We start from the raw sequence: 574,898 nt of genomic DNA, 5'->3' as shown, positions 1-574,898 counted from the left end.
GGAATATTTCTAGCTCCTAGATTTCCTTCTGCTTTCCTTTAAGATTGCCTTCAGTAATCCTGTTCCCTCTGAGTTCCTTCAGACTAAAAAATGTAAAGTTTGCTTATTTCTTCATACAAGTATTTCCATTTTCAGAGACCTACAGTCTCTTTCAATGTCTTTGCTGCCTGGTACAAGGCAGTCATCCCCGTCTCCTGCATCTTTCCATTTCACAAATAGATTTGCTTCATTTCACTTAGCTTGTCATAGTTGCGCTGTTTATAATGAAGGAGTTCTGGGTATTTGATTTATGACTTAATTTTCAAATAAATACTAAATGGGAGATGATTCATTACATGACAATCTTACATGTTAAACATGACATGGATGTATAACATACCAAGACAGAGATAATGAAGTCATAATCGGCTTTGAAAATTAGATTAGAAGAATAATGACTTTAAATGAATGAATGTATGACTTCAAATAAACGAATGAAAATGGCTTTACAACGAAACAGGAGAAAAGGTTGGCAAGATCATTTGTGCAAGAAAATGGTTATTATGGGAAAGAGCCCTTCAAGAAAAAATGAAGGTGAGAACAAACATTAACAAATGTGATGGCAAACAACAAGATTTGGGCAGAGGCTACCAAAACGTTGTAAGATGACCCAGCAGTACCAGCACTGAAGAAGACTGGCCTGCGGAATAACGTATAAGACTGAGAATCAGGGAGTCCTCGTTTAAATTCTTTTTCTGGTTCTCTCTTGCAATTTATTTCACCTTAATTTCTGCTTTCATTTAATGACCATTCTATTTCTTCAGCTTGCAAAAGACAGTACATCTTTTGGGCTCTGCACAGATTCAGATTTTAGCTCAATACTTTTTTTTTTTTTTGTTTGGTTAGAAAGGTTATCAGTCTTCTTTTGAAACTTCACACTCCTTGTTCTTTTCAACACCATTTGAACTTGCTGTTTAAGATCTGTATCTTTAACTTTGACTTTTGCTGATATTCTATCTGTTGGCCCCTTTTACGCTCTGCTATATTAAAAAGCCTTATGATATTGTATAACATTTCCCTGAGTAGGTTAATTTGGATAATCATCAAAATGGAAGGAAAAAAAATGCTCTAAAGCCATTTTTATTTCATGTGCTTGGAGAAGGAGCATGGTTTAACAGCTAGTGGAGAGAGACAGACGCCTCTGCATGGCAATTTGTCCTACTGATTTAAGGTTAAACTCTTTGGAACTGATTGACTCTGGAGGGACTTCAACAACTGAATTGGAGTGGATGATCATATTTTAAAATGGTGAGCACGAGATGTGATGAGTCCTGACCGCAGGAGGTAGGAGCTCAGTTGTTCAAAGACATTATGGGATTGAATAATACACAGATTTGAAATGTCTGAAAACAGTATTAATTAAGGATTGAAAAAAGCTGCCGATATAGAATCAAAAATATCTAGCTGTCAAATTTTTGAATCCAGATAAGTCTGTGACAGTTTTATAGTATAGAACAGTAGATTAGGAAACAGATACAGATAATACAATTATGCTATGAGGTAAATAACTATGACACATCTGAATTTATACATATGCAGTATGACTGAATGCCATGACTTCTGAGAGACCTCCACGTTGCCACCCGTTTGGAAGTAATTGGAATCCAAGTGAATTATTTTGACAGATGGCACCAGATCCTGACAGATGGCAGCATAACTGAGCTAAATTCCAAATTTCAAAAACCTAATCACACATATGACAAGCTAATAGTTCAAGATACAAATGCACCCTAGAAGAAGAAAGAAGCAGGGAGGGAGACAGCAATGGATTCTGCAATTTTAGGTAAATTAAAGCAGAAGTTGCTATTCTTTAAAAGGAGAAATTGCTATTGGTTTTCACTGGTGACGGAGCGGGCTTCACTTGGGCTTTTTGTCCAGCTGCCAGTTGTCATTTCTGCCTTACCGTCACTTTGCAGAGGGGCCCTGCAACCCTGTGCCCTGATGCTGTCTGAGCGTTTGACAGATATGCTGCTGATCGTCGCTGTGCATGCCACATGATATTTCACACCCCTACATCTGTCTTTTTCTGAAGGATGTTATGGTGCTGAGTGGGTGTAAACTGAGAACAGAGTTAGCTGGCTCGCTTATATCATTGTTGTAAGCCTCCCCTGGTAAAAATATTCTATGATATTTTGCTCTAGTGATCCCAAGCTTTGCAAGCACTGTAGATGTCTTTGGTATTACCACCTTTCCCCTAATGTCTGACCACATTTTTTTTTTTTAAATTACATACAAAGGAGAATTTATTGTATACTGAGGGGTTTTTGCATTTGACATTTTTTGTAAGATTTTACTTGCCATTTGAAATGCCAGTAACAGGGACATTTAAAGAAAGAGTCCTAGGCATTTAAATCCAATTGAATGCACTTTTAAAAAAATCTTCCAAATAGCTTCATTGTGGAAGTTTCTTGTTTGAATTCTTTCAGTTCCAGGTTTGTAATAAATCCTAATAAAGGCCCCTGGAAAATTAAGCCTTCACTTTCAATCCCCATAAAAAAATGCTCTCATAGTTCTAATTTCCTCAAACCTTGCCATTACTTATTAGCAGATGAATCATAGAATCATAGAATCTTCATGGTTGGGAAGGACCTTTGAGATCATGGAGTCCAACCATACACACACAAAAAAAACCCAAAAAACAAACAAACACAAAACCCCCAACAACCTACAATCTCTGCCCTTCAGAGCATGCCCTGAAGTGCCACATCCAGACGTTTCTTAAACACCTCTAGGGATGGTGACTCAACCCCCTCCCTGGGCAGGCTGTCCCAGTGCCTGACCACTCTTGCAGTAAAGTAATTCTTCCTAATATCTAACCTAAACCTCCCCTGCCGCAGCTTCAGACCATGTCCTCTGGTCCTGTCATTACTAATCTACTAACTGGGAAAATCCCAGATGCCAATAGCTCTGGAAAGGGAATATGAAGAGATGTGATGGATTGTAATATCACCTCTTATCTGCCTGCTGTGTCTGACTCAACATCTGTGAGTACGGGACCAGGTAAAACCTGTCTCCTCCAACCACAGAAATGCTAAAAAGAGAGATCACCCATTGGTAAGGCCAGAGGGAACAGCTGACATGGGCAACTGTTGGTCATTCTGTCACATAGATCTATAAATATTGGGTTATTCTATGGCTGAAGAAGCTCTTCTGGCTGAAAACACAGGTAAAGAATCAAAGGGACAATAAATAGCTGGAGCCAGAGGAAGGCAAGGGGTTGAAGTATGGGTCAAATGGACAGCAGAAGTCAGAAATAGGCACAAGTTAGAACAAAAAGGTAGACATATTGTAAAAGATACAACTATCACGTACCATGGAGCAAAGATGTGTAGTGACCAGGAAGAAATTCAATGAGAAAATTAGAAAACAAATCCCAGCAAATGGTTTTAAAAAGCTTTATAGAAAAGTCTGTAGTGTTGACACAGTGGTATTGAGCAAGTGAAGCCCTGCTGATCCTCACAATACCCAGTCCCTCGCTGTCTTTGCAGCTTGCAGAGATTTCCTGTCCTCAGGAGTATTTGAATTCTTAAGAATTGTTAGCATTGACTGAATAATTGCAAATATAACCTATGTTAGTATTTTTAAGAGTATCACTTTCACAGGATCCAGTTCAATTTACGTTGCATGTATAAGACAAAAAGCACGCTACAACTTAACTAAGATACCATTTCCATGAAAATGAAGGAATAGCAGGTCACATGTTCTTCTCAGATTTGGCTTAGTGCTTCAGCTTTTCTGTGGAATTACTCTCAATGATTTAAGTATCCATATTGAAGGATGGCTGCAAAATTGTGCAGAGAACTGATGACAAGTCTTCAATATCTAATTCAACAATGCTATTTTGATAACTTCTTATTGTTATGCTCAAAAAACTCATTCATGGGCAAAGAAGCAGTATGTCATATATAAAAGTAAAGCAAAGAGTTTACTGTTAGTATAATTGAAATCTTAAGAGTCTTATCTTTATTTCTGCAGAACTACTTGTTACAGAAAAAGAAAGAGTAATAATGCATTTACAAATTACTTAGTTCCTACCCAGTTTCCTTGTGTTGCACTCAGCTTTCTTTTGCTCCTATGGGTCCTATAGTCGGTGATATTGTGCTGGTGGGTGGATGGGTGGGGATGTTACAAACAGCTGTCAGCATCTGGAGTCCTTCACGAGAAGGAATAGGATGGTCATATTGATGGCTTCTTCATTGTCCCTGTAGGGTCCACTTAGGGATATTTTTATATGTTTGGTAACGTGTTCTTTCACCTTTGTTTTTCTTCCTTAGTCTGAAACATCATGATACATCTGAAGTTACTATATATAGAATCATAGAATCATAGGTTCAGGTTGGAATTCAGGTTGGAAAAGACCCTTGGGATCATCGAGTCCAACCATCAACTCCGCTCTACAAAGTTCTCCCTTACACCATGTCCCCCAACACCACAAATAAACGACTCTTAAACACATCCAGGGATGGTGACTCCAGCACCTCCCTGGGCAGCCTGTTCCAGTGTCTGACCACTCTTTCTGGGAAGAATTTCTTCCTAAAGTCCAGCCTAAACCTACCCTGCTGCAGCTTGAACCCATTCCCTCTTGTTCTATCGCTAATTACCTGGGGGAAGAGACGAGCACCAACCTCTCTACAATGTCCTTTCAAGTAGTTGTAGAGAGTGATGAGGTCTCCCTTCAGCCTCCTCTTCCTCAAACTAAACAGTCCCAGCTCCTTCAATCGCTCCTCATAAGATTTATTCTCCAGGCCCTTCACCAGCTTCGTTGCCCTCCTCTGCACTCGCTCCAGCACCTCGAGATCTCTCTCGTATTGAGGTGCCCAGAACTGGACACAATACTCCAGGTGTGGCCTCACCAGTGCTGAGTACAGGGGGACAATCACCTCCCTCCTTCTGCTGGTCACACTATTTCTAATACAAGCCAGGATGCCATTGGCCCTCTTGGCCACCTGGGCACACTGCTGGCTCATGTTCAGCCGTGTGTCAATTAGAACCCCCAGGTCCTTTTCTGCCAGGCAGCTCTCCAGCCAAACTTCCCCAAGCCTGTATCGATGCCTGGGGTTGTTGTGGCCCAAGTGCAGGACCCGGCACTTGGCCTTGTTGAAGCTCATACCGTTAGCGTTGGCCCATCGGTCCAATCTATCCAAGTCTCTCTGTAGAGTCTCCCTATCCTCATGCAGATCAACACTCCCGCTTAGCTTGGTGTCATCTGCAAACTTGCTGATGGTACACTCTATGTCCTTATCAAGGTCATCAATAAAGATGTTAAACAGAAATGGTCCCAACACCGAGCCCTGAGGGACACCACTTGTGACCGGCCGCCAGCTGGATTTAACTCCACTGACCACCACTCTTTGGGACCGCCCATCCAGCCAGTGCTTGATCCAGCAGATCGTATGCTCATCCAGGCCACGAGCCGCCAGTTTTTCCATGAGAATTCTATGGGGGACAGTGTCAAACACTTTTTGACAGTCTAGGTAGACAATGTCCACAGCCTTTCCCTCATCCAATAATGGGGTCATCTTGTCATAGAAGGAGATCAGGTTTGTCAGGCAGGACCTGCCTTTCATAAACCCATGCTGATATGGTCCTTTTTACATATGTTAGATACTATTTCTTTATTCTCTTTATTACCAGTACAGCCTGCTTTGCCCAGGTCCAGGACAGTTTTTATAACTTACCTTTCCTGAGTTCCTTCTAGTGTGGGGTCCAAGCGCCAGCCTGTGCCCCATCTCTTACCATCCCATGCCTGCTCCATCCTATGCTTCCACTCCTCAGGGCCTCCGCTGTTGTGCCAGCTCTGTATTTCTGTACACTAATCCTTGTGTTAGAGTCATAAATATCTCATTCCACACGGAATAACTGCTTGTTACCGCTATCTATACAAAACTGTGGTTATACCACACAAAGATAGCAAAAGTAAAGCAAATCAGACACGGACACATAATCAATTAGAGAAATTGCTGTTACAGACAAAGCAAGCTGTACAAATTGCAGGCAGGTCAAGCAAGGTTCGGACAGAGCAAGTCTGGCAGACTCAGTACAAGACATAGGGGGTGCTGTTGGCAACAGCCACCCAGTATCACAGGGTTACACAGTCCAACTATATTCCAAGGGGATGTTATATCAAAACATAACTCGACGACTCTGAATTTTCAAAGGAAAGCATAATTTCAGTTTCCTTTGGCCAAAATTCAAGTTTGCTTACAGGTGGATACCTTGTCTGTATAAAAGCATGAAAACACCAACCGACTTTATAACAGGGATATGTTTTACGGCACAAACCTCTTCATATGACAAATTGCTTCAGATAGTGCACTGAGTTTCTTTACTGGAAAGATGAAAAGCTCTCCTAAACCTTTATCGCTGGGTTCTTGCAAGAATGATGGCTTGGTGGGCAATTAATCATAAAAAAGTGTCCGTTCTTAAAAAGGAAGGAAACAGGTGTTTTTGTTGAAGAACCGCTTCACGTAGGAATAGACTAATGTAGTCATACTGATCCTCATACTGCTGAGACGTGGATGTTTTTGTTAACCCTATTGAGTATAATTTTTGTGATGGAAGTACCCAGATGTAACTTTGTGTTAGAGATACAATAAGCACTGGAACAGGCTGCCCAGGGAAGTGGTGGAGTCACCATCCCTGGAGGTATTTAAAAGACGTGTAGATGCGGTGCTGAGGGACATGGGTTAGTGGTGGACTTGGCGGTGGTAGGTTAAAGGTTGGACTTGATGATCTTAAAGGTCTTTTCCAACCTAAACTATTCTATGATTCTATGATTCTAACTATGGAGAAAGACTTTGCGGTAGTCTGCCATATACCTCATATTTGAAGTATATAGAGCACACCATTTCTCTTTTCCTTCAAGTATATGGCAGTTCTGATTTTACTCTGCTGTATTTAGCTGTATAGACTTCTGGTTGATGGAGAACACTATTAATCTTGCTCTGGGCATAATGTTCTTTTTTCCCCACACTTGGTCTTACCAAGAGCAGAGCTTGAATACAGGTCTTCATCAAATAAATAATATCTAAAATGCTTTCTTTCCTTCTTTCCTTCTTTTTTTTTTCTTTTTCAGTTTGGTCCCAGTCAAGCCAGCTTTCATCTTTTTGATCGCACTCATTTGAACATTCGAGTGGGTCAGTTTCTCACTCAGTGATGCACTAGGTAATTTGGAGGCAAGTGACAGGCATAGCAATCAGTGAAGCCTATGTTACCTTTATGTATATCACATTAAATGTGCATAACTGGACTTCTTGAAAGTACCATTTATTTTGTCCTTACTTCTTAACGTCCTTTATACTGTTTCATTGTACCCATTTTACATTGAGAATGTGATTTCTCTTTCTCCATGCTGCTTCTATTTCCAGTGATAGTTTTTCTTAATAACATCTCCCATTGTTGCAAAGTCAGGCAGGATGTGAAATACATCATTTGATAATTAATGGATGCTTCTTCTGTCATATATTTAATAATAATAAATATATGAATTCTGAGCAAATGTCACAGAGTTTGTAGTGTTTTCCTAATGGCTTACATCTGCCGTAACTAGCTATTAGCTGACCTTCAGAAAAATGAGGCATATATTCTATAAAATATTTATATTTCAAAATATTAGCCAATTCTAAAGGTTGGCTGATTGCCTGACTCAAGGTAGCCGCAGGGGCTCAGTAAGGGCTGGGCTAATTTTGCTGGAAGAAAGCATCTCCTCCAAGATGCTGTTTTGTAAGCACGTGGATGGGGACAGCATAGGCTGGGAGGCTGTTCGGTCTTCAGGATGGCCATCTGAGAGGTTAGCTGGAGATCATGGATGGATGGATGGATGTTTAATGTTCATTCATGGAAGACGAGATGAATATTATTGTCTTTACACTTCCCAATGCTTTTGATAACCAGGAAGAGCAGTCCCTTCCTTTGAATTATGGACATTCACACTGTAGCTAAGCACTAACACAAATGAGTGAGAATCTTTTCAAATAATTTACCCATTCATGTAATCAAAAAAATGGCCTGATCTAGTGAGGTGCTTAGCACTTACAACTGTCCACTGATTTCAGCAGCTTGCCCCAGGAGACAGGCAGCACCTTGCAGGAATCCACCTGCTGATTCTTTGACTACTTTGTGTCTACATCCCCAAAACAGACAAGTTAACAGCAGTTTTGTTAGGTAGAAGCTTGGGATTTCAGTGCTATTGGGCTGTTCTCCCCAAGTAAATCACATTTTTTACTTCTAGCGTTCTTAACGCAGATCCGTATTGTCCCACTTACTGGTGCACATCGATTCCTCTGCTGAGAGTCTAGAACAGACTATATAATGGTTATGTTTGAAGGACATGGCTTATGGCTGTGATACAGTTACCATCACACTCTCTCTTGCTTTGATGTATCCATAAAAATGTATTGGCATATTTGCGTTGTTCATCTGTAGACCATAAATAATAAATAAATAAACTTGACTGTATCCCTTCTGCACATACGCTTACACAAATACTGTAAAAATTGAGAAGTTAATGGAAAAAATCTAATGTTTGCTTTTGTTCTTTAATCCTTTTTCTACCAAAACTAGATGTCTTTCAGAGCACTTCCTCTCTCCTCCACCTGTCTAGTACACCAACACCTTTTTCAAAAGAAGTTATGCAACATGTTAGAAATCTTTCTTTTCCTGCTTATTAGTGTAATAACATTGGAGTCATCCACCCGTGCAGAAAGGGTAGAAGATGCCTAAAGCTGTAATTCTCAAGTTTCCTGTTTTTCTTTCTGCTGATGCTATTGTTTTACCAGACCCAGGTTTGCAGTTAGGTGAAGTGATTTTCAAATAAAGAAAACTATTTATTCTCAGTCAGCTGCACCTATTCATTCATATCGCTCCAAACACATTAGGTATGCCTTTGAGCTCAAGGAATTCGGGGAATAAATGCTATGTAGTTTCTCACATTCCCTTCACTTGTTCTCGGCACCATCTCCCTGATGGAGACTCCCATGAGTTCTTAATGGAAATTCCTAGAAGTCAACTGAACCAGGATGTCACACTAAATAACAACCATCACCTCCCCTGAGCTGCCATTCTGTCTGTTTGCTTCATCATGACACTATGTGCAACAGAAAATACCAAAGATACTGCTCATCGTGATGAGAAATCTAAGTGCATTTGTACAAAAGGAGGATCTTAGTAGAACTATATATATTTTCACATAAAATAAAGAAAGAAGGAGGGAAAAAGACAACTTGCCTGTTAAAATCTTGAAGGTAGAGAAAGTTTTATTCTATGCTTTAAAAAGGGGCGAAAAATATTTGCTAATGCATAGTAAATATGCAATAATAATTGGAAATGGATTTTTTTTTTCCCCAAGAAACAGGGCTTTCAGAAACAGCATTTCTGTTCTCCACATTGGCTGCTCTAAGTCAATTTCTCAGACATCCAACTTTTATAGATCAGGGATTATTTTGTATTTGGTATAGTTCAGATTATTTTGTGTGATCACTCAGAGCTTCATTGGGGTTTGTGTGCTCACCAGTTTTTCTTGAAATAGTAGGAACGAAATAGTTTTCAAAAAAGCTGATATTGCAAGGAATTTCTGTATGTCAGAGATCTCACATTCTATCTTTATTTATTTTATTTATAGACTTGTCCGTTGAATAAATCAAATTTTTCGATGGCCTCTCAATCACTAATGGATTTAGCCTCCAAATACCCTTGAAGGTTAGGTAAATACTAAATATCTCCAGTTTCAAAAAAGGAAACAGAGATGGGGAGAGATTAGTAACTTAAATTTCCATGGTATTAAGCAGCTGCTTTTTAAAGATGAAGTCAATAGAAACAACAGCTCTCAGCACTTCTGAAAATCAAGTGATAATGGACTTAATTAAGTCACCAAGTAAGCCAGTATCAGAGCTAAAAAAACAGCTGAGGTTTTGTAACTGCCTGTTAGATTTTAAACATAAAACTTTCTTTCTTTTTTCAGTCAGCAATCAGAAATAGGCACTGATTGCAATAATTTTAATACATATGACTATCAGGTTAAATAGAGTATAAAACTATCCGCATTTTTTTTTACAGGACAATCTGTGTTTTCAGTCAATTGGCTGGTTTATACAGTACCAAAAGGCAGAGAGCAGAAAAGCAATAAGACGAGTGCAGCTGTACCTTCACATTCTACCCTAGGGAATTAAGTGATCTTTGAAATGTCCAGGAAAATTACACGAAGGCACATGTCTCAGATGTAAATAGTTAACACTTTATCTCCTAGGAAACATTCATGTTTCAATACCTTAGTAAATATTGGATGGTAGGATCATTCATCTCTTGATGTTATAGCAAGTTATGTTTTTCCATGTCCTGAAAATCAGAATATTTCCAGCACTCTAGGTATTTTTAATGCTAGGACAAACCAAGAGTCGGAATTATTCTGCTGTCTTGGCCCCCCAAACCAAGCTCCTAGTTCATTTTAATGGGAGTTTTGTCTGTGTAAGAATTAGCACTTCATTATTAATTATTTTACTGCAGTAACGCTGAACAGCCCCAGCTGAGTCCCCTCAACCCTTTGTTATTTGGCAGTCCAAAAATATAGACAGATCTCAACTGCAGAGAACTCAAAGTTTAAAGGCAAAGCTTAGCTCACCTATGCTGTGCAACTAAGCTCAGTCTATAGTACAAAAAGGTCTTTTCGTCAAGAGACAGCAATACAGAGACCCTGGGTGTAACCGTGATCTGAAGAAGCTGAGACTGGTTGAGCTCCTTGCTTATGCTTCCCAGTTGTGAACCTAAAGTCAGGACTCATGAGTCTAGGGCTAACTCCTCAAATACGGTAGATGACTTGCAGGCACAGTGTTACTTGGAGATGAATATGTGCTCAGTAACCCCAAAGTCATTATCAACCTGGAGAAGTTGATTGTCCTGTTAAATTGCAATCAAGAACTAATATTAAGCCTTGTGCATTATTCCCTTGTGCATTGTACATGATTATATAAAATGCATTCACCTAATGATGCGGGTTTTATGATATATATATTTCTGAATGTGACAAGGGGATTCATGCTGAGATCTGAGTGTTGGTGTGCCAAATGAAAAAGAACTTAATGATCTGATTACAATATAAGTTAAGAACTGGCACAATGCTTCACAGAATCTATTAATCACCAGGACCTAAGGGAGAAATTTTTAGCCCTTCCTAGTATCCATCAGTAGGACTGTCTATCATGGCCAGCAGGTTGAGGGAAGTGATTCTGCCCCTCTACTCTGTTCTCATGAAACTTCACCTGGAGTACTGTGTCTCGTATTGGAGTCCCCAACATAAGAAGGACGTGGACCTGTTGGAACGGGTCCAGAGGAGGCCACGAAGATGGTCAGAGGGCTGGAGCACCTCTGCTATGAGGACAGGCTGAGAGAGCTGGGGTTGTTCAGCCTGGAGAAGAGCAGGCTCCGGGGCGACCTTAGAGCAGCCTTCCAGTCCCTAAAGGGGGCCTATTGGAGAGATGGGGAGGGACTCTAGGAGGGAGGGTAGTGACAGGATAAGTGGTAATGGTTTTAAATTGAAAAAAGGGAAATTTAGATTAGATATTAGGAAGAAATTCTTTCCTGTGAGGGTGGTGAGACACTGGAACTGATTGCCCAGAGAAGCTGCGGATGCCCCGTCCATGGAAAGACCAGGCTGGATGGGGCTTTGAGCAGCCTGGTCTAGTGGGAGGTGTCCCTGCCCAGGGCAGGGGAGTTAGAACTAGATGATCTTTAAGGTCCCTCCCAACCTAAACCATTCTGTGATTCTATGACTTGCTGCACACCTGTGCCCTTCTGGAGCACGAGATGCCAGATAAGTTGCAGCATCTTGAACAACAAGTTTTGTGTGCAGGTAAAGACCTGAGCTGAGCTGTAGGTCTTCAGTTGCTGTGGTGGAAGCCTAGACACATCTCTCAGCATGCGGACTCCTATCTATGCACATCTAAATGTAGTTTTCAACGGAATCTTACCCCACGGCCTTAATTCAGCTCCTAAATTTCTAGATATGAGCTAGATATCTACACCTGGCCTTGCAACCACAGGTGAAGGCATAGTAAATGGAAAAACAAATGTAATTTGAGGGCTACTTGCCTAACTATTTTTTGACACTTACGTTTTGGTAAAATGGCTCATACTCTGAAATACCAATTTCTCCCCACTGTATATAAAGGGAGTCTAATTTGACAACACAGACAAGGACATCTCCATTTATAAGCAGCCACATTTGATCAGAATACCAGCATAGATGATAGCAAAAGATCACATTGAAAAGGCAATGCATTTTCAAAATGTGAACAGCCACTAACGTAGTAGCAGAAGGATTAAAACTACTTTGACATTTATTCATGAAGGAATCCTTTCTGAGCCGGAGGATCTGAAGGATCTAAATCTGAATGGAACTACAAGACCTGTAACTACGCGAAGTTGTATGAGTCCTCAAATCACATCATCGTCTATGAAGACTGGGACAAGGACAGAGGTGGTGTCCAGTTATCGGATCCCCAGTTGTGCAATTTTAAGAACAAACCGAGACTGGGAAGCATATAAATACAAACATATGTGCTGATATAAACAAGAGGAAACTGTAAACTGGATTTTAATTTTCTTTCCCTGTATCTCTTTCTGAAAGATTTTTATTGTGTGTATTTTATCTGTGCAATACGGCAGTTACTCCTAAAACTTCCAGAGAGCAATGATTTCTGACTGTGATCTCTGTTGATAGAGAAAATCAGGTTTAAGATAGAACTTTAATTGTGGCTGGAACAGTTTTATGATAGGCAGTGTAACATTAAGATACCCACAGAAGGCACCGTGGATGTATGTTTGCTTTAGCTAATGATGCTGTCTCCTTTCACTGCATTCCCTTCTAGAAGTCCTCCATCATCAATGGACAACAACAGCAAACGGATTCCTCATCCATACAGCCGGATAATTATTACACTGGTTTTTTTTTAGTTCTCCAGAATAACTGCAGTTTTATTAGATGCTTTAATTAGGGTAACAATAATAAATATCCCGCACCATCTTTTTAAACTGTAATTGAATAAACTGAGATGTTTTCAGGAATATTTAAATGCCCAGATTGGCAATGTAAAATAGAACAAACCATGAACCCCCCCTCTGAAAATGCACTTACAACCTCTGAAAGGCAGGCTGTTAAAGTGTGAGGCTGCTTTTGGAAGTATGTGGTTTCTCATTAGCTCTTCGCTGTTACCAGGCTTGTATTATTTTACTGTGCTTTCCAGCATTGACAACGAAAGCTAAATACTAATTTTATTCCCACTTTTCTAGTGAATTAGCTTTGGTGTCTCTTACCCCTTTTTTCTGTGTGTCTGTGGAGGATTGGATTTGAGAAACTTCCATAACAATATGGCACTTTTTACTCTTTAAAGGAAAATAGAAATGAAAGGCATTGCTATCTCAGTTTTTTTTCTCACAGGAGTGGACTTAGCATTTGGGAATTCCAGACTCCTGGTTTTGACACATCCTCTGGGAGGCACACGCACAGGCACTTGCCCACACACATTTGTGTATGATCCATAACTGTGACTACATCTTGCTTTCATGGGTGAACGAATACGAAGTACATCTGTTCAGGGAAAACTTAACTGGTGCTTTGGTTTGTGAAAGAGGGGGTAAAAATTGTGCTGTCATCACTAAATATTCTTCTTTGCCTCTGTTTGTTCCTACCAGAACCTACACCCCAAAAAAATAAAGAAACTGCAGTCTGTTTTGAAAGTAGATTGAAACGCTTTTTTTTCCCTACATCTCTTTGCACCAACTTTCATGTAATATTCCAATCTGCCCGACTCACCAGGAGCAGGAATCCTACCGTAATCCAGCGCACACCAAAACAAATGTTATACTTGACAAGGCACCTTCGCAGCCATCACAATTAGTACTCCTACAATACAACCAGCAAAACCCATGGTTCATACGCTTTTACACCAGAATTTGATATGCGTCATGCAGAGCGCAAAATGCCCTCCTGGAAATTGTGTGGGTGACACTTAACAACGACTATACATCAGAAGGAACTCATGCAGAGGACTGGCAAAGGATAGAAACCGGCAGTTATCGATGGAAAAACATTTTCCCCAAAATTACCACTTCACTTCCTAATGCAATGGAAACCTAAAAAACTACTTCTGAAGACAAGCCTAGAAAAGGAATTCATAACCACTGGATTACAAGAATTATGGTCTCAGCAGAGACACCAGTTACGGAGTTCGTTACAGCCTATTTTCTGTCCCCTTTCTGTTTTACAGTCACTAATGATGTTTTTTTCTCACTGTTCTCTCTTTCCCTGCCAATAACCCAGAGCTACTAACAGTCCTCTTTTGTGTAACTGATTAACATAATGAGGCTGGACTAACAGCAATTTCGTTCTGTCTATCTTGGATTTTGTTGCCTATCACACCAGATGAAGGCCATCCACTTTTTCCAGCTGACTCACCTGGGGTTCAAAAAAGATGAACCTTGTCCTAAAAACCTTATTTCTGCAAAATCATGTTCAACATTGTGACAATGTACTCTTCTTGCTCTTTAAATAAGAAGAGTTACTTTCTCTCCAACCTGTAATCAGTGTAGTCAGTGCTGAAGGCAAAAATCTAACCGTATTTCCAGCTGTGCCTACAAAGCGACTTGAGGGAATACAACCTTTGGGAGAGAGTTGGTTCCGTGGAACTGATGAAACTTATCTACAGGTGCAGAACAGAAATCACATCCTGCAAAAGATGGTTGTCCCTGGAGAGAAAAGAACAGGCTATAGTGAAGCGTGGTTATCTGGGTTATTCTGAAGCTATGTTTGACTGCTTTGGTCTGGACATCTCCTACGCTGATGTCTACAGGGGAGTGTTAGAGTCACAGTTAGAGTTTGAATAGAATTAGCAAGGAGCAATGCATATAAAATTGGTGTTAGCTGAGGCTAGCATGGCATGGCAAGTCGTCGCTGTTTCATTACATTAGAGCTCACAGCACCCGAGTTCAAGTCTCTATTCTGCCATGCCTCTGTGACGTGTTTAGGATAGTATTCGTTTAGCACCAAGGATCCCAAGAAGAAAAACTGATCTTCCCATTTTCACTGGCCTTTCAGTCGCCTGATAAAGCAATCTTTCAAAAGCAAGTGATCCCTGGCTGCCACTACAGTGGTACCGAGTGGCTTATGTCCATGTGTTTCAAGACTTGGCTCTGTACAGCAGGTTGGTCATGGCTGTACTGTGTAGGGACTGTCTGGCATCTCTTCAGAGCCCTTAAGCCCTAAGAGCCTTTTATTTATTTGTTTGCTTGTTTGTCTGTTTGAATTGAAAGTACCTAATTCACTGTAGTAAGGTATTTTCATATCCCACCGGCAAAAATGTTGCACGGGCTGAGGTCACACAATGTCAGGGAACGTGGAGATGGAGGGAGCAAAGCCTACTGTGACTCTTGGGACTGAGGACTGCACGGCAATGCAGGAGTCAAATCTGGTGTGATCTCTATCACATAAATTTCTTCGATGAGAAATCACTTGAGCAAAATTTTCTGGACTGCACGTCAGCTGGATCAGCTGAGAACGTTCACTCCAGAAGGGAGCATAGGAGTGAACAAACATACATGCTGTGTGGAGGATCAATGGAGAGGTCCAGACTTCTAAACAGAAAGCAAAAGATGAAGAGTCCTCTTCTTCCACCAGCTTTAGGTTCTTAAAATTAAGCAAAGTGACCTATCTCTCCCCATTGACTATCTAAAGAGCATACATATTAAAGGAAGTTTAATTTATATGAGCTGTGCACAATGATACGTTTAAACATTAGAGTTCAGTATACCAGTAAATTAAATTTTCTTGGGAATGTTTCCTGGTTCTGAGGCCAACTGGCAGTTCATTGAAAAGGTCTGTATCCCTCTTGTTAAACACTCATGCTCTCCAAAACAGGCATCCAAACCAGCTCCTGGGAATAGTTTCCTGTCCTGTGTTCATGTAAAGATCGGGTCTGAGTCTCTCCCTGGGAAAATGCTAGATGGCATGGGAACAAACATAAGTGTTTAATAATATAAATAATTGAATTCCAGTGCCTGGAAAAATCCTTTGCACTGTTACATTTACCAATGCAGTGTAGCGTAGGTACCTAAAATGCAGATGCAGGTACAGCACCTACAGAATTTCACAGAAATCTCACTGTGATGTGTCAGTCAGGGAGAGAGATTTAAAAAGGAACTTGATTTTCTTTCTGAACAGACCCTGTCAGTAACCACAGCCTGACTTGGCATATTCATCTTCCAACGGATCCATGGGAGTCCTGCAGACTTGACAAGATCACTCTGGGGGTATGCTGTGATCTTTCTATTTGGGTTCCATTTCTGCAGAACTCAAGGTGTGGGCAGGTGACAGCAGATGCTTGGGTCTCTGTCTGACCTGGGGTCAGGATGTAGTTGGTCATGAACCTGCGTCCAGGAGTACAGAATTGTTTCCATTCATGCAGTTTATGTTTAACAAGTGATGTAAAGGTTGAGCAGTAAAATTCCTGTGTTCTGGCTAACTTGGAAGCACTGAAAATCAGAGAGTTCAAACATGTCATCATCATGTGGTTGTCCAAAGGATGTACAATTAAGAGGGGTTAGAGATTAAGAGGGGTTAAGATTAAGATTAAGGTTAAGATTAAGAGTGGTTAAGATTAAGAGGGGTTAAGAGTATTTTTCCGTTTTAGTACATGGAGGTCCTGTAGTGGTATAACTACTTTAAAACTGTGTTTTTTTTCTACGAAGAAAAAAGACAGAATCTTCAAAATTCAATGTTGGATTTTATCAATAAGGTCTCAATAATTCAGTCTCATTTTCTGGCTAATGTTGAGATGGGAAAAACAGCATTAAAATTTCAGAATATTCTGACTGCCACCAAGCCAAATCTGACAGCATTAAATTCCAGATGCTTCTGAACTCTCTAATGATACAGCCTTTAAGCCTTTGATCATTGCTTTGATTCAAAGGACATTAGGTGGCTGCTTTTCCATGCAAATACTCTGTACCTATAAGCTTCCAGATTGGAAAGAAATATGAGTGGGAGGAAGAAATTTTCAGGAAAGAAAAAAAAAGTTCCTATGGCTCTTGTTGCTTGGCAACCACTGCCTTTGCCTCTGTGTTAAGAAAAATAGCATCCTTTGGAGTTAACTCTCGAGCCTGGCTTGAAGAAAAAACAGGGGGGAAATGAGAGAAATGCACGATGCGGGCCAGGTTTCACGCCAAATGTGAGATTGCAAGGGGCTAGGAGTAATCGCAGAGCCACTGCTCGTCCGTGCCTTCCAGCCAAAGGAAACAGGGAAGGCAGGTGACAGGGAGTGAGGATTCATGACCCTTCTGTTTGGTCACGGGAAGGGATATTTACAGAATCCTTAAAATGGTGCAAAGTCAGAGAAGATGGCTTGAGGTGAGAGACTAAAAGAGCTCAGCTCGTTTCCTGTGTCAAAAAGAAGATAGAAGAGCGACTGCACTATAGGAGATAAGTAAATGAATGGGGAGAAATGCATAAAAGGACTTTTCTGCCTAGGAGAGAAATGTTAAATGAGAACCAGCTCCAATGCCAGATGAAATTTGGTTCAATATTTATGTTCAAATTAAGGCACGCATTTTTAACAATGGCAGCAATTTAGCACCAAAGCAAACTGTCCAGGGAGTCTTGTATTCTTTATCACTTGAAGTCTTCAGGTTGAGACGGATGCTATTTGGAAAATACACCTCAGCCAAATAGATTAAATACAAGGGAAACAAACTGAAAGGAGCTGTTATGTGATACACAAGGGATCGATGTGGCTTTACTGTACATTTATCTTGAGACTGACAAAAACGGTTGGAGTTTTTCTATCGGTTAAAGTGTGCATGGAGTGACTTTCCTCTATAACACTTGGTGCAGCCTTGTGCAATGACTTCACCTCTGAAATATGAGGAATGACGCACTCTGAGTTTATTGGCTTATGTCACGTAGTAGAATTTTAAACTTACACAGGTAATAAAGGGACCGTTGGCACAGCCCAACAAAATTTCTAGGATAATTTCAATTCCATGAGAAAATGCAAAATAGCTCTGTAACTTTTGTCACGATTCTGTTTTACTTATACCAACTCGTAGTTGTTGTGTGTGATGTTGTTTAGTTTTCAGCCCGATGAAAACATCTGTTGCAACCATTTATACTTGGACACCAAAATGTATGAGGTACAGCACAGACAGAAGAGGAAGAAACCCCATCTAAAATGGCTTCCTCAGCTTCCCCCACCAAAAGGTTTCTCCTGATTTAGGAGTGTAATTGTCCTCAGTTTTCATGGTTGGTGAGAGAGAGAAGTTGTGCTCTTAAACCTGGTGTCCAAGCTGTGCTGCCTCACAGTTCTGTAAGAGCATTTGAAAGCTCTTATAGACAAGCACTTGAGCTTGACTAGGGCACAGAACATGGGAAGAAAAATTTCCTTATCCATAAGAAGCTTGAAGCTACAGAAGTTGTTCACTTTACTGGCTTTTGTGGCCATTGTTTTATTCTAACCATAATGAGCAGCAGCTGCAGCTCGTGTTAAAGCAGGATGGTACCATTTCACATCAAAAGCTTGTGAAGAAACTCATATATGTAAAACTTGATGCTCATGTAACTTCCACAAATTCCATATTGTTGCATTTTAACGTTAGTAGTATGCTAAGCACCATGCAGCCACTTGCTCACCCGCCACCCCCTGCAGTGGGATGGGGGAGAGAATCAGAAGGGTAAAAGTACAAAAACTCACGGGCTGAGATAAAGAATCATGGGTTGAGGGAAAGCAAAAGCTGCACGTGCAACCAAAGCAAAACAAGAAATTAATTCACTGCATCCCATTGGCAGGCAGGTGTTCAGCCATTTCCTGGAAAGCAGGAGCTCATCACGACTAACAGCTACTTGGGAAAACAAATACCATCACTCCAAACATCCTCCCTTCCTCCTTCTTCCCCTACTGAGCACAATGTCATACGGTACGGAATATCTCTGTGGTCAGCTGTCCCAGCCCTATACCATCACAACTTCTTGTGCACCCCCAGCCTACTCGCTGGCAGGGTGATGTGAGGAACAGAAGCTGTTCAGTAATAACTAAAATATCCCTGTGTTACAACACTGTTTTCATCACAAATCCAAACATGTCGCTATACAAGCTATGAGCTTTAATTTTCAAAATGTCATGTAAGTCTATTAACTTCTACTAATGAGGTATATTTGACAAAATTAGATGAAAGGGAAGACTTCATTTAATAAAGTTCTAGCTTTAAAAAAGGAGGAAAAAAGTTGATTCTACTGATACATAATGACCTGAGAGCAGCAGTTTTGGCAGATGTGTTACGGACTTCAAATAGGCAGTCTGCCTAATATCGGCATTGCAATTATTTCCATCCATTCCTTCCATCATAGGGTCAGGCCACCTGGAAATTAGCTCTAAGTCACAAATAATCCTCCTAAACTCAAACATGAAATATTGTTGTCAATTTAGACACCTAAATTAGGCAGTACAAATCTCACTTTATGTCTTATTTAAAGAAAATGGGAAAATGTACTTGGAAAATAAGCCAATTATACACTTAAGAAAATTTACAACAATAAAAACATCCTGTTTATTATAGATTGTTTCATGGTTTCAAGGTTATTACTCCAGTTGGTTTTCATTGTTTTAGGTAAATCACATATCTTTCATTTGGCTAGTTTCAGATCTGAATTAGATTAAGCATGAAATGCAGCTGGCATTCACAGAGAGATACTTACCAAAATGTTTCAAAGGATCAAAACAGGTCACAAACGCTGCATATTTAAATTCCTTGCAAGTTTGCTTTTATCAATAAAGTGTCAGGTCATGAAAGTTTGTTTTGGATCATGAGTGCATTCTGGATGGTTGCAGGCAACCAGGGCATCTGGCCAAAGTCAATCACGTGCAGACGAGAAGGTAACAACAACAACTGGTGGAAATGATGGCAGCCATCTGTTTGCTGATGAACATTTTGCATCTCCAGGTACGACTGAAAAATACATTAGTCCTACTACAGTTAGGACAAATCAATTTGGGGACTGAAGTCATTATGAGGGAGCAACGTAGAGATGACATCCAGACCAAATATGTCCTCAAGCCTACAGCAACGACAATGGAAAAACAGGATTTACGTTCCTATAAGGGGAGTAGAGTATGACTAATCCATGGCCATAGGAGCACCCTAAACACTTTACTATAGAGACGTATTCAGTTTCTTACTTGCCATGTGGCTCAGCAATATTTAATTACACTATATAAAGCAGAACAGCTTTGATATCATGGCAAAAGAGAGCTTTCCCTGGTGATTTGACTAATTGCCTCAGGGGAGAAACCAGGTAGACCTGTAGCTTCTGAGGTGTCTGTCCTAATCACAGATTGTTTTGGAAAAGCTGAACTCTCCTTCTTCGTCTGGCGTGGGTTTGGTTGGTCGGTACTCCCTGAGACAGTCTGTAGTATCTGATGTGGTGGGGAGGGTTCACTGCCTTGTTCATGGCTCCGGTAGGGTTGGATCTTCAGCACCCTCAGACCTTGGCAGTCCTGGCCCAGAGCAGGTCTGTAGGAGACTGTATTCCTAGTCCATGGGTGCTGCAGCATGACCTAGCAGATGAGTGACTGGAGTCTGAGAAAATCAGTTTGGGACTTTGTTACACACAGAGACTCTTAGTGAGGGCACGGGCATTTGACTCCTTAATGGATTTAGCTCTAGGTGAATTTTTCATTATAATAATGCTTGCAGTAATCCTGAACTGCTCTCATTTTTCCTGCTGTATTATTTGAGTAGTGGGGGGGAAAGGAAGTTGATTATAAATGATGATAATGATAGCACCACCAGGCATTTCTGATTCTGAATTATTTTCAGAACATGAGATAAAAGGGTGATAAGCAAATTTAGAAATGAAATATATGAACAACAACACATTTTGAAAGGAGACGTGGTTTAGGAGATGTGGTTTAGAAGATGTGTTAGGGCTATAAAATTATTATCATTAATAGTCCTTCTTTTGGTCTTCAGGAACAGTGAAAGAGAAAAGGAAGTTAAAGGACAAAATATCACTGCAAATTTGTATGAGATACATGCATAATCTTTTATTGTGACCTATGCATGGAAAAAATGTTACCAGATCCATTTCTCTACACGGTCTCAGTTCACAGTTCATCAAGACATGTAAAATCACTGATTCATTCAGCATTCTAGTTCAGAAGGGGCGCCTTCTGCACAGAGGTCCTGCTTAAAGCAGGGCCAGCTAGATGACATTGCTCAGGGCCTTTCCTGTTCAAGCTTTAACCATCTAGAAGACTGGAAATTCAACAACCTCTGTGGGCAAACTGTTCTAATATTTGACCACCTGCATGGTAAAACAAACAAACAAAAGCCCGCCACCCTAATTTCCCATGTTCCCACTTGCATCTGTTGTCTCACAGAGTTTTCCTGTGCATCTCTGGGAATAGTTTTGTTCCATTTCCTCTGTGTTTTCACATCAGGTAATCGAAATTGAAACACGGGAGGTTCAGATTGGATATTATGAAAAATTTCTTCACTGAAAGGGTTGTCAATCACTGGAACAGGCTGCCCAGGGAAGTGGTTGGGTGACTGTCCCAGGAGGTTTTTCAAAGACATGTAGACATGGTGCTGAGTGATGTGGTTTAGTGGTGGACTTGGCAGTGTTAGGCTAACAGTTGGACTTGGTGATCTTAAGGTTTTTTTCCAACTTAAATGATTCTATGATTCTATGAACCGTGTGTCCTGAATTTGAAACATTTTTCAGAGCTGTAGTTGAATGAGAGTTTTTCAAGGCACTTGGTTAACTTGGCTGAGATTGCACCTCTAATGCTTAGTGAAACTACCCCTTGACCTGAGCAGTATTGGTGAAGCTGTTAATGATACGTGACAGAGGCAACGTCTTCCTAACAGAAGAAACAGAACAGAGAAATTCAACCTGTACTCTCTGTCACAATCTCCTTGTCATTGCAAGTAGGGAAGGGCATTCCCCACCTTGATCTTTCTCTACTGCAGATAAAGATCTGGCTACAAGTTGTCTTCCTTGCTTGTCAGAGAAGAAGAGCTATGCTGCCAAAGAGGTTGGACTATTTGAAAACAGACAGGGACCATGGTGACTATAGGACAAGCCAGCCTCATAAGTGGGGGAATGGCTGAGGAAGACATATGATTGTTGAGATGTGGCCTGAGAGAGACTTTCAGACCCAGCACAGCTTTGATAAGTTCACTAATACAAAGCCGATCTGTTGGGAAAAGACTGACATCATCAAACTTTGAGTGAGGAAGACCAAGAGAAACCTGTATCAAGCTTTGGCTCCAAGGGGGACTCAGAGTTACTATTCATGGGGCTCCATGTAGGGGCTCTGGTATTAGCTCAGTAAGCGGTAACATCATTAATGTAAAGAAATGCTGTGTTAATAAGTTGGCATCTTCACAAAATTTGTGGAAGCGGCAGAGTAGTTTGGACTGGCTGGAAAACCAAGGGCTCTTCACCTGCCGCTGTAGAGGGAATGTAAGGATTGCTGAATGGACTGTGGTGCCTCAAGCACATACCCTGCGTATGAAACATAACAAAATCACCAAGTGTTCAGCTGCTGAAGATCACAGCCTCCATACTCATGTTGTCATTTGGCCTTAGTCTGCAAGTAAAATTATTTCAGCTTTATTTGCATTTTAACAAATCCATTCATGGGGCTTAATCGGTTTTTACGAATCTAGAAAGTGGTCTCAGAAGTTCACAAATCCAGAAGATTTGCCCAACTCTAGGATAGCTTTGAATAATTGGGACAAATTAGATTGGCTTTGTTTTGCAGAAGAAGAAACCATGCTGACTGTTCTTGGGATTGCTTTTCAAGTATTTCCTTTTGATCTAAATGTTCTCCAATTGATGCCAATTAATGTCAAAATGACTGCTTTCTATTTTCCCACCATTTCTTAAAGCCTTTCAGGATAATGGTCAGTGGACTGTAATATCTTGCCTGAACATATCTGCCCAGCCTTACACACTTTTTGGGTGTAGGCAGAATTGAAACTTTAAAGATATTTATCTAGTTCCTGAGGCAATGGAAAAGCAAATTAATTCCCAATATTTTTGTAATGGCTGTAAGAAAGTTGTGATAGGATAAAAGCAAAGTTCATTTTTCTTGAGAAATCAAACAATACCTTGAAAGTCCAAGATCAATGAAATCATGCTCTGGCAAAATGCTTTTTCTGTGTCACAACAGCGCACAACAGTACACACACACAAAGAAAAGATCAAAAAAGATGTTTTTAGACAACATCTTGAAGACAAATAGCGTAGAAATACTTGCCTGAATTTAGCGGTAGTATGTACCTTTAACAAAGAAGAAACATTTTCCTCTTCATTTGCCTGTTTTTGCTAATAAACCAAAGTGATAAATCTGGCCAGAGCTGAGCGCAGAACGGGGAATGACTTTCAGTCGCAGGCCACAGAGAATCGTCTTTTGCTGTGCCTCTGTTGTTATTATTTTGATAATTGTTTCATATTCCCAGAAAAGGAGCACCTTTGGGCTGGAACTGGAAATTCTTAGAAGCTGCAGAGGAGGATTTTTTTAACTCAATTTCCTGTTGCAGGAAGTTTCACGTTTATTCCTGTCTGAAGAAAAAATGATTCTATGTCTAACGATGCAAGGAGAGGAAACCAAACCTTATATTTTGCAGAGTCAGAGATGTGCCTTTGGTATAGATAGCTGAAGCCAGATCTAGCATCGTGCTATTAAACAAGCTGATGAAAAACTGAAAAGCAGACTTTCTCACAGAACTTGTAACTCCTTTGTGGAACTCATTATCATACGATATTGCTGAAGATAAAGACCAGCGGAGAGTAAGGTGGTGTAAAAAAACCTCATCTTTTTTCAGGATTACAAAGTTATTTGGGATTAATAGTAATGGACATTAACAAAAAGGGGGAAATTAGCATTAAAGGAAGTTATGAGAATGGCAGGCTTATGCCTGGCAGGGCAAAGTCAGCGTGGGAATAAGCACGTGGATGCTACGAGAGGCACACCTTTAACTTTTCGGAGCTCGGGGTCCCTGGTGTCTGTTCTCCACTCCTGGTTGGCTACAGGATTTATTGCCACAGCTGGCCACAGCCTCTGACAAGCAGAGTATATTGGACTACCAGCACAACTGCTCTGATGATAATTCTTGAATTCCTGTGGTACGTACAGGAAGACGTAAGAGAACCGATGTGCAAAGCTCACGCCAGCTTCCAGTTGGGGCGGGAGGAGTTTACTGGGAGTCTTTATTGCCAACCTGAAAACAATCCTGTCCAGGAAAAAAGCTCCTTCCATCACCTTCCCAACCTCTACAAAATGGCACCTTTAATCAGGTGCAGATTTGGCTCCAAAACAGGAAAGATTGGGAGTAGCACATTCAGCCCCCTGGATAGAAAAAGGACAGAATATTTGGCCTGTTAATTCTGTAGCCAATTTTTGCTGTGACAGCTGTATAAATCTTTTCAGAATGAGAAAGACTTCAGTCAGATGCGAATACTTTGAGAGGAAAATAAATTACAAGTATCCCCTTACTTATTATAAATAACCTGGACCTAGTTTCCTAAAGTGATACCGCAAAAGTCCTCTTCCTGTTCTTATACTGCTTAAATTACAATAACTTTCAGGGTTGTAAGAAGTCGATGGATCGAATGTAGTGATTTCCTGAACCCTCAATTCTAATCGAAATTCTGCAGGCTGACAACATAAAATATGAGTCAAACTAATAATCCAAGGTCATTTTTGTGTTGCATAAAGTAACTTATTTGAAGTGTCTTGCTGATTAGGAATATGTAACGGAGAACACATGCTCTTTCCCTGTGCTTACGGTTGTGTGACTTATTAGCTTGAAGGACAACTTTCTGCCTTTGTCAAACAGACCTTGTCAAAGGAGAGAAAAGACATTTTGAAGTCTGAGCGGGAGCCTGAACAAGACAGAAAAATCCTCATCATGGGGAATTCATAAAAAATGAATCTATTCTTTATTTATGAATAATGTGAAGCATTTGTAACATTAATAAAACATACTGCTTACTGTAAGGCAGATGTTTAATAAGCACAGTGCCTTGAACTCTCGTGAGAAGGGGGGCAACAAGAGGGATGTACAGAAACGTCTGCTCTGTCAGTTCCCATTTTCTGCCCGTTCCCCTTCCAGGGGCTGGCATGCAGTGGCTTGACTCTAATGAGATGCAATGCAGTTGTACATGTGAAACTCCAATGGGTCATTTTTAAATAAAATGTGTGTTAGAACAACAGCAGGACTCTTGTAATGAAGGGTGAGCACTGAAAAATGACGGCCGTCTCTGCCAAAGAGATGCTAAGTCTGGTTTTTTGACAAAATGCTACCCCATGCACAATGCATTTATCCCTGAATCAGTATTAATCCTGGCAGGTTGTTGCAAAATGTAAATTCAGCATGATGAAAAATGTACAGCTATTTTCATGTAGCAACAGCGGAGTTATAACGAAGCTTTCTCAAGTGTAAGTTACTTTTCCATTCCTTGGAGACTCTGAAAACAGTGGACTTCAAATTAAATTTTTTAAGCCTATTCTCATGGCATTTGTCATATTTGTGGACAGACAAATTTCAGAATATCTGCCTTGGAGAGTTATGGTTTTATCCTCATTTAACAACTTCTCTGAGACCAAATTGCTGTGGCTTTTTCAAAACTTCAGTTTGAAATCTGTGATTATTTTAGCATTACAGTTTCCTATCTGTGCTAGTACTTGCCCTGAAGATCGTAATCAAGGCAGTGGGAGATGCTGTGCTAGGAAAAAAGAGAAGAGCGATCTTCACCAGGGTTGTCAATAATAACTGCTTGTAAATCGATGGCGAAGACAAGGCAGGTTGACATTTCCAAATGCGGTAACAGTTTGAGTAGGCTCCAGGCTTGTTTATAATAAAGAGACTTTATGTTTCACTGTGTCTCGATCAGGGCAACCTTGACAGGTCGTTATCTTTTTTTTTTTTTTTTTTTTGAATCTAATGTGGTTTTCAACTCACAAGGGGGATAATTAGCAGGCATTTTTCCTTGTGCATTTCTTCTGTTTTCCTGCCATGTGCTCCCTTGGTTCAAGAAGTTTGCTGGATGTTAAGATAAAGGTATTTGTCTTGTGTCAAGAATGATCTGGCTTGGTAATCTTATTTAAAGAAATGAGCTTCACTCCCCTGTAATAGAGAATACAAGTGTGTTTGATGCTGTCATGCCTTTTCCTGCCTCACACAACCCCTTCCTCTTTGTGCCAGCTTTGACAAAAAGTGCCTGACTTGGTACGTAATAAAAAATGCCCTTATGGGCCGCTGTGGCCATTATTTGTCATTTCCAGCGGGTTTTATATGTTTATTTCCCTGAAACTATTGCTAGTCGCAAACTTTGCACCTCTCTCTTGTTCAGGCAGCGCTTGCGCCAAGTTAGAGTTGAAGGTATTGGGCTCTGGGTTGCAGCAAATGGCATTTTTCATCTCTGGCATTTGGTAGTGTGAGCGAGCCAGTGATTTTCTGTGAGGATTTCCCAGCTCTCTGCAGTCCTGGGATGTTGCTATGCCCAGAGCCGCCTGTGCCTTCCCACCAGCTCTGTCTGCATACTCCAGCTGGAATTCCACTGAGTACGTGTCCAGGTGACATTTCAGACAGAACCATATTTGAGATCCAACTACTCTTTCTAGGAGAGGTGAAGCCCACAAACTCCTTTTACTTTGCTATCCCGGTTTTCCCTTCTTGGCTGGCAGCCAATGGCTTCGTGTGTTTCATTTTTCACTTAAAAAACAACATGCATTTTTTGATGATAATGCTGCTCCTCGGAGTGCTGCAAGAAAAAGATCAAGAAAATATGGAGCCACGTTGCAAAACACATCTTCTGGCAAGATGAAGATTTTGCAGCCCCATTTCTGATTCTATCACTATCTTCCCATGGGAAATACCATAGGAGGCTTGCAGTGCTGAGGGATTTCCACACCAGCTGCTGACCTGGTGGGCAGGACACACGGATGATGTGCCATCTCCACGTCTCATGAGACCCTCATCCAAGCCGGTCCTCTGCCTTTGTGCAGCAGGAAACAGAGACCAGTTATTCAGTCCTCAGGGTAATGTCTGCAAGACAGAAAATGGGCAAAAAGTCAGAAAGTTCTATTTATTTAAATTTGTTCCATTTTCAGGGAGGTAGAAGGTCCCTGTGAATGAATTCCTTGAAGGATGGCTTTCCTCAAACATCGGTCCTTTTTGTGTTTGCACACACACTTGGAAGACATTTGTGCTTAGCTCTTAGCACATGCCGTATTTCTTAAATTCACAGAGTGTTTGCATACCCTTTATAAATAGTCTGAACAGGAAAACCAGACTGAAAGATTTTAGGTAAATTATTCAGATGACGATGATTAAAAATAATTGGAGCTCCATTAATATGGTTCTGTAAAAATAACAAATGGAAAAGTACTGGGATGAAGTATGAAAAGAGAGATTTGAAAGGTTCAAATAAGCTAATTACATTTCATTCATTTTGTATTGCAAAACTTGATCGTGTTTTAATACTCTATTTTGCTAAGCAAAAAACCTGACTGCCATTTTGCCATATCTACCTTTGCCACAATTAAGTCAGAAATTCCTAGATTTAATTATTTGCAGATTTTACATTTAATTATTACATAGCTTAAGTTACAAAATGTTTCTATTGGAATGTTTTACCTTGCATGGTGACAAGAAATACCATAAAATGGGTGAAATCCATCCCTTATGTAGCTGCAAATCAAATAAAATTTTGTTTTTCTGGGACACATCAAGTATTAAAAATAAAAATATTATTTTTTAATGAAATTTATTATCACGTCAAAAAAGGATGATGATATATTGTGTGCATGGGTAGGTGATTTTCTATTCCTATTTTCCAGCAGAAATAAAACAGGCAAAAGCTTTTGTCCCAAACCTTTTGGTGTAAAAGAAGCATGTATCAAAAAAAAGTGTAGTTGAGAAATTGAAGTCCTGAATTAAAGGGCTGTTGGATTGGATGGTACAGAGTTAGGCCTCGTTGCAGGGCATATACTAAACGTTGCTGAAGCTGAGCTAAACCTTGGCCCCACTTACCATGGAATCATGGAGTAGTTTGGGTTGGAAGGGGCCTTCAGAGGTCATCCAGTCCAACCCCCCTGCAACGAGCAGGGACATCTTCAACTAGATCAGGCTGCTCAGCCCCGTCCGACCTGGCCTTCGCATGTGTGTTTCCTACAGAGCAAAGGCAGGTAGGTGGGTGCTCAGTGTATTGGATGTTCTGGAGAGTGGGCAGCCAGGGGAGGGGTTACACTTTTCAGGAAAATGTAACTGAAATGGAGAACAGATCAAAGCTCTGAATCACAGAAGAAGCCCTTCTCCCAACCTGGACACCTCTAGTGCCTGGGAGGTTGTGAGAAAATAGGTTTTCAAACTCAGGTGATGGCTGACAGAGGTCTGGAGCTGCCGTCTGGGAGATACCACATCTCCAGCTGCTTCAGTCATCCTCTGTTCAGGAAAACAAGCACAGGAAGGGTCTGATCTCCATCAAAGGCCTTGGTTTTCTCTTCTCAAGGATATTTCATTCCGACTTGCCGCTTGGCTCAGAAAAGCCCAGGTAACACATACCATGCTACTGCTTTAAGCTGTAAATGATTACTCTTTTGTGCAACTCAGGGATTTATAATTTTTGATAGTCCCTTTGGATGCTCCAGAAACCTGACCCTCATGACGTATCTCTTTTTCCTAGGCACATTATGGCAGAAACGGATTTGACCATTGGCTCACAGGACTCAGAATGATCACTGTCCCTGCAGCCTGCATAAGGATGCCTCTGCTGTTGCTAATGTTGGCCATGGTCTGTGGTGGAAGAACACGGGCACATAATTTGTCACTATTTCTCCTACCTTCTACAGCTTCCTCACTTCCTCACTATTCCCCTGTGAATGATTCTTCTCTCTTCCATTTTCACTGTCAGAGAGGCAATGTTGTTTATTTTCTTAGTGTCATTTAGCTTGGGCTTCAGGAATACTTCTGCAAAGCCAGGCTTGAACATTTACAATAGAGCCAAAGGAGGGTCAATACCTGCTTCTATCTGAAAATTCGTTATAGTGTTTTTCCGAGTATTCCTAAACAGTCCTTAAAATGGGATGCATTTAAAAAAAACTGCTACACAGCTCAGGATATGCCTGTACTGTACAGGAGAGCAGGAACACAGCTCTCTAAGGTAACACCAACCCACACAAGTTACTGACAAAGTAGATGCTACACTTGTGTATCTGTTTGGGTCAGGAAGAGATATTGCTATATTCGTTGTATGCATCTCCAACTGATGTGTTTCTTTCAGGCTTGAGATGGCTCATGCCATGCCACACTGGGTACCCGTTGTACCCATCAAGTCTTCCACCATTGTCAGTTTTGTTCTTACTGCATTTTGGTGTGAAAGGATGAGACTACACACGGGTAATTTGGAAAAAAAACCAAAACCACTGGGTCTGCACTAGTTGGCGATTCTGTGTGTCTCTAAAGTATCCTGAGACACTTAAGTGTTCAGGTATTCAAGAAGTGCTCCAACAGTCAGGAATAATCTTTAGCTGGTGTATTGTTAATAGAATTTTCAGATTAAATATTTACTGCATTGATTTCTTCAGACTGACATAGACACCCATTAAATATACAGCTATAAAACGTATTCACACTCTTCCAGTCATCCATCTGCTTAGTCACATCCATCAGGAATAACCCAGGAGGACGGAACAGACAAATATGTTCCTGCTTGAGTCTTACAGCTCCAGCAAATGGTTCTGCAGTGCTTCCTGCCGTCAGCGGGTGAGGGGTGACCTCTGAAAAGGAAAAGCTCTTACAAAATGTGAGGTGTCCATCTCGTGGGTTGGAAGCACGTGTCCACTTTATGGGACACTTGGACAGCAATTGAGTTGCACAGAGAGGAGGCGTTTTTCCGGTTGAGGAGTAGGTGATTCAGAGCTCTTCAGGTTAGAAGTGATGTCAACCAACCTAGTTGGAGCCAATAAATTGCCACTCTTCTGCACAAGTATCTTGTAATGTGTTGATAAAAAGAGGAGAGAGGGCAAGAGATGTCTGAGGAGCAGGAGAAAATGGTAATAAAACTTTTGATTGACTATCGCTTCCCTGTAGCCTACCACAAAAATGAATCCTGTTACTGGTATAGAGGTGCCAGTTTGACACACTGTGCTTCAAAGGTGACACCGAAGGGCATTTTTTTAGCTTCTTTTTGGTTATGATTGTTTTGCAACTAGTTTTGTGTTCATCAGAGCAGTGCTCTTTCCTCACTTATTTTTTTGGTCTTATTTCCTCTCAAATTTCCCTTCTCATATTCACTTTTCTTATTTGATTCCTCATTTCCTCTCTCCATATCCACAAGACGAAAATAAAGTGTCTTTTCTTTCGGCATCTGCCTAGCTGTTTGGGTCAGCAGCGTTCATGGGCAGCTAGATTTCCTTTTGAAGTTGAACACTAACTTTCAAAGTCAGATTGGGAACCAATTTTAATGCTCTTTTACTGAACTTCTTAATTCAAAGCTAAAATTTAAGCAGGCCAACTCTCTTAGAAGCCAATGCTACAGGCAGAAGGAAGGGCAAATGTGATCTAAGTTGCTTTCCAAGAGACTGAACATCAAAGGACCATCACTACCCATTCCGCGAGCTATGCAGAAGGCTGGATTTCTTGTGCATATTTATTCTTATTTGAAAATCTTGCTCTCAGGACAAAGGTTTTCAAGTGAGATTAAATTTTTCAGTATCCCAAGTAGCAATGCACTGTGGTGACCAGTGAAAGGGCAGTCAGTAAGAGTAAAGGTTTTTGGGGTTTTTTTCAGGTTTTTGTCTCTGCAACTTAGCTAGAAGTTTGCAAACCAAATGGGGGTTCCCTTCACCCCAATTATGTCTTCCTGCTCCTTTTTCCCAGCCTGGGGCTATGAAGGATTTCCAAAAGCATGTCTTAAAGCCTAGTTTCTAACAAAACTAAGCTGCTGCTGCTTGGCTTGTTCCAAATTTCACTTCATATATTTATTTTCAATATGAAATTTATTTTCAATATGTCTTCAGAAAGAGACCTTCTGAGCAGAGCAGAGGACATGGAATGAAATAAAGAGGAGAGAAAGATTGGAAGAGATGGGCCCCTTCCCTTCCCTTCCCTTCCCTTCCCTTCCCTTCCCTTCCCTTCCCTTCCCTTCCCTTCCCTTCCCTTCCCTTCCCTTCCCTTCCCTTCCCTTCCCTTCCCTTCCCTTCCCTTCCCTTCCCTTCCCTTCCCTTCCCTTCCCTTCCCTTCCCTTCCCTTCCCTTCCCTTCCCTTCCCTTCCCTTCCCTTCCCTTCCCTTCCCTTCCCTTCCCTTCCCTTCCCTTCTGCAAATTTGCTCTCAACATTTTTTTTAGTGAATAAACCTGAAAAAAATCAGCCAATTTTATTCATAAATTCACTTTTATGAAATTACTTCAGTTTGTTTTTTTGACAAATGTTGTCTAACAGCACTTATGTATTGACTAGGTATAGATCTGACATGTTCAAATGGTGGTTTGGGGTAATCCAGACCAAGTTCAGATGCTGGCGTGGGTGTGGGTGGTCATTGAGCTTTGATTGCTCATGGAAGAATAAACTGAGCACTGGGATTAAATCTGCATTTGAATCATCTTTTCTGGTGTGCCCCCACCTACTGTTAGGCTGGGCCTAATCCTATCCTAATGGGAGACTAATTTTTTCAGGGAAAATAGTTGGGTTTTTTTTGGTTTCTGATGACTTTATGTCATTTAACTTATCCGTATGTTATCACTAGCTATAGCTCTGATTCCGTGAGCTGCTTATGCATTCATTTAGCTTTAATGGGATGAGGTCGAGGTTAGACTACCAAAACTCAAGCAGCAATAGGGCTTAAGACCTATCAGGTTTTGTGGTCAACCACGTATGGGGTACTCCTAATGAGGTCAGGACAGTATTTGGGTGATTGTTTCTCCTTCACTCAAATGATTAACACAAGTTTACGATAGCTCAGCTGGTCAGCTGGAGGCAGCCATCAATGCAAACGTTGCTAGCTCAAGCCTCTTCATACGTAGAGAAGTAATGCTACTTCTAACACCCCAGTTATTCATACAATCCTTTGGTAATATATGGAATCACTCACTTTTACTTTCTCGGTTAGAACTTCTCCTGTCTTCATTAGAACCTAACTTCTATTGGACACTTAGGTTTATTGATAATGTTATTTTGGTTGGAGGTGTAATTTATTTATTGAAATAAAAGTCCTGCATAAGAATACCAATAAATAGGAATAAGCTACACTAGGATAAACACTTTATTGCACGCTGTGAAGTTGGTGCCACGTGAAATAAAAGTGGCTTTGCACACACAAAGCAATAAAACTCTCCACTTCAAACAAATCCTAGATGAATGATAGTATATTGTTTCTGAAAGCTTTCCACGAAATTAAAATAATATTCTGATTAGCACAGCTGGTGTACCAAAGCCTTGTTTACCGTGATCTCTTGCGATTCATGCAGCAGTCATAGTTCTTTCTCAGTAGCAAGCTGAAGCTTGGAATTTCTGAATCTCTGACGATAGTTTGTGGTACCTGTTCAGGAAAACTTCTTGCTTTACTTTTTTCTTTTTTTAAATTAAGTTGCTGAAAAATCATAAACCTTATGCATCCCCAAGAAACCCATGTCAGGAAAAATGAGAAAAGAGACGCTCCTAGACTAGACATGAGTGCACAGGAGATGAATTTTAGATGCTAATATTTCTTTTGATATTCAGATTATTTGGATGATCTGTTTTCACAGAAGAATGAAATATGTCCTTGTAGTTTGGTCCATAAATAAAAGGCAAACACTTTTATCCAGTATCTGCAGTCTTAAAAGACCAATAATCATCAAAGACAAAAGACATCAAGGATAGTTACCCTTTATAATGGCACTCCAATTAAAGTGGATTTTTATATTTTTCTTTTCTACAGAAAAGACATCAAAAGTTTCAGTCATTAGCTATATGAAGAAAATGCATTCTTTTTCTCCTGATTTAAAAATTTCCCACTGTTTGGCATCCTGCAAAGTAGTCTTATTGAAGTGATAAATTAAATTTTATTGCTTACAGAGCAACGATTGGACTTCTGCTAATCATTTGTAATGAAGCAAATCTTGTTAACAGTGGGTCTACAAGCAAATCAATGCAAGTAATTTTATTTTAAGGAAGTCTTTTTATAAATTAGACAGAGGAAACTGAAAAATGTTGGTTTTTGATGAAATATAAAAGATTGGAAAGGACATGGCATTTTTCAAGAATGGAGCATGAAACTAACACTTTTGACTAGCACCAAATTCCCAGTGGATTTGTGTGTCAGAAAATATAAACCAGTAACTGCTTGTATAAGAACAGAGGGCAATTTTTTCCCTTTGTTAGGGGAACCTGTGTGGAGACAGGAAACTTCCCTGTGTATTGTTATTAGATGATGAGATCCCATTTCACCATCTCAATTAACACCTCGGCCTCAAGCATTCTCAGGATCACTTGCTAGTTATTAATATTTTAGACAAGGTGAACAAAATCCCAACACAAATAATGCCAGTGAAGCAATACTGACCTTGGAGACATTTCAGACCATGGAAAGAAGAAGTGCAAATCTATAAAGTGGCTGCAGTTTTCAAGTTTCACTGCCCACATTGTTGTATATTTTCCCCATCTTTTTTGACAGCATCAATGCTCAAGTAGTATCATAGATGTGTTCTACGGGTCCCAGTCCTCTTACATCACAAACCTCCACCAATCACTACTTTCTTCTTTATTTCAGACCTGAAAATTTCATTAGTCCATTTTTTGGACATTGTGGACAACCATAGTCTCCATAATGTGTCTAATATTGCCCACTGTAGGAGAAGATAATGTTCAAGACCATCTAAGGAACCTGAAGGTGCACAAGTCCATGGGACCTGATGAGATTCATCCACAGGTTCTGAGGGAACGGCCAGATGAAGTTGCCAAGCCACTATCCGTCATATCTGAGAAATTGTGGCAGTCCGGTGACATTCCTGCTGACTGTAAAAGGGGAAACATAACCCCCATTTTTAAAAAGGGAAAAAGGAAAACCTGGGGAACTACAGGCCGGTCACTCTCACCTCTGTGCCCGGAAAGTTCATGGAGCAGGTCCTCCTGGAAACTCCGCTAATGTACATGGAAAATAAGGAAGTGACTGATGACTGCCAACAACTAAGGGCAAATCATGCCTGGAAAATTTGATGGCCTTCTACAATGGAGTTACAGCGTTGGTGGATAAGGGAAGAGCAACTGATGTCATCTACCCGGACTTGTGCAAAGCATTTGACACTTTCCCACAAGATATCCTTGTCTCTAAATTGAAGACACATGGATTTGGCAGATGGACCACTCAGTAGATAAGGAATTGGCTGGATGGCCACTCTCAAAGTGTTGTGGTCAACAGCTCAATGTCCAAGTGGAAACCAGTGACGAGTGGGCTTCCTCATGGGTCGCTACTGAGACTAGTGTTATTTAACATCTTTGCTGGCAACATGGACAGTGGGATTGAGTGCACCCTTAGCAAGTTTGCTGATGATACCAAGCTGTGTGGAGCGGTTGACACACCTCAGGGACACGATACCATCCAGAGGGACCTTGACAGGCTTGAGATGTGGGTCTGTGCAAAGCTCATAAAGTTCAACAAGTCCAAGTGCAAGGTCCTCCACCTGGGTCATGGCAATCCCAAGCACAAATACAGGCTGGGCAGAGAATGGCTTGAGAGCAGCCCTGAGGAGAAGGACTTGGGGGTGCTGGTGGACGAGAATCTCAATACGACACAGCAATATGAACTTGCAGCCCAGAAAACCAATCACATCAAAAGAAGCGTGGCCAGTTCTACTCCACTTTCATGAGAACCCCCCTGCAGTACTGTGTCCAGCTCTGGAGTCCCAGACATAAGAAGGATGCTGCATGATTTTCATCAGACAGAAAACTCCAGGAATTGATGAAATTGTTGTTAAAGCTTACCTTGCTGAATTAGACATCTTGATAGTAGCTGTGTGCCTGGCAAAACAGCTTGTATGGATACAACGACATACTACGTTAATTGTGTTTATCAAAGACAGCATAAAAAGACATCACCAGGAAAAGGAAATTTTTAGAGGAAGCAGTAGTGTGAAAGAGTCCAGGCACCTTTTCTTTTCAGGCTTGAATTTATTTGATATGTTCTGTTTTGGACTCTTCTTTTTTTGTCACCTCTATTGTGAAAAATTTTCCTGAAAGAACCTAGCTCCTCAGACTGGAAACGGGACTCACATATGTTATGGAGCTGCTCCTCATGTCTGGCTTTTAGCTGTTTATTTGTGCAGTTGGTTAATTTATTATATGCCGGAAGGGTTTCAGCTCTTTACTTACCATGAGCCAAAAAAAGCTGTGCTGCTCAAAAAGCCACTGTCGATGTAGTATGTTAACATGTATGGTAATTAAAGCCAGATACCAGATAAAACTTTTTGTTGTATGACTCTGAGGACTTCATCGAAGGATCCCATGGTAAGTGATTTACACTCTGAAAAATAAAACATGGTTGCCACTTCAGCACCAAAATGAAGGAAAAAATTGATGAGGGTCAGTATGCAGGGGGTGAAAACAAGGAGACTGCTTAATTTTATTTTCCTAAAATTTTTCTTGACCTGCTTTGGAACCTGAGACTTTTTTTTTCCCCCCTGCTTCCATATTTTATTTTTTTTTTTATCTCACATATTTTGAAATTGAATTTGGAAGAACTTTGGAAGAATTTTGGAAAATCTTGGAAATTTCTCTGCGGAACTCCTTCCTATTTATTTTGCCCAGTGGCTCACATAAGAGGAGTCTGGACAGTGCTGTAATATAGAAAGTTCTGCTGAATGTCCCCCTCACAGGGAGTCAGTACATTTCAGTCCTTCTCTCTCAGGCTGAACTTCCTCACATGCACTTTTTGAGGCTACATGGATAAAAGACACATCTGAGGACACACAATTCTGCATTGTCATCAGTGAGGAACACAGGACTCGCCTCTTGCCTCAGCCTCCACCTGCGCTCAGAAACCCCAGCATTTCATGATGCATTAATTTCTTCTTACCTCGGTTTTACGTGTCTTATTTAGAAGTCAGTAGAAGACATCGATACATTATTGTTGAACCGACGGGAGCATCCAGCCCAGGATGCTTGGGCCCTTGTTTTATGGTAGCGGCTGGTGTCTGTGGCTCTGTAAGAAGGTATTGGAGCCTTCCTTTCACTGCTGCATCAAACTCTAGCCCAAAGTAAAACAACTGCTTTCACAGGTCTACTTTGCCTTAAATTGCTTTGAAGTTAGTCTAATTTCATGGGCTTTTGCATTTGCCTAGTAATATAAAAATAAATAAAGAAATAAATCCCATTATCAAAATAGAAGGTTTTCTGAAAAAACATCTTTGTGAAGCAAAAATTTGACATGATGACACAGCCCAGGCTATGTTATAGGAAGTGGAATAGGATACATGAAAGGCTGGTTACATCTGTGTATTAATTGCTTAATTATGTCAGGCTGCTAAAAACAACTCCTAGCAGCAGTAATAACAGTCTTGTTGGTACGGTAATAAAATATGCTCTGCTTCCTGCGTCTACACTTTTGTTCAGTGGGATGGCAAAAAGTGGAAGCAGTAATTACAATACGGAGAGAATTCGACTGAATGTGTAGCGTATATTTCTGTGTTGTTCCTGGTGTCACAAACCAACAAAAGTCCAACTTTCTTTCCTCGGTCTTCCCTTCCACCCTTCTCAGTGCTGGTCACTCCAGTGCATGCTGGGGTGTAAAACAGCTCTGCAGGACCAAATTATCACCGCTGGGACCACCGGCACATTCCGTTTAGTGTCCTGCTTGTTCTGGATGCGGCAGCAGGGTTTGCTGGAGACCGGTCCACTGCAGGGAATGATTCTCCTTGGGGCCATCTGCTTCAGCCCTCATCCCCCCAGGCTGCCAGAGCTGACCGAACTTTTCAGTTTAGCTGAAAAATACAGGTCTAAACCATTTGCCTGGACTCATTTGATAGCCAGCTGGAGATCCTTCCAGAAGGTGATTCATCTCATTTTCTCTGAGAGCTGTCCCTGAGAGTGCCTATCCCTTCCCATTCACTACAAGGCTATCTTGGATAATTAGCTGTAACTACTCGCATTCATTTTAGATACATAAGTTTTGGCAAGCTAATGGTGAAAGTTCCTGCTTAGAAGGGAACACGTTGACCACATAGAAAGTATTATCACCATCTCCACTTTATAGATGGAAAAGTAAGGCAAAGAGGCTGCTACTTGCTTACTCGGTGTCCTGTAGTCAATTTATGGCAGTAATAGGTACCCCATGCACTTCAGTACATTAACCGTTAAATAAGCTATTAAGTTGCCCAAGCGTTTAAGTTTATATAATCATCAGCATGACAGGGCTGATTGTGGGTTGTTTTTAACATGTTTATAACTTCAGTGATTGAATTCATAGCTCAGATTTCAGTCCCTAATAAAACCAGCATCTAATATTTGGCAAATGATCTCCAGATTGCTGCTATTTTTCCTCCTGGCGCTTAAATATTTTTGAAAGATTGATAAGTAATTTTGAAAATGGTCAAACTGCATCTGACTTCAGCATTTGGACATAATGATTTGACTGCAACGGATGTCATGTTTATGTCAGAATGATGCATGAGTCACACTGTTCTGCCATGTTAAAGGAACATTTGTTATTTTTAGAATTTGGCTTATAAACCAGCCACATTTCCATTTGCTGCCCAAGGGTGAAAGAGTAGCTGTCATTTTACTGACAGTGCATACTGCACCATATGTCCGTCCCTGAACTCCTGCAAAGTTGGGTGAAAAAGGCAAATGCAAAGTGAAACTTTCCTTCTCTCTCTCCCCCTTGGTCTTTTCAAGCGTGAGATCTTTCGGGAATTGTTTTTGTGGTTAACACGGTCATTTCCTCAAACAGAGACCAAAAAATCAATCTATGAAAGAGGCTGACTTACAAGTTTACAGAGGTTTTAAAAGCAACCAGGCTTTTCAGGGATTCGTACTGTTGACCCACAAGAAAACAGCATTATTGGGAACTGAAATTCTAAGGTTACCTACCTCTGTACCACCACGGCTGACAAAGGTACAGATTTGTTGGAACTTGCGTCTGCTACGTATACTTTTGCCACCATAGTGCCCCTCAGTTTTATCTTCTCTTTCAAAAGGATAAAACGTCTTTTTTGTATGACTCCTCCCTGTGCTTTTGCTATTGTTGTTGCCCCACTGAGAAAGATTTTATAAGAAGAAATAAATTTAAAATATCTAGTCATCTTAAAGAAAAGAGGGTTTTCTTTATTCGGAAAGGAATTAAGATGTGAAGAATATTGTGTTGTGCTTTGAAAAGCACAAAATATTCTTTTGCGTCCTCTTTCTTTACACTGCTTGACTACCTTCAGATACTTTTCCGTTTGCTATAACCCCTGTAGTCATAGTTTAGACAAGCTGGACATCCTGGTGTAAATTAATTCTCAGTGCAACCCTGCTGGTTTCCCCCAAATTGCAGCAGGGATGACATTATCCCTGCTTTCCATTCAGTTTTTTTACTATAATGAAGAAGTCATTGTGACCAAAATAAAACACTAAGAAAATCTCAGCTCCACAGAAAATTCGTCATAGAAAATGAGACTCGAGGAATGAGACTGGAATAACACAAACTCAATTCTAGACACCTGCATTAGAGGTCCAACACTAGCATCGAGAGTAAAGAAGAGGGGGATGAGGCATGAAAGAGCCTATACGAATGGCATAATTATGACTAAGGATTTTTGAAAAGAAGCAGCTATCAATTTAGGAAAGTAAGAAGAGGATGGAAACTGGGAAAAGGGAATAAAGAAGACCTGGCTGCAACAAAGACCGTGTTTCTGTTCCTTGTTTGTCCCAGTGCAGAACCAAACCTAGCTCTATGTTTAATTTTAAAGGCTTCTCTTTAAATGTAGACATTTTTTGAACTTAAATGTATATGTATATGTGTTTGCAGGTAACACAGTCCTTAGCGCTCCTTCTGAAGGAGTCTCTGTCTGGTGTAAGAAAGGCAGAAAAGTGAATTTGGGCACTTAGTAAGCCTTCTGTTTCTGATGCTGAAATTAATTGTCTCAAGCTGGTTATTCTCTTAGCGCAATATCTCTGAGCCCAGATTCCCCAGATATGTCACATCTCTGTAGGCTAATGGAGAGGCTGACGTCAGGCACATCGCTTTTACCTGTTCATGTTAAGGTTTGGGAATTTTATACTGTCCTCAAACTATGACCCAAATTAAGTTAGCCAGATGGCTTCCAATAAAGGTCAGTTTTAATAATAAGTAAATGGTGTTTCTTGTCAGATTTGAAACATTTGAAAAATGTAACTGTCCCTTAATATTAATATTCTTTTCTAAATTGAAATCTGCCACCTTTTCTTCATTAAGTAGAGATAATTCATAGCCCCTGTCTTTGGCCACCTGTTGCTTTAAATCAGCTTCATATTACTCAGAAAAATGTGCTTGGTGATTTATCTGTAATTTTCTTTTACCTGCCATCATTGGCAGGTCTGACTTAGCCTTTTTTACCTACAGTAGACCTCTTTGGGGAAGGAAAATGAAACACAGCAGTGGCTTTTGTTCATCCACTGAAAAGTATTTGATTCTACATAAGTGCAAGCAAGGAGAGTTTGACAGGGTTGAGTTCTAGCCCTGGCAGAGTGTGACTGCGCTGAATGTATGTTTTTATCCATCATAGGTCATAGGGCTTATTATGCCAGGAAAGAGGCTCTGGCAGCATAGAACTGACTCCGCAGAATGCTGAGAGTCCTCCATGTTCACACACATTTTCCAATAAATTGCGTCACTTTAAACAATTAGTCTTATTGACTAATATGGTTTAGGGAGTGCTCACTGTATAAGAGGTAGCAGATCTGAGAGGCGGTAACTCATAGCATGGAATTAGTGGTGAACCAGAAATGCTCCTTGTCCATCCATGGGAGCTGAAATAACTCCCGTTTCCATCCTCTAATGGCCTGTTTCTAACTCCTGGGAGAGAAAAGCCTGAAAATATAAAAATGCACTTCATACCTTATGAAAGAGAAAGTAAACGATTCTCAAATGTGTTAAAGTATTGTGAATGGAAGTATTTTTTAACACTTGGGATTGACAATATTGCAATATAATACTGCTGTAGTGAGATAACATCCTGTGCTTAAAAATTTTATGAATCACATCAAATATAATTATTTTTAAGAAACGTCTGTTTCTATCACTGAGTTAATAACTCACACTGAAAGCTTTATTGGGTTTAATTATGGGAATTCTCTGAGCAAACCAAACAACCTTTTCTTCCTTTAAGACGCCAGAGCGGGCATTGCATCAAGGACTGATGTGCACTTAGACAAAGAGGAAAAAATGTGAATCTGAATCGTAGAATCATAGAATCTTCATGGTTGGAAAGGATCTTTGAGATCATCGAGTCCAACCATACACGCAAAAAAACCCCCCTACATTCTCTGTCACAATCTCTTAGTCCACTCAGGATCTTCATGGTTTTACACTGCAGATAAACTAAAAACATCTACATTTTTCATCTGAACGTCCATCCAACTGGCACAACTGTTATAGCTTGTCCCGGGAATCCTGGGAAGTGAAATTTTATAAGTACTGTTTTGCACTTGTGCATCTGTTAATAGAAACTAGAAAAAAATGTATCTTTTACTTTAATTGTGTGTATGTAATAGTAATGAGTTATTATGAACCATTCTATAAAAGTTTGCAGCATATTAATATTTTTTCCAGATTCCAAATCTGGTTTTCCTCTCATAAGCTGTAAGCAATGCCAGCAGAATTACACCAGCATAAAAAGTGATAGCAAAATTATTTGGAACAAGGGAAAATGACTGTTTGGAAATTGCCCTCTGTTTATGGACAGTTAATAGACCAAAAGGAGCCCAAACCGAGTGCGGTTGCTGTGAATTATTGCACAGCCCAAATCTCAGCAAAGTGTGTTGGGTGCCTTTCGGAGACCCAAGCAGAGAGCTAGTGCCAGTATGCTTCCTTTATTAGAAAAATCCTACACACACAGAAAAATAGAAGGTGATAGTTTAGTCATCAGCCAAAAATAATGAAGCAGGCAAAGGCTGAGACAATGGAATAAAGGAAAACCAAGAATTCCTGTAGAAGAGAGAATAACGGTATAACAGGGCATCCCGCCCTCCCTCCTCCCACCAGGAGCCGTGTTCAGTCCCAGAAGTGACCCATCGATGCTAATGGTCAAATAAGCTTCTTGTTTTAGTTTATAAATCTGCTCTTAGGGACCAAGAATTCCTGGGTCCTGCCTTCATAGCTGCCATGAATTTCTTCATGCATCACGATGCCGTGCAATCAGAAGGCTTCTTTGGGGAACAACCTAACATATCCTGCAGCACAGCAGAAATGCACCAGGAAAAATTTGCTCTAAGCCCCATTTTTTTCCATCATCTGAAGTTGGCATGGGCAGGGGAAGGGGGATGAAGCGGTTCAGAGAGCCCCAGTTCCCAGCTCTCCCCGTTGTGCTAGTAGCCCACTGGCATTACCATACAGACAATCCCAGTTAAGGCAGGTCTTGGTGGCCCTGGTCTGCACTGGCTACCAATGGGGCTCCCTCATGGCTGCAAAGACTTTTCACTTCCTTCCTTATTTCCTGCACCGGCCTCAGCATGAGCACAAAGGCTGTCTTGGGCCAACCCTGTGCAGATTTCCCTATGGGACTTGATCTGAATTCTTTATTGAGTGTCTTTTTCTTAATTTCAGAAGTAATCTAAAAAGAAAACACTTGCTTCACTCCATGCATCGAAAAAAGATGCATGGAAAAATGTTAATATCCAATGTTACAAGAGAGAATGGGGAAAAAAGCAGTGTGGAAACCACTAGAAAAAGACCAATGAGAGAGACAGGTGCAGAATATTGGACAGCTTCTTTTTTTTCTTTTATTCAATTTACAGATGACAGTCTAGAAGGCATGGAATGGCTATAAAGATTTCAAAAGGGGAAAAAAGGGTTTCAGTGATGGGCAGGATTTTACTTGAGGGACTTCTTGATCATCCTTCAAAGATGACTAGGAACTCCTGACCTCAGGCTAAGCACTTCTTGGGATCAGGTGCTGCTGGGCTATGTTGCTTCTCCACCTGTGAAAGCAGTATATAAGTATCTAGGTTTTGTGAAGTCCCATCATTATGAGAGGAGTGTGTCAACATGCAGGAGTGAGAGGTGATATAATGACAAGAGAGATTCATGGGTAAGAATTTTGAAGTGACGCACTTTGCTATAAAAAGGTTATACAAGTGAATATATTTTTATAACTACAGTGCAGTGTTATTAAGGTTTTTTTAAACCTTTTTCTAATCTGTCATTCACATTGAAAATCCAGCTGTGCTCCATATCCTGTTATTTGACACATGGCTTCATCATCAGTTATTATTGACACCTATTTGCAGCTAAGCAAGATTGGTTGTATAACTTGAGGCTCTTACACTAAATATTTATTCATTGTACCTTCAACAGATGAAGAAAGAAATGAAATATTAGTTCCATTTTCTTCTACATAATTGAGCCTTGCATTAATTAATCCTTATAATTTACATGTCATTTTTCATTAGGTTATTGCCATCTTTAAGATGAAAGCCATCAAGATATTCTGCAGTGATATTCTCTGGTTTTAGGTAGACATGAGTTTCTTGATAGGCAAAAATTAGAACTTAGCCTATCAATGTAGTGCTTATTGGACCCCAAAATACAGAAGCCTCATTGTACTGAACAAGAAATTAATAATGCAAAAATGCATTGATCAGTAGCTAACGATTTTATGTTTCTAACCTTTAGATTTTACAAGCTACAAGCAGAAGACGGAAGAAACAGAAGCCTTATGATGTTCTCTGTAGATCCCCTGGAGCCAGACACCTCTGTTACCCTGGTGAGCTGGAGGAAACTGGGTTAGGTGACTTCACGTACCAGGTATTATATAGTAATTTAAATGCAGTAGATAAATTCAATGAGAGCAATTGTAGATTACACTTCAAAATGACTGAGTGACCACAGCATAAACCTCAAGTGTGAAGTTGGTGGAGAAGATGCATGAACAGGAGATACCCATTTTCAAGTCCAGTCACCTCTCTACTTCAGGGTAATCCTAGAAAACCATTTCCCACCTAGATGTAGATACATCCTGTGTGGATTTCTGTTACTTCTGCTATTTCTGCAAAACTACTTGTTGAGAATTTCAATTTATGGCTGAGCATTCAAACATGACTATGTATACTGTAATATATACCAGTTATTTAAAGAATCTTGGGACATCCAAGTTATTCATATTTTACTCTTTCTGGAGAGCATAAGTTAGGAGAACAAACTTTCACCTTTTTTCCAATATATTCTATTTACTGTATTGTCACAAGTCCACGGGGCTTCCTGTACACTTTCTGAGTGAATTAATGTCTTAATTTTGTGCTGAACAAGGCCATTTAAAAGGAGGATTAACTCTAGCAGGTTTCTGTCCCAAATGCTGTACTAATGCAGGGGGATTATGGGAGTTACAGTTTCTGGAGGAAAGTGGAACTACAAAACAGCGGCAGAACATTCTAGGAAGAAAAAAACCCACCCTATTTTCATGAGACAAGGAAGAAACTGTGTTGGTAGAATGGTCCTAGGGTGGTTTCTGAGAGAGCCAGAGCAGAGCAACCCAAGGAAAATCTCATATTTGTTTTTAAAAGGGAGAGCAAAAAGGGACTCATGACATTTTCTCCCTCACGAGAGATGAGCAGATGAAAGTTTTCAGCAGAATGGGAGCCACAGCAATAATCTAGATGAGAGATCCTCGAGCAAACGGGGATCAAGTGAGGAGCAGGACTCTGGGGAATGTCGTAGCTGCCTTTAGTAAAGTTGCACAGAAATTCTGGAATTAACAGGGCCATCTCCTGGGCTCTCATTTACCTAGCAGGTGAAATGCTTCTGGAGGCTCTCATAACCTCCCCTTACTATTTGAATGTTGGAGAAGAGAAGGATAGAGAGGGGAAGACTTAAAGAAGGTGAAGAACTTAATCTCTGGCTGTGATTTCCACCAGCAGTTGAATGGGCATAGACTGCTTTTTCCTGTTAGACGAAAGTGAGATATACAACACTTCCCTCTTCTACACTGCAGTAAATTTACCATCCTTAAGAAAATACCCCATAAATAAGAGCTGTTGACCCCATCCACCCAGAACACCCTGAAGCTCAGATGTCAGGACAGTGATGTATTAAGTGAGAGGCAGAGATTAAAATTCTTTCCCAGTTTAGTCAGCAAAGAGACACAAACATTTCCCAAATCTAACACATGCAGTTTGGCTTTGCCCTTTTGTCCACGTCTGAGGAAGAACACAGATAACCTACTGATCAATGCAAAACTGTTACAGACTTGCCTTGGGTTTCTCCCTTGGCCGTGAATGTTTTGGTTCTTATGAAAGAGCATAAACAGTGGCTCTGATGAAAAGTCCATCCCTCTTGCTGATACGCCTATGAACACAAGTGAATCTCTGCTCAGCATTTTTGTGATTTTATTGGATCTAAAAGGTGAGGATAAGGACGAAAAGCAATTTTCCTTTAGATCTGAAGGTGCCCTTCTATGGCAAAGATTTGACCTCCTCTCTGGCTTCTCAGAGGTGAGCTTTCTCTCAAATTAGTGAGCTTCCTTTAGGAGAAGGAAGGCAAAAGAACTGCAGTCCCTCCCACTCAAGTATGGATCTGAGGTCAATTAAGTGAAATCTCCACAGCTGTAAACATTTGAACATCTGATCCCAGGTTTTCAGCCAACTAGAGGATGGGAGGAAGCAAAATGGAAAACCAGTAGCTAAAGCCTACTCTCGTCTTCTAGGACACATACCTGTCTGGGAGTCCTGGTTTGGATTCTGTCCTCCATAGGTGATTCCTAGAAGTGTGAAAAGATTAAATTAACCATCTTTTTGTGTTCCATCCTCCCTGCCATGAGCAGGGATGTCTTCTACTAGATCAGGTTGCTCAAAGCCCTATCCAACCTGACCTTGAACACGTCCAATGATGGGGCACTGGCAACATTTTGAGCAACCTGGTCCATTGTCTTACCACCCTCATCATGAGGAGGAACTTCTTTCCTGTGAGGGTGGCAGAGCTGCCCAGAGAGGTGGCGGAGTCTCCATCTCTGGAGACATTCCAAACCCGCCTGGAGGCGTTCCTGTGCCACCTGCTCTGGGTGACCCTGCTGTGGCAGGGGGTTGGACTGGGTGATCTCCAGAGGTCCCTTCCAACCTCTGCCATTCTGTGATTCTAGTAACACTCCTGTATATCCTGTATATGATATTGCTCTTCAATATTAAGCAATACCAAAACTCACTTTACAATAAAAAAAGCTGATAACTGTGTCCCTTCTTAGACAAATTCATAGCAATTCATAAAGTAGTCAAGGTAAAACCACTGCAACTTACAAACTTAGGTATTAGTGTATTGTTTGCTAGAAATTAATTATACGTCCCCTGGTCTCCATCTTCTACTAATTATTTCCAAAATTTCCATCTGTGTCAGCTTCCTGTGTTCTTAGTAGGCAGAATAAAGTTCCTCACACAGAAGCAGAGAATTTATTTTTCTGTCAGATAAATAAACTGATTTCAGCAGAAGGTTCACCTGCATACAATTCCTGGAAAGGGGAAATGGAAGATTTTAGAAATTTATTTGCACAGAGATGAAATTTAACCACCTGTACTTGAATGTCTCTCCAGTACTGTCAAACAGCATTTATAATGCCCAGAAAAAGAAAGGGGACAATTGCTGTGGGGGAAATCATTCCTCTATGATCTTTTTCCTTCTCATATGTCTTCAGTTCCAAATAACATGTGAATCTCTTCTGGTTGCAAGTCATAGCTTTGCTTCTTTGAAACATTCTCCCTGTAAGTTCTGGTAAAAATGTCTCTGCTCTGCCGTGTCTCCTAACTGTGTAATTGTATTTTGTCTTTTCATTTAAGAAAAAGGGGAAGGGAAGGGAAGGGAAGGGAAGGGAAGGGAAGTTGTTTTGTCTTGCAGTAATCTTCCATTCGCTTGCAGTTTAAGGTTTTCCATTTCGTAAACACTTTGAAATCTTACTAGATGTCTCTCTCTTAGAATATCCCTTGGCCTTCTGCAAGGAGAGGACAATGTTAGGTCTCCTAGCCTTCAAAACAGAGTGCTGTGTGCCGAACACCTGCTGAGGATGCTTTATGCAAATTATCATTCTTCATCTGTGCCAAGAAAAAAATAATAATGTTTTATTACTATAGAACATCACATTTTAATGCCCAAGTACATTCCTTGGCACCATTTTAGTGTAAAGTAGATACTAATATAGACTCCTCTGAGAACTTGTCCTTTCAGTATATAAAGGGGTCTTATAAGAAAGATGGAGACTTTTTACAAAAGCCTGTAGTGGCAGGACAAGGGGCAATGGTTTTACGCTGTAAGAGGGTAGATTTAGACTGGACATAAGGAAGAATTTTTTTATTATGAGGGTGGCAAGATCTGTTCCAACAGGTTGCCCAAAATGTTGCAGATGCCCCATCATCGGACATGTTCAAGGTCAGGTTGGATGGGGCTTTAAGCAACCTGATCTAGTGGAAGATGTCCCTGTCCATGGCAGGGAGGATGGAACTAGATTATTATTAAGGTCCTTTCTGACCCAAATGATTCTATGACTCTAATTGCCACATCTAAAGAGGAACACACTCCATCAATTTCTACCGAAGGATTCCCTCATTAATAAGTAAAGGTCATTAAAGCCTATATTTTCATGCATAAAGCTTAGGCACTGCATCATCCATTACTCGGTTCATTAGGTTTATAAAGGAAGATAACTTAGTTTGTAGGCCTCGGAGAAAGTATCCTCAACTCCAAAAGTTATGGCTGTTGTGTTGGGAAGTGTGCATTGCTCCCTTCATAAGGCATGAGCGGTAGGGAAAAGCAGTACCTTTTATTTGACTAAGAGAGTTGAAGAATAGGCAACCTTTAAAGACACAAGCTCATCTTCAGACTTGGGCAAGAAGCAGGACGTTTCATATCCAGGACAGGCTGAGAATAATAGTTCTGAACTTTGTTATAATAAGTCATGAGAGTTAGGAAGAAACAGTTGTCTGATACTTTTGGAACAGAACATGGTGCTAGTAAATGGAGGTGTGATGAGGTTGTTGCTTCCTATGAGAAACAAAAAGGGGTCAGAGTGAGCAGTATTATCTTTTAATTTGACAGAAAAGCCATATCTTTATATGCATAGCTTTTAGCAGCCAGACAAATTACATACTTCAGTTCACAAGATTTTTTGGAGGAGATGGGAGACCCATTCTGTAGGTCACCTTCAGGGCTCAGGACTGGGACATTATAGAAAGAAAGAAAAATGTTTTCCTACTGGTAACAGGCTACTTCAGTCCTCAAGTGATGCTTCCATGACTTTGCACAGTAAGTGTTCAGTCAGCTACTGAGATGTTTATGCTAGGGACTGAAATATTCAAGAGCTGTTATTGTACAGGGACTGTGAAGGCTGTATGTATCTGCCCTTTAGAAACTGCTGTGTGATCTTACATAACTCAAGGGGATCAGTAGTTTTCTGTGGGAAGGACTACATTCCTGGTATGGTAGCGCTTCAACTTGGCATCTTGAAGCAGTTCTGCTCTCCTGATGATAGGTGACAAGCGGCAGCACTTCTGTTTTGGATTTTCCTGGAGGTCTCCCATCCCCGGGAAAAAAAAAACCGAAACAGAATCATATGAATGTACATAATGATTTTTGAAAAGTTAAGAGTGTTTCTTGCTTATCTTTTCCTTACCCTCCTTCAAATCTGATATATATTCTTTTCTGCTTTCCTTCAGGTAACAATTTCTGAAGGAGGAATTTTCATTGTGTCAATAGGTTTTTGTTGCCTAGGAACATTTTTCAATTTGCAACTGTGTAGGTATTTAGGTCACCAGTGAATTAATCTTTTTAAAATTATAGCTATGTAGTCAATCACCAATTCTGAACTATCCCATTGAGAACTGGCAGTACAGTACTTAGTTGCTCATGGATTGAAAAGTTAAATTGAATGTTCTTCTTGCAAAGAAATTCTATGAAAGAGGAAAGAAAATGGTGTTGGTTTATAATAGGAAAATGTCTGCGCTTTGCAATAATAAACTGATGTTTTCTAACCTAGACTGAATTTACTAATGTTTCCTAAAAGACAGACCCTGGTCCCATTAGGGTTTCAGCAAAACTCTTCAATTCAGTAAAGTAGGATAAGGTCTTATGTGAGGAACGGGAATTCAGTCTTCTTTCTTTGAAACTTTCTTCTTAAGATCAATAAAAATTTTCCATATTTCACACTCAGATATATGGAAGCAAGGATCATCCTTCTGTAAAAGCTATTAACGCTCATCATTCCTGAAATATATGAAAAGAACAGAAGAAAGTAAACTTGCTTTAATTAACAAGAAAGTTATTTCGTATGTCAATACTGTATTTTGAGTATCTAAAATACAGGTCTTCTAATAAATTCAGGAAGTTTCTTTCTTCTACTGATTGCTACCTCATTTTTAACATGGTACTGGAAAACGTGGTTTGTAATTGAGACCCACCTTGCCACCTGCCAGATAACTGAATCTACCCTTTCCTGGAATACTCTAAAGGAAGAGAAATAACGTTGGCTAAAAGATCATTTGGAACATGCCTAAAGTCACCTATTTTCCCCTACAAAGATGAGGTCTGTCTATTGCCCTCAATATGTCACCACTGGGCCTCAGAGCACTCCAAGGATGCCCAGAATCAAATGCCATATTCCAGGCATGATTGTGATAAAATATATAGGAAGGGGTATTAACTGCCTTGCTCTGTAGTGCATCTCTGTACATGCCGCTCAAATTGGCAAAGGGATTTGAATTATCCACAGATTAGTTCAAAATTATCAAGGAGATAATAAAATTAGTGTAATAGAACACTGTTCATTCCATTTGCATTGAATTATTCTGTTCTCTCATTATTAAAGAAATAATATGATAAAGAACTTAGGAAAAGTTATGGACTGGATCCTCAGCTGGTGTTTGCCTCATTAGTGCCATATTTGATGACATCATCAAGGAACTTTCTCCATTTCACTGGTACCACAGCAACTATGTGCATGGCACTAAGGGGAGAGATCCAAAAGTTGGCATAGGTAAAGGGTTCAAAACAAGTCACAGCTGGCGTTCAGGAACACAAATGGACCACACTACAGAAAGACTTCCCTTGGATGAATTGAAAATGGTAGTACTTGTTAAGCCACATTCAAGACACTGGAGCGTTTTTGAAGCATTTCTCCTGGCATGTTCATGATGGGTTGGTTTATTTATGTGTTATGTTATGTTGTGTTGTTGTTACATTATGTTATGGTGTTATGTTATGATTCATTTATTTTTCATTCCTTTTTTTTTCCTTTTTTTTTTTTTTATGAAGACGAATATCAAGCTGGGTGATATGTCAGACCCTCGATCTCAAAAAGACAAAAAACAGGTGGAAGGCACATGAAAGCCTTCCCAATGGGGGCTAAAGTAACGACTTGGCAGACTGCATAAATAATAAAATCTTCAAGGCCCTTATAAATTTAGTATTTCTATACTTGAAGGCACTCTGGTAAAAGATGCTGTGACTGAAGGAGGAAAGAAGGAGAATGTGATATAATAAGCAAGAGAAAGACTTTTGGAAAAAGTCCTTATAGTGGTAATTGATGAACTGAAGCCCGAATTCTGAGTGAAAAAGAATCCATTTTATTTGAAGTAAGGTTTTATGATGATTTTTCCCTTAAGACCTCTTCCAAGACCTACCAGAACTCTCTCTTCCCTTTTTTTCATTTTTATACCTGAAGTCGTAATACTTTGAGGGATAAAACTCCACTGATCTCCTTTGCTCATGTCAGCGGGACAGAATCAGGGCTGTTAAGCCTCCTGTTGTGTCAGGATTGTAGAGTGGAGACTGAAGGAGGCACTGCCTCTCCCGTGAGATGGGAACGCCCTGCGTCTCCCTTTGTGCCCTTCGGGAGTTGCACAATCCTTTGCAGGACATTCAGAGAGTTTGTCAGGTCCTATTCAAATACAGCAACAGTAATTGGATGCTGACTTCTGAAATTTTATTTTTCATTTCCTTAAGAGACAAATTGTAAAAAGCTGGTATCACACAGGCGTTGTCAATTGCTCTCCAGAGGCACCTTGACAAGTAATCTTTGCAGATCGTGTGTCATTTGTTAAGCTCCTCGGGAAATTTTGGCACGAGAAGGGTTATATACACAGTGATTATTTATTTTTTGCTAAAATAAACACGCAAACTGAAACGAGCTAACCTTCTCAGGTGCAGAGGGGCGGAGAGGATTTCTTTATAAACACAGTTTTCACTTTCATTTGTTTAGCATTGTTCCAAACTGCCCTGAAGACACATAAGAGTCCTGCATGTTCAAAAGCTTTCAGCACTTTTGAGGCAACGAAGACACTGTGGGGGAAGATTTCCATAGCAACCACATTAAAGAAAGGAAAATATGAAAAGTCAATGTTGGAGAAGTATATGAGGATATACATATATTGGAGGTGGGAGGAGTGCGGAGACTATGGGGTGCTATAAAGCAAGCAACTGAGCGTTAATTGCTCATTTAATCAATGAGAACAACATCACCAGCAACCTCCCACTGTCCATTTAATCAGATGTGCATAAAAGATCCAGCTGATCTGACTCTGACTGAGATTCTTAATTCTAGGAAAATTAAGATCTTATTTATTTATTAATTTCTTAAAAGGATAATATTTCTTTACGGTACTATAGGCTTACTGCGTGTTTGACCAGTGACATAAAGTAATATGAGGTGTTTAATTGCCAAAGACCTCAGAGAAAACATGAAGATATTGGTCTCATCTTACCAATTACCAGACGTTCATTCAAATGTTACGTTGAGAGATGTTTACTGTTTATAAATTACCATGACATCACAAATAAACAAATTATTTAAAATACAAGATGATTCCTCTATTTTACTATGCTTTGAATAGAAGGTTACAGAGAATTATAACAATGGGTGTAGAGGTTACAACTGAGTAAGGTCCACAGTCAAAACGGCATGAGGGCAGGCTTCAGTAGGAAGAAGAGTGAAAGCCCAGGCTCGCCCAGCTGCAGTTCCACCGTCTATGAGTCATATGAGTGACATGAGGAGAGGCTGAGGGAGCTGGGCGTGTTCGCTTTGGAGAAGAGGAGGCTGAGGGGAGACCTCATTGCCATCTACAGCTCCCTGAAAGGAGGTTGGAGAGAGGTGGGTGTTGGTCTCTTCTCCCAGGGGAATAATGACAGGACCAGAGGAAATGGTCTGAAGCTGCGGCAGGGGAGGTTTAGATTAGATATTCGGAAGAATTACTTTACTGCAAGAGTGGTCAGGCACTGGGACAGCCTGCCCAGGGAGGGGGTTGAGTCACCATCCCTAGAGGTGTTTAAGAAATGTCTAGATGTGGCACTTCAGGGCATGCTTTAGTGGCAGAGATTGTAGGCTTGGTTTTTTTGTGTGTGTGTATGGTTGGACTCGATGATCTCAAAGGTCCTTTTCAACCATGAAGATTCTATGATTCTATGATTCTAAAATTTGTATTTTTCATTGGTGTGTAAGTTTGAGTGTGAAAAAACTGATGACTGTATTTGTTGGTGAAATGGTGCTGGATATGAGACTGTACCCTGGGTGAAAGGGTGGCTTGAGGCCATCATAGGATGCTTATGACAATCTTTGATTTTGTGACAAAACAGGAGCCCTGCTCAAATTTCCTACTCTGTGCCACAATTTTAGCTTGGTAACCTAAGCAAATGTTCTTCAACCTGTAGACACAGATGTTCTGGAAAGGTCTTTAAACTTGTAACAGCTACAGTCAGCAACAGAGGAATGTCTCTGGGCTGGGGAATAAGAGCATATTCCTGTAATTATGCAGCCACTAATTACAGCCAGGTCTTGCTCCCTAGATCTTACTCTGTCCAACCATCAACCTAACACTGACAAAAAACATCACTTAATTTATCTCTAAGCAGTATGTCTTCCTGTCTTTTAAATACCTCCAGGAATGGTGATTCCACCACTTCCCTGGGCTGCCTGTTCCAATGATTAATAGCCCTTTCAGTGAAGAATTTTTTCCCAACATCCATCCTAAACCTCCCCTGGCACAACTTGAGGCCATTTCTTTTTGTCCTATTGCCTGTTACTGGGGAGAAGAGACCAATCCCCATCTCTCTACACCCTCCTTTCAGGTAGTTGTAGAGAGTCATAAGGTCTCCCCTCAGCCTCCTTTTCTCCAGGCTAAACAATGCCAGCTCCCAGTCCTTGTCTTTTTTTCAGGCAAGCTGGCAAGTAATAACATATAATATTCTTCTGCTTCTCCAACAGTAAGTGGTATCTACCTTTTCACCATCTTAAAACCAAAAGGGCTATGGTTTTCTTCATGAGCAGTACCATGACCCATGAGCCAATAATGTGCCCTTGCAGCCAAGAAGGCCAATGGCATCCTGGGGAGCATCAAGAAGAGTGTGGCCAGCAGGTGCAGGGAGGTCATCCTCCCCCTCTACTCTGCCCTGGGGAGGCCACACCTGGAGTGCTGTGTCCAGTTCTGGGCTCCCCGGTTCAAGAGGGACAGGGAACTGCTGGAGAGGGTACAGCAAAGGGCTACCAAGATGCTGAGGGGACTGGAACACCTCTCTGATGAAGAAAGGCTGAGGGATTTGGGTCTCTTCAGTCTGGAAAAAAGATGACTGAGGGGGGACCTTATCAACGCTTACAAATACTGAAAGGGTGGGTGTCAGGAGGATGGGACCAGGCTCTTCTCAGTGGTGCCCGGGGGCAGGACAAGGGGTAAATGGCACAAACTTGAGCATAGGAAGTTCCACCTAAACATGAGGAGGAACTTCTTTGCTGTGAGGGTGGCAGAGCCCTGGCACAGACTGCCCAGAGAGGTGGCGGAGTCTCCGTCTCTGGAGACATCCCAAACCCGCCTGGAGGCGTTCCTGTGCCACCTGCTCTGGGTGACCCTGCTCTGGCAGGGGGTGGGACTGGGTGATCTCCAGAGGTCCCTTCTGACCCCTACCATTCTGTGATTCTGTGATTCAGTATACATGCTAATGCACTGTGCTGGCTTTCCAAAGCACGCATGAGCATTGTGCAAAGTTGCAGACAGATGCACGTAAACGCACACTCCAAGCAATGTGTCTAGTTGTGCATCTGGTATGTTCTTGCCATGTCTGTACCTGTTGAACCTTAGAAGTGACCTTTCTGAACTATTTTCTGCTGTGACTGGCACACTCATTGTTAGTTGTCATGTATAATTTTACAGGCGGTTAGGCAGGTTGCACATTGATTGCCTCTTTGCCCCATGGAACTTACCCCTAATTTCCAGATAGCTTTATTTTCTACAGTCATACGTTGTACACGAGTAGGATGGAGGATGGCATAAAATCTTCTCTCCAGCAGCCAAATCATATTAAGACAATTCTGCTAGTTCTGTCTCAGAAGACAGAAGCCAGTAGATTTTGATGTCAGCTACAGTATTGTGCTTTTGAAAGGATGACAAATTCAAAGAAATCTGATCTTTGCTTCTACCTTCACTTACCTGGGCTTTTTTTTCATCTTTTGCAAACTTTCTTATTAACTTTCCCACTTCTGGATCCAGATGGTCACAGTCTCTTTCCTTCCAGTACACCTCAATGTGCAAGACATCTTCATCTCTCACTCTTCATCGCTGCACACTCCTATCTACTTGCATTGCCTACAGCTGTCGATTGATTACAGAAAATTCTGAAGTCCAGGGAAAATTACAGGTTCTAACATCTTCTACCCTATTTAAAATTGGGCTACACTTCCAATTGTCCCCGTAAAATTAAGACAAGGATTTCTATCAACAGAAAGAAATATGCTGAACTAACTTACAAAACATAAATTGGAAGGGAAAAGCGGCTAGCAAGATATTATTTCAACAAAGTTACCATGAAGAATCAGTAAAACCTGTCCTAAAAAGTCATTTGAAGAATCAGTAAAACCTGTCCTAAAAAAGTCATTTGAAGAACCAGTGAAAGTGAAGTGTGTGATGAGATGTGCTTTTTTATCGTTTAAACAAAATTACATTGGCTTCCTCAGAATAATTTTCTCAATGTGATACCGTGGTTAAAGACACGAGTAGCTTATTTTAATGTCTACCTTCCTCTGGGGAGTATCTGGTTTTGTATTGAGGTTGATTTGTCATGCTGGCTGTATGTATGCTAATAATGCATTTGAGAAAAACTTAAGGCAGAGTGCTGATAAACAGATTTCAAACCTGATGGCACAGCGGGATTATTTAGACGCCCCGTGACCTCCGTATTTACACTTACAAGCGCAGTCTGGTATTTTCTGCTTGTTCCCAGAACTCAGTCTGCAGAAGCCCGGAAATCATTTGGGGTTTTGGCATGAAGGCACGTGTGATATGCAACCATCCCACCTTGCAAAGCAATAACCTGACTAGCCCTTCCTACACAATCTTGTGGAAATATGAGGCTGGGGTTATAGGTGATCCTTGAACACAATCAGAGAAAGCTGAACCAAGAGCTGTTGCTTGCTTTCCCTACCTTTACCCTCCGGTGCTGTGTTTAGTGGGACAACGAAGATAGGAAGCCTTCACCGCACTAACTGAGGAATAACTCGACCACAGGCTTCAGTCATACTTGCTTAAAACTGGGATAAGTGGGGGGAGAACCAGATTGTTATACCCAGCTCGCACTTACACTGGGTTGACGCGGCTATTCTCGGCTATGGTATATAACTGCTCTCTCAATTATTAGCCGTTACAAAACTGCAGTACTTCACCACGACACCGTAAGATTTGTTTTGCACTGCAGATGGAAGGAGGATCTCCCATAGGATTTCTTACAAAGTTTCTGCTGCTGCGTGAGTTGTACAGTACTGCGGCCCTACAACTCCTGCTTGGCTCAAGCTGCAGTTAGATGCCGTTCTGATACTGTTTCTTCTGCTTTAAAGAGCATTCTGATTTAAACCAAGTAAAGGGAAAATAGCCAAGCAAACTTATCCTAGCTCTTCAGAAAGGATCATTTAATTTAGTGACTATATAGCAGTTTCCCTTCAGAAAAAAAGAGAAAGATTTAGGAATTTTGTCTGAAGAGAACCTAGGAAGCAAAAACCCCAATTAATAATGTAACAGTGTAACTCAGGCTAAACCTACCTTCCACATCTATACATGAAAGTCTCCAGCAAGAAGAGATCCTCTCCAGTTCTTCAGTTCTAAGTGATTCTTACTAGAGAAAACTTCAAAGGAACAAGTCCTCTGTTAAATTTTCAGTACATGTATTGTCAGTCAAAGCTCCCGTTGAATACACTATGGGCTTCATCCAGATTCTTTCCACGAGGAGCTGTGGTAAGCTCCTTGTTCTATGAATATCACCCCTAGATTTTGTAAGAAACATTTCTTTTCATGAAAACTTGAATATTTAAAGGCAAACAATTTATGCTCAAAAATTACTTGTGTGAGTCTCAGAGCTAACACAGATCCAGCAAGGCTGACTCAAAAAAAATCAGCATTGCCTATTTCACAATCTTATTGTGAGATTTTTGTGTTTATAACCCTGTTATTTCTTGAGAAATTTGATTTTCTGTTCTCGTTTGGTTTGTTACAGAATCACATGATGGGTGTGAGGTGGGAGGGCACCTCCTGAGATCATCCAGTCTAAGCCCTGTGCTCGAAGCCGGGGTCCTGTGGAGCAGGTAGCTCAGGGCTATGTCTAGTCAGGTTATGAATATCTCCAAGGATGGAAACTCCATAGCCTCTCTGGACAATCTCTTCCATTGCATGACCATCCTCACGGGAAAAAAAAAGAGGTTTTTAAGCTTAAACAGAATTTCCTGTATTTTCATTTGTGCCCGTTGCCTTTTGTCCTGCCACAGGGCACTACCAAGAAGCTCCACCTTCTCTACTCCCCCCATCAAGTATTTCTACACATTAATAAGATGTCCCTGACCTGTCTCTTCTTCAGGCTGAAAAGTCCCAGCTCTTTCATTCTTTCCCTCTACGAACAGGTGCTCCAAGCCCTGAATCCTTTTCATGGTCCTTTGCCACTCCAGTACACCTGTGTCTCTCGTGTACTGGGAAGCCCAGCACTGGACACGGAGATCCAGATGTGTCTCACCAGTGCTGAACAGAAAGACCATCTCCCCCATGCAGGAATACAAACCTAAACATTTCCAGCTCACAAGCGAACACAAAATCTCTTAGGTCTGCACCTCACGAACTCTTAGCTGACCTCACCATTTTGCAGCCTGGTTTATGATTTGTGCACTGTATTGGCAGAGTATTTCTTACGGAGGGCCGTGAAGCATTCTGCAGTCTCATTCTACGCTTTCTGATCAGTGTTCATCTTTTACTGGCATGCAAAAAAGTTTGCCATTATAACTGAAAGGAAGGGGGCTTCTTTCTTTCCAGGGAAAGATTCAAATTAGATAATGATTGAGACCGCGAGAAGCAGAGCTACACAGCTTTCCTCTGTATTCCTCCCAGCTGAGTTAAAAATTTGTTCATTTTAAATAGGGTTTAAACCAGCAGATAATGTAACAGAAACAACAGCAATAGCAAATAGTCTTGCTCATCTTGGCAACATTTTTTTCCCTTATTGTTTACTTTTGTTTCTCCTTTACTTTTTTCTTTTTTTGTTTCTCCTATTACTTTCTTTCTCCGTTTTACATTTGTTTCTCCTTATTTTACTTCCCACCCACCATTTTAATTCAATGCTCTGCCTGCTGCTCCTTGCGCTGAGCAATTTTGAATGCAATCCTCTGCGCCGGTTTGACAGAGTTGAAATGCCGCAGGGGAACCTATTGTCTGCTCAACATTGCTCTGAAAAAGCTTTTAAAAATGTTTCGAAAGTCTGGGCTTTGTTTGCAGACAAGATGGTGATTGTCCACAGAAGCCGCAGCGACACACAAGGAGCAAGACGCCCAGCTGGACGGAGATTGTCACTTTTTGTGGGTGCATAAAGACTGTGTTGCCATCCAAACACAGGCTGTCCTCACCTCCGAAGCTGCCCCGATGCAGGGGACATCTAAGTCTTCACTAGACATAGACGTCGGTGAGAAGTCAAAGACATTTAGACTGTAATTCCTAATATTCATTCCACCCCTGCAAACAGCATCCTAATTGGAGAATGGGGCATAAATGGCCTGGTGTAACCAAGTGGATTTTAATCCCAGCACTTCTCCTTCAGCTTTTATGCTGTTCATGGGATGGTATTTATTTCATAACTTCGAAGAGAGCGAGGTGCACAGGGAATGTTTCAGCCCTTTGAGTGCTGCTTTGTTGGTAGCACCCTGTCTAGCAGTGCTGGCTTTTGGAAGTAACTCCCAAAACTGTTCACTTATTGGTGTCCTGAGTAGGGTAAGGTGCAGATGCGTGGAGATGGCAAAGGACAGATAGTTTATTTCTCAGACTTTTCTGATTCCTTAGGTCTGTTTGATGAACCGGTTATTGGAAAAGGGAATTTTGGTGCATCACTGAGCATGGGGATCATTGCTGATTTCTACCTTAAGTGGAAACACTTTGACAATACTAAAAGAGTGGAGATGCCTGTGTTTTAATCAATATGGAAAGTCTTGAGATATAAACTGTTGTTAATGTTGCAGTCCACAGTCACAACAGAGCCTGCTGAGCACTGTTATCCCATCCCTTTTCCAACCTATAAGGGAAATTATGTTATAAACAAAAGGTGAGGAAGAGGAAGGATTTATCACAGTTTTCCAGACGAAGAAACGAAGAGAGTATGGGATGTCATCTTCTTTCATCCATAATCCGCAGCTGGGTTCAAGTTTTCAGGTGTTCAGAGACCTCTTGAAAATGCTCTTCTTGGGTGATGGGGTCCTGTGAAAACTCCATCTCTCGTCTATATGTGCTGAACTACCTGCAAAATTTAGGTGCAGACAACTGTAGCTACACAAAAAATCTGAGCATGCTTGGACTGGCATGGCTTCTTTCTTTTTTTGGGTAGCAGATTTTGTTTGTTTTGGGTGGAGAAGAGAAAGGAGGTGGAACTGCAGGGGGAAAACATTGGCCCTACAAAACAGACCAGGCTTGGTGATTGCCCACCATTTTAACACGCTCTTTGTGGATCTTCCACAACCAGAAAAATAACTAAATAAGTAAAAAAAACACACCCTAAATAACTGTCCTGCTTTCCTGCAATCCAGCAGCAGGTGACCCTCCAGAGGATGAGTGCAAGCAGCAGCTGCCCGTGTCCCCCGGGTATGGCAGTGGCACCAGGCATCTGCGCAGGGAACACGGTGGCCAAAGCCCAAGGGATGACTGAGCAGGTCATGGAAAGAAGGCGCAGGCTCCTCATGGGCTAGTTAAACACCACTATTGGCACACAGAGACAAAAGCCCAGCACTGCACATTACCTCTGATCCCTTTCTTTTCACATCTCTTAAACACACAAGAAATTAATCTGCAGGGTTATATATTATAAGGTATTATGGCCCATAAATCTGAAATAATGGTTTTTACACGCATATAACTAGTGTAATGCTTTTACCTTCAGCACATAAAGAATATTCACACTAAAACCCATTTTTTCAAAAAGCAAGTAGTTCAAGTACCAGTTAAACAAACAGTCACAGATATAGAACCATATGAAGCAACCTCTATTCTTAGACCCTGCCATAAGAGCAATATGCAATCATATTTTACTGGGTAAAAAAGTATTTACAGTCTTTTGACATGATGTATGTCCCAACATTTGTATTTTTTTTCAGAACTTTATTTAGTTTGTTTGGTTTTGATTTTTCGTTGTGAAAAAAACTGTAAAACCTGCCTGGACATTCAGACAAAATAAAATAGTAGCTATTTTTATATTGCAGGATCTTTGCCACTTGTGATTAGTTAGAGAATAAATTAGTTTAAATTACAGGATTTTGGGAGAAGAGCCTGCTATGGATTTTATAAAAAACTCCCATTAGCTTTTGTAGAAGTTATACAATCAGGACAAAGGAAAAATACTTGACAGAATTAGCAATATTAAAACCATAAATGGATTTTTTGTTACTGCTGCAAGGGGGGGCGGTAATATAGACTTGTCTCTCTGGAGTGACTTGCCTGAAATAGCAGGTCACCTATTATTTGCCATCCTCACAGCAAACCTCCAAACATCTGAATGACAGAAAAAATTGTGGTTGCTAGGAGATTTGATAACAAATTGTCGGATGTAAAAGGTGGCGAGAATTATTCTTGGTAAATGAATGTGCTTGACAAGGAATAATTAATATCATTATTTATTTTGCCTTTAGTAATGGCTTGAAAGCAGATGAGGAAGAAAATAAGATAAAATACTTATTAATTATCTTAATCAGGAAATAGTCATGATATAAGCAGAAGTTTCCAAGCACCTTTGCTAGAATGGTTGGCTCATCCACAGGTCTTATTTTGCCTTTTGGGGTTTATTGTTGTTGTCAGGGCTCTGAGGACATGCCCTCTCGTTGGGCTTGGCTGTGTGGGCTTGGGCCAGCTGTGGTAGTGGGCTGTTAGCCCTTGCATCGGCGAGCAGTGAGGAAACTCAGTGGAGACCAGTCACACTTCTTCTGGCAGCGCTTTTAAGTGCAGTCTTCCACGTCGGTCTCCATTTGAGGTATTTTGCAGGTAGTTCCTTGATTCTGACTCTGATCGGAGCTGTTGACTTGTCATCCTGGCTTGGTCTCAGACCTGCCTCACCACAGCCAACTTTTTCTCAATTTACTTATTTCTTCTTTCTCTGGATTGGGTGGATTATTGCAGACCCAGCTTCTGAGCCTCTTGTCCCCTTACATTTGGGAGTTCTAGATAGTCTGGCTTTAATCACTGCAGAAGAAGACACACCATTAATTATAAATTTAAAAAGGCGGGACTGTGAGACCTCGTATAAAGCACAGAGGGAGGGTTCTTCTGGGAGTGACAGGAATTTTGATGCAAATTGCCTTTTGTTTCAGAGAAAATCATGGCAGAGTGTTTGTTAGAGAGAAAATCTCATTTATTCAGATCTTGGCACAGGGTAACACTCGCATGGGCAATCAAACCTCTGGAAAATTCAGCACAGTTGGTAGCTGACCAGATGGCAAAGGGAGTCTCTGTTGCACGGGTCCTCACAGTGGCATCTTCAGCTGGACTGGGAGATGCATGTATTTAATATGTTACACTACTGTCCTACATGAAAGTTAACTCCACCCCAGACAGATACACCATTCTGCAGGAACAGTTTATATTGACTGTTTACAGATATCTGTACCCAACTTGATCTCTCATGAAGCAGGAACCACACAAGGGTGTGTTTGGAGGGACAGGTTCTCCACCCAGGAGTACGGCACCTTCCAGCATACAGCATGGGCTGGACTCAGCAGGAGCTGCCGGAGGGAATCTCTAGAACTGTCTGAAGTTCCCAATCAGTCAAGCACTTAGTAGTGACAGTTCAGTCAAGCTGCAAGCTGGTCCTTTATCTCAAACCAGTCCATTGACTCATCCCTTTAGACGATAAGCTCCTGGACCACCCAGGGAATTTATGACTGAAGTGCATGGGTATGAATGCCTGCACAGCCCTGATACCCAACTACATCACAATTATGACTAAAGAAATGACTTTATTTTCCTCCTTATGTCTCATTTACAACTTAAATGCCACAGCTCATGCCGTACTTTGACCTTAAAATGTATTTACTTTTAAGAGAGACATGGGAGTACTGCAGCAGGGGCAGCAGCTGATTCCTGAAAACGGATTCCACACATGAAAATGCAATTTGGGAAACAATTCATAAATATTTTATATTATGTATATATTATGCATTGTTAAAGGTTGGTGGAGCTGCGCTCCACAAAAGCCTGGGATTGGTCCTAAATCCGTTCTGTTTTGCAGTTCTTCGTACCCATCAATATTTCATCCTTGCCTGGGGAAGCAACGCGGCACCCTGAGGTTAATGTCTGGTAGTTTAGACCTGACATTCCTTCCTTCTCCTCTGTGCTCACAGTGTGTGAAACAAGAAAGCGTCTGCAAGTGAGACATGTATGTTTCCCTTTTTATTTCCTTCATGTAAATCCCTGTCTGGCAAGGGTGGAGGCTCAATCCAGCATGTCACAATTACTTATTTGGCTGTCACAACGCTGGCTGATCAGCAGACCATGCGGTTGTGTGTTTGTGTGCCCGTGTACGATGTAAGGCAAAGGGAGATGTAACTCATGTTAGGTGAAGGTGATTTCTTAGGTTCGGTTCAATCATGTAAACATGATCGAATTGGCCCAGCTCCTCAGCATATGGCTGAAAATAGGTGTGGCTGGATATATCCCCACAAATATCCAGAAGATGCCGTCACGGTTGACAGAGCTGGAACAAGCTCTACAGCTACAATGAAGTGAGTGGGATGTGGGAAGGGTTTTGTCTCCTTGTGCCAAAAAAATACTTTAGTACCAGTAAGAGACACATAAACACGTTCATGTTTTTTCCTGAGAAAGATCTTGAGCACTGTGGAACAAAGAAATATTTCCTGTCCAGAAGAAACTTTTAGTTTTCTGAATGCCAAGTGGTTTCTTTTCCAGTGGTTGTTTTAAGAAATACGGGAAATGCTTTACGAAGTGTCTTGGTAAAAGTAGGCCAGAGTTATTTACACAAAATTAATGAACTGCAAATAGTGGTGCACTGCGTGGAAGGAGACAAGATGGTTTTTAATAATACCTTTGAGTCTAATGCTGTGACTGACAAGACTTATTTTTTTTATACAGGAAACTATACAGTTCATTCAAGATAGTCAAGTTTGCTTTTCTCTTAGAAACAGACCTTTTGTTCTGAGAAAATTGTTTCAAGAACTTTTTTTTTTTTTGGAAGAGTTTTCCAAATTATCTAAGATGTTCACTTTCCCTAAAGCCTCTGAGAAATAAATGAAATTATTGAAAACTAAACATGTCAGTATCATTTATGACATTTGGTAAACAGAAGATGTAGAAGACAATTTCCAAACCACTTTCAGCAATATCTGTAAATTCATATTAAAAAAAAAAAAAAAAAGAAGAAGAAAGCTGAGAGTAATGTGTCTCTTAAGCCCCTGAATTCTTAATGAAGGTGATGTTTTACATTTTGACTGGCTCCGCAGACTGTGGACTGGATGAAATACAGATTTACTCTGGCAGGTTTTTTGTAAGCTTCTTAGTATGGAAAATTACTGTATAGATAATTTAACCTTCGTGGTTTTCTCTCCCTTCCACACCACACTAAATATTTAGCAGACACTTTGTAACAACAAAAATAAAAGATTCTTCCTCGTGGATATGCCCTCTGTTTCTTTAATCTATTGCCTTTCCATCAAACTCTCATTAACAACAGGAGTTTATGTTAATAACATATTTTCTGTGTTGCATTATTACTTCCAACCCTGATTTGTTTCAACAAACTGAAGCCTATTTGGACGAGCATAGCTTAGTCTGTAGTTACTAGGAAATTTCTTAAGGAAATAGTAAATAAGAAATCATTTTTTTCAAAAAGTACTTGTCAGAATTTATCGAAATCAATCTTTAGTAAAATTTCCTGTTAAGTGCATGCAAGGCTTATAACCTCCATTGAAATCTTATCTTATTACTGCATAGAGTATAAGTATCAGGGTGTTTTTTTTTTAAATCAGGGTGGGCGAGATTTATTCCATAAGGAGTATATCCTATAAAATACAGAATTTTTACATGTGGAAAATTATGCCGAGAGAAGGAACAGTGCTCTTTATTTAAAACCATTGGGCATCTGTTAAAAAATAAATGGAAAAAGCTGGTCATGAGTCAGTGTGTAGGCTGTTTAATTTCTTTAAAAGGCTTTAGTAAAACCATAAGGCAAATAAAGAACAATTTGAGACGACATTTTAGCGTCTTTCAGCCGTGAAAGCAAAAAAGACAAAGGTCATGTTTTGAGAAAATATGTCTCTAATTCTCATAGAAATGTATATGCACACCATTCGCTCTTGTCAGAAATCTGCTACACTTCGTTGGTGCTGTGGTTTTCATCAGGTGTTAAAGCACTACTTACAGACAAGACAGGACCACTGTCTATGTGCTGGCTTCCCAGACATGCTTTTTACAAGCTGGTTGTATTGAGAAAAAAAATTAGCTTAAATATTCTTATTTGAAACACACGAACATGATGCCAGGGTATAATCCAGATCTCAAGAGTTCACCGTAGGGAATCAGGAAATAATCTGCGTTATTTCACACCGGCAGACAACGGATAACAAAATGCCACCCAAACCAGAACAAGGTTTCCAAATCCAAATTTTGTGCTGGAGAAATGTCTCACTCAAGTCAGGTACCAATCTGAGAGCATTTTTAATGACTTTGGGGTTCTGTCTTGATCTTGCCTATTTCATGTGTTGGAAAAGTCTTGTTGAATTTGCTAGGAATATTTGTCATTAAAGGATGGGTAGGGCTTGTCCCAAGACATCTTGGGAAGGTAAAAATGATGGCTAGGGCATAGAAAATGTATGCATTTAATATGATAAAGAATATCATAATTTTAAAGTCTTCATTTTGTCAATTTCTCACTCAAATTTCAGAAATACTCAAACTGTCTGTGACATAAACTGTGATGTTTTCATTTAGGAACAACTTAGATCTGCAAGAAGAAAATTTAATCTGACCTCAAATTTATTACCCGAGCACCTTAGTGCTGGCAATCTTACCTCCTGTACCTTGTTCTCAGGAGAATATTAACTAACTTGGTAACAGCTGCAAGATGATTTGAAGATGAAAATTACTATACAAGTGCTAGCTGCTTGTATTATTGGCTTAGCGTAGATTGAGAACCTTAATTTTTTGGGAAGGAAACATGAATTGAGAGGAAATTGGTAATGTTTTAGTGCTAAAAGTCCTAAAAAGAGGAATTAATGTAATTCTGAATTGCTGAAACTATCTCTTATTGTGTTTGCCATTATAATCCCACAGGGTATGTCTTTAATGTCCATCTCTGGTTTTCACAGAATCATAGAATAGTTTGGGTTGGAACAGACCTTTATAGGCCTTTATAGCAGGGACATCTTCAACTAGATCAGGTTGCTCTGTCACTCCAATGACTTACTGCTATTATTTGTTTCATTGCGGTGCTGTGTCTTAATGCTGTAACAGGGTCTCACTGTCAGACACTCTGCAGCCGAAGGGTTTTCTGTGACCCAAAGACGTTACGTATGAAGAGTTGAATAGCCATAAAATGGGAGACATCAGAGATATGCAGATGAATTTGAACCAATTCATTATGGTCTACATGCTAGGTGTAACTTACCAATCATCTCATCTGAGTTTGGGGATTTGCTGTGTGGAGGTCTACATGTGACCTACTCACCTTAACTTCTTTTTCAGATCAGTGGGAGAAAGAGATATCTCTTGGCAGGCAACTAAACTGACCTGTTTTAAAAGCTGACTTAAAAATGAAGCAAATCGTGCCCTTTAAATGCTTGTCTCTCCATTGACTCCAAAGGGAGTCCAGCTTTGTGTCCAGCCACTGTCAAAACATCTTGCAAGCATCTATGACAGCACAGATTGGAGGAAGACTGTAAGAAGTATAACGCAGTAGTCCTGGTGATGTTTAGAAGCTGATTCTTGATTTGCACTACTGTAAACTGAATCAGGCTGGGACTGATCACACACGAGAACCATAAAACCAAACAGTTACTACCTAGCATAGGTCCAGGGCTCTGGCTGTATGACATGTGTTAAGTCTGTGTATTAATTACTAGAAGTAGCTTTGATGGAAATGATTCATAAAAGCCAGACAGATGGTGCATTAATTTATTTTATGCTACAAGAACTAATAAGTGCCCCTTAAGACACTGTAAAAATCCAGCTGACATTGTTTAAGGGTTTATTTTCTCTCAGTTTGTTTTAAAGATTTTCCAGGAAAGAGGAACTATCCCAAAGTGTAAGCCTAACCCATTGGTGACTATAGGTTCATAAGATGGATATACTACCAGAAGATGTTTTGATATTCCTACCTACTTTCAGGACATTCCAGTTCTAATTTCTGATTGTGCTGGCCTTTACCCCGCCAGATACGAAGAGAAATTTGCTTCCAAGGCAAATCCAGCTGCTGTGATGTACTTCATAATCATTAGCTTTCTTTTCTGTATATCAGTGTTTCCTGTTTTGTTGGTTCTTGGAACGAAAATTATCAGTGAGACATGACGAATGAGTAATGCCACCAGCGGCCAGAAAGCTGAGAAAGAGCATGGTGATGTTCCTGCTGCTGACAGCCTTTTGGTATTTTCTTGTTTACTAGAAGTGCTTGAGCTGCTGTTTTGAGATCTAAGGTTTTCCTGATGCAAATCTCAGGAGTTTTCAAAAGGAGTTTCGTTGGACTTAAATGTCTTTGATTCTCCTACGTATTACACGGATTTGTCACAGGAGATTTGAACAGCTACATGGGCTGTGGGGTCTGTTGTCTAAGCAGTCACACCAGTACGTACCCTGACTGACAGCAGTAATCAAGAGAAAGAAATATCTGGAGGCAGTAAGAGGTGTTCTTCTATCAGACTTTGATCATAGATGAAGTTAAAGCTTTCAAGCAGTACTGAATGTCACAGCACTTGCAATGATGATGATCCAAGGGAGACTCTGTGCATTACCTCCTCTCCTGAGTCACGAGTAATGTCCTTGTGGTTCGGTGGCAAATGGTTAATGCAGTCTGACTCCCTCTCAGTTGGTTACTCTCCATCTTCTGCCTTTTCTACGTTGTTGGCATCAACTGTAGAATATGCTGAAGCAGATAGGAAGGACTCAACAAGTGGTCATCATTTAAAAATTCTTTGTACCTACCCATAAATCAGTCTTTCATATTTCAAAGGCCAATACATTTATTCAGAGCATGCAAAGACAAAGTTATTCTTTTTCCAACTAACTTCAGAGTGTTCCTGTCATACAGGAGAGGAAGTCTGAAAATCTGTTTTAGAACATTTAACTTTAAGGTCTCCAGAGAAGGGGCGATTCTTCATGTCACTGTTTGACTTTCTGTTCCAGATTTGCTGTCCTGAGAGACTTAACCATCCTCAACAAGACTATTTGGAGTTGCTTACCGAAACTTTTCCATTGTACCCAGTATGACAAGGTCTACATCCTAAGGATCATTTTCCTTGCTGTAAAAGAGAGTAGGCTGTAAAACTAATAGTCTAAAGAAAGTATATTGAATAAAAGGAGCTGAGGTTTTTTTATTAGTACTCTTCCAAAGAAATATAATCAGGCTGGCATGGATGTTATCCTGTTGAACACAACAACCAAGACAAAGCTAACACACGCCAATTTCTAGCGCTGGCCAAGAAAAGATTTCTGCTGAAATCTTGGAAACAAATGTGGCTTGTTGTGTGTATTTCCCAAGTCAATTCCTTGCTCTCAGGAAAAGTAGGACACACAGAGTAGTGTATTATTTGTACAATCAGTGCATTTGTGCTCACATGGACATAGGATGAAATTAGAGCTATGTTTTTGGGTCTTGTACCTTATTCCAATCAACATGCCCCAAATGTTGACTCAACAGGTGCTAATTTACAGAAATGTGTAGACACATATCTCCATCCTCATCTCAGAGTCTGGGTTCCTATCTGCCCGGTAGAGGACTCTCATCCTGCTGGCTATCACATATGAAATTGGTGCCCACACTGGAAGATTGAGAAGTTCACAAGCTTCTTCCTTATTTTTCTAGTCCCTTTACTGATCACCTTCCTGGATATTAATCTTCTATCGAGCCACAAAGTTAAACAGAGAAGCAGCCTAGACTTGAGAAACCGGTGTTTCTGTGTACAATGCCTGGTGCAGAGGATGCCTTCCATGTCCAGGGTGTGCAGCCAAGGGACAATGCAGTGCAACAAGGCTTAGTCTTTCCTTTCCCTCTTCCTCCTGTTCGCCTGGCCTCATAAGGGTTAAAATGAGTTGCGTAACCTGCTTGGGAAACCAGCTTTGTTCCTAATCCCTGGCGTGGGGATCATGCCAGAGGGGTTGTTGGGAAGGCAGGAGACTTGGCAGACGGAGAGGGAAAGGGGCAGAGCTCTGGGATCTGCGGCACCCTTTACAGCTTTCAAGGAGGAGAGGATCGTCTCTCCAGGGAATAGCAACCACAGCACAGAGCTGTGCCGAACATGGATGGTGCCGTTGCTGCATCTCCCTGTGAAGACATATTGCTGAGCATTTGGCACTTCGCTGCAATGCCTAATGCACGTATAGAGCAAGAGTGGAAATACTGTCCCAGTGTGACCGAGATAACGGCAGAGGGCACTCACTGATTCTTAATCTTTCACCTTCCAGCACACCCCGCTCACCCAGACACCGCTGCGTAATTGGAGTAGAGCTGCTCCTGGGGTAGAGGATTTATAAAAGCATAATTCCTCTTTTATTACTGCACATGTTGAGGTACAGTTTTTCAGTGGGGGGCTCAGATTCTATCAAGCAATTTCCACCATCGGTAGAGGGGGAGTCACGTGAATGAGTCCCACAAAATGCTGTTGTTTCTACTCCTAACCGCTGCACGCTTTCCTGTTTATTTTTCCTGTGTTCTGTCAAAGTCTGCTGTAATGCAAATCTGGCCATTCTGTTATTTGTGCTTAGCAGCAGGATCTCCAGGTTAGTTCCCTGCTTGACGCTTTACGTTAATCCACTTTCTGGTTGGAAAAGATGTGAAATTTACTCAAGAATGAAATTGTATTCCACATCGTTACACTGTTCTCATTAAATCTATTATTTCCACATCATCGCCCAAGAAAATACCCGATGCGAGAATCCTCTGAGAGTTCGCTTCCCTAATTCACAGGACAATTACAAAATTGTTTTTGCCACAGTGGGAAATGTTGACTGCTGGGTCACTTAAATTCTTGCAGTGCCAGCTAATAAAAAAGAGCACTATTTCTCCTTGCAGAGCTAGAATGCAGCAATGCAGCCAGAGGATATGAAAGGGCTTTCATTTGACTTTTTTCCTTTGTTTTGTTGTTTAATTTTCTTTCATTCTGGAAGAAAATAAGTTTTCTAGGATAAAAAATGGGGTTTATTTGGGGGGGGGGGGTTCAAGATTGCTGTCTTTCTGTTAAATTAAATAATTTGGTTTTAAATCAAGGATCCCATTTGTGCAAATAGATTGCAGCATAATATAGATTAAGTATAACCCCCAAAAGTGTTTTATTCCGGCATCCTCCTGATAGAGTAGGAAACCTTCTCAGGTAATCTTTTTTAAGAGCATATCAACACATATAAGAGCTTTAACAACAAACGTGGGATTTCCTCTCTCCACATTCTCTTTTGTTCTGTACTGATTACGAAAACATGCGCAGAAACATTTTCCTGCCTGTCACAAAGATTTGAGTATTCCTGACGGTATTAAAAAAGGCTGAGTAGTCCCTCCACGCGGAGCTGAAGAAACTCCAAGCAGCTGTGTGGACAACAGGCTGATTTGTGTTATTCTGAGCAGGGACACACTCAGCAAAACCACTTATAGGTCCAGATGAAGTAAATGGCAGAATCTAGCTTATTGCTTTGGATGAAGAGTCAGGGCAGTTTTGAAGATTTTTGGATATCTCACCTTAAATTCTCAATGTTTAAGGCTGTGCTGGAAAAATATAATCTGTGTAGACAGACTGCTTTACCAGGAAATTAGGTTTTGCCATTCAGATTTCTTGAAAAGACCCATTTCTCTTCCAGAGGAAAACTACAGGATAGCAGCAGGCAAATATGGAAGGCTACAGTCCTTGTGTTAGATGTCCATATGAAAACTACTTGTCTAAGTGTTGCTTGTGGAGGCAAACATTGCATTAAGCTGAATTTCATCTCAGTTTAAAATAGACAGCTTTGCTGAACCCTGTGTCTCTGCCCGACGTCTGTAAAAGCAGCCTTCAGTGAGCGTTCAGATGGAGCCTCTGTACTGTGGATCTCTGGCACTAGGGAAGATCTTTGTCAGATAATTAACAGAACCAGCAGGTAATTTGCTTCTTTACAATTTCCCCTTAAATATATGACTTACCAAAGCAATTTCAAGTCAAAGAGAGAAAAAAATATTGCATTATATAAGCTATAGGAAGAACTACTCCCCAGAAAGAAAAAAAAAAACAAACAAAACCCATAAACAAATGCAAAAAAAAGCTCCACAACAAAAAGACTGTATTTTCAATTTTATTTTTTATTCATGCTAGTAAGGAGGAAAATAGAACAAGAGTTGATGACTTATATACACATACATATACATATATCATATCTATTTATGTAAACATACATGTGCATGTGTCTGTCTATAGTGTCGTCCATTTCTTCATGATACATAACCCATTGAATTTGTCTCTAATTGCGCTACAGATTTTGCATATGCAAGCAAAGTGCACACTGCCTGTATACCTGGTTTTCATCTGTATTTACGAGTCCTAACAGATATTCAGGCAAGATAAAAGTTGCACACCTGTTTGAATAGGAAAATCTCTTCCTACTCACAGCATCCTGGCTTATACCAGCACTGGTGTGGCCAGCAGGACTGGGGCAGTGACCGTGCCCCTGCACTGGGCACTGGTGAGGCCCCACTTCGAGGGCTGTGTCCAGTTTTGGGCCCCTCACCACAAAAAAGACATTGAGGAGCTGGAGCGGGTCCAGAGAAGGGCAACGGAGCTGGTGAGGGGTCTGGAGCACAAGTCTGGTGAGGAGCGGCTGAGGGAGCTGGGGGTGTTCAGCCTGGAGAAGAGGAGGCTGAGGGGAGACCTTCTCGCTCTCTGCAGCTCCCTGAAAGGAGGGGGCAGCCAGGGGGGGTCGGGGTCTTCTCCCAAGGAACAGGCGGTGGGACAAGAGGAAATGGCCTCAAGTTGCACCAGGGGAGGTTTAGGATGGATATTAGGAAAAAATTTCTTCACTGCAAGGGTTATTAAGCATTGTAACAGGCTGCCCAGGGAAGTGGTGGAGTCACCATCCCTGCAGATATTTAAAAGACGTGTAGACGTGGTGCTGAGGGACATGGGTTAGCGGTGGACTTGCCAGCATTAGGTTAATGATTGGCTTCGATGATCTTAGGGGTCTTTTCCAACCTAAACAATTCTAGGATTTTACGATTTGCATTATTAAAGTTTGTGGATATAAAGTCTGTGCTCCATATGCACGCTTAAATGAACGTACTAATCATGTATTTTCATGTTCACATTAACATCAATGCAGTGACTAAGCTTGGGTGTTTGCAAGACTAAATGTTAGTAAAGACTAAAAAGAAGTTGAAGAAAAATTAATAGTCATTAGGCTGCCCAGCATTTTGTTATTAGGAGTTATATACACAGCAAGAGATAAAATGCATACATTTCATCTTTTTCTGAGTGAATGTAAAAACAGTGATATTTCTAAAACATATTTATTAGCATGAAAGGTCTGCCCTACCTTTGCTATAAATATATATATATATACACACACTCACTTTCACTAGTACCAGATGGTAATTTTAGCTTTTTATCCAATTAAATATTCTTACATGACAGTAAAAGTTGAATAAACAGATATTTAAAAAAAAAAAAAAACACAAACCAACAACCACCTTTATAACCACTTCAGTGCTGGGGAGCTAATAAAGGAAAAACAGTGTTTTAAATTATGCAGACAGCTCAGGTGTACTCAGTGATGACCTTCAAGATACAAAATATTGGTATAATAGACACTGCCCAATCCCTTAAACTAATTTATTCCTTGTGAGTTCAAGCTTAATACTAAATATACTCCCAACGGAGCGAAGGACTTTTATGTACAGAAAGCAGCAGGTGAACTACTATCAACACTTTGTTGTGAAAGAGAATTGCTGCAAATTTTTCCACATCCAACATGAAATTATCTGCTTTATTATTCGTATGTGTCATATTTCTTTTGATGCTGCTGGTATCAGAGTCAGCATTCGTTTTTACAATTAGGGGAGCTGCCTGTAGAAACCCTGCAATCATGGTTTTTTTAAGATCGTTTTCTTATTATTTCTGAAAAAAATTGCTGTCTTAGGCCTCATCTTCTTCCTTGTTGTTTCCAAAATAGTTGTTTAAAGCTAAAACAAAGAAATCCAGAATCTTTTAATCAGTAATGATGTATAGTCACCATCTTGGAAGGGCAGTGAATGTTTTGTTTCTCTGGTGGGTTGACCTTGGCCACCAGCTAAGCCTCAGCCCCGCAGTGGGATGGGCAGATAATCAGAAGGGCAGAAGTGAGATCAAGTTCATGGGTCAAGATAAAGACCCAGTGAAAGAAATAAGGAAGGGAAAAAACCCAAACAAAGAAAAAACCCCATCCCAAGCCCAAAACAAGTGATGCAAAGGCAATCACTCAGCACCTCCCAACAGCAGACCCATGATGCACAGCCAGTCTCTGACCAACATCTACTTTGGGGAAAATTGCCTCCTGGTTTTATTGCTGAGCATGGCATTGTATGGCATGGAATATCCTTGGGTCAGTTGACCTGTCTGGGTCCCCTCCCAACTTCTTGCCCAGCCCAGACTATTCATTGGTGGGGGCAGCATGAGAAACAAGAATGTCTTGATGCATCCAGCAATGGCAAAGAACAATGGTGTGTTATCAACACTGTTTTGGTCACAAATATAAAGCACCCTATGGATTGTTATGAAGAAAATTAACTCCATGCCAGCCAGACCCGGGCCAGTTTCTTTAGAAAGGCAAAAGGCACCTCAAGATGTTTAGAGGTATTTTAGGACTTCTAAGACTTGAGAACAGATTATCACAGGAAAAGTGGGACTTTGACAAATATCTATGTGTGGAAATACACAGAAATAGGATATGCATGTCAGTATGGATATTTGTATAATAGTTGCTTGTCTTAGGAAGATGGCAAGTAAGTTTGAAGCCCATGAAAATATGTGTCTAAGAAGTATAGTATGAAGGCTGCAAAAAGTAAAGTCTCAAAATGCCTCTGTTGTGAGCACTGTGGATGGAAACATGATGCAAATCTTTTCAGAAGAACAAGGCATGGCCAACTTTAAAGATCTCCATTGCAGTTCGCAGTCTGGGGACTCACAGAAACCAACAAAGATGTTTCCCCAAAACTCTATAGAAGCAAGGCAGCATCCCACTTCACATCAGCGGGGACTTGCTAGAGGTTGATAGAGGGCACTTTAGCAACCGTCTTCTCTAAAATGCTTACAATTTCTGGCTGCCTAGTGAGATTTTAGCCCTCATGGAGAGTTAGCACTCACAGAGAAATTATTGAAAAACAAATTTTGGTAACAGCAGCCAGTTCATCTTGAACTCCAGAGATTATCCAGAATTGTTCTTCTTATATAAAGTAGACTTGTATTCCTTAGTCAGTATTAGATGTCTTTTCACAAGGCTTGAGTGTCCTTCCACCCTTCTTGGTAGATCACATGCAAATAGATTGAATGCTCTGCAGATAGTACTTGCTGTCCAGTATTAATGGACACAATTGTTGAAGGAACAGAAATACCTGAGCTCTTCAGAACCTCATTGGTGGTTGAAAGTCCTGAAAGTTTCTATATCATATCTCGGTTTTTCCTTTCTTAGATTTTTAAAGCTGGAGAGACTACTTTTTTCTTCTTTAGGGAAAGAAAAATATGATCATGTCAAACCCTCATGTTCTTATTCCATTCTGCTTTAGTCCTTTGTCTGAGGCAAAACTACTACCTTCAGACTGATCAAAACTTAGTCTCTGAACTTAATTAGTTCTGTCTGAGGAAAGGCTGTGCAATAAAGACACAGCTTGATAAGAAACTTTTATATTGTTCATAAAGTTATATGTGAAAAAATAATACGCTCAATTTTGTTGAAAGAGAGAATGTTTCAAGTCTTTCCCCCACTGCATATAACAAACGAATTCTTCAGTAGTTCTGTGCAGATACTGACCAGTTTATGGTGGTTTGGTGGAGTTGAGCAGATCACTCCTTCTGCCAAAATCTGTTACTTTTTCCTTTCAATATCTAAACCAGAGATCTACGAAAGAATGCTTCGTATATGCTGGTAGCTCACTCATCTTCCTCTGAAGAGCGGTGTCCCACCAGAAAAAAAACCACATGGGATTTTTCAGATCTCTAGCAAAATTCCTTAAAAATAACCTATTCAAGGCCTTTTATACACTGTAGGATGAACAATTTACACTCCATCTTAATTTTAATTTTTTAATATTTTCTTCTTCTCAATTTCGGTAACACATCGGGTGCTGCAGAGTACTAAGGAAGCTGCTTTGAGATGCTTTTCATATTCTAAATGAGGAAAGCCCATAAATATTTTAGTACTGGAGATTTTTGCAAGTGCTGTTTTTTAGCACGCCTAGTAAATTCCAGCTCCTGCATATTGCACTCTCCAGGGTGACATGCAATATGTCAAAAACATTTCTGCTAGATTTTGCAGGTCTTAAAATATAGAGGTTTGAAATTGTTGATAGACTGGAGGTCTTAGTAAAGCTAAATGAAAGGAGGGTAGTGAAAACGCGTGTTTGCTTTCAGGTTCCACACATGCATTTTCATCTTCACAGTGATATTTTATCTCACATTTGCCAATGACCAGTTAATCTTTGTAATTTTGACTGGGGAACCCAACAAAGTGTAAGAACTCAGTGTAGGTTAAACAGACTCAAATTTATCTGAATACTTAAGTTAATTGAGAAAAACATTCTATTGATATTGTTGAGAAATTGACCCATTTTATAAGCTAAACCTTTTTAGTTATTTACTACGATCATATGAAGCAACGTAAGCTGTGCTGAAGGGGATCGGCAGTAACGGCCCAGTCACAGCTCTGTAGGGCCAAACTCCTACTTGTATTGTCATGCCAAAGGCACCCTTAGCAGGATATAAATAAAGGGATGAGGTTTATAACGATATGGCCTTTGATTAGAAATTTGCAACACCCGGTTTGGCTAGTTGTAGACAGAAAGGGTTTTACCTGTAAATCAAGACTTATGAAATACGCTACTAGCAAGGCAATGTTTGTAGGAGATAAAGTGCTTCTCATGAAGATAACACATTTGGAAAAAAAAATAGGCAGGTAAGCCAAGCGAGAGATTTATAGAAAAGTTGGTGTGTCCCAACATTTTGTCTCCTTTTTTTTCCTAACTGTAGTAGTCTCATAAAGGTTATTATACCTCCTTATAAACACTGCTGTGTTGGTACCCTTAGGCCTCTGTGCCGTAACACCTCTCTTACTAGCATTCCTAGGAGCTGTATAAATCTTCAGGTAGGGAGGGACTTTCCAGCTTATAACAAGGTTTTTAAATCCAGTGTAACTGTGTTTTGAATCTAGTGGAGAGTAATTAAAATGGGCAGGGAGCTGAGGAAATGTCATAGTTTCTTACCCTTGCTGTAGCCTGTGCTTCCTGGCAGTTTTCTTACTCAAGAGAAGTTTTTTCTTACTTAAAAGCATCCAAAAATCTCTTCTGTTCATGATACCAATGCACGTTAATCTGGAAGAGATCCCTCCACTGTCACCCAATCATCAAAATCACCCATCTGGTCAATGCATACCATGGTCAGGACAGTGCACTAATGCCTCTGAAATGCAAGCATAAATTTTTAACCCTAAATTTGTGGCTTATGATTGTTCTGTACTGCCTTAAAGATCCCTGCAAATGCACGAGAACCATTATTTGGTATTTTGGTCCAGTCTTTAGCTAGAAAATTTCAGTTCATAACTTAAATCCTCTCCCATCTGGGAAATCACTTGCAAAAATCTAATAAAATCATCTTATTAAGGGGAAGTAACAGCATAAATTATTTCTTAGGAGGTAGAGCACAAATATTTCTCCTGCTGTCTTTTTAACTGATCTTGGCACCTATTTGAAATTCAGCATTGGTTTTGGTAGAAAAAAGCGCAGAACTTATCAAACACATTTGGTAAATATTTAAAGTATGGGTTTACAGCTTATCACTTAGATATCACAGTTAAGGAACTCAAAGTATAATCACTAAAACACAGTTTTTTTAAAAGTTCATTTATGCTGTGTGCAGCACCCAATGTATATGAAAGGTTTGCTTGAAACTGTACATTTATAATTCTTCTGAATTCTTAAGAAAACCAAAACCATAGCTAATCAGTTCTGGTTTGGCCCCTTCTGTTGTCGTTCCTTGAGTTTTCTACTCTGGTCCCTCAATTAAGCATCTCAGTAGTAGTATAGATAACTGACATATAGATAAGTGACGTATAGATAACAGATGTATAGATAACTGACTTTTCACTCCATGGTGAACGGTTGTACTCCCACAATAGTTCATAGGAGTTTTCATGTATTTAACCTTGAAAAACAACTTTTTGATATACAGAGTGGGAAATTAATAAAAATGCACAAGTACATCCTTAAAAGAGTATCCTAATTGTGTCATACACACTAAAGGTTATGTAATTCTAAGCAAAGGCATTATCACCTTGTCCAGTACGTCCCTGTCACTGGTCTGACATGGGATCCTCTGAGCTCTTTCATCTCTTTCCCTTATTGGGTCTTTTACCTGAATTGGTTCAGCAACCCATTTTGTATTATCGTGATTTCTTTGGTTGCTCTTCTATGAAGATGCATTTGATGTAACAGTTGAATAGGCCCTATACTTTTAAGTGCTGCCTGTACACAGCAGGCATACGTGATCAGAGACCCAAAGAATCTGTACCATGCAGGTTAGTTTTCAATTAATGACCACTGGAGTGTTAATTTTAGTGTGACGGTTTTGATTTTGTCTTTGTTCCTTTATTCAAGGAAGTAGTCTTCTGTTCTGCTTCTAGTGCTGGTTAATAGAAGAAAAAATATTTTAAACGTTTGAAAGAAAAAAATTTTCGTAGGGAAAGACAATGTTATGAAAATAGAAAATAACTGGTAAGAATTTTTTATTTTAGGTAATGTTTTTAATAGGGGAAATTTATAAATAGGTAATTTTTTACTTTTCTTCAAATATTTGAGACTTTTTTATACAAATATTTAATGCTTTTAATTATTACTTTTATTTTTTATATTTTTGTTTATTTAATTTTTATTATTAAATAAAAATTTAAATTTTAATATATTTATTATTACAAAAATAATTTTTATTTTGTTATAATTAATAATAATATATAAAAATAATTAATGCAAATATTAATACAAATAAATTCAGTTAACACAGCAGAAATTCCCATTGAGTGAAATTTTGCAAAGTTTTCATCGGTAAGAATTCTAGTTTATATGTCCACACTTCCACCTGGAAGGGATGCCATGATGCTGAATTAACTCGCTCACGCTGTTTCCTCAGCGTGTGGATTATTACAGCTACAGCAGCAAGCTGAAGCAAGGACTAATTTTCACTTGCGACCGAAGCAGGAGGCGCTGGGTAGAGCCTCGCTGGGTACGGCTCTCGGTGACAGTATGATTTGGAAATGTCAGGATCCTGTCTCCGGCGAGCACGGGACTATCGACCACCCAGCGGCAGGAGAAGCGGAGCCTGATGAGGTCTGGCTCACACGAGAGAGGCTCGGGATGCCAGTCCTTGCATTCAGCGGTTGCTTCTGCTATTGCCTTGGTGGTGAAACACACAGACCAGCTTAGCGGCACGCGTTCAGATTGCCCTTGGCTGTTCAAAACCGTTCAGTACTTTCTACAACAGCACGGTTTAGGGAGGTAGGCAATTTGAATGTATGTGTTGTGGGCAAAGGAAATTTAACAGTTTATTTGAATTTTTTCCTGGGCGGGGGGGGGGGGAAGTCTAATTTTTCTCTAAGAATTATATCTGGGGCGAAAGAAATTAAATTTGGGCTTGACTTTTACAAAGGTCTTTTATAAAAAAATACAAATCTTATAAATTTAAGCCTCTACTGTCAAAAACTCAGCAAAGCTATCGCTTGAGGAAAGACGGCTCGAGTGCCTGCATTGCTGCAGAGAGGTTCAGAGCGCATCGCAAGGTACCTTCTTCTACAGACGACAATACAACCCAGGAACCAAAGCTCTGCTGCTCTGAGATTCCTTTACGCAGCACTGCCTCGTCAGTCCATTTGTAGGCATCTTAAAAAGCTTTTCCCCAGCCGCTAAAGCTTCAGGGGGCATCAGATACTGCTTGCAATATTTGATGACCTGGGTTAGCACTAAGTGAATTTTCAGAACATTTCTAGACCAAAGAATGACATTTTTGTGGATGGGATCCACGTCTGTAAGAGTCAGTTCATTTCCCACAGGCCAGGGAGCAGCTGTGAGGCTGCAATAACTCTCAGTCACCGTTGAATGGGCCTGAATTTGACCCAGATGTGCAAAGGCTTTTACTTTTCATTTGAAAACTTCTGTGTTTTTTTCACAGTCTCTTAGTATCTATTTTCATTACCAGTTGCTTAATTCCCCTCTTGTTTCTGTTAATTGAAACTGGTCACAACTGGAATGTAAATGTCTGTACCGTGAGAATCCTGGTACGTGCAAAGAACAACAAAAAATATCTCACAGCAGGAAATATTCGGGCAAGAAAACTGAGATTTCTTTGGCTTACCACTTTTACTGAAAAGGCTTAATAATATATAACAGAACAATTTTGTGGTATATTTCTTTTCTGTTCCAACAGTACACATTATTTTGAATGGATACCATGAAAAGTGGTTAAGCAGAGAGAAACTGTTGAGTGTGAAGTTCTAATTGTTGTGTATTAAGCAAAACCAACCAATGTAATGACTAATCCTTTGCAAACATAATGGCTATCTCCCTTCTCAGTACAGGGAAAGTGAACCCATGACGCACAGGTTTAGAACATGCGTTTACAGGGTCCAGGTTTTTTAACGAATAAAAGCTCAGAGTCATATTTTCTTTTTTTTTCTTTTTCTTCTTTTTGTTCATGTTCTAAAAATATAACTTTGTATTGTGCAGGGTTTTCTGCTTTGCCTCAAGAACAAAAAAAAAAAAAAGAGAAATATTTTTAAAGTATATTTTATAAAGGAAATAAGCAATTTCTGTCAGGGATAGTTGGCTTTGCCAAGTTCCCTTCTGGACCCCTGTATTTATAAAGGGATCAGCAGTCTGGTTGAGGGATTCTTCTGTCACCTAGGGAATAACGAGGGAAATAGTTCCCAATGTCCCATTTCCCATCATTTGGAATCTGATACGATATATGATGCTTTAGACATGAAAAATCCTGTCTCTGCGGTCAAAGCCATGTGCACTGAGCACTGAACCTTTGGAAACCTGTTTGCTTGGAGCTTCAGTAATCTGCTCCTGATAATGATTTCCATGTTGCTTTATTGATTTATTTCTGCACTTTTCTGTTTGAAAGGCTGCTTAAAGAGAACTTGTTTCAAAACCATAAGTCATCTTCCCCCTAAGAGTTCTGCGAGAGAACTTTCATGCACCGCAGTGAAAAAATCAGATGATATAGTAATAAAATTATGCGCGTGCCTTTGGCATTTTTCAGAAATGCTGTAAAAATTCTCGTTGCTCTTTGCACTTCTTACGCACTGAGGAAAGACGATCATGCGTTTTAGATCAAAGCTTTAAAAAAGGTTACAAAAGTCTCAGCAGATACCTGATCCCTTATCAGTTTAACCAAGAATGAGTTATAGAGCAAGGCATTTCAATTTCTGCAGCCATTTCAACATGTGCAGATAAGAACTTTGTTATAATAATCATATAAGTCCATAACATATTAACTGTTTGTACAACAAATGTTTGGTATATGTATAGGAGGCCATTTGCGCTGTTACTGTACTAGCGGGCTCACGCTGGTGTTTCATGTAGGGCTGAAGGGAAGCAGTGCTGATAAACTTTCAGCATTGTTCCTGCTCTGTGAATGATTGTTCTGGTGGCAGTTTTATTTCAGAGTATTATGTGAATTGCAGCAATTGTACACAAAAGAATTTGCTTTCAATCCTTTTTTTTTTTTTTTTTCTGGACAAAGGACTGGTACAGGACCAAGTTCAAACTATCTCTTTTGTGGATATGTACGTTATTGAAGCGTTCTAATTTATTATGAACGCTTTCCACCTATGGCAGGAAGTTCATCCAAGCAGTATTTTCATTTTAAAAGTTAAAATAAGTTATTTCCTCTCTTTCAGACAGAGCTCTGTATGCATTCACTGAGGTCAAAGGCAAAGACAGGCCATGTGTTCTTCCTTTCCCCATTGTGTGCACCATAATCTTCCTCCCCTCCAAGCACTCAGATGATGAAAACTGGCTTCTGCTTAACTTTAGATGACGAATTTTTCGTCACTGAGTTCTGTCCCTTGGTCTCCATCATGACAGAACAGATAGAAATACTAGCTGAACAGTTTCATACAAAAGCGAAAATTAATTTGTAATGCATCACTGTTATTTAAAGCCTTACATTGTATTTCAGGTATCTCTGATTATCAAAACGTTTGAACCTACTTTTTTTTCTCTTGGATAAAGCTAAGATGTACTACCAGTAAGGAAATGATTTTACAGATCTGTTTTCTGGTTTAGAATTCTTTTCCCTTTCACACCTGACACAGAATTTTTATAACAAGTGCCTGCAAGTAGAGAAATGTCTCCTTAATTTTTGACTGCAGATTCATTTTGCTGACCTTGTAATGTATACTTTTTCTCTCAAGTTAAAACAGTTAGAAATACTTCTGGTTTTGATCTCCTATACGCTAGCTGGAAGCCACAAACTCATGTTATCTGCCTTTGGACCACTGATTATCAGGATTTGACGCTATACATTACATTCATTCACCATGCACTTGCTCTTACTTCTTAAAGTCAGATTCGTCAAAAAGCCTTTTATGATGTTCTTATCTGTCCTAAAACACGTTATATTGTTGTGAAGTGCATTTCTCTAAAGAAAGATATTTTTTTAATAGGGAGGGAGAAAATGATGCACATGGTTTTATAGTAAAATAGCTAGGCAGTGATCTGCTCTGTTCCAGAACTTTATACTTGTGCTATAAAGTTAAATGCCTTATATGCAGGTTAATACTTTTTTTTATGTTTTCAATATGTTCAGAGCAATCTTTCCCTTCCTTTATATCTTGGAAAGTCCAACCAAGTTGTCTCTTTGATTTGTTTCTGCTGCAGAATGTCATAAAAATACTTCCACCTTCAGCTTGTCCTGTGTCTGTCGTTCCAGAACAGGTGGAGCTGTTTGCTCTTGGATGAGTTCCAAGACACTAGCTTGATTTCTGCACGTAGAGGCTTGTTTCTCATGCTCTTCTTAATTCCCCAAGGGAGATCTTAAAACCATAGGAAAATCTAAACCTATGAGCTTTTTGGTTGGTTTTATCAGGTCAGTTCCTAGCCATTATCAAGCAAAAAAAATGTGTCGCAGCTCTGATTTTGCTTTGCTGATGTGTGTCATGCGCTCAACATTGGCCACATCCCTGCGCGTGGTTGGTGTTTTCATAAGTCTGTGCTTAGGCCAAAGGGTGTAGGAAGGGTTGTTTTGGACATCCTACAGCATTACTCCATTACTGACCCCGTGATTCCCCTTCAGGAGCACCCCTGGGAAGAATTCGTAGCCATCTCTCCTGTTGCTTCAGGCCTGGACCTTCTTCTTCATTCTCTATTGGCTCCTTTGGCTTATGAAATCGAGAGGTAGCTCTACTTGATTTTTGAGTGATTTGGCTAATCAAGGGTTTATATCATCCTTCTGAAACGTCTGTCACTGGAGATAGATTGGAGACACAGTCTGTCGCTAGCTCAGTAAGAGATATCAGTCATTTCTCAAAGTCCTTTTCTTTGCACATTGTAATTACGTTATGTACATTTTTCTTGGCATAGATGATATCTCTGCAGATAAGAAGCAGGTGTCAAAATAAAGATTTCAGTTTATCTGAAAATAGAAGTAGAGCCAAACATGTTTTCTACTCTCATTTGATAGCCAAGTCTGTAGTTTCATAATTAAGCTGAATATCCTGCTATCCTGATGAGTGTATTTTTATGAGAAAAAAAAACCCCACAGTATACTTTTATCACTTTTCTTAGTTTTGTTTGACTTTCACAGAAAGCAGTCCCATAGCTTGTGGGTAGTAGGACAGAGTATTTTCATCTGCATATTCTTTTTCTACCAGGTTCTTAATATTTCTGGAATATGTTCAATGACTGTAATGTCTATGTCCATTTTTCATCTCTGTTGACTGATGTGTCATTAAACCAAATATTAGTTTATCCTCATGAGGTAATAAAGATTCCATCTATTACACTTGCTTGTGTGCCACTTTTCAAGGTTTACAATGGTTTACTAATAATTCTTCAATAACTTTCTGATTTGTTTTGCCAAAATTTAAGCTTTTGCTGTGGTGTATAATGCATTTCAGTGTATAATGCAATCACTGCAGTCAAACATCTGTCTTTAGACAGATTAGAATAGAATCATAGAATGTGTTGGCTTGGAAGGGACCTTTAAAGGTCATCTAGTCCAACCCCCCTGCAGTGAGCAGAGACATCCTTAACTAGATCAGAATTATTAATTCTTATTTTTAATTCTAAAATTAGAATTATGATTCTAATTTTAAATTTTTGCAAAGTCAGCATGCATTGGAATTAAATCCTCAAAGGCTTATTTGTCTTTAAAAAGGCTAATTTTTCATGAAGGGACAAGGTAGTTTCCTTGTACATATTACACAGGTATCAAAGGTTATTATTCTTTTTTAAAAGTCCAGTCCAAAACATTTGGAGAGATGGGAGAAAAGCTCATCAAGACTCCTGTTTCCTATCGCGTTCCTGTAGTGAATTCTGCCCCCATGCCACTCAGGTGCATTGTTGTTTCGTTGGGCGTCTTTTTGCCTTTATTTCCTCACATTCTGTTAGGTATAGCTGTTGCATCTTTCAGACGTTTCAGAGTCTGCAGAAACATAGATATAATTGTTTCAGGCAAACTTTCATCACTTGCACATTTTGCCCTCTGGAAAATATTTGCGCCTGTCTTTAAGCCATCTTCCCCCAGGCTGCTTCATCAACAATACAAATCGTTGTATCAACAAGACGATCTCACCTTAAAAGGTGCCTTTTTAGCTCCACTAACCACCAAGAGAACACAACTCTGCTAGCTCAGTGTGTGGGTTTAGCTCTTTCTATGTTGTAAAAAAATACCTTCAAAGGGAGAAATCTCATCCACGTATCCTCATAATTAATTCCTTTTCTTCTGCCACTAGCCTATATGCTCCAGAACGTCTCCACAGCGTTCAAAACAACCTTTCTAGAGAGGAGCATTAACATTGCCTTCTGAGGCAGTCTAAGGAGACTTTTAATATAGCCTAGTTATGCAATCAATAATTTCTTGGCACATATAGCATAACGGCAGTTCAAATGCAAATGTTAGAGCCAAATATCTATTTTTACTTTCTGGGAGGTAGAAGTTCATTCAAAAACATCTGTGAAAATAATGTCAGTCAAAGCTTCTGGGCTGGTACGATAGAGATCTTTACACTCAAGCAATAAAACTGAATGTCTTGACACGCTGCTGAGTGTTTCTTTCCAATTATGCTCATATCACTGTTTTCCATCTGCTAGAGCATGTGTTGCTGACATCTTTTCTTCTTTTTGCTAAATTCTTTCCTTTTTCCACAATAAGAAGAGCACACACGCTATATATACTTCTCTATGGACCAGTCTTCCTTCATTTTTCAAAAGCAGCAGTACTAGGACAGACAGCTCACATTTATTTTATTCTGGAATTCTGTTTGCTGAAGGTTATCTTCTTCCAAGGCCTGTATTTCTTCCAGTGGAGTACTGAATCATCAGGTGGTTCTCTCCTTTATTTGTAGCCTCTTTTGAAAAACTTGGATAACCATAGTCTGATATCTCTTTGCATTTTCAGATGTCTGCTGTCAGGAGTAGTGCATTTGGACTTCTGTCACCGATTTGACATAAATTTGCAATGTTCTTTTCAAAATTATGTTCTCTTTAAAAGCAGCATTATGTAAATCTTCCTTGACATGTAAAACAGAATTTAAGAGAAAGAATGGTGTTAAACATTTCTCTTTCCAATGAGCATCCCTGTGTGCAGTCAACACAGACTGAGATGTGCCCGGTCGTTTCAGAGATTGTTTAGTTCTAGCAGTGCATGACAAGATATAGAAGTCTTGCGCTGTGATCGTGGGTTCCTTATAACATGTTTTACTGCTATCCAGGCTTGGCCCCCAAAATACAAACTCAACAGCTACTTCGTGTCAAGCTTTTCCAGTATTTCCCTTGAACCTCCATCACCATCACGGTCATGGCTGACCGTGAGTCCTCTTTGCCCTCTTGCTCAGTCTCCCCCAAAGCTATCTCAGGAATTTGTTTTAATGTTGTTGTCCTTCCCAATGCAAATGCAACGCCTTTCCATCTCTAGGAGGGACCAGTGGCTAAACTCACTTCCAAGATATTATAATATTCTTCCAGTCATAGAAGTGACTTTTTTCCCCAAATGCTCGCCCCTGCTAGGTCAGTTATCTCAAGGTCAAGACTGTATTCTCAGAAGACTTCACCAGGAGCTTACGCCACAAAAGGTGGCACTGTGAACCAGACCAGAAGGACATGCTGATCCTTATAACTCTGATGTTTGACACCAGATTGAAGATTCAGCATCACTTTTCCAGCTCTTTCCAGATCATTCCACATATGCTTAATCAGTCTTAAACAGGAAGGCACTCAAACTCTCCGTGTCTGCTTTGATTTATGGTCTCTCTAGATCTCAGAACTCTAAGGGAGGCAGTGTGTCACCCTCTGTATTTTCTGCAGGAAGCCAATCCAGTTTCACTTGCAATTGAAGTGTGTGCTTTCCACCTTGCTGCTTCTCACCAAGGAGCCAGACAAGTCTGTGCCTGGCTTTGCTGACACCTTACAAGAGGCTGGCACTGCCTACGAATGAAGGGATTCTTCTCTCTGCCTGTGTGGTGTGGCAGGCAGCAACTTCATGTTCAGCCACATCCCACTATTCATGTATCAGAGACATTTCCCACGAAAATCCTGATTTAAAATATATATATATATATATTTACACATTCCTACCCTTTATCTCTGGTGGCTCCTGAGGCCTCAAAAGGAGGTAGATGCTCATGAGGGATGACTATAACTACAGATCCTGAGAGTCCCATCTGAAAAAAAGCAATGACATTTCCATGTAGGTATTATTATCCGCGCTCAGGACCCTAAAGCCCCTTTATAGATCATGTAGAACAAATCATACACCCGGGACATGACTTATTAAATCCCATGGTTGGTCAGATGACTCACATCCTAGAAGGGACCGTTGTATTGCCTGCAAAGGAGTTCAAAGGGGACAAGGCTGAATGCTGACATTTACACTATAGATATCACTAGACTTAAAAATTCACTCCAAATATCTTGATTCCATCACAAATGTTCCAAAACAGCTGCCAGATTCTGCTTTCCTGCTGTATGCAGAAATGTCAATGTATACCTTGAAAAGTTCCCAGTTACCGGGAAGACTTTTTTCAGTGTGGACCGCCCTCCCCCCCCCAGATATTCCTTGGAAGAAAAATTATTAAAAGAGTTTCATTAATATTTTACAAGTAATTCCAGGCCTCAAGTTTTAAAGGAGAATGATCTGAAATGTTAAACATTGTTTAGTTTTAATTAGTGATGATGTCTCCAGCTGTTCTTTAAATAGCCAGGAAACGAAGACCAATTGGTTCCCATTTGCAGTCTGAAGCTGGATGAGATCTGCTTTCATGCTTCACAGTTAAATATGAGCCTGCTGCCTCTTTAACACCTTTTCCTCTCATTTCTGAATAAGCACAGTCATTAGCTTTTTGAGTGGTCTCATGCTTTATAGAAAGAAGGGCATGACTTTTTTTCAGGTGTATCTCGTCTTCAGTCTTATTGTTGCACCAAAATATTTTTGATGTTTGTTAATTCTGGGAATGAAATTAATTAAATTTTCTTTTTCGTCTTCCTTTTCTGTGAGATGCTACCTTATAACTAGAACTGAGCTTATCTCATTTTTGTCTGATTCATTTTTTTTCATTCCACAGATATGAAGCACTCTGATGCTACTTTTCTTTATGTACCAGAACTTGTCCTCAATTAAATACTAATCTTTGCAGAAAAGACCAGTTTCTTTTGTTGTACTACAAATAAGTCTTCTACGTTGCTTTCAGTGAGGTATTAAATTAACAAAAAAAATTTTTTTGCTCTTTTGAGAAATCTGGGTAGTCACAGATTTATATGATCTTCCTTCCCCTAGAACCACAATTATCTGCTAGAATTGGATTATCTGGGACAAGAGTCACAGTCTATATGCATGTGGAATAGCTTTTGATAACCCTTTTCTCTTTCTGAAAGAGCAGTAGCATTGTACACAAGTACTGGAAGATGATTCTGTCACTTTTTTTTATTTTAGAAGGCAGAAGTTCATTCTAGCATATTTGTGGAAGCAGCAGCAATGAAGACTGAGCTGATACACCTATGATCTGCAAATAAAGCTGAATAACGCTGAATGCTGATGAGAGAAGAGCTTATCATGTTGCTTCATCTGTTAGCCCTCTGAAATCAAGTTCACCCTAACTTTTGGCCTTAATGTTAGTTAATCTTAGCCAAGGCCTCCACAGCCGTGTGTATGATTTCTGCTGTCCTCACTCCATAGCAGTTGAAATCATTAGTCCTCCATCCCTTCTGTGCTGTCAGAAGGTTGTATGTGATTTTCAAACCTGTCATCTTCAGCTTGTTTTCTGGAACTACTGGTACTAGACATTTCCTAGTCTAGATCAAACACCAGACTACTCCCTCTTACATTCATGTTTTCTGAAGAGAATTTAAGCCTGATGCAATTTTTCCTTCTCTTTTTGGTAAAATTAAGAGTTCTACATTTCTTTATAAACTGCAATCTTTGCCTTCTCCTGAGGCAGAAATGATTTCATCAGTATGTCTGCAACCTGTGTGCCTGTTCCTGGCCTATCAAGTACTCAGGCAGAAGTGGCCTCAGACACGTACCCAAGCCATCTGCCTTCTCCTGGTAAACCTTTTTCTCTTATGACTAGTCGTGGTCTTTATAGTGTTACTCATCTCATGATTAATACTATTTTCTTAAAGACTTGTCTTTCTGAAGGTACTGTTAATATCTGTCTTGCCACACGCACTGTTGGGTAGGTGACTAAACGCATGTGGTTTTGAAAGACACAATTCCATCCAAACTGGTACTCTGGTGGTATTTCCAACCAATATTTGTGACATTATGACAATGAATTAAATCTCTCTGCAATAAAATTGCAGAATAAATTTTTTTTTTAGAAAGCCCATGGGACTCCAATGTCTCTGCATGAGGATACAAAGGCAACTGACTGTCAGTATTGTTATTCCAGAAGTTTGTTGGGCCCATTCATGACAAGTACACAATTTCTTTAGTACCTGACCCCTCAATACTTCTCTCCTGAGTAAAGGAAGCTATGATTTTATTATGATATTTAACTTGCATGAATTTTTATAGGGTTTTTTTTAGGTATACGAATATCTTCTGTAGGCTGCTTGTTAGTCTTCATACTGCTAATTCGGAGGGGCTTGGTAGAACCCAGAGGTTTGGTATGGTCTCTGTTTTGTCTTACCATTTGATATAATTGAGGTAATGCAACGTAGGCTGAAAGAACTTTTCCACCATTATTCGAAACAATGTTTTTCACCTCTGGTGTAAAACCTGGGATCTCTATATTCTGCTAGATCAGACTCCAATCCATCGGTGAACACAAGCATCTGCTCTGCACATCAGAATTCTCTCTGCTAAAATGTTCTTTCTATTGTTTTCATGCCCCACTTGGAAGGAAATTATGTATTGAAATGCCTCCCTCATTTTCAATAGGGATTTACCAAGAAAGCATGTAATGCTGTCTAATCAACAAACCATAGGTCATGTTCTGCACTGTTTGAAGAAACATCAAATAAATAATCAAGCATTTCTTGAATGGTGTGTGGGGTCACAGATTGACAATGTCTGTGCTTGTAATAATTTAGTATTATGTCTGAATGTGGATTTGAAGATATTTTGTCACAGACTCAACATCAGTTGGACTAATTTCTCAAAGTCCTGTCCCTCTTTAGAAAGCAAAATTATTGCTGTCAAAATCTATCTTGCAATTTAAACTATCGTTGAGTGAAATGCAGGCATCGAAGATTATTTCTTTTTTTCAGACAGCAAGTTCAGCCAGGCATTTCTATGGAAAAAGAAACAGTCAATTGTTACTGCTGAATTCCCTGACATGTGGGGTATTGTTGGCAATGTTTGTGTTTTCTTATTTACCCCGCATGTTCCTGTCTCTACCTTCTCCACGAAGCTATGGTGACTAAACTCTCCTTTTTGTTTTGAAGCTACTTTAGAAATACCTCCAGGTTCTATGATGACTCATCCAGCTTTTCTTTTGGCTTTATATCGGTCTTCTGTAGGGAGCAGACAGCACCATTACCCCTTTCACTCTGTTTTCATAAGATTGCCTATTTCTTCATAGTCAGAAGAACTTCAGACCCTGCAATCTTCTTTTTACTCCTAAAATGTCTTTAATTCACATGAAAAAAATGGCAATACTTTTTTGGGGGGGAATATCCCACTCCTTATTAATTCTATTTCTTACCCATCAATGAGAAGGGCCTGTGTACCAAGCACCAGTTTTCCAGATTACCTTAACTAAAAAAAAAAAAAAAATGGTGGGACTCTCATTTATGCTATCAAACAAGATATTCTGTAAAAAACGTCCCTCCTCTCCTCTTATCCACCAAGTTGTCACCTCATTGTAAAAGGCTATCAGGTGCTCTGCTTGATGCAAAGGCACGCATTACACGGTGCTTTCCTTACGATAGTTCCTTTTCATCCTGCGCACTGCTGACACCTATTGTGATTGGAAATCATGAGTCCTGGGCAACTGGCTCTAGGTGGCCCTTCCTGAGTAGAGGAATCGGACCAGGTGACCTCCAGAGGCCCCTTCCAACCTCGGCTATTCTGTGACACTTTAATTCTCTGAAATTCAGAATATTTCAGATCTTTCACAGAATTGCAATGTGATTCCCCTCATTTCTCAAAATATTTTTTTTCCCCCTAGATTGAGTATTATTGTTGGAAACTCTGATGGAGAAGTTCTCTGTTTCAGGTAAAACACAAGGGTCTAAGATGAAACTACTGTTGGCGCATTTTGTCTGCGAATTTCAGCAACTGAAGATCCTATCATATATTTTTCTTGTTTTGTCCATGAATTGCGTACACTTGCAAAACACTTAATAGTGTAGTATAATGATGTCCCTTTTCCCAAAATGCTCGTATCTTGGAAATTTCCATTTTAGATAAAGGGGAAGTAATAGATATCATTTTCAAATTTTTAAGGAAATGGTTTCATGGCAGATGAGAGTCTTGACACTCCTCTTTTTCTGTAATCTTTCAAATGCTTTTGGACAAATAAGTCTTCTACATTGCTTTCTGTGAGGTATTAAATTAACAAAAAAATTTTTTTTGCTCTTTTGAGATATCTGGGTTGTCACAGATTTATATGATCTTCCTTCCCCTAGAACCACAATTATCTGCTAAAATTGGATTATCTGGGACAAGAGTCACAGTCTATATGCATGTGGAATAGCTTTTGATAACTCTTCTCTCTTTCTGAAAGAGCAGTAACATTGTCAGTATCTTTCTTGTGGCATCGCTAAAGATAAAACATAAGTATTGGAAGATGATTCTGTCACTTTTTTTTATTTTAGAAGGCAGAAGTTCATTCTAGCATATTTGTGGAAGCAGCAGCAATGAAGACTGAGCTGATACACCTATGATCTGCAAATAAAGCTGAATAACGCTGAATGCTGATGAATGAAGAGCTTATCATGTTGCTTCATCTGTTAGCCCTCTGAAATCAAGTTCACCCTAACTTTTGGCCTTAATGTTAGTTAATCTTAATCTTTTGGACCTTCTATACTTATTTCAAAATATGTGAGGTTTTTGGGAGGGATCAGTTATCAGTTGAAGACTTACATAATGTAAAGCATTCTTTTGTACTCTTCTGCTTGCGCGGTTTGTTCTTCACAAGGAAATATTACACTAAAGTACCAGATCATTCCCGGGACTTCAGCAGGAAGTCTGTGAATTTCTCTGTTCTTTAGGCCCACCATCTTTCTCTGAGGTGAAGCTATTGGAGCTCTACAGTCTGTTTTCCCCTTTCACCAAATTTTTGACCACCAGTAGCTAATACGGTCCAGTTCTGGAACGGTCATATTTTGGTTTTGGTGGAAGATTCAGATCTAATATTTTTTGCAAAATTTAACACTCTCTTTGATTTATTTTTTTAAGAGTCCTGTTCCTCTTTCAGAAGAGCAGTTAAGTTACTCTCTCTCTATTGGCACAAAGTGCAGATGGCTGATTTGATGTCTCTCCTTTTTGCTGAATGAAAGTTATGCAACAGTGATTTCAGGTTTCCTGGTCATTAACTTCCTTCATTTTCAACAGTAACTTCGTAAAGGAAGGCTTGCATGGTTCTAGGCTAGATAAGAAGCAGTACTTTCTTTCTCATCCACTCGTACTTTCTCAGAGCTTCCACTGATGAGAGAACATCAAACTGGATGTCTCCATCTCCATCCAGGAAACCCTTTCTTCGTCTGTGTCTTCTAACCCCCATATAAACACAAGCATATTTTAGGACAGATTTTGTTTGATATTTTTTTTGTCTGTGGAAGAAGGGAGATAAAAAAGACTATTTCCCTACAGCTTGCCCCATCTTGGGTACTAAAACTTCCTTTTTAGCTTTTTGTCTTCAGCAAAGCAATACAAACTTTCCTCATTACTGGCGCTCAGGAGAAACCACATTGCCCAGAGGAAAGCATGACTGTAATTTTCATACACACAGCTGTTGGTCTCTTAGTGATGGCTGCAAGGCAGTACCAATCTGCTCACGGATCTTCTCGTTTCTTTTCTACTTCATAGATACCAGGCTTTGACACTCCACTCAACCTCCTCCTTTCAGCTTTGTCCTTGCCGCCATAGTGAGACTGATCTTAGCCCTTAAGCCTTGAGCTTTCCCCTGTGATTCTACTAGTACTAGTTGCAGCTAATTTCCACCTAATTTCCAGTTTTTCTATAATGGCAGCAGACGCACAAACTATCCCTCTGCTTCTCCACTATACCCACCTGCCCTTCCCTCCAACACTCATAAGGTTGACTCCACTCAGGCCCTTCAGGCATGGATAGAAAAAGTCTTCTCCAGAGTTATTTACCTCCGAACACAGAATGTGGAACAGACAACGATAAGGTGGATGTCAGTTTTATCAGCTTCTTATGACTGTGTGAGGATGTTTTTTCTCTCCTGAACCAATTCAACTCTGCATATTCCTGGGTTTGAAAGAACTCTCAGGCACAAAATCTTCTCATAAGATATTGTTAGTATCCTAAAACCATTTGATTTAAGATTACAGAATGAGAAAAATGACACATTGCAAAATATTCCCCTCCCATTTACTTCATATATCCAAAAGTGTTTGCACCTGTATGCATACACAAGAAGGGTTTTTTGCAGCTAGTGAAGTCCGGGCCAGGTCCGTCTTATCTCCTTCCTAACCTCAGTATAACGACTGTGGCTTTATAAATGAACTTGGTTCCTGAAGTGTGCCATTTTAATGTAGGTGCATTAAGTGCCATTGTAGTCACTTGGCCTCTGAAGGATCACTCCAGAAGGGTGTGGGTCTCCTATAGGTCCAGTGTCATACCTATCTGCCCTGTACAGATATCTCAGATATCTTAGGTTGTCTAAAATAGCAATAGATGCCTATTTTTAGGCACCTAAACAAATCCAAAGGAGACCAGACCTGGATACTACTGAATAATTAAGGAAATGGCAAACTCAATAAGGTTGGCAAATTCACTAACATCTGCCTCGGAATGATAGGTGTCTTTGCCCTCCAATTAAACCATATTTTACTGTATTAGCAGGCTGTCTCTCTCATGAGCTTATATGTTGCGTGGTATTATAGTTATCACATCACTTATGATCATTCCTAGTTCCTGGTTCTGAACTAACATGAATTTAGTAATTTTAAGAACATTCTTGCTCTTTGAATTCAGAAATCTCTGTTGGCTGCTTCTTCAGGCTCTGTCTTCTGCACAGTTTTTGATTAACCTGTTCCACTAAGAAAAAACATTGTTAGTTAGAACTTCAGGAGAAGAGATACTCACCCACTGCATGTAGTTGGCAGCTTCAGAGCCTATGTCCCATCTCCTCCAGAGACCAGACCTCACCAATTTTGCCCAGCCACAAAGTTTGACAGAGTGGTAGATTTGGATTAATTTTGAGGACTATTTTCCAACAGCAGGGATTACATTTTATACAGCTTATACAGTTACTGAATAATGAATAACAGCATTCAACTGCCCAGTAACTTATGTTTGAAGGACCCTTGACACAGCTTCCTTTTTTAGATATTTGATGAATTCCCTGCATTTTGTTATTTATTATTATCTTCTATCATGTGCCCATTAGATACTTTTAGAATTAATTAATTGCATTATATTTTAAGTATATACTCACAGAATGTCAATCTGGCAATCTGGGATCTTCAAGTACATTGACTCTTTGCTCCCTTCCTTCAACGGAATGAATCATATTCAGATATTCCGTCTCCTTAAAACATACTGTTCCCATGTAGCCCTGTAGTACAGTATTGCCATTGGCTGTAACTTTTTACTGAGTTTGTAAAGTTTCAGGACTCAGGCTTGCTCTGTCTGTACTTTTCCTGACCTGCCTGCAATTTTGTGTGACTTGATTTAGCTGTGACAGAAATTTCTCTACCTGATCAGGTGTCTGATGCTAATTATTTTTACCTTTTCTTTTTATCTTTGTGTGATACAACTATAGCTTCAAACAGACAGCAGTAGCAACAAGTTATTCTAGGTAGAATGAGATCTTTATGACTCTAATGCAGTGATGCGGTGCAGTGAAATTCGGGTCTGGTACAAGGGCAGAGTCCTTGAGAAGAGGAGGTGCAGGACGCGGAGCAGGGGAGTGCAGGCAGCGTATGGGGCACAGCCAGGCACCGTAGACCCCAAACGGTAAAAAACTCAGTAATTATCAGTTAAAAAAACTGCAGATCTGGAGCTGGAAAAACTAGTTTTAGGGGTAATGAAGAGAACAAAGCAATAACATATGTAGAAGGCACCATATATAGTGCACTTGGGTGTAACCTGGCGCTGCAGACCAATGAAGAAAGAAAAGTGTGAATATATATATAAAAGAGGAGTGCTTTCTTTTTGCCCGTAAACAAGATTTTGAATGTAACCATACAAATATGACATGAGGATCTATTAGAAGAATAACTGGGACTCTGATCCACACTGTGATCAGCTGAGGACGTAGCAGGAGGCTTAGAATGGAAGAAAAGTATGTTATTTCAATAGGAATGGGATCACAGGTTTCACTAGCCTAAATTTTGTTAGTTCAGTTCTTAGCATTATTTAACGTAGATTGTTTTTTCTTCAAGTCTTACTATAAAATATCTCCCAGTCGGTATGAATTCCTATGAACACTTTATTCTGATACACTGTATATTATGTGCCACTGTCTGTGTTTGTACTGAATCATTAATTTTCTTGTGTGAGTACAGTAAAGATGCATCTATTATTGTGAAATATTTGAAAATAGGGTATTTATTGCTTGCATTTATAGGGTATTTATTGCTTGCATTTATTTTTGAACATCAAGGCAGAAGCATTTCTGATCGATTCTCTCAAGTTTCTACACATTCAGTACTGGGTTGCCTTTTGCAGTAATTTCTCACCATTATTTGAAGATATGAAATGCTGTAGTTTGTTGTGCTGACAAGATTCAAAGAAGTTTCCTATCATTTTTTCTTCCCAAGGGAAACTGCAATTCGTAGCAATTTTCCACTGCTGAATTTTCATAAAAGCACTTGTCTTGGAAGTTTTCGTATAATAGTCTGTTATAGGAGATAGTTTTATTGCCAAGGAAAGAGAAGCAGTAAAGTCATTCAAAGCTCACAATGGCACACTCGCTCTTTCTTCCTTCAAAAGAGCAGAGTAGGAAGTATTATTTATTCCCTTTTTTAACAATTAAGGAATCCGCCAATACCCAAAGAACAAAATAATCTTTTAATAGGTGTATATGTCTCTAACTCATAAATAGTTTGTAGTAATCCACAGCAGGGATATCTGTCCCTTGCAATTATTTTCTTTCTTGAGATGCATGCACTCCAGGAGTGTCTCATTAGACTTTCTGTGATGAGATATTTTTACTGCTGTACAACATGTAATCATGAACTGAGCCAGAAAAAACAAAACAAAACAAATCTTCAGGTCAATTTTACAAGTAGTTGTATGTATGTGTGTGAGTCTGCAAATTATATATATTTTTGTTTCCATGTGTATATTACCACACTGTGGGATTTTAATTCCAGACAGAATTCTTTCCAGAAACCCTTTTCTCATAAAATATTCTCCCTATTTGTTTCAGATGTAACTTCAGACATTCCTAATGAATGTGACAAACTGCTGGGATCACTCTCTGAATGTTCCAGTTTTTGCTCATCCCCTGACTGGAACAGGCAGACAAGAATGCAGAATTTAATTTACATACAGGGTAAGTATTTAAGTTTTACTCAGTTTTATAGGAGAAAGTACCATCTTTCATCTTCCCGGGGTTGAACAACCATAGCCAACATTTCTCTCTGCACTTTCTCTTTGAGTGCTGCTGTGAGATCCAGGTAGCAAAAAGCTTCCACTTCTTGTGGATGGTGAGAACCATAGGTGCAACTAGCAGCTGTTTCAGATGCTTTTGGCAAAAGTGAGAAAAGCATGGTGAACATTTCTTTGGTCATTTTCCTGCTCTTCACAGTAGAAACTAGACTGAGGAGTCCATTGCCATTCCGGCCTTTATCATCTAGCATTTTGAGGGAAGTCATCAAGCAAAGACATTTTGTTTGGTTTTTTAAATATGACAGTTAAGAGCTTCACTGCAAGGTACACTTGGATATGAGCTAGGCTTTGTCTTAAATTATGCTTAAAAGAGGCAGAATTCCATGTTAAGATTAAGTACAAGATTATGACACCTACCTTTAGGCTACATGAATGTTAGCAAGTAATTTGTCATAGCAGAAGTAGGTCAGCAGAACGAAACAGGTCATACCCATCTACAGGAAGGGCCCAAAAGAGGACCCAGGAAACTTCACTCCCTGGGAAAGTAATGGAACAAGTCTTCTTAGAAAGTATTGCTAACCAAATGAAACAAGTGATTGGGGAAAACAGCACAGATTTACCAAAGACAAGTTATGCCAGACTTACCTGATCACCTTCTACAACAGAGCAACATCTTCTCTTGACACAGGGAGAAGGGTGGATGTTGTTTACCTGGTCTTGAGCAAAGTGTTCGACACTGTTTTCCACAGTCATCTTCTGGACAAGCTGGCAAGATACAGATTGGATGGGTGGTCTGTGAGACAGGTAGAAAATTGGATCACAGACCACATTCAGCGGGTGATGATCAATGGTTTTTACCAAAGCTGCCAGCCTGTCACAAGCGGGGTCCCCCAGGGATTGATACCGGGCCCCACGCTGTTCAACACCTTCATAAATGATCTGGATGTTGACATGAAAGTACCCTCACCAAGTCTGCTGATGACACCAAGCTGGGTGGTGAGGGAACACGTCAGAAGGGAGAGCCATCTTATAGAGGGACCTTGACAGGCTGGAAGAGTAGGCTACCAGGAATAGTATGAAGTTTAACAAAGACAAGTGCAAAGTCCTGCACCTGGGATGGAATAACCAAAAAAAACTGATAGAAGCTAGGATCTGCGTGCCTGGGGAGCAGCTATGCTGAAAGTTTGGTGAACAAACTGGACGTGAGGCAGCAGTGCGTGGCTGCAGCAACAAAGGTAAATTGGATCCTGGGCTGCATCCACTAGAGACATCCCACTCTATTCAGCGCTTGTCAGGCGGCTCCATGAGTACTGGTCTACACGATTCAAGAAAGATGTGGACAGACTGTAGAGGGTCCAAAGGACAGCACAAAGATGATCAAAGGGATGGATAACTGTCCTATGAGGAAAGACTGAAGAAGTTAGGTCCCTTCCCTCTGGACAAGAGGAGGCTCAGGGGGAACCTCATGACCGTTTCCAGAACTTAAAGGGCAGCTAAAATGAGGCTCCCTTCACAAGGAGCCACATCGAGAAGACAAGGGGCAATAAGTACAAGTTGAACTAGGAGAAGTTTCACCTCGACGTAAAGACGAAATTTTTTAGAGTAAGAACAATCACTCACAGGAACAACCTCCTTAGGGATATGGTAGAGTCCCCATCAATGGAGGTTCCAAGATGCGATTGGACAGGGTACTAGATAATCTCAAACAGGCTCCCTTTGCCCTGAAAGGTTGTAGCAGATGATCTTTCAAGGTCCCTACCAGCCTAGGCTATTCTGTGATTATATAATTTGGCGTTGCCACCAATGTATCTATAGCATTTGCCACCTGATGGGTTTAGAAATAGACTAGACTAGACTAGATTAGAATATTTCAGTTGGAAGGGACCTACAATGATCATGTAGTCCATCTGCCTGACCAATTCAGTGCTGACCAAAAGTTAAAGCACGTTATTAAGGGCATTGTCCAAATGCCTCTTAAACACTGATAGGCTTGGGGCATCATTTATTTCGATCAAGACTTTCTCTGGCACTGTGGGTCGGAAGTGCCCACACTGTGTATGATTTGATGTTCTCTGGATGACCATAAGTTGACACAGTCCCTCATGTGTACATTCAAGATGGGACTGCTTTGTGGACTGAACCAATGCATAGTAAGTGGGAGCAGCTTGAGGATCAAAGCCAAAATACTGGTCCAAGGTTGTTAGATACAAACTTAGGTGTCAACGTGTGAAGTCCTTTCCTTGCCTTCCATCATAGTCAGCTGAGACAGAGGTGGATTCAGATGCCTAAATTTAGGTTCATAGCACCGTTTCAGGCATTGAGGTATCTTGTTTGGCTTCAGGTGCTGCTCCAGAAGAGCAGCAGTCTTCTGTAGGTCTTCCATCAGATTTGCCAACTTCATAGTCGGTTTAGCCTTGGCTATTATAGATCATGCCCTTAGGCATCTGCTTTTGTATGAGTTGAGTCACTCCACTGATGGTGTTGACTAACTACATTGACTAAAGCATGAATTCAAACACTCAGCTCATGTAGACACTCACATTTCAATGTCTTGTTTTGATGCTGAATCCCACCCTCAAATTTCAGTTCAGTTACTTAAATTTAGGTATCTAATACTCTTTGAGATACCCTAGACTAGGTGAGATATATTCACAAGGCCAGAATATATGTCACAAGACTTAAAGTAGTCCACACTCATCTGGAGCAACTGCTAGAGGACAGGAAGGATGTCCTGACACAGAATAGCCTATGTTTAGGAAACAGAATTGAGCTTCTGGTGTAAAACCTTTGGTTTATTACTATTTACATGATTCCATATCATTAACATATTTAGAAAAGCAAAGCTGTTTATTCTGTTCGTAACAAGCACTTACAAATTCTTGGATCTTACACAGGACATAAATATCAGGCCATTCTGTAAATCCACTTTACATTGCTCGCATCTATAAAACGTTATTCATTTGCTGCGCAAGCTAAAATTTAGGCAGTAAAAATGTTATACGCGAATTAGACTACTGTCAGCTTGTGAAAAAAGGTAAATAAATCCATAAAGTCCATGAGCATATGTAAGGAGTGAGATAGCATAACCCTTTTAACCGTGCTGGTTTATATCTCCAGAAAACCATCACACCCTCTCCACAGACTGTGTCTTTGGTTTTACACACTGTAAACACAATGTGATATTCCGTCTGCCAGATATTAAAAATGGTGTGGTCACCTGATAGCTGTGCTGCCTGTATGAGGCCATGTCTTGAGTCTGCTGAAGTTAATTGGAACAGCTGTGGAGAGATTTTGAGGATAAACTTTCCGTCATTGTTATTTAACGTCATTCTCTTACACAGCCCCATGTATGTGCACTAAAGAGCGCAAACTCTAGTAACTAAGTTTGAGTACACCATTTTTGAAATGCATGAGACCAGCTGGGAAGAGATAAAACCATCACTGATTGTGGAAAATGTCTTGATATTTTTCATAACAAAGTCACGGTTATTTTGCCACGGTACAAAATGATATTTTTCAGCTGTCAATGATGCTTCAAATAGAGAAGAAAAAGAGTTGAGACAAACATTATCATTGAATCACTGGACTTTTGTAACTCCAGCAACAATAGTTTACTTCATAATTTCTTTAACTAAAAATGAAACATTTGTGAAAGAATGTGTTCCTAGCTGGCTTCCTGGCTCTGCCTTTTCCATTTACAAAATGAAAGGGAGAAATATTCTGAAAACAAATTTTGTTTATAGGAACAAAGCATTCTGTCTGAAAGAATTAAATACCCGCGTCTTGTAATTTTTCCCTGAAGACCTGCATATTACCTCTACCATAACTTCTTGATCAACAACGAGTATTACTTTGCAAATTTGCATCACCATTAGACCTTTTGCCATATGGAGGCGACTCCGTTCTCACCTATGAGGAATCAAATCTCTTGAGAGCTGTATCAAATTCTCATAATCTTTTGCAAAGTCTGATGAGTCATAAACAGATGTCCTCTGTCTTTTGAATTGCCATCTGTTGTAACTGGCTGGAAGATGTTTGGCTATTTCTGTCAAAGTGTATAAACTTTTTTTTCTGAAAAGCCTATTCCTTAGACAGCATGTGTTAAAAAGTAGCCCTGGAAAGACAGCAGCTGTTTTTTCAGAGCCTTTGCTTCTGTTAATTTTTTTTTTGTTCAGTCCCTTCAGAATGGAAACTGGTTGCCGTTCTCATTCATCCTGAAAGTTTTAAGAACTGTCCAGGCAGTATAATTAGAATTTCTTCACAGCCATCTTCTGCTCCATGGTTCACTACTGTTGAAACAGATGGAGTCATAACAGCTCTCTGAGTCATTCCTAAGCGGGTACAATGTCACTGATGAATGTTTGTATGTGTTTGATGTGTTTTTTTCACCCAGGGGTCATGCCTTCCTAGTCGAAGGAGCTCCTACACTAGCCTGTAAAATGAGTTTCATAAGCACCACGGCAGGTAGGCACTTTATGTGAATAATACACCTATTATGTGAATATGTCTAGCCACAGTATTTCAACCTTTAAAATAAGACCGTATAGGAGTCACTAACTTTCTAACTTGCAGAGACAGCAACATAATTTTAGTAGGTACCTGAGATGTTTTTGGAGTCTTGGAGCCTTCTGTGTGTCATGTTGTTCGGTATGAAGCTTCTTACCATGACAGTGTTCTTACTCCAACCATTCTGAGGGCTTTCAGGATTAAATTGCACCCATGCTGCTGTTTTTCCCTCTACATGGCGAATATGATTCCTGTAGTCTCCACTCTTCTTTCTTTCTCTGCTCGAACACCATAAACTACATGCCAGGGTAAGACAAATTGCAGTGCTGCTTTAATTGTGAGTAAGATCACTTGTCATAAAAATTGCCAGTCCCTTCAGAAAATTAGTTAGTGATGAAAGAAATCTCATCTTAACTGCTGCTTAAAACCTTATCCTTAGCTTTCAAATAGCAGATGCTCTGAATACCACAGATCCTCTGTTCTTTTAATCATTCACAGAATTATAGCCCTGTGGTCCAGTGACTTTGCAGAGCTGCCTATTTCATGTGCAGACCCCAGGGAGTTACAGGTTATCACTTCCAAAGAGCATAGCTTCACACCATTCCCTCACATCAAGAGATAACTCATCACTGCTCAGCAAAAAGTTGATTCTCTACAACAGGAAAGTACTTCAGGGAGCTTGAAACTCACTTTTTTTTTTTCTTTTTAAAATTTCCAGCCCAGTGCACACTTCTACAGCACTGTATCTACTTTTCTGCTTTCTGGCTTTAATTTCAACTCTGTGTATAACAGAGAACATTTATGTGGCATACATAAATAGCCAAAACGAAGATTTTTAACATTATATGTTTAAACAATGTTTAAACATAACAATGTTTATTCTGCAGTTTTCAACACATGCCTATGTATTTGTCAGTCTGCTCATCCGTCCGTCCATCCATCCACCTGTGAGGAAGGAAGCAAATACATACAACTTGGAAAGAAAAACTTGTGTCTTTCTCATGTTTACAGAATATTATTGCATTTGAATATGATTCTGACAGATCAGAGTTCATAACAGCTCAAGATATTTCATACTGTATAACAAAAAATAGTCTATGAATGGTGTTTTCTGTTGAATATTCATACCCATACAGTCATACAGTTTTAATGTAGGGAAGGCTTTGTAATATGTTCGAAATAACCACAGTAAATGCAGAAGTAAAGATCTGAACACATGAAGCGGAGAGACAACCTAAAAATGAAAACTGAAGAAAAGAAAGAGAAAGTAGAGAAGAAAAAAGGAGCTGTAAAGGAATAATTCATGAAGAATGGGAAGAAAATCTTTTGTTCTTCCTCCTATTCAGACTCCTATTCTAGCAAGGTGAATTACTTATTCCAGGACGAAAATCGATTTGCTTTCCCATTGACAAAACACAGTCACGGACTTTCAGTTCAAATAACTGCAGATATTTTGTTCAGTGGAAACAGCAGAAAAGAAGAAAGATAAACATCTGCAAGAGATCACAATTATGAATTTAATTTTGTAAGCTCCTTCATGAACCTTCCTTCATATATGAGGGACTAATGCCTAGAAAAGCAAAAGGTCACTAGAAAGGAAACCAAAATACCAACAATAACTTCTTCACAGCAGCTAATCAAAACAGTTGCTTCTGACTCAATAGACTCAAGATGAGGAAGAGAATAAAAAAAAGTGTGATACACATGGCACTGATAGAACTGTGCGTCCTTTGAAAGCGAACCAAGCTAGCACAACCAGAAGAAAAAAATGTTGCTGAAGTAGCGACCAGAAGCAATGAAAAGTAGAAATGCCATTTTGGATCCTACCCAACCTAGGATCCTAGGAACCAACCTAACCAAACCATTGCCCTGGCCTTCCTTATTTGCTGTAAGGCAGAGGAGAAGCTCTTCCTTCCTCGTGTCCAGAGACTTAAGAAAAGGTAAGACAACGTGCTTAGCCTGTGAGCCACAGGAAGATGTTATTTGGCCTAAGGTACTTTTTTGCAAGCCTCAGCAAAGTTAGGATGAGGATCTAAACCCCTGCCAGCTGCTTGGATTTACTGGGGATGCTGCAATAGCCTTCAGCCCTCCAAATCTTATCAAACTGCAATATCATTATTAGCTAATTATATTCTCATCATCAGCCTGTGTCATACATAAGCAGATGTGAGAGCTTTTGTTTTGTTGGAGGAAAACCAGACTGCAGGGGAATAATTAGCAGTCATAAGTTTAGACTTTAGGGCTTCACAGTGAGTATACCTATGTTTCTGCTCATGTACTGTTGTTGCTACTACAGAAAGAGAGAAAACAAAATTTCCACCTTCAGCTCAAACAGCTCAAGGCTTTTCACAGCTCTCCTGGCACTTTCTTTCCTGTCTTGCATCACGGTGTGATGACAGAGTCTCTCTATGAGGCACAAAATGTCACGTTCAGTTGTAACTCTTCAGCCACTCTTCAGGTGGGTTCAGAGTTTATTGATGGCGATGACCATCACATGTTAAGAAAAATATCCTGTTGTTCCTTGCTACAGAGTTTCATCCACATCTACAGAATCATTTAAAACAACAGGAGAAAAAAACCAGGCTTTTTTTGTCAGTTTCAGTGTTATCATGAGTATCCTGAGAGAACGGAGAGGACAGGGGACGAAGAGTCACTTTAACTTTCATTTTTCAGCATCTCCTATTGTGCCTAAGCAGTTTCTAAAGCTTTGAGAAGATTAATGCTTTTTAATAAGTATTCATTTCTTCCTCTCAAATGCCGTGTTGATAAGCTTTTTAGATTAGCAGATAATGTAAAGGACTTCAAAGGCTTACGAAGGCACTCCCAGTTGGCTTCCTGAATACAGCTGGGAGTCAAACTAATTGGCAGTCTGCAGTGAGGCAATTAGCCACAGGATGAAGTAAAATGGAGGCAGAGACCTAACATTATGTATGCATCATTACTCGACTATGTGCTTTGTTTTATGTGAGAAAAATCGCTACCCGAGTATTAAGATAGCTTTAGTACACAAATAACTGAAATTCATCTCAGGGCGGGGAAAGGGCTGGACCCCCCAGTTGCATTCTGTAGGCAAAGTGGCCATCTAAGTAGGGTAAAAAAATTATTTTTTAAAAAGGTATATTTGCACTGCAGACTTTATACTTGGTAAACCAGTACTAAAGAAGGGAACTGAGGGATGTCCTGATCTCTGTCACACAGTAAAATGCAAAATAACTCTACTGACTTCAATTATGTTTTTCTGGTTTTCCTCTGAGGTTAGAATCTAATTCAACTCCATTATGACCACATCATAGTCCCACAGAAAGAGTGATAAACAAACTCTCCTTGGATAGATACTGGCAGTGAGATAACAGGACTGCTTCTTTCCTTTTTTCTTCCTCCAAGATCACAGGGGCTGCAGCAGACATTCAAAGAGTAACATTCTTTTATAAATGTAAAAATGTAGTGGTGCCATTCAGTGTGACAGATTAAAGGATTTGAAAAATGTCATAAGACTGAAAACGTTTTCACGTTGCTATCGGCAGTGTTCATTCATCATAATTGTCCTCTGGTCTTTGGGGGATTGCACTGCAGTCGTTTGTAATGAGAACAAGGAGAGCTCGGAGCTCTCGGAGCTCATTGCTCGGAGACTGGACAGGAGAACGGTTGGACTTGTTACCCGGAATGATGCAGATTCAGCAGAACAAACCATCCCCAGGAAACCAAATCTCAACTTGAGACCATTGCAGAGGCTCAAAGGAAGATATTTTTTGGTCACAGAGATTTTGTAGGAAGTGAGGAAACATCACTGCTGTGCAAGCCATTTCTGTGACCTTCAATTGCTTTGGCTTTTCAGGAATGACGTTACTGTTTATTATTAGCTATTTGTATTTTCCATAGGAAGATCTTTACATTTCACTGATAGGTGAGGTGTTTCTTGTGTATGGTATGTACAGGGACTCGCACCTACAACTTCCCATGGCACAGCTGAGAGCCCAGGGCTATAAAGAAATTTTCCTCAAAAGGAAGGAGACGTCACTGAAGCTTGGCCATTAAGTAAAAAGGCTGCAAATCCAGGAAAGAAACCCTGACAGTAGCTTACAGCTGGGAGTGGGAGGACTGAAGCTCTGCTCAGGGGAGTAAACGCTAGAAGATCAGGAGCAAGAACTCCCCACTGTCTTACTGCTGAGTTACAAGATGTATTTCCCTCTTGCTGCTTCTCTTACAACTCTGCAGTGGCTCACCTCCAAAAGGAGATGTGGTATAAGCCATATTCTGCCCGTTCACTAACTAGAAATACGGGGATGAATCTGTGTTTATAAGCGCTGGGCTACAGTACAGAATAAGTTTGCCGCTGCTGCTCTTCCCTCTCCTCCCCATCCTAACCTGAAATTAAGTTCTCTTTTTGACCTCTACCTTAGACCTCTTAATTTCTCAGTGTACGCTTCAAGTGTATATTCTGTCTCTTTCTCTCTCAAAACCCTTTGGAATCTTAATACTATAAGTTTTCTACAAGTCTTTTTAACCATCTCTCTAAAAACTGGATGTTACAACTAACAATTCATAGAGCTTTGCCAGTTTAGGTTTAGCAGTGGGAAAGAAATAATGCAATAAACACAATGAAATGTGGCTCGATGAGATTATGCACTACTTTCTGGTGGCAAGTGATGTTATGAGCTTGTCGTCACCAGGAATTTAACTAGGTTTGTTAGGTATTATTCCACATCTAGTTTGGAATTGCTCTCAAGTGGCCACTGCATTCTGAAATCAAAGTGGTGTAATCCTAAAATAGATGTTCTTCTCATGAAGTGGCTTTGTACATTTCTAAATTAATTACTTTGTATTTCAAAGCAGAAAGCCTACAGGGGGTTATACCGAGAGAGCCAAGTTGGTTGCTTTCCACCATGTATCATTAATATCCTCATTGCTTTTTTCCACCCACTTTTCCCCCTTGAATTGAATTTCATCTGTTTAACAGGGTTGATAAGGATGATTGGGAAATCTGGTAGGGTATTGGCACAGCCTTGCTGCCAAGAATAGGAAGTCATTCCTTCAAGTTGTGGCTTGTCCCATACGTGGACTAAACTTATCTAGAACAGGACAATTCAGGAGGAACACGGTGTTGATAGATGTAATGTCATCCTCAGAAAAAGAAAATTAGTTTTGAAGTACAGATCTCTCTACATAAAAATGACTCCAGAAACACAAATAGTTCTTTGCAGCAGTTTATGACTTCAGATTGAAGAATGTGTCCTGGTTGCTACTTGAGTTTGGGACATGACCACGCAGACTGAAGGTTATAATACTTTGGCAGAAAATCCTATGATAAAATAACAGAAAGGGCAGACAGGCAAGTTTAAGAAAACTATTCTATTCTATTCTATTCTATTCTATTCTATTCTATTCTATTCTAGAGGAAGACCTCAGCTTTGCCACCTTATTGCCTTTTCAACAGCAACTCAAGGGTTCTCCAAGCTCAGGCAGTTTTAAACTTGTAAAGGAAACAAGCTTTGAAACATATCTACTTTTTCTCAAACACCAGCTCTTAATTACACCAAACACAATTGCTACCTGGAATTTTCAGCCTGATGGGATGGTGAAGAATGACATTGCTGGCAAAACTCATTGTTCAACAGGTGATCCCTAATCCCTGCACACGACCGTGGTTTTTGTAACAGCGAATTGGGCCTTTCTAGGTTTACACTCCTCCTAAACTGTCACTGCAATATGTGTATCACCAGCACATGTTACTGCCTAACTCCACCAGTCAGATCACTTCCCATTATGTATAAATGCATTTATTAAAAAGGCAAATATACTGTTTTCTTTGTGCCTTTGAAAATATTTTATTGCACCCTGAACACAGATATGCCATATGTGGAGTTGCACACATTAAAGGTTCCAGCAGTAGATTAACTTGTGCTGCACTTCCCCATTTAGCTTTTTAAATATTTGTTTGGGTGTTTGTTTCTGCGATGAACAGGATTTAAAATGATATAAAACCAATAATGAAGCAATAAAGTGCTCCCCTGCGCAGAGTTCGTACCGCATTTAATTGGCACAATGGAGCAGTGTACGGCAAGTATTCCTGGATGTGTGAAAGTTTACTGTTATTGTGCTGCAGATGTTTCTAGGTAACCTTTAATAAGAGTGGGGAATATAGATCTAGGAGATTGCTGCTTGTGCTTTATGAGCACATTTTATAGAAATCTACAGAGATGAGAATGACACAAAATAACGGTGACATCATTGCCCGAGAGCAGGGCACCATTAATGTGTCTCAGTGGAAGCCCAATAAACCCCATAGTCATGGTGGAGCTTAGTGTGAATATCAAGTTTGTCTTTCGCAGGCATGAAAATCAGCAGAGGAAAAGTACAGGAAAAGGCTTACAGGCAAGATTGGGAAAAGGAATAGCGAAATTAATTCAGAGACAGGGTAAGACATTATTTTTAACATTATTCTAAAGTATAAATCAATTATATATATTTATGCCTGTACACATATATAATGTCTAGATGTTCTAAATACTTTATAAATTTGATGCCCTTGCTAATAACAACAGCTGCTTAAAACCAGCTCTGGGAACAACTGGGTGAAAATTTTGCAACATAACACTCTATCTTTCTATTTCTGTTGTAGTTTGGTCTGAACTGTTAGTAATACCAACATAACCTGTCTGAAGTCCCGAAAGTCGCTAAACCTGTGTGTCTTAGAAGAGATGTACAACTCTTCGTGTTTTCTGGGCCTTACGTCTTCATGCTTTTTTTTCCTATGGTGTTACATTTCCCTGTGAGCCCTCTTTGCCATATCGTTAACGAACATCTTTACCATCACGGAGTCCAGGATGGCTCACTGGGACAAGGTGCAGTAGTCTGAACTCAGGCTCAAGGAACTTCTTCAGTACAAAGGAGTGTAATCTTGGAGAATATGTACACATATGTTCTCCCAGAAGAAAAAGATGGAAAGCACTGGGGATGTTAACAACTAAAATTCAGCAAGTGGGTAGTAAGTCAGATATCTAAACATAGGTATCTACTACCCTCATATTTATGGTTGGAGTTGTCTTCTTGGAAATCAGGGAGAATTATTCAGTTTTCTTGGTGTGAGCAGGGATATGAGTAGGAGCTTCTTGTGTTCTTTGGGTACTACCAAGTGGGTAGAAGTGGAAGGGGTTAATGCACCAATCTCTCCCTTAATTTCCTTGAATCTTGTTAGAAGTGTCACAAAAAACCCATCACTGCCATACATTATGGATTTCTAAAATATTTTGCCTATTTTATTTCATCTGTAACTTCCCAGTAAATTTAACATGAATTTGAGAAATGTTCTGATTGTCCATAAATTACGGAGTTTTAACACATGTGGCAAATAACTGGTTTATTATGGTGAACTTGCATAAAATTACCATCTCATTACCTACATCCTCCACCTGGGGGAGCTTTCCCGTAGAAATGAAGTCCACAACAAGTTTGGGTTTTGGATGCATTCCCATTTGGGCTGGAGAACCTCAGCAATAAAAGCACATTTAACTTTAACTACTTTAACATATTTCATCTTATGTGATATTGCCTAAACCAAAGGCATTTTTCATTGGATCTCACAGTGACAACCATACTTAATTGTTTTCACTGCATGTTTGAATCAAGATGAGATGTATTTTCTGCATGACTAGAGAGAGCATTGCTTTTAAAATTTTGTCTCCCTGCAACAACATCTACATTTCTGTTCCTGTTTTACTTGTGGAAATTTGAGTTAAATTTGCTACTGGCATCAGTCGTGAAGGTGTGCCAGCATCTCTGCAGAGTAATTCAGATGATTCCTGAAAGTATCCGAAAAAGTCTTAAGGGAGGTAATAAAGAAGATGGAGACAGACTTTTCTGAAAGGTGCACAATGAAAGACAAGGAGCAACGAACACAACTCCTACCAAAGAAAATTTCAAAGTGAGGCTGTAGAATTGTCATCCTTGAAGACTTTTAAAATTTGACTAGACAAGACCCTGAGCTTCCTCCTTTAACTTTGGAATTAGAGCTGCTTTGAGGAGGCAGCTGGACTAAATGGCATCCAGAAGTCATTTCCACCTACATTATTCCAAGTAGGAACCCAAACTCTGACACAATGAAAATGTTTACTTCGGCTAATGTTGGGCCAATTATTTTCTTCTTCTTGTTCCCTTCAGGATTTCATAGGTCTCCAAAGGTATTGGAGTCTGGGAGACCTCTGTGCATGCTTTCAGCATTGTCATACAACTGCCATAGAGCTTATGACAAAACAACCCTGTTCTGCTCACTTTTCAAAGTTGTCATAAAAACAAGTAATTTTAATCATTATGATATTCTCTTCCTTTTCTGCAATACTGCTCAAACCGAAAGACTGTGAAAGTTTTTATACACGTAGGTTGCAATCACAAATTTGAATATGCAAGTCAAAGAGAAAAGGGATTGAACAGGATTCTAGGTACCAGGAATTAAGTTTTAATAGCAACTGCAGACGTCCATTCCCTCAACACATCGGACTGAACCTGTGCCCTCCACTACTTTGGTTCCGCATGAACATGCACTAACCAGGCAGATCAACCCCATGATAAGCATCATGGCTTCGCAGTCCTCCTTTTGTTTAAAAAGCTGAAGCATATTTTATTTCTGTCACTTAAACACTTGCAGTAGCTACCTTTAGAGAGTGAACAATAATGAGTTGTTACGTGCAGCTGACTGGCTCGCATAGCTTCAGCAATCAATGTTGTTTATCTTGCTTTTGTCAGAGATAAATCCATCCTCTCATCAAGATTTTTGCACTGAAGGTCTACAATACTGACACTTATTATTTTTTTCTCCTAAGATTTCCAACACTTAAATCATTTCATGTACATTTATTTCCGTGGGCAAAAATGAGGCATTTTTAAATAGAAATTTGTCTACCTTTTTTTTTGCTTTGTAAATTGGCACGCCCTATATTCAATATACTCAATGAATACATTCCATATATTCTACGTAGAATAGCACTCCAATCTGTCTGGCCAAGGACTGTGACTTAGAAGTAGGATCCCTGGGAGGGACTGACATTAATTAGATGTGACGGCCACCCAACACACACGGCTCGGCGCAAGATCGTCCAAGTGTCAGGAGCTCAGCACATTGCAGCAGGAGCTTCTGTCCTTGACAACAGAGAGGGGTGAAACCTAATCTCACGTGCTTAAAAAGGAGTGTGCAATATTCATTTCTTAAAATCGATGGGAGAAGTACTATCTCGTTAAGAGTGGGATTCTTTAATTGTTTCTTGCATTTTTAATGTGATAAGTAGGACTCTGTCCCGAAGTACAGCAAAACCACGGTGCGGTAATGCGGGAGTGATGAATGTTTGGCTCTGAGAGTCTGTCACACATCCAGCTATGCAGTACAGGCAAATTCAGCCAGATGTTAAAAATGCCTGTGCAGGAACACAGATAGAAATGCCTCAGCAGGAACTGCAAGCACGGAGTATCTTTAAAGATTAACTTAGCCCTGGCCCAGTAGACCTGATTCAATGAAGCGTTTGGGCATATGATGCCTGGGGACGTCTCCAGATTAAGGGTTTGCTCTGGATCTTCATAAAATCACTGAATTTTAAGTGTTGCTTTCAAAGTAAACATGTTTAAGGGCACTGAGAACTGGGGTTGGAGGAATGAGAGGAGTAAATGAATGTCAGAGAGGATAAAGACTGGAATCTTGATTTAGGAGAGCACTCAAATTTAAACACAAGCCCAAAGTGCTTTTCTGCACAGGATGTGTGGGATGAATCCATGCATTGCGGAGTATGGCATAATGCTTAGTAGAGTGTGAAATTAATAAGAGAACATGACTATTTAGCACTTGAAACAAGTGTTTTAATCTTTTAATTCCAGCACTACTAATGGCCTAAAGCTTCATAGGTTGGAGTACTTCTTGTACTCTAGACTCCTTTAGTTTCCTAACCTGAGCAAAGGAAAGCAAAAAGATGCTGAGAGCAGCACACCTTCTTCTATGAACATTGGCCAAAACATCTAAGCTTGTGTTAATAGTCTGATAACAGTAAATATACATGGAGAGACAAGACCAAGTGGAAGAGAGCACACAGAGTGCAAGTCCTTCATCTTCCAGTGTCTCTGTTGAGTCATCTTTATGTAATATTTATAAGAGCAGCAGGGCATTTTATGCTTTTCATATGTGATGTGGTTTTATAATTTAGGAAAACTTAAATTTAAGAAATGTTGAAAAAGCAGTGCTGGATACTGAGGGTGTTGTAGTCTGTCACTATGGAAAGCTGAAGTTCCTCCCAGAAGGAGCTGCCGCGAAGAGATTACAGTGTAGAACTACTGGTTATTTGTTTTTCCATGAAGTGATGTGTGATTAGGCAAAAGGAGACGGACTGTGAAGGAAGACTAGACACTCATCTTCCTCTGAGACGGGCAGTGGAAGATTTAGTTGATTTTGAATGGAAATGATCATGGTTAGGAGCAAGAGTAAGGCTGGGTATGAACAGCCTTTCTTCCATATTGACTACTGTGTTCTCTTGGACAGGTCTAATACAGACATGGTTCTTCTTTGGCAGCAATACTGATGCACATTATCTCCTCTTTCCTCTCCAGTTTTTATCAAATTGCTGTTTTGTTTGAACTTTGAATCAATTACAACGTTCCCATTGAGTTTTCTGGGGATTTTTTGTGGGTCTTTCTGAACTAGTGACACTTTTGTGAGAAAAATATAATCAGCTCCAGGTTACTTTATATCATGAAACAGAAATGCATTTTAACAGAAACATTAGGAGGTGATCGGCTTTTTGGGATAAACCATGTAACTAGGTTCCCCCTTTTTAGTTGGTGGAATGCATTATTGTTCTTTAGATTTTACAGATTTCAGTGTTAAGTACAGACTAGAAATGAGTTTCACTGTGGACCTGCAATGATGCTTTGCTTTAGCAACAAAAAGATGAAATAAAAAGGAGCTGTAGCTATTTTTGTGATTATATAAAATTTGTTTTGCAGCAGCTTGAAGAACAGTCATAGAACAGCCATCTTTTGTGCTAGACTTGATACAAAACTGTAGTCAACACTCACAAAAGAATTTAGACTTTTATGAATCCATTCATGCACGATATTTTGACACTGTGACCTAATATAACAATACGTGAAGTAAAATATGATAGAACAGGAACAGACGATACAAAATGTCCAGCCCAATCCCCTAGTACATGATTCCCTTATTTTAGCTTGCTTACATCTTCGTTTGCTATTTTTTTTTTATAGAATTGCTTTTTATTCTGTGGTATAACTGGCTTATAATCTTGTCCGTATATTCTACAAAGAACATATTATTGATATTATTATTAAAAAATATTATTATGACAATAATAGAGTTGCCTGTCTGGAATTTTGTAAGGCCTTTGACACAGCCCCCCACAACATCCTTCTGTCTAAATTGGAGACATATGGATTTGATGGCTGGACCATTTGGTGGATGAAGAATTGGTTCGATGGTCGCATCCAGAGGGTAGTGGTCAATGGCTCAGTGTCCAGAAGGAGACTGATGACAAGTGGTGTCCCTCAGGGGTCTGTACTGTTCAATGTCTTCATCAATGGCATAGTGGGATCAAGTGCACCCTCAGCAAGTTTGCAGATGACACCAAGCTGAGTGGTGCGGTTGGCACACCTGAGGAACAAGATGCCATCCAGAGGAGCTTGGACAAGCTCAAGAAGTGGGCCCTTGTGAACCTCCTGCGGTTCAACAAGGACAAGTGCAAGGTCCTGCACCTGGGTCAGGCAACCTCCGGTATCAATATAGACTGGGGGATGAAGGGACAGAGAGCAGCCCTGCCAAGAAGGACTCGGGGCTACTGGTGGAAGAAAAGCTGGACGTGAGCCAACAATGGCGCTTGCAGCTCAGAAGGCCAACCACATCCTGGGCTTCATCAAAAGAAACATGTCCAGCAGGTCGAGGGAAGGGATTCTGCCCCTCTGCTCTGCTCTGGTAAGACCCCACCTGGAGGACTGCGTCCAGCTCTGGGGCCCCCAGCACAGGAAAGACATGGACCTGTTGGAGCAGGTCCAGAGGAGGGCCACAAAGATGATCAGAGGGCTGGAGCCCCTCTGCTGCAAGGACAATCTGAGAGAGTTGGGGTTGCTCAGACAGGAGAAGAGAAGGCTCTGGAGAAACCTTATTGCAGCCTCTTGATACTTAAAGGGGGCTTATAAGAAAGATGGGGACAAACTTTTTAGCAGGGCCTGTTGCAACAGGACAAGGAGTTATGGCTTTAAACTAGAAGAGGCTAGATTTAGACTGGATATAAGGAAGAAATTTTTTACAGTGAGGGTGGTGAAACACTGGAACAGGTTGCCCAGAGAGGTGGTGGATGCCCCATCCTTGAAAACATTCATAGTAAGATTGGAAGGGGCTCCGAGCAACCTGATCTTTTTGAAGATGTCCCTGCTCATTGCAGGGGGCTTGGACTAGATGGCCTTTTAAGGTCACTTCGACCCCAAATTATTCTATGATTCTATGATTCTGTGATTCTGTGATTCTATGATTCTAAGACAACAACCCATGAAAAGTTCCTTTGTTCAGGAGCATCCTTTATAGTCATTTTCATAGCATGAGACCGTTTCTCTTTTTCCTTTGTTTATTCTTCTTCCAATGATATACTGGCATGAATGATACCTACACAAAATATGTACAAAGAAGTATTGGAACAGGTTGCCCAGAGAGGTGGTGGAAGCCCCATCCCTGGAAGTTTTTAAGGCCAGGCTGGACGGGGCTCTGAGCAATCTGATCTAGTGGGAGGTGTCCCTGCCCAGGGCAGGGGGGTTGGAACTGGATGATCTTTAAGGTCCCTTCCAACCCCAACCATTCTGTGATTCTATGATTCTAAGTAGCTTTGAAAAGAGAGACCAAAATGGAGAACAAAACCAGATACAAATGGAGCGTAGATGAAGGCGGACCAGTAATATGCTGAGCTAGTCCTTTGCTTGTATCTGTGATGACTTGCTATTTCCACTTTTTTGTTAGAAATATCGCAAGACCTGTAAATTCACAGATGACATTTTTTAGAGAGAGGAAGAGGCAAAATCTAATGGAAGATCCCGCTTTTCTGGGTTAAAGTGAGATAGGATGTAACACATTAGGAATGAGGCCCCTTGCCAAGTCTCTGTTGCCTCTTCTGGTCATAATGACCATATCATTAGGAGTATCTGCTGATCTAGGCATCTATCCTTTTCCTCAGGAAGCTTGTCCCTAACTTTTGTTTTTTTTCCTGAAGGTTTATCGTCCCCCAAAACTCAAATGTAACATGCCCACAGGAAGGCTCTTGGGCCAGTGTCGGAACCCAGATAGATCTCAGCACAGCTGTACTTCTTCCATCCCTCCCCTTGCAGCTCAGAGGCAATGCAGTGCAGGAGAACAGTATATTCGGTTCAATGTGAAAATGAAAATGCTTCAGTGGTTAAAACCTGTCCTGAACGTAAGAGGGTGCTGAGCTCAATGCCATTGTGTGTCCTAGAAAAATATCTCTTGCATGCCAAAATATCCCTTACCAGGAGTACAGGGTGGGAAAATGGACAGAGATTCCTTAACACCTCACCCGAACTACACATGTGCGTGTTATTCTGTCACGTAAAGAGGTTTCTCTTTCAACTCAGTCTTCTGCTCTTCAAGACCTAGTGGGAGCCGGGCAGAGCAAGCTGCGTGTGGGTGGAATGAGCCCCAGCAGCAGACAATGAGGCAGCAGCACTCTTTCCAGTTTAACGAGGGCAGAAACGAAAACCTCATGAAGTAATCAATGTCGTGAACGTAATGAGAATGTCTTTTAAAAATCCCACAATATTTCTTGCTGCTAAGGCACAATAGGCATTAAAAATCAGCACCTTAATGCTAGATCATTTGCAGCGTCAGCATTTCTTTGTGTATGTTTCATATCAAGATGTTTTTCTGCCACCATGCCTTTTATCTTACTGAGAAAACTACTGCATTTTACAACAGTAGGTTAGATTATTCACTTACCTTAGGTGCAGAAGCATTTCCAGAAACACATTTCATAATCTTTCTGATACACTGCACACAACATATATGCATACACGATATTTTATTAGCAGAAAAGACCGTGACTTAACATTTTAATACCATTCTTAGAATTTTGTAGGAAGAAGAATAAAACCAAATAATTTCAAAGAATTATCCACAATCCCTGCAAAAACATTATTTTTTTCCCACTAAGAAGGCTCAAAAAGTATTATTCCCTTTCTTTCAAATGCCTCTGTCAGAATGGCTGTGTTATGAGATCTGAAATATACCAAGCAGGAAGAATCTTAAAGGCACAGTTGAGATAAGGCTCAGCAATAAAGTAGGTGTGTAAGCTTACTGCAGCCACTCTTGTGTGGCCTCATACTTCACGTGCGGTCAATAATTATACCACACGGCCTTTGAGCCACGACCCGTAACTTTCAATTAACACCTTTTAGGGCTACCTCCATTGTGTATAGCTGAATAATAAGAGAGATTTTGCTCTACCACAGCAGGCTGATGGTCCACCTACTGAATAACACTGTTGTGTTGGTGCAAGAGCAAGTCTTGAGTCTCTGAAAGATTGGCAGATTTGTGAGCTTTGAAGCTCTGTTGCAGAGAAATTCTTAAAGTTACCCTAAAGAAATCGGTACTTTTGCTATTTTTTCCTAATTCACTTAACATCTGATTAGTGGAATGTGATGGTAGAAGGCTGTTTTTCACTAGCTATAACTCTGCTTTATCCAAATCTCCCCTTAATGAGACTATTTCTAGGACTTCTGGGCATACAGAAATCTGGGTATTGGAGAAACCACAAAGCAGTGACATGCTAAATCTGAGCTAAGAAGTGATGTTGAAACGCAGGATAAACACAGTGAGGTTCAGTATTGTGCTAACTTGACAATAGTTCTATCAGGTGCATGAAGCATAAGGAACTTTGCACGTCTACTCAGAGTGTAACTCACGAATCTGAGCTGATATTTATTCATGCAGCGCAAGGACAGCATGTGACTTCTGAACTAATTATGAGATTAAGTGGTGCTGAGATTTTGTGTTGTTCCTGTGGGAAAGGGTGTCTCCCAACTGGGATTTCCATACACATTTATCTTGGAAGGCCATGTAAATCACGCAGCTGCAGCGCAGACCTACGTGTCTGAAAGGCAATCTACCCACACAAATAAGCAGTCATTACACTAAACTGTGGCATCACTGCATATAAATTGTCACAAAATTAAAGCAGGAAAATGTTAATGTCCTTTACAGGAGGTACTATTAACAATAAAGTCCAACCAAAAAAAAGTCTGAATTGCCGTACATGTCCACACTGAAGACTTTTCTTTCTTGTTTCTACTGTACAGAATGAGATGAGGCAAAAAGATTTTCCAGGGTAAGGTGAAAACAGCACATTTTATTCATCTTGATAAATGTTCCAGGTCATTTTCAGCACATAGGAAAAAAGAAGAACAATGAAGCTCTTCAAGCTTGCACGACATTGTTATATACTTCAGAATAGGAAAATTTACAGTTCACATAATTTGACAGCTACTGTGTTCATTCCATTTGCCCGTACTAAAATGAATGTTCTTTGGGCATGAAATATGCATATAATTTGGTTTTAACCTGGTGAAAAAAAGGCTAAGTCGCTAGAAATTAGGAGACTGATTTCTAAAGAAAAGAAATGGATTTTGGTGGCTAAAGCTTTATCTCAACTGATTGTTCAAAGGAGCTTAACATGTGGATATAATTTGCTAAAGGATTTCCCAGAGGGCTAATATGGTAAAAGAAGTCAGATGTGTTACATGATTAATACAGCTGCTTTGTCATCATAATTCAAGTGGTCATCAATTAGATCAGTGTAATGGGGTCAACGACAAACTGTCAAAACTGTACAGACCACAAAGGGGACAACCACTGAGACAAAGAGGGGGCGAAATAGAATGCAACAAATGCTAAACTTACATCAATTTGCGGGCTGATACAATGTATTCTTATTATAGATTGACTAGCTAAAACCTCAGAAATGAGTTATGACAAGGTTGATATGCTTATAGTCATTTAGAAGCGGTAGCACACCTACCAAATGACCTGGAAGGGAACATTTGCTGCAGCATGAATATTGGCTAAAATTAGCTAAAATCTCAGGTTCAAAAGGGAAAATTTATCTCCATAATCTATTACTGACTGACAAAAGATAAAATATAGGAAAGTAAGATGAAGGTAAGACATAGCCAAGAAAGAGCCAGCTGACAATTAACGAAAAACCAAGCATCAGTAAAGTGATGCCTCACTTTGTCTTGTAAAAGGGTATCAGAGAAGATGCAGGCAGCGTCTTCACCCATGAGCTTTTCCATTGTATTTTCTCCCCGTGCCCTCTTGAGGAGGGGGAGTGATAGAGTGGCTTGGTGGCCACCTGTCAGACAGCCAAGGTCAACCCACCACAACACGTTATGCAAAGGGACATTTTACATGTTGCTAAGAATTAAAGTGTGAATGCTCAGGATGCCAAATTTCTTAGCTCCAAGTGATTAACTGAGGAACAAATTTCCTAACACGCAATATGATTCTTGCAGAGCACAGGCCAAAAAGTTGCTGACCAATTACCCTGGCTTCCTATTGGATGAAGGCGGGTAGATCCCAAAAAAGTTTTCAGCTGTCTTCATTCCACTAACTGCATGACATAAAAAAGAGTCATCCTGAGCCAGGCCAAGGGTCCAGTGGCCTGTTTCCACAAATCGTCAAAAGCAACGAGGTGAGAGTAAGAAGAGTGCAAGTCCTTGATATTGTCTCAGCTCCTAGATATTCCTAGCTCAAGAAATTCCCAAGTTGTGTTTGGTTCTTCAGTAGATTCCACGTCCACTAATTTGTCTGGTCTCTGAGCACACACAGAGCCTTCCTGGGCTCTCACGCAGTCCTGCTGCCCTGAGGTTCTTGCTGTGTTAGGGAAAAGATCTGAGAAAAGCTAGCAGAATGATCTGAGAAAAGCTTATTTTTGTTGTCATCGTTACAAGCAAATAAAAAGATTTCTTATTAATGACTGCAATCTTAGACAGCCTAATGACTCGATTGCAAAGATTTCTGTGGCTGCCAGACCACCTCCGGTTTTAGTGAAGATTTCTGTGAGCCCAGTCACTCACCAGTGCCTTATACGGCACAGAAAAAGCAGGCACAAGAAAAGGTGAGAGAAAGACATTCAGCTTCTGGGTTGAAGTGTAGCCCCAGGGAGGTGGACTTTTAAATACCCTACTGGAGATCTCGTAGGGAATTGGTCCATGTGCTGCATGATGGGTACAGTTCGGTAGCTCAGCTACTGAATCTTTCCCCTTGGTATTTCTATCTTCCTTACCAAGAAAAGAAAGATACGCTTGGGACTTAATCTAAGAGGATGGTTTTCTTTGATCTTCACCCTATTAGGGGTATTGCTTTTGTATAACAGTCACCAAGGAATAAGAAAGAAATTGTACATCACCCTTTCTGTAGCATGTTGAGATTGCTAAATCCGAAGAGAGTGCCCTTCCACACAAGTTGTGAAGTATTTTAATCAGTGTGCTATAATGTGCTACCTTCCATTGATCCACCATGACTGCTTTTCATTTTCTGATCTGTCCTACTTTTCTGCTTTTAGAGGTCTGTCTGGTCAACCACTAGGAGAAGTAGGAGGAATGAGGAAACTCTGTGATGGGAGGAAGGGCGAATAGGAGGATTAGTTGATTTGGGACTGTATTGGGTTTATGTGGCAAAGTTTTGGCAGCAGGTGGGGCTGCAGTGGTGCCCTCTGTGAGAAGAGAAGAGAAACTTCCCCCATGTCACGGACAGACGGTTCCAGCTGGCTCCAAGACAGACCCACCACTGGCTAAAGCTGAGCCCATCAGTGACGCTGGTGGTGCCTCTATGATAATGTATTTAAGAAAAGGTAAAAAATGCTACACAGCAAAGTGAGAAAGGAGTGAGAAAATGTGTGAGACAGCCCTGCAGACCCCAAGGCCAGTGAAGAAGGAGGGGAGGAGGTGCTCCAGGAGCTGGAGCAGAGATTCCCCTGCAGCCCATGGAGAAGACCATGGTGAGGCAGGCTGTCCCCTGCAGCCCATGGAGGTCCAGGGCGGAGCAGAGATCCACCTGCAGCCACTGGAGGACCCCACGCTGGAGCAGGTGAAGCGCCCTGAAGGAAGCTGCAGCCTGTGGAAAGTCCATGACAGAGCTGGCTCCTGGCAGGATCTGTGGCCCATGGAGAGGAGTCCACCCTGGAAAAGCCTTTCTGGCAGGAATATTCTTTCCCTTTGGAAATTTAGTAGCCCTACATCTACAGTTGCGCACATATCTTTAATTTCTGCTATATGTTGTACTAAGTTGTACAGATAATGCTGTACACAAATTATACATACTATATGTATATATAGTATTCTTTCTATAAATACTATATATATTGGACTGTCTATTGTACTAAAGCCGATGTTTTCAGAAATGACAGTTGAATTCAGACAGTCACTCAAAGCTGTCAATTAACACAAGTTAGTGGCAATCCTTCTACTGAGCTCCCAGTTTCTGGAATCGCATGGGTCTGTGGGAATTTTGTCTTTCATTGTCTATTTTTTTAAAAAAAAGGATTATTCCAGATCATGTTTAATGAGAAAAGCTGGGAGGAAAATTGTATGAAGCCTTCAGTGTTCAGAAATCAGAAAAGAGAAGGTTTTATCTTGTTTTTAGAGGAATCTTATGACTCTGAAACCCACGTGCCGTTGTTTGCAGATGGTTTTCCTCATGACCTTCGAATACTTGAAAAGCATTGTTGTCGACTTTGTGTTGCCTGTGTGTCCCTTGTATAACAGTAACATACCACTGACAGCTCAGCAGGAGCTGCAGGGCTCCCATAGCTCCAGAATTCAATCTGTTTTTACTTTAATTCTTTGTTGTAGATACTTCGGTGTATCTATTCTGTGGACATCAGACATACATGAATCTGAGACCTGGTCTAAAACTCTATTATTCTTGGTGCCATTTGCAATCCTGGTTTCCTCTCATAAATATCGTATGAATATCATAAATATCATAATATCATATATAATATCACAATCATAATCATAAATATATATGATACATTATATATAAATATAATAATATCATAATCATAAATATCATATGTAATTTGGTATTGCTGATGCATCTTTACTCAATATGTCACAAGAAGAGCTACAATACTTTCTTGTTTCCCTTGTGAATTCGCAGTGTTGTCTTACCTGTTTAAATTGAAATAATTTTATCATGTTATTTCCTACTTTCTCTGTTTTTTCTTTAATCATCTCAAAACGTTGCTCCACTATGTTCTTGCTGACAGCCCCATCTGCTTGACATATGCATTTATTCTGGCTTGCGATTGTTTATTTAATGACAGTATCCTTTTAAGAATCTCCATTGTAAGATTCTCTCTTCTATCTTCCCTAACACTTAAAAGACATGTTGCAATTAATTTCAACCTGTTTGCTTTTTTTAATTTGCATTTTTTATTTTCCTCCTCAATGTCTTTATGAGGTGGTAAATCACATCACATCAGAAATGCATTTATTGTTATCAGAGCAGAAGACCAATGTGCATCCAGATGTATTTATAGCTTCTGTATCTCTTAAATCAAACCTGGCTTTACAGAAGTGCAGATGCAGCTATTTCATTTCTATGCACGAAGTTTACCTGTGAGGCATAAACACACGGAGGCAATATATAAAAATGAGAAGAGACAGCTGTTATAAAATCGCAGAGGACATTTTATAGATTTCATAGAACTTGCAGCTCTAAATCTTCGGCTTGATTCATAACTGTGCTTCCACAACAATCCCAAGATCACCAGGCCATGAGCTTCGTAAGCTGAGGTGTAAGGCTCATAAAAGCTGTGATGAAGCTCATTCACCTTCTGTCAAGCAGTTCAGGATTTATTAAGGAAAAGGAAACTTGTGGCCACGTGGCTTTATAACATATTGGTTATTGCGTCCAGGCAGGAACGGAACAGTTACAAGTTCTGCTTCTTCTTTCTATTAAAAAAAAAAGTGGTTTAAAATGCATGATAGAGTGTGTCAAGCAGGGAAAGCAGCTGAAGTCTTTGCACACTTTCCAAATGAGTCCTTTTGCTTCCAGTTTAGGTAATCTTTTGATTAATTCAGTCTAAACCCTGGTCCCAAAATGGTTTATTCTAGGCAGGCAACAGTTCTATTGCTTGCTCCACCTCAGGGCAACATGAGATGGGCTTTGAAACCCACCAGGAAGAAAAGGTTGAACATTTTAACCAGTGGGCTGTGGCATAGAAAAGAGGGTGGCAGTAACATTTTGAAGTTGTTGTTTAAAAATTCATAATGACGATCTCTGTAGTGGAGGAATAATGAGAAGTAATTGGGTATTAAGCTACTCGGTCTTGTCACCACGGAGGCATCCCTGAGCACGCCAGGAGGCAGAGCTGAGGCACCTGGAGCACTGCTGCTGCCAGGAGCCAAGGCACTGCAGAGCTCGACCTCTCAGGGTCGGCAGCTGCCGCTCTGTTTTGAGGACTGCAATTTTGCACTTCGAAGTGTATCCTGCACTGAGTGCTTACGTCCCCTTTCAGATCTGGCTTTCTTTTCTTTAAACAGTTCGATCAGCGGTGGGCAAGACTGCATCATCAGGACAAGAGGAAATGGCCTCAAGTTGTGCCAGAGGAGGTTTAGGATGGATATTAGGAAAAATTTCTTCACTGACAGGGTTATCAAGCATTGGAACAGGCTGCCCAGGGAAGTAGTTGAGGCACCGTCCCTGGAGGTATTCAAAAGGCGGGTAGATGTGGTGCTGGGGGACATGGTTTAGTGGTGGTTTTTGTCAGAGTTAGGTTGATGGTTGGACTTGATGATCTTAAAGGTCCCTTCCAACCTAGACAGTTCTATGATTCTATGGGAGGGAGAGGAAGCATCCACCTGAAGGGCTGTGCTCCATATGTCCCTGTACCTCTTTGCTCCTGGGATTAGGTGATTCAAAAAAAGAGTTCCAGCTGGTGCTGGTGGGGTCGTCACTGCATCCAGACACCAAGGATGTACCAGAACTGTCTCATCACCTCTGCTGAAAAACGACCCAGCCAGTGCCCATCCATGCTAGTCTGGAGGGAGAATGGACCTCCATGTCATGGCATAGTGAGGCATATAGACTAACACACAGGATTATGCCCCATCCCTGGAGGGGTTCAAGGCCAGGCTGGACGGGGCTTGGAGCAGCCTGGGCTGGTGGGAGGTGTCCCTGCCCAGGGCAGGGGGTGGCACTGGATGATCTTTAAGGTACCGTCCAACTCAAACCATTCTATGATTGGCAATGATTCTATGAGTCTATGACTGCTTTTGCCTGTCAAAAAGCTGTTTGCCAAGCACAAAACCATCCTGATGAACCTTGTCAGAGGTGCTGCACTCCTGGGAGACTCCCGGAGCAACATAAGCTGGAGGTGCCATCCTCCACCATGACCCTGACAGAATGCTGACCAGACAGTCTGTCCCCGGACCTGAACAAAACTTCTTTCCGTGCAGCCACTGACCCTGGCAGGGCAGGCTGGTTCCCTCGCGCCATGCACACACGCGCTTTCTGGCTGTGTAAGCCATAACGGCCAGTCCAGCAGACTGATAAAACAACTTCTTTTGGCCTGTTAATGTCTCTGTTCCTTTCAGCATTTGTTTTGATTTGCTTTTCATTTAAATTCCCTCTTCATTCCAAACATGGTTGACGCTGTTTACTTTGTATGTCTGAATAGCTGATATACTGTCAGAGCCTCCAAGGGGACCTTGATAAATTGTCTCATTTTAAAGTCACTTAGACCTAAACTGTGGCTGCCTGGCCTCCAGACAACCTCTGCACAGAAGGAAAACACACTATTCTGTATTTTCAGTCTGGCTAAAAAGTTGAGGAACTTTGATATTGCGTTTTATGACAGAAGGTTCATATTCTCATACGCTACTGAAAAGGTCTATTACCGTAAAGATTTATTGTTCATGCTGGCTACTTCTACAGTCCACAGCTTGGGATTTTATCTGCCTAGGATACCTGGATCCACCCACATAGCTTATGGATTATATGCATCCTGTTTATAAAACATCTAAAGAGAATGGAGTGATCTCATTTAATAACCCCTCTTCCCATTGCAATGCTTAAGTGGAAGATACCTTTTCCCCTGGCTCATTTAACCAATTCAGGCTATCTTTTAGGAAATCTCTTAGTCCTAGCTAAAGAAATTAGAAGTTTATGCTCTATAAAAAGATACCCTTTATGACCCAGTTGACCAAATCAGCTAATAACAGTTTATTTAATGGGAAAAATAATAGGTTGTAACTCCTGTTCTTTTTTCATCTAGCAGGTACAACCAAGGCAAAGTCATTGCTAAACTACGTTTTCCCTCCAAAGCACAGTGAGACACCAGGAAGGGTTTATTTCACCACAACAGATATAAAAAAACCCCACAGCTTCCCTTTGTGTTTTCATCGTAAAGGGCTCCAAATTTTCAAGACGCATCCGGGCTAGATATCTGTGTAGTTGCTGTCATGTGCAGGGCCTCCCATTGCATAATCAACACACAGCCATCAGCAAACAGGGAAATACAGCGCTCTCTAACAGTCGGTCGGCAGTTTGACAGGCCTCTCTGGTTTTCACACTATATGTATGCTATAACTGACCTCTCAGAGATTTGCTTTTGTCTGTAAATAACACCTTTTATGCACACAGTTCCCAGGGAAGATACAGGGTCTTGTCAAATAGTTCACTTCTGTCAACGTATGGCTTTTGTCAGGGAAAAATCAAAGACATTTGTAAAGTAATGCAGAATATTTAATGCTGCTGCTTCTCCCCACATGCTGACCGTGTGCTGTGTTTCACAACCTCTACGTCAGAGTCAGGTGTGGAATCAAGGTTTTCCTCCTACAGGTAACATCCCCAGGATGGGATTGACATGTGAGCCTGGCTCAATTGAAGCCTTAAATACCCATTAGCTGTATATTGCCCAGCAGCAGACATAGACTTCCAGAGGCTGTTACCTTTGGGAAACTTCTCTTTTTAGCTTCTGTCGGATTTCTATACTTTTTTAATTTATTCAAATGCCAGCTACACTTAGAAAAGGCACATTAGCACAGTTTGCCTGCAGACTCGTTTATGGGTGGTTTGAGGTATCTTTCCTCTTTATCAGCCATGTGTTGCAGCGCTACCAACTGTCACATTTCTGTGATCAGAAATGCTAATGCAGGACCACAAGAGGCCCTTGGAGGCATGATCTCGATGCAAGGTACATAAAGACTGCGGCATGAGCCTCAGGCATAGAATCATAGAATCACAGAATCTTCATGGTTGGAAAGGACCTTTGAGATCATCGAGTCCAACCATACACACACCAAAAAAAAACAAAACCAAAAAAAAACCAACAACAACAACAAAAACAAACAAAAAAAAAAAAAACCCCAAAAAAATCACACCACAACCAAACAACTTACAATCTCTGTCACTAGAGCATGCCCTGAAGTGCCACATCTAGATGTTTCTTAAACACCTCTGGGGATGGTGACTCAACCCCCTCCCTGGGCAGGCTGTCCCAGTGCCTGACCACTCTTGCAGTAAAGTAATTCTTCCGAATATCTAAACTAAACCTCCGCTGCCGCAACTTCAGACCATTTCCTCTGGTCCTGTCATTATTCACCTGGGAGAAGAGGCCAACATCCACCTCTCTGCACCCTCCTTTCAGGGAGTTGCAGAGGGCAATGAGGTCTCCCCTCAGCCTCCTCTTCTCCAAGCTGAACATGCCCAGCTCCCTCAGCCTCTCCTCATATGCCCTGGTCTCCAGACCCCTCCCCAGCCTGGTAGCTCTTTATTAGTTATTAGGAGTTATTAGGAATATTAGAGTTTTTATTAGTTATTAGGAATAACTCTGGTAAAAGCTCCTCACTTTGGTGTCAAGACAAGTAGATGAGACAGCACCAAAGGCCAAAAGAAATAGAATTCCTGAAAGAAGCTAGGAATTTTTGGCAAGGTAGCCAGGAAAGCAGCAAATTTCAAGGCACACAAGGTAAAAACATAGCTCTTTGTGCCCTAGAAAATTCACAGATATCTAAGTGATAAAAGCTTAACAGTGCATCAGATTTTCGCTAAGCAATTCCTGCATCTTGCTGAGGAACTTTTTGAGCATCTTTCATTGCCCTTGAGTGCTTCTTGAATTGGTCCTGGCCCCGACCCAGATGCTTCTGTCCGCCCTGGCTCACACCAGTTGTATTCCTTGCCTTCCTGTTCATTATGTTCATCTCCTCTGATGGACTTTGGGTGTTGATGAAGAATGTCTGCTAAAGGACCATCTTGCAGTGACCCTTTCCTTGCATGGCTTGTGAAAGCCAAAGGCGCGAATTCACAAAACCAGAAGATACATGGATAGATGAGCAGGAGAGCTAGATACCCAAAATGACCTTTTACCTACCTAAGAAAATATTTAGGCATCTCTGACTTTTAAACCTTCAATGAAGATGCCATTTCTGAAAGAAATTGTACCTTGTCTTTTAAAACTACTTAAACTCCGTAGATGCCAGGTGCAAATGTTACCAGTTGCAATGTGCCCTTGTGGCCAAGAAGGCATCCTGGGGTGCATCAAGAAGAGCGTGGCCAGCAGGTGGAGGGAGGTCATCCTCCCCCTCTACTCTGCCCTGGGGAGGCTGCATCTGGAGTGCTGGGTCCAGTTCTGGGCTCCCCGGCTCAAGAGGGACAGGGAACTGCTGGAGAGGGGACAGCAAAGGGCTACCAAGATGCTGAGGGGACTGGAACATCTCTCTGATGAAGAAAGGCTGAGGGATTTGGGTCTCTTCAGTATGGAAAAAAGACGGCTGAGGGGGGACCTTATCAACACTTATAAATACTTCAAGGGTGGGTGTCAGGAGGATGGGGCCAGGCTCTTTTCAGTGGTGCCCGGGGACAGGACAAGAGGTAACGGGCACAAACTTGAGCACAGGAAGTTCCACATAAACACGAGGAGGAACTTGTTTGCTGTGAGGGTGGCAGAGCCCTGGCACAGGCTGCCCAGAGAGGTGGTGGAGTCTCCGTCTCTGGAGACATTCCAACCCCGCCTGGACGCGTTCCTGTGCCACCTGCTGTGGGTGACCCTGCTCTGGCAGGGGGTTGGACTGGGTGATCCCCAGAGGTCCCTGCCAACCCCTGCCATTCTGTGATTCTGTGGAACTGAGCTACTACAGCTTATGTGAAAGCTCATTTCCTGGAAGAAACCAGGCAAATATCAGACTAGAACAACTTTCTCCTGCTATTGACACGAAGAGAAGTCTACCAGGAGATGTTCATTTGCTCAGCTTCCACTCTGGGGAGTCGCGCGCTATGGCTTTGCTCGGTTTAATATCTTATCTTTGTAAACTATTGTTACTGCGTTTGAAACATAAAAGAAGGAGATTCCAATCTTAATTAGGCAGCTGATGCACTGCCATTGTAAAGGAGACGCTTTTCAGGAAATGAGTATTCCCAGATTGTGCAGTCAAAGATATTTCCTTGTTATGAGCTGATGGGTCAGTGTAGCTGTGACAGTGCCACTGAATGCTGGGCATCTGGCTGTGGGTCTTGCAGCACCTCCAGCCACAGGCTGTGAGAATGTCAGGCTGCGTTATAAAAAAAGGCAACAAAACCAGAATTTTATTTTCATTTTGTGGCTACAGAAAAAATAAAACCTGTAAAGTAAACACTAGATTCACACTGCAGGCAAGCACTTCATTTTTTTTTTCCTTTTTTTTTTTTTTAATTAATAAAACAATCTAATATTTCTAGAGAATCATAAAAGGTCAAGTGTGCAACATTGCTGCAGGTAACAGCTTGCCCTGACAGCTGAAGGCAAATACAGTTCCTGCACCCTAGACATGCAGCTGCCCAATTTGCAAATATAGGGCATTTATTACCCATCCAGACTTCCAAGAATTGAGCGTGTGGCTAATAATGAGCCCCCAAACTGATGATACATCTATTTGTGAGCCAAAAACTTCTGCCTGTAAAATTAGACTTTGAACTGAGGTTCTTTGAAGAGCTGGATCCATAAAAGCTGCATCTGGAATTGCATATCAAATAGGATGATGAAGGGAGAAAAGGTGGAAAGTTTCTGTCTCAGATTTGTAACTCTTTAATCAATGCCAAACACTAACCTGGATGGCTTAAAAGAGAAGTTGTACAGAAAATAATCAATCTAAATGAAATTATTAATATGTAAGTATAAATCTCAGAGACCGGCTACATACTAGGAAAGCTCAATTAGTTTGTGGCTACTTGTATGTGCTTACTTTGGTTGGTGAATTAATTTTACAAAACACTCACATTCCATGTTTTGTCAGAAATATCATCTTTTATTACAATAGAACCTGCAGTCACATGCATAAATATTGGTGCAGTAAAATATACTTTCATTGATTGTTTCCTGGCAATTGACATAAAATTGCATTTCCCACTTCTTTACCAATTTCTCTTCCTCCAGATGGACAAGCTGCTTTAAGAAGGAAACCAAAACTGCTGTTTAAACGTGCACCTTCTCCCTCCCTCCCTCCCCCCCCCTTTTATATGGTCAGGTAGGTTAAAATAGAAGCCAAAAAAAAAAAAAGTCTGCAGATAAAATATTGATGTACAACAATTCAAGCTGTATACTCAACGTACTGTTGGGAACAACTATTCCTGAATAGAAAAGTTAAATGAAAACAGATAATCTAAAAAAAAATGGTGCCTAAGAAGAACAAAGCCTGACTGGCAGAGTCCAACTGGCTATCTGATGAAAGCTCAACTTGGTCAAATAAATTATGCTTTTTCTGGAATAACAGAGTAATATTTGCCTTTCGCTCCCTCCATTTCCCTACCAGTAACATGTATGTGCTTCCCAGGGTATTTAGGATCATGAGATTTTGTTTGTAGGGAGCTTCAAAGACAGAAATGAAAGACATCCCGTCACTGCTGGTGTTGTGGTGAGTTGGTAAATGATGTCTTTGGGTGGAGATGCTCAGACACCATTTTTCAGGAGTGTTTTGGGCTGATCCCTCATGCCCAGCACCTCAGCTGTGCATCTGCCTGTGGTTCCAGGTGCTGGGACACCCAGAGGGGCATTTATGGAGAACTAGACTGAAAATTAATTTTAAATCCACTTTGCAGTACCTTTGCCTACTTGGACAGCAATAGAGACTCATGTCTTTTATTACTTACTGCAAAAAGAAGGGAAAAATGTTTCATTTTGAAATGGCCATGCAATTAAGGAGCTTGGTCCCTAACAGCCATGCAATTAAGGAGCCTGGTCCCTAATGGCCAGCAAAGAGGACATAGCACAGAATGTATCAATAAAAAAACAAGGAAATCCAACCTGTCAGGGCCTAACACAGTATAATTAAATTTTACGTTTGTTCCTGAAAGTGTATTGGCACAAACTGAACTCATTAATTCTAAATTAAAACTTTTATTCTGGCCTGCCTACAACAACCGCTTCTAAGAAGGCTCTGTTGGCTGGATACCCAGGTGGCGTTCACACATTTATTGCGTTATAGAAAGAGACTTGAGAGATTCTTATCACTTCAGTACAAATAAAAATGAACATTTGGAATTATGCAACCTCCTAAGGAAGCCTGATTCTTCATGATAGTCTTCTAGTTCTTACGGTGTAAGTATGTATGACTTTAGAACTTATACCTCACATAGTCCTTAGTCTAGAAACTGGCCAAATTCTCTCCACCATCTACCAGAGGTGGAAAATGCGCCCCAGAAGTGTGAATGCAGTGAAACCTGACACGACAGAAACAAGGGGAGCAGATGATGAGTTCATAATGTAAAACAGGCTTGTACAAACTTGCTTTTTTATTTATGTGGGGTTTTTTTAATTAATGTTATACCAGATCTTTAGCCATAGCTCTCAAACATTTGTGAAAGTTACCATTATGCTTAGTGCGTATTGGCTGGAAGCCACCAAAGACAAGTGATCTGAAGATAACTAAAACACATTGACAACTCCTATGTTTGTTGCAAGTTGAGCAAAAAAACTTCCTCTGCTTCACCTGAGGCATACAGATTCATAATTAACGCACGGGGTTCAACTCATAAAAATTTAGCCCTTTAGAAGCCATCTGAATATCTAGGTGCTTGTGTTTCTCTCAGTGTTGGCTCAAAGTATGAACTAAGTGTTATCCTTAGTAAGGCATCCATACAACTTGACATAAATAACGCTTTAAATTTGAAATAGCTGACCTGGCACTGGTTCTGAACTGCAGCTCTGCTGCGGAGATTATTAAACTAGTACCATGACATCTGTTGCAGCCACAGTTTCTGTTTGCAACCCATCTGCAGCTAATCTAATTGTCCCATGCGGCCACACGTTGCTTTATAACCTCGACTAGGTTAACTGAGGTGGAATAAATGAAGCTAATTGTTGCAGCACAGACAAGCCCTGGATAGAATTAGAGCATTAAGGCATTACAGCACCATGTATTTATGCTAGAGGGCACTCATATTTCATTCTGAGCGGTAATAGAGCTTGGCATTGGTACGAGATATATCTTCAAAGCATGGTGCCAACAGTAACTTTCAAGGAGTGCTGTGAGGTAGGTGTGTACATCAATCCCTATTTTACAGATGAGGAAACTGAGGCAGAAAGGTTAAGGTATTTGACCCAGATCACAGCAGGAGTTAAAGGATGTTTAACACAGTCGTCAAAGTATAACACTGCGATCAAGACAACTTGAAATTTACTCTTCTCGAAAAAGGCCAGCTCAGGATATATATAGATCCGTACATCTATGTGTGTGTGCAGATTAATTCCAGATGTGGCTTTTTATTTTTAAAAGCACAGACCTTGCTTTCTTATTCTAAAACTCTGTGATAAAAATATATCAGTTTCAGGCTTTAGGACGAGCACATAAAGCGTTACGTCTCTGATTCCGGCTCTCCTCTGCATTGCCTGTATAGTAACACATCATTCAGTAATAGGCTGAACTTTAGAGACCCACGAACCCCGTCGGTCTCACAGGATAAGGTCACCTTGAGGGTTTTATTTTATTTTTTCATCTTTCCTAGCCTTTCAGAGTTTCACTCCTTCATTTCCAAGTAAGTATTCCGTGAAGTATTGCAGTGGTGTCTGCAAACATGAGGTGTCATGAGATCCTGCCTCCTCCCCTCAACGCTGCTAGACACCTCTAAGGACAGAAACCCGTCTCAGAAGACAGTTCCTGCCAGCGAGAGTTCACAGCTTAGGAAGGAAAAGGCCGAGTAGGAACAAGAACAAGGAAGGGATTAGTCTATGGCGGGAGAGAAGCAAAGTTTGTCTTGCAGAGGCTTGCAGCCAGATGTCAAGACTTCTTGTCTAGACACACTTGTCTGAATGACTCCACCAGCCTGCTTTTTTTTTTGTGAGACTCTGAAAATCAACCATTACATTTCCACAGTACAACGCAATGGATTTCTGCACATATTCCAGGAGTGTTTCTTAAGATTATTTCATTTTGCTTCCTGTGATCGTTCATACAACTGTGTTTTTTAGAAAAACGTTCTCAGAAAGCAAATACCCTGCGACTCAACACAGATGAGCTCCTGAAACGTTCAGCTTTTACGTGATAGCATGGACAGGGAATTTTCCCATGAGAATCAACCTAATGGAGGGATGTATGCAGGGACTTATAGAATATATACATTTTAAACACACAGGGACAACATTCATGGCATGAAAGATGGAGAGGAAGGAACAAAATCAACGAGTGCTTTTCAGAGGAATTGCTGGCTTTCTAGAATAGGTGACCTTTCTGAAAGCTCTCAGCGCTTCGCCTATTAGACTGTATGCCTGATTCTCTGTTTTGTCACCCCTCACCCTCAACTTGTTCCATTCTGCTTCACCTGAAGATGATGCTAACACCTAGGAGAGCGTAACTCTTCAGAAAGGGTCAGCTAATACTATGTCAGGGTTCAGTCTCAGAAGGTCAGATTTTCTGAAGAACTGAATGACATGTGATATTGCTTCATGTTCAGTCCTGCCAATTCACCCAGGAGACCGAACTTGCAACAGAAATATTTCAGTGTGAGTGTTCCTGCTGTGTCTGAACAGCTCTATTTTCATTGTCATCATCATCTTCCTCATATGAAATAAGATCATTCAAGTGTGAGGCATGACAAAACAGTGCAATGGTGACGGTTGCCTGGTTAGGCTGTGGAGAAGACGGGCTGGAGGACCAATGGACAACTAGGGTATTGCTGCAGTCACATCACATATAGGAGCTTTCAGAAACCACATTGCAAAGAAATAGGTTTTGATATCACTGGTGATGCTACCCAACCAGGAAAACACAGCCGTCACCATGAGTCTTATTTTACCAGTAGCCAAAGACAGATTCAAATAGTTCCTACCAATGAATAGCTCATAGCAAATTTTACCTGTCAACAAATTATGAAAAAATTTAAGTATAATTTTGAGAAGATGGCAATCTGCTTATGGACAGTCTGGGCAGGCTGGGTACGTTGGATAAAGTATACATTGTGAATCATCGTTCAGCTCTTGCAGCAGTCTGGAAGTCTCTTAGGATTTAAAGCAAGCTGAACAACTGACAATCTTGGAGGAATTCAAGTGTGGTTTTATAATATCTGGTTCAATGGACTGGACTGGATCACTCTCGCTATCAATTATGTGTTTCACCAAGCATCTGGAAGCTTCGTTGATGTTTATATTTTCCTGCAAGTGAAAGAGAGGTTGATTAGTCAATGTTAATTACACCATGCTGCATATTTCCTGTGCATAATTAAACTTTTCTCTAGGCAACATCAACAGTTTACTTTCCTTAAAAAACAGCTTTTAAAAATTGACTGTATTAATAATGCTTACTGTAGTTTTTAAGTTAGTTAGGGTTTTTTGTATATTATGATTCATATCTCCTTCAGATGATACACAGAGATCACTTTAAATTACCCCAAACTCTTGGTGATTTGATTGCTTCAATAAACTAAACAAATAAGTGCCAGAGGGACGTTAAAGGCAGACGCCTGAAGTAACACTCCAAAATCCATATTTTACTGCTTGAGCTAATGGTTACCCTGATTTTCAAATTATTTATTTCCTATCAGAAATTACAGCCATCAATAGCACTTATTTTTTAAAGCCGTTTCCACAGTTTCAGAAAGATTTCCGTATACAATGCTCATAATGAAACCTCTGATGAACCAGATTCATTGAATAAATGACACAATCTCAAGTTATTCACAAAGCAGTAAAAAAATTTCTACATGATTCAGAGCCCCCTCCTATTTTTTGTTGAGGGTGACTTATCTCCAATGTACTGCTTCAGAAGAGAGACATCACCGGTGGTTTCATTTGTAAGACAGAAATCCCCACTTCCAGGGATTTAGAACAAAAGGCAAAGCACGTCTTTTTCTACATGTACATTCAGCAGCACGTTTGACTTGCAGCAACCCTTACTCTGTTTGTAGAATAAGCAAAGCTGAAACAGTCCGATCAGGGAGACACAGCCCAGCACAGCGTATAAAATTAGCAGTAATACTGAGTAAGGATTTTTTTTCAATGACAGCCACCGATATGTTTGGAATGAAAAGTCAGAATTTCTTGTATAAAAGGCACTCTTCCACTCTAACTGATATCATTGATCACTTATTTTGTATGACAGGAGATAGAAACCTCACTGTAGCTTCAGTCTGCTGGCAAATCGTATCTCACATACATACATATAGAAATGCATACAAATATATACGTATGTATTTATGTATATGCACATTCTACTCTTGCTCCATAAAGATTATGTTTTATTTGCACTGTAAGACTGACCCAGGTTTCCAAGATGAATCTGGAGCCTGTTGTACTGAGACCATAAACACCCACACAGAGTGCCATGAAGTCTACCTTCATCTGATCCTCAGCATCGATTCAGCATCACTGATAAAATAACCTGTAAAATTTGACATGTGAAACCTTTTTTTACTGCCTGTGTATGTTCAAAGAAGTCAGATGAGTTGTTAAATTATGCAATTCAACTACAAGAAAAGGAAACTTAGGCACATGTGTGTGTGTCTTGGTAGAGATGGTACAATTACATGAAGATCAAAAGCTAGAATAACGCATTCTGTGAGGCTGATTTCTAATCCCCTTGCAATCAATGGCAAAGCCCCACGAACTCCATTGACCTTCCCTTTGCACCACAGTAAAGAGTTGAAATCTGGGAATCTGACTGAAATGTTAGTTAGTGCCAAGATTTCACAGGTTTCTTCAACTACACAAGTGAACTTAAATATTTGAACTTAGACCTGTAAAGAATATCAGTCGGTTGTGAAAAACCAAATCTTTAGACAAGTCATTTACATACTAACCCCTAGAAAGTAATACGGAGCTGGGAATCAGCTCTGTACTGAGATGTTAAAATGTTAGTGTATCACATGGCGCTCTCAGACCAGGCAAGCAAATTCCTCGAGCGTGCACCAAAAGTCTTTCTCAGAACACTGTGAAATTTTATTAGAAAAAAACTGACAAGGAAAAATATCTCTCAGTACTGCTTAGAAAGCCAAAGACCAATCTAATTGCTAAAGATTGCTAAGTGGACAAAAACACACACGAAAAAGTCTTTTCCATTGTGTTTTCCATTATTAATGGACTGGGAAGCATTTCATTTATCCATGTGCTGCGTCTCTCTTGGGATGGCAGCATGTATTTTTTCAATAATGTCTTAGTGACTATCTGAGATTGTGCCCAAACTGGTTAATGTTCAGATGTATTAACAGAAACCCTCTTTGTCAGAGGCTTAAGGTCATCATTTTATAAGAGTGGGAAAGGGGGAAGGAACCCCAGCCCACAAAAGGGTGAAATGGGTATAGGTGGACATCCCTAATCCCCACTGGTGGTGGACAGAAGTCCATGTGCCAGACCCAAGCCTAAAAATTCAGGAGGAAAAAACAATGCTGTTTTACTTCAGCCAAAACTCAAACCACAGCGAAATTGGATTATTAAACCTCTTTTTAAACCTCTGTAGCTTTTTTGGGGAAGAAAGCCAAATTTGAACATGCAAGTATTGTGTTGACATAAAAAAAAATCAAAATATTGAATATTTGGAATATGAAAATTAAATGGTTCTTTTTTTCTGGATTGCTCTTTCTCCATTTTAATGAAATTATTTGCCAAATTTGACCTGTATTCCTTATTATGTTGTTAAATGCATTTTGGATTGACTCTGCTGTTTCCCTGGTGGGTGTCTGCCCAGGCCTACCGAATATCTGTGAAATGGGATTAGATACAGATACAGATCGTTGCCGGCTCTGGCCATTCCACCTGAAAAGCCTTCTGCTTTCGGTCCGTGCCCGCCTTCCTCTCTGCCGGGGCACCATCCCTTCAGAGGCGCCTGCTGAAGTTTGTGACCCAGCTCTTGCTCCTTCAAGCAAAACGTGCTGGTTTGCAAGTATTCACCGATTATTAGAATTCTGCCTTTTGTTCTGCATGAGAGGAAAGGAATAAAAAGTCCTGTCTGTAGTGTGTGGCAGATCAGAGAGGCATTTTCTAATCCCGAACATTTCTATGAAATGTTAAAGCTGTGGGGACGAAAATTGCTACCGGGGGAGAAGGGGAGCAAGAGAGGAAGGGTGACCCTGGCAGACAGCACAGCTGGTTTTGAGCTTGTGTCTACCTCCAGCCTTCTCCTGGGGTTCAGATGACAACAGGCACATGGTACAGATGAGAAGCAACATGTCAAGTCACTCGCTGCGAGGAGCCTGTGCTGGTGCCAACAAAGCACCTCCTGCTGTCCCCGCTCTGTGCCTTGACCGCTTCCTTTCTGATGCTACTACTGCCTTCTGCCACAACCCTAACCCTAGGCTGTCTGCTCCCTGTCCTGGATCTGTATCCTGCTCTGTCTAATGAAATATCGATTTCTGCACCTCTCCTCCTCCAGTGTGTTTTGCAAAAAAAAAAAAAAAAAAAACAAACAAAAAAACCCAAAAACCAGAAATCAATATTCTGCTAGGCAGCGAAGCAGCTGCAGATGGTAGAAGGTGATCTGCTATCCAAACACAGACACCCAGGCCCCTGGTAATTTCAGAGAGCAGGAGGTGTTGAAAGGCAATCGAGGGAAGGACAGAGAAAAAGGAGCAGGTGAAAATCCACCCAACAAATACAAAGAGACCAACAAGCGAAGCTTAAGAGAGGAACAATCACAGACATTCTACCAATTCTACTGAAACATGAAAACAACCCCAATTACGCTTAAAAATAAAATATGTTTCAAAAAAGAAAGAAAATATAGGTGAGACAACAGAGTGAAATAATGTATTTCAGAGGGTGTCTATGTTGAAATGCCTTAACTGTCATCTCCCTTATGGCCTTTGTTCTACACAAAACACTACAGGATTGTGACGATTGCTGCAGTTCAGACTTTTTTCTTTTGCCTCCTCTCCTCTCCTCTCCTCTCCTCTCCTCTCCTCTCCTCTCCTCTCCTCTCCTCTCCTCTCCTCTCCTCTCCTCTCCTCTCCTCTCCTCTCCTCTCCTCTCCTCTCCTCTCCTCTCCTCTCCTCTCCTCTCCTCTCCTCTCTTGTCCAAGTTGTGAATCCAGCCCCAAGTGACTTCCCCTGCGTCAACCTGCCAACGTCTGCCAGAGCAAGGACCTGAACCCAGCTCCTGCGATGATCTCTGACTAATCGAACCGGTCTCTCTCTTGACCCCATCAAGAAGGAATGCAAAAGTGAAAATCAGCACATGCTACTCTTTATTCTATTACCAAACAAAGCAAGGCAAAGAAAATAACTCTGAGCAGTCTCTGAAAGCCAGAGAGGAACACTGGAAGACACAAATGAAATTACAGTCTGCTGTGTAGATCGATCTCCTTCAAATGTACGTTTTCAAAGGGCAGTTTTAGGGAAAGGAGAGCAACTGAGGGCAGCGAAGTAGAGCTGCATGATTTAAAACCTTTGAACCTATTGCTATGGGAAATAACGTAGTCTTGTAACACAACGATCAACTGAAAGGAAAATAAATACTTTATTGAATGTGTCTCAAAGCAGCACATAAGCTCAGCAAGCTTCTTTGCATTCTGGATTGCCTTCCCCCTCATCTGTCAGCTCTAATGCAGACGCAGAACATTAACATTTAGAGCATTCCATTTTAATATATGAAATAAATCCTCTCAGACTAGACTGGCTCTTAGCTCTTTACAGAAGAAAAAAGGCCTCTGCTAGTTTTATGAGCCTGTCTCACTTCCAAATGAAACCCTTCTTTGCCATGCAGACATCTTAGGTTTGTCTGTCTGGTTGCTTTCTGGTATAAAAGTGCTCGTTTTCTACACTTGGGTGGTTTCCTCCTCTGGCTGAACCTGGTGCTTCTGAGTCTTGCCTCGAAAGTCAGTGTGAAGAACAACGTGTATGCGGGCATAGCTGCCCAACGTGGGCACGTGGGCAGGTCTGAGCCAGCACCACTTAGAGATGTGACCTTAGACTCCACTACTGCAGTTAAAGGAAATCAACTTGCCTTCAGTAAACATTTACAAATTCTGAAATATTCAGGTATTAGATGGGCACCTAGTGAGAATCACATCGCTTCCACATTTTATTTCTATAATGCGCTAAAATCAGGAGCAGGGGTATGACTTTGAAGACGTTTTGACCTGCAGTCCCCTGGAGCACACAATCTGAGGGAATGGCTCCATGTGCTCCCTTAGCAGAGCTCCCTTGGAAGCCACGGGCAGCAGAGCCTTATTAAGATGTTGTGCCATACTGTTGTTGTTGTGTTTCTAGGAAAACACAACCTAACAAGTTAAAAGCCATCCGGATGCACGAGCATGAAATTCATGGACGTGCACTGCCATGACTGCAACCCTGAGAACAAGGTAATTTATGTAATTGAATTCTTGGAGCTGGTTGGATATTCTGCAACAAAATTGTTGGACTAAATGACCTCCAGACGTTCCTACCGACCTCAGCATTTCTGTGACTCTGAATTTTCAGCTTTTGGCCAGCACTAAATAACATATTTCATAAGAGTGATACAGAGAGCTATAGGACAGCTCTAATACCTCCAGGATGATCTGAAGCAAATCCTCTTCTTTTAGTCACAGGAAACAAACTCTGTAGAGGATTCTGCACAGAGTGACTGTATATCTGCACTGAAAGCTTCTGCTTTAGGTGTCAGCTTCATTTCTTGGCTTATGGCAGAAGCTGAAATATTTTCTAAGGCTCTATGCAGTGAGATTGGCTAGGCGTTTTTTTTGAGTGAATTAAAAAGACAATGTAGGGAACTAGACATCCCTAACTGGGTCTGGAAGTCTCAAATGGATTGCTTTGGTTTCAGTTACCAGATCAACAGATTAGCTGTAGTGTGTCAGCCTAATTCAAATACATGTCCAAACCTCATTTGTCTTTATGGAAATCAAAGCCACATATCCTGTTCCTCTGCAAGTCTACAGAATAGCTTGGGTTTTTCATCTTTCGTAATAATTGTCCAGTCAGAAGAACTGAATAATACGATTTAAACAAGGGCTAGAAGAGCTTGGTTCATTCACAGAGCTCATTGGTAAGATGAACAGAATTGCTGTTCTTGCTTTGTGGAGGAAGATGATGGATCAGGGGAGAGAGTGACTTTCTGAGGGTCACCTGGTAGACCAGTGGCAAAGAGGACTCCTCCTAGTCCAGCATTTGGGCGCTATGACACACTGCGGACTGCCTGTCAGACAAAAGCTGGAGAAAGGACACACCATCCGAGTTTCCAAGAGGAAGAAAGACTCTGTAACTTTTTCCTGGTCCAAACAGGATGTGTCCAAATAGCCCAGAGCCTCATTGCTCATTCCGTCTCCAGGCCATGGTGCTCAGCAGCAAGGGGCTGTGTGCTTGGCCTAGTTTGGTAAGGGTCTGAAAAGCACAGCTACCAGCCCTTCTGGGCAATTTGGACAAAACGTAAATGTCTTTTCACCTAGTTCTGCATTGCTGACAGCAGAATTACAGCAGGGAAAAGAGGAACTCAGGCATAATCACGGCACAGCTAAGGTCAGTTTTATGGTATTTCAAGTTTTTTCGGATGCAGGTATTTTCAAGCACATTTAGTTTTGCCCGACTTGTCTGTTTTGATGCACAAGTTCCATTTTCATTATAAAGTGATAATAAGCTTGAAATCGCTGCTTTTCTAATCCAAGTCAAAAGCTCACCTCCTTGAACTCGGAATGGTGGTGAAAACAGTTTAAAGGCTTGGCAATGGCCGTGGAGCTCTCAGCTACTCTGGCCACATGTGGGATAATTAAATGTGTGACAGAAATTTCCTTCCTCCAAAAAAAAAAGCATTTTTCACAGTAGTTGTGGTAATGAAACTTATTAAAGGATTTACGATTAAGGTTAGTTTGTGACTATGTGGGGACACGCCTTTTAGGGCAATGAAGCTGGTGAAGGGCCTGGAGAATAAATCTGATGAGGAGCGATTGAAGGAGCTGGGACTGTTTAGTTTGAGGAAGAGGAGGCTGAGGGGAGACCTCATCACTCTCTACAACTACTTGAAAGGCCATTGTAGAGAGGTTGGTGCTGGTCTCTTCTCACAGGTAATTAGTGATAGAACAAGAGGGAATGGGTTCAAGCTGCAGCAGGGGAGGTTTAGGCTGGACATGAGGAAAAAAATCTTCCCAGAAAGAGTGGTCAGACACTGGAACAGGCTGCCCAGGGAGGTGGTGGAGTCACCATCCCTGGATGTGTTTAAGACTCGTTTAGATGTGGTGTTGGGGGATATGGTGTAAGGGAGAACTTTGTAGAGTGGAGTTGATGGTTGGACTCAATGACCCCAAGGGTCTTTTCCAACCTAAATGATTCTATGAGTCTATGATTCTTTTAGACTGCAATCAATATGAACAAACCAGGTAATCATATGTAAAAGAGACCAGGGTCTCCACCAGATATATGCTGATACGCGTAACTTATGACTCTCCTGCATTGTGCTGTTGCCCCACAAGGCCCTTCTTACACGGCAAACTATCAGAACAAGTGCCATCTTTGCAGGGAGCAGACGATTGGAACAGGCTGAATATTTCCTTTAGATTAATGTAAGAATCAAAACTAGTATGTAAGAACACATTAGGTGGCTCAAATGTTTTATATTTAAGTTGTTAACTTAAGAAAAACAGCACCAGGGAATAATATAGTGATGTTTTTTGGTGTAATCTGCCAGTGCTATAGACAAAAATTTCAAACCATTGACAGTTTGAAATATGGTAGGAACATATATAGCATGTTACTTTCTGCAAGGCAACCAGAACTAAAAGATGAATTTTTATAAATAACCACCTTTGTTTTTCCAAAATGCATAAATCATATTCAGTTTGCTCTGAAGGCTATAAGATTTCCAAGCACGTCTCCAGAAAACCTCTGGAGATCTAATTATTCCAGGATACCACAAAAAAGAGTTATTACTTATTTGAACTGCTAGCTGCAATATGATGACTTCGCTGTCACTGTTATTCTGCTTCAGAAAAAGAGTTTCTATTCTCTACAGCAAACATAGCTAGGTTCTTTCCCCAGACCTGAGTTCAATTATTTAAAATGCCCTAGGCTGAAAGAATACTAGATACATGTTGCATCCAATATTTTAAAAAATATCAGTAATAATAACTTTTGTTCAGAAAAAAAATGTGTAGGTTCTGGTTCAGAATGTAGACCCAGTGGGGAAATTACTTGGATTTAACTTAGCCTAAATGTCGTGATTCTACCATCTTTAGTGAAATTACTCTTCTTTGCATCATTTTAAAGTCAGGAGCCTCCAGTTCTGGGTGGAAATTAGGTGTGGGGATTGCAGAACAATAGATCCAAGCCTTTAGTCTATAGCAGCAGAGAACAGACTGGTAACAGTCAGGTGTCCTCCATTTTCACCACTCCCTTCACCATGGCTGTTGAAGACAAGTCTTGTCATAGCTGGACTTCTTCCTGTTCCTACGTGATTGCACTGGAAACCTGAGGACTGCTTGAGTTTCTGAGTTAAATAAAGTAAGAAGTATTTTTGTTCAAAATAACTGAAAATCCTAGTTCTATGTGGTTTAGAAAAACTGGTACTGAATTTCCCTCTGTTGTGACTTTTTTAAACTTTTCATGTCCTTTACGCTTCCATAGTTCTGCCCAAGACTGGGTCCGTCATCACAGTAAAACCTCTCTGCCACCTTTGAAATTGTCTGTACATTCATTCTCTGCCATGACCTGCAACGGCCCTTGGCACGATAAATGTGGTTGCTCTTTTTAAGAGGTGGACAGGTGCTTGCTGTGGATTGATGTGTGGAATTCGTTGTACAGATTTCCTTCACATAGGCCAAAGAGCAGTGACCGGCTGCATGACTTTGCTGATCCGGACCTAGAATAATGAAACTATGGCCCTGTATTGTTTAAACAGTGTTCCATCCTGTTCTCACTCATTCTCTTTGAAGTATTTTAGATGCAGGCATTTCAAAACAATCTGTTATTCATTTCTCTCCACATGACTTTTGTGACGGATTTGCCCTCAGGTCATAGTTTGCAGTGAATTGGTTCTTATCACCAGGAAATGTAGACTCACGTACATGTCAGAAATGAAGAAGAAGTAATTCTGAAGAAAACAGCCATACACAGTGTTACACATCATTATTGAACTGGAGCCCAAATACTCGCAACCAGACATTTCATGTTAGGTGTGTCCTGAAAGACAGTTGGACACCTAACAGTATATTAAAAAGAGGCAGAATATGTAATTCTTATACCAATAATAATAATTTGTCCTGTAACAATCCCCTTAATGCCCCACATCTTCTTGTAGCTGCTATTCTAAATGCTTTGCCATCTATATTTTCTTTTTTTTTTTTTTTTTTTTGCCTGGAATAATTAGCTTTCTGCCATAATTATCACAAAGAAGCTGATGTAAGAGATCTTGGCCTCTTTCTTAACGAGAACTAGACACAGTCCATAGTAAAAGTTTGGTTATCCTAGAGAGGAGCACTGGATTCTGGTGGCCTCATCCAGCAGAAATCATCAGAGATCCACAGATCTGAATTCAAATCAAGTCCTGCACATGCAGGAACGTGAAGTACCCTGTTTGTAGAGCAAGATAATTTACACACTGACCTAGACCCAAATGTCTCTCTAAAAATTGCATTTTGAAGAAACAGTGACTGGTTTTGAGACCAATCCAGTAGGAAGGCAAAGACGCTGACCACAAAGACATCTCAGCCCAGAGCTCACGCAATGCTTGAGGCAGACTAGGACATGCTGCTAGTCCCCTTACTTCTGCTGATTACAGGTAGGTCTTCTTTTAAGTACTAATGCTTAAAGAAGTCAAGATCAGTAAGGTAAAATACAAGTACATACTCCAAAGGTTCTTAAATAACTTTCCTGAAGTGCTTAAGAGAAATTAAAAAATCGAATGTAGCATTTTGGCTTTCAGTCTACTAACAATCTAGGTCAGACCAGAGCCAAACTTTTCACATTTAAAACATCCAAACGTTCTCCAAAGCTGTTAATGATGGCACTAGGTTTCATAATCAGAGAATACAATAAATATAACATCCACTGAGCTGTTGTGTTCAAATCAATATTTCACACGCCAGGTCTCCAAATCTTGCATGCGGTGAGAAATCTCAAATCGATGTACAGGAGCACTGTACCCTGGGCCTTCATACTCAGAAAGTCCCAGTGCCCTTTCTGATTTTTATCTCCATTTTCTTAAAGGCACTCAGGAAACCAAGGCAGGAACTGAACCTCAGTGCAGCTCATTCAGCACTTTGACCACTGACCTTTCTTTCCTCCCCAGATATGTGATTTTTTTGAAAAGGCTTTTGAGAATGAGAGCTTATAACAGTAAGCATCGTACAAGCTCTACGATAGACTGACTTTTTTCCTGGGATCTAACACAATCAAACCATTGTCTCAAATCAGCATTTCTCAGACAAAGTGGTTATATAAATACTTAGAGATAATATTCACTGTTAGGAATGATGAAAAATATCCTCATATCATTCATAAGAGCTAGCTTTTGTGTCTTGCCAAAGGTCGTCTTCCTCCCCAGGCTATGACCCAGTAAGTTGTTGACCAGTTACATATTTTAGTGCTGGCCTATCATACTAGACCAGCCGCATGTCAGAACGTTGCACATAATTTGCTTTGCAATAAAAAGTCAAAGCCAAATAGAAATGTATTAATTTAAAAATTCACCTTTAAGTAATTCCACCAAGAGAAGAGATTTGCAAGGTACACATTTTGACTGAGTGAACTGTTTAGGAACCAATTTCTCTGTACTTGGAGAAGCATTTAAAAAGAATTGGAAACATTACCTTGGCAGATGTTTCAAACCAGCCCACGAACCCATTCTCTTTGCAGAACTGATCCATCTTGATGCCGTTGTTCATAAGAACATCTATTCCCTGGTCGCATTTGTTTGCTAAGAGGACTGTCGGCACAGGTTTCCCATTTGGAAGAACCAACTTAGAGTCCAAATCCTCTTTCCATTTTGTCACTGCTTCAAACGTTGCAGGTCTTGTAACATCAAAGACAATAAAGGCCCCCATGGCCTCTCTGTAATATACCCTGGTCATGTTTCCAAATCTTTCCTGACCTGTGATGAAGAAAGTAGGAGGGGGGAGGAAAAAAAAACACCACCTTGTAATAATCACTGCTTCCAATCTAGCTCAATATTTCACACAGCAGGTTTTCTAAGAGAACATTACTGAAGGTAGGACTCCATTTTTTAGGTCTCTGGAAAACTACTCTTTGTCTAAATAATTGTAAGTACCATGCTAGACTCAGTTGTATGAAAATGCAAGAGAGTACAGCATGAAAAAGGAGTTTTAAAGCAAACATCCAAGGAAATTTGATAACTTTATGACAAGCTTGAACTTCAGTGTACACTCTTATTAAGCTGCCAAGTTTCTAGATCTGTGGACAGTACCAAGGGTCTTGGTGTGCGTTATAGGACTTTAAACAGGAGGCACAAAAGATCTAGGTACCAGATTGGAAACTCCTGGGAAACATATGGTATTATGTGTGAAACATCTAACACAACTGATCTGCTCAGGCATGAAGAGGATCCCGCATATTCTCATGCAAGAGGTAATAATCAACAGCAACATAATTAAGCTCTGGAACCATACCAGGCATAAGAGTCATTATGAATTCACTTTTACTGGCAAACGGAAACACAGGGGTGATAAAGGTGAATTTAAAGCCTTACATACGTGGAAAGTGTTCTAAGAAATGGCACAGCAATGGCGATATGAAGAGCTGAATTGCTCCAGTGAAAAGATCTGGGAGGAGAGGTTTCACTCTAGATCTGTTCAGAAGATTTATGGTTTTATTTGCTGAATTCAAAGTGTTTTCTGGGAAGTTATTTACAGTATTTTTGTGAGCTAACTATATATTCGTATACTCAAATACGGGCATTTGTAAATATCTATCATTTTGTTGTAAATATCTATCATTTTGTATGATTAACAGTGTAAAAATTAACACACCTGATGTCAGGATGTGGTATGTTGGTTAGTTATGCATTTGTTAATATAAATGTTGTTTTCATGGGAAGTTTTAAAAAAAATGTTCCAAGAATGGAAATAAATTACAGAGAATTTTTCTTGAAGAGTGAAAAAATAGCACTTCCATTGATGTCTACTGCTGAGCTGTGATCCAAAAAAAAAAAAAAGAATTTTAAATTGCTGAAACATCTCACAACAACAGCAGTCTTTAAGCAAGAGAACTCTTGTATTTAACCATATGCTTCCATAGCTGAAAAAAGTGCTTTGAACATAGACAACATTCACTGGAAACCCGTTTCTAGCCTTATTTTCTCATTGTGCATAATTTTGAGTAGGTTAGGAAGACAAGAAGATCGGCAGTCTGCCTCTGACCCTAAGAAGGTTACCTGTGGAGGTTTTATCTGATGGAAATTGCGCTGTCAAATGTAAGGCTGGGTTGGGAACTGAAGAGTGCTGATTACTGGGCTTCTAGACCATTCATTTAATGGAAATAGCACTGAAGGCATGTATGGGGTCAACACCATCTGTTTGTGACGTTTATCTTTGGTTTTATGCCCTAGCTCTTGCAGCAAGGAGAAAGTCATTCACATGATACAGAAACCAAAAGTGGATGTTTGTCTTCTCCAAATTCAAGTTAAATTTTTCCTCTGCCTTAAGCAAACACTGCATCCCATTGATAAAACGAGATAGAAATATATCATTTCTGGGAAATACAAGGTCATATTGAAAATTTCTTATGGCTATGCTTTATAAAAATATCTTATGATTCCTATCAGAGCTAAATCAGAGGAATGGCTAAGTCATGTGCTATTCAATAATCTCCTTTTTGAGAAATTCTTTTCATCTGCAAGAAGGTGCCTTCAAACAAAAGTCAAGGTCTGATTAGAAACTTTGCAGTGAGGCAAGCAACAGCATATGCAATTAGGTTTTGATGCATATTGTACTTCAATGATACTTTGTACTTCTCATGCAAAGTTCTTGAGATGCCTGCACTGTACATGAGATGTAGATGGTGTAAGAACAGATAAACTTGGGCCTTACACATATTTATTGGGACACAGATCTCTGAGATAGGTGAGACATGTCGTAGAACACAAATTAAATTATTAAGTTGCAGCATAAAATCATTCATCACACATAAAGTTACCAGAGAAATAAAAGGCTCTGGTGACGATGTGATCTTCTGTCTAGTAGTGGCTCACAAAGCTCTGACAAACATTATGACACTGATTCCTCCCTCTGCTTCTAGCTGCTTTTGCAGTTACTTAGGTTTTTCACTGCACAGAAAAGCCACCATGTTCGTAAAAGCAGCTTTATGCAGGAAGACAGAGCTTACCAATTTCCGTATTCAAACACTTCAATGAAAGAGAAAGAATGGAGCTGCTGGCTGAATAAAGTGCCTAAACCCTTTCTGAAGTGGTCTTCTTCCCCATCAGTTGTGATTAATATATGAACATACCTGTCATAAAGACAGTATGCAACTTCGAATGGAAAAAGGGGTGGTTTGTAAACGACAGACTTTTAGCTTTATGTCATTTGCATAATGGCTTTACTTTTATTCAATTTACATTATGAAAAAAATGATCTCCAGTGTTTGCATTGTGCTTGGAGAGCTAAATATTGTGTCTAAGAATGCAGGAGGACTCTTTTTTCCAAAGATTCTCACTTATGTGAACAAATGCCTATCTTAATAGATGAGGTGCCTAAAAATTTTTCATTTATCAGAATCGCTCATGAAAATAGGCACTGTTTGATGTATTAAAGGTGTCAGAACCTGGCCTTAGGTTTTCAGCAACACAATGGCTGAGGCAGTAATTAGTCTAGAAAATAGATCAACCATTAGGTATTCAGCGGTGTCTCGCAGGCAGCCTTGAACATTAGAATCTGCTTTATTGCAAGAAGGACTGGGGAAGGTGGGTTTTGCTTTTCATTGGAGGGGTCAGAAACTTGTGAAATATTTTTTTGATCTGGCCCATTGTACTTGACTGCATCCCTTGCAAGGCCACTGGCATCTGGTGGCTGTGGCCTTTGCCACGAGTCTGATGGCCTTTGCCCACAGAGACGGTGCTTTACATTGGGGTTCCTGCCCTAATTCAGGTTCTAAAAAAAATTAACTGGGTGTATCTAAGATTAGGGTCCCTTTGTAGTCAGAGACGGAGAAGAGATATCTAGAGGGCATCTTCTCAGCAAGGACAGACATTGAAGAGTAGTCACATAAGCTTCATTATGGAAGTATTTAATCTTTACCCTCAACCCCTGGCAAGCCCAGCTTACACTCAGGTGGTTCTGAACAAGATGCTTCATTGTTAAACCAGATGAATCCTACCCCGCTTTGGAGTGAACCCAGTGAGACCAAGGTGCCAAAGCAACAAGATTTCCACTAAAGGGAAGGACTCCCTTGTCTGAACGGCACCTGCCTGCACATTGATCCTAATCTCAGTGGCCCCTATGCAGCAGGGAAAGGTATCGTTTCATGGGTTTAAAGCAATTGACAGCTGAATTTTCAGTTTATAAAAATGCACCCCACATAAATTTGCCAGCATGACTTGTGCAGAAATCTACAATTTTCACTAACCACTATCATCTCTGATAAAGCTATAAAAACTAACGATAAAGTTCTAAAACTCAGATAATTTCCACCATTGCACCCACAGTATCTGAAATATATTACAGAATAAAGATGGATTAAAGCTGCCTAATGCCCAGTTTTACAATGGGTTTTACTTCTTCCCACCATCCCTCATCTTAAGAGGCAAAAGCTTCTGGGGAACCACCGTGCTTTACAGAGGGCTTCTAGCCAACACTGAGAAGGTGGAATTTGTGAACATTCAAACATTTTTTACCTTTCTCTTCACCTTTCTGAATTCTCACCCTTGAATTTAAGTCATTGTCTTTATGGATTGAAACTCGAGCCAGCCTTGAGGTGGTGTTCACCACCGCAGGATGTGGAAAAGCTGGCTGTGAGCAGGATCTGGCCCAGCGACACCCCACAAACCTAGACTGAAACAAAACCACCACAGCGAGGGACTTATTTATGTTTGCAGAACAGTAATTTCAAGGTAACTCAGCCTAGAAAGCACCATGACTATCTTAGTTACGCACCTGTACCACAACGCTTAGCAGCTGGACTGCTGAGGACGTGCTGTGCCTGGCATTAGTGAACAGTCTGCTTACTCCTTCTGGAGCATAACAGTCTTAAGAATTTTACAACTGCAGGGACATTTGCCTATATCTGTGCAAAGACTGCTGTTTCCAAAGGTGAAAGTTGCAGGGAAAGGAAATTAAACTGTTCTTTTGCCACTGGTATTGTGTGGATGTGTCCAATGCGTCGGTCCAACCCTTTATGAGGTGAGATTATAGAATCATAGAATCACAGAATGGTTCGGGTTGGAAGGGACCTTGAAGATCACCTGGTTCCACCCCCTGCCCTGGGCAGGGACACCTCCCACCAGCCCAGGCTGCTCCAAGCCCCCGCCAACCTGGCCTTGAACCCCTCCAGGGATGGGGCAGCCACAGCTTCTCTGGGCAACCTGGGCCAGGGGCTCACCGCCCTCACAGGAAAGAATTTCTTCCCCAGATCTCATCTAAATCTCCCTGCTTTCAGTTTAAAACTGTTACCCCTCATCTTATCACTAATCACTCCCTGATCCACAGTCCCTCCCCAGCTTTCCTGTAGCCCCTTTAGGTTCTGGAAGGGGCTACGAGGTCTCCCTCGAGCTTTCTCTCCTCCAGACTGATCCAGCCTTGTAAAAGCAAACCAACGCCTTTTCGGTAGCAACGAATAAAGCAGCCCACACGTACACAGAGGGAGAGATAACGGTGACGCTGACATGGCTGTGAAAAACTGGCAGGGGACGGGGGAGGCCCCGAGGTGCTGCTCTCTGCCCTCTGCTGCACCTGCAGAGCTGCTCCCCACAGTAAATCTGCGGCTGACGCTGGTCTTCAGAGGAATCTCAGGGCCGTGTGGACACGAAACATAGACAGTAGCACTGAGAGCAGCCTTGCAGAGAAGCGAATGGGAAATACAGCTGGATCGGCTGTCTGCAATAGTTGGTTTCTTCAAAATCTGTCCCGGCCTGCACCTGCAGGGCCACCCCCGCCACAGCAGCCTCATTCAAAATATGACTAAGAGTTTCTTTTAAAGCTTTTCTCCTAACAATCTGTTAACGGATTTAAAGGATACTCATACAGAGGCAGCAGAAAAGATAAGGAAAAAAAATAAAATTGACTGAGGAGCAAGATTTAAAGATGTATGACACAGCAGTAGAGGTGATGACACGCTTCAACAGGGACGTGAACACCAAAACTGAGAATTTGGGACATTCAATTAAATAAAATTGTTGGGAGGTAATTAAGGATGAGGAGAATTTTACCATGTATATCTCCTCCCACACACAGTAGTGAAAATTCAGTCCCTTGAAACTCGGGCACTTCACTGAATCAGACATAAATCGATAGGTTTTCATGCTGGTGTGTTAGAGATATCATGACATTATAAACCATGAAGTTTTGTCTAATTATTCCTGTCTAACACCCATAGCTTCAGGAATATATTATCTGTTAAAAAAAACCCAACCAAGTCTTAATGTAATAATATCTGATGCAGAACCTACCTTATCCTTGAATTAATTTTTCTAGAGCTAGTTTTCCTTATTGTTCAGCATTTATCTTTCATCTAAATAAATACAGTTTCAGCATTTTGCTATCACGTCTTATTATCATTTTGTTTACCAAATTAAAGAATACAGAAACATAAACTGCTACAGAATTATAAACTATATTTAACTCTGCAATTAGATGGCACTACATGAACTAAATTTGCTTTTTCTTCTTATGTCTGTGAAGGTAAACAAGGGTAAACTGCTTGGCCCTACCACAGCTGGAGCATGTCATGAAGTCACCCCCCGTGAAATCACCACATAAGTAAATCCTACTAATAATGTAGATAAGTTTGATACTAATTTTACTCAAATCATATTTGAGAAAATTATTTCTTGATTGTTAAACAATGTACTGCCCACCGACCCACGCTGCGAAGTGCAAGGAGGAGCACTCATCGCGCTTAGCAGTAAGTTCACTTGCTGTATAATGGAGGGAGAGGAAAGGATGTAAGAGCTAAAATGATGCCTGATATATATATACACACACACACAAATAGAGAGACAGGCACACGCACATACACATATATATTCATACATGATACATTTGCAGCATTTACTTCAGTTCAAGATGCCCTAAGTGCTAAGCCAACATCCTTCAGCTTAGTTAGAGACCGAAAATTTATTGCTTTGCCCCCAAAGCTAAACATGACCTAATAACAGAGGTCCTACCAAAACAGAGAGGACATGCTGAGACCAGAGCTTATATTTTCCTCCCTCTTATCGTCGCCTATTTGTGTTTTGCAAGTGATGATATGTAACCAGCCACTTCCATTCTCTCCATATTTCCAATCAGTTTTACTCCGCTTTCATTTTTAAGCAACCTTTTTTCTCAGCAAGCAGGTGCCTTATTCGTGATAACTTCTATGCCAGCACCACGCTGATCTGAATTCAGTGTGCTGCTTACAGAACTTGTTTTCTACGTGTATCTATCAACGGCTAAAGCTCCTTACACAGAAGTCATTAAAACTGAGACAGCAACTATTTTTATTGCCGGCCACTGTCTTGACCTTCACAGAGACGCTTTGAATTGAGCAATTCATATGAAATTTAGTACTATGCTGTAATTCTCTCTGTCACGTGTGATAACTCAGAAAGCATGCTAGTCATTCAGTACTACAACTCGGTGTAATTGCTTCTGCAGCCTGACTGAAAGCTACATCATATGATCCGCCAGCACATGATTAGTAGTGTAATAAATCTCTGAAACAAGGCACACCAAATACATTCTTTCACTCCCGATGCATTCAGAATTTACTATTAAATGCCTTTTCTCATACAGAAAAGCTTTGCTGGGTGTGCATGTATTTACTGTTATAATTGGTCACCGGTGAGCAATAAAAGCAATGGCTTCCCTATTCCAACTTTTAATAAGGAAAACTGAGCATATATGTATTTAATATCATAAAACCACAAGACCATACTGATGTGTAAAAAAGCGGAGGTGATGCATGTTTTGCATAAAGTAGCGTTGTTGCATAAGTTTTAGTACCTTGGTGCCAAATTCAGAGCTGAGACATGAGGCAGCTCGGCGTAGAAGAAAGGCACTCCCTCCGCCGATAAGAATGTCAAGAATTTTCTCATTTCACTAGTTTTACTCGGTGCCGTTCCAGAGTAGATGACTGAGCCCACAGCCCAGGCCGCAGCATAACAGCTGACATAATGCTCACCTCCCTCCCTTACTTAACAAACCTAACTTCTAAATTTAACCGAGTTTTAAAAATGCCCTCCTTTTTGCTGTAAGCTATTGTGTTCTAGCTGTACTTGAGTTCCCGCGTACACTAAATGGAAGATGATTACTTACAGCGTGCGAAATGTGCCATCAAGATAAACTGTTATGTTGCAGACTGAATCAAAAGTGATTAATTCCTAGCAAGTGGGGCGGCAAAAAAAAAAAAGGTTGTGGTTTTAATTGGAAGCCAAATATTAAAACTCTGAAGCACTGAGAGCAACAATGTCAAAGTCTTTATTTTTGAATTATGTAAGCATGGAAAGATAGATGGACTTCTATTCTTTTTCTCCCAGCAGAGAGTAAGTCATCTTTTTTTTTTTGCTTGATATTGGGATAAGGACAAGTAAACACGAGTAAATGCGTTTTAGCAACCAGGATTATTGCCAAATAGAAACACTTCTCTCTTCAAAGCACGTCAGAAGTTGTTTACATTTCATTGGGCCAAACAAAGGAAGGTAGAAGAGAGAGGAAGGAAAGGAAGAAGGAAGGTATTTTGATAAAGTAACTCAGTGATACTTTTCCCTTTTTTTTTAAACTATAAAAATAATTTTAACCATCTTACTGAATCCCTCATCTCTTCCACCAAGTTAAATAGATGTAACAAAAATTCTTGTTGCTCTCCCTCCCATCACAGAGCTCCCATCACCTGTTCGTCTAATGAGGGAAGCTGAAGGGCAGCAGCTGCAGGGGAAGAACTGGGGCATCTGGAGAGAGGCGCCCACGGCCCCACACGTGTCTGAGGGCTTGGGAGAAAAACCCGACAGGGCAGGTTTCACGCTGGCACTCCTTGTTTGGGAGTCTGCTGGCCTTAGGGAAACACCAAAATTTCAATCTGCCCTTCAAGTTTTATCTCCTCAGCCTCCTGTCCCTCCCCGCGCGGACACAGGTAGTTTCCAACGTAAAGATTGTGTCCGAGGTACAGACAATGAGTTTGGGTCTATACTTTGCATTGTCTCTGGGTGGGTTATGGAGCAAAGGGTTCTCTGTACTCACCCGCAATATCCCAGAGCTGCAGCCGTACCACAGTCTCAGCATCCCAGCTCAGCACCTTCAAGGCAAAGTCCACCCCGATGGTGGCCCGGTAGTGGGGGGAGAAGTTCTGGTGGACATAACGTTTGATGATGCTGGTTTTGCCCACTCCCAGGTCCCCGATCACCAGCAGCTTGTAGAGGTGCTCCTTCTGACTGTGCTTCTGCATCTTTCCTGTGGCTGCGGCTGCTCCCTGCGAACTGCTTGCATGCTCTGCCCGAGGAATCCTGCCAGCCCGAGGGGGAGAGAGGGAGTGAGGAACCGGGGAGGGAAGGAGAGAAGGTAGGTGGAGGCTCTTTCCCTTTGTACGGAAGCAGGATCACCAGGTCCAGCCGGCAGCCCTGCTGGGAGATGAAGTAAGCAAGGGACTGGGGAAAGAAAGTCTCCCAGAAAGTTTTGTGCGAATGTCTGCAAAGGTCAGCACGAGGTGTGGCTGGGATTAGTCTGGCTACTAAAGGCTTTGCAGGAAAAGTCATGCAAAAGCCCCTGTTCCCTGTTTCGCGCCTCGCTGGAAGGACAGGGTTTCTGTTGTACACTAGTTTTACACACTTTCTGTGATCAATGTATCACCCCATGCTTGTTTCCAGACGTCTTTAAAATGCCAGTCGGTGCAAAAAAAAAAGCAGAAATCTCCTTTCGGAGGTTTCACGCCTCCATTGAAGTGCAAAAATTAAACCAGTGTAACTTTAACTTTGGATGCAATTTGGTTTTAATCAATGTAAGTCCGTGTGAACGCAGTTATATCACTAGGAGTGGCAGTTACAGCAACATAAAGCATCTTTACATGTGCCTGTGCTGGGAGGGCTGTGTGAATTTAATTACGACAGATAAGTATTTTTAAGTTTCATTAACATAATTGCGATTGTCTGTACCTATAAGCATGCTCACATCTGCTGAATGCAGCACACAGCTCATGCTTTGTTTTTTCATACAAATGGACTAAAGTGCAAAAAATCCAGATTTATCCCATGACTCCGATAATCAGAAGTTATGAAAGCGTAACAGCATTAGAGCATATGAATGCCAGTGTCTCAACGGTCCTCTATTTTCCAAAATAAGTGATAACAAACTTGCAAACAGCTGAATGCATTTGAGTAAATCATTCCACTGACATGATTGAACCTATATTTTAAACGAAGAACACGGTGACGGTTTCAACTTGGCAGCTTAGCTGGAGACCCCTCGAGGTGTTTGATTCTTTTAACAGTTTTGATAGCAAACCCCCAGAATTTTAATACTGTGTGAAACTCATCCATGGATGATTTTTACATTTCTTGATGATCTTGATAAAACGCAAAACATATTTTACACTTAGTGAGTTATTATTTGATGGAGTTCTTATCTGAATGTGCACTGAAATGGCATTAGAAATTTGTCACCTATCCAAAAAGCTGGATTTTAGTAGGCAAAGAATTCAGAACACTTATGTTATGCAATCTTTTATAATCAGTCTTCAAACTCAAAAGTTTGTATATATGTATACACACAAAGTGGAAAACAGGCAATTTGAGGAGGAAAATGTCTTCTTTTCCTTGAAGCTTTTTATTTTTAATAAAGGGTCTTTTCTTAATAAGACAAATTCTCTTTCCCAAAACAAGCTGTCATTTGTATCCTTCTGTTTGAAAAAAAAATTTTAAAGGGCTTAGCCTTGTTAGCTACGGACATCATAAAAAACTACAATTTGAGAATCAAACTAGTGCACTCCAGCTACTACCTTTGCATGATTCGAGCTTATTATTGTTGCTACTGTCCGTGTGCGGTCTGTGAGTCTTACCTTCGCAGCACTGCCGTTTTCAGAGAGCATCCAATGCCCAGCGCTCCTAAGCACTCATGATTCCCCTCTAAAGTTGAAGATTTCCCATTTTTAGAGCTTAAAAATGAACAGGCTAAGAGGGTTTAGTAATTTATGAAATGACAAAATTGGTGTTTTAGATGAGGCTGAAATTACATCTGATCTTTTATCGTTCTTCGATGATGGCCAATGCTCAGAGACCAGTGCATGGAAGGTCACTGTGAGCAGATATTACGTAACTGGAGGTCTAAGGCTATTAGTAAGTGTAGTTAGAGATTGGCCTACACCCAGAAGCATGAGGCTTTATGTCTCTTCCAAAGTTTTTGTTAGCATTAGCTATAAATAGCTCTGGATAATCGTGGTGTTTGTTTAGTTTCCAATTCTTTGAATACGGCTAAATTCTTGGCCCCAGCAACGCCCTGGTACAACAAGCTCCTCATAGGCTTGATAAAGGTCACTCCAGGATGGCAGTAGGGTTACAAGCAAGGTGTTCAGCAAGGTGTTCAGATGTGGGGTGAGCATGCAGGAGGCTTCATTGCATTTAGAAGGATTATTCATTGAGCTACAGTGAAGCATGGACTGAAGCATCTTGACGAGCAAAACCTGTACCCAGATCTCCTAAATCCATGGTGACTTGGCTTTTATAGATGCCTCTTGCTGAATGCTCCCGAAACAGAATCATAGAATCTTCATGATTGGAAAGGACCTTTGAGATCATCGAGTCCAACCATACACACACAAAAAAACCCAAACCACAAAACCCCCAACAACCTACAATCTCTGCCACTAGAGCATGCCCTGAAGTGCCACATCTAGATGTTTCTTAAACACCTCTAGGGATGGTGACCCAACCCCCTCCCTGGGCAGGCTGTTCCAGTGCCTGACCACTCTTTCACTAAAGTAATTCTTCCAAATATCTAATCTAAACCTCCCCTGCTGCAGCTTCAGCCCATTTCCTCTGGTCCTGTCATCATTCACCTGGGAGAAGAGGCCAACACCCACCTCTCTACACCCTCCTTTCAGGGAGTTGTAGAGGGCAATGAGGTCTCCCCTCAGCCTCCTCTTCTCCAAGCTGAACATGCCCAGCTCCCTCAGCCTCTCCTCATATGCCCTGGTCTCCAGACCCCTCACCAGCCTGGTGGCTCTCCTCTGGACATGCTCCAGCACCTCAATGTCCCTCTTGTACAGAGGGGCCCAGAACTGAACGCAGCACTTGAGGTGAGGCCTCACCAGTGCCCAGTACAGAGGCACCATCACTTCCCTGCTCCTGCTGGCCACGCTGTTCCTGATACAAGCCAGAATGCTGTTGGCCTTCTTGGCCACCTGGGCACGCTGTTGGCTCATGCTGGCTCCACCAGCACCCCCAGGTCCTTTTCTGCTGGGCAGCTTTACAGACACTCTGCCCCAAGCCTGTAGTGTTGCTTGGGGTTGTTGCGACCGAAATGCAGGACCCAGCACTTGGCCTTGTTAAACCTCATACAGTTGGCCTTGGCCCATCGGTCCCACGGCCATGTGGGAAGGCAGGTAATTTTGTCTGCTCGTGTCTTAAGAGATCCCTGCAAGACTTGTTTGACGATGCCAGCCAATCCCTTCAGGCACACAACCAGGTTACGGTGACTCAGTGATTTGCTGCAGGCAGTGGTGTCCAGGGACGCGTCCTTAGCCTGGAGCTGATGCGATGCAATCTGTCTTCGCTGAGACAACAGTTAAGGGCAGTTAATATAAACCCTATTAGCTTGCATTTGCCACCCACAGGTAGGGGTAGGTAGTTAGCATGGCTCAGCTGACGGGAGTAACTTGTTTATCTGGGAGAACCAGATGGTATCTCTGAGCCCGAATTCTGCTGCGTCAGGTCCTTCAACAACGTCCAGCCAATAAGAAGATGTAAACATGCCACCACCACCAATTTAGTTGATATTTCAGTGTTTATATTTTGGTTGTCTGTGCTTTCTCTGGTAAAGACATACATTTTAAACTTTATTAAATCAATGTAAATAATAATTAAAATTCCATGTGACATTATGTATATCTATGCTGGTTTATTTTTTTATTCCCTGCCTATCCACTATGCTATTTGCCACAATAGTGTCACCCCATGCTCTGCTATCTCTATTTTAACACTTATACTAGTATTCATAGAGTATGTTAACACTATTTTAATTGGCAGGAATTGATACAAACTCCACACGTCTCTTGTAAATAATAACATTTAGGAAAGTTCCATCAAATTGAAGCGTTACAGGCTGTGCTGGGCTCAGCGTAAAAGTGAAACTCCTTTTACACTGATAATTTTCAGGAATTTTTTACTACTCCTTTGTCATTCGTAGAGATCTTTCTTTCTGAGAGAAGTCGTAAAATTGAAGATGCAATTGCGTCCACAGGAAGCAAGGACAGCATAACTGCATCCTGGGTTTTATCACTCCTTCTCTTTGTGTGGCATATGCCACAGAAAAGGACATCAGTTGTTACGAAAATACCTTTGAAAAATGACAACGTGTCTGAGTTACTGAAACCATGAGGTAACAGTTCTTGCACAAGGAAATAGATTGAAATTATTAAAAATATATGTACTTAAAGGATCACCATGAATTATCTAGGGGTTTTACACCGCGAGTATCGCTATTATACCTGGTAGCTCTGAATGTCTAGAAGGGATTGGCCTATGCCTTATATTGTATCATATCTCGCCTATATATCATAGAATATAAATGACACCATAATCCAGAGAAATGGTAAATATACGTGTGTATGTACGTATATATACATTCATATGATGTGATAAATTAAATTAATATGACAGAGGGTTATTTTATGTTTTAGAAAAAATACAAAACATTGAAATTCTACACAGCTTTTTGTCAGACTTCCATATCCCAAGTAATCCTGGGATGTGGATTAAATACTAAGTTGTTAGCTACACAGAAGACTGTTCATCTTTTATTAATATATTGTCTCCCTCATTTCAGTCATAGCACTGACTTCATTATGGGAATAGTCAGTCATGGCAAGAATAATCTCTTACAGAGAAATGCATTGTTTTAACAAAATGGTGCGTTTCCCCCAGTTTTATTTTTAGACTAGAAAGATTTAATTAGTTTGGATTTTCCCTTCTTCCATTCCAACTGTTGTTGTGATGAAGAGAGTCAGTTAAAAATTACTGTTGACTCATCAAACATAGCCATAGTGGAATGGTTATTGACTTGTCAAACATAGCAAAACCTCTCCTTTGATTAAATTATGATCTCCTTAACGTATAATTAACTTAGCAGAAAATAACACTTTATCAGGAAGGATCCCTCAAGGAATATCTAAACAAAAGTTTATGCAACCAATGGAAGTACCGGTTAGCTTTTATGGTCAGATGTCATGTTATTGTTCTAAAATGAGTTATAACTCCTGCACTCAATTATTCTCACTCATTAAAAGTTCAGTCTATACCCTGGCTGAAAGCACTCCATCAATAACATACCAGTATAGACTTAATGGGCATGCCCAAGTGTTACATCTTGGGAATTATGCTCCAGCTGTCCTACAAAACTGGGTCTGGATGGCAGGGAGAGTCTATGGCAGTGTCTGTTTTACCTCAGCAACCACACCTCTCCAAAACAGATGAAACCTTTCCCTCCAGCACAACTACAGCCCTGTTAAAAAAGGCTTAAACAGGCATGAGTTAGGAGTTGAGGGTACAATTTTGCCTCCTAGAGCAATGGGTTTGTTTCTAGAGTTAGCAATCCCGCGAGATCAGACTTCAAGGCAAGATAGATAGAATTCGGGGCAGAGAAACCAGTGAGAACACGGGGGAAGAGATTCCAAATCTTAGCAGCCTGTAGGTGCATGAACCAATGTGTTTAAAGAGTGAGAGCTTGAGGGTCTCCCACGATTACAAACTCTCAGTCTGATAAAGGGACCTGGCTTGGCTGCTTGGTGCACATTCCAATACACCTTCCGCATCCACCAGCCCTGCACCGATGCCTCAGGGCGTCCCAGATGGTTTTAGTTACCTGTGTAAGCGTGGTCTGTGCTCAGATGCAAACACGTGCTTCTATTCCACCAGACTCAAAAAATAATAATAATTTGATGTAATTGCCTTTCTGAGAAAGGCTGAATTATTTTATTTTTTATTTTCGTATAGATCCACACAGCCTAATAAAATCTGAGTTAAGGTCTATCCTTTGGAGCCTGCAGCGAAATCTTAGATGGGTTGCAGTCCATTTTACAGCAAGTGCGTTTGAACAGTCACCAGGGAATACATGAACACAGTGCAACTGGAAAAGCAATAAGGGGAAGGACCAGAGTGTCTGCCATGGGTAAAATCTAATAACAGGGGGTCAGAAATACTCTGGGAAAATTAAAATGGCTTGTCCCTGAGGCCAGACGGCATCATACAGCACAGAATTAGTCCAAAACGCACCAGTTCCAGACGAAGACTGTCGTGTGTCTGATTCAATAAACGAAGTGTAAGAGGCACTGGCTGAGGTTGTAGACTGAACCATCAGCTCATCGAAGGGTTGCTACCATGGAGCTACCAACAAAAGCCTGGACCAAACTGACAGCGCAGCAGGTTTAACCCTTTTCAGGTCCTGTGAATTACTTGCGTGAAGAGGATCGAACAGTTACAGTGCTACAGAGAGATATGTCTAAAGTAAGATAGAAAGTTTCTGATAGTAATCTGTATTACGCCCTCCTATGAGGGTCCGTATGCAATCCTCACAGCAGGAGCTTAGAGGCTACTCTACCCTGTTCTCCACAGAGAAAATCATTAACAACAGGGCTGAATCACATCAGTGAAAACAGAGGCTTATAAGAATAAATCCTAAATTAACGTGCATTGGCTTAAATAATTTCCATTAAGGATTGGGTCCTCAAACTGCCAATTTAAACCATGGAACGAAACAACAAAAGATACTCCCTTTACCTCATAAAAGGTCATTGGGAGTATAGTGTGTAAGTTGTATTCACTGTAATTTAAAATATCGCAGAATCTCTGAGGTGAGAAGCTACTTCTGGAGACCATCGAGTCCAACTCCCCTGCTCAAAGCAGAGTCGGTGAGAGCAGGTTCCTCATGGCCATGTACAGTTGGGTTTTGAATATCTTCAGGGCTGGAGACTTAAGCTCTCTGGGCAACTTATTCCAGTGTTTGACCACACACAAAATAAAACCCTTTTTTCTTAGTTTAAATAGAATTTCTATCTTTGCCTGTGCCCTTTACTCACCTCCTCAGGTATTTACACACATTGATAAGATCACCATAAGCCTTATCATCTCCAGGCTGAAACTGTCCCAGGTCTCATGGTCTCTCCTTGATGTTCCAAGATACCTAGCCATCTTTGTGGTCCTTTGCTGGACTCAGGCCTCCTTGTCTGTCATACTGGGGAGCCCAGCATTGGACACTGCACTCTTGGTGTATCTCCAATGCTAAATAGAGGTGAAGGATCACCTCCCTCAACCTGCTGACCATGCCCTTCCTAATGCAGACCAGGAGGATGCTGGCCTTCTTGGCTGCAAGGTTCAGGTTCAACTTGTTGTCCACCAGGACCCCCAGGTCCTTCTCTGAAAAGCTCTTTCCAGCTGGTTGGCCCCCAAAGTGCACTGATGCTTGGGGTTATTCCTCTCCTGCTACAGGATTTGGAATTTCCCCTTGTTGAACATCATGAGATTCATTTCTGCCCAGTTCCCCGGCCTGTTGAAGTCCCTCTGAAGGGCAACGTGCCCATCTGGTGTATCAGTCACCTCATATCTGCAAAGTTGCTAACTTGCTGAGGGTGCAACCTGTCCCATTGCCAAAGTCAGTAATGAAGGTGTTGAACAGTATTGGCCCCAGTATTGATCCCTGGGGTACAGCGCTAGTCAGTGGCCTCCAGCTGGGCTTTGTGCAGCTGATGACAACCATTTGAGCCTAACCATTCAGCCAGTTTTCAGTCCACCTCACTGCCTATTCACCCACCCTCCCCATACTTCATCTGTTTGTCTATGAAGATGTTATGGGAGACAGCATCAAAAGCCTGTCCACACTCAGTCATTTCATCATAGGTGCCTGTCTGTTTGGTCAGGCACGATTTCCCCTTTATAAGTCTATGCTGACTACTCCAAATCACCTCCTTGCCCTTCCTATGTTTGGAAATGGCTTCCAGGAGGATTTATTCCATCACCTTTTCTGGGATCAAGGTGATGTTTACCGGCCTGTAGTTCTCTGAATTCTTCTTCTTGCTCTTCTTGAAAATACCAGTGAAATGTGCTTTCTTTCAGTCTTCAGGAAACTCTCCTGCTCACCATGACCTTTAAAAGATAATCAAGAGTGGTCTCACAATGACATCAGCCAGTTTCCTTGGCACTTACAGGGGCATCCCTGCACGCTTGGACAGTGAGTCTATATTCCTCAGCGGTCACCTGTTCCTGCTTCCATCTGTTGTATGTTTCTTTTTCATGTTTGACTTTAGTCAGGAGCTCCTTGTTCATCCGTGAAAGCCTCCTGCTGCCTTCGCTTGATTTCCTGGACGTGAGGATGGACCATTCTTGAGCTTGGAGGAGGTGATTCTTGAAAATCAAACAGCTCTCCTGGACCCCTCTTCTCTCCAGGGCCTCTCAGAGAATTCTTCCAAGCAGATCCCTGCACAGGTTGAAGTCTGCTCTCCTGAAGTCAAGGCTTGTAACCCTGTTTTTGCCTTTTTCCCTCTCTTCAGGGTCCTGAACTCCACCCTCTCATGGTCACTGCAGCCAAAGCTGCCTCTAGTTTTCACATCACCATACAGTTCTTCCTGGTCTATAAGCATGAGGTCCCGCAAGGCATCCTCCCTCATTGGCTCCTCGAACATCTGTGTCAAGAAGTTGCCATCACTGCACTTCAGAAACCTTCCAAGTTGCTTGTGTCCTGCTGTGCTGTCTCTGCAGCAGATATTGGGGGGACTGAAGTCCCTCATGAGGACCAGAGACTGCAAACCTGAGGCTTCTTCCAGATGTCTGAGGAAGGTCATAATATGTAAGAATATTTCTAATACCAAGGAAAAAAGGCATTCAGGAATAGATTCAGTTTAAGGAGCAGGTCCATCAAGTTATTTAGGTCCTTATGGATTAGGTGCCTTACACTGGTTACCCATTATATGAGAAATCAAGCAATTTATTCATACGGCACTGTCGGCTGCAATCCTCTTTGCTTCATTTGTCTCCTGCTGCAACAGTTTCAGAAGGGATGGTGTGCACAGCAAAGCTCCCAAGAGCTAGAATAGTGCTAGAACTACTTGAAGTAGTAGAATAGACTATGTAATAATGTTTGGCATGGAAAAATGAATACCCAGAGGGCCTGATCCTGTGTGGTCCTGACTATTTCATGGAAGACATGAAGTATCCACAGTACCTTGCCAAGTCAGAATTTAAGGCCTGTGGGTATCTCAGAAGAAGAGCTCAGAGGCTTCTAATAGCTGGCTGATATGCTGAATTAATCAGATTATTGGTGCAATGGGTTTAGGGACTAGTTCATATTGCAGTCAAGTCACATTCCTACTCCGTTGTCCGTACATTTTGCGTCTGCAGAGGCTGAAATGCAGTCATGCACAAGGAGATGCTTAATTATGAGATACCTGTTCATGGGCACGAAGGTGAGCTGTGCAGCAGTGTGGGGGCTCTAAAACCCTACAGTATGCCAGGCAGTTTATCTGTGCAAAACGTCGCTGTTAGTAAATGACATGCTGAGACGGTAAGGAATCACCTGCAGCAGTCCCCTTTCTCTGCTGTTTCTGACCTGTGTTTCTCTTTGTGGTCTCTCTTTCTACGGCAGGTTACAAACAGGATTGCTAAACCCTTCAACAGCCAGCAGGTCACGTCCTGACGCACTCATGTATCAAGGCTTTTGTTCAGTCCGAGCGAGTCTTCCTTTTCAGAGGAAATTAAACACCCACTTGGGACTCAGGCGATGAGGAGAAGGAAAACTGACATCCTCAGGTCTCATCTCAGCCACAGATGCTGCTACATCCAGCGTAGCGGAGCTGTGGGAAAGCGAGCAGTGACTTCAGGTAGCTTGATAAAACTCTACAGCATCTAGTGCTGGATGCACTACGTAGAAAACAGAGGCTAAAAGGCCATCAGAGTTTCATCACTGGTGAAAGAAACAGTGTCCCCTTGATTGCCAAAACAGGTTTGCAAGAACAGAACTGCTGTTGAGAAGGTGTGGAGAGTTTTACAAATCCAAAAGTGACCTTTCTGGTCACTTCCGTGGTGTGTTGAGCACGCCTGGACACCACACAATGGTGTGGGATGACCAGTGCCATTACCTTCCTTTTCCTGAGGCCCCACTGACAGTTCTTATGAAGAAAGTATTGATCCAAACCAAGCCGTACTCAGCAGTAGAAAAAAAGGCTGGCAGACTCATGAAAATTATTATTATAAACACCAACAAAAGGCGCTTAAAAAAAAAAAAAAGAACCGAACCCCTTAATGTTGAAAACAGCTGCACAGAAGTTGCGCAAAACGCCCGTTGCTGATGGCAATTTTCAACATCTATTTGGAATGCTTGTTAAGGTCCGCTGCCTGTGGGTATCTGTCTACCCAAAAAGGGAGGCAGATCCTACACTCTTACTTATAGAGGCGGATGTTTTGTGGCCTGAACGGTTGCACCGAAACCAGTGACGTTGCTCAGGGAGTCAGGATTTGTTCACTGTAAGTAATGGTTATCTGCCCAAGAGTAAAGTCCTTGAAAATTATAGATGATTTCCTGAACTTCTGCCCTGTTTTCTCTCTTCTAGTGGCAATTTAATATTTGCAGAAATTCACTTTAGCGTATTGAAGAGTTTTCCGTGGTTATTCAAGACCCAGAATCACAGATGGACAAAGTGGTACCCAGTCATTACCGATGCCTAGCGTGTCTCATCACAGCCCAACCCCCAATATTTAGATGTAGGAGCACAACGTGCAAGTGAAACGCAACACAAGTAATGACCCAGTTTAGAGAATTTCTAAATGAGCGGCAACCTCTCCCCTGTTACTGACTGCAGAGAGGCAGAGACACGTTGAACCGCATACCTATTACCTTTTGGGGACACATCACAACGCCATTCACGGGAGTGACCGAAACATTATTATTGCTCCCTTCAAGAGAAAGGTCAAGAAAGAAAGGAATTGCTTTATACCTGCAGAGATGAGGGTTGGGTGGGTTTTTTGAAAAAAAAAGAAAAAAAAAAAGGAAAAAAAAAGGCTTTTTGTGTTCCCGTTTTAATTCCTAAGGAAATATAATAATTGTGGACGTTTTTACACAGAAATATATTAGTGCCCATTGTTAATAATAATAAAAAAAAAATCATTTCTCAAGGCACGTTGTGAATGTATTGCCACAGCGTTTCAGTTGCATGAGGAACTGAGCCCGAGATCTGACTATATGTCCATACTGACCCCAGTTAATAACATAGCAAAGCCCAGAAGCCTCATTTGTACTCATTCTTAGCCAGAACCAGGATCTCGTTTTTCGTTAATACAACCAAAACACATAGTGTTTCCCCAGGTCTAACATCTCCTTGCCCCGCAGAGACAAGGGGACGGTCTGTCCTGAAGAGCTGTGCTGACTTCACGTGGTGATGATGTTGCTGCGATGGCCAAATACCGCCCTCGTGCAGCCCGCAAAAGCCAACTGAAAAACCTTGTCACAGATGCCAAGTATTGAGAAAACCCTCCTCCTGCTCAGAGGCAGCATTTCTTATGAAAGCAGCAGACATTTTTGCCCGATGAAAGGTTTAACGGAGCAGTCTCTTGACCGGAGAGCCAGCTCCTCGCCTGGTGTATTCCAGCCGGGCTACCTCAGAGCTGCTGCCCCAAAAAACTCCCTTTGCTTCCAGAGGTGCAATGGCTCAGTGGGGCATGCAGGTCTGCGCGTTCCTCCGAGAGCAGGACCAGGCACCGAGCTGACCGTTACACGGGACAGGGCTCCTGTGTTGTCCACATCAGTCAATGTGACTGCGCCTTTTCTCGGCCCACCAAAAGGAACCGCGATGTTAAAGGTGGGGTTTAGTACAACAGGGTTTAGAACAAAGCCATGGTTTGGGGAATTCAGAGAGGTGAAAATACGCCCACCGTCTCCTTGCAGCACAGGTTCACATCCCCTTAATCTTGCTCACAGCAACTTTTTGAGCTTTCCCCACTCTCAGCAACCTCCGCGTAGACTCCTTGGGACACGAAGAGAAGACCTTTTCTTGCTGTCCTCTGCGAGGCCTGCCTCTATTTTGATTGGTGCCCCCTCATCCTCCAGGCTCTCCCTGTGCTGCTTCTCCTTCCTGTCACGTCCCACTCTCAGTAAAGCGTTTGGGTAAGTGACTTCAAGTTTGTGAGTTCTCAATGGCGCGGACCAAGGTGAGATAAATCTCAAGGTCCATATAGAAAAATTTATTAGCTTACCAAAATGGTTAGTATAGGTCTTAACCGGTCCACGATAATTGGTGAGGTACATAACAAATGATGGCAAGTGGTGAGGTGTGCGTCGTGCTACTGAACAACAGGGATAGGACATCTTATGGCAAGCGGTACTTAAGGTCTAACTTAAGGTCATTACTTAACAACTCTAACTGTTATTTAACAATTCTAAGAGAAAAGAGAAACTGAGGGATAGAGAAAGGAAAAGACAGAGAAAAAGACAGAAAGAGATCACCAGTCCTAGTTCCAGCATCTTTTTCAGGGAATCTTCCCAGGCACAATCTCCTTCTTTCTTGGCAAAATCTTCCCGGGCACTATCTTCTTTCTTGGGAAGAATCTTCCCAGGCACAATCTTCTTCTATTGTTTCTTCTTTGTTCCCCCCAGGGGCACTTATTTTCCCCTTTTATGTTTGCTGAATTGGCACCGCCCATCCCCCTTGCCCAGGACAGCCTCGTCTCAGGTTTCTGCCTTCTCCCAGGTGACGTGTGGCATGATTTGGGTGGAGAGATGAGTGCCATGGTCATACATGTTTAGCATGATCTCTGTAATCTTCATTAGTGTATGCAGGGTGTGTGCTTTCATATGCATTTTGTGGATAATGAAGCAAAGGTCACTCATCGGACACAATGACCTCAAGAACTGAGAACTAGCGAGCTCACCACACGAGTGGCAGAACGATCCTGTCTTCACAAGACGATTCTCCCACGCTTCCAGGTGCCAGAAGCGTGAGCCTTATCAGTTCTTTGAAGGCCAGGCCTGCGTTATTTATTTCCGTGCGAGTGTTTGAGGCGTTCCATTGGAGGCTTGGAGGGCCTCCTGCCCCTCGGCAGGGAATTTACAGTCCGTCCCGTACGCTTCCAAAGGTCTCCCCGTGCCCACCACCCTCACTCATGCTCCCAGGAAAGAGCAGCTCAAGTGTCCTTCCAGAAAGAACCACTTGATCCCAAAACAGCAGCCAGGAGGCCGCTTTTCTTCCTGTTGCCCAGAGATGAGACACTAAAAAGGGAATAAGACACAGTAGAAGTGTTTATAGAGACAGTGCTGGGCTTGAGCTCCTTCCACCCTTTACGGCTCATTGTTTAGCCTGCTCTCGGCACCGCGCTTCAGGGCTCCACAAGAAGGGCTCCTGCCTGCTGAACGCCGCTCGCCAGAGCCTGCTCCGGGAAGGCTTATCTCAACAGGCAAGACAAGAGGAGGTTAGAGATAAGGAGGGTAAGTAACACTCTGCGGATTTCAGTCCATCTGGCGAAGGGTTCCCAGATCGGGACGTTTGGCTGCGTTCTGAAATATAAAAGAAGAGAGAAAAAAGTCCTTTCTGCTTGTGTGTGTATATATATCTCTATTTTTTTTAAAATATATTTATATCTATAAAAGGAATGCCAGGACATGCTGCCGAGCAGCTGAAACTTTATATTTTGCTAGAGTCTTCCCTTTTTTTAGCTTTTTATGAACACATTAGAAAATCAGAAAAAATTACTAAGTAATTCAGAAATGCCAGAATGCATTACCTTCTTACTTCTTTTTTGGCCACTTTTACCCCTTTTTTAGCCACTTTTACCCCTTTTTTAGCACTCTTTGCGAGCAAAAAAACCCCCTACCCATTCTGGAAGTCAGTTTAGCAGAGACAGCTGCCCTTTCCACTGGGAAGCAGGCTCCCAGCTATGATTTCTCCCTTGATCCATAACACAAATAAAAGGGCCCTCACCTGCCATGGCAGGGCCAGCACTTCTTTTTTTCCTTTTTTTTTTTTTTTTGTGGAAGTGGGATTGCAGGGAAGGGTGTTAACGAATTAGAAGGTAAACACAAGCTTTGCCATACGTGATTGTTCAGGGGCTGAAAACACCACCCAAACGAATGCTGAGGAAGGGAGCTGTACTTGGAGACCTGCAGTTGAACTCTTAAGCCCGAGATTTTGCAGTAATTAACATTGCTTCCCCGTAGCAGCAGCGCAGCGAAACTCCATGCAAGATCTACAGGAGGGGAAAGCGATTTTATTTCAAAACGTATAGCAACACTCTCACACCCACCTTCTTAGAAGTGCCATGCTGTAGGGTCAAATAGCCCGTACACCTATAGCCGTGGATATCCCAGCGCTTTGGCCTTGCAGCAACAGGAAGGAAAAGGGACGCCGGCTACCCAGCCCTCATCATCTCCTCATCCTTACATTAGCCTTCAGGTGCTGGTTTTGGATGAGTCTTTCTTGTACTGCTTCACAGCTGAAAATGGTTGTGATTGTCCTCTCCATTCTGTCCCACTTCTGCGGAGCATCAGCATTTGGTTATTCAAGTATCCAGTCTTTTTACCTGGATGCTGCTGAAAAGGATCTGTCCTCTCCTTCTTCACATCACCTGTAAATGACATAGGTAGGTAGGTGATCCATCCTTTTTTTTTTTTTAAGATTTCTCCTTCTTTTAGGAGGTCCCTTGCTTTAGGTTGCCTGTTCTGGGTGTCCTGATGGACCTCATGCAGATGTGCTGGGAACTCAACGTGCTGCCAACCCAGGTGCCATCAGCACCTGCCTTTGCTGCAGCCCAGCTCCTGGTTCTTCCACACCCAGTCCGTCCCACGCATTTGCCATTTGGAGCAGTTTTAACGCTGCTATTACAAATCGAAAAACGGATAAGACAGAGCTAACATCAAGTTCTGTTTTGCCAGCCTCTTTAATTAAAAAAGAAAAAAAAAATAATCACCCTCTCAATGTTACAGCTGAAAAATCAGGCCCCAGCAATTAGGAAGATGCAATCACCCTATTTCCACTTCTTTCCTCAGGGCAGCACATACGGAAAATAGATAAGTTCTGTGAAAAGAAGCATTTCATTGCTTATATTTTATCATCCCACTGCTGAGTTTTATGTATTTGATTTGGCCTTTTAGTCAATTTCTTGTAATTGATTTTTTTCTATTATTTTTTCCCCACAACTGGATGCAGTTTCCTGCAGTTATGATCTTGCTGAAATTTAAACCTGTGCATATAATCCCAAGGTTAATAGAGGGCTCCAGGAAAGGAGGGAGAAACGTAACTGAGTGACAAAATTCAGAGCCTCAGCAGCCTTGTAAATGTATGAGATTTAGAAGGGAATGTTTGTGTAAAGCAATAGTATGGCACAGATTGCAGACTCGGTCACCCCCATCTGCAAACGCTGAGCTTTTGGAATATTCCAGCTTATGCCTAACCGCAGGGTGAGGTGAGAGAGTCCCAAAATAGGATCAGGATTTTAAGCGGGCTCAAGAGATTTAGCGGGACCGTGATGCAGAAGAAGATGCTCACAACGGGGCCGCAGCAGCACCGAGAGCAGAGCAGCGAGCCAAAAGTCGGGAGAACGTTGCTTTGGGCATCCCGGTTTCCAGGCGAAGCAGCGACCTCCCAGAACTCACGGCGTGTCTACTTTCAGGAAGATTTATCTTCTGAGATACTCAGTTTCCTTCAGGCAGCGCTAATGAGAGGAAAAAATCTTAGGGAATCCCATGTACAGTCCAGACCAAAAAACTGTATTGATTCTGGCCAATTCCTACACGGAACAATAGAAGAGGCCATCATTTTATACTATACTACCGTCACGAGTGTTGAATAAGTAGAGAGAGTGATAGAAAAGGTAATCAAATGAGGTCCACACGACGTACATATTATATTCCCTTTGTTCCATGTAATCATAAGGATTCTGTACAGCTAGTTAACATTTTTGGAAATTTTTCCCATCTTACATACAGAGCATCAAGGTTGGAATTACCGGACATTTAGGAATGCACAATGTTTTCCCAACTTCTGAAATCCTCCTAGGGCAAAGACATCACTTTTAATATCTTTGGGGCTTATGACCATACTTAAAATTTATCACTTGTCGTACTGCTAAAGGGATATCACTCCTCTGCACAACCCTTAAAAATATTCTCTATTTAATGAGGTAACTCAGAGGTCCCAGGGATCACATCAAGGATAAACGTGCACATATATACATATCTTAAAGTGCAAATACCAAAATGTCCTTGGTGAAGAAAGAGCTAAACTGTCAGCCTAGTACGAAGTTACCATGAGAGAGATTAATTCAAACTTGTGCATCTCATGCCAAATGGCATCCGCAGGATCAAGTCAGCAGGTCCACATGAAGCGATTAGGAGTAACGGGCAGAAGTACGTGTCTGTGCCTCTCCCCTTACAGATACAGAAAAATTCTGCACGTGCACACGCCTCCTTCCCTGTAGCTGCACAGAAAGGCTTCAACGTCTCCTCCTGCCCCCCGGTCATTCAGAGGGAACCGATAACAAACGATGCTCTGTTAATGTACTGCACCTGACCACCTCCTAATTTTGCGGGTCATTAATAACTTCCCAGCTGCCGTGAAACGCTTCTTATTTTTTTGGAAACCTGAACGTACACGCACGCACACGCTCACACACTGCTTCAGCCCGCGGCACGTCCAGAGGGCACGGCGGCACGTCCAGAAGCCATTGCAGCATGTCCAGAGGGCATCGCAACCAGCAGAGACACCTCTGCTTGCTGGAGCTGCACTCCCCGACTCTCTTCTCATCACACCGCACCCTCAGCCAAACAGGGTGTGAGCCTTTTTTACTGAAACCTCACCGTTCAGAAGGGGTAGCTCAGCACCTTTTATTGTTTCACACTGTCATCAAAGCTTCTTTGGTTATCGCAGGCTGCCCACATCGTTCAGGGTATGGTTGGGCTTTTCTTTAGATACGCTTGGGGCTCTCCCTCACAATTTCAAATTCAAGGTTCAAACTGAGAGCGGCTTGAGATCTACTTTTTTTTTAAAAAAAGTAGCTGAGGATATTCTATGATTCTATGATACGTCCACACGTGTAATCCATTGCGGTGGGGGAAAACCAGAGTCAGCCGTGAATCCCCCTGGGCAGAAGAGCGTTAGCACCCGTGGGCTTTCTGGCCTGGCAAATACGCTTTATTTTACAAATCAAGCGCTGTTTTGCCCTCAGGTGAAGCGGCACAAATACGGCTGAGACACTCAGTGGGGACAGACACCTACACACACACACACCCCCCGAAACCTCCCTCCTCTCCTGCTGCGGTACCGCATCCCCGGGATGCTCCAGGCGTTACGCCGTGCTCTTCAGCACATTCTGGAGCCCGCACCATTTCCCACGTTATTTCAACCCAAAGCAAGAGACTCCCAGCGGTATCAGGCATCTCCTTCCCTGCCGATCGACTAAAGCAGAGTTAAACAAGCCTCATCCACTGAGGTGAAAGTGAAATCAGTTATAGCCTTGACGTTTTAAGGGGAATTTTAACACACACCAAAAATGGCTTTTCTGAAGAAATTAATGATTTGTTGGAGAAAAAAAATAATTGCTTGTTCGAGAGGGGAAAGGAAGAATAAGAAAGCAAAACCTGAGCAACTTGGTAAAGGATGCTCTTTTCTAGATCGAAACCACTGAAAAAATGCTTCCTTAGTCTATCTTCTTTTTTTTTCTTCTCAAAAAAAAAAAAAAATCAGCATTTTAAATACAAAAACTGAGAAAAAAAGGCTTTTCAAAATTCTCCATTTGACATCCTTGCAAGTACGCCATTAACAATACCTACCACCTTGTTTTAATCACACCTTGAAAGGCAAGTAGTTGAGAAATACAGCTCAGTACTTTCTGAGGTCACAGGAAAACCTTCTAAAGCAGCCCAACGGTCTTCGCTCCCTTTACAAATAGTTCCGGGCCCTCAGCAATGGAGGGGAAAGCAACGGATGAGAGCGCAGCTCATTAAAAAAAACAACCAAACAAACAAAAAAAACCCACAAACAAGAAAACAGCTATCAAAGTGTAATATTCTCCCAGGCTTGCTATTTTCATATGCTCCATTGGTGTACATTGTGGTTTTCCTTGTCTTCCCAAGACCCCTGGGCCAATACAACTCTAAAATTACTTAGTCCCAATTTCATGAGTTTGAACAAATCCAGGAAAATCTCTCTGCTGTCGCTTTATATACAGTTTACGGTGCAAAATCAGGCTGACAACTTTGCAAGTTAAAAGTAAAAAAAAAAAAAGTTAAAAGCCTTGCATTTCAAGTCCTCCGATGACAAAGAAGCCATGACGAACGAGCCAGGTCGCCTTCATAAAGCTACGGCAGGACTCCCGGAGCCATTCCTGTGCCAGGGGAAGTGCTTGAACTAGAAAATCACCCGACTCCGGTGATGGAGGCTCCGCCACAGCCCTTGATAGATTTTAAGGATTTATTACGTTTGCTGTTAAACAGATAGAGCTTATTTGTCCTCTGCATGTATTCATTTTCAAAACACCGAACTTTTAATATCTCTGTTTGCTGGGCTGATGATCAGCTCTGTTTCCCCGTTAGTATTTATCAGCCATGACACTACCTATTAACCTTCCTTGATAAGTTAAACAGATTGGGCCCCTACTTGTTCACTGCAAGGCGTATTTGCCAAACCCGTAATTATTCTCCTGAGTGATAGCTTGTTTCCCATTTTAAGCTGCTCCAGGTAACACATCATTTACACGTAGAAGCCATCTAACCAAACTATAGCCTCTTAAAAAAAGGTAAATTGAAGTTGCAGAGACCCACATCTCTCCATTTTGTGGGCAGTAATTTATTTCCAGTCCTCTGTATTCCTTACAGCCAAACTTAGAATCACAGAATGGTTTGGGTTGGAAGGGACCTTAAAGATCATCCAGTGCCACCCCCTGCCCTGGGCAGGGACACCTCCCACCAGCCCAGGCTGCTCCCAGCCCCGTCCAGCCTGGCCTTGAACCCCTCCAGGGATGGGGCAGCCACAGCTTCTCTGGGCAACCTGGGTCAGGGGCTCACCGCCCTCACAGCAAACAATTTCTTCCTAATATCTCATCTCAATCTAGCCTCTCTCAACTTGAGGCCGACACCCCGTGTCCTATCCCTACACTCCCTGATCCAGAGTCCCTCCCCAGCTTCCCTGTAGGCCCCCTTTAGGAACTGGAAGGGGCTGGAAGGTCTCCCCGGAGCCGTCTCTTCTCCAGGCTGAGCCCCCCCAGCTCTCTCAGCCTGTCCTCTTGGCCTCGCTCCTCAACTTCGGAGGAGCTGTCAGAGTCCCAGCGGGTGAAGCTGTGTCACAGCCTGCACCATCACAAAGCGGAGCGGTACCTCCTCACTACTAAGGTTTACCAATTCTTGCTGTTTCATCCCTTTTGGCCTGCGGGAAGGAAACGCTTTGGCTGGTCTTCAGCCCGTGGCTGACGAATGGGCTTTCTGTACTTGGCCCACAACCCGAAACAAAAGTTGAGAATCCAAATATGTCATGTTGGCCACATACTAGCTCCGTCAGGCTGACTGACATTTCTCTGTGCAACTCTGAAATGCAGAAAAAAGGGACATTCACATACCGCAGTCAGCCAGAGGCAACCAGGTACGTCTGATGACAGTCGCTGGGGGCAGCGGTGGTGACAGACCGCTCTGAGAACTCTCCCATCCTCGTGTTAGCTGCCACACGCAAGCGGTGACAGACAGACACGGGAACTTCTAGGAAAATAACACATGCTGTTATTCACAAGGCACGTAGCTAACGTGATATGAGGCGTGGTGAATAGGAAGTGCTTTAATATTCATAGTACCACGAGTGTCAGCAGCAGTTTGATGATAATGAGTTGATTCCTAATGGCTGAAGGACAGTAAAAATAGTAAGAAATACCTAACTTTTATATCCTTATTCTCAAGGTAATCTCAAGTGTTACAGATGCTGAAGAAACACAAGAACCTAGCACATCCATACAAAGCCGTAACTTCATGAGAACACCTGCTTATTAAGAACTGACGCTTCCAAATACACCCGATATTGAAAATGCATTGCATCCATGTAGCGAAGCCACGGGCACTTGCAGGCGGCAGGACAAGCCTGCACAAAGACGACCACCTTCTCCCCCTCCTGAGAGCTTACACTGGCGTCACCGTGGCTGCTGATGCACAGAGACGCTGCCGTCCAGGTTGGGCCACGCTGGGTAGCTGTAATCAGCACAGCAGGAAGCTCGCTGCTGGCACTGCACGGCAGCCAAGAGTCTTCTCTTCCAAAAGAAAGCACAGGCAACCATTTCTTCCATCCTCGATTATTTCACGCAATTTTCAGCTTTAGTTTTATTACTGTAAGTCAAATCGACGCCTGGAAAAAGGGGAGTGGATGACCTACTGAGGCGTGTTTATCAGCACATCAACTATCGCACCATTATTACGTCCCATAACACAGCAGACACAAACCACGCGCACACTGCTGGAGGAAAGCAGCATTGCCTCTCCCACCTCAGTAACAATTCCCCCAGGGAAAATACTGGTGTGGGAGAAGGAAGAGGAAGAGAGGGAGAAGCGCAAGAGAAAAGGTTTGCGCTTTGTTGTGTATTTTAGGCAGAGGTGTGTGGGAGAATTGTACATCTTCATGACGTACATGCAGCTGCCACTAAGGGGTTAAGTCCTCACGGGGCTCTCAGTTTTCCAGTAACACCAAATAATCCAAGTGGAAAGGAACGAGCACCCTGCTCCTTTGCCTCCAATTCCTCCAGCTAGAACAATCCAATGCACCTTGCAAACTATTCCAGAGGTTCTCGTTCTGACAGTACACAAGTTCTAAACTTCCAAACTTGGCTTGGTATTTTTTGGCAGGGGTTTCAAAAAAAGAAATCCAAAACCATGAAGCTGTCCTGCCCCTGCCCCTCAATTTGAGCAAGGGAGAGTGAAGCAGTTCGTGTGAAATTCTGTTCAGAAGTTTGCCCTTCTAAGTTAAACGGGATAGTTTGATTACAGACAACTGTTCCATTTTCCTGTGTTTTATAAATTTCCCTACACCCTAAAAAAAAAACAAAAAAAAAAACCACAAAACCCCAAACCCACAAGACTGTTTTTCTGTATATAAAAATACTAACTAGTTTGGTGACGTATTATTTTAACAGAATATTACTAAAAAAGTCATCTTTTACCCATGAAACTGGGGCTCGCCTCCCAGCCACTCCCATTTACTCACGTGGGGCACAGCAAAGACCAGTGCTGCATCAACCAAGTACGGTGTTGCAGCCGAGTTTCACCTAGAACAGAACGGTTAATCCCAAGCGTTGCAATCCCCCCACCCCCAACTCTATTTCTCTACCTTGTATGTTTGAAAGGAATATAGCAACAGATTAACAGAGAGGATTTAAACAGGATTACTGGGGAATTAGCCAATTTACTCCATGAATTCTCCCATCTCCACAGCAAGGACGACCGACTCTTGGACAACCTTACTTGGTGCTGCTGTGAGAAACTTGGCCTCAGCTGGATGATTCCTAGTTCCTCTTTCCCCACCAGTTTAGATCCTGATAAAGTAAGATGATCTTGACAGAAAGTTCAAAACTTAAGACAGCTCACTGAAATAAAGAACCAACTACTTCCACAAGTACAAAATCCTCCAGGAGTGGGGTAATTTTTATTGAACTCTGAGATGATCAATTGCAAAGCACAGCAATAAAATCCAGAACTGGAACATTTAGTACAGCCTGGAATGTAGAATTGATTTTTATTGTCATGAGGGTTTGACATGCAGTTTTTGCAGGACACTTAAAGCTTTAAAATTTCCTGTTGATCAGTGCAATTGCCCATTCCCTTCCCAATAGACACTTATGTTCTAAATTGCAGTGGCTTCCTGCTTTCTGAGAAGTAAGGCACTACAGTGTCCTTTCAGAGAAGTTACAGATTATCATAGCAGATGCTTCCCTCTGAGATCTGAAGTTCAAGATGGTCCACAGAAGAAAATGCAACTGAGGACTGAAGATGTTTATCTAGTGATGAGTAACTATCACCACTGTTAACCAAAACAGCCGTTGCATTCTACTGTCAGACTCCAGAGGAAGCCTTCAGTGCACAGAGCAGAGCTAACAGCGTTCACCCTCTCAACTAGAGAAACTGTTCGCTCTATCCTGGAAAATTTCATTAAAGCTCCCCTGTTCGAGCCAGGGGACTGATTTTAACAGCAGCCTAACAAATCAGTATGTTCTTATGGCTGGGGACAAGGCACCTCTGCATTTATAATTTTGGAATAGGAGTTGCAGACACTGCAATGCTTTCAATTGCACATTCATCAGTGCCACGGCGGATTCTGAAGTAACCATCCTCTCCCCACGAGGTGCCCCAGCTGTTCTTCACAATCCAGAACTTCTCACCACTTTTGGGGTCTGTACCATAGCCCACCAACAAGACAGCATGATTGGTCAATTCAAAAGGATTGAAGTCATCCTGCAGCCCAGTGTGATGGTAGATCCCCTCTTTATACAGCATGAAATCACTATAAACCTCAAAGGCAACAGCCATGGGCCCACGCAGCACAAGCTCGAGTTTCATCAGGGCTTCGTTGCAGCCTCCATAGAAACCACCGACATAGTGGTACTCAGAAGCGTAGTAGTGGTAACAGCTGCGCTTGAAAGTGCATGGAGAATCCTGGGCTGTGTACGGGAAGCAGTCCTCTTCCACCACACCAAAGTCTTGGACATACTTTCCAGCAATGAGGTATGGGAAGCCACCGTCGCAACCTAAACAGAAAAATATCTGCTTATTCCCTTGGAGAACTTTTTGATGTGGGAGACTCTCCTACTCCAATCCTTTGGAATACTTTTACACACAGTATTGAACACAAACTGCAGTGACCCCAGATACTCCTAATATTGCCATTAGCTATAGCTAACTATAGCTACCTAGCTTTCTGAAACACACCAGACAAAGTTAACATCAATGGGAGCTATACTGGGAACACTAATGCATGGACCGTCTTCTCATCCAATTGCTCCTGACACTGCCCCATCAAGCAAAGCAGGTAGCTACACGCCGTAAAAAGACCTGTCCTGATACAGGTACTGTCCTTTGGAAGGCTTTAGTCATTGCTTTCGCTTATCTCCCCTTCCTCATATGCTCCTCCTCCCTCTGAATATGCTTTTGGGAGGACATTTGGTTCCGCTCTTTCTACACGTGCATTGCCATTTAGCTATATTTTTAGCCCTGCTCCTTAGATATTCCCCATCTCCCAGGTAGATGTACCTAAAATCCAACAGCACCCTGAGCACGGGGCCCGACAGTAAGGTGAGCTGACAACTCTGGAATATTTTCTGCAGTCTTTCAAAAAAAGAGCTACTGAAAAGTACAGACTGCCAGAGACTTTATGAAAAAACTAAATTGTGGGTGATGGGGAAGACATGGAACTTCTTAATATCCTGCCTCCTTCTGCAGCATTAACATTACTGAAAGTTAGCTCTGTATACGCCAGTGTACTTACCCTGAGAATACTGGCTACAAGACACAACCTGCTGGGGACTAAAGATCGGCTTCTGAGTGTTGTTTGTGAGGATACGTATCCTTGCTTCCAACATGCCCATGGAGGCAAATGCATAACAGCTGCCACATGAGCCTGTGGAGAGGAGAAAAAGGAACCACGAAGAGCAGTCAGTAACATAAACAAGGCAAGTCACCTGCATTCAGGTACAACTATCGCTGGAGTCCACTGAAAAGAGTCAAAACCTACCAGGCAGTGATTAGAAGTTGAATACTGACAGAGCAAAAACTTCAAATATCCATTTAGCTTTTAAGCATGCAATTAAAAACAACCCAAACAAACAGTTTAACAACTTTTGAAAGAACACTGAGCTTATTCAAGAGACGATATATTGCTCTTCAGTGTTTTCCAGCAGTATCATTTACGAGCTATGCTATTCGTTCAGAATAAACCTACAGGGACCACATTTGCAGGGCTGAGAAGGCTCATAACCCACTGCCTCAGACTATAACCCTTTATGAAGCACATATGCTAAGGGGCAATCAACTATTTTAAGTGAATGCTGACAATGTTGTTCTAGATAATTTCAGCCTATCGATGGATTTAACACTGTAATTTCCTGTGGAAAAAATATTCCACCTCTAGAGCTACCCCTAAAATAAGTGACCTTTGAAAGTCTAGTGGTATAAATACCAGGTTTGACATAGTAGATTCATCCCAGCTCCCCTTATTTCCCAAAGGCATGTAATTTTTACACTGGCTTTTCAGAGGCACCTTAATTTCCCTTCTGCTTCCTGGCAGAGAACTGAGTCTCCTTACTTTTGCATCAAAATCTAGTATTGCTTCTAGTTTTAGGCCTCTTCACTCCCTAGGAGCTTCCTGGAACACATTAAAAGCCTTTGGAAATGGAATGACAAGCATCACAGAGAAGGACAATTACTTGGATGAGGTCCTATTTTATCTACTGATTGTCACCAATTTCCTTTTGTTTCCTGACAGTAGGAAAGGCAAATATTGCAGAGCTATGAAAAGGAGGGAGGCCTGAGGAACAAAACAAAATACTCTCTCCTGAACTGTGTAGGTGTATAAAAGCAGAGCTATTACAAAAGCAAGACTTTGTGAAATTTCACCTTCTCTCAGTTAGACGTATCTCAGAAGAGAAGGGACAAAAATCAGGCTGCGCATGAACGCTCTTTGCCCAGCGGGGCAAAAAGAAGCAGTGAAAGGTGCCTCCCACTCATCGTACAGTCACAGCATCCGAGATGGGCCATGCTGCAGAACGCTTTGTTGCATTTTGTGTGCAAAAACTTAAAAAAATACAATTAACACAACCATTTCAGTGTGAAGTCTGTTGGGGCGGTTGCTAAATTTCTTTCCTGCTACCACAGTGGTATTTCTGAGGCTTACAGCACAACCACACTGTATCAGCAGAGAGCCAACACAGCTGCAGGAGTAGCTGCTTTTGTGAGACTTGCCACAAATTCTCTTCCAGAGTCAATTAAAGCTTCATCCACATCAGATTCCACTCACTCTACTGCGAAGGGCTGCTACATTATGAGCAGAAAGGAGAAGACACAGCACATCTAGTGAAGAATCAGCTGACCACGCTTTTCACCTACTTTGATCTGCAGAAAAAGCTTGCAGGAAGCAGTCAGCAAGAAATGGGAACTACACTCGAAGGCTAACAAAATCTGTAGGTTCTCCTGTAAAGTTGGTAACAAGTAACGACAAGGCTATCTTCAAAGAAAACACATCTCTTGGCTCAAAGACGCAGTTACTGTTCTATAAACAACCTGAGAGCTCCACCTTTACTCTCCTGACTACAGGGATGCTGAACACGCTGGCAGTAAATATTACAGTCCAAGACAACTGCAGTTGCATGAAGCCTGCCACATCTCGAGGTATTCTACAGAGAATGCACATTTCCCTTTTAATTTCTGTCCACTTCAGATGCTGTACTTTTTTTCCTCCTTAGGTAAAGAGCAGTGACTCCACAAGCATGTGAGATCTGGGAAGCCATGACCTTGCAATTCATGCAGTTCTCTCTGCACGTGCCAGACAACTTACATCTTACTGCTTGCAGCTTTCTCCCCCAGGGCATTTTCTAATCAGTCATCCAATAATCTTAATGACATACAACTAAGACTTTCTAATACCATCATTCTAATGAAACATTAATATCCAATGCCTCAGAAAATCATACAAGCCACCACAAGCAAGACTTAATTTGTATGTCGGCACTGTTTTGCAGAAGGTCATCTTCTGGTGATTTTGGTTTGTGCGGTTTTTGGTGGTGGTGGGTTTTTTTGGTTGTTTTTTTTTTTTGGTTTGTTTTTTGAAAGCCTAAAAGCTAAAACTCTTATTTAATGGAGCAGAATGCATATTTACATTTAATGCATTTAACATACTCAGCATGGATTCTCAGATTACAGGAAATGTGTAGGCAGCTTTATTATTGGAAGCAACAGACTAGTTCTCATTTAGAGAAACTCTGAAGCAACACAACAGAGAAAGGGTAAGTTTGGGACTGAGCGTCCAACTGTTTGGAAGGTAAATGAGCCCTTGGGATATTCACAGCTCACACGGGGAGAGAGTACAGGACTCACACCTACACAGGACTGTACATTTCCTGTTGCCAACTTTCAGTGATGCCCTGTGTCAGTTTGTGAGCTAGACATCCCACAAACCTCTTCTGCTACCAGGAGTCCAGTTGGCTGAATCTGGCATAAGAACTAAGCTGTAAATGAGGGACCAGTGATTTATGTGATCCCCTCCCCACCACGTTATGTTCCCTTCCCCTCAAAGTTGCAACCAGATAGCTACTGGCAGGACACAAATTTATTTGGAAGTGGTGGATCAGGGAAGCGGAGCAGTCCACTCTTGGCCTCCAGTATGTAACTATCTAATTGAGATATCTCACACCACAGTGCTATAAAAGCACTCCCTATAAAATAAAACATACACCAGAATGGTATTCTTTTACCTCTACTTTGAGATAAATACTTCCTATTCAAAGGGGCAGAAAAAAAATAGTTTTCACAAGTATACTGTATCTATCAGTGTCCGCATTTTTCATAGTGACTGACACCTCTTCTTGCAACCAGCCCTTTAAGTAACTCCCACAGTTATCAGGATGATAAGATTTGGATATAGGATAAACAGTTTTCATGGGTTTATTCATTAAAGCTGCATGATAATTTGACATCAGTGGGAATGAGGGAAAGAATTAAATGTACATCAGTTCTGTCAGCATGCAGAAAGCCATGACTGAGACTGTTTGGACAAAACTTGACAGCTGTCTTTATGCAGGGCACTGTGGTAATTGGCTTTCACTCCGAACAGCAAGAGACACTGCTGTTTGGATAAGCCACTGCCACCTTCTATTTTGGCTCAGTGTTGTCAGCCAGGACTCCACCCAGTTCCCACAGGTTATTCATAGTAAAGGTGCAATCTGTCAACTGCAAGACACTAGACAAACCTTCTCGTTAATAGCAAATTACGTCAAAGGAGTTCTACAGCATTTCTTTCAGAGTTTTGTGGTTTGTTTTTTTTTACCTTGATTCCGAACTGGGCTGACATAATTGACACCATTCACGTTTCTCCAGTCCCAGGATTCTGGCAAGCCTGAAACTTTTTTGAGTAACTCAGGTGTTAGAGGTGCAGGCTTTGGTCTAAAGAGAAGAAAATGCTTCTGAGTAACATATCACACCCTCGGCAAGGAAGCAATCACGCAACGCTCAGTTGTCATCTTCTGGCTCTTACTAGTTGTACTTACTTCACGCTAAGCAATTTGAAATAGTCTCCTTCTAAGCTGAGTGGGTGTCAGTCTCAGGAGATTAGTTTCAGAAGGATGCAAGACCTACTCAAATCCCTCCCTGAGGGAACTGTATTACGAACAAGCTGGTGAGGTCAAATATTTTGAACCAATCTGAACTGCTGAGGTAACTCTCAGTGACTGTAGCAATGCAGCTCTGCAACAGCTACTTTACACCTCTGCCATCACGAGGTCTGTGGAATATCTGACTGCAGAAGGCACCTCACTTTGCCAGCATGCACTGACAGTTTAGACATGCAAAGACTGTTTAATTGCAGGCACAGAGATGGCGTATGTCGACACTTCAATAACTGCAGTCCCACTGGCCCTGGAAACTTCCTTGGAGCAAGGTTTTGCTGTGACTATTGAAGAAGCATTGAATGTTACTTGTCCTCATCCACCGCTTGCAGTCAAGTGATGCTCATATATCAGCAAGCCAAGAGCTTCCTGCATTCAGCTCTCACATAACCTGATGCTTGTCCCGCAAGCCATGCCATCAAGTGCTGTTCATAAACACCAGGCACTGGAGTCTGTTCTGAAACATGAGAGGGCCAACAAAATACTGCCACAGCACCGCGTGGTGCAAGAGAGCTTCCAAATAGGTTACTGTATTTAAGACCATGTACAAGTTGACAAGCCTATAGGATGAAAGCACAAAATCTGCCATGATACTCTCATGCAAATCAGAATTTTTATTGTATAGTAGGACCTTCTTCTACAAACATAAAAATTTGGAAAAGTAAGTAGCATTCCTACCCACAGCAGTATCAGAGTGAAAAAAGCAAAAATAAAAAGCAGGTAAAACAACTGTAAAGGGAATCTGCAGAGCAAAGAACTCTGAGGACCATCTGTCCATCCCCATTACCACTCTCTGCCATGTGATCTGCAAGACCCCGAAGGCACTCTCAGGGCTACTTCATGATTCTTCACTGACACCCTCCTGTCAGAGGACCCTGACTGGAGGCATGGCAAATTATCGAAGTGACCAGGGAATTCCATCAGAAAATCTTTATTATTCATGTTTAATGAAGCGCTTTTCACCGCTTTTTAACTGCTATTAGGAACTAGCAGAACCAGGAAGGTGGTCAAGCAGAAACTCCTAACTGTGGCAAGTAGCTGATGGGTAGACAGGAGAGTGAGATCGCAACTGAGACTGTCCCCACTTCTTCCCTGCACATACAAATTCAGCAGCAAGTAACTGGGCAAGATTACAGGGTAGATGACCCTACTTGTCTAAACTGCTTGAGACAACAGATGCTCAGAATAATCATTCAAATGAAGAAATATGTTGGCACTCCATGAAAATGAGCTGGAAGGCCTTGTAACTTGATTAAACATCTGAACTACAAGCCAAAACACAGCTAGGAAGAGCCAGGACAAACAGAAGCAGATTCTTGGCAGGAGGGGGTTTATGGCAAAACCAAAAAGGCTTTAGTACCTTGGAGTCCTGGAATAGATACCCCCAGCTCTTCTAGTTAGTTCTTCCAGGGCAAAGTTCTCATACTCCTTGTATCTTGTTGCTCTCCAGGACTTCTGGCGAGCATTGATAGCATTTACAAAGTCAAAGTTGTGCACGTAACGTCTGCTTGAAAGTCTGCAAACAAAAGCGACCAAAGAAAACAGTAAGTAAAGGACTAGGATTGAAAAGTAAAGGTGTTCTCTAAACTGAGTATGAAAAAGACTAACTCTGGAAACATCTTCCGCTAGGTACTGATAAAGAAACATGCAATTATTGGATCAAGGCAAGGTTTCTGAAATTTGAGACAAACTAGAAGTATATAATCATCATCTTTAGACATGCCGCTTTTCTAACAGGACTTCACCACAGACTGAAGGAGAAAATATGATGCAAAAGGCACACCCTCCTCTGGTCTTGTGCATTCAGGTTTATTCCCAACATTATCACTGGCATTAACTTTGCCCTCAGTAACAGAATTGGTCCATATGGTTTCAGCTGAAACCTGAAGCACAGGTAGCAAATGTTTTCTTCCAGTAAAAGGTCACTTATCTGTTGCTTACCTTCCTCTGGGCTTCTGGAGAGGTACCTCGTTTACGTGAACATCTGAGGCAGATGAAGAAATCTTCTGTCCGCTGAAACAAGCCCAATTGTGGCCAAGTACATCATGGACCCATCCTGGTAGAGTCTCATTACAGTAGCTGGTTACATTCTGGCCTTCCTTTTTGTACTGTAACGCGAAGAGGATGCTTGTGTCGGGTATATGCATTTGTTAGCACAGCAGTAGTCCCTCCCCACCCAGCTGCTGCTTGCCCGTATTTCAGAGGAAGCAGCCAAATGTATATTCCAGAAGAACCAGCATCATGTTTGGTTTCAAAACAAAGCAGCATCAAAAAAAGGTTCAGCAGAAGAAAGAAACTGGTCTTTATCGAGCTGCTAGAGGAAGACAAACAGGTTGTGACTTGCACTTTTAGCAACAAAGCATGCATTAGTATCAGCATCATCTAACAGGTGCTAATTGTTTGGGTTCAACAGTCACTTTTGGGGCAAAATGTAGAAGACCTCTTAGTACTTATCCTTCTCTTCAAGGCCCTGTGGTTTCTTGCACCAAATATGTGACTAGTCAAACTAACCCTGGCGCGCTGCAAAAGTTTGAGATACTAAAGGCTCACAGCAAGTGTCTCACCGAGTAACCTCCCAGGAAGAACTGCACTATAGCATTTCTGTTTTAGAAGTCAGAACCCAAGATGAGACTTCCTGCAACTACTTTAAATTTGAGTTGTGGTGGAAGAACACCATGAAACAATTTCACCTGAACTATCAAACTGAGACAGTAGGAAATGATGATCCATTGAGAGCAACTCATTTAAAGCTGGCGGTGAGGGGAGTGTTACCAAAACCTCAAGTCCCAAGCCCTAACACTTCCTTATTCAGCCACACAAGAGGAGTAATAAGAAGTTCGCACTAACACTTTGCCCAGCAGCTTAAATTTCCTGGATTAGAAATTCTTTGACAGCAGAATGACCCAGGGAAGGAAAAAAAAAAAGATTATCTTTACTCATCTCTTAAGGTTAAGTCTGTGTTGTATTAAAGCTACCCAGAGCCTAAACACCCCATGCAACAAACACTTTAAGTTGACTTTTCTAATCACAGAAATCACTTACGCAGAATCCAAATTTTCTAGTCCAAAAATACTTTATTAAATCCCATTCCCTTTGAGTCGTATATCTACAACGGTTCAAAGATTTTGTACCTATATTTCAACAAAGTGCTTGCTCAGCCTCTTCACTGAAGGCGGTGGCTTACAGTGATGGAAATGCTACAACACGGAAAATAAAGTAAATAAAGAGACTGGGAGGTTTGCGACTACGTCCAGGCTCTGTAGGGAATCTGAAGGAGAATGCATAGTGAAATAATTAAGCCTATCAATCAGAGGCATAAAATTAAAGGTTAATCCTCTGACTGTTTTAGAACAATGGGAATTTGCTTTGCCCCCACGTCAGAGGTTGCAGACCCCTGCTTGTCTAGCAAGGCAAGCGTGTTTGCTGACCGGGGCAGGACGGGGGTGAGCTGTTACCTTGTTCTATTCATCCTGTCTTACTGTACAAGATTGTGCAATATGGGAAATAACTACACCTGGCCAAATACCACGGGCAAGGTCCAGAGATGACTTTGGAGCAATACCCTCTTCACAACAGCATTGCTAGAAATCCACACACTACCAAAAGCAACACGTTACTGACTTTACACTAGTAAGTTACTGTGAGAGCACTTTATTTGGCTCTACATGACAGTGTAAATTAATACCGATCTGTCTTTTCTATCTAAAAGCTGCCACAGATTAAAACAAGACCAAGCACAACCATTCGTGATAAGTATAGACCTTCAATCTGAATACTTGAGGAACGTCAAGTCTGAATACTCAAGAAACAGGCCCACTTCCTGCAACAAGCAGATGCAGATCCTGCCCAGCATGGAGTTACGAATCAAAACAAGTGGAACAGATTTGGGACTTATCTTCACAGAAAGGAGGCAAGCAGTTATCTGTTAAATAGCAAATTAAAACCACAACCTGCTTCCCCCCCTCCCCCCCCCAAAAAAAATCCCTCTCAATTTTCTGGAGATTGAATTTATTCTTTTTTTAAGATATTGACAGATAAACAGAATAGCATTCACACCATTTATGCAATTCATCTTTCAGGAAAGTGCATAAAGGGAATTGGAACTCCAGAAGCCATTTTCATCTAGGAAATTAAAATATAACCCTAAGGTCCCAATTTATTTTTTCCCTGCTCTGATTTTTAATTGAGAGCCACTTATGTAGAGAAGTGGCAGAGAAACCTTTAAAAAAACCCCAATGCTTATGCTTAATTTCTACAAGCTAGTTAAGTCCCTAATGGGCCACACGTTAGAACTAAAATGGGACAGCAAACTCATCAGTGCCATGACAATGACACCCACTGCTTACTACCAGAAGGTACACCATCAAATCAATATTTCATTGCTAAAACCACATGCAGCATTTCTTCTTACTGCAACCAGAGAAAGCTCTGACAGAGTAGATCTAGAAAATATGACTGTACCAGTTTTAGAGGACCTACTATGAGTATGTCTACCCAAACAACAGTCATACAGGAGTGTGAGTAACTTCGGCTGCACCAGTTCATCATGGCACCACTGTACGAACAGCCACCACTGGCCCAGGTGGATGCCAATCACAATGCCAGACTCAATGGAAGCTGCCAGCACAGTACCCAGCACATCTGTGGAACCCAGCACAGAATCGCATCCTTCACGTGGGACAACAGCCACACAGCTGTGACCACCAGCTACTGCCGGACAACTGCTGCATGCGTTTCCTCTGCAGGCTTAAGAAGATGGTTTTCATTTTTAAGCTAAAGACCACTGTAGCCATGCCACATGTGATAATTTTGTCAGTCAATGCTCACATCTGCAGCATTAAGTAAACGTCATCCGGTGACCTGACCAATCTAGAACAACTCAAGTGCCAAGACAGGCACCCAAACTATAGTCCCAGTTCAAATTCTGAGGTTTGAAAACATTTAAGCTTTAATTCTACTTCAAATGCATATTTTTCTCAAGTCTGACAACCCGTAGGACTTTGCCAAATGCCAGAATTTAGCCAAGCAACATTAACCTTAAAAGGCTTCATGTACCTACATTTCAAGGCTTGCTATTACATACCTGAACTCAGATAACCTTTTTGGTACAGTATACTTCTAGTAAAGTCTTTCCTGCGTTGGTCATCATGACATAATCTAATTGCACGCTCAATTCTACTCCCGGTAACAAAAAAATGCAATTCTTTAAATCTTTCTTTAAATTTTTTGTCTCCCTAAGAGGAAAGCAAGCAAGGATGGAGACCTTATTGGGCACAGCATTTTAACAGGGATTCAGCAGTGCTACATACACGGGCTGCCATCCCATTCTTTTACATCTATTGTTCTCAATTTAAGCAATGTTCAAGCAATAAGACAACTCCAGTTCCCAGAGGCAGGACTACCCAATGCATTAAGCCTGGTGGAAAGACTTACCACTCATTTGACATCAAGTTTAAAAGTGTGCCTATGCGTTTTAATATGGGAAGCGCATACTTAGTTGCAACAGGACTGCAGACGCCTTACTGTACAAAAATACAGAAGATCATTATTATCAGAATAAACAATTGCATCTTGCTACCTGATAGAAAATGCAAGCAAGGATCAGCTACAGATGCATCTTCTTTCCTCTAGGGAACATTCTGCAGTTCAGAGATTTATGCACTGTAGGGAGGCAGCGGCTGCACACTGACAGTTAAATAATCCCAACTAAGAAAGGTTAAAAATTAACTTTCAGTTGATTTGCAGGATGATTAAACAGCATTAGCAAATCTTAACACTCGTATTTTAGCAACATGGAATGAAATGCATTCAGATTTCTTTTTTTAATATTCTGAAACTTAAACATTAACTACTGTCACTTGTCTAGGCTGGTTATTTCAGAACGGAAGTCCTTGGTTTTAACCAAATTTGGGGGCCTTGGGGAAGAGAGGAAAAGATGTGACAAAGATGTCACCAAGTCAGTCTGGAAAAGATTAGTAACTCGAGTAGTGGAATATTCTATAATCTTTCTTTTGCTGAAGTAGTGCTAATGTTTTAATATGAAAAAATGCCAGACTTCTGTTTTTTGCTAGAGGACATCTCAGAAGTCAGAAGTAATACCCCTTAGCTTAAGGAAAAAACAGTAAGGATCTCATGAGACTGTCTCCCTTCCAAGTTGTAATCTTAACATTAAATAATTATCACAAAGATATCAAATAACTGAAACAAGTTAGCCTCAACTTTCATTTCAGCCTCACTCTAGCTTTTTATGTTATGTTGTTCCTATTTCTTTTACCATCCCTTGGGGTGGTAAAACCATAAAAAAAAAAAATCTTTAAAGCCTTACATCTTGCATAGCCCTACAGAATCCTTACACCATCCAGCAGAAGCACATGTTCAAACTTCTGCCAAGAGTCCGTACACTAACTTCACATCCAAGCTCAGTATACAGACATTTCAGCAGCACACACTAAATAAGAAAAAAGAGCATTCCCATAAACCAAACAAGTTAATTTGTGCTGCAAACAAACACCAGGCAGAGTAACCGCGACTTGTGAGAAGCGGAATACAGTAGGATGCTGCATTTAACTTGGCAAGCCTTGAGGGACAAGTCTATGTACAACAATAGTTAGAAATAAAACACTGCTAGAGCTTCTTTACTTAAGCTACTGAAGCAAACTGAGGGAAAAAAATACATTGGCAAGCTCACCCAATCCACTCCTTTGGTGTGGAAAGTCATTTCCCCACAGTCTCCAGGTGAAAGAACAAATAACTTGCAAAGGCAGTGAGGCCCTACGAAAATTTTAGTAGCTGTCTGTGTAGTAAGGCTATTAAAAACTCACTGAAACATGCACCATCAAACAGGCTGCGTCTATACCCACACCGAACCAGAGCTCTGATAAAGCCACCATTTAGACAAGCCCAGAGCATTCTTGTTAGTAATTAATAGCGTCATTCTTTAACGTTAAGCAAAAACACACAGTAAGTTCAATTAGCACCAGTTGCACTTCTATGCTTGAAACACATGAAGTACAGTATTAGCATAAATACCGCTGTTCATTTTGCTTCGCAACTCCATCCTCTCTGTTCAATGGCAGAATATGAGGAAAGTGTTAAAGCATCATAGCAGGTAAATCAGGATGCTTTATCTGTCCTGTCACCATGATGGGGTTTTAGTCACATAATTTAACTTTAGTGCAACATAAACAGAACTTGAAATTTATGAGTGGCCTTTAAGCAATGAATACTTTCCCGACAAGCCCAAACCCACAGCCACGGGAAGAGATGTGCAAGGCTTTCTTGTGCTATGGCTGCTCCACCACCACAAACTGCTCCATGAACCAAAAAGTTACTCCACAATCAAGCAGTTACTCCAGAACAGCATACACACTGGAAGGTTATTTCAGAGCAAAACTAAGCAATTTTACCAAACAGTAAAAACAATAGCAAATTACGGCATATTAAACTTACTAGTTGTGCACCTTCTTGCTGTAAAGCAAGAGAATGCCAGCGAAGACAGTTCTTCCTTTCCAAGAATTCCAAAGGGACTTTGTTTAATGACTTTCCACATTCCCAACAGCGATCAAGGCTAAGCAATATTCTAAGAGATTGCTTTTATGCTTTCTTCTTGCTGCATTTCCAGGGAAGAAGGCCCTTGCCACTTAGCATTCTCATTTAACCTATTTTACTCCAAGGGCTTCTACGTTAGGACCAACACTAAGCAAATGAAGCCTGCTATGTTTACAGTCCTCCTACCACTTGCACCTGAAAGTAAACAACAGGCAATCATTCTTCAAAAACCTCTGAAGCATGCATTGAGCAGAATATATTATTACGTGTCCCCTAGAAGCTTTACAGTAGAAGATGATGGAATAGGTCCTAAAAGAGCATTAGCCACACTTGACAGAAGCCACGTTTTCAGTTTATACCAGGACTAGATATTTTCTATTTCATATGTAATGCAGTATTTACTGAATTAAAAATAAACAGTTACACATACCTATATATGTCACAAGGTCAAGCAGCTCATAAGGAAACACCTCTTCCCACCAAGTCCCCACTGACAATTGTGAAATAACAGTTTTGCAGATAGACAGTATTGCAAGTTGTTGCCTAATGAAGTCTACTAGCTGTTTCCAGAAAAAAAAAATAAATGCATTTACTAAGTGCTGTGGTATTTCCTTGTGCTTCTCTGACATTATACTTGCATCTTGATAATCTGTTGTTTCCTTTACAGCAGCAAAATTATAGAGAGGGTAACCAAACTGGGCTTTAATCCTCTCAATAATATTTAAAGAAAGCCTTTAATTTAAGCACGTCTTGCTGATGGATTCCCTACTACTGAACAATGAGCCAAACAAGCTTGCTATTTCACAATACCAAACACAACTGCAAAACTAACAATTAATCTATTTGCCTACAAAGGGCTAAGACACATTCCTGACCATGAAATGCAAGCTACTGTGCATTGCTACTGCTCAGGTGTGCATTCGAATTACTTTGTTTTGAGCAGTAAGTTGGATCAGATGACCTCCAGAAGTTCCCTCCCACCTGAATTATTCTGTAACGCAGTTTTGGTCAATTAAGAGGACCCTTGCAAATCAATGCATTTACGTTTTCATAAACACAGAGGAATACAGGAGATCGGCGTTTATCAGTCACCTGACTTAGCTCTCATCCTCCAGTAATGTATTTCACAAGGTACAGATAGCAGCAACAAAGCCTTCACTGACTCTCAACTGCCTTCAAGCTGGTGCTCCATTTACATTCCAGAGCAGGCCACTCACTGTTCCTATGATTAAATTCTTCACATTCAAGAATTAGTTTGATAATCAACACTTGTTTCAACTGTTCACCATACTGGCTTGTAAAGCAACTCTACCTCTCAGTGTAAAATATCAGGCTAAGGATTCCCAGTCCACTAGTTTGATTAAATTTCTCCTCAGACAAGACCACCAAGGCCAGCAATGGCTGCTGAATTCCACCTGCCAGAGATGACACCTGAAGCCTGAGTTCCCGGACAATACTACAACATTTAGTGCTCCACTGTCCTCTGGGAGGCAGCAATTCCTGCCATTTTTGAGGCAGGCCCTCCCACTGCAGGGAAGCTCACAGAGATGTCCTTGCCAGAGAAGTTTCAGAGTAATTCTGCCCAGCTAGAGTACCTTTCAGGGTCTGTAGTTTTTGCTTTATTACTTGCCAAACCGGTAAGGAGTGAACATCATGGCAATTTAGTGTTGCTACCTTACAAAGATGTTAGAATGTCTATCAGGTATTTCTCTCTCATACTTTGCTTTTGCTCAAGTGTAAGAAGCAGTCCTGTGCAGAAGCATTCTTATTTTAAACATTTACAGTTATGAGTGCACTAGTTTTGGCAGATTGTTAATTTTATTGACAGTAGCTCATATAGTGCCACATTTTGGATTTGTGATAACAGCGTTAATAACACAGGGATGTTTTCATTATTGCCGAGCAGTGCTTCCACAGCATCTGCTCCTCAGACAGCCCTGCCAACAAGTAGGCTGGGGGTGCACAAGAAATTGGGAAGGGATATAGCTGGGACAGCTGCCCCCACCTGACCAAAGGGATATTCCATACCATACAAAATCACGCCCAACAACAAAAGATGGGGAAAGAAGGAGAAAAGGAGGACATTCAGAATTATGGCAACTGCATTCCTAAGTTATGCATGATGAAGCCCTGCTTTCCTGGAAATTGCTAAACACCTGCCTGCTGATGGCAAGTAGTGAATGAATTCCTTACTGTGCTTCGCTTGCATCCGCAGCTTTCGCTTCACCTAATTAAGTACCTTTATCTCAACCCTCGAGTTTTCACTTTTACCCTTCCAATTCTCTCCCCCATCCCACTGGGGGAAGAACGATCAAATGGCTGTATGGTGCTTAGCTGACTACTGGGGCTAACCCACAACAAAGAGCATGTAAAGAACTTCAACATTAGTTTTGTAAATCAACTTACATGACCCTTTCCCTTAACTTAAGTCAACTCCAATCATCATGGAAGAAGCCACAGTTACACCAGAGCTTCGTACATCATTTCTATTCAGTAAGGATTACAGTTCTCCTGGAAGAGTGGATCATTCACTTTTGGTAACATCTGAAAATAGACTTTAAAATACCTGCTGTGAAATAAACCATCTACAATGGCTCCCAGAAAGATAATTTAAAGCAGAAGTAATTTCTTCACCCTCCTTACTACTAGCCAAGGTTTAGAGATTTTATGCTTGGACAAGGCCTGGGTGTTTACTATTGGTTCATGTGAGGCCAGATACAAGATCAAGTTTCTTGAAAGAAACAAGAAACGTGTTCACTGCTCCTGCCTAGGGCTGCACTCACCAACTGAGCAGTCTTGCTGCACAAGATATGTCTCCCAGGTAATAAAGTCATCCTGCAGAGATTGCTTCAAGCCACCCTCCAGAATCATAATGCCACTCATCAGGACAGCAGCAGAGTGCTCCTCAGCAAGTGGGTCTTCTCCTGTCTACCCCCTGCCTACCCGCACTGTTTTCAGCTCGATCTGAAGTCAGTAACAGGGACTGGAGATAACAGTATTACTCCAAAAGAACAATTACAGGCAGCAGAAAGGTTCCTTAGATATTAAAGTAGTATTCTGAAATAAAATTTAAAGATTCTAGAAAACCTCCAGCAAGCAGAACAGATGGCCTTTCTAAAGTTTTCATGCATTTCAAAACATCTTTAAGGAAAGATTAAAGCAATGATGTTTGCTATTTCACTTGGGTCCATAGTGTCAGGAAGAAAACTAAAAAAAAAAAAAAAAAAAAAAAAGAATTTCCAGGCTACCAGGAAAGTTAGATTCATGAAGGCCTTCAACTGCTTTAAGCATGCCCAGAAGGGAAAGCAGCAGCATCTGTAACAGATTTTTCAGATAATGCCCAATGTGGAATATATACTCCTTCCTTCCCTCTGCTCCCTACCCAGCCACTGATATCTGTTTCCTTACATTAAAAAAAAAAAACAAAACTCCTGTATCTAGTAATCCAGGCGAACCTCAGAGAAAAGATAACGAAGTGCCCCAACTGCCCCACTGTAGCACTCATGGACTAAAGAGAAGAGTAGCTACAGGCAATTTTAGCAAGTCAGTGGTGCAAAACACACCAAGTTAACTCACCTTAAAAAATGCAAACCATTTGTAGTCATTTATCACAATTTCAAAGCCTTGATTGTAAATCAAAGTGAAGAACCCATAGTTGCCCAGACTATCCTGAGCCACATCTAACTTCTGAAGATTCACAAGCACCTTTCTTTCCACAGGCCCTGCAAGAAACACAAACATCATTGCATGATTACTGTGTGGAAGAGGAAAATAAAAATTAGTACAGAGAACGTTCCAACATTTATTTTATTCCAACAGGTGCTATAATACATTTGTTGAATACAGGCTTCTGCAAAAAGGCATCAAGCAAACACACTTCAGGGACTTTGCTTATAGAATCACTGAATAGTTTGGGTTGGAAGGAACCTTTAAAGATTATTTAGTCCAACCTCCCCTGCAATGAGCAGGGACATCCACTAGATCGGGTTGCTCAGAGCTCCATCCAACCTGACCTTGAATGTTTGCAGCGATGGGCCATCTATCACCTCTCTGGGCAACCTGTAACCAGTGTTTCACCACCCTCAGAGTAAAGAATTTCTTCCTTATACCTAGTCTAAACCTACCTTCCTTTAGTTTAAAGCCATTATCTCTTGTCCTATCGCAACAGGCCCTACTAAAAACTTTGTCCCCATCTCTCTTATAGGCCCCCTTCAAGTTCTGAAGGGCCGCAATGAAGTCTTACCATAGTCTTCTCCTCTCCAGGCCGAGCAACCCCAACTCTCTCAGCCTGAATTACCTGTCAGTGGGTCTACGTGCTCCTAAACAGTATTTGCACATTTAATTAGCAGCAGCACGAAAGAGCTGCCACCGGGAAACATCAGCATATTTAAAAGCAACTTGCTACACAGCTACAGAGGACTCCATAATCACTCAGAGGATGCTGTGTCACTCGGGCACTGTGTCTGCAGCGACAAATCTTCCCTTAAACCACCTGGGATGAGGTACCAGCCACCCCACGTCCCTTCACACCAGCGCTCCGACTCCACCACGCGCCTCACCTCCACTGCTCCTACAGCCACCTGCCTCACCTGACCAAAAAGGAGGTGATTTACTAAAACATAAAATACCTATTTTTTCAAATAACACTGACATACAGTAATCAAATAGTAACTCCCCACTACTATTATCCCTGCAAGGGAAGTGATATTTCTACTTCTGATGCTCTCAGGCTCCCCAGGGAGCAAGCGCCAGCAGCCGGTGGCCTCCCAGGAGGTGGCATGGGGACACCAGAAGCAGTAGCCATTTCGCTGCTGGGAACAGCCACTTTCAGGGCAGGCTGAGCTGAGAGAGAAGGGACCTGTGGGCTGTGAGGGAGGAAGAAGCAAACCGGCGTGAGCCGGTGGTGCTCCTGGAGAGGCCTAGTTGAGTTCAAATTGAAACAAATAAAACAGAAAGCTCACGTGGAAGAATAACAGCGCTGCCCACAGTGGTCACCCGGAGCCAGGTGAAGGCCAGCGTTCCACGCTGCTTAATTCAAATTAACCTTTTTCTGCCTTAAGGCCGGCAGGGATCCCCGCAGCAGAGCCGGCAGCGGGTGCGCGGACCCGCTATAACCGATCCGGGCACCCGCCGTCCGCTTCGGTTTTAGGCCCTCACGGCGCGGAGCAGCCGCCTCCCCCCGCCCCGGGCCCGCTCCCCTCTCAGGCTGACAGAGGGAACCCCCCGACCCCAGGACCGAAGAGGAACAGGTCCGGGCCGCCGCGGTCTCACCCGCCTGGGAGCAGTTTCCGTGGCGGCCGCCGCCCCGCCAGACGCGGAGCTCCCAGGCGCCCAGCAGGTCGGCGAAGGAGCAGTTGGCCGGAGTGTCGGCCCGCACCGCCGCGGGCAGCGCCGCCAGCAGCACCAGCCCCGCGGCCCACAGCGCGCGCCCCGCCATGGCGCCGGCTGCCACCACCCGCCGCCGCCGCCGCTGAAATGGGTCCGGGCGCCGCGGTCTCTCCACCCCGTCACCTCCCCGCCCCCGGGCCCGGGACCGCCCCGGGACGGCCGCGCCGCGGCGGGAGGGGCCGGGCCTCCGCGCCTGACCCTGCTGCGGGGACCAGGACGGCCTGCGGGGCGTGGGGTGGAGGGCGGGGGGTGTCCGTGCGTCGGTGGGTCCCGGCTCCCGCAGAGGTGGGGCGGGCTCCCCGCTGGGGAAGGCGGTGTGTCCCCCTCAGGGCCGTGACGAGGGGATGGGCCCTCGCACAGCTCGCAAGGGTGTCCTGGTCCCCAGAGGGTGTCCTTCCCAAAGGTCGTCCTGTCCTGCAAAGGGCACCCACATCCTCAGAGGGCACCCTCCCTTACAGAAAGGCATTGCCCACCCCAAAAGATGTCCTTCTTTACAAAAGGAGTCCTCTTCCCCAAAGGGCATCCTCTTCGCCAAAGTGCCTCCTCCCCAAAGGGTGTCTTCTGCCCCAAAGGGTGGCCTCCTCCCCAAAGGGTATCCTTCCCAAAGGTTGTCCTCTCCTGCAAGGGGTGTCCTCCCGTAACAGTAGGTGTCCTCCTGTAACAGTAGGCATTGCCCATCCCAAAAGATCTCCTTCTCTACAAAAGGAGTCCTCTTCCCCAAAGGGCATCCTCTTCCCCAAAGTGCCTCTTCCCCAAAGGGTGCCCTCCTGCCCAGAGGGTGTCCTCTCCTGCAAAGGGCACCCACGTCCCCAAAAGGCGTCCTCCTTCATCCTCCTCACTGAAAGGCATCCCCCACCCCAACAAATATCCTTCACTCCAGAGGGAGTCCTCCCCAAAGAACATCCTCGTCCCCAAAGCCCACCTTTCCCCCAAAAAGGGTAGCCTCCTGCCCAGAGTCCCTGCCCCGCTACCCAGCCCTAGTTCTCTGCACTTGGAGAAGTCCCCTGCAGAGAGGGGCAGGCCAGTGGGGTGGGACCAGACTCTTGGGACCAGACACTTCAGTGGTGCCTGGTGACAGGACAAGGGGCAACAGGCACAAGCTGGAGCACAGGAAGTCCCACCTCAACATGAGGAAAAACTTCTTTACTTTGAGGGTGCCAGAGCACTGGAACAGGCTGCCCAGACTCTTTGTGGAGTCTCCTTCTCTGGAGATATTCAAAACCCACCTGGATGCCATCCTGTGCAACCTGCTCTGGGTGAACCTGCTCTGGCAGGGGGTTGGACTCTATGATCTCCAAAGGTCCCTTCCAGCCCCTATGATTCTGTGATTCGGTGACCCTGGTGTTACTTCAGGCGAGCGCCTTGCAGCTGTGGAGGACAAGGCATCTTGTCCACCACGGGTTTAGTGTCACGGAGTGACTCACAGCTTCCACACCAGCCGCACATCACAGACAGGAAACCATGCGGTGCACGTCCTGCATGGGGTGCGGACCTCGAAAACCTGCGCCCTCTCTGAGACTCTTTGTGCACAGCAGCAGTCAGCAAAAAGGGCAGAAAATTCCCCCTCAAGACAGAAGCTTTAGTGACGTGCAGAATCTTGTGCGTCCAGCAACCAGACTGTTTGCAGAGGACAGGCGTTGTGGAAGGGTAGAGATGTCTCCACCGAAGCGTGAGCCCAGTGCATGGCTGAGCGTGCAGGGAAGTGGTGCTTGTCCCACTGTCTCTCCCAATTCAAAATGTGCCTGCTTTCACATCCTCAAAGTTACATATGCGATCAAGAAGGCTAAAAGACTTACTAATGAGTAAATATACCTTCATTTTTAAAACAGAATGATCTAAAAAATAACCCTTTTTAGGGGAACAATAAATGCATATAGTGCTATTTTGGCTATGAAACTGATGCACTAGCTCAAATATGGATATAAATTTAAAATAATTGTGTTAAACGCTATAAATCTCCCTGTAGATACTCATTACTGATTTCAACAATTCAGCTTTAACTAACACACTTATGAGCTGAACTAGGTTTAAACTAGAAGTGTCCTAGGTTTTTATGATATTGATTTAAATAAGGACATTAGGAATTACAGCAGTAAATTTTAAATGTTTTAAGAAATACGTTATTTTATCGCCATCACTTTGCTTTTGCGCCATCTTCTCAACCTTTTGGGGAAGGATTTATTTGACATTTTGTTGCTGATTCTTAGAACGACCAGCTAATAGATGCTTTTACTCAGGCTGGCAAAGAGATAAAAACATATCGCACTTCTTTTGGGACAGTCTCTTAGGGATCCTGAAGCACTGACTTGTTAGGAAAAGCAGAATTTACTCCGTGTCACAGACAAGAAAATGAAGGCTGTTTCAGTTTACTAAGACTGCGTTGGTCAATAGTGTTGTTATGGGCATTATAAAAAAGAGCTCTAACTTTTTTTTTCACAAAATTTTGCTGGACTTGCCGTACAAGTGCATGTGCACTTGACACTCATCAAGACTCTCTAATGAGATGTGGCTACACAGCATCATCCTGGCTCCTTTCTTCACCAATGAGATTTTTTTTTGGCTCCACACTTTCCAAAAGCAACCCAAAAGTTTCCAGTGACCTTCGGAAAATGTCTGTGTTACAGTTCTTCACCTTTTATATGCAGGAGCAGAAAAGGTCTGTGGTATCTTCATCTCATTCTCAGGACGCTGGTTGGGCGATCCTGCCTCTTTGCATTTGTACTGTGCTTTGAACCTCAATTTTCAGTTTCAGTTTGTAGCCACTGCAGGCTGTCATTGCACAAAACCATAAGGGTTTCTGTTTAATTGCCTTGGAGTCACAACAGATTATCACAAATAAGGTGCATTTTACATAACGGGGCTGTAAAATCGTCGCTGAGCCCAGGCAGAGGTGGTTTAAGTTCAGCTTAATAACGCTCACATTCTTGCACCTTTCCAAAACAGGCAAAGGAAAAGGCAGTCCTCAGTTATGCTTAGGTTCTGGAGTTTTTAAAATTAGTTCCGTTATACTGTGCTAACAGCTTCGTCAGCAGTAGGGGTGATGGTACACCCATAAGTGCAGCAGGGTTTGTAAGGAGACATCATTTTTTTCTTAGATACATCTAAAATAAGTGGATAGCTTTTGTGCACAAGGATCCTTTTTTTTCAGTTCAGTTTTCCCTAAAATTAGCTTTCTGTGAAGCACTCCAGGCACGTAATCTTTGTGTTGCCTCCTTTAAAGCTGTGGATGGCTCATTACCACTTGGGTCATGGTCGGCTCCCAGACTGGGGAACTGACCTGAGTGAAAAAAACATCCCTGGGGTTTTCGCTCCCAAGATTATTTTCAGCCAGATCATTTCATAAAATCACAGAACGGTTTGGGTTGGAAGGGACCTTAAAGATCATCCGGTGCCACCCCCTGCCCTGGGCAGGGACACCTCCCACCAGCCCAGGCTGCTCCCAGCCCCGTCCAACCTGGCCTTGAACCCCTCCAGGGATGGGGCAGCCACAGCTTCTCTGGGCAACCTGGGCCAGGGGCTCACCGCCCTCACAGAAAAAAAATAGTGAAAAATAGTGAAATATAGTGAAATAGCTATTCCTCACATCACTTCACCATACAGTCACTCACCACTTCTACTTGTTCAGGCAGTGACAGGTCAAAGTCACTGGGACTGGCTAGAAATAAACACTTTATTTGGCATTATTTGCCAAAATTCTGATTGTAAGCATTCAACAGCTACTCTTCGGATCTGTTGTCACCGAAGGAAAATCTCTCTTTTCCCCCCATGCTGGTGTCCGTGTCGATCCCTGAGCTTGCTCTGGTGAGCGCTGGATCCTTTGCTGGGCTGATTCAACTCAGCAGAAAACTGTTCACTTTCTGGAGGATTTTGACTGTCTATTTCTGAGGGGTTCACCCTCCATGATAGTGACCAGTGCACACTGCAGCTATCAGGAGGTCACTAGCCCAACCACTCCCCTTGGGGACAATAAGTCTCAGGAGCTTTGTAAAACGCTGATAAAACACAGTTTAGGGAGGTCTTGCAACAGATTTGATAACATTTTGTCTTCAACAGAGCAGGTAACAGTTTACCTGAGTGTAACGATAAGGGACAAGTCTATCACCAAACACAGATGTCCCACGTGTCTCACACACACAGTGGTACTAATTTAAAGCTGTATTTCACTGACAAACCCAGGTACGTCAGTGTTGTTTGTGAGCCAGGGAGGATTTTTTCCATGAAAGTAACTAACTGACAGCTCCAAGGCACGGGGAGTTTTCACCTTGCTCAAACTGGCAAAATAAACTACAGCTCAAGAGCAGAATTGGAGTGAACAATTGTTGTGAACATTAGCTTCACAGAAAGCTAATTTTAGGGAAAACTGAACTGAAAAAAAAGGATCCTTGTGCACAAAAGCTATCCACTTATTTTAGATGCATCTAAGAAAAAAATGATGTCTCCTTACAAACCCTGCTGCACTTATGGGTGTACCATCACCCCTACTGCTGACGAAGCTGTTAGCACAGTATAATGGAACTAATTTTAAAAACTCCAGAACTTAAGCATAACTGAGGACTGCCTTTTCCTTTGCCTGTTTTGGAAAGGTGCAAGAATGTGAGCGTTTTTATGGTCCTGTGTAGGCTCTGAAATTAACTCCTTAGTGAGACAGTTGTTGCTGTTCTGCAGATGGCTCTCTGCAAGAGCAGTGTCCTAATCACGTGCCTTTAAAAAATGCAGAGCTGTACTCAGAGACTTATTTTTCAGAGCATTAATTCATATGTGATCATTATCTCATGATAAAATCTGACCATTTTTTTTACTGCAGAGTACTTAAACCAGCTTAGCACTATATGCTTTTATGTGTGATTGAACTCACTGTTTACTTTGCAGTGAAACTGCAGAGCCTTACTTAGGGAGGTTTTTGGGAAGGGGATATCTAATACGTATTCGTTTGTTGCACCTATGAACTTGGGGGTTTTTTAAGGGAAGACACTTGCTCTATGGAACAACCCAAACCGTTGCTAGCAATTATGGGAATTAATTTTGTGACCAGAACGAGCAGGATGGTTTCTCGAGCGTGTATGTGCAGCTTGATGTACAGCACTTTGCCTAGGAGATCTAAATGAATGACTGAAGCTTGTAGCTGTCTGGAAAAGAACTCTTGTTTTTCAGAAGGTTTTGGGGGGTTTTTTTGAGAATTCATTATTTATTCCAATGCAGGAATTAATAATAAAACAAACAAAAGCAGTGTGGAAGAATTCTATTTAGATTATTCTTTTCAGAAACAGGCAGTGTATTTCCTCAAATTCTCTCAGTGTTATTTTATGACTTTCTTTATTGGCTCTACTGGTCAAAAAGGTAGCTTTCTAAAGTGTCTGTCCACTGTCCAAAGCCTAAATAATAATAATCATAGTAATAATAAGTAATATCAGGGTGGGATTTTAGCACGGTCTGAGCCCATGGGTTCTCTGGCTGAGAGCATCATTCCTCCCAGGGTCACCAACACACCTGGCTGCGGTGCAGCACAGGGAGATGCACTGGGGAAACGATACAGCTGAATAAAAAAACAGCAAACAAATGGGGGAAGGAAAGGGAATGGGAGGATATCTTTAATTCAGATCGATTCACCGAGGTGGGCTTTAGCACATCTCCAGACCAGTGGTGTTGGCCCACCTGGAAGCCCATCTTGCTGAAGCATGGGGCTGGGAACGGCTGGAGGTAGGGGGAAAGAAGCCCTCTTCACTGCAATTGCTGCTGAAGCACCCAAATTGTAGAAGGACGTGAGCGGAGGCTGGTTTTTCCTACAGCACAATGCAAGGTCGGAAATCATAGTGGAATCCAATCCCATAAGTCAAATATAAATATCGCCTTTCAGTTAGCTTTCCTGGCTTTTGTCCACTGATGACTTATTTTTTCTGCCAGCTTTTTCTGAAAGATGATACACAGAATACTTGAATGCGTAGCCTGCATGTATGTGTGTGTGTGTGTACACATATAAATCCCTTGTTCCTGGAAAAACATTTCTTAATTTAATTGTGTTGAATTTGCGCTCCTATTTAGAGAGTTAGAAAATATGTGTGGGGTCTTCCTGGAAACTATTACTTTGGTTATCATAATGAGTATTAAAATAAAAATTCTAATTCCATGTTGATTAAGATACTATTCAAATATCCAGCTGATGTTCCGATTAGGGCAGAATAACAGGAAATATTGCTGTAATTAAAAGCAACGTGAAAATCCCATTATCTTCAAAACTGCCAGGAGCTCAGTAAGTTTTAATATAGACAAACTTGACTTGAACATCTTCTTTCTTTCAGGTATTTAAATCTGTAGAATATTACAGCATCAAGGAATCAAGGAGGTGTCAGTTCGATGACTGGGTCCAGTTTGGTGTGGCCACTCTCAGAAAGATACGGCTGAGCTGCTGAGAGTCCAGAAGCACCTCCCCAGAGCACATCCAGCCTGTACTGGAAGATATAAACTGGTACTGACTGGATGGTGACCTCCTGGAGAGCCCTCCAGCCCCGTGATTCAATGAAAGAAGGTGAAGATAAAAAAAAATTTAAGTGACCTCTCAGAGTTGCCTTCACTGAAGAGAAATGCCATTTTCCAGAAACATCACGTCTTGTATACAAACTGCTTTTCTGAGTGCTTGTTACGTATCAGCATTTTAATCTTCAAAGGATAAAGGATTTTACAAACCTGAAATAATTAATTATCTACACATCTCCATAGGTAAACACTATTATTTTCACTGTGAGGAACTGGTGGAAAAAAGGACAGAGAAGTTAAATTAATCTAGTGTCCTGCAAGTTGATGTTAAAATGCATGTGTTAGATGGGAAATTGGTTGGCCACGAAAAGTAGAAATCCTGATAGCAATAGAGCTGTATCATGTTGAAATTAAACAAGAAAATCTATTCTATTTAGTCTTTCCAGTCAACTTTCAAATAGGTGAACAGGTAAAATGGTAACTCATTTCCCTTTCCTGGTGTTTGTTTGCAGTTTGATGTTCTGCTTTAGCTGGTGTAATTGCAGGCTGCCGGCGCAAAGAACAGTCCTGCTCTGCCCCTGCCTCCCTCCCTCCCTCTTCCACCAGGCCCAGCAGGTGCTTTTGAGGCATCAAAGCCAGAGATTGAGCAGCCGCAGGTGAGCAAAGTGATCAGACAAAAAAACCTAACATACCCTCCCAAAAAAAGGAGTATTTTTCCATTGCATCGGCTCACTCAACCACTCGCTGAACCCGGGGTGGTCCCTGGGTCTGAGGGAAGGCAGGAGAGAGGCGAGAAGGAGCTGGAGGAGGTGAACGGCAGCATCTCTTTCATTACAGTCACAGCAGTGGATTTGTTGCAGTGCTGAACTGCACTCCGTATTAGGACTAATTAACTCATTACCTAACCCACTTCTCTCAGGCTTCTGGCACATTTGTATTTTCTGAGGTGCAGGGCAGCGGTTGCTGAAAGCACTGGTTTGCACAAGGGTCTGCCTATTCTAGACAAAATCGTCATCCATTCAGTGCTGCCCTGAGGTGGGGGTTTTGTCCCAACTCTGCTGCCTGTTGCAAAACCAAATCGGTTTTGTGCCATGGAGTTGGGCGCTGCCTCACTCACCGAGATGCAAAGTTTGGTCGTAGCACACAGGTCCTCTGTGCGTGCACCCGTGTGACTTCTGGGAGCTTAAATCATCCAGGAGGCCCTTACTGGTGCTTGCTTCCTCAGAAACTGGTGGCAAAGGCACGTTCAGCGCAGCAAGGGGTGCTATGGTCTGTGCAGCACGGTTACTTGGCAGGTGGAAAGGTATTTCCAAGGCAGCACAGACCACTACTGCCTGGTAGGAGCTGGTGAACAGAAAGCACCCGTAAGCCACGGAGATGCTCAGAGGGCTGGAGCCCCTCTGCTGTGAGGACAGGCTGAGAGAGCTGGGGGGGTTCAGCCTGGAGAAGAGAAGGCTCCGGGGAGACTTTAGAGCCCTTTCCAGTCCCTGAAGGGGCTACAGGAAAGATGGGGGGGGACTCTGGGTCAGGAAATGTAGTGATAGGACGAGGGGTAATGGTTTTAAACTGAAAGAGAGTAGATTAGATATTAGGAAGAAATTTTTCACTATGAGGGTGGTGAGCCCCTGGCCCAGGTTGCCCAGAGAAGCTGTGGCTGCCCCATCCCTGGAGGGGTTCAAGGCCAGGCTGGATGGGGCTTGGAGCAGCCTGGGCTGGTGGGAGGTGTCCCTGCCCAGGGCAGGGGGTGGAACTGGATGATCTTTAAGGTCCCTTCCAACTCTTAACCGTTCTATGATCCTATGAAGTCATTCCTGTGCTTTGTCAACTGTTAAACTGAGACCAAACAAGGTAAACCTCCCACCCGGGTACCAACGCTTCTCATCTTATGGCTATTTACTGCTGCCTGCAGACTGTGAGAAACCTTCCAGTCCTATATCAGGTATGCTCCTATTTGAGAAAGAATGAAAAACCAAAGGATGCTTGCAATTTTAAGTGCTTAGCGGACATCCTTTCTGTTATTACTAGCTATTGCTCAGCTGAAATCCTGCCTACTTTTAAAATGGGGCTGCGTAGGATGAATACACCTATGCAACTGTGTGGTGTGACCAATGCCAGGTAAACTCTGTGTACCAAAGAACCACGTTGAACTCTAGAACTACCTGACAGCAGTTTGTAGTAAGGTGGGGATCGGTCAAGGAAATGGCCTCAAGTTGCGCCAGGGGAGGTTTAGGATGGATATTAGGAAAAAAAATCTTCACTGAAAGGGTTGTGAAGCATTGGACCAGGCTGCCCAGGGCAGTGGTTGAGTCACCATCCCTGGAGGTGTTTAAAAGATGGGTAGACGTGGTGCTGAGGGACATGGTTTAGTTGATTCTATGTGCACATGCCAAATATGCATTATTGCTTTTCCACCCTGAGTTTTGAAAACAAACACTGGATCCTTTTGGTTTTTTTTTTCTTTCTTTGCTTGTTACTCCAAGCTGCCTTGTGGATTATACAACTGATGCATTTTAAAGTGTCAAGAGCTTGTCAGTTTGTAAGACTTTTTCTGAAATGCTGCCAACGCAAAACGTTCCATTTTTCCATCAAACCTTAAGGTTGGCAGGAAAAAAAAATGTAATGTCTTCTCCCAGAAAACTTTGTAATTGCCTTCCTGTTTATCACCAACTTCAGTGTCTAATTGATTTTTTCTCCTTCGACACCAGGGCCACCAAAAAATGGAGTCTGCCGTGGACTTTTTCACTTTGTTTTATGTATGAAATTAAAAAGCTTTTTATCTGTTCCTCAGCTCATTTGAGACACAGATGCAATCAGACTTCAATCCAAATCGCAGGTTTTGCAAGTGCACTTTGGTTGTCGCCATTTAAAGGAGATAAAGAAGTTTATTATCAGCTCTGCCGCTCACTCCTTGCATCCAGGCAGTTATGAAATGCAGGACGCGCCATTGCTGGCTATTAATGCTCTGGGGGAGGTGACACCAGGACCCGTGTAACATGAAGCCAAATGGCTGCTGGCAGAGCAGCAGGTGGGCACATACTGGCCAGGTCAAAATTCGGTTTGGAAATCAGAAGGCGGCTCCTAACCTGGAAGCAGCTGGATTATTCCGAAGAAGGGGGGGAAACTGGGAGCGCCCTTAGGGTGGAGCGGGGTGAAGGATTACCGGGGGCCTGTTTGCCACAGCCCAGACTGAGCTCGGTCACCCGGAGGCACATCTCCAGTCCTGCCATTCTGCAAGAATAAGTAGGCATGCATATAAAACATATTTAGGATACTTTAAGGAGCCTAATGTAGACTCCTGTTTTGAATTGCCTTTTGACGGAGCCTCTTTCTGTTCCCACTGTTTCCCACAGTGGGAACCGAAAGAATCTCACGAATGTATGCCACCAGGTTTAAAATCGCCCATTTTCTGAATAATGCTAAACTAAGAAAATAACAACGCTAGGCTGTTCATTTCTGTTATTCAATAGTTGATAATTTTCTTTCTTTAAAGAGACTGAAGTTTCTCTTCAGAGAAAATCCTGAGTTAGTGTTGGCTTTAATAGAATAAATTGAGTGTCAGAAGCTGCTGCTTCTGTTTTTAATCTATAAAGCCACTGAGTTAGTTGTCTTGAGTCTATCTCATCTTTAAATATGAGAGTTTTAGCTATGAATACATTTGAGAAACTTGCAGCAAGCCATTCAGTGCATATTCATTCATTTTTCTTAGAAAAAAAGGAAATGTTCCCATAATTTTCAAGTGTAATTTTCTAAGATATGGTTAACAAAAATGTTATGTCCAAGATTCTTAAAAGGAATTTACACCTATTTTGAGATGCCTTAGAACATGCCAGTGCTCTGAGATTGTGCCACAACAGTCTTTGGAACATTAGCACACAAATACATAAGGTTTTTGGGTATCATCCACACGAATAGGGATGCTTTGACTACTTTTAAATGTGAAATTACAAGAATGAGGTGTCTTGTGATGCTCTGAATTGGCACACCTGCATTGTATGGCGAGAGATAACTAACAGGAGGCTAAGGTGTCATAAACACAAAATATAGTGCACAAGCACAACAAGCCTTTCTGTTAAAATCAACAGTGTTAGTTAGCCAGGGGAGGAGGGGACAGTGATGGAGCAGAGGAGGCTCCAGGGCTCCAAATTTGTCGAAGTCGGGTCAAGTGGGAGCCAGTTCACGCAGGTGGAAGTGCTGCCATGTCGAAAGCAGAGGGACATGCCGCAAACCCTCACTTATCTGTACCGCAGCAGATATGTCTTAATCACCACAAAACAGACGTACCACCCACGCTGAACTAGACCTTCTCTGTCTTTTTTTGCATTTGTTTTTTTTTAGAATCAGAGGCAAAAATTACGGGTTTTTTGCATGCAATTTTCTGCCAGCGGTTGGAGTCACATGTCACTGCATCGCCTGAGCCTTCAAAATTATTAAACTACCATCTCTATTCTTTGTCCTTCTTCTGCCCAGTGCATTTTGTTTTCTGGTTTGGGGTTTTTTTTTTCATCTTGCTGTTCTCAGTTTTTCCCTTCTCATTTCCGCTTTGATTCTTCTCGGCTTGTTCCCTCTTGAAAGCAATTTTTGCTTTATTGGAAGCAATATCAGACCTATTACAGAGCTGCAGGGCTCGCTTGCATTAACCTTAGGATTGCTTCACACCACTTTGGGTAAGAAGCTGAGGGCTAGTTTCTCACTATGTCTGTGTTTGTACTCCCCGTCTATTGTCTTGTCTAGCGCGTGGGTAATCACAGGGGACGGAGCACAAGGGCTGGGAGTTGTCTCTTTATTTTGTTTTTGTACAAGACCTACTCCAGGAGAGCCCTACAATTCCTAGGTACGGTTGCGCTATCAACACTGGATTATTTAATGCATTTGGTTTATTAGGTAACTTCATGTATATTTGCAAATGCCAAAGCAGGAAAAGAGGCTTCTGTAAGACTGAAAATCCACACTTTCTCCAGCTTTTAAGCCCTGCAGATCTGGTTATTTTCATGCTGATAATGTTCCTGTGTTGATCCACATTCAATAGAAACTTTGCATGGCATCGCGTAGCAGAAGCCCCAACAGTGTCCTCTGGAGACATTGCGCAATGATGCTCTTGTAAGGAGGTGACATTTATTTACACTAGCCATAGTTTCTAAAGCAGCAGGGGTGAGATGGGAGGAGAGGAATGAGACCTGAAGCACAGAGCCACACCCCGGGTTGTTTTCCTTGCATCTAACCTCCATTTTACATAAGTGTAAATAGATGCATGAAGCTGCAGTCAGGAGCAGGGTCCGACCCATCTGTTTAAGAGACACTAGAAATCCGTCTTCTCACCCTGCCTCGCAGTACGTGGACGCTTTGGATGAGATATTGAAAATGCAGAATGCATTCGTGCTATCCTGAAGTCATTACTGACGCAGAAACCTGGGAAAGATACTGGAGAGCATGTCTTCCAGCCTTGCATCAAATATCACTCGATTCATAGCTACCCAAAATTATGATGACTTCAGTACGGTAATTCCAAGGCCACAACAGGTTTTGGCACACGAGTACAATGGTGGAAACGTCTCTTTCTGAACGCTGATACTGTTTTACAAAGCATGGGGATTTTTGTTTTGAGTACTGACAAAACCAAGCCTTGCTTGAATGACACGGACGTCATTTCTGGTTTTACACTGGGTACATCAAAATTCCCCTCTGGTTTCCTGGTCACTGAAGTAGTAAGGAATCACTGTCGTTCTCCCCAGGGAGTCCACAGTATTGCTGAAAAAGCCTGCTCAGAGCACATGAAAACAACTTCCTTTTGTGGTGCTGAATGCCGCTGTTTCAGATTTTGATGTTATTTGGAATAAAGCTAACACTCCTCAGGTCGAGAGAGAAAACCTCTTGTCTCCCCTGACCTGCTAAATGCTCCTCAGCACCTGCTCAAGGAAGTACCAACACCGATTCAAGGAGGTACCAGTAAAACAGCGCTTTACATACAGCAAAGATGCTCAGGGACACCAGGTGTCGTCACCGTCTTGGACTCCTTCTGCTCGACAGCAGCCACAAGCCAGCGCAGGGGACAGGCACACGGGACACGCAGGCTGGTCCAGGCGTGGGGCTGGCAGCCACACCGCTCCACTCCATGCAGGTGTGGGCTGCCTTTTCACCTCTGCTCCTGTGATCTTACGGCACTTATCGAATCTTGCTTTTAAATCAGGTGTCTGCCATTTCTCGACACAGCACACATACAGCAATGGGGCCAGTCTTTTCTAGATGGGGTAGAAAAGTTGAATGTCCTCAGAAGATGGAGTGGCTATCTGATTGTCCAATACAAGGTGATGGCTAGAAGTTCACATCCAACAGATGTAATTTCTCCCTTAAAGTGAGGTAAGGCCTGATAGGGTGTATTTCAGAAATGGTCATTTGAAGCTTTATTTGGGTTTTCCTCACTGGGTTTTGCACTGTTTTGATGCCACAGCTTATGGATGAGGTAATTTCAAAGAGCAGTCAATCTCTGCTCACAAATTATGTGCATACAGGGAGGCACCTGCTTGCCAAACATACGTATGATCACCAGCTGAGAACAGTGCTTGCATTCTCATATGTAAGGATGCAGCTGTACCTTTTGCAGGTGTGGCCTAAAGCGCTTGCCATTTGTAGAAACAGAAAGCAAGGAGAGGGTATGCTCCCCTTCTCTCCTTCCTTTGAAATCTTCTGCAGGCATCTGCTGAAGTTGCTGGCTCTAAGGGTTGTGAAGGCTTGAACTAAGTTGGCTTCTCCTTGTTCTCCCTTCATTCCCAAATATATCAGACAAAATATATGTAAGCAGAGACTTACTTAGCTTTCTGCTTTGACGACACGGCCTCCACTACCTTCTTCAGGTAGAGAAGAAAGTCTCTGACAGCAGGTTCCTGCAGGAGCAGGAGAAGAAGTCCCTGCCAAGGGAAGCTCATCTTCCTAAGCAACAGCATGGAGCAGGGAGACCTCAGGCTTTAATGAACAGCACTTGCGGACTTCTTTTCCACCCCCCTGCAAAAGAAGAGGTCCAAAGTGTGCAGGATCGTGGGATGATTCAGGCTGGAAAGGACTTTGGGCATTTCTACGACAACATCCTGGCCAAAGCAGGATCGGCTAGGTCAGGTTGCTGAGGGCTTTATCCAGTTGGGTCTGGAAAACCTGCAAGGACAGAGTGGAGAAACTCTCTGGGCCCCTGTCCTGCTGCCTGACTGTCCTCATGGTGAAAAAACTTCTCCTAATATCCCGTCTGAACGTCTCTTGTTGTCTGTCATCTTTGTACCACACACTACTGTGGGGACCTTGGCTCTGTTTTCATGATGACACCACACGGAAAGCCTTGCCCAATGTCTTTCTGCGATGCTGTAAGTGGGTGATGAAACCGTGCTATTTAGCCCTCAACGAATGCATGGGGCATATGATGCTTGCCTGATTTAGAGCTGCAGTCGTCTCTTTGCCTCATATCCATGGTACAGGGGCAGGTTGGACGCAGAAGGAGAGTGTGAGAGGTCTTGTGAGTTTTAAACAGCCTTCGAATAGCCTGAGGGTGTGGGAAAGCAATCAGCCCTCCTTCACTGGTGGCATACCGTGGGCAGGAGAGGGCTCTCTCCAGTATGGACCCCGTGGACACCCTGCTGTACGTCCGGGCTGCTGGCACTGCTCTCTCCCATTCCTGGGCACCACGGAGTCCAGCTGGCTGCTGAAGCGCAGCTCTCTGGAGGGATGTACTTGGGTCTGGTCTGGGCACGTCGAGGTTCAGCTGAAATACAGCGGCCTGTGTCTGTCAGAAGAGAGCAGAGATGTGCGGTCAGCACAAATGCCTCTGTTTTCGGGTGTGTTTTGTCAGCCTGGCGGGATTATCTTGTGCCTGCTGCTTTGCTTTTTGGCTGGCCTGAGGCCTTGGGGTGGAGGGGAGGTTGTAAGGTCCACACCGCCAGGGGTTTCTGTGTGACAGTGGGTGCGAGCAGCTTTGTGTGTTTGAGAAAGGAAAGGTTAAACCTCCGTGTGATACAGTTGTAAAAGGAAGAAAGAAACCCCAGCTGGTGTGTTTGTACTGAGATTAGAAGCATCGGCAACTGTGAAACTGCAGCAGTTCTGCAAACAGCGCCCAGGCCTCCCCCGGTTCTGGTGCCGTATTTCTGCTGCCAGGTCGTCCTCCCCCATTCCCCGGAGAGGCGAAGTGCAGTCCCTGCTCTGGGCTCTCCAAGAGCTCATTCGTAGCAGAAGGGATTGAATACAGCCGCGTACTTCATTTCACAAAAAGAAATGACACCTCTGTCCAAAGACATGTCAAGGGATTGTATCGTTTCTTTGCTCACCTGCAGAAGGAGTCAGAAGAGTTTACCCTTCTCTTTCCCAGTGCGAAGTGCCCATTCGCTGCTCTTCACGCTCCTTCTTGCTTTGCTACTTGTTTCCCCGCCTCTGGAATTCACAACCTCCCGCACTTACATCTCCTCCTCTTCCGGACAATTACCTCCCTGCCCGCGGAAGAGCTGCTGAGCACAGACTGACCTCTGCAGCGAAGAGCTTCCCCTGCCGAGTGTGCCACCATATCAAATCCTGCTGCAAACCGCAGGGTAACACAGATACCCAAAAATATGGTGTGCGCCTATGTGGGAAATATAAGAATATTTAAGCAGTCAGGACTGCTTTTACAACCCCGTGATTGCCCCGTACCTAGTAGGAAGGATTTGTTAATTGTTAGCATTAAAAGCTGAAATCCGTGAAACCCAGCACTTGCCTTTGCTTTAGGGATATCATAAAGAAATTTGTTAGCCAGGACTGATTGAGCAAGAGCCTGTCTAGAAAAACAAGCATTTTGCAAACTAAGGGCTTTCTCACAACCAGTTTCGCAATAGATTTGTGTTCTCCAGGATGACATTAAATTCAGTGTTTTCACTTCACTTCTTTTGCAGCAGCTGGCTTTGTTCTGAGTGTTGTTTTTAAGCAAGCGTGAAAAAACAAAATCAGAAGACATGGAAACGTGTTATCAACATTGGATCAACTCCTTCTTTACTGGTCATCTATAATTTTGCTGTCTGTTGGCTTACAGTTGAGGTTTTGGGGTGGTGGTTGGGTTGCATCTCCTGCCTGAGTTGCTTGTGTAGAGAGAGCTCCCTACATCTGTCCAGGGGAGAGCAACAGAGTCAAGGTCTGAGTGGTTTCATGAGGCACAGAATGAAGAAAAACAGGAAATCCCAGAAGGGCAGAACAAGCAAGATCAGTGGTTTGTTTTTAGACATAACCCTCAAAGAAGTTTGAAGATCGATTATCAATATCTTGACAGAATCTGGAGGCTGCAGGCAAACTGATGTGCCCAGATACCTCATGACCTAAAAACACGTTTGGGACAAATAACAGGTGGGAGAAGAAAGGGGAAAAAAAAGTATAATTTAGGGCTCTGAGAGATCTCACTGGTGTTCATGTTGCTATTGCAGCCCACAGCCTGGCATCGCAGCTCACGCTGAGGCTGGAGGGGCAGGGGTGGGATACCAGGGCAGAAGGTTTGGCACGAGCATCTGGGAGAGTGCCTGTAGCTCCGTGTTCAGGAACACGAATCCAACTGCATGTGAAAATTTGCAGCTTATCAGCCTTAAAGCTTACAGACAGATGTGAACCCAAGCATGTTTCCATGGATTTAGTGTTTGCCATAACTCTCCTTCTCAAGAAAGGGGTGCCTGTGAGAGGTTTGTTTTCCTAAAGCAGTCAATAAGAATGCTGTGCATTTTTTTTTCTCCCTAAAAAAACGTGTAGCACTACAGTGCTAAAGTGATGCTGAATGATACTCGATACCTGGATTCCTGAGTTTTCTGGGCAAATTGCGGAGCAGCCCTTGAGAAGCACACTGATGTTTATGTGAGCAGAGGGTTTCCCGCAGCTTGTAGGCTCCAGCTGTAGAGATGTTCTCCCTGCCTGACCTGGGCTGTCCTCTTGCTCCCTCCTTTGTGAGAAAAGCTTGGCGCCTACAACGCTAAAACAGAGCACAGTGCCGAGCACTGCTCAAAAGTCTCAGGCAAAGCAAAGTGCACGGGGTTTAAAATACCATCCTCTGAGGGTGGAGAGAGCTGCTGCTGAAAGGGACTAAGCAACAGTTCATCCTGTAACACCCACTTTTCTTGTGTTCTTGGCTTGCAAGAAGCAGCCGTCGTTGTTACCCAGCAGCTAGGCTGGACAAAGCCTATTAGGTTAAAACGAAATTAACATTTGCGGTGTGCGTGTGGGTGGAAGCACAGCAGCTTGGAATCACTCATTACCACAGAGTAAAAGACCTCACCATGAAGGCTAATCCTGAAAGCCTTCTCTTTTTTCTTTCTGTACGCAGAAAAAAATAATAATAATTCTGAAACAGTGTTAATTCTAAGAATCTCAGCATTTATTTCATGCAATCTTGCCAGAAGGTTTTCTACTCGGACTGAATTTTGGCAGTTTTGAATTTAGAAATGAAGCACACAAAGAATCTGAGCTATTTTATTAGAGCATCCAAACTCTTTCTAGTAGTACATGAAAGCATGTAATTAACCTCGTCCGTGGGTTGTTCCTTCTCTTTCTAATGATTCCCCTTCCTCTGGCGTGAAGGTTAACAGTGGATGTTTGTTTTGGTAGAGTATTTTTTATTTTATTTTATTTTATAGGGAAAAATAGTTCTTGTTAGGTACAAATCTCTCGATCTGGATGCTTCTGTGCTTTTTCTTTTCACCAGTACGGAAAGTATATGAAACACCAGTCCACTGAGATTTTACATTCCTATTGCTCAAAAGCAGAAGCAAATGACCTTGAGTATTGTGTCCAGTTCTGGGCACCTCAATACGAGAGAGATCTCGAGGTGGGGGAGCGAGGGCAGAGGAGGGCAACGAAGCTGGTGAAGGGCCTGGAGAATAAATCTGATGAGGAGCGATGGAAGGAGCTGGGACTGTTGAGTTTGAGGAAGAGGAGGCTGAGGGGAGACCTCATCACTCTCTACAACTGCTTGAAAGGCCACTGTAGAGAGGTTGGTGCTGGTCTCTTCTCACAGGTCATTAGCGATAGAACAAGAGGGAATGGGGTCAAGCTGCAGCAGGGGAGGTTTAGACTGGACATTAGGAAAAAATTCTTCCCAGAAAGAATTATAGAACCATAGAATCATTCAGGTTGGAAAAGACCCTTGGGATCATCGAGTCCAACCATCAGCTCCACTCTACAAAGTTCTCCCTTACACCATATCCCCCAACACCACATCTAAACGAGTCTTAAACACATCCAGGGATGGTGACTCCACCACCTCCCTGGGCAGCCTGTTCCAGTGTCTGACCACTCTTCAGTGGGGTCTTTTCCAACCTGAATGATTCTATGATTCTATGACAACATGGGTGTTAGGTACCTTGTTCAAACAATTAGATGTGAAGTTTCCTGATGCTGGCTTGTTTATTTACCACCATCTCATTTTGGGAAGAGTCAGAGGACTTTGTCGTTGTGCATGTCATGGACCTTGCTGAGACGGTCTCAGTGCCATCTCGGCTACTGGATATTTGTCTCATGGAGATGGAGTCACATCACCAGTTATGGGTCTTGCTGACTTCTAGGGTGCGAAGAACGTGCGCTAACCGTTAGTCCCAGGGTATAACTGGGAAAGACTGTTTTCAGTTTAAATATATTTATATCACTGGTTTTATTTAAAAAAAAAAAAAGAAAATGAACATATGTTTTTCTAAAGAATGATCTGCCAGCCAAGATTTTAATGGCAAAACAATCTAGTTTTCCGATAAAACGTGCAGTAATGAAACACAAAGAAAGTCATTTGGATTTTGGAAAACAAGCTGGAGATAAAACCCAGGGGGATTTCCTCCTACTTTGACGTGCTCATGCAATTCTCATTCATAATAGTGAGAGCTACACACACCTGGCAGAGTGTTTAGCAGAGCGCAGCTTCCATGGCAACTTCGTATGAAGTGAAGTCACCTCCTTTGGAGAGGTGGAGGAAGAGGGTAGCGGAAGAAGGAAGTGGGGCGAAGGCACAGACTCCACATGTGACTTTGTACAGCTCATAGATAGGCACGGAAGTTCACCGTCAGTGGAGCTGGGCAGTGCTTTAACGTTTTGATTCAGCAGGGAAGAAACCAGAGTAATTACCAAGTAGAGATGTTCTTCAGGTGGTCCCAAACAGGAAAAAATGATAGGGGAATGGGGTCTCTTCCTATTACTTGGGAGCCAAAATCTTCTCCAAAGATGTGTATTAATTTATCAAAGGCATAATCATCCAGCTGCAGTCCAACCCATTACCTATACCTCCCAGAGACAATACCTAGCATTTACAGTGGCCAAAGGGCCAAGCTGCATACATTCATGGGTCTCCACTAGCCAGCTGTGTTCTGTCCTGCTAATGGTTTTTCCTGAGCTGTTGCCTATTTGTTTTTCAAGCAGCATTCAGCTGTTTTCTGACTGTGCTAACATAAAAGATAATGAAATTTATTCGTTCACCAATGCTTCATGCATATACACGAGCCTAGCTGCAAACAAAATATTTCTTGGAACCTGACAAATGCCTTCATGCACGCTGATGATCGTTGCGGTGTAATAATAGAGACTGCAGAAAGGAATAAGGGGTAAGCTTTAAGTAGGAAATAAAGAGCAGAGGTTTGTTAAAGTAGCTTTGCAAAATGAGGGTTTGGTAATGAACTGGGAAAAGAGGCGAGGTAATTGCAACCAGAGAGCAAGTATAATAAATAGGTTAGTGTTTCTTTTTCAGATAGCTTTGCAGGTTTTGTTTAAAAAAGAAAAAAAACCAAACAGTGATGCATGCATCCTACAAACCCTGCCTTTACGATCAATAGATCTAATTACATCGAGTATTACTCCTCACGTCAAATGGCTTTGAAATAAGCGACAGCAGTTAGCTAACTAGCAGCCAGGACTCAGAAAAGATCTTTGAGCTGAGGCAGTCAAACCACAGCTTGTGACTTCAGAAGGATGATTAACTCTTGATTCACAGTTCTGAGAGCAGCAAACGGCAGCCACTTCCTCTCCAAGGGCGCTGATACGCAGGGCACTGCCTTCAGGCAGAAAGTGTGTATCTTACAGCCTTTCCCAGAAATTTTGCAATTGCTTTCTGCTGTCCCTTGCACAGCTTCTGCTCATACGCTTAGGTTGAAGAACTCCTTTCTTATGCTTAACATAAGACACAAAACTTGCAACGCTGCTGGCAGCTGGTTGCGTGGCCGTTCTAGGGAATTTGCTGCCTATAATTTTGATGAACATCCACCAGCAAAATGGGGAGATGATACCTAGACATTTTTTGCCAGTGTATTACTAACGACATGATGAATGCCAGATTGTAGGAAGCTACAAGTTTATGTGCTTAAATGAGGTACGTAGATCAGTAAAGTACATTCCTACCTTTTGTCAGTGGAGAGGAAACCATCAGAGGGTAACTCAGATCCTAGACTTCAGAGATTATTGACTATATTCAACATGCGTGACCATAGAATCATAGAATCTTCATGGTTGGAAAGGACCTTTGAGACCATGTGCCTGACTTGACTGTGTAAATTAAACTGTCTGTACTGCTAAACCAATTATCAGTTACTAACTCATTTTCACACTGTTTGGAGTGTAGCAGATGTTTCGTGGGGAGACCTAGTTGTAATGGTCCAAAAAAAACCCAGGAGGAGAGTAACCAGTAATGCAAATCATATAGGTCCAGTGCTTCATCTTGCTTTTTGGCACTCTTTTGTTTAGCAGCACAGCTTGTTCTTAGGTGCTTAAAGATGGGCGAGATGGGTGCAGGGTTTGTTGACCTGTGGGGGCTGTGCCACCCTTTATCTAGGTGTAGCGTTTGCAGATTGCTCCATCAAGGAGCTTTTTGCTTCTCCTTGGACTCTACAAATGGTGTTTATAAATACAGGATGTTTCCACCCATCAGAGCTGTTTCAGGGGGATTTCTAAGACATTGTTTTCTAATGCTTAAGTGCAGTACTAGCTATTCAAGATAAGGAAATAAGGGGGGCAAAGGCTCTTTAACAGCTTGGGTGGGCAATGCGGGGGTGATGCAGCAATTCTGTTGCCAAACCATGAATGGCATAGGTCATCCCTGAAGGTCTGGTTTCATGATTATTGATCCTTCTACCACTGGATCAGGCAGCAAAACACACTCCGCACAGTCATACTTGTGTCTAACCAACCAAAAGCTCGCTTAGATTTTAGCAATTTTAGGCCTTTTTGTCAATTTATTTTTAAATTATTTAGTCTGTGTCAGTACCTGGTAACACCATGATATTAGCGATGTTTTGGACAGAAGCCACTGATGGCCTGCTGATACAAAAGTGACCTACCAGTATTTTGTGAAGAAACGTGAATCGATAGAAAGTTTGCTCACTTTGAAGCCTGAGGCTGTGCTGGTTATCTGATAACAGGAGTCCAATAGCTGGCTTCACATGACCTGCAACCCTAACTCAAAGAGAGAAGGAACAGAGAAGTGACACACAGCGAAAGAGCAAGAGAAGTCCTAATCAGGGGTTTCACAGACAGGTTTTAAGTGATCTTATTGTTCACTCATGTTTCTTTTCTTACCAGTTTCCATCACGTGTTTTTGTCAGTTCTGAATCTTCCCCCTAAAAAGGACAAAGTGCAGCTGAAATCTTATCTTCTGATGGCAGGCAGCTTGATGACTTTGCACCACGCTATGTCTCATTTCTAAAAATTAATTTACCTTTGACCCACCCTAGAGGCCAAATTAGCCCCCTTCCTGTGGTTGACTTTTAAAAATAGTTCTCCCCACTTGCTTCATTTCTCTTGAATCCAGTGCCTAGGAGCTGGTAATTTTTATTAGACGCATTTCAAGTTTTGCACATTCAGGACTTAAAAAAACCCACAATGCAAACCAAACAAAAATGCACCAAATATTACAAGAAAGCCCCAACAAAAGATGATTTACGAAATAAACATTTGTTTTGTGTTCACAGTGCAAAACACATCGGTAAAAATCCGTTGCAAATTGTATTGACCTGTTTTTTCTCAACGCTACAGGTACAGGTGATTCAGAGTTCAATTCAGCATGAAAAGAGTTTGCAGTTCTTGCCATTTTTCTAGCTCGCGCAGCCAGAATAGTATCTATCCTGTTGATGAGAGGGTCTCACCTAGTGTTCGTAGCAGAGGATACCAGATGAGAATAGGATTAGGTACCAGATGAGAATGGCATCAGCAGAACTTCACCCTGCCCGAATCGTATCTTCCTGTAGGTTTTAGAATTGTTGAATGGCCAGACCAAGGAAACAGCAGAGTGGTTAAACACTAGGATCTTGTGGATCTGGTCCTGTCTCCCCTCCAAATCGTGCCTGTCATTGCGACGCATTCCCAGCTGTAAAATAGGGGAATAACCATCGATTAGTTGTGATGCTGTGAAGCTGTGGCTCACAAATTAATTTACAGGTAATATCCTTGGATCCATATATCTTTTCTTTAAGGTGTGAAATTTTTGCCTTTTCAAATAAAGACCTTTAAAATGAGGTGGAAAAGAACCAGTAGATGGGCACATACGCCTAGAGGAAATACTCATCCACAAATCCGGGGTAAGAATTTGTCTGTCATGTTTTGCGAGCAGAAGTACAGATTTACCTCCCAGGTCTGTATATTATATACTGTGGTCCAGAGATAAGTGTTCGCGTTTGTCTGATTGTCCTAAAGACAGATGCACAAACACTTCAATAAAGAAAACCCCCAGACTAGAGCTTCCCCCCGCCAACTTAGTGTGTATTTGTGCTGAAAGAAAGGGAGAAGATGAGAGTTTCTGTTGCCGGTTCTTTCTCACGCAGGTTTGAACGGGACCTGTTTTGCCTTTAGCCATGTATCACCTCTGTTTTTGTTCAGTTTGCAGGTTGAATGTGTTGGTTTATTGCCTGAGAGATCTTGCAGTGCCAAAGAAAAGAGGGCCCTTTGCAGGAATGTGAAAATTGCGTCACAGTAATCCTTGGGAGGTGAATCACGTTTTGGGCAGAGTTTGCAAATGCTTTACTGGGGAGACTGGCTGACTTGGGAGTTCATTTGGAAGCTTCCAAGATGCTGGGCTGGAAAAGAGAGAAAATTCCGTGACTTTTGGTGTAAGAAACTTGCTCGAAAGCGCTTTCTGGCTTTAAGTAATTTTTCCTTCATCTGGCATCATTATGAGCTTTGTTTGTCACTCAGAAGGCCAGCTGGATAGAGTTTGTCATAGCAATGGAGGTTAAACAAAACATGCATGGTTTGAATCTCAAATGTGGATGGCTGGAAAAGAGGAACTCTGTTCTGCAAGAAATGCTTTGAATTCTTAAACTACAAAATTGTTAAAAAAATAATTATTTCCATAAAATAATTTTTTCTGGAATTATTAAATTTCTGAATCATTAAAGCATATAAAATGAATTAAATGTATTTAAATATATATTTTATAAACAATAAGAAAAATACTATTTTTAGAATACAAAAGTCATCCAAAAAAGTCTTAATTAAGAGGCACTTTTTAAATGTCAAGATAAAAACTGCAATAAGGGACTCAATGGCCAAGCTCCTAGCTTTTTGAATAAGTAATTTTGATCATGTGGAGGGTAATCAAAAGCGCTCAGAGCTATAATTATTTGGCTGACTTTTCATCTTTCCTGAGCATCCCCCTAATGTCTATAGTCCTTAGTCACTTTGATTACAATCCGCTTACCCTGGAGGGTCACAGCTCACTTGGGAAGAAGTAACTTCACAAGATAGAAGTTTCGCTGCAGGCGGATCTGCTACTTTTGTTTCGTGTGTCCAGATCTAATTATTCACAGTCACCTTGTATATTATCTACAAACTCTGCATGAAGCGTTTTCTATCAAGCATGGTTACCGCGTTGTTACTGTAACTGATGGATTCATTTCAGTGGAGTCATTTTAAGCTTGAAATGCAGTTCCTCTCTTTAAAGCAAGTATTCTGAGGATTCCACTGTGCAAGCTCAAGATTTACACCAAATTATTTTTGCAAAGCAAAGAGTTTGAGAAACATTTTTTGGGGGGGGCTTTCGATGCTGAAACAGCAAACAAATCCAGATAGTGAATAATTTAACTTGAGAAAGTAGTAAACAGAAAATGACCTCTAATTAATATTTTGCCCAGAGAAGCTGTGGCTGCCCCATCCCTGGAGGGGTTCAAGGCCAGGTTGGACGGGGCTTGGAGCAGCCGGGGCTGGTGGGAGGTGGCCCTGCCCAGGGCAAGAGTCTTGGACCTAGATGGTCTTTAAGGTCCCTTCCAACTCTAACCATCCTATGATTTGCAATGAATAAGATGACCAATTAGTCCTGAATGCACTTAAGGTTGAACTCATTGCATCTGAGATCACCTAAATAAAAGGTATATGTCAATGTAAGCTCCTTTCAGAGGTCTAGTCAATGTCTCTTAAGGCACTGGTGATAGGATGGGGTCCAATCAAATCAGAGTTGTCCATTTTTTCTTCATTACCTTTGAATAATTTAAAGGAGTCACCTGGATCTAGCCCACTCGGATGACTCATTTCTGAGTATTTACATTTAAATGAAATAAGTATCACCGTTACTATAGTCATTTAACCTGTACATGTCAAGGATATACCACAGTACTGTATGCAGCATCTACCTCCAGAATACTCTTTATGGAAAAATAAATCATCAAATCTGACTCTTCGTTAATAAGAATGCCCCTGGTGAGGTGGGCAGGCTGATGACTAGACCCTGGCCTGAGGCTTCGCTGGCTGAACAAACTATGAGAAACTGCTGGATGTAACAACTTACAGGGTGAGAAGGTGACAGAAGTCATGGGTAGCACCATGAGGGATGTACAAATTTTATAGATGTTTAAGGGTGAATTGTGTGAGAAACAGCCTGACCCCACGGACACTTGGAGGGGAGCACTGGGGACCTCTGGCGAATTGAGGTGGCAAGGCCTGGGAAACCACTTCATCCAAGATAAGACCTATAGAATGCTGTCAAAGGGCAGCTCCTACTGCCTGTGGACTTCTTATGACACCAGGGGGTGGCAGCCCCAGTGTGCCTGGACCATTGACCTTGTTTTCTGGAACTGAGTAGGCACCGACTCCATTGTGAGTCCCTTAAAAGATTTTTAAGGAGTTTACTACAGCCTCAGTGAACTAAAAATTCAACTTTTGATTCCACCTATTCTTCAAAGTCCGGCTGTGCTCCTGAGAAAATCTGTTTTGTCAGGAAGATCATGCCTGGGCCATTTCTCATCCAACAAATAACTTCTGTAAGTCACTGGGATTTAGGAAATTGTGTGTTCTGCAAAGTAGATGAGCTCTCATGATGATAAGTGAACAACTAGAAGGAGAGCAAAGTATTTTAAAGCATGAAAGGATCTTAGTCTGAGATTAAACACTTCTTTAGACAAAGTCAACAAGCTATCTCAATATGCAGTTCTCATTTATTTCCTTTTTTCTGGAATATTCCATTTTGAGCCTGACCTTGAGAGAGCTAAAGAAAAGCACAGAGGAAAGCATGAAAGACCACAGATACACTTTATAAGGACACAGTGCCTCTACCCTAAGCCAGTTGTTTTCCAAGGCAGTATCTTACCCTTTGGTTTCTTAAAGAAAAAAGCCTATTGCTAAAGGAAGTGACATCAGTAGGATTATATATCAAGTATTTATTCTCCTCAGGTTTATTTCACCAAAGGTCTTAAATATGCCTATTGCAAAAGTGCAGAAACAAGCCATCATAGCATTAGTTGAAGAGACTATTGTATACAGAAGTAATTCTGTTTATCACCACTGTTTCCTAAAAGGTGATGCCTCGCTAACTTCTATTCTAGGACTTTTCGGGTTATTCCAGCATCGTCTTCATGGTGAGAGATGGAACTAATTTTGCGCTACATCCTGCATGCAGTGAGGTAGTACATTTCGTAGACTCCCTGTGCCCTTGGGCTCTTTGGAGAAAGGGCAGGATTTATGGATCTTTGCTGGCTTGGGAAATTTATTTCTCAGTCTTGAGGAGGTAACCCACTATGACTGAACTCTAAGCATTGACTCTAACTCGTTATTGGATCCAGCTTTTGACATATGAAATACATTTCAATTTCAGTGCACCGTGTTACCAGCACACAGACCAGATTTACTTCGCTGTAAAATTGTTTTCAGAGGCTTGAGATAAAGCCTTGTAAAGACGCTCCTAATTCACATCAATGATTATAGCACCAGCCTGGGACACAGGTGTTCAAAATGCTCCACCTGTCTTTTGACAGATATTTTTTTGAAGCTTACAGTTAATATACTGTTGAGCAAAACAAACATCAACAGCAATCACTTCCATTCAGGTAAATTTATAAAAGCAAGATGCTTTCTTATGTGTCAAGTCCGCAGACCATGTGCTACTGATATGTTCCAGTGGGAGGAAGAAATAGAAGGCACTTTCTTCCCAGTGCTTCATGTTTCAGCTGCAGACAAATACTTTTTAACCTTTTCTTCCCCAAACAAGCAACAGATGATGCTTCCAAATACACTCAGTTTGAAAGGAAAACACAGAATTGGAATAAAGTGATTCCAGGTCATCATGGAGTATAGATATCTTAGAAAGAAATAAGTTAGGAAATATGCATAACTAAGTATGAAGGAAAATGGCAATTTGTGACGTATTATTTGGTCTATGACAGCTCAAGGAAATGAATCCCACCCTTTTGCACTCATTCCTAAATCGATGGCTCATTCAGGTTTGAAAAGTCACAACACACAACAAGGAGGCATCAGAAGCTTTGAAACATCAAACCCTGTTTGATGAATGCAAGTAGGATTTTAGCTTTGGTCCAGGATTTTCTGATTTAGGGAGCTTAACTTCAGCACATCTCTTTAAGCACTGAACTCTAGGAGTGATCTGGTACTCTGTGCTCAACCCAAATGTGAGACCAGACTGTCTGCATATTAGTGACAAGTTCGTGCTCATTATTAGCTTCATTTTTAATGTGTTTCAGTTTCCAGTCGTCTGATAGGACTACTTACCCAGTTTGGTTTAACATGTTCAATAAATGGAGACTTTGGAGTGACTGTCTTATACCACAGATACCTAAAATTGGTGAATCCCATCTATGGTGTCCAGGGCTGCTAGAATCACAGCCGCTTGGATAACATCCCAAGGAATTTACAATATAAGATGAAAAACATGTGGACGTAACAGCAGGGGAGAATGCAATGTGCCAATGAGTGTATTACCTGTATTTCAGCTACGTTGGACACAGAGTGTTTCATAGGTAGAGGTGACCTTTAGCAAAATGCTTGCCACACTTCTGGTGCTTTACAGAGAATTGATAGTAACACTTAATTAGACTTCTAAAGTTCATGGTAAAATATTGAGTGCTCTGCTGTACATGTTAGCTTTAGAGACTAGACTTGCAATAATCATCAGCAAATGCATCTGTTCACCATCAATATTTTTCTATCACATTCTGATTTCTTAATTAGTGGGATCGACCAGTAGAAAAGACAATATGTTTATATTGTTTTCCCTGAGGGCTACTTATCATCCCTTGATGACCATGTCAAACTCCCATTGGTTTTTGTGATAGCCATTTCCTATCCAAGGGTGTAATTTAGCCCAGGGAATTTATCAGCTACAAAATAGACATTAGCAGCTCAGAAGAGGCAATAACACCATATTTTAACTCATCCTGCCGTCATTACGCTTGATGAGCTATTTCTAAGTCTGTCACTAAGGGAAATGTCATTAAAACTGAAAGGCTCCAGATGTTTGGAGCTCCTCTTTAAGACGACTTCAAAAAACATGAAACAGTGTAGGCATTACGGGGTGAAATTCAACAAAATTCTTAGTGAACTCCATTTTGTCGTTTCCCCCCCACCCCCCCTAATTTATCTGTGACGAAATCTCACTGCTTCTTCCTTCATCAAAGAAGACCCTCCGGCTCAGACCCTGGAGCAGGCAGTGACACAGCACAGCCATTCCCCTCAGCTGCATCTGGCTGCAGTTGCTGCAAGCTCTGGGCAAAGGCGGTTGGAAAGGCTACAGCCAAACTCCTGGTCTTGCACGTAACAAAAAGTAGAGAGCAGTTTGGATACGCTGCTGAGATCTAATGAACACAAAGAGGAAAAAAACTTCTGGAGAAGTGTTAGTAAGCTGCCTAGACAGTAGAAATGTATAAAAAATGAGGTGTGTTCTCTATCAAATCATACTGAGAGTGAGAATAATTGGAGTTAAAATAATTGGTCTCTGTGAGAGATCAAACCTTGTTGGCTTCTTGGAGGAACGCTCCAAAAGAGCGTATGTGGTTAAAAGAAGGTGAGCAAGGTACAAGAACAATTGCGTTAGCGTAACAGACGTCTGTGACACATACTAAACAAAGACACAGGTAGGAAAATATGTACAGCTCATAAACAGGAGGCCCAGAAGGACTTTCTTTGACTTTTTATGACCAAGGCAAGATGATATGTAGAGAAGATTTTAAGGAAGATATTGAAAGAGAAAGGAAAGCAGCAAGCTAAATCTGGGATGAATAATTCAGTATAAAGAGCATTTTAGTACTTCAGACTTTAGGGCAGACTAAGAAAATGGAGAGTGTACAAATGATATAGTCATTAGTAAACAGTTAAATATTGTGCAAGAACCACACAAGCCAAATTATTCACACTTGTCTGCTCAGTGTCTGCAACAGCATTTAGAAATCTAGCAAAAAACCTCCAAACTACTTCCTTTCAGAAATGTTAAGGTATTTCACAGTCATTTCACCTCAAAGCCTGTGGTGTAAGAGAAGGTAAAAGTGGTCTTTATGTTTTTTCTGCTCTACACACCTAAAATCACAGAACAGACGGAAAGACACCTCTGGAGATTGGCCAGTCCAAACCCCTGCTCAAAGCAGGATCAGCTAAAGCTGGTTTCCCAGGGCCTTGTCTAGTTGGGTTTTGAATATCTTCAAGGATGGACACTCTACAACCTCTGTGGGTGGCCTGTGCCAGCATTTGACCACACTCACCATGAAACAGTTTTGTCTTACATTTAAGTGGTATTTCCTGTATTTCAGTTTGTGCCTACCACATCTTGTCTGGTCACTAGGTGTTACTGAGGAGAATTTGGCTCCATCTCTTTTTCCTCCCCCCATGCCAGGTACTTCTATACGTTGACAGGATTCCCCCTGAGATTTCTCTTCTTCAGGCCGATCAGTCGTAGCTCTGTCAGCCTCTTCTTGGATGGCAGATTCTCCACGCCCTCAGACACTTTGATAGCTCTATGCTGGACTCACTCCAGTATGTCTGTGTCTATTGTACTGGGGAGCCCAGCACTGGACACAGCCCTGCAGACGTGTCTGACTTCACTTGACGTGCTGGCAACCCTCTGCCTAATGCAGCCCAGGAGGCAGTTGACCTCCTTTGCTGCAAGGGTCCATTGCTGGCTCAAGTTCAACTTGGTGTCCATCAGGACCCCCCAGACCTTCTCTGCAAAGCTGCTTTCCGGCTGTTAGCCTCAGATTGCCCTGGTGCCTGGGGTTATTTCTCACTGGGGATAGGACTTGGAATTTCCCTTTCTTGGGCTTAATGAGGTTCTTCCTGGACTGATATTCCAGCCTGCAAGGTCCCTCTGAATGGCAGCACCACCCTCTGGTGCACCGGCCACTCCTCCCAGTTTTGTATTGCCTGCAGACTTGCTGAGGGTGCAGCCTGTCCCGTCATCCAAGTCCTTAACAAAGATGTTGACCTGAGCATGAGCCCCTGGGGTACACCACTAGTGACTGGTCTCCAGCTGGGCTTTGTGCTGCTGATCACAACCCTTTGAGTCCAGAAGCTCAGCCAATTTTCAGTCCACCTCACTGTTCACTTGTGTAGTCCTTACTTCATTAGTTTGTCTATGAGGATGTTATGAGAGACATAGTTGAAAGACTTGCTAAGCTCAGGGTAAACAACATCCACTGTTCTCTCCTTGTCCATTGAGCCAGTTAATTCAGACACCTGAATTATTTCTTCTTCCTCTGCAAAATACCGAGTCTTTCTAATTGACAATTAAATGGACTGGGAATTGCAGTCAGATTTATAGGTTCTCAGTTCCGTTCCCATAGATGCTACTATCAGAAAGAAATTTGATTTTGAGAAAGGTCACATTACCTCCCAGTGAAAAGTGACAGTAAAAGTAACGCTGCTCACCTAATTGCAGGTGTCTAAAGATGAGCCTTTAGTCTATGCTAGTTATATATGTTCCCTGTTACATGGAAAGATAGAGTGCAAGACACCTCCAGACAGCAGCTTTTCCTGTCCATATGTAAATGTCTAAGGTGGAAGGCTGAATTTCCCCTTGGAATTAGTTGCCTCTTTGCATTGACTATCTGTGGAGTCCAAAGGAAATGTCACCTATAGCTTTTATAGAGATAAGTGAAATTATCCTCTCCTTTACATGAAAAATGCTTTAGTTGTGTCTACATCCTTAATGCTCTACTGACGTAGAACACCACCATGCTGTACCCGTAGCCAGGGCAAAGAGGGAGAAAGGGATAAAGTATCGCTCTGTGCAGACTTGGTCCCAAACACTGGCATGAAATTCTGATCCTATAAAGGAAATGTTTTCATCCAAGGCTCACAATATGGGGAATAATCCCTCCACTCACACCTCTGCAGTGCATGGGAACGTAGTAAGTAGCAGGAAAATGTCTCCTTGCAGGGCTGGCAAACAGCATCTACAGCAGGGATGCTGCCAGTGGACGTGCCACTGGCACCTTAGCCATGCTGCTTTGTTGACCGAGAGACATCAGACAGCCGTCATCAACAGAGATGCTCTCTATACGTTTGCATCCTTATCTGCTTATTTTACTGCTTACCGCTGCTCCTTTTCTCCGTCTACAGCAGTCCTACAAAATTCTGGGTCACTTCATCATGAACATGATCTTCTTCTGTGCGGCACAATTGCACCAAGTGCAGCCTGATTAGCAGCAGCATTCATCTCTGGCAGAGGAGTGATAAAAGCCCTCACTGCAGTTAGAGCAATTAATCAGCAAAAAAATGCTATGAAAATGTTCTCACCCTGTGGACTGAGAGTGGAATGCATTAGCACAGAAAAGTCTATAAGTTTTTGTCAATATAACATTTAATAGTTCATTATTTGGAGGAACGAAAGAAAGGATTTTACCAATTTGAATAAATCCATTTAAACATTACATAAATGCATGAGATTGCATCTAGTGTCTGTTATAATAGGTCAGCATTATAGAAAATTTCTCCATTACAGTAAGGGTATGCCAGATCTGGAATATATTATTCCAGAATAGCCAAACTGGAATACATTAATACATAAAGATGAAAGGAGCTATAATACCTAATGTATTTCTATCCGCTGCAGAAATCTGTCTTCCATATAAAGACTAATAAATCGTCTTTCCAGTATATCAGACTTCAACTGTCCTGCAATAGATACTTTTCACAAGAGCATTGTATGGATGGCAGCATGCACAGCACGCTCCCCCTTGTAGCAGGAGCATGTCCTGGTTTGAGATAAAACAGAAACAATTGTCTTTTCAGTAATTTTACTTTTCAGTTGAGCCTCTTCTAACCCTCTGACAATAACGGCATATTCTTCAGACAGTGTCTGCTTCCAGAGCGACAACACCTGATGTTTATAGTTAATGCCAAGGGATGGTATGCAGAGAGGCTCTTGCTTACGCTTACTAACAGCCAAGGTCAGGTCACTTCGTTATTTGCCCCGTTGGAGGGCTGGAAGCAGAAGCGCGCAGAGGGGTCCCACCTGCGGGGAGGAGCGGACAGGACAGGTGACCCCAAACTGACCAACAGGGTACTCCATCCCATCTGCCCCACGCTCCGTGTAGGAGCTGAGGGATCAAAGGGGTCAGCTTCTTTCTTCAGTGTCTGGCATCTGAGGACGACTTGGTCTATTCATCTGCCTTTGATCCCGATCTGTGCATTCCTGACTCCAGATCCGGAATCCAGTTCCAGTCCGTCACTGAGTCCAGTCTGGGGCATTGCCAGTGATGTGATCGTCATGCTGTGAGCGCGCTAGGGTTTTGTATATATTGTATGTAGCTCATTATTTTCTTCTTTGATATTCTTGTCATTATTAATATTTCATTAAAGTAGTTTTAGGAGTTTTTTTAACCCATAGGTCTTTCCCTTATTTTGTCTCCCTTCTCTTCTGGGAAGGGAAAAAGAGAGAGGTAAAGAGGGCATCTGTCATTCATTTAGGGGCCAGTCCAGCCCAAACCACAACAGAGTGGTTTCTGATTCTGGTATTGCACTTGCTAGTTACGTTGTCTTAATTTTAATTAATCGTAGGATCTTCATCTCCATGTACATTTGAAAACATTATTTTGCAGTTTCATTGTCCAAAAAGGACACTTGAGACATACTTATTTTTGAGAGCACATACTCACTTGGTTCCTTTATATCATGGATCAAACGTCAATTTGGCATATTTCATGTCTATCCTGAGACGTTTCATAGACATACAGTTTTGTTTTTCCAGTGGATTCTTGTAAATACTTATACTTATCTATGAGGTTTTTACTGTCCCTTTTTGATATAAATCTCAAGGCGCTGTTGGTACCACAGTACTTTTTGTAACTTTTTTATCAATATCTTGATATTGATAAACATTGAGTGCCTGATGATCTGAGTGTGTGATACACTGTCTCAATTACTGGTAACCATAACAGGTTTAAATGGTCCAAAGCAGTGGGACAGTCCCCCTGAGGGGTGAGATTGCTTTACCGTTATCTGGATTGCAACTTCCACATGGACTTAATTTTCTTATTTAATTGTTTAGCTTGGAAAAAATTGCTGTGAGATAATTGCCACCAGTAGTGACGGTTATAGTAACCTGTATTCTTATTTAAAGCCAAGAAATAAAGCGTAATTGCATTTATTGGCCAGACATTTTAAAAATTGTTTTTTCTGACCTGACTCTACTAAGCTTTTAGGGGTCTTGTTCTACAGCCAGTGCATAAGAAGGAGAGTGTCAGGTAGCCGCGCCAAGAGCAGTCCGTGCTGTTACTGTCCACACACAACCCAAGTCCTTACAGTTTTTCTTCCATACTGGCAATAAGTTCCGTATTGTTACATATGCTGTATCTCTAAAGATGAATTAATTTAAGAAGAGTGAGCTATTCAAATGTTAAACTCAGTAAAAGATGAAAACACATCATCTTTTCTTTTTATAATTACTATTTTAGCAACCATTAAATACCACAACTCAGTAGAAAAGCACATTCTGCCTGGCTTGCTGACAGTTTTCACCTGAATTCAGATTTCTAGAGTATTCCTAAAAATTGCTAATTTTTATTTGCAACTGATATCTTTGTGGATTCCTAGGATGAGATAATTGGGCAGATGGCAGTACCTTATGGCATATGTGGATTCAGGTCCTGACTGAGTTAAATAAGAATGTTTTTGAAGAGTTAGGTTTTAATCTTGCTTTGTTCTCAAATGAGGATTTTTTCTGCTATGATGGAGATTAGGTCACTAGTTCATCACAAATTCTGATACAAACAGAAGCTGTGCAAAGACCTTGGATTAGAAGAGACAAGGTGCTGTGATCTCTACAGAATTTATAAAGAAGCATTTAAAGTGGAGAAAAAAACATGTTAGAGGGGACACGAGGTAGTTGAACTGCATGGGCATGGCTGGAACTTTGGCTGAAGGTGACTGTCTACATAAACAGATTTCTGGCTAAAGATTCAATTTTAGTTTACATGCTTGGAGTTCATGTGTTAGTATTTATGCATGTATTTATGTATCTGGAACCCGCTAGTGAAAAAAAAACAAAAACCCAAAACAAGAGAAAATACGATCTAAAGGCAAAAGGGAACAACTGGAAATGGATTAAGAGAATGGTATAAAGGGGCTCAGCTTTCTGAAGATGCCGGATTTGCAGCACGAAGATGAAAACAAACAAACAAAAAAAGGCAAGAACTGAATCTTTGTCATCCATGAACAAAAAATACGAAAAGAAGTTAGAAAAGTAAGTTATAGTTTTTTGTTTGTTTGTTGGAGAAGAAGAATGAGGAGTGAATGAGACCCTGCTGTCAAAAATAATGCAGAACATTCTGAAAGAGCCAAAAAAGGTGACTTATGGGTGTTGCAACCCCCTATGCAATGAGGCTTTAGAGAGAAATTTATTTTTAAAGCCAAAACCAGGCAGCAGTAGAGAGAATACATACCAGGGGGAAGAACTTCTGCATCCACATGGACCATTGGAGTCATTGCATGTTATGTTAATGAGGCATTGCACCGCCTTCTTAAAGGCAGTCTCATATGCAAAGCAGTTGGTTCCAGGTTTTAAGACATATCCTGAGAGAAACAGATATTGCTTCAGAGAGACCCCACTTACTATCAAGGACAGAAGAATTTGTCCGCTGAAAGAGTGAAGGCAGTAGTAGTCACTAGCTTAGAACAAGTTCACAGGACTAAGAAAAAACCCCTTTTTTTGGACAGGGACAAGGGCATCAAGAAGATTAATAGCACGATCCGGTTTATACATCATAGAAGTCAACCAGGAAGCAGAAATAAAAATGCCTGAACTATGGCCAGTGAAGCAAATAGGGTTTGAAAAGAATCAATTAATATCCTATGCTAAGAAAGAAAGAAAGAAAGAATGGAAGGAAAAAAGAAAGAACGAATAAATGAACAAACCTTGCTTTCTGCGCTAGCCAGTATGAGGAGAGCACTTCCAGCAAGCCTAGCAGATCCCAAGGTTCTCACTGCACTGAAGAAGAAGGATGCTGCATTTTATGGTCTGTTTTTACATTAAAGAGCCATTTATTTCATGGTAGATGGTGCAACTAGGCATAATATCAACCCACAGAAATGATAAAAGGCGATTTTAGACTGGAGAAAATGTGGCTGACTAAAGGGTGTATTCAACACAAGCAGTCTGAAGCTGTTAGTAAAAGAAACAAAGGGGACAAGTAATAAACATTGTTCCTTGGAGATCACAGGAGCTGAAATGGAGCCGTTGCATCAAGTGCAAAACTCAGCTTCAACAAAGATCCTTACTTAGTAAATTTTCAGTGTAAGTAAAATCTTGATGTGGGAGAAGAGGGAGACAAGTCATGGCACACTTGGCCAAAATTTTAATAAAACATGTGCTTCAAGGAGGAAATTTGGGGATCAAACAAAAGTTGAAACTCCACAAACTGTCCCTGAGCTCACTGACATGCACAATTCCTTTAACTTGGCGAGAAGCTTGAAGGTTTAGCACTGAGCATGATAGCAGTGCAACATTGGCCGGGTTAGCTGCACTGGTTGAAAGACAGTTAACATACCACATGGAAGAAGCCAGTGCTTACCATGAGGGTAAACCACTAGGTTTACACAGGATAAAAGTCGTACGGTATATTGAGTGACATAAACTTCCTACTCCTCTGAAAATCTTTGAACAGGAACAGCTGGGTGAGAAAGTCTTTGGATCTTGTCTGCCTTGCAGAGGTGGTCAATGTAGATGCAGGAACACCCTCACCTAGAGAAAATCCCGGGCGCTGGGATTTTTACTGATGTATTTTTACCATGAGATAAGAAATGGCATGTTGCCGTGGGTTGTGGCTGGCATCAGGAAACGGAAGGCAAGGACGGCAAGGACAAGCATATCCCAGCCATCCCAATGAAGCAGTGGGTCACGGAGCCTGCCACTAAATTCAAGCAGTTCAAGACCAGACGGGAACATGAGCCCAAGATGTGCCGTTCTGTGTACTCACAATACAACATGGAAATGGCATTGGTAGTAAAGGGACTGATGGCAATGGCAACGCAGATTGGAATGAGGAGGCAGTGCTGACTCGTCTCTTGGGTTAGAAAACACAGAGACTAGCGCTGTGGTTGTCTGCTTCACATGATGGACAGTCTTTTGCTGCCAAGGAGAGCTGGAGCCCCTGTGCACTGGGAATGACATCAACTAAAAACACAAAGCAAGAGCAGCCATCCAAATACTGTGGGACGCAGAGCAGGTGAAGTAAAAGCAAATCAGGCAACAGTAGAAACAACACTGAAGATAGTTATTCCTATCTGAAGATAGATTTTCAATTTTCTGAAACAAACAATATTGACCAAAAGGTAGAAGACAACCAGGATTTCAGAAAGACTAACACAGATGTGTTGGAAAGAAAGACCAACAGTGTAATTGAAGGGCTCTGAATCTTAACAAGGGTTAGGAATCACAGTTAAGGCACATCTCTTTGATGGGATGTGTCTTAGTGACCCCTAGCCTTAACAAGCGCTTCCACTGCTAACAAATCAACCACTGTTAGAAAAGGCAATGATCTCTATGAAATTTGGGAAGAAGGAGATGGAATACAAGAGGGAAAAATCTGGAGAAAGCACTAGAAAGTTTATACACGTCTTGAAAGTAATTCTCACTTGCAGCACCTCTGTAAGCAGTTCTCTTTACAAACATCCTGTTAGTTTTACAAACGCAGTATTATCCAGCATACCACACATATTACCCAGCGTACCGTATGTGCAGTGTGGAAGGTATTGCTTATGAGAAATTTTGACTCATCAGTTATGTCCACTGTGGTTTTTATGTGTTATCCTTTTTTGAGATGGCTGTTACTGCAAATCTTTGCTAGGATAAAATAATAAATAACTAATTCAGAAGAGCTCATCAGCTTGATCCTGTGCTCCAGAACTGACACTTGGCAGGATTCTGTAATGAAGACGTACTACATTCATCTAACACATCGGCGTACAGCCTTCTTGCTTTCATCACTCTGGCAATGAAAACATTTGTTGGCACAGTGCAGTGACTTCAAAAATCTTCTGAGAGAAGGTCAGAACCTCTCATTCATTCTCAGTTCAAGAAGTGGTAATTGCTGTAGAGTTTATATAGGCATCGGTTACGTATATGAGTGATTACTTGGAACAACATGCTAGTTTGCAGAATACGTTTCAGCCAAACTGTCATCTTTTTACACAGGAAGAGAAGATCTGGGAATGGGACAGAGGAAGATTAGAAAAACACCACCAAGTTCTCCAGAGCATCTCCGTAGATAGAGAAGGAGATTGCCAGGAGCAAGCAAGCATGTCTACTTTTGCAGCGTACAGGGCCTTTAAACCCTTTAGATCAAAGAAAGCTCACAGTGAAAGCTGTCTCACCTTGCACTTGAGTTGCTCTACACTAGCACCCTCGTAGGGATAACTACATTACTTGCTAGTTCACCTGTGGCTTCATAGCAGCCATTTGGAGATTCAGAGGGAGTCCTGGAGGAGAGGACCAAAACAAGTTAGTATTCTTCAGGAGGAACAAGTTGCACAGAACCAGGGAGTACAGATGCATCCTTGCTCCAGGTCTCTGAGGTTTTCCATCAGCATTCTGCCACAAGAAGAGAGAAGCCACCTTATTGTAGACACAGTAAGAATGTCACTAAAAAAAAAAAAGATCTTCCACTTTCATCAAGTCTAAAATAGAGGGTCCTGCAGAGAGTCTTCCAATACCAAGTCATGTAAATGCTGCACCTACACTGTGTATCTACGCTGTGTTAAGTGAACTGTTAGTTGTTTTATTGGATGTTTGATAATGACCACACTCACAGCATCCTTACACCTACAGACTCAGGAACGAGGTCACGCGTTCCTTTGGCTGTTCCACAATCAGGATCTGGAGTTATGATCTTTGTTTTCGTCTGCATCTACTTTCTCATCTTTTTTTTTTTCTTTTTTTTTTCATTTTGTACTTGTATTATTCCGTACTTTCAGAATGGGAAACACAATCTAAAGCAAGAGAAAAAAATCCTTATGGGTAGTCTGCAATAGAGATTTTTCCAGCAGAGTGTTTTCCTCTATGAAAGGATCCACCTGTGCACACTAGTATCCATCTGTGTAATTTACTGTCAGCTTACACTGCTATTTTAACTATGGGATATTTCTAAGTATGGCAGGCTATACATTTTAAATAGAAAAAAAAAGGGAAAGAACACAAAAGAAACTTCACCAAAACCACCAAAAATGCCATATGAGCTGGACATTTTGGTAGTGGTTCTTTTGGTGAGCTTGGAAATTACATTTTTCTGCCAGAGCAACAAAATTAAACAAATACAGACAGAAGCAAAAGCTGAAAGCATTTTAAAAGAAATGCAACACCAAACGATGAGCATGATGCTTTGACTTTTCTGGAAATACTTCAGTGCAGGGTTTGATTGTAGGTTTAAATTCTGACTGTGCATAGCGGGAGGTGAACAACACCCTCACAGGATCACAATGCCTGGCTCCGTGGCTTTGGGTTTCGGTGGGGCTCCAGGGGAAGCCAGAGAATGCTCAAAGCATGGAGAAAACCAAGTGCAGCCATCACTTTTGGAGAGTCAGGCTTTGTGGGTCTTGCTCATTTTTGTACACAAAACCAGTGAAGATTAAACCCCAGTTTCCAAACCCATCTCTCACCCTCTGGATTCATATGGCCAGGTGGCATACAGCGGGAGGATTTTGTGAAAAAGTATTAAAGAACTGCTTGGGACTGTTTTACCAAGGTCTGCTAGCTAAAGGATCATGCTATCTTTTGATCAACAGCTTGGGTTTAACGTGAAGAGAATCTCTATCAGTAAATGTTATGTTATTGTCAATGCCGTTGATAATTCTTTGGGCCATCTTACTTCTCTGAGTAGCACTTTGGGCCATCTTGCTTCTCTGGGCACCAGCTCACACAACACAATAATAATAATTTACCACTTCATAGTGATGTAGAAAAAGAGAAGACAGAGGTACAAAGAATATCCTTGGATTTACTGCAGTCCACCTCACATTTTTCCTCATTTCAATAAATATGAACTTTTTTTCTTTCCACCAGGAATCAGTACAAAGTATAATTGTTGTGACTTCATATAGCACATACTGAAAATAAATCTCATTTTGGACTAAAAAAGGCTGTGGAATACAATAGACCCCAAGATTACGAGATATTTTGACTTTCCCAGTAGATGACTAGGACACAGTAGGTCTCAGTTGCAGAATGAGAAAGGATCTTAGTTCTTATTGTTAAGAATTTGTGATAACGTTATGTAATTTTTTCAAGGAAAAACGTATTTCAAAGTCACAGAATCACAGAATCACAGAATGGTTCGGGTTGGAAGGGACCTTAAAGATCATCCGGTGCCACCCACTGCCCTGGGCAAGGACACCTCCCACCAGCCCAGGCTGCTCCAAGCCCCGTCCAGCCTGGCCTTGAACCCCTCCAGGGATGGGGCAGCCCCAGCTTCTCTGGGCAGCCTGGGCCAGGGGCTCACCCCCCTCACAGCAAAGAAATTCTTCCTGATATCCAATCTCCATCTACCTTCTTTCAGTTTGAGGCCATTACCCCATGTCCTATCATTATACCCCCTGATAAATAGTCCCTCCCCATCCTTCCTGTAGGCCCCTTCAGGCTACTCTATGGTCTTCTCTTCTCCAGGCTGAACAACCCCAACTCTCTCAGCCAGTCTGAGACAGTTATAGAATCATAGAATTATAGAATCTTCATGGTTGGAAAGGACCTTTGAGGTCATCGAGTCCAACCAAACAACCTACAATCTCTGCCACTAGAGCATGCCCTGAAGCGCCACATCTAGACGTTTCTTAAACACCTCTAGGGATGGTGACTCAACCCCCTCCCTGGGCAGGCTGTCCCAGTGCCTGACCACTCTTGCAGTAAAGTAATTCTTGGGGTTGGGGTTGTCTGAGAAAGTAACATTTTATGAGGACTATTGATTACTTCACCAGAGCTGAAGTTCTGATAATTGCGTGAGTTGTTTTAACAATGACAATAGATATTCTTCAAATGAGTTCCCAGTGCCAATATAAGAAAATCTGAGAAAAATTATGTCACTTGTAACATTCAGAAAGTTGGAGCGTACGATCAGATACCTGTGTCAGGTTGCCTATGACAGAATAGTAAAATGATAGCCATGGCACAATTACATTCTCAAGCACATTGTCCTTTATGTGTATAATGTGACATATGTACGAGCTGTCTTTCTTATTCTTGGCAGTGGTATATTTAGTGCTTATATAAGCGTTTTCATCTTCAGAGTGTTTTCCAAACATCTTCCTAATGCCTTGTAAAGAAGGTAGATACATGATCACCCTGTATTTGTAAATGAAGACTAGGAGATTTAGGATTTAGGATTTTGAAGTTTCCCTGAAGCTGGTATTTTTGTGCGGAGAATTCCTCATGTCACTTACTGTTGATTTTGCCATTAGAATGAATTTTATGAAGTTAGTATGATGGACCTGTGCTGGTTTAGCTGGTCTTGCCAAAGCCAAGTGCTTTTGCATAACTTTCAACAAATAAAAGTCTCAAAAAATCAATGTTCATGAAAATCTCTCTTCTAAAGGTGGAGTGCTTTCCAAACTGCTTCTTTTTCGTGACTCCTCTGTGGATCCCAAGAATGTGTCACTAGGGTTCCTTGCTATTGATTATGTTTGATTTATAGTCTCAGTGAAGCATATTTAACCCAGAAGAACACGCTCCTCATCCCTCTTCCTTTAATTTAAATCCTTAAGCAGTTACATTCCTGATTCTCCTAACACCATGAATTACTTTATGGCAGCATATACTATGCAATGGACGACACGAATTTCCAGTTTGTTTTTCAATTACTTTATATTTCCTCATTTGCAAGCAAGGCATTAAATAAGCAACAGACATCTGACATGTCTCTTCACTGGATTTCCTCCTCTCTGTGAATAACTTTGATGACTGTTGTGAAAATTGTTAGTTGCCTAGTAGCTGAAATGAAAAATTGCATTCTGTTTAATGGTATGACAAAAAAAAAAAAATCAGAAGCAGAAATCTGCTACAAATGTTGTCTTGTTAAATGGACAAAAGAAACTCTCTCTGCTATACAGTATTAGTGTCATGACATAAGGAAACACTTCTCAGATGGAAAACACTAATCTCAAGGAACCAGAAAAAAGATGCAAGAATTGAGGCTTTAAGACGGCTTGAGCCTCAACCAGCATCCTTTATTTTTCAAAACCAGGTGAATGTCATACAATACATACGATATTTGCAGAAAAAACAATTACTGTAATTAATATCTTATCATAATAAATAGATACAATATTTGAACACTAGCTCTTAGCAAATTTCCTGGCAGTTCACCGTGTCGTTTTCAGCATCTAAATAAAATATATATGTGAGCCAGCACACTCTGCTTGGGTCACGGATCACAGGGCGTTCTCCAAAGCTAAGAAAAACAGTGTCTCTGTATCTGAAGCGACAGGAATTGTGATGGGGCGCATAGATTGCCTGATGTTGATATACTAACTTCTGGAAATTCTGAAAATGCAAAGGCAGTTAAGCAGGGCTCTTTCAATTTCTCTGTTAGTATTAATAGCCATTATTATTAGAGGTCTGGGATCTACCCATTTTATTGGTCAAAACATAATTGCTTTTTTTTTCAGGCTTGGAAGGTGAAAGTGATAGTACACGTGCAAAACAGCAGATGGAGGTAGTAAGATGTGAGATAACACAGTCATGCATGAATTTATGCATTTCTGTTGTTCCAGGGAAAAGCAGTGATGTGCAGAAATCTTCAGCTGAACAATTTTGGATTGCTCATATTGTGCAGGTTTTTTGGGGATTATTTTATAATCTATATCTAAAACTGAAAATGCAGCAGGTTAGGGAACAGTCTGCTGTGTTTGCTGTTGTGATTAGGAGAGGAGCTCAGTGCTGGTGTTCAGGCATCTTGTTTTGTTAAGTGAGCGAGAATCTCCTTCAGATGAACCCACGTAGATACAGAAAAGGCAGGAAATTTCCAAAGTACTCACAAACCAATTTTTAAGGCTACTCAGACATCAGTGTTTGTTCCTGCCAAGGGGATATAGAGCCTACTTTATTTTAAAGAGCTGAGCTCCCGCGTCGTTCTTGGTACCATCACCACTGCACCTGCAGAGGGTGCAGGGACACCTGCCCTAGCACTAGACCACCCAGGGCAGTTGTCAATACCAGATGAGCTGTGGCAATGAAAAACACGGCATGAGTCGGTGTCTAAGTGTTTGTTAGGTGACAGGTAGATCCGGTGGTACCTCTGGTGAACTGCTGCCACTGCCCAGCCTGGGTGGTTTAAAGCTTTCTCAGATACAGCAACACCTTAATGCTGCGAGCAGCGTGGACCCGTTAGTGCTAAATGCAGCCCTGCCTCATGATAGTATCACTTCCCTGCTGTGAGCTTTCTGTTTCTCCTCCTGACTCTCCTATTTAGGATTTACAGTCTTTTTGGCCAAGCTGGCTTAAAAGGAATGAAAGCCAAGCTAGCTTTCACTAGGGTTGTTAGCAAAATTGAGCTAACTTCCTCCTCCATTGCCCAGCTGGTGTAAATCAATACAGTCCTGGCGAATTCAGTGGTACTTTTTGCCAGTTGCTCTATTTACAAACTCAATCCAGTATCTCCCTGATAACCATCATGGACGAGAACAAAGAATATCAGCAAAATAGTGTTGCATCTCGTATTTCTCCAGTGGAGAAGGTTTCCTTCTCAGCAGTCCGTCTTTTTTTTTTTTAATTTTATTTCATTTCTTTGCCCCATTCTGTGGAGAACAGTGGTGTAATATCCTTTTGTTACACTGGCCTTGTTGAAGAGTTATCCCCTGCTACCGGAGGGCTAAGGTAAACAGGTTCCAGAGGCGCTTGCTCCTTGGTAACCGCAGAGGCTTGGGTAACAGCTTTAGACAAGAAGGAAGGAAAAGGCTCCCTGAATGCGACACAGTTCTGTGTGGTTCGCCACCCACCCACTCCGCTGAAACGCTCTCCATTAACTCGGTATGGCTGACGCAGTTTGAGAAGGGGCACCAGTTCATAAGGCAGTCTGCGTCTGGCAATAGTAACTTCACAGATGCTGGGGAAACAAAAAAAAAGGTGTCACACAACAGGATGTTATGCAGGAGTACTTCTAATCCACTCTGAAAGACATCTGATGCTTAGCAGTGACCTTAAGGAGCAGATGTCTTCTGAGGCGAATAATTTTGAGGATGATACAAATGAAGGCCGACGTACAAAGTTTTGAAAAGTTTTGTTTCCTCTCTTGGGATTTGTGAACCACTTATGTGAAACACAGTAAGAGTAAATAAACGAATAATGTTATGGATAAACAGTACATCTGCCAGGATGCAACTACCTGTATATACGTTTGCATTAAGACCAGAGTATTTATTCAGTTGTGAAAGGGCCATAGCACTATTTCTAGTACATGAACAAAAACAATCAAGCCCCAAACTGTCCTCTCCATAACGCACCATAATATTTCCGGAGCACAAAAGAAGGACTAGCATAACAAATATTTGTGGGAAGGAGCAAGTAAAAGGAGCTGAAAGGAGGAGATAATAGATGCTGATCATGAGATAGCCTTTTTTGGCTGTAGTCCTTTGCCAAGTTTAAATGGCCCGCTGAAGAAACGCATATTGGGGAAAAAACCAGCTCCTTTAGGGGAGCATTCAGTGATAATTTTTAGCTGGCTCCAAGCAACCAAGAAGAGCCAAAGTGTTACTGATTTGTTGGGGTGAGAGAAGAGCATATACATTAAGGGTGTTGCCTAGAATTTGGGATGAATTCAATTCTTTGTTCTGCATAGACTTTGTAGAGGATTTTGGGGAAATCATTTACACTATAGTGTCTCATTAGAGGTTTGATTCCAACACAGAGAGGAGTTGTTGAAGCTAAGGATCATCCAAGCCAAGTAATAAGGCATAAAAAGGAATCGAGAAGGTTGTAATTAAGCGTGTCACCTGAAAAAATCCTGATATTTGCAGCTTTCTCTACTACATAATATGTTGTGGGTTTTATTACGTTTTTCTATCTGTTGGTTTATAGCTTTTCATTTTCTTCATCCTTACGAAGCGAGTTCAAGGAAGAAATAATAGGATTATCTCTCATGTGACAAGACAGTAAAACCCACAGAGCTGACAGCCAGCACCATTCTTGCTCCACCAAAGGGATTTCTGACATCAGGAAGTGGGGCCGTGCTAGACAGAAGAAAAACAGTGCTTAAATAACCCTATTTGGAAATAAAACCCCGAGGAAGGGTTTTGCAAAGATATTTTTCCTTACAGGCTCTTTTTGCAAATACTTTAGCCGAGTGGCAGTTGAGATGGGAAGTGTAGAAACGGCAAAGCTGAGGTTCTAGCCGAAAGGTTTATTGCACTGGATCCGAATATTTGCCTGCAGAGCCTAGGCTGGATGAAGCTGCACTGAGGAAGTAGGATGGATGAGAAGGTTTCGGACCTTTTAAGCTGACCATTAAATCCTTCCCATGACAAAACAGGACTCCGTCTTTTTACAAGTCACAGAGATAATTAGCTAAATCCCACTGAGTTCCAGGTGTGAGGGGTGGTTCACAGGGTGTGTTCGGGGTCAGCCTTAAATTATCCCCCATGAGCTGACCTCAGCTTGCTGCACCGCATAAAAAGCTATCACTGCCTTGTCTTCACTCGGATTTTGCAATGCTAACTATTACCAGTGCAAAGCAAAGTTTTATTATAATTTTTAAAAGTGGAAACGCAGCTAATGTGATTTCAAAGTCAGAAGTCACGTACTGCGTTTTATTCATGTTTTTTCCCCACGATTTGATCTCTTTTACAGTGGATCAAAATTCTCTTCCTTTTAGCAGACTCATTAATTTGGAACTTGGTTCCCCTTTGTCAGCTTATTTTTTGACTTTCCATAATGTTGAATATTTAAAGACAGACAACTGTGTCTAGTTAAAGGGAATGCTAGTGTGAGAAACAAGTTCCGGTCGGAATGAAACAGGCTCAGGCAGAATCCTCTGTGAAGCACATTTTTATTTACGTTCTTGCAAGAGCGGGTGACCTAGCAAGTAGGCACACTTCCAGTTCTTGAAACACACCTTTTTATTCCCTAATCCCGGCCGAATTTTTCCCACCCCTGTTTCCCATTGGTTGGGTACTCCAGGGTTCACAGTCTGTCCGAGGCGCCCAAAATTCTTCCCGCATGTCCTGCCTCTGTTTACTTCTCTTTATGCTACACCCAAAGGGATTATCTGACTAGTTTATTTCTTTCCTTTTTGGTAAAAGATTGCTCAATGTCGTTAGCCCTGGTTAAATGTTTGACTCCCCTTCTAGACACTAATCCAGGAGGAATCAGTTTGTCCTTTTGTCTGTGTGATAAGAGATGTTCTACAAGCCTTTGCTGGAGCCTCTTTGTCTTAGTCATTCCCTTATCATGTCACCTCTGATGGAAACTGCTTTTCTCCTCTGAAAAAGCAATACCTGCCTTTCTTACACTAGAAAGAAGGAAATTTAGTTGCTTTGGATTTTGGGGGGGTTGTCATGTACCACTCAACCTGCTAAATTACCGTACTTTGGCTGATGTATAACAGACCGTGCGTCTGCTTTAAGCTTGTGCAAATGGGAGGCAAAATTTCTATAGCTTAAAGTTCAGGGTAGAACATTTGAAAGAGCACTTTTTACCACACAGCTGCGCTAGGCCATCAACATGCACGAATTTGGGCGATCATGGCCAACTGACTCAGTAACTCTGTGTATTGATGCCAATAACGAAGAGATGTCCCAGAGAAATGAACGAAACCCCATTATCCTTTCCATCTTTATGACTGAGATATTTTTAGTAAGATAAAAATACTGAAATAACACTAAAGCAATTAAGTAAATTTTCCTTTTAAGATCTGTACCACTTTGCCATAAGGGATCCGCTTTTTGGTTCTCTCTACTTCTCATACAAAAATATTTATTACAAAAAGTGATTCACATAGACTATGGATCCAGTTATTCACTGAAAATGCCAAACTGAATCGTCATAGGTGGCATCACAGTGGCTTTGAGTATCAGAAACCTTATTATTGTCTGCCGAGTCTAAATTGACAACTAACAAACAGAAATGTTTGAAGAATGAAACCATGTCATAAAAACTGTAATTACATTTGACCTATTCCGTGACTTTTGTTTCGATGTGTGGGTGGAGCAAAAAAACCCAGTGTTATTTCCTTGTGTAGGTAACACGCTTCACCTGTCGGGTGCTGTGCAACGTGGGCTGACACGCTGCAGATGTACGGCATCCGATCGGCGCTAGAAAGAGGTTTTAAAGAGAAGCAAGAAAACAAAGATGATGAACAATTAGAATATTTTTACTGCTGTCTAGTGTTGAAAAAAAATCATAAATAAAATAAGTCAATTCTAGTGTTTGCATAAATGGCATCTTTAGAAAACACAAAGTGCTCCGAGAAAGAGCACCCCTTACTATTTGCTGAAGGCTGCATAAAATGGCACCTCAACCAGCCATGTACCAAACACCCTACGCAAAAAACATATAGCGTATACAAAAAGTACACGTTTATTACCTAGCTAGTGGGTATTAGGAATTAATGGCACGTGTTTAACCCAGCTAAATACCCTCCCACTGCCTGATAACTCCATCCGAACGATTGCCATCGCTGAGGAGAATGAGATTTAGCAGTTGGCCTGATGGCTGGGGCTTGATGTCCCAGCAGCCGTGGCAAAAACTCCTTGGGACTGGACTTGAATACTGGTTTGGAGAGCTTCACCTCTTCCCCATAGGACAGAAGAAGAGATGAGACTTGAAATTTGTTAAATTAAGAAGGTTTTTGACCACAGGGTGATCATTACCTTCGGTTTTGATCCAACTGTGTTGATCTCTTGGTGTTCCACCCTGATTTTTTTCATGTTTCAAGTTTGAATAAGTCCTAAAACAGAGAACATGAGTTTATATCTGGTCTATCCTAGTAAATTTAAGATGAATGGGAACGTTTTTCTGGCACTGAGACAGACTGGCACAATGTAGCCTGTGAGTGTCCTAGTGAACTTGGTTTCCCAGAAAACTAGCTTTGTATCCAAGGTAATTGGTGCAGAATAAAGCAGGGTATTAGTCAGGAGGAAGTTCAGCTCTAGTCAGGAGCTGTATTTCTGTGAACACGCAGAAAATTATCCCCCTTCAGCTGTTCCTTACCAGGAACAGTGCCCCTGGTGATGCCCATGGGCTGTTATCAGCTCCAACACAAATAGGGTTAACAATAAACTTCAGACTTACTCACTGGTTAAGTACTTCTATGGCTGAATTCCCGTTGGCTTAATTAGAACTGGGATTTGTTTTTCAGGGTTTTAGTTTAAGTGAAAAATAACCAGTACTGGCAGTACTGATACAAAATTACCAAGGACTGATTAAAATAGCAAAAGTAAAAGGTTTTAGGAGATTTACAATGGAACTCAGGTACACTGTTTTTTGTGGACAACTTTTCTAGGAAAATTCACAGACAAGAAATTATTGAAAATTATCAAATATAAAAGCTGGGAAAACAAATACTAATTAACAAAAGCTGCACATTCTCTGGCAAACTTCTGCTACGGAAACATTTTAAGAAAAAACAAACACAGCAGGTATTACACTGCCAGTCACTCCGAGCACAGCCTCAGGCTGCGATCCGTTACACACTCACAAGGCTCATTCACACTCATTGCCAGTATTTTCAGTGAAGTTATTCAGGATTGACATTGCTGTAATCTGAGTCTTTTTTTTTTTTTTTTTTTTACCTCGTTCGGTAAAACATATGTGGTGTTCTGCTTCATTCCACTGGCTGCATGTTCCCTCTCAGGCAGTGTTGACTCATTCCTTGTATCTCCCAGGCTATTTTGAAGGCAGCTGCTATCAATGCAGTATGAGGTGGTCGAACATCCCCTGTCGGTTATCACGTTGTGAATTTGTTTTCTGCTTGGGGTAGTGAAAGGACAATGAAGGAATTAAAAACTCACTATTCCATGGTCAGTCATCAGCAGATAACTCCGGAATAATAGAGCAAAAGACAATTCCTATATTTTCATGTAATCCTTCGCAGCAGAGCTGGCCTTTTCTGCGCAATGCTACATGATTTCTTTCCTTTCCTTTGGCATTCAGCCTGTTTTCACAATGCTACAGGTGAAGTTTTGCCGCACAATACAAGAAACGCGCACCTTTTGGACTGAATTCAAGCTGGTTTTGCCCGATGAGCTCCCCTTTATTTCTGTGGGTATTTGCAGCAGAAGTGACTTCTCTGTAGCTGTGTTCAGCTACGGATTTTCATCTGCGGTTAGAGGATTTTAATTCACTGGAGACACACATGCCGTGTTATGTCTGGGCTGTCGTCGTGCTTTTCCCCAGCCCCAACAGATGCCGTTTGCTGTTGGAGCAGCAGCGCAACCAAGAAGCCTGGTATTTTGTAACCTCATGAAGTCATCGTTCCAAGCCTCCCAGGGCTATTTGGAAGGCAGCTGGGATAAACTGTAAGTGGCACAAGCCAAGGCACTCTATTATATGGCTTTAAGACGCGGCTTGGTGAAGCCTGCTGTTTGGCTGAATGCTTTCTGACATTTGGTATTCGTATATGGACAACGCTTGCCAGCCTTATCTTCCCAAAGGACAATGTGGCAAGTCTTTGTGCTTTCAACTTTGCTGCAGTAACTTGCTGCCGGATTTTCCTATGGCAGTTATCTAACTGCCCAGCATCTTTCTGGTCAGAAAATAACAAAGAAAAACACTCAGAAGAGGAAATAGGACAAGTTTATCTGAAAGGAAATATTGTCTTCTCAACAGTCTATATCTTGTGGCAGATTTTCAGTATGACACTGGCATGGAAATCCAGCGACCTTATTAAGATCATTCCAGGATTTCTCTCCTGCTCTTTAATGCTCTCCCGTCCACAGTCTGCTTCATGGCAACGTGGTATTTAGCACTTTTTGGGCAATCTACCTCCAGAGTTGTCTTGGCCTCTTTAGTTGCTTCCTAAATTCACAGTCTCATGATTACTCTTCTAGTAATATATCAGCAAGCACTTCTAATACAGCCTTGAATTTTTGGTTTTGGTGTCCTTTTCCTTATTTGTCGGAGTCAATTTATCTCAATATCCCATATGTAACTTTTATTCTTTCTATATAGATATAGAACATGTCCTTTTCGTATTTTGCCTTGCTGGCATTTCGTTTGCAAGCTTGCTGTTGACGCCTTAGTTTGTGCACGCACTGTGGTGTTTTTTTGTCCTCGGAAGCCAACCTTGTCCTCTCAGTCTTAGACTGAGATTCTTAAGAGTCCATGTCCTCTTTGTGTCTTCCTCTCCAGACTCATCAGTGACGTACCAACACGGTTAGTTAAATGTGAGTCTAAAGTGATTCTTAAGTTGAGATTCAGCTGACATCCTCGTTACTTACACACATTTAAGTCCATTCATAATTGAAGCTCTGGAGCTCCCCAAATGGCGGCGCGGGCAGAAGGTGCTCAGTAGAGGAGACCCAGGTTCTGGGAATTTCTCTCATTAGGGCCAAATGACAGCCCATGATGTGTATAACACACCGCATAAATCTTGTGACAAGCACTTCAGCCTATTCTTTACCTTACCAAATAAGCACAAATCTGGCCTTACTCTTTTCATATTCATGTGAACATATATGTGTTCACAACACATGTGAGGAAGCCCAGGCAACACTTGTCAGTGAAGCTTCCAGCTTACAGACCTTTGGGAAGGAGTTGTGTGTGGTAAGTTACGTAGAGGGAAGTTTTGAAGCCCTGTTACAAAATCAGAGTGAACAAGCGTGCTGGTTGCTTTGTTTTAATCTAAAAAAAGAAATAATAAATGTCTAAATTGTAAGACTTGGCTTACAAGCAGCCAAACAAATAAAAGCAGATGGGGCTTTTAAGCTGAATTTCCCTGAAAAAATGTAAATAAATCACAAAGCTTTCTGTATATGTGAAAGAAATCTAGTCTAATTCTTTTGCCGTAGCAAAAGCCTCGTGCACTCCACTGTGGTTTGGTCTTAAACTCCTACAATAGGAAAACAAGTTATTAAACAGCCCCTGAGCAGACGCGAAGGCAGATTCCAGTTCTTAAAATTCCAGGCTTGTTCCCAAGGTTCATCCTTGCTGCGAGGAGAAGGAGGATGGGAGACGGAAAGGAGCACCCAGCCCATGTATTAGTTCATCTGCGTAAGGCCTAGGGAAGCCTTGAACTTGCTTATCTACTCATGTGCTGCTTCTCTTAAGGACACTTTTTGCCTATTGCTGCTTCATGACTTGGGCAGCTGGAATAGGGTGAATATCACCAGAAGGGGCTTTTTAAGAAAACAACCTTCTACACTGGTAACAGCGATTTTTTTTTTTTATATTTTTTTTAATTTTTTTTTTGTAGCAGCACTGGCAGCAAGGCTTCTCTGGTATGTGATGGTATTTATGGACCAAACATGAAAGAAAGATCATACTCTTGACAGGCAGAGAAATTAGACTCTAAACTTCCAAGAAAATGAGCTTTTTCTTTTCTCGCCACTAAGTGCCCTGATGTTTCTGAAGGCCTATAATGGAATCGAACCCCTCTCCTTTCATGTAAACACTGATCTGTGATTAAGTCTCTGGTGTGATTTATTACTTTATGAGTTTCTGAAGGTCATCATACTGCAGTGATAACAGAAACCCAGAAGAAACACAGCTGAGAGGTGGTGATGGAGCATGGCATATATGGATCCAGTGTTCCAGAGAATGATTTAAAAAAATACTCTGGAATGAAGCAGGCTACTGCATATTTTTTCAAAATCCTTGTCTCCTAAGTGTAATTGCACTGTTTCTTTTGATAAAATATTATTCACCTAAAGCAGCCTGTTTTGCTGAAAGAACTGCCATGTAATTCTGCATTGGGATGTGGACTTTTAGGTGGTTCAAAGACATGATATGAATTCACATTGTTTTTACCTGGGGATGGGCACTTTACGTCCCATTGTGTTATGAAATTATTCCCTTCAATTCTTCAACAGCAAATAAAGCAAATCAGCCGTCTCTCTGGAGATGTGTTTAGGAAATGGTATGTATGAGAGTCTTTTATCTGAGGGCTGCGGCTCACACTCTGCTGCTTCACTGCACGCAGTGCAATTATTCCAGATTCACGGCTGTCTAAGAAAGAGCAGATTTTGGAGTGGGATGGAGATTTCTAAATAGGAAAGTTGGGGGGATTTTGGGGGGGTTTATTGGTTTTTTTTGGTTTGGGTTGGGTTGGGTTGGGTTGGGTTTTTTTCCCCATTTACCAGGGAAAGTAAAACACAGTCTGTTGGCTGGAAACAGAATGTAGCCAGACTTGAGGTAAGGCACGGATTTCTAGTGGTGGCAACAGCAGAGTGCTAGAAACCAAATTATTAAAGCATATAGAAAATTTTCTCAGATGTTCTGTTTACAATTCAAGATTAGATGTGAACCTGCCATGGTATCTTACAACAGCTATAAAAATAACACTTTGATATAGGAATTCTCGGTTGAACAGCCTTGTTTTCTGTTGTTTGAGACTAGATCATTATACTATTTCCTCTTGACCTGAAAATCCATGTATATCTCATCAATGAGATTGCGTTTGTTTCAAAACAGAAGATCAAAGTGCACTAGGATGGCATGTAACTATTATTTATGGATGTAAAGTTAATCCTCTAAAACAACAGGGAGAGAGAGACTATCATTGACGAGAATGTGTATAGGCACACATGATTTGCAGAAAAATGCACTGAAAATGTAACTAAGTATTTCAGAGAAAAAAATCCAGTTTTCAGTCATATCACAGAATTTTTTTAATACTGTTCAAAAAGTACCTGACTCTACATAAACACCAACTATAACATGATGTAGACAATCGAGAAACAAGCAAATGCATTTTTCAATGCTAAAATAAATTACATTTGTACAGGTAGAAAGCAAAACCAGAGCTGATAAAAATGTTAAATTTTATGAAAAATCATTTTCAGTTCACATCAAAATAATAACTTTACATTCTCTATTTTTTAATAGTATAAGCAGCAACAACATAAAAAAGAACAAACGCTCACAGAATGTTTGAAACCAGTTGTTCATAAGTTATTAGCAAATTAAAAAAAAATAATTACAAGCACTTGTAGCCCACAGAAATCTTTTAGAATTGGCACCGTCTCTCTAAAACATCTATATTCTATATAGATTTCTAATTACAAATACCACCAGCAGCTGCCATATAATCCTATTAGTACATGTAATATACATAGTATATTTGTTCCCATTTGGCAGATCGGAGTGACTTAGTGATTATTGTTTGTACTGTCATTACTCAGATGAGACAAAACCAGCCACATACACCAATTCATCACTAGATGAATTTTTTGCTTACCTTTATGCTTCACTGGTCTGTATCTTTTTTCCTTTTCACAGTATAAAACTGTAAGCGGCAAATGCAGGGATCTGGACAGAGGGTATAATAGTAAACCACAGCAAAAAAAGTGAATCCAGATAATTCAGCTGGAGTTTTTCATACATGCAGTGCACACTGAAATGGGTAGCAGATGAATGATTTTCTTGTTCATGGAGACTATTGACTTCCTTTTATGAGATTCATGGAACTGCCAGAAAACTGTGACCTGATTCTTATTTTTGGACATGTTCTCTCACATCCCTGAACACATTTAGTCAAAGTACGATTTTCCCATGGGGACACCTGCTAAAGCAGCGATGATAAAGAAGAAAGGTGGGAAGGTACTATTCACCAAGCCTAGCAAGTTGCTTCAGTAATGACCCTAATAAAATACATCTGCTGTGTGATCCGAAAGGAAGTAGGAAGAACATCCTGTTGTTATTATTCTCTGCTGAAGCAAATAGCCAAGATTTAGATTTGGTTGGCCACTATCAAACTTTGGTTTTCTTTACGCGAGTGTTAACCTGGAGTGATTCCATTGACCTCAATAGATAAAGGGCCTGTGCTAGTAAAGGACTTCAGCACTTAAAGTTATGCCATGCAATAACTATTGTTTTAGACTATTTGGCTCTAGCGTGGAGGCCAGAACCCTTTGTTAAATGTCTAACCTTACTGTGAAGTTTTCGAGAAGAGTTAGGTGCCCAGGAAAGCAATGCGACAAGGAAAGAGATGTCTGAGATTACTTTACTTGAGCCAGTATGGAAAGATATGCACAAAAAATACTAATTTCCAACCGTGACCCATTTCCAGACAGGGCTATAATTTTTGTTTCAATGATGGGTGGCTTTTGTAAAAGATGGCTGGAGAAAAATGAAATTAGTCCCTTTTTTCTGCAGTCTCAGTTTAATTCCTTCACCTATTCAGGAAGATTCAGACTCTCCCTGTCCGCAGAAGAGTCTGAGAACTCCAGGTGGAAGACAAGATGGTTGCAGACCCAGAGGTAGGGAAGGGCATGTCCTCCCCTCCTGTCACTAAAGCACTTTTCAGGGAAGTATTTATTTTTTTTTAGCCAATACATAGCACAGAAAAAACGTTGTCTCCACTTCTTTGTAGTTAAGATACTCACCCGGTTTCTGCTCCCGAGATTTTTAAAGTATTGTATATCAAACGGTCACATACCATCCCTAATTATACAAAGCGTATGTCCTATCAGGGTGCAGAGTTCCTTTGCTACTCTGAGACTCTTGAATTTCTTTCTATCTCGTGAAGTTACCTTAGCGAGATGAACAGAGGGTGCCCCAACACAGAGTCCATCAGAGCATTTTCCAGCCAGGAGGAAGATTTCAATCACCTCTGGCAATGGCTGGGTCTGAATTTAGGTCTCACCTTCTGCCTGACTGCTCTAACCTGAAGGCTATTACAAAAACAGCAGCATAACCAGACCCACAGCCTTAAAACAAAGGGTGATTTCTACTCCATTCTAGAGGGAGTAGGATCCTGTTGGCCTGTGTGCTGGGTGCTCTGTGTACTCATTTATGGGATATACAGGGATTAAACCTGGGAACCGCTGTTTTCTGCATCCCTGATGGGTTTTAGCATGAGTTGGGTGCAAAGCTCCTTAGATGTGTCAAGATCAGGGTAGTTCTGAGCACACGCAGACACACAATGCTAGATTTCTGAGTAAGGTGGAGGTTGAATAGCGGTTTTAAAATTGAATTTTAAACATAGGTATTCAATTCTGCTCAAATCCTAACTTTAGACACCAAAGTCCTTTTTCGGGTCAGCCCTGACACTGGTTTCCAGTACATTAAGAAAGTCACGGTCACATTATTAATCCTGAGCATAGTGCTCTGATTTCCCTAAGGACTTGACATTTTTGGAATGCTGTCTGTTGCTGTCATGTTTTTTCCTCTCACCTCATAAATGATGTATTAAGCAGAATAGCACAGTTGCACACTTTCCTCTACAGAATTTACACCCACAGCTATGCTGCCTTTCAGTCTGGTCTTGGTCTCTCTAAGGAAAACATCCCCAGGTGAACTCCACTATCACCCAGTGTCTGAATCATGGATTGGCCTTCCCATTTACTCTCTTTGGAGATCTTATTCTCTCAGTTTTGATCACGAAGTTTTCCTTTTGCAAACGCGGCAACTGAATAAACATTCAAGCAGCTAACTTTTTTTTTTTTTTTGCTTTTAAAACTTTTAACAGTTAATTTTTACTTAGCATTTAACTTTTAATTCACTTTTGTAGCTGGAAATCAGTGGAAGAAGCCAGCACCTTGTGATCAACCAGGCTTCATGAAACATCAGCAAGTGCTTTGTGGACCATGGTCTAAAAATCTCTGGTCTAAGGTATCTGTATGAATCTAGGCACCAAATGTTCAGATAGAAATACAAGGAAGCACATCTCCAAAGTCATGCAATTATTCTTCAGAGCCAATTAAAAAATACAGTTCTTCTTCAGTATTGCTAACACTTCTTCCCAACCGGCCTGCCAGAGCGATTCCTTTATTTCAAAAGCACAGGTTCCAGAGGTGGTCACACCTCCATTCTTCAGGGTTGGCCTCAAGCACAAAAGAAACAAGTGATTTTCTGAGGTCTTTGTGGTCAAGAATGACAATAGTTTCAACTCCTTTAATTCCCTTTCTGGCAGCAGCACTAAATTGGAAGGCAATTTCAAGCCATTCAGTTGGTACTTGCACGTTCTTTAGTTAGATTGGAAAGTGTTCCTGATTGTAACCATTGTTTTTATGGCTGAAAACCCCTGCCTTTATATCTTAATGTCCTAAACAGAGACTGGCATACAAACAGCGTAATGAAATCATAATGTCTGCCATGCATAATTTTCTTTTTTCTTGTGTCAAACCCACTGACAAAGTACTTTCCAGTCTTGCAAATCTCCCACTGACCTGTTTTGCCTGCAGTTATTAGATAATTGTTATCTTCTTCCTCAAAAAACCTTTGCTACCTTTGATGAAATCCAAACATATCATATGAGGTGACACTGGGGCACTCCAGCCTGTAAAATTAAAATGGATTTTGCCTTCTTTAAATGCCACTAAGGCTGACTTATCTTTCATTAAAGATAGACTGACAACTGGGAGGTAAAATCTCAGCAGTGCCCATCCTTGGTTCCTTGTGCAATTAAAATTTCTGCTGTGGCTAATGGATATATAAAAAATGCAAAAGAGTCCTCCTGAAGTGAGAATAAGCAAAAGTGTTTAAAATTCAGGTTTTGTAACATTAGTTTTTTAGCCTCTTAAAACATGTATTCAGGTTTAGATTGAGGGGTTTGTGTGTGTGCACGTATGCATGTGCGCGCGCACACACACACACACACATATATATACACACACCATCTTGAAATGATATGTGAGAGTTGTCAAGAAGCTCTGAGCAATAGCTATGGCCAGGATTGTGCGGAATTACAATCTGGGAGCAGAAGAGGTATATTTATGCTGTGTCATGGTTTGTCAGTTTCTATTTCTCACTCCTTTTTACTGATTTTATTTTTAAGAGAAGTTTTTTATGTCTTTCTGTATAATCCTTGTTTCCACTGTTGATTATTTCATAGTGGGGTGAAGCCCACAGATTTTAGCAGGAATACGTTAATATTAACTGTCCACCAACATAAGAAAAGACTACGGAAACGGGAACCTAAAAGGCTGGGTAAAGATCAAGATGGAGAACGTCCTAATAAGGACATTGGTCAACAACTTAAAGTATAAGATAACAGATATTAATAGAATCCCTTTGAAATTCAACTGAAATTCACTATCTCAGTATGCTCTGTGTATATCAAAACAATATTGCACTGATGGGAAACATATATTATCATAAGTCTTCCATGAACAATATTTAAGTGGTCCAGACTCCCTAAATGAGCATGTTTGTGTCCCAGACTGCTTGGACATGCCCTTCCCTGACACGTGGGTTGTAACCTATGAAAGAAGATGCTTTCTCCTGAAGTCATGGGCAGGTGGGGAACGATGAGACATGCTAATACTCTAACCCAGGAGGGCAAAACCAAGCTCTGGTCTGGAAACAAACGGAGTCTCTGCTAATCAGTCAAGTGAGGAAGCAAGAGCTACATATGAGCAACAAGGACCTACAGTCATGACTTGATGTGCCTACCTGCCTTTTGGAGTAGAGCTGGTTTGTGACCTGCCGCTTCGTGCTATAGGCACAGCTAGTAAGTGACCGTAGCTGGCAAAACAAGCATGCCCACAGACTGCGGTTGGGTAACGCTGCCTTGTGCAGGACGTACAGAGCCACCAGAGTACCTCTGTGAGGTGTTAGCCTGGATTCAGCCATCTATTACTTTTTATTTTAATGTTGTTGAGCAGCAAGTTGGGGTGCAGCAATAATGGTGAAACGAGCTTCCCAAAGGAATAGAAAACGCTCTTTGCTAAAGTATGTGAACGTGATTTCTTTTTTACTTTGTTTTTTGGGTTTTTTTGATCAAATATTTATTATTTTGAACATGAGGGAGAAAAAGGAGGTATGAACTTTGATTGCAAAATGCTTGTTGTCTTTGAATAAGTAAGATCTAAAGGTTTTGAAAATGAAACATAGCAGCCTTATTTCAAGGCTCCCTTCCATGAGGCTGTCTTCTATATAAGGCTACATCAACTCAACTTTGAATTGAAGCACATTGTTCACCACTTCATACTATCCTTAAATAAAATAAAACTAACCCATAAAAGTTTGGCACCTGAGGACAGCTATGTCATGAAGGAGAGAGCCAATACAGCGTGCGTTTAGGGCCTGACTTACAAGTTCTATGTAACTACACCTATCAAAAATTATTTAGCTTCTATTCAAACTTTAAAACTCTTCCCTGCCTGTATTAAAAAAGTGCTGTGACAGTATGAAGTGCATTAAACTGTACTACCTTGATATAGGAAAAAAATATGAGGAATCCCCTTGCTTCTTCTGTGAGTTGCTAAGAAACAAAGAAAGACTCTGTTGGTTCATATCTCATTAGGTCTTCTCTGTTTTAACCTTTACTCTGTATTGCTTTGAAAGTATTTTTTTCTTTTTTTTTGTGTGTTTGTTTGTTTTTTTGTTCGTTTTGTCACAGTTCATAGCTGCAAGGCATCAGCAGCTAAATAAAGTTAAAATTGTTGCTTATTAAAGAGTAGCTAAATCACCTCTAAGCAGATTTTGACACAGGGTTTTTTCCCTATATATGAATTATGATTACAACAACCTTTCCACTGACAGTTAGCATTCATCATAATCCAGATAGGTCTCCTAAAATGCTGTCATTCAAAGTATGGAGAAAATCCTTAGGGTGTTTACCTGTTCCTTACAAGCACAGATTATGGGAGCCCGAATAAATATTTTAACTGGCAATGTTAGCATAAGAACATCCATAAAAATGTAGTCATTTCAGTAGGGAGTACAGCTATAATATAGCTTGGTAGTGCTGCTAGAAAGAGAATATTCACCTCAACAACTTGCCCTGATAAGGGAATTACAAAACAGTACTCCAGAAAATATTTTTTGCTACTTCATTATTAGTTGGCAACATGGTGAAATAGTCAGGAAATCTTCCTTGGGTTTTGTTGCTGTGAAGGTGAATCCAATGCTAACAAATCGAAATTTTGATACTGGTAGAAGAGAATTTCATAAACAAATGTGTAGGTTGAGAAGTCACTTGTAAAGCCCTCCATATTGCAGTCACTCACTGCAAAGCCTCAGCTTAGTGTTATCCACGTGTAACGCATCACGGACACAATACGCTTCAGCAAAAAGTTTGGTAGTTATCGAACATACATTACTGCTTTTTGAGATCTTCATAGAAAAAAAAAGAAAGCTTGACAGGTTGGTCCCAGATTTGAGTCTGTTAGAAAATGTACATTCAATGTTTGGTCTTCTATTCTTGATAAAAGATCAAGGTTCACTTCTGGGTAAGGAATCAGAGTAAACAAACAAGCCATTGTACAGTTGTTTACAATCTAGTTTCCCCCCCTCCCCGTATATTGTACACACGGTTCGTTGTAATACTAAAGCAAAGCACTTGGTATGTAACTGATTTAACAGACTCCTTATAAGCCCTCAAAAATAGATTCAGTGTTTCTGAAAAGCCCATGTTTTTTTAAGGCCACGATAATCTGCCAAGAGTCATTTTGTCTTTAAAACAGCATAATTAATCTGATGTTTCCACTTCTCAAGTAATTCCTCTTCTTCCTCTACATTTCTCACAAGATGACCCAACGCCTCTCACTCTGTCTGCATAAACACTGGAGATCTTGAAGGCTTGGCTGTCCCCTCACTACTTGCTTGTAGTCGTTGAGATCCAACATTGTCTTGAACTACATTCACAGCGAAGAAGAACTTTGAGTATAATCTCTGATGAGGAGCGTGTCATACTTTGGGGAGGATGGGATACAGAGAGCTGATTCGGAAACCGGTGAGCTGGGAGATGCACTTCCAGAATCGATAGAGTCTCTAAAAGGAGAAGGAGGAGTTAAAGCTACCAACTCCTCAAGGTCTTGCTTGGCTGATGGGGTCTCTGAAGTGCCTTCTTTGACGCTGCCATTTGAAGGTTTCCTATCTGACTGCGAAGCGCCATTGACTTCAATGGCAGGAAGCGGTTGGATCTCTGCAAACGTGGTCATTGTCGTAGGGAGCTGGATTTCCCGTGGAATCAGGTATGAAGAACAGAGAGGAGTGGCCACCATTGTCCCTGGAGTGGCTGTTGAAAGCATCATAGAGTTCAGCTCGCTGATGTTGGCTGTGAAGCGAGTAACCACGCTACTGATCTGCTCCATCAGGGACCCTTGAGAGGAGCTACTTCTCTGAGGAGGCTCTGACTGGAAGGTAGGGGCCTCATCTTCTGTTCGGCTAACGGAGGCAGTTCTGTGGCTCAAGGTGCTGATAGGCGAGGGAGTCTGTGGTCGGTACTGAGCTGGGTATTGCTCTTCTGCTTCCGAAACATCGTAAAGCGTTTTGGCACTGGCCTCTGGAAACGTAGCGCTGCTACTATGTCGGCTACTATCTGTGCTTTTAGAAAAAGGCTTGATCACTGCAGTTTGATTGGGGTTCTCTTTTTTGTTGATGTGGATTGACAACCGCTGCCAAAGGTGTGCTCCTCTGCTGCTTTTCTCATTCTGGGCCCAGGAAACTGATTTCCCGTTGGAGCTGTAAACAGAAATGAGATAAGATGGTAACTTGCATCAAAGTTTAAAATGTAATCACTGTACCTATACCGTGGGTATGTGGTGTCCTGGAGCTTATATTCATCATAAAGATGCCTGTTACTTTATCTATATCATCTATATCTGCATCTATTTCTATTGCAATACATCTATATCTATCATGTTCTTGGAAAACAAGCAGAGTGGGCCAACTCATTTCACAGGCCATTTTTTCATCCAGCTGTGACCTGCTCTGTGCTAGTTCATGGCCACTGCTGACCCCCCTGTTGCTGCCCTCAGGACATAGGCAGTGTCCACCTTGAGGGAGGGAGCAGCTTGATGGCTTCCCTTCTGTTGGATTGCTGTCAGGAAGGGCAGCTGTGGGACTGAGGGATGCGTGGAGGAGTGAGGAAGAGGTACGTGATTGAAGGGAATAGCTGAGAGACCTGGACTGGCCAGGTTGCAGGCAGCAGGTACGTGGGCTGGCCTGGGAGCATTGATGTAGGGTGATGGCCATGGATTCCTGGTCTGGGGCAGGGAGTGTAGACTGGGAGATGGAGAATCATAGCCCATTATGCCTGGGGAAAAAATCTGTTTATATCCCAGAACTTGGAAGTACTGGAGCAACGCTCAGAAGGGGGCTGTTCTGTTTGTGGGTGGAGACACTTCTAATGGGTGACCTCTTCTTCATCAGGCTACTTGGTAAATTAGCCACCACTAGTTTAAAGAACTTAATTTTTTTAATTGCAGGTCAGCTCAGAGAATAAGACTATACTGCTCATAGGAAAGAAATAATGGACATCATATACAAGAAGCTCCTCATGGTGACCTGAGTTTGGAGACAGCAATAAACATGTTTGCTCCTCTCTCCTGCAAAATGAGTCCTCTTAGGGTAAGTTCTCTTCAGATCCCATCATGCCCTGCTCTTTACCAAAGTCGCTTTTTTTGCTTTTTTTTTTCTCCTCTGGTTACCTAAGGAGAGCCAGCTGTGGCACTTACATAGTATAAAACCACTCCTTTCCTTTTACATCTTCCTTAGGCTGACGAGCTGGTGTTTATACGTACATTAACCTCTAGTTCTTGGGATCAAGAAAGACCGTTAGAAATATTTCTTAACTCAAACAGACAATGACTCTGAAATGATATCAATAGGAAAAACATAGTCTCCACATACAAATAAGCGTGATTTATATATAAAATGCAACAGAACTTTACACGATTCCCTCTGGTTTCCAAAACATTTGCTGCAGCCATTTAGGATTTTTGGAAAGACAACCACATTGGAGACCCTGGCACAGTATCACAAATTTGTTGTTTGTTTGTTTGCTTTTTAAGCCTGAAATAGATATACTCACACATGTTAGCCTGCAGTATAACAGTTTGCAAGACACACAGTTTACTAAACACAGATGACTTTATACCAGCCTTCGTGTGGAGGCTTGCCATGCACTATCAGTTTAATAGCTCTTCTAGTCATCTAAAGAAAAAAAGGTTGCATGCAGGGTGTAAACAAAACCTTGTAGGTTCACATCCACGATTACATTACGTGGACTTATGATGGATCATGTAACACAACATATGCCAACAGCTTTCCCCTTCAAAAGCAGCATGACAGAATCCAGTAGACAAACACAACGCAAACCAGTGGGTATTTCAAGAGAGGCTAGACTGGGAGATGACCTGTATGTCTATATAAGGGCTCACCCTGTTGCTGCAGCGATCACCAGGATGTTATCTGGACCTTGGAAGTTAACTGTTATGCACCTACCCGCAAAATGCCAGGCAGAACAACTGGTGGCTTGTAACTTGCTGTTCAGTAAATCCCTTCCTTTTGCCGTACCTCAATCAGAGGAAGCAGGAAAAGCCAAAGCTAACCTGTAGCACTGATCACTTTGACTCTTTGCATCTCTGTGCATGTGACTCTGAGCTGAACAGGAGCTGGCACGAACATCTGTAACGTCCTCAGAGGAAAACTGTTGCCTCTGAGGACTGTGTGCTCCTCTCACCGGAACACGTGCTTGGTGGGTGTGGAGAGCTGTCTGAGAGCCCTGTCTCCTTGGTCATGCTGAGTCCTGAGCTCAGTGGGAGCTCGGTGACAGCAGCAGGAGCAGGATCTGGATCCTTTATCAGATGACATCTTGCTTCTAGTTCTGGTATGATGACCACGAGACCTCCTCCCAGCTCCTACTGAGTTTGAGCTGGACCAGGAGGCTGGATCACCCAGCACTTGTAACTTTGATCTGGCAGCAAGAGAGGGCCGAGTTCCAGTCCTGGACATCCCCCCTGGTGGGATCCCTTAACTCCTGCTGAGTTCAGAGCTCAGAGGGATCTGTGACAGACCTGCCTGCCACAGAAGTGAAATAAATGCCCTTAACATGAAGGATTAGCCAATGCAAATAGAAATGCTTGCCCGAAGTAAGAGGTATATTCTAGTGCCCCTCCTCACTTCGAGCACCGGCTTAGTATAGATGTTCAAACCCTACAGCTCTAAGTGTGCACATGAGCACTAAGTGCCTGTAGACATTTTCAGTTGACTGAAGGCCAGATTGTAAGAGGTTGTGAAAGTTACTCCCTCCCTGGTCACTGTTCAGGAGACAATTATCAAGGAGGCTGAGGAGCCTGGGGAAAGGAAAAGGATGAAATCTGGGGATGTGTCCAGCCCTGGGCAAGGGCAGCTGACAGTAAAAGCTTCAGTGTAGCAGCTGTCATCGGCCCCCCTGAATCCCGGTTTGGTTTTGTGTCAGTCTTGACTGATGCACTCCTTTACTGCCTTTGCGCTGTGCCCAACACTAATCAAGCTGCACATCTGTACATCAAGCTGTCTCTCTGTACAAGAGGGACATTGAGGTGCTGGAGCGTGTCCAGAGCAGAGCGACCAGGCTGGTGAGGGGTCTGGAGACCAGGGCATATGAGGAGAGGCTGAGGGAGCTGGGCATGTTTAGCTTGGAGAAGAGGAGGCTGAGGGGAGACCTCATTGCCCTCTACGACTCCCTGAAAGGAGGGTGGAGAGAGGTGGGGTTGGCCTCTTCTCCCAGGTGAATAATGACAGGACCAGAGGAAATGGTCTGAAGCTGCATCAGGGGAGGTTTAGATTAGAGATTCGGAAGAATTACTTTACTGCAAGAGTGGTCAGGCACTGGGACAGCCTGCCCAGGGAGGGGGTTGAGTCACCATCCCCAGAGGTGTTTAAGAAACGTCTAGATGTGGCACTTCAGGGCATGCTCCAGTGGCAGAGATTGTAGGTTGTTTGGTTGGATTCGATGATCTCAAAGGTCCTTGCCAACCATGAAGATTCTGTGGTTCCATGATTCTATGATATGGCTCTCATGGAGTTCCTAGGCCTCTAAAGGAGAGGTAGCTTGATGTAAATTTTGTGCAAAAGCCTGAGAGACTTGGTGATTATTCATTGCAAATTCCTTGATATAAAAAAAACTGAGTAGGAAGCAAATGGCAATTTCTCAGTAAGGAATGAACCCTATAGTTAAAATCCTAGTAGTTTGCCCAGCAATAATTGGAATTGTTATCTTGGAAATGTATCATCCACTTTGTCATGCTGCACCTACTTACTACAAAGTCAACACTGGACTGAGGTGTGCGATCATTTGTCACCTCTGTGAAAGGAGCATCACTTGTTTTCACATATTGGTATGAAGCTAGGTTACCCGTAGATTCCAGTGATAGTACTTTACAATTCTGCTCTAACTGTATATTGCTACTCTGTCAGGTTAACTGGAACCCACTGTGATGCACACAGTTTAAAAATAGAGAAATAAAGATAGATCAGAGACACAGACTATGATGTCTAGTAATGGAATGGTTTACACTTATTATGCCCAGATCTGCCATGACCCTTTGATGATGGGAAACTTTAGGTCAGTGGAATTTTAGAGTTTTCTTGCAAACACATGAGAACAGCAGAATTACACTTTTGAGATCCTAAAGGAATTCCGCTGCTAAGTTTGGCTGAATACAGATTTTTCTACCCCATTCTGCTTTTCTGCTGGCACATTGCACTGAGTAGAGCAGAGCAGAGCAGAGCAGGCTACAGGTCGTATCTGGAGAGGAGCAAACTCCAATTATAATTCGCAAACCAAAATGTTAGGAAAATATTTTTGGGGTTTTTTGTTGTGTTTTGTTTGTTTGTTTTTTTGTTTTGTAAAATGAAACCTTTTGCATAGCATATTTTTCCTTTTCTTTCACTATAGGTTAATTATGTTCAGTTTTATATATGCGAAGGATTTCCTCAGAACCAGTCATACTAATTGTTTTCTCCAGCCTCTTTACTAAAAGCTGCTTTGATTTTGATAGCTAGGCTTTTTCCCTGCTAGACCTGCCATGATATAATACGTATAAGAAATGAAAGTGGTATAAACAAGAGAGCTTTTGAAGTCTCTGATATTTCAAATATTTCCTTTACAGTTGTCCATCTGCTGACAGAATAGCAATTAGTATTTTCTCTCATTTTCTTCCCTTACTTAATCTTTTTAGAGGCACTTTTTTGTCTTTAGGGCTTTGTTCTGTCTTCGTAAGGGGTGTTAACTGCTTTTTATATACTTAGGTGTTAGTAAAGATGTTCCTCTCCCCTTACACAAATTATTTTTTTCTGTCTGGGGAGGATCACTTTTTCCTTTGTTTTGGTTGAGGTGGCACAAGTTTTGTTTTAGCATTTCTTGCACTGTGGTACAATTGCCTATGAGGTGGCGCATAGCTCTGCCACCAGGGTTTCTTTAGCCAGATGCTATTAAAACAAATGTGCTTTGCGAGGTCCTTCAAAATGTAGAAGAAATGAAAAACAGCAAGAGGAATTGATAGTCACTGCAGCTGAAAAGTCTCATCCTCTAGCAAGGGTGCCATTCTCATTAATTACCTGAAGATGCTAAAATTAATTCTGGTGATAAGGGCCTGGGGACTAGTATTGGAACAGTTACTGGAAGTGCATATAATTTGAAAATAGGTCGCTTATTCTCTTGTTAATATCTTTAAATGAAATAGGAAAATTGGTTTAAAATGATGGAATTTATTATTTTCTAAGCAAGCTTAGAATGCATAACTACATGGTATTATTCACCAGTAGAAAGTGGAATACAGTAGGAATCAAGAGAGATTAATACAAAAATTTAGGGGAATTTTTGTTCTCTGTCATGTACCAATATCAGGATCTGATTCCAGATTTCAAATGATACAACTGAAAGCAGATACTGGACAACAACTTGATGGAGACCTGCATGGCCTGTTTGCAACCTGTCCTCACATGAATATAATAGGGAATAATTTCGAATTCTTTAATTGATAAGTCCATGCATGAAAGTTCATATTTCAGGTCACTGGTCTAAATTTTATTGAGCTAAAATTGTCAGGAAAGTTATGCTTAGATGTTTCAATGGCTGAAGTAGTGTTGCATTCAAACTTGAAGCAATATCTTGGTTTTTAAGAAGCTGACATAGTTAAGTTATTGCTCCAACACTGTGCAGAGCAACTCCAACACAACTCCTGTCTTTAACGGAGAAGTCCTGCTGTCTTATCCAGAGAAGCAGGTGGCAATGGAAAGTAGGATAAATGTCTGTACTTAATTTAGTCCATAACATTTTCTGCCAAGAGGAACTCTTGTTGTTCAAAATAAGTAGTAAGCAGCGGTTGTCCTTTTAGAGTCCTCTGCTGAAACCTTATTAAAGACTCAATGATATAATTATCCAGCCTGAAAAGGATTTGTGTGCTATCTGTAGATTTAATTAAAACCTGACTCTTCATAAGGGGTGATTGGTGTGTGTGCCTGCGATGCATGCAAGCACGGGTGCCTGTGTATTTTGTTTCTCCAGTCTTGTCACTTGAGCCAACCTCAGATCAATATGAATTTTGCTTGTAGTGACCCAAGTTCTTCATCCTTGGGAGAATGCAAGTGCCTTGCAACCCGCTAAAAACACTGAAATGAAATAAGTGGTTGAAGTGGCGAACTCCCATATACCACTACGAAGAAGTCGTAGTTTCTCCTGGGACTGTCGGATGACATCCTGGATGACTGGCTAAAATTGGACGTAGAACCTCAAGGTGTCTAAACTAGGTGAGCTCTACCACTGTAAAGGTTTATGTTGTTGCTATTCCTCTCTTTTTAAATAGCTTTTAAGGAAAGCTCTACGTGCCTGTATAATTGTTTCCCTGGGTGAAAGCCAATTCTGCCACACACAAACAGCCTGGTAGTGATATATCACTCAAGTCATTTAGCTTAAATTATTCCCATGTTGCTTGTTCTATGGAGATAAATAACAACAAAACACAAAAGAGGAATGAAACAGGGCAAAAATTCATTTTGTCTTGTCCTGAGTTCTAGAAGTAAACAACATATTTTGCAATTATTTTGCAATTATTTTGCAAACAGAGAGTTGTTTTGGGTTAACAACAGCAAGGGCATTTATTTATATCACTCCACGAACTGTAATCTGTTGATAACTCCTTTCCATATGAAAGGCACAGCTGATGTTGTATGAATGACTTTAATGTATATGATGAAAGAAACTACGAAGTGGGAGCGAGCTGATGGACAGAAACTTTACCAGTGACCTCCCAGAGCAGCCCCTGGTGACGCTGACGCGGGCAGCTGCTTCAGCAGCATGCCTGGTTAGAATGGGAAATGAAGTGCCTGGTAGCTGAATGAAACATTTCTGGACGCCTATCATCATGACCCAAAATGCAAAAATTATTTTGATACCAGATGTAGCTTCTTTCCTCTATTACCGTGACCTCATTGCAATTGTTAATTAAGGCAGCTAGCGCTGGGTTTTGCTTCTCGGCTGAAAAATGTCACTTCAAGGCTCCCTGAGCGCATCTCTGCTACGCTGGAGCATCCCGTTCGCAGGATGGAGAGAGGACGATGCCATCTCTTGAACTGTGAGTTCTGTTTCCTGATGCACAAAGCTTCAAGATGCTTTCAGCATTGCTTAATCAATGTGGGTTTTTTTTTTTTTTTCATTGATAATTTGCTAAAGGTATGAAAAGGAAACTGGGAAAAATAGGAACCATCAGCTTACCTGACCCTGAAATCAGGAGCACAAGCAGTGCACAGAAAAGAAAAAAAAGAAAAAAAAAAAAAGATTTAACTCTCCCAGTTGTATCCCGGAGATGTATTTGAATTCTGTCCTCTGCAAAGAACATACAATTGGAGATATTTCAGGTGTTTGGTGTGCCTGATAAATGATTACAGAGGTATTTATGCACATGGGACTTATCAGCAGAAAAGTTACTCTTGTGAATTATTAAGCAGTTTCTTAAAAAAAAGAAAAAAAAAAAAGATGTTGTGATGCCTGCTTTGTGAAAGCCTCATAAAACATCCCATTCCATAATTGATTTTATCAGATGTATGTGAATGATGCTCACAGGTGACGCAGGACGTAGAAACTTCTGTTAATCAGGAATAACCTTACAAAGCATCACGTAGTGTACCCATTACTGCTATTTTTGTGTCACTTTTCATCTTGAAAAATCCCAAGCCATTTGTAAGACTAATACATAGAGATAGTTAGGCCCTGATGTGAAAAATATCCACAGTCGGGTTAGAACACAAAAATAATATTGCTCGAGGGATTTGAGAACATGAGCTGAACGATACCACCCAATATGAAATTGCACAGAATTTTTAATGCTGAAAGGATGTAAGTGGGATTTGGTCAGTAGCATGGGACCTCTTCGTCCCGTGAGACGATGAGATTTTTTCATGATTCCCAAAGGGTCAGGCCCCTGCATCTGTCTTTTTCCATCTGCGCTTCGTCCCAGTGACTCCTAGCCCTGGTCTGATACTCACTGAGACAGCGGAACGGCACCTACTCCCCTTTCTGCAACACCTACGTTCTCTCCGGGAGGTTCCCAGGCCATTCAGTGGCAACTCTACTCAGCTCATGGAATTTGACAAGGACCACTGGCCAGGACACTGTGGCTGGAGACAACAAAACACAGCCATCGAATGCAATTGCACTCCCTGTTACGCAGCAGGTGTTCTTAACTGTTTGAGTAGGTCTTGCAGCTGACAGTCTTGCTGTGGAACTATTAGACTGACACAGTTTCCAGTCTTTTTGACTGTTAGGGCATCCTCTTTAACAGGAACCTTTTTCTCCTCTCTACTTGACTCAGATCGATTACAGTCTGGAATGCAAACAGATTCTTCACTGTGAAGATACAAAATATAAAAAAGAAGTTTTTCAAGTGTTTATATATGGCCAGGCAAAACAGACCTGAATACTGTACAACAAAATACAGTGGTTTGACATTTACACGTACTTTTCTTCTCTTCAAAATTCTCTTATATAGTGACTCCAGATAGCTTTTAAGTGAAGAATAAACATCACTGAAGGCAATGCAATGTAGGAAAAAAAAAATATCCAGACAACACACAGACAAGAAACGGGATCCCAGCTGACAGATAATAACAGGGGTGTATACATTTCGTACAACACTCAGCGGTGAATGCTCCTGATGTTACTTAAGCAGCAGGAGTCCCCAGGTGTGTGCGTTATAGTTGATAGCCTTATGTACATGAGTGAATATTGTCGTGCCCAAGGGGAACATAACACCGTGCCAGTGTTTCACTGAACACCCTCCTGCAATGATAAAATTCACCTGCGATGTAACACTTGGGAAAAGTAAAGGTATAATTTGGCCATACTGTGCTCGAAGCTTACATTGATAAATACCTTACAGGGGTCGATATGGAATGAGTAGATCTTTTAACAAACAGTAAACAAAGTGTTTCTAACTTGCAGTAGAATGTAACGCAGTGATACAGTGCTTATTAAGAGTATTGTTTCATGAAAGATTTATAACCATCTGTGACACATGCGGTTTATTCATTTATTAGTGGAGATGTCTGGAGAAATGGATTTTCTGTCCTACGGGAGAGTTCAACATTTGGAAGTCTGACTGGACTCAAAATGAGACGAATAGCCGAAATCTCCGAGTATTTCACAGAATTAAATTGTTTGAAATATTTCAATACAAAAACATCGAAATGGCCATATTGGAACAGTCCATACCAGTACCACTGAAAACATATAGTATTTGATATTCATTAAAATTGTAACATTGGTGTATAATGTCATGGAATATATAATGGCCAAAACAAAATTGAAGAGAAATATATAAATTAAATTAAAAGGAGAAAGTAATGAAAAAGGTGTTTTGAATTCTATTTAAAATTAGTTTGAAGCCTTTCTTTAAAACCCCTGTAAAACTCAGCACTTTCCCACGTGATATTTTGATTGAGAAGAACCAACATTTTCGTATTGAAAACATTTTCCTCAATCAGTTTTTCTCTGCTCTTTTTAAAATCTCTTTTGATTAGACCTAATGTTACCCCTAATATGTAGCAGGACCACTATTCCAGAGGAGTTCTGGAGCTGGTCGCTCCAAGTTTGAATGCTTTCTCTCTTCATCTGCTCTACTGGCTTAATGAGTCAGGTGTAAGGTTTCTCCTCCCCAGAGCACCATAATGCGACAACATCACACAGGACACGTGGTTCGGATCACTCAAATGAACAGGGTGCAGGGTTTTTTTGGTGGTCAGATGGAACACAGAAATCAGCAGTGGCCATGTGTTTTCTTTTTTCTTTTTCTTTTCTAGACATACTGTATGGGATGCACAGGAATTACAGACAGAGGATCTGGCCTGGCATTGTCCCAGGGCTGCTCCTCCTGTTCACAGACATATCACACTGCCCTGAGGCCACTTGCTGTTTGCTTACCTGGTCATTGTGGCTCTCCCACCATTCCCCATACTCCCTTTTGGGGTGAAACACTCTATTTCCGACTTGTGCGGGGCCAGTCTCCTGCCTTTGTACCTAATAAATCACGACAACAACAGGAGCAAACAGAAAGAAGTGATTGTGTGCTCAGCTTTTTGTGGCAGCTGCTGTGCAAGGGGCCATGCACGTGAACGCTACTGTGGCAGTGGCGGGGTATAGCGCAAAGCAGCCGTGGGAGCGGTGGAATAGCTGCATAAAACCCCAGACCTGCACTAAAGCAAACAGGGCTATGCAGGAGACGTGCTCACCGTTTTCTTTTTTTTTTTTTTTTTTTTATATATATATAGGAGGAGCTAAAAAATCCTACAGAACGGATAGCATGCTAAACTTTTGTCTTTAATACTTTTTGGCTAAACAGTTCAAGGGAAACAACACTTAAACTAAGGATCAGTGAGAAAGCTGGTGGCCACATTCTCAATCCTAACTGAATCTTTTTCTCTGATCCTCCATCTCTGTAACGTTTGACTTGTTTCTCTGCCTGTCAAAGCAAACATCAGTGTATTTGATTGCTTGGATAGAATTTGGGTGGGCTCACGGTTCATGTCTTGGGCCTTTCTCTCTCCATTAGCAATAAGAGGAGGCTAGATGACTTGCTGAGATGTAGACATAAAGTCTAGTGAGATCAATCCCGATCCTAAACCCAGTGCTTTACTATGAATGTTTTAAATACCATACCTTGCACTTGGATGAAAAATCCATTTGGATAAACAGTTTAATACTTGAGGATCTAATTAATCCCTGCATAGGATACTAGGGTAAGACCCGGTCATCGTTTACACTCTGAGCACTTAAATGGGATGTGAGCATTGAAGAGGTCTTACGCTGGCTCTCTTCCCAGTGGTGAATTTCACCCTAATTGTACAAATCCTTGTGCTAGGTGTTGAAACACATATTTAAATGCTTTAATAAAATTCAGGCAAAATGCCTGCAGATGTCTTCTCAAAGAGTTTGTGATATCCCTTTTTCACATGCTATGAGCCACGCTGTGGGTATTTAACACACTTCCATGGGGAGTTTTGTAGGTTTTAACACTGCCAACATTACAGAATAAATGACTTGTTTATTGCTTGTCCATTAACCTGATCTAGATAGCAAAAGGTACCTTGAAGAGAACAATCCTGTAAAAGAGAAATAACTTGAGTACACACACAAAGTCAGGCTAAACTTTGGATGCAGTTGTAGTAGATCCTCAGAGGCAGCGTATATTGCGTAAATAACTGAGGAAGAAGCTTAGTGAACCTGACAGTGAACCGGAGACAGTAAAATGAGGTGTGTGCAGTGCAGATAAGTCCTTTAATTTACAAATTATAACCTTACTGAAAGGAGGAATAACAGGAGCTTTGCAGACTGGCTACCAAGGTTTTAAGGCAATCCAGAATGTGGTATATGCAGTGCTCCCAGACAGGCACGAAGCTTGCGCAGGACATGTACATATTAAATGAAAGTCGGTTCCTAGAGCAGAGGAAAAAGTGGAGGGGCTTAGAAAGTAGATAAATTCACTGAAAAATACAAAGGAAGTCAAACTGGATCATACAAGTTCAATTGGGGTAGCCGGAGAGAAAGAGCAAAGAGAAAAGAATGTGTAGAAGCTTCAGAGGAAAGAAAAGGAAATAAAGTTGGGGTGAAGGTGTTAGACATCAAAGAAAGTAGAGCTTAGGAAGAGCAGGAAGGAAACACAATTACATTTAGACCTGACAACCAAAAGAGATACTCTGTGCCCAGCAAGACGGAAGGAGAAAAAGTCAAGACTAAGAGAAGGAATTTGGAGGTTCTAAATGCTCACGATAAGCTGAATACTAAAAAGTAGCCAACAGAAGGAAACAAGAGGTGAGTGTCCTTTGTAACTCCATCATGAAGAACCCCTGAATAGGATGCATGTGACCCAGATAAAGAAACCCCCCTCCCAGATTGCCCATTCCCCAGTCATTAGCATAAATTCCACTGCTATGAAGTCAATGGAGAGACTACTATGAATCTCTCAAGTTTTTCCATCCACTCAAGAACAAATTACACCATCATAAATAGTGTGTTGTCACAGAATGCCTCAAATCCTTGAACCACAGTAACTGCTCCACTGCCATGCATTCAGTGCTAAATATCCATGTAATTATGAAAACAGTGACCAAACTCTAATCAACCCGCCTAGAGTGGAAGGTGCATCTAACCAGTGCGTGGAAGCTGCAAAGTTTTTTGGGTGACCATTCTGGAAAGGCACACCAGAGTTTCTGTGTAAAAAGGGGTTTCACCTTAAAGCAGGAAAAAGACATTATTTTGCCTTAGAATACCTTGCATTAGAAAAATGCCTCGTTCCTCATTGTTAAAACAAAGGATTTCTTGAAAAGATTTAATCCAAGGAGAGAAAAAACTCTCAAACATTTCTTTGCAGTTGTCATGAAAAATGCTATTGTGAAAATTAATTTGGTATTTCAGCTAGTGTATGGAGGAGGCATAAAACACTACCGCGTGAGAAGTATTTGCAGGAATCAATTTCTTTTCTCATTGTCAATTCCAGGACTATGCATTGGTTAGAAAAGAGAGAGAAGACTTTGCTTCTGTACAGAAAGGCAGCTACTAAATTATGTTGAAGGATTTTACAGATTTTTGGGTCATTTTTAGTGTTTCTTTGGGGTCTTTGGCTGTGGCATCATGGGCTGTGGCATTTTTTTACACAGCGGCGAGTTGTCCTGAGAAAAATTCTTAATGATAGATGCTAATACTTTTTATAAGTGTTGGTCAGTGACAGGAAATTTGGGAAGTAATTCCCAGTAATTCAATCACTGTGGTGCTTGTCCATTTGCCAAATACTGTGTCACATCTCTCTGTCTCACACAGCAGTCCTCTGCTCTCTCCAGAGGGGATTGGTAGAGAGAAAGAAACAGTCCTGGGCCGAGAGAAAGGTAATTTGTCCTCTGAAAAAAATAAGTCAGCGATTAGAAACTGACTTTTAGACATGGGGGTTTTTTTCCTCCCTCCTTTTTCAGTAAAAAAGTTCAGCTAACTAAAAGATGTCTCAAGATATCTTTGGTTTTTTTTAATGAAATGCAAAGCAAAGTTTATTTGCTGTGTTGCAGATGCAGAGGTGTCATCAATCCATATTTCAAGTGCAATCTCGTACTGGCATGCAGAAATCTTATTAAGTATTGAGCACCGAATGTGTGCTTCACACTGCTAACCCCAGAGGAACGGAGTAGCTCCAATCGACACAGGAGTGATGCCCTGGTGAAACTGTACGTTGCAAGGGTGGGAAAAGTGATGTTTCCACAGAAACACTTAAGGGGAGGGAGGTTGTACAGCCAAATTACAGCCAGATGTCATTGTAGGGCAGTCGCTAATCGTGTACTGGTAACTTAAGTTCAGCATTGCAGAGATAATTCCTAAGATCCTTGTTAGTTAACGAGATTCCAATTTTTGGTCGGAGATACTGAAAATGATATTAGGTGTCCAAAATTCTTTCTGAGTCAAGCTTTCCTCCACAAGTTAACAATAATCAATGCATGTGATAGCTATTATTTCAACCCCAAACCTCTCATTTTGGCTATTTTGGAATAAACCTGAAGCAAGACTTTTTTAACGCCCAAAAAGATTAAATTAATTGAGAAGAGGAGAGAGGATTCAGAAAGCTTTACAGCGTATTGATGAAATACTGTCTTTTTGCTTTCCATTGTTTTTACTGAGTCTTTTCAACATGCTTTTGCCTGGAACTTGGACAGATTGCTGCGTGTTACAAAGCCATCCACTTTTCCAGACCCAGTTATAGATTTTAATTGCCAGATCTTGCATACAAGTAGTATTTTTCACCTGCAATATAACTTGGTCTCGATATTAAGAAATGATGAAGAACTTGTGTTTCATAGCAGCAGAGTTAAGGCTGGCCTTTAGACGCGGGAAGACAGTAAGTGTATGAAGGTTTCTGCATAAATGGTAAGGAATGAAATATGAAAAACATTTAGCGTTGTTACTGTAGGGTCTGTTTTGAACTACAAAAATACTGTGCTCTTGAAAATCAGTTCTGTGAGACTGGTCATGCTATCTTGACATTGCGTTACATCGCACTGAATACTTCTAAAGGGGTCTCAGCCTATTGTGTGACATTTCCCCGTTTATATAATGGCTAAAATAAATTATATATTATTAAGCATGGCACTTTTTGTTCCTTTTAAAAAAAAATCAGCGTATAAACATTGTTTGCTTAAAAGCACAATTTCAGCAAGCGAAATTACTTTAAAGCCAAACTCAAAATTTATTTTTTTCAAGTGCAGCATAATCTTTTTCTTTTTCTTTTTTTTTTTTTTACAACTTATTCTAATTAAGCAATCGTATGTAATTGCAGCGGGTGAATTAAAATGACATTTTTAGTGGAATGATATACAAAACTTTATACTGGCTCAAGCGAAGACTAAACCGATAGCAAAATATTGCCAGTGTGTCTATTTTTCTTCCAGAAAGGGTATTTCTGAAATGTTGTACAAACCATTGTATAGAATTTTTGTCCACTAGGGTCATCTTTGCACAAAACCTCTTGTTCAACCCATTATATTCATTATGCTGAACTTCTCTCCTCTCTTCTTCTCGTATATGTAACTAGAGATGCCATAGGAAGGTCTCATTACTTTATTCATGATTTCCTTCATTATGTTGAAAAGGGAAGCTACACCTCATTTGCTCTGAAGCATTTTAAATGTTAGAAACACCTCTAGGTTTGTGAAATCCATGGATGGGGGCCTGCTTTAAATGCTTTACCTTGGCATTGAGTTTAACTTGACATTTTTAAATTTTCCTGACTTGTACAAAAGAAGTTTCTCTTTTCCAATACTTTTATTCCTTGGATCCGTTATGCTATTCTGTATATTTAATATATTAACTCTATTTTGTTTTCTAATGTTTTGCATCTTTAGTGCTTGTTTGTTAGATTTTTAACCTTTTTTTTTTTCTGCTACCTCATTATTGGATAGTGGACTGTAAAATGACTTAATTTTCTTTTTTTTTGTCAATGGATAATTGTTATAAATCATCAAGTGGCAACCAGATAATTACTGCAATACATAACCCTATCATTGAAACTACAGCAAATTAAAAGAGACTTTTGTGTTTATATATTTTAACTGACAGCTGCCTTGAATTTCAGTCAGTCATTAAAAAATATCTGTAACCAAATGCAGTTCTAAGTCAGCTGAAACTCCAGCTCCTCTAGCAGTCCATACCAAATTCCAGTATTAAGTACAAATACCATTCTTTGTAATTCATGCATGTGTTTCCACAGTGGCAGACTGGCTCATGTCTTGTTTGCACCTTGGAAGGAAGGTGGATGTCCTAGTCTTCTCTTTGTCAAATTAATGCCAATGCCAGCTCATATCAAAGTTTGCTCTGGAAAGAACCAGAAGTTCCTTTGGTAGACAAACCTGTGCTCAGGTCAGATGATAGTTTGTGGCAGGAGCTACATCAAGCGTGCCGATGGACATGAGACCGTCTGCTTGGCTTGTCTGGGTGCTCTTCAGCATGACTGATAAGAAGAATATTGATATAGTATACGGGGACATTTATTTGTCACCAAAATTTTAAGACAGGCTTGAGGATGAAAACAAAAGGTAAAAGGGGTAGAAGCTGATGTTAAAAAATAAAAAACTCCTCCTCATTTCTTTCTTTGCCTAAAAAGATGTCGAACTGCTGGGTCCCATCTTCACTGTTGCTTCCTTGTCTTTTTTGTAGTACACCAGCAAAAGTGTATTTTGCAATCTAGAGCATATTTGTGTAACAGTAGGCAGGGAACCGGTTACAACATAATTTAATTTGCACAGTTCAGCTATGATATTTAATGCAAAATGATGGGGACGCTGTCTTAATAATATAAATAATTCAAAAAATTAGGCTTGAATACATGTGCTCAGTTAATGCAGACAAGCAATTTGTATCAATCAATCAATCAATCAGTATTTTAATTAAATTTAAGTTGAGGGGAAAATTCAAAACAATGACTCTAGCACTGTACACAAATTAAAAATCATTGTAATCAGGGCATTCAAGAATCTCAATTCATTACACAGATGGAATGTTTTAGTAGCAATTTATCAAAATCTTTCAGACCTAATACCTTTCATTGAGTTTCATAAAATATTCTTCAGTCATTTCAAAATATTTGAAGCTTAATTAATCGCAGTATCAAGCTTGTCCAAAAAGACACCAAGACTAAATTACTTAGGGAAAAATGAAGACTCAAACCATTCAGTAATCTCTCAATCTAAATTTTTGTAACATATTAGATTAAAATAGCTCTGAATGATCCACTCGGGAACTGATTCATTAATAAATGCAGACTAATCAGTCAAAAGGATAATGGCTTCCTCTGAGGAGTCAAATATTTTTTTTCCTGCAGGCACCAAAATTCTTTTCTAGCAAGGCTATGAAGCAAACAAATAATAACTTGTTATATCCCTATGGCTAGATTTTGGGTTTTTTTAAATAGGAACAACACCCATTGAGCCAAACCTTCACCTCGTGTAATTTGTTACCTACTCTAATGACATTACGTGATGTGAGAAGCTTACCCCTCACTTTTTTGCCATCGTCTCATAATCCAAAGCCATATAAGCGCTTTCTTGCAATTTGTAGTCACTGGTTCCCTTAAACAGCATCTGCAGAAATTAACTTGTTTTTTGGTACATGATGATTTCTCAGTAAAATATTTTGCTGTACAGTCGTCTCTGGTCTTGTTTCATGCAGGACTTTCACTTTTCAGCTTCCCCTGGGATTTATTGCTCTGAGATGAGCAATGGCTAAAAGCTGGTCACTGCTATAGTTCAAGGATGGTGCCAGTCATTTCTGTAATGTAACTTCTTAAGCACTAGTTCTGCTGATTCACATTCTTTGATAATCTCCTGGTTGGTTGTCCACACACACAAAAGTTGATTAATAAACCTAAGTCACTAATAAATTGTTTGCCTACTCCATAAAGATTTATGATTTCAAATAATGTCCCTTTTTTTTTTTTTGTCAGTGAAATAAACCCAAATTTTTAAAGGTCTTTTATTGTAAAGCTAATATGATCAGTGATGGGCGGGGCATTTGTGGGGTACAAGAGAGCCAGGCTGGGGTCTCTCTTCTGCCATTGCCTGACATTAAAAATCATTGTTCTTTTCAGCAGGCTAGAAAGGAACTTTCTAGGAACTCCTTGCCTTTTCCACTCAGTGTTTCTTGTATACAAGACAGAATGGGTCCACCAGGCTCCAGTAGAAAAGCAATCCACCCTGGCATAACTGGCAGGCTGCTGATGTAACTCCGTACAAGACGTGATACACCAGTCTCGAGCTCAGTAGCATGAGGTTAGAACCTCTTCTATATTTGGCTTCATGGTTCTATGAGTAAACCAGTGCCGAAACTGCAGAACCAATGATTTTTATGAAGTCTGTGACTATTGTTCTATGGATTGGGAAAGTTGTGTTTTCTCTGGTTTTGCCAGGCGATGGACCGGATGGAGCAGGGTTGGACTTAGTGTACCGTGTGACCAACCACATCACCAAGAGCATCTCAGCCCTTCGGTAGTGAAAACTGTGAGCACGAACCTGTAACCCACGCCCTGATAAAGTCTGGTAAGTAAAAAGTTTTTACACATTAGTTTGGAAGAGAAGTGTACTGTTCTTTTATCACCATTCAAAATGTGTCAAAGAGATTGTTCAAGCTGCATATAAATGAAGACAAAATTGGCACTTGTACTATAAGAAATGTGTCCCAGTAGAATACGCTGTGGCAGAAACTCACGATCAGTATCTTTCTCAATGGGCGTACACGTGAGGAATGTGACCCAGCTTCAGCTTTCCACAAAACTCCCTCAGTTTTTCTTGTAAACCATCTTCTTTACAGGGCTGAAAGCTCCATGTTAAATAACAGCCCTGTTTCATCTCTCAGGCAACTTTTCTTCCTGAGGCATAAGGAATTTGAATCTCTCGCATTTACATCTGAAATCCTCATGCTAATAACATACACGCATATTCTAAAAGCATTTGATCACAGCTCGATGGCCATGGCTTCATATCTACCCACTTCTTCATGGATGTGGCTTTCAATCAGTCAAAATTTGATATCTGGGCAATGGGAATTGCATGGATTGCAAATTGGAGCCCTTTGGCACGGAGTGTAACAGTGGCAGAGGTTTATTCTGACGGAGATTCCCATTTGTCTGGAAACTCAGTGTCTTCCCCGGGTTTTCCTAATAATGTAACATAGCAGTAGTCAGACCTTGAAAGTTGTAACAGCTAAGATTGCTCTAGTTAGTTCAAGCCTGAAATTTTTGGTTCACTTGTTTTTTATTTTTTCAGTGCTTCAAATGGATTTCAAACAGATTCTGAATTAAAATTTAGTTTGAAAAATTTCCTGAGGAAAAGAGGGTATGTTTTTTGGAGAAATTTCAATTCAGGCTCCTGAAAATTTCATCCCAAGATTTTGAGGCTGAGATATGATGTGCTGATGTATGATGTAATATTTAGACTGCAATATTTTTAAACCATGAATGGCAGCTTCTAGGCTGATCCAAGCATATTTTTCTTATTTTGTGGATCGAAATAGCTCCTCTTTGAATTGTAATGAAGCAGACATAGTCAGTCATAAGAGGCAAAAAGAGAGAGAAGAGATAAGGGGGAAAAACAGCTGTTCCTTGCAGAAAGCAGAGCACACAGTGTGATGGTAGGAAACTGTTTCCAAAATATTTCATTATGGCACAGTTTGGGACTGTCTGATGTGAACACTAATTATAGCCACTGGTGGTCTGGGGCTGAATCCAGTCCAGTGGAAAAATCTACCTTGCTTATCATGTTTTTCTCATAGGAGACAGGGAATGGCATTTAACGGCATGTGAGCCTGGACACCAGAATTTTATTCCTGGTGCCTGTGCAAGGCAGGCACTTGGTCCCTCAAGCTCCTATTACTGTACCCGTGTAGGGCTCGAGGGGGAGAAGAAATGCTCCCAACTGGCACCGGGATGGGTGAGCATCTTTGTCTAAGTTGAGTAAGATAAAACAAAAAAATAGTGATTTATACGACAAAAATTTCTAGTGGTTCACCTGAGGGTGAGTGTTGTCTCACTAGAGCAAGGGATCCCCACTCCTGAACGAAAGCTGTCGGTCCTATCACTTCTGGAGCTGTATACAGAGCAATGCCCAGTTCTGCAGTCACGCAGTGGTAGACTAACTTCTTAAGAGGGCAAGATAATACATGAAAAACCAAACGAGTAGTTCATTTGTTTTGACAGCCATAGTTTGTGTTTAATTAGTTAGGAAACTCTGCGTCATGCAGTAAATCCAGCTAGAATAAAACATCACCGCCACACTGGGCTGATAAGCTTTAATCTCAGTGAGATTTGTGAGTTGCTGTGGATAAGTGTCTGTGATAAAGTGCAGAAATCGATGTGCATCTTTTTTCTGTTGCCTAGTATTGTGCTCTTCACATCTGTATGAAGGAATTATGCACAGTACCCCAAACCTCCAACGTATCTTGAACATGGCTAACACTATCTGACTTTGCTGGTAATGATTCTTTCCTGTTGAACGATCATATCTACCAGCCTGGGTAACAGATTGAAAGTACAGCTCAGCCCTTTTGCTTAAACTAATAGTTACTTTCAGTGATCTTAACTGATTTAGAAGATGATAATCTATCTTGTATTGTTTCAGAAGAGTACTTTTGGCTTCTACTGAGTACCTACTGGCTTCTGTCTTTTGGGAATGTGGTAGAAGAAACCTAAATGAGTCCTACATCATCACAGGCAGAATGGCCGACAGTTAAAAAAAACCTTTGGCTGCCTAATTTCTTTCTTCTGCCTCTCTCTGATACTGCAAAAGTAAATAAAAGGGGATTCGTACAAACTAAGCCTCTAATCTCCAAGCAGGAAGCTTTCCCTTGGGACTACAATTGTGTTTTCTGAGCTCACCCTTCTTTCAGAGGTTCCCACCTCAGTGCCTGAACAGCTCTGCTGTTTGTGTCCAGGTCAGAGCTTGATCTAAAGAAGGATGCCAGGTTCCTCTTGATTTTCCCGTAACAGGTTACAGGCTGGAACAGCAGAGTTTGCTGCTGAAGCAACTGAGGAACCTTGAAGTTAGGTTGGGGACCTCCAAAAGAAGCAGCTGAGAGCACGGACCACTGGGCATCTAAAACCAACAGTGGGAGAAATGGAAAGGAGGAGCGTTGGTTGCACTGTGAAGATTTGGGAGAAATTTAAAGGGCAGAGAGGAAAATATTGGTAGGATTTTTAAGACTTGCTTAGTACATATCTGTGGGAGAGACAGTGTTTAGGACTGTTTTTAACACTTTGCTGGTCGCTCAGAACAGTTTATTACCTGCTTTAAAGGAAAGCAAACTTGCTTTTCTACAGGAAGGTGGAGGGAGATGCTTATGTTTAAAGGGTTGGTGTATGTAAGCTTGGAAAACGGAGTGTGTGTGATTTGGGCCGTTTAAAGACACATTCCAGAAAAGATAAACATACAGTGGTTAAATTACTGTGTGAAATGCAGGGCTGAGATATTAGAAAGGTAAGAGAAACTTTGGAACATCTGCTCTATCTCCCAGGCCAAGGTGGCATGACTGAGACATTTTGGGGTGCAGTCCTGGCTAGAAATATCATAGTAGCAGCTCTTGTAGCAGAAATATACAGTCCTTATCTTACCTGGGATACAGAGTTACGTGAGAATGCGGAGAGAATGAATTAGCCCTGTATTTTGGACTCTTGCAAAAGGGCTGTGTAGCATATGGGAGAATAGCTCCTGGACCTTAAGGTAAGATTTGCTCAATTTATTTATAACCTTCCTAGTCCCTACGAAATGAACGGGTAAGACAGCTGGAAGCAGAAGGTCCAGATGCCTCTCTACACGGGTTGTGCGGCTTTGACTCCAGCTGTGTAGTGTTCGGCATCCTTCTTTGTGGAGTCGCTTCCGATAATGTCTGGTTTGTTAGCCCTACTTTTAAATGAGGGTAGAATATATCTTGGTGAGTACTGCTGAATCACAATGGCCTACATGAAATGGTTTTCATTTCACTAGGTAATGAATACTTTTGCTCTCTCCTTCTACATATTTCAGAACGTCAAGATTCATTCCAACACATATCCACAGCTTGCCTGAGTTTTCTTAATTGAAGAACACCCCATGCAAAAAGTCATTTAGGACTCTAACAGATGCATTGCTTTATTTAGGCAAAAGCAGTCTTGTTATCTGTCATTTTGCAGCTGATGTGAAAGCGCTGAATGGAGCTTTGGCATTATCTGTTTGACAATGATTTGATGCAATACTACACTGTGCTATAAATTAGTGTCAAGAAGGAAAATGCTAATGATAGGGGCCCCTCTATGCACTGGTGACTTAAATAGCATGTTTCTTTAAAATTCAACAGTGACTCACTCTCTTTTAAATAAAACCCCTCTGAGCTCTTTAAATAATGCCATGTAGCTCTAGTGCATATTTCCTTTGATTCTGAGTACTTCAGTGTTTACTTGAATAACTATCCAAACAAGCTTTTGAGCATTGTACCGAATAATACCTTGAAACATATTACTTTCTGCAACAAGATTTTTTTTTTAAAGAAGAGTTTGAATGTTAAGTAAAATGGTTGGGCTCTGTTTGCTCGTGCTCTGCAGTAAGCAGAATTGGAGCTGAAAGTGGCTTTCTGTTCTTCCTTGCAGATGATTACCAAGAGGTAACGGGCACAAACTTGAGCATAGGCAGTTCCATCTCAACATGAGGAGGAACTTCTTTGCTGTGAGGGTGGCAGAGCCCTGGCACAGGCTGCCCAGAGAGGTGGTGGAGTCTCCGTCTCTGGAGACATTCCAAACCTGCCTGGAGGCGTTCCTGTGCCACCTGCTCTGGGTGACCCTGCTCTGGCAGGGGGTTGGATGGGATGATCTCCAGAGGGCCCTTCCAACCCTATGATTCTATGATTCTATGCTTCTATGATATCAGACATAGGTGAAGTCCTGAGCAGCATTTTAAATTTACTCAGCACATTTCAGAACTCTGTTTTGTTTTCTTTCATGCAACCAAGTGGGCATTGATTAGAGAGAATTTCCCATGATCGATGGAATGAATTTGCTCTTGGATTCCCAGACCCTTCAGGCAAACGCTGACAGAGCACTGCTGAACTCACTGGCACCACCACAGTTTCACCACCCTAGGATTCAGACACGTAGATTTAGGAGTGTCGTCTTTGCTGCAGGTTTAAGTGTTGAACACTGCTGATGACATGAAAGATTTTCTCCAGGTTTCAAATGAAATTCTCTAGTTCTTTATATCTAGGTAAATTTGTCAACAGCAATAGCAGCTTTGTGCTGCCTTTTTCATTCCTAGGCACACGTATCGGGCACTCTCAGTGCTCTTCAGGATTGAAAACATTTCCAAGACACTGCTATTGAAAAAGACATCTCTATTGATGATGCCCTGTTATGTTCTGCTGGTAACTCTACCGCAGGTATTATCTACACATAGAGGGATATAAAGAAGTGGAAACAGAGTCCTCAAAAAGAAGAAAATACACCTTGTCTTTTAGGATGTGTAATAGCAGGGTACACTCCTTACTTTTCAGAACAAACCACAGATTTTAGAGCAATATCTTCCAAAACTGGGCCTTAACAGGTGACAAACGAATCCTTCCCAAGCCCAAGATCTTCCCGTCATCTATTGCTTCATCTTGGAGATGGCAAATAAGCTCTGCAGCAAAAATCAGGAAAAGTAGTAATGATCTCAAAGAGGAAGAATGTCCTCCTATTGAGGACATCTTATGAAGAATGTCTCTTTTAGCTGGCCCAGAAGTTGTTATAACAGGCTTCTAACCTGAACACCTCGGGTCATTCAGGCACACAGACAGAGGCTGTAGAAAAGGACATTTCAGGGAACCATCACTTAAGCTGATAAAGGATTTATCATTTTAAAATAGCATCCTACTCTGCGCCTGGAAAGAAACTGGAAGATACCATCATTAACTGATCATAGATATAAAATATCTTGTAATGGAATGTCCATTTCTGTACCGATTCAAAGTCACTGAAAGAGAAGCATTAGTAATAATCTGACAGAAACAAATAATCGCTTTGGCGTCATCTATCCTGCAGGTATTACTAATAAAATCTTCCCTCAAGTCTACATTGTGGTTCACAAAAAAATGGAAGTACAAATTGCCCTTGTTCTATGCCAACTCCAGTTGTGAACAATGGCATATCTGGAAATATTTGTATTATCAATCCTAAAATCCGTGCGTGCTTCAGTGAGGAATATCTAGCTATTTGTCACTTCCAGGCTAGACATATATAGCTGAGGAATGTAAAAACTCTCTCTCTGCCCTTTCATATAAGCAGAAATATTTGTTTATGCCAACAATTAAATAACCTAAATCATCCACATAGCGCCCATATCAAAAGTGAAAGGGATCAAAAGATGAAAACGAACCACTGGGCTGGGCGCACTTCTGCATGGTCTATGAAGCAAGACAGTATTTTCACTCCAGAGCTCTCCTTTCTCTTCAATGTTCCCTTTAATTTTTTTACACTGAACACACAAGTTGCCTTCATGATCACCAAATTCAAATAAATCCTTGGGAAGAAAAAAAGAAATATCTCGCAAGGGAGTATCTGTTCAGCGGCGGGAAGGGTAGCAAGAGTTGGAGCTGTGAGCACCTGAACTTGGTGGGGTTAGGAGGATGAATACAGAAAAAGGTATCAAGAAAGGTAAAGAAGAGAAGATAGATGAGGACAAAAAAGAAAGAAAGCAGGAAGAGATAATACCAGAAAGGAAAATCAAGGAAATAGGAGATAAAAAGGTATAACAGAAGAGTCATATGAAAGTGGCTCATGACGCCACTTGTGTTTATTATTCCATCTTGATTATGTAGCACTAGCAGCAACCCTGTTGTCTTACTGCTGTGACTAGAGGCAAAATACAGACACTATACAATTCATTCAAGGGAAAGAGATTGTAAATGGGTGCATTTGGGACAAGGCAATGAGTTATATTTCTTGTTCTGTTGTTTTTTTCTCCTAAGATTTTGTTTCTCTCCCTGTATTAATTATACAGTTGACACAGCCAGTACCTCCAGCCTTGTAATTGTTTGCCCATTGCTCCGTCCCCTGTTTTTGCGCAGCTTTTTGACTAAATCAAACCCAAAACTGTTAAAGAAGTGGGGGAGAGGACTCACTCCTCACCCAGTGCAGAGGCAAAGGGAATTAATATATTTCCCTCTGTCCTTCCACTATTAGCAGCTCTCAGAAGAACGTAATTGCTTCCCCACACTCCCACATTAGCAAACTTTACCTAAGGGTTTCACCAGACGATCCCCTTCTTTTCCACAGGTTCACCAGGCTGCTTGAGCGGCTTGCGGCTGAAGACGACTTTCCATCCCCTACGTGCATGCGGACCACGGTCGATGTGGTGAATGCGCTGCGTACGTTCCTTTCAGGCTTAGCAAGGATGATATAGACCTTGGGCACAAACATACAGCCGAGGGCCACCGTGGCACTCAGACTCACTGAGAAACACATGGTGATTATCTTGTAGTTGCTTCCAAAATATATTGGCACAAAAGCCAGCCAAATGATGCAGGTGGTGTACATTGTAAAGGCAATATACTTTGCTTCATTGAAATTAGCCGGGACATTTCTCGTCTTAAACGCGTAAAAGGTGCAACTCAAAATTAATAATCCATTATATCCAAGGGGAGTTACAACACCCAAGTTAGTGGTGTTACAAATCAGGTAGACCTCTCGGATGCTTGGGTAATCATGCATTATATCGGGTGGCTCCATTATGAAGAGGGCAACAATTATGCCTAATTGTATACATATCAAGATAAATGCAATAACCAGTTGGGCGCAGGCACTCATGAACCTAGGTTTCTTTGTACAAATTTTCTTCTTGCTTCCAGCCAGGATTCTTGCAATGCGGTTGGTTTTAGTTACTAGAGCAGAATAACTCATAGCTGGGGAGAGGCCGATGCCAATTCGTTGAAGGTAACAGTAAATCTGTTGAGGTTTTGCGATGAGACAGAAAGTGCACAAGTAACCCAAGCAGATGCCCGCTAGAATGATGTAGCAAAGTTCTCGGCTGGATGATTTGACCACTGGAGTATCACGGTACATTATGAATATAGCTGTAACAAACAAGGTGGCCAGCAGACCCAGACATGCAAAAACAACTGCTGCGATTGGTTCAGGATCACCCCATCTGAGATACTGGACTGGAATGAGGTCACAGCCTACAGGAAGAGAAAAGAGAAGGTAAGCTGGAGTATGTAGGATCGAGATTCTTTAATGGTACAGTTACACGTTTTCCTGATATTACTATTCTTTTTGTCTTTCAGTAAAGTGCCATTATAATAAATATAGGCTAAGATTATGTTAATATAATGGCACAATAAATACTTTTCAGTGACAGCTTATTTCAGTAATACAGTTTATCTGCAGTATAAGACGATGACTGAAAAAATTGCCAAGCTGATTAAGATAAGTCACCTCATATCACAGTGGCATTTTCCATTTAAATTATATTAAATATAGTAATTTATGAACAAATTTCAGAATCAAGTTGCATTACCTTGGTGCAAAATGCCTCCAAGTTGTCTGTGTAACATATGCACTTAAAAGAGCAGATGTCAATCCTACTAATTACAGTGTACACTATGATGGATATTGGTACCTGTTTAACGATTATGGAGAGGAATCCTACAGATTCTAGCTGTCAAGAAAAAGCGAGTGCTTCTTTCTCAGATGTGCTGCCTATGTTCTAATGCAAGTTTTCTGGGATCAGAGTTGCAGATGACAGGTAATCTGGGATGGCACACCCTGCTCGCCTCTTTATCTGTCATTCAGCCTTTTGGGACTTCTGAGGAATTAAAGCCTCATCTAACTAGTGAAATCAATAAATTAGCGTCACAGCTGGATTAAAACATTGCAACCCCATCTGAGGACACTTGCTTTTCAGTTTATATATGGGTTTAATAAGTCACTCTATGTACGCATGCTATGGAAAGGCAAAGATGCTTCTCATTCCACAGTGTGCAAAGCAATAGACAGGAGTAAAAGTTGGCAGAAAACTTGTTGCTGGTGTCCCTCCTCCATCCCTCCTTTCCTTTTGCACTGTGAAGCCTGGATAGCTCTGGGAGTGAAAAGGAATAAGAGGGAGGGACCGTGACGCTCTGGAGTGTAACGTCCTGACAATAGTAGACACGCTGGCACTGCCAGCCAGGGCAGGACTGCTGGAAGGAGATGACGGAGAGGAGGAAATGCAACTAAAAGCTTTCGTTTCCCCTATACTTGTATTAAGCTTGACTGCAAAATTTAAATTACCTCAAAATTTAGGATTGTTGTCATCAGGTTGCTGTCTGCTGGCTAGGTCAGATAGAAGGGTGTCAGCCTGACTCGGGGTGGGTGGTAGCAAGGCACTTCACCCCGTGGGGAGGGAGGGATGGGTGCTCACATCTGTGTTTTCAGCAGTGAGGGTACTCAGCACTGGGCATCTGGCCAAGCAATCCAAATTAATTAGGGAACCTGGACCCTCAATGACTTGATGAACTGGAGTAAATGTAGACATAAGGACTATAATTTGGGAATTTCTACAAGCAAGACCTACTCTTTGACTTTTCCTTTGTTTTTGGTGGAGCCTAAAGTTATTCCAAAGCTGTCACTGATATTCTTAGTAGTAAAAATCATTCCAAGTCGTATTGGTAGATATTGGGCTTAACTCATCTCACGGTATTTCTATATCCTATATCTCTAGACAATTAATATTATCTAAAAAAATACATAGACTGTGTGGCAAAATTATAGTTTATTCTTGCAGAAGAATCAGAAGGATTAGGGTCAATAAATCTTTGACATTGGTGCAGTAAAAGGATAGAAATTTGCAGTCACTCCAGTGTAACAGAATTGTGCTCTTGGTTACTAAATGCAGATTAATTTGTGATCCGTATTTTAACTGCTTTGATGTGCAAAGTTTTCTGTTGCAATAATAAAGTTAATACCATTTCTTAATGTAACAAAGACATTTAGATTTTTAGGAAACTCTCTCATTAGGCATTACTTGATGATACGTACTTGACTCCTGTTGGTTTTAAAGGGTTCCCTTATTAGTGTGAGGGAGACTCAGTATTTCATTCTGACCTCTCAAGATTAATGTAGCACAGGAATCATATCATTAAAATCAACATTTTATACCAGTGAGAGTGGTGGAGAAAAAGTGAAAACCAGAAACCATACTCTGGTGTGTGCAGATATCCCTCCGTGGGGTTCTTCCCCAAGAAGTTTTATGAGTAAGTGACCTCTAAATCTATTTCTGATTTTACTAAAATTTAATTAATGTTTTGGGGAAACAATTTGTTGCCAGCTTCTAATACTACTATATATTTTTGGACAGGAAATTTGAAGAGAAAAGGTCTTTATCTGACAGCTGGCCTTTACAGGCAGACAATGATATAGGGGCTGAATTTTGCTCAGTTTCTAATGCAGCAGAGGTGAATCATAACCAAGCATTTCTCATTAGTTTCAGACTATTTCATGCCTTCCTCGCTTTATTACTCTTTTTACATTCTCTTAATAAAATACCTGAGAAAGGAGTTGAAAACTTGTCCCATTTCCCCCCCCCCATCGCTGGGTATACTTTACAAGGAGAATGCTAAACTACGAAATGATTTATTGCTCAATTAAGATTTAAGGACTGCATAGTCTTCATAAAGCAATGATTGGTGAGGTTTTCATATAATAGCTTTGCAGCTAATGGTTTCTGACAATGGCACTTTGCAGAAAGGGACAACTAGATCAAGTAAAAGAAATACGGGAAAACTGCGCTGTGAGTGTTCAGGTTAGGTTGATGGCCAGGATTACATCAAGGCAAAAGCTGAAAAATGGTAAGAAGAGAAGAATTCATTCCTGTCCCCTAAATATGTGTATGCTCAATGGTCATTTGGACAAGAACATGCCCCACAGCCCACCTCTTACACTTCATCATCTCCACGCACCTGGAAAGCCTTCTTTCCTGGCTGGCTCAGAAACTCCAAGTGGAACCGAGCCAGCAGCCTTGTCTTGTGGTCCCTGCAGTGTGCTGAGGCAATCTTTGGCTTGTGGAAAGGCTGTTAGGAGCTGGTCCAATTTGGAGCAGGTGTAGCATTGTTCTACTCTGTGCTCAAGACTGCATTGCTTCTGGGACCAGAGCCCCAGCAAAATTGACATAAAACTGCCTCTCTGTTCTTCTGGCCAGAAACGTCGCCGGTGGGAGCAAGGTACTTGATATGCATGTGAATAACAAGACAAGCTGATATAAAAAATCAAAGTCCCATTTGACTTGCTGGAGAAAGGTTTTATGAAAGTAGTGTAAAGAGTCACCAAAAAATTACAGATAAGGCTGTATGAGGATTTTCTGGGAGAGAAAAATAATCTAATATTTTGGAAAAACACGTGGCTGCTTCAGGAATGGGCAACATTGTGCCATAAATAAGGAGAGGAGAGTTCTTGAAGGCTTGACCACTGCCATAGGTCTATTAGTACCTGGCACTCTCTTTGTAAAGCTAAACTTGACACTTATTTCTGATCTTTCATATTGTTTTAAAATTAGTTCATATGGGAAAAGAGTTCACAGATGTGAAGCACTGTATTATAGTCTGGGTTTTCTGTGGATTTGATCATGACACTGTTTTAATTTGTTATGATAGCCTTGACGCCTAAGAGACCTTACCATGCCTTCAGCATCCATAAAACTGTATTAGTACTGAAAATCCCTTTCATGGTAGGCAATATGAAATATGTAATTAAACTAGTTCCAAAGGTAAACGTGACAGACTAAGGCTTGTGAATAGGATGTACTCTGGAAAGGGAAGGGAATTCAGTGAAAGCTTTTAAGTTGACATCATGAACTAAAGCTCAGTGAATCTGCACATGGAGACTAAAACTGGCAGAAAATTACTGCTGGTTTAGTAAGTCTTAAGTATTTTTCAGTGGGATGTGGCATCCTAGGCAGTGAGTTAAACCCGTTGACAAAAGACTTGGTTTTCTTGGCAAGTTTTCACAGACCCTTCAAAGAATATCAGGAGTCCAAACACCAAGATTGAAACCTAAACAGCAACCTAGACCCATATTAGTTGTGAAGGAGAGTGTCCACATGGGATTTAGCGCACGTCATTCAAAATGTACCGATGTCACGCTGTTAGATGTTTTATATGAGTGCTTCTGAATGTTTCCCTATTTACAATCCCAAAAGATGGGAGAGGGAATATCTTGACTAGTTATTTGGGTTTTCACATATGGAGAGCTGAGATGCAAAAATGTAGGAGTCAGAATAAACATCTACATGAAGTTGTCAGGGTAGCTTTCATAATAACATTTTTAATTTTTTTTATTTTTATTTTTATAAAACCACAAATCGTTACCCATACTGACACGTCAAAAGCGAGTCCTGGGTGAGAAAGCAGCCCTGTGACCACCACATGGAATACGGACCAACTGAAGTGAGAGAGGACTTCTTTAACATTTCAGAACTAAGTTCTGGTAGTTACCGTAAACTATTATGGTCACTGGTTCTTTGTCGTGTTCTGGTGGGACCTTTCATAGTTGCTACAATAGCAGAGGTGACCATGTGCTGGCTTCTTAGTTGCTGCAGCTCCCAGGCTGGCATGTTTACTGAAATCATCGGTGAAGGTGGGTTTGCACAGTCAATGGATGCAGCTGAGAACTCTGCAGGTGTTTATTCTGCCACCTCTGCAGGGCAGGGGTTGGAACTGGTCATGTCTTAAACTGCAAAAGCTGGGGCAGCTGTACTTCAGGAGCCTAAGTCCCTAGAAACTGAAATGTACTGTGCGTTGCAGTAAGAGGCAAGACCATGAATCTTAGAGTAATACATTAAAGTTACTCTGTGACCACATGGGGAATGAGTCCTTAATTACACAAATGTGCAGAATGACTGGAGCAACTGATGAATTGCAACAATCAGGTCCATCCTTATGTTAGCTCTAATGTTTTGATTTAAGTTTCACCAAAAAAATGCCGGCTCTGCATGTTGTAAATGTTTTGTTTGGAATATGTCATGTTCAGCAAACTTTCCATAATGTAAGGCACAACTACAAGTGGATCCTTCTGGCTTTGTTGGTGAGTCCCCCTTCATCCAGCCCAGGAGCCTCCGAGAGCTGTTCCTTGAGCTCAGCATTCTTGAGCCACCTCACTTGAGCCTGAAGCACTGTGTGGTTCCTGCTGGAGACTTGAGTTGTAAATGGACTGGAAGCTCAAGTCCACACCTTACCTGGAACAGGCATTTGAGGTAACAAAAGTCCACAAACCCAGCAACAAGGGAGGGGAGAAAATGACAGCCAGAGATCCCGGTCATTATATTGCCACCTGAACCCTTCACTCATCCTCATCTGCTTTCTCCAAGAGGGCGATGTGAGAGTGACTTATGGAAATGTTTGCATTTCATTTGGAATAAGAAACAAAGAGTAAGAAATAAAAAGGAAAGAGAAATACAGGGCACAGAAAATCAGGGTGAAAATTGGACATTTTCTCTGCTGATGTGCATTTATAACACTTGAAAAAAAAAACCCGAGATAAAAATTGTGTCGTCCTTCTGCCGTCAGTCTGAATTACAGCCTTACCAATTATGGTCAAACGCAAGATCCCAGTGATGTTTCAGCAGCAAAATCGATGTCAGCACAGGCTAAATTGTGTTCTGCCTCATGCTCATAACTGTCAGACGATTGCTGAAATTACCAACGGCTGTAACTTTATTGCAAGTAACAACACAGGAAAGCAGTTTCATGGCAACAAGTAGCCACCATTTGAAAATACTTCAGGCGAGGTATGGATGATATTTCTTGCTGGGGAAGGGCAGGACCCAGTCTTACGAGACACCGAAGCCTCAGACCCCTGTGGCTTCTGCCGCAGCCCGGATCAGCGCGCTGCAGGAAGAGCAGACCAAGCCCTTGTGGGGATCTGCTGAGATCCGACACCGAGCATCGCCCCTGCCCTTGGTCCCATGGGTGGCTGGCATGAGCCGTGGCAGATATTGCCTGGAGCCAAGGCAGCAGCAGCTCCCGGTGCCGTCCGCTCCCTGCGGCTCTCGCTGACGGTAGGAGCAATGCCCTCAGGGTGAGGGAGGCAGCCATCCTCGCTTCTCAGTAAGGAATCCAGATCGGTACAAGCCAAATGGGACACAGCATCAGTGCTGTCAGAGCTCTTTGAAATGGCTGTTGTGTCACATAGAGGCAGGGTGCCCTTTTTTTCAGTCCTTCCCATTCAGGCTCTTGTCTGGCTCTCTCAGACAGGCAGACAAGATCAGGACGCTGCTCTCCTGGGTTTACTGTACCTTATTTCGTGAAAACATTTTTGTAACTATAGTAAAAATATATATTTCTGACATTTAGTCTTATCCTTGAATGGCAAAGAAAACATTTCAAGAGCTGTGAAATATTTCAGTTCCTATTTTCATGGGAATCCAATTAAGAAAATCAAATAGCCAGCGTATTTGGAGTACACAGAGAATGAGAAAAATGTCAATACAGCCTGAAGATAATCCAAGTGTCACTGAAATTAATATCATCTACTTTCCCTGCAGTCTCCGAGGTCACTAGACAAAGCTTTGTTTCTGTTATTGTTGTATGCGGTCCCTGAATCACAGAAAGAGAGAATAATTGCCTCTTTCCCACCTCAAAAATGTCCTTAAACCAACACTTGTGATAACTGGACCAAGATGTGCCTACTTCCTGTGAAAAGGCTCTGAGATGCTGAACAAAACTTATCTGGTCTTTCCAAAGCACCCTTTCTAAATGCAGAAGGCCATAACCTCAAAGGCATTTGGGTTTTTGAAGAATCAAAAAGCCGTTCTCATCAAGCTGCTGAAAACTTTATTTAATTTAGTTTTGATCCTCAGGGTTAAGAAAATCCTTTCATTTGTATCTAAACATGCCTGGCGTCTATTTCTCTTTCCTCCAATGTGAATATAATGTGAAGAAGGGCTTTGAGGAATAGTGGAGGGGTTGGCATATACTTCTGGACTTCAGTCTGTGAGTTTCTACTGCTCTAATTGAGTATGTGACTCAGCCACGCCGGCCATGCTAATGTATGAAGTGGTGCTATGACCTATGGGTTTTGCTAAGACAATGCATGGGGAAGAAGTGGAGCTACAGTAGATTGGAAAGCGTGTTTTGATACTAAACAAGGAGGAAGAAAATGACTTGGGGTGCACGTTGCGATGGTACAGATGAATTTGGAGAAAAGGAAGAGAATGACTGATTTCTTGTGCAAGGAGGAACCTGGTCCCTGGAGAATGTTGCATGCATACGCAATGAAACTGGAATTTGTGGGAAAATAAAATATGAGCAGCTAAATATTCCCTTTCTTGCCTCAGCTTCACTTCTAGATGGAGATATTTTCCAGCAACTGATTTGATCAAGAGAAACTCTTCCTCACACCTGTCTTTCCCGCTACCTTTGGACTTCCTGTACCTTTCTGTACTTCAGAACTCCAATGTCTTCTGTTCTGAGAATAAATTTGTTTTTGTTTTCCTACATGTGTTGCATCCCTTCTGTCCTCTCCCCTCCTGCATCTGAATTCTGATATCCCACAGGTGACTGAAAAAAAGCATTAATCTTCTTTTCTGTGAGCAACATCACTGCCATTTCACATTTTATACAGTGAAGTTTGTGGCAAAAGACTGATTCTGGTCATTCAGCATAAGAAAGACGGAGCAATGTTTTGTTGTGTGAGCCAAGAAAGGGTTCCAAAAATGTTCTTATCCAAGTTCAGATCTCTGGCAAACAGTGAGGTGCAACTCCACATTGAAAGCCTTCTCAGGCGTGTGGCTGATATATTTACAGGACTCTCATCTGAAGGTGATCATGCAAGGGAGACTTATTCCAAAGAGCTTTTTATATGTGTAGCCTTGTGGAGCTGACATTACCTAAGACATGGCTTTATCAAGCAGCAGAGAGACACAGACTGCCGCAGTGTCAGATGTAGGGACACTTCAAGGAGACTGGTGTATGCTTTATAAAACTGAAGGGAAATTTCCTTGCCAGAATAAAATTACATCTCCCTCTCCATGTTTTTAATTCACATTTATTACTAAATCTTATGTTGTAAACAAGACTGAGAGGCAGCTTTTTACAAGCTGCGAAAGTTGCGGCTATAAATTTGATCATTAAAAATACTGCTCAATATATTCTATGATAACCTGGGAACACATTTTTTAAAATCTGTTTTCGGTACAAAGATAAGTAAGACAAGATCCAGCCATCATGTGAATAGTAAGTTAAGTGGGGACTACACAACCATGAAGCTATGGTGATGGGTGTCCTCCACCAGGAGTGGATATTGTATCAGCTGTGCTCGTGGAGGACAAGGGTTCAGTTTCCAAACAGTGCCTGCTGAATTTGCGCCTGGCTGAGGAAAAAGGGCTAGATCTCCTGAGGAACATGGCTTGGCACTGATGTCATTTTGTATGCATATTGACTTTGGTCCCTTCAAAGCCATAAAATGCACGTCTAAAGCCAGATGAATGGTTTGTAAAATGTAGCAGCTTGTGTAATACATAAAGCAGTTGGCTTTACTAAAAAGACAACTGCTTTCCTTTAAAAAAATCAGAGGGGGGAGGAAAATCAATGACTTATCCTATAGGAGCTTTTGAGGTGCCACTCCATCCTGCTTTTCCATCCTGAGGGCAAAGACCTTCAGGGGGTAAATCCTCCCAAAAGCCCACAATTATGCCTTGCCTGAGGCATGGAGACCTGTGTGCCTGGGGACCCAGCTCAAAGCACAGAGTCCAAAGGCCAAGCTGATGGCTGTTCGCTCCATTTTGCCTTACATATGGTGGTTTAGAGGCTAATTACCCAAACTTCACCAGGTCAAGGGGCAGTTCTCATCACAGAACTGGTCCCTTGTTGGTCCGACGAGGCACTCGGAGCAAGTCCCCTCCTAACTGAATTATAGTAACCCCTTGTCCAGCTGGTCTACATTGGGTAAAACCTCAGGTGCTCACTGAAACAGAGATGTGAGCCGTTAACAAGATCCAAGGTGTTTGACGAGTTGACCATTTGCACTAGTTGACCTTCATAAACTGACCAGCCTGGTGCAGTGGCCTGGTCCCTGCAAAGCGGGATGTGGAGGCTTCTTGGTGGCCCAGCTGGGATGTGAACCTGAGCTTAATGAGGTTTAATAAGGCCAAGTGCCGAGTCCTGCATTTTGGTCACAATCACCCCAAGCATAGAATCATAGAATCATAGAATTGTTGAGGTTGGAAGGGACCTTTAAGATCATCGAGTCCAACCTTTAGTCTACCCTGACAAGAGCCACTTCTAAACCATGTCCCTCAGTGCCCCATCTACCCTTTTTTTAAACACCTCCAGAGATGGTGAATCCACCACCTCCCTGGACAGCCTATTCCAATGTTTAATAACCCTTTCAGTGAAAAAATGTCTCCTAATATCTAATCTAAACCTCCCCTGACGTAACTTGAACCCATTTCCCCTCGTCCTATCACTTGTCACCAGGGAGAAGAGGTCAGCCCCCATCTCTCTACAACCTCCTTTCAGGTAGTTGTAGAGGGTGATGAGGTCTCCCCTCAGCCTCCTCTTCTCCAGGCTAAACAACCCCAGCTCCCTCAGTCGTTCTTCATAAGGTTTGTCCTCCAGGCCCCTCACCAGCTTTGTAGCCCTTCTCTGGACACGCTCCAACACCTCAATGTCCCTCTTGTAGCGAGGGGCCCAAAACTGAACGCAGTACTCGAGGTGGGGCCTCACCAGTGCCGAGTACAGGGGGATGATCACTTCCCTGCTCCTGCTGGCCACGCTATTCCTGATACAAGCCAGGATGCTGTTGGCCTTCTTGGCCACCTGGGCACACTGCTGGCTCATATTCAGCCGGCTGTCAACCAACACTCCCAAGTCCTTTTCTGTCGAGCTGCTTTCAAGCCATTCTGCCCCAATCCTGTAGCACTGCATGGGGTTGTTGTGACCCAAGTGCAGGACCCGGCACTTGGCCTTGTTGAACCTCATACCATTGGTCTCAGCCCATCGGTCCAGCCTGTCCAGATCCCTCTGCAGAGCCAACCTACCCTCAAGCAGATCAACACGGCCGCCCAGTTTAGTGTCATCTGCGAACTTACTGAGGGTGCATTCAATCCCTTCATCCAGATCATTGATAAAGATATTAAAGAGAACCGGCCCCAGCACCGAGCCCTGGGGGACACCACTTGTGACCGGACACCAACTGGATTTAACTCCATTTACCACCACTCTCTGGGCACGGCCATCCAGCCAGTTTTTTACCCAGCGAAGAGTACACCTGTCCAGGCCATGAGCAGCCAGTTTCTCCAGGAGAATGCTGTGGGAAACAGTGTCAAAAGCTTTGCAAAAATCCAAGTAGATAACATCCACAGCTTTTCCCTCATCCACTAAGTGGGTCACCTTATCATAGAAGGATATTAGGTTTGATAGGCATGACCTGCCCTTCACAAACCCATGCTGACTGGGCCTGATCACCCTGTTCTCCTGCATGTGCCGTGTAATGGCACTGAGGAGGATCTGTTCCATGACCTTCCCAGGCACCGAGGTCAGACTGACTGGCCTGTAGTTCCCTGGATCCTCCTTCCGGCCCTTCTTGTGGATGGGTGTCACATTTGCTAACCTCCAGTCAGCTGGGACCTCCCCGGTTGTCCAGGACTGCTCATAAATGATGCAAAGTGGCCTGGCGAGAACTTCCGCCAGCTCTTTCAATACCCTTGGGTGGATCCCAAGGTCCCAAGATCCCAAGCCAAGCAACACCACAGGCTTGTGGAAGAGTGGCTGGAAAGCTGCCCAGCAGAAAAGGGCCTGGGCGTGCTGGTGGAGCCAGCTTAACGTGAGCAAGCAGTGTGCCCAGGTGGCCAAGAAGGCCAACAGCATTCTGGCTTGTATCAGGAATAGCGTGTCCAGCAGGAGCAGGGAAGTGATGGTGCCTCTGTACTCGGCACTGGTGAGACCTCACCTCGAGTGCTGTGTTCAGTTCTGGGCCCCTCTGTACAAGAGGGACATTGAGGTGCTGGAGCGTGTCCAGAGGAGAGCGACCAGGCTGGTGAGGGGTCTGGAGACCAGGTCATATGAGGAGAGGCTGAGGGAGCTGGGCATGTTCAGCTTGGAGAAGAGGAGGCTGAGGGGAGACCTCATTGCCCTCTACAACTCCCTGAAAGGCGGGTGGAGAGAGGTGGGTGTTGGCCTCTTCTCCCCAGGTGAATAACGACAGGACCAGAGGAAATGGTCTGAAGCTGCGGCAGGGGAGGTTTAGATTAGTTATTTGGAAGAATGACTTGACTGCAAGAGTGGTCAGGCACTGGAACAGCCTGCCTGGGGAGGTGGTTGAGTCACCATCCCTAGAGGTGTTTAAGAAACGTCTGGATGTGGCACTTCAGGGCATGCTCTAGTGACAGAGATTGTAGGTTGTTTGGTTGGACTCGATGACCTCAAAGGTCCCTTCCAACCATGAGATTCTATGATTCTATAAATTATACTGCATCCTCAGTACTCTGCTCTGGGGGGCACATGGGCCAGGTCTCTTTTTCTCCCCTTCCCCATTCACCTGGCACAAGAAAGCTTTCCCTGGATGAGGTGACTTTGCTGGCTGGTTGCTGAGTGCCGGGGGAGGCAGGGCTGGGGGAGCGCGGCTGGAGGAGCACTTGCAAATCCATTTTATTGCTTTTTCAGTTTTCTCAGTCAAAAGTCTTTTTCTCAGGGAAAGTTTCATGTTTGACATTTTCTGAAAAATACCCCATCAGTTTCAAGGCTAAATGATATTTTGCAGTAACTGGTTAACCTAGTTCATATACTTCAGCAATGCAACATTCCTTACCAAGGAAGGATTAACTTTATATATAGTAATCTGCCTATAGGCCAAGCTTTGCCTGACACTTGTTCATTTATAAAAATTCATCCAACAAACTTTTTCCCTTTGTCTTCCCTCTCTTTCACCTCAAAAATTTCTCCCCTCATCCACAGAAACTGTATGCACACCGAGTCTGTGAGCTCTTCTGGAAAAAACCTGTCTCTTCTCCCCTTGTCTGTAGAGAGCCTGGCACAATGAGAACCTGATCCCTGAACAGCGTTTTGAAGTGGTGTGCGTTCTGAGCGTTTGAATACTTGAATTCTGTTTATTAGTCATAAAGAAGAGAGGCTGTGGGATACAAGTGTCAGAGTAATTTATCTCTAAAGTAGGCAAATTGGTACTCTGCAAGAGCGTAGAGATCCATGCCATGGCAAGGAGCACGTGAACCCTGTATTCTAGCAGGCTCTAGCGAATGAAGGACTAATGCAAAGCTAAGTCTGTTTGGAGCACACGCACTTTTAGCAGCAGTAACTACAGTAACTAGTTCACAACTTTTTCAGATTAAAAAAGAAAATATTGCATGACTCTTGTGTACCTGCTTGGGGAGAAAATAAAACTGAAATTTGACGTCCTTTAATAATTTCTCTACCTGTTTGGGGAAGGACAAGATCTGCACCACCAGCTAGGTGTTAGGACAGGGTTGAATACAAAACCAGGAGTAATTTTTTTTATTTCCAGATCTAGTAACTCAGGTCTTTAGAAAGCAGCTGAATTACACCAATGATTCCTTAATCAGCTTGAGAGGAGAAAGCAGATACCAGCCGCAGTTCAAATGTCAGCTTTATCACTGAGTTCGATCTGACCGAAACAGTCCTCATACTCCCTTGTATCTGGCATTTGTTTCCTCAGCTCAGCAGATGAACTTTTTCACTGACAACATAAGCACAGCCACAACGCATTTACCTGTGAGGTCTTCATTGGGCCAGGAGCCGAGCTGGCAGGCTTTGCATGTGTATTCATCAGACACATACTCATTCTCTTTACAAGGAGTGCAGGTCCAACAGCAACTCACTTCTCCTTTACGGATCACCTGAGACAAAAATTGACATTTGGTTTAGCAGCATAAACGTACATTCATGCTACCCCAGTTGCTAATTCAATTTTTTGATTTTTTTTTGATTGAGGGTTTTTTAAATTTTGTTTTAAAGGGAGTTCCTTTTTATGATATGTTTGCTTATACAAAATATAACAGAAGGTCTTGGTTCTCCCATCATGTGTGTACCAGAAGAAAGAAACTATCAACTCCACAGAAGTATAAGGGGTAGCACAAATTGCAATAAAATATTTTTTCCCCTCTTAGAATTAGCAAAACTCAAAATTTCATGGTTGGCAATGTACCTACACAAGCCAGTGCATGATACTCAAGGCATATAATTCACTCCACTGTGGTCGATGCAGGGAACCACGTCAACAGCGTTATTTCCCTGAGGGTTCGTTACCTAAAGATTTTTTGGTGCTTATTTTTCATCTAGCTGTAAGTGATTTTTTAAAACTGATTTTTTCCAGAAATGAAACTGAACATGCCTTTTCCAGAATTATTTAATTACTGCGTTTCTAATTGACATTTAAGAGTGAGAATGTTATCTTTATCCGTTTTAACATCTGACCTGATTTCTCATTTTATAATTTACTGCCAAATGTTAGTGCATGCTCATGATTGAGAAGCAGATTTTTCAAGATCCTTATTTATCGTCTGAGCAGTGAAAACATCTGTGCTTCTTGTCAATAAGTCTTTCTTTTGAAATAAAGTATTCCCAGTTTCGCTGCTCTTCCCAAACAATTTATAAATGAATACTCCCTATTATAGCATAAGAAGTAAGTTGACTTATGTATCATTTGCAATGATGAATTTAGAAGGTGACTTCAAAACCAAATGTCTTTATTGCAATTTTAATAAATAAAGGAGTGTAATCAAAAAGAACTGGATTGTTCTTTGCAATGGTGTAGTGAAAAAAGTGTAAATTGTATCATTTTCATCAACAATATGGGGACCTGAAAACTTCAATTTTTTGTTTTGTTTTTAAGATTGTAGAGTATGAAAAGAAAAAAAGCCACACCTGAATAGCTAAACTGGTAGAAAGGCCATGGGAGCATAAGTGATTTGCTCTGCAAGTGTTGAGACTAGAGCTACTTGCAAAAGAGAATATCTGTCCTCCAGAAGAATTCACTTTTTGGGATTTCTTTCATTTTGAACTAGAATGAAAAGTTGAACAAATGACAAAATTTCTTGTGTCTGGGAAAAATCAATTCTTAGAAAACTTGTACCAGATTTTGGACATATATTTTCATAAACTTGATGCATTATAAAGATCCATACTTTTTCAATGTGTAAAATACTCAAGAAAAAAATTGGCAAAATAGAAACCATATGTTATTATCAAAATGCCTACATTTTTTATCAAAACAGTTCGTTTACACTTTTCTTTTAAACGTCATCAAATCAACATCTATAAATTACTTGGAATTTGACAAATCTATCAGAAAACTGATACACTGATTATTTTTTACCCAGCACTAACTGGGGGTTAATCCAGAGAAGGATTATGTATCCTTCTCTAGGAATCAAAATGATTGTTCTCTACTACTCAGAATCAGGTCAGACTTTTTGTATTAAATTGCTTGGTCAGCTATTTCTTCATCCTTTTATCTTTCATTTCTTGAACAATTGTTTGTTGTAGCTCTTAACTGTAAAACAAACTATCCCTTTCAGCAAAAATAATTATCTTGAAAACAAAAATTATTTTCCCTTCCCCTTGTCACCTGGGCAATCCTTTGAATGTGTATTTATTTAAATAATCATATGTCCGCACTATTTCAAATGTATAGAGTTGGGTCGTGTTTGGATTTTATCTAGTTCTTCAGATGGAGGTACCAAATATTAATGAGTGTTGAATATCATTGCACTGAATGTTTCAAATTCCTCCATAGCAACTCAATCCCACAGAATTCTGCAGGAAAACCACCATGGAGATTGGCAGAGTCAAACTCTCCCCACCATCTGTGAAGACCATGAAGATAAAGGACTGTGAAGTAAACTTTGAGATTCATAATCAATAACCTAATGAGGAGCATAAAGAATATTTCAGACACCAGATTTCAAGCATGTGTCTAAGTGTGTGATGAATGGCCTTCATAGTGAAGAATCCTCATGGGAGAATCCTTGAAAGAATGGGCAGAGAGTGGAAGGAAACTGCGTTAATGAAGATCACAAGATACTTCGCATCACTTGTGTTGTGGCAGCAGATCATAAAGTAGCTCAGAGATGCCCAGGTCTGAAGTTATTATCTGTTTGTCCGTGTTTATCCTCTCACTTATTTGACTTTGTCGCTGGAGTAGGCTAACATCAGACCCTTGTTCTGATGTTGATGGAGTAATTCATCCCACCTTCTTTTTTGTATCTGCAGAAGGTATGTTCTTGTCTGAACCAACGGTCCTATATGGGTGCATTTTACCGTCGGTGAAGAGAAAGAAGAGTTTCTACATCCATTTCTGGAGCCCCTACTCCAAGAGAGATATGGACGTGCTGGAACATGTCCAGAGAAGGGCCACAAGGATGATCAGAGGGGTGGCGCACCTCGCCTATGAGGACAGACTGAGGGACTTGGGGTTGTTCAGTCTGGAGCAAAGAAGGCTCCGAGGAGACCTTATAGTGGCCTACCAGTATCTTAAGGGGGCCTACAAGAAAGCTGGGGAGGGACTTTTTAGGATGTCGGGTAATGGTGGGACTGGAGGGAATGGATTAAAACTAGAGATGGGACAATTCAAACTGGACGTTAGGAAGAAGTTCTTCCCCACGAAGGTGGTGAGACACTGGAACGGGTTGCCCAGAGAAGCTGTGGATGCCCCTGGAAGTTTTTAAGGCCAGGCTGGATGGGGCTCTGAGCAACCTGGTCTACTGGGAGGTGTCCCTGCCCATGGCAACGGGATTGGAACTAGATGATCTTTAAGGTCCCTTCCAACCCTGACAATTCTATGATTCTACACCAAGATTCATCTTGACTGTTTTCAAAGCCTACATGAGGATGAGATGATTCCTGATCTGGTTAATTGTATATGTCTACACTGAAGATATATACATTTGGTCTGCTGAAACTCTCTTACTGCCAAAGGCCAGTTAATGAGTAAAACATGGTGACTCTGTCCTAAAGCTCTGGAAAACTGAGACTGAAGAGAGTCACTTTGAGTTGCAGAACATGGTCAGCCTTCCATCAGCCCCTCTCTGTAGCTGCTTCCCAGTTTTGGAGGTATGCCACATTGACACAGGAGAAAAATGATCCAGCTTCCAGTGAGACATGTCAGAAACTACAGTTGCCTTTTTTCAGTCTGAGACACTCTGTTGTCCATGCCCAAACCCTCAGTCCAGAGGCTTTTGTATAAATGACTGTAAGGTAAGCTAAGGACTTGCAGTATTTCGACTGTTCTGCAGTAAGTGTCAGGGCATGCTGAAGGATAATAGAGTACAATTAATATATGACAGATTCAGCTACCCTCCTTACTTACTGCAACATGGAAAGGGAGGATAGAAAAAATCAAAACCCTGGGAAAGCAGGAAAACAGGTATGAGGATTAAAAAACAATGTTACCTACATTTCCTGAAGTTCTAAGTAGTGTTAGTTATCAATGTTCTCTAATGATACCACAGGCTTCAGGTCTGAGTAATAATGTTCCATTCGAGGTGTCTATGTTTAGCACTGAAATAGTAGCAATTATTATTTATAATTTACCTGCAATTGTACTGACGAGTCCTAGACAGGGATTTACACTCCACTGAATCAGATGCTGTAAAAATACCCAGCAAAAAAACCCCAAACAATATCCGTTCTAAAGCATTTGGAATATAAGTATAAAAAAGTCAGCAGTTCACAGATACAGGAGTACAAGAAAATGGCAACTTATGAAAATAGTGAGATGACTATGATACAAGTAAGAACTAATTACATAACTCTGCACGTGTTAATTAAGGTGTGGGATACTGTCTCCATGTAAGAGTCATGAAAAACTTGCTTTCAAATTTCAGGGCCATGCATTCTACACAACTGAAGTAAATGGAGAAAGTATTTACCTTTATCTGGCCTTTTTCGCAGGGTTCGCTGCACACAGATCTGATGATATTATTTTTCTCTGACCATATTTCATCATCATCCATTTTCAGCTCACCATTGTCCCAGCTGCCAACATTGATGTAATCGAAGTAGTCCTTCCCCATTTTCTTGAAATTCATGATTTCGTATCTTTGGGAACACAAAGGGAAGACATAGCTGAGTTGAGGAGAACATCACGAAACGTTTCAAATTAAAGGAACACTATGCAGTCAAAATCAAGTTTTTTGAAATAAAGAAGACAAAATTTCAAGCATTATGCTTGCCCTTGAATCTCTCCCAGTAAGTTTCGTGATATCTTCATCTTTCTTTTCCTTTGTATTTTAATTTGTTTTCTACTATCACCATGAAAGTTCCCTGAACACTTTGGGGTTAAATGACTGAGCTCCTGCAAATGACTTTATTTGTTTAAGGAAAACACTGAAATGAGCCAGACAGGATTCATCCTGTGTAACTTTCAGCTCTGAAGCCAACCCTACGTGTCCTAGGCTCCCTCTATAGCAGAAGCAGAGAAATCCAAACCTATAACGGCAATTCCCAATGCTAAGCGTTCCTCACTGTCTGCAGGGGCTTATTCCCCTCGTGAGAGAGGAAGCCTGAAGATGGGTAAGCTCCTGAAGTGAGGTAGAAGCAACCTAGGCCTGTAGGATCAAAAGAAATGTCCTGTGCTGTAAGACTGCAAGATGCAATTTGGTGTGGCACCCAGAGAGGGATCAGGCAATGTTCTTCAGGCACACACTGCAGAACTCTGGGACTTGGAGGAGGCTTCAGGGAGATCTTCTTGACAAGAGGCACCTTGTAGTCCAGGCATTTGAAGAATTAAGGTGAGACTTGCCTTTTTTTTGGCCTTTTTCTTCTACAGCATTGCAGCACCAAATGCTATTCTCCTCCATCCATACAGTCCCCTCCATTTTTATGTAATTCTTCAGTGATCAGAACACATTTAACTCCTTGTACAGTATGGTATGGAAAAGAAAGAGTATTCATGCCTCAGTCCTAGGCTGCTTTTGGGTCAGATCACCTTATTATCTGGGAACAGAAGAGTTGGGCACAGAGCTAGGGCTGATCAGAGTTTTCAGGTTCATGTTCCTCTTCCTCCTATTTCATTTTTAGCTCCCAGAGAGTCTTAGAGAAAGTCTGTGGAGTGACGTAGGACTCACTAGCCTCCTACTGGCATGCTGAACACCAGGCCAACTTTCTGCCTTACAGGCCAGTTCTTGCAGCGCTTACTTGTAAGGCAAGCTTGGAAAGTTGGGCAGCTCCTGAAGTCATGATGTCATACTTTTCTTTAGCTCCTCTTTAGCGGATTTTGCAGTAACCTGACTAAGCTGGATGAAATTCACTGGTGGAAAATAAGCAAACGATATGGACTGAGAAGATGAACACAATCATATGTTTAGAAAACCTGCCTGGTTCATAAAGCAGGAGACAACTTTTTCCTGGCAGCAGGCACAAAATAGGCAAAGCATATGGACAGGGCGGGATTAAGAGTGATGTTGTCAGAGTGCAATTTGTGAAGTCTGAGGTACAGATAAATAAAAGAACCCGCCCATTAAATCAAATAATCTCTTAAGTAAGATACCCAAGTGTCTCTTTCAAGTTTTGAGGAAACACTTTTAAAACTGACAAGCAGTAGCCATGCTATACCTGACATCAGTATTTTTCCCATGCTGACATAAAAAAAATTACAGTAAAACTATTCAATAATGTTCTCCATCCATGGACCTCAGGATGCTTTGCATCAGGAAACAAAGTCTAACTGTCACAGTGGGGAAACTGTGGCGGGGATTCAATGCCAAAATCAGACACAGGTCAGGATCAGGACTGCAAGCAACCTGTGAAAGAAAATGGAAGTGGAGCCTGACTGAATGGGTAATGTGATGACCCATATGACCCATATCATATGATTCTTGAGTCTTTCCAAAAGAAGAAGGAATGAGCAACCACAGAGCTAGGAAGAAATATTGGAATATTTCACTTCCCATTCTGTACAAAGAAGGAAAGGTCCACAGCTTTGAGAATGACCTCATCAAAGTTGGAGACATCAATGCCAGACTGACATAAATGAATTGAATCCAGACAACACACACACACAAACCTGAATAAACAGGCTTTTACGCTTTTTTTTTTTTCCCCCCTGAGGTTCATGTAGTAACAGTCTGTTCAAGGATTAAACAGACTAACCAAAAAGTTAGCCCAGAAGCCACTGTGGAGTCTTTATTCAGCATCGTCAGGACATTGTGACACTCCTCTGAGTATTGCTTTGCTACAGCTGTCAATTCAGAGTTTCATGGGCAGATGAACAGCCAGTGCTTAACAGGCCACAGGACCTAAAACAATTATCCCTCCAGTAGTAGTTCCATACATACGTCCAAAGGGGAATACTGGAAAGAAACCTAACAAATAAAATAAACTGTTGTCTCAATATGTTGTGTCTCTTCTCTGTGGAGAACAACGTTGGTGGACTGATAGTAACAGCCAGACTCAGTAAGTCCATTGCTATAGCGGAGGCTCACGAGTCACTGGTTCCCTGGAGCTTCCTCGAGACACCACAGGGACAGTTTGTCACTTCAGGATAGGAGAGACCAGATGGTGCAATAGCACATTTCCAGCAGTGCCCTAATCACGGTGCAAACCACTTCTTTCAAAACAGAAGTGCCATGAAGTTCCTGAGAATACATACTCTGTAGGCAGCACAGCCAAAACATCAGCATCTTGTTTTTCTTGCCTTTTCTTGCGTTCTCAGTTTCTTCTTTGGAGTTTCAATAGTATTTGCAGATAGTTGTTCTCTTCTTGGGAAATCATGGCTGTTGCTTCCATATTCATTTTGTTTTTTCCATGTCTTCTTTCTCACCTAAAACAAGCCCTCCACTAGAGTGTCTATCTACTTACAGCTCAACATACACATAAAGGACTTTGGAATACGGCCAGGATTCAAAGCATCTTGTGGGATTAATCATCTGTTGTATAATATAAAAACCCTTTTGCCATACATCAAAATCCTGAGCTATCTAGGTCAGAAAGGCTTTTTATGTTCTGATTTCCTGCTTAACGCCGCCACCACAGTACAGCTGTGAGGATTTATATTTCCGTTTTATGAAGCGAAGACGCTGCTATCAATGCAAGTGAACAGGGGAGATGAGTTGTTCCAGTATGACTGCACCATCCCCCAGCCATTGCAAACAGAGTTTGACAGTGCTCAAAGGACTATAAACTGCTCGAAACCTGGGCGTTAGAGATGGAGCTTCCTATTAAGCCTTAATCATGAAAAGTAAGTTTTGGCTCGATCGTGGCTAATTTTAGCATGTAGATGGGATTTAGTGATGTGACTATTGTAGAAGAGTTTCAAAACCATTTTGGGGCCCCCCATTTGTGGGGCCACTTTGTCGCCGCACACAGTCCATGAGTTTGAGTAGACAGAGCACTAAAGTGTCTCACACAAATCCAGTGAGGCTGGACTTCCTTAAAGTTGTGTTACCCTGAGGTGCACCATCAACAAGGTGTCCCCATGCTCTTCAGTGAAACACTGATGTCCTACTGTGACTGAAGAAATGACTGCACATGATATAATTCCTTCATCGTCTTTCTTAGAATTGAATTTTAAAGGACCCAAGACATTCAATTAAATTCCTTGCAACAAAGGGAATTAAATCGTCATTATTAAGCATGCCAACACGAGGAAAAGGTAAAGCTAGAGGTCTCTCTGAAACATTTAGATATTGTCATTGGTGCTGTCATGCCACATATGGTTTATCTGTGGCAGGTCACATATCACTTATTTGTGGCAGTTTTCAGTCTTTCAGCAAGAAAAGAGTGGAACAGGTAGGAATAAGATAGGATGCAGTCCAGTGCATCTGAGCAGCATTAAAACCAAGTGGGAAATCTTTAAAAGAAGTCTGGGGCACGTCTTTTAAAAACAATTTGGTCAGAAAAATCTAGACTGAGCACTTTTCTTCAGAATTCAGCTATTCGTAAAAATAGAAATGTTTAGCGGAAGACAGCCTTGCTCACCAAAACAATGCTGAAAATAAATTTCCATCTGAAATTTTCCTGGGTTTCTGCCAGTTTGTGTCTGAGTTCTCCTACCAGCTCACAGTGCACTTCCTTGGAGTCTGAGTCTGAAGAGTTTGAAAATTTGTGTCTCCAGAGACACAGACTGCTTTGTAGGTGGCCGTACTGCTCTCTTTTGGAGAGAATGCTGACTTCACAGGTTTTTGAATAAAATGAAAAAAAAATCAGTTCTGAAATTGCAGAAACATCAAAATTCTCTGACCAACGGATTTACCTTTTCCTATCCATCTTATATAGTGTCTTATGTCTTATATTTCATGGATGTATGTATATACAGGTATGTAAGTTTTCAGCAAAAGAAGCTTTGTTTAAATTCAATGTGCCTTATGGAAGCTCAGGATGAATTAATAATTAAGCCTGTTATGCAAATGGAAAGGCTTTATTTGGAAGATATGGAAGGAGATTTTTAATAATTCTGGTGGAAAAAAGGAATCCCAGACAAACCAATACAATCAGTACAATATTTCTGATATTGTTTTACCTTTCTTCATAAAAGAACTATTTCTGCGATGATTGCTTATCACTCAATCAAACACATAATTTAAACACCCAGACAAATGGAGCAATGCTGTCGTGGCCGTTGTGGTGTATGAACATAAAGTTGAAGCTCTGATGGTTTGTAGTGAGAAGTAGTACCTTTAAACGGTACAGATGAGAATGCAAATTCATGCAGGAAGATTGTATGCCTGAAAGTTCATGTCCTTAACCTTAAACATCATAAAAGATGCACGTTAAAAAAAAAAATATTATGGGAAAATAAGGACATAAATTCAGGAAATGTGAAAATAAAAGTATGGGATCTTAGCTCTGATGTCAAGTCGGCATGCATCTACTACGTGCAGTTAACATGTCTGGTATTAAAGAGTTTGACAAATGTCAACATTACCTTCCTGGCGAGTCGCCGTTCTCATCAAATAAGATCATGTCCCCAGAGACTCCGGTAAAGTTAGTCTTCATGAGGGATTCCAGGAGCTTCCGACCATCTATGGGCTTCATGGCATCACAGAGGCCCACGTAGCCCGGGCACAGTGACATCTGCATGTTGTGGAGGCCATACGCCATCGAGTATATTGCGTTGATTACAAAGCCCATCTTGGAGTCCTGAACGTGCTGCGTCCTCAGAGTCATCTGGCCTGACAGGGAACACCACAGAGTGGGTGGTTAGTGCATGGGGCTGAAATACGATCAGCTCTTCAGACATCTGCTGCTGGGTTGGTTATTAATGGTGGAAAAAGTCTTTTTTAGTGTCTTAAACAGCTCATAGCATATGTTCTTACAGAGATCACGTTAAAAAAAAAAAGAAAGGAATGAAAGAAGATGTTCTCCTTAAATATTTTACTATCTAGCTGATGCATTGCTCTATGCAGCTCTACACCTCACATATGTTCTTTTTCGACTGCTTCTCTTCCAAGTCAATATGTTTTGGAAAACCCAGGAGTTTCTCCCTGCAGAAATTTCTCCAGATCCTCAGAAATCTTTTGTTGAGGTGTTAATGCTAACATGGGGTCTATTCCGTAGTGACCTTGTAGACAACACTTTTGTTTCAGAGACATGGGAACCAATCCTGAGCAAACAGACTGACTTTGGCACAACTCCTTTACTGTACCGAAAGTTCCTCCACTAATAACCCTCCTACTTCTATGTCTCTTTCTCCTCTCTATTTACGAAGTGAGGATAGTGATGCAATGCAGATGAATGCATTAAAATGTCTGTGAGGATGTGGGTTAGGCGATGACTCTCTTTAGCCAGAAGTGGTTAACCTTACTTTGTTGAGCTTTTAAAACATAATGTCTGGATTTCTGTTTTCTATTTAAGCTTCTGTAAAATGCACAATAAAAATTCATTCACCAGCACCCTGAAGGCCCTGGTTTTTATAACCCAGGGTTATTAATGGCACAGATTTGCTCTGCCGGCAGCACCAGTCCAGATAAGGAAGAGTAGGCTGGAGGTTTTGTGCCTCGTATGTCATCAGTACAGCTGCCAGCTGCACTCCAGCCGCCAGATCTTTAATACTGGGGAAGCGAGAAGAGTCAGAGATAAAGCAACTGCATCAACGGTGCTGGGAATTTGTCAGACCCCTGGAAAGGTTGGGCTCTGGAGAGAGGACAAACAAAGGTCTCTGCTAGAACATTTGCCCTCCTTTTATCAGTCAAGCAGCAATCCCTAGGAGCCAGGGAGTCCCGTGTGTGGGCAGCCAGGAGCAAAGGCAATGCAAAGATCTCTCTCTCCGCTCTATGAGAGTGGCAGCTCTGCCTCCATAGAGGCACAGGCCAGCGGCAGAGATGGAGCTTGTCTGGGCTGCAGGGGCAGCACAACGCGAGAAGTAATTCATGCCATGAAAAGACAAGACAGACAATTATTTTCTTGAAAGAAATGAAGACTAATGTATGACTTTGAGGGTGGACCTCACCTATTTTAACAATATCTATTCAGAAGACAAGCATCCAGTCTGATGTCTAGGCACCTTTTGTGGAGGTAAGGGTCTCCAGCTGGTGATTGATCCCATCAAAAAACAGGTGCATCTACAAGCTCGCCTTTTCGGTGGTGAACATGAACATCACCACGCAGTTCTAATCACTAAAACATATTTGAGTAGTGGAAACATCAGGAAGGGTAGCAAAGATACATAGTGCAAACTAAAATCATTAGGTAGAGATCAGTAAGTGAATGAGGCAACTGAAAGATTCCTTTTTTCCCTCTGTTTCACGCGGGAGCTGGCACTCCCAGTTCCAGCCCACCCCAGGAGCAGTGATTAACATTTTGGACAGTGAAGTGATATGAGACTGAAATATCTGTAATGGAAGAAAAGCCCTGGAAACAACACACAGTGTTGCTCATTTGTTCTGTTCTACCAAGGTATTGCTTTTTCCTAATTAAAAATAATAGGCAGAAAAACTGCAACAGTGGAGTACATGTAAAACCCATATTAATTGAAATTAAGTGGAAAATTGAACAAGCGCATTACATTGCAATACACAAAACTTGGTTTAACCAATTATTCATCTTCAAAATTAACAGCTCTCAAACCGTGCAGTTAATTACAGTAGCCATTAGAATGAATCAGATTTGCATCAGCAATAGTCTTTATTATGAAACAATATTTCGGCTGCTTTATTGCATAGGATTGCTTAAAAATGTGATAATTTTTACAGGAACACTCTCCACTGGGCTTTGTGCTTATAGAATTATTATTATGACTTTCTTTAAACATTGAACCTCATTGAGTTCACCTGATGCTTTGTAATGAGGCTGCTTCGCTCTTCATAGAAGCTGCTGGCAATCGTCAGCGGAGTCGTGGGGGAATTAGCTGTTGTGAGAGTTTTAATATGCTTCCTGCAGCTGGAGAAAACATTTCCCCGAGATGTTAACCGCCTCCCTTTGCTATAGAGGGGCAAATCCAACCTGCCAGCTCCAACTGTCGGTTTACAGTACCTCCGGCCTCTGTAGTTAAGGGGAACATCTCAAAAACTTGAGACAAAAGAAAATTTTTGTCCTATAATATACTACAATACAGTCCTAAAAAATGCCAGCATTAAAAAAATAGTTAAGTCTGGAAGGGGTTTCCAAACCATTTCACAAAGTATTTAGGCACGTCAGACTTGAAGCATACGCGTAACGCTATTGACCTCAGTGAACATAGGAGTGGTATTAAGGGAAGGCTGAACACATGAGCTGAAAGGTAGTCTCTCAGCCAGAAAAAAAAAAAGTAAAAATGTTTTAAATCTATGTCTGCAAGAGGTATGATTTAGGTAACCTTAAACACATAGTTCACTCAAGTGTTAGTGCTTATTGTTCTTACTAGAACTCAAACACAGATCTTAAATTCATCCACGAGTGCTGTCTTCAGTCAAGAACCTTTCCTGACACAGGGTCTTCATGAGATGGAGATGTGGCACGGATGAATTTAATGATGATGATGCCAGTAATGTTCAATGGAATTGACTTTACGGACTCTTAATCAAGAACAATGAAAAAATATAATAGAAGTTGAGGAGTTACAACAGAATTTCTGGGCAGAGAATAAATATCCACAAACTCTAACCCGTATGCTTGTTTATAATAATCATAATAGAATTATTTTCTATTAGAGTAAAAAAAACCCATATCTATAAAAGATCTGTTTTTCTGCGTTTTGTACTTTCCCATATGAGAAAAATTTGCAAGGAAGGAAATGAAAATGTTTTGCTTTCCTGTGGGTGGGAAAAGCTAGTGTGATGCCATTTAATGTTCTCATGTAGGGATAAGCAGGACATGTTCACATGAATGTTTCAGTTCAGCTCGGGGAGGGCTTTCAAAGCCAATCTCCAAATCCTTCCTGCTCACTGTGCTTCGCTTTGGACTGGTTGTCACGGTTTCGAAACGACATATCAAATTTCATTCAAATGGCACTAAAACAGATAAAATGCCCCAGGAGAGCACCTAACGCACCACGGCTGCGAACGGGTGTTCAAACCCTAGGACCAGGCTACACCCAGTTTAGAGTGAATCTCCCCCAAGCTATGAACCTTTCCTGGCCCACGGAGTTTGCAGTCAGACTCAGCGCCTCTCCCAGGACGCTGCAGACAGCGGGATTGGAGGTACGGAGGTGACCGTGTGTGTGGGCCAGGTACAAAGCTGCATTTCGTAGCTCTCCAGTCCACTCGTATTGCAACTTTGACAGGCTTAAGTGCTTTTTCTGTGGTAAGACTGAGCGATTTTTTCAGGACGTAGCTCATTTTCCCGTAAACATTGTTTGAAATAATATCAACCTCTTTACAAATCTGTGTGGAATTTGGTGATAATGTCCAGATGATTATAGAAAGTAAACTGCACTGCAGTACCTCAGAACCAATAAGTATTCATGTATCATGAAAATTACTGCAGAAATAAAAAAATGTGCCTCCTGCAATTAAGGTGTACAAGGCAATGGGAGAACGCAGGGTGAGTGAAATCATATCTAATGAGGAAAGCGGGACAGTACTTGCAATCATTAGTGATCAAACATTGTGGAATTCTCTAAGAAACGAGGGAATCTCAGTGGTTAGAGGACGTGCGCAGATCCTTCAATTCTGTTCTGTTTATTCCCTTATCTTTCTTGTCCAAGTAATTTTGATAAGTAAATAAGGGCTTATCCTATTATTTTCCAAGCTGTGAGATCATGAGACACTTCCAGATTTGCAGCCACACAGCCATTTATGTCTACAAATTATTACATACACAAATCCTGTCCCTTCTTTCACAAATCCGATAACCCATCCATCCTTCAGTTTCCCGTCTAATAATATTTCCTTTCGACTACTTTTTGTGTGCCATCTTACTTCAGGCTAAATATCCCTCAGGAAGAAGACTACTACTCATTATTTTCCTTTCTTTCCCTCTGCTTAATGCAATGGGCTTGTTACTGGCTTGGGTTTCTAAGTGCTATCGAGCTATCTCTGAAGTGAAAGTAAAATCATGCTGGATTTCATGGGAAATATTCGTATGTAAATATTCTGTAGATCACTTAGGAATCTATATACAGGATTTAGGTGAGCCTCTACAATATGGTTAAATGCATTAAATATCAGCTTAGGAATTTGCTGCCGCTGGAGAAGGTGGTTAATATCCACGCTTTTTCCTACTTAAATGTATATTCTGTGTGTCGGGATACATCTGTATGTTCCCAGCTTTATTACAGGACGATATCAAAGGTGAAGAACAGGCTGAGAATGGTATAAACTCAGCGCACTGTAACCTGCACCTTTTCCGCCCCCGCTGCTGGGGGTGACCCAGTTTGGGACGCTGCAGCGCTATCACGGCAGAGGACAAATGTGGGCTCTGCGGGGCGACCACGCGCAGTGCTACTCAGCACTCGTGAATTCACCTCGCGAATTTATGAATTTTTCCACGTCCTGGGGCCATGCGAAGGCAAGCTCTGGTACGGGCACGGCACAGCCGCGCAGTCTGAGCTGAGGCAGCCTGTTGGCATGAACCCGGGAGTTTATACGGGGAGGGCTGGCTCTGAAACCTGCCTTGAACCCGTGACTGACGGCGCGGAGACTGCCCAGAGCTGAACTCCCCATCCAAATGTGTTCTTTCCTCTTGTCACATCTCCAGAACAGAAATATGTAGATGACGGAAAAAAACCATGTTCTTTGATGAAGAAGGTGATTCCAGCTGGCAACGGTTCGTTTCTTGGATCTATTTTAAAAAGCAATCAGCGCACTTGTGGGCACGGAGCCAAGGCAGCACTTAAGGGCCCTTCGCGGTCCCGGTGCACGGGGAGCCGCTCCTCGGCACGGGGGGCGATGGGTTGTTCCCACGCTCCAGCCTTTCCCCCCAGACCCCAGCTCCTGCCACCCCGGTCAGGGCCGGGCTCACCGCGCTCTGCCGCTCTGGGGCTGCACTTTGCGGGCGATGCGTATATATATACCTCCCCTAAAGATGGAAAAACAAAACCAAACCATCTCTCGCAGGGAATGATGAAATTTCCCTGGTTTTTTTTCCCCCTCTACTTAGCATGCAAATAAACAGAAAACATTCTTCAACAAAATTCAGTATTTTACGTGCTTTTTATGTAAAATTTGTCAGTTGTCTCCTCCCCTCCCTCGCCCCGCCTCGGCTATTTTTTACCCTCAAGGAAGATGAAATACAATTTTTTTTCTGTTTGCCAGCTGGTGACATTACAAAGCCTCATCAAGCAGGGATGTGCCAGAGTGCAAAATTACCATGGTTCAATATGCTTTTCCTGCTTTCTAACTTTTCCAAAGCTGAGAATACTTTGAATTTTAAAGAATGGAGGAAGGGTAAAAAGAAAAGTGATAATACTTTACATTCCAGGCAACGTCCCTCTTATTTCATTCTCTGGGGAGAAACAAGAGAATGAAATATGAGACACAATATTTTTTTCAAAGTGTAGAGTGGGTTTTTTTGCTGTTCAATGAGCTTAACATTGAAATAAAGGGAAATGTGTAGTGTTTCACTTTTTTTATTTTAAAATTTCGCAATGATCAAAACGTCTTACAGGACACCACAGAGGAAACCAGAAATATAGCCTATGGTCTCCAGCTATCCCATAATGTTTCCCTATGACTAATTCACGAATTAGTTTCCATATAGTTTCCATAAATATGTCTTTAAAGACTTCATCAATTCTTTGTGTTAGTTTTTGTTTTGAGAGACAATGTGTTGGCAGAAACGAGTTCCAGTTTTGCTAGCAAATAGTCCCACGTTCACTTTCTGTTAGCGACAGCTGAAGTTCAAGTCCACCAGGAAACATTTCTGGTTATTTGGTTTTTTTTTTGTTTGTTTTGTTTTTTTTCCTTTGCATTAGTGAATGCAAAGATAAAATAAAATAAAAAAAAAATCAGGTGAAAAGGCTGCCTTTTCTAGCCAGGACATAGCGGGTCCTGCCTGCTGCAGGTTATGGTGTGGGACCTCTTAGGTCTGTCACGCGTCCACGCTGTCACAGTTGTGCTCCTTGGGAGCACATCAGTAACCTTCCCGGCATCTGCATGTTCTGGATGGCATGGGACCAGGTCGGTCACCCCAGAAACGTGTCTCTTCAGTGAAAAAATGAGGGGAGTTTTATAAAATGGAGGAAAGTCTGTATATGTGAACCAAGGTTGAGCATAGCGTTCATACCTAATTAAGTTAACATTATTTAAAGACACAGAAGAAGACTCATTTTGGAAGCTTTTCCAAAATCTGTCACCAGAACATTCTGTTAAAGCAATGTGAAAAAAAGTAACTTTCAGTTCTCCGTTATTTGTAAGGTTCCAGGTGTATTCTTCTGCTAAAAATCAATAGTTCGTTTATTTATTTATTTATACCCTAATTTAATTTCTTACAGGCTCTTGGACTAACGAACAAACTTATTTTCTGCTACATGGGAAACTTCATGTAGTTCAAATATCCTTTTCCATTCAAAATAAATAAATAAACTCTAGACTGAATTTTATCTTTTCTGAAAAGGAAATTCAGAGGAAAAAGGGAAGAGATTTGGCAACACTGGCAAATGTCATTTTGATGCTGAGGCAAAAAACATAGCATAACACTGGAACAATGTAAAAGCAAATTATAAACTTGAAACAAAACACTTCAGTGCTAATGAAATGAGAAAACAAAAAATGACTCATTTCAATGCTTTTCTTTCGAAGTGTGTGTCATTGAATCAACATGCTGCTATGGAGCATTTTTCAAATTTGACAAGCAAGTATTTTCCAACGCAATCCCCCCTCCAAAGGTTTTTGACCAATTCTAACTTTCACTCTTCACAACCGAAAGCCCATACTAGCACTGTTATACTTTATGGGGTGATTATCAATAAAACGTTAAATTTGAGAATGACTGAGGGACTAAATTCAGTGGCCTAAAATGCAGAGAGGATTTTCAAAAGATTTTTTTCCAGTTGACTTTGGTGCTTTACAAGTGTTTAAGCCCACGTGAGCAAGGCGTGGTCAGAGCTCTTACAGGTTTGCCTAGAGGTTGACCTGGACCCTTGGATGCCTCGGTACTGGCTTCGGTTGTCAAGCTCAGTAAAATCAGCAAAAAGAGTAACAGTGACGGTAAGTCCTAGGAGAACGTAAGTAAATAGATATCTATTTCTTCACACCATTTTCTTAACAACATTACTATCCTTTCACCTTCTACAGAATTCAATTTCTTCGGTCATAAATTACAAGAAAACACAATGCCTACAGGTGCAAAAGCACATTAAATGCTGGCATAAAGCTCTCTGTACTTGCAAACACACTTATATGAAATATTTTAATCTACACAGGGAGTCGAACTGCTGAAAGAAAAGAATGACAGCAGCTATTCCAATTCATCCACCTAATAAGAAATGTATACAATCCGAATACATTTAATTACAATTTACTTTTATTCTTAGGGCTGGATAGACATGGTACCTGTACAGTGATATTAATCTCTTCCAGATAGCTTTAAAGGTTCAGAAAGGCAGTGAGAAAAGGAATTATAATATAAAGAATAAAATCAAAGTACTACAGTATATCATCAAATATATTGAATATATGAAAGGAGGAAGGCAGGGAGCATAAAGTGAAAGAAAAATAGATGTAGCTTTGTAGTCAGATTTTGGAGGAGTTTCATGAATTCAGTAACAGCAGTGAGAAGACTGAAGTTATACAAGGGTTTGAGTTACAGGCGTGTTAAAATCAGGATCAATGCATACCGAAAAGTCTTTCAAATAGGTATAACGAGCATATAGCAGTCAGTGCCACGCTGCTGGTTTCGCTGAACAAAAGATGTGCAATGTCTGTGTAGGCTCCGGGCTCAGATTACATCAGGATTCTACAAAACTCAGATCTGGATCTGTGCTTTACAGCTGATCTGCCTTTGGAAATTTCTGGACCTGACCGAGCATCACTGTAAAAGTAATGGTAAACGGTGTTTGAGCTCCAGGTCTGAAACATGAGCCGTAAAAGGAGGGCTGGACAGCTTGCCAGTGCCCAAGCATGACATAATATATCAAGTATCAAACTGAGTGACAGACAGCATGTGTTCAGGAGAACTAAAATGCCCTTTAATTCACTGTTTAAAAAATACAAATGAATTTTAACTTAATTTGTTTTGTTTTGCTTTCATTTGCAATCTACAAATAAAAAGGTAAGAATGGTGATTTTGGGGAATATGAGGTTTAAATGTGACATTACTTGTAATGCAGAAAATACCCTTCTGTTCTGACAGCATTTATTTTTTTTATTGGCTGGGTTCTGATTAAACCAACTTTGGCACTTGAACTTAGATTTAGCCAAGAGGTTGCTAGCCTGTTGCAGTGCAAAGATGTTTTATTCCTTAGTTCTATATGGAAACCCAAAAGGGCCATTTGTTAAACCAAATTTCTGTTCAGCTGAAACTCTGGGATTTTCTGTAGGTCCTTTTGACCTCATTAAAAGTAGCTGGAGCTGGATGAGATTCAGCAAACAGGTAGATAATTTTTACATGTGCATTTTATGTGCCCTACTGTACCTTGAGCTGCAAAATTTTTCTCGGTTTTATCCCAAATCTCCCAAATCTCATTTTCTGCAAATAAACTCTTTCACTCTTAATCCTGTTCTTAATTGCTTGGAGATATATTGGTCATCCTTCTTCTATGCTAGTTTTTACACCCTTGGAAAAAGTGTTTTTGTCTTGGAGGAGCCACATGGTTAAATCATGAATGGAATATTTGGATTTCTGCATCCGGCAAAGACCCCCTCAGAATGCTGCTGCAGATCTCATTTTCCCCGTCCATCACTTCGAGTATGTTCTTCTTCCCTGTGAAACCCTGCCACCGCCTCCTTGCTCCCAAGCATGTCAGACACAAGTTGCTTTCCTCACTTTCGGTGCCCTCTCTCTCCTCTCTGTGGTGGATCTTCGTCTGTGATCACCCAGCCTCCATCGTTTCCCGTTCTGTTTTCTACCTCACTGCTTTGAACCACAATATTTAATGTCAGGACCCTGATGTAAGCACCTGCACAAGTGCCCCATCACCTTCCTTCAGGTTCTTGTTTCTATTGTGCCTTCACACAAAACTAACAGCTGTTTTCTGGTCTGTAACCTCCGCCAGCCAAACTAAGGTTCAAAACTGCTTCATCAGCATCAGCCTCTATTTATTTGCTCTTTCTTGTCTTACACTTACACCACAGACACTTGGGATGTGTGTTATGGTTTTTCTCTGTGTTTAAGTAACACCTGAATAAATACTGTTCCATCTGCCCCTGTGGCTTTTACACAGCATGAGAAAAATAAGATCAGCAGCAGAGGCAAAAAGATTCATTTAACAGACGGGTAAATGTAATAAATATACTTCTCTGCTCCTGGGGACTTTGAAGCCTTGACTTTTTCCACTAATGTCAGTTGAGCCAGAGTTTCACAACATACTTTGCTTGCCTTGGGTTTTGTTTCGACTCTGTGTTGAGATGCATTTGTAAAACGCTCTCACTAGGAGGAAAAAGGACCAGGAATTTGAGTTCTGGTGGAGACGAGACGCCTGTCGGTAAGAAAGCCAGCACACACCCCCAGTCTTCAGAGGTCCAAGAGCAATTGATACCAAAGGACTGGATTAGCCTTTTCTGGCCTGAAGATGGTCGTCGAGTGGGGTTACTCATCTGGATCAACTTGCTCACCTATTTAGGAACTTCACTGAGTTGTGGCTTTAGATAATAAAAAAATATCTGACTGGTGCCAGAGGGGAAGCCAAATCCAATTCTTGTAAAATCCCTTGTGTTCAGAGGCCATTACATGTCTCCTTTTAAAGATGCATTTTAAATTCTTTGCTGTGGCTCTTGGCGTTCAGAGGTGGCTTGCAGCAGCTCTCCTGTGGCACGGAACTGATTACACTGAAAATCAAGTCAGATAAGTCTGCAAACATCTCACTTTCTGTAGTGCTCCAGTTGGGCAGAAAATCAACGTACTTAGCGACAGCAGTGGCACCCATTTGTACTAACTATGTTCAAATCTGCAAACGAAAAGTGGGCTTGGTGCTAAAATTTTCATCTCGGTGTGAACTAAGTGTATGAGAAGGGATGGAGACTTTTTAGTGCCCGATAGAAATGAACGGAGAAAAAAATATTTCAGGTTGTTTTTTAGATTTTCTTTATTTGGCTGATTTCACAGATTTGTTATGCGTATCTTACTAAATTGTGTCTTCATTTCATCATAATACCTGCTCGGCATTCTCTATGGGTAGCTTATATCAAAGAATGAAAAAAACCCTCACAAAGTCACTGGATCTGGCTTCACTGGCTTATGACTTCATGTATTTTCTGTCACGAAGTAAATGTAGCCTACCATTTTACTAAGCAGGGATTAGCAAAGTAAATACAAAGGTTTAAACAACTAAGTTTGTACCTAGGACACAGGTGAAGTCAATTATCTATTCAGATTTCAGCCATACCTCCTTGTGCATATTTTCTCGCTGTTTAAATGAGTTGTTTATACTGTTAACTATCGTTTAATTTTTCATGATAGTACTACCAGGTTGTGGAGAATAATTCTTTTTTTTTTTTTCCCCACCAAAGTAATGGTCATTGCTTTCTATACAGACACCTCCATTTAACAATGACCTCATCTATCAACACCAATCAGCTTTATGCTTATCTTTTTACCATTATCCCAAAAAGTAAAGAATGGCATGTCTTTTGATGCAGAAATAGATTTTTATTTGTCTCCAGCATTTCTCAATAAATGCAATCTCTTTAATTGGAATCCTGAGAAACACCTTTATCCGCTGCTGGAGGTTACTAATGTAACCAGTTAGATAAACTAAAGGGCACAGCCCTGTTTTCTCATCAGGATAAATCTGAAGCAGCACTAATATATTCATCATGTGCAGAAACTATCAGGACAGTCTATGAAATGCTTGCAACCACTGAGGGCATCTTTACAATTGTGAAGTCCGAAACGAGGGAATTCAAGACTCAAAACTTTTGAGTGCCTGAAGTTAAGAAACCAAATATCAATGTAGGAATTGATATAAAGACGTGATTTTCAAAGTCATGTGGAAGATAGTAAATGAGATAGAAAGAAAAAATACCACGACAGTCTCAAAAATTCATGTTAATTTTGAGGTTGAACTCCCAACATCAAAATCTCTCACTCCTGTAATTCTCAGAGAATACATTTGTGTCTTTCCTGCTGGTAAATCCACAATATTTCTTCACTTTGCCATGCACCCTTGCCTAGTTTGGGGGCTATTATGAGAAAAACAGCACAGGTGCCTTAGCACTTATGACACAAAAAATTGTCATTAAATAAACCTGCATGTCATCTTTCTGGCAAACCTTTCCTTCACATGAATTTTGACAGATGGTCTAGATCAAAATCAAACCTCTAAAACTGAGTAACATGATGACTAACAGCTTCCCATGTGAAAACATGGATTAAATGGGCAGTTTTAATTGATTGCTGCGCGTAGTGTTGTTAATCTGGGGAACGCCACAACTGAATTAACATTTTCTGCCCCGCAGCAATAAGAAACAATTAAAACTATTATAATCTAGTTTTCTTTCTTTTACTATAGCCATCATGGCCCAGCACTGAATACAACAATAAAGCTGAGGGAAAAGTAATTAGAAGAATCTATTTGGGAAATTAGTCCTTTTCTCTGTTCTTGATTTGCAAATCAGCAGATTGTGATTCTTGCACGTTTCTTCATGTGTTTGACATCCCCAGGTTTTAGGAACCTATTTGAGCTGTGGCTCATTCAGGATCTCTTTGTGGGAAACTGTCCACCGATGCGCGCTGTTCAAACTGAGCTGTTCAAGCTTTATGATTAAGTTGTCTCATATCCATGACTGGGTGACTTCATGTTGAAAATAACATCTCCCTGCATCCCTGAGATAATTTTTTTTCAGCGGTGAATTGTAATTTAGGCACTATAAAAGACTCTGTAGGCAACTACGTTTCACTGTTCGCAATCTTTCATATAAAACAGAAATTAGATTCTCCCAGTGTTGGTAAAAAGTAAGTAAAAAAAGAAACCTAGAAAAGTCAAGTTGAAATGTCATTGCTAACACAGCCCAGTGATAGAAACCAGGTCTTTATTAGCCTGTATCCAGCCATGCCCACTGTACTGACATCTCAGGAAAGAGATCTACATTATTATGGGGAAATCAATGAAGTTTACTGCTCAATATGCAGTAGCTGTCAATAGTGCAAATAAAACCTGTGTCAGGCTGTGTTGGAAGGGTAGCAAAATAAAAATAACGGAGAAAAGTCAGTTGAATGTTGAAGGTGCACACTGAGATTTTGAGATTCCCAGATTCAATTTCCAGCTCAGGCACAAACTTCCTCTGCAACCTTGTACAAATTGAAGGATGTTAAGTGGGACTTAGGTGGGGGTTTTTGTTACGTAAATCCAAGACTTTGATCCTTAAAGCTATTTCTTGTTCTCATGGGTGTGTGGAAGATATCGACATTTTTAGGAGGAAAGGTCCCTTGGGACTTAGAGCTGTGGTTGGGCTAATGTCCAGACTGGCACCACCTTATGGCCTGTCATCGACACGATGCCCATTGTCTTGGTACTGCTTGGCATCTCATGAAATAAAGAGTAAATAACAGAAGTAATAAAAAAATCATAGAATGGTTTGGGTTGGAAGGAACCTTAAAGACCATCCAGTTCCAACCCCCCTGCCCTGGGCAGGGACACCTCCCACCAGACCAGGCTGCTCAAAGCCCCGTCCAGCCTGGCCTTGAACCCCTCCAGGGATGGGGCATTGACAGCTTCCCTGGGCAACCTGTTCCAGTGTCTCACCACCCTCACTGTAAAAAATTTCTTCCTAATATCTAATCTAAATCTCCCCTCTTTCAGTTTAAAACCACTACCCCTTGTCTCATCACTACACCTCCTGATAAGGGGTCCGTCCCCGTCTTTCCTGTAGATCCCCTTTAGGGACTGGAAGGCCGCTATAAGGTCTCCCCGCAGCCTTCTCTTCTCCAGGCTGAACAACCCCAGCTCTCTCAGGCTGTCCTCACAGCAGAGGGGCTCCAGCCCTCAGATCACCTTTGTGGCCCTCCTCTGGAATCACTCCAACGAAACCAGAAAAACACACTACATTTTTCTGGGAAAAAATGGTTTTGCCACTGTTTTGCAAAAATGACAAAATGTTGTGGCAGTTTTTTCTTAAATCAGTACAATTTAATGAAAAAGATCAGCTTAAAGTAGCATTTCCAGAAATGACTCATGGCTGAAAGGAAACCTAATGAAATCTTTCAAGCCAGCTAGTCTTCTACCTGAAGTACACAAATAGTCATCATTACCAGATGGACTTCAGATAACTTTTAGTATATTAGCTGTCTCATTGTTCCTGTGAAGTAAACCAATATGATTAACCCTGTTCCAGAAAAGAAGCATTGAATTTTGGATTACAGCATTTGAAAGCATTTTGATGCCTATGAAGGTAAGGTAGAATCAAGTTTTTCAAGTATAGAGAGGCGTTAGGTACTGATTCGCTAGCTGTTTGTTTCTTTAGAGATCTGAATACTTTTAAAATTGTGGTTGTCATCATTTTGGAAAGAGCCAGGATGGTGACTCAAGCCTCTTTCCTTCCAACACCACTCACTCTTCCACCAGACCAGGCTGCATCACTCCAACATGAACCGTTTACACCAGACATTCAGTCATGCTGGTTTATACACTAGAAGAAATAAATTCACTTACTTGTGCAAGTCTTGTTGTATTTAGGGTTCTCTTGAGGAAACCCTTCCAACCGGCACTGGAACCTGTGCTGCCAAAATTCCTGAAACCATGGATTTCGGTGATTGGTTTCTGGCCGAAGCTGTAGGTAGTAATCGTCAAACCATTTCACATCAGGAGACTGGAGCTTGATCGTTATTCCACCGACAGCTTCACGCTGATACCCTTCTGTCACATCGTACCTGTCTGCCCAGCCATCACTGCAGAGATAAATGAAAGACAGGCAACGTTAACCATTCAAAGGAATATGAAAATAATTTTCTTAAAAACAAAATTCAGAGTCTAAGACCGCACACCCACACCTGTGATTCTGAGTGGAGTTTAGTAAAGCATCTGTAATACTTCTAGTAGATTAATTCAGTGTTTTCTTTTTCCTTGCATTTTCTTGTCATTGGCACCTTCTACTTAGATGATATATTCTTCATCCTCCGCTTCAGGTAATTGAAGCAACGTTAAAAATCACGGATCCTGAAATCTGCCAGGTATAAGCACATCTCTGCGTCATGCTAAGCCTCACTGAGCTCTGGGGAGAAAATCCTGGACTCAGTGCTTTACTGAACCGGGATGATGCTACTCCTACCTGAAAGGAGGTGACCTCAAGGACAGGACCTCTGGCAGTGCGGAGGGCAGGACTGTGTCGCAGACCATGCCTATACTGCACAACGGAGCACGGCACAAAGAGCCAGAAGCACATTTCGAATGGGCTGACGCTGCTCAAGCAGAAATACCAGCTCAGGGCTTAGATGCTGAGACAGTATGGCGTTGCATCTCAAGCAATAAATCCTCTCTGAGAACATGACTAACGAAGCCAGGCAGAGCATCACGCAGATCCACGTGTTGCTTCTGTTTCTTGGTTGTTGGTGGCTGGAGAATTACGAGCTCCCGTGACACTGTCCCACACACAGAATTTTAAACCCCTTCTGCTCACCTTTCTGCATGCAACACTCTGACCGCAAGTAGTCAGAAGTGACTGAAAACTGAAACCAAACAAAATGTCACAAATTTCTCAGGGTAATTCCCCCTCCCTGTTTTCACAATGGACTTTCTTGACAGTACTGACATTTGCAAAGTTGCACTAAAGGTGTACGTATCTCATTAGAGCATTGCAGGTTTCTGCTGGTTTATGGTGAACGTGATATTTCAGTTACAGTTAGAGAATTGCAGAAGAATCTGATAGGGATTTTTTCCCCTCTAAAAGACACTGATGTTAATGACTATAAAGAGCACCTTTAAATCCCAAAGGTCGAATAACTGAAGGATAAAAAATAAGCTTAATTTGTCTTATTGTAAAACTTCACGAGTTGTTCAGAGCTAGCCCTAACTATTTTAAGTTAGTCATAGTGTAACTGAGGTAAGTGACCTTTATCGGTATGTTGTTCTATTTTGATCATTCGCTGCCTGCCTTAAACTTTGCTCCTGTATCGCAGAGCACGTGGGAAGGCTCCTGCACCTTCCCTGGTCCCTACATGGGTAACACGCAGAAGTCAAGACATCAGACAGTAACTCCTTCTGCACGAGACCCTGTTTTCACTGAAGCCTGGACTCTTGACCACATCTTACTAGCACAGCTGCAATGTCAACAAGTAGCAGCTCCACCAGTGGCAAAAGTAATATCCAGTGTCTGGAACGGACATGAAGGGACTGTTAAACAGACTTCAGATTTCAAATGCACGAATTTACTCGGCACAAAAGAGTAAAATAGGCATTCATGAAAGGAGAAAGGTGAGCACTGGTGTTCTGCTCCAATACGGCACTTGGAAAGTCTACCTCCAAGCTTAGATCCAATCAGGGCTGCACACAGGTATTAATGTTCCCGCCACACTCGGGATGCTCAGTACAGGCAAACACTCCCCACCTTCCACCAGCACTATTTACTGGACAAAGAGTTAGAACCATTTATGGGTTGTTTTGTGATAAAAGCCACAGAAGTTTTTTTTTTAAATTTATGAGTGATTCAACCTTTTCTTTGAAACATTCATCTTCATCCTTGGCAAGTTTTTAAGCAGTTTTATCCATCCTCATAAAATCTGACAGCAGGAAGTGATAGGTTTTCCGTAGTGTGCTTTTTTTTTTTTAAACTGAATAGAATTTAAGAGAATTAGAGCTGTGCTGTCAGTATCCCAGCTTTATGAGTTGTCTGGTAAAAAACTTATAAAAAAACTGTTTTCTTGTAATTAATGTCCTTATCATTTTTCAGAGGAACAGTTTTGTAGATATAATCCAGCAGTGTTATAAAATTTATAGTATTACTTTATGAATAGTTATCGCCTCTAAGAAGATTTGCAACAGAGATACCATTTTATAACTTCAAGTCATTAAATAAGACAGAAATAACAACTTCATATTACACAACCCTTCTTCTCAACTTTTCCACAGAAAGACTTCTTAATTCAGCAGAGCGGCTTGTCATTCAAATGAGTATTTCAGTTTAGCTTCTGGGGCAAAAGGCTTTTAGGAGAGTTATATAAAAGACGTACCCACAGTGCGTATTGCAGAGACAACAGCGCGGAGGTAACAGAGCCTCAGAGAGACAAGGTGGCAAGGCAAGTGCTAAACTAATATCTAAAGGCCAGCGAAAGAGGAGTAGGAAAACGGGCTTGCATTAGTATAAAAAAGCACCAGTAGCGTGTGATATTTAAATTCTGCACCCACAGTAGAGGAGCAACACTTATGAGATCTCAGTGACAGGATGATAGAGATGTGTTTGGGCTATTAGACCCGTGACACCCTCTGAACTCAGTATGGCGTGAAGAAGAGGGAGAGGGGACAGAGAGGGAGATACCTGCTTAATGTCACAGTCCTGCCTGTCCCTCCTTAAACCTTCTTTCTTCTCCTAGTGACTTCATTTTCTGTAGTAGCTGTTGACATCATTGCACTCCATTGGCGGTTGCATTATGACAGATTCAAAATGGTATTACCCATCGTTAAATTTACTGGTTCAACTGAGTGATGCTGTAGCACCAGAAATTGGCTGTGGCAAGGAGCTCCAAATGAGTATAATGAAGGCTGGTTACCACCAACACAGTGCAGGACTGTGTGCTGGTGAAAGAGATGTTTCTTTATGTTAGCAGTGGGATGTATAGGATATTTAGGTGAACAAGGGGTTAAGAACAGCTTCCTCATAGGTAGTAAAATAATCCCAGGTGAACAGTATTCCAGTAATGATTATGAAAGAGTCCAAATAGATTAAATAGGGCATGGATATCCTCAGCAGGTCACTACACAAGTTCATTTTTTCTCCCTTGCACAGACACTGTGCTTTCCAGTTTTATTCTGATTAGGTGATTCTGGTTATTAGAAAGAGAGGGTGCTGCTTTTTAACTAATGGGCAAATGTCCTTAAAGTGATCCCTCCAGGACTTGAAGACAGAACTGCCCATGAAGAAACCCTGCTGTGAAAGAAAGCAGTAGTTGTACAGCTGCAGCACCAAAAGTAAGAGCCCCTTGCTGAGATGTCTGTCAGGCGTACGCAGTAACGCGTGTATCTCGTTCATCAGCTGGCCAGGGTAGAAAGCTGTCAACAAGGTAAGAGGACTGTGACATGCGCAGATCTGGCTGCCCTCAATATTACACCCACACTCAGCACAGTGGCAAATGGTCTTTCGGGATCGTGATGTGTTTTCCCCTTATCTTTTGTGTCTATAGTCTTGGCCGTCAGAATAATGCCTGGTGCATTTTTCTTAAAGCCTGGTGGTGCGATACAGGATAATAACCCACCGTATCAAACAAAATATATCATGTTAATATATATAAAATATATCATGTTAATAACATAAAAAAAAAAGCAAAAAAAGAAAAAAAAAGCAAAAAAAGAAAAATAAAGAAAAAGATACCATTTAAGAAAATTCTTGTGCACCAAAAAAAATAAGAAATCCCAGAATGAAGGAAAAAGAGAAAAATGGCTAAATGGCTCTTACTGTTGCAGTACTAGCAAGAGACGAACTTGAAACACGAGGTCCATTATCATAATGTTCTTTATCTGTTATCAGATCTTATTTGCCTGTGTACATTGTCCCAGCTACTGGGTTTCGAAGGACATGCCAGGCCAATGGAGATTTTAGTGCAAAAATATCCTTCAGCAAACAGAGGGGAAGAGTTCTGCTCTTTTGTTTAAGGTCTGCTTAGTTTACTTACAGTAAATCACAACATAGCTTTATATCACAGAAAGGGTCCAATAAATGACGTGACAGAGCCACCAATATTTACAAAATTTACTAATGAATAAATGTAACAATTAATGAATAAACGTAAATACAATAAAATAATTCAATGCTTTAGGTCATTACTATACATAAAGTTACTTTTAAACATCTGAACAGAAAAATTGAGGCAAAAGAGACCCTGTTTAAGTGATGGGATTGCACAGCCATGATCATGGATCGTGAGCAGCCTGCTCGCTTCCTCCCCCACAACCCTGGGTACTAATGGTAGGGAATAAGTCTTCAGACTCCTCCAGCTAAGGGTACCTGAACAAGCAGGGCTTTCACTGTAGGACCGGTTATACTGTATGTACACAGAAGATAGAGGTGCAGACGTTATAGGATTATGTTTGCTATGGTAAAATGTGAGAAACTTCAGTGTGGCTTCCTGGATTTTCTGTGTTTTGCCCTTTCCCATCTTTCCCATCTTCCATGTGAAACAGCCAGCACCAGTAAGGTCTTCCCCAGTTGTTGTGCTGGCATCAATCCACTTTGCCTATCATACACAGGGATTATGGGAGGAAGGAAAAGCAATCTTTGACACTAAAGTGTTGATACCCAAGAAAAATGAGATGCAGGACTGCGTCTGTTGTAAAGAAATCTCCACCTGTTTGAATGAAGTCCTTTTTTTTTTTTTTTTTTTTTTCTGGACAGAATCACCATGGAGGGGGGAGAACATTCAGGTGAAGCACCACAGGAACAAGCTCATGTTTGGAGCATTATGAAGAGGCTATCAGAAAGACGCTTAATGATTATAAAGACCATCCAATATGCATGATGGTGATGACTGCTTTGGGCTCATACAGTGCAGTCAAGAAATTGCCGGCCCTCCCAAAAAACATTTACAAAAAGGTGAAGTTAGTCAATCCCTGTCAACAATGATGTAAGCATTTAATTCCACAAAACATCTTCAAACAGATAAGATGGACGTTGATTCAAGAGCGCTCCACATCTACTAGGTAAGTAGCGTGACTATCAACAGCATGGAGTATGCCACTAATGTCAATCTGCTGTCGAGGATAACAGGGATTCAGGGGTTTGCAGAGCTGATTGACACCTCCTACAGGACTAGCAAATGACTAGAGTTGCACATCACTGTAAACAGGACAAAGGAAAAGAACTACTGTCAGTTTGAACTAGATAAGAGAATGTGGAAAGTTGGGAGTTGGAGGGGGAGTTGGACTAGATGATCTCTAGAGGTCCCTTCCAACTCTGAAGATTCCGTGATTCCGTGATTCCGTGAAACCCTTAATTCCATAATAAGGTTTGTGTGAGACAACAAAATTGCTCAGAAGAGATCATTAGGCACACATAAATACAATAGATAATATAAAAAAAGATTTAATGTGTTCAGGAAAAGCAGGCAAACAGAGGAGGAAGGAGGCGTTGCCTCATACATCAGGGTTTCAGTTGCAGAGTTGCAGAACAGAGAAGGAATTAGGGTTATTGACTGCTGGTCATGATTACAGGTGACAAGTATATGGTCCCTCCTGTGATAAGTGCCTGATTAATGCCATCAAATCTGGGAGGTGATGGGGAGAAAGGCTTTTGTCAGCTGCTACCAGAACATTCTCCAAAGCACAGAACTTACTGATAATGAGGGGTAGGAGAATAATGCAGTAGTTTGTCTATCAAGTTCTTGGAAAGCCTAGAAGGCAGTACTTGGACACAAGCTGTACCTGGTGACAAGAAAGCAGAGGCTCTGCTGTAGGTGTCTAATCAGTGGGTGGGGACTGCTTGAGAAGGTTAAGACAAAAGGCAAATTGGGTGAGAACAATCATGAAAAATAGCATTTGTGACTTTTAAAAGAGCAAAGAGGAAAAATAGTAGACTTCATGAAGCCTAGAAAATTTTAAGGTTAGATCTGTTGTAAGGAATGTGTAAGGAATTGAAGAATTAAAAGGACTGAATTAAAAAGTGCCATGCAGAGGAAGGATAGGAGACGAAGTAAGACACTAGTGTGCCCATATCAAAGATGGAAATATATGAAAAGCAGAAGCAAGTTCAGGTTTTAAAGGATCAACATGAAAGGAAAACATTAGGTAGCGATAAAATGAGAAAGGTCAAGGCACAGAACTAGCCGCAACAAACAAGGGACATCAGAAGTAACAGAGAGCAGTTCTCTAATGATTTTATTGTGAGAAGAAGAATAAAGAAAGTGTTGGCCTGCAGTTCACTACAGGAAGAAAGCTACTAAAGACAAATCCAGGACGGCCTTTAGCATCAAACTTCAAAAAAGAAAAAGCTAGTGATTAGTGGCAGAGGTAAAGCGTCAACCAAAAAATTAGAAGGTGATCTAGAAAACAGTCTTGATTGAATTAGCTGAAGATTTGTAGCCTAAAGAACCAAACACCATACTAGGGGAGAGATGTGATAACTGTCTTCAGGTACATAAAAAGCTGCAGCAAAAAGATCATAATTTGTTTATCATGTTGATGTAAGCATTCACGACTTAAACTGTAAGGAGGAAGACTCATTTTAGACACCAGGAAAATACTCCTTACAGTAAAGATCATGAGGCTCTAGAAGAGCTTGGAGACTTTTGGGGGTGTCAGAGAACAAGTCAGACAAACATCCATCTGATATAAATGGCCCTGCCTTCACGGAATCACAGAATCATAGGGTTGGAAGGGACCTCTGGAGATCACCCAGTCCAACCTCCTGCCAGAGTAGGGTCACCCACAGCAGGTGGCACAGGAACGCGTCCAGGCGGGTTTGGAATGTCTCCAGAGACGGAGACTCCACCACCTCTCTGGGCAGCCTGTGCCAGGGCTCTGCCACCCTCACAGCAAAGAAGTTCCTCCTCATGTTTAGGTGGAACTTCCTGTGCTCAAGTTTGTGCCCGTTACCCCTTGTCCTGTCCCCGGGCACCACTGAGAAGAGCCTGGCCCCGTCCTCCTGAAACCCACCCTTTAATTATTCATAAGCGTTGATAAGGTCCCCCTTCAGCTGTCTTTTTTTCAGACTGAAGAGACCCAAATCCCTCAGCCTTTCTTCATCAGAGAGCTGTTCCAGTCCCCTCAGCATCTTGGCAGCCCTTTGCTGTCCCCTCTCCAGCAGTTCCCTGTCCTTCTTGAACTGGGGAGCCCAGAACTGGACACAGCACTGCAGATGCGGCCTCACCCTCACCAAGGCAGAGCAGAGGGGGAGGATGACCTCCCTCCACCTGCTGGCCACGCTCTTCTTGATGCAGCCCAGGAAGCCCTAGCGAAGGGAGGACAGTAATCTACCTGACTTCTTGACATCCACTCTGCCTTGCATTTGTATTAGCTTATGATGAGGTTTGACGTATGTCTGGGAATGATGGCTGCATAAAACCCAGTGTATTAGAGAAAGAATGCAAAGAAAGTTAAAATAATGCCCTTCCCTCTCAGTTTCCCCAGCTTCTCATGATGTTTGACCTTCTTTTCTTGTCGTTGTGTTTTTTTTCTCTCTGTAGTTGCTACGGGAAACGTCAACAAACAACAGAAATTGATTTAGGATTAATCATGTGTTTGACTGCACACACATGTAATTCCAATGATGCAGTCAGAGTATGCAGGAGTGTGCAGTGGGTCACACAGCTGTGCCCAGCAGAATCAGCACCCCTGTTCTAGAGGGGAAGCACTGAAATTAACCATACAGAAAAACACTTGCTCATGCACAAGATGAAAGAAACAGGGGAAAAAAAATATCTCCTAATTAGAGCTATCTAACATTTTACACAGTCAAGTTATCTTAAATGAAAAGGCATTTTTTCTCTGAACTAGAAATGCTTGTTTGTTACTTTTAAATTCTCAGTCTTCTCAAAATTACTCTAAAAGAAAAAGACATTGTTTAATCTCTTTTTCTTTGTGAAAGGAAGGGGTTTACCTATATTCCCCAAATAACTATATTGCTCAGTATAATTAAGATAATCCTTTGTGTTTTTAAAACAGAAGAGAAATTCTGTGTTCCCTAATTTAGACATTTTGGCCAACAGTCTGAAGTAAACACCGGTTTGGCAGTTTAAGGCCGCCCACTCAGTTTTGAACATCCATAGCGGCCATTTGGTATTATTGTCCCTATAGGTACGATTTGTTACTCTTTTAAGTCCAAATCACCTCAGTCATGGGAACTGACACTCTAATAGCAATTAGTCAATGATAGGACATCAGATCTGAACAACAGCAAAGTGACTGCACAAGTTGACTTGCCTACACACTAAATGGATGCAGGTTTTATTTTTAAACATTACAAGTCTTTTATACTGTTTATGACGTTTCTTAAATCTCAGTTATATGGTTCAGATTTTTCTTTATAATGTTGACTTCAATTAATGTTTTCAGATTCTTGAGAAGCCATCCAAGGAAGCAGGGAAAGTCTGCAACTTTTGAAGGCCAGTTGGACTAGAAAAGTTTTAAAGAAGAAAATTCTACACTGAGAAACAGATTAAATAGAAAGTATAAATGATTATTTTTCCATTCAGTACCACCATATCCTTCAAGGACAGCTTCAAATTTAAGTACTCCTGAACAATGCCAATGCCTGTTATGTTTTTGTTGTCTTTCCATTCAGCGTCCTGGCAGCGCGAATCAGAATTTGAACTTCATTGTGCCGAGAAATGAATCTATAGAGAAAAATACATGATGCTTGACTCGAAGAGTTTATGAAAATTATAATCAGCCTCAAAATTTAGCAAGTGTGTGTCGGATGGTAAAAGAGGAGCAGAACAACCACGTGACACCGTGCAGATTGGCAGTTCCCAAAACTACTGCAACTCTTTTCAGTCGCTGCATTATATGAGACTTTGACTACAAAGTCACTTTAAGTTTATTGTAACAATAAGTCAAGCAGCAGTGAATTGCAAATAGGACTTTTTGGCCATCAGGGAGATTTTTGTTAGCTGCTCACTTTAGAAAAGTTAATCAGTTATACTCCACCAAGGTTTCAGGTGTGTACGATCAAGTTACCAAGATTTACAGGGGAGGAGCTAGAGTACATTTTCTGCCTTCCATACTACATCTAACATACTGAAATGTGAGACCATCGTCCTTAAAGGGTGTGTGGTCTTAAGACTTTATTTGGATTGCTTAAGCAGCAAACGATGATACACGCTAAAGTGAAAAGTAGGTATTTTAAGCTGGTTTTTCCCAAAGCACATGCAAATTTCTTCATGACATAATGCATTCCATACAGAACCAGCTGACCTACCCGCACCTAATGCAAATGCTATGCAATATGTGTGTGCTGTTTGCAAATTATTTTAATGCTTTTTTGCTCTGCATCACTGAAACCACTGTAGGATTTTTTATTATTTTTTTAAAGTAAAAAGGTACATATTGCCTCTGACATACACAAATCCCAAGACATGGATCCCAAGACATGTCTACTGGATAGGTCCATCAAGTAACTCGCTATACCAAAAGCAACTTTCCAGCTATTGGCTCTGGACAAACTGTGGTCACTGAAACGTCTTGAGTCAGTAACAGTGAGCTGGGGAATGCAGCTTTAGGATCCCTGTGAAAACTGCCTGGAATATTCAGCCCACATTTCAAAACCATTGTTTCTAAGATTAGACAAAATGCTAAGAGACACACGCATACAACAAAAATATACTCCCCACCCTCCCTTTTGTAAACAGTTCCACTTATTTTCTAAATCGAAAACGCAGCAGTATCTTGGGATCAGTTGAGCTGATTTCTTTTTCTCTAAAGTCCCTCCCCGTTCAGTCCATAGCTAAAGCTATTACAGTTAATGAGTACATTCATTAAGCTGCAGACTGGTCTTTTTTGTTATGCAAAAATCTGTTTGCAGGCCACATAATGATGATGGAAACTGCTGCTCTGCCCACGTGTAATCACTCTCCTGCCGAAAATCTGACCTATAGCATTTGAGAATATATTTGAGAATTTTTCTCCACCTGTGTAGGAGTTTGTGGACTGAGTGCCTGTCTTTAATTTTCCTTTCATTGTATTTCCCTGCTCTTTCAGGGTTTTTTCTATATCTTAAAAGCTCTAAAAATATTAAAGAGTCCTCATTCTCTGCTGCAAAGCACTGCCAGTCTTGCAAAGGTAAATTTGTTTAATTAATATCAGAGGGGCGGACCTGCTTTTGGTGAGAGCTGTAAATTGTTGCATTTTGATGAGTTCATTTTATAATTACTGTGTACGCAATGAATGGGGATTCTTGTCTTGCTGCCTGTCTTTTTTTTTTAGATTGCAATTCCTCATCTTTGTCTTCCTTTTCATGCATATTATAAAGATAAATGAATTTAAGGGTAATTCAAAGGAAAGAAATGAACTGATTATTTTTAGGCAGCATGACACACTGTTTTCTACAAGATGATATCTAGAAGAAGTAGCTATGCAGTGAATTTGGCAGATATCTTGCACGGGATTACTGTACTAATTACTTGCAGAGTATCCAAACTTCCCCAAACTGAGAAAGGTTGAGATGGCAATTTGAGAGATTGCTAGTCTTTAGCGACATCTAATTTGCATGAAAACAGAGAGTTTTGCAGCTGTCTGCATCTGTAGTCCAGAGCTGCAAGTAATTCGGCCTGACTGCAGGCCGGTCTATGGCAAAATAGTTTCCACTGTGTGATGCCGCGTCTTCATGCTTGCAAGCTCTCGTAGCTAATCAGATAACTGGAGGAAGTTATAACCGTACACACAAGTTGTATGGGCTGTCCCCTGAGCTGAAGAGAAATTTCACTGAATGCCGCCCCTTAAAACACCAAGGATATTCAACTTTTGCAGTATGCTCTCTTGAGTCATGAATAATTCTTCAGTGAGGAGAAAGAAAATATTTGACATATTACGAGGAAGAAAGGCATTTTCTATGCCTAGACAACTTTAAAAGGTCTTATGGTTGTTTTTCCTAAGATACAATGTAAAACTGTGCTACAATTTAAGCCCCTCACTTTTTTACTGCCTTTGTTTTAAAGCAACCATTTGCCCAGACTTCCATGTTTGTCTAGACTAAATAAACCCAGTTCTTTCCAACTTTCCTCTCAAGAGCTGTCTTCTAAGCTTGCTGTCATTCTGCGTCTCATTCTTCCTGGAAGCGCCCAGCTGGTCCTTGTCTCTGCAGACTTCGTGCTACCGTGGGATGCTCTGAAAGTGCTGACAAACGGTGTCAAGGATGTGACCTGGAATGAGCACCAAAATGGGAGCTCTGTGGACTAAATGTGGACTCTCCTGTTGTGTTCTGTATAGACAGAGAGATGTCCTATCCCAGGCTGGGGACCCTCTCATACTTGTCCACATTCCCATGCTGAAGTCAGCAGGCAGTTCCCATACTGCGGCCGGCCTTCTCCCTGTAGCTACCAGGAGGAACTGCTGAGTCTTCAATAATAGTAGAATCGTGGAATCATAGAATCATAGTTTGGGTTGGAAGGGACCTTTAAAGGTTATTTGGTCCAACCCCCTGCAGTGAGCAGGGACATCTTCAACTAGATCAGGTTGCTCAGAGCCCCGTCCAACCTGACCTGGAATGTTTCCAGGGATGCGGCATCTCCCACCACTCTGGGCAACCTGGACCAGTGATGCACCAACATCACTGTAAAAAATGATTTCCTGATACCTAGCCTAAATCTACCCTCTTTTAGTTTAAAGCCTTTCCTATTGCAACAGGCCCTGCTAACAGGTTTGTCCCCATCTTTCCTCTAGGCCCCCTTTTTAAGTACTGAAAGGCTGTAATGAGGTCTTCCCAGAGCCTTCTCTTCTCCGAGTTGCACAAACAGCCCCAACTCTTTCAGCCTGTCCTCACAGGAGAGGTGCTCCAGCCCTCTGATCATCTTTGTGGCCCTCTTCTGGACTCTCTCCAACAGGTCCATGTCCTTCTTGTGCTGAGGACTCCAGAGCTGGACGCAGTACTCCAGGTGGGGTCTCACCAGAGCGGAGTAGAGGGGCAGAATCACCTCCCTTGACCTGCTGGCCACACTGCTTCTTAAGAAGGGTGGAGAGAGGAAGAAAGCTTGATGAATGGTTTCTTTGCATGATGACATGTTAGGAAAAGAGGGATAGGAACTATTTTTTCCAGTTACACATTAGATATGGACTGCCAAAAGGAGGAGTAAAAGCAAAGGAAGGAGTGTGTGCTGTAGGAAATTTAAAATTTATTTGGGAATTGGCCATCAGACGTTAGAACTTCTTCCATCACTGCTTTGTTATAGGGTAGAAAGATTACTCCTTGACGTATATTTTCCAACCATGGCAGCAGCTTTTCTTTTCAACGATGCTAATGCTGTTGACTCATATTTATAATTCACTCTAAGCTCCTCAAACTGCAAATTTCTCATAATGACAGCCAAAAAACACCAGTTACATAATGTCAGCAACAGAAGAAATACAGGAAAGAAAAAAAAAGATTCATCTTTAAAACTTTTAAATCAAATATGTATTTTTATTGTGAAAATACTGATTTTTATCTTCCTTAGAAAGCCTGATTTCAGTATAGCTTCTCAGGCACTGAAATGTAATGAACAATGCAATGCAATGCTATGTACCGACTTAGCCTATATGAGCAAACACACACAAAAAGTCATGTACAGGAATCGTGTATTGGTAGAAATGATAAGCAAAACTCTACTATCTTGAAACGCTGTCACAAAGCTATTTTCTGCGCATCCCCTGCACCTGAAATGGAAACATCTCTGGGATGACCCTGAGTGCAGGAGGATTCTCTGTTCTACAGCAGCACTAAATACAAGCCAATGCTATATTTCTACTCACAGTTGACCTTGCTTGCACTGACTGAGGGGATTTTTCATTATATCAAGGCCACCAGGAGGAAAATAGCTTATTCTGAATCAGAATTATCTTGTATTAATGTTTCCAGGGGCCGTCAGTAATGGAATGATTCTCCATTAGACTTCCAAGCACCACTTTTATGGGTATGCAACAACAGTCTTTATGATAAATTCCAACATAGTCATATGAATGAACAGATAATTAAGAGCCTTACTACTTAAAAAATATTTCAGAAATGGGTAAAAATCTGATTTAAGTAAAACTATTCACTTACGTAACAAAAAATTCAATACACATAAACATATGTATATACATATGTATATGCACTTACAGGCACTGCTCTTCACCACTGCCATGGGTCTCCTCTCTGCCATGAATTCTGATTTAACACGTGGCATATGTATCTATATATCTATATAAGTATACATAAATCTGTATTTAATTCCAATGAGTATATATTTACAGCATTTTTAGCCTGAAAAAAGTAGCATGTAATAGAAAAACTCCTATGTCTGTATACCAACTATTACGTTCCTTTTTTTGGTATATATTTGTAAAATTATTAATCCTATTATACCACTATGAAATGTACTTCAAAGCATCTTATTGTTTCTGTAGAAGAATACTTTTAATGATAAGTAATATACTTAATCTTTGGATGTATAAACAAGGAAACTTTGGAGACTTAAATTTGAAAAAAAACATAAATATATGTCATATTTCAGCACTTACTTTGAATAATAATGCAAATATTGATACTAAGCCTTATTACTTTTGAGACAATTTGTCTGTTTTTAACTAACCACAAACTTTGGGGTGAATCTCAATGTTGTGCTCACACATAAACAATGTGAACATGGAAGAAAATGGTGAGGGCAATATGTTAACAACATTATTTGTATTTTTAGCCCCTATTTTAAAACCATACATATGTAGAAAGGTTCCATTCATTTAATAGCACAGAGCTAAGCAGACTCTTACTTTTTTGTAAGTCTTAAATCTCCAGACTTCAGCGTATGCTCTATAGTAAATCTAGAGAGACTAATATAAAATTTGTAGTTCTCCAGCGGATAGCAAATTCTTTGTGTGCAAAGATTTTAAAATGACAGGTGTTATGTGGCATTTTTTCAGAGAAAGAAAAAGTAATTTCAAGCCAATAATTGCAATAATTAGCACACATTTAATTAATCAAAAATACAAAGAAATTAATATCCACCGTCTCCCAGGGAATCAGTAATTTCAGTGATTTTTTTTTTAACACCTTGTTCAGCAAAATGAGCCAGATATAACATAGGAAACCAAGTCGGACCAAGAATAATGACCGTAGCAGGGTAAATATGCTGAAATCCTCCTCCTGCTGAAGCCACCTGAAGCTTTGCCGCTGAGATCAGTCAGGACTGCCTTCCTTGCTCTGTGCTCAGATCAAGACACATCCCTCTAATTAATTCAGTGCCTGCCTTCAGATAATATAATGTGTGATGGCCAGCTCTTCCCTTGAACTCACGTCGGTACTACCCGCAGATAGTCAGAGAATTGAATTATAGAACAGCTTTATAAGCCCTTCATCTTCTAAAACTCAGTTCAGAATAACTCGGGTGTCATAGGCTATAAACGTGAAGTTCTTTCAGTCAGCTGTTTGTGGAGGTAGACGCAGGCTTTAATGATTATCAGAGGAGGAACGTCACTAGAAAAGTTCATTGTCATCAGAAGGAAGAAACTGTGTCAAAGACCTTGCAGCCTGACGATTTCATCACCTGCTCTACCGCATTCAAAGCCAGCTTCTTCTTGAAAATAGTGTGCCATAATAAATATGCTGAAATGACAGAGCTAATCTACAATATGTACATCTCCAGACTTGAGAAGTCTGGACTAAAGGATGCTTTGCTGCAGTGAAACACAAATCTCTTACAAGATTCAGAGCAGATCTACACAGGAATACAGTCGTATCTTGGTGGCACAAAGTAATGTGGAATCAGAGAGTGATTTCCTTTGCTGTGTTTCTTTTGCTGAAGCAGCTTGTATTCCTCATTTCCACAGAAAACAGATTTAGAAGCATCATTTTCAGAAGAGAATGCATGTCTGTGCACTCAACTAATGCACGTCTGTGCACTCAACTCCAGCCGGCCGGTGCTTGGAGTTAGGCATTTTAAGTGACCAGAATTCCCACAGTGAGGCATTGCCTTGATTTCTGTGTGGACGTCCCCACAAACATGACAAATTTAGTGCCATAAATACACAGAACTTGCTTTATTATACCCAAACCACAGCTCACCAAGCCCAGCATTCTCTCCCCAATGGTGTTCAGTAAAAAAATCTTATATTCAGACAAGACCCAAAGCAGATTTTGAAAGAGTTTAGCCAACACTAAGTCACATGTTCTACCACTTTAATGGGTGAGGATTTATGTCAATAGCAGAAAGCAATAGAATTCTGGTCCAAAGTGGTCTTTAGGCATAAGGGATCATTCCAATTTGGGTGAAGTTAAGAGTGTAAGTCGTACAACTTTTTCCTAAATCACTTCCAAAATAAGGAAATCTTAAAAAAAGGTGCAGCCAGTGGCTTCTTGACCATCTTTTGGGATGTCAGAAAAAATCTGAACTTCTCTCAGCATAAATACCGCTGAGATTTCTTTAAGCTGCAATGACCCATGTGGAGAAGGAATTTTAAAATATTGTGGGAGAACTCACAGATACAAAGACCAGAAGAAGCCATTAGATCAGGACCATTACGTTTTGCTTAGTTACTCTGCTGAAGTGGGCCTGATTCTTGCTGAGGAGCAGTTTTATGGCTCCTTTATTGTACTGAGTTGGCAGAGACTGGCCTTCACAAAAATAAGAATGAGGCCCAGGGGTGATCTGCACCTTGGGTGAGTAATTGCCTTCTGCATAAGAAATTTGCTTAAAAATGCAAGTACCCAACATATAATGTTGAAAACTGATGCAATCCAGAATATACTTGAGAGAAAAAGCATACAAATGTGATGAGATGATCGCACTTGGAGTAAAAATGTGTAATTTAACACAATATCTGTATCTAACCATAAGTCTGCAAAGAAAGGATTAGGATAGGACTCTCAACCTGCTTGGGGTGAAACTACCGAAAAGAATGTTTATACTCACGCAAAGCCCTTAAGACATCATAAGCAGGCTTTAGGTTTCAAAACCGTGGCTATGGTTACCACCAAGGAATACCACATGTGAAATTTATCAGCACCTCTATGTCTGTCTCTGTAAATGTAGATCTGTCACCAAACCTGCACACTCATCTGCAAATATTGAGATACTCTTTTGGGTTTTCTTGGCTATAACTATGGTAGAAAAGGCTTTGAAAATAAATGAATGTTAATAACCTATAGAAAAAATAATTGCATGTAGGGGTTATCTAGAAAACTTAAATACCTGTTCTATAGTACAATACGACAACAGCTCGTTATTTGGCAATTTTAAAAATTGTATTACAAAATACATTCCAGAATTCAATTATACACAGATGCACATGAACTATGTAAATTTTAGGAAATAGCAATGCAAAACCAAAACCTGATTCTTTTTTGTTAGATAAATTATAACTTCATGAAGTACAGGCTCTTCTGCATTGCAATCATATTTCACAGAGGTTGTTTGAAAAGTGACATTTGAGAAGTACCTTGTTAACATTTCAAAGTAATATGCAAGACATACTGCAAGGCAGTATGATTGCATCTGAAATTTTTTATTACTTTCCTTGGTGTATCCAGGCCTTTGATGTCCTAAACCAATGATAACTTATGATAATAGAGCATAACCTATCATGATTTATCAGTTAATACATAGCAAGGCCTTTCTTTGTGACAGCTGGATAATTGAAAGGTCTCCAACTAAAATGGTAATTTATGCAGCTCACGTGTGCTAATATATTTTTCTAGCTATTCCTCTCTAAATGGCACAATAATTGTAGGGATAGATCCCTTGTTTAAAACATTATATACACATTTCCATTTGATATCCTTTCATTCAGGGTTCACACTGAAGTCAAGGGCAAGACTCTTAATGGCTTCACAGAATCACAGAATCACAGAAACTTCAGAGTTGGAAGGGACCTCTAGAGATCATCTAGTCCAACTCCCCTGCTAAAGCAGGATTGCCCAGAGCACATCCCTCAGGACTGCATCCAGGCGGGTCTTGAAAGTCTCCAGAGAAGGGGACTCCACAACCTCCCTGGGCAGCCTGTTCCAGTGCTCTGTCACCCTCACTGTAAAGAAGTTTTTCCGTGTATTTGAACGGAACTTCCTATGTTCTAGCTTGTGCCCATTGCCCCTTGTCCTGTCACTGGGAACCATTGAAAAGAGTCTGGCACCATCCTCCTTCAACCCACCCTTTAGATACTTGTATGCCATAATAAGGTCTCCCCTCAGCCTTCTCTTCTCCAGGCTAAAGAGTCCCAGCTCTCTCAGCCTTTCCTCATAAGGGAGGTGCTCCAGTCCCTCAAACATCTTAGTTGCCCTACGCTGGACCCGCTCCAGTAGTTCCCTGTCCCTCTTGAACTGGGGAGCCCAAAACTGGATGCAATATTCCAGTTGTGGCCTCTCCAGTGCAGAGTAGAGGGGGAGAATGACCTTCTTCGACCTACTGGCCACAGTCTTCCCTATGCAGCCCAGGATTCCATTGGCCTTCTTGGCAACAAGGGCACATTGTTGGCTCATGGATAATTTACTGTCTACCAGGACCCCCAGATCCTTCTCCTCAGAACTACTTCCCAGCAGGTCCACCCCTAACCTGTACTGGTGCTTAGCATTCTTCCTCCCCAGGTGCAGGACCCTGCACTTGCTTTTGTTGAACCTCATTAGGTTCTTCTCTGCCCAGCTCTCCAGCCTGTCCAGGTCACGCTGGATGGCAGCACGGCCCTCTGGAGTGTCAGCCACCCCTCCCAGCTTGGTATCATCAGTGAACTTGCTGAGGATACACTCTGTATTCAACTATACAGTGAATACACGCTGTATTCAACTCTGTAACTTCAACTATTTATGACTAGCTTTATGGGCAAAACAAACATTGTTTATTGCTGGGAGTAGTTTAATGAATTTATCTGTTAGAGTGTATTTAAACCAAATCCTAGTCTGAATACTCCAAGTACTGGATCATTGATTCCACATTTTATGGATGGAGAGTACATATTCCAGAAATTTGATTCACATTGGTCAGAATGGGCTAAGAGCAACACAGGCTCTGCATATATACTTTGCTTTTCTATATCTTAATTTTTTAGCCCCATAATTTAGTTCCCTAATTTTAGTTCAGTGCCTACAATATTCTAGACATTTCATAAAAGTTCATGGGAATATTTCTGTAACATTACAAATATTGATGAAATCAAATCTGTTTGTCAAATGAAAGAAAAAGTAACCTTTCACTAGATAGACACAATACAGTAGACTGAATCCATGCGCATGCTGCCAAACAACAGTTTGCAACCAAGGAAATGTAAACTTAAAAGGAAATATGAGATCTATGTCACAGCAGATCACTAAGCCATGTTGAACACTGAACGTACTTTCTTGAATGAGAATGTCAAGAGATATTCTTCTGTTTCACTGGCATAAAAGAAATATTAATTAAGGGCATAGACTTGCTTTCCTAACTATGAAAAGCATGAGAAAAGGTGAAGGGAGAAGTACCTATGAAAAGGGGTAAAATTATTAAGGTTATAGTGCCTAAGTAACTTCAGAGCATACAACCAAATAAATGCCATGGCAACTTTTGGTCATGATCTCAAGTCTCACTAGCAGCTTTCATCAGCAGAGTTATGTTATTTAAGAATTGAGGTAATAGGCTGGCAGCAGCCTTATTTTAAACAGAATTATGGTAAGGAAAAAAAATTCCACCCTTTTAAAGTAGTTTATTTTGCTTATTCTACATACACATCTTTTCCGCCATAAACTAATGCTAAATTACGTGGAGTCTTCAGAAGTACCTAACAAAAGTAAATCAATGGACTTACTTGACCTTCTCAAAGAAAGCTTTGAGAAATTTTCAAAATGTTCTAGCTAGTCCAATTCTGCTCTCACTGAGGTAAATACTACCATTTTCAGCAACCTCAAAACGAGCAGAGGAAACAAAGCAATGTGAAGAAAAAGAAAAAAATATCTTCCTAATTGTCCACCCTGTGGGACATTTAAAAGTTTAATAGAAAGAACCTGCATGCCAATTTTAATTCATTTTCATTTCAAAGTCTATTGGCGTATGTTTTCTGGGCCATTTCATCACAATTAATTTGCAACAAAGTTGTTGTGGCTTTTCTTACCAGCTAATCCTGTCAGCAAAACTCTGGCGCATAGTAGCAAACCTGCAGGTCGAGGTGTTTGAAATGCTTTTACTGATCTTTTGAATGCTACTCTGTGATAATTAAATAAGAAGTGATTATTTCAACTGAGAGTTTTATTTGTTTATTTTTAAATGTATGTTGTTTAAAATAATGTTTAGTGAAAGGTCACAGTTCTTTTATTTACTTCTACTTACTTTTTACTCTGCATTAGAGATTGTCCTGACCATTCTTAAAAAAACCAAACAGAATAAATTCATTTATTTTCCTTTGTTAATCTCAGACAGAAGTCTGAGCACCTCACCAAAGAATGCCTAAATTTCATTGGATGCTGATTCTTAATCCTGTTGTAATCGTCATCCTCATCCATTGTTACTCAATAAAATGAAACAAATATTCATCATGAGATCTCTTTTGGCATTCCCTTTCCTATAAGTAATATGTTGATATTGTTTTTTAATAAGACCCTGCCAGAAGCAATTTAAACAGAAAGTGTGCACGGCCATGACTAACCAGTTTGATGGTTATACCGTTAAGCTGGGAGGTGAGGGATTTACAGAACATTTTGGTAATTTCTATGTAGTAGAACAGAAGTAGTGAGGAGACTGAAACCTAAACAGCTCAGAATAACTTCTGAGGAACTTATTGACAGCTCAGTTCAATCTCTGTCCTGACTGGGCAGAGAGGGGAGCTGGTCGAGGGAGGTGATTCTCCCCCTCTACTCCACTCTCGTGAGATCCCACCTGGAGTACTCCATCCAGTTCTGGAGACCCTACTACAAGAGAGATATGGACGTGCTGGAGTATGTCCAGAGAAGGGCCACGAGGATGATCAGAGGGGTGGAGCACCTCGCCTATGAGGACAGACTGAGGGAGTTGGGGTTGTTCAGTCTGGAGAAAAGAAGGCTCCGAGGAGACCTTATGGTGGCCTACCAGTGTCTTAAGGGGGCCTACAAGAAAGTTGGTAGAGGGACTTTTTAGGATGTCGGGTAACGGTAGGACTAGAGGGAATGGATTAAAACTAGAGATGGGTGGATTCAGACTGGACGTTAGGAAGAAGTTCTTCACCATGGCAGGGGGTTGGAACTAGATGATCTTTAAGGTCCCTTCCAACCCTAACAATTCTATGATTCTACAATTCTACGAACACACTTTCCAGTAAGGGTCTTCAAGTCGGACATGATGGAGGGTGGTGCAGCCACAGCCTTGTGAATTCTGGTTTGTTACAGGTGAAATGACTGCAGCGTTCTATGGCAAGTTATTATTTAGCATGTTTCTTCAGAGGTGAAGTCTCTTCTTCTTAGGCTATCAGTCCATGTATCCCTTCCCTCTTGGTAATATCTTGTGAATCTTTTGGCCTCTGTCAAGCAAATATAACAAACCCGTAGTGGTCTCAACGATATGAAGTCTGAAAAAACATTGTGGAAGGCAGCTGTCAGAGAGAGGAAAGGAGGTATTTGTTCTGAATACACTATGGAAGGAAACACCATTGCCACTGAGCTGCTTATGTGGTCTGTGGGGAGGTGGTTACCCAGAGCTAATCACAGTGTTTGCTGACACTTGCCCAGCCAAGAATGCGTGTTCATAGGAAAACTAGCTTCTCCTGTGCAGTCGGACAGAAATTCAGCAATGCATTGTTGTATTTCTGTTGGGGTGGTTTTAGTTTTCTTGGGGCTATAGCAGGGACAGGAAAGACAAAAGGGAAATGCTGTCGGGTAAAAAAATACCGGAAAAAATACCAAGAAAAAATAGAATAATTTTTTTTTAGGTTGAAAAAATACTGTGTTTGAAAATATAGAGATATGTAGTAGGGGCAGAACCACAGTTCACCTTTTGAAGGTGGGTAGGTGGCAACCATGGTGTGCGGACTGCACAGTACTCAGCCATGAGTGATTGTTGGAAACACACGTACTTCATCCTCTGAGACAGGAATGCCAGAAGTGGACAGAAGTGAGCTACAATTTAGTCAAATTAGTTGCAGCGCATGAGGTAAAATTAGGTCTAGACGGCAAACGTGGCCAGCAAAGGCAGAGTGTTAGTGTAAGAAAGGAGCAATAACTTCGGGCCTGAATATAGCAGTAGAAAACCATTTTCCGTAAATAAGTAGGTGCCATACAGCATTACTTCTCTCTTTTTTACCTCTCCCAAGAAGTGAAACTGTATATAAGCAATAAAGTATGAGAAAATGTAAAATAATTGTTCAACTAATACTGTGACAAAAGAGACCAGGCATCGCAGATGTAAAATTTTTCAGGAAAGAACACAGTGATACACAGAAACCAGTTTGACTTCTATTCCTCCACAGTGTTTACACACATTGAGTGGGAAAAGTTTTATAATTTCTGAGGAAATACCCTAATACAAAATGCTATCAATTACGAAGTGCGATCACAACTGAGGTCTGAAGAGGCACCGTGCAGATGGCTCCCCCTAACGTTCAGGCCAAGGAGGTCATGGGCAAGCAGCCACTTGTCCTCCTATAGATTACACAAATATTTGTGGGTTGGTTTGTTGGGTTTTTTTGTTTTGTTTTGTTTTGTTTTTTCTGTTTCTGACAATAAATCAGAGTATCTCTAAGGCTGGAATAGTCTGGGGCGTTACAACTCCCTGTTTACCCACATGGCATTAGTGTAACAAGGGCTGTGAACGATAGCTCCAACAAAGCAAAAATAAAGCAATTTGTGCTGGTAATTTCATAGCTCTCAAAAGTTTTGAAACTTGTCAATACTGCTATGCCTGATGCTAAAATAAGATTATCTCATCACTGCATTTTGTGATATTTGGGGGTTTTATTGTGAGCTCATATTCCCAAAATCTCTGCTATGCTGTGGACCATCCAGCTTTATATAGATTTGGAAGAATGAGATTCTAATTTGTTTAGCGAGATAATATATTTGCTATCTTTAACGAGAAAGGTAATTAGTGAGAGTGATGATCAGAGCACGCTTAGGATGTGGGAGCTTAAGTCTGAATTCTTTGTGGGCTAAAACCCCAAGACTCGTGCTTGTCTGTATTTATACATACATACGTATATGTCAATATTTATATCATCTATATTTTTATAAGTGTTTTAACCACTTGAACAGCTCATAAAAATGTAAGATGAAGAAGAGATGTGGGAAGGTGAAGAGACAAAGATGCCTTAAGCAGCACCTTCAGGGAAAAAAGAAGTCCGAAGTCTTTTTATAGTAGGAACTTGTTTCAAAATAGACTTTGTAGTCAGGGTCTGACGCAGCTGAAGATTTCTTACATTTTGAAATTTTATAGCCCAGACTGCCTTCTAAAGGTGTGCCAAAAGGATAGTAAAGGAAATCTAAGTGCTTTAAGTGAGGATTGCCCAACTCAGAAAGACTTCTAAAATATAACTACTACCTTATCTAAGGTGCTTATATTACTCACAGAAAATTTTGATTGATAAAACAGCTTTTGAAATAGCTTGGTGTTATTCTGAAATCAAGGTGCTTATGTGAGGAGGAAGAATTAGGCAATGGGAATTAAAAAGAAGACCCTTACAAGACAAATAAACGTAGATCCTCAATGTAAAAATACAACTTTAATTCATAGAAAAAACCCCAGCTTGATCCTCTGAAATTCATGAGAAAAAAAGCAAAAGAATGCCAAATTTCCATACTCAATGCAATTAAAAGTGTCAAAGATTTTTGATGCTTTTACATTGCAAAAATGAAGAGAATGTTGATATGATAAACTGTTTCCCAAAAAAATGGGGAAGAAAACCCATGAAAATACGTGAATAGATGTTATTTTCCTAATCTGGGCTGTGGTTTGCAAACCATGAGGTATGAGCCAAATATATGGACACAACCCACACTGATAATAAATTCTCCTGATGTACACTCTCTCAGTGGCATCTGTTTTGGCTGGTATTAAATTTGGCTTACAAAAATTGGGAATTATTGATCCAGAACATTGCATGTACAACATCCCCATGTTACTCAGAAAGTTTGCCTTAGCACCAATATTCTCCGTCAAAAAAAAAAAAAAAGAACTTAAGTTGCTAAGAGACTTCTGACAGCAAAATAACACACAAGGCTTTGATCACAGCTACTGTGATACGGAAAAGACAGAGGGCATCTGGAATGTAGGGGAGGTTTTATTTTCATTCTCTTCTGTTCATGGCTTTCTTGGTGTTTTCCAGCAGATTGCTGTCAACTGTCTTGGGACACTTTCAGGGGACTGTGTTTGGCAGCAAAGACTTGGATCATTCCCTGAGCAACATTAACATTGTAAGATACAGTTTTTACTCAGCCAACCAAACTAATACAACCAACAACATTTTATGCTCCTAGGTCTTTGCTTTGGCTCAAGGCACAGCGCTGCCAGTGGCTCATAGAAAGACAGCAGAGAATTCTCTTTTCATTTTAATTTAGGGTTTGCTGATCTTCAAAGTATTTCTGCAGGGAAGGAGGTCTTGGCTGTAGAAGCACACACACAAAAGTGAATTTAATAATAGAGCAAGAGTGCATCCACAGTGCCAAACTGAAAAAATATAACTCAGGAAATGTCCAGACTGGAATTTAATGGCACATATAGCATAAATGAAAATGGGAAGGAAGGAATAACTGAAGGCTGCAACCACAGAAAACAATAGAAAAAAGAAGAAAACAAAGAGTATTTACAGTGAAAGCATAAGACAATGACTGTGGTTAGTTCTATGAGAGAGGGATAATTTTTCCTTTACTTTATTCTCTAGGATGTTTGTAACTGCCAAATGACAACTGTAAAACATCCCAGCAAAGAGGCAACAGTGGTGCCAACTCCAAATCTAAAAGACAACACTACAGAAGTGCTATTTCTATTAGCAAATGCATGGCAGGGGGTCGGGGTGGGGTGGGGTGAGGGTGTTCAAGAAATAGAGGGTTTGGATAGCTAACCATGGTCACTGAGCATCCTTCAAGTGCCTATCTTTTTTATTTCACCTTCCTTTACCAACATGTCTTTTACTAACATTCATCGCTTTTGCAACAGCCATCTATTCTGCCATGAAACAGCATGGTGCCATCATACCATCTCTTTGATCTGGTGCCGTCTCTTTGATCCAGTCCCTTTCCCAACAGCACATGTCAGGTTTTGCATGATGTATTTTGTTTTCACTGTTTCTTGATGTTTCCTTGATCTAGTAGCACATTACGAAGCCCAGGCTGTTAAAATGAAGCTCTCGGTGATGCTGGACAGTCATCAGATTTGAGAACTCCTTAGACTTGAGAATTTATAATGAAGCAGCTGTTCTTTTTGTTAAACCAACAAAAAGGGTTTTGTTTGCTTTTTTTCCCCCAAAGATTCATTCTTGAAAGATAAAGATTTCTACTGACATACAGGTGTGCTGTGTAAGATGCTGATTCATTAGAACCAGCTGCAAAAATACTGTGGGTTTCATTTAAGTGTCTTTTATAAACCAATTGTAATTCCATTCATCTGTTTTAAATTGAAGGGTAATTAGAATTACCTACTTTATTATAACTTAATTCAGAGTATGCGAACTAAACTTCTTGTCCTATTATTTTATAAATAAAATGTTAATTCTGTTCTACCCTCTGAAACATTTACTATAACTGGGTAGATTGACGGACAGTGCAAACCATTAGGTGAACCCAGATAATATATCTTCTGTACACAGCAATGTGTTTTGAGAACTTAAATGAAATAGTTAGCAGAAGTTCATTTACTTTTTCTTTTTAATTTAAAAATCTTTTTAATCTAAAAAAAAGGCAAAAGTATGTAGATCTCCATTGAAATAGATGTAAGGCAGTAAATCTCTGTCTCATTTTATCAGAGACTGGAGACTCCGAACTTTGTGACAGACACAATTTTCTCTCCTGTCTCTTAAAATACAGACAGTCCTATTGGTTTGTGTTTTGTTGTAGGGTACAGTGAAGTGTCAGTTCATGACTGTGGCCTCTAAGGCATGAAATAATTAATAGCTGCCTACAGTATTGAACAGGGGAACTCCAACCTTCTATGAGACCAATTCAGAAATATTTATAATTTCTGCATTTCTGTCTAAGTTAGTTTTGCTCTTGTCTTATTTTATGTGACTAGAAGTAGATCCAGAAAGGAACTTTATGAAGAATCACTCACTATAAAGAAAGAAGATGGCTAGTCCCTACCTTCATCTTCTGTATAATGACTATTTCACACGAACTACACCTTCAGTCCTCTCAGTAGAGCCAAAAACCCAGCCAGCATCCCTTTGTATGTCATTCAGGCACCCTTTTCACTGAGGCTTTCATGTTTTCTCCCTGTCCCAGTGCAGCCTGCTTCCCTGGGCATACACAAGACTGGATGAAGGAGGTGTGATGAAAACCTCTTAACATTTTTTTCAAATTTATTTTGGGTTTGGGGTGTTTTCTTGAGAAGTATAAGTCCAGTCTCCCTTGGACTGTGGAGAGACCAGGAGGCAAACTTCCTCTCTCCTGGTTGAGTGCTGTAAAAATTAAGTAGGGTGGTGATTGGCTGGATGGATGGCCATGCCCAGAGAGTGGTGGTAAATGGAGTTAAATCCAGTTGGTGTCCAGTCACAAGTGGTGTCCCCCAGGGTTCGGTGCTGGGGCCGGTTCTCTTTAATATCTTTATCAATGATCTGGATGAAGGGATTGAATGCACCCTCAGTAAGTTCGCAGATGACACTAAACTGGGCGGGCGTGTTGATCTGCTTGAGGGTAGGTTGGCTCTGCAGAGGGATCTGGACAGGCTGGACCCATGGGCTGAGACCAGTGGTATGAGGTTCAACAAGGCCAAGTGCCGGGTCCTGCACTTGGGTCACAACAACCCCATGCAGCGCTACAGGATTGGGGCAGAATGGCTTGAAAGCAGCTCGACAGAAAAGGACTTGGGAGTGTTGGTTGACAGCCGGCTGAATATGAGCCAGCAGTGTGCCCAGGTGGCCAAGAAGGCCAACAGCATCCTAGCCTGTATCAGGAATAGTGTGGTGAGCCGGACTAGGGAAGTGACCATCCCCCTGTACTCGGCACTGGTGAGGCCCCACCTCGAGTACTGCGTTCAGTTTTGGGCCCCTCGCTACAAGAGGGACATTGAGGTGTTGGAGCGTGTCCAGAGAAGGGCTACGAAGCTGGTGAGGGGCCTGGAGGACAAACCTTATGAGGAACGACTGAGGCAGCTGGGGTTGTTTAGCCTGGAGAAGAGGAGGCTGAGGGGAGACCTCATCACCCTCTACAACTACCTGAAAGGAGGTTGTAGAGAGATGGGGGCTGACCTCTTCTCCCTGGTGACAAGTGATAGGACGAGGGGAAACGGGTTCAAGTTACGTCAGGGGAGGTTTAGATTAGATATTAGGAGACATTTTTTCACTGAAAGGGTTATTAAACATTGGAATAGGCTGTCCAGGGAGGTGGTGGATTCACCATCCCTGGAGGTGTTTAAAAGAAGGGAAGATGGGGCACTGAGGGACATGGTTTAGAAGTGGCTCTTGTCAGGGTAGGCTAAAGGTTGGACTCGATGATCTTAAAGGTCCCTTCCAACCTCAACAATTCTATGATTCTATGATTCTATGATTGTCCCCCCGTACTCAGCACTGGTGAGGCCATCCCTTGAGTATTGTGTCCAGTTCTGGGCACCTCAATACGAGAGAGATCTCGAGGTGCTGGAGCGAGGGCAGAGGAGGGCAACGAAGCTGGTGAAGGGCCTGGAGAATAAATCTGATGAGGAGTGATGGAAGGAGCTGGGACTGTTTAGTTTGAGGAAGAGGAGGCTGAGGGGAGACCTCATCACTCTCTACAACTACTTGAAAGGCCACTGCAGAGAGGTTGGTGCTGGTCTCTTCTCACAGGTCATTAGTGATAGAACAAGAGGGAATGGGTTCAAGCTGCAGCAGGGGAGGTTTAGGCTGGACATTAGGAAAAAAATCTTCCCAGAAAGAGTGGTCAAACACTGGAACAGGCTGCCCAGGGAGGTGGTGGAGTCACCATCCCTGGATGTGTTTAAGACTCGTTTAGATGTGGTGTTAGGGGATATGGTATAAGGGAGAACTTTGTAGAGTGGAGTTGATGGTTGGACTCGATGATCCCAAGGGTCTTTTCCAACCTAAATGATTCTATGATTCTATGATTCTATGAAAGCTAAATATTATCTCTGACTACCTGCCTCAGCAAAAGTGGTAACGGTGGCTGGTTTTGGGTGAATCAGTCCTGTAACTATTAGGTTTTCTATGGCATGTTCCCTAATTAAACCTGTGGGAGGATTGAGATACATGAATGTCTAGCTTGCAAATCCCCATTTGGGCATGGAAAATGATGACTGTGTTCAGATCGGTGGAAGCGGAACAATATACCCTCGATAAGCCTAATGGCATGGACGTGGACCTCTCCCACCCCTTAGGTCGGTGGTCAGGCAGAACACGGAGGACGGCAAAGTGAGCAGCGAGTGCCTAACTCTGCTTGCAACCCCCTGAGAGCCAAAGGGCTTCAGTCAGTTTGAAGTCGCAGGAACTATTGCGCAATAGGACAAGACTAGAATAGAGGTAATGAAGAGGATATTGCTTGCTCTCTGTAATAGATAAGGACGGTTACAAGTTAAGACTCTGATTTACTCTTATACTGAGCTTCTCTATGCTATTCTGCTGGTATGTAGGGCCTTTCCTACACAGCTTAATTAACTGATTTAAGAAAATCTGGTAGGATTCCTCCTGTGAAAAGGGGTCCGTAATCAACATAAAACCATCATATCAGCTCTCTCCTGTCTTCCATTTTGGCCATATGGAGGAACACAGTGAGCAATAAAAAAGAAAGGATAAGGTCAACTACTGCAAAATGCAAATACATTATTAAGTAAACAATTGTCCCTGGGGAGCAAGAATAGAGCTGAAACCACTACTCAGATTGGAGCTGTGCACCCAGGAATGTCAAGCAGCCAGTATGATCTGAAGTCCTTGTAGTCAGTTCAGCTTCACTTCACTCGACATTTCTGAAAACTGCAGTATGAAGCATACTCATCGTTACTAGGGTTGAACGCCACTAATTCTCAAACACGAGGAAACCTGGGTTTACATCTCTGTGCGATGTAGCAGGAATCTCATTAGTTTTACTGTTGAAGATTTCATCTCAGATGTGAGTGAGCCTGTGACATCTGCCGGGCCTGTGAAATACAGTAGCAGGTAAGCACCTGTTGTAAGACAAGCAAAATAACTTCCACAAAATCTGGGATTTGTACACAGATTTCTTTAGTCTCTGTGTACAGTGACATGACGTAGCAACTTAAGATCCCACCCCCAATCAATTATTGGACTTGCACTCTCAGCCTGGAAGCAAGGTGTCAGGGCTGGAAAGTAAACAGTGGTTTTAAGGAATGTCCCATTTACAGTAGTAACTGACTATAATGCCTGGACAGACACTCAAAAATGAGTGGTGACAGCATGCATTGCTGGAAGCACTAGAGTAAGGATGGTGTCACAAGTTGATTGTTACAAAAAGAGCATCAGGATGAGAAAAGAGCAATGCTGGTTCCAATCATAGAATCATAGAATCATAGAATTGCTGAGGTTGGAAGGGACCTTTAAGATCATCGAGTCCAACCTTTAGCCTACCCTGACAAGAGCCACTTCTAAACCATGTCCCTCAGTGCCCCATCTACCCTTTTTTTAAACACCTCCAGGGATGGTGAATCCACCACCTCCCTGGACAGCCTATTCCAATGTTTAATAACCCTTTCAGTGAAAAAATGTTTCCTAATATCCAGTCTAAACCTCCCCTGACGTAACTTGAACCCGTTCCCTCTCGCCTTATCACTTGTCACCAGGGAGAAGAGGTCAGCCCCCATCTCTCTACAACCTCCTTTCAGGTAGTTGTAGAGGGTGATGAGGTCTCCCCTCAGCCTCCTCTTCTCCAGGCTAAACAACCCCAGCTGCCTCAGTCGTTCTTCATAAGGTTTGTCCTCCAGACCCCTCACCAGCTTCGTAGCCCTTCTCTGGACACGCTCCAACACCTCAATGTCCCTCTTGTAGCGAGGGGCCCAAAACTGAACGCAGTACTCGAGGTGGGGCCTCACCAGTGCCGAGTACAGGGGGATGATCACTTCCCTAGTCCGGCTCACCACACTCTTCCTGATACAGGCTAGGATGCTGTTGGCCTTCTTGGCCACCTGGGCACACTGCTGGCTCATACTCAGCCGGCTGTCCACCAACACTCCCAAGTCCTTTTCTGCCGGGCTGCTTTCGAGCCACTCTGCCCCAATCCTGTAGCGCTGCATGGGGTTGTTGTGACCCAAGTGCAGGACCCGGCACTTGGCCTTGTTGAACCTCATACCATTGGTCTCAGCCCATGGGTCCAGCCTGTCCAGATCCCTCTGCAGAGCCAACCTACCCTCAAGCAGTTCAACACGCCCACCCAGTTTAGTGTCATCTGCGAACTTACTGAGGGTGCATTCGATCCCTTCATCCAGATCGTTGATAAAGATATTAAAGAGAACCGGCCCCAGCACCAAGCCCTGGGGGACACCACTTGTGACCGGACACCAACTGGATTTAACTCCATTTACCACCACTCTCTGGGCACGGCCATCCAGCCAGTTTTTTACCCAGCGAAGAGTACACCTTTCCAGGCCATGAGCAGCCAGTTTCTCCAGGAGAATGCTGTGGGAAATGGTGTCAAAAGCTTTGCAAAAATCCAAGTAGATAACATCCACAGCTTTTCCCTCATCCACTAAGTGGGTCACCTTATCATAGAAGGATATTAGGTTTGATAGGCATGACCTGCCCTTCACAAACCCATGCTGACTGGGCCTGATCACCCTGTTCTCCTGCACGTGCCGTGTAATGGCACTGAGGAGGATCTGTTCCATGACCTTCCCAGGCACCGAGGTCAGACTGACTGGCCTGTAGTTCCCCGGATCCTCCTTCCGGCCCTTCTTGTGGATGGGTGTCACATTTGCTAACCTCCAGTCAGCTGGGACCTCCCCGGTTGTCCAGGACTGCCCATAAATGATGCAAAGTGGCCTGGCGAGCACTTCCGCCAGCTCTTTCAATACCCTTGGGTGGATCCCATCCGGCCCCATAGATTTGTGCACCTCCGGGTGCTGAAGCAGGTCCCTCACCGTTTCCCTTTGGATTACAGGGGCTTCATTCTGCTCCCCATCCCTGTCTTCTAGTTCAGGGCTCTGGGTGCTCAGGGAACAACTGGTCCTACTGCTGAAGACTGAGGCAAAGACTTCATTAAGTACCTCAGCCTTTTCCTCATCCTTGGTCACTATGTTGCCGGCCCCATCTACTAGAGGACAGAGATAATCCTTAGTCCTCTTCTTATTGCTAATATATTTATAGAAGCTTTTTTTGTTGTCCTTGACAACAGAAGCCAGGTTTAGTTCCAGCTGGGCTTTGGCCCTCCTGATTTTTTCCCTCCATAGCTTCACTACCTCTTTGTAGTCGTCTTGAGTGGCCTGCCCTTCCTTCCAGAGGCCATAGATCCTCTTTTTTTCCCTAAGTTGCAACACTAGCTCCCTGTTTAGCCAGGCCGGCCTTTTTCCCCGACGGCTTGTCTTCTGGCACATGGGGACAGCCTGCTCCTGCGCCTTTAAGACTTCCTTCTTGAAAATCACCCAGGCTTCCTGGGCTCCTTTGCCCTGGAGGACTGCCTCCCAGGGGACTTTGTCAACCAGGCTCCTGAAAAGCCCGAAGTCCGCCCTCCGGAAGTCCAAGGTAGCAGTTCTGCTGACCCCTCTCCTTGCTTCTCACAGAATCGAAAACTCTATCATTTCATGGTCACTGCTCCCGAGACAGCCTCCAACGTTCACATCCCCCACAAGACCTTCCCTGTTTACAAACCACAGATCCAGCAGGGCACCTTCCCTAGTTGGCTCTCTCACCAGCTGTGTCAGGAAGTTATCCCCAGCACATTCCAGGAACCTTCTAGACGGTTCCCTCCCTGCTGTATTGTATTCCCAGCAGATGTCTGGCAAATTGAAGTCCCCCACCAGGACAAGAGCTCGCGATCTTGAGACTTCTCCCAGCCGTTTATAGAATATTTCATCTGCCTCCTCATCCTGATTGGGCGGTCTATAACAGACTCCTACTACGATATCCGCCTTGTTAGCCCTGCCCCTGATTCTTACCCAGAAACACTCAGTCTCATTATCACCATCATTAAGTTCAAAGCATTCATAACACTCCTTAACATACAGGGCCACGCCCCTGCCTCTCCTTGCTTGCCTATCCTTCCTGAAGAGCCTATAGGCATCCATGGCAGCACTATAGCTATGTGAGTCATATCAGTGTCACATACTCCCAAAATAGCCCATTCCAAAATAAGGCTACTTAAGCTCCCACTACAAATGAAGCAATAAGAGCTAAAAACAGAGAGCAGAAACTGCAAGGTATATAGAAGACATCCTTCTCAACGAGAACTCGCCATATAGTGAGTATGGCAAGGAGCACATTGAGATGGAGACATGGCACTCACGCTTTGGGCAAAACGCAGGGAAAGATAAAGAGGGTTCCTACTTGGGATCCTGGAAAAAGAAAAGAAAAATGTCCCAGCTCAAAGAAAACAGTGGAATAATATTTAATTGTATTGCTCAGCAGGTTGGCAAGCAGCACCTTCAGAGGCATAGAGCAGTCACTGGGCTAAACCAGTAACTCTGTGCACTGGTGGGAGGTGACACTGCTAGCCAGAGTGCAGTCCCCAGATCCCCGTTCTTCACTTGGTGTCAGTGTGCGATAATGGACCAGGGCTGTGGTATACTAAGTACTACACAACTGGTGAATAAAAATAAAGCCCTTGTCTCAAACCATCTATGACAGGAGGAGAAAAGTTTTTTGAAAAGTTGAGAAAATGGCTACAGAAACTCTGACATGCTGGGTCAGAATGGGTCATGATGCAGGATGGCCACTGTGTATGAAATCCCTTCCCAGATACGGGCGTTTCAGGTACCCAACTTAGTGACAGTTTCAAAGAGGCTGCTAAGCAGCCTTGTAGAAAAAACACTAAGTCTGTGCAAGGAAGTAGAAATTATGAAGATGGATGAACGCATCCGAGTGTGGAAGATGTCCTTGCTGTAGCTCAGCTACATGCCAGTGGCTGCCCTGGTGCATTGCGGATCATTAAAAGACCAAAGAGCAGGCCCTGCTATTTTTGCAGAATCACCTACTTGGGAGCTGTAATTTTGATTTCACTTGGACTCAGTCAGCTTGTCTTCTTTTCTTCTGATTCAGGAATCGGACCTGCTTTATTTAAGTTACGGATCTGTTAAGGTAATGTTGAATTAACTAGGAGGATAAGGAAGTAACTAGTCCTTCCGGTAGCTGTAATAAATTGCAAGTTACCCTGTAGCTTAGCTTTCTGTGTTTTAACATATAAAAAGCTAAGGAGAGCAACCAAAGAGACTAAATTTGGTTTCCTGTTAGTCTCCTGATACGGTATAGTTGTTCACTCAACAAATTTTGGAACCAAACATTTTATTTAAAAATAAAGTCCTGATAAACGTTTTGCCAAATCAGAAGCTTATAAAGGATATCCCCCTTTGAAGCGTTAACATGACAGTTTGACTGAGCAAGTATCAAGTAACTTATGCTAAAAATTCTATTGGCATTCAGTTGAACTTGATTCCTCTTACAGTTATCCGATATTTGATGAAACAGTTTAAAATTATTTCAGCCCACAAGAAAGAATATTTTGAACTCAAGCTGTAAAACAGAGCATACTGCAAACTATGCAAATGGAGTTATTATCAATGAACTTATTCTTTATGCCCCGGGATATAGTAGCAGCAACTGTAAGTTTTTGCTCAGGAAAGGAAAAAAAGAAAAAACACAACAAATTAAAGAAGACAAAATAAAACAAAACCACAACCCAAAACTAATTACATGAAAAGATTTATTTGTCCATAAAAGGTAGACACCATACTTGTAAAGCAGGTAATTGGAATTACACTGCAATAAACCCTTCAGTCTACTATTATGTGCATTGAAGGCCATCTGGAGAGTTTGCGTCTGTAAATTTAGGGGCTAACAAGAGTTGTCGTGAATAAAAGATTTACCAATTTATTATAACGCAGCCTGGAAGAGGACCAAAATACTTCTAACTTATGCTAGATAACCTGCATCTAGGAGTCAAAGGATTGAGAAGAAAAGACCTGACCTCTGGTCTCTCTGGCAAGATCCCTGGGAGGAATATAATGACCAATTTGGGAATTTTATAAGAAAATAAGAAAAAAAAAAAGCCAATTCTATAAATAATTATAAGCACATTACTGTGCAGACTAGCTTAGCACCATAAACTGGTCACTGCTGCTGGTGGGTTGGAAATCCCTTTGCAATACTACGATGGTAGCTGGCTGTTTCCAGCCTCCAAAGGCCAGTCCCCTGCTTGAACATTTCCAGTCTAGGCACAACGCCTATTTATGTTACTAGGAATAAAAAAACTTAAAGGATACGTTTTTACTTCTAAAACATTCTGAGGCCGTTCCCTGGCACTGCTGACAAACGGCACTGTGAAATTTGCCCATGACTGAATGTTTTCTTTCTCTCTCTCCCCTCAGCAAGATGGTCTCATCCATACTGCCCGCTGAGAACAATTTCTGTCATGTGCTATTTCCCAAACCATGCTCTTGTCCGGGAAAGTGCTGCTGGGTTCAGGCTAAAATCATGCCTGGGAGTGTGCTAATCACATAGCAGTCAGGATAATGATGGATTAATGTTGAACTCTGTGTCCTTAACTAGTTTCTTAACTAGCGCAAACACACAAGAACACATCTGAGTTATCATATTCAACTGTCTTTTTTCATGGGCAACAGCTTCCTGTAGCGCTGGACAAAGGCTCCATCCTTAAATTACTTAATTTTCCTTATAATTCTTCTCTGGAAAGCTGCTCCAGAACTTAGGGTTTTCATCATTGAAAAATCTGATTTCTAGCTCTTCTTTACTCATAGCTAGCTGATATTGGTTCTTCTTTTCTTTTTTTTTTTTTAATAAATTATTCTTTCTTAAGAAATAAGGCCACGAAGATGATCAGAGGGCTGGAGCACCTATGCGATGAAGACAGGCTGAGAGAGTTGGGGATGTTCATCCTGGAGAAGAGAAGGCTCCGGGGCGACCTTAGAGCAGCCTTCCAGTCCCTAAAGGGGGCCTAGAGGAAGGATGGGGAGGGACTCTTTATCAGGGAGTGTAATGATAGGGCACGGGGTAACGGCTTCAAACTGAAAAAGGGTAGATTTAGATTGGATATCAGGAAGAAATTCTGTATTGTAAGGGTGGTGGGACACTGGTCCAGGTTGCCCAGAGAAGCTGTGGATGCCCCATCCCTGGCAGTGTTCAGTTCTATGATTCTAAATCTTAAGAATCTTAATTTTTCATCTTTTCTATCTCTCCCACCCAACCCTCAGCCTTGCTCTTTCGGAGGCAATAATTCAGCTCTCTCCCAATCTGTCAATTGAACAAAATTATTTCATCTATCCTTCCTGTAATATAGGATCTGCATGTTTACTTAATAAGCTTCTCCCGTTCCAATTTGAATAGACCTCTGTGGAGCCAAGAGTATAGCAGAGTATGAACTATTCCTACCCAGGGCTTTGTATATCAGCGCTTATCTGATCGGAGGAAAATAATGTATTTTTCATGACCTGCCTCTTCTCTGAAAATTATTCAAATCCAACTGAAGTCAAAAGAAATGCTGCAGTTGGCACCAGAAGTATCTACTATCTACTCTTCGAATTTGCGGTCTTTTCCGCATGGGTGCTTTAAAACTGGTGGAAAGCTAAAATTATTTCACAATTTAATTAATCACTGAATAAATTGTTTTAAATTTCCATTGTGGGAAAGTGAATTCCTGTGTAATGATTCATGTTGTTTATGACAAACTATGTGAGTGATCCTTGTGGCAGCAAAAAATATCCTGCTCAGTGTTAGCAAGCTTGGGTTGTACCTAGATGTGGCAGAGCTACATCGAGGACCTCCCTTCATAGAACACCTTGTTTTGCTCACCACCATTCATCTTGTCTGCGTGGCACTGCATGGATGGGATTTAAGGGTGTGAGATGTATTTGCAGTGAAGAATGATGCCACAAACTCCTCTGGATGGAAGACAAGGAGGCTTGTTCACACACTCCTTCTCACCGTATGGTCCCATCAGTTTGACTCATTCCCTGTGTCAACAAGCCTTCATGGATTTGGAGCTGACACTACTTTTATTATGTTGTATAATGTCACTTCTTGTAATTGAGTTTCTTCTGGATTGGATGAAAGGATTCAGCAGTTCCATTTTGAATGGATTCCAAGTGAGAATGCCTCTCTGATGCCTTCTCGCTACCCTGAGATCAGAGTCAGCTGAGTTGCACACCCAGGTTTCATCTACCACTTTCTTCCCCTACTAAGCCAGAAAGTTCATTGTAAATTAAATATAATGTATAACCTTAAAATAGCAAGTTTATACATGCTGCTCTATGCCAGTTATTGGAAACAGCACATATATTGACAGACCTATCTTGAATTCTCCTTGCACACTGAATTCCTACTTTAAAAAAAAAAAAAAGGGTTAATTTATTAGTTAAATTGATTGACATTCTACAAAATTTTTTTTTTAAATAGCCTCCCATTATTACCTCAATTCCTTGATAAATTAAATTTATCTGGAGAAAGAACTCAGTCAAAAACAAACTCAGAGCAAAAGCTCTGTTTTCTCAATTATCTCACAGTGGTAGCTGAGCTTCAGAAATAGTAAATCTCCCTTCCGATCAGCACATTAGCCATGATATTTTTCTCCCTTCTTGACATCTGAATTTACCTAGGCTCAAACCTACTTTGCTGACAAAGGGGCAAATTCTGGGCCTTTGGATTTTTTTGTCATTCTGACCGAAACAGATATGACTGTAGCTGTTAAGTGCTCGAAAATTTAACCATCAGTAAAATAGGATGTAGGAAAATGATAAAAAATTATGTAATGATCTTTGGATTTGGATTTATTTGTTAAAAATAGTAACCTCGAAGCAGGATAATTCTTGATCTTCATGTTGTATATATTAATTCTCAGCTTTCTGGTGTTATTTATGTGACAAATAGTTTTGTTGTTTCAATATAGTTTCTAAGGATACCTTTCTTTAGAATTAATTTCTGTCTATTTATAGGAAAAACTGCATCCTTCAGTTTTACACATTGGGAACAAAATCTAATTTTTTCCTTTTGGCAGCTCTATATTTTTTTATCTAGTTTCTACGTTTTAAAAAGGAAAACGCACTGAAACTGCAGGGACTTGAACACCTGTGAGTTCCCAAAATTGAAGTGTTGCTTCACGTAGCACAACATGCTGGAGGCTTCCAATGTCTCAAGAGGAGTTATATATATATATATATTGATTTTAAATTTTGCCATTACAAAATGTAAATTATTGTTTTAAAGTGTATCATTAGCTCTAATTGAACACTTAAGACTTTCTCCGATAATAGTGATGGTCAGCAGTGGCTGAATCATAGAAATAATTGTGGGTGTCATATGAGCAAGAAAAGTGTTAGGAAAACAAGTTTAGGAGGCCTGTGACTTCATAAGCTAAGAGGAATGAAGAATTTGATTAGAACGTTCCAATCAATGTTTATGGGAGTTTGTACAGGAGTTCTGTGAGAAGATTTATTTTACACAGAAAAGCAGATGCTTCATTTGTAACAGTCCTTGCATTTTTGGTACTAAATGTGATTGGAGCAGGCACATGAGAATGAACAGAACAAATAGGACAGTAGTGGTGATATCCAATCCCAGCGTAAAGCATATAAATTTAGGTTTCTCCATGTAAGTGTCTACATGTGAATTAGGCATATAGACTCCTGTTGTAGTGAATCAGCATCAAGGGGTGATTCTGTTGCATAAGCACAAGTATCTGGTGTCATTTCGGGTATGGTGAGGTATCCTGCCTGACTCCCTTCTGCCACTCCAGAAGGGTGCAAGTCTCCCACAGGTCCTGTGCTATATCTCGCAGCCTCATGTAGGTGTTTTATATATCTTTGAGCACCTCAAGTAGCTCCAGATACCAATGTGTAGACAACTGAATTGAGCCCTAGGCTTCTCTTACAGGGTAACACAGATTGTTCTCTAGATTTCTCGGTATGTGTTGACTAGGGTTCAGTTCAGTTGCCTACATAAGCACCTAGAAGTCTTTGACATCCAAGACGTGTGTGGGCTGGCAGATAAGGACCTATGGAACACAATCACATTTCTGCAGCCAGAAATCAGTGTACTACAGGGTATTTCAAATTACACTAGATAAATATGTGCATAACTTAAACAAGTTTCTGCTGTCTGAGAGCTAAATCTTCTCAAGGGTCTAGTGGGTAGTGACTAGATCTCTGTTCACTACAATAGGATATGAGATATCAATGATCCTTATGGGTCCCTTCCAGCTCAAGATATTCTATGATTCTATGATCTCTGTGTGCAGTTCAGTTGTCAAGGACTTCTCCCACCAGTTTAGAAGCTGTCATAGCTCCCTTCTTAGTCACTTTTTGCTGTTAAAAAAAAGATAGGCAAAATGAAAACATCAGATTTTCTCTTCTCATACTTGCGTGCCACAGCTTCTACCCCCTCGATATTAGCCTTCAAGGTTGACATTTTCAGGTGATTTATACAACCTTCAGTGGCTAGGGCAGTGGCATAAAGTCTGGAAACCTGCACATCCATGTGGATACATTTATCCACAGGAAAAAAAATGCCAAAGAATGACTATGGTTATGGGATTTCACTCAGTCTCATGCACTGCAAGGTGTATCTTGTCTCAAGAGGATGTAATCAAGAACATCAGTTCAACAAGAGGAAGTGCAAAGTCCTGCGCCTGGGAATGAACAGCACCATGCACCAATATAGGCTGGAAACCTGCTTGTCAGAAAAGGACCTGGGGGTGCTGGTGGGCACTGGGTTTAACAAGAGCCAGCAATGTGTCCTTGTGGTAAAGAAAGTGAATGACATCTTTGGCTGCATTAGACAAAGCATTGCCAGCAGGTGGAGGGAGGTGATCCTTCCTCTCTACTCTGCCCTGCTGAGGCCACGTCCAGAGTACTGTGTCCAGTTCTGGGCTCCCCAGTACATGAGAGACATGGATGTACTGGAGAAAATCCAATAAAGGGTCACAGAGGTGAATAAGGGAATGGTGCCTCTCAGGAAAGATTGAGAGAGCTGGGACTATTTAGCCCAGAGAAGAGAAGACTCACGGGGAATCTTATCGATGTATTTAAATATCTGCAGGGAGCAGTAGAAACAAAATGGAGCCAAGCTCTTTTCAGTGGTGCTCAGTGCCAGGACCAGAGACAATGGGCACAACCTGAAACACAGGAGGTGCTGTTTGAGCCTATGGAAACGCTTTTTTGCTGTGACAGTGGCTGACCACTGGAACAGGTTGCCCAGGGAGGTTGTGTAGTCTCCATTCTTGAAGATATTCAAAAGCTATCTGGACATGGACCTGGGCTCTGGTCTCTAGGTCGCCCTGCTTGAGCAGGGCATTGGAGAAGATGACCTCCAGAGGTCCCTTCCAACCTCAACCATTCTGTGATGCTTTGATTCTGTGGTTAATGTAGTCAGAAACATTAAAAAGTATGTGATTCTCTTTATATGACTCAGGAGGAAAGGCAGAGTCTGAGGTAAGAATACAGAGTTCAGGAGCCTTCAGAGCACAGAAGATTGTAACATTGGCTTACAAGCCAACACACTCTCTACTCAAGCTTTTAATTTGCCCCGATGCAGTAGTAGATGGGGCTAAAAGCAGATTAGAGACTTCAGGCTACTGAGGTGGTGATGAAGCTGTGTGAAATGTCCTGCAGAGGCTGGAGGTTTCTGGATGGTTTTGAGACTTAGCTGTGTGCAGTGTATAACGAGTTGGAATAATTCAGTCTAGAGGTAAGAAAAGCTTATTAAAATTAGGGCTAAATTGGACAGAAATAGGCAAAAGAGCGTTGGCCAGACAGTAGTATATAAAAAGCCAATACATTCACTTATATTATTCGTTAGTGTAGAAACTGTCAACCTGACACCCAAACTGTGAATGCTGATGGAAAGAGCCTCAGCCAACGATTGAGATGTAAGTCAGCTGTGTCCTTCAGCAATTTCCCTTAAGCCTCTAGGACTACTTCTGTCTTCTCAGCTTTGGACTCCTCTGGCTGACTGCTGTCCTCATCCTAACCTTGCCACAATACTGGGAAAGGCTCCCGGATGAACTCTCTCTGTCAAATGAGACAGTGATAAAAAGCTGGAAGACATGAACCAGCTAAAGACACTTCAACCTCCTTTTATTCTTCTCCCTAAGTCTCGAAGCAGGCGTACACACACTGAGCAACCTAGGCAAAGCAGATCAGTTTGACAAGAGATGTGATAGAAACTTTGGGTCTGTAGACCATCTCCCAGCGTCACTGGATAAGTTTTTAGGTGAGACTAAAATAAGCCCTGAGTATAGCCCTATTCATTCCCATCAGGGACCATAATCTTTCACCATCTCTCTGTGTCTGTACATACGTATATGTGTGTTCATCCAATACCCACTATGGGACGCTAACCTGTGCTGCAGGAATATAGGCTGTCTTGTCTCTTACCATTTTGTCTTAGCACACAGAAACAAATAGCTCCAAAGACACAGAAATGCACCCTGTGCACATAGACACTAGAACAGCAATAAAATGGCTCCACTTGAGTTGGAAAACCATGATGGCTGTTGGTAAGCAATGAACACAGAAAATATCTTACTTTGGCTCTCAAGTTCCCATATTCAGAGTGCCTATTTGAATACCAGTAAGAAGAAAGCTGTTCCAACGTCTAAGAAAATTCAGACTATGCTTAAAAAAGGTAGAAAGGAGAGTAAATATCTAAAAACATAAGCACTAACACGGTGGGTCAGACCAAAATTACGTGGGGATCAGTATGCTGCCTCTGGTGTTTTCCAGAAGTGGCTGTAAGTACACAGTTATCTTTCCATTGCTAATTTATGCTCATTTCCTGCTACTGGCAATTTATCAGCTCCCTGAACCAGAGGCTGCATTTGGATATACTGCATTCAGTATTCACCAATGAGATTGCCTTTCCCAAATTTGTCTCATCCTATTTTACCACACCATTTTGGGCTCACATATCTTAACTAATTCTCAGTACTCTTACACTGTGCTTCTCTCGGCCATGCAGGCAGCAAACCTGATTCCAAAATTCTTTCACTACCATGTGGTTCTAAGTATTATTATCCGACTTTTCCTTATAGAAGCCAACATGTTATATTGGTGTACTATGCTTATTTTTTAAATAATGCCAGAGAGGGTTGCTCTTTTGATATTATTTACATTTTCTTTTTCATACTTCTATGAAAAACATGCCAGCGATGATGTAAGTACTGATGATGGAATAAAACTTTGGGTTCAGAGGAAGAAGGCGAAAACAAATGATATTTCATCTTCTTCCACAAAACGAACACAGTTTCTAATGATCATATTTGTCTGAAGTTGTTTCTAAATATAAAGGATACCGTACTCCTTTCCAAAGCAGTGACATTACAATTAAGTGTCAATTGATGAAAGTTGATTTTTAATATATAATGTTTTTAAAGCATGTTATGAGTTAGGTGGTTTTATTTGAATGAGAAAATATTTGAAACATTCTCCACTTTTCTTTTGTTTTCTATATACTGCCCAAGAATTGAGCAACGATTTGAGTATATTAAATGAGGCGAACTTGACCTACTTGCCAGTTTATTTTTTATTACAAAGTAGTGAAACACTCTTTCCATTGCTTCTTTGTTCCGTGGTTCTGGTTATAATAAATTAATCTATTCTCCCCCACAACTGACCTCAAAGAACATAAACTTTATTCAGTATTTTAAGTAGCAGAGACAAAGAAAATACAGAAGGTTGGACCTCTGAAGAGTTTTGCACTGAAGAGAATAGCATGCTCATCATTAGTCTCTGCAGAAGGCTAATTATCAGAAATATGGAGTGTTTGGGAGCAACATTTTTGTAAACTTAATACAATTGGTACAATGCAACATAGTATCAAAGATGAACCGTGAGATTCATATAAAGCTAGTTGAAGGCAGCAAGAAAATCATGGCATATAATTTTCTATAATTTAGCTAGAAAATGCAGTACACACTATAAATGGACCAAAATAACCTTCGCTCTAGGCAGCCTTCTTTTCAAAAAGCAATTACAACTTGTTAGCCTTTGAATTTTGCTTCTCCTTAACAGCATTAAAAAGATCATAGTTTTTAGCTTCAGAGGTCTAAAATGTTTTATAGAAGCTTTGTTATAAGGTTATTTCATGTGCCAAATGTCCGCAATCCAATTTTAGAAAAAAAAAAATTAAGCTCAGTGGTGCATTTTTGATCTTTCATTTCCAACAGAGACATTCTTCAAATCTTCTCTATTCTTCTACATTGCATAAACTAATATGGCATATAATTGTGTCTCAATTTTGCATTGCAATCTGTTATCATGGACCTTTGCACTGACACAGTCCTATCGACTTAAATGGGACTCTGCATGGGTGGAAGGGATGGATGTACTGCAGAAACAAATGCTAAATTAGACGGAGTAAGAATAACTTTCCCATACAATGTGTGGAGGCTAAGGAGAGTCTGCAATGCACAATTCTACATGGAATTAAACTCAAGGAGTACTTGCCAAGAACTTCTCTTACATCCAGAGGCCACTCTTGTTTCTCATTCATTGACCACACTAACATCAAACAATGACTTCAGTCACAGATGTAGACCTAGAATTTCCACCTTTGCACTGGTGGGCTAGCTGGCCAAAGCTACTGATTGTGGCAGTGGCTTCAGATGGGCACTGACTACCTGTACAACCAATTAATTTGTTTTTCCCGCAGATCAGACTCATAATCTAAGATTCACTTTCTGTGTAACAACTTATGGGAAACATGATCATAGGCATAGTGGAGGATAAAAGTGTTAATTTATAAATCGGAACATAACTGAAGGCTTAATACGCATTCAGGTTGAATAAAGAGTTAGGTGTGGCTGCTCTGTGTATGCTAAATAGGAGACCTGTGGACCATGGCTACACACAGAGCTTTCTCTATCAATATCTGTATAGATATTTCTGATGAGTTGAAATGAAAGATAATAAAAAACCAGTAAGAACTGAAGCCGTTGCTTCTTCTGCATAAAAAGATGTTCTCTTGATCACAGGGTACCTATTTATTAAAGATTCATTTCTTATCTTCTCACAGCAATGGGAAGCAGGGGTTGTTTCATGACAATCAAGTGGTATGAAATCAGAAGTGTGTCATTTCATTTTTATTGGATTAATGTCCTCTCCTGCTGCGAGCAGTTCACAAAAATCTGCTAAAAGTGAGTGCAATCCAGTGCTTACCATTGCTCCATTGTTCTGTTATCACCAAACTGGACACAAAGAACAGGCTGGAAAATCAGTGGGCAAGAGGAAGATCAGGGCTTGACACAGCAAGCTGTGTAACACTGAAATACAATTCGCTTTTATGATGACACACCTCATTACTTTCTCATTCCTTTTGAGAAAAACAGATTGGGGTTGTACCATATGTCAGGCCAACAATTGATACCTAGTTATCACGGACAGAACATAGTGGCTAAAGAGTGTAGCTGGTCAACGGGCATTTCCAAAAATAGAAATTGTCTGAGGAAAATGGAAATGTAATGCCTGTAATGTAATGTAAATGTAAATGTCTGTAAGTATGCTCAGTTGCCCTCATATAATGCAAACAAGGGAAAGAATAATACCAGAAAAGTGGTAGAATTCTGGTATTGTTTTCCTAAGCGTAATTATATTCCTGCCTCTTTTAATGGAAATGTGTTGTAGACCTAAACAGATAAAAGGCTGGATACCTGACAGACATCATCTATTGAACTGCTGAGATAAAAATTTATCTGCCAGGAATATCCTGCTCATTTTAGTGCGTGCTCTATGAACCAGGAAAAATCAAGAAAAAGCAACGATTCAACAGATCTGTCAAATCTGTTCAAATTGACAGATTAAGCCAGCACACTAGGGCATATGGTTAAGGGAACGAAACGCATATTTATATTCGGGCAGGTACCTTTAAAAACTAATTCGCTTATTTTTTCAGATTTTCAATTAGTTTAATTTTCTGGTAAAAGTAGGCGTTCTGACACACAGCTTCTTTTTGGGCTGACGTGATCTTTGTTCCAGTGCTGGTCAACTGCGTAAGTAATCCTCCAGCCAACCAGGGAAGATGTCTTAAAATTTCTCCTTGATTTTAGCCTTCCAACATTCATTTTTTTTTTCTGTATGTATCCCCATGTATATGAGTACAATGTGTATACAAAAGAATACAGAGTTTAATGTATCATGAAGCTTCATTAAATTAAACAAGGATAGCAGTTTATCTGGAGCCTCTCCTAGCAAAGTACTACTGCAGAGGAAGATGCCCATTGTCCTGTTTAGAGTCCTTCCAGTACACAAAGTGGTTGCAAAGGCAGCTGAGGACAATTACCTCTTTGCAGTAACAGCTGGAATCAAACACCTCTATTTTAAAGCCTGCTTGTATCTTGGAAAGCTTGTTTTCTGGTTAAACAAGTTCAAATTCCCTCCCTATTACAGTAATCTTCAGGAGTTACAATTTTGAGCCTCAGGTGTTGGAAACTGTTCATCAGGTCGGAATTCACATACCAATGCCATCAGATGTGAGAGGTGAGCCCAAATCAGAGGTCTACACTGCCTCTGCAGATCCGAGGAAGACAGCCTCCTCACAGGATACAACAGAGAGGACCGAGGCCGTTTGCTGGTCTGGGAAATACTGGTGCTTCTGATTCCTCCACTGAGCAGGGAAAGACTGCTGTGGTGCCAAGAGAATTAAAGAGCTTGCATCTGGTATTGCCACCTGTGCTTGCATAAATGCAGCCAATGTGATCTGAACAGGGGTTTCATTCAGGAAGAAGAGCACAAGTCCTACTTATGCTTCTGGCAGTGTGAGCAAAAGCTGCTGGAAACGGCTTTTGTGCTTTTACTGAGATGTGTGAGACTTTTGTTCGTGCCATGGGCACCTTGGTAACGTCTCTTCCTTCTCTCTACATCCCCCCACACAATGCACCTCTTTTCCCCCACAAAGGTTAGAAGCTAGATAGAAGCTCCTTAGTACTAGGTCATCACAACATCACAGAGCTGTAAACACTCAAGTTTCAAGTATTGAGCATCCTGAAGTTACTGCTTAACCAACGGAATTTATATTTCAAATAAAAAGATAATCTAGAAGCTACAGAAGCTGCATAATTTTTCAGTAGATGTTGATAATCCTCATTTGTTTTATGACTGTACTGATTTGAGTGGATTATAAGGACAGCTCACTCAGAAAAGCTCAGCCCAGCTGTATGTCGTATGGAAACAGAGTGGGCACAGGGATACACAGCTTTCATGCTTTGAGCTGCAATGTTCAAAGGAGATCATCAATTTTAAATTACATTTCTGTCTCAGATTGTTTTACTGGCTGCTTTTACAAAAACACCTGCGCTTATCAGTGCATTATTTGTTAGAAATTTTTGTATTTGCATTAGTTTGTGCTTTTGACATCACTTTGCGTCTAGCCTGTGCTGTTTCTCTTGTAAAATCAGGCTGCTACTGTAAAGCAAGTAAATTTACTTGTGCATTTCCTTTGATTTTACATCTGAGATCTACAAATGTAATTAAATGTGATATCGCCATTACTGTCAATTTGCCAATATTGTCCTGACATGCTGCTTCCAAAGCAAAGAGAAAGCAAAGCAGTATTTACGTAAGATATGAAGATATGACTGTAAAATAATTGTCTTGGGGCAACTGGTCATAGGTATACAGCTAAAACAGATTTTTAACTGAAACATGGGTTTCAGTTAAAACATTGCTTAGGTTTCACGAGTTTTCTCTTTCTGTTCTTTTCCATTGACTTTAGATATTTATATTATATGTACTCTAATAAATTGCCCGCTTCCATCTGTTAATTGAAGTGTTCTGATGTCATGTATTTTTGTACCTATGCACCACCTTCCATATCAATAATATCTATTTGATAATTAAGAATGCTGATAGAAAAGGATGTTGTGTGGTAGCAAGGGACATGTAAGCTTGTAAGAATAGAGATAAGGTAATTTTGTGACCACTGTTTGTGTGTTGGTCAGTAAAGAGCTAATATAGAACTGGAATAGAAATATTTCCTGTGTCAATGTCTTGATTTCACTTTGAAAGAACCACAAGAAAAAACCAACCCAACAGATAAGCAAAATGTTGGCTAGCCAGGTGACGATACTCACCTGAAAGACGCAAACGTACTTTGCAAGCAAGACTTCCTAGTGACAGGCTGACTGGTCTGAATTTTTAAGATTTCAGAATCTTTTTCTTTCCCCGGGAGACTGTCTGGTCACTGGTTATCCCTGCCATTGCTCCCAGAGGGAGCAGAAAATATCAATACAGGAAACAAGGCAACCTGCCAAGGTAATCATCTCATTTGATACGCAAGGATAAGGTGCTTAGTAATTTTCCAGCAAAATTCTGTAGATGATTCATCCGAATCAGGAATTCTTTGGGAAGCCTTTCCTGTCTCATTTTCAATAGGAAATGTTGGTCAGTTTCCAGTTCTCAGGTCAGAGACAAAGTGAGGTTCCTCTTTGCCTTAAGGTGACGACGTTGAGGGCGCTCTCCAGATACGGGACACTGTGATTCAAGTCGCTGTTCTTAGACTAGAACCTCAAGCTTCTTTTTTTGTATATCAAGTACAAATGCCCCTGGTGCCTCCACTGCAGTCTGCCTAAAGGTCTCTGTTCCTGGGATTTTTTTACACAGAAACCCTGTACATATTAGTTGCCCTAGAAAGTGAAAATGAGTCAGGCTGATGTTATAGTCAAGTGTTTGTAGTACTCATTTGGGAGGCCGGTATTACGTACAATCAATATTTTACTTCACTTTGTTAATAGAAATAGGTCTTTGCAGAGAAATTGGTTATCCTCTGCAGCTCTTCAATGGTATTCAGTACACTAATGACTCAGGCACTTGCCTGGGGCTGTTGGTGCAGAACTAGCCACTTGAAGGAAAATGCAGTTCTCTCCTTTCCATCTTTGAAAGCAAACAGAGGGTTTTATGGAACCTCAATAGCTTTCACAATACAATAAATGTGTTCCTGACCAGTGCTGAGCAAGGTTGGAGTATTCAGTGCCTCACCTGACACTTGCAGTTTTTCAGTCCAGAAAAAGGGTTGGAATCGGGGCACTTGACATAAACGTCTAGAGCCATTTAAAATGGTCTACAACCCATCCGCATAGGAGTGGCTGATACAATACAGGGATGGTGGGAAATCTGTGCCAGGGACGAATGGCTGCTGGAGGCCAGGCAGGATGATGAGACATCTGAAATACAAGTAGACCTTTTACATCTAGGTCATTCCTTAGTGACTGGGAAGGATAAAGGCTCATACCAAGCAAGACTCTAGGAGGGTTAAGGAGTAAAACAGTGCCCCCAAACTCTTTAAATTTTCTTTCATATTTTCCTAAATACACATCCACAGGGCAAAGATTCATTTGCTGAATTATAAGCATCTCGTTCCATTTGTGATGCCCAAGGGTATCCCACCCGTCTTCCCACTGCTTCTTCGGCAGGAATCAGTAAATCCTGTGTCACATATTCCAGCTCTGTGAGGATGTCCTGCATTTCTGCAATAAACACATACATACTTGCACACAAATCTGAGATCTGGATGACTTGCTGGTAGCTAAAATCATAGTCAACCCATGAATTGCAAAACTAATTGACAGATGAGGTCAAAAGTATTATTTGACAGCTATTTGTGAGCTTGCATTATGTAATATGCATTTGTGGTCTAATTCTATCTTCTTGTGGACAAATATTTATTCCGTAAAATTGTCGGCTTAATTTGAAACCCTGCTTTAGTACACACAAGAGAGAGATAAACTTTTTTTTTTTTCTTAATCTTTCCCAAGATTTATTTAATATTTGCTGCATTACCCAAACTAATGTTAATGCAGTTTGGAGCTGTGATATTGTCCCATCAAAGTCATTGAAATGGTGCTGATTTATACCTTTGGAGAATCTTGTCTCTAGTGTCTAATTTCATGTCTGACTCTATTAGGCCTTGTTCATGCGAGTAATTATCCCAAGGACATCAGTATAGGCACATCAAAGAAAAGGTGAGTTAGGATCAACGTAGCAAGTAAATGTCTACAAAATAGATGTCAATGTCTGATTAATGACTCCCTTACTAGTCATTGGACAGAAACAGAAAAAATATCCAACCATAACAATCCTAAAAAAACCTGCTGGGAACAATTACACTAAAACAGAAAATGATACCCTACTTCTGGTCCAAGGGGACTAGCTGAAACCATCTCATTTCTAAGGCAGAGGAGATCAATCTACTCATGACATCCACTTTCAGAATTTTTAAGACCTTGATTCATTTTGGAAATTCTGTCAATAATGTTTTAAAAAGTTGAAAAGTGTCTGATTTATTGTGAATTTTCTACACATATGACCACGTGTACCCTGTCTTCCAGAAACACAAAAGTCAGTGATTTTGCTAAAGCCTTTGGCAACTCTACCAAAGCTTTACCATTATATTACTTGAAAAGGGAGCCAATCACGTAGGTCATATAAGAAATACCTAGTCTTAGATCACTCGTAACTGAAGCTGATGGCTCTGCTAGCTCTGTGCCTGTCCCACTCCCCATTTCCCTTTCCTTGTGCCTCAGTTGCTGGGAGAAGCTGTGTGACAATGGTGAAGGGAGGAAGGATGGTGGAGGCAGGGTGACTTCCCGCACTCCCTCATTCACAAATATTGTCTTGGTGAGACTGGTTAAAGGTCACCAGCACTAGTGCAGGAATGAGGACAAGGCAGAAAAAGGGTATGGTGGTTCATTATTTCTGCTGCAGAGCTCACTGTGATAATATTGTTGTGCTACTACAAGGTGCAGCGTGGCCTAAAACTACTGTGCCCCCTGTACCCTGGCAGCTCAAAAAGAGAGAGGCAAGTGTTTAACATTACACAAAACACCCATGTGTGTAGATGTATGCAGAGTTTCAATGCTTTTCCTCGAAGAAATTCTATTGTAGAAAGAAAATTCTTTGTCTACTGATTCCTGTAGCCAAACCCACCCCTTTCTGACGCAAATGCACACATGTTAAAAGCAAGGAGCCACTATTATCTTTTTCTGTCACAAATAATCCACAGTGCAATTTTTTTATGAAGTGTCAACCAGCCCATGATTTAACACTTCACTTTAAGTTATCCACAAAATCTTTCTAACAACTATGACTTGCTGTACAGTGGTGATTTTCGGGTGCTTTCTAAAGATCTAGATTACAGTACTCGAAAAGATCTCAAAACTAGGTTCTTATTCATTTTGTCTTCTGAAGTATTACTCAGTTCCAGACGCTTTTTTCCCAGATAAATCAAAGGCAAGGGACCTTGTACTGAACTCTCAGATTTGATGTCATCATGTTCTTGTTCTAAGGTTAAGAAACTGCTCATTTAGAGAATTGCTTATATAAACTCCAATCATCTTCTGTTCTTTCAGGGTTCCAAAAATGAATTCATTTCTTTGGCTATCAACTTGTAAAAAATGTAAAGATAGCATAATGGTAAAAATGACTAGGTTTTTTTTTCAAAGAGAAAGCAAAGTTGTTACTCTATTTCAGCAGTGCATAGGTGCTTCTACTTTATTCTGCAAACGCTCCTACAGGTTTATATGTATAAAGTAAGACATTTATGATGTTTGGTGTATATAGCAAAGCATTCCTTAGCTAAGGCTGTATTAATGAATCTGCTGAATAATACTCTTTTTTCTCCATGTTCACTCAGTGTCTTCTATTCAGACACTTCTTTCCATCTCTTTTGTTCTTAAACACTCTTGCCCAAGCCTCAGATGTCACAGCAGCGCAGGGACATCCTGTAACTGTACGAAGTGACTCTGGTGTTGAAATCTGAAAAACTGGACCTTCCGATGGCATCAGGAAGCTCTCTAAACATAACTCTAGAGCGCTTGGTGACAGAACAGGGATCTGTGTTCATCAGTTAGTTTATCCATTCCATAGTTGCATTGGAGATATCTATATATATAATTCCTTCTGCTGTGTCCAGACGTTAAGATCTTTATGGAGTCTCTGAGTAAGCGTCAATCATTGCCTTCTTTTGTTTGTTGCTCCTTTGTAGTCAAGAAGCCTGATGATGCTAAAAGTGAAGACAACAGGATTATGGTTTGGTAGTCTAAAATCATAGAATCATAGAACCATAGAATGGTCTGGATTGGAAGGGACCTTTAAAGATCACCTAGTCCAACCTCCCTTCCATAGCAGGGCCTTCTTTCACTAGATAACGTTGCTCAAAGTCCCATCCAACCTGGCCTTGAACACTGGCGTGCAACGTATGGATGGGGCATCCATAACTTTTCTGGGTGACCAGTTCCAGTGTCTCACCACGCTCACAGTAAAAAATTTCTTCTCTATGTCCAATCTAAATCCACCGTCTTTCAGTTTAAAGCCATTGCTCCTTGTTCTGTCACTAGAGGCCTTGATAAAAGTCTCCCTCTGTCTTTCTTATAAGCCTACTTTAAGTACTGAAAAGACGCAACAAGGTCTCCCTGGAGCCTTCACTTCTCCAGGTTGAACAACCCCAACTCTTTCAGCCTTTTCTCATAGCAGAGGTGCTCCAGCCCTCTGATCATCTTTGTGGTCCTCCTCTGGACCTGCTCTAACAGGTCCATGTCTTTCCTGTGCTGAGGGCTCCAGAGCTGAAGGCAGTACTCCAGGAGGGGTTTCACAAGAGCCTCAACCTGCTGGCCACACTTCTTTTGATGCAATCCAGGATATAGTTGGCCTTCTGGGCTGGGAGCGCACATTGTCAGCTCATGTCCAGCTTTTCATCCACCAGTACCACCAAGTCCTTCTCATCAGGGCTGCTCTCAATCCCTTCATCTCCCATTCCATATTGATACCAGGGGTTACTCCTTGCATTTGGCCTTGTTGAAATTCGTGAGTTTTGCACTCCTCAAGCCTGTCAGTGTCCCTCTATCCTCCATCCCTTCCCTCTACTGAATCAACAAGGAAAAGAAAATTTTAAAAGAAAACTTGGAATGGAGGCCAATGAAAGTGTAAGCAATATCAATGGAGAGAAACCAGAAGGGACTGGTCTCCTAAAACATAGTGGAGGCAGGCTTCTGGGTTTGAGCATGATTGAGGGAGCTTGAAGCAAAGTGGGAAGAGCTGTTTTTCAAGATGATTGTTACAAAGGAGAGGTGACTACAGTAGAAAGAAGCAGGGAATATGAAAGTCAAGATGGGTAGTCTCCATGTGAGATTTAGTTGACTAGATCCATGTCCAGCACCACCCACCTGAGAGTATGAGCTGGGAGAACAGATGACCATGTCTACCTTTCTCCTTATTTTAGGACAGATATGTATTAACCACACTCCTTTCTGAAAGCTGTGTGAGAAGGGAGAGAAGGTGAGAAAAAGGAGTAAAAGGAAACAAACACCGGAAAGAGGAATAAGAAAGGAAGAACACAGGAGGCATAGAAAGTGACACAGACTATGTCAAAGGAGTTGGGACTGACAGGGATGAAGGAACATGTACCAACATATGGACAAGGAACAATACACTTACAGTGAGAGTGACGGGAGATGTACCAGCAGTAGTATAACAGTGAACGCGATCTAAGTTCAAGACTCATATGCTGGCAGAGGGCCAGTTTGATTTTTTACACATTACCAGTGAACCAAACTGCCTGCCTGAAACAGAGTCAGGGCAACTTGAGTCATACTATGTCATGTGTACAAAAAAACCCCAAACACAACAAAGAAAACCCAAAGAAACAACAATGAAAGAGCTCCTACTGTTCCTGCCCAGCCGCAGATACATGATGAAAAATGCCAAACCACATGAGCAATTTTTTCCCCCAAGTTCTACAGATCAGGATGACATTTCTACTTCTGTCTTTCACAAAATGACATTTTATTTTTGTTGCTTTGTTCATAACTCTGTACTGTCTTCTTGGAAAGTTTGGGTTGCAAGTACAGGGCTTATGAATTAAAATTTTTGATGGACTATCTAGTTGTCTAGGGAAACTGTACTTTACATGCTAGTATTCTAGCTTCAGAAAAACAGAGTAATCATCTCTAATCTTCCCTTAGCTCTCATGCAGTGCTGTCTAAATGTAAAATTTTACTAGTTTTCTTTAAAATGGGAAAAAAACAACCATTTACAATTGAAAAAGCAAGAGTCCGCTGAACCAGAAGTATCCAAGGCAGATGCAAATTACAAAAACTTGTCTTTGAGATGGAGAAAGAATGGCTATTAGCCATTCAAGTAATAAACTTTACGAGAGGTTAATTTAACACAGTTTTCCTTTAAAAAATACTTATCAATTGTTTTGACTTTAAACCACTGATGTAAGGTTGAGTGTAGGTAACATTGCTTGAAGATGATTTTGAAAATTATTTTGCCGCACGCGGCCTTCAACACTTTGTCGTTTACATCTAGTTCATCAAGACACACAGCCCAAAGCCTGGGGATTTAACTTTTCTCAGTCATGAGGTCATTCTAGGTATTTGAGGTCATCTCTGGTACTGATGACAACAGCGAGACCTTCATCGAAGTTCCAGAAAAAAACACCCCATAACAAAACCCCAGCCCCTTACAAGGCCCACAACATTCACACATCGGGCAGTGCACTCCACGGCTTTGTTATATCAAGATGCTTATTTTTCTAACAAAGGAATTAATCTGGATACCAGGATTTGATTTCTTGTGTACCCAAATATACTAGTTAAGTGCTACTAGGTCAACAGCAAAAAAGATTGAAGTCTACTTACTACTTTAATTTCCTCACACCCCTGAGCAGCCCTTACCAGCTTTGTTCTCATTCCTGGCAGAAGTATCTTGCTCAAAAGTCTGTTTCAAGTAGGTGAAGTACTTGAAACGTGTCCTTCATTGAAAGATATTTTTTAAACAGTAAATTTTTGTGCATGTCTCCTGACATCCAAAGAAGTTCTACCTTCTGCCTTGATAATTCAGAGAAGGTGCCTGCTTGCTAACAAACCTTTCTCTGTCATCATTAGCAGAACTACTTCCAGAGACATTTCCTACCCTGCGTGAGTAAAAGCATCAGAACCTGTCCTGGGCTAGTATCTCCATTTACAAAGTATCCGTCTTCCAGAAAAAGATCTACAAAAACCTAAGAAGTCAAGCACTATTGTTAGCAGAGAGAAGATAATTAAAATAATTGGTAGTTCCTTGGTGCTTGAAGTGACAATGTAGGCAGTGAAATAGGACAAGATGTTCACCTTCTGTTAATGTATTCCTGTGCTGCGGTTTCATGGGCCTTTGCAAGAATTAATGTAGATTTTATCCTACAGGTCTGCCCATGCTGAGCACTTTCTGGAACTGGCACTGGGACTCCTTAAAAATTTCATAGCTCAGCTGAAGGTGGTATCTATTTCTATGCAACCAATATAAAACCCAGTGAGAGATTCTAATTACTGAACAATTACTGGTGTACATCCAGCCATATCTGTCTTAAACGCTTTATAAACCCAGCTTTACAACTCTGCCAATAAGGTTCAAAGATTCAGATTTCGCTTTGCTTAAAAAAAGAGAAAAATAAAAGCTTGCTGGCTCTAGCATTCATTCAAAAGCAGAGTAATTGGCAACTTATATTTTTATACAATTTATTTCAACTCTAACCCTCTTCCAGCTTTACTGGCTGACTTCTAGGTCACTCCTGTGGCATAGCCTGAAAATCTTATTGTTCAGTTTGCATTTATAAGCTTTCTAAGATGATTTTGAAAGCCAGTCCAAATGCATATGAAGGCGGCTGTATGTGAGCAGTTGGTGGGCCTTAGCTGTAGATCACAGAAATGCAGGAAAAGAAACAAATACAACAGAAATTTGGCATCTTACTGTTTTATTCCATATTATGTTTTATTCACCTCTGTGGCAGAAGCTCTTTCTTCAACCCTGTTCAGTGTCCTGAGAGTTTGCAGCAGAACTTTCCTCAGCTGAGGCCAACTAGGGGGTAGTTTTCTACAATAACATGAGCAGCTTCTCCAATAACATAACAGAGAAACTGGAGTTTCAAACTCTAATGTTAGAAGCAACATTAGAGACTTTCCTGACTTTGGAGCCTAAGGTGCAAATTGGTCCCATTCAGGACAAAGAGCTCTTGTTTCTGGGTCCTCTCTGTGCTCCATGCTAGGGAGCCTAAGACACAGTTGTTATTTTTGTCATCAAGAATAGTCCTTTATGCAGGATATCTAAATATAACGTTTCCAACTTATGCACAACATTTATTGCTCCATTTTGGTAAGATAATTTTAGGCCATACATATCTACTTTCTGAGAGAAAGTGAAGACGTTGCTTTGCTTCAGGTGCAGATCAATAACAACTACATGACTGCTATTAAATGACAGAAAGCAAGTCAATAAAATCATGCTCTCCCAAGCCAGTTAGAGGCAAACTTTAATGCATAGACAAGTCGTAGCACTGTATGACATTGTTAGGCTTATTAAAAAGTAAGAATTTGAAAGGGAGCTAATGAACTCCCTAGGCTTTCCTTGGGTCTCATCATTGGGTTTTCCGAGGATCTAAGTTTCTCCTTTTCCTAATTCTTAACCCATTTACTATTGTGGCTACAATATTCTGCTACATTTTCTTTTGTAAAAAGTGATTTTCACATAAAGGTTTGTTGATTGCAAGTTATTATAGCACTAAATTGGTGTAATAACAGGAAGAATCATGTCTTCAAGTAAATTGAAGGTTGAGCCTTCTATGCTCTGGTTATAGCTTAATTTTAGAAATGTCCAGAACATCCAACAAAAAAATATTTGTTTGGTAGTATTTATATGATGGTATGGTACATAAAGCTGTACTCTGTGATTGTAAAGTGGCGTTTATAGTGTTGTCCTAAGATAGAGAGGACCCAGGTCTTCCTGTTCCAGAAATATCTAAGGTAGAAATTGTCTGCTCTGAATCAGCATTTGAGAATGCTGGTCTTCCAGACTTGGAGGTTTTCCCACATTAAAAAAGGCAATGTTTTGATCTGTAATGGCTCAGCTGGACACACATTCCATTTTCACAGGAAAATGCATTTGGCTTAGGGATCATCATAGTGTGAAAAGATAAAAAGAAATTGAAATTGGAAAATTTCTTATAAGAAGCATTACCTTTTGGTCAGCTTGTCTCTTTTCTCTGGTAGCAAGATGGATAAAGGGCAGAAACATAAAAAATGATGCAATATGAAAGAAAAGATAATTTTCGTCTATTTACCCAAAAAGCCATTGGCCAGATTTATCGCATGCTCTGGCAAAATCCAGGCTGAGAGCCCAGAAATGGAAATTCCGCCAACTGTGGATGAGGCAAAATGGCATTGTACTTTGCAACAGATCTTCAACCAGGCAGTGAAACGCGTTGAAGTGCTTGGTACTTGGGAAGGAGGGGATGACCAAAAAATGTGCTGATTCAGAATGATTCACAAGAAAATGCTCTTGAATAACTCAAGGCAAGGCTTCAGTATCTCTCAGGATGCCTCTGAGGGTGGCCTTCACTACATTTTTAGCAGCTAGCTAGCTCAAATAATGCTTATGTTGTTATCATATTTCTATCTTTTACCCGTAGGAGCTCTTGATGTGCCTGTACCGCCCAGTCTTTGGAGAAGGTTGCACTGCTAGCTTTGTGATGAAAGCCATTGAGGAAGGAGCTGTTGCAAGCAACAAACGCTATAGCTTTCTGCTATAACTTCTGCACAGATGAAACATATTTTTTGGAGGTATAATTTCTAGCTAATATTTTCAAAAGGTTTCTTTAAGTGCTGACAAAAATATGTTTTCTATTCTGTGTTTCCACAGTACTTTTGCATCCCAATCAAAAGAGGGCTTCATATTATCACTCTTCACTCCTTGTGAAGGATAAAGATAAAATTGCTCTTCATGGCACTAGCGCAACTAGTGGAATGGAAGCATTTGTGCCTTTACTAAGCCACATAACCAAAAGCATAATTTGGCCTATGATTTGGCGTGTGTTTTGGAATAAGAGTGATTATACAAATGTAAGTTGTTACTGTTATTGGCATTGACAGTACTAGTATGGAAACAAGAAAAAGCAGCATAGTCCATGTATCCAGCCTGTTTTTTAGTGGCATATGGCTCTTTCTATTCCAGCTGATGGCACTTTCTCTTGCATCTGTAGTTTTGCATGATTTTTTAATGAAGTACCAAAGGATAAGTCTGCACTCTGATGCCCATTCTCATAATATTTATCTTGGTGGTGTGGAATAAAGCCTGCAATTATTTCAAGTGAAAAAACAGAAGAAAAGGCATATATTTTCTCTTCAAAAATAAGTACAGTTGCTACTGCAGGGCAGTGGTTGTTGATGTTTCAAAGGGTTAGCTTTTTTTTTCTTTTTTTTTTTTCTTTTTTTTTTTTTTTTTCCCCTGAATAAAAGACCTACGGAAGGCCAAAATTGACCAGGAGAAACCTGAAATATCTTACACTCTGCTTCAGTGATTTTTAATGACATAAGTATTATTGTATCTGTTAAAAACAGAGAGCTCATGGCATTTCAATATTTAAGGAACTGATGAGTAACCCATGAGGTACTCATGGCCGAGGTGGCGTCACTAGATGTGAAAAGAGGGTTTAAAGCTGTGATGATTTTACCTTGGTGGCAGCCAGAAACCCCAGTTACTGCTTTAAGAAAAGATAATGATCATGAAATGCTGCTTTTGTTGAATAAATATAATTTTGCTTAAAAGCTGTCAAGAGGATTCAGTTCAGACTCAAACTCTGACATTCAGTTCATGCCGCTGAATTCCAGCTCTGATGGAGAAGTTTCTTGCTGGGAAAGGCATGACCCGTTCCAGATCCAACAGAATGTGAGCTTATGCTGACTGCACAGAAATTCCTTGTGAAACCATCAGAATGTGAGTCGCAGACAATCCTTCCCTTTAAAATACTCTTTTGAGTGAGCTTTCCTGCACCAAGGGAGCGCAATCATATCAGTTCTTTCCACAAAGTTTTCCACAGCTTTAAGACACCAGATGATTGAAAGTGTCTGTGCTTCCTCTCCAATAAGCTTGCTTCACTTTACTACAAAGGTGGGTAATTCCTGTTTATGACTCTAAGGAGAGAGGGGGAGAAAATCCCTATTATTATGTATTTCAGTGAAGTTAAGTGCTAAAAAATACAGAACCCACCTTTGCTTGAGGGAGGGTTTCTCTAGAGACCTTCTATCACTCGTGGCAGCAGGAGAAACTAATGCTGTGGTAGCTTCGCTGGGGTCTTATACCCTACGTGGAGATACTGCTCTGAAAGACAGTCACAAATGGGAGGGAGGAAGGGAACAGCTGCAAATTAGTAAAACTTACTGACAAAAAGATCCCAAAGATCCTGTGTCACAGAGCTGAGTGTCTATAAAGGTTTGTGTCTGCTGTCCATCCTGACAGAAGATTGCATGAAAAGTAGCCAACCAAAGGTAAACTGTGCTAGCATAACCTGATGGCACAAAAGACCCACATATTCCTCCAAGGTCTTCAAATAGCAGTAAAACAGTACAACCAGGATGAGAAGTTTCAGATGGCTTAAGCTAAAATGAATTAAATCCCACTCTCAATATTTACCTATTGTTTGGAGAATATGACATGAAAACATGCAATGAATATCAAACTGGAGTAGGGACAATGCCATGGTCTGGCAGACGTTTATTAGCAAAGATGTTAGTCTCTAGTCTGCAGTGAAAATTCCTGACCCGGCCAACAAGTATTTTGGTTTTTCTTTGTGGCTTATCTGCAACAGTTGGTTTTGATAGGTGTATCTAGTAATTCAGCCAAGAGCTGGAGGTGTGATGGCTACGCCGGTGGCAGGCACGTTTTATACTCGCAGATGGTATCCTGGCTTCCCACACTCATGTCTGGTTGTGTGCTCCTGTTCACTTGCCTTTTTGATTCATGAGCATTGTAGAAGGTGCCAAGTGAACATGATCTGATATGGACGGCTTTGCTGAAATGAAAACTTTACTGCAAGGCAGCAGTTGCAACGTTACCCTGTATCTCTGATGATGATATCTGTTGATACTGATGCACACAAATAGGAATTTTTGACTTAGAAAGGATGGAAAATACAAGGTGCCTGTGGTGGCCCTCAGCGGTCATCCTGAGACCACATAATGGCATCTATCTCAGAGGATGAGTGCTTAGTATTTTCTGAAAATCAGAAGAGACATTTTTTAGGAATGCCATTCTATTTAGTTCTAAAGTTTAAGTTATATTGAAAAAATAAATTAAAATTCTGTATCACTGTTGAAAATCATTTAGAACGTAAATCCTTTTGTTAAAAGGGACCATAGTCAACGTATCTTTTTTCATTTCCTGTTTGACTCAACTTTATGCCTCAAAGCGCTTTGCTCATTTAGCAAACTGCCAGCAGACTGCAAGTTACAACATGAAAAGGAAGGGTCTGTTTATACTGGATATCAGGGCATGCTTCTTAAAACTTTTCCAGAAAAATGAGACCAGATTGTAGAGACTTGTGAGACTAGAAAAATGAGACTATAATGCAGATCAGAATCTAGTGAGGATCTAATGAGATACTGTATTAGCAAACTGGCAGGAAACAGGTACCCTAGATTTCAAAAACTGTTGAATACTTTCTTGTATCTATAGATGTTGTAACCCTTTGAAATGGGGCCATTGGGTAAGCACTTGTAAGTAAAAGACAGTATCTGCAAAAAGTTTCTAACCACTTAGGACGGGATTGTCTTGCTTTATTTAAACTACTTGAAAGTTAGTTGCGATATTAATGGAGAGGGATGAATCACTCACTCACGAGACACACCTTTAAGCCTGTGTGTCTTGAGCACGACTCGTCCACCTACACAACCGTAGAGAGACTAAATGACCAGATTATATGAGACAGACAACGTGTAGGTAAAGTGGCATAAAACTCACCCTTAGGCTCTACTAATCCAGAGAGATCACACAGAGGTGCCACCTAAATTACAGGACAGACACTTGACAAGAAGAGACTAGTGCTTTATAATTTGTCTTTTTAACAAACTCAAAACTGTTGAATAAAAGGGACATGGCTCTCCCTTTCATAACGGGAAGATTTAGTTCCTGACGGATTAGATTAATCTGTTTTAGTTGAACTCTGTCTATATGACAATATAAAAATGCAGCATAGCAAAAAGTCAAGACGGTGTGGAAAGTGTAGTACAGAAGGAGAGGACACTGGAAGAAAGAAACGAATTATTTTGTAACAAAGCAAGAGACAGGAAAAGATTGATGAAAAACAGTAGGTTTATCATACAGCTGTTGAAATCAGTACAAAACTTTTTTTTGAACATTATGAGAGTTTCAGCGTGAAAGGGAAGATAAGAAAAAACCTCATTAATTTTTAATCTTTGAAAAAGTTGACAGTGAAAGGGATTATGGATTCATTCTAATTATAATTTGTTAAATGTAAAACAAATCCATTCATTTAGTCTTCTTAATTCTCTTCTGGATAATTTAACAATTTGGATGATTGGATTTAGCTGGACGATTGCAAGGGAAGATCTTGGCCCTTAACACTTTTGAAAAATGCCAGACATTCTAAATTTAACATTCTGACTTTCCTATCTCTAAGTATTGGTCTGAGTGGTCAACATATATATACTTTAAAATTGTAGTCTTACATATTGTATAGAATGATGTCTCAAAATAGTCAAATAACTATCTTTCAAGGGCTAAATATAATGCTTTATTTTATGTCTTCATTATACCTAGATTTTTTTTTTTTTTTTGGTGCTGATGTGAAATTGTACTGGAGAGAATCTGTATATAAAACAACAAAAAAAAAAGAGATTAATTCCTGAACAATAACACAAAGAGATACCTACCCAGACAAGTTTTACTTTCTAAGTTTCTAGATGACTGAACTAATAGGTCTTTGCATTATTTCAAAATCTAAAGAAAAAAATATTCTTTTTACTTCTTTTCAAATCTTTTTCTTCCTTTCATATCAGTTAATTACACCTCAGTTCAGCAAAGCACTTAAGCACCTGAAAAACTTAATGACTGTGAAAAGTGTCACCAAATATTTCCTGCAGTCATGTTTTCCAATCTTATTCTAGTGTTCAATTGTTTTTGATTTTCACTGATGTATTTAGAGGTCATCTCATTTATCCTTTAGCCATAAATTGTCATTCCCCACATTTATTTTTCTCCTGCTTCATTTTATCTAATTGTAAATCTCCCAAATGCTAAGATTTCATCACCTTGTCTCATTCTATACTAGAGGAGTATGTGAGGTTGCAGAGAAGGGCCCCATGCTCATAGTTAGGCAATGTGTCAGCAGAGGGAACGTGGGCAGATGAGTTTGAGTATGATGCGTCAATACGAAGATGAACTTGAGTATGGTGGGTTTGGGCATATGACAGGATATCCTTTCATAGGGAAGGGTAGCCATATCCAGTAGCAGTGCCAAATGTGGCTCAGTGGGAATGTTATCATACACTGTCATATTTTGGGCATTGGGAGGAGAGGAACTTTAGAAGACCCAAATGTTAATTAGATAATTATGTGCTATTAACCTTAAATGGTTGCACCTGCTAGAGGCAAACCTGTAAATGTCACAAGGATACTACAAAATATGCTGGTGTTACTATTATGGGTCTAGTCAATGCAACTTAACTAATGAGTCAGATTATCCTCATCTGCTGTGAAGCCTGCTCACTTCTGCTTGAGGTCCTTCTTGTAAAAGATCCTCTTCAACCATTTTAATCTCTTTCTCTATTGGATCTCTTGAGCAGTCTAAATAGCTGCTCTTGTCCTTGTATTGCTTGTCAGAATGCCTTTGTTTTCTCACACTAAGTGTGGTAGAAACAGCAGAATAAGTGTTACTGGCTTTGGTCCTTAAAACGTTTGTGAGAGTTAACCATCGTTCCCCATGAAAGGCATGAGTTCACATGGCTGCTTCTCACGGGATACTTAAGATGAATGTAAAACAATGACTATCCTCGAGTTCTGATGGAATTAAGGCCTCTGGAAATGTACTTGGGTAAGCTTTTACTGCGGTCTCTGGCTTGCTCCTGCTGAGCTGCAAATAAGCAATTTAGAAGACTTAGAAATACAAGTGTTCATGGCAAGTCTGTGACTCACTCATGGCTCAGCAGCTTCACTAAAAACCTGCAATCTTCTTTTTTTTTCCCTTTTCATTTTGACACATAGAAACATAGGATTGGGAGAGCCTTCCTGGCTCACTAAGACCGGTTCCCTGGTGACAGGGGTACCATGTGATGTAATCCCTTTCATAAACTGCTCAGGCTCTCTTTGAAAGCTGATTGGGTTTTGTAAACTTGTTTTTTGCTGTCTTGCTTTCACTACTTTGATACACAAAAAATGTCTAAGAAAATGTTCAGACAGGAGAGCCCTGCACTGGACACAGCACTTGTTATCTCTCACCAGTACTGAGTAGAGGAGAAGGGTCACCTCCCTCCTCTACTCCCTTAACTCCAGCACTCCTTGAAGTGCTGGAGCGTGTCCAGAGGAGAGCTACCAGGCTGGTGAGGGGTCTGGAGAGCAGGGCATGTGAGGAGAGGCTGAGGAAGCTGGGCATGTTTAGCTTGGAGAAGAGGAGGCTGAGGGGAGACCTCATTGCCCTCTACAACTCCCTGAAAGGAGGGTGGAGAGAGGTGGGGGTTGGCCTCATTTGAATTACTACAGCCACCTTTGTCTTCTCTTTCAATTTTCTGATTCTTCTTTGTTTTGGCAGGGTGTCTCAGTATTGACTTATAAGCAACTTTCATTAGTGCTCTTTTATTTTTTGTGCAATGTGCCTTTGTGAAAATAATAAACTCGGCCCCAAGGCACAACTTTACCTTTCCTCTATTGTAATATTTTCTCTTTCAACAAAACTAGTAGTCTTGACATTTTTTTTGATTTTTCAAAATGTTTACACTTCGTTTCATTTCAGCTAACTTTTTTTTCACTGGCACTATACCAGCCACCTTATGGGTGATGGATGGAATAGATTCACTTTTGACAGAGAATTATTTGTCTTCACAGAGAAAGTTAGCAGGTAATTCCTGTGCAATCTACCTTTGGTGAGTATGTTGCATTTTATTTATTTTTATTCCATTTTCTGTTTGTATACTTTGGTGCAAAACTTACAAGTCTTTAGTTATCTGTAGGACATTCCCATTACTAAATACAGCATTTCATTTACCAAGAAGCCTTGCTATTACCCCCACAACTTCATTTACTAGTTTCAGCAACATTCTGGGATGGAAAACTGCTAGTTTTCATCATTGGGTGCATTGGCTAATCCCAATCAAGTTGATAGAGCAGAATTAGTGTGATCAGTGTACTCCAAGTCCTCTCCTCTCTCTACCCGCAGTTGGTCCATAGGACTGCCTTATGCAAACACAAGGAAGTCTTTCCTGGCATGTCCATATGTCTGTTAATCCGTTGAGCACGGTCAGATACGGTCTCATGTGCTCCGAACATTACATTCTGACCACTCTGGAGCCTGCAAGCTTCCAGACTAACAGTCAGTGTACTCCAGACAGGAGAATCTAGTCCTGATGTAGTCCTCAAGACAGCCTTTAACAGAGGATTAAGATGCATCCTCAGTTTTACTCCCACCTCATGACTGAATTCCAGTTCCATACCCACTAAACCAACGGACATCTTTTTCTCATATTGGGCCACATTATCCTCACTGAAAACTGAGAGGAAAGCATTTATTCAGCTTTTGGACCATAACTAGATTACCTTTGATCACTGTCCCACTTCAACTGTATAGCAACTTCACATCTTATTTCCTTGGGTTCCTATTGCTTTACATGGAGGAAGAACTTTTAATTGCTTGTTTTCAATTGCTCTACTACTTTTACAGAATTTTTTGCTTTATCCCCATATTTAGAGATACCAAAGACCTAATTTCTCTTCTTCATTGGTTTTGATCACTCATTATTAAAACTCTGCTTTTTGAGTTGTTGGATAGTCCTGTTTGGCGCAAAAAAGTTCTCTACACATCTTGAGACACAGCTCTGTATAATGATCAGCCACTTTATCTAAGGCTCTTAGGTGAATTATTTTTGACCTGTTACCAGCAAACAAGGGGGACTCTAAGGAAGACACAGTTGTAGGAAACAGGTAGGAGACAGGTTTGCTGGAAACAGGGCTAAAATAATACACTTTTTATTGGCCAAGCAACAGTCTCCTGGCTAACACTTTCAGGAACAGGAGACCCTCACCATTACTATTTATATTTGTTCTCCATTCTGTTTTAGGGAAGTAAATTTTCCCAGATTGTGGTAATGCTTATTTCTGTTTCCAAGTACAGCTGATATCCAGCACCAAACTAGTAGAATCTTTTCAACTGCTACAAGACTGTTTCTACTTAAACAGACTTTATTTTATGCTTTATCTCCCTTCTTATCTCTATAAAGTCTATCATATAATTAATTTGGGATATGACCCCATGACAGTAATTTGTGTTTCTACCTTCCTAAACACCGTGTCCATGAGTACCAATGCGCTGTGCCTTGATGACTATGTCACCCTGTCATTTCTGTAGTGTCTGTCTATGCCTATGGTTTTTTTCCTATAATCTCTTGTTTCACCTCCTGCATTGCTCTCTCTAGGTACTCCACTTTGTTGCTTAGGAATCTTGTCCTTTTTGATGAGCATTCATCCTCGCTTCTACTTCAATTTCCATGGTGATTCTTTCTCCCATCAAACATATGCCAATTCCACCGTTGGTGGGTAGGGAAAATTTCTTTCCCTATGCCATTTGCGCAACCGTAGTGCAAGGGAAAGACTCCAACTTTCTTTTTTTACTAAGTGCTACTTTTTTGAGAGAGAATTTTTGGAAACTTCCCATTAGCGTTGAAGCCAGCAATGTTTTCTATGGCTTGACATTGCTCACAGAAATTGGATTCATTTGTCCTTTCAATCACTGGATGGCACTGAACGACAGTCTCTGGGTATTGGCAGCTCCAGCTCAGTCTATGACGCAGAAGACAGGGCGGCAGATCTGAGAGGTCTTGCATATCTCCATAACACAATGCAATATTGGGTAGATACTAGCCTGGCTCCCAAAAGCGCTGTAGGTGAAACCGTGTGGTGCTGTTACTGAGTTAATGAGCCCTGTCCCTTTTAAGCAGGACTAGTTAGTTGTGACCCATAGCCAAATTAACGTTAGTTGTGTGGAAAGATCAGTTGCAGATGGTTCGGGGCTACATTCAATGCTTTTAATGTGCTGTGTAATATAATAAGCCGTTTTCATTTGTAGCAGTATATGAAAGTGCGATTTAAATACAGCTATATACTTATTGATAAGAGAATGGCTTGCTGATGCTGCTGTTAGTGAAGTTTAAAGATTGTATGATTGCTAATTATGGTTAATCCTACCTGTCTTTAGGCAGATTGTTGCGATTTCTTCAGGCAGAATTAAAAAAAAAAAAAAAAACAACTTCCACTTTTGCCTGAGGTTAAAGATTTTGTGTACAAAGGTTACTAAAGCTTTAGAAAAAATAAACCTCAACCTCCTGAAAACTCCTACTAAATAAATCCTAGTTTCATTTTGGTCCCTCTGAAGCATCCGAGAAGGTATATAAAACCAGAGAAATCTAACGAAAACTCACCTCTCCCTGACTGTGAGATACAGGCCACTCCTTCTAAGCGTAAGATAATCTTTTGCCATGTGTTTAAACACCTAAGCTGCTGCTTCTACCATTTAATTTCTTTAGGTAAATTTATGACTTATTGTATTTCATCTGTTGTAGGTGGAGATTAATCATTATTTAAATTTAAATGATATAATGGCAACATCTGTTACTTAGTAACACAAATGTATGATTATATTCTGAGGTAATTAACTATTTTCATAAGCCTTTTTGAGCAAATTACATAGCTCATTAGGCTTAGAGTCACCTGCACCCTACGCAGACTCTGTGCTAGTGCAAATTACGTACACAAATTGCCCTGGGGGCACGTATGCCCTAAACTACGCCTGCTGGGGCTGACGTGGGTGGAAGAGGGCTGGTACCCACTCGAACTGCTGAGTCACGACACATTACGGCTGGATTCAGGACGCGTCTGCATCTTGCAGCCTGCAGTGCTACGTTTGCTGCTGCCAGAGTTTCAGGCAGGACTGCCAGGAACATTCAGCCTGGGAAGTAAACAGGGAGAAAGAGACCTCTCGGTGGAGAGAGAAGTAGCTAGGTAATGAGGAGATGGTGAAACACTGGAAATCCATATGACATTTAAGAATTGTGAAAATATCCACAGAAGTGCAGACATCTAAAATCACAGAATTATAGAATTACATAGGTTGGAAGGGACCTTTCAGATCATTGAGTCCAACCATCTACCTAACTCTGATAAAAACCATCACTAAACCATATCTCTAAGCACTAATAGAATGAAGGGACCAAGAAATCTAGAGGGTTCCCTGGAGTAACATCATAACAGGAACTCAGGGAAAGATGGGACGAACAAGATAAACTGTTGATTAAACAAAATATTGGGTCAGGTTCCCAGCTTCTTTATGAAAACATACCTTTGCTGGACATGCAGCTAAGCATGGGTGGCATCCCTACATGGTTTGCAGCGTTTCAGGTTGAGTCATACATCGCTTGTTTCTTCTCCATCGCGGCTGATGAGAATGATGATACTGTCTACATGAAGTTCAAGTGTGTCACGCACAAAGTGCATCGCACACCCCAAAACCACTGCACAGCTGACTTCTGCGCTCTCTGTCTTACAGAAGGGCTTTTAAAAAGGAGACAAGACCCAAAGTGACTTGAGAATGAAGCAATTTGTGTCATTGCAGATCAAGAGCTGGATATTGCATCCTGAAAGGAGGTGCAAGCAGGAAGAGAATTACCATTTTGGGCCCTGATGATTTATGTCCGTGTGGAATAAATACTAAATTGGCTAAAAAATACAAAAGTACAGCATTGTTCACACATTAAGGAAAAGTATAAAATCAAGAGGCTTCTGAGGTAGAAAATAGCCGCAGCTGGCATGAAGGACACAACATCTGTGGTTCCCTGATAAGCTACATGAGGTACGGGACGGGATGCAATTATTCCGTGGCTTTACCTTATGATGTATAGCGGATACAGGAATGGGATGATACCATGAAACAGATAAGCTGCCAATTAGCTGCCCGCTAGATGCTCAGAGCCAACATTTTGTCAAATTTTGATGAAATGCTGTCCTTTGTGCGAACTTTGCTCATTATAATGTCATTATAATACCAAAACACACCTCCATCCCGAAGGCTACCCGCCTCCAAGGTGCGACCACTCCTTCTTGAGTCTGCGCCCTGAATTTCTCGTAAACTATACCTTTAATTGTGAAGCGAGAGAAATTTACACCAATCATGATAAAAGTATGTATGACTAAAGTCACTCAAACTCCACCTTGAAGATAACAAATAGTATAAAAATAGCCCAAGAGAGGGGGGATACCCAGGGAAGACACCATCATAAAGAATTACATCACTGACTTCTGGGATCAGTCGACGGGCTGAGCCTCTCTTCCCCCCCCATAGGGACGCCTTTGGGTAAGACTTAGATTATACCGAGTGCTTCCTCGGGAAACTTAGAAATTTCTCTAGAGACTCTCTTTTTTACATTTAAAGCCAGGCTGTATCTTTATAACTTTGTCGCGCGTTTTGTATATGTAACAATACTTTCATTTGCACGTGCTTTGCAGACAGTGTATTTATCACCGGCAATCCTAAGAACCTATATATCTGTTGTTTAAATAAACTGCACTTTTTTAAGTAGCTAGTCGTTTTGGTTTCTCACTGAACGCGACCAAAGACTCGAGAGTGGCCGTGCTAGTTCATGAGCACGACTAGACTGAAGGTGCAGTCCACTATTAGTGTATCCAAATCGTAATAGTTTAATACATATTAAACGCGATTGGACTGATAGTGCTGAATTGGGCATCACTCAGAATTTAAACCTAGCCGCACCTAGCCTCCCACCTCGGTGAGGAGTGTTAGAACGCAAGGGGGTTTATCTTCTGCTAAAACCGCTTTGCCCCTTTTCACGCAACAGAAATTTTGGCGTAGTCGGCAGGATTGCCATGGATAAACTGCTGCAAAAATATGATTGTGCCCCTTCCCAGGCTGGGAAGGAGTGGGCCCGTAAATTTTGGAAGGATGAAGAGAAAGTGGTGGAACGTATTGAAGAGTGTCGGGTTTCACAGAAGCTCAGAGCGGGGAAAGGCAAAGGTGTGATTTGTGCGGTGTTAGGCGCCTGTTTATCTTGTGCACAACAAGAAGCTAGAGAAACCCCTGCTCCTAATCTGATTTCAGCTGTAGAATATGCAACCCTGAAATCGGAGAATGAGGTGTTGAAGTCATCACTAGCCTTTCAAAAGGAGACAGGAGAAAAATTAAGAACTCAAGTTGATAAGCTTGTGAGTGAGAATGAATGTTTAGGAAACCGGAATGCTCAACTTTGGAGTGAAAATCACCAACTTAAAATGTTATTGGAAAGGGTGACTGGGCTCTTAGATAAAATGCAGCCCTCGACCCAGGTCCAACAGATTCGTAAATTAATGTGTTATCCAAATTCTGGAACCCAGACCGGAGATTTTTGGTCTAATAGTGAAGATGAGGAAGAAGATGAGGAGGGAAGGACTTTTACTGTGAAATCTCGAGTCTTTCCTTTACGACCTCTGATTAAAACTGAAACCACAGTTGATGAGGATGATGAGGAAGTCCGCAACACTGTGCGTACTATTCCGTGGACACCAACAGAGTTAGCGAAAATAAGGGAAAAATATTCGAGGCGGCCAGAAGAATCAGCTGTTGAGTATGTGTGGCGAGTTTCTTCTGAAGGAGGAGATAGAATTATGTTGAGTGAGGAAGAAGCAGGAGACTCTTGGGGACCAGGAGTGTTTTTAACTACACGGGACGGGGATCATAATTATTCCCTTACCGCTCGAGCAGCCTTTTGGGCAGGTGGTATGGATCCGCGAGAGAGGGGAGAGCCATTAGAGATTAGAGCTACAGGCTACTCTGAACTGTTTGCGGCGATACGGAAAGCAGCTTGTCTGCAAGCCATGTATGACAGAGAGGAATTTCGGAAATCCCCAATGTCAGCTGCTATCGACCCCGATCGATTAGCCCCTCTCATCCGTGGTCTTCCCGATTGCCTGAAGCCATTTGTTGTTCGTACTCAAGATCGTATACGAGAGGCTCGGGATGCTCATGGGCGGGGCCGGCGTCGCTACATGCCCACCTGGAATGAATATGTACAGGAAATAGACCAATATGGGCGCCGAATGGGCTGGGCCAGCCTAACTAGCGAAAAATCCTCCGAACACCCCCGAAAGGTTCGCCAAGTCCGAACTCACACTCAAAACCCCAAACCGGTGGAAAGGTTTAAGCCTGATAAGGACCGGAATGAGTTGTGGCGTAAAGCCCTACAATTAGGGGTGCCCCGACAATTCTTGCACGGTGTCCCTACGGGAGATCTCCGTACACTGGTCCAATCTCTAACTAGAAAGAATAATTCGGCTGGGGAGAAAAGTCTAACCAGAGAATCCCCAAGCTGTGAGAAAGTTGTGCCTTCTGCACCGGAGCGTAATTTGATTGATTTGTCAGAGTCCCAGTCAAAAAACTCCTATCCCCGGGGAGGGCAGTGAGCCACCCTGTCCGGCGGGTACTAGCTATTCAATGGCTCTCTCATAAAGATTCTGAACCTATTATCGCCATTCCTGTCGGACCCCGGAGGATGTCAGTAAACTTTATTATTGATACCGGAGCCCAAATGTCTGCAATCACTAATGAAACGGCACAACTTCTAGGTATAAATCCCACCAGACGCAGAGTCAACTTCGCAGGAATTGATGGTGTGGTAAAAACATGCCCCGTTGCAAAAATTAACCTCTGGTTGCCGGGAGAGCAGCGGATGACCAGGGCGGAAGTGTTAGTGGGTGCCTCACGTACTAACCTCCTAGGATTTGACGTGCTGCGTGGGCGAATGTGGAAATTCCCAGATGGAACTGTGTGGAGTTTTGCAGGATGCGAAAAAGTAATAGACACAGTGAAATTGAGTCTCTTGGAAACTTCCATGCCTTTACCTCCCTCTAAAATCACTAATGTCCGGCAGTATCCACTGCCTGCAGCTGCACTTGCAGGAGCAGACGGGGTGGTATCAGATTTAGAAAAAAGAGACATCATCAAGAGGACTCACTCGCCTTATAATTCACCAGTGTGGCCGGTAAAGAAACCAAACGGGCAATGGCGTTTCACAGTAGATTACCGAAAGTTGAATGCCAACACTGCACCCCTCACTGCCGCAGTTCCAAATATCGCGGAAATTGTGACAATGATACAAGGAGCTGCCCATCCTTGGATGGCTGCCTTAGATGTTAAAGACATGTTTTTTATGATTCCCCTCCTTGAGCAGGACAAAGCGCGGTTTGCATTCACGTGGAAAGGAGTCCAATATACCTTTAACCGACTTCCACAAGGATACAAACATTCCCCCACTATTGCTCATAATGCTTTAGCTAAAGTGCTATCAGCGATTCCTGTTTCACAGGGATGTACGGTATACCAATATATCGATGACATCCTAATAGGGGGAGAGAACCAAGAAAGTGTAAAAGACATGATGGAAAACATCCGAAAAACATTACTTGATTTAGGATTGGAAATTCCAGACTCAAAGTGTCAGGGACCTGCACAGGAAGTTAAATTCCTGGGGGTCTGGTGGATTAAGGGAGCTGCTTCTGTCCCTCAGGATACCCTGGAAAAAATAGAGCATGGACAGAATCCATCCAGCGTGAAGGAGTTACAGCAAGTTCTGGGAACTTTAAGTTATTGGCGTAAACACATCCCTGGCTTTTCCATCATTGCTCGCCCCCTTTATAGTTTGCTCAAAAAGGGTAGATCCTGGGAGTGGACTAAACAACACACTAATGCTCTGCAATTACTAATAAAGGAGCTAAGGTTATTCCAACAGCTTGGTCCTATACATCCAACTGACCCTGTCCACGTAGAATGGGGGTTCAGTGAACATGGTTCCCATTGTAATTTATGGCAGAAAGGACCAGCAGGACCGGAGAGACCATTAGAATTTAGCTCTCACTCCTTCAATGATACTGAGAGCAGATATTCAGACCTTGAGAAGGGTTTACTGTCCCTAGTGCGAGCGTTGCAACGAACAGAGCAGATACGAAGAGAACAGAGTGTGATCATTCGGGGACCTTTTCGCCTCCTAGATGTGGTCCGTAAAGGGACAACACCACCAGCTGGCATTGCCCAGAAACCTACAGTTCGAAAGTGGTATGCTTATTTAGAAGGCATTAATGAAATCATGCCAGTCTCTGAAGGCAGTATCAAAGTATCCAAGCTACAAAAGGATATAGATGGTGCCCTATTGTTCCAATCCCCACCAAATAGACCATCTCCGATCCAAGAAGCTCCTCCTTTGAAGGAAGGCAGTGATCTTACAGGAGTGTGGTTTACTGATGCGTCATCTCACCGTGAAAACAATAAGTGGAAATATAAGGCCGTAGCACTGGAAGTAGCAACGGGAGAAAGAGCGATGGAAACAGGGGAGGGTAGTGCACAAGTAGGGGAACTCAGAGCTGTCCTACTAGCTGCACAACATGGAGCCACCTCCATTTACACTGACTCATATGCTGTTTTTAAAGGAGCCACTGAATGGATAGGACACTGGGCAGCCAATGATTGGCAGGTGAACAGAGTCCCGATTTGGGAGACGGACAGTTGGAAGCAACTGTTAGAAATAGGAGAACAGAGAACATTGCACATTGGTTGGGTAAAAGGCCATGATCGTTCAAACTCGATCACTGCTCAATTCAACCAACAGGTAGATAGCCTCACGCGGCTACAGCAAATTGACATTGTAGATGATGGTCAGGAATGGGAACGCTTACTTGAATGGTTACATGTTAAACGTGGCCACACAGGCCGTGCTGACCTGTATCAGGAAGGTCTAGCCCGGGGGTGGCCTGTGTCGGTTAAGCTGTGCGAACAAATAGTAACCGCCTGTTCACAATGTCGCCTACGACTCAGCAAAGATCATCCGAGTAAGGCGCCTCCCTTACACATTCGGGACAAGAAAACGTTGTGGCATTCATGGCAGATTGACTATATTGGGCCCTTGAGATTATCAGGTGGGAAAAGATATGTCCTGGTAGGAGTGGAGATTATCTCCAGCCTCAGTATGGCCAGCAGTTTCAAATCAGCTACCGGGGACAACACAGTGAAAGGCCTAAAAGGGTGGTTCAGCACACTTCCCCTTCCCGAGGAAATCCAAAGTGATAACGGTTCACACTTTACCGCTTCGGTGGTACAAGATTGGGCCAAAGAAGAAGGGATTCGATGGGTATTTCATACTCCCTATTATCCCCAGGCTAATGGCATTGTTGAACGCACCAATGGATTGGTTAAGCGTTTTGCAAAAACTCATGAACCTGGTTGGCATTTGCGATTGGACGATGCCATCTATCAATTAAATAACAGATGGAGTGGAGACGGCTGTCCTAAAATGAAAGCTTTCTGTGTATCTGCCAATATTATCTCTCCAAAGGCTCCCAATGAACCGGGAAAATACCCCAGAAGATTTCACCCTGGGCAACCTGTGCTAGTGAAAATGCCTCAAATTGGGACGGTACCAATGGTGCTAGCTACTCCCAAAAATCCCTATGCATGGGAAGCCAAGGACTGTTCAGGGAAGATACACCGGATCAGCACCCGGTGGATCTCGCCTTCTTTTTAACCCCGTCGGTCGAATAAGACCGAGCAGATTTTCTTTTCCTTTGTGTCTTACAGGAACCTTGGATGAGCTGTACAGACGGATTGGCCTACGCTACCTTTGAGTGTCTCCAGGGAATCTTGACATTGATCCTGGCAATAATACTATTTTTATTATGTATGGCTACCTGGAGGCCCAAATTCTAAAATGATGAATTGGCAGATGGAATTGATGCTATTCAGTTTTACCTTTTTATTCCCTGTTGTTTGTAGTCAGAGAGACCCAGAGTGGCCATGGTCTCAAGCCTTTGTTAAACACAATGCGATGGCAGGTACTAGAAAGGGAGAATTGAGTTTGGCCACTGTAGTTCTACAGGAAAATGAGGTGTTACATGAGTGGACCTGGAATAGTTGGTACCCAGTCCTGAAAGGTAAGGCAGGGGTGGAAGCCCGAGTAGGGTGTAGAATGATCAACGGCTCAAACCATGAGAAGGCCATGAGAATAGAGATATTTCGCCCTCAGAACCCACGCTCAATGACAACAAAGCACTGTGTCACCGACAAGTGGGATTGCTGGTATAATTTTACTCTTGTTGAACCCACTCTTGTAACTTGTCGTTGGCAACAGGATGAAATAGCGCTGCTATTTGAATTCAAGATAGACGTAGCACCTGACCTTTGGGATAATGCATTGTCACGGTACACTGCAAGCACCGGAACACCAGGAAACAAAAGGGGTTTAAATCTCTCCACTCTGGTTATACAAGGAAGTGAAGTATATTCCAGAGATAAATGGAGATGGAATGATTCACTTCAAATGGCTAAAATCGAGGCCACCCTTGGAAAGAGAATACACATTGGTTGCCGATTTATCAATGGGTCTACTCACCACAGGCCAACTTTAATTAAAACCATCTATGTAGACTCTACCAAACCAGACAAATACAACACTGACTGTTACAAAATTATGGAGCCAAATTCAGATTGCTGGCACAATTTCACTTTTATCAAACCTACAATAGTGTATTGTATTTGGGGCTACAGGGGCACAGAATTGTTATTTGAATTTATGATTGACTCAAATACACCTGAACTTGCCGAAATAAATCCAGAACCTACACCCCCACAAACTCTCAAAGGCGTACCTTCTAAGCCCTCCATTAGTCTAACTCCTTACATTTTCAACATTGGCCCTTATGTTATTAAACACACAGGTCAACAACAGATACTGTTTAATCCCACATATTCCCTCAAACGAGTAGAATTGTCAATGCAGATTAAAATCTCTGCGATCAAACCCACTTGTTTACCATTCCTAAGTACATCTTATGCAGGATGGTCAGCATGGTTACGCAGACGAACTTTTGCCACTTCACAACGACTGAAGAGGGATGTGACTGGTATCTTAGGAACAGGCCTGGGAGTCTTAAATAGTATAGATGCTGAGATACTTGCCAACAAACTAGTCACAACCACTACTGATCTGGACAAATTAAGACGTCCCCTACAGTCCTCTCTATTAGCATTGGGAAACCACCAATGGCTTTTATCGAATATATTGCCTCAGTGGGAAGAAACGGGTGAAAAAGACCATCAGCTGATCACAGATGCACTTGGTACAACCCAAACCAATGTTTCCTTGGCTCTTAGTTGTATCCAAGCCCAATTGTGGATGCAATCTATGACAGCCGCAATCATAAGGGAAGGTGAAGAAGGCACCTTGCCCACCGAAATTCGAAAAGTAATATGGGATAACGCAATTGAATTTGAGAAAAAATTTCAGTCCTGGTGGTATCTGGTTAACTTCACCTATGATCCCATTGAGAGCAAGGCCACAGCTTTTGTCTTAACAATACGCAATGCTTTGGTATACACCATATACCCAATCATTGCGCTGGGGTTGAATCACCAAGGAGCCATACTCTATCCAATAGAGCACAGAGTGTGGGCACAACAAAATGAGAATAAGTGGCAAACTGTTGATGTTGACGCATGCGTTTCACGAGACCAACAAGGATTCATTTGTGAGAGTAATACCCTGAAAGCACAAGACATTTGTCTTGACACCAACCAGAATGTTTGTCACTTTGAGATACATCCCGATGAAACCCCAGAAACTGTGCTTGTATATATTGGGAAAGGGTGTGTTTGCATGAGGTCTCCCTGTAGTCTTGTATTCATAGATGACATAGTAGTTGATATAAGTAATCACTCAAACCTTTGTGTTTGTAACTTTACTAACATTATCGGATGTGACTTCAATTATTCAGCTCCTGTTACATCTTTTCAATTGCTACAATCTAATTATACATTGATTCGAGATTTGTTGCCTACCCCCATCGGAATGAATCTCTCACTGGTGAAGAAGTTACTACAACACGATGAATTGAAGCGACTGTTGAAAGAGGCCCAAGAAAATGGACAGAGAACTTTGATTACCGTCCATCATGATGTTGAAGAAATACACCGAGTGCTGGAAAGAGTCAAGAGAGACGGAGGACATGGATGGGGAGATACTCTTTTTGGATGGTCACCGACAGTTACAGGACTTTATAACAAGATGCTCCATCCTGTTGTTGTTTTACTAATACTCATTGTTTTGTGCTTCGCTTTGACAATTGTTTTGTATGTTAGACTTTGGATTATGATGAGAAGTTTAACTCATTTGATCACTCCACGAGATGTATTTGCACTTGATATCCCTCACCACAAGAACACATGTGATCTTTCCTATCAGTATTGCGTATCGTGGAGCTTGAGTGACTGTAGTCACGGGGTGGATTATGTGGAATAAATACTAAATTGGCTAAAAAATACAAAAGTACAGCATTGTTCACACATTAAGGAAAAGTATAAAATCAAGAGGCTTCTGAGGTAGAAAATAGCCGCAGCTGGCATGAAGGACACAACATCTGTGGTTCCCTGATAAGCTACATGAGGTACGGGACGGGATGCAATTATTCCGTGGCTTTACCTTATGATGTATAGCGGATACAGGAATGGGATGATACCATGAAACAGATAAGCTGCCAATTAGCTGCCCGCTAGATGCTCAGAGCCAACATTTTGTCAAATTTTGATGAAATGCTGTCCTTTGTGCGAACTTTGCTCATTATAATGTCATTATAATACCAAAACACACCTCCATCCCGAAGGCTACCCGCCTCCAAGGTGCGACCACTCCTTCTTGAGTCTGCGCCCTGAATTTCTCGTAAACTATACCTTTAATTGTGAAGCGAGAGAAATTTACACCAATCATGATAAAAGTATGTATGACTAAAGTCACTCAAACTCCACCTTGAAGATAACAAATAGTATAAAAATAGCCCAAGAGAGGGGGGATACCCAGGGAAGACACCATCATAAAGAATTACATCACTGACTTCTGGGATCAGTCGACGGGCTGAGCCTCTCTTCCCCCCCCATAGGGACGCCTTTGGGTAAGACTTAGATTATACCGAGTGCTTCCTCGGGAAACTTAGAAATTTCTCTAGAGACTCTCTTTTTTACATTTAAAGCCAGGCTGTATCTTTATAACTTTGTCGCGCGTTTTGTATATGTAACAATACTTTCATTTGCACGTGCTTTGCAGACAGTGTATTTATCACCGGCAATCCTAAGAACCTATATATCTGTTGTTTAAATAAACTGCACTTTTTTAAGTAGCTAGTCGTTTTGGTTTCTCACTGAACGCGACCAAAGACTCGAGAGTGGCCGTGCTAGTTCATGAGCACGACTAGACTGAAGGTGCAGTCCACTATTAGTGTATCCAAATCGTAATAGTTTAATACATATTAAACGCGATTGGACTGATAGTGCTGAATTGGGCATCACTCAGAATTTAAACCTAGCCGCACCTAGCCTCCCACCTCGGTGAGGAGTGTTAGAACGCAAGGGGGTTTATCTTCTGCTAAAACCGCTTTGCCCCTTTTCACGCAACAGTCCGTCCTATCAGTTTTGGTAACTTCTTCATCCTCTTCCCTGTGTGCATGTGGCACCCACAGTTTGTGACATCCACCTGGCAGCGGCACCCAAACGCAGAACTGCTGACGAACGCTGAAGGTTACAGAGTACTTACACACAGCCGACCTCTGGTACTCCGTTTCTGCTACTGTACCTCCTGTTCTCCGTTTGCCAGTGCCGCTTTTTATCTGACTTTTCCTAATTTTTTAAAATTCATAGCTCAGATTTGGAGCTGAATATCCAAGATGAGCACGGATAAGCATAAACAACTATTGGAGACAAACTGATGCAAGCTGAAACAGGGTCTCAGTTCGACTTCTCGTGCTTGTTTCTATAATTTTTGTACTCTATTCTGTCAGGAAGTGCTGCTACGTCAAAAGTGTTTTCCCATATTGCAAGAAGCAGGAGAATTTTAAAAAATCCTTTCTGGCGAGGCACCTTCTAAAAAACCGTCTCTTATAAATCAAAATCTTTTAAAAAACAATACAAAATAACCTTTGCACTTAAAAACTAATCTCAGAAGTAACACTTCAGGTGAATTTTGCACTGTACCTTCAGTCGATTAAAGTCCATTACAATCAGGATGAACTGAGAGTTAAATGACACCCTGAAAGTTTCTGTCCTGTTAGCAAACGTCTTGGCACATCTAAATAATTAAGGAAAAGGCACATTATATTATTTAGCACAGCAAGGCCCCAGTCTTCACTTTACACTTACAGCCATCTCCAAACATTACAATAAAAAGTTGAAACAAAGGCACTTAACAGAAATATTTTACACGATACAACCGAAAGTCACTGAAGTACCTAAAGCCACAGAAACTGCATGTGGAAATCCATTCCGAACCATGACCAAACGTGAGGGCTCCCTACCACTCTTAAAAGATGTTTTGCTCCAGAACAAGTAACTGAGCACATTCCTGTTGTAAAACATTTGAAACAAACAAGTCTAATAAAAAAAAAAAAAGCTAGCCTGTTATTAGACACTGAACAGACGGTTTCTGACTGGCATGTCTTGCAAAGCTATCAGACTTGACACCTGGCTGTGGTTTTTTGTTTGTTTGTTTATTAATTGATGTTGCGTTCTTGTTTTAATGCACATATTTTAGAAATGTATAATAAGATCCCGCAAAGACATTTGGCACTGTTCATAGAATGACTACTGCAGTGTTTCAACAAAATGAAGGGCTCCGTCACCCTGCGGCCGCCCCACCGCCTGTCTCGACTGCCGATGCCCAGGAGCAGGTTAAGCAGGCAGAATCAGATGCTGTGATTTACCTCCCATCATCCTTAGTGATAGGTGCCTCATCAGCAAGCTAAAAACTTCAGTAATCATTGCTTAATAAACTTCAAATTCGGCTTGAGGATCTCTCAGATCCTATCTACAATTAAAATTAGGCATATGCATAACATTTTTCAAGGTCTGTGTTTAAATTTCAAAAGTGGAGATGAGTGTCAAAAATCTGGTTTAAATCATGTAAATGTTTAGAAATAAGTAACCGAATATGTTCAAAATAACTACACGTAACTCCCCAAGCCCACACATACACATAAACTTTTGCAAAAAATAATTGTCACATGCATGAAATACTTTCTAAAATCTTGAACTATAGACTGAAGAAAAAAACTAACAAAAAAACCAAAACAGCGCAAGTGGTATATGCAAATAGTCATATCTATCAAGAATTTTTCGAAAATAAATTCTAGAGTTGGCAGCACATGGTGGCCACTATTCCTGATGACTATTTCTTTAGGCATTTTGCTAACAAACAAACAAACATATATAAATTTTTTATTGCTTGTTTCATGTAAAACAAAACTCATTTTTTGGATTAAAGCCACTGTATTTATTCAATATATTTTGATTGAAGTGCTTGCCTACTCCCTTTCTGAGACTCTAGGCAAATTAATACCCGTGCTGTTCATACTAATCAAATATCTAGCCTGAAATTCAGTCTCCAAGCACTTGGTAAACAGATCCACTATGGAAAATTACAAAAATGTATTAAAAAAAGACCCATTACTGGGATAGAGGATAACTCTGCTACATGAACCTCCTCCTGCATTCTTCTTCTACTTTACACTATGCTTGAAGAATTCCTATATACTTGAGACAACATATTTTTTATTTTAGTGTATGTTTTACATACCATTCAAGAAAAAGAAATGTCTGAATTTCTCTCTTTGATTATGAAGCTGACATTGTGCTTGTATGAAATCCTGCTAAGTTTTACTACGGCTTTGCTGATTATTGCAAATCTATAGGTCCTTTTGGGGGGAGAGGAGGGAGAGAGATATTTTCAAAACTGTAGGGATGAGGTTAGCTTTTAAATGTTAAATCACCTGTAAATGTTTTATCTAGCTAAATCTCATCAACTGGAATTTGAGGTACTGAGTATAGAGGTCTCTACTTCACCTTATTGCATGGCAGACATCTGCAAAAGGCTAGCAGATACAAAACAGGACTGAGAGGACATCCAGACCTTTTCGCAGTGGCAGCTGAGGGCCAGACAGGGTAAAATGCAATGGCTAAAACTGACCTTTTGGATGTCTTCTATAACTGATGGATGGACAGGAGGAGTCTGTTTTAGGGAATTGTCCTCCAGAAACGTCTCTCTCTTTCCATTTACATAGAGCACAGCTAATTTGCCAGCTTAGGTCAGATATCCAACTTTTAGCTGGCTGAAATTAAGCAAAATGCATCCAGTCTGAAGGCATTGTCAGTGTCCTTGCAGATCTTTTCTAAGGATCAGAGATATGTTTACCTAAATAAAAAAGTTTTAATCTACGTAACATACATATAATATTGCTTCAGTGTGTTGACCAAACTCTTTCCTCTTAAGCTCCGTGTCCTCCTAAGAAGGACATGGACCTGTTGGAGTGGGTCCAGAGGAGGACACGAAGATGATCAGAGGGCTGGAGCCCCTCTGCTGTGAGGACAGGCTGAGAGAGCTGGGGTGGTCAGCCTGGAGAAGAGAAGGCTCCGGGGAGACCTTAGAGCCCCTGCCAGTACCTGAAGGGGGCTACAGGAAAGCTGGGGAGGGGCTGTTTGCAAGGGCATGTAGCGAAAGGACGAGGGGCAATGGTTTAAACTAGAGCAGGGCAGGTTTAGATCAGACGTTAGGAAGAAGTTCTTTACACTGAGGGTGGTGAGACACTGGCCCAGGTTGCCCAGAGAGGTGGTGGAGGCCCCATCCCTGGAGACATTCAAGGCCAGGCTTGATGAGGCTCTGAGCAACCTGATCTAGTTACAGATGTCCCTGCTGACTGCAGGGGGTTGGACTAGATGGCCTTTAGAGGTCCCTTCCAACCCAACACCTTCTATGATTCTGTGATTCTAAGCTGTAAGTCTCTTTACCTTAACTTAGCTATAGCTTTAGTCAAAGAATTGAGCCAGCCAGCTCCTATGGATAACTTTTAAAAAACCTTGTCCCAGACTGCAGTTTGTTAGCACTTACAGAGAGAAATTCTGGTGATGCCAGATTTTAAACCTAAACGCATGCTAAACGGCCACAAAAAATCCGCATAGCCAATGCATGGTGACCACTGAAGCTTTTGAAAAAAACTTGAAATCCTTCAACTTCAAGGTTGCAGCCATTTGGGCTGGAAATTACTGCCCAATTTCCTAATGTAAAACTTCCACAAAGTACAACAGACTGATTTTGTTTGTGTGCCACTAGGCGATAATGAAATACAACGGAGGAGATCTTGGTAAGTCATTTCCAGCTGCCTCTGCTTCCTGTTGAAATCTCATATAAAACGACAGCAGCTAAAAAGCCAACTGGTGTTGCCACTTTTCTGTATTGGTACTTAAATAATCACAAGTTGAGCTGCAAAACATTCCATTGGCATCAAATTGGATGCGTTATTGGCTTGCCATGAATACGAACACTGCATCTTATAAGTAATAGCTTTGTCTGGACCTTTTTCAAGTCCTGATGATGGTTTTAAACTCACATTTCTACAAAATTCATGTGATGAGAGGTGTCTGGGAATTGTTAGTTTCAGCAGTACCTAATTAACACTCTCATGCACGCACAAGTGGAAACTGTGTTCCAAAACACATCTCCTTTTGTCTGTGAGTTAAAATGTTTGTCTTGGCACAGGGATTACTGTTCACCACCAATTAAGATTTTTGGGAACATTCATAATTATTTATTTTTTTGAAGTTATAGGAGAAAAATAACCGATAAAAATTGAACTGGCATTATATTATTTTCAGGTAGATTTTGATGGTGAATTTTTAAAGCCTTGTACTGGTAAGATGAATGGTCACATATTGAGAGTGAAAAGGAAATGAGACCTTCAGATTCATTCTTGGCTAGCAGATGGCACTTTGAGACACCAGTTTAATTCGGGTAAGTGTTTGGGGTTATCATACAGATGAACAAAAAACCTCCTTTATTTGTCAATCCTCAATATATTTCCTTGATGAAACTGGGGTGGTGGGAGATAAGGAAGCTTTCAATTCCTGCTAAAGAAACTTTTTTCCAAGTAGAGACACAGCTGATGACCTGGTTCATTATCACAGTACTTGTCTTTGTTCCTTAACATCATCTCCCTTCTGTATCTTCTCTGTTTCATTTTCCCTTTTCCATTCAGTTTATGATTGTTTACATTCTTCCGAGTGTATCAGTTTTTCCCTCTATCTTCCAATATATTATTACGCTAAGTCTTCCTCCATTTTTTTGATACAATTTTTTTTCTAGCTCTATCCATTATTTCCACTTTTCTTCATATTATATTTATGCTTAAATTTTGGAAGCTATAATCCATTGTTATTCAGAGAATGAGTAGTAGCAACTTAATTTGCCTATATTCTGGCATGTGACATCGGATCTCCCCATCATGTTTCTCTTTGATTGTTCTCCAAGGCTTCTGAGAACAAAAAGAAAATTGATGTGCTATTTAAATAAATTTATACATATCTTATTAGCTTTATTCTCATTAGCTGAATTCACACTTTAAAGTTTGCACATCATCTATGTAAGTAATAGGAATATTGTTTTTTTACTAGCTACTATGAACAATATTTTGCAAGTGATTGTAAATCCATTGTCATAATTAATTATGGGATCAAGGACAAAACCCCAAACCTGACATTTCTTTCAAATCAAAGAAGGCCAAAATGGTTTGATTAGACATTTTCAAAGGGGAAGGAAAAAAAAATGGCTTTGGGTTCTTTTGCAGTTAGAGAAAATGTCATATACATAAGAAATCTTAGGTGTTGTTTTATTTATTAGTGATTTTGAACACCCAAATGTCTTCTGAGTAATCCATAGTCATAAAGGACAGCTGCCTTACATATAGAATTTGGACACCGAAGAGACATTTAGTATGAAGAAAAATGGATAGGTTTCTTTTTAGGATATGCAAAGCCCAGGCTTTATTTTAAGCACTATCACAGACTTTCCACGTGAGCAGGAACAAGTGACTTTTGTAATAGTTAAGCAGATGCACGTGGGCTCCTCTGTCTACATTTGAAGGTGTTTAAATACAGTCCAGGTTCAGACGATTACCATGGCACTCACCCTGTGTGAACACACCCTTCCTTAGAGACCGTCTTCATGTAAATCCAAATTGGGAATTTACCCTTACAGTGCATACAGCCTACGACTTCATTGAAAATGGTGCAATTGGTAGTTAGGCAATACAATTTTCAGCTATTAAGGAAGTCCAACAATGCATTTGAGTTAATGCATGAAAATACATTTTTCCATTATTAAAGGTATTTGAAACTCTGAAGGTTATTCAAAACATCCTATCTCGGAGTCTAACATTAGCTGATTAAGCTAATTGGCTGGTTTCCCTTTATAGACAACAGAGAGGATGATTTATAGCAGATTTTCAACCCAAATGTTAAATAAACATCATGAATGCTACCTACTGTATCTTTCATACTTGTTGGCTCATACTGATCTTGAAAGTCTGCTCAGGAGTCATCAGCATCTTTTTTTCCCCAAAAGAGGTCAGTGAATAGAACTGTGTGGAAAAGGCACTTTTATCATGGATGAGACCATACCCATACTGTAATAGTTTCAGAGTTGAATAGGACTGGATGGAAAAGGCATTTTTTTCATGGCTGAGAGCGTACCCATACTGTAATAATTTCAGAGTCAATGAACCCATGTGTTCAACACAGAGGATTAGACGGCACTGCCCCACCTGAAGCCCAGGACTGCAGTCTCCCAGCTGTCCCAGGACCAAACACATCAGACATGGTCTCCTTCATTAATAGATAACACCTGGGACATCTGAAAAATGTTTGCAGATTCAAGGAATGGGAGACCATGGCACGTAAAAATCTGGCGTACATAAAACCCAGCAACTCTTCCCTTGCTGTTAACATCCAAATGTCCCTACAAAATAGACAGCCAGCCAAGAGTTTCAGTTCAGAACAAACACACCTCATTTCCCTTACAATGATACATCACACTTGCATAAAGCACTTTTTGGTATTTTTAACCCAGTGACTCTCCGTCATTGGGCTTTTCAGCCTACTTGAAGCTTCTCTGTGTTGTGAGCTCCTTGGCATGCCAGCAATTCAGCTGTCATAACAAAATGCACAATTTTAAAGAGCTTGTTTTTAAATTAGTGTCATCATGAGATATTCATTCGTAAAGTGCTTATTTATCATCTGACATAGATTTCCATGATAATTCTCAATTACTTTACTTATTGTTCTTACTGGACGGTGAAGTCATCAGAGAGATGATGCACATAAACACAAAATCAAAGGAAAAATGTCAAAAGTGAGAAAAAGTATACAATACGTATATGCCTCGAGTATCCAAAAATAGCACTGTTACCAGGATCACAAAATGGAAAAATGATCACTTTTACCATGGCTAGAGTGGCTAGAGCAAAAAAGATCTGGTTATTCCAATAAAACTTGTCCCTTAGGATCCACAGTCCAGGCCCTTTTTGAATGTGGAATTTCTTTTCTCATCAGAACTTGAAAACATCCCCCCACCTTTCCAACCGGAAGCAAAGTTGAATATTGCCACAACAGGTTCCAGTACCCCTAAAAGTTTGATGTGGCATGAAAAGTTTAGTTTAATTTTTTCTGATTTGATTTCAAATGATTACTGACATTTTGTAAAAAGAAAATACAGAGCCGATATTGGAAAGATATTTCAAGTACAAATTTCTTCCTGAAAATATAAGCATGGAACTCTGCAACTGTTCAATTATCTTTCAACATATTGAGAGGAGATCAGACATAGGTAAAAACCAGACACATTCTTACAATGACTTTTTAATTTCAGCATAATGGATTTTTCTGTGTTATTTTTTTTCATTCTAGAAAGTCCTAATTGTTACTGAAGGTGACCCCCCAAGCTTGTTTCATGCAAATCACATAGGACAGTTAAAGAAGGGTCTGTAGATAGATTGTTTTTGCTACCGAAATGCTTAACACCCTTTGACTGCTTTTTAAATACATTTTAGCAGATCAAGTACAAGGAGATCCAGATCCTTTTTTTTGGAGTACAATTCCGAAATGCTGCCTCACTTCCTGACTCTATCTTATTAAATTCCATGGAACTTGCTTTAATGATTTTAGGTGGTGAAATGAAAGATTCTGAGACAGAAATCGCAATTTCGTTTGAATGTTTTACATTATTATACAGATTTATTAATAATAATTTACTTTAATATTTAGGTACCTGGGAGTCTGGTTGACAGAAGCATGCATAATAAATGTGAGTTTATTGATGGTAATGACCTTTTCAAGTAGTGGATGAATCTTATAGGTTTACAAAGCAGAGGTTGAAAACAATGCGGATCACTGTACAATCCTCATGACATGTTGATGCTATGAGGAAAGGTATGTAATCAACGTCTGCAGACAAGAATTTAATAACTCAGTTGCACTCATGAATCTGCTTTGTTGTGGTATATATCAGTTATCTTCTGCCTTTTCCACTCCAGATTACTGTTGTTCAAGATGCCAAAATTCATTGAATTTCACAAAAGAAATTGAGTACTACGTTTTTTAAAGTATGGAAGAAGAGATATGGAAATCTCCAGCCTTCTCATTAGATGTATGATTTTTTTGAAAACAGTGTTTAAGGTTAAATTTTCACTTGACAAAGATAGGGAACGATTTCTCTGTGCATGTCCTTCTACAGTGGATATTTAATAGTCTCTGGGTTAGTGTTTCTGAACATTCAGCTGGATGGAGGCAAAACAGTAAAAAAATCACAGTCCAGCTGTTAACAACAGCCCACTAATGAACACTGTGAATAAGGTTGGTTTGTTCAAAATAGTAACTTAAATATTGTTCAGCACTGGCAGAGCTATCTAACCTCAACACATTTTTTAGAACACTGAAATTGAACTGTGAATTGATGAATGACGAATTCCTCTTACAGTAATAAGTAATACGTCCTCAGTAATAATCTGGGACGGGACTCTGATGCATAGTAATTGGTTGGTCTCTCTAATCTAACACTTGAAGAGCATCTGGGAGAAGTCTTACAATCAGTACCACCTGTTCTCATGGGGGACTTCCATTTACCAGACGTCTGCTGGAAATACAATACAGCAGAGAGGAAGCAGCCTAGGAGGTTCCTGGAGTGTGTCAAGAGAACTTCCTGACCCAGCTGGTGAGGGAGCCAACTAGGGAAGATGCCATCCTAGACCTCTGTGAGCAGAGAAGGGCTTGTGGGTGACATGAAGGCTGGAGGCCATCTTGGGCAGAGTCATCATGAAATTGAAATGAGTTTTCAATTCTTGGATAAGTAAGGAGGGAGGTTAGTAGAACTGCCACCTTGGACTTGTGTAGGGCAAACTTTGACCTGTTTAGCAGCCTGGTTGACAGCATCCCTTGGGAGGCAGTCCTGAAGGGCAAAGCAGTCCATGAAAGCTGGACATTCCTCAAGAAGGAAATCTTTAAGGAGCAGCAGAAGGCTGTCCCCATGTACCTAAAGACAAGCTGGCAGGGAAGAAGACCGGCCTGGCTAAACCAAGAGCTTTGGCTGGAACTCAGGAAGAAAAGGGAGGTTTATGGCCTATGGAAGAAGGGGCAGGACACTCAGAAAGACTACAAAGATTTTGTGAGGCTATGCGGAAAGAAATTTAGAAGGCCCAAAGCCCAGATAGAATTTCGTCTGGCTACTGCTGTAAAAGACAATAAAAAATGTTTCTATAAATGGATTAACAACAAAAGGAGGACTAGGGAGCATCTCCATCCTTTTTTGGATGTGAGGGGAAACATAGTGACTAAGGATGAGGAAAAGGCTGAGGTACTTAATGCCTTCTTTGCCTCAGTCTTTAATAGTAAGACTAGGTACTCAGTGCCCTTCTCTGGACGACAGGGATGGGGAGAAGAATGAACCCCCAAAATCCAAGAGGAAATGATTAGCAAGCTACTACACCACTTAATCACACACAAGTCTATGGTGACGGAGAAAAGGAGACCTTCTCGCTCTCTACAGCTCCCTGAAAGGAGGGGGTAGCCGGGGGGGGTCGGTCTCTTCTCCCAAGTAACAGGCGATAGGACAAAAGGAAATGGCCTCAAGTTGTGCCAGGGCAGGTTTAGGATGGATATTAGGAAAAATTTCTTCACTGCAAGGGTTATCAAGCATTGGAACAGGCTGCCCAGGGCAGTGGTGGAATCACCATCCCTGGAGGTATGTAAAAGATGGGTAGACGTGGGGCTGAGGGACATGGTTTAGTGGTAACTTGTCAGTGCCAGGTTAATAGTTGGACTTGGTAATTTTAAAGGTCTCTTCCAACCAAAAGATTCTGTTATTCTATTCTATGATTCATATAGGAAAGGGAAACTGAATGGATGGTGTAAAATCTGTGACTATTTCATAAACAAGAATTTTTAATTTCTGAAAACTTGTTTTAGGTAAAGGGCAAGGAAAGTACGGCAAAATCAGGTTTATGTTTTTTTGCAAAGCATTTAGTTCAAGACAAAGATAATTTAAGACTCCAGAGAAGTCTCCTTAATCAGCTTTCACCCAAGCACAGAACTTGTTTCAACTGCAGAAGGAAAGCCTTTATTAAGATACCTATTTCCATTCAATTGATTTTTTCAATAACCATATCCACTAGGATACAAAATTCAATTTATAAAACCATTTACTATACCTTAATTAAATACCAAAGACCATTGGAACATTTTTTCCAAGATCTAATAACAAGATAGCCAATGAAGTTGTTAATTCTGAAATAAAAGACAAATTGTGCACTGTGCTTCGCACAGCATCTATGTGTTTTGGAACTGTTTATGTGAGGAACGGCTGAGAACAATCTCTGATTTAAGTGAATGATTTACCTGTTTTCTCATGAACGGACAAACTCCCCATGTCCTTTTAAGCATGTGACAGAAAATTCATCTGTAAAAGGCTCAGACAAGGAGTAAATGGACTAAAATATTTTAATGCCTGAAACCAACAGATGGGAAACTACTTAATTAGGAGCAGTGAGCTGAATCTATCATCAATATTAGAACTATATTCTTTAGTTCTTAGATTAGAACTAAAATTAGAACTAAAAATTCATAGACACAGTCTAGGAGTCTGGGGTGTTAAGACCTCTGCAGGCACAGGCGATACAAAATCCTCAGACATAAAATAGACACAAGAGAAAAAAAAAAAGAACATAAAAATACATGAAGATACAAAATACAAAATACGCATAAATAATATCATGAGGTAATATGACAGTTGATCTTTTTAGTATGCTGACTATTGCTATGCTTTTAGAAGGAGCTTAGAGGAGAATACCCAGAGATATGACGGAGGATGAGACATTTTGTGGAGATAGGAAGCAGGTCCCAGCGGTAATAGACTGGCAAGGCAAAAAGTGTTTTTCAGAAATCATATCTCTCCCTGAATTACTCATGGACAGAAGCTTAATTCATAAACATTGCTTATTACTGTTCCCAATGGTCTGACACGGAATAAGCTTAGCATTTCATTTGAAAAGAATTTTTCTCTGAGGTGAAAAACATCAACAATAAAAAAAAAACCCCACCACCCAAAGCAGTCAAAGAAAATAAATGTTTATTGGTATTACTTACAGCTGCTATGTCTTGATTTGAGAGCCCGTTTAAAAGCTATCATTAGAATAGTTATGAGAACGACATCCCCAACATGATGCAACCATAATGAAATGAAGCGAATCACAAGAAAGGAGGGCAATGCCCAACAAAAATAAATAGTATAAAAGAAAAAAATTTCTAGCTGCAAAGTTTTGTAACTGTGGTACTGAAAATAATCTAATTTGTAGAACTCTAGAAAGTTTTCTTGCTCCTGGAATTTATTTTTTTTTCAGTACTTTGAAAGAACATGGATTATTAGAGCTGAGGACTTCTTTACTATCAAAATAAAATCTTACATTTTTTTTCTAAAATTAATATTTTAATGCAATATTGTTGGCAATAAAGTTTCAATAAAAATTATGTAGCAATCTCATCAATGAATATTGATCAGTTAGTATCTTTTAAAAAAAAAAAAGGTTTGTTTTGAACACTGAAAATGAAGTTTCCTGGTTCTCGACCATTGACACAGATGATACAAATTGAACAGCCATGCACAACCTTAGTCTGCTTTTATAAAATCCATCTTCAACAGACAGTCATTCAAAAAATACCCTTGCAGACAATCTTAAAAATAATTTGCCTTCTCCTGGTATTAAATACTCACTTGTTAAAAGCATATAAAGTTTTAGAAACAATAACTCTGCATGAGACTGTGGATTATGCCTTAAGAGCCCTGTGGGAGAGGGTGACCATTAAAGCTGCTACACACAGGGAACATAGAGCAATCCTAGAAACTATTTTGTAGTTTTGTGCATCCAGATTCACCTTTGTCTGTCTCTGAGAACTCCCAGCCACCTAAACAACTACAAATGATAGAATCATAGAATCATAGAATCTTCATGGTTGGGAAGGACCTTTGAGATCATCGAGTCCAACCATACACACACACACACACAAACAAAAAAACAAACAAAAAAACCCCCAACCCCAAAAACCAACAACCAACAATCTCTGCCACCGGAGCATGCCCTGAAGTGCCACATCTAGACGTTTCTTAAACACCTCTGGGGATGGTGACTCAACCCCCTCCCTGGGCAGGCTGTCCCAGTGCCTGACCACTCTTGCAGTCAAGTAATTCTTCCTAATATCTAACCTAAACCTCCCCTGCCACATCTTCAGACCATTTCCTCTGGTCCTGTCATTATTCCCCTGGGAGAAGAGGCCAACCCCCACCTCTCTGCACCCTCCTTTCAGGGAGTTGTAGAGGGCAATGAGGTCTCCCCTCAGCCTCCTCTTCTCCAAGCTAAACATGCCCAGCTCCCTCAGCCTCTCCTCAGATGACATCCCCAGAAAGAATCATTGGGGCTGGAATCAAGGCCAGAAGTCAAATTTCTTCCTTGAAATTTCCCTTCTGAGATGCACAAATAGCAGCTCATTCAAACTTGTGAAGTTTGTACCCTCCAGGACAGACCTGGCTGGGAATTCCCAAAGCTGGGAGGATTTTTGGGCACTTAGTTCCTCATAGTCAGTGGGGAAACATTTGGTCTTCATTTAGTAGGCTCAGCTGTCCCTTGGCACATTTAACTGAGAGCTCCATTTCAAGGTAGAACGCAGCAGAAGATGCCAGAACACGCCTCTGAGCACAGAGAAGGTGCAGGAGTATGCAGGAACGTGAATTTGCTATACTGTTTCTGGAAAGAAGCATTCAAGGTGAAAAATTCTCTTTCTTGGACATAAGTTCCTACCCTTGAATAGACTCCCTCCATAGACTTCCCCCACTTTTAAAGGACGGGTGTCCATTAAACCTGTACCAGAGGGAGCACCTCGCATCTGCCCACCCACCTGAAGAACAACGGCACCTTTGTTTTCCCAAGAAGCCAGTATGCCACCTGAGAGAGGGATACAATGGCCATTTATCTTCCTGATTCTCAGCACGTATGGATGTTTGAATATATTCACCTTAAATACCCTTTTCTAGGGACAGCAGAAGACAACTTGCCTTACCAAAGATCTGAATCACCCCGTGTACATGCCTGTACCTCTCCACTGATTAAGTGAGCTCACAGCAATTTAGCACTGGCCTTAGATGAGATCAGTCTTGCTCATCTCCATCAGTGCTATGAAACGTCCAAACAAAAATCTATTTGAATTAAGAATGAAATTATGATATAAACACTTTACTGCTTTATTTTGAAGTAAATAGGTCCTTTTCTCTGATGGGTATGGCCACAGATATTTATACAAACATCCAGAAACTCCTGAGCAGAAGTGAATGTCCATCTCAGAGAATCAAAGGGCTTTCCCTGGGATACATCCTGAGCTCAAGATGAGCTTTGAGAAATGCAAGAGCCAGGTACAGCTGCTATAAGAAAGCCTCAGAAAAAAGCCACAGTTTCCCAGCCTGGGATCTATATCCTGACCTTAGGTGGGTTCCTGGGCACTTCGGAGAAGAGCTCAGAAGAAAGACGTGTGGTTTACACTCTTCGGCTGGCAAGACGTTGCCTGCATTCCTGTGGGTATATCTTTCTGCACCTCCCAACTGAATCACTGTAGTTGGAGGAAACACAGGCTGTGTGGTACCTGCTGCCGTTTGTTATTGCTGTTGTTCCCAGGACACTTCTTCTGTTTTTCAGTTGGGAGAGAGGAGTTAATGCTGTGTGGAGCATGAATCATTTAGTCTTCTGGCTACAAGAGCACAACCAGAATGAAACAGCAAACTGCCACGGAGCTTCTGGCTGCCAGTAGCTGAAACTGGCATATAAAGTTTAATGTAGCATAAAATAATGGGGGGAGATGATTAGAAAACACTAATTACCTTTACCCGAGCCCTTGTACTGGGAGATCCCCCATGACAAGGACTTATGGAGCAGCAAGAAGTAATTAGGTTCCTGACAGAGCAATTGCTGCATAAGTAATTTAGCTATCTATTTTCTTATTATTGCTGCATAATATCAGTTATATATCTTATAGTAAACAGAAAAAATATACATAAACCTTCTTAAAAGTTTCAGCTAAGAGATGACAGCTTCAAAAGCAATTCTGTCTTTGATTTTTATTTTTTTTTCCAAAGGAAAAAAACAACAACTGTGTACTCATTGGTCTCCTAGATAAGGGCATCTCAAGTAATCAGCTATTGACAAAACCGGATGAACAACCTGCTGTTAATGTTTTGGTTTCCGGACATTCGCTTCTATGCAGGAGTTTCTAGATGTTTGTATAAATACCTGTGGTCAGAGCAGGTAACTACACAGCACGTTTTAGTACGTCACTTCTGCTTAACCCCCCCAAAATCTCTATTAAGTGTACAGCTAACATTTAATCCTGCATTTTCTGACAGTCATGCTCCTCAACATATTGTTGAGCTGACAATACATTACAGTATATTTTTCATCATGTCAGAAATGCTCATTTAAAATCAGGTTTTGGGGGGTTAACTTGCACTTTTTGTTACTCAGACAACCTCCAGGTGATGCACTTTTGGCTATGAAAAGTGAACTGATTTCACCAAACCCTGAAACTTTTGACCACATGTAGAGTTTGGAAAACAGTTCAAACAGAAACATGCTTAACTTATGTTATTTTAACTGCTGGGATACAAGGAATAATTTTCCTTTTGGTATGTGTTGGTAGAACTACTTTAAAAATCTGCTTGGTCAATCATGGTTAAAAAGAGTCAGCATCCAAGCTTAACATTGATTTGTGAAAATCAGCACTTAGAGACAAGGCTGTTTAACAGCATACTAGTTAAAATGTATTAAATCACAGTGTTTTATAACTATACATTTTCCCAGGATAGGGATGACTTACTCGTTATGATTCAGCCAGTCTCCACTTCCTTCATTGTTACTAATCAATGTGAATAAAAGTTGAAGGATACAGCCCCTTAGTAAATACAGATTTTATTTTATTAACTTTGCCTTTTGAATTAAAATACTGTTCATTTAATCCATTCTGTTATTACAGTGTTTCTAATTAATAGGAAAAGATCAACAGAATTCAGCTTGGGCCTTATTCCTTGAAATAGTACATGGCTTTTTTTATCTGCTCTTCCTGAAAGCAGTATCTTCTTGCCAAGATTTAAAATGTCTTTTCGAGGCAGTAGTGAACTGAATTCCACCAGAATGAGGTTTAGAGAGTTTTGGTATTTCATCCACGTTATCAGTCGCCTCCAGCCTTAGCCTCTGGAGACACAACGGCTTCCCTAGAAACTATCAATTCAGCCATAGTGAGGGGGAAACGCGCTGCTGTGTGTGCTACTTTGTCATTTTAATAGAGTGATTGGAAAATGAATTACACCACAAGTTTACAAATCAGAAGTTTTCATTACTCCAAGTAAGATTCTTCCATAATCACTCAGCAGGGTTAGTGAGATGGGCTCCTTGGTATAAATCTCTGCCACGTGGGTAATGTGTTTATGTTCAGATCTTCGGGGTGTTTTAAGTACTCCTAAATCATCTCAAATGTGGAGTTGGAGAAAGCATCTCTGCCTTTCTGATTCCAACTTTCCTTCCCTAATCTAAAACTGGAGCACGTGTAACAATAGCCACGAAGCTGGGACAACTGCAGGAATCCTGGTGACCCAGTACTTCCTTCCCTTTATCTACCACACGCTTCTCTCCTGTTTATCTACACAAAGGACCTCTGGGGGACACAGAAAGTAAGATGTGAACAGAAACGATGGGAGACTTTCTGAGAGAACAGGCTGTTTCTGGACCACAGGATCTGGAACACATACTCTTTATCCGGAGGTGGCAATAGGGAGCTACAAACCCCTGAATCTTCTCCTCTCATAAATACCTTCTCTGTCGCCAGACATGTGTGTGTGATTTGTGTGTGTGCAGTGAGTCACTATTCCTAGGTGCAGACTCTGGGATGATGCAGATAAATCCAAAAAAAAAAAAAAAAAAGAAAAAAAGAGAGAGAGAGAAAAAAAGGAAGTAATGGAAAATAACATACCCACATACTACAGAGAAAGATAATAGAAAGGAAACAGATCTTAACCGCTAATCAGTACCTTCCAGCAAACCTCTATTTGCCACAATGTTAATTTTAAAGGAGCAGAAATAGGTTTAGGATTTTTTTGGACAACACATGCCAAGCATTTAATGGAGATCGTTTCAGGATCTCTTCATTAACCAAAAGTCTATAGCTGTTCTAAAGATCAGCAAATCTCAAGGACAATACTGGCTTTCCACCTCTTCAGACTACTTTTAAATCTTTCTAGGAATATATACTGGATCACATTTTCAGTCGTAGTTTTAATGTTTTAAATAGTTACCTTTTATCATGGAGCCTCCACAGAATGGTGGAATAACAAAGCTGTAATTTAAGATCTTAATTTCTTTTCACCTCTTGAATTCTTGTTTTTGAGAAGAAAGCATCTCTTCTTTTCTCAAGCTTAAATAGAAAGTGTTTTCATTGTTCCAAGAGTATTTTTAGTTTCTTTTCTTAGACTTGGAAGAGTGTCTTTCATCCTCAAAATAGGCTCAGCTCAGAAAATTCTCTGTGGGCACTGCCTGTCACTCTCCGAAGATATATTTGAAGAGAACAATCTTAAGTGAGCCACCCGTGGACTTCTTTCATTCTGAGTTTTAATAAGCTGTTAGATAGAGTAGAGCTTTAATATCAAAAGTAAAATCAGAAGTGCGTATTACTTGTGAGAGAACAGAGATGGACCCACAAATGGACACAATTTCCCAGCAATGATTTCATTTTCCCATACTTGATTTCATGTAGAACTGCAAGTATGGGTCAGTTGGCAATATGGATCTGTCTTGGATATTACCTCACTGTCTAGTTTTCAGCTGTGTCGGTCATCTCATGGATTTGTACTTTTGCAATGAAAATAAATCTTATAAAATGCTTCAGGATTCTTTGCCACCTCTTTTTCTGTGCTTTTCCCCGTGTCTCATTTCCACTGGGAGAACAGAAATCTCATGTTATTCCAAAGCGTAAAACATGTTTTCCTTTCATACTGAAAGTTGTCAAAGCAGATTGAGGGTAAGCATAAGTCTTCAAATATATAAATAGTAGTCTTAGAAAGGCAGGGAATTAACTACTTCCTTTGTTCACATGGATAGGACAAGAAATAATGGGTTTAAAAAAATAGTTTAAAAAGCTAGCTTAGACATTACAAAGAGTATAAGGAGTAGTTAAGCGTAGGAAACAGTTGCCTGAGGAGGCTGTGGAATTTTTATCTTTGAAAGATTGCAATCAGATCCATCCGAAGATGGCTTAAGCATGAATTACATAGAGGTGAACCCATGGTGCAGCAGTGAAAGACTTGAATGACACCCTGAGTTCATAGCCGCTGCCATTTTCTACAGTGCTAAGGCACAACTCAAGTGTATTGATTGACAAAGCTGCCTTCCCTTGGCTGTTAATGCCAGTCTTAGATAAGAAAGATCTGATCCTTCAGGAAGTAAATAATTTCATTGGACATGCTCACGATTTGTCATGTCATGAGGATATATTCATTAACAATGTCAACTAATTATTTGTTTCCTATTGAGCAAGACTGCCTATTGAGCTCACTGAAATGGTGCTGCTTTATGGTAATACTTGAATAATCAAAAGAGCTTGAAGCCTCATAGTCCAAAGGGCAGCACAGGTACATAGTAAAATCTAGCCTGAGTTGCTCACTGTCTAAAGTAGTCATGAAAGTCAGTTACAGAGAAAAAGCAAAGACATATAAATGTAATGACACATCCAAAATCACTAATAAATGTAGTGCCAGTACTAGTATTAAAGCTCATATCTCCTAGGACTAAAGTCTGCATTCAAGATCTAGCCCTGTCTGTGCGTCTTCCTTTTCACTCATAGCAGTCCACCTCACAAGAGCTTCTCCTACAAAGACACCAACTTTGATTTAGGAAGTTCCTGAACTGCAGATCAGTGGTAGATTTAAGAATGCTCCAGGAGAACTTTGCTCCATCCTGGCCTGGTGGCACTTTTTGCCAGTCATTTACTGTTCGCCGCTTCCAGAAACAGCACATTGATTTGGTGGACCTTTGATGTGACCTGATACAGCCATGTTTATTTTCTAATGTTATTGTTTTCAGATGTGTAGGACCTGAATTTCCCCTCAGAGACAAACGCAAGTCTTATTGACATAAATAGGAGGTGTGCTCCCTTGCCAATATGCACACTAGGAAATTTTCTGATGTTTGCTTGACACCATGTCACACCCACACACTCCCCAGGGAAGATACAGCATTCCTGTAAGGGCAAAATGAAGATATTCTTCCAAACATGCTTAGCACTTACTGCCATCCCCCACTACCTCCATCCATATCAGCGACTATGAAACTGGACTGCAAGATGCAATATTTATTAGAAACGGGTTGGATAGATCACCTCCCCCACCCACCCACCCCTCCCCCAAAAAAAGGGGGGGGACTTTAAAAAGGGAAAATAAGATTAAGAAAATCAATTTGATTGATTTGCTTTCAGTGTAGATGTTTGCCTCACTCGTCTCCCTAAAATCCTCAAACATAGGTTGTGGGGTCCTTACTTATGTTAATCTTTTGTGGTTCATACCCTAGAAAGAAAAGGATGCCCCTTTCAGTTTTTACACAAACAGCCTTGGCCAGCCACTCTGCTGCTTCTCTCTGCAGCAGGACACAGCTGGGGGCTGCTACTGCTCACCTTGAGGGTCTCTAAGGTCACCTTGAGAGACCTTGAGGGTCTCCAAGCTACAAGGCGGCCAGGTAAATGGAGACTACAAAGCTCCTTTTCAAAACTAAGTTATTCTTTACCCTCTAGTCTGCTGTACCTCTAAGAACATTGTTTGGATACAGGAAGGAAGACAGCTTTTCACTTGCCTAATCTCTTTTACAGCTCTAGAAAAGCAAACCTTTGTTTTACTGTTAAGTTCTTTGTCTTTTGGGTGGCAATGAAGATTCTGACTTAATGCTGCTAATTGCAGTGCATTTAATTACTAGGTATAATATGCTTGCTGCTTCCTTGGGCTACACATTGATGTCTGAACAAGAGAACTGAGAGATAAATAAATGAGTGGGCAGCAGACAATTGCCTCAGAGGAAAGAACGTTGGGGTGAGGCTGCAGCAGGCTCCTATCCACCGTGGGTTGGACCAAAAGGGAGCAGACTCCTCCTGCAGGCTGGGGTTGCATGATTGTACTCTGAAAGTATTTTTTGACCCGCTAATTTTGTCCCTGGAGAAGAGATCCGCACACTTACATTACATTCAGCTTCTGCATTTTTGTCAAAGGTTACCCAGTTAGAACTATTCTAGACAGAAGAATTTTGGCAGATTAATGTTTTCCTGAAGTAGCAGAAATAACCAAAATTTAATTTAGAGCTTATTTCAGGTCTGCAAAATTTCGTATCCTCATTTATTTTACAAGAACTTCCCCGCCAGTTGGACTTGTACAAACAGAGAAAAAGGCAAGTTAACCCACGCCGTACAGCATACTTTCAGGAGGGAAATTTTTACACCCTTTGCAGTGAGATCTTTCTTTGTCCAACAGGCACTTTTACAAGTCTCACGAAAGATCTCTTTTTAAATTATTGAAAAGAACTCATTTCCCTCAGATCATCTATCTTACTTTAATTTTCCTTCAGCAATAGCTGCCTTTTTTGGTCGCTAACTAGATTTTCTTCATATATTGCTGAGTTTCCTATCAGCCAAATTACTTTTGGGACTTCCTGGAACTAATGGTCCCCCACATTTTATTCTGCCTCCTTATCCTCATCTCTACTACTCACCTTCTACATAGCTCTTTTTGCCACAGCATCTGTGAGCCTCAGAATCAATAACAATTTCCTCCAATCCATCTCCTCAGGAGCTAAGCAGGTGTCTTTTATTAGGAGAGGTGATTTGTGAGAGTTAGAGAATACGTGCACTGTTCGGAGAAGAATGGCCACTGCTTCACTGGCCCTTCCGCCCTCTTGCAGAGCCTCACTTGAACTGCTCGTGATCATCACGCTGCTGGAACCGGTGTCCTCGCCTTATCCACCTTTAGTTGGACATGCTCTGCCAGTGATGGCATGCTCGGGAGGGTTTGCCTTATCCTGAGACACAGACTTTTGCTCGTCACAGAACAGAGTGAATTCTGAAAATGCAGGATGTGATTCTCAGTCTTTGCAAGGATGTTTAAGGACGTAGTCATCAGGTCGTGACCGCACTTCCAGGAAGCATGGAAACTCTGTGCAATTCCCTGTAGTTCTAGATTCCCCATCCCTTTGTTGCAGCTATTGTAACCAATACACAATTTTATAACACTTCTGTAAGCCCTTGATGGAATCATTATCTAAGGGTGATGTGGAGATTAAGTCATACTGGGAAATTTTGGCTACATTTCTCCAACTGTTCAGCTGAAAATCAGAATCAGTACTAGAGCCTAAGGAAACATTTCCACCTCTGTTGGTTTTTTTACTGTTTCTGTTTAATTATTATTATTTTTATATATAAAAGAAGGTCCAGATGATCTTAATTAACTTGTCTTTATTTGAAGAAGGTAGTTAATACCTGAGTAAGTCTGGCACATGGTACACATACTGGAACATGAAGCATATGGGAGTTCCAGTAATTCCTCACAGATCAATACTGCCTCTGGAATGCCATTTGGAAGCTGGAGATGTTCACCAAGCCTTTTTATCTCTATATGTCTCTACTTTCCCTTCTCATCTCCCTTCTCCTCTCCTTAAGGTAAGAAAAGTCCTACTGCATTGCATTTGGAATCATAAATCCTGTGCAAAAATTCAATCTCTTGCCCTGTAGGTTTGTACAGTAGCTACTTTTATACTATTAAATAAAACAAACCAGGGACAGTTCTCTCATCTGGAGGTAAAAAGCACATAAGGCCGGCATCCATACATCTTAACACTCTTCTATCCCAAAACAGAGTATCTGTGTCCAAACTGCTTCCTGGTAACTACGCCTGACAGTGCTGTTACCAACACCGTGTCAGAATCCCATCCCAAAAGTGTTTGTCGCTACAGGATAAAACAATGCCAGCGAGCAAAAAAAGAATAAAATTATCCAGTACTGCATTACTGTTCTCTGACCGCATTTTATTTAGGACAGTTGTAGTCAATACGCATAATTTCAGTCGTGGCTAATAGTTTGTATTCTATTATGAAAAACCTTGTGAACTGGCACTGTAACATTCCGTTATTTTGAGAGATGTTTTGGAATTCTTGTAGATGAAAGGTATGAGATAAAATTATCACCGGAGAGAGTTTTCACAGAGATTTTGTCCAGACATCAAAAAACTAGCAGTCAAGAGGAGGAGGATGAAGGTGTATGAACAACGAGACAAAAATTTCAGCTATGAGGATGACTGTGACATAAAATGAGGAACAGCTGAAAATCACCTACGATCAAGGTGGTTTTATCTACACAACTAATACTCCATATTTCTTTCCGAAATATGTTCCAAAGTTATAATGGTATATGAATGTATGATTTATTCTCTAATGAATTCTATCTGTAAGGATATCTCCTGGCATATGACCTCTGGATGACAGAGGCAGTAAGGACAAACAGGTGAAATCCAGTGTCCTTAATCTCAATTAAGCTGAATAACAGTTAGGTTAAAATAACTTTTTTTTTCACGCTTGGAAGTCATCACGCTCACCCTTTTTATTTGAGGTTAAGTCCAATTCCTCAAGGTGTATGAGGTAAATATTTGCTGAGCATTTAAAATGTTTCCATGAATCAAAAAAGCTCTGGAATGCTACAATCACGAATGACTTGCCATCTTTCATCTCTGTCACAAGCAGCCAATGCAATTTCAGGAACTGCATAGCACATCAGGAGTAGCGTGTTTATTGAAGGATATCTGTTCTCCTCCCCTTGGGGCTCTACAGGGTGATACGTACTCTCCTTGGCCACTCCATTTTCTGTTTATCCGAGCATAAAACAGGTGCTATGAGAAATCCATGCCCTCCAAAAATCTTAGTATTTTTGCAAGACTTCAGATTAGAAATATTAGGGGTAAACGCAAATCAGAAATGGAACAAAAAAAAAGCTAAGAGGAAGTGGAAACGTTGATTTCTTGTGGCTTCACATAACAGCTACTGTGTAGCTTTGGGACTTTAGTTCTTTCTGTGCATTTGGAAATAAAATAAAATAATTCCCCACTTTAGAGAAAAAGGGGGAAGCAAAATGCATTATGGGGTAACAAATAAGAACCCATTAGTAGATTAAGTCTTCCTTGTGATCCCATTGCACTCTCCCTGCACTTGTGTCCTTTTACAGCCTTCTCAGTTGAATGGGCAGCCCAGAGCACCTCCAGTATCAGAGCATGAATGAAAGTACAAATCTTATCCTAGTCCATTTTCCTGCATAGCTTCACATGAGAAATTAGTTGCATGAGACTTCTTTTATTTCAGGTGTAGCTCTTTCCCCTTTGAGTGCTCTGAACCATCTGTTCTTTTCAAAATCTTGCTAAATGCCTTTTTTCCCCTTATAAATGATGCACAAAATAGTCCCCAATATAATCTGTTTGTAAGATCTGGGTTTGTCCTGGTGTCACATACATCCCAGGTCAGTGCCTTAGGCTGTTCTTCACAGAACCAACCAACAGCCCAGCTCTGGACCAACAGTTGAACATTCACAGCCAACAGAGCCAAACAGCTGAAAGCGAGAGAGCACGCAGCACATCAAGGTTCTGGAAAACAGAGCTTTAAATCCCTACAGGAACGCAGGCCATTAATAGACAATAGCATTATTGTCTTGCATCTCATCTATGTCAAGAAGCTTTCCAGCAATTCCCCTGCTTTTTCTTTTGCCTTTTTTTTTTCACCTCTGCTGAGAAACCTAGAGATTACCCCACAGCAGAAGGAGAATATTTTTGTTAGAATGAACATTTCTGTGGAACATAAATAATGGCTCTGCAACATCCCACACGCCGCACGTGAGTCTTGCTGCACTGCAGGGACATAAAACAGCTTTCCTGACTAAGTGCGACTCGAAACAAAGCAAAAGTCCTCAGTAGACAAAACTGGTTGCTTTATTTCTGGCTTAGAGCTGTTTTTAATACCAAATCTGAACCAAATCTATTGAAAGGAGATGGGAGGTTCCTAGATCCTTGCGATCTCCCAGGTGTGAAGCCATATGGAGAGAGAACACATCACTCCAGCTGTCTTCAGCTCTCTGATGCAGCCGTAGGAAGTTTACGTCTGTCCCCAGCAGCTACTGGCTGGGGCCAGGTTAACCTATATCTGAGTAGCCACTTCTTAGCCTTTACCTTGGAATCTCTGTTAATAATTAGAAAGGATAGAAAAAAATTCCCTACACGCCTCTTTTTGTTTCTTTATAAACATTTCCAGTTTGTGCTACATTTTTCACAAATAAATTTTATAGTACTGCCACGGGCATGGACACACATAAATTGGCCTGGTAGAATCAAGGATTTTTGTTTTAAGTTCAAACGGTTTATAGTTTAGACTTCTGAGAGAAGCTATCACTTTCAATTTACTGTATGAAAGTCATATACTGAATTACAGCTTTCTTATAATTGGTCATGACAGCTCCCACTGCAGCTAGAAACAGGTATTTTTCACTGAAAAAAATCAAAGCCAGCTTTCTCTAGACTTTAATTTTCTTAAGAGCTAAGCTGTATTGCTCCACCACCAGTTCCTGATGTCTTTATTCATAAAAGCATCTTGGAGGGCTAAATTTAGCCATGCTGTACATAAACAAATCCCATAGAAAATTAAGTATGGTTTGGAGTCTGAAGGTGTTAAGGGCCAACACGTTTTTTGAAAACAATGCTTACGTGCTTCTAAACTTGGGTACTGCTGCAGAGAATTGGCAACTTCTTGTGTTTAAGATAAATGAAGACAGCAAAGGTCATGTGGCACCAGATTCGGATAGAGATAACGGAGGTGGCATTTTCTCCACTTTACTCTAAACAACTAGCAAGTAGGATTTTCCACCTAAGTTAGTTATCAAGACAGTCTTTGTACAAGCCCTTTTCTAGAACGTGATTTCTCTGAGCTATTTGAAATGTCCACATGACAAAGAAGGGACATACATAAGAATGCGGCATTTTTCTCCTTTAACACTAGAGGGAACAGTGGTGACTAGTTCACAAGGAAGTATCTAAATTGTAGACATCTAAATATGTTTGGGTGAATCTCAGCCTGAGGGCTGTGGTCCCTTTGGGTGTCAGTCCAGACAAGGATCAAGATAATGCATGGAAGAGCCTACAGATAAAACATATTTGAAAGGAAGGGTGAACACAGTTACCATAAGACAGAGAAAAAAATAAGAAATTCACATCTGAAATTGCCAAAATGTAGGCTGATAGCAAAGAGTAAGGGCAGAGGCAGGAGTCCCTGCTGTTGCCTGTTTGCTTTCCCCTTTCCCCAGGGGGACGGGCAGCTGTGTGCAACAGGGCAGACTTGGAGTAGAGGCTGGTGTCCTACCAGTGGGACAGTCTTAGCATCCCAGCTTCCAAGACAGCTGGGCAGAGCTGCAGTCCTTACATGTTTCCCTGAGGGTCTCACCAGGACAGCTGTTTTCACTGACATCTTCTTATTTGTGTCCCTGTAGGCTTCATTCTTGGGACAGCATCAGGTCAACCTTCTAATAATACTCTGGAAAGGCAACAGGCCACATTAGCTGACTCCTGGCAGGCTCCATTTTGTGGTAAATACACCATTTTTCTCATCTCATTTAGGGCCCACTTGTTGAATATGTGGCAAATACAAAGATCCCATTAGGTTTTCATCAACAGCTTTTACTTCTCTGCTTACTAGCCCAGTGTCTTTTCCTGCTTGGTGACACATCTGAGTGAGTTTTCCTTTCTCTCTTTGGTGGTTAGGGAAGGAATCACTGATATAAATGCGGACGACATAAGAGAAAGGATTACCTATATATTGCCTTTAGGACAGTAGGCACAGGTCCGCACATTGGCTCAGGAAGAAGACTTGATGGTTAACAAACCTTGTTTTGCAAAGATGTAGTTCACATCCACCCAGAGGCCACATCAGCAATTCTTAACACAGTGTTACTCTCATGAGGCATAGCTTCAGGCTCTACATGATGCATTTTAAACTGCAGTGAACAAAATGGATGATACGAATCAAATGTTTGTGTGTCAGCCTTCCCCTACACAATGCTATTCAGACTGGCCAAGCAGACCTGCGTTTGCGTGGCATGTCATGAGAATGATGCATGTCTTTGTAGAGTATGTGCCACTACGACACGGCTGACGTTACTTTCTGTCTTTTAGATATGTGCATGTACAGCCGAGACCATGAGTATGTGTTTTACATATGCTTGACTGGACTGTCTTCTTTTTTTGCCCTACTCAGAGAAGAGGCTGGCTATAATTGCATGGCATTACTCACCTGCCCAGCAGCAAGAACTCTCCAGCGAGTCCCAGGCGCCTCATAGCCATTAAGAGCCCTCTCACAGTCATGCCTTCACAGAAGCAGGCGACCACTCTTGCCTTGGGCAGGTGGCTCCGAAGCTTTCGCAGCAGCTTGTCAAAACTCTGTTCACCAGCGTTGCTATAGATCTTGTAGGAATGTGCGATGCAGATCCCTTCCTTGGCTGCCATATCTTTGAAAGCTTCCATTCCGCTTTCACCATAGTTTCCTAAACACAAACAGAAACACATATGCATATATCAAAATTTGCAGAAGCATTTCTTGCTTTGGAAACAGCAAATATTTTAAAGAATACGTAACATACCTGCGCAGAGATCACAGTACCAATCTCAACAAAATAACTAACATTTTAACTAGTTCATTTTTCAAGATCAACAAATTTTCCTAGAAACCTCATTTCTCTTTAGGAGCCTGCACCTCTACTGAAACCAAAGCCTGTGAGGTACCCGATACCTGTGAGGATCTGGGCCACAATCGGTACAACAATATATGTGTAAATTGCAATCTCTTCTGGTTCTCTTCAGTTGCCTGAATGTGGTCAAGTGCTCTGGGAGTTACTTCAGAAAATTTAAAAATACACGTTCAGAATAAATTTTTAGGTGTAATATTTTAAATATAAGAAAACAAAACAATGACTCATAACAACATGACCTTTTTCATAAAGGAAACTGAAAAGCAACAATTTTTTAATTAAACTGAAAGGTAAAACCTATTGTCTTGAAGAAAGAACTTCAGGAGAATGAGTGGCAAAGTTGAAGATTAGCATTACAGAGATCACAAGATCACAGGTGAACAAAATGTACTTCTGCATTGATTTTTGGTTTGTTTTTTTTTTGGTTTTTTTTAATTAAATATCTACCAACCCAACAAGAAAAACCTAGTATTTTCTTTCACTCTATTCTGCCCGTAGGGGATAAACTGGTAATAAATATTAACAGATAGATACATTTATCATTCTTTATTCTGTCTCACCATAGAAAATCTCTTCATTGGCAGGCCTACATAAAAGTCACAGTACTTAAACTGTGGGTGTACTGATACCACTGACAATCATCCTGACCAGGATTGTCTCTCTGCTTCCCTGTGCTCCTCCATCTGGCTGTCTAAATCTGTTTCATGTCTCATTTAAATAAGAAGGCCTTTGAGGCAGGAAATCTTTCTCCAAAATATTGCCTTAACCCCTCAGTAACATTCCACAGAAACACAGACAGTAAATTCATAAGACTGAGAGTGTTAAAGTAATGCTGTTGCAAGGAACCTTTGATCCTTCTCCTAGTTCTGTTAGTTTGCAAATGGAAGAATCTGTAAGGAAAATGCTTTCTTTTGCCAGCATGCCTACGAGCATGGAAGAGCACTCGTAGTGAGAATGCATGTAAAGCACTGAGAATCAGACAATTGTATTTGGTCTGTCATCTGGTTTTGTGACCTTGGACATTGGAACCACCAAGCATTCAACTTGCCCACCTTGGGAATCGCCCCTGTCACTAGAAGTCAGGGGCTGTATTAGGCTCAGCATGAATGTGAGAAACGTTGTCTCCAGTTTGAAGATCTTAGCACCTGAATAGCCAAAAGAGACAAAGAGCAGAAGAGGGGAAATACCAGTATTTTATTTCCCATCAGGAGCGCATCACTGAGACCTTGAAATTTCCAAATGGTACCTGACCAGAATGGCAACCAGAATGCAGATCTCCTTAGCTAATATGATTTTCATTTTCCTCCCTGCTGTGATTAGGCCTGATGGAAAATCCATTTCTATGCAAATTTTGCCTGGACAAAATGTCATAGGATTTTTCAATTTTTGAATTTTTGCAATGTTTCCTGGGAGTTGTAAATCAGGTGCCCAGCACTCCCCCATGTGTCACGCTCTTAGGGCAAGCTGTGTTTCCAGTGATACATGAGCACCAAGTGATTCCCATGAGATGCTGAAGCAGTTCAGCTAGAGGTCGAGAACGTGCTGCCTCATGAAAGACGCATTATAGCCTCAGAAGTCAGTCTGAAGGAAAAATGGGGGCCAGTGACATTTAATTCCCACTGGGCCCTGAGGCCGTCTAAAATAAAATTAAGCTGTTTGACAGAAAATACACTACTTTAAAATTATTCTCATTTAGGTCAATCTGGATCAACATTAAATGTTCTGTTTCACTTTTCTTAACAGAAAATAAAAAGGAAAAAAATAAAAAAGACCATACTAAACTTTGCCATAGAAGATGAAAGTTTGAGGAAAAAATGTTCAATAGTATATCATAAAGAGACTGAAATTCCAAAGCCTTCATTTTCTGTCAAAAACCTGTCAATGGAAAATTCCTGGCCAGCTCTAATTGACTTACAGAACTGGATCTCTTCAATGTTCCAGATACTGCACTCTTCGTTTGAAAGTGCTACAAGCGTACAAACTGTTACCCTGAGGCTTGCTATAAAGCTGAGAATAGGTTTAATTACAGTACTGAAAAATAGTAAGTCTTGCAATGAACACAAAGTGCACTAAACATTTTCCAGTCAAATAAAGGTTGCTCTGGCACAAACGCCATGGTCTCATCATGTACCAAGACAGGGAGATTTTGTGAAACCACACAGAAAGCAATGTGTCATCCAAAATGAGGGGAAACGTTAAACTACCAAGGCCATTTAGCAAACTGTTACATTCTTAACATTTGAAAAAAGAACATCCTGGTAGTCCAAACCTGGGAGTGATTGAGTTTTCCAACTGGGAAAACTATAGCTGTACAGCAAGAGCTCAAGGGAGATTTGATGAAAACAGAAAGCAGCTTTGCTTCAAGATGCTCATACAAATACACCAGTGGAGCTCTTGTCATGATCATTGCTGATTAAACTCTACTTAATTAATTATTCATAGTGGATCCCCCTGTTGTGCAAGAGGTTGGATGAGGTATGTATATTTAATTTGAGCTATACTGTGGGGATAATGAACACTCCTTGATGAAAAAATGAATTCTTTTCTGCTAAACTCCTTCACAGCACATATTAGGATGAACTTCCTCTGAGCTATCTTTCTTTCTGTGGAAAACCTGTACGTGCATGAAGGTATTCGTCTAGCACTGAGGGAATGGGAGTGGGAAACTGGGTAAGTTACATTACATCATTTCCTTGAGGATGAGATGTGACGTACACAGTGGAAGAGCATCTCCATGCTTTCTGTATGGAACTGGGCTCCTTGCGGACATTTGGTTCTTGAACTGTGATATTTCCATAGTAGTACTAGTAAAACTGCTGCAGCAAGAGCAATTTTCCACTGACAGGTCAGTTCCCACTCTTCAGCCAGGTCTATGACACAGGAGAAGGGCACAAGGAGAAGGATACAGGGACTTCTTGCACACATGGGTGGACAAGGGGAGGACTTAGGCCACCTGACTCTGAGGAGGAGTTTGTAATTTCACTTCCAAGTGAAAATTAACTCAGAAGCCCTATGTTGGAACCAAAGCAACATCCTCTGTGACTCCCCTGTGATGGAAGCTGCCTGTGTCCTGGAAATCTGTCCATGTAGCTAGTTTGTTTCCATTTCTAAATTTAAAGAAAGATCCTAAGGAAAATTTAAACAGAAGGGAAGGATTGATTTACTTTTGCGTGGCTAGTTCCAGTTCAGCAGAAAAGACTCAGCAAACGACACAAGCTGGGGCTGAAGTATGCTCAATTTATACTGAGCTCCTCCTCTCCCACCAAACTCCGTCTCCATTTCAGCGTTTGGAAACCAGCACCCCTATATTGTGACTGGTTCTGCTGGAGGAGCTATCAGTATTTTACTGGATGTTCACCTCCTCTTCAACTTTGTCTGTCGGTGGCGTAATCAGAGCTGCTAGCTGTTGATGGCTTTTGTAAATACATCCTATACTCAGGGCAACAACCGGCAGCCGGGTTCTTTTAAAATGCCAGCCTGAATCCTGCCTGTTGCCTACCTGAACCTCTGGCCCTAAGCCCAGTTCAAAAGCTACTCCCATATGTCTCCGCATGTTTAAAAAAGAAAGTCGATTACATCATCGTGCAAAAGACTCCTCCCTGCTTCAGAGTTGGAATTTTGTTCAAAACTCAAGCATATGCATCCCCACCTACTGTCTAACTGTAACAATCTGTTAGTTCCACTTTCAATGAATCAGTACTAGAAACTATTAAGAAGCTTAAAAAGAACAGATTGTGCTTTTGTCCAGATGAAGCTTAATATAGTACAGTACATAATAATACTTCAATCTGATAGAAAAGGGTCAGGCAAACTGCAGGCTGCTCTTGCTGCTCCTCCTGCCCGGCAATTGAGCCAATTAAATTATCTGAACATAAAACATTAAGATCTTATCTGCATTACACAGCAAAACAGCAAGGTTTGTAATCTTAAAATAATAAACAAAATACACTGGGTTTTGCTCCATCACAATAAAGGTTATCAATACGAGATAAAAAGTCCCTACAGCCAAATGGGATAATGAGGTACTTTTTCTCCTGCCCAGCGAGTTTCGAGGTGTCACAGTTTCTTTTTGAATACGTGAGCTGTTTTATCATTAGCTGCACATGCAAATTGTTGTCAGATAACTGTCTGGTTTATAAGTGAGTTTCAGTGAACATAGATGAGAATCAACCTTTAGGAGAGGCTTAGGATGTAAAATTGCTTCGGGTAGGACACAGTGAAAATTCACTAAGTCAAAGAAGAGGAGGCTCAAGTGAAACTGAAGGAATGCATTATGTCATTCATTTAGCTGCCGACTTATTTAAGCAGAAATGCTACCATCATTTTTACAGACAAAGAGAAAAAAACAGAATAATATTCTATGCTGTATCTGAGCCACAGAAAAGAAGCTAAATTAGGTTAAAATTCTCAGTAGATGTTTTGCAAGCAATGCAGGGAATAGTGAGCTTAATTTTTTACTAGCTTTCATTGGCATCAAGAGGATAAACTTTGCCAGAAATACCTTAAAAAAATCTAAGTAGGTGTAATTTTGGAAATGCATGTGGGAGTAATGGAAGATATTTTTGAAAGGCAACGTGTTGGTTGATTACTAGCATGATCTTCCTGAAAGTCAAGAACGTGGGGGTGTAGAATAGTTTCCCAAATGGAAACATTAGAAGTCTCTTTGACTATTACAATTCAAATTAATCATGGCAAACCATCAACAGTACCTGCTACTACTGGTACCTACCAGATATTGTCCACATTTAACTGCCGTGACTGTAGGAGCCCTTTAAAGTTTCATCACTACCAAGAATAGGGACATAATACCAAATCTCTTGAGCAGCTACAGCAACCACATGCCACTGATATAATGTGATCAAAATCACAGCATTCCTGCCACATTTCTGTCTGCAAATAGAGCAGGACAATAAAGTGTTGTTTAATTCTAAAGGATACAAACCAAATGAAATCAAACCACATGGGCCTGAAGTTCTGGAGTTGTCTATGTGTTAAAAAAAAGAAAAAAAATCAGAACCTGTTTTCATTTGATCAAAATATTTTATTTAAATGATTTTAAAATGAGATTTCAGTTTCTATATTAAGTAAAAGGTCATTTTGGAGCAAGCCCGTTAAAAACCACCTTAAAGAAGAACAGTTCTTCAAAATATATTCTGCTTAAATATCTCCAACCAGATCTTTCTCTTAATAATCAGTCAGAGACTAGCTGTTCCACTTCAATTATCTTGAGTGTTAGATAGCAACTTCAAGGCCTTTGAGTTCTTCCTTCATAAGATACTCAATCTGAAAGTCTGAATTTCATGGAAACATATATATAAGTATGTACACGCACAAACTTGAACCCAGGAAGTTTCATCTCAACATGAGGAGGAACTTCTTTGCTGTGAGGGTGGCAGAGCCCTGGCACAGGCTGCCCAGAGAGGTGGTGGAGTCTCCGTCTCTGGAGACATTCCAAACCCACCTGGAAACGTTCCTGTGCCACCTGCTCTGGGTGACCCTGCTCTGGCAGGGGGTGGGACTGGGTGATCTCCAGAGGTCCCTTCCAACCCCTATCATTCTGTGGTTCTGTGATTTGTAAGGATACTACTTGTCTTTGTAAACTAATTTCTAACATTTGGAATAGAAGTAGCTAAGTGCTGCTCTGTTGAAAGGACACTAATCCAGAACAAGTCCCAGTAGGTTTTGCTCAGCATGACACCACTTTATATCTCCAGCATCATGCCTCATTTGGTGCCACACATTGCAACAGCCGTTATGAAGCTACTTCATAGGGTTGCTGCAGAAGTGTGGCACAGAGCTGTATGAAGCCAAGATGGAAAACCTCTTGATGAAAATATGGCCTGTTATAAGCAATTAGTTCTTACACAAGAGCTGTCTCGCTGTGAGGTTATGCTCTTTGGCAGGAGTTGTCAAGAAGGTTTATCTGTTGCTCCTCATGCAGAAACAAGCGATCATGTCGAGGGAAGGTTTCTCCAAAGAAATGCCTGCTCAAGCAAAGCAGCCAGGGCTTGGATCTGCCTGAGCTTGGAGAGGTGTCAGAGAACTAGAAAACAGCAAAGGAGCAGCATGGGGCAAAAATTCCCCCAGTGATTAATTTAAGAAAACGACCTAATCTATCCTTAAAATTGCTGTACCTGCCTTCCTTAAACACAGATAATCTCAAAGTGATTCAGAGTGCATGATCTAACAGCTGAGGCCTTGTAAGGGACATAAAACACTGATGAGCGCAGTTAGGACTCTGTCCTTAGTTATCTATATGATCATGGAGACCTCATACATCTATTTCCTTGGATGTTCATCTTTTCTACTCAAGCTGAAAGCTCTTCAAAGAGCACTTATCAATTGCTAAGTGTTCATAAAACTCAGACCCAAAAGGATTGCCTATATCACTGGTGGCTTGATAGATGAAGATAGCACAAGATGATTCAATATAAAGAAGCATCATACTGACTAGGAACATCATACTGGCTGTGAACTTAATTTCTTTTTCTGTGAACAGTTTTGAGATTTTCAGTTTTGTACATTTAAGGAAAATAAATGTTTTCATAATCTCAAAAATATTAGCCAACAAAAACCACCCACTTCTAATCCTGTTAAAATTCAATTCAGTGTGGTTGAAATAATTTTTGAAATGATCTTATGATATTTAATGAAGATATTGACCATTTTATCATTTCATAAAAGCCCCATATCACCTTCCACAATGTAAAATAAAACAAAAATATATATTCTGAGTCAGAAACTAGTTTATTTTTTATTTCAAAACTAATTAACCAAAATATTTTGACATTTAAAAATAAATTCAATGTTTCATTAAGAAATTAATTAAGCTCTTTTCTGTGAGGTTTTTAAGTTTCAGCTACTAAGTATTTTCTGACCAGAAGTTTTCATTCAAAGGTTTTTAGACCAGCTCCACTCATTAGATCTCTGTTTAAATAAAGAGCCTACCCCCTAGAACATTACCACCTCCGTGAGGTGATTGCCCTCAGGGACAAGTGAGCAGAACAGACCTGGCAGATCTTTAAGATCACTTTCCACAGAAAGCAAGAGCTCTTGATCCCCAGGTGTAAGAAATCAGGAAAGGAGGGCAAGAGACAAGCATGGATGAGTTGAGACCTGCTGGTCAAACTATAGGGCAAGAAAGAGAAGCACAGGCAGTGGAAGCTGGGACAGGTATCCCGGGAAGAGTAGAGGGACGCTGCCCAGTTGCGTAGGGACAGGGTCAGGAAGGCCAAAGCACAGCTGGAGTTGAGCTTGGCAGGGGACACAAAGAATAATAAGGAGGGCTTCTACAGGTATGTCAGCCAGAAAAGGGAGCTCAAAGAAAGTGTACCCCCCTGTGATGAGCAAGACTGGCAAACTGGAAACAGTGGATGAGGAGGAGGCTGAGGTACTCAATGAGTTTTTGCCTCAGTCTTCAATTGCAACCTCTCTTCCCACACCTCTCAAATGGATGGACCAGAAGACTGGGACTAGAAGAGCAAAGTCCCTCTCACTGTAAGAGAAGATCAGGTTCGTGACCACCTGGGGAACCTGAACATACAGAAGTCTATGGGACCTCATGAGAGGCATGCCAGAGTCCTGAGGCAATTGGCTGATGCAGTTGCCAAGCCACTCTCCATGCTATCTGAAAAGTCATGGCTATCAGGTGAGGTCCCTGGTGACTGGAAAAGGGGAAACATTGCACCCATGTTTGAAAAGGGTAGAAAGGAGGACCCTGGCAACTACCAACCTGTCAGCCTCTCCTCTGTGCCTGGGAAGATCATGGAACAGATCCTCCTAGAAGCTATGCAGAGGCACATGGAGGACAGGGGGAAGATTTGAGACAGCCGGCATGGCTTCACCAGGGGCAGGTTCTTCCTGACCAACCTAGTGGCCTTCTATGATGGAATGACAACATCAGTGGACAGAACAGGTATGAATGTTGTCTATCTGGACTTCTGTAAGGCCTTTGACATGGTCCCCCACAACATCCTTCTCTCTAAATTGGAGAAATATGGATTTGATGGGTGGACTGTTTGGTGGATGAGGAATTGGTTGGGTGGTTGCATCCAGATGGTAGTGATCAATGGCTCAATGTCCAGATGGAAGTCAGTGACAAGTGGTGTCCCTCAGGGGTCTGTACTAGGACCAGTACTGTTCAATATCTTCATCAATGGCATAGACAGCAGGATCGAGTACACCCTTCACAAATTTGTGGAGAACACCTAACTGAGTGGTGCAGTTGACATGCCTGAGGGATGGGATGCCATCCAGAGGGACCTGAGCAGGCTTGAGAAGCCGGCCCATGTGAACCTCATGAGGTTCAACATGGCCAAATACAGGGTCCTGCATCTTGGTCAGGGTAACACCTGCTATCAGTACCAGCTGTGGGATGAAGGGATTGAGAGCAACCCTGATGAGAAGGACTTTGGGGTACTGGTGGATGAAAAGCTGGACACAAGACAGCAATGTGCGCTTGCAGCCCAGAAGACCAACCGTATCCTGGGCTGCATCAAAAGAAGCATGGCCAACAGGTCGAGGGAGGTGATTCTGCCCCTCTACTCTGCTCTGATGAGACCCCACCTGGAGTACTGCGTCCAGCTCTGGAGCCCTCAACACAGGAAAGACACGGACCTGTTGGAGTGGGTCCAGAGGAGGGCCACAAAAATAATCAGAGGTCTGGAACACCTTTCCTATGAAGACAAGCTGAGAAAGTTGTGGAGTCTCCAAGTTCAGCTTGGAGAAGAGAATGCTCCTGGGAGACCTAATAGCAGCCTTCCAGTACTTAAAGGGGGCTTACAAGAAAGATGGGGACAAACGTTTTAGCAGGGCCTGTTGCAACAGGACAAGGAGTAATGGTTTAAAACTGAAAAAAGAGGGAAGATTTAGACTGAATGTAAGGAAGAAATTGTTTACACTGAGGGTAGTGAAACACTGGCCCAGGTTGCCCAGAGAGGTGGGAGATGCCTCATCCCTGGAAACATTCCAGGTCAGGTTGGACGGGGCTCTGAGCAACCTGGTCTAGTTGAAGATGTCCCTGCTCACTGCAGGGGGGTTGGACTAGATGGCCTTTAAAGGTCCCTTCCAACCCAGCACATTCTATGATTCTATGATTCTATGATTCTATGATTCTAATGTTTAAGTTGTTTTAGTAAGGTAATATATAATATATACAAAACATAACTGTACTTAATTAAATTAAATGAATATGTTTATTGTCTCCTCCGCTAAGAGAGCTCAAAGTATCTGTCTGATAACAAAGTCTCTCTTATCTTTCTCATCTTCTTTTGGTTATTTTGAAGCAATAAATTCATTCCTCTTAAGAAAATGATGGCCTAGTTCCACAGTTTAATGCACCTCACTTCTGTTTGTTTTTAAATTATCACTTCATAACTTTACAAGGAAGACTCATTTAAGCATTACTGTTATGTCAGAACAGGGAACAGTCTGGAAACAGCCTTTTCTGTGCACTTCCTTTGATCCATCCCGCTAAATGGCATGTCCCCAGCTTTGTGGCCTTGTCCACTGAGCAATTTTTGAAGTCCTGCATGATGCTAATGTCTACTAAAGGATTTTAAGCCTGGCAATTTTTTTAGAAACATGCTGCCATCTCTGACTGCTCTCCTTGTTTTCAGACTGGAAAGATTAAAAATTTTCTGTACTTTCTGTTCGTGAAATAGCTCTTTCTGTATACCTGAGTCTGAGGTGTTTCCCCTTAGATATTTCCTGCATCATTTCATGATTTCTTTTCAAAAATGAAATCATTAATGAAAGCACAATTCCTAGTGGACTCCAGGGACACTCTATCTTTTCTTTCATTTTCATTTAGGGTTATACTTTTCATTTTTTATTTGATTTTCAGATAGCAATGAGGACACATGAGACTGACAGTATTAGACTGGAGGCTATTCCTTCCAGGAGACAAACGCTGTGTCAGAAAGGAGAGGGCTCTGCCGTGGGAACGCTTCGATCTATGAACCCGTATCCTTCATTGTGGGTTTAGTGGGTTCCCAAGGAATGGAGCTGCCTGGCTTTTCTGTCTCAGGATATTAATTATTATATTTCTCAAAAGAGTTGGTTCCTTCTACAAGTGAACAACATCACCCTTCTCTATGTTCACAACTTGGAATATACCTTCATGTGATATCAGTTATTAACTCTGCTATGGTTTGTAACTGTTCTTTCCTAAAATACACCTGATGCCCTATTCTGCTGCTGCAGTAGCTGAGCACTACCAGAAGTCACCCAGCAAAACCAGGCATGATTCAGGGATTAAATAGATCCTGAAGGTATTCAATTGATCGTTTGAATTTGCTGGTAAGTGCTTCCCTTTTGCCCTATCTCCTCATATGCGAAATGGAGGTAAAAACATTTTCCTGACAGTGGTGTAGTGAGAAAAAATGTATTCTAGACTGAGAGAAACTCAGATAACTACTATAACGAGGGACACATTTTTGTTGAACAGATTGAATGAAGCCTTATGTTTTTGCCTCACAAAAACTCACATTTGCTTAGTTGTACCAATAACCATATCGTGTTTATTATAGCAGCAATCACTCTGTACGTCTGTTTTAATAATAGCACCTAATATTTCCCACAGTAATTATAGATGATGGCAAGGCTACTCCAAAGAGAGCACCTTAATTTCACTTTAACTGATTGTGCACAATCATGTTCAGAACACTCATTTGGGACAAGAGGGGGTTTCGTGACTCTCCTGATCCAAGTTCTGAGAGCAGCGAGGTCTATCAGGAATCTATGAATATTTAGACTAGTAACTGTAAGGCAGATCTAAGACTGCATTTCCCAGGAGTACTTGTCAAAAGATTCTGAAAGGGGTAATATGAAGTTTCTTGGGGCATATTAATAATTGTTAAAGTATACAGTGTAGGATGAGAAGGCCTGTACTGTGTGACCAACTACTTCCTTAGAGATAGTCTCATTTTAGGAACATGTTGGATAATTGTTTGCTCTTGATGGCTAACAAAGATTGCTTCTTAGAATAATGTTTTAAAACTGCATTTGAATATATTAGGGGTACAGGTGATTTTCGAATTGTATCTTCAGAGGTTATTACCAAGTAGTACACTACCATCCTCAGATTTTGGATGCAGAAACTGGAGAAGGAAAGCAGCCCAGAAAGGCAACTCTTTCATCCCAGAAAGCCAGCTGCATCCTGGACTGCATCGAAAGAAGCGTGGCCAACAGGTTGAGGGAGGTGATTCTGCCCCTCTGCTCTGCTCTGGTGAGACCCCACCTGGAGTACTGCGTCCAGCTCTGGGGCCCTCAGCACAAGAAGGACATGGACCTGTTGACATGGGTCCAGAGGAGGACCACAAAAATAATCAGAGGTCTGGAACACCTTTTCTATGAAGACAAGCTGAGAGAGTTGGGGTTGTTCAGTCTGGAGAAGAGAAGGCTCCGGAAAGACCTTATAGCGGCCTTCCCGTACCTGAAGGGGGCCTACAGGAAAGATGAGGAGGGACTTTTTGTCAGTGATAGGATGAGGGATAACCATTTAAAACTGGAAGAGGGTAAATTTAGCTTAGATATTAGGAATAAACTCTTTCTGTGAGGGTGGTGAGACACTGGAACAGATTGCCCAGAGATGTTCTGGATGCCCCATCCCTGGAGGTGTTCATGGGCAGGCTGGACGGGGCTTTGAGCAACCTGATCTAGTGGGAGGTGTCCCTGCCCAGGGCAGGGGGGTTGGAACTAGATGATCTTTAAGGTCCCTTCCAGCTCTAGCCATTCTATGATTCTAAAAGACAGTAATAGACCAGGGCTGAAGGCAAGAATATGATCTCCTGAGTTGCATACTAAGCTGCCCTAGAAAAAAAGAATAGCACGTTATTAAATAATTTCAGAATATTTTTGTTTTAGAAGCTCTTTACAGTGGTGCAGATTTCATGGCTACTTTGGACAATCTGTCCCTAGCCAAACTAGTCTTTTCATAAGTTTTCCTTCCCTGGTTCTTTATCTGTTCTTCTATGGTCTCTTTCAATTTAAGCCTATTATATCTTGTCCTATGAAATATGAGAATAACTTCTCAAATTGATGTTTTCAGAAGTCCTTAACAGTTTTGAAGACAACCACCATGTCTCCACCTAATTTTCCTTTTTTTTTAAAAAAAACAAAACCTAAACAAATCCAGTTTTAATCTGGTGATCCTGTTTTCCACATTTCTTTTCATATTTCTGGGTTTTTTTGTGGTTGATCTCCAATTAGTTCATGTTGTCCACCCAGGATGATGTGCAGTTTTTGTGAATTTATGGTACTTTTCCATGTTGTGCCTTGCCTTAGCAGGGTAGAATTGAAAGACTATTTCATATCTCTAAAACGTATTACCCCTCTTTGTATTCTTTCAGTATGACATTCACCTTTTTTAACAATGGAACGACATTGTTGACTCAAGTTTAACTTGTGATTCATTTTAATCATCTAGGTCTTGTTTTCTGCAGAACTGCTTCTCAGTTAATCATTCCTCATCCAGTATTTTAGCGGTAGATTATTCTGTTCTAGGAGCACCTTCATCCAGCATGGTACTGTTTACAGATTTAATAACCATACTCTGTTTATCATAATTCTAATCAGTGTTGGAAATATCAGTTACAAATGGATTCAGGGCAGATCTCTAAGAAGGCCATTGAGCTTATCTCTCCTGTTGGAAAGGTGACAAATGCAAAATACAGTTTGAATAACACTAAAGTCGGTTGTGCACCTCACTCAGGGAAGTCTAGATTCGTATCTTCTTAGTGTGGTTATAAGAATGTTCATGTGCAATAATAAAAAATTTAATTAGTTTAAGATACAGTCACTCATTCTTCACAAGTATTCTGAACTGGATACTAGGATAGCTTGATAGGATTTAATTTTGAACAACACACATTATCCTTTCTTTATAACAACAGAATAAAAATATCCATTTCTTGTGAACAATTGTTTATTTGTTACAGAAGTGAATTTAGGTTGGCTGAGCTCTTTCTTCACTTTCTTTTTCGATATAGGTAGTGCTACCTAATTTCAGTTTGTTGGAACCTTATACATATGCCAACTTTCTTCAGGAGAACCATTGAAGGCTTCAACACTGTTTCAGCAATTTAGAATTTAGACGAACCAGATGATTTGAGAATATATCATTATCTAATCTATAGAAACTTCTGTAATTTCTGAATTCTTCTTTACTTATTCTAGCATGAGGTAGAGTATGACAGGCAGAATTTAGGTACTTGAACAAAATGCAATCTTCAAAAACTTAAGCAACTGCTGCCTAGATTTGAAATTGTCAATATTTATCAAGTCTTCTTCACATTCAAGTCTCCAAACACATTCTACATCAAATAAGTCACACATCCTCCCTTATTTTCTGACCAGAAAAATCATTTTATAAGTTGCATAAATTGTGCTCTCCTCTTTTTTCTATTATGTCTTTTCCACCCTCTTTCCAAGAAAGATAGTTTATAAACGGATGGTTATGGTTCTTTTCTGGAAACTGAAGAATATCAGTTTGAACACACCCAGGCTAAGGAGGGAATGAGACCTAAATTTTCGGTATGTCCTGGGTGCATATTGAAATTACTAGGCTGTGATATAAAAAGGATAGCCTCCTCCTCTACCCATGTCTCAAGAGAAAATAAAAGTCTATTTTCAGGATAAGTTTCAGACTGGGAAACCAAGTGAACAGTAGTACTTAAAGATGTCATGATCTGTATTCGCCTTTTTCTCTTGTGCGCTCTTAATACAGAGATTTTCTGAACCACATGTTGAAGTGTCTTGATGTATTCAGATATTAAACAGAGAGCTTGGGGATCAAACACAGAAGTAGGTATCCCATTACAAGCATAAGAAACCTACGAGTACGGACTTGCAGTATATGCTTCTGAGATAGATACATTCCTTACTGCATCTAGCCTGAAATCTTTCTGGAAGATAACAGCTGAAGCTGAAGATTGTTTGATCTTTTGGCAATTTAGGACTTTAGTTAAGTTTCTGCTCCCCAGTCTCTAACCATACCAGTCTCTAGCCTCCATTTTTATCTTTTTCCATCTTTTTTCATTTTTGGGAGGGTTGTTTGTGTTATCCATGACATAATAAACTGGAAAATAAACTAAAAAAAATTATATAAATTGTTGAATAGATAGTCAGTTGGGGGAAATTTTGAACTCAAATTATTTGTAGTTTTATTAAATATTTTCTCCTATAGTATCTAATTGACTGATCCAATATCAAAGTAGCAAAATATTCTTATATCACACTCATCTGCTGAAAAGAAAACAGTACTGAACAAAACCCAAACTGTTCTGCCTTCAGGCAATGAAGCAAATGGACAAATTAATCTATTCTGACATGGACTGAAATGGCCAGGCTGTTTCACATGGGCCACTAAATAACTGTTAAGACATTTCTGTCCTCCACTCCATGAATATGTATCACACCATTATATTAGTAAGAGAACAGGAGTGTTAGAATCACAGAATCACAGAAAGATAAGGGTTGGAAGGGACCTCTGGAGATCACCCAGTCCAATCCCCTGCCAGAGCAGGGTCACCCAGAGCAGGTGGCACAGGAATGTGTCCAGGCAGGTTTGGAATGTCTCTTCATTCGCTTTTGGAATAATACTTACTTTCAGGATGTTTAGGAGCCATGCCGTATTTTTTCATGACCAAAAGTTATTTGCTTGTGAAAAATAACTTGAATGTCAAGGGATGGAGCAAAGGAAAACTTATCCTATAGTGTAGTTGACATTACATTGCAAATTTCAGCATTCGCAGGATCAGCATTGGCACTTGGTATGGCAGATTAATGAATGTTCAGAGCATTCAGGAAGATCAGTCTGTGCTTATTTAGCTGGATCTCCCTGTCAAGTGCCCTTTAATTGGCATGATTTCAAGGATGCCATTGACAGTAAAGGAAATGTGCTTTGGGCACTGCTGTTGCTTTACGTACTGCCATTGTTTACTTAGGTGTTGGAAGGAAAACCATCAGCTTACAGACATCAACACTGCAGATGATAGGTTTTGCCTAGGGGGGCATTTAAAAATATGTGCATTTATTCTACAGCGCTGGGCTCTCCTGGAAGGACACAGAGTAGAAGCCTTTTGACCAAAGAGCAGGTGGCAAAATAATCAGAGGGCCTGAAAATGTTTTTGACTGTGAGATGCTCAAGTGCAGAGATGATGGCCTCATCTGATGTGCTAAACACCCTCATTTGTCATATTTAGTTTCTTCCTTAATGATCTGAAGAGGGAAACAATGTGAATAAAACTTGCAAATGACATTCAACTGGACAAAGTAGAGGATGCCAGACAGATATAGAAACATTGCAACGGTTTCTAAGGATATTGTTGACTTGGCTAGAAATACGGGAATAGAAACAGGCTCACCTTATCATACTTAAACTAAAAATTCTGGAATGTGTATAAGGTTAATGACAAAGGCAGTAGAGAAAGAAGACAGAAAAGAAGGCATAATTTTGCAATGAGATATGATGAAGTAAATACGCAAGCGAAATGTGTCTCTGTATTTTTTATTTGGAAGAAAAGTTATTTTTGTCACCCCAAACAGTTAGCAAGAAAGTTGATGTTTATGAATGTTTTTCCTATGGAAAAAAACCACCTAATTATTTGACCTTTATTCCCCAAACTGTCACTAATGTTCTCTCATTAGGACCCTCAGAAAAGTGGTTGGAAGTACGATTTCAGTTCCCTCTGACTGAGGAGTATGTGATCTGTCTATTTCCACTGTCTTTGGCCTATGTACCATGTCAAACCATAGTCTGGGATGGGTTCTCGTAATCTTTCCTGCCAGTACTTGCTCATTTTTTATTAAAATTATATTTTTGCTTTGTTTCTCCCTATAGTTGATCTGTAATTATAGAAACATAGAATCATAGAATTACATAGGTTGGAAGGAACCTTTCAGATCATCTAGTCCAACCATCAACCTAACTCTGACAAAAACCATCGCTAAACTGTATCTCTAAGCGCTATGTCTACCTGTCTTTTGAATACACCCAGGGATGGTGCCTCAACCACTTCCCTGGTCAGCCCGTTCCAATGCTTAATAACCCTTTCAGTGTAAAAATTTTTCCTAATATCTAATCTAAACCTCCCCTGGCACAACTTGAGGCCGTTTCCTCTTGTCCTATCGCCTGTTACTTGGGAGAAGAGACAGACTCCCACCTCTCCACAGCCTCCTTTCAGGTAGTTGTAGAGAGCAATGCTGAATTTTGTGATCAAGTAATCTCCCCAGAACATTTTCTGAACTGATTGTATCTACAAAGCTTCCAACTTTACACATGTAGGCTCTTGTCAACTATGGAATATGAGACAACAGGATATTCACTCATAACATGCCAGAAGCTGTCATGGGCCAGAGAGGTGGGCCTGAAGGAAAATATTTTAATGGTTTTTGTCCTTTTCTTTAAAGAATTCCCATTTGATAAGGAATAAAAAAAATTGACTTTTTTTCTTCAGAGATGGATTTTTAAAAACTCAGGGTATTAGAACTGTGATTCCCATCAATGTCTGAAGCTAATTTTTATGTCCATTTCAGAACAGACATATACTTTTAAAAAGGCTAGAAATATATCTAATGTTACATCCCTTTTAGAGGTATACTCAAAGGTCCCAATTAGGTCTAAAAGACTGTGACAGGAGACCATCCCTGTGTGTTTTTACGAATGAATCTGAAATCCGAACCTGCCTGCACTTAATTTAGTTTGAGCTACAACTAAGGAACACACAGAAAGAAAAGGCAGGGAATAGACTGAGATATCAAAGGGTTTTTTCTCTCTCCGTACATACAGCTTCCTCACAGCTTCATTTTCATTTTTACCTTTTCAAAATCACTAACTCACAACGCTCTTGCGAACTTCATAGACCTGTTTAAACACCTGATGCTGAATTTGGTAACAGTGTTCTTCAGCAATGAAGGGCTTCGTTATAAAATGCCTTTTATAAAAATCCCCAGGGTAAATCCCAGTACACCACAACCCAGAACTTCTCACCCTGCAGTCAGGCAATTCTTCTAAATGATTAGAGATTTCGGGTTTATATCTCCTTGGCAAGAGAAGAGGATACTGAAGCCCAGTCGCCAGCTGAGTGCCTTGACCACTGAACCACGGACTAAAATGGGAATACCTCTGCCTTTGTCATTTGCTAACCTAATTCCAAAATCCTCCCTCCCTCTCATCACAGGGGAAAACTTCTTGATTTGCAATGTATTTTTGTACCAAATATAATGTATTTTTGGACTGAAAAAGATTGGTTCTCACCCTTAAAAATAAATTTGCAGCTCTAGTGAGAGCTTCATCAAGGAAATTATTTAGTCTCCCAATTAAGGGTAGGAAAGTGAGCCAGAGAACAGATCCAATACTAGGTTTAGGAAATTTCAGACTATTAGGTTCCAGTGAAAGAACTGGGTTATTTGGAAGATCTTTGCTTATTTTGGGAAAACTTTCCCCCCGTGTTTCTGTAAGCTTGCTTGGCTCCACTGGCTAATTGTGCAGTATGGGAAATTTTTTTTTTTTAAATAATCTTCCTAGGGCTATTTTGTAAACAATAGGTGAGAGACTTCTTCCTTTTTCTTCTAATTTTTCTGCATTTTAACTGAATGTAATTACAATTACTATAAAAATTTAAAGCCTAAATAGATTTTACTGTCCCTGCCCAACAAGTTCGTGTCAACAGATAAAGCTTTCAGCTGAAGTTATTCTCATCTACTAGGATTTCAATGCTATGTGAAATTTGTGCAAGCATTTGGTGCTAAGATGATTTTTTTCATTATTGATGCAGGAAATATAATTATCTGATTTGAAACACTGCTGAAATACAGAGATCACTCAACCTGTAATTTGCAGAAATTAGAACAAAGATGTTGATTCTTTTTGGCTACACAATTTCTTTGCAGTACTACTCCCAAAAGTAAGGAAATACTTTTCTTACTTTTCAACCACTATTAAGTCGTTGAACAACCACTATTGACTGGTTGTACCATTGGTATATATTATCTAATCCTTCATTATTGTAAACTGATAACTGTTACAGACTAGTTATTTTTCATTTTAAGTAGCTAGGTCAAAAATTATCCTCTTATTTCAGCATGATTTAGGTGCCTGTTGCCTTCATAGTCTGTTACTTCCATGAGTCTGGATCCTAAGCCTCAGTTAAACCCTTCAGCCCTCAGTTTCTCCTTTCAAGTGACTCCATCATTACAAAACCAATTCTAGATTATGTTATCTAGTTTAAACAAATGTTCACCATAAAGGCAAAGAAAGACAGCACCTCCATATTTGAGGTGCCTAACAGAATTTCACTCTGTATCCTTCCCTTTAGTCAGCTACAACTGAAGCTCGTTTTCCATTCTCATTCTATGACATGAAAACCACGTTGCCTTCATTTGCAGTTGGCCCCCACAGTTATTCATCCTCAGTCATAGAATATTAGAATGGTTTTGGTTGGAAGGGACCTTAAAGATCATCCAGTTCCAACCCACCTCCCACCAGATCAGGCTGCTCAAAGCCCCGTCCAGCCTGGCCTTGAACACCTCCAGGGGTGCAACATCCACAACTCCTCTGAGCAACCTGTTCCAGTGTCTCACCACTCACCTTCAAGTCTTAAACAGATATTTCTCCAATAACCTTTACATTGTCTTCATAATAAATAAGTATTTCTCATGGCAAATTCAAAGAAATATTAGTTAAAAAAACAGGTCAGTTCTTGTGATAAACACCTCTGATTTTTCAGACCTCTTTTTGCTTTTTTAAATTTCCTCATCAACTGTAATGGTGTGTTTACTTAAAAAAGGCCACAACAGTGTTGAATGTTTATGTTATGAAGTGTATTAGCATTTCAAACTGAGCAGACCGAGCCACTGAACACACCACAGCTGACTGCTCAAACGGTACAAGGACTAATGGACCACAATGAGCAGGTATCACAGCATGTTAATCTCAGTGTAGAACAGATTTGAGCTTAAGTAATGATGCTCCCACTTGGACCAGATTTCAAAATTAGTGCAGAAAGCAGCAAGCTTTCTGATCTGGTGCCAGGTCATCAGGCACTGCCTTAACAGATGCTCCCTATGGAATTTATTGTATGAAAGAAGGAACACCAGTTAATCTGATTTACAAGGTTATGCATAATATTTCTGCACCACAGATTTCCAATTTGTTATAAGCAAACAGCTTTAATTCTCCAATAAATACGTTTGAGAAGATTTGCACTGGGCTTTGTCGGTATGTATAGGAAGAGCTGCTTTGCATAGCTCCCTATCGCCATAGCATGTGGAATGATTTGTAATTCTGAAAAGTACATGAATAACGTGGGTAATTTCAGCCAAAGGCTGCAATAAGCTGTATAAATTAGGTTCATAAGTAAAAATAACATTAAAAATGTTGGCAGGTGGAAAACCTCTGCAATGATGACTGCTGGCCTCCAGATGATCGGGTGCATCCCTACGTGTGTCTGTGTGTGAGTGAACTCATGCGTATTTGTCAGCCTATCATTGCTATTTACTGCAGTATTAGTGACACTTTTTTTGCTTTTGGGTATGGTTCCTGCATAAAGCTTAATGATGTTATGTTGATTTCCTCTCCGTATAAGCAGTTTAAAGCAGCAGATCCTGATTGAAATTCTGCAATCAAAACAGTCTTCTCTGGTTTTTTTGTGGGGTACAAAACAACAAAAAATAAATTCTACAGTTTTTTTTCTTTTTCGCCAGAGCACTACGTGCTTTATCAGATTTATTCTGGTATCCAGTAATATTTTTGGCATCCCCATTTTGCTGCAATATGTTATTATGTGACAATAACCTGTTCTGAAACCAAAATCTGACTTCTTTCAACCTCCCTTCTCCTTTTAGAAAGACTATATATTTCAACTTTCCCATGAAATTTCCAAGTGGGTTTCCAGCAGCTGAAGGTTTCAAAGAGAAAAGGACACGCGGTGATCAGCTTGTTGTCATCTTTCATAACAAAAGCAATAGATATTTTCATTATCACAAAATTAGTTACTTGCATTTGTTTAAAAAGAATTTTTCAGAACCATTTTGATAACAGCAAAAACACAGGGAGTTACTGTTTTCTCTAAGTTCTAATAAAATCAATTTACTGGTAAGGTCTACAACTCAAAATCGTGCCTCTAACCTGATTTTCAGGTAACAACAAGGAGGATGTCTGCCTCAATGTCTTGCTGGCAGTGTCCCTGTGAAGTGGTGTGAGACGCTGTCACTTGAACGTGGCGTGTGAGTCCTCCCCTTTCTGTAAGGCACAGAACCCGAACTAATGATGGTAAGGGAGTTAACAAAGTGTCTGCAGCATTCTGAGCTACCGCGGGAAATAACCGTGCAATACTCAGCAACTAAGTAGCAGGGGAATAACAAGGGGACAAACTAGGATTTTAGAGGCTTGAGGAAAATTTTTGTTTATGTCTGTGGAAGTGTGGTCAGAATCATCTGTTGCAACTAGAACTTGATTAGTGCTCAGGGAATCTAAAGTGGCACCATTCCCTCTTTTTTGTCATTCACATCTTTTTTGTTATTATCTGCTTCACTGTCATGCACAGAAGCCAGGATCAAAGGATCGTGAGAAAAATCGTGAGAGATGGGAGAAGTAAAATAACAAAAGAAAAAATGAATATGTTTTGACTAGAAGTCAGAATTTCTACTACAGATTGCCTCCCATGAAAATAGAAAAGAATAAGGCCACAAGGTGCCAGCGGATGGACTGAAAAGCAAAATAAGATGGCAGCTGCTGCCTTGAAGATGTGGTGCCAGTCTGTACAGAGTGTGTTGTACTACTACTTAATGACTGTTCTGCTTACTTTCACTGCTCAGTTTAAAATATATTTCTTATAGCCAGACAGAAGGTAGAGTCATGAAGGATATCCAGTGGCATTACTATCAAAGGTGAGCATTCTTGTGTCTTCCTCCGATTCTTCATCCAATCCTGTCTTCAGAAACCTGTCTTCCATAGTTTTTTTATTCCTCAGCCATCCCTACTTATCCTTGAAACTTCTTAAACTTAAAAAACGCCTCCCTCCCAATGGCCTTTCTGCTCCCCACATACAAAATAAATCTGTACCTCTGACCATGTCCTCTATGAAGACCAGGGGGAAAGTGATTTTACTGTGGGTATGGACAGTGTTGATTTTTGCTTAGTTCTCCATAGTGCTATGGAAACCTTTGAGAATTCAGGGAAATCACTGAACTTTCTGTATTCTACATGAACACTGCCTGTCAAGGATCATAGAATCATGGAACCATTGGATGGTTTAGGTTGGAAGGGACCTTAAAAATCATCTAGTTTCAACCCCCTGGTTACTCAAATCCCCATCCAGCTTGGCTTTGAACACTTCCAGGGATGAGGCATCCAACTTCCAGAATTTAAATACATGGAAGCCAGGTAATGAAAAAGTGGAAGAAGTTGGCCATAGTTACTGGAACTGTTATTTACTACCTGTGGTGTTGGGAGGAAAGGAACAGAGGACATCCAAAACTGTTGTCCTAAGGCAAATAGCACCCTTCGTGTAGTGCCTGGAGAGGAAGGAACTGCCTTCAGCCACCCAGGCTCACCATAAACAATGATACCTTTGTAACCTGATGAGTTAGGGTTCACCTCTTATAACTTTGGGTATTTATATTGTAGACATTTGGTTAGATGAATGAATGCCACCTCTGAAGGCATCACACGGTGTCTTGCTCTTCCTGTCTCTCCTCCCTCCTCCTATCCTTGATTTGAAGTCCAAGTTTTGCTCCTTTTACTAACATTATCATTGGTTAGCAATTCTCCATCTAAATAATGCAGCTTCCAGTCTAGTCCACACTGAGGAACTGAGTGGATACACTCCAAATTATCACTTCTGTGGGCCATAAAAAAAGATCATTTTAATTCTGAGTAGACTATAAGCACAATCAATCCCATGAGGACTTGCATCTTTATTCAGGCTGAAAAGCTAATGGGGTTTTGCTCCGACTCCATTTATTTAATGTTCTTCAAGAACCTTTGGTCCTTAGTGATGCTGCTATGAGCATCAACAGAACTCTGGAAGGAAACTCAATAAAGCTGAGTAAAATTATCAGAATAAAATTAGAATATTCTTAAAATGAGACAAGAATAACTCAAACTCATACAGGAAAAAAAATAATATGCAGAAACAGGGGAACTGAACTAATTAAACCATGAAGAAAACAATACTAAATCTATTTCCCCAAATTGATAATAATTAGTAGTAATAACTTTCACTTACATTGAATGAGTCACCCAAGGATCTCTAAGTGCTAGTTAAAAATGAGTGTTAATTTTTCCTCATGCTCACTGCTTTGGAACCTGAGATAAAATATGATTAAGTAAATGCTCCAAACTCTTTCTCTAAGGTATTGACAGAGTACAGAAACAGTCACAGTCCATTGCTTCCCGTCTTTTTGCTCTGATTTCACAGAATCACAGAATCTTCATGGTTGGAAAGGACCCTTAAGATCATTGAGTCCAACCAAACAACCTACAATCTCTGCCACCGGAGCATGCCCTGAAGTGCCACATCTAGATGTTTCTTAAACACCTCTAGGGATGGTGACTCAACCCCCTCCCTGGGCAGGCTGTTCCAGTGCCTGACCACTCTGTCAGTAAAGTAATTCTTCCGAATATCTAATCTAAACCTCCCCTGCCGCAGCTTCAGACCATTTCCTCTGGTCCTGTCATCATTCACCTGGGAGAAGAGGCCAACACCCACCTCTCTGCACCCTCCTTTCAGGGAGTTGCAGAGGGCAATGAGGTCTCTCCTCAGCCTCCTCTTCTCCAAGCTGAACATGACCAGCTCCCTCAGCCCCTCCTCATATGACCTATTTGCTGTCTGTCAGGGCTTTACTGAAAATCAGAGAAATCTTGGAGAATGATCACGCACACAAGCTACATAAATGTAGCATCAAGGACAGTGCAGCGTGGTATTTTGTATTTTTAACAGGTATGAAGCACTGTGTGAAGTCCTAAATAAACAAGAAACCCTTTCTTCTCCAACTCCGCTGCCTTATGGCTTTCTATGAAGTAAAGGTCTACTCATTAATATGCATTAGAGAAGTTGGAGTTAGGCGAAAATGGAGAGGCTTGTGGTTACTCTAGTTACATAGCACCATGAAAGGCAAAGGGCAGCATTATGGTTTCAGAAAACTGAAGATAATCACTGCTTAATTTCTGCTCATTATTCAGGTGAGACACAGCCAGCCCTGAAGGACAGTTCCAAAACATCAATTACAATAAACCTTAAATAATTAATCAATTGATCTGTTATATAATGCATATGAAACTAGGCTGTTTTGCAGTACAATGGAGGAAAAAAGAGCAGCCTAAGGGCTAATCTAACAGGACCTGCTGAAAACACACACTTCAGTACGTACTCTCTAGCTCTATATTCGTTTTAGGAGGAGAACGCCGTTGCCTGACCAGAGAGACTATTGGAAAGTAGCCTTGTAGACAGAACTCTTGACACTAAGATGTTTTTGTCCTGAGATTTGGCCTCATTAACACACAAAACTAATGCTAATGAAATATTTACCTTCCTCAAGTATCAATGAAAGTAAAAAGTGGCTTTGGAACATTTGAGTCTCTGTTATAACATGTCCATGGTAAAACCCTTGCTTAAAATTTTTGGGAGCCTGAGTCATAGACGTGAGGTGGAAATGGGGCAGCTAACCTGATCCTCTTTAAAAATCTCCCCTCAGAGCATGTCCTACCTTTAACAACAAATTAATATATATGGAAACTTAGCCAATTTGATTACAATGGGAAAGCTTTTCTTAACTGGCTAATAAACATTTTTCAGTATTTGGCAATAACCATAGAAGGGCTGAGAGGGTTGGAACTGTTCTGGAGAACCTGGAGAAGAGAAGGCTCTGGGGAGACCTTGTTGTGGCCTTTCATTACTTAAAGAAAGACAGAGAGAAACTTTTTACCAGGGCTTGTAATGGCAGGGCAAAGGACCATGGTTTTAAACTGAAAGAAAGAAGTTAGAGACTGGACATAAGGAAAAAAATCTTTACGGTGAGGAGGGTGAGACACTGGAACAGGCTGCCCAGAGAAGTTGTGGATGCCCCTCGTTAGAAGTGTTCAGGGTCACATTGGACAGGACTCTGACCAACCTGATCTAGTTGAAGATGTCCCTGCCCATGGCAGAGGGGTTGGACTAGATGATCTTTGAAGGTCACTTCCAACCCAAACCATTCCACAAATCTTTGATTCTACATTTCTATCGATTTAACTAATTAGCGCCTAGGTACCTTACTGAAACAGAACCACTCAAACTGAAAGAGAATACAGACGCTCTTTTGTGTTGCTTAATGCTCCAACTTTTTTACGAATTATTCCATTACAAAAACATGAATTATGTTGAAAAATGGTCTGTTATGATCAGTTAAGAAACGACTTGGATGACAGTCTAATGGTTCATCACATAGCTGTAATTCACTCATTTATAGGAATTCAAACAACCATTGCCTTAAAATTTTAGCTACCTAAATCTTATTCCTTATACAATACCTTAAATTCTCTATTCCTTACATAACTTGACAGAGTTTCAGTACACATGGAACAGAAATTGGAACTAGAATATTCACTTTAAATTCTGCGGTTTTGCTCTGTTACAGTGTGCAAACCAGTGACTAGCCTGAGGTTTAGCTAACTGAATAGGCTGTGAGAAACTACTGGCCATGACACGAGAAATTGCCAGATGCAACAGAAAACAATCTGAGAACCTGTCAGAAGTCATAGACAGACTCTATGAATACACCAAATGTCTCAAAATGACTAACTATTTTCACTATAAGATCTTCTAAGAAACCACCTAGTTTCAGATGTATATCCAGTTCGAACTACCTACCTAGATTACAAACCAGTTTTAAAAATCATAGTCATCCTTCAACATACCATTATATTTTGTAAAATTCAAGTTTGTAAGACTTTTAGTTTAATCCCATGGTTTGAATTGAACACACCAGAGCACTTTACAATGACAAATAAAACCACAAGTACCAGAGGTAACTAATAGCCATAAACCAAATAAACACAATTCTGGAATAATTTCCTGGTTTTTAACAGGTAAACTGAGTCCGAAGAACCTTTTTAGGAACTCTTATGTGACAAAAATTGCCATTTCAGTTCACGGTGCTGCAGTGGGGTTTTGGACCCTCCAAAAAATTTAACCATCTTGCAGAAATCCACCACTAAATATTTCAGAGTAAACTCACAACATCTGTGGCCCTTCCCCCAATATCCTACTTTTTTTAATCTTCTTTTCAAGCTTTATGTCTTGCATGATGTGACCCAAGTTGTACCATGTTTCTCTGCAGAGCAGGATATCGAGTCCAGATTTTGTGTGTAACACACTTAGGCAAAATTAAGATTCACTTCAAGCATTATCAGTGGGTTTAATACCAAAATACAAGGTAAAAGTTCACTTAGAAAGTCTGAACACTGCTTTGGGCAAAAAGTCTTCTAGAATTATAAATGCATAAGTACACAGATAAGTATGTATAGAAAAGTAGTTAACTTTATGACACACCTGAATTTATCATAGTCTCTGCATTCATTTCATGTCGTAAATCTGTTGAAACCTGTCTTTGCTACGTTGTTGTATGGGGAATACTGGGAATTTATGAAATCGCTGCACATTAATGTTGAGTGTCTCAATGATTGTGCTGTGAGGCCTCTTCTGCACCGTTAGACAGGCAGAATGTGTCCTGCCTCTTTCCTTTCCCAAGGCCGTGATCTCCGTGGCTTCATGGTCATCCACAACAAAAAAATAGAGCTAAGGAATCACAAAATGTCTTTTTCATTGGTCAATGAAAAAGCTACAAGTTCAACCTAGAAATGGGTGACTATTTCCATACAAACATCCATGTTTGTATGTATCTGTAAGAATGGGCATGATGCCTTGCATTTAAAGCTATGAAAGCATTTTAACTGTCCACTATGCCTTTAAAACCATGCGAACCTTGCAGATAAGGTTTAAAGCTATTTCACACATCCTATAGAAATCCAGAAAAATAAATTTGTTCAGAGTCATATAAAAGCACTTAATGAAAGAGTCAATCAATGCTGGAATATAAAAGCCTAGATTACCCACTCCCTGTAGACCTTACTAATCACTGCCTTCCTTAGCAGCAAAAGCTCTAGAATAATAGACCACCAAGTAAATTCAGGACAGACTTTCAGCCTTCACACGGAATGAGATGCCTTGCGTTACTGGATCTGTCAAATCTCTCTGTCATTTGAGCTCAGTTTTTGTGGTTGCATATCCCTTCATTCTGTCCTTTGTTAATACGTATTGGCAGGCATCACCATCTCAGATTTTGCGAGTTTCACTTCAGAACAGCTGCCAAGAAAATGCATCCTAGTCTGAGGGCATTTCACTGATGTGGACATGGCATCCTCGAGGGAGACTCCTCAGCAAAGATGCTGGTTATTAATGCAGACGTGTATCTATCGTAGCTAAATGTATCTTTTCCTCTCTGGCATGGCAGAGATTTAGAAAGGCTGACATTTTCCAGTGAGGGTCCTTTCCTGCTTATCGCATGCAGAGAGATTCTGGAAGGACAGCTGGCCTTTTAGAAATGCAAAAGAATACGTTCTGCAGCAGAATTTAGAACTATGTGTTCCAAACATTACTAGATGTTCAGTAACTAATTCTAACAAATTAAAAAGGAACCATCATGGTTGGTTTTTTTTAACAATTTCCCTTCCCAGCAACACAGGGTGCTCCAGGTACTTACTCCTTGTAGCTCCAAATTATCAAAGTATTTGTGGATATGCTTAATTAAGGTAATTCCAGTAAAGTCAATAGGATTATTTGTTTTTACAGTTAAAGATGCACTTAAGTACATCTTTCCATTGGCTCCCTTCCAAAATACTTATTTTCCCTTCCAGTTGTTTTCCCTTCCAAGGCTGTTAGCAGCTTCGCCTCACCTGCTCTATCATCTCTCACTGCATCCTGAGCCACCGGTTTCACTTCTGGTCAGCCTGTGATGTCAACCTCCTTCACCGGCTTGTTAAGTTTTTAAATAGGCACTTTTGTGCGCCCTGTTACACCCGGGAGAAGTGCTCCATAGATACCTTCAAGCTCACTGCGCTGTTCTCTTGAAACTTCAATACCGTGATGTAGCCAAAACTCAATGCTGATTTGATTGCTGGAGCACTGAGAATACAGTATTGCCTGTCATGTTGTCAAGTCTCATTTTCCTTGTATGCGCACATTTTATACTTCAATTGTAAGCCAGTTATTTAGGGAATAAAACCTCATCTTCCCTCACATGGAAACTTCACTGCCATTGAAAGAAGTCCCCCCTGCTCTCCATGGTGCCTTTTGACTCTTGCCTACCTGACCCCCGAAAAAGGGGAAAAGTGCTGTCACACTTTTGCCTGGCTAGGTGACAAGGACATGACTGGTGAGATTTGAATAGATCTTAGAACTGCTGCTAGTATGCTAAGCAAACAAAAAAAAATACGGATGAAGATACCTAATATATGCTATGTTGACTTCTACTGTTGGTGGAACTGCATTGCCTCCAGAGACATAAACCTTGCCTCTTCAGTCCATATAAAAAAAAAAAAAAGAGGATCAGTGAAACATATGGGCTGGATAGTTTGTTTCGGTATTTCGGAGGACCTTGCCTCTTTCTTTGAGTGTATAGGAGCACAGTGTGCAGGGCAGGACTGGGTTGCCCTTTCTCTCCATTAGGAGTGTTTCAGGCCAGCTGCTCCAAGTTTCAGGGCTGTTGTGCCCATTTTGGGCATTTAAATCATGCAGACTGGACACTACAATCATATTTTACGTTCCTTAGAGCAAACCCACCTTTTAGCTCTGTGCTTGCATAACTTCCAGCAGCATGTGAGCTTGGTGTGCAAAGGGGTGCCATATAATACTGGCACACTGGCTCCCAGTGCTCGTGGGCCAGTGTGCCAGTATTTCTGAAAGCCAGAAGGCACACCACATCTCAAGGGTCAAAACTACACACACGATTCCCTCTCTGAAATGCTTATACACCAGTGCAAACAGCATGGGGAATAAGCAGGAAGAGCTGGAGATCTGTGCACGGTCGCAGGGCCACGATCTCATTGCAATTACTGAGACGTGGTGGGACAGCTCACGTGACTGGAATGCTGTCATGGATGGCTACGTCCTTTTCTGGAAAGACAGGCCAGCGAGGCGTGGTGGTGGAGTTGCATTCTATGTGAGAGAGCAACTGGAATGCATCGAGCTCTCACTAGGGGTGGATGATGAGAGGGTCGAGAGCTTATGGGTGAGGATTAAGGGGCAGGCAAATATGAGGGACACTGTTGTGGGTGTTTATTACAGGCCACCTGATCAGGATGGGGAAGCTGATGAGGCTTTCTACAGACAGCTGAAGGTAGCCTCACACTTGCAGGCCTTGGTTCTAATGGGGGACTTCAATCACCCCGATACCTGTTGGGCAGACCACACAGCCAGGCATGCACAGTCCAGGAGGCTCCTCCAGTGCATTGATGACAACTTCTTGACACAGGTGGTGCAGGAGCCAACAAGGAGAGGAGCGCTCCTGGACCTGGTATTGACAAACACAGAGGGACTGGTGGAGGACATTAAGGTTGGGGGCACCCTAGGTTGTAGTGATCATGGAATGATTGAGTTCAGGATCATGGGTACTACGCACAAAACATCAAGAAGTGAAATTACAACCTTGGATTTCAGGAGGGCTAACTTTGACCTCTTCAAGAAACTGCTTGGAGAGATCCCGTGGGCTAGGGCTCTGGAAGGCAAAGGGGCTCAAGAGAGCTGGTTGATATTCAAAGACCACTTCCTCCAAGCTCAGGATCGGTGCATCCCTAAGAGAAAGAAATCGGACAAGGGACACAGGAGACCTGCATGGTTGAGCAGGGAGCTTCTGAGAAAGCTCAAGTGGAAGAAGGAAGTCTACAATAAGTGGAAGAAGGGACTGACCCCTTGGGAGGATTACAAGAATGCTGCCAGAGCGTGCAGGGATGAAACAAGGAAAGCCAAGGCCGTCTTGGAATTAAACCTGGCCAGGGATGTCAAGCTCAACAGGAAGGGCTTCTACAAGTATATTGGAAGCAAAAGGAAGACCAGAGAAGTTGTGGTCCCACTGTTGAATGAAACAGGAGCCATGGTGACGGAGGATGCAGAGAAGGCGGAGTTACTGAATGCCTTTTTTGCTTCGGTCTTTACTGCTCAGCCCAGCCCTCAGGAGTCCCAGGCATTGGGGGAAGTAACGGGGAAAGAAGAAGACTTCCCTTGGGTTGAGGAGGAGCGAGTGAGGAATCAATTAGATCAATTAGATATTCACAACTCCATGGGCCCTGATGGCATGCACCCGAGAGTGCTGAGGGAGCTGGTGGAAGTCACTGCTGGGTCCCTCTCCATCATCTTTGAAAGGTCCTGGAGAACAGGCGAGGTGCCTGAGGACTGGAGGAAAGCCAACGTCACTCCAGTCTTCAAAAAGGGCAAGAAGGAGGAGCCGGGGAACTACAGGCCGGTCAGCCTCACCTCCATCCCTGGAAAGATGATGGAACAGCTCGTTCTGGGCATCATCTCAAGGCACATGGAGGAAAAGAAAGCTATCAGAAGTACTCGACATGGATTCACCAAGGGGAAATCATGGCTGACTAATCTGATGGCCTTCTATGATGGCATGAGTGGATGGACAAATGAGGGGAGGGCGGTAGATGTGGTCTACCTTGACTTCAGCGAGGCGTTCGACAAGGTCTCCCACGGCATCCTCACAGGGAAGCTTAGGAAGAGTGGGCTAGATGAATGGATAGTAAGGTAGATAGATAACTGGTTGAAAGACAGAGCTTAGGGGCACAGAGTCTAGTTGGAGGTCAGTGATGAGTGGTGTTCCCCAGGGGTCAGTACTGGGCCCAGTCCTCTTCAATATATTCATCAATGACCTGGATGAGGGGATAGAGTGCACCCTCAGCAAGTTCACTGATGACATAAAGCTGGGGGGGGGGGGTGGCTGACACACCGGAAGGCTGTGCCGCCATCCAGAGAGACCTGGACAGGCTGGAGAGTTGGGCAGAGAGGAACCTTATGAAATTCAATGAGGGCAAGTGTAGGGTGCTGCACCTGGGGAGGAATAACCCCATGCACCAGGACAGGTTGGGGCTGACCTGCTGGAGGGCAGCTCAGCTGAAAGAGACCTGGGAGTCCTGGGGGACAACGGGATGACCATGAGCCAGCAATGTGCCCTTGTGGCCAAAAAGGCCAATGGCATCCTGGGCTGCATCAAGAAGAGTGTGGCCAGCAGGTGGAGGGAGGTCATCCTCCCCCTCTACTCTGCCCTGCTGAGGCCGCACCTGGAGTACTGTGTCCAGTTCTGGGCTCCCCAGTTCAAGAGGGACAGGGAACTGCTGGAGAGGGGACAGCAAAGGGCTACCAAGATGACGAGGGGACTGGAACAGCTCTCTTAGGAAGAAAGGCTGAGGGATTTGGGTCTCTTCAGTCTGGAAAAAAGACGGCTGAGGGGGGACCTTATCAACAGTTCTAAATATTTCAAGGGTGGGTGTCAGGAGGATGGGGCCAGGCTCTTTTCAGTGGTGCCCAGGGACAGGACAAGAGGTAACGGGCACAAACTTGAGCTTAGGAAGTTCCACCTAAACATGAGGAGGAACTTCTTGACTTTGAGGGTGGCAGAGCCCTGGCACAGGCTGCCCAGAGAGGTGGTGGGAGTCTCCGTCTCTGGAGACATTCCAAACCCGCCTGGACGCGTTCCTGTGCCACCTGCTCTGGGTGACCCTGCTCTGGCAGGGGGTTGGACTGGGTGATCTCCAGAGGGCCCTTCCAACCCCATGATTCTGTGATTCTATGATTCTATGATTCTATAAACAAGACATTAATAGTGTAAGCAAACAAAACATAATCTTTAACTTTCACTATATGACCACGAAATATATTCTTTAGCCAGAGTGTGAGTCTGATCATGAATAACTGAAACTTTTACTACTTTATTGGAAAAAGGACCAGACTAAATACAAACTATCCGATCATTTGTGGGAACCCATCAACTTCTAGTTGAAAAAGTAGCCCACTTTCTACTCTTGAGCCACTTGTGAACACAAAACTGCATTAAGAAAACAAGGGTTTGAAATTGTTTGCTAAAGAACTAATGCAAAGTGATGGCATCTTTCAAAATGCTTAATCATTTTCTGCTTATGAGATCAACACAAATCACATGGGCTTGTATCTTCATTGAATTCCACAAAAAAGAATAGTACAAAAATATTTTTCTGGCACATTTTTTATGGGGGGATAAATATAATTTTGGATAAATATAATTTGGGATTGGTGCAACTTGTCAGGACTTGTGAGAAGTTGCGTGAACTGACAGATGTCAAAACACATTTAAGGAAAGAGTGATATGATCCCACAAATAACTGACCTGAAAGTATTTACAAAAATGTTTCAAAAGCACATTTCTATAATTTCTTTGAGATTGGTTTTTAATATTCTCTCCAGCAAGACAGACATTTTTCAAACAGATAAGAAGGTTATTCAGAGTTCAAAATTTAAGGGCGATTCCTACCAAGCTTGTAATTCATTAAAAAAAACATAACTAAATACTGTTTCTCTCCCTTATGAGTCACAGTAAATTTTCCAAATGATAAAACTATGTCAAAGTAACTAAACCTCTTGACTGCTCTCAAAGTACTTTATCAAATGTACTTCAGAAAAGCCTGAAGTATTTTGTATACCTTTCTTTATTTACTACCCTTTTATATTCCAATTTTTGTTTCAACAACAGTTTATTGAGAGATTTAAAGTTTTAAAGCTCCATACAAGGGAATTTGCAGAAGTGTTTGCCATACAAGCAATTTTGGGGTCGTCTTTTTCGGGAGGAGATTTAAGTGTTTTCCTGTCGATAGGCACAAATAAGGCCACATGGCTTAGTTTCTGTGTGATTTATAGACTCCTCCGAGTGACGAAGGTAATTGGTCAGAAACTGAAACAGATGGCAATGGTCAGAAGGAGACACAGATGGTCATGGGATTTACTGGAAATATAAGCCCTTATAACGGGATAAAATTTCCTGAACAGAGCAATGGTATGTGAGATAGGCTGGATGACATCTAAAAGGACTCAAGAGATTTTGAGGTCCAGAACCTAAAGGAATTAGCAAAGTCTAACTGAAGGAGCACGGCTAAGCATGTGAATAAGCATTTCGACTTGAAAAAAAACCCAGAAAGATGGCATTAAGCTGGGGCAACAGCTTAATGTAGGGGCTACCTACCACCTTTTTTTGACAGCTACATATTTCTTCCTGCCCCCACATTTAGGACTCTGAATGCAAGCTGCTGCTGCATCTACGTGACAGAAGCAGAGTCTGGAGCATTTCTCCTCTCCTGTATGTGCTGGCAAAAAAACTGCAAAATGTTTCCGGGTTAAAATAGCCTCCATGGTCATTCCAACACTATAATCTTGTCCCTGTGTCTGCCAAGACAATTTGGTAATGCAAACTATGATATAAGCTGACTTCAACATCATAATTTTCTTCCTTAAAATGGAACCCATTTATTTTGCTTACTCTGATTTTAAAACTCTTCCAAGGTCATTCACATAACTCGGAAGGTGAAGAATCAAATCATATTGTTTGGATCATACCTACCAAGATTTGTGTAGGAAGGTTTGTATCATGACTGACTAAGCACCCTCTTATCTATCAGAACATAATGTAGAACTAGTTTTGATAAGGTGAAAAATATAGATTTCAAAGTGGAATTTTCTGTCTGAGAAACTGTCTGGAAGAAATGTCCCACTTACTTAAAAAAAATTCATTTTTCTCATATTTTCCATCCTCTTCTAGCAGTCTGCACCAAAGCAAATGAGTTGGACAAGATCCTGCTATGCTGGTGGCTGGAAAGGCAAAATTTACATCTGCTGTTCTTTTTAAAAAATGTATGTGCTGTGAAAACATATTTTACTATGGAGGGTTTTTTCCCCTATTTTTTTTCCTATGATTTATTTACCCCTATTAACCCCAAATTTTATCATGGGACAGAAACTCAGGTCTTCTAACAGCTTTAGTTCTAACACATCAATCTTAAGTAGTTTCCGAGAAAAGGCAATCTGGCATAATTTTATCATCAGGTAAAGAAGTTAAATCACATGAATAAGTTGTTTGTTGCAATTAGCTGTGAAATGCCTTCATTTTAGCTTTCCTACATGATAAAAAGCAAGTCCAAGGAAACATCACTAAATTGTTAACATTCATTATACATTTGAAAGAACTGGTAGGTTGTAAAAATTTCCCAGCTTACTCACACATCATTATCTGTAGCAAGCTCTGTTCCGTAGATACAGGACATAAACTAATATCTTGCTTTCTCCCTAGGTATCTTTTTCTCCATGTGAAACTTGGTGATCAAACAACGCTGCAGTGAAAGCCTCTAATAGGAAAAAAAGTTGTCAGTCTCTGTTCTCTCCATTATGAGTTACTTACAGTGATTACCTTAACTCCCTGTAAAGATACAAAACACCGAGTCTGAGAAGCAGTTTTGTTACTACGTCAATCTACAGTGATGCTGCCCCGGCCGTGTCCGTCACACCCTCTCTCACCTCTCCCTGTCACGCCTCGTCACCACCTTCTTTCCCCAGCCCTACAGTGTTGATGACATTGCAACAACAAAAATGCAATTTATTTTCCTTTCCCGAGCTGTCTGTGGAGTCAGTGCAATGCAAGGACAGGAAAACACAGCGGGGGAAAAAGGTGGGTGGAAAAACTTCTTTAGGCAGTACAAGCTCAGCATGAAAACTTCACAATTATCACACAAAGGAGGTGTATATGTGCGTGTGTGTGTGTGCGCATGTAGGAGTGGAACTCACATCTCTTTAGTTCTGTCTAAGTGCTTCAGGCATTATCTTTTTTTTTTTTTTTCTCTTTAGTCCTGGTTTTTCCAAGGACTTTATTTGAGAGGACCCCTTCCTGAACCATCTGACGCAAAATACCCTTAAAGGAATGAATGCAGATGCACGGACAGATCAGGACATAGAAAGATAAGTAGACAGATTTATGTAGCTCTACTACGTACTTATCTAGATGCAGTGACAGAAATGTTCATACTGGGCTTGTTTCCATTTTCTCCCCAAAATGAACCTGCTTGTTTTCACCTCTTTTTTTTCCCTTCTATTTGTCAACTTCAAGTTGAGTTCTTAAATTATTTTGTTTACCTTTAAACCATACTTTTCAGAGGAAAAAACCTTGTTAAAACAATATCGCATGGTTCTAGAGATGATCAGCATTATTCTCTATTGTGCTGAGGAGACAACAGCATTCAGGGGAAACCTTAAAATGGGTCAGACCAGTCAGACCAAAGGGTGTTGTCGCAGGAACCTTTTGACAGTTTGCTTTCTACTTCACTCAATGCACTAAATGGCCCAAAATTTAGTTACCAAAATTTAGGTATCATCTGCCACATGCCTCCAAAAGCATAGCAAAATGGAGAAGTTTGAGGGCAAAAACTCCTTTAAATTAAAATGCTGTAGCATTCCTCCTACGCTGCTGATGCCTCACTCTAGTGCTAGTGTCTCTCCCATGCTGTAGGTCTGGAATTCCCATTGCCAACACTGAAATTCCCATTATATCCATTGCCACCACTGCAGCTGACAGAACCACCTCGGGTGTCTTCCCCTCCCTCCGCTCCATAAAAAATTCTGACGAAGTGTCAACCTGATCCTCCCAGCTTCTGCCAAAGGCAACTTCACACCATCAAATAAAATGTTTTTTATTGACTCCTTCTGCGTTGTGTCAGAGATCTCAACTTTACTGACTACAAATGCCATACAACCAATCTTAGCGTAATACATTTTATTGGCCTCCACAGCAAGCTTTCTATCTTGGCAAGTCATTGCATGACCTGAGAATCATAGAATCATAGAATCATAAAATCTTCATGGTTGGAAAGGACCTTTGAGATCATCAACTCTCTACAACTACTTGAAAGGACACTGTAGAGAGGTTGGTGCTGGTCTCTTCTCACGGGTAATTAGTGATAGAACAAGAGGGAATGGGTTCAAGCTGCAGCAGGGGAGGTTTAGGCTGGACTTTAGGAAAAAATTCTTCACAGAAAGAGTGGTCAGACACTGGAACAGGCTGCCCAGGGAGGTGATGGAGTCACCATCTCTGAATGTGTTTAAGACTTGTTTAGATGAGGTGTTGGGGGATATGGTGCAGGGGAGAACTTTGTAGAGTGGAGCTGATGGTTGGACTCGATGATCCCAAGGGTCTTTTCCAATCTAAATGATTCTATGATTCTACTATGATCAAGTCCAACCATACACACACAAAAAACCCCAAACAAACAAACAAAAAAAAAACAAAAAAAAAGGCCACCAACCTACAATCTCTGTCACTAGAGCATGCCCTGAAGTGCCAAATCTAGATGTTTCTTAAATACCAGCCCTAGTATTTTTATTATTAGGAAATTATTAGGGAATAATAGAATCAACAGGTCTGGATGAAGTTTGCAAACTCCAATACTTATGAACTACTCTATTGAGAGCCCGTCATTGTTCTGGGGTTACTGAAACTGAAGTATTTTAGTAATGCATAAAAAGTCACATATCAAATGGAGTAAATGGTTCCATACATCTTACAGCACAAAGCAGTTTGTTTAATTTACTTTTTTTTAAGGGATTTTCTTTCTTCTTTTGTTCATGTGCTATTATGTATAATGAATTCAATGAGGACATTATTTATAGCTCAGATCCTCCTGAATACACGTTGTTTCAATCAAAAATATCATGCTAGAAAAGAAGAATGAATAAATATGGAGTCTTTTGGTATCATAGCTTCATTTAATCTCAGAATCTTCTCACCTCAAAATATTTAATATCCTACTCTGAATGGAAATAAAACTATTCTACAATTTAATCTGAGTGCTGTTCTTCTCTGGGTTCAGTAAACATCAATTCTGGTTTTGACAGGGTTTATTGGACATGCTTTTTACCATTTACACTTCCTGGGAAAATCAGTTTCAAAGATAAGAAAGGAAGCAGTTTTGTGGAAGCTGAAAATACAGTGCACATCTTCCTATTGTTGCAGAAAATGAGAGAAAGAGAAATGCGGAAGTGCCTGAATATTATCCTCTAAGAAAATACATCTCTCTTTTTTTTATGAGCCGAAATGTGATAGACAGCAGAACTCCAGCAAGAGTGTTGTAGAGTTCAAAAGTGTATTGAGTTTATGTGGCAAGGCTTTGGTAGCAGAGGAGCTGCGGGGGTGGCTGCTGTGATAAGATGCCAGAAGCTTCCCCCATGTCGAATGGAGCCAGCGGCAGCCGGCTCCAAGATGCACCCACCGCTGGTCAAGGCCAAGCCCACCAGTGGCAGTGGTAGCACCTCTGGGATACCAGAGTTAAGGCGAAAAAAGTAACCTGTGGAAGAGCAGCTGGAAGAGGAGTGAGAAAATGTGTGAGACAGCCCTGCAGACCCCAAGGCCAGTGAAGAAGGAGGGGAGGAGGTGCTCCAGGTGCCGGAGCAGAGATTCCCCTGCAGCCCATGGAGAAGACCATGGTGAGGCAGGCTGTCCCCCTGCAGCCCATGGAGGTCCAGGGCGGAGCAGAGATCCACCTGCAGCCACTGGAGGACCCCATGCTGGAGCAGGTGGATGCCCGAAGGAGGCTGGGACCCCATGGAGAGCTGGGGCTGGAGCAGGCTCCCGGCAGGACCTGTGGCCTGTGAAAAGGAGCCCATGAAGGAGTGGGTTTTCTGGCAGGATGTGTGGCTGTGTGGGACATGCGCTGGAGCAGTCCGCGTTCCCTCGGTGGGCACCTGGCAGGCAGCCAAGATCAACCCACCAGATCATGTAATTCAATAATGGAAAAATAAATTAGAGAAATTAATGGAAGAAAAGGACTGGATCACAAAAGGCACGTAGGTGTAACTGCAGAACCGGGAGGTCCTAAGCTGAACTTTGCCAAAAGCTGAGAAAGTATGTTGAAAGAGAGCATTCTTTGTCATGGAAGAGCATTTTATGTTCTTTCTATAAATATCTGACCACACTCAGAGTGAGAATACCACTGAAAATAGGTATTTCTGTGGTCTATTGCAGTTATTTTTATACCCCAACCAAGCTATTGCTGCTATTTATGGCCACGACTGTGCAAGCCCACCTGGTTTTATTTAACTCACTACTACCCATAGTAGCAATGTTGAGCCCATGAGGAAGAAACTGCAGAACCAAGATTTGTGTGAGCTGTTACACTGCCTTCACCAGGGATTCCTACGCAAGCCAAACATGAGCACGTTTGTCAATCTATGCCCTAATGTGAAAAGATTGACTATGATTTCCTTGCCTGGAATCAAATTTCCCAAACCTTCACGCATTCACAATGCCTATGACACAGTTGTCTTTATTGGACTCGACAGAAAACATGACATGAGAAAATTACCATTTTTCAAATTACATTTGAAAAAATTAAAGCTGGGACATTTTGATTTCATCAAAACATTCATTCTGGCATTTTTAAAATGGAATTTCAATGTTCAGTTTGAAATGTAAAGTTGTAAAAGAATACTACATTCTATTGTAATATAGAACAGAAAATGCCAACAGTATGAACAATTTTGATTGATTTAAAAGGAATTATTTTTAAAATTGTATCTTTTAGAACAAAATTAAAGCCAAAACTTCATTCTGTTCTAGAATGAAAATAAATTTCAAAATTGCAAAATCTCCTTTAAAATGAAAATTCAGGTTTCGTTATTCATGTGAATTATTGGTTTCATCAACATCACTTAGTTGTTTTGGAGCTCCTCTGCTACAATGTGTTCAGTAAATCAGCCAACTATTTTCCTCATCCTAAATAACATAATATTTATTAAAAACAATTTGTGGGAGATCTGAAATAATCTTCTAGCTACATAATGTTACGGTCTGCCATTCTTATCCTCTTCTTTGTCCACTCCTGCTGTTTGTTAGATACTTGTTCCAAATTACCTCAGAGCACATTTCTTCATGTGGTACATGGCACAGCAAATGGGTACCACTGTATTACAGCTAATAAATAGTAATCAGCAGGAAAGCTCGATTTCAAGAGACAAATAAACAAGGTTCTCCCAGGTCATAAATACCCATCTGCAAAGTGTCAGTTGAATCATATCATTATTCAACAACTCATTCAATGTATTTGTAGCTAGTCTTTGCCAAGAAATGAAAATATCAGTTGCTGCCTTCCAAAATACACAATTTAAGAGTAAAGTTCATTTGATGAAACTAAATTATTGGGAATAATTAAAGACCTTTCTTTTTCCAAATAAAAACATCGAACAGGCATATTATTGATTCAATTGACTGTTCATGGTTTATATCCAAGAGTGAAGGGAACACTGCTGTGCAGTTTGCAATTTGGAACTGGTTTTCTTTTATTTGCAATATAGCTACTTGCAAAGAATACATCAGAGATAACAGAATACAGGCAACAAAGCCATACTTGAGGGTAATTGCTAAGAAAACGGATGAAACTAGCACAGAATGCTCACAAAAAATTACTCAACAAAGATGAAGAATGGTGAATGAGTGTGTGGGACAGGTAGGAGAGTTTGGTTTCTAAACTTTCTTTCTTAGACGCACTGCTAACCCTCACTATTTCTACATTCAGCACGACAACACCAATAATGACTGTAGTACCAGGCTGGTACTAAGTCTTGAGAACTAGTAGTGCAAGGTAACTGCTAAATGAGACCTGGAGGAATGGAAGGGGAAGTGCCAACTATTTCCTAATTATGTCACACCTCTATTAGGCTGTTCATTGGGTACTTAGTCTTTCAAAACTCATGTTGATTTGTGTGAAACAAAACCTTTTCTACTATTCAGATCACTTTTCATAAATGAAAAGGAATAGTGCATTTTTTTGACAGTTGGCTTAGTGAAAAACTGGGTTCTTGAAACACAGGCCTGTTCATGAATACATTTTTAATTCCTGACCAAAGTCCCCCCAAACGTAAGTAAGTGATGGGTGACCTTTGTGTTGTGAGCCTTGAATTTTCAACCTCATTGATGAGCTTTCAGAAGGAACAGTACAGAAAGGTCACCAATACATATTCAGGAGGTTCAGTTTCATCACTGTGTACGGGGTTTTGATTTCACAGTGGATGTGATAGCACAGAAGACAGCATCTACCTTTAAATATCAGATTAGAGAAAAGCAAAGCAAAGCACTCACCTATAATTGCTTGGTTTGACCTATTACAGCAGTAAAGCCCATATGTTACCATCTGAACTTGGACTTGAATGTCAAACATCCCTCAACGCAAAAGATTTCAGATCCAAGGCTTAGGTTCAGGTCTCCATGTAGTATGAAATGTGATTTTGAAATGGGACTCTTAAGAGATGCAGACTTCCTGATCAGAACAAAAATACTTTGTAGCCATTTCATATCAAATGAGGAAGATTTAGATTTTTGGTGTTCTTATGGTATCAGTTGCAAGTTCCTTTTTCCCTTATTCTCGCCAGAAGTCTTGACCCTTGGAAGAACATTGAAGACAGTTGAGAGGAGAAAGTAAGTAGAAAAGGAATATTGTCTGTTAAGGTGAAAGATAATGGCTTGGGATAAGATATATATTAAAACAATGGTTTGTCTAGTGAAACAACATCTAATTCCTGATCATTCATCATAGTTACATGTAACTCCCTGGTTTCAAACTACGCAACAATGGTGATCCCTCCGGTAGGGTGTCATTTCAGTAAGGTATTTTGGGATCTAACACATCATTACATTAATCAATCACCATATGCTGACGGGCGATCAGAAAGATGACAGAGAACGACTTCCAGCAGAGAAACAAGCTCACTCAGGAGGATCCACTCGCAGCTTGTGTGGATCATCCTTGAAATATACTTTAAAATCTGGGAAGGTTGGCTGAATTTGTGAACTTGTCCCCATTCACGCTCTACTGTTGACAGTCTTGTGATAATTTGGTAAGTCCCCAGGATCATTAATATTATGGCAGTGTCCTGCAATGCAGTACTTGCCAACGAAAAATCTAAAGGAAGAGGTAATTATGCTCTCAAAAGCTTACAATGTAATTTAAATGAAGATGTAAAAAGAAATCATTATTCAAAAGTAGGGAAAGTAAGAATGTGGTAAATGGTAATAGGAGCACACAATATATGGCCATTGATGTAAATGGATACATGACTTCTCAAGAAGATTGGGAAGCTTAATTTATATTTGATCTTGAGAAAAGAGGTCACCATTAATTGTTAAGTGTTATTGCCATTATCTATTATTATCACTAATGTTAGCTCTAAGGATCAGTGATGGAAGGCACAATAAACCCAGAAGGAATCTTAATAATTTAACTCCTGTAACTATCTCTTAAAAAATAGTTACTTTTAAGCTGTGAAGCTACTCAAACAGAGTGTTCATCAGTCTTCACACTTGCTTTACACTTACCCTCAAAACATCTTGCTGAAGGGTCTATACTTTTCAGCACCTTGTTGTAACTTGTAATGTTAGTCATGTGAAGATTTAGAAATATGGTGCTGAAAAGGAAATTCCATCAGATAAAATAAATTAACACAGCATGGAACTCAACTGATCAAATACAGGCTGTCATCTGGACTCTCTTCATGGTGGAATGGTACAGGCACTTTTAAGGCAAAATCTACTTCATTTTGAAGGAGACATTTAGTACTGATTGGGGAAAATGCCTATTTTTCCAAAGTTTTTGAATGAATCTTTCAGTGGGTACAAACAGTTATGCTGTGTTTCAAGAATGATCAAATAAAGAGATGCAGTTGGAATGAGCTAGAGATTTGAGAGGAGATGTAGACAACAATTATTAGTGTATCCGGTTAGCTGGCAAATCTGCAAAAAACCCCACTGCAGATGAATTTGGATTACTAACTTAAAATAAACCATATGTATATTTGCATATTGATTTTGAAAATTAATTTATTTCAGCATCATTTTATCTCGACATGTCATACAAACTGGAGTGTTTGCAGACAATGGAGCAGAATGGAGCAGAGTTCATTCAGTGCTGGTGGCATCAGTGCTCCTTCTTTCTATATTTGTGTCTCACCTGAAACACTTGTCACAGAAGTGGGAGACTTAGGTTTAATTCCTCCTCTGACAGAAGAACCCGAACCTGCAGCTACTGCTGTTGCAGAGTGACAACACCAGTTATCAGGCCATATGCTATTATGGTTGGAAATATCCTCCTCGTCTCATGATGAAACACGTCAGTGGGTGTGCAAAGGCCCAAGAAAATAGAAGTGATTCAAAATTTCTATTCCTTTCTCTAGAGATGCCCTCTTAGGAGACACGGAGAACAGCAGCTTGGTTATCCTTGGGCAGCTTGTTACACGGTCGGGAGGCCTTCCTTTTCCCTTTAGTTTCCATCTGGTAATTACCTACCATAATGAGTGCAGAAAAGCAGATGCCTCCTCTGAAGCATATTCAGACACTCCTGGACTTGCTATTCCATAGGTAGTTTCCTGATAAGTGTGTAATATCTCTGAGTAAACCCCTTAAGGACTGCCACTACCTCTCTATTGAAAGCGAGCACCATCTATGTAGAGAATTATTAAGTCTTAGTCTAAGTGCTCTGAACAATTCCATAGGACTAGATGCCTACAAAATCAGGCTTTATAATGCCTATAAATGAATGATCTGACCATCCCTCCATCATCCCGTTAGTGTTTAATAAGTCTTCCAAGATTCTCAATACCATTTAGACATTTTGTTGTTCCTGTTTCAGATGTATTTTTTGACCAGGAATATGTGTGGTATTCTTCCTCTGGGAAACAAAGATTTCTTATAAATGCTTGTGTTCCTGATTCTGTCAAGACACAGCTCTGACCCTGTTTTCATGTAGGAGTAATCTGTGGGATGAGAAAGAAGAGCATGATATGGTGGCCAACCGTTCCTTCTCAACATGCTACATATGGAAGAAAAGCACCTTCAATCAATTTTAAATTACCTTCCACTGAGAATGTTCTGATTTATCTTTTTAATATTTTGCAATGGAAGGATACGAGGGGAATCAGAGATATTATCCCCACAGAAAAAAAATAAAAAATCAGTATGTAAATTTGAGAAATTCAACTGCTATTTTTAACCACAGCACGAAACTCGCAAGAAGTCTAACTAAAATTTTTCCCCTTTTGCATGCCTTGCTACTATCTATGGCAAGAATGGAAACAATAACACTGAATAATTTAGAACCTCTTGTTTGGACGCAACAGGAATCTGCTCTTGGATAATAGTTGCAAAGCTGTTCACCTGACTGTCTCCCAAATATAGCTTCTTTGTAATTATCCTGTATATTTCTCACGTCAGTTGATGCTTTCATATCTCCCCCATACCCTCTGCAATACTATTCTGTTCTTTCATTCTTAGGCTGTCTGTACAACTCAAATTATACACAATGAGCCCAGGTACCGCTACATACTTCTCTGCCTTTAACCTCTGTGTTTTTGCACATGCCCTTTGTAGATCTCTCTCTAAATTTAGCAAATAGAATAAGCTACATTTCCCTCTTCTTCCACACCCACACATTCAGCATGAGGAAATATTTTATCACTTTTAAGAAGATTTCTCCATAGACTCTCTCATATTAGGAGAAGAAGAGACAAAGAATGCAGCCAGCAGGGAATTTGTTGTAAGGTGTCCAGTATGATCTCACTTGCAACTCCATTTTGGGGGTGCAAATCTCCCCAGCCTGACAGTATAATTTAGAACAGAGAAAAGAGTGATATAAAATGCTTTCTAGTTAGAGTTAGCTTCCATTTGATGTGCAGTTTTCCTAAGTGTTAATGACTAAACCAGGGGCAGTGTTGACTCATACCCTAAATGCTTATCTATAGCTTTTAAATTGCTATGAGTACCACAAAACTCTAGTCTGAGTGCTCAGCAATGGGAAAGGGCATTTTATTGGTACCACCGCGTTTACGTGAACAGCTGATGCACTTCTATGCATGCATACCACCACAAGCAGAACATCTGCCAGTGCTCCTAGTGACAAAGCCGTGGGAAGGGTCTCTAAGCCCTCCAGACTCCAGGCTGCCCCACGACTCCAGGCTGCAGCTGCAACCTCCGTCTAGTGTGGGAGCAACGCAACTTCTGTCACTTTTGGTGATTATTCCTTACCCGGCCCTCTGTTTCTTTACTTGTTTTCCCTTACTTGGAATTCTTGCCTTTCTCATGAAACACTTAATTCGTATTGCTAGCAAACAGATTATTCAATTCCACTTTTCTCAAAGTGATCAAAATACCTCATGCCATATTTAATACAAATGAACTGGTTCACAGGTTTTGATCACATTAGCCACTGACTGAATTAGGTTGAGTTTCCTGCAGCTTCTTTCTACTGCTAAAGTTATTTTTTTCATGCCTTTAGCCTACTCAGTATATTTAGTTTCTGACTCATTTCTTTAGAGCTCTGAATTCTTTTCTGACTCACTGGGAATCATTTATTCTGTTTTGGTTTCACCAGGACAGGTTTTCAGATTTCATCTCTCAAATGTCATCACTAATGTCTCAAAGTTTGTTTACAAATGACTTTTTGTCTCACACAGAGGAACACCGATGTCAGATGGTGCTTCGCCAATCAAAGCTGTTCCAAAACTTCCATGTCCTGAGATATTCTCTCCCTCTGCAGCCTTTCCACAACTTATTAATTACTGAATTTTTCCCACGGTGCACTGGTGGTTAAGCTCTTTCCCCTAAGGAAGGAGGTTGCCCCTGAGCTGGTTTGAATAAAAGTAATATCATCAACTATAAGGACACAAAAATAGCAGGAATCCCATCTGTACTGTCTGTTGAAATTAAAACAAGAATGAAATTGGTAAAAAATGATGTGAGGTATCATTAGTGAATGTGGAGTTCTACTTATTTGCCTTCTGGTACTCAGAATCTAGGGTGTACTTGGCTGACATTTCCATCTTGTTTCCTGCAAATATGAAGGCAGAATTTTCATTTCATTTATGAAATATTACTTTTTCCTCAATTTGTGCAATGGAAGGACTTGGAGAATTTAAAAGAAAACATGCCAATGTTATCATTATCATTATGAACTATGTGATAAAAATTATATCTGTATTATTAAAAACAACTACTACAATAATGGCTTACTGGCTCCCAGTGCCATTTATATGCCCTAATGTATCCAAACCATCTGCACAGATTTGGCATGAATGACACAGACTTGACAGGAAACACATATACTGCTGCAGCAGCAACTGAAGGCAAGGTTATTTTGCAACAACACATAAAATAACACTAAATATTTAGATTTAAGCAGCTGAATCCCAGTCCCTGTGTCCACAACACACATCAGTGTCTCCTTTAAACCTCACATGCCTATGTAATAGTGGTCTTTTTACAGCAAGACACTGAGGATCTTTAGCTACAGCCTGAGGAAGTGCAAGGGCATAATTCAGTGCTTTGCAACACAAGGTCCACTGGGATAGTGTTGGAAGTCTTTGTAGGGTGGAGGGAACTCGTGTACCTTTTTCCCTGGAGCTAACTGTCCCCAGCACGGCAGCTGTCTTGGAGAGAAGCAGACAACTCCAGAAGAGGAGTAAAGTGGCGTGACACCCATTGCAGTGCAGGTGATCCAAGGCCTGGGCTTCAGGGGTGACCTCTGGATCGTAGCTACTTGACAGTGCAAACGAAACCTTAGCAACAGCAAAGGTGAGGGCCAGTTCAGAGACTTCAGTCGAGACACCTCAGATATCTCATCTTTAGATATCTACATTGAGTTGCGCACATGTTTTGGTGTTTCAGCCTGTAGGGGCTCAGTTCAGTAGGTGCCTGGCAGTATTTAAGACACTAGAATTGTTGAGACTTAAAAGCAGGGCTAGGAAATATGATTCAGGATTTATAGGGTATGCATAACCTTGGGTACTGTTAGCTGGTGAGATGACTCGTCTCTAGACTCCATTGAATAGATCTCTAATAACTATAATGGCTTTTCAGACCACGGGAGTTCACATGCACCTATGCATGTAGATATACTTCAGAATGGTCTTAATTTTTAACATATTTAATATATTTATTTATATATATTTTTTTTTTCAACATCTTAATCTGGAATTAAACTCCTCTAGAGGACTTTTTAAAAATTTAATTTATATCCGTAAGCAAATTGCATTCTGGTCAAACTTTTTAAAAGTTCCCTTAAAACAGGAAATTAATAACTTGGATAGTTATTAATAACTTGGAAGGATATGTAAGCTGTAACAGGTAATGAAGTAGTGTCCATATAATATAGGAGTAAAAAGTAAAAGCTGAGCAAAAGCAAGAATTTCCGTCACAGCTAGGATTATTTTGCTTATCATTTCCTCTTTTCCTGAACAAGAGTTGAACACTGATACGTCAAACAAAAAAAACCCTAGATCAAAAATTTCTAAAAATTTCAGTTCAGAAACTGTCAAAATAATATCAACTCTCAATTTTTTTTGATTCTTATTTGTTTTAGTTTCTGGCCTGTAGATTTTTCTGTTTGAAATGCCAGTCTTTTATCTTTCTTTGAGCTGAGGACAATGATGACAGGTTGGAATTTGTCCTTTCCTTAGCCACAAAATGGGCATTGCGATCAGTTTTTCTCAGGTGCCCAGGGGTCCAGAATGGAATTATTGGGACACCTGAAATTTTCCCAGATGCAAATAGAAAATTTAGAGGTGCAAGAAATTTACAATGAATCCCTGAGTTAGGATGGGATAGCTCTGTTCTGTGAATCAATCACTTACAGAAAATGAACAATTAGGATACATATTTGAAATAGGCCACCTTTTGATTAATATTACATCCAAGACATGCAAAATGGTAAAAAGTAGGGCGATTTAAGCAAGCATGAAATAATCCCTTTTAATACCAAAATAACGAGATAGAATTTAAAAAGCCAAAATCTTAATGTCCTTCAAAAGGCTGTAGTTTGCTTTGAAACTAGGTTGACAAATGACAAATAAAATATATGCTAATAAATGTAATGTGTCTTGGCCCCCAAAATAAGCACAAATACACCATGAATGGATCAAACAATGTGAAAACATTGAAAACTTGAGTTAAAGGTTCTCATTAAAATCCCTCTTTCAAACTGCTGTTATGTAGAACCACTTACAAGGGCTTCTGGGATTCGTAACAATAACAGTAAAAAATAATTTATTGGCATTAATTTCCTTTTCAGTAGCAGATATTGTTTTCTAAGAAATGAAAGGGACTGCTCACTCTGCCTATTACAGCTGAAGAATATTTTAGGCTTTCCCATTTTGTCTGTTTCTAAACAGTTTCCCATACAGCCTGTTTTCAAACCAGTAGTATTTGGCTGGGTCAATATTAAGCTGGCAGAATAGGCATATCTATTTGATATAAAGCCTAACCAAAGAAAATATGGAGTTTAACCAACTAAAAAGAAATCAATCGAGTAGCGTCATTAACAGGATATGAAAAATTGGTGTTATCAAACCAATATGATTTAAAAAATTAGATTAGAAGTTTGCTTGATAAAGTTAATAATGTCGATAAGATTCATTTCAACCTAGTAATTCACACTATTTTAATTAATAAACCTGAAAAAGAGTATTTTACAGAAATAAAACACCACATTAAGAATTGACTGATAGTTTCTAAATCATGTAAAAGGGGAATTAATGATTGTAATGTAGCCAGATCCTGCAGGGAGTAATCCTGGACCTTCTGGCATTTAACGTTCCTATTAAAGGCTTGGAGGAAAATTAAGATGTGTTAATCAATTCCAAAAACAGCACGAAGACAAACAGACTGCAAAATATGAACAAAAATAGACCAAAATTATGGAACATCCTAGAGAATTCAGCAAGTTAGGCATAAACTAGTGAAGTGTTTGAATAAAGCCAAATATGAAGTTCTATTTCTAGAACAGAAGAGGAGGGCTGTATTCGTAGAATGGAAATCTCTATTCAGACAATCCTGAAAAGGACCTGAATTTTATGATTTGCTGAGCACAGATTGCTCGGCAATGGTATGCTCAAAAGGCTCCATATAAACTGAGATAGATTGGAGCAGAATAAAGGGTCACCTTATCTCTGTCTTTGGAATTGATAGAACTGTTACTGTTAGATTAAATTTGTATAAAACGACAAGGAGAATGATAAATTGATGATCATTCAGATAAAAACCATCAAAATAATTAGAAAACATGATGTATAACATAAAAGTGGAAGAGATCGATCTGTTTAGCTCACACAAATGAAGAGCAACTTGTGTGACTCGTTCACTGTGCGATTGCTTAACAGAGTAGGAGATACAAATGGACATGCAAAGTGGGACCATTTCATTTAACCTCGGATGTCTATGGATGTAGATATCTTTACCTAATCTTGTCACAAAGGGATCCATGTAGCTTAAAAATGGGTGAATGCAAGGAATCTCTGAAACCTGTCTTAGAATATTTTCACAGTAGTCCCCATCTAGCATCAGCTAGGTAATCGTCTGTAGCAGCTTCTGCTTAACAGAAGTGCCACTTTAGTAAAGGAATCAACTGTGCTGCTAACTGTAAATTTATATAGAGAATTCAAACCTACCATATACAGAAATTTTTATTTCTTTCAGCTCTAAAAACTGAACATGAAATAATTACACTGTTAATCTTTACAAGGCTTTATAGGTGTAATCAGAAGAACTTTAATAAAACCATTTCTTTCCACTGGAAAGTTATTGGTGCTATAATGGTGCTACGCTGATACATGTAAGACTAGAGTATGGTCCAACAAAAAGATAAAACCTTGTTTTCACAGTCTTCACTCTGACTGGAGTTATTTGAATGAGTATTCAAACAAAATGATCCCAAAACTAAACAAATCTTTAAATAACAGTTCTTAGAACAGCATTGTACCTACATATAGATCAGTTTGTTGGTTGATGCCATAAAAGGTATGTCTAGAGAAGATTGCTTGAAGGTTCTCAAACAATTTCAGGCATTAAAATTACCATAAGATTAAATTTTTATCTTCTCATAGTTATTGTACAGATTTTGTATTGCTTTGCCTGTTTTTTTTATTTTTCTTTAATATTCTAATCCTGTAAAGGGCAAAGGAAATCAAAGCCTTTTGTTCCTCCTGGGCAGGCAGACATCAATTTTAGGTGCAACAACTCACAGTCATTATTATCTGGTAACGGTCTGTTGGGCTGACTTCAAAGAGATAGCTTTATTGAAGATATGTCATTCTCAGGCGATGTCACCAGTACATTTGTCCTGCCATCTATATACATACATGTTGGCAGCTTTGGGCAAAAGACTGAACAATCAAATGGCTATCATGTCACTCATAAGTGATTTCTTCTTGCCCACACTCAAAGATGACATACTCTGGGAGGGATAATCATATTGACTTTCACTTATTGTATCTATTCTGTTCTTATATAAAAATTTTTGTTCTCCAGAATTGTCAATCAATCGTTATTCCGTAGGAACACTTTTCTATTTCAAAAAATATTAATCTCAGTCTTACACAGGCTGAGAGTGTGTAAACAACTAGGTTAATGAAACCGACCAAACTTCATGTTGTACATTTGACTTGTGGAGAAAATGTATTTTTACAGCAGATTATCTCATGTGAGTCAGCAGCAGGCTTTGCCTGACCTTATTTGCTCTAGTTGAGAGGGACAATTTTCTCCTGTGTTAGAAGGATGGAAGAAGGTGTACAGAGAACACTTGCTACCAGGTTTCAAATTAGGGTTGTGTCAGAGAGGCACTCAGCCAGGCATGACTTGTGGTACAAATATGTCCCGGTCCAAGAGAGAAAGGACTTTCTCAGGCTCAGAGGGAGAAGCTGAGTGACTCTACAACTACCAAATGAAGGACATTTTTCAAAATGCCTGTGTTTTGTTTAGGGTTGTTTTGAGCCCCCCTCATCTACACTGACACCATGTACCTGTGGCAGCTAATGAGGGACTCAAACTGAAATAAATGTCCATACTGTGGCCTGACTCAGGCAGAGAGAATCAAGTAAATTAGGATTTATGGCTGACATGCTGTCCTTACCTGATTTCATTATATACCAATACTGTAAATGTCTCCACCAGTGGGATAACCATTCTACGTATAACAATATGTCGACATTATGAGGGTGATTTAAGGATGGAGCTTAAGTTTTAATTTGGAAATTTCTTGACTTTGTAGATTTGAAGGTGACCTGCAAGTGACTTGATAGAGAATGTAGTTAGCTAGCGATGTAATGCAGAATGCCATCTGTGTTAAGGGTTAGTTTGAAAGCCTTGGGCCATGACTGGTCCTATTCTTCTGGTTCTTAGTCTGTTCCACTGAACAGCTTGAAGTTTTAGCCTAATCTTCACAGCAGTTTAATGTTTATTCCACAGTTATGAAGACCCCCAGCTTCCATAATCACCGAGAGATGTGCGTTTTTCTGGGTGAATAAAGATCATAAGATGCAGGTTCTTGCAAATTAAGTACAAATTAAAACTTTCTCATAAGTGACAGTGCAGGAAAAAATAGAGAAGGTTGGATGAATCTAGCGTGTGATCACCATTAGGAAGAAAATCTTCCAATAGGATAAAACTTCCCTGTTATAGCCACAACAGAGTCACAGCATCCATATGACCTGTCACTTTAATATTAGAAGAGATGGACAATCCATTTCTACACGTTGAAATACGCTAGTATTCTCATTTTTGGCAAAAAGGTAGGTGAATACCCACAGGATGTTTTCAAGGCTCAAAAAAATATCTTGTGTTTCAGACTAATGAAACTTAATCTCTTTAGTTTGTCAGGAATAAGAACAAGGTGACTTGAATATGACGCATAACAGAGTGGCCGATGTCAGCATTACGTTGGGCTATTAGTAAGATACTTTTATTTATAGAGCGGGTTGGTGTAACAGAAGACCACATGGCAGTGGATTTCTGTCTTGATCTAGCCTACATGCTGGCAGATGGGCCATACTGTTTTGAAAGAAGGAAACCATCAGGTGTTAAATGTCTATTTTTTCTAGAAACTTGGAACTGGAAGTAAGAGTTTCTACATGATTAGGCTGATCAACATACAGAACAAGACAATAGCTGGATCAACCTACTATGGATGTCTTCAACTCAAAAAATCAGATACAATTTAGGCGATGCATGAGAGAACTCAGTGAAATTCACAGGCTGTGTTAAAAAGAAGGAGTTAGATGAGCTATTCTGAAGACTCTTTGTCCTAAAATATGCAAAATAATATTCAGAACAAAAATCATGGATTGGCATAGAAGGAATCAGAAAAGTGATTGTTATAGTGAAGTGATTTGGAAATATTTTGACTGTTTTCTTATTTCAAGTTAATAATTTTAAAAATTTAGAGAAAAGACTGAAAAAAGACCAAATCACCATACAATCCCCACTGATCTGCTCCTTGGAAATAGTAATTATATATATTGTATGTGATGGAAGGTATAAAGTTCAGACCTTTAAAATAAAAATAAATAGGGTCAATTTGGAAGTTTAAATAAATAAGGACATTCCAGGACATTGGAAACACTTAGGCTTTTTATTTTCTATTTTTTAAAAAGGTAGCTTACATCTGCATTAAGCTTTTCTCCAGTTGTGACAATCTTTACATGGGCCATAAAATAACACACCTAAATGTTCACACCAAAGAGAAAACCAGATTATTATTTTCACACTTCAAAGAGCTGTCATGCTTTTACCTACATTCTTTCTGAAATTTTATGAAACAAAAATCAATGCATTTTGTTCCTCCCTTTTTGTGATCGTCATAAAACAACAAAGCTAACCAACTCGTTAAAGTCAGTTCTAACTGCTATAGGTTTTTTGGATCCTTGCTTCTTATGACTCTTCTGCTTTCAGAAACTCTGTTTCTAATTTTTGTGGAGTTCACATAATTGCCTTTAATTTTGCACAAAACTTGGGAGAATCTCCAGGTGCATACACTGCCAACAATATACAAATAAGTAGGAAAAACAGTGAGAATTTAAACTATCCATTGCTATCATGCAGTCCTGGTTTCGGCTGGGAAAAAGTTAATTTTCTTTCTAGTGATTGCCGTGAAAGGAACGTCAATAATGATTACTGTTTTAGTTGTTGCCAAGTAATGTTTTATACTTTTCAAGGACTCTTTTCAGCTTCCCATAGAAGCTGAGAAGAGGCATAGATAGGACAATGGAATGGCCAATGGAATACTCCGTACCCTGGACGTCATACCTGGTATATGAATGGGGCTTGGATGGGGGGCAGGTGTCTGCGATCACTGCGGGACAATGCCAATTCACTCGGCGGTGAGAGTGACTTGTGTCGCTATTATTATTGTTATTATTGGTTTTTTTCTTTTCTGTTATTGTTTCTATTCAACTGTATTTATCTCAGCCCACAGGGTTTTTTCCTTTCCCCTCCTTTTCTCCCTCTTCTCACTGCCCTTCTGGGGAAAGGCAGGGGAACTGCACAAGTGGCTGTGTGGTCCTAGCAGCTGGCTGGGGTTCAACCACTACACATGCGCAAAGACCAAAATGTCTTGAAACATTGTAAGAACAGTAGTTGCGAAGAACATGACAAGTCACCGTATTCTGAAGGGATGTCATGCCTCATTTTGCACTACTACAATTGACAAGCCATTCTGCAAAACAGGTAAAGCTATATGAAAAAATGGTGTTATGGATTTTGTCTTATGATTGTATTTTTTTTATATTTTATATTTTTTATATATTTTTTTTATATTTTTTAATAATTTTCATGGAAAGAAAGAAAGAAACAAACACAATTTTTGAGAAGCATTTCATTCAAGTTAGTATCATAGCACTCCTTTTCTCTACTCTCCCAGATTGCCCCTGCACCCTGAAGAATATGTAGGTCCATTGAGCTAAAAACAAATCACAAATAAGACCAAAGAAAAGAAAAGAAAAGAAAAGAAAAGAAAAGAAAAGAAAAGAAAAGAAAAGAAAAGAAAAGAAAACAAAACAAAACAAAACAAAACAAAACAAAACAAAACAAAACAAAACAAAACAAAACAGAAAGAAAGAAAGAAGTCAGACATTATTAATGGACTTAAGTCAGGACTTAATTATGCACTAACCAATAAGTGAATGGAAAGGCTATACAATCTAAATGTCATCCTAACTCTGTCAAAACCCCTTTCAGCTAACTTGAGTGAATTGCACACATGATTACATTTGTTTGTACCTGACTAGGGCAAAATATACTGAATCTTGCTGATAAATCTAATAATAGCCTATTTCTACTACTCCTCTTACTAGGAATGAGGTCTGCTGCACGATTAAGAAAGAGAGCTCTCCTATTATTCTTCAGATTGCTCTTCTGGGATGAAACATTGTGTTTTCTGTCTTGCCTTCCCCTGATTATGAATTATACTAATTCTTTTTGCAATATTTCCTGTGGCACACAAAGGCCCAGCCTGAATGAGGGAAGGAATGAGAGAAGGAATGAGGGAAGGAATAAGGGCAGTGAACCTCTGGTAGCGTTGTGTGCTTTGGGAGCAGACATTACAGTTCTAGATGGCAGTGGGAGAGGGCTAAAGCTACCTTGGCCCTTTCTCCCCAGTAAACCACAAATAACTGGCAAATCTTCAATTTTCAGTCATGGGAGTTCACAGCAAATGGTTTGCAATCAATCTGTATAGTGAAACAGGCACAGGAATCATGGAAAAAAACTGGGTGAGATAGGAGAGTAAAACTCCTTGAAGAAATCACAATTTCTACTGGAATGCTCTATAAAATTAAGATCTGCTGGTGAATTATCCTGTTTCTATCAGTGTTCTCTCAGATCCTGTCTGCTGGTGTGAATCATTTCAATAATACTGAAAGACAAAATTATAATTGTAATGCTGATTTCTAAGTACTTCATTGTTGACAGTCCCGGAAATAGTTTGGGTAATTAGAACAGATTAGGTAGATCAAAGTTCTTGAAATCACATTAGTATGAAGAATAGTTCTATGCTGTGACATTTACAGATCTTGCTGAAACCTCTAACAGGAATGGGATATGATAACCGTAAACCATTATAATCCCTGTAAAAGACACAAATATTTGATTTACCCTTTTGAAATTGAATATTTTAATGTTAATTGAAGTTCTATGTCTTTTCCTCAGTTTGCATAGAAAGTTATACGGAAATATGCTAACAATCAGTTCATAGAAACTAATGTACCAGGTACTTTAAACAAAGCCATTATTTGTTTCTTGGCTGCATTTGAATCAAATTACCAGTCCAAAAAAAAGGTACTATTTACATATAAACAAAAAAACTAAACTAGGTAAAGTGAAGCTATTTAGAACTTCAGCAAAGCTTTCCTTTTTCTCCACATCTGTCAATTTATTAGATTAATTTGATAATACAAGATCACAAACATGTATTACAAAAGACGCAATGACAAATCAAAGCCTCAGTTTATAAAAGGTAATCAGGTTTGCAGAATGTTCACGTAGAGCACATCCCATAGGCTTTTTGTTTTCCAAACAAACTAATTCGATTCTTTGCATTATAGCTAACAATTTTAAGATTCTTATTTGGGAAATTACAATGAAGCTAATAAAAACTGGTATTATACACACTAACATTACCACCCATTCCGAGTTTTAGGACACCAGAGAGCACAGCATGCAGCTTTTAAATAAACCGAATAAATTTTGAGGTACTTCATGTCAGACAATTGCCAGTTAAGTGAGCGTTTCCATAATTAAACACAGTACAACACATAAATGACAGATGGTGGCTGTTGACAGGGTTTTTTTGCTGAGAGGACTTAACATTTTTCTAGTTTAAACAATAATATGGCAACGTCAACAAAATCATCAGGAAAAATCTGTAAACAAGTTGCATTATCATGTGTGAGATTGGGACTTTGGAGGACTTGATGTAAAGAAAACTTGAACAAATACTATTCTGTTCAGAACGTGTTCCTAAAATAATCGTCTCTGATTACTGTGAGGGACTGTGGTCTGTGTTTGGAAGCATGATGCTGTTCTATGCAACAGACTTGCGTTACGTGGCCTCACACCACGGCATCTGATGGGGCAGTCAGGGGGGGTCGGATCGCTTTCTTCTGAGGAGGCAGAACATTGCTGGGAGAAGCAGAAAAGTCTCCCTTAAATAGACAGGTTCTTGGAAATGCACCAAGTTTACTACGCGTTTGGGCAGAAGTGCTGGAGGTTAGGATTTCTGAGCTCAGATTCTGCCCTTGAAAAACTTTCTGATGGTAAAGGCAACGCCGAAAAATTAAAATTACTTACAAATTAAAATTATTTAAACTGATGTAGGCCAATCATTCTGTAAGACACGGAGGATAAGTGGGAGATGGCGAGGGAACCGAAGTGACATAAGCCATGGGATCTCCCTGATGACATTCTGTGAAACCTCTCAGACCGACTATTTGCACAGCAGAGGATTTGCTGCTGCCCCTGTCGCGGGGGCGGGGGCGTGATACATACTGGCAGACGTGCTTGTGGGGAAAAATTGCCCTGTTTTTATCCTAATCCAAACATTTCACCCTGCATATGGCTCCCAAGACAACGATTTCACTATGCTAAATCTAAACAATGTTAGCATTATCTGCAAGCTAAATATGTAACTAAGCTCTTTAAAATGTTTGGATAAAAAGCATGAAGCTATCAAACGTTTGGCAGATGTGTTACCCGTGACCAAACTCATAAGAATCTGTTTTATCAACATGGAGTTTAGTTGCAACATCGGTGCTGCTGGCAGCGGCACAGAGCTCGGAGCCTGACATACAATGTCCTCGTGCTCAAATAACCTGCATCATCTCCCCACAATAAACTGCTGTTGTAGTCAGCTGCAAGGTTACAACTACTATCCATCAGATGCAACATCATTACTAGCCAGTTCCAGACCGTGCAAACCATCGGCAGCAGTTAAGGGAATTGATGGCAGATTCAACGCAAAGGAGAACTGTACAGTTGAAAACAATGCAATAGATCAGTAGTTTTGCCTTATACAGAACAATATACGGAACTGCAAAGTGAAGGGTAATCGTTACAAGGCTAGTTGAGAGAATGCCAAATCAAAGAACAAGGGACATGAACTTAAAGCCGAGAAAGAGACAGCTACTGAATTACTTTGGTCAGAACGCCTTTCCAAATAGAAGAGATGCAATATGAAATAAACCATCAATGTCAAATATGGGACAGCTGGCATATCTGTTTCTTTAAAACTGGATTGAAAAGGCATTTGTATGAAATAAATAGGACAGAGTAAAACTGTTGAAGTAGTAAAGCTGGGTTTGTTAACTTTTCTTTTAGTTAACATTTTTGTTCTGCTTTGCAGATAAATGTCAGCTTAATCCAGTTCTAAAGCAACTTATCCGTGAGCTTTTCCAGTATAAGGAATAAGCATAAGTGTATCAATGATGACATTAAGTATTTGGCAAACAGTAAACATTAATGCCTGTAATGTCTTTATTTTATGAGAACCATATGCCGTAATACAGGCCTCAAGGGAAAGGAGACAGCAGATGTAATGAGACTTTTCCAGGTGATGTATCAACAAAAAGGGCCAAAGAATTCTTAAATATTTGAAAGTTGAGAAGCCACGTCCCATGGGTCCTGGCAGGCAATGGGATAAGGCAACAGAATTAAGTAGCTTCTATAGTCTTCCCAACTAAAGTGGCCACAAACCAAATCCTTATGTCCTTTGCAGAAGGGCTTCCATAAGAGTCAACAATGTCGAGACAGGCCAGTTGCAAAACCCAGTGCCAGACCAGGAGGTAATAGAGGGGTTTGAGTGGGTGTCCTCTTATGCCGAAAGTGCTCATGAGTCTTAATCCCAGGGATAAAGGTTTTGAGACCAAGGTCTGAGACAAGACTGTTGACATGACTGATTGTATGTTGTTAGTAGTAGCAGATCTGGAGTACTTGCTGTGTGAATTGCTAACAACTCAAAGGCTATTGGAGAGTTGTCTGATCACCAGTTGACTACTGCTAACAGTAATCAGTGGCCATGGCCTAAAGCGTGTGTTAGTCATCTGGCTATAAATGTGCTAGTACTGACAGAGAAAGGCCAAGAAGTTGAAGGTTCGAGTCAATGTTGAATCCTTGCCCTCCAGGAAAGAGGAAAACTTTTCCACGGATGCTTCCCTTAGAACCTATGTTCTTTATATTGGAGCATTTAAGTTTCAGAGCCCCTTCTCAAACTGAAAAACACTAAATGGGATTTAGGACTCGATAAGTCGTAACTTATCCTGCTGTGCCCTGAGGGAAGTAAAGCTTGCTGTAATTGCACAGTTATTTTCCTTCTTTATGGTCAGGTAAACAGAGTATGTTTACAGTCACATTCAGGAAGACGTTAGCAGAGAAAAGGTGGGAGCTGAAAATACTTTAGAGTACTAGAAAAATATATGCATCTAATAAATATCTAAAGATCTAATGACAATTACATTTAAATAACTTGTGAGCACCAGAGCTGAGTGAATCCTTCTTTACTCATTTGTGCACAAAAGCAAAATATGGGCAGAAGTCACAGCTGTCTGGATTAATTTGGTTTGTAAATAGAAGCAAGATATGGTGGTTTGCGGGAAGAGGATAGAACAGTCTTTCAATTAAAATCAAAACCCTGGTCTTTGATAGCTATTTGAAGATAGTAATTTCAAAATTAACAGATATGTATTCTTGCATATAAATCTATTTATAGTGAGATTGTGCAATGCAATAAGAGATAACAGTCTTTACATGGATCAAGGAGCACTTTTTTGGGTCACTCAAAGTGTTTATTATGAATGATTGGTTGGCATAAGGGATTTAGTTATAATTCTGCAAATAATTCAACTGTATGATTTTTTTAAAAAACCCAAATTGTTCATTATCGCATCCACACAGGTTTTTGCTCCAAGTACTACTGCTTTCATCTAGCTACATGTTTTAACTTGTGCCTAGACTGGTTCTCATGATATTAGGTCTTTAAAGATTTCATTTATAAAACTTGAAGTAAGCTCTTTTTCCCAATAAATAAATGTCAATCGGCGCTAAAAAGCTCACAAAAATATTCTACACATCAACAAACCAATGCTGTGGATAAACAGTCCTACAAATACTGCCTCCTTTCACGTTCCACAAACGATAGTATCAGAGAACACCCTGTCCCTACGCTCACGGTAGTCATTCACGATCCCTTCTCAGCTGCTGGGCTGAATAAAGGCCTTGAGAGCTCAAAGAACAAACCTCCACGTAACTGGAAAAGACCAAAAGACTCAATAGCCTGTTATAAAGCTCAGTAACGGGTGGACAAAGATACACACACTCCTACTGCACGATACTTAAAGCATGAGTATTGTGGAGAGTAGCCTCTTTGTTTTCAGTGCTGTGGCCGTCTGAATACCCTACAACACATGACTGGTTTTTTTTCTTGTTAAGGATGTGTGGAATATAAGTGGATTGTGACTGACTGGCTGTAACTGAGTGAATTGACAATATTGGGGATTTTTTTCCAAAGCACTCATCTCTGTTACTGCTTTCACTGGCATAACCGAATATTTTTTTGAGATTTAGGGCGGGGGAGTTTGCAGCTGATGGAAGAAGTGTTGGATCACTGGATACCTTTCCCAAATCTCACTCATTTGTAAAAAGTTCAATATATAATGAACATAAGAAATGTAGATGTGGCAAATGCTAGCAAAGGCTTGAAGGTGAAGGGGAACTAATTTCTGTTTAAACAAGGTTGCCTTGCAGACAAGAATATGGAAGTCCTTAAGCTGGATAGAGAAAAAGCAAGAAATGTCAAGTTTCTCTCTTGTCTCTCTCTTCTGCTACAGTACGTATCTCGTCCTTGTTTCTAGGACTAAGTAACTTCTATTGTACAGTCCTTAAAAAAAAAGCAGAAGTTATATGAGGAACAGAAAATATCTTAAACACTTTTCTGAAGAATCAAGTGGCCTCTTGCTATTCTCAGGAGTTTGCACCTTCCTGGCTGCTCAGTGGTCCAGCTTTGATGAGACAGGCAGAGCGCCCCATGCATTTTGCAGCCTGTAGCTTAGGATGGCTTCCCACCTTACCGGAAATTTGAATCCTCTCAGGTCAAAGACCACTTTGAACCATTTCCCTTTCTGTATGAGAGTCCTCTTCACTGGGACACCAGAAAATAAAATCAAGAAATCCCCATGCTCCCACTTCCCTGTAGAAACGCAGCCCAAAGTCCTGGAGTGGCTTCACACTGAATCCCAGGTCTCAGAGACTGTGGGTTGACGGTAACATCATAAACAAAAGTAGGACTTCCAAAATGCCCCTCCCCAAAACTTTCCCTTTTGATGATTTACGTCTCATTTTCTGGGAGCTGCAAACCCTATTTGGAAAACCCTTTGTTTCACTGAACATCGTATGAAGAAATATAGCCACCTAGAATGGGAGATTTCATCACCGGAACTGAGTCTTCTAGAAGTAAGCAAGCTACTGTCTGACACAGCCACATGAGCATGCGATTCTAGATCTCCCCAGAAACATATTTGACTTCTAAGGCAATTTTTTGTTCTGCATCAGTATTTGTAAGTTGTGACGTTATTAGCTCTCTGACAAGTTCCCTTAAAAATAATCAAAATTCATTACATTTGTGCACAAGGCACAAAGCACAAGCTTTGAAAGAAATAATTGAGACATGTTTGGCAACTAATTTTCACAGGGGCTTGGATTTGCCATTTACATTTAACCTTTAAGACCAGTGATCTAAATTTTCTTCTAACAAAGTCACAAAGAAGCATCTGACCAAATAATGCCATGCCTTCTGCTTCAAACAGCAGACGAGACAGTGGCAGCTGTTGAAGGAAATTGTATTATGTTAACTGGGAAAGTGATGAAAAAGGTGTATGCGTTCCTTTAAGATTTGTTGCAATAATGAGAAAAATACCTCCAGTTTTCCATCATCTATCTGTTTACTTCCACTATATCATGTTTCAGTCGGGTGTAAAAACTGCCAATGAAGATTAAACAACTTTACATTGATTTTAAAATTCGTTGTTCAAACTGACATCTTTCTCTTCACACTTTCCCATAGCAAACAACAGAAAACTATAAGAAACGTAAATGGATGGAAAGAAACAGACTCTACTATGAATTATTGAATTATTATAATATGAATTATTATATGAATTACTATGCATTATTGTAATGACATCTAAAAATCCTCCCTTGTCGTCCCTTTCCCTCTTTCCTTTTCTCTTTCCCTTTCCCTTTCCTTTTCATTTTCTGCTTTTTTTGCTTTTTCTTTCTTTTTCTCTTTCCCTTTCATTCTCTTTTTCCTCCCTCTTTTTTCTCTCATTTCACTGAACTTGCTTCAGGTCTAAGAAGCATCAGATGGACATGGTTTGACAGAAGGCTATAACTATTAGATAAACATGCCATATTCTCTACTTTGCTCAGTCCAGAAGATGAAGCTTTTTCCTGCCCATACCGCAGATCATCCCACCAGAATCCTTTAGCTCAGGTTTCTAATTAGGAAAGCTGTTCTTCCCTGTGTCAGCCCAAAAAGTGATCATTACATGTTTATTCACCGTATCTAATCCTGAAGTAACAACTCATTAGAGCTGTTGCTACAAGCAGCTCTTCATTTATCACAAAATCCATGGTGATGGTCATTGACAAACCCTGCTGGCCTTTCCAGGACTACTTGAAAACTGTAAAGGAAATTTCATTTCCTTTTTGTCAGGAAACATGATTTAAACACCTCACATAACAGCTAATGTATTATTCCTTCTGCGTCTTATGGTATGCCTGTGAGGTCAAGGTGGGGGTGAACAGCCAGGCAATGTAGGAAACACAGGTGGTGGTGTAGGAGACAGAGATGGCGATGTAGAAGGCATAGGTCTGCTGCTGTCCAGACTTTGTCTACAGTTGCAATAGGCTGGTACAGTTCTGACTAGCCAGAACATAATGACGCAGAATCACAGAATGGTTGAGGTTAGGAGGGAACTCTGGAGATCATCTCACCCAACACACCTGCTCAAGCAGGGCCACCTACAACCAGTTGACCAGGACCATGTCCAGATGGCTTTTGAACATCTCCGACGATGGAGATTCCACATATTCAATTTCACACTGCTGATAAATGAAAAAAACTTCAAAAAAAATTGTAAAAGAAGATGAACGTTAGAATAACATGAAATAACATGAAATCACAGGAAATCTCCCACAGTTCCCCACAGTTATTGATTGCATCGAGTCAGTGCAGAAAGGCGGTAATTTTCTGATTTTTTTCTCAGTGCTTTTTGCTGTTCTTCATAGCATAGTGAGCCGGGAATGTTTATCACTATGTGGGAGTGCTGCGGAGAACTTAAGCCTTTGTCCTGAAGTGGACTGCTTGCAATACTGTAATAGCTTTAACAGGATCAGACAGGACTATACAGCCCTATTTAAGAACAAGCTTTACTTAATCAACTTTTACAGTTTCATTTTATTGTTTTCTTGCAGAAAGGGTAAAGGTTGTGCAGACATTGCAAATCATAGATGATAATCTGATCAGGCTTTATTCTAGCTTTTCATTTATAATGTCCTTCACAAATACACGTAGCGATTGGAAATCATTACTAATTCATGTTATCTCCTTTGGGACGTAGTTTGGATCACAAATTCCAGGTTCATCAGCAAAAAATGTTATAACCCAAGAATATAAACTGAACTTCAGTTGTTTCATAGAATCATAGAATGGTTTGGGTTGGAAGGGACCTTGAAGATCACCTAGTTCCAACCCCCTGCCCTGGGCAGGGACACCTCCCACCAGACCAGGTTGCTCCAAGCCCCGTCCAGCCTGGCCTTAAAAACTTCCAGTTTCCCAACAATCATTAACAGTAAAATAAACAGTGAATAAAAAACCCCTGACCAAAAAAAAATACAAGTTGTCAGTCAATTTAATTCACACCAAGTTAGGACTGTATTCTGCAGCAGATCAATAAGCTCTACAGTATGGCTTTTTCTACCAACATCCAGACATTTGTAAGGATTTCGTAGAGTTGCTTCAAGCTCCTCCAAACTAATCAAAGTGTTATACAAACATAGCTGGCTTGTGAGCACCTCCCCAAATCTCTGTATCCCTGATTTGTACCTATTTTGACAGATTCTATTTTTAATCTGCATTTTTAAGCCTGGATGAACAAACCGTCGTTCCCTTTTGTTATTCTTCTTTGCACAAATGATAATGATAATGTATCAGTCTCAAATCAGTTATTACTTAATAAATGCAAGTCTGCCTTCCAAGATGCCACTGTCTATACATCCTGTGAAAGATTATGACTAGAATTCTTGAATAGATAAATTCCCGCTTTTCTCTTATTCTCTCTCCTTCGTTGATGGTGTACAATGTTAAAAATCAATATTGTGATTAGCCAAGGAACAATTTATTGTATTCCATTCAGTGGCTAAACATGTACCTCTTTTTCTTTCTTCTGCCCTTGTTCTTTGAAACATTTACTTCATTGTAAAATGTTAAGAAAAAGAGTCTTAGACTAAAAGCTTGTGCTGCTGATTGCATCAAGAAAAAAAAAAGGCAAACAACCAACCAAACAAAAACTCCAAGACACTGTATGAGACAAAAAAAAGAAAACAAATAAAACAAATACCCCGCACTTTTGCAGTGGATTAGGAAAAAAAATAGCTATGTGTGCTAAGTAAGGTTATTCAGACTTTTTCTTCTGTAACAGTGCTTACAAGTTGAGGTGAATCACCTTTCCTATGGAAGCGACAGGACCCTCTTCCCACTACCTTCTCTGATTTTGCCCAACACTAGACATTTCTCCCAGTTGTCTTCTAGGAAGCTCTAGGTTTTTGAAACTAGTCAGCTTTAGTGTACATAATCTTCTCTAAAATCTTGTATAAATTTGGCTGCCAACCTATATCCTTAATGAATGCCTCTATATCCTTCTCCATCTGCAACATTAATACACTTAGAAAGGAACATCTGGGATAACCGACACATCACACTCAAGGGGGCTTATTCCAGAATAAGGGGAAATAGAAAAGCCAAACCTTTGGGATGATGGCTAGAGAGATTCCCTTTGTGTATGCTTAGACTGAAGTGCCCCTGGAAGAGGTTTTTTACACTACAAAGGCCATGAGAAACTTTCTCGAATTAGAATACCCTTGTTTCATAATAACATCCTAGCTGGGAGTTTATAATGGTAGACAGACCACTGTCTTTACATGTACTTGAAGAAGCTGGCTACACTCCAGTTGGAAACAGAATTTTTCTTGGGTTTTTTGACAGTTTTGGTCCACTGTGATTATTAGGACATGGGTACATCGGTGCTGATGGCCAGCTGTGATCTGTTGCTACACTAATAAGACATTTCATGGCGTTACAGGTGAGAAAATGGTAATAATGTGTATGCAGATTATTGTCTCTGACTTGTGATTACACTAATAAGATAAGCAACATAAGAAGTAGTAGAAATGAGAGATGCTATGGATAGAGAAGCTTAACAGAAATGCTGACCAAGGCAGAAACTACCAGGGCAGCAATGTTATAAACATCAAATAAAGGCATCAAGTGAGAAAAATTAGGATAAATGTGTGAAGAGTAAACAGGGATCAGCAGAGGGGATGAGGGCGGTGAAGAGGAAAAACTTTGGAGGGGAAAAAGCAGATGTAGGAGACAGTAAATCCTGTGACAAAGGCCTTTCACAGGGTGACAGCCAGGCAGTCCTGTTCCTGCCGACCACAGCTTGGAGCACAACAATAGACATGTTGTTGCATGGACACAGCATGGGTGTCCAGCTTATCTCTGCCCTCAGGATGGTGGAAGGTGCTTTCCCTGCCACTGGCAACTGAAAACCAGTTGGCTAACGAACAGTGTGACTAAAAAATGCTATTTTAAAAAAATTTAACAACAACAGCAGCAATAATAATAATAAATAATAGTAAAATCATAAAATAGAAATTATCTAAAACTTTTAGCATTTGGGGAATTTCCCTAATTTTGGGAGAAAAAAAATATTCTTCAAGTTCTCCAAATTCAGTAACAGTTTTCGTCCACAGCTATCCTTTTTCTTTTGTCTTACCCATGTGGAAACATGGTATTCTTTCAAAATAATTAATGTATCGCAGTAGAAAGGTACCAGAATATCTCTCAATTAATACCTGTCACACTTTCCATGTGGCTTCTAGTAGCACATTTTAAACCTGTATTTTTTCTTCCAAGTGTTAAAACATCCGTTATTAAAGAAGTATTCCTGGAGAGTAAATGAGTACTCCAGTCAGGTTTTTACCTGTGAATCACGAGGAAGAGGTGTTAACAAGTGAAATCTGCTGCGGTCATGCCAAGAATTCCTTCAATGCAGTAGTTTCGTGAAGATCATTAATTCACTTTTTTTCTACACTGATTATGGGCAGAACCGAGAATGGACTTATAGGTTTGATAGCATCTCATGCTAGTGAGATTCCTGCAGCAACATACACGTTTGCAGAACTCAACACTGTAGGAATAAGTATAAAAAAATCATACTGCATTGCATGCATAAAAGAGTGAAAATCCAAGGTAAAACTTTATTTTTTCTTCACTGTCTTGTGGTGACAGAGATACTTCTCACCTCTCTACAGCTACATGCTTTTCCTGACAAATTTCAGATCTGTAAGTTCTTTCACTCTTTAAATTTTAATTTAAACCATCCATCAGTCCACTTAAATGAAAAATCCTCTATCAAGTGCACAAAATTTTTATGTGAGTTATTGCTGGGCCCCTATAACATTGTTACATTTGAATTTCACTCAGAGAAAATTTCCTCTAGCTTTCTTCTGGGTTACTGAACACAGAAGCAAAATCATAACATTTCCATTGGGGTTTCTGTGCACACACTGAAATTCAGTTTCTCTCTCTCCACTGGATGGTTGCAGAAACACAATAGCTGCACGCTAATAACTTGTCACTACTACTCAGTCTCCCTGGCCACAAAGACAATAGAAGCGTGGCCAGCAGGTCGAGGGAGGTGATTCTGCCCCTCTGCTCCGCTCTGGTGAGACCCCACCTGGAGTACTGCGTCCAGCTCTGGAGTCCTCAGCACAAGAAGGACGTGGACTTGCTGGAAGGGGTCCAGCGGAGGGCCACGAAGATGATCAGAGGGCTGGAGCGCCTATGCTATGAGGACAGGCTGAGAGAGCTGGGGATGTTCATCCTGGAGAAGAGAAGGCTCCGGGGCGACCTTAGAGCAGCCTTCCAGTCCCTAAAGGGGGCCTAGAGGAAGGATGGGGAGGGACTCTTTATCAGGGAGTGTAATGATAGGGCACGGGCTAACGGCTTCAAACTGAAAGAGGGCAGATTTAGATTGGATATCAGGAAGAATTTCTGTATTGTAAGGGTGGTGAGGCGCTGGAACAGGTTGCCCAGGGAAGCTGTCAGTGCCCCATCCCTGGAGGGGTTCAAGGCCAGGCTGGACGGGGCTTGGAGCAGCCTGGGCTGGTGGGAGGTGTCCCTGCCCAGGGCAGGGGGGTGGGACTGGGTGATCTTTAAGGTCCCTTCCAACCTAAACCATTCTGTGATTCTGTGACATTGGCAGCTGAATAACCGAGGGGGGAGTATTACAAACTCTAGTTTTTACCAAGTTCTAAATTGACAGAGAAGGAAACATTCTGGGGACTTTAAACCACTCATGTGACCTCTGCAGCAGAGGGTGTGCAAAAGGGAAGGCACAGGGAACATCTCCCCCAGCACCCCACGAGCGTGATCTTCTGAGCCATAGAGCAAGGAGAACTCAGATGTCCCTGAGGACAGAAATTATTGTACCTGTGCTCTGATGTCCCTGCCAGCACAGCATAGGTCACTGAATATAATCCCCTTCGTGGATCCCAGAGGGTCTGCCCGACCTGTGCAGGCAGTCTTAGTCCAAAGCACTGAGGGGTGGAGTCTATTCCTACTCTGTAGACAAAGAAGTCTAGTGGCTAAATGACCCTATGGGTTTGCCGCCATCAACAAGGCATATTTTAACATCTTGGAAGAGTAAGGAATGCTATCTGACAGTCTAAAAAAAAAAAAAGAAACTCAGACTGAAATCTCAAAGCCTGGAGTCAGGGCACTGGAGGCAAAGTCTTCATTTTTATGAAAGTGGGGAATTGAGAACTTATGGGAGATATCTACACTCTCACATCATCAAACCAGGATCACATAGGCCTTGCAGGACTTCATAACCAGCCACCTGCTATCCTTATCAAAGGATGCCATCCTATGTGCATCACGGCAGCAATGAGCATGCATGATTCAAGAGGGCACGGACCAATAAATTCCACAAATCCCAACATATCTGAGAAGTGGTGTCAGCTGCAAGTGAGGTTGAGTGGGATATGATTAATGCTTTAAAATATTCAGTCTTGTGCAGAAAAATCAGACCGACTCTGCACATCATCTGATAGGCAATTATGTTTAAATAATTCAGTGCTATCACTTAAAGGTGAAATCAGCATTTTCTTGCATCTGAGTTTGTAAGTTGTTGTCAGCAGGTTTCTATTAGTAGGAAATGTAGTCCAGAAGTCCTTGTTCATTGAATGGGTTTGATTAAAGCAGTTCATATTATTTTTATATGTCATTTTTCTTTACATGATCATTTTAGTAGTTATCTGAGGCTCTAGTACAATTAATTTTCCATATAATGCCATTGGCAATTGAGACAAAGACATAAGGGAATTATACTTTAACATAAGAAAGTACAGACCTTATTCATTTCGTGTGGGATCAGCAGCTTCAGTATGTAATACGTTGTGTATTTATCATAAACAAGTGCCTTCTGTTCTATATACTAGAGAATGTTTCAAGGAAAAGTCGTAGAATCTAAGACCAAAAAAAGCAAAAGAAATAGTCCAGACTGATAGCTCTTGCTTTAGCTTCTAAAATATACTAAACTTGTTTTTCAAAATATGTTTTGAATGGATTTTGACTCACAGGTTTGTATACACGTTATATACAGTGAATTCCTCACGAGAAGGCACATTTAAGCTAGGAAGTTTTGAGGTCTGTTGGCAATCAGCATTCTCCTCACTTCTCAATTTAGGTCAGACAGCAGGATGCTAATAATGCAGATCATAGTCTGCATGGTGAATTTTCTTCTTTAATCCTAAAATATTTATCAAGGTCTCAGATCTCTAGATCCAGCAATGGTAACTTCGTTTGGAAGAAAGACATTTTCTAACTGAAACAGTGTTCTCTGATCATATTTTCGTCTCTTTTCTTCTTAGCAGGAGACACATAAAATGATGAGGTTTCTATTCTTCTAGAAGCTAACTTAAAAAAAAAGCCTGTACTTAAACCCTCAGCTGAATCAAGACTTTTTATCTTAAAGCAATTATGTTATTAAATCCCAGTTCTTCAAAACGTTTAATTACTGCAATCTCTTCATCTGTAAAGAAACTGAGAAGTACGCTTTCCTGAATCAGGGTCACAGAGACAGTCATCAATATTCATTTAATGTCACCATGACACAAGCTTATTTAAACCTTCAGTGAACAAATGAACCAGAGTCTGCTCTTGGTTAGTCTTCAAGAGCTCCAGAAGAATGCTAACCTGTCCTCTCATGTTCTCAGAGACAAAGATAGGAACATCTTTTTTCCAGTTCCCTTAGAAGAGTTTTTAATATTCATTGCTTTTAATTAGCCAGAACACAACTAGTATTTGTACTCGTAAAAGTTCATGCATTCAGTATATATACACTGAATTGATTAACTGTGCTTAACTCGCTATCGTTACTCTCCTCCCTTTGTGAGGATCAGGATCTATGATCATGAACTCAAATTATTTTAACTAAAACACCATTGAATTCTGAAATTAACATATCAAATGAGAGGTGGCCTTTTGTGGAAGAGGCAAACACAGAGTTCCAGAAGCAGCTCTGCACACACCCCGCAGTGCGAACCACCATAAATTCAGTGAAGGAAATGTCACCAAAGGACTTACACCGTGTAAGCACAGCAAAAGGCAGACACATGGAGGGCAGATCAGAGCAGCATACATCAGCAGGATGCAGAAAGTACAGGGCCTTGATTAAGGCAGAAAAATTAACATCCTGCACAGTCATAAAAGCCACCTTCATGGTGTGACTGGGTTTTTCAAAGAGAAACTGTGCACATGGATTTTTCCACACCGTGATTTACAGTCAGTAGTCACCACCACCGCACAAACTGCCATGTTTTATGAGTTATTAGGTAAGACCAAGCCAATTGTCTCATTTGCCACAGTGTCATCACATTCACAGCCCTCTGCACTGTACCCTGGTGTTGGCAGGTGCAATCTGGAGTACATCTACAAGGGTCTCAACCTACGTCTTTAGATTTTGGAACCAAGTAAAGTAGCAGTAGGACAGGCCTCAGCTTTGTTCCACAGGTAATGTCAATTCCTGTTTCACAGAATCAGAGGCTAAATGAGGCTGGAAGAGACATCTGGAGATCACGTGGTTGAATGTCCCAGTCAGACTTGGGTTGACAGGGCCTTGTTTGGTCGGTCTTTAAATATCATCAGGGATGGAGATTCCACAATCTTTCTATGCAACCTGTTCTGTTGTTTGATCGCCGTCACTGTGAAAACAGAATTTTTTATTTCCTGCTTTTTTGGTTCTTCGAGGGCTGTACTGTGTAGCATCATGTCTGGAAACTTCTCTGTAGAAAATATACTTTGTGTTTCTTCAAATTCTTCATTCACAGTCATTTCTAGAACTGAAATTTCTGCATTTAAGCAATGCTTTGTGTCCCCCAGCACATTTCAGTTGAATCCCTCTATACCAGTAGGTGAAATAGGGTTAAGGCAGGGACTTAAACATGGGCCTGCTGTTGATTATACTGTTTAACTGCAACCATATTCCCTCACATGGCTTTGCTCAGCTTAGGCAACAATGTTCTAGGCAGGCCTGGTTCACAAGGTGGCATGGGCCAGGAGACATTCTCATCATAGTCAAGTGTTATGAGATAAACATGGACGTTTTATAATAAATCAGACATAATAGGGTCTTCATGTGGTTAGAAGTTCTAGATATAATATAGGATTTACTTTTATAAGTATACATAGTCTGAGATTCAAAGAATACTTCATCATGCTTTTATAACCAACAAGCTAGTTCATTGCACAGAAGTGCTTGTGTTTGTCAGAGACAAAGATCATAAAGAAAGTGCTGAAAATTGAAACATATTCCATAGTATGGAATGATAGTGCAGACACATGGGAAGACAAAAGACCTTATAGGCTATTTAAAGCCCTAAGAAAGCATCTGGATCTACTTTTTCTCAAAGTAGGGCATAGGTTTTTGGAATCAGGTTGGGAATTTGCTTTTCTACCGAAAAGGATAATTAGGATCTCAGTGCAAAAGATGCAAGAAGTCCACAGCTTAAAAAACCAAATCCTATAACATTTGGTTATTCCAATTACACTCTGCTGAAATCTTCTTAGGTTTGTACTCAATCACTCAGTCACTGATGACAGAATCTCTCGTGAAATGGCGACTGACTTCTATAATAATAGCATCTGTTAGCAGTGACCAAATTTATGAGTTCGACTCTTATCTGTAGAAAATATTGGATGCCTTGAACATGACACTACTTCCTGTTATCTCAGGTTTTGAATCTTCTTGATAAAGCTTATTTTAAGGAGCATACAGCTTAAAAAAAGCTGGTTAATATGTGCATCCTCCAAAAAAGGCACAATCATTTCTAATAAATTCATTGAGTAAATTTCTATCTTATAAGTTAATCTGATCAGAAATAGTGAATCATATTTACTATTTCTTGACATGATAGCTATTCAGATTCGTAGGGCATTCTCAGTGACACCATTTCGTGGGATCAGCTAAACGCTAAGGTTATGACACAACATTGATGAAAAAACTGTTTAAACTACTCCAGACTCCTTTAAAAAAGACAAAAATACACAAACAATATATGGATGCTAAATTTTATTTAGAGACTTTTGCCTGACTGGACTAAGAGATTTTTTTTAGAAAGTGCTTCTTCAGAATTGAAAACAGGATAACGCCACTCATGAATTTTTCCTCTTTACTCTGTCTTTTGAAAGTGCTTTCCCATTTTAAACATATTCTTATTTACTTCCAAGGAAGGATGAAGGCTCAGCATTAAATTCTGTGCCTGTTTCTAAGTCACTTACTGCAGTAACACTTCTAAATAGGTGTAAATAGATTTGGCGACATAAGTAATGTTGTTTCACACTACCCCTCTCCTATTAGCAGCTGATACTAATCACATTTTTAATAAACTGTGTCTCGACAGAATGTCTTGCATAAACCTATTCCTTTCTACAGCCTTAAGGCTAATATCAACAGTATGTTTTCTTTCAATCTAATTCCAACAGCAGGTTAGCGTATGTACCTCTGTTTACCACTGCTGCAGACACGGGGCTAACAGGGCGGAAACAGAAACCTGGCTGGATCACAGTGCTAGCAACTCTCACAATTAAGTGCAAATCACAACTGATTTTTTTTTTTTTAATGTCCCATGTCCTGAATTCATGTGATTTATATGGAGAAATACAGTCTTTTTTGGAACATGAAAGCTCTTATTCCAGTAGAAGCAAAGGAAAATTATAAAGCACAGCCAAGGTGTACCTGAAAGGCTCATAAACCAATAAGTAAATAAATGAATATTGATTAAATAAGCGTCATATCATTTGGAGAAGCCTGATGGGTTTGGAATAGCTGGGCTGAAAGGTGTGGATTGCCTGTGGAAGAGGAAAAGGGCACATAAACTATTATTTTAGCATATAGCTCCTTAGCGCAGAGGTCCCTAAATGTATTACAACTCCAAGGCATGCAGTAGGGTTGTACATAGGGATGGTAAGGGCAGTCATTTGTTTTAACTGTCATAGGTACTAGTAGATTTTATGCTTATCCATGATTGATTGAAGGCAGTAGAATGTCATTCAGGGATCAAGAAAATTAGATGTGACAATTTTTCGGCTGTCAGGACTTGAACTTTCAAAGACTGATGGAGCAGTACAATGAGTAGACAAGGACTGAAGGATGTCCACTGATAAAATAACCTCATTTCCACAATGATGTAAGAGTCTAAGGAAAGAAGCTTCACCCTAAACTATCCTCAGCTTTCAGGGTGATAATGCGAAGCCTTCAGAACATCGCCAAAAAAATTGTCAAAAAATTTCCTTTTTGGAGGATGCACATATTAACTAGCCCTTTTTTAATTGGCATGCTCCTTAAAATAAGCTTTATTAAGAAGATTCAAAACCTGAGATAAGAGGAAGTAGTGTCATGTTCAAGACATTCAATATTTTCTACAGATAATTGTAGAACGCATAAATTTGGTCACTGCTGACAGATTCTATTACTATAGAAATCACCAATAAAATTCATACTTATTTACTTTGCTAGTTCCAAACTATTCAAAACTATTGGGTCTGAAAAGGTATGGAATAGTGGCACTGGGGAAGTCCAACACTTCCATTCTCCTGAGACAGCCACCTGTGTGCTGTGTTGCCTTGAAGAAGCAGTAAATTGTTTTATGCCTGAAGAGCAACGCTGCTACTTTCCTTCGAGAATAAGAGTATTTTGAGATCTTCAGATATGATGCATTTTTTTTCTAAAGTACAAATTATTAATAATATTTAAACAAGCCAACTGTCAAGGTTTTTTGTATCCTAAATCAAACCATTGTTCCAATGCTTGTTGCCATAGAAATTAAACATCTCAAATCCTCCATACAATGTTCTTCACTTCCGATACAGCCAGTGGACCTTTCATACTAATCAGCACTTAATTTGAAGTATTTAAAGAAGTATTATACCAGTCCCTGAATATGGAGATGTCGGTATTACCAAAGACAATTCTATTTTTTCTGATCAGGATTTCAATTCAAGAAGAAAAATGCTGGCAGGTTGCAAATGGAAGGCTGTGTTCCTGTGGTGCAAGAAAATAAATAAACCTGTTTCTTTATTTAATTGAATGCTGCTTTTTTATTTATTTGTTTAGATCTTTTCAAACCACAGATACTCAACAGAGTTTTTGATTGTGTTTTTTGTTAAGTAAAGATTTATTAAATATAAACATAAACTAAATTAAATATAAAGGTGTCTTCAAGATAAGGGGAAAAAAGAATCAGCCTGTGTGAAGATCTTGGTTTTATTTCCAGAGTGGAAGTTAGAAAAGGCAGTTTTCGGGGGCGGGGGACGAGTCACCCTCTGTGTTTTTATTTCAGCCTTTAACCAGAGCTGTCTTTTCTGACACAGCCTCGAAGGGACCTCTCTGCACACTGCTTCTCCGCATCCACAAGTTCCCACAGTTCAGCCACTCTCTCCAACTAGCCTCTAGCTTCAGCAAAGACATTCGTTGATCAGTAAGATGTGAGTGTGTCAACCAGCATGGGCTAGAACCCACAAAATTTCCTTTCTGAGACTTGTGGACAAAGAAAATAGAAAGGACAAAGAAAACGGCGACAGAAGCTGTTTCTCCACAACAAAAGCAGACTCATAATGCTAAAAGGAATACAGCATTCAGAGGAAAAACAGAGACTTATGCTTTACTGATTTTTTTACCCTCAAGTCTTTTAGTGATCTGATTTAACTTTGGGATCTTCCCTTTGCCTATAGTTTCAACAGCTATTTGTGACCTGCAGATCTTCACAAACTGTTCCTCAGCTGCTAGACAGGATTTGGCACTTTTTCCTTCCTTCCCTCTCCAAAGGCCATCGCTCTTTCTCTTCTCAGCCATCATCAACAGTGTCCGGATCAGCCACCTCCACGGGTATTTGTTTAAAAAGATGCTCTATATTCCTGATGCTGTTTTGCCATTCTTGCTTGGTTTTGACAAGTCCTTTTTATCTATCTGTATGGATTCAAGCTGAGTGATATCAGATTGACAGACTGAAGTGTATGGAAGATTTACAGAGAAAAAACACTAATCCAAATATTCCTGTGCTCCCCCTAATATATTGTGGTCTTCCCCATGATAGTCTGGGCCATAAAGCGAAACAGGATTGCCTGTCAGGAGTGAGGCATGTTCAAATCATTTTCACCATCCTGTGGGTGGGCTAATTTTCTGGATGGGGAAGGATGAAGTTGCCTGAACACAGATTCATGGTGTTGTTTTGATAGCTGTGAATTTGTAGCCCTGTACAAACACATTTACCATTACTGGTTAAAGGCCGCAGTCTTTTTAATGGCCTAACAGTGTAGTAGCTTGCCTTGGCTTGAGATGATTTTAGCTCGTCTTAGCTGTGATAGCAGTAGTGTAGCAATGAGTTAATAATTGCCTGAACTTGCTTTAGTTTGGCTTTATACAATTGTGTGGTATAACCCCTAGTTTTGGGAACGAGCAGCTTTCCTGTGTAGAAGGAACTATCTATGGCTCTAGAATAAAAATATGAACACAGTGGGCAATTACTGGTCCTTGAGTAAGTACAGCCTTGTGAGTCAGGTAAAACCAGTTTCAGGTACAACAAAGAGAACAAAAAGTATGATACAGAACTGCAATTCAGTGAGGAAAAAGCTAGTAGGCAGATTGTGTCAAAAACACATAAACCAACATGAATCAGATGCAGCAACAGAAAAAAGTGGGGGAAGAAGTCTCTGCCATCGTCACCATACTCCTCCTGGTGAAGAATGGGGGCTGTGAAACGTTACAATAGGACACTCCATGTACACGCAAGCACATGCAGACACACACACACGCACTGTCTTCTCAATGAAGAACAGTTAGTACTTTAGTTAGACCAATATTGAGTTTGGGGCTCTGCTTACCAGCGATGTTCCCTTGTTGCCCATAACACAATGTTAAGCTGAAGGCAGCATCCAGCTTGGCCATTAGTGCTCTAGAGTGGAGTGGGTCTCCTGTAGCTCCTGCAATATATCTCTGTGCCCCATGCAAGTGCATTGCATGCCCTTGGATGCCTCAGCAGCAACCAGAAACCTGTTTATGCAGCTGAATCCCATCCTCAATATCTGTTTCTTTTTCTCCTCTCTCTTTCAAACTACCTTTTCAGCTGTAGAGGGAAATCACCATGGAAGTACCTTTCAGTCACACAAGCTGTGCCTGCACAGGGCCGCTGCCAGCTGCATCTGGCAGCCTCCCTAGCTCCAGTGAAAGGGATCTGTACACGAAAGCTCACTACAGAATGTTGTGTCTCAGTTCTCCTCCTGTTTCACCATGGAGCCAGACGGTGACGATGAACAGGCCAAAAGGTAGACCAGCAGGAAGTCAGGCAGGTGAAAGTTAGCTAGTTGACAGGTACCTCTAAGTGTGTAAAATCTCAAGTAGGAAGACATTCTGGGCAGCAGGCAGTAACTGTAATGGTTGTAGTAGCCTATTCAGATTAGCAGTGTTAATGATTCAAAAACAGGGATCAAAGAAAAGAATTTGTTCCTTTCGCCCACGTAGCAATCCTGTAATACAAAAGAGTTTTATTGAGGCTTAGTGAAAGACATTAGGTTTTGAACCCAAAATAACTTCCTCCTCCTCTTTTGCTCCCTGTTGCTCTTCAGGTTTCCAGCTTTCCATATGACACGGCTCACGTACAGTGCTTGGGGCTCTCACTGCACCACCGGCATTCAAAGGAGGCTTACCATTGATTTCAACAAAAACAGGAATAAGCCCTCATGGAATTTAAAGTGTATCACAGGATCTATTGGCTGTGAATGCTCTGTTTGTGATGCCCACAAAAAAGGACTCTTGGCCCAGCAATCGCGCGGTTCATTCTCTTCATATGATCAGGGACGGGGCAAATGGGAATGCAGAGATACGTCAAGAGAAGCGTGATTTCTATGGTAGTTTTATCCTTGTACACTAACGAACCCTCAGGGGATAAAACAAAAGTTGCCGCAGTGATTTATTTCCTTATTTCATAAGTACGTGTTTGTCAGTGAGATGGCAGGCAACTGCATTTCTCAGATGTCACTTAGCAAAGTTGCCACCGAGTTCACTGGGAGTTTGGCTGAAGAATTTGCCTATATTGCCAACATATGAGAGTGCTACTTCTTCCACTAATACAATCTTTTATGGCAAAACACAATGACAGCTTCTTCTTTCTGTTCCACATTAAGGTTTCTGCATAAATTTAATCAGTACACCGTGGACCACCCACGGGCTGTCACACAAAGCGCTTTCAGTGTAAGAGACAATCTCACTGTACAGCTCCTCAATTACAGACCAAAACCCCTCATCTAAATTCAGTTCATTCCTTAGTCAAGTATTTCTTGCAATCAGTGCCTAGCAATCTAGTTCGTAAAGTCTGGTTTCCCCTGTAATTTACTTGGAGAAAAGAAAGTACTGATCTAAATAAAGATAGTATCCAGCTTCTCAACTAATTTTCTTTCAAGTGGATGGCCAGACAGTAACCGTTTAATTAATAACTGAATGATGCAAATCTACAGATCTAAATATCTAGATGGTGTATCTTCAAATATCAAGAGGGTGTGCACTGAATATCCATTTTGAAATATTTTTGAACATTTTGAAATATATAGTCATTCAGATATACTGGCTAAGACCAACCATCCATCCATCCTCTGTAGCCTCTCACCTTCAGCTGCCAAAAGATCGTGTTTAGAAAGAACACACTAAAGGAGCAGCAAACATAACATGATGGTAAGGGATTCTCCCTCAGCTTTCAGCTGAACACAAAAAATGTTTTACTTTTAAAAAATTCCCACTAATGTACTATCATCAGTTTTCCAGCAGTGGTAAACTGTGATCCAGGAAACACATTTTTCTGTGTAATAACCAGTGAATTGCTCAGCTTGTCTCTTTGAATGGCGTGTAGCTGAGAAAATCAGCAATTTTCTTCACCTCTCAAAACAGAGAGCTGTAAAAGGCATTTTTAAAGTGGCACACGTTTGCTATGCAACATAGCCAATGAGCTGTAGATTATAGATAGACAATAATTACGATTCCTGTGTAAAACACTACGGACAGAGTATTCCAGGTGCCTTTCTGAGAGTGGAAAAAGCTGGAGAATGTGACAGAGATGGTGTCGGGAGTTAGGTTTTGGCAGAGAAGATGATGAAGAGAGAGAGTGGATGCAGCCATTAGGGTTGACCAGGGTAGTCTCACAACTATTACGGTGGAATTGAATGACTGGAGTGTTACTACAGATGGATGAACTTTAGAATGCGGTTAAAGGGGCTATGACATTCTCATGATGGTCACAGACAGCGGAGGTTGTGTGAAATAATGTTGAGATTGAAGGGGTCTTTGGGTAGGAAAACTACTGCGCTGCAGAGAGTGGTGAATGGGCAGGGATGGTGGAATAGTATGATCTGAGGACAGTGAGTACTAAGGTGAGAAGGCTGGGGTGATACTAGCAGGTCGTGAAGGATGTTAAATAAGTACTGAGATATTGGAACAGTGCTTGAGTGAGATTGGATGTAATGGAAATGAGGGAGTGGGAATGATACAAGGGCTAGAAGTTGGAGATACTGGATATGAAAGGACTATATGATACTGGGACTATATGATACTGGAGATGGGAGGGCTAGAACAACCCTGGAGATGTGAATTTGTATGGGAGGAGACTGGGGAAATCTGGCCTCACTCAGCAAACAAGGAACAGCAGCAGGGAGAAGACAGGCCCAGAGACACAAGCTGGCCTAATGAGGCACGTGGTGCCCATGTCTGAAACTGCATCCCAGCACCACCGCCTCTGGGAAGAAATGGTGAGGGACACTGCATCTACCCCCTCAGTGTCTTCCTGGGGTGAGAGACGAGAGCAGACAGCGAGCTCAGAAACCTCACCAGCCCAATGAAGTCACCCTTACTTGAAATCTCTTTTAGCTTAGTGAAATTGTTCCCTCACCAGTGTGAAACGTTATCCAATGCTTTCTCTTTCTCATCTGTACATTAAAAGCAGTATCATTTCTATCTGTCTTACAGGCATGCAGTCAGGCTTAATTTCTGAACCACTTGGAGACTCTCAGATGAAATAGCTGCATAAATTCATATCAGTTAGAAGAGTAAGATACATATAAGCCAGTGGGCATTTGTTAAGTGCGCTTAGAATATCACGAGATCTACACTAAACCACGTGAGGCTTAACTAGACACGCATGATTTTTTTTCTTACCCTAGCAGCATCTAGTGCTGCAGCTCCCTGATCCCAGCGGGGATCGTACAACTTTGTCTTGTCAGCAGTCATTACAACATCCTGGTGATATACAAGTATTAGGGAAGGGTTGGCAACTGTGTAAGCACCAACATGTATCCTAGTGATAAGAGCTTGTCGTTGGATAGATTTCCAAGGAAGGCAGTTGAAACTCTATTCCTAGAGAAACTAAAGAACAGGTGAGATAAATTACAGAATCATAGAATAGTTTGTGTTGAAAAGACCTTTAAGATCATCGAGGCCAATCGTTAACTGAACGCTGCCAAGTCCACCGCTACACCATGTCCCTAAGCATTACGTGGTGAGAAAGCAACAAGGGAGCTAGGAAAAATGCAGGGGACTAGACTTGACCATGTGGATCTTTCTGATCCTCTTTTGTGTTATTTTGTGCTACTTTTCAGCATTTGTTCATTAAACACATAAAAGCAAAATTAATCACAATTGACACTTCCTAACAATCAGTCTGAGGGCACTGAGGACCTTCCACTTGTGAGTAAAATGTAAGTAGAAGGTATAAATGACACGGATATAGGTTACTGGAGTTTATAAACACAGAGTGGGAGTATGGTAGACTCTTAACAAATTATCCAGAATTTTAACATAATTATTTAACATAGTTTTAACATAATTATTGCTCATGGTAAGTTTTCTGAATTACCCTCTAGAAGCGACCACCACTATCTGTAGAAAACATAGAGACATGATACTGGGGATAAAAGGAATTCTGAGAACCCAAAACCTATGTGCCACTAGCAGATGATTTGTAACTATCAGAGCAGAATCAGATTCTCAGATGAATTTATTATCATATATTTTTCCTTCACCAAGATAATTTTCTTGCTTTTAAAGTCTACATGGAAATTATAGTCTGTATGACTATTTTCACAATTTATCTTAATTAACAGCCTGAGCCTTCATGTACATTCCAGATATTTTAATATTATGCAACCAATTAGTACTATCTTTATTCCCTTAACTCATCAACGGAAATTTCCTTGCATATAAAGATAATTCCCAGCTTGATCTCATTTGAAGATAGAACTAAAAAGATTTGGAAACCAAAAAGCTTTTGTAAACGTAGGCATTTTTAAGAATTCTGATTGAAGCATCTAAGATATATAGATTACACAAGGGGAAAATTTGTAAACTTGGGTAAAAAGCTATCAGCAAGAGGTGACTTCAGCAGTTCAAAATTATGTACCAAGGTGAAACCATGATGTTAGAGGTCACGTCCATTTGGCTGTCGTGTGCCTGGCGAGCTCTAATGTATCTCAGTGTTATTCCCAAAATTTAAATTGGAAATAAGATGTATGCTCTTAACACTGAAGGTAATTAGCAACTTCAACAAGCGTCCAAAGGAAGCAATAAATCCATCATAACTTGAAGTCTTTGAATAAGTCTTTTCTCATATTAGCTACAAATTGGACTGATAGGACTTTGTTTCATTCTGGCAGAAAATAATGCCCACAGTCACAGTTACTGCTACTCAGGGTGCTATGCTATACATGTCAGACAAAATTTGAGTTTTCCTTTCTAAAAATCTGACTCTGTAGGGAAAAAGAACCAGATCTTTTCCCTCAGAGTTTATGCTGCAACATCAAAGCAAAGCAAGCACACCAATGACCATCAACTTTCAATATCCTGAACTTGTTTACACCAAACAGAAACCTGTTTTTCACAGAATCACAGAATCACAGATTCTTCATGGTTGGAAAAGACCCTTAAGATCATCGAGTCCAACCAAACAACCTACAATCTCTGCCACTAGAGCATGCCCTGAAGTGCCACATCTAGACATTTCTTAAACACCTCTAGGGATGGTGACCCAACCCCCTCCCTGGGCAGGCTGTCCCAGTGCCTGACCACTATTTCACTAAAGTAATTCTTCCAAATATCTAATCTAAACCTCCCCTGCCGCAACTTCAGACCATTTCCTCTGGTCCTGTCATTATTCACCTGGGAGAAGAGGCCAACACCCACCTCTCTCCACCCTCCTTTCAGGGAGTTGTAGAGGGCAATGAGGTCTCCCCTCAGCCTCCTCTTCTCCAAGCTAAACATGCCCAGCTCCCTCAGCCTCTCCTCATATGACCTGGTCTCCAGACCCCTCACCAGCCTGGTCGCTCTCCTCTGGACACGCTCCAGCACCTCAATGTCCTTCTTGTACAGAGGGGCCCAGAACTGAACACAGCACTCGAGGTGAGGCCTCACCAGTGCCCAGTACAGAGGCACCATCACTTCCCTGCTCCTGCTGGCCACGCTGTTCCTGATACAAGCCAGAATGCTGTTGGCCTTCTTGGCCACCTGGGCACACTGCTGGCTCACGTTAAGCTGGCTCCACCAGCACCCCCAGGTCCTTTTCTGCTGGGCAGCTTTCCAGCCACCCTTCCCCAAGACCCTAGTGTTGCTTGGGGTTGTTGTGACCGAAATGCAGGATCCAACACTTGGCCTTATTAAACCTCCTACCGTGGAGGTTTAATAAACCTCCGTGGCCCATCGATCCAGCCTGTCCAGGGCCCTCTGTAGAGCCTTCCTACCCTCCAGCAGATCAACACTCCCACCTAGTTTGGTGTCATCTGCAAATTTACTGAGGGTGCACTCAATCCCCTCATCCAGATCATTGATAAAGATATTAAACAAAACTGGCCCCAAAACAGCCCTGAGGGACACCACTGGTGACCGGCCGCCAGGAGGATTTCACCCCATTAATCACGACTCTCTGGGCACGGCCATCCAGCCAGTTTTTACCCAGCAAAGAGTACACTTGTCTATGCCATGATTCGCCAGCTTCTCCAGGAGAATGCTGTGGGGGACGGTGTCAAAGGCCTTACCAAAGTCCAGAAAGACAATGTCCACAGCCTTCCCCGCATCCAGAAGGTGGGTCACATGGTCATAGAAAGAGATCGGGTTGGTTAAGCAGGACCTCCCTTTCCTAAACCCATGCTGGCTGGCCCTGATCCCTTGGCTGCCCTGCACTTGCCGTGAGAGCTCACTCAAGGTGATCCTCTCCATGATCTTTCCTGGTACCGAGGTCAGGCTGACAGGCCTGTAGTTCCCCGGATCCTCCTTCTGACCCTTCTTGTAGATGGGCGTCACGTTAGCCACCCTCGAATTATCTGGCACCTGCCCTGTTGACCAGGATTGTTGATAAATGATGGAGAGAGGCTTGGTGAGCTCTCCCGCCAGCTCCCTGAGTACTCTTGGGTGAATCCCATCCGGCCCCATAGACTTATGTACGTCTAGGTGCAGAAGCAGATCGTTGACTGCTTCCTCCTGGATTATGGGTGGGCTGTTCTGCTCTCCATCCTTATCTTCCAGCTCAGGAGGCTGAGCACCCTGGGGATAGCTGGTCTGACTATTGAAGACAGAGGCAAAGAAGGCATTAAGTATCTCAGCCTTCTCCTTGTCGTTGGTTGCAACTTTCCCCCCAGCATCCAGTAAGGGATGGAGATTCTCCCTGGCTTTCTTTTTGTTGATGTATTTATAAAAGCTTTTTTTGTTGTCTTTAATGTTAGTGGCCAAGTTGAGCTCCAGCTGGGCTTTTGCCTTCCTAATTTTCTCTCTGTATAACCTAACGAGATCTCTGTACTCCTCCTGAGTTGCCTGTCCCTTCTTCCAAAGGTGGTAAACCCTCCTTTTATTCCTAAGTCCCATCAGAAGTTCCTTATTCATCCAGACTGGCCATTTTCCCCGCCCTTTAGACTTGCGACACTTGGGGACAGCCCGCTCCTGGGTCTTTAGGATTTCCTTCTTGAAGAGCGTCCAGCCTTCCTGGACCCCTTTGCCCTTCAGGACTGTCTCCCAAGGGACTCTCTCAACCAGTGTCCTGAACCAGCCAAAGTCCGCCCTCCGGAAGTCCAAGGTGGAGGTTTTGCTAACCCCCTTCCTTACATCACTACGAATTGATAACTTGACCATTTCATGATCACTAAGCCCAAGATGACCTCCGACCACCACATCTCCCACTAGTCCTTTTCTGTTTGTGAGCAATAGGTCTTTCAATGGGTTGCCTGTACTAAGCATTTTAGCTTTAAAGGTTTTTGACGTCAAACCATTTTCTGACTAGATAAAAATAAGTTGCCTCTTTTCTTGCAGCTGTTTTTTCTTATTTAACTCAGTGTTTGCATTTTATGTAGTTATTTTTTTCCCCCGGTCTTGCAACTGAGATTAAATATTGCTATGACTGTAAAAACAAGGTGAAAAGTGTGGACTAAAATTGATTTTATACCATACAGAGCTACAAAGAAAAAGATTAAACAGTGTTAATTATGTGCAATTTGTTTGCCTCCTGGTGACAATGGGTGTTTATGCCCTTTCCTGAAAGTACATCTCTCTTGTGGTTGAAGAGATTGAGGTAACTGGCATTATCAGAGCTTATATTAGTATTTTAGTATATTCAGTGTTCAGTAAATATACATATAAATGAAAGGCTATAAATACTAATTACTGTCTGTTTAGGCTCATTACCAGCATAAGGACATATGCTCATTCTGGTAGATTCAAGCGTGTTATCTTTTCCCAGTGAAGCATCCCTAGTAGCATCTAAACTGCTTTTCAGACATTTGAATTCCTTCACATCATTCTTCACTTCAGTAGAGAATGGTTTATAGAACACATGAGAATTACATATCAATAATTTTATTAACAGAAATCTGCGAGTGATCAAAGGTGAAAGGACATTCTCTATTTGATTTATCTAAGGTATTTATGCAGGTTCCATTTCAATAATATCACAATGTTTCAGTATCTGTAGCACTGTTACAATGGCCTTTAAGACTGTGAAATTTTAAATTTACGTTGGCTGGGGCAGTAAAGTGCTTACATATCAACATATGGTGACACTTCACCTCAGACACTGTGTCCAGTTTTGGGCCTCTCACCAGAAAAAAGACACTGAGGCGCTGGAGCGTGTCCAAAGAAGATCAACAGAGCTGGTGAGGGGTCTGGAGCACAAGTCTGGTGAGGAGCGGCTGAGGGAGCTGGGGGTGTTCAGCCTGGAGAAGAGGAGGCTGAGGGGAGACCTTCTCGCTCTCTGCAGCTCCCTGAAAGGAGGGGGCAGCCAGGGGGGGTCGGTCTCTTCTCCCAAGTTACAAGTGGTGGAATAAGAGGAAATGGCCTCAAGTTGCACCAGGGGAGGTTTAGGATGGATATTAGGAAAAACTTCTTCACCAAAAGGGTTGTCAAACATTGGAACAGGCTGCCCAGGGCAGTGGTTGAGTCACCATCCCTGGAGGGATTTAAAAGATCTATAGACGTAGTGCTTAAGAACGTAGTTTAGTGGTGGACTTGGCAGTGTTAGGTTAACCATTGGACTCAATGATCTCAGGGGTCTTTTCTAACCTAAATGATTCTGTGATTCTATGTAAAATCATTTCCAAATTAGCGTCCAAACCATTTGACCATATTCATATGCAATTATTTTTTCCATAAATCTCACAGCTAGACATATTTATCCATGTCTATTACTTTAATTGGGGATGGAAACCAGGATGTTAAACTCTTCATGCTATTCTTTGCCCGCCAACATAAAGAAATCTATGGCGAATATCCATATCACGCACCTCTAGTCTGTACACTAAAATACAAAACACCTTATTCTTCCTTGCTGAAATCAGCGTCAAGCCTCTTCTTGCTAATAGGAAATAACCAATTTTTTCCATTGTAAACCGATTGAAATACGCAAGCATAGACTGTTTGCTAAAGCACAAAGCTATGTGGTTTTAACATAGATTTAGCGCATATAGGGTTGAAAAGGAGTATTTAATTAACTTTCCTAGTGAAGATACAGCCCTATACGAAGGTTATGAAAGAATGTTATAGGAACATAAACCCCCATTTTCTTGATGGTTGTTCTGGACAGTTAGTTGCGAAGAGGGAAGGAATAATGAGGAATTCAGTACCACAACTCCAAAGGCTTGTGGGCAGTTTATCTCAAATCTAGAAGGGTAGCTTTATATATTTTTCCCAGATATCTTTTCCCCTTTGGTGGTATTAACTGTATAAGCACACTGCATTAAACACTGGTTTATATGCTAACTATTTGAAATTAAATCAAGAGGGCTGTTGGGGGGACAAGTTGGAAGATAAAGTCACAATCTAGGAGAACCATTGAGAAGGTAAGACTTTTGGGACTGCAGAACCAAAGGCTCTGAGGAGACTGACTTGACCTTCAGACTAGCTTGCCAAATTGTCTCATAACTAGCAAAGCCAAAAAAAAGAGAAATGATGTCTAGACTAAAAGTGAGGAGCATTTCAGGCAGAAATTTTAGACATTTGAGGATGGCCAGAAAATCTGTTTCCTTGGCCCACAGATCACGTGTTACTTTTTTCCCCTAAGTGCTGCATTTTAATTGGTAAAATCACTTTGGCTTAGTGATTTTTTGACTCGGTTCTTCACCAAAATGATTCACAAAGGAAAGAGCCACAGGTACTAAACCCAGAATTACTGTACAGTAGCAATGACACAGGACAGCTTTGAACCATGCAACAGAGAACAACACCAAGATGACTAAGTTCATGGAGGGCAGAGCTAGAAAATCCATTCATAACACGATAGGTTGACTTTTTAAGATTAAGACCGGATAACGTTCATACAGCTTACCTTGGCACTGCACCTTATCAAGAGCTGTATAGTATTGCACGGACGTAGAGCTACAGTGCTCTAGGGCCATTATAGAAACAGGAAAAATTGTGTGATTACAGCCAAGAGGGGAAAAAGCAAAACATTCAACACTTTTAAAAGAGAAACAAGGTTAAATATACATTATCTAACTGGACAGGTTCAAGGCCTGGGTATGAACAGCAGCTCGAACAGCATTCATCCTTGCTATTTAATCATCATCATTGTCCCTGTTAAGTTTTTGTCCAGGTAAACTAATACTGCTCTAAACAGCAGTGTGTGGCTATGGCTCAGGGATGAGCATGGCCAAAGACTATTTCCAGTAGACAGCTGCATATGACCTTCTGTATAATAAGAATTTAGATGTAGAGATGCAAGCAATATCTTGCCAATGGGCCTCCGATTCCTGTGGTGTTTTATTTAGTAACACAGATGTGGCCAGAGAGACCTGGGGCGGGGCGGGGGGGTGAAAGTTTGGTCCAGCTGTCTTTGTGACATAGCATTTTTCTCTATAACGAACTGAAAAGTATCTCAGAAAGGGTATTACTAATGCATGATAAAAGTCTGTATCTTAGTGTAGTGGTCTCAAACAAAATAAATCACTTTTTACAAGGTAATTAATTTACCACCAAGTTTGTGAGCACTGGAGAAAACACATTTGTAGGAGATAATCAATGCGTTGTTGAAGAGATCAGATTGACCCAGCATCCTTAAAAAGACAGACATCCAAGCCCAACCGGAGAATTAAAATTGTTTCATAATTCCTGCTGTAGGAGAGAGCCAAGCTGCGGGATGAGGCTGGGAGTAGCAAGGCTGGGAAAAGACAGTTCTTAAAGCTCTTTTTCTGCACATTTTCAATATGATCTCCACTGCACATACACATCTCAGTTCTCTGTCATTCCATATGCTGCAAGTCTAACTGCCACACACAGAGAACAAGATGTCTTCTGGGGGCCAGATTAGGGCGAAAAAAATGTTTCCTCATGTAATCGAGAAATTGATGAGTAAATTGCCAATGCAGCCAGAATTACATGAAATGTGGTTTTAAAATTATACATGTAGAGCCTTTTGTAAAAATTCTGCATATATAACTCATGGAATGAAGAGTAAGTATAAACTAAAAAATGTACCCAGAGAAAATAAACCAATGAAGCTGATTTTCTCATCTTGTAATTCAGTCAAAAAATGGGCATGATCTGAGGCAAGTTTTGACGACACACTGTTATCTAGGTAAGTTTCTCTGAGTCTGAGATTCTCAAAATGTCATAAAAGTTGCATGTTTCTACCTCTGCAACAAATTACGCTTGAATTAGTAATTGAAAAAAATAGTAAAACAAAAGAATTGCAAATCTTTGTGGAACTGAAAGGTGGAAATTGAGTTCGTTTGAATTGAATTGAAATTTAGTGTTTCCGTTGTGGGCCAAGAGTAAAAGCAGAAAGGGAACAACATTTGAGATAGCAAAATACACATGGAGGCTGCGAGTTTATAAAGCGGTATGATCAGGGAAATCATTATCTTTGAAATTCGGTGGGAACCGAGCACCTGACTCTTTTACTTTCCCTTGAAAATCCTAAACAAAATTAAAAGTTTTATTTTGCAAATGCATCAGGCGGCTTTCACCATAACTGTCTTTCTTACTTCTAAAGCATCCACTGTGGCTGGATCTAAGTGGTCCTTGGAGACAGAAACATAACTGCTCTTAAAACTGATATCTCCTGTTTCTTATCCCAAATCATCGTATTACACGTAGATTGGTGTCAGCACCTGTTACGAACTTCAGTTTGTTCTGTAAAGAAGGCTCAAAGGCAAAGCCATCGGTAAGTCAGTAGTTAACTGGGATGAGCTATAATGAGGAGGGAAAAAAGGAGAACACGACAGAGGATAAAACGAGGAAACCAAGGCCAGGGCCATGGACTCCCAGGGCTGCAAAGTAACCAAACGTCATGTTGATACTGGAATTAGATGTGCCCTGCATCATTCTCTCTCACTGAGCAAACGGTCGCAGAGCAGCCGACGTCTGTGTTTTACTCTTCAAAACAGGGCGGCCATGGTCTGACAGCTTATACTGCCTCCTCAGCTGTGCCCTTGACAGTTCTGTAAAAGCGCTCATTTGACCAGGTCAGGGAGTTTGCTAACAGTTTGACAAGTCGACTGATCAGATATCATATATTTCAATACAGGCTGGGGAGTGACTGAATAGGTTGTATCACTGCAGGAAAAAGACCAGGTGAACAAGGAATTAAACACCGTGTGCCCTTGCAGTGATGGACACTAGTCACATCCTAGGCTGCATGAGCAAAACATACCCATCAAAGTAAGTGATTTTTCCCTTCTCTTTGGCACTTGTGAGGCTTCATCATGGAGCCAAGAGAGGCAAGTAAGGTTAACAGGCAAGAAAAGTTGAACCTGCAACTCCAAATGAATGCCAGACTTGAACAAATCTCTTTAATGAGGAGGAACAGGCATAGGAATGACAACATTTCTCCTGCTGTTTACCTTTTCTCTCAAGAAGTCAACTGGATTATTGGCATACACAATGACCTGGCTTTCCATAACTGTGACAGAACTATAGCCACGATTGTCACCCCAGGCTTTCTTTAAGGTCAGTGGGGAAAAAATAGATGCTTCCAGTGCAAGATTCATTGGTGTCTTTGAGATGTCTGGTTTAGGATGAAATAAGTCTCATTCTGGAAGTGTCTGTGTTTCTCTATTGCCAGTAAAGAGTTCCAGTCATGACCTTCTCAGAGAAAGACATCAATGATGTAGACCTACACCTTTCCTGTTTTACCAGTTTCAGTCTGAAGAGTGTTTGAGGATTCTCTAATGGAGCTTTCAAGAAAAATACTTACGCTCCCACTGCTGCTGATCAATACATTCAAAGTTTTGGTACTGGGGAACCCCAGATTTTTTTTGATGCTTTGGGGCAAAGAATGTTCTTGCTGTCCCCGTCCTTTCCTCCCAGCTAGTTTCCAGCCCTCCTCCTCTCTCTCAGCCATCCCAGAATCACTCATGACTTGTGATAAACTTGGCTCAATTAATCTCTTGAATCTAATTAAAATAATCGTTCAATTGTCCATTAAAAGCAATGTTCGTACTCATTTATTTAATAGTTTTCCTTTGTTACTTTGGAAACTTCACTATCACAGATTATGTTCAGGAGCAATTCCGTTTCTAGCAGTGAAATTACTTTTTTCACCCTATCATATTAAGATCTACATTTGTTTTTTCCCTTTGTCGTGTACAAGCCAGTGATATCAGAACAGAGCACACAGAGTCAAGGTAATGTAGGACACTTTTTGCAAGAAGCAGCATAAAATATTCAGCATGTGTAAGAAGGACAGAAACAGGACCAGCACCCACTAGTGTAACGCAAGGCTTTAATGTTAACTCACCAGGCATTTACTTTATATTTTTTTAACTGGCTTCGACAAGCTCTCCTTAAATTAATGAGAGTTTGCAGAGTAGGAACTTAATAAAGAAAACTGGAAAGGCTTCAAGATATGACCTGTGGCCAACAGATGGGCATTCCCTTCTTTCATTTAATCCCCACTTGGCAAAACTACTGAGAGAAAGCTTGGGAGAGTATATTTTTCCATTCTATTTGACATGCCAAATATTCAGCAAATATTTTGCCAAATGAGGATGAACTACACAGAATTATTTGGCTAATATCAAGTAGTTGCTTGTTGGGAGAGGACAGGAAAAGGGTGGCTCTGGTAGGGCAATAAAGACTAGTTGAGGGGGCTGTAACCCATGTGTTCTTTCCCTCTGGCACAGCACACGGGATTTTATGCAACACAATGTGGTAACAGGCATGCAGCTCCTCACTCTTTGACCTGGTCTGTGTCTGTCTTTGCAGATTTAAATGCTCTGGATGTGACTTAATCTCGAGAGTGTTTCATTAATATAACCTTTATGTATTGAAACTGAAAGCAAGTAGAATACGCAACAGGACTTAAGGCCAACTTTGTAGTCTGCTGCATAAATTTTTTCCATCATTTGATAGTGTCACACAGCAGACTCAAATTGTACTGACCAGAGATCATATATCACCTTCTCCCTGAGACTTTTTTTTTGGCTTAATAACTGCTGGCAGCCAAGTTCTTCTGCATCCCCACATCTGTCCTGCTGTGCTAAACATCTGCTGAACCTTGGAGAAAACGTAAAAGGCCAATTCAGAAGGAGAGCAGTCTGAGGATAAGGCCAAGGAATTCACTGATATTTATTCTGTACTGCTCTCACTTCCCTACAACGCGTCAAGCTGGTTTACCAAAGTCATCTGAATAGATATTGCGGGCAAGATTGGCTTGACAGCTTACAAAAGAAATCCAGGGCTCTCATTTTCTGCTGTTTGAGAAATACATCTAATAAGTACAGAAGGAACTGGGTACTTGTTCATTCTGTAGCAGATATTCCTTAGCAAATCATGGGTACATCTACATTTAGTTCAGACCAGAAGTGCACTTCTGAAGTACATTTCCCAGTTTTCCCTTTTTACTGTGGTCTGGTTTACATGGTGATACGCTCAGAGATTATGACAACTGGGTTCATTTTGAATGAAACTAAACTGGAAGGTGTGCTTTAAAAGCACACCTATTGTACACCAGCACAAATGAGCATTAAGTCTCTAGGACTAGAGGAGAGCTAATCCCAAGTTAAAAAAACCACAAATTGACATTTATAGTGTTGACATCTGGTCCTTAGTACCAGCTGTCTTCCTCTACAGGTACGAATGTTGTGACTACTCCATCAGTCCCACCACTAGGGCAATACTACCAAGGATTCTGATAAGCAATACCGGTTGAACTACACTTGCTCAAGACGAACATCAGAACGTGTGCAATTCAACTGCAGCTCATCGAGCCTTCAGCATCCTTTCAGCTGCACTGTAGGGTGGTAAGGAGGTACCACTGAATAATGCACAAGCTGTCCATACAAACATCAGAGCTTTATGTTCAAGAGCTACATTACAAAGAGAATTTTGGTGCAGAACATCAGACAGGAGAAATTCTCCCTTGCTCACCTTATTTTTCCAATACCATATATGTTATGGCTTTTGTTTGGTTTATTTCAGTTATCAAACTGCTTTTGTGACAGAAAAGAAAAAACTCGTCAAAAAATAGTTTGATTTTGCTTATCAAAATACAACTTACAGTTTTAGTGAGTTTTATCTTCTTTTTCTTTGGTTTTAATCTTAAAAAATAATGAAAAGTCCTGTATGTTATTAAATCCATTCGGTTTTTACCCTGACAATGGATGGATGCAAAAGATGAGTGAAGATACTACTAAAGATTTGTGACTCATACTAAAATTTGTCATCAGCTCAGACAAATTAGTACAAGTAAATACAAGTTTGCTGCATAGTACCATGTCTGCTAAATGCATGAATATGGACATGCTACTGTCACTGAAGGGATGAAAAGCATAGATAAAATTACCCAGGAGCCTGGAATTTTAAGTCTCTCTGCTCTTCTAGTCAGTGGCAGAAGAGAAAATCCATACATCAATCAAAAAGCAGTTGCAAATTAATGTTTGAATGGAAAATATGGATCCAGATAAAGAAAGTACAAAGAACAGGGATATTTAACCTTCTTACCCCCTAGAAAGCACCCTGTGGGAATTGCTTTCCTTCAAGGCACTTGTGAATTTTGTGCTACTTCAAGGATTTTTGTTCGTGTGTTTTGAAGAGCTACTTAGGAAATTTACTATCTACAGGTGTGGGGGGTTTTTTTTGGTTGGTTTTACTTTTTTTTTTTAACTTTATAACAAAAATGTTGGCAACTGCATATTTGGTGAGTCTACTTTTCTCTTGTGAGACCCCACCTGGAGTACTGTGTCCAGCTCTGGGGCTCCCAGCATAAGAAAGACATGGACCTGCTTGAATGGGCCACAAAGATGATATAGGGCTGGAGCCCCTCTGCTGTGAGGACAGGCTGAGACAGTTGGGGATGTTCAGCCTGGAGAAGAGAAGGCTCCGGGGAGACCTTATAGCGGCCTTCCAGTCCCTACGGGAAAGAAGAAGAGGGACTTTTTGTCAGGGAGTGCAATGATAGGATGAGGGAAAACCATTTTAAACTGGAAGAGGGTAGATTTAGCTTAGGTATCAGGAAGAAATTCTTTACTGTGAAGGTGGTGAGGCACTGGAACAGGTTGCCCAGAGAAGCTGTGGCTGCCCCATCCCTGGAGGGGTTCAAGGCCAGGCTGGACAGGGCTTGGAGCAGCCTGGTCTGGTGGGAGGTGTTGGATCATCTAGTTGGAACTAGATGATCTCTAAGGTCCCTTCCAATCCGAACCATTCTATGATTCTATGACAGTTGGCTTGGGTAAATACAATATGAAATGAATCTGCACAAAGCAGCTCATCTGCATTACAAAATCACTAGGAAATACATTGCAGAAAACCCATGAAAAATCTGAAATGCAGGTAAAATTTTTGGTTTTCTCTCACTGGATGAGGCTAGGGAAGTGTCATTCAGAACATCTTTGTGATCTGTAGAATGGAGAAAGTAATTGTCATTTCATCATTAGAGATTAGGAATAAAGCTGTACCAGGTCAAGTTTTAAAGCAGCATGAACCGAATTGTTAGGACGCTAAAAATCATGAGTTATGAGATTTGGGAGACAAACAGGATTTGCGAATTAAAGAGTGGCGACTCAATCTGCTGAGAAATGTATTTTGATGTTTTTCCCCCAAGCCTCCTAAACAGTATAAACTGGAATGAACTGAATAGATAAACTAACTGTTATTGTATATGATTTCTCTTTTGCATACAGCCTTAATCTATTTACATGAGGACAAATTAAGGCTAGAGTAGTCTGACAAATGATTAGCACATTCATTTGTATGAAAAATATGATTGTGATATTAGTTTTACACTAGCTCACGCCCTATTTCCCAAAGTGAGAGCTCTGCCCCCATGGAGAAAGTGAGGGTCTAGCTCGGGTTAAGTATTCCAGAAAACTTCTCAGTCATTTGCCAGACTCTCTGGGTTTTTAAATTTTACTTCATTTATAAAAGATGGTTTCCAGCTGTTAAAGACTCAAAGAATATTTTCAGAGTCTGGTTCTGAATCTGCAGAGAGCCTAAAGAATCGCTTTGATGTATCAAAAGGAGACATTTCTTCCAGGGATTCCTAAATTCGTATACCAGTATCTTAAGTATCATCATAGTAATTATTTTACTATGACTGGAGTATGTGACAGAGGACAGAAAGTATATTTTGAAGAATATAAACCTTAAAATAGGTGGTGAATACTATGTCAGAAGTTATGCAGTAAGGTGGCCGCAGTAGTGTGGTAGCATTCTGTCTGTTACTTGGTTTTGCCCAGTCAGCAACTAAGTACCACGATACAGCCTCTGTCACTCAGCGGGGTGAGGGAAAGAGAACTGGAAGGGTAAAAGTGAGAAAACTCATGGGATGAGATAAAAACTGTTTAATAATTTAGTAGTAACTGTTTAATAATAATAGTAGTAGTTAATTATTGAATAATAATAATAAATAATAGTAGTAGTAATAATGAAAAGGAAAATAACGAAGAGAGAGAAATAAAGCCCAAGAAAGACAAGTGATGCAAACAAAAACAGTTGCTCACCACCAACCAACCGACCGATGCCCAGCCAGTCCCTGAGCAGCGGCCCCCCTGCCAGCCTTCCTCCTAGTCTTACTCCTGAGCACGACATCACATGGTATGGAATGTCCCTTTGGTCAGTTGGGGTCAGCCGTCCTGGCTGTGCTGCCTCCTGACCGTTTGTGCACCTCCAGCCTAGTGCTGGCAGGGCGGTGTGAGGAGCAGAAAAGGCCTTGATGTTGTGTAAGCACTGCTCCGCAACAGCAAAAACATCCCTGCGTTATCAACACTGTTTCCGACACAAATCCAAAATATAGCCCTGTACTAGCTACTGTGAAGAAAATTAACTCTACCCCAGCCCAAACCAGTACACTCTGACGTGCATGTTCGGTTTGCAAAATGTAGGTTGAGAGCATGGCTGTACTGTGACATACTTTCACAGAGGCAAAGGTACCGGGGACTCGCGACTTTAGCAATGAAAGGCATAAGGAGGCAGTAGCTGCGAATTGTAACTGGACATTTTCCAACTGCAGATTACGCATGCATTTCTAAGAATGAGGGTAACCCAAACCACCAAGAGATTCTCAATCTGTTCATTTTTCAGTTCAGCCTCTGACACCTTTCTAGAAGCTCCCCTTTAGTTCATAACAAGCTCCAAGGCACACTGCAAAATAAAAACCTGAATACACTGCAACAGGCAGGCATCCAGACTACATGTTCTAATGGTCTCCTTATCTTTAAACACTCTAAAACTTCAAACCTATGAAAAAAGACTTGAGAAACAAACCTTGTTTCACATAACACTGCAACCACACCACCATCAGCTTCCTCCTATTTCCAGGCTGCCTTTTTGCTGTTTGTCTTCCTCTGTCAGCATGTTTGAAGTCCAATTAGATTCCTTAGCGTTCGAGAGGGAACCTGCAGCACCCAGCATGCGGGGATGCGTGCGGTGGAGCTGCAGCCCTAACTGGGCTCCACTGAGTAAGAGAAATCAGTGGAAAACCAGATCTTGCAAAGGGTACTCAAGAGATGGCAGTGTTGCACTCACCATCCCTCCCTGCTGCTGGAGATTTCATCTCAGCTGGTCCTGCGTCAGTTTTCCAGGCTTTTCAGACCTCTTTTCTTTCCCCTTTTCAGTCTTTCAGCTTCTGTTTTGCTATTTTAAATTCTAATTATGCAACCAAACCATCCCCATTAAAAAGAATGTGTAAAATGCACGGATAGCAACATCAGGGTAAGTGACATATTAGAGGCTCTACAAAGCTCCCTGAATTGAGTAGCAGCTTTCTTAACAGCCCCACAATGAAATAAAGCCATTTTCCTCTATCTGGAAATACGCAGCAGTGCCCAGTACTGCACAGATTATCACATGTCTTCAGCACCAGGCGTTTGAGTGACTGTTGAATGTCGGAGCAGTACTCCAGTGAGCAAAGTGTGAGCATCCATAAGCGGAAGCGGAGCTAACCACTAAACTTGAAAGGAAAAAAGAAACAAGAGCTGACTAATACAGCAAAGAGTCACTGCTGATGTTATACCAGCTGGTGCCAGCAAGCTGGAGCAGAGCAGAACTATGTTAACATCATTCTGATGATATTTGGCATCAATAATGCACAGCAGCAAGCAATGGGGAATGTCTTATTGACTCTCGTCTTAGCTTTTCACAGCTCTGTGAATTGATACCAGGCAGTACTGCCCTAGAGGCAAGCACTCAGGCGATTTTTCACCACGTGCAGTGGAAAAATCAGGTGCCAGTTCCTCCAGCAAGAAGCTGGGAACCAGGGGAGCGCCTGCCCTGTGGAGCTGAAATGGGGATGGGGCTGGCAAAGTCCTGGGGGGTATGACTGCTTAAAAGGGTAATCCAAACAGTCTACATCACATCATCTGGGACAGCAGGAACAGTGTCTTAAATTGAAAAGTTGTCAAAGCCTCAGCTAAACTCTAAGCACTCTTTGAATGTAAACAGATATGTCATCTAGAAGAAAGTAGGAGCTTCATAGGGATGGTTCCATTCATCAGTACTTAATTCATATATGCAGGATCTTAATTTATGTGTTGTTCCACTACACCACTTGGCATCCATCAGCAAGAACAGCTGAGCTATGCAGCTGGGACTGGCATCTGTGCTGACAGGAGTCTTGTATTCACATGTCAAGTATTGGCACAGGGCATCTTTTTTTGACCTTATTTAAAGCAGAAGTCTGATGTAGAATATCACAGAGTGGTCAGAAGCAAACCACCATGCTGATTTCAAGGTACAGAGTCTCTTCAAAAAGGACCGTGAACAAATGCAGTTTCCCATGCTTGGGAGCTGGATGGGTGCATACGATCCATTTTAAGAAATAAGAATAACAGGTTTAAGTGTATCTGAATTTTTTCAAACTTCTGCCTAACCCAAATTTCTGAAATCTCAGAAAAATTAAGTGGTTTTCTTTTTTACTTTGCATTTTGCTAGACTTATCAGTTTTATCCACGCAACAGGAGACAGTAGGTATGTGAAGAAACGATGGGGAAATTCTGCCTTGGGCAAGGTCTTGGCCAGTGCTGAGCACTTGCTATAACGAAGAGAGCTTTGCTCACTTCATTCCCAGGGACTTCACAGAGTGTTGACGGCTCTCAGTCCCTTTTAGCCCTAACCCATGGGTGCACATCTTGCTCACAGAGTCTTTTAGAGGGTCATCTTTGATCTTTGTGATTCTCTCTTTGCCATCTTCCGAACGTTGTCATCAAATATCACTCCACCGATTCAGGAAATAATGGGTGAACACACCAAAAGCAGTGTACTCCAGAGGCTAGCAGGAGAAATGGTTGTTTCTCACAGCACACAGCCAGGTCACACAGCTACCTAAATCAAGCCCTGCTTAAAAGGGAAAAGATTTCTTTTTAAGATAAACTCGTAAAATCCTCAGGAATGCTGTATCAGGTCTGTACTGACATCAGCACAACTTCACAACGACCAGCCCGTTGCAGCATTGTCAGGGGCAGGGGCCAAACCCAAGGGGAAAGGGTCCAAGGGGCCTGTCAGTGGTCTTTGGATAAGGCTTCTTATCTAGTCTAATGCATTCAGTGTCTACTGTGAGACATCAACACCATTACTCATCATCTCCTGTAATGCTTTTGAACCTTGGAACAGGGAAACTGGGGGTTAGATGGAGGTGACATCTGCCATTTTCACCCTGTCTGCAGAGATGTTGCCTGTCGTGCTGGCAGACACATTGGATGGATAATGCAAAAACAGGTGGAAAAGATGAATGAGATTTAGTTTAAACTTCTGTGCTCAGTTTCAGTAAAAGCATTAAAACAAACATGAGTTTTCACTCCTTCTCCTTTCTAAAAGCAGTTGGTTTTTGACGAGCTGAGTGTCCAGGCTCTTTCTAGAGAGAACTAGAGGCTGAAAGGACCTGTTACACCGACTCAGCAGGCACTGGAAATAGAGAGCTCTGGCATACAGTTGGGATACAAAGAATAATGTATTACTGCACATGAACAATGAAAGACACACAAGGCAGAATATTTTGTTGGTGGTTGGTTGACACCATGATTCGGCATGACACCTTTCAGTAATTCAGTATATTCTGAGAAATTAATCATGCATATGAGTGAAAAGATATTAATCTGCTCTTCATGTCTGTGTTGCTACAGTATTTAAGTGGGAAAAGAAACAATAAGTAATTACTCTGTTCTGCTTCTGCAAAAATGAGTACATTGATAATTGTTAAACAAAATCAAGAGACATGAAAGTTTAATTCCTAATTATAGAGAAGGAGGTGAGCCACAGCAAAGGCTTGCTTGGGAAAAGTCATTGATGCCCTGATCAAGGGAGCTTACTGACGAAGCCTTCTTACTCCAGCTTGTCATGGTTTAAACCCAGCCAGCAGCTTGGACCACACAGCCGCTGGCTCACCCCCTTCACCCCACAAGAAGAGTAGGGACAAGAGGGAGAAAAGAAGGGGAAAGAAAAAAAACACAAACTCATTGGTTGAGATAAAGACAGTTTAATGAACCAATATTAGAAAAGGAAAATAACAATAATAATAACAACAGTAATAATAATGACAAAAGCCAGTCTCACCATCAGGTAAATTGGCACCGTCCTGAGCAGTGACTGCGAGTACCCACCCCCTGGATAACCCCATTTATATACCAGGCATGGTGTCTATGGTACGGAATATTCCATTGGCCATTCTACCCTTCTGCCTAGGCTTCTTCTCGGATTCTATGGGAAACTGAAAAAAGTCCTTGAAAACTATAAACATTGCCTGGCAACGACTAAAACAATACGTATTATTGACATTCCTTTCATACCAGATCTGAAACACAAAACTCACTAGAAAGAAAGTTAACCCTGTCCCACGTGAAACCAGGACACAGCTAAGGGACACATCACACTCACAGGCTCTTGTCCTGCTGGGGCACTTAAACCACCCTGACGTCTGCTGGAAAGGTAGCATGGTGAGCTGTAAGCAATCCAGAAGACTTATGAAGTACGTTCAGGATAACTTCTTAAGCCAAGTAATAGACAGCCCTACCATAGGGACGCGATACTGAACCTGACAGTCACCAACACAAGTGAGCTAATCGGTGACATCAAGATTGGAGGCAGCCTGGTCTGCAGTGACCGTGCACTGGTGGAGTTCACAGTCCTGAGGGATATGCATCAGGTGAAGAGTAAAGTCAGGACCCTGAATTTTAGGAAAGCAAAATTCCATCTCTTCAAGACCTTAGTCAATAAGACCCCCTGGGAAACTGCCCTCAGGGACAAGGGAGCAGAACAGACCTGGAAGATCTTTAAGATCACTTTCCACAGAAAGCAAGAGCTCTTGATCCCCAGGTGTAAGAAATCGGGAAAGGAGGGCAAGAGACCAGCATGGATGAGTTGAGACCTGCTGGTCAAACTATAGGGCAAGAAAGAGAAGCGCAGGCAGTGGAAGCTGGGACAGGTATCCCAGGAAGAGTAGAGGGATGCTGCCCGGTTGTGTAGGGACAGGGTCAGGAAGGCCAAAGCGCAGCTGGAGTTGAGCTTGGCGGGGGACACAAAGAATAATAAGGAGGGCTTCTACAGGTATGTCAGCCAGAAAAGGAAGCTCAAAGAAATCATGCTCCCCCTGATGAGCAAGACTGGCAAACTGGAAACAATGGATGAGGAGAAGGCTGAGGTACTCAACAAGTTTTTGCCTCAGTCTTCACTGGAAACCTCTCTCCCCACACCTCTCAAATGGATGGACCAGAAGACTGGGACTAGAAGAGCAAAGTCCCTCTCACTGTAAGAGAAGATCAGGTTCGTGACCACCTGGGGAACCTGAACATACAGAAGTCTATGGGACCTCATGAGAGGCATGCCAGAGTCCTGAGGCAATTGGCTGATGCAGTTGCCAAGCCACTCTCCATGCTATCTGAAAAGTCACAGCTGTCAGGTGAGGTCCCTGGTGACTGGAAAAGGGGAAACATTGCACCCATGTTTGAAAAGGGTAGAAAGGAGGACCCTGGGAACTACCAACCTGTCAGCCTCTCCTCTGTGCCTGGGAAGATCATGGAACAGATCCTCCTAGAAGCTATGCAGAGGCACGTGGAGAACAGGGAGAAGATTTGAGACAGTCAGAATGGTTTCACCAGGGGCAGGTTCTTCCTGACCAACCTAGTGGCCTTCTATGATGGAGTAACTACATCAGTGGACAAGAGAAAAGCTATGGATGCCACCTATCTGGACTTCTGTAAGGCCTTTGACACAGTCCCCACAACATCCTTCTCTCTAAATTGGAGAAATATGGATTTGATGGGTGGACTGTTTGGTGGATGAGGAATTGGTTGGGTGGTTGCATCCAGAGGGTAGTGGTCAATGGCTCAATGTTCAGATGGAGATTGGTGACAAGTGCGTTCCCTCAGGGGTCCGTACTGGGACCAATACTGTTCAATATGTTCATCAATGACACAGTGTGATTGAGTGTATCCCCAGCAAGTTTGCAGACCACACAAAGCTGAGTGGTGTGGTTGACACACCTGAGGGACAGGATGCTGTTCAAAGGGCAAGCTCAAGCAGTGGGCCTGTGTGAACCTCATGAGGTTCAACGAGTCCAAGTGCAAGGTCCAGCATCTGGCTTGGGGCAACCCCCAGTATCAATACAGGTTGGGGGATGAAGGGATTGTGAGCAGCCCTGCCAAGAAGGACTTGGGGGTACTGGTGGATGAAAAGCTGGACATGAGCCAACAATGTGCGCTCCCAGCCCAGAAAGCCAACTGTATCCTTGGCTGCATCAAAAGAAGTTTGGCCAGCAGGTTGAGGGAAGTGATTCTGCCCCTCTACTCTGTTCTGGTGAGACCCCACCTGGAGTACTGCGTCCAGCTCTGGAGCCCTCAACACAGGAAAGACATGGACCTGTTGGAGTGGGTCCGGAGGAGGGCCACAAAAGAGATCAGAGGGCTGGAGCACCTCTCCTATGAAGAAAGGCTGAGGGAGTTGGAATTGTTCAACCTGGAGAATAGAAGCTCCAGGGACACCTTATTGTGGTCTTTCCATACTCAAAGGGGGCCTACAGGAAAGATGGGGACAAACTTTTTAGCAGTGCTTGTTGTGATAGGACAAGGGGTAATGGCTTCAAACTAAAAGAGGTAAGATTTAGACTAGATATAAGGAAGAAATTGTTTCCAGTGAGAGTGGTGAAACACTGGTTGCCCAGAGAGATGGTAGACGCCTCGTTCCTGGAAACATTCCAGGTCAGGTTGGAGGGGGCTCTGAGCAACCTGATCTAGTGGATGTCCCTGCTCATTGCAGGGGAGGTTGGACTAGATGGCCTTTAAAGGTCCCTTCCAAGACAAACTATTCTATGATTCTGTGATATTTTCTACTGGGAAATGGTAAGAAGAGCTGGGGGAAGGGGAGCAGGGTGGAGGGGAGAGTGGGCAGAGAGGGCAGGTTCTTCTGTCAACAAACAATGGAATAATTCAGTAAGATTGTGATTTGAAAATAGAAGTCATATTGCAAGCCACAAATGAAATGTAATATGGCAGGTAGGCTGCTTTTGTTCATGACTTAATTTCTTTTACCTTCTGCTACATTTAATAGCAATTTTTATAAAGAATATCCTGGAACAGACAGACCATGATCCAGGAAAATAATTTTTACAAGCCTGCAACAACTGAGATTTTGTTCAACTAATTCTTATGAATTCTACCCCAGAAGTTGCCAAATGCTTTCAGCCCTCGCTAAATACACTCCATTGAAGATCAGACCATTATGATACCACTGCCTTCCCACATATTTGAGCTCTGAACAAATTAAAAGGTATCTCAGAAATATAGGTATTTGTTCTGATGAAAAACTGTGGTAAATACCGACAAAATAAACCTTGAAACAAGTTGCATGGAACATGTCTCCTTTTTTATCAAGTAAAATGGAATTGCTCCTAGCAATAAATTTGTAGAAATAGGTAAAATACATTTTGCTTTGTTTCTGATTTATAAGCATTTTCCACAACTAGTCCCCATGTAGTATGCTGTAAAATACAAATCAAAACAGACCCTGAAATATTCAAGTAGTGAAGCATAAGAATAGAGGAAAGGGAGAAAAGGGAGGAAAGCTGGACCAATCTTGTCCTTCCCTCAGTTCATACATAAATGATATTTTCATATCCCAAAAAAGGTGCCTGTAGATGACTTCAGAGATGGAAGACAACTTGTTGGCAGTAATCAGTGTTGATTTCTCCCAGATCAAGAAAAAATGAAAAATTGGAGCACATCCAGCAGAGGACCACCAAGATGGTTAGAAGCTGGAGAACTTGGTATACGGAAAAAGGTTGAAAGTATTTGGTTTATTCATCCTAGAGAAAAGAAAGCTCAGGCGGATCTAATCACTGTCTTTAGCACCTCAAAGATCAATACAGAGAACACAGCAATGCTCTCATCACAGCAATCCATGTGAAGGGACAAGGGACAAGGGTCACAAGCTGCTTCAGGGGATATTCCATCTGTGCACAAGAAAATATTCTTCACCATGAGAAGAAATAAAGATTGGAATAGGTAGACCTGAAGAGAAGTGGTGGAATCTCCCTCACTGTAAGTCGCAGCTTGACAGGTGCTTTTTATTTGCAAACTAAAAGCCACCAATAATGTTGTTTTAATATTGTTTTATTTTAAAAAAGATGGGTTTATGGTTTATGTTCTTAATTTCTGAAGTGGCTAAATGAAGTACAATTATGTATCAATAATTTGCCCAATGATGTCTTTGTTTGCATCTGTTCAAGAAACAAAATAATCATTTGGTATTACATTGGTTTTTTTATTAACACACGTATGCTTTCTGAGACATAAAAAGCCACATAAATGCTTGTTGCCTTACTCTTGTGGGTAATTTTACTGTATCTGATAACAAAATGTATGACTTGATGTAGAAATTATGAACAGAAAGATTTGTCCTATAGGTACCCAGAGGTGATACTAGGTGACCATAACAATGAAACACAATTAAGGCTTAAAGGCTACACTATTATCAAGCGAATTCAAACAGTGGGAGAGTTTAAGCCTGTTTTTCCTATCTGAAGCACCACTTTCAACATGCATAGCTTTGAAGTTCAAAATGTCTTTTCTTTTTTTTCTGAAAAAGGTACATATTTTTGCTCTTTATTCTGTTCCCACAAAGTCTTCCCAATACTTGTCGCTGGCTTTTTTTCAGAAGAGACAGTGTATTTGCGAATACCCTTCTAATTACCTCTTGGCCAATTTCAGCCACACCAGGAAAAAAAAAAAAGAAAAAAAATAGAAGAAAGATGGAAGTCACAAAGATGCTAAGTGTTCCCACAAATTTCATGAAACAAAAATCAGTGTCAGGGTAGACGAGAGTGGCACAAATCACTGCCCTGTCGAGGGGAAGGGAGGCAGAGCTCATCCCTTTTCTGCTGTGTTCAGCAGCACCTGCTCCTAACGCTCCATGTGCTGCCGCTTGCCTGCATGGAGGAACCAGCTGACACTTGGTTGGGTACCAAACCAGGGATAGCGCGATGGAGGAGTTAAGGGAAAAACAAAAATCTGGAGAGGAAATCAGACCTTTTTATTTCTTGGGCTCACAAAGCAACTTTGATTACAATCTCAATGTTGCAAAGGAAGAAAAACAAACAAATAAACAAAAAAAAAATCCTTTGATGACTCCACTTTGTCCTGCAAACATTCCCCAGAGCCCTTGAGTTCACCACTTCTATTTTCAGGTGGGAAGCGGGGAAAGTTTCACTGACCCCCGCCTCCTCCTCAAGTTCATCACTTACCTCCACTGTTGCCAAATGCGGAGGCCTCACACAATCTAACCTGTGAAATGCTCAGTATCTTAAATCCTCCTGACTTCTGTATGTTCATACTTTCCTGAAGCCTTACAGAAGCGTAGAGAAAACCTGAAAATCCTTCCATGTCCTATTTATTATTTTAGACAGCAGGGTCAAGAATTTCACAAGTTGAAGCTAAAGGCTGAATATCTGTACGGAGAAGCGACAGTCGGAATGATCATACTTTATAGAAATCTGAAGGTATTAAATCAAATAGTGATTTATCTGATGAACCGACAGACAGAAAGGACTTGGGGGTCATCCCAGTTCTTTCAGGGCTTGCTTCAGGACATGAACCGCTCGCTGCACATTTCCACCCCTGTCTTTGCATGCATACTGTGGCTGAGTGCACCTTGGCATCAGACGATTTCTACCACGTAGAAACCAGAGGAAGTCCAATAACATTACAGGCTATCCAACCACAGGATGCCCCTGAAACTTGATCTGTGAGATGCGATCTGACATGACATCCTGGGACAAAAGGACCTTCATTTACATGCTGTGAGGCTATTCCTGTTTCTCTAGGCATCTCATTAGGACTGGTATTTTTTAACTGCTGTTGCTAAAAGTTGACCAATTTACAGGCTGGCTAATTCAATCTTAACAAGAAGTAATATTTTACTCAATGCCTTTGAAATCATTAGTGAATTAAGATGTTATGTGAGCACAGGCAGTAGAAGTCAGCCTAGACTCTCCTCCCCCTCCAATTCACAAATTCGCTGGATGTCGCATATGTGAGTCAATATCAAACTCCTCATCTCCATGGAGAGAAAGCAAGGAATTAGGTGGGATGAAGCTGAAAAGCATAATAAAGGAAAACAGCTCCATGCCCTTCCCAGCACAGTATCCTGTAACCAGTATGATGCTGGTTGTAAGGTCTTCTCCTCAGGCTGACAGTGGATGGTGTGTGAGTATGAGTAAACACAAAGTATATTGGTTCTGAACATCTCTGTCACTAATCAATGCTATCCAGTGTATCCCAGGTTAGTAAAATTGGATTTTTAAAGCATTGATTAATTTTTTTTATTATTCCAATATTTTAGCCAGGTTTTATCAAGAAGAAAAACATGTATAGCCAAATATGATTGTTTTGGTCAAGCTTAGTCAGAGACAGGTATATGTCAAAGTTCTGAAGTCGTGGATCACATGAAGTAACTGATCTGGGCTTGAACAGAGTATAAGCGCGTGTTTAGGACCCACTGGCAATGAAAGAGAAAGCAGGAGGGTGTAATGGACTGCCCTGAGTAATCTTTGGCTCAGAATCCCAGATTTTAAAAGCTGAAGTAAGTAATGTAAAGAAATCACCTGCAGAAAATAAATAAATACATAAAATAAAGGGGTCAGTCTCCATTTTCAGCAGGTTCCTCAAGCCATCAGTACTGACTGCTGAGTAATTGTTCCCTGGCATCACAGCATAATAAAATCAGGTTGGTGTCAGTAAAAGGCAAGCATCTCCCTGAGAAAGATTAATGTCTTCTTCAATATGTCTTTTATGAAGGTGAAATCTATAATATTGGCAAGAACACCTCCCTCTTCCCGAGGCTGATAGCCAAGTTGAACAGAAATCAAAACTGGAAACCTTCTCTAAGTTGGTTCCGGAGAAGCCAAATTGAAGCATATTTTACAGATAAGGATTTCTCCTAGCTATAAAGAGCAGCACGTTAACAGCGAGAACTGGATTTTGATATCCCTTGTACTCATGTAAATCTAAAGCAGATTTGTTTTGCATTGATTAGAGAATCTCTGTATTTACACGAAGCTATCAGGACGCATCCATCAGTCAGGACGATTGTAGCCTGAGTTTAAGACAAACAATGTACAAAGAAAGACAATAAATAGAAAACTCTATGAAGAGAGAGGTCACGGTGCCCTATTCTTTCCATAGAAGAATGTCTCCATGGAGACAGACACATTGAGATTGGAAGCAAGACAACTTTTAACAGCAAGAGTAATTAACTGTTGCAACATAATTAAGGGATGTAGCTGATTAATCATCTCCTGGAGGCCTTACTTTCAGACCAAATGTCTTTCAATAAGATATATACTGGTTTAGTCACAAGTTCTTGGGCTTGATAACACTCACATTAGAGGAAAGAATGATTTCTTCCACTGCTTGATTTACTGGGTAAAATTCTGTGACCTGTGTTATGCAGAAGGTCTGAGTCTCTGAGCAGAAGGGCTTCTCTTGACATTTAAATCTACGGAGCAATGTGAAGACTTACAATACACAAGCCTGCCTTAGCGTGAGCCGGTAAAGAAACCGCATGTCTTCAGCAACACACAGAAAACAATCTTTAACATATTCTTTATGTTGTTCATTTGAGCAGAGGGTCTGCTCATGGGTGGGATGAAATTTGGCCTTGTGCATCCGTTCACACTGGTAATTGATAACCGAGGAAAGAGGAAACTCTGCCCGCACGTTTGTAAAACTGGACAGTAAGAGCAGATGACAGAGAGGAAAAATAGACAGAACATACATCATTACCTCTTCTGCGCTTCCTTTTCCTTATGTACATTTATCTTCTTTTGCGTATTTGCATTTCGATATAATAAATAGTCCATGCACTTTCTATGAGCTTTGGAATAGACCCTAATCATTTCACGTAATAAATATGTGAATATTAATTTATTTATTAATATAAACGTGTGAATATGTGGGGCTCAAAAAATACATGCCCCACTTCCTACTCATAAAAGTCAATTAGTTTGCAGCTACTGGATTATTTAAATCTACTCATCATAGATAAATCCAAATACATCTCTGTTTTTCTGTGAACGGCAGTTATTCAAGCTGGAATCCACTTTAGATCTGTTGACACAGTGAAATATTGCTTGCTGTCTGACTGCATTTGTCAGGGGAAAAAAAAAATCAAATCACCAGCACTGAATCATTGCAACATGCACGAAGGTGGCAGAAATCTTCAGTGCAGCTCCTGGTACAAGCACTGATAACGTTGCCTTTCTTCAAAGAATATGGACCTCAAGTGACCCCACATTTGTTCCAAATAGCTAAAGAGTTAAACTGCACACACACATACAAATGAGTAGACACTCATGCTGCACAGATTCACAAATGGACATGCAGTAGGTCTGAGATGAAAACCTTTCATGTTGCTGCAATGTCCATAAAAGCGCTAGTCTGTTTTCCTGAGAGGGCGAGGGTGGAACAATCCCGCTCTGCACCAGTTTGATCACAGTGTCTATAAACAAACATAAGTCATATTCTCAACACAAATCTATTTAAAATTAACAGCTAAAAGTAGAGGGTTGTTTTTTTAACTTCAACTTTAATTTCCAGTGTTACAGAGGATAATCAAAGGTTAATTTTTCAAAAATACTTAGCAACATATTGGCATCAGGTATCATCCCACAGCCAATATGCTTACCTCCCATCTTGAAGTTCTTTTTAGCTTTTAAAACTATTGTTTGATACCTAGGAAAGCTACTATAGGCCCCCAAAACTCTCCACTGTTTATATTCACATTCTCAGCTCTAGAGGAACACATTCTCTTTCTTGACAAGAAACAGGGAACACAGACTCCATTTTCCTCCACCCACCTACTTCAAGTTGCCCAGAGTATGCTGTGAGGAGAGCTTTCTGGACCTGCTGCTGAAAGTTCAGACACAGTTCAGTGGGAAAGATACGGGACTTGCAGCCTTACTCCTCCTTGTCATAGTTCATGGCAATTCCCATCCCACAGTGTCATCGGTGAGATCACAACTCCACCTGTTTCTGGTCTCTATTAGTTGTAGAGAGTTGTAGTCTCTATTCTACTGCCTGAAAAAAGGGCTGACCCAGACTTAGCTTGGGATTCAGAAGTCCTGCTCCATCAGCGTGATTTAGAAATATCCAGTGACCACTGCCTCACCCTGTGTCCCTCCATCATGCAAAATGGGGGTTCACAGTCTCTCTGAGTCATAAGACTGCTGAGAGGATATCATAATATCTGAAATACTGCATCAGGAACAGAGAGGAATAAGACTAAGAGGGGCCAAAATGCACTTTGGCCTATATCCTTGCTTTTCCCCCATACAACAATTAATCCAGAGAACAGAATGAAGCTGGAAGAAGCTTGTGGAGATTGCCTGGTCCAACCCCTTGTTCCAAGGAGGGGCACCTTGTATCAGGTTGCTCAGGGCCTTTTCCAGTCAAGTTTTGAATGCTTCCAAGGATGAAGACTTTACAACCTCTCTGGGGAACTTGTTGCAAGGTTAACCATCCTCTTTGAAAAAATTTCAAATATATGAGAGTAGTTCCCCTTGGTAACACTTGTGGTCCCATCCGGATAAGAGAACAAACAAACAAAAAAGGGATCCAGCTATCCAGTTACCCCAGCTTAGAATTAGCCATCTAGACTCTCTAGTGAGAGAGCCAACTAGGGAAGGTGCCCTGCTGGATCTGTTGTTTTTAAATAGGGAAGGTCTTGTGGGGGATGTGAAGGTTGGAGGCTGTCTCGGGAACAGTGACCATGAACTGATAGAGTTTTCGATTCTGCGAGAAGCAAGGAGGGGGCTCAGCAGAACTGCTACCTTGGACTTCCGGAGGGCGGACTTTGGGCTTTTCAGGAGCCTGGTTGACAAAGTTCCCTGGGAGGCAGTCCTCCAGGGCAAAGGAGCCCAGGAAGCCTGGATGATTTTCAAGAAGGAAGTCTTAAAGGCACAGGAGCAGGCTGTCCCCATGTGCCAGAAGACAAACCGTCGGGGAAAAAGGCCGGCCTGGCTAAACAGGGAGCTAGTGTTGCAACTTAGGGAAAAAAAGAGGATCTATGGCCTCTGGAAGGAAGGGCAGGCCACTCAAGACGACTACAAAGAGGTAGTTAAGCTATGTAGGGAAAAAATCAGGAGGGCCAAAGCCCAGCTAGAGCTAAACCTGGCTTCTGTTGTCAAGGACAACAAAAAAAGTTTCTATAAATATATTAGCAATAGGAAGAGGACTAAGGATTATCTCTGTCCTCTAGTAGATGGGGCCGGCAACATAGGGATCATGGATGAGGAAAAGGCTGAGGTACTTAATGAAGTCTTTGCCTCAGTCTTCAGCAGTAGGACCAGTTGTTCCCTGAGCACCCAGAGCCCTGAACTAGAAGACAGGGATGGGGAGCAGAATGAAGACCCTGTAATCCAAAGGGAAACGGTGAGGGACCTGCTTCAGCACCCGGAGGTGCACAAATCTATGGGGCCGGATGGGATCCACCCAAGGGTATTGAAAGAGCTGGCGGAAGTGCTCGCCAGGCCACTTGGTATCATTTATGAGCAGTCCTGGACAACCAGGGAGGTCCCAGCTGACTGGAGGTTAGCAAATGTGACACCCATCCACAAGAAGGGCCGGAAGGAGGATCCGGGGAACTACAGGCCAGTCAGTCTGACCTCGGTGCCTGGGAAGGTCATGGAACAGATCCTCCTCAGTGCCATTACACGGCACGTGCAGGAGAACAGGGTGATCAGGCCCAGTCAGCATGGGTTTGTGAAGGGCAGGCCATGCCTATCAAACCTAATATCCTTCTATGACAAGGTGACCCACTTAGTGGATGAGGGAAAAGCTGTGGATGTTATCTACTTGGATTTTTGCAAAGCTTTTGACACTGTTTCCCACAGCATTCTCCTGGAGAAACTGGCTGCTCATGGCCTGGACAGGTGTACTCTTCGCTGGGTAAAAAACTGGCTGGATGGCCGTGCCCAGAGAGTGGTGGTAAATGGAGTTAAATCCAGTGCTCGGTGCTGGGGCCGGTTCTCTTTAATATCTTTATCAATGATCTGGGTGAAGGGATCGAATGCACCCTCAGTAAGTTCACAGATGACACTAAGCTGGGCGGGCGTGTTGATCTGCTTGAGGGTAGGTTGGCTCTGCAGAGGGATCTGGACAGGCTGGACCGACGGGCTGAGACGAATGGTATGAGGTTCAACAAGGCCAAATGCCGGGTCCTGCACTTGGGTCACAACAACCCCATGCAGCGCTACAGGATTGGGGCAGAGTGGCTCGAAAGCAGCCCGACAGAAAAGGACTTGGGAGTGTTGGTTGACAGCCGGCTGAATATGAGCCAGCAGTGTGCCCAGGTGGCCAAGAAGGCCAACAGCATCCTAGCCTGTATCAGGAATAGTGTGGTGAGCCGGACTAGGGATGTGATCATCCCCCTGTACTCGGCACTGGTGAGGCCCCACCTCGAGTACTGCGTTCAGTTTTGGGCCCCTCGCTACAAGAGGGACATTGAGGTGTTGGAGCGTGTCCAGAGAAGGGCGACAAAGCTGGTGAGGGGTCTGGAGGACAAACCTTATGAAGAACGACTGAGGCAGCTGGGGTTGTTTAGCCTGGAGAAGAGGAGGCTGAGGGGAGACCTCATCACCCTCTACAACTACCTGAAAGGAGGTTGTAGAGAGATGGGGGCTGACCTCTTCTCCCTGGTGACAAGTGATAGGACGAGGGGAAACGGGTTCAAGTTACGTCAGGGGAGGTTTAGATTGGATATTAGGAAACATTTTTTCACTGAAAGGGTTATTAAACATTGGAATAGGCTGCCCAGGGAGGTGGTGGATTCACCATCCCTGGAGGTGTTTAAAAAAAGGGTAGATGGGGCACTGAGGGACATGGTTTAGAAGTGGCTTTTGTCAGGGTAGGCTAAAGGTTGGACTCGATGATCTTAAAGGTCCCTTCCAACCTCAGCAATTCTATGATTCTATGATTCTATTCTATGACTTCTGCAGTGCAAAGAAGAGCCTACCCAGAGCCTCCAAAATCAACATTCTGCTTTGACCTTTACCCCAACTAGACAGCATAAAATACTATAAAGGGCCATAAGGACGAATGTGTCTGTTTTGGCTAGATCAGAGCCCTTCCCTCTGCTTGAGAGCTGCACCTAAAACCTTAACCTGGGGTTGCTCACTTCAGCAGGGTCAGTCCTTTCTCACAAGTGATTTAGGCATAACGATCCCCGTGCAGGAAGCGAGCTTCCGTTCCCCTCTGTGCTTGAGCTGAAGCAGAGACTGCAGCGGGAACTGCTGGGTTTGGTGGTGTGGATTCCCTTCAGTCTCTCCAGTCAAAGATTTTCATTTCGTACAAATTACTCAAACATTCAGTGACCCCAAGGAAGAGCAAGAACACAGCTTTCAGGAAAGCACTCACCTTGGGCAATGAGATTCCAGTCTCTGATGCAGCCAATAGTGAGGATTTTATTAAAAAACATCCAGTCTCTGGCCATTTAGGAATACACTGAGACAGCTTTCAGGTGTGTGGGGTTTGTTTCTTTCTTTGTCTCTTAGTGTGATCAGTCCCCAATTGGAATCTATACCTATGCTGAGAAAACTTTATTGATCAATTGATTTTTCCTCCAATTTGTAATTAGCATACTAGGCAGCCCAAAATCAATTAAAGGACTCCTTTAAAATTTGCAGATTCCCCCTATTTACAAAACTACATTCCATTCAATCCTGATTTCTTCTTTTATTGCACTGTGGAGTTCAAAAAGAGAAGGGGCCAGGAGAATGAAGAACAAGCCACGGGAATTACCACTGCTTAAGCTAACTTTATTGAATAACTGGCCATTTTTCTTGCCTCCTTATCTAACTTGAACATGGCATAACCATTGGTTTATTTGAATGGTGGTCTAGATTTTAACATCAGGCTGTCTACCTTCTGTTCTATTTATCACGGTGTATTTCATCCAGTTTATAAATTGCTGTTCTTCCCCTATGTGCAGCTCATTTCAATGATCATTAATGCCAATGTTTTTTTCTGGGGAGTGAAATTAAGCTAACCTGAAAACTCATTATGTCTTTCTGTCTTCATCAAGATTAAACATGCCGATGTTCTCATAAACATTTTCTTCTCCTTGATGTTATTTTCAAAGATTCTGGAGGTATGCTTTCAGATGCACCTCAACTCAGTTTTTTTCCTCCAAAATATGTGTACACATCCTGCTGAGGATCGTGCATGCACTGTGACTCAAAACCAGCTGCTGTCTGGATGAACTTCAACAAGAGGCTTATGTATTGTGAGGTTATTCTAGAGCCACATTCACCTGATAGTTGGAAATCCTAATACTCAGCTTACACTTATTAACATTTTTGTTCCAGCTCTCATTACCTTTCAACGTGCTGTATTTAAAAACACTAATGATATTATTCAGGTTTCATTTTGCTCCACTGAACAAAGACAAATCTTCTGGGCTTCTGTTTCATGATAGGCTCTTCAGATTACACTAATAACCCTTCTCCGCAGTTGTCCCCACTTTGATTCTCTCTTCCCCAGACATCAATGACTACCAGTCCACAACAATCACATGATGATTTACAGAATCCTGTACAGCCGGACAAACACTCTTCTGTTTTTCCTGAAAATACCTCTCCAAGATCCCATTTGCTTTTTTCATATCTTTATCATATTTGTTTCTCTTTTCTCCCACACCCTCTCTTCCTAAGTGCTGAACTCTCGGCGAACCACAGAAATGAACATTAATCAGTATGGAAAAAGGAGCATTCGTGGCAGGCAAGACATGAACTTCATCGCTCTGAGCTTTACATATAGTCAAAAGAGATCATTACTCTCTTCAGAACTACTCTGGAAGCCATTTAAAAATTTGGGTCTCCCTTGGTAGGTACTGATGTACAGACAAAGTTTAGGATGACTATGCTCCTGGATTGGACTATTTAGGTTAGATATCTAAAGACAGGGAAGATTTTAATGCCTGGTACAATTTCTTGTAACCTAGTCTCCAAAACCATCTAATCCTTCTTGTACAATTGCTCTTCTTCTCCTTTCTACTGGTTAATATTTTCCCATTAGTAGAAAATCCCAGGGATTAAACTAATTATACTCACATTCCTTGCAAAAGCACTACATGAAACTAGCCAGTGCTGATCACTGAAGGTTTCTGTGAAGAACCTTATGCAATGTCATATCTTCTTTTTCGATGTCACCGTTTCCTGCGCACGCCAGTTTCATGGCAGCATTGTCCAACTACTAGGAAACCCAAACTCTGACTCTAATTTCCTCTGTAACACTATGTTAGCACTTAACAAGCCTGAACAGAGGAAACCTAAACCATATTTTCTCTCTTTAGGGAGAAAAAATAAAATAAAATCAATAATACCATGGAAAAAAGAAAGATGAAAAAGATCTGGGATCTTACGTTTACTTCCACATCCTTTTCTTCAAAGTTTGTTTGAAAGCAAAGGTGCTAGAGAGACATGGTCTGTGGATAATGAGATCATTCCACCCACGCAAACATGCATATCCATTGTCTATGCTATTCTCCAGCATTACAGTGCCACCCCTGAAACAATGTTTTCTTTAGACAACCCCAAAAAGATGGTCTAAAAGTCCGTCTAAAAAAGACCTAGCTGCCAAGTTTATGATTTCACAGATAACTAATCTTAATCCTCTGGGACCAAAACGATCCAACTCTGCCTTTAATTTTACTGAAGAGGTTTTTTTCCACTTCATTTGTGGTGCTTTCCACTTCCATATCCTCCTTCCTGCCGATCAACTTGCCTTGCCTTCATATTCTACCATCTTCATCTTTGTGAAGACTGCTATTCAGCACAAGTAATTTTAAACACTTATCTAAAGTGCCCGAGTTAGGAAGGCAGTAATGCAAGGTCACTAACGAAGAGGTTAAATAAAATGGAGGGCTGAATCACCCCTTGGAAGTGACTCTCCATTGAGTGGAATAGGGTCTCTGAGACAATGCTGTTAACAGCTTGAAGAAAAATGAAATAGAGTCGTCTTTTCCACCACTTCTATGCCAAGAAATGCTTGTTTTGACTTAGGGCCAAGAAGGAACTACTTTTAATGTTGACTCAATCTGTTCTTGTTCTTCTTCATAACTTTGCACACAGCAATGGTAGACTTTAGCGACCTGTTTTTATTTACTTTGTGAGACTTAACTCACCTCGACTTTTACAATTTTTACTTTATTATTATTTTGGATATCCATGATAAGTTATCTAAATAAATTTTCTGAGGGATTTTAGAGCTCTTCCCTCCACTCCTAATGGGAAAATCCATTTCCAGCAAATCCCGTTCCACCAGATACCATTAACTGGGATGAAACCTTTGGATAAGAAAGCTATCTTTGCCTCAGCGCCTGTTCTGCTTTATATTTGACTTCCTGATGTTGTGTAGTTTAATTTATATAATTCATTACCTTTCTTAATTTCTCAAATACCTGTTCTTTTGAAATGAATCCTCTTTCAATAAACAATAATGTTTATACAAAATATATTCATTTAATTAAAACTGAGTGAGCTCACAGTTCGCATTTTTTAGTGTCTCATTATTCATTCCAATAAAACAAAGCACATTTAATAATAATACATTTTCAGCTATTAAATATCTCAAAAAGCTGCAGAGAGCTGCAAAGAAATTAAGATCCTTGGAAAACAAAGAAGACTATGCAAGGATTCGAGTGGGGTGAAAAATCTATGTGTTTGTGCTTGTATGCATAACTACTTTCTTTAATACATGCCTGCAGGTTAAGAAAGATATTTAACAGGAAACAAATGTGACATTTATGTTAGTATATTAAAGCAGCACCAGAGAACATTCCCTAGTACTGAAACATGATTCTCTATGGCATTAAACTGCTATAACCGTCCCTGGAATCATTTTTGCCTGGACCAAATATGACTGTCCCAAATAATTCCCAGGCACAGTTGGAGACAGTATGAATCACGAAATATTCAAAATAGGCAGGTCTGGTACGATCATATTGTACCAGCTTTTCAAGAACAAGTGGATTAAGATTCTTCAGGTATAGCAACCTGAAAATTCAGAATTGCATGACATTTACTGCTGTAAAGCTCACAAGGAGGATGCTGCCTCTTTATGTTCACACAAGGGCTTCTGCACAACGAAAGACTGGAGAAGGGACAGGCCAAGGACAAGTAACATAGACTGGCCTGCATCCACTGCCCAGGTCCAGTCCTCATTATCGCAGGTTTGCCTTGTAGAGCGATCGTTGCAGTGGTCCAGAAGAGAAGCAGGGTGTGAGTTAACAGTTAGAGAGTGCAGTGCTCAAGCCCAGCTCTTCATCTTTTTTATTTAGTGATGCACACATGCCCAGGCAGATTTCATTCCCCATCCCAAACAGCTTCATGTTAATCTATTTCAAAAAGACTAGAATTATTCTTAGAAATATGAGAAATAGAAGGTCTTGACACCGGAACTGGAGTAGTGTCCAAAGTTCCACCTGGGTGCTGTAATTTTCAGGTACAGATTTGAGCTACCAGCATATTACAAGTACCATTTTTCTTATCAACAACACAAATATGTAGAACCAGCATTTTGCTAGTCATCAGTGATCTCCAACAGCAAGTTTATTCCCAGGTGCTGCTTTTACAGAATTTACAATAATATCGCTGCTTCTGCTTCAGTCAAGACCGAAGAGTCAAGGGGCTTTTCTCAGAGAAAAGCATTGCAAGGAAGAAAATGAATAAACTGATTGCTACACACAGTAAGAGGGCTTGATGAAACATGTAATTAAAGCAAGCAGGCAATTCCTTCATCAGCATTGTTCTTGTTCTAGCAGATAATACTAAAAATTTGTCAAACGTGCATTCAGAAGTCTATTGTCTATCAGCAAAGGATACTTTTTGATTTGCTGCCTCTTAGACAGTTGAACTGTATAGCGTAGAAATAACAAAAGGTTCAGATCAGTTGCTGAACCAGAACCCTGCAGAGTACGTGATGGATTGAAACTGTCATCTCTTTTTCTCCAATTCCATTGCACTCTCTGGACTAAAGAAATAAAACAGTCGATGAAAGGAAAGGACTCTGGCTTTAACAGTAAAGTCAGTCAAGACTGCATGTGCTACTCTTTGGGAAGGGAAGTTCTTTCCATAAATTACTTATCATGACATATATGGGCACCAGCTAAGGTGAAGGTATTTTGATGCTAGCTGCTGTTCAAATTCATAACAAGAGAGAGGAAAAGCTTTCAGTGCAAATAAATAGACAACAGAATCACAGTGATACACAAAAAAAATACACAGTGGTAGAAAAAGAAAAATTAGTTCTTGGCTTGTGAGAGAAATCCTCATGTTCCTGTTGAACAAACTGGTGATGCATGGGTACACTTAATGGTGCCATGCAGAAGTACAGGACAGGATGCCATACGAGCACAACATTGAGTCAAGGCTATGTAACTCAGAACAAGAACCGGTCTGAGCACCGGTGGTGAGGTCTGAGATGGTGGAGGCCCCATCCCTGGAGACATTCAAGGCCAGGCTGGACGAGGCTCTGAGCAACCTGGTCTAGTTGAAGATGTCCCTGCTCACTGCAGGGGGGTTGGACTAGATGGCCTTTAAAGGTCCCTTCCAACCCAGCACATTCTATAGTTCTACGATTCTAATAACTTTATGGAGACTTTTCAGTTGCGATGTTATATTGAGTCAAAAACCACACTAAGGACTTTAGAACAGTACACTATTTTATAAATTAAAACATTTCAGTCAAAGCCCATAAATAGACAACATTCACAATCTGACCAACTCCCTGAAATACATAATGACTTGGTACATTGCCTCAAATACTTTTTAGATTATATTTAAACCCAAAGCAATCAGTCTTATTATTTATTCCATAAATTTCGCATGCCAGGCAAAATGCTGATCTTTGAATTCAGAGCATCTTCTCACACACCCATGCAGATTAACAAAATAGTTTCACTCCAAATGTCACCATCACAGTTTTTAAAGGACAGCAAAAATAGCCATTGGGCATATGAAGTCTAACCCATGGTTCTCCAGAGGTGTGGTGTGTAGAGGACAAGACTATAATAAATTCCACCAATAGAAAATCACAATGCACAAGCCTCCACTCATCCCATTTTGAGAAGCATTTTTCATTAAAAAAAAAAATCAAACAAGTTGTTTCTTATAAAATGTTTATCTATTTTTATGGAGAAAACTGGAGGAAAATGGTATAAAAATATTTTTCACAGTAGTGCAGAGAACAAACACACAAAAAGCCTCTCAAACGTTGTCATAGTTCTAGTTATAATTTTTTTTACATTCCTCTACAAAATTGTGAAGTAATTACTCATTTCTTACTTATGTAATGAAGCTAGTAGCACCTCTCCCATGATCATATCAAAATGACATATTTATAGCCAGAGAGAAACCATCATCTTATGAGAAGTTATTAACATGATTGATTTGAAGAGCCATTTTATACAGCAAAATTCAGTCATTTCTACTTGACATATTTAGGACAAATCAACTGCTTACAAATGCAAACACTGTTTTGAGTTATTGCTATATTCCATAGTTTGCTTGTGCTTGAAATTTAGCAGTGTCTACAGAAATACTTATTCCCTTGAGATCACCTCGCTGTGTTCTCACTTCTGATATGAAGAACTTCAGGCCTTGTGCTCCCCACTGAACTTACACTAACAACAGGGGAAGGTAACAGGTCATGACCATCAACCATGAAAGGCAGCCTAGTACAAAGGAGACCAGAGGTCTGGGAACTAAAATAGGCACCATGGCTGGCCACCAGCACAGCATGACAGCTTTCAGTCCTTTGGTCCCCTAGTAGTAAAACGATATTTAATTTGTGAAGCGTTTCAGGGCCTGTGGATGGCATGTTGTGAATAGCATCTAGGGTATATTAAATACTCAGGTCTAGAAATTTTATCAGTGAAACAGTTCATCTTAAGCACCATTGCTATTTCTGCACTTCGTTTCTGTTAACGCTGTACTCTCCTCTTCCTTCTTCACCTAGACATTTGATAGTCTCCTTCCTCCTCTTGCTAAGAGTCCTCTTGGCATTCCTATCCAATCTGTAAGAGTTCACTCCCTCCCTTCCACAGCCCACCTGATAAAATCCATGATGAAACTGCTGCAAGTGGCATTACGTAGCGCTCATGTCTTCGAACTGAGAGGGCTGCCAAATCTGGGCCGCTTTGTTCCAGGTTGTCTGTAGGCAGAGGATGGCAATGCTCCACTGTTTTAAGGACTCTGGCTACCTCTGGCCAGTTTTCTTTATGGACACGACCACAACATGTTGGAATACTACTTTCTGGGAAGACCTTGACATTTTTTTTCATTTCTCAGTACACACACAGTGACACTGCCCCTTCTCCCCCAGTCTTCCATCTTGTGAGTAAAAACTCAGCTTTCATTTCAGTTATATATTAAAACTTAGGATCTACACATCTCGGTGAAGCCATGTATGTTACAAACATCAAATGAACTCCATGATTTGTGTAGGCAAACATACTGTAAGGTTCCACAGGGCCCATGCACATACAGCAAATGAATCCCTTGGGACTTGCACCTGTATTTTAGCTGGCAGCATAATTAGGTCCCATATGGGTAATGAAATGTAACGTGTCAGTATTTTGTAGGCTGAGATTTGTCACACGGAGGTGTTGGATGTAACACCCACTCTACCAACTGTTCAAGAGTAGAAAAAACAAAATCAGTTAAAAGCTTGTGTGTAAAAGAGAAATAGGAATCAGCCTTCAAGTTTCCACTTTTCCAGGCTCCCAGTGTCCTCTGTCTTTCTGCCTTCCTAGGGGAGGTATGCCAATCAAGGTACTTTTTCTCAATAATGTTTCAGAGTACCTTCTGTAAGGGCACAAACCTGTGCATGGTTGGTAACAGAACACGTGCACGAACTATGTGTCCATGAGCTTCTCTGCCCTACATTACCAGTAGTGTCTGAGTGTTCCTTACTCTCTAAAGTATTGATCCTCACAACACTTCCACCACGCATGAAATGTGGGTGTTTGGAGCAAATGCTTCAAAGACACCCATGTGTGCCAATTCTCAGCCTACAAAATGCCAAACCATTATAAAATCATTAAGCAGGCCCCCTTGCAGATGGCAGGAGGCATGTCCACAGCAGGCTACAGAAGGGGCAGCAGGCACTCCCAATGTAGCTCTGATCTAGCCTGCGATCATTAACTCCACAGTGTCATGCCCCGTGCTGTACTTCCCAACGGACTGATCAGCTTCAGCACAACATTGTAATGGTACAGCTTGATGCAACCTTGGTGTATCTGAACCAGTCTCTCCACCATAAGGCATTGGTATGACCTCTACGATTTCATCAGGGCCATGTGGGTCCAGGACAGTACAGAACTGGGTCTGGTGATTTAATTTGACTCCGACTCCCAACTGGACAAGTTGCTTGGGGCTAGAAGAAGAGATAGTACTATGTTTCCAGCCCACAGAGATATAAGCTAACAAAATAGCAAAGGCAGATCCACAGCACAGAGCTGAGGACACAACAATCTTCTCTGTGGCTTATTGTGATGCGCACACCATCACATGTGGACGGAGAGGCTTCAGCATTGTCCTGACATGGTTATAAGCACCCATGGGTGACTGAGAGGCTTCTCAGCACGTGACTTCCCGGGTGAGCACCATTTCCATGTCACTCCTCACACCAGGGTGGTGCCTAAAGGCACCGTCTAGCCCTGCTGGAACAGCCTGTGAACAGCTCACATAGCAGAATCTGTCTGCATAAACTGTTGGTTGACTACACATGAATAATGCATAGAGCTGTAATAAAATCAGCTAGAGAGCAGGGAAAGAAAAGGACGATGTTAGCCTGGATGATTCAGACAGTTCTAGCTAACAAGCAAGAGGCCAGAGAGAGAGGGAGGGACAGGAAGGTCACACAATTGAAGAAACAGCCAAATAGGGAATAGTGGAGGAAAAGAGAAATTAATAAGTCCGCAGGTCAAGTGACCTTCACTTTTTCGATAGAACTCTACCACAGGATGTTGTTGTAACTATGAAGCTTATGCTCCCTGGTTGAATCTTGCGTAGCTTACGAGAAGGAACTACATTCCTAGCCTGTCCTAGTCGTTGCATAAGTTTGACTTTTGTACAGAATCCATAAAGTTGAGATCCCTGAATGCATTCTGTACCAGATGCTTCATTCTGAGCTACTTAGGCATGCTGATATTTATGCTTTTGCTTAAATGCCTTTGGATGAGGGGGAAAAAAATTACAAAAATCCCTCCATAGAAATTCTGTCTGAGTGAACAAAACCTTCAGCCCCATACCTGGTAAGATATAGAACATCTACATATCCCTTTCTTTTCAGTAGGCGTGGAGTGCCAAAAAAGAAGTTGAGTATCTAAATACCCTGTACAGTGGGCTTTCAAGAGAGAGTGATGCAAGTCAGCAGAGGAAAGCACTCTCTAAACCCCTTAAATTTGAGCTAGTCTCATACTTTCCCTTTACCGAAAGAAATAGGTCAGACAAATTGCCTGTCTTTTTGCATATGCATGAAAATGAGCAAGGTAACTTCACATCCCACAGTGCTGTTGGAAAGAAAAAAAACAAAGAAGCCCTTTATATACATAACCATGACTGAAGACAGATGAGAAGCTTAGATGGGAAAGATAATATACAGTCTTTCATATTATCATTTTGGGCACATATCCTAATCTTTTTGAAAGCTTCTGTTAATGTGAGAAGGATTTGAATCCTGTATTTTTGTGTGGTAAAGATGAAAGAAAAAGGCAGAACTGCTTACCTATCAAATGCAGCCATAAGTTCTGTTCTACTCATAAAACCAAATGAGCAGCACCTGCATATTTTTACTAATTTTCCTCCCCAGACTTCTTTGGAAACCTGCAATAAAATTATTCTTTGAGCTGCAGGCTTTGGGGCAAAAGGGAAAGGAGATGAATCTCACTTCTCCCCCATCAATAGAAGGATTAGGATCCCTTTCCAAAATTCTTGCTTTTGTTCCTTTTCCGTGCCTATATATAGTTTCACTCACTTGCTGTCGGGATGCATCTATGCTGCCCGTTTGGCACAGCTCTGGGATCACAGACATCTACAATACTTTCTGCAAGCCAGGAAACACCCTCAAGAACATGCCAGCATGCTTCCTGACTGCTCGCTTGTCTTGCTTACAAAGACTGTCTTTGAGGCAGCCTGGTGGAGAGAAGGCGGATGGGACATGGTTTGGGGCTCTTTAAGTGCAACAGGTATTTTAGCCAAGAACCTATTCCAATGCAATTGAGAATGAATTTGGGTATGAAGATTGTTGAAACTGATGAAAGTGAAATAGAGGAAGAATTTCAGCTTATTTTTCATTTTCAAATTGTCTGCAAATGAAAAAATGTCCTGTTTTTCATTAAATGCCCAATCTGGAAATTGAACAACTGTGATTTAAGACAAAATAATGCAAAACTGCTGAATAATATACCTAGTTACAATCAATTTTTTTAATGAGAATCTGGACTTTAAATCCTCAACTTTAAAAGTAATCTAGACTAAATCTGGTTTCTCCAGGCGAAAGAACTTTAAAAATAGTGTGCAACTTTGATGGCCTTTTTTTAGCAAGGGCTCAGTCTGCATTGGTTGATAATCATGGTCTCATAAACCAAAAGTTTTAGAAATTTCCAGATCAGTGCATCCTATCTTATTCATATAATTATCTACCTGAATTTTTTTATAATCTTATTTTGACTGGGGATGAATAAGAGGGGGGAAAAAAAAAGTTAAACCTAACCAGGGAGGAGAAGCAAGGAGTTAATGGAAGTAGTAATGGAAGTAGGAAGAGAAGAAAAACCCACTAAACTTTGAGGTGAGATAGTAAGCCAGATGGGCAAAAGATGAGTTATGACAAGATGGAGGCACATAACTGTAGAAGGGAAAAATAAGCAGCACATGTTTATGGGCCACCACTGTATTGGTTTTCTAATAAGGTAAGAAACAGCAGCCTGCATGCTGATCTATGGAAAACAATTTCCTGCCTGACTGCAAGTTGAAGAAGTAAATAGAGCATTGATCCTCTAAAAAAGAGCAAAAAAAGGGTACATGGCCTTAAAAAGGATTTGACAAAATTGGAAAGGTTTGTACAAGAATTATAAGAATAACTTAGCATCTGTAAAACCCACATTACAGAAGTGACTAAAGCACTTTAGTTTAGACAAAAGAAAGATTATAACAGTGTCTGGGAAGGGAAGCTCTAAGAACACATCAAGATAAAGGGGCTATAGGTTGGAGCAACACAGTAAGCACTTCATTTGAAGAAAGGATAATCCACAGTCTGAACAGACTACTGAAAGGGGAAATCAACCCTGTCTCTACATGAAGTCCTTAAGTGAAGACGTTTTGTGTGTATCTTCATAAACAATATGTTTTAGCCAAAGCAATAACTACCAATGACTAGTTGTCATTTCATTACCTATCTTTCATAGCAAAGTTAAGATATGGAGACTTCTGTAATTTCAAATCAGGGAAAGGTGAACATGTTCTGTGACTCTGCCATGCCAGATCAACTGTAGTTTATATATACTTACTTAAAGCTTTAGGCACTCCAAAATAGCGATATTGGACAACTGGTTCACCTGCTGTAACTATCTTTTTCACAAAAAAACCTTGGTTCACCTGCTGTAACTAACTTTTTCACAAAAAAACCTTAGCACTGAGGTAAGATAATTTCCTAGATCCTGATCATAGTCTTCTCACTACAATTTTTCACCTTTCTTTCGGCTGTACCTCTGTTCATCTTCCTCCTAATGCCAGCAACGTCATCTGGGAATTTAGAAGAAATCTATCTCAGGAGGAAAAGTTAAAAAAAAATAAAATCAAACCACAGGTAAGGTAAAATAAGAAGTATTTGACTAGAACGCAACAGACTGAGGAACAGATAATTTTCCTCATCCTTCCGCTGTTCTCAGCAGTTAGGTTGAATTTTGGTTGTGGGATTAATTCAGTGAGCTGGTTTACCAGACACCACAGATACTATCTTTCCAACTTGCCTTGTACATATTGCACTTCTAGCAATAGCCAATCCTAATATATTGTTTGTCTGCCCTTTGACAATGTAATTGATTTTATATGGAGGTTTCCACACATATCACCTGGATATATATCTGGCCAGCCACAAATGCTGCCAGGCACTTCCAGAAAAAAAAAAAAAAAAGTCAAACCCCTCAATTAGAGGAAACCTTAACTGTGGTTTTCTCCAGTCAGCATACTTAGAATGATGAGTTCAATTCTGTTAGTTCAAAACAAGCTTGTGATTTATGAATGGGATTGTCTAAAAATTCAGTTACCAAGGTAGATGGTAATTGTTCTCTTAATAAACTTCCCAATCACTTCTTTAATGCATTCACATACAAAATATTTATGTACAATACTCTGCATTACATCATGGTATGTCTCCACATCATCAGCAGCCTGAAATCAGATTTTAGTGAAATGGATGCAATGTTTTTCTCTGTCCAGTAGCTTCCAAATTAAATTAAAGCAAAGTCTATGATTTTTGGTTCACCTCCAAGATCACTGTCTCCTGCATGATTCAAGAACCACGCAGGCCTTTTGCCTTTCTTAGTTTTCAGACAAATCAGTTAGCTCTCTATAATACAGGAAGTGGTCTTTCATGTATGGATTCAACAAGGCCAAGTGCTGGGTCCTGTACTTGAGGCTCAACAACCCCATGCAGCGCTACAGGCCTGGGGAGGAGTGGCTGGAGAGCTGCCTGGCAGAAAAGGACCTGAACACGAGCCAGCAGTGTGCCCAGGTGGCCAAGAGGGCCAACAGCATCCTGGCCTGTGTCAGGAACAGTGTGGCCAGCAGGACTGGGGAAGTGGTTGTTCCCCTGTATTCAGCGCTGACAAGGCCGCACCTCGAATACTGCATCCAGTTTTGGGCCCCTCAATACAAGAAAGCCACTGAGGTGCTGGAGCGTGTCCAGAGAAGATCAACGGAGCTGGTGAGGGGTCTGGAGCACAAGTCTGGTGAGGAGCGGCTGAGGGAGCTGGGGGTGTTCAGCCTGGAGAAGAGGAGGCTGAGGGGAGACCTTCTCGCTCTCTGCAGCTCCCCGAAAGGAGGGGGCAGCCGGGGGGGTCGGGCTCTTCTCCCAAGGAACAGGCCATGGGACAAGAGGAAACGACCTCAAGTTGTGCCAGCAGAGGTTTAGATTGGATGTTAGGAGAAATTTCTTCACCAAATGTGTTATCAGGCATTGGAACAGGCTGCCCAGGGAAGTGGTTGAGGCACATCCCTGGAAGTATTTGAAAGTCGTGTAGATGTGGTGCTGAGGAACATGATTTATTGGTGGACTTGGCAGTGTTAGGTTGATGGTTGGACTTGATGATCTTAAAGGTCTTTTCCAATTTAAATGATTCTATGGTTCTATGACCAATATAAAAATCTCTTCTGCTCCCTAACTATACAGGAACTTTCTGATTTGGAAAAAACATTGTTTTAACTCCTGCACTATTAAGCTACTTACAATATGGTTTTGATGCATAAAGATATTGATAAATGCAGGACATTTTCATTTCCCTTGTTTAGATAGGAAATTAAATTCTAGTGTCAGGTGAAGTCTTTTCATACCTGGGGTCTTAAACTAGCACTCTGGAAAAGAGGGTTCTTGTCTTAGTTCTTCCAGTGATGTTGGGTAGCTTTCTTCTGTCTCTGTCCCCCTCTTCCTGGCTCCCATCACAATGGAGCCCTGATGTCCCCTGAATTCTCTATAATGTGTTCAATATCAAGGAATATGAAATACGGTGGTGGTTTTTATCTCTCTCATATCAAACTGTACTAACTGCACCACATGTTGGAAAAATTATAACTTCACAAATTTATGATTTAAGTTTCCTGTCACTAGATAACATGCATGGAAAACAAAAAAATCTATAGGTTCAAGAATAAGAAAGAAGACTAATACAGCAGATGCAAAAATACCACAAATCTTCACAAATAATGAATAATGGGACCTGGTTCATCAGCCCCTGCTTATCTATTGTATTAATGAGATGTCAATGTATCCAAAAATGCTTAATTCGTATACAGGATTGGTGGTACAGAAGACCTTCCACATCTTCCCTGAGTAAAACACCTTTTATCAAAATTGTCAAAGAACATTAATATTTGTGCAAAAAATTTAAAAGTTCACAGATTTTTTGAATGAAGTTTCCATTTGACTTATAAAGTCACCTTTTATCACCTTTTTTAATACAACCACAAGACAAGCAGTTTATTTTGACTGACTTCTGAATCCTATCATAGCTTTAATCACTAAAAAATGTTATTTTGGTTTTTGATTCTGACTTGGGGTAAAAAATACCTCAAGAACCTTTTTTTTTTTCAGTTATATGGAATATCTGCTTTCGAGCCACGTCTGTAGCAATTGTTTGTTTATCTCAAAGACAAAATATCAGGGGGATACAGAAAAGTGAACCACTGTTACTAACCATGGTCGTCTGATAGCATATATTAGAAGGACCATCTTTCATAAAACTGGTCTGGCCCAGCAGGCACTGTGCAGTGAAACCTAGTTTCCTGAAAGATTTCCAAATCTCATCAACTTGATAAATCCCTCCCTGATTGAAGAGGTGCGCCCTGGGGATGGGGACAAGAACTGTGCCATTTCCAGGCTTAAGGCAAAAGAAAAATTTAAGATGAGGCTGGGAGATGCTGGACTCCTACTGCCTTGTCTCAATGAAGGCAAGCTTCATGACACTGCAACTTTCATTGAGCAGCCGTAGAGTCTAAGTGAGGGAAAAAGTGATGTTTAAACACTTAGCCCCTAAACAAAAGAAGCAAAGTGACATTTTGAAGAACGAAGTGTCCTGGTTTTAGGTAAGTCCACCTTATATCATTCCTTTCAAAGTGATTTTTTAAGAAACTTTAGAATAGTACACCTCCTTGCTCACCGTCCCTTTGCTGTCTCATGGTATTTCCCCTAACAATCTTCATCTCCATTAGACTCCAGAGTCTACACCACATTTTGTATTTTTCTGTCTGTCAAGATACTTCACAGTGGGTATGTCTGGCCTGAGCAGTCTGCCAGGAATGTTAAAGTTTGGTTTAGTCTGTTTAGTCAGTCACTGCAGAACAAAGTAAACATTAACTTGGTGGTACTTCAGTTTTCTGTCTCAGTACTCCCAGCTGATTGGTAGCATTTGCTCACTTTTCACCATTGTGATGCTAGGATAAATATTTGAAATTGGGAAAAAAATGGGGGGGGGGGCAGGGGGAAGCCACCTCTGTTATAGATGTCAACATTCAATAAAAACGAGCAAATATCTCATCAGGGTAAGACTGGAACTGAGTTTCCATTTCCCATATGTTCTTTCAGATGAGAGATATTCTTTATTTTTGCTACAAGATTAAAGTGATTGAGAGCATATTAAATTGTGATCTTCCTTATCTCAACGTTTATGTTTGAAACAGTTTAAAAGTCTCAAAAAATAAAAACTAAAAGTCATTTCAAAAATAAAAAGACCCAAGTAATTATTTTTCCCAAAGGCAAAAATTAAACTTTGTTGAAATGTAACATTCTCCAGTCTTCAGAAAGGACATTCTTCAACTTTCAGAAACAGATTTTTAGAAATGAATTTTCTTTGAAGTGGAAAATATTTTCATGGACTAGAAAGGACCTTTTTGGGTCCTTTTTCTGTTTTTATGTGTTTTTGTTATGTGTTTTATGTTATGTGTTTATGTTTTTATGTGTTTTTTTTCTGCACATAAAGCATGAAAATCTATCACTTATGCTTAAAATAAAATTAATATAATTTCAATCATATTATTTTGTGAAAAGTAAATATTTCTATTTATAGTTTTTGTATCTAGAGGAGAAGAATCTAGAGTCTCAAAGAAAGTCTCCACAATGTCATACAAGTACAATTTGTTCAAAGCAGTAGGTTTAAGGTCAACTTGTTGCAGCTTTTTCGTTCATTTCTTCATCCTGTTCTCACAGACTATGACTAATTTTCATTTTGCTCTTTACTTGGTAGCAAAGGATGTAGGCAAAAATAGTCTTGTAACCAGGCACATTTGAACAAATATGAAAGGAAATGTGTGAAATAACCCTTGTCTGCAGGAAAAAAAAGTTCTGCTTTTGTTGTGCTTTCCTGGGTATATCCTAAGAAAATGAATGTGAACCACCTCTTTATATGCACTTAGGATAAATTTAAATGGAGGAAAGTGATACTAAACAGAGAGGACTCTGAGGATGAGTTTGATCAATGTTTACCTGCAGAGGTCTCTAAAGAAAATGTTAACAAAGTGGCTTCTTTCTTAAGGCTATGTTCAAAAGTAAATCACACCTTTTACATAATGGAGTGAAATTTATCCCTTGCCACCCCCAATAAATTTGGCCTACTGTGTTTTAGTTGTACCTCTGTGCAGTTCTATTTTTCCAGCATACATCACCTCTTCACTTCATTCAGAGTGGCAAAATAAATGGTTTCCAATGGCAATGAAAATTGCCTTTCAAATTATTAATTAATTTGCCTCCAGGCAAATTTTAAGCACAGACTCTCAGGGACTGATGCTGTTTCTGACTAGGAAGGCTTGATCCAAATGTCAGTCTAGTCAACGGGGGAGTATTGACTTCAAATGGGCTTTCAACGAGGCCTTCAAACTGCAATGATGGGAGAAGAGAAAATTGTATATATTTTTCTCTGATGTTTCAAAAAGACCAGAGAATCCTTACATATGGGAACTGAGGTAAACAGACAGTTCTTCGTCTCTTGCAGCAGACAGACAGCTTCTCCCTGGTTTCCCCGACCATTTCCGATTAGTTGTGGTGCCAAGTGGTTAAGCAAGAAAAGGTCGAGACAAAAGGCCAGGAATGCCTGAGCTGCATGGCCCACCTGCATGCCAACCATCACCACCCAAAATCCGGATAAAGGCACAAATTTTTCTCTCTACACCCTTCTAAGTGCATTAGTTCACCCAGGTGGATAATAGATACATGAGCTAAAATGGATCCCTGGGGGACTAAACCAGGGGGCTTCTCTCTGCTGGGCTACTTTGCCTCAGAGGGAGGCACAGACTGATCTCTCAGCAGCATTATTGACTTGCTGCAGGTCTGCCAAGTTGGTTTGAGAAGGGAAAGTTGGTTTAAGTTTAAAGAATGTTTGTTTAAGCTCTGCTCCTATCACAGTGGTGGGAAAAAAACATCCGTAAGGCCAGTTGAAAGAATTAGATCGGTATGCAAACTTCAAATAAAATGGTCCAGCACACCCTGCATGCCTGTTGTAGCAATCCATAAAGGTGAAGGCACTTGCTTCAGGCTATCGGTTGACAGGTCCTCGGTACAAGGAGTTTCCCATCACAGTTTCCCTCTTTGTCTGCTCACTCCTACTTTCCTGCTACACAGTGACCAGAACTGCTGAGGCTTTTTTAAAAAGTGCCCTGAAGGTGGGTGAAAAAGGTTTTAGTTTAAAGCCAGATAGGGTTAGCGTAGAGCCCCACAAATAATCATTAAATGCAAGAAAGAGTTGGAGGGTGGGGGAAGATGCCAGTATCATTCCTGACAGAGCCGAGCAAGGGGTGTTACAACCTAAGACTACCGAAGACTTGCAAAGATTCTGATTGGCATATGTAAAATACACTGCAGTAAGTGGAGATGACTGTTGCTTTATGAGAAATATCCTTAATTTTTTACTTGTATCTCCTGTTAATTGGATTGCAGAAACTTCCTCCTCAAAACTACAAGGGCTCCACTGACAATAGGGTTTGATACCTTCCAATTCTTAGGAAAAAAATTTACTCTTAGTAAATTTTAGTACTACTTGTACACCCGAAGGCGTTGCCTAGACTAAACCATGATGCTAAATATGTCAAAGGAGCAAAGGTTATGAGAGCCTCTTAGAATTTTTGCATATTTTATATCTGGAGGCCTTGAATAAGGATTTAACAACACAATTTCAGATCAACCTCCCAAAATATTAATCCACTGTAGACACAGATAAGTAGTAAGTGCAGAAGGAAAGATTCCAATAAGTAGCTTTTTATTGTGAAGCTATTTACTTCTGCCAGGTTTTTCTTATACTAGACCAAAAAGAGACCTATAACTTTATCTGCTGATGGAACTACCAAAACAATGAAATAACCAAGCTCTTTCTGCCTTCTCTTTTTCCCTAGCCCAGCTTTGAAAGAGAGGAGCCTCCCTTTCCTTGGAAATCCTTCCCAGAAACCAAAGTTCATATTTCAGGACAGTCTGGCTAATGCAGGAAGATTAGCTAATGAATGTAGATGGCCAGAATTACTGGAGGTGCTGAAAGAAGGACCACTCTCAATGGGTGGGCAAAATCCTGTTGATAAAAATTGCAAGGAATGTGATTCAACAACTATTTTTTTTTCTATTTTGAAATATTACCTATGAATGTAGGACACTAAGTAGAGGGACATACTCAGAATGTTTACAAGTAAACAGTTACTATATTAAAATGAAAAATAATTACAAAAGTAAAAATAATATACATAAATAATATCTCTTTTGCTTATTTACTTAATTCCTTTCCTTTAGCACTCATCTATAGGGGTTTTTTATGGTGTTCTTTCAAAAATCTTTCTTTTACTGGAAGAGATAACATCCGACAGAATCTTTGGAAAGTGCCCAGAATATCAGACATTGTCACGTTTCAAAGAGATACCTTGACCAGTTTGTATTTTTCTATACCATTATAAATACCATCTGTTCTACTGTTAGAAAACATTCGTGTGACATTTTTTAACTTGAGAGCATATTCATCATCATGACCAGATTATGCAAATAGATGATAGGGTGATAAGGTTCCTAGAAGTCAAGTTTAATGTTTTTGTTCACTGATGCCCAGTTATATTGCTGTAAATATGCTATGAATGATACGAGGCCTCAGGTATTAACAACCTACCACCTATCTTGTCCTCTTTAATAACGACAGAAGTAGGCACATGTTGTACTGGATGTATCATTCATCATTTCTCCTTCTTCACACTCAGCTCCTCTGTCATTTACTACTCGTCTTGCCCATAGCAGCTATCTCCAGCTTCAACCCTTGTGTCCCTACTCCCTTCTTTCCAATGCGCAGTGCAAAGTTCCTCTGCCATAAGATTAACATACCATATGTTACCATCTGCTCCAAACAGAGAGTCCACGGGAAGTGGTAAAAGTAAGTATTCTCACTCTGTGCAGAATCAGACCTTGACATAAGCTTGAGAATTCCCATACTGAATATATGAGCATCCCTTCTCAATAAGCAGAGGTGTAAATGTTGTTTCATAACAAAAATTAGACGAGTCATCAAAAAGAGTGAAAATATAAAATCTTCTGCTAATCTGATGCATCAACAGCATTATTTTTGACCATGATGTTATTCATACATATTTGTGAAGTGAAGGCTGCACGCCAAGCCATGCCAAAGGCATTGGCTGGCACAGAATACCTTCACTACATGATGTGACGTAAAGTGATTTATACACTGTTATACTAAACCCCTAATATATTCATGCATCCCCATACAAAAAGGGGCTGTAGTTATTTACCAGATTTCATTACCATGATGGAAACATGATTGCAACAATCTGCATGCAAATTCTAACTTATTTTTTGTTTTTCATACTGCAGAACGAGCTCTCTACATATCTGTAGGAGGGAAAAGATCTCTACATACTAGAATTGGACCAGCATCTCCCTAAAAAGGGCTTTGAATAGTATAAAGTCTGCCAGAGAAGCATACTCAGTGTGTGGGAAGGACAATCTGCTCTCTATTGGTTGTAATAAAGCCAGCAGCATCTGCTGCTGTTCAGCAATGCCGCCACCACTACTCAATCTCTTAATAACATTTTTCATTCCCAGACCATATTCTGAGCCTTCCATTCGGAGTTTGTCTGTTTGAACAGAGGCAAACCAGTGAGATCCTAAAATTCATCACATAACCTAATTCCAGAAAACTCATTAAATGGTGGTGTCATTAGACAGGGGCTGGTGAAACCTGCTCTTAAGGCAGCATGAAATTCTAGTCGTTTATAGGAAGATGAATTCACTCAACTCTGTCAATAATGAAATCAGGTAAGCTCTTCCATAGCATGTCCTTTTAATCATATACTCTTCTGAACACTGAGTAAAAAGATTAAGCTCTAACCAAACTAATAACAAGAGGAAAGCAATTTAGCACACAGTTCTGATTTTCTGAACACCTGATGGAGCATAAATGTGTGAAGAAGATTCGAGGAGACTTCCTTTGCTCACTCCCAAAACCAATGGCCAGATGCAGAGCAAGAAGTGGGTGCAATACTCCATGGAGTACTATAAAAAGAATAGAAAGAGTTCTGCTCTCAAGGAGCTGGAACAACTTTCATTCAAATATTAGGCAGTATTACTTGTTTTCTAATATTCGTGCCTCTGTGGCACAGATATTAAGCAGGAACACATTCTGACTCAGCTACAGTTTCAAATGATGATTTAGTTCTTCTGCACTAGGAAGGCCAGACACTTTCTCATTTCCCATTTGATACTAATACAGTCAAAATGATTATTCTACATAAATACGCTAATTGTTAGATAAAGAAAAATAAATAAATGTCAACTAAATTAAATTAAGGTCATTTAGGAGACTTCAGAGTAAGCACTTCTGGCAACAAGTGGCCCTAGAGCACACACAATCCTGTATTTCAAACTTCGTTTTCAGCCGTTATCAACATGATGCTACTTCAGCCCCATAGAGAATGTGAAGTCACTATTAAGTAAAGTAAAAGTTTATCCTGTTGACAACTAACTGGAAAAGAAACAACAGCTTCAAACTGTCATCATCTATTTATTTGACACAACAAAGTGGTTTGAAGGCATTCTTATATGGAAAAAAAAATAACCTCTTACCTTCAGTATGTACAGCAGAAACATAGGTCCAGTTATAGCGCTTGACGATGTCCACCATAGCCCGTGCTTGCTGCGCATCAGATGGCACAACTCTCATAAAATACTTGAACAGAGTTTTGTCGCTTAGGTCCATGCTTGTGGCAGAATAAGCAATCTGAGGTATATTGAAAAGCTGCAACAAGTTCTGGACCTGGATTGCAACTGAGCTAGAGCCAGGTCCAATGACACCGACAATGGGTTTCTTGGAGCGGAAAGACGATGAAGATCCATCCACACATCGCACCATCCCTTCCTCTTCTTCTGATGAAATAAGAGAGTCCCTTATAAACTCAATGCTCTGCTCCAGAGCCACAGCAGAATGCCAGCAGGAGTCCCTTATTTCACATCCTAGCGTTATATTTGGCAACAGTGTGGGGTCCAAATTAATTCTGTCAAGGGTATGTAGCATCGCCTCCACTCTCTGAATGCCATACTGCTCTCTTACCTCTCCACATTTCCTCTCATGAACCTTGTCAACAGTTGGTTGATGGTGGACAGAGAATAGAGCTCCAATGATAATATCACCAGGCATGTGTGCAACCACCCTTCTTTCATTGGCCTGTGCAGAAACCAAAAGCCCAAAGTTCCCACAGACATCTTCCTTCAATAACAGGATTGCAAGGAACAGCAAAAGGACCATTTTAAGAAATGGTTTAGGCTGGTAGAGACAACATGATGGAACAAAACCGGAAAGCTGGTGAAAAGCAGTTATCAAATCTTTTGGATAAAAGGAGCCCGATGCTGATGGTTAACCAGGAGTTTGCGTATATTCTCTAAGGAGTCACCATCGTCTCCAAGTGGACGGCTATGCAGAGCTGCACATGTGATCATAATCCTCATAACCTTAAAAAATAAATAAATAAGAGAAAAAGCTTTAAAATTAGTTATTAATTCAGCTTTGTAATCTGTTCCAAAATTCCTACTGCTGTCAATGACTGCAATGCATTGTCTCCTGTACACACTTGCCTCCGTCATGTTTCAAGCTGTAAAACTTTGCTGTACTTCAGTGTTTCACCATCTTAGGCTTGTACTTCTGCTGGTATAAATCGATGCCTTTCTCTTTGACACTCTTGTTTAAAAACTCTTTTGGGAAATGTTTTCAAAAGCACAAAAGACAGACAAGTATTTAATTCCAAAGAAGAAAGATGTTGCCATTTCTAATGTGCGTCTTCAAAATCAACTCCATTTACTTTCAGGCACTTTCTCTATCACAAATGCGTATGTCACACTAATGTACCTTGGGCTGGACTATGTTATCAATCACAGCACTAGGAAACTGCTGTTGACAAACAGAGCTGTTCCTGAAACATCCTAAGCAATGCGGAATCTGTTTCTTCAAATCTGTAAATCTGTTGGGTTTTTTTTGTAAGCCACAACATGAAACAAATTAACTTTTAAAATAAGTTCTGATTAAGAAAACTGATTTTGTTATTTGTGTGTGTTTTAAGCAGTGAATATTTCAGCAGAGGAACAATTCTAAAACAGCAGTGCAGTGAATTTCTTTTCATCTTTCTATATCTTCAAATCAAAGATCACCAATAAGCAATTCAACAAATCCTGGTACTGTGGGCACCTATAAATACTTTGCTGATTGAAAGAAGTCAACACAGAGACTATCCAGATGCGTTACTGTCTAAAATATTTGATCTGTTATGTTTGCCAATAGTCTGCAATGCAATCTGCACTCAGCTTTAGTGTTGATGAAGGATCAAAAAAAAAAAAAAAAGAGAAAAAGAATGAACAAAGATTCGTATCTTGGGCTGTGGTTAATGGAACTTGAAATTGTACTGGAAAGTGTTCTGTACCTAGCAGTGGATTTGCAGCAGGATGCTTCTAGTTTTAAATATAGTGCTTAAACAGTAGTTTGTCCAGGTCTTGATCCCTGAGCACATTAAATTATCATCTATTGCTTTACACCTGCCGGTGGATCCATTCGTAGTACAGGAAGTTAAGCACACTCTTAAATCTAGGAAGATGCTGAGCTGCTTAATGAACCACATGCCCAGTTTCGTTATTGACAATACAAATGCAAAATTCTGGGACAGAGCCTGACCTCGGTTCTACTGACATAAATCTTTTGATGCGATAAAAAAGAATATAGAAATTTCCATACATTTCAGATCCAGCAGTCATCTCTAATCCATTAACAATCATTAATGATGGTCAGACGTTGTAAAGTGACAGAAACCCTTGCCATAGGAAATCCACCTCTGCTTCTTTCAGCTTCAAAATCTAGCAGTATTTTAATCTTGAATTTAGCCCTCACAGCTAGGTCATTCAGTACAGTGCCACAGTGAAAGTCTGCCTGGTTCTGAAGATGAGACAGTCAAACCTAAAGCCACTCTTCTGCTTGAGGTTGGCCTTCTTTAATTACTATTTTACCTAGACATCTGTAAATTGTAAATTATTTACACAGAGGAAATCATGCAATAGTTTTAGTGAATAATCCCAAATGAAATCCAAATCTTTAAAAAGAGAAAACATTGACTAGAAATGGGTTTGTCATATTAATCGCAATATTAATAGGTTCATGTAATATTAATTTCTAATAATAGAAAGTGTCAATAATGAAATAAGATTCAGACAACTGTAGAACACTTCAAGAAGTTTTTTCTAGTCTGTGAAGCGTTAGCTTATCAATACTGCAACCCTTTGCCACTAAGGAATAACAGCAGTTCAATTCAGGTTAATTAGTCTCTAATTACAGCATATCACTACTGCTTATGGCTTCCAATTGTTTTTTCTGTGACTCTGAAGATGATAATGTATAATTTGCAAAGAGTCCAACGGATGAATGACAGGGGATATCTCTGTACAGTATCACAGCTATTAAATGCCTATACCTTCAATTAATTTAATGTATTACCACTTAAAAAAATCTTTAATTATTTAAAAACTAATTAGCATTTGGAAAGAAATGGCACTTTTATTTAAAACCATGGATGCTTATTTTCTGAGCTTCTCAATTTAAGGCTACGTGTGCAGAGCACAAGTATATCTAGACAAATGCCAGCTCTGCCTTAGACTGTAACTGGGTATACAATTAGACGCCTTTTTATAACCTAGCTGCCTGTGCAGCTGCACATGTACAAATAGAGAGAGTTCAGAGAATTGGGCGAGCTTATCAAACAACAAAAAAAATCCAATCCCCATCCACCATTTTAATTCTACAACACACATCAACCAGGTTTCTCGTCAAGTTTAGTAATACTGTTCTTGGCCTTATGTCTATGGATTAAACAATTTCCACACAGCATATATGAGAAAGAGAGGGCATCAAGGCCATTTTTATCTTCTTCACTCCAAAGAACAGCTGTTTGCTCTTCTCTGTCTACAGTTGTATCTATCAGGATAAAATTACAGTGTAAAGAATGAAGTAAAGCTGAAGGTGTCCTTTATATTTCTGGTTCCATAATAGCAGGTCTCATAGCTAGGGGATTCCTAGGGCCCATAAGAAAGTTCTGAAAGCAATCAAATCCTTCCACTCCATAGCATTCAAGGGAAAAGAAGGGGCCAGGTGCAGAATGTATTTGCTCCAGAATTAATGAACTTTCTTCACATATCCCACATACTAAAGTGAAAGTCAGTTGTGGATTACAGAGCTGTTACTAATTACACCAAGAAAACTGCTTATGTTTTAGAGTATTAGGCTTAGGTCTCATATCCAAAGCATCCAAAGTCAATACTTTCTGTGGGCTTTCGTGATGCAGTGAAACAACCTGGAATTTGTATTGTCATGTCTAAGTGAGCCTGCTAAATTTCAGTGGATTTGGATTTGTATAATAGAGATCTGGTTCTATGGGGCGACTCTTGCTCTCATAAACCTAAAAGCCACACAATGGTTGAGGTGGGAAAGCACCTCGGGAAGTTGTCTGGCCCACCCACTCTGCTTAAAGCAAGTTCAGCTAAAGCAGGTTTCTCAGGTTCATGTCCAGGTAGTTTTCTAATATCTCTGAGGATGGAGAGTCCACCACTTTTCTGGACAACCTTTTCCAGTGTTTGATCACAATCACAGTAGAAAGGGTTCTTTTTTATGTTTAAAGAGAATTTCCTGTGTTTCAATTTGTGCTTATTGCCTGTCATCCTTCCACTGGATACAGCTGATTATGCCATGGTTAACACATCCCATTTTAGGCCAAAACAGCTGAGCAGAGAGCTGATAGACTAAGCACACTAATTACATTTCCTGGAGAACATCTTCCTGAAGAGATGGCCAAGGGTACTGTTCAAATATACAATTTTACTGTTCTTCTGTCCTGAGAGAATCACATACAAGCCATTCCACATTTTGATTACCATTCTTTCCTACTACAGGAAGCTTATAATTACAAGCAGGATGAGTACTAAAATAAAATTAAGCAAAATTTCATAAGCTTAACTATAACTCCTGTTTAAATTGTTAGGGATAACCCTAAAGGGAGTTTGATATGCTATAGCCTTCAGACTGAGAACAGAGGTAGCAGCAGCACCAAAGACAGTGAACTCTTGAATGCACGCATATAGTGATGGGAATTATTTCCCAATTAATAATTTATCTGCATTTACTTGTTTCCATTGATGGACAAGCAAATCAACATGCACAGCACTTAGGGTCAAAGTTACTTTGCACACTGCTCAATTTCTTCAGCGTCAAGGGACTTATTCTTAATTTACTGCAACATAGGCAAAATGGAATCAGAGACTTAATTACTGGTCTATCAAGGTTCCTAGTTTATTTCAGCTATGAATCTAACTCTAAATTAATCCTGAAGTCACATGCTTTAACAACAGATGACAGACACTTTGGTCTCTGTCTTCTGGTGCACTGGCTGCACACTTGGAGCTACTGCAGAAGTATTAAGGCAGAAAGATAATTCTGCCTGTCTGTCCTTTGCTCAGTCTTGTCCTAGACAAAAATTTAAGGGCTACCCAGATGACTAAAGACACAGATCTGATGAAGCACTGGACATACTCCTATGACCTCTGCTTTCTCTGTCAGTAAAAACTTTATGTCAGTCTCTGTCAGGAGAAATTCTCAGCTGTTCCTTTAGGGCAGAGTTCCAGCTACTTCATGTTGAGGTTTAACCGAGTAGAAAATGAGCATCTGCACTAGTCCATGAAACACCACGCAATTCTTAAAATTATTTATTTCAACTTCAAATGCAGGTGTATCTATACTTACAGTCTGCACAGACTAAATGAAATAAAAAGAGCCCTAATATTTGACGGCATCAATTAAACCTTGATCGAAAATCAAACTATGAACAGCAGTTCACGAAGGGCTGATTTTCCACTACGTACGTGGCTGAGCGCTTTTACATGGGGCACGTCTCACTTTTCTTAAGGGCTTCCGCTGCCGCAGGTGTAACTGTGTTTAAACCTTAAGAATGAAACCCTTTCCCCCTGTGACTTACATTATTATAGCAGCGCCCACTAGTGACCCCAGAGTGAAGGACCCGTCTTTTTTGCAATCTGAATTCTCTTGGCTGAGTGGCTTCCAATAGGTAAAACACAAACTCAGCAAAGGGAAGGTTTTGATTTAGCGTGTTTTGTATCAGGGAAAAAAAATAATTAGAAGAGATAAATAGCAAAATTGTCCTTCAGGTTTCTTCTTTGTTACAATTTTGTAAATTTAAAGCCTATTTGTTCATATCTTCAGGCAGATTTAAATAATGAAAATAAATGTCGAATTCCTGAATCACAGGAAAGGCTGTGATGGAGTAAGAACATATGGTCCAGCCCAGGAAAGCACTCAGGAATATGGTCATATTGTTAATATGTTCAATATGTTAAGCACATGAAGAGCACTATTGGTCAAACATCTGTAAGACTTATCTAAAGTTTAACATCTCTTTAAAGGATTTTCCAGATCAGAGTAATCACAAAAACTTAGGCCCCCAAAATCCATTGATTTGTAGTGACAAATTTTACTTACATACTATGTTGTGCAGCCAGGTACCTGCTGATCAAATGCTTTCCAGGCATTCATTTACACTACATACTGCAATTAATTCAATGCCATCAGATATGGTATAATATATGTTGATACGGATATGGATCAAATCGATATATCCCAAGGAAATAACCCAGGTTTCATCATCAGAGAAGACAAAATCTTAGCAAGAAGCAACTGAATTACTGGTCCAGGGTCAGTCCCGCCACTTATTGCACAGTGAAGATCTTTGGATAACAAAAGGTGGAACCTTAGAAAAACAATTCCATAAGGAGAGAGACCTCTTGGCTCATCTCGATGGGGACCAATCTGTGGAAAAAGTGTACCTTCAGGATGCTGAACCTTTGCTCAGTTCTGCTGGCTTTTGACATTGCAAACGCTGAGCATCGGGTTCAAACTATTCTGGCAATCCACCTCCCAGTTTGCAGGAGGTCCCACACACCCACTCCTCAGAGGTAATTCAGTTTGATTACACAAAACATGATGCCCTCAAATGGTCTTTAGTTGAAAAACATGAATATGAGCACACTGTTCTGTTTTGAGATTTCTACCGTGTTTAAATTTTCCATTCACAAGAAAAAAAAAAAAAAAGGATTGAAAAGATCAAACAACCATTAGTCATTGCATTATCAGCTCTGTGAATTCCAGCAGGCATTGGATCAAGCCCTTTGACAAAGGAAACAGCCTTATACAACAGGAGACACTATGAAGCAGCTTCCTGTAATTCCACTTAGAAATAGGAGGAAACTAAGCAGCACAGAAGAATTTTAACCATTTGTCCAGAACAGTCACTGAAAATAACAGACTGGTGTGCTGATCTCATGCTTTCATAGATAATAAACATAGAATGCTATAATTATCAGCAAGATACATTGCAATCCCAGGAAATTCTTCCCCATATTATGCCCACACGCACATATTTTCTGGTTGATGAAACAATTTTTATTTTAATATGTAGGTGCTTAACTTGCCAGTAAAACTTGCAACAATCTCTTCAATTCCGCTAAATACGCTCATTATTGCTGCTGTTACCAAAAACCTGCTATACCACATGATGCAGGAACTAATAACAGTGGTGTGATTTCAGCTGTAATCCTAGGCATTTTATTAATTAATAAAACTGTATGATCAAGAAAAAGCAACAGCAATTCCAAACAAACCTCTTCTAGCAAGTTGCAACAAGAGTGGTGTTACAGTGGCATTCCAGTACTACCACTACACCAAAAAACCCATAAACACGTTGGTAAATAAAATTACATAGAACCTATACAGAGACCCACAAAATACTCTATGAACATTTGAAGTAGTGATTAACCCTGACATCCCTGACTGTGTAGCATAAATATTAGCATGTAGTTAAGGCATTTGAGAATGAGTAAAATATCAGTATGGGATAGAAATGTTTAGGAATACAGTAATTAAGTCATAGAGAATTAGAAGAGCCTGGCAGTTGACTCCTCTATAATCTCTCCCTTTCCAGACTGTTTAGAGCGCTGTGTTTTCAAGACGGTCCTCCGCTTTCGAGATGATCCCCCCACTTCGTCCTCCAGACTAGAAGAAAGAAATATCGGGCAACCCCCTCAGACCCAGTCGCCCCCAGGGCCGCCAGAAAGCCCTCGCCGGGGCGGCGGTCGAGTGGAAGCGGGGCTGCCGGGGCGGCGGAGCCCCGGGGCTGCGGGACAGCGGGCGGCGGGGCGGGCGCTGTCCATGGTGCTGAACACCGCCCGCCGCCGGCGTCCACCTCTCCAGCAGGTTTAGGGGAGAAAAAATACATATTAAAAAAAAAAAAATCTAAAAATCAACCAGTGCTAAAAATTGCCATGGTGGTCCCATTCGCCATGAAGGACCACATTTTTTTCACAAAAAAAAAAAATTAAATACGTAGAGCTGGGTCTTAGAGGAAACTGTTGGGCAAGGTTAACTCCTGGCGTAGCTACCTGCGCTGCTACAACTAAGTGGCTGTGCATACAGACGTGGATGTGTGCATACACACTGGTCATTAGGGCTCTGTCTGCCTGCTTGGCTAGTGGTATCGCTGCCCCTCTCAACCCTTAATGAATCATTTTTGCACACGGAGACATTAGCTCCAATTATTAAATAAGGAACAGACGGGACTCGCCGAGCAGAGCCAAAGTGATTTGTCCCAAGGTCACACAGAAAAGTCTATGGCTGAGCTAAACCTGCCTGTCTCTGGAAAACAAATACGTCCCCATTTCCATTATCCCTTCCTGGCAAGACAAATCCCCACTGGTGAATGGAAGGGCTATATCACACACACAACCAAGCCCAGGTATTGCAGTACCCTGGTCTCCCCCCAGCCCCACATGTATCCTGCTCCTGGGGAGGGGTCAGTACCCACTGCCCTCCAGTGCCCCGATCCACTGATGCCCCAGCACCCCAGTCCCTTGAGGTGCACCCCACAAGTTGGCTTGCTGTCCCCCCAGGAGTCTTGCTTGTCCTCTGGCAACCAGGGCACAGAGCAAAAGCAGGAGGGAGGGAGCGAAGGGAAAGAGTTCCTCCTGCATCCACAGGGTTTCTGTCTGCAACCCAGGGCACGTAAATCCCCTCTCCCACTCCGCAGCATTACCTTGTCGGTGACAGGGATTGCTTCTTCCCACGGTGGCGGCAAAGTGGTCCTTTTGGTGGCAATAATTAAGATGGGTAGGGGTAGGCACCTCCTATTTTCAGCCACGGCAGAGATAGCATTCCTTGCACAGACCTTCTGGAGCTGAATAATCCTCAAATGCCTCTGCAAAGATCACCAGCAGGTGAGCCCCACTCGGCTAGCATTGTCACTCCTCCAGCTATGGGCACATCCTGTTTTCTTCTGATCACAGACAAATGCTGAGGACCGAGTACCCTACCCCCGCGAATTCATGCACATACACACACGCCATGCAACACGCTGCTCTCTCAGCATCGCCCAAGTCTCATTTGCAAGAGGCGTGAATGGTCCCTGGATTTAAGCGGGGGGAGGCGGGGGGCGGGGGAGGGGGGGGGGAGAGAGGCATGAGGAGGAGGAATAAACAAACAAACAATGAAACAACAGATGGGTCTTTGCTCTCTGCTACCACAGCCTTGGTCTTCCTAAATACTTGCTGCAGCTTGACCCACCTGCTTAAACACCTCTGCCCCTCCTCACTTACGCACGGCAGCAACCTCTCTGCATGTATAGGGGGCTAACCCTGCATTCTGCCCTGCGAGGAAAGCTCTCCAGATGCTCTGAAGGTTCCAAAGTCTCCCTGTTAAACCGACACCTCCTTCCCGCACTACCCCCCTCCAGCAAGTAAGAAAGCGGTGCTCGGTTCAGAACAGCATCATCCGAAGGGAAAAAAAAAAAAAAAAAAGAAAAAAAAAAGGCAAAAAAAATAAAAGCTGTATCTGCTTTGGGAGGATCTGTTTAAACCCGAGTCGCGGGGAAGAGTTTACCCCTGCGGATCCGGCAGCCTTTTGCGAACTGTCTCCGGCAAAGTTTTCCCGTTCCCCCGGTGCTCCGCTCCCGCACCTGCGGGTCGGGGGTTGAGGGGGCGAGGGGTCCCTTCGCACCGGGAGGGTGCCGGGCTTCAGCGCAACTTTTTAGTGCCACCAAGTGGCATAGATCCCTCTAGGAAACCAAGCAGCCTGCCAGCTCTGGGCTCTGCCTGCTGCTCCCTGGCAAGGGGAGAGAGGGGGATGTGAGAGCAGCGACCACCCCCTCTACACACACACACACACAGCGATATGAAGCAGAAAGCAGGGACTGTTTGCCACTGGAAGGACAGGTTGCCCTCTCCAGCCCTCGCCCCTTCCGTTGGCGACAGCACCGGGCACAGCGAGACGAGGAGCGATGCCCCTGCCAAGGGCTGCCCGAGCTGCCAGCCCCGCCGGCGGGATGCGCCCCCTGCTCCTCTCCCCCGCGGGCTGTCCCCCGCCTGCGCCGGCCCCCGCTCCTCCCCACGGCAGGTGCCACCTGCAGCCACCCCCCCTTTCCGCCGACCTCCCTCCCCTCTGCTCGCCCCGGGCTCCCCGGTCCCCCAGGCGCTGCGGTTCCCTGCCAGCCCCATGGCTCCGCAGCCAGCGCCCCTGGAGGGTTCCTGCAGCCCCAGGGGCAGGCTGCCCATTTGCCTACCTTCTGCCCACAAGCTCGGTACCCTCCGGCCCTTCGCTTCCCCGCCCTCCCACAAACCCCACAGCACCTCTCTCCCTTGCTGACTACCTGCTCCCCACACATCTACCTTTCCTCAGTTAACCCTTCCCTCCCGACGCCGGCCGAGGCTTCACCTTCTCCTCCGGCATCCCTGCATCCTCCCAAAGCTTCCCCCGTCTCCCTCTCTCCTCCTCCCTCTCACGGCTCAGCCCCACACACCCAGGCTCTTGCTCTCATTCACACTCAGCTCGTCCCGCTCCTCTCCAGCACCGCATCATTCCTCCGCCTGGGGTGTCAGGGACCGCCAGCACAAGGCCGGGCACCGTGGCTCCGAGCGTGGGGTGTGGGGCTATGGGGGGTGTGGGTGGATGTGTGTGGGTGGGAGGGCTCCCAGGTAGCCTGAGCCCTGACAAACTCAACACCTCCCAGCACTCCTCCTGCAGCAGCAGCGACAAACAGCAACAAAACATCGCAACACAACGCCGGAGATCATCTCTTTAGTCAAAGCTATTCTTAGTAAATAAATAAATAAAGGAAAATAAAATAAATAAATAACAATGCAAAATGCCATTTAAGTAAGAGCTGATCTGGCATTTAAAAGGCTGCTGGGTCTGACCATTTACCAGGCTGTATTTGCAGGGGAGGATTAGCCCGTGCATCCATTTTCGAGAATTAACAGCCATTCTCTGCCGCTGCTCCACAGCTTGGCACTCCCTGCTGGTTCCCCCTCTTTTGGTTGCTGCTTAAAATATTATCTTTTTTTTCTTTTTTTTTAAAACAACTACTGAATGACCCAAATCCTGGCCGCTACTTGATGTGGCTCCCCCAGGGTGACTGCATTGCCACATCCATCCTGCGTCGTGTCCTTCTCCACACCCCTGCCCAACTGAGGTAACTTTGATAAAGTTGTTGGGGAAAAGAGGAAGAGGGGCAGTCTTGCTATGGCTTCATCCGTGCTCCTAATCCCCTGTGATCCCTTTACTGCTGTCTCTCTTCCACCAGAGTACCAGCTTGACTGCTCCTTTCATCCCAAAGGGTGAAGGATAGGGATCCCATATGTCCTTACCAGGTGTGGAGCCTCGCTTCTTTCTCCTTCACATCCTCCTTCAGTCCCAGCCTGGGACTGCCTGGGAGCCCATCAGCCAGCACCTGCTTCACATCTTTCCTCAGCTCTCATGGCTCCTCCAGCCGCTGAAGCCCTGGCAGAGGCCAGTCCTTAAAGCAGAGGCACTGTGGGGGTGTGTGTGTCCTGGTTTAAGGATCTGGTACAAGCCTTTGTCACCCGTTTTAGTAGCCAGTCCAGCCCAGACCATGACACTGTGTGTGGCTCCAACGGTTCGTTCCCTCTACTTTGCTGCAAGGGCCTCTGGGCTGGTGTTTGAAGGGATGGAGGTAAGTTACGTGAGAAGTGAGAACCCACTAGCTACCAGGAGCTTTCCCATTCCTGCCACTGCCTTTGTGGGGTGATGGATAAGGAGCATCCTGCTGCTTCCTCCCCACACCCACTCGGATACTGTCTTTCCCTTTAACCATGGGCTGTGAAATTACAGGGAAGGTCAGGAGGCTGGGGACAGAGAAAAGGAGAGGACAGACATCTGTGGAGAAAGCACAGAGTGGAAGAAGGAGGGGAGGGATGTGTCTGTAGAAGGGAAAGGTGAGGCAGAAGGAAAAGTGGTGTCACTGTGCACAGGGTCCCTGGAAGGAAGAAATGTCAAGGGATCTGGGGAGAGAAGAGGTGCCTTTGCTTTGCTGGGCTGTCCCAGCAGTTCTCTGCCTCCCCAGGGAGTGTGTAACGAGGGAGTCAGAAAGCAGCTACCTCTTATTGGCAACAGGGACACCCAGCTGTCTGGCAGGATGGTGGGTGACCCACAGCGGATGAGGGAGGTGATCCCCACACAAGCAGGTCACACTGAGTTGTGTGGACGCAGCCATGCTGGATGCAAAGCAGCTCCTACACACACATCCCCACGGACTCCCCAGGAACCAGAGCCCAGAGTCAGAGTCCACTGTGCCAGATGTTTGGAGCAGCTGGATCAAAGATTAAAGGAGGCAAACAGAATGGATGGGGGTGGCCATGGCACTTGCGTTCCTAATGCCTCTCGTTGACCTTTTAAACAGGGTCTCAATAAATACAGATACATAAAATGCTCTTTTCCTTTGCTGTCTTCCTCCTCCTTTCTCCCCTCCTCCCTTCCCATCATTCCCAACCATTTTAGAGAATCCATAGAATTAGTCACTGTCTTCTCCACTTTTTCCTGTACTAGGAAATCTGCCCTTCTATTTTGACACTATTTTTAAAGTAAACAAAATGAAAGCTTCCTAATACCTGTTTGCAACAGCATCAGTAAAAAAAAAATAAGCCAGTATCTGAATAAGGAGACATAATGACTATGTTTTAAAAACTCACTATTGGTAACATCCATTACTTCTGTGGCAGTAGCACCTATAGATACTCACACACTGGGCAAGGCTGGACATGCTCTGAATCCCTGCGCTCTGAGGAGCTCATGCATACAGAAAATTGCAGCAGTAAAAAGAATATGAATAAGTCTCCAGGTATAATCAATACCTCCAAAGAGAATGCTAACCACTCTACCACTTCAGGACTGAAAATAATGAAGTGAAGGGAATACGAATTTAGATTCCCCTCAGTTCCAGAATGAATAAAACCTGTGGGACACAGGCAGCACAATCAAAGACAGAGTGCGGACAAGAAGGCGATATTGTATTGACTAAGATGAGCCAGGTACCTGCTTTCTTACAAAGTAGTCTGTAAGACAAGCTCAAAAAAAAAAAAAAAAAAAAAAAAGGAAACAAATTTATATGATGTGCTTGTATTTATATTTATACACATATATTCTGATAAATACAATATTTACTCCCCACTAGACGAGATGGGAGAAATTGAGCAAGGTGGGAACAATCTAGCATGCTCGTAGTTCATGACATGACTAAAATCAAGACAATTATTCCTGCTTCCCAAGAAAGCATCCTAATGGCAAGTCTGTTATGCAGCAGGAGAGTAAAAAGGTCCAAAGTATGCTATACAACACATTTTAAAAGAAAATAATAACATGCCAGGGTATAGTAAGGGTGCTAATCTCAGAATCCTTAGTTGAAGTTGTCCTTCCAACCTTGAGGAATGCCAGAGCCTGATTTTATATGTCTATTTTGTAGTGATTTATATATAAATTTCATGTTCTCTTCAGAGTGAACAGGGAAACTGTCTTTTATAGGGTGCAATTCATTTGACCTATCTTAAACATGTTGTTTAGGATGACAAAGAAAGAGGCATTAAGATGTGCCCACTTCTCTTCATAGATTCCAAAGTCTACCTATTCCTCATAGGGATATCTATATTATACCACTGAGCTTTTAAGGAATCTGTGACTAATTTTTGACTCTTAGTTGTGCATAGGTGTAAAGGAGGCACTGAAATGCCCAACGCTTCCAAGACTGTTCTAATTCTGTGCAAGGAAGCGACCCAACTCCTAATAGCCAGCAAATCTCAGAAATCCCAAACTGACCTTAGCTATGAAACTCCTTCAACATTATGCAGTTCCTGCGTAGGGTTTCTTACCTTAGATTTAGATTTAGAATGTACGACTGGAGGTGTCTACAAGCTCTTGTTTGGTCTGGCCCTTATGCTCATCAGTGGAAAACAGGACATGAGACAGGAAGGCAGAATGCAGGGCTCTGAGGAGGACACTGCCAAGAAGAGTATAAAAGGGGAACACAAACTAATTTTTATCTGTGGAGATTTATATGAGTAATGGGGAGCAGCAGATGTAGCTAAAAGATTGTAGAATACAGTTACCGTCAGATTTGCCCACAAAAAAATTATTTTAGAAGACTGAAACCAGTCGGCAGGGAATCTGAATAAAAAAATTAACACAAAATGGTTGCATTTGCTCTAGGGAATTGTTATAGGTGTCCTCCCTGTTATTCCTTCTGTGCTCTTTACAGAGAGCGAATTTCATGTCTAAAGCGGCTATACTTGCCAAAAAGGGTAAGTAGAACTTTTGCTGCATTACAGCTCTGATTCATATGAGTATTCAGGGTCGGTAACTCCAACTGAGGAAATTTGGCTTACATTTTACCTTTATGCATAAAGGTATTATTCCTATTATTCAAAGTCAAATGATGTTATTTCAATTGTTATAAACATTTTCAATTTTTAAAAATTAATTAAAAAGAATTACATTTATTCGATTTCTTCTTGTGCCCTCTGTTATTTCCAGTGTCTTTAAATGAGTATGCATTTTATGTCCAGCCACCTTCTCCTACGCAGTTCCCATCACTGTTTTCCACCAAAGAATTCCAGCGCGCTCCACAAGAGACTCAAAACTGATGTATGAGTATTTTAGCTAAATGCAATCAGCATGCATACATTGAACAGACCTCCCTGATGAAATTTGTAGAAATGCACATGACTCTACATAAAAAAAATAAAATTAAAAATTCATTAACACTAAGCCTCTCAGGAAACTATACCTTCCTAAGACTTTTTTTACTGTGCTGGGGAAAATGGTTTATCGCTCTCATATCATTCAAAATCTGACGCTGGTGCTCCTATTTCTACTCAGCGAGTTCCGATCTGAGTGGGGGAGTGTTTCTAATGAAGGCTGAAGGAATGAAACCTCCAATTATGCTGCTGTGTGATATATTTTCTCTCTGCAGTGAGAGTAGAGTATCGACTGGGTGAAACTCAGCTGGTAGGTTCCTTTTGGGATTTGAACTCACCCCTCTATACATCTGCACCCCAGATTGGCATCTTCTGCTGAACAGCGGGGGGTGACATCATTTATGTTGTGAAGTACCCAAACCCATCCAAAGTAAGACCAGGTCTGTGCCGCTGTCATTGATTCATGTGAATACAAGGCAGAGAAGTTCCTGGCTCTGCAACGGATTTTTCCATGGGAACTTTACTCATTCGAGGATCCAGACCTTGCTTTAATGAGAAATATTAATATCAGAGGTATCAAAAATTCTTACAAAAGCATTTCATTCCCACTGTGGAGAGCTGCCCTTTGGTTGGAGAGCCACCCTCAGGATTACCCTGCATGGAAACAAACAGAACAGCGTATAAACATGATGAATTTCACCTGAACAAGACTGTCCTCCAAATGAAAGTGGCAAAATGTCACTGCAATGCTATACACTAGTCACTTGACTGGCGTATTTTAGCTGAAACTCTGTTATTTCTAGCTATTCTTGGCCAGCTGATTGCTCCTGCTGACACTGTGATCTGATTCCTGTTCTCTCCATGAACAAAGGAGGTTGGCAAAGGACTGGGAAATACGTAGCACAGAACAACCTTGCTCCAGCAGTAACACAGACTTGGATCAGCACGTGGCTGGTTGGCAGTCAACCTACCACAGAAGGTGACTTGGAGACAGCTCTGTCTCTTTGCTTGTAGCTCTTTCTGTGCAAAACATCAACTGGGAAGGACAACCTGTAAAAGTGGCAGGGGTTATAGACACAGAACCTTTTCTGTCCCTCCTCTTCCTGTAGGACATGAAAAAGGGAGAAAAAGAGAACTAAGGCTAGCAGTAACGAAAGGGTGCTAAGTTTGGTATATAGCTTGAAATTATAAATCCCCAATATTGCTTTCCTAGGTAAACAATTACTCTAGTTGCCATAGAAACACTGAGTGGACAAAGATTTCTTTGTATTTTGAAGACGACTACTTTTTTGAGATCCAGCAATGAGAATGGTGATTGTTCATAAATTTAGTTTCTGTCAAATTAAGTTTTTGTATGGCCCATTGAAGAAGCAGGTGCACCTCAATTTTTTATTGGCGTGACTTCAAGCACTGAGTAAGCTCTTCAGTTTGTGAAATGTTTTTTTGTTTTCATTCCAGAAATGGAAGAGGTTGATGAAGAAAATGAGTAGATAAATTACTTTGAACTATAGTTAAATACCAAACACAGTTCCCTTCATTTACATATTTCTCTCTCTTTCTCTTACGCAAACCTATCTACACAAACACACAAAAAGTTTCCTCTGTCAAACTGCATGTTTCTCACAACAGCCAACCTTTCCTTATATAAAAAAGGTATTTTTTTCCTTTGACTACCAATGCTCATTAAAAGAAAATACAAGTAAAAGAAAAGCAGCTTGGTTGTTGGATGCTATAAGACACTTGCTGTCTAGGGCTGCCTTATCAAGGTAAAAACATAGTTGAACAGTCATATTCCATTTATACTTAGGGCTTCCCCAATAGCTCTTCTGCCTTCTTCATTTGAGGTCAAAAAGTAGTGCCATGGTAGTGTGCAGGCTGAATGATCTCATTGCTGATGGATCAAAATTATTTCCAATAATGTTCAAGCATGAATGGCTGAGGTATTGAGAGTGGGTACACAATGGAAGTCTCCTTATCAGACATAGACTACTGTAATGTGATATCCACCTCTGGTCTTCTATACTCCCTTCATAATCAATGGAGAGGAACTGGTACTTGGGTGATACAATTAGGGTCATCCCTAAGAAGGTTTCAAGTGAATTTACCTTAGGATTGGCCAATTTATGGAAGCAAGACTAACTAATTGAGGAGCAGATATCTACCTTATGAACTCTTACAGTTAGGTGGGATGAAGACACGACATGGTTTTCATTAAAAAGGAAACACAGCATTTAAAAAACCTGTCAGGCTAAGTAATTGTCAAGACCCTGGTATAAACTTCTTTCTGGGGAGTGAGGGGAAAAACTGTTTTTTCCTAGTATGGGCCACTAGCTGAATATGGAATTTAAATGTTCACTTCTCGGCTTTTTATGTGTTTAAACATTAGGCTGTGCATTAAAGCAGCTCAGAGACATGGTGTGCTCAAGAACACTCTGCGCTATTCATTTGTCAAACCTACCCTATTGTACGTATTTCTAATGCAGCTACTCCCACAGCATTGGGCTGACAGAAACGCTTATCACACTGCGGCCCCACTGAGATTCCCCATATGAATTCTGACCTTAAGAAGCCATGCAAAAAAATGCCACTGTGGCCCCAAGAAGTTCTGAGAGAGAACTTCAGACTTAAATAGGATGAAAAAAAGAAATGCATGAGAAAAAATTTGGTTAGAATTTTGTCTCTGAAGAATGGCTGATGGATGAGAACTTGGATCATCTCTGAGGACAGTAGAAGTAAAAAAAGACAAAGAATGAGTAAGGAAACAATGAAACCCTTCTTGCTCAACCTGTGTTTTGGAAGAAAAAATCAGTCTCTTTTTTTCCAGCTAAGAGTACCAGTACTGATACTAGAAAACTGCAGTAAATTCTCTCCATGTTTCTAGTAGTTCTACAGAGATGGTCAAATGTTTGCCTTTCCTGCTTCCCACGCTTTTCCTAAAGGTGGTGGTTTCTTGCTAAAAAAAAAATAATTTAGAAAGGAAGTAGTCAAAGTCTACCATTCCTCATGTACCTGATGTGAAGCTGGAGTGAGAGGAACACAGGCCTGATTAAAACCTGGTTAAAATCCAAAGCCTGCACTAAGACAGAAAATACTTATTCTTCTACAGGTGGAGGGTTTCCTGATTGGTCCTGAGCCAGTACCCACTAAATAAAGAGCATAAATGAAAGCAACGAGAAATAAAAGGCCAGATCTAAGAAACAGAAACAGCTTAATCTCTCCAGCAGCTGGAGGACATGACATGGAGAAGACCAGTGGTTATACGTAATGCCAAAACTGCAGTAATGTCTATGCATATGTTACTGCAAGAAAGGCAAAGAGATACTGCTTTCAGCAGAGAAAAAACTTGTGCTGTACAGAAAAAAGGAACAACCCACAGCTCTCACTCACTAAGTCAAAGTTCATATATGAACTGGCCCCAAAACATTGCTTTGCCCGCTGCTTTATTAACCGCAATGGAGGGAGAGAAACAAAACTCTCATAATATGGTCAATTAGTTTGTTAGAACCATGTTTGAGCAGACAGTTCCCTTCTGAGGTGATGCAAGTATTTTCCCAGTGAAGAGCTTCAGTTTGTTAGGCTTTTTAGAAATACCGGTACTACTTCTGATTTCTTGAGACTGTTCTTTTGTTTACAAATAAAGCAACATGATTTTGCTTACATGGAGTTTAAAATCTTTGAAAACAAGGATGTAAAATCTTTGCTGATACAATGAGGGAACCAATTGCTCAAGACATATCAGCCTAGATTTTTTTTTTTCCAGTTTTGGAAACAGAGCATTCTCAGCCTGTTTTTGAGATTGGTACTACTAATGTTCTTTCAGAAGCAAGAGGACACCTGTGAATTCTTCAGAAATACCCTTAATAATTTCAGTCAAGAAATTAATCTAAAAAACAGGAGTTAAGTGTGGAGGAAGACTGTGAAACAACTGTAGAGAGTACAATCAATTTGGTAATGATTTGCTAATTTAAAGAAGATTTACAGAATGTGCATCACCATATTTTCTTTGTGATCATGTTCAAGAAATTCTTTCAAAGATAGCAAGTTTATTGCTTCTGTTGACTGAAAACAAATTAATCCTGTAGCCAGAAGCAAATTATTCAAAGATTTTTTCTGAAACAGATAAGAGTTTTAAAATAACATTAGGAAAATCACAAAAAAATACCTTAGCCATCAAAATATTCATGGCTTTGTCCTTACAATTCAGCATAGTACCTAAGCATGCTATCGGATCAATTGATGTGATCGGCTTTGGCCTTTTGTGATACAGATTCATTATTTTTTCTGCAACTCCATTCATACCAAGGTGCAATATCAAAATGTAATTTAACAAACCACATTCTCTTTTCAAAAATCATGCCCCCTAAGACACAGAACTTTGCTCTGTTGCAGTCCTGTAAACTGCAGTCCTCCAGGGTTTTAATATCACAACCGTCCATGTAAATTAAGTTTTATGGGTTTGCTACTATTCGAAAGCTCTGCAGATCATCATCTTGCTGTGTGACCTTCTCCTGAACCTGTTAAAATAATCAGGATTTTGATTCAAGTGAAAAACAAGATGAGAAGTAGCTAGCTCCACATATTTTAGGCTTTGCCTCTTCCTCAGTTTCATGCCAGTCCTCTGATTTTCGTAGGGGAGAAGTTGAGCAGTCAGTCTTCCAATTTGTTTTGGTTTGGTTTGTTTTTCGGGGGCGTGGGGGGGCAGTGTGCTGAAATCAGTTTACAAAGAAAGTATGAAATACAAAACATTCAAATGGACCCTCAAAGAAACTCCCCCCATACACACACGCGCACGTCAGATGTGGCAAGTGTAGATCACAGTTCCCATGGACATCGAAAGGAAGCAGCAGTTAGCGCACCTTCAATTTGTGGAACTGGGAATGCCACCTCACTTCACTTCACTTCACCAGCCAATAGCATAACACAGAGATTGCTCCAACCTTCGTCTAAGCCTGGAGACCTGATAGACGAGAGAGCATGAAACTTCGGATTTAGACTATTGCTTATAATCAGGATGAAAATATCCGTAAATTAAATCAGCAAACTTCACGTTTCTGAAATAAGATTATAGAAATGCCTGTACATTGAAATCCCATCAGTTTGTCTATGATGCTCAGGATTAAAAAAAAAAAAGGAGACATTTTTAATTTTCCTTAAATTTTTGCCTTAATTGGAGTAGAATACGCAGCAAGGGTCATCACTGATTGACCCTTCAGTGGACATGACGTGAAAAAAGTCAAGAATTTCTGGCAATAAAAAAGTTTTAATAGACTTTCCAATAAAAGTTTTAATAGACTTTCCAATAAAATACTACATTCTGAAATAAAAGCCTATAGCAATAGTAAACAAATATGAAGCCTAAGTTACTAAATGAAATGCAAATTAATAAATGAAACACAGCGTTTCAAGAATTAAGAAACTCTTTGCATATTTTCAAAACTTGCAGAAATTTGAAATATTGGAAATAGAAGAATGAACTATAAAAAAAATCTAGCGGAATAGTAAAAGTCTGTTTATACTTCTTATATTACCCTTTACTGTCTCCTGCAAAGGACAGTAGTGTAAAGCAAATATCGATGGATTTTTGGCATTCAATACTCCAGAGATAGGAGACACGCTGGGATGATATTGTGCTTTGACAAGCTTTCGATGTCTGCATGAGAAAGCAAGGTTGGAACTAGAATTTCTGCACCTTCATACAGATACAGATTGAGACAGACTATCAAGAAAGAACACCTAAAAGGTCTTCTTGTATTTAGAAACCTAGGAACTGACTTTTCTTGCTCCGTCTTCACTTCACTTACCACAGAAAATGCGAACAAACAGAATAAAATTACTTTTGCCCAGCATGCGTACTGAGATGCAAACCTCAATACATTTTTCCCCCATGTGTACATAATCAAGAAGCCATTTGTTCTGCGGTAAAAGCTGTTTGATACGTTGCCTCAAAAGCACTACAAGAAAGGCTGATAACATACTTCACCATTTTAGAGGCAGGAAGGACCGCGCACGCTCAGTGCAGTTGTCACCTAGGAAACAAATGATTGCATCTTATTTTTGGCATAAGGCTGTAGGTGTACGAAAGATCTGAAATACGCTCCCACACAGTGCTGAACTCATTCCTCATGATGCCAACAAGAGTAATGAGCGGAGCTGCTGGGAAGCACCTCCTAGCGGTACCCAGAGAACCACCCACGGGCACTAGACGTGATGTCAGGGCTCCTCACCACATGAATTCCCCAGGAACACTCTGTTACGGCCGGCGTAACGCGCAAGGCAGGCCAGGCAATCACAAGAGGTTCTTTCAGGGCTGAAGATCTCCTAATAAAATCTGTGAGGCACCCAGAAGCAGCATGCATCAAGATGTAAAAGCATTCAAATGGATTATAATGAAACAATTAATTTAAGTGCTCTTCAGATCTTGATGTAAATTGCCTCTGCATCACAGCATTACAGCAAGTTGCTTAATAAATTGATAGATTTTAAGGCCAGAAGGGACCATTATGATCATCTAACCTGACTGCTTGCATAGTACAGGTCAGAGACTCTCACCCAGAAATTCTGTAAGTAAAGCCCATAACTTTGGATTAAGCAAGAGCATCTCTTCCTGAAAGCCTTCTAAACTTGATTTACAGGCTTTAAATAATAGAGAATCCACCGCAGACCCAGATAAATAGCTTAATGGGGCGTTATCATAACTCTTAAGGTTTTGCATCTTATTTTTAATCTTCAGTTTCCAAATTTTTACCCGATGTTGTTTTTCATGCAAGCAGCTTGCAATGTAATTGTGACCTACTTGGAAACAGCTTGATTGTGAAATCTTGTGCAGCTTTGCCGATCACAAAGTACATATGTGCAATTGCCTTTCTTTTTTTCCCTCTCCCTGAAGAGCCACCTCTATAACATTCCTAAGACAGACAAGCACGTCCTTACCTTTGTTCTGTGGATCGACATCATTTTTCGCATCTTTTACATGAAAATATTTGCTAGGAAAATGTAGCTTTTGGAAAAGAAACCTTTGTTTTGGTTCTGGTGTCATTACACAAGAGTTTCCTTTTCCTAAAAGGGGAATGTCTGCAAAGCAATATTGGGCATGCATTTATACAGAAATGGATATTTTACACTGCCTCTCCGCATAAGTGTGTTTACTGCGTGTTAACAAAAAGGTGATTAACTCCAACTTCAAAAAAGAAAGAGCTCCTGCAACATTATTAATACACTGCAAGTTCACTTTACGCCTTATTTCACAGTTGCTTCCTTCTGTAGACGAGCCTGGAGTGCAAAATGATGTCTCATTCTAATCTTAACACACATATGTGCAACCTCACAGGCAGCAGGAAAGATCACTTGTGATTTATACCCAGAAAGGAAATGAGAATGACCTCTTCTGGAGGGCTGCACATTAAATGGAACCACAGAAATATGATGGTTTCATTAAACCTGACAGAGTAATACTGATACGTACCGTTTAACCATCTAGCCTCCCCCATTATGGTCTGTACACTCATCCTATCTGTACTGTGATGGTCCCTTTGCTAGCACTACTTTAACTTTTTCTTTTTGTCTGTACAGTGCCTGGCACAACAGGGCCCATGGTCAGGGACACGCGCGTAGCAGGGACACTACAGCAGGAATAAGAAGTGCTAACCACAGTTTACTTCAGTGGGGCTCAGTGTGCACATATGGTCTGTCCATGTGGAGCTGATTTCGGGATGGGTTCCTTTATGTGCAGAACCGTATGGGTTCATCGATAAAAAGATGAACTTTTCAACAAGGAAAGTAAGTAGGGAAGCAAAAAGTAAAGCTGATGACCAGAGGCCATAATATTCTTTTTCCTTTCAAATTTCACAAAAACAAAGGAAGAATCAGCCACCTAGAAATTAAAATCATGACTGCCTGGATTTGAGTTGCTCATTAATTCTGGATACCACTTTGTGTCACGGGATGTTAACACTGTAACCTAGATGTATGCTAATAGAATTAATAGCTAAAAGAAATGATCGTATGTGGCGAGGGCGGCTTCTCTTTTTGAGCAAAATAATGGATCGCCGTGTTTCAGCCTGACAGCGTTTCACAGCCTATAAACTACTGCTTGGTAGACTGAGGTTAAAACGATCATCTAAACATTCCATGTCCTGAGACATCTGCAAAATTATTTCATCTTTGCAAAGGAGAACACACACAAATCAATGTTAATTGCCACATTCATATTTCTGACAGTCAAACGCCTTTAAAGCTTGATGATAACAACAAAGCTGAAATCAGCAGAGGGAACGTAGCAAGATGGAGCTGGAACAAGGATCAAGCGTTAAGAAAGCAGAACTTTTCTAGTGTCTAAGGCACCACTTTGGAAGGCTCTGTCCATTGAAAACAGCTTGACCTCCCCCCAAAACACCCATTTTTGCAGACAGCTCTTCAGAGAGGCTGCACAGCACGGCTGCTGGCAGGCCTGTTGCCTGAGCGCTGGGTCTGTACGGGAAGACACCTCCAAGTGAAGACCAAAGGTGGTATTTTTACTTGGACAGCAATGACTTCCTATGACGTAAAAGCTACAGGCTGAGTAACTAGAGCTCTGTAGGTAAATTTGAAGAGGTATAGATGGATGTAATGGATCACAGTTAAACTGTCTGTCTCTGCAGCCTTTATTAGCATTGCTGGGAATTTCGGTACGTGCCTAAGTGAGGAGCAGACCCCAGAAGTCCCATGCTAGGACTGCATTTACTCCTGTAATTACTGGCATTTGCTCATTTTCATCTTGACATTCTGAAGTGACTGTTTACAGCAAACTGTCCTATCCCTCCTGCTTTTTTAAGTTGTAATTATACTAAGACAGTGTTAGACTGAAAACAAGTCACACATTCTTTACTCCTGACTCAGATTTCCTTCCTAGTCCCTTGTCTACAAATTGCTTAGTGGGGTTATTCTGGAGCTTCTGTCCTTTACCTGCAGCTTTCAGAAACTATCACTTTTTTGGGTACAATGGCTCCAGAACTGCCACCTGCTTCCCTCCCCGGGGCTGTTCTGCCCAAACCTGTATTCCACAGAGAAGCCTGCATGGGATACTGGGCAGGGGGAAGGATGTGGAAGACCCTATGTATTCTGCATGCATGTCTGTTGTAATAAATTCGGGGCTGCCCCAATTTCTTATTGAGTTTTATAGTTATAAAATTTAATCTCTTGTTGACTTTCTGCCTTTGTAACAGAGATGGATTGCAAAATGACACCTCTACAGTAGCCAGACTCATAACATGTGCTAAGTGAAATGATCTATTGCACAGGCCACAATACTTTAAGACTGAAAGTGTCACTTTGTAATTAAAGTGTCAGAACAGCTGGGAAGATTTATAAGGGTGATACAATGAAATTATTATTCTGAGGTTTGCCTGTTTCTTGTAAATTTTCTCTGCTGCTGGCACGTGCGTTAGCCTTGTGGTATTTATAGCATGGGATTTCCAAACATAGTTTCAGGGATTAATGTATGAAAAATTAATGTATAAATCTTTGAAAATCTGATTAGCAGGATAAAATAATAAGAACATTGTCAAAATAAGAATAATGACCTGGCTTCGCGATGTGTTCATTCTATTTTGTAGGGCTCTGAAGACATAGCACCGGTTTGAATGTGCTGTGCCTTGCACACAACGCTGTTGGACCTAGCTGTGTGCAGATTCATCTCGCCCAAGGGAGTCCTCCTGTGGAGCAGAAGCTAAAAGCATTGAGGACATGGCCAAGTAGAGGGAAATGTGAGTTCACAAATGGTGGTGCTTATTGCTCGCAGTGGTGCTTCGAAGTCACACAGGTAAATAAATTCAGCCTGCATCATTTCCTCAGTGGTTTTCGAACTCTACTCTGAACCACTGTTGTGCAGCTAAACAGTTCATTGTATATGTAAACACGACAGTCAATCTATGTTGGTATCACAATGTACTTCCAAATGCCTTTCAAGTACTGAGTTTATTTGCCACTCTTTGGAAATACAATTTGGCTTTGTAACTAATTAGATTAAAATGACCGTGAACTCATTAAGTAAGATTCTGCCTCAGATCAGGCCTCCTTCCTTTAGATACCACTACAGGCGTATTGACGCAGGGCCCGTGTGTCTGAACTTCTCCCAGTCGTGGTGTGGAGACGTAGGGCAGGAAGCACTTGTCTAAATACAGATACCCGCTGACGTCTGGGATGCGATGGGACATTTGAGACTGCACCAGGCTGGCAAAACAGCGTGGAAGGTGAGGGAGACTTACACCTTTTTGGATTCTGAGGTGGGACACTGCTGGGCTATGCCCAAGACTCAAATGTCACTAAGTGCTTACACTTCGGTGGCTGAATCCCTCTCCTAGTCGACATGTCTGGTGGCACCTGGAGAGATGAATCCTAGAGATAGATTCCTACAAGCCTATTCAGTAGCCCAGGTAAACGGCATCTTGAGCCATTTGAGATGCCTGAGGCTATTCCCACAGGTTCCCAGCCACCTTGTCCAGAAAGTGCCAGTCTGTCTGCTGGTGTATCTTTTAGCCCTCTCCATCTGAAATGGTTCAAATTTCTATGTTTAGAGCCCTGAAATAAGTCCCTGTCTCACCCGTGCCACCTCCACAGAGATATCTGCATGCAGGCATCTAAATTTGCACTTCTTAACTCCCAAGATAAATTGTATCTGTCAGATACAGTTTGATTTTGAATTATTTTCACCTTTTGCTTTTCATGAGGTCACACAATGCCTTTATGTTCTAAAAACAAACATTGAAAGAAAATGTCAAAATAAAGCTGGTTTAATTTGAAATTTAGCAATTTATAAAATTTTGCACATTTGAGTTTTCCTCTGTGTATGCGTGTCTGTTCCAAAGCCAGATTGTGTTTCTTCAGATCTTTGAACAGATATTTAAAAGAAAGAAAGACATTTTTTCATTAATAAATATAGATTTGATCACTCCAAACCAGAAGCAAATTCAGCTTGAATTCAGCTAAAAGCATAAGAGGAAATTAAGACAGATGAAGATTTACTTTGAGTAATTTTAATAAAATACATGGACTTTTCATTTTTAAATGGCATTTCAGGCTAACTTTCAATAAACTAAAATACAACAAAAAGATTAAAACCTTTATATAAATCATGTGGAAAACTCAAAATGTAATGAAGGGGTTGGATTTTTTTTTTTTTGTGAGAAAACACTTTTCTTCTTTTTCTTTTGGTCTACAGTGATTTTTTCCACTTTGGGAAAAGTGAAAGAAGAACACCACACAGAAGAAAACTGTAATTACTATTCTCCCAAACCAAAACTTTAACATCTATTAAATTAGGATCAAGAATGAGGATCCTCAGTCCTATATTGCTATATTTAACAGACAAGATCAGACAAGACTGTTTCTCCTTCCCCCATTTTAATTGTACTCAACCCCCCTCCTCTGTCCCCATACAATATGTACAACAGTACTAAGTAAGCAAACTCTGAAAATGTAATGGCATCTTTTTCACGCACTGTTGCATGAAAATTACCTATTTTCATTTAAACAATTTTTATGACAACCAGTATGACATATTCTGTATCTTGCAAGGTTTAATACTTTCTCATGATACCATCTTTCACAACATAATTTTTACTGTGTTAAAATTTGAAATTTCTGTGACATATTTTTATTTCTGTCAAAAATACATTTTTAAACATGAATTTCCAGTAACTGGAAAAACATTTTGATTAATAAAAGGCTTGCAACACACCATCAAGTTGATCAATAAACAAAGCAAACTTTCTGGAAGACTACATTTTCATGATTTATCAAAATATTAATTAGTTTCAAAGTTTCTCAGGATTTTTTCTTCATCTTCCACAATTCTTTCTAAAGTGGGCTGTTTGTTAATGGGGAAATAACCTGGGAATTACAGGTTATCCTGTATATGTGCCTACTATATCTATATGCAATAATATGGTTACGTTTATCAATATATTTGTATATACAAATGTACATGTGCTGCAGACTCCCTTTACAGTAAATAGAAAGAAGGAGGTGCCTATAGCATGCAATTCAGATCATTATGAGGTAGATGTCTGAAAAGGTCATATGGATTGCAACTAAAATTGACCATTTCTCTCCCTTGATTATGAAAACATGGAACGACATACTCAGATGCATACTTCTGCAGTGTTATTTTTACTTGGTAATTTTTGAAAGCGAAAAAGTTTTTAACAAGTAGATACCCCAAAATTCAAAATTATTAGAATTTAAGAAAAATATTTGTGTTATTCATGCCTTGTTACCAAAAGGAAGAGAGGAGAAGCTGAGGAAGGAAAATAACATGCTGGAAGACTTTTCCTATAGAATTCAGCCTGAAAACCTTCAGCTGTAATTCTCAGCAAGGAAAAGACTTGAAATCAGTCCAGGCATGAATTTCAGCTTGGCACACTCTGAGATACCCTCTTTGTTTGTTGTTTCCATAGTAATTGCATTTTGAAGTCAACATATGCGTAGCCTCCTTTAGTCAGAATTGGATATTTTATTTTAAATCATTCTGCTTTACATCTTCAGTAACATTTTTCTACAACGGGAGAAGCACTCCATGTCATCTATTTGCTTATGTATCTCTTAATGCTGAACTTTTCTTTCCGTTTGTAGAAAATATACAGTTCACTGTTAGAAGGAAAGGCTATTTACCTCTTAATATTTTTTCTATTTCAGAAGATTGTATAGAAATACAATAAAGACTACAAAACAACTGATACTGCAGGAATCTGTCTCCTCTGATTTGTCAGTACTTGGAATTACATAGGTGACACAGCTCACGTTTAAAAATTAGAGCATTTATCTATCCTATTTCTTTGTAAGAATGTAAGAAAGCAAACTTATCAATACAGCTGAAAAAAATGCATAGGCAAGTTCATTTTTGTGATAGATGTTTTTGGCAACTCAATCGGCAGCTCATTCAGAGCTGGTTGTATTTCTGTTGCTTTTAAGAAACGGGAGAATGTTTCAGTGAAGCTGAATGCAAAACAGCGCCGTGCTGGTGGGCAGCACATGGCGTCTCTGCTGGGTTCAAGGGCTGCTCAGGCTCACCCTAGTGAGGCAATGCATGGTTAAATGCAAGGTTAAAATGATCTTCCTTACATCTCACCCTGCTTCAGATCTGGGTGCCGGTCACCTTGTCTTTTCTTTATAGCAATGGAGAGAGATTGTCACCTTCTGAAAATGATTAAACTGAGCTGTCTTGGTCATCTATTCTAGGGTGAAACAACTGCACTCATGAGCTGCTGGGATTTCCTCTGAAGGAAGCCCACCGTTAGTGGGTCAGGTCTGGACAACTGAAGTTAGGGCAGATGAGTTCCACTTGGAGTTTCATTCATTTCTATTTACTCATTCATCACATCTGCTGCATAAAGCTCTGCATGTGATATGCACTGTCTATTGGCAGGAAGCAGAGCAGCAAGTATCCCACAATTTTTCATCCATGAGTCAATATCAGTATGTTTAAATTATGCATAAAAGAATAAATAAAGATGTAATTCATCGACTGTCAAACATAAAAGACTTGAACAACTAAGGTAAAACATTCAGCGTTGACCAAATTTTAGATTTCTACAATGTAGATATTTCACAGCTGAGTAACCTAAGCTCCCATAATAATAAATGGTCAGGAATAAGTACTTCTTTTAGGCTATTTTAGGTATATGCTCAGCTTTAGGATGAGGTAAATTATATCCTGAAGTTTTCTGCTTCACAGAATCACAGAATGGTTGAGGTTGGAAGGGACCTCTGGAGGTCATGGGCACCACTGAAAAGAGCCCGTCTCCATTTCCTTTGCACTGTCCTTGCAGGTATTTATAGACATTGATGAGATCCCCTCTGAGACTTCTCTTCTCCAGGCTGAACAGAGGGTCCCAGCTCTCTCAGCCTTTCTTTATAGGAAAGACGCTCCAGTCCCTTAAAGATCTTCTTGGTCCTTTGCCAAACTCTCTCCAGTGTGTCCATGGTCTCTTATAGTTAGAAGCCCAGAACTGGACACAGGGCTCCAGGTGTGGCCTGACCCATCCTGAGGAAAAGGGAAGGATCCTCCAGTAGCTTCTTTCTCGTAACTCTAAGCTTCAGTAAGTATAAGATTCTCTCCAATAACTGTAAGTCAGTCCAGGCGAGTAGCTCAGATTCCAGTAGTTAGACTTGATTAGAAGAATTCAACATGTAGGATGGGCTCTCTCTTGACAACAATGAGGCTTATGTATATCCTTTTCCTTGGAAGAATTTTTTCTGCATGACAGTTTAGTACATCAGTGGGGGCAAACAGTTCTGTATATAGAACAAAGATAACATTAACTGAATAAAGAGTGAGAGAGATATGTGCTGGAAATGCGGCAAGTTCATATGTGAGATGAACTTGTTTTAGCTCTCAAGCTAAACTAAACAAGGAGAATGGAGAAGGTGGTGATGGTACTGCAGTCAGCTCTCTTCTGCTTCATGCTCATGAAAATTTAATTTTGTTGTTGTTGTTAGTTTTGCTACAAATTCTCGAACACATTAAAAATAGGCTTTGTGTGGCCTCGGCACAGGTTGTTTTATCTCTCTCAACCTCATTTTCGTTACCTGTGAATGAAGACAAAATACCTAATTGTATGTCATACCAGTACATTAACCATTTGCAGTTCTCTGGGTGACATAAAGTACAAAGCCCAAGAAGTTCCACGTAGAAACATTGATCACACTGAAATCAAGTGTATGCAAGGATAGTTTGAAAACGTGGCACGTCCACAGGTCAGTTTGGTAGTTATTATTTTTTCCTTGTCCTGGCCATGTAAATAAGTCTATTAATAATCTAACTAGTACAAACACTGGGGGAAAAAAAAGTAATCCATAAAAGTAACTTCCCCGCAAAATGCCAGTCACCCAAGTAGTAAGGCTGAAGTCCAACGTATTCTAAGCACTGAAATAGAAAACAGGAGATTTGCCCCCATGAAATGAAGACATTCCCAAAAGTAGAGCAGAACTGACACTTACTTCTAGTTCTGGGAGATCCCAAAATATCAGACCTAGAAAACTTGAGACATCACTCCATATAGGAAAGCTACAGGCAAATGATTTTAGGAATTTCTGAGCTGTATATCTTTTCCATGAGGGAATCTGGTATCGGCTCACGGCATTGAGGCAATGTTTGCTTTTAAGCACGATGTCCAAAATAATCATAAAATACTGAAAAAATAGAATCCTCAAGAAAGAATTCATACAAAGGGGGTTGAAGTCCAACTCTCTCTTCATTGCTACTTGCTCACTTTTGGTGTAACAGTCAATTAAGATTAACCATATGCACGTTGTCAGTAATTTTCACACTGTGACCCACTTTCAGTACTTCTTTCATGCTGTCCTCACAACTCGTTAGTGATGAAGCCAACTTTGCTCTTGCTGGTAGGCACATGATATCAGGATGCACGACATTGCCCTGTAGTTTCCACATCTTTAAAAGCATTTTACCTAACATAGCATTAAATGTGGCTTTGTTTGTTGTGAGGGGAAGACCAAGTTCAAAATAAACTTGGCTGCATTTAATGCTAGATCACATTAAAATTTACTAACATACACAAAGCTTCTTCTAGCAAAACCTTTTCTGTGTCTGACACTGAATTTATTTTAAAAGCGTAGTAATTTATTGTTGGTGTGTCAGTCCAAGTTTTGCATCAGTGCAAACCACTGAACTTTCACTGTCACTGAAAAAATATCCTTTTACCATACAGCACCGCTTTGTACCAGCTTGTTTTCGCTCCCCAGCCAGCATACACACACAAAACAGTACCTGTGCATTTATAATGTAGGTAAATATTTCTTGTCGGAAGACAGGCATGTTGAGCCTGTTGTATCTGAAGACGGCCAAGTGGGTGACAAAAAGATCCTGCATAAGCTTGAGGGGTTTTAGTATTTTTATGTGTTATAAAAATGTGAGGAATGGTATAAAGTTCCCTTTGGGAACTCACTTTGAAGTCTTTGCGTCTCCCAGCTCCCAAGCGATCTGCCAAATCATTGCTTTCAGAACGCAGTCAGTCCTTCACGCTTTCTGAAATTAGCTTTTCCCCTCAAGACTTTTGATGTTTTTACTGGATTTGGTTTTTTTGATGAAACCATGCTTTGACAAAAAGACTTTAATGATAAAATTGCTTGGGCCAAGTCCATCTGGTGTGACTAGGGATAATATAGGGTTAATTTGAATGTTCTAGTCACAAGAATATCTTATGTCAGAAATAGTAAACATATTTTTTCTTAAATAAACCTCTTTAATTTGGCTTAGCTAATACCTTAGTACCCTGCACAACTGATGCGTCACTTTCTTTCCAAACTATTTATTTTTGGTATATGCTACACCTATGTTCTCTGGCTTCGGGAGAAGAAAGGACTTCCAGGAGCATACTTGCCCTCTCATTTCTTTCAAGTGTCTTTCTAGGTACATGAACTCTCCCAGGACCTATAAATGGTGCACAAATAATATTTACAGTATGCATGTGAATAACTTCGAAGAAATCTTCTTTGTTGGCCAAAAACTCCATGTTTTTTTCATCCAACTTTTTGCTTTTTTTTTCTGAAAAGTTGAAAACAGGGTAAAATAAACCCCAAATCTTTGCTCATTCTCTTTTCTAACTACTCTGGGAACCTTGCTGTTGAATATCGAGACACGTGTTATAATATTCTCACTACTCTGAAGTACAGATCAGGAACTGCCTGCTGACATCTGTGCTAAGCATCCCCCGTACTGCAATGGAGCAATATTTAATCTACTTTTGTCATAGGAACGGTCAAAATAAAGGATCGTGTTGTCTATTATCCTGCCCCGCAATGGACCGTGGCAGATGTACTATGGATCTGGGAACAGAACAAGCCTGTAGAGACATTTCCCCGGAGTGGTGCCCCCTCCTCAGGCAATTCAGGGTTCACAGACTTCTGGAGCCAGAGATGGTGTGTTCGTACTTAACAGGCCTTGATAATTTTTCCTTCTTGAATTGTTCTGGTCAGTTTTTGAAAGTATGAAAATTTTCAGTACAAGGGATCTAGTAGCTTAACTATGACTTGTAGGAAGAAAATTCTCTTTTTGCTTGTTTCAAATACGCTGCATCCTAATGGCAAAAAAATAAGGCGAAAAATGAGAAAAATAATTCTCAATTCACCTTCTCTGTGTTACTCAAAACTGTCAGCTATTATCAGAATCATCGTACATTACTTCGGAAGGATTTTTTTTCCCATTTTCCCAGGTGCTTAATGTCTTACCAAGACATTTTGTTCTTTATTCAGAGAGTTCGCAGCATGAGAAACTGAGTTTCCTATCTGCTATTTGCACTGAAGTGAAATTGAATGTCAAGGTCTTATTTATATATTTATTTAGCTGTGGATTAATTAGTCAAGTTCTGCAGAGAAAGTCAAATTCAGTACAATTTGATTCTTCATTACAGTCATTATTTGGAAGGTGGGGGGGAATCAGAATCAGAGACTACATCTAATATTTGAGTCTTTTGTGTAGCTGGGCCTTTGAGTATTGTCAGACAGTTACGGAAGGTTAATAAGATTTTTTGAATTCTAAACAATGTATGTCTTTTTCCCTTATCTTTCGTATGCTGTAGAGAGGTTTAAATTAATAGAAATGTGAGTGGAGCTATTATAATTGCCTACTTTGTTATCTGCATTCTCTCCCTGCAGTGATCTGGGACTGAAGAACCGCATGATCTTCTCCGCTCTGCAGAGCGGGGGAAGCACAAGGAAGATGTGTGTCATTCTCCTGTGGGCATGTTGGACTTGCAGGTCAGCTCTTTCTTGCCCATTTCAGCATGGGAGGCCCCTGCTTGGAAATCTTGCAATAACAAGCAGATATGTAGGTAGCAACCTGCGAGATTAGGGAACTTTCACTTTCCACAGCTTTCCTTGTCCCATCGTGTCTCATGGAGAACGTCTGTACATTGTAGTCTCCATCAGCCTGCTTTTATCTGATTTGCTCCTTCTACCAGACTTACCAAGATAAGGGGGTTTCAGGCAAAGCAAAAGCTGCGGAATTTAAGAACCCATTAGTGATAAAAAGTCATGATGTTTAAGGGGTTCTCCGAGGTATCTGTAAGTCTAGCCAGCCAAGCTGCTTTTCAAACCCAAAGGAGGTAAAGATTACTAAAGGCTGGGATAGTATTCCGAGGAAAGAATCCGAGTGCAATTTATGAGATTAATTTCTTCTGTACATATCGTATTTCCACTAGAACTAGCCACATTTATTCACATTTTTGATGTTTTTTTTCATTTTAAAGGTTATTCTATAGATATGAAAAAGTCATCATCTTTTCCCACCCACAAAGTTTTTATTTTCCTCAGCAAATCTCTGGGATACGCTTTAGAACAACTGCAGCATCCTCCTCACCATTTCTGAGTACTCACAGGATTTTTTGCTATTATGTTAAAAGGACAAACTTGTGACTAAAATGATGTGTGTAAAAGAAAAATATGCACATGAACTGCTTATCTGATGCACGACTTCCCCTTCTATCTACAAGCACAGGCAAGGTTTCATGGAAGCCCAGCTGGTCGTGGTGTAGAAGAGGTTATATGAGGTGACCTCAGCCTCAGAGGGTCCCAGCTGGTTTATATACACGTACCGGTCCCAAATGATTCTCTCATTCCTTTTCCAAATTTGGTTTCTGACACTGCAAAGCCATGTTTGCCTTACCACCAGGAGCTGCTGAGACCTGCTCTCCACTAAATGTCACTCTTGTTTTTTAATACAATATTTGATTATCTGTTTTGCAAAGCACGCACATGCACAAAACCAACAGGCGGCTACTAGGAGTTGTTGTTGTTCTGCTGTGGCTCTGCGGAGCTGGATAAATGGAGCAGGACAAGCCTGTGAGAGGGGCCCGGAGGCACTTAATAGACACAGCTGCTTCTGAAGAGGAGCCAAGCACGGTGGGCAGCCCAGGAGGAAGTTCCCCCCAGTCGACCTGCAGAGAGTTAAGTTTATCAGAGGACACTGGAAAGGAGGAGGAAGATTACAGGTTTTTAACTGCAAGAGTAAGACTCTGCAGTTGATTGAGACACAGCTGTGGGGTACCTGCCACAAGGGCAAAGGATGTAGCTTTGCAAAATGGGTGAGCCAGTCCAAGAGACCTCCAACAGAGCAAAGGCTGGCCTTGCCTCTCCTCTGGTTGTTTCCACCGCTAGTTTTGCATGAGTTAGAGTGCCTGTCTGACCCCTCAGCAGGCCGGTTCCCCTTGGAAAATAAGGAGAACATTAGCCCAGCAAAAAAATATGAATAGTTTCCTTGTAGGTTGCTGAAAAACTTTCTGTGCTTTCAGCCTCAGTGAGCTGTTAGATGAGACGGGGATTTCCTGAACCGGCACGCTATTACCCAGCTAGTTAAACCTGGGCCCTGGCCTGCTATCAAGGCCAAATTCACTTATCAGCCACACAGGAGTAAAAAAATGTATGATACTTTTCCTCTGAAAGCTGGTAGGAAAGCATGCAGACCCCCTTACCAAAATTTCCACTCCGCCCAGCATGCTCCCAAAAGCCAGAAGCCAGGCTGCCTTTCAGCAAAGAGCTGAAAGCAGAGGTGAAGCGTAAGCAAAGTGTAACAGAGCTACAGAAAATATTGCTTCAGCATCCCCCTTTGATGTCCTTCTGTCATCAAGACTGATTGATAGATATCAGGTAAGTTTTTTGTCACCTGCAGCAAAAACCCGAATCATGTAGATTGTAGATAGACAGGTTAGTAACTTCTTTCATACTATCTCCAGTCAATAACAGGGGAAAATTGCCTTTTGTCTTTTGCTACTATTTCTATACTTTTATGCTCTTTAGTACCTCTTCTTTTTTGCTTTGGACTGCAGATCAATGACCTTTTTTTGTATTCCTAGATGTTGCCTGTAATATTTAGCCTATGTTTTCAGACCGCTTTGAATACCTATTTGCTGGTGCGCTAAGTCTGTCTCTAGAGCTCCCAGGATCAGATCAAAAATAACATGGCCACATAATAAAAGAACTGATCCAGTAAAACTCAGTGGTTCAATGCTGTTAAAATGGGTAGATTAACATTGTGCCAGCAGGCTTTGTGATTGATCAAATATCATCTGTCCACACTTTCATTATTTTGATGGAACAGGTAGCTCTCCTCTTTACATGCAGTATAAAACCCATAAAACTATAGCACTGGCCTTGTCTTCTCTGACTGATTCAACAACGCTGCGACCAGGGATTCCTGCACAGACCAGGCTACGTGAGGATTAGGAAGGGGGTTGATCTGCTAATGCAAAGATTGCTCTTCATAACCGCAGTAACACAACATTAGCCTGGGAGACCAACGACACCTGTGAATTCTTTCTGCAAGACTTCAGGGCCGAGGCTGGCTGGGGCGACAGGAGCACTTTGAATTGCTCCACGTGCCAAGCTTAACTGAACCTTGCACTGAATTTCAGATTAGGGGCCCAACAACCCTATTCATGGCTAAATACGCCCACGGCTACATCTATCATACCATCAGATGAGCGGACTGCGTATTAGGTTTGCTGCTCCTGAGTTAAAAGTTGATTACGTACAGCATTCAGAATCATTTTTCAGCCTGGGGTTTTGCTACTTTCATACACCCAAATGTGTGTTTAAGCCTTATCTTCAAATATCCTACTAAAAGCTGTGGAGGTCTTTGTCTTAGAAAGCTTGCAGAAATTTCTAGTCTGCTTCTTAGTAAACAGCTTTGATTAGTAGGAGTGAACTTAGTGAAATTCTTACTTTCTAATCAGAATCTTGGGGTTTTTTCCTCCGAAGGATAAAAAGCTGGTTGTAAATAGAAATTGAATATTTTCCTCTTGTGTAATGTTTAACTGCCTAGCTGCTTCATGGTCCTTAATGGTAAGCAGAACTCTTTTAAACCTTCCCCTCCCCATTTATGGGTAACCAGGAGATGGATTTTTTGTTCTGGTTTTGAACACAACATAGGATCTATGACATGTGTCATCGTCCTACATCCACTCCTGCTTTCTTCCTCCTGGTGGCCAGGAGCTAGATTTGGCTCACTGGCAAATCACTGAGGAGTCTGATGGCTCCATCTGGCACACGGGTCATGGGGCAAAGGAAAAAAATGATGCTTTGTCCTTCAGCTACATGAAACGCAAGCTCAGCAGGAGCTCAGGAGAACATCTGAAACCAGGTGCCTTGTGCAGTGCATAAGGATGCTGATGCTGAACAACAAATAACAGGTAAGGATCAGAAGGCACGATCTGAGCCTACTGGTTAGTCAGACTGAATTTCCTGGCTGGTTAACAGATTATCTTTCCTTTCATTTGTCAGAGCTCTATCATTGTCAAAAGGTCCTTGCACTCATCCATCTCAAATAACCATTTTTTTTTTCTGTTTTTCTCTCAACAGTTTTTCTCTCTGCTGAAACTGAACGGCACCAACTTTTTCTATCCAGCTTTTTTTTCTTCACAGTTTTATACTTGTCTTTTAAAATAGTTACAATTAAAAATTATTCTCCATTTTCCCATCCCAAGTTTCACTTTCTCCCCACTCAACGTATGCTTATGGACCTTAAAATCCCCACAGAATTCCTAAGAAGTGTTAGCAAACAATATTGAGAGATGCTTCCTTCACAGTATTATCCAGCTATCAGCATTTTTTAAAACCCACTAATATTATTGAAACTTTGATTGCTTCAGTATCAGCAGCCCAGAACTGAAATTTCTTGTGACATCTTCCAAAAGGAAGAAATTATCTTTCGAAGATCAGCCCAGTCAGATCTGAGGAGACCAGGAGTTATTTTTATGAGGTAATATGAACCCCTTTTCAATGCTATTGTTTTTCATTTGGATTATTCCTTTTCTTTGTACATAACCACATCGGAAAGCTACAAGCCATGTCTATATGACCAGCTTGGTTTAGCATTGCAGAATAGTGCTGAAAATCTGATCCTAGTGCTGCAAGCAAGCCAGCACGCAAACCTCAGGAGGACATCTCACTACTCCGTATCTGGGGTTTTTCCTTTCAATAACTACTGACATCTCTAGAAAGTGCTTAAGGACCTTGTAATGAAAACACAAGTCAATTATTAAACACTAGCATTATTGGTCTCCTCTAGGAGACTGAAACCAATACTTTAACTTATCCAGTTGCTAAATTTAGGGTGGAGTTGAGATTTGGTGACATGAGGCAGAGCCCCATGCTCATCTGTTGTTGAAGGTTGCCTCTGCAAGATCCAACTGTGAAGTGATTCCTGATCATTTAGGTTTTGGAATGAAGTAAGGTTGGATATCGTAGAATCATGGAATCATAGAATGGTTGGGGTTGGAAGGGACCTTAAAGATCATCCAGTTCCAACCCCCCTGCCCTGGGCAGGGACACCTCCCACCAGACCAGGCTGCTCAAAGCCCCGTCCAGCCTGGCCTTGAACACCTCCAGGGATGGGGCACTGACAGCTTCCCTGGGCAACCTGTTCCAGCGCCTCACCACCCTTACAATACAGAAATTCTTCCTGATATCCAATCTAAATCTGCCCTCTTTCAGTTTGAAGCCGTTACCCCGTGCCCTATCATTACACTCCCTGATAAAGAGTCCCTCCCCATCCTTCCTCTAGGCCCCCTTTAGGGACTGGAAGGCTGCTCTAAGGTCGCCCCGGAGCCTTCTCTTCTCCAGGATGAACATCCCCAGCTCTCTCAGCCTGTCCTCATAGCATAGGCGCTCCAGCCCTCTGATCATCTTCGTGGCCCTCCGCTGGACCCCTTCCAGCAAGTCCACGTCCTTCTTGTGCTGAGGACTCCAGAGCTGGACGCAGTACTCCAGGTGGGGTCTCACCAGAGCGGAGCAGAGGGGCAGAATCACCTCCCTCGACCTGCTGGCCACGCTTCTTTCGATGCAGCCCAGGATGCGTTGGCTTTCAGGGTTGCAAGCGCGCATTGCCTGCTCATGTTGAGCTTCTTGTCCACCAGCACCCCCAAGTCCCTCTCCTCAGGGCTGCTCTCAAGCCATTCTCCGCCCAACCTGTAGGTGTGCCTGGCATTGCCATAGCCATATGGTTTGCCACCGAACCCCTGTCTTTCATGTTCTTGGATACAGAAAGTGGCGTGCCTTAGCCATGCTGACCTTATGGTCCACATAGCAGTTGTGGACCCATCCTCAAATGTGGTGACCCAGGTGTGAGAACTGGGTCTCTCAAAGTATATGGCAAGATGATGCCAACCCGTTGGCAGAACACGAAGGAAAGACTTCTCAAGTCAAAAAGACTAAATTCAACTTATGCACAAACTTCATGCAGATTTAATGTGTTTGTTGGATGAACAATGAAATAGAGTGCTGTGTTGAAGCACAAGAGAGATGAGAAGTCCCATGAGACCTTTTTAATGAAGAGAATTTTGCCCAGATGCAGATGCAGCATGTAAGGTGTGACGGTCTCATGTTTTGGTGACTCTACAATCACACATGGGAATAGGATCGCATATTTTCTTATTTGTTTAATACTTATGGCAGTTGATATATAGAAATTTTGTTTTTTCAACTACAATCTGAACCATCAACAGTTATTCAAAACAGGACTCTTCAATAGTAGGTCAAGAAGGGCTTGTGCTGCTCTGCGATCACACTTTTCTTTCAGAGTTTCTAATTCATACAATTTCACAGGGGATTCCTCTGTTAACCAGCTGCTTGAGAAACTTGTCATATGACAACTGTCAAGGCTCAAATTCTTATTTTTTTATCATTGAACATAAAATCACATTTGAATATAACAATAGGATATTGAGTGAATTTGTGCGTATGACTGTCTGCCTAAATATATGTTTGAGGGCTTTTCTGGTTCACTCTTAGTCTCTACCTCAGGCCTTTCTCAATCCCGGTAGCTTTTCCGTGAAAATTAAAAAAAAATTAAATATCGTTACCCTTAGAGATTAGTCTTTTCTCACATATAGTAGTTTTGCTCTAGCCTTCATGGGAGGAACAGTAAATGAAATAAATTGCAAAGGTTTCCCAAACAGCCAGGCACAGAGAAAATAAAATAAATCAAACAAGTAACATTTCTGTGATGAAATCTGTTTTACAAGCACGGAAACCGGAAGAATCAGTCAAAAAGTAGTAAACATCAGCCTGTGGTTCTACATATTTTTTTGAAAAAGCAGCTCCTTTTCCTTTGCCCTTCTTGCTTCAAGTTCCCCCATCACGGGCTCTCTGGCAGTGGTGCTCGGGGATAATCTCCTGGAATACCTGAGGCGTAGAAGCCAACAGGATTAAAGCACCTCGTGCTCCTCAGCAGGGTCATGTGTTGACCTGCTGATCCCAGCAAAAGGCATCGTTTCCCAGCAAAGTTCTCACTTCGTTTGCCTATACATTGTTCCTGCCCTGCTGGGATTCTCCCAATGCATAAGGAAATAATTCACAATGCTTTCCGTAAAAAAATGAAACCAACAAACCCACTCTTGCTAATAATAGTGGTAACTGAAGAAAACTGTGGGTAATTCATGTGCAATTTGCCCAGCAGTAAAACAATTGATGTCTGTTTGCTTCAAGGGGCAACTTCAAAGAATGTATAACTTCTAATGCCACACATACAGCTCTGCTGGCTCTCATCGGGCTAATGTATAAGAAGAAAGAGGTGGGTGGTCTGGAGGCTGCCCAGTAACACGTTGAGTAAAGACTATAGATACGGTGTTTGGTAACTGCCTGATGGGAGAAAAACAGGAGTCAAGATTTGTTTTCCAGCTCTGGAGACAACTGCTTAAAGTGCTTTCACCAAATCTATTGGTAGATTGCTTGTACTCCCCACAAAACTGCAGAGAAGGTTTGGGTGCAGATTTCAGTGTCTCATTAATGGTCAAAGCGCTATGGATTCTAGGGGAACAAAAAATTATATTTTTCTGAAGAGTTTATTGCTTCCCTTGTGAAGTTTCTTCGCTGTGTGCTGGCCCGGGAAAGGCAGCTTACACTGAAATATAAAACTGCCGAGCCAAACCATTTGTTCTT

The 574,898-nt window shown here is 41.1% G+C and overlaps 3 protein-coding genes across 8 annotated transcripts; all 3 read right to left on the bottom strand.

Moving 5' to 3' along the window:
* Nucleotides 1–128,462: 128,462 nt before the first annotated feature.
* On the bottom strand, nt 128,463–148,137 carry RAB38 (RAB38, member RAS oncogene family). Its single transcript, XM_063328152.1, has 3 exons — nt 147,897–148,137; nt 139,320–139,600; nt 128,463–128,749 (listed from the first exon to the last, which is right to left on the bottom strand). Exons 1-3 carry the CDS (start codon nt 148,099–148,101, stop codon nt 128,597–128,599), a joined length of 639 nt encoding a protein of 212 aa, XP_063184222.1. The 5' UTR covers nt 148,102–148,137; the 3' UTR covers nt 128,463–128,596.
* Nucleotides 148,138–169,487: 21,350 nt separating this feature from the next.
* CTSC (cathepsin C) lies at nt 169,488–188,297 on the bottom strand. The gene is made up of 7 exons (XM_063325284.1): nt 188,051–188,297; nt 186,356–186,501; nt 177,173–177,339; nt 176,592–176,747; nt 174,895–175,010; nt 171,343–171,474; nt 169,488–170,605 (listed from the first exon to the last, which is right to left on the bottom strand). Exons 1-7 carry the CDS (start codon nt 188,214–188,216, stop codon nt 170,103–170,105), a joined length of 1,386 nt encoding a protein of 461 aa, XP_063181354.1. The 5' UTR covers nt 188,217–188,297; the 3' UTR covers nt 169,488–170,102.
* Nucleotides 188,298–239,087: 50,790 nt separating this feature from the next.
* On the bottom strand, nt 239,088–545,822 carry GRM5 (glutamate metabotropic receptor 5). 6 transcript variants are annotated; one of them, XM_063325253.1, is made up of 12 exons: nt 545,786–545,822; nt 544,028–544,189; nt 535,470–536,351; nt 407,980–408,229; nt 307,757–307,992; nt 293,519–293,765; nt 288,525–288,693; nt 284,366–284,492; nt 270,891–271,830; nt 256,555–256,650; nt 254,821–254,982; nt 239,088–246,833 (listed from the first exon to the last, which is right to left on the bottom strand). In XM_063325253.1, the coding sequence occupies exons 3-12, from the start codon at nt 536,146–536,148 to the stop codon at nt 246,011–246,013; spliced, it is 3,729 nt and encodes a 1,242-aa protein (XP_063181323.1). In that variant the 5' UTR covers nt 536,149–536,351; nt 544,028–544,189; nt 545,786–545,822; the 3' UTR covers nt 239,088–246,010. The 6 variants fall into 6 exon arrangements, with proteins under 6 accessions (XP_063181323.1, XP_063181317.1, XP_063181300.1 ...); XM_063325247.1 differs by lacking the exon at nt 545,786–545,822 and adding an exon at nt 545,701–545,727; XM_063325230.1 differs by lacking the exon at nt 545,786–545,822 and adding an exon at nt 544,870–545,003.
* Nucleotides 545,823–574,898: the final 29,076 nt, after the last annotated feature.

The sequence above is a fragment of the Chroicocephalus ridibundus genome, chromosome 1 (assembly GCF_963924245.1).
Source record: "Chroicocephalus ridibundus chromosome 1, bChrRid1.1, whole genome shotgun sequence".
Lineage (NCBI taxonomy): Eukaryota > Metazoa > Chordata > Aves > Charadriiformes > Laridae > Chroicocephalus > Chroicocephalus ridibundus.
The sequence above is the reverse complement of the archived record's forward strand: the minus strand, read 5'-3'. Positions and strand labels throughout refer to the sequence as shown.

Excerpts from the sequence above, each read along its gene's own strand:
- CTSC (XM_063325284.1), bottom strand. The coding sequence starts at position 188,216 with ATGGCGGGGCGCGCGCTGTGGGCCGCGGGGCTGGTGCTGCTGGCGGCG. Across the intron at positions 186,502-188,050 it reads CGGAAACTGCTCCCAGGCGG|GGCCTGTGGAAAGAAAGGTG; the intron begins GTGAGACCGCGG and ends TGTTTCTTGCAG. Across the intron at positions 175,011-176,591 it reads ATCTATTCCAGGACTCCAAG|ACCAAAGCCTGCACCTCTAA; the intron begins GTACTAAAGCCT and ends TCTTCTCTTTAG.
- GRM5 (XM_063325253.1), bottom strand. The coding sequence starts at position 536,148 with ATGGTCCTTTTGCTGTTCCTTGCAATCCTGTTATTGAAGGAAGATGTC. Across the intron at positions 288,694-293,518 it reads AACGGCGACTCGCCAGGAAG|ATACGAAATCATGAATTTCA; the intron begins GTAATGTTGACA and ends GTGTTCCCAAAG. Across the intron at positions 271,831-284,365 it reads GCCCAATGAAGACCTCACAG|GCTGTGACCTCATTCCAGTC; the intron begins GTAAATGCGTTG and ends CTCTTCCTGTAG.
- RAB38 (XM_063328152.1), bottom strand. The coding sequence starts at position 148,101 with ATGCAGAAGCACAGTCAGAAGGAGCACCTCTACAAGCTGCTGGTGATC. Across the intron at positions 139,601-147,896 it reads GCAGCTCTGGGATATTGCGG|GTCAGGAAAGATTTGGAAAC; the intron begins GTGAGTACAGAG and ends TCTTCATCACAG. Across the intron at positions 128,750-139,319 it reads GGTTTGAAACATCTGCCAAG|GAAAATATAAACATCAACGA; the intron begins GTAATGTTTCCA and ends TTTCACTTGCAG.